General features: G+C 41.7%; 23 protein-coding genes, 1 long non-coding RNA gene and 1 pseudogene across 50 annotated transcripts; 12 read left to right on the top strand and 13 right to left on the bottom strand.

Annotated features, from left to right (window-relative positions):
- The first annotated feature begins 25,150 nt into the window (after positions 1-25,150).
- LOC124052802 (ankyrin repeat and fibronectin type-III domain-containing protein 1) lies at positions 25,151-71,673 on the top strand. Its single transcript, XM_046377477.1, has 20 exons — positions 25,151-25,188; positions 37,881-38,003; positions 50,662-50,881; positions 51,088-51,295; positions 54,386-54,583; positions 55,372-55,485; positions 56,362-56,459; positions 57,787-57,877; positions 60,588-60,695; positions 63,141-63,240; positions 63,446-63,578; positions 63,699-63,818; positions 63,948-64,163; positions 65,259-65,425; positions 65,549-65,699; positions 66,601-66,769; positions 66,909-67,075; positions 67,216-67,423; positions 67,595-68,328; positions 68,417-71,673. Exons 3-20 carry the CDS (start codon positions 50,678-50,680, stop codon positions 68,723-68,725), a joined length of 3,495 nt encoding a protein of 1,164 aa, XP_046233433.1. The 5' UTR covers positions 25,151-25,188; positions 37,881-38,003; positions 50,662-50,677; the 3' UTR covers positions 68,726-71,673.
- A 14,459-nt stretch (positions 71,674-86,132) lies between these two features.
- nog2 (noggin 2) lies at positions 86,133-89,761 on the top strand. The gene has a single exon (XM_046378174.1). The coding sequence runs from the start codon at positions 88,457-88,459 to the stop codon at positions 89,090-89,092; it is 636 nt and encodes a 211-aa protein (XP_046234130.1). The 5' UTR covers positions 86,133-88,456; the 3' UTR covers positions 89,093-89,761.
- Positions 89,762-101,862: 12,101 nt separating this feature from the next.
- ntn2 (netrin 2) lies at positions 101,863-145,088 on the top strand. 3 transcript variants are annotated; one of them, XM_046377326.1, is made up of 8 exons: positions 101,863-101,923; positions 102,022-102,177; positions 115,050-116,316; positions 128,213-128,401; positions 133,991-134,140; positions 136,788-136,841; positions 140,830-140,904; positions 141,000-145,088. In XM_046377326.1, exons 3-8 carry the CDS (start codon positions 115,266-115,268, stop codon positions 141,383-141,385), a joined length of 1,905 nt encoding a protein of 634 aa, XP_046233282.1. In that variant the 5' UTR covers positions 101,863-101,923; positions 102,022-102,177; positions 115,050-115,265; the 3' UTR covers positions 141,386-145,088. The 3 variants fall into 3 exon arrangements, with proteins under 3 accessions (XP_046233282.1, XP_046233281.1, XP_046233283.1); XM_046377325.1 differs by having other exon boundaries at positions 101,869-102,177; XM_046377327.1 differs by lacking the exons at positions 101,863-101,923; positions 102,022-102,177 and adding an exon at positions 104,655-104,921.
- Positions 145,089-178,539: 33,451 nt separating this feature from the next.
- LOC124052667 (alpha-1,6-mannosylglycoprotein 6-beta-N-acetylglucosaminyltransferase B-like) lies at positions 178,540-193,023 on the bottom strand. Its single transcript, XM_046377177.1, has 18 exons — positions 192,836-193,023; positions 192,305-192,360; positions 190,405-190,520; positions 187,310-187,439; positions 187,048-187,190; positions 185,314-185,378; positions 184,897-185,070; positions 184,622-184,789; positions 184,164-184,333; positions 183,780-183,911; positions 183,085-183,218; positions 181,188-181,318; positions 180,894-181,049; positions 180,603-180,749; positions 180,400-180,516; positions 180,186-180,260; positions 179,616-179,776; positions 178,540-179,474 (listed from the first exon to the last, which is right to left on the bottom strand). The coding sequence occupies exons 2-18, from the start codon at positions 192,328-192,330 to the stop codon at positions 179,276-179,278; spliced, it is 2,244 nt and encodes a 747-aa protein (XP_046233133.1). The 5' UTR covers positions 192,331-192,360; positions 192,836-193,023; the 3' UTR covers positions 178,540-179,275.
- A 3,553-nt stretch (positions 193,024-196,576) lies between these two features.
- On the top strand, positions 196,577-205,469 carry tbc1d24 (TBC1 domain family, member 24). Of its 4 annotated transcripts, none has more exons than XM_046377574.1 (8): positions 196,577-196,723; positions 199,417-200,530; positions 201,159-201,164; positions 201,356-201,514; positions 202,159-202,222; positions 202,836-202,931; positions 203,835-204,078; positions 204,235-205,469. In XM_046377574.1, exons 2-8 carry the CDS (start codon positions 199,542-199,544, stop codon positions 204,387-204,389), a joined length of 1,713 nt encoding a protein of 570 aa, XP_046233530.1. In that variant the 5' UTR covers positions 196,577-196,723; positions 199,417-199,541; the 3' UTR covers positions 204,390-205,469. The 4 variants fall into 4 exon arrangements, with proteins under 4 accessions (XP_046233530.1, XP_046233533.1, XP_046233531.1 ...); XM_046377575.1 differs by having other exon boundaries at positions 196,715-196,798; XM_046377576.1 differs by lacking the exon at positions 196,577-196,723 and adding an exon at positions 196,780-196,918.
- A 3,028-nt stretch (positions 205,470-208,497) lies between these two features.
- Positions 208,498-216,950, top strand: atp6v0cb (ATPase H+ transporting V0 subunit cb). The gene is made up of 3 exons (XM_046377003.1): positions 208,498-208,776; positions 214,375-214,558; positions 215,429-216,950. The coding sequence occupies exons 1-3, from the start codon at positions 208,704-208,706 to the stop codon at positions 215,631-215,633; spliced, it is 462 nt and encodes a 153-aa protein (XP_046232959.1). The 5' UTR covers positions 208,498-208,703; the 3' UTR covers positions 215,634-216,950.
- Positions 216,951-216,978: 28 nt separating this feature from the next.
- nubp2 (nucleotide binding protein 2 (MinD homolog, E. coli)) lies at positions 216,979-220,167 on the bottom strand. Its single transcript, XM_046377002.1, has 7 exons — positions 220,027-220,167; positions 219,384-219,499; positions 219,011-219,209; positions 218,765-218,922; positions 218,320-218,430; positions 218,039-218,108; positions 216,979-217,492 (listed from the first exon to the last, which is right to left on the bottom strand). The coding sequence occupies exons 1-7, from the start codon at positions 220,040-220,042 to the stop codon at positions 217,353-217,355; spliced, it is 810 nt and encodes a 269-aa protein (XP_046232958.1). The 5' UTR covers positions 220,043-220,167; the 3' UTR covers positions 216,979-217,352.
- A 716-nt stretch (positions 220,168-220,883) lies between these two features.
- LOC124052984 (SPRY domain-containing SOCS box protein 3-like) lies at positions 220,884-226,931 on the top strand. The gene is made up of 7 exons (XM_046377870.1): positions 220,884-221,035; positions 222,739-222,874; positions 223,933-224,113; positions 224,571-224,758; positions 224,848-224,950; positions 225,536-225,661; positions 225,785-226,931. Exons 1-7 carry the CDS (start codon positions 220,995-220,997, stop codon positions 226,327-226,329), a joined length of 1,320 nt encoding a protein of 439 aa, XP_046233826.1. The 5' UTR covers positions 220,884-220,994; the 3' UTR covers positions 226,330-226,931.
- Positions 226,932-226,969: 38 nt separating this feature from the next.
- On the bottom strand, positions 226,970-230,537 carry LOC124052983 (probable crossover junction endonuclease EME2). Of its 2 annotated transcripts, none has more exons than XM_046377868.1 (8): positions 229,958-230,537; positions 229,266-229,387; positions 228,839-228,946; positions 228,587-228,711; positions 228,376-228,451; positions 228,085-228,200; positions 227,681-227,870; positions 226,970-227,363 (listed from the first exon to the last, which is right to left on the bottom strand). In XM_046377868.1, the coding sequence occupies exons 1-8, from the start codon at positions 230,412-230,414 to the stop codon at positions 227,208-227,210; spliced, it is 1,350 nt and encodes a 449-aa protein (XP_046233824.1). In that variant the 5' UTR covers positions 230,415-230,537; the 3' UTR covers positions 226,970-227,207. The 2 variants fall into 2 exon arrangements, with proteins under 2 accessions (XP_046233824.1, XP_046233825.1); XM_046377869.1 differs by having other exon boundaries at positions 228,376-228,448.
- A 740-nt stretch (positions 230,538-231,277) lies between these two features.
- mfsd1l (major facilitator superfamily domain containing 1-like) lies at positions 231,278-236,649 on the top strand. Its single transcript, XM_046377299.1, has 13 exons — positions 231,278-231,448; positions 232,127-232,227; positions 232,363-232,472; positions 232,566-232,621; positions 232,714-232,857; positions 232,950-233,108; positions 233,228-233,343; positions 233,896-233,996; positions 234,091-234,202; positions 234,310-234,447; positions 234,825-234,964; positions 235,072-235,183; positions 235,269-236,649. Exons 1-13 carry the CDS (start codon positions 231,427-231,429, stop codon positions 235,410-235,412), a joined length of 1,455 nt encoding a protein of 484 aa, XP_046233255.1. The 5' UTR covers positions 231,278-231,426; the 3' UTR covers positions 235,413-236,649.
- Positions 236,650-236,789: 140 nt separating this feature from the next.
- On the top strand, positions 236,790-241,866 carry LOC124052720 (major facilitator superfamily domain-containing protein 1-like). The gene is made up of 13 exons (XM_046377298.1): positions 236,790-237,330; positions 238,456-238,556; positions 238,692-238,801; positions 238,895-238,950; positions 239,052-239,195; positions 239,281-239,439; positions 239,520-239,635; positions 239,861-239,961; positions 240,417-240,528; positions 240,636-240,773; positions 241,158-241,297; positions 241,394-241,505; positions 241,591-241,866. Exons 1-13 carry the CDS (start codon positions 237,165-237,167, stop codon positions 241,735-241,737), a joined length of 1,602 nt encoding a protein of 533 aa, XP_046233254.1. The 5' UTR covers positions 236,790-237,164; the 3' UTR covers positions 241,738-241,866.
- A 552-nt stretch (positions 241,867-242,418) lies between these two features.
- LOC124052718 (actin-binding LIM protein 1-like) lies at positions 242,419-261,654 on the top strand. Of its 10 annotated transcripts, none has more exons than XR_006842037.1 (21): positions 242,419-244,599; positions 248,341-248,484; positions 250,780-250,963; positions 251,046-251,155; positions 251,923-252,049; positions 252,161-252,254; positions 252,933-253,020; positions 253,183-253,241; positions 253,746-253,811; positions 254,734-254,811; positions 255,577-255,747; positions 256,405-256,434; positions 256,603-256,732; positions 256,942-256,985; positions 258,130-258,177; positions 258,748-258,806; positions 259,111-259,156; positions 259,272-259,279; positions 259,557-259,631; positions 260,058-260,138; positions 260,531-260,582. XR_006842037.1 is itself a non-coding variant. In XM_046377291.1 (21 exons), exons 1-21 carry the CDS (start codon positions 244,593-244,595, stop codon positions 260,642-260,644), a joined length of 1,800 nt encoding a protein of 599 aa, XP_046233247.1. In that variant the 5' UTR covers positions 242,419-244,592; the 3' UTR covers positions 260,645-261,654. The 10 variants fall into 10 exon arrangements, 8 of the variants coding, with proteins under 8 accessions (XP_046233247.1, XP_046233246.1, XP_046233249.1 ...); XM_046377291.1 differs by having other exon boundaries at positions 253,746-253,802; positions 256,896-256,985; positions 260,531-261,654; XM_046377290.1 differs by having other exon boundaries at positions 256,896-256,985; positions 260,531-261,654.
- Positions 247,109-249,472, bottom strand: LOC124052722. Its single transcript, XR_006842039.1, has 3 exons — positions 248,578-249,472; positions 248,351-248,476; positions 247,109-247,339 (listed from the first exon to the last, which is right to left on the bottom strand). It is a non-coding gene; the product is annotated as an uncharacterized LOC124052722 (long non-coding RNA).
- A 1,781-nt stretch (positions 261,655-263,435) lies between the features above and the next one.
- Positions 263,436-310,609, top strand: si:ch73-103b11.2 (myosin phosphatase Rho-interacting protein). 10 transcript variants are annotated; one of them, XM_046376284.1, is made up of 27 exons: positions 263,436-264,371; positions 266,799-266,876; positions 268,616-268,681; positions 285,679-285,830; positions 287,130-287,214; positions 289,908-289,961; positions 290,994-291,213; positions 291,493-292,042; positions 293,379-293,520; positions 293,689-293,805; positions 295,093-295,149; positions 295,271-295,339; positions 295,463-295,552; positions 297,491-297,600; positions 297,748-297,786; positions 298,862-299,636; positions 299,743-299,859; positions 300,786-304,526; positions 305,915-306,062; positions 306,152-306,257; positions 306,504-306,663; positions 306,749-306,856; positions 306,936-307,022; positions 307,119-307,281; positions 307,634-307,707; positions 307,929-308,009; positions 309,120-309,258. In XM_046376284.1, the coding sequence occupies exons 1-26, from the start codon at positions 264,252-264,254 to the stop codon at positions 307,959-307,961; spliced, it is 7,461 nt and encodes a 2,486-aa protein (XP_046232240.1). In that variant the 5' UTR covers positions 263,436-264,251; the 3' UTR covers positions 307,962-308,009; positions 309,120-309,258. The 10 variants fall into 10 exon arrangements, with proteins under 10 accessions (XP_046232240.1, XP_046232242.1, XP_046232238.1 ...); XM_046376286.1 differs by lacking the exon at positions 307,929-308,009 and having other exon boundaries at positions 291,493-291,664; positions 309,120-310,609; XM_046376282.1 differs by lacking the exon at positions 307,929-308,009 and having other exon boundaries at positions 309,120-310,609.
- A 392-nt stretch (positions 310,610-311,001) lies between these two features.
- Positions 311,002-314,899, bottom strand: LOC124052262 (annotated as a pseudogene).
- A 2,757-nt stretch (positions 314,900-317,656) lies between these two features.
- prr35 (proline rich 35) lies at positions 317,657-323,595 on the bottom strand. The gene is made up of 4 exons (XM_046378195.1): positions 323,378-323,595; positions 322,699-322,745; positions 319,223-320,785; positions 317,657-319,021 (listed from the first exon to the last, which is right to left on the bottom strand). The coding sequence occupies exons 3-4, from the start codon at positions 320,623-320,625 to the stop codon at positions 318,202-318,204; spliced, it is 2,223 nt and encodes a 740-aa protein (XP_046234151.1). The 5' UTR covers positions 320,626-320,785; positions 322,699-322,745; positions 323,378-323,595; the 3' UTR covers positions 317,657-318,201.
- Positions 323,596-341,183: 17,588 nt separating this feature from the next.
- Positions 341,184-343,284, bottom strand: crp1 (C-reactive protein 1). The gene is made up of 3 exons (XM_046378286.1): positions 343,131-343,284; positions 342,948-343,017; positions 341,184-342,827 (listed from the first exon to the last, which is right to left on the bottom strand). The coding sequence occupies exons 1-3, from the start codon at positions 343,131-343,133 to the stop codon at positions 342,217-342,219; spliced, it is 684 nt and encodes a 227-aa protein (XP_046234242.1). The 5' UTR covers positions 343,134-343,284; the 3' UTR covers positions 341,184-342,216.
- A 5,381-nt stretch (positions 343,285-348,665) lies between these two features.
- On the bottom strand, positions 348,666-354,205 carry LOC124052723 (E3 ubiquitin-protein ligase CHIP-like). Of its 2 annotated transcripts, none has more exons than XM_046377301.1 (8): positions 354,049-354,205; positions 352,980-353,200; positions 352,626-352,824; positions 352,089-352,254; positions 351,897-351,972; positions 351,740-351,796; positions 350,782-350,898; positions 348,666-350,532 (listed from the first exon to the last, which is right to left on the bottom strand). In XM_046377301.1, exons 2-8 carry the CDS (start codon positions 353,091-353,093, stop codon positions 350,407-350,409), a joined length of 855 nt encoding a protein of 284 aa, XP_046233257.1. In that variant the 5' UTR covers positions 353,094-353,200; positions 354,049-354,205; the 3' UTR covers positions 348,666-350,406. The 2 variants fall into 2 exon arrangements, with proteins under 2 accessions (XP_046233257.1, XP_046233258.1); XM_046377302.1 differs by having other exon boundaries at positions 352,980-353,195; positions 354,049-354,200.
- Positions 354,206-370,825: 16,620 nt separating this feature from the next.
- metrn (meteorin, glial cell differentiation regulator) lies at positions 370,826-375,444 on the top strand. Its single transcript, XM_046378021.1, has 4 exons — positions 370,826-371,147; positions 371,870-372,303; positions 373,836-373,895; positions 374,491-375,444. Exons 1-4 carry the CDS (start codon positions 371,041-371,043, stop codon positions 374,802-374,804), a joined length of 915 nt encoding a protein of 304 aa, XP_046233977.1. The 5' UTR covers positions 370,826-371,040; the 3' UTR covers positions 374,805-375,444.
- A 10,438-nt stretch (positions 375,445-385,882) lies between these two features.
- Positions 385,883-391,433, bottom strand: ccdc78 (coiled-coil domain containing 78). The gene is made up of 14 exons (XM_046378347.1): positions 391,239-391,433; positions 391,000-391,131; positions 390,808-390,894; positions 390,170-390,526; positions 389,708-389,758; positions 389,517-389,605; positions 389,156-389,234; positions 388,863-388,988; positions 388,569-388,765; positions 387,775-387,949; positions 387,312-387,355; positions 387,130-387,211; positions 386,873-386,973; positions 385,883-386,791 (listed from the first exon to the last, which is right to left on the bottom strand). Exons 1-14 carry the CDS (start codon positions 391,308-391,310, stop codon positions 386,704-386,706), a joined length of 1,680 nt encoding a protein of 559 aa, XP_046234303.1. The 5' UTR covers positions 391,311-391,433; the 3' UTR covers positions 385,883-386,703.
- Positions 391,434-391,882: 449 nt separating this feature from the next.
- Positions 391,883-415,347, bottom strand: ift140 (intraflagellar transport 140 homolog (Chlamydomonas)). Its single transcript, XM_046376612.1, has 30 exons — positions 415,190-415,347; positions 414,545-414,706; positions 414,181-414,402; positions 413,817-413,938; positions 413,567-413,697; positions 412,907-413,082; positions 412,720-412,811; positions 412,514-412,620; positions 412,157-412,299; positions 411,812-412,015; positions 411,653-411,725; positions 411,396-411,487; positions 411,085-411,212; positions 410,812-410,929; positions 410,529-410,650; positions 410,296-410,431; positions 410,078-410,209; positions 409,266-409,504; positions 397,252-397,429; positions 396,546-396,736; positions 396,348-396,443; positions 396,107-396,239; positions 395,691-395,834; positions 395,448-395,576; positions 395,076-395,258; positions 394,769-394,972; positions 394,367-394,579; positions 393,734-393,900; positions 393,444-393,585; positions 391,883-393,272 (listed from the first exon to the last, which is right to left on the bottom strand). Exons 2-30 carry the CDS (start codon positions 414,689-414,691, stop codon positions 393,093-393,095), a joined length of 4,344 nt encoding a protein of 1,447 aa, XP_046232568.1. The 5' UTR covers positions 414,692-414,706; positions 415,190-415,347; the 3' UTR covers positions 391,883-393,092.
- tmem204 (transmembrane protein 204) lies at positions 398,360-407,036 on the top strand. Its single transcript, XM_046376614.1, has 3 exons — positions 398,360-399,562; positions 400,390-400,545; positions 405,685-407,036. The coding sequence occupies exons 1-3, from the start codon at positions 399,283-399,285 to the stop codon at positions 405,927-405,929; spliced, it is 681 nt and encodes a 226-aa protein (XP_046232570.1). The 5' UTR covers positions 398,360-399,282; the 3' UTR covers positions 405,930-407,036.
- A 668-nt stretch (positions 415,348-416,015) lies between the features above and the next one.
- telo2 (TEL2, telomere maintenance 2, homolog (S. cerevisiae)) lies at positions 416,016-423,057 on the bottom strand. The gene is made up of 21 exons (XM_046376613.1): positions 422,860-423,057; positions 422,083-422,451; positions 421,726-422,003; positions 421,535-421,603; positions 421,099-421,246; positions 420,888-420,990; positions 420,741-420,809; positions 420,509-420,650; positions 420,219-420,355; positions 419,973-420,058; positions 419,465-419,563; positions 419,284-419,372; positions 419,096-419,187; positions 418,830-418,946; positions 418,651-418,722; positions 418,368-418,538; positions 418,188-418,279; positions 417,995-418,094; positions 417,669-417,733; positions 417,300-417,415; positions 416,016-416,677 (listed from the first exon to the last, which is right to left on the bottom strand). Exons 2-21 carry the CDS (start codon positions 422,421-422,423, stop codon positions 416,556-416,558), a joined length of 2,508 nt encoding a protein of 835 aa, XP_046232569.1. The 5' UTR covers positions 422,424-422,451; positions 422,860-423,057; the 3' UTR covers positions 416,016-416,555.
- Positions 423,058-424,314: 1,257 nt separating this feature from the next.
- Positions 424,315-453,269, bottom strand: rab11fip3 (RAB11 family interacting protein 3 (class II)). The gene is made up of 13 exons (XM_046376757.1): positions 450,347-453,269; positions 443,665-443,758; positions 440,659-440,735; positions 436,907-437,079; positions 433,575-433,781; positions 430,454-430,489; positions 430,215-430,308; positions 429,777-430,021; positions 429,221-429,302; positions 428,968-429,105; positions 428,608-428,763; positions 428,313-428,453; positions 424,315-428,224 (listed from the first exon to the last, which is right to left on the bottom strand). The coding sequence occupies exons 1-13, from the start codon at positions 451,979-451,981 to the stop codon at positions 428,111-428,113; spliced, it is 3,192 nt and encodes a 1,063-aa protein (XP_046232713.1). The 5' UTR covers positions 451,982-453,269; the 3' UTR covers positions 424,315-428,110.
- A 635-nt stretch (positions 453,270-453,904) lies between these two features.
- decr2 (2,4-dienoyl CoA reductase 2, peroxisomal) lies at positions 453,905-458,506 on the bottom strand. 2 transcript variants are annotated; one of them, XM_046378036.1, is made up of 10 exons: positions 458,346-458,506; positions 457,537-457,638; positions 457,286-457,354; positions 456,666-456,717; positions 456,425-456,560; positions 455,926-456,050; positions 455,508-455,601; positions 455,326-455,430; positions 454,605-454,793; positions 453,905-454,374 (listed from the first exon to the last, which is right to left on the bottom strand). In XM_046378036.1, the coding sequence occupies exons 2-10, from the start codon at positions 457,635-457,637 to the stop codon at positions 454,340-454,342; spliced, it is 906 nt and encodes a 301-aa protein (XP_046233992.1). In that variant the 5' UTR covers position 457,638; positions 458,346-458,506; the 3' UTR covers positions 453,905-454,339. The 2 variants fall into 2 exon arrangements, with proteins under 2 accessions (XP_046233992.1, XP_046233993.1); XM_046378037.1 differs by having other exon boundaries at positions 454,540-454,793; positions 458,346-458,505.
- Between the last annotated feature and the right edge of the window lie 274 nt (positions 458,507-458,780).

Raw genomic sequence — 458,780 nt, 5'->3', positions numbered from 1 at the left:
TAATAACTGTTCAGCTCGTTCCATCGCACAGCACACACGCACACACGCACACACACTCTACTCACTCAAATTCTCTGGTGTACAATGAATGCCCTTCCGTTTGCATACTCGTATCTCCTTTAATGCACACACACATGCAGACACACAGAAATCCAGAGCAAAAAGGCAGCCAACAAAACAAAACAATTTGAACTGGAACAATTTAAAGCAAAACAAGACAATTCAGAGCAATTCTTGACAGCTCACAAACTGGTACAAAGTAGAAGATTGCAATAAGCAATTTTCAAGTAAGGAAATGTTTTGTTTTGACTGCCAATAATATGTTTTATGGTGCATCATGTGAGGTTAGCTGCACCATAGATCAAATGATCAAATCCTGAACTTGTCTTACACCCCGTTATTGCTTTATCTATTTTTATTTGTGTGGGTTATGCAGCTTAGTAGCACTGTGAGGGTGGGTGGCCTTTTTAAACAGTGGTTGTAGGAAAAAAAGTACTATTCCTCTGCTTCCATTATAGCTTAGCGTTGTGGAATATGACCATTATTTTGTTCTTTTCTTCTATTTTGTATGTACTCAGTCATTTTCTCATTCCTGTTGTCTCCAAAGTGTTCCAGCTTTTCTGAGCCCCTACCTGCTACCCCCAACATATACTAGGAGCCAGTGGTTACATCCACTGAAAGAACTTGTAATCTTGTTTTTACTGACAAAAGGCCTTTCAGTTGGTAAATCCCTAACTGGAAATGACAGTGAGAATGCAGGCCTATGACTTTAGACCACCTTACTGCTGTTTTCTTTTTTGTTTTTTTTTTAAATTTACTTAAAATGTTAACTGATGTTCATTGTCATTATAGGTGACAATGACACTCACATGGATCACTGAGCCAGTGATGGTGTTCTCAGAAATATGCGTGCTGCAAAAAATGTGGGGAAGCGATTTGAATATTTAAAAAGTTAATAAACAAAATGTTATAAAAATGTTCAAATAAAAATGTTCGCTAACATGAGCGCCCATTCTCGCTTTGATCGCTGTTAGCTAGGTTGCTGGCTGAAGGCTACGTTAACAGAGGGTTGACAACATGTAGCATGATAAAAAACACAGTACTTCCCAGCGACAATTTACTCCTACAATTGGGCTTTTCTGTCTTTGGTTTCTGCGCTACCTCCGTGTGAAAATTAAATGCTTTTGTGACGTCTGTTGAACAATAAGGTTTTCTGAATCACAGTCTTGCATTTAATGTGCTGCCATTAACCTCTAATCTCAAATTACTAGAATGCGATACCTCCTCATTATGGGGCTAAGCAATGCCTAAACTTAGTTATTACTTTGCAAGAAAATTGTCACCTGTCGGACAGTCCCAGATGTGTAGTGATAATGTTTGAATGCCCTCTAGTGGACAGAGCAAATAACAACCACATGCTGGTTGTGGCATTGGCAGTAAGCTTGTGTATACATTTTATAGGTGCATAATAAATATGTATAATAAGTTAAATCTGAGCTTTAGAAAGTGGGATGCAATTTGAGCATGACAAATAATAAGGAACAACATTTGAATTGGATTGTAATGTAATTGACAGCACTAGTCAGGAACAATAACTAAACCAGAGTAAAATCTCACAAAGGCCAATATTACTCCATTTCTGACACTGAGTTCATTGGGATCAGGCCAGTTTGACCATAGTCCAAAACCAGCTAGAGGGACTCTATGTCAGCTCATGACAAGAACAGAAGCACAAAACAGAGCTTCGCGATTGATATTATTGAATTGACCAGCAGTTGGAAAAACAATGAAGAATGATAGATCCACTCAACTTGAGAAGCCAAACCCTTCCTCCAGTTAAGTATGGAATAGAGTATATTTAGCGATTTGAATGTTCACACAAAACCACTTACATACCGAACAGACCAATTTTTATTTGGTGCACTTTACATGGTATACTAAAATTGGAAGGAAATTGCTGAATTTTAAACAAAGCAATCATTGGATATCTCCTCACACAGACACAGCCCAGCTGTAGTGCCAAACCCACATCTAAGAAAAAAAATACATAATGCAAGAGAGACAGAGAAGGCCAGAGAGGAGATATTTTGAGGTGTATCCTGACTGTCTGGCTCTGGCTAATGCCCTCTTCAGTGAGGTGGAATGGCACATAAGCTCCCATTAATACAGGAATGAGTTGAATTTAGCTCCGTCTGCCTGCATGGCTAGCCTGGCCAGCCCCCCTGGCTTTCCATGAAGTGTGGGGCGCAACACTTACTGAAAAGCTCTGCGCTGCGCCCCGGCATGCCACACCCTCCTGACACCCCCAGCGCTCTCCTTTGTTCTCTAACTATAGCCGAAGCCGTGCCAAGGCCCCCCGACTTAAATATTCCACTATAAAACAAGTGATAATGAACATGAAAAGCACCCAGTGCTGGTAGTTGACTGAGCCGCTAAGCACATGCAGCCGTGTGCATACACGCATACACAGACATTGTTACATGTATGTGCACACAGTGATACATTAAAGGTATACACACTCATGCAACACAGGTGCACTCATACACACAGGCAACGTGAGCGCAATGCACACACATAACCCCGCTCCCCCTTCTGCATATACACTCACTCTGTAGAATCAAAAAGGAAAGTGTGGAGAGAGGGGATGAGAGGTGTAGAGACCTGGGAGTGGAAAATGATTGATCCGTTTTAAGGGTCCTATAAATCCACCAGCTGATGTGGGTATAAATGGGGGCACGCATGTCTTTCCTACCTGGCAACCCATCTCAGCATCACAACAGGGATATTTATACTGTCCATCCTGCCGTAAGACCTTGACAAACCCCTCACATGTCGGGAATGGACAGGGAAATTAGCTTGCATCACTTTTCCTGCTTTCGTAGCGTCTGTCATGTTCCAAGTTCTTTGTTCTTTGTTAGTTGATATGAAGCATATTGGTTTGAAAAAATAATGTGCTGATTCATGAATGTTACTATTATTGTCTATGTGTTTGAGTGTGAGTATGGCTATTGATGACTGGTGAGGGCTTTTACAGTAAACTGTATGTAACTGACTGTGGAGAGTCTGTACCGAGGATAGCTCCATGTAAGGGTTGCCTGTCTCTGGAGCTCCCTGGAGTGCCCAGGCAGCCAGGCACCTTTGACCAGGACTAGGCCCCCTCAGGCCTTCGCAGAAACACACACAAACACACACACACACACAGTGGTGTTTCCATCATTTTTGGGGACATTACATAGACTTACATTCATTTCCTGGAGGCTTAACCACCACCTAACCATAACAATAAACATTACTTGTCTAATCCTAACCCTTACTTTAACCTAACTTTAACCTCAGCCTAACTCTAAGTCTTCACCCTAATTTTTAATGATTTACGTTGTGGGCACTTGTATTTTGTCCCCATACGTAAGGCAGGTACTCACAATGTGACTGTGTAAACTGATTTTTGTCCACACACACTCACACACAAACACACACACACTCAAACATATAGACACACTTACCTCTCTGTGGGCCCCCCACTCTCCCTGGGGTGAGATGAGCCCACCAAGGCCCCTCCTGGAGCTGTTGCCCCAGCAGCCCTGGATCTCCACCTCTCTTACAAACCGCTCCACACAGCCGTGGCTAAAAGCCAGGGGACGCCACTGTAGGGATCAGGGTTGAGGGTGGTGGAAGATATTTGTGTGTGTGTGTGCAAATGTGCACGTGCCTATATACGTGCATGTGAATGCATTTTTGCATGTGTGTGTGTATATATACATATATATATATATATGTTCGTATATGTGTATATATATATATATATATATATATATATATATATATATATGTATACACATATACGCTCGGAAGGGGGGTCTCTCCCCAGACACAAGTTTCTCAGTTTTTTGGAAAGTCTCTGGCCCACCCAAGAGGAAAGACTAGGAGGAGGAGGCGGTGGGGGGGAGGGGACCGAGGCCTTGGGGGAACAAAGCCTTATTTCAAACTTGCCGAAAACAGGGGTCTTTATGCTGTGATGCTGGGGCCCCCTCCTATGTAGGGAGATGTTATCGCAAAGATGCAATATCCACCTCGGCATAGGACTGGGGGGTGGGGGGTGGGGGGGGCTGCATAGGCCTCCAGTGTTACACTAAGTACCCTGGGGCACTGACCTCACTAATGAAGTCTCCCTTGGCTGCTGCTACCCACTACTGTACCCTCCTTTGTCTTTCACACGGGGATCTCTCACTCTATTTGTCCGTCTGCCTTTCTGTCAGTCTGTCTGGCAGGCTGCTAACAACAGATGTGTGTATGTGTGTGACTGTGACTGGTCATATTTTGTCTGCTTTTATAGTTTGTTTATACTGCTTATTGTTAGTCTGTTTTGTCCTCACATGGTGTTATTTGTGTGTTTTGTGTGCTGTCTTGAATTGCTCCGTGATCCTTTTTCTTTGAGTTGAATGTCTGTCTTTCTCTGCCATTCATTTATCTGCTTGGCTTCCTCCATAGCTTGCTTTGAAGTGTCTTCCTGATATACTGTCTGACTGTCTCTTATAGTCTTTCTGACTTTGAAGCTTTCAGTTATCTAAGCATTGAAGCCTCCTCTTTTACTCACTGTGACTTTTATATGTGGCATTGAGTTGCATTTAAAGATGTTACTCCAAGCTCTTCAGGGAATCCACAAGTGGGAAAAGGGAAATTTGATTTTGTGAGATGGGGCTCGGGAGAAAAGCACAATTAAAGTGGACGCCCCACATTCCTGTGTGGAGCCAGTGGCCTGGGGATAGGATTTGCTCAGTTTTCCTGACAGCTTGGAAATCCCACCACTCCACGACTTGATCCTCGTCTCAGCTTGCATCTTCTGTCCCGACCCAAAATTTAAAAATCGAAAATGATATTAATTTATAGGCGAGACGGGAGAGGGTTATGAGGAATTTTTCTGAGCTGCAGAGACGTCAAGGACTTGGAGTCTGTGCGGCCAGCTGTCAACTTGACTTCACTGATAAAACACATTAATAAATGTGATTTTTTTTGTACATATTCTTTATTTAACACGCACCAGGGAATCATAAGAGGGACTAGTGGTTAGCAGTTCTTTGTCATAGCTATTTCTGAAGTGCAGTCATCTTTTCTTTAACTTGTCCATCAATCCAAACCCTCTCATAACACTGCTCTGCATTAGACTTGTCTTTTATCACTATCAGTTTTATACAGTCATCATATTGGATGGATCTTCTTGCCTCCTGTTGATGCTGCTAAGCTGTCACTGGTCTCTAATTCCACCAATCAGTCAAGGGGTGTGGCACTCCTTCTTTGAGGCACCAAGCAAAGGGAGCAGGTCTCACTGCAATTTCACAATGCCCAGCCCCTAGAGAGCCGAAGTGGAAAGTTTGCTTTAGCACCCGCTGGGTTAGAAGATGAAAGAGCTTTGGGATGACATGGGTCTATGGATGGGGGACGAGGGGGAGCACTGAGCTCTTTATCCCGTCTGGCGTGCTGTGGCTGGGCTCGAACCACATCAGCTGTCCACTTTTCTCCGGCTGCCAGTCGCCGTGCAGCCCAAAGCTGGCCTGTCTGCTGATGGATTACCTGGGCAAATGAGTGTACCCCTTCATCCCCTTTTGCCCTGAATATACAGCTCAGGCTGCCCCTCCTGAAAACCCTCACCTGAGCACCGCTGCATGGCCCTGGGGTGCAGTTATAAAAAGATGAAGGGTTCTGGTGCTTGGTTCGGGTGGGGTTGGGCTATGGCATTGGCAGGGTTTTGTGGGGGACTGCTGTAGCGGTGTTTATGGGGGCTATCCAGGATTAGTTGGCGGCTGGTGGTTATTGATTCAATTTGAGATGCTTTTTTATCTGCAAGCCGCCTAAGGCCAGCGCACATGCTAGCTTCCTCCAGTGGGCCCTAATCCCTGCTGGTTATAAAAGGAATATGCCTTTGGTGGTGGAGGAGATGCTCTGAATGCCTGCGCTGCAGCAGAGGAGGCATCTGTCATGTGTGTGCTTGGTTGAGCCGGCACTGGGATCAGGGGGGCTCGGCATGTTGGCTGCAGGTTTTAGCTGGTGCTGAGAGCTAGAGTAGAGAATGATTTGACATACTTTTAGTATGGACTCACAATTTGCATGCATGTTGTAGTTTAACTGGCAACTCATGAGGGTCTTGAGCCATATTTTACATTAGCCTCAAAAATGTGTGATCAAGCATTCAGCAGCTTTATTAATTTGTAGTTATGAAGACTTACGGGGAGATATAATAACATATATAATAGATGTTCTTATGCTTTTTGGTCTCATTGCAAAGAGACAAATTGCCTCGTATCTTCAGAAAAGTTGGAGAATGCGTGAAATGAACGAAAATGAGTGACAGGCAGTAGAAGATAGTGAGGGGCAGAGACCAGAGGTTAATGAGAAGACCAGCAGAGGCTGATGGATGATGAAAGAGTGATTCAGCTATTTTTCTCCTCCCCTCCCTCACTTGTGTGTTTATTCTGAGATTGTCATTTGTCATTGGTGGAGGGCCTTTCTTTCTCTCCTGCGACCGCCAGCTCCAAATCATGCGCAGACAGATGGAGGGGCCAGCAACTCAAATAGAGATGGGATGGGGGAGTACCAAGGCCAGCATCCCACGTTTGATGTCTCTCCCCTGGGCCTCATCCGCTCTGTCACCCCCCTGGATGGTGCTGACAGATGGAACTTCGAGACATGAACCCGCTGGGGACAGTGACACAGAAGTATGAAACAGAAGGAGGGATGAGTGTGAAAGATGAATGGCTTGATGAATGGAAGTTGATGTATGAAACAATATGAAATACATCAGCATCTCACCATTTCAGCCTTTCATCATGCGTGATGCATGAGTCCGATTTCATGTACCTCAGTGAGCATTGTGTTAATCAATAACACATTTTCACTTAGGCGTCAAGAAAGGATGTCACTGAACTGAAAGGTGGTGCTCCTCAGGCCATCAATTCAGAATGGCTTGAATGAGTTAAAAGTCTGTGTTAAATAACTAGAATAAAAGCAGGCCATGCAGGCTGCAGAGCTTCAGGTAAAGGACACAGAATCACTTGTCTGACTGTCTCTGCTTTGGCTTTGTCATCATTTCTGGTGCAGTTCTGTTCAGGTGAAATGTGATATAAGCCAGTTATGTTAGTAGTAATGTAGTAGCTCCACAAGTAGATTATGACAGTTAAATGCATGCTGCTATGGTTTTGTTGAGAATTGATAGTTCAACAGGTAACCACTAGAGGCTGACAAACTGCTGTGACCAGTCACAGCTGCAAACAACTGCATTGCAATGCCACACAAATTAAAAGCAAACAAATGAACACTGCATGCACATTAATATTCAGCATCCACTCTCATACAGGCAAACCAGTCACCAGTTTCGAGCAGGATGTAATAAGAAGAACTAGAATTTTTTATTTCTACTATTAAACAATTTCAGGTTTGGTTATAAGTGTTTAGTCTACTATATTCATAGCGTGTCTCGGATTCGTTGTAATTCACAAGGGCATGATACTTTGACATTCACATAAGTACATAGCTGTATACCTCTGTGAATACACGGTTAGATAATGGCCAGAAACTAGAGTTAATTTTACTGCCTTTTACTACTCTGCTCACTCTGATTAACAGGATTTCCTGGATACGTCAAAAGGGATGATGTAAGGTGATTGTATTCATCAAATCAACCTACTAATCCTTGATAGCTGCCAGAAGACGGAACTAAACTCTGCTCAGTTTTCTCTTTCCATTCATGTCTGTGCTGCCAAGGAAGTGCCAGCATTATGACATTATGAATGGATAATTGTTGTTGTGTCTACCTCTTTCCCTATATGGAATTTGAGAAGCTGGATGCAGTGAAGGGGACAGTGCCAATGCCAGCCATCTGCAGCTTTCACCTGCCATCCTGCCTATGAGCCAAGCAGGAGAAATCGACATTAGGGTCCTGAGGTACTAGAGCCAGCTGCATAAAACAATTCAACCATTCTCAGTTCCAGCTACCTAGGGGCAAGAAACCTGTTTTTGGTTTCCTCTGTGGTTTAGATGTCAATTAAACAGAGAATAATTTGCGATTTATTTACTGTGATGTGTGAAAATTCCGCTTTTTGGTAAATATGTGTGCACAGGATGCACTATTATAATAAGGATTTTCCATCTGTCTCAACATGGTTTTTTGCAGAGTATAGAAGAGGTGCAGTTCTTTGAAAATTATTTTCCAAACAGTACCCTGAGCTATCACCCCTATCAGTCTTCCTACTCGGGACCACTTTGCAACCCAACCTCCATGAACTTGAATAGTTTGCATTTAGAAAAGAACTACTAAAAAATCCAGCAAGCTGCTTAAGGGATTAGGAACTACCAGCTTTCTTTCAAATCATTCCTTAGCCTGCAGCCTTGCAGTGTCGCTATAAAGAGATAGCAGAGTCTTTGACCAAGTACATGTGACATCCTGCACAGTCAATTTTTATGAATTTCTAGTTGATGTATGTCATAGTAAGAGAAGATTTTGCCCCTGCTCATGTGGTGGGATGCCTGGCAGTTGTGCTCATGTTAGGGGCCAAGGGGCAGGTCAAGTTTAGCTTCTCTGGCCTTTGCAGCCCTGGAGCTCGTTTAGCCCCCCTGTATTATTCGCTGTATTTGTCTGGCTTTTCTGATTGCTGCTGCAAGTCCTGTGGAATGTGGAGCTCTAATGCACAGTTGTCATTGCAGTGTCATTCCAGAAGCTGCATTTGACGGGGGACGTGTGTGTGCGTGTGTGTCATATTCACTGTGCCCATTGCAGGATAAGAGCTTGAGTTACTGAGTTCAAGTGTGTACACTTGTAAATTGAAGTCTAAGAGCAGCAGTTTGTATATAGTATAGTATGTATCTCTCTCCCCCTCCCTCTCTCTTCTTCTTTCTTTCCATTGTGCTGGACCTGTTTTAAACAGGACGTTTCCATAGTCATAGTCAGCTAGACCCTTGTCTCGCCCATAAGCATTCCTTGTTTTGGAAGTCAAGGACCAGACATTAATAAATGAAAGCACTTGCCTCCCATGTAATGGGAAAAACTTGCTTCCCTGCTATTATAGTCAGTGACTTGTAGTCCTTTCATTTGTTCCAAACCTTAAATGAGAGAGAGAATCTGTAAGTGAAGTTATTTGCATTAAAACATGAATCATACTTGTGTCATACAAAATCAGAATCATGAATTTACGCTCATACACACACACACTTCCCCAACACAGGCAATGACAGACTCACCACACATTTATGTCAAGATCAAGACATTCAGGAAGTCTTTGGGATATGTATGGAAAGGGTATTTTGTAATTGATTCTGCTAGAGGTGATGGTTGTTGTGGTGGGTAAAGCAGGTGTGCAAGGCAAGGAATTGGGGGAAAAAAATGAAACAGAGTTTGTATTTAATGCCTGTTTATCTCAACCTTGACATATATACCCCTCTCGGGCAGTATGCAGTAATTAGTACTCAAGTGATGATGCAAGAGCAGGCTTGGATGCAATCTTACCTCCTCCCCTTTTCTCCCTTCCTTTTCCTCGCCTCACACTTTCCTCTCTCAACCCTTCTCCCCAAACTCCTCCTCCTGAACTGACATGGCACCCACCAGGTCGGGGACCAGGCTGGGGATTCTGAGGTGGCGCCCAGACTCGGATTATTTACAAGAGCTGTAGCTCTGCAGAGACTGTGGTATTTCTTCTTTCAAATGCCTGGGATGGAAAAGCATGTTATGGGGAACACAGATTCTCTGCTCTCCCTGACTTGTTCTTCTCTCTGTTGCTCCCTCTGTCTGTTTTTTTTTTTTTTGCAGAGTAGGAAGGCTTGTCACACTGACACAGCCTCAGTCACTCTGCAGTCCGAAATGCTTGTAATAATGAAAAACATGCATGCTTTGTATTTTAAAACATAACTGAACAATTTCTGTTTTGCAGTTAAAAGAAAGTATGCCCAAAAAGACACTGCACTTTCTGGACAATAATTTGGAAAAGATACATTCTTGTTTCTTTGGAACATATTAGCCCAGAGATGGATGGGGATCACTCCAGCTGACCACCAATACTCCTAAAGTTCCTGGTCCTGGCCATGTGACAAAGCAAAATGGTCTCCAGACTCTGTGACTGCCACTGGACAAGACACCTGAGCCAGCTTGAATAAATGTTCCTGCAGGGGATGGTTTGGTATGGTAGTGGGGTGCAGATAGGGGAAATTGCATGAATGCAGTACGGCATTGATGCCATGTTCCACATGCTCAGAATAGCCAGCCGTTCACGGATATCTCAGTACGTACAAACACTGTAAATTAGAGGCCTGCATGTGGCAAAGTGGTCTTGAAGGGAATGGGGTGTGTGTGTGTGTGTGTTGGGGGGGGGGTTGACAGGATTTAAGGCTAACTGTGGGGTGGGGGTTGTTTCTGGGGAGTGTGAGGCTGTGTGGAGTCAGCAAGGGTCAGGTTTGCTGTCTTGGGTATCAGCATCCGGACACAGACGCCAAAACAGCACAAACTGGAGAAGCGATTAGACGAAAGGGAGAGATGGAGAGATCTCCAGTGTGGGTCACACAGTTTCACGGCTACTGTAGCCCCCTGGAGAGATGAAGACATGGCAAAAAGAGCAAGGAAAGGGTGGGGGGGGGGCGAAGAATGAGACAGCAAAGAGGAGAAAGCCTTAGCGTGAGTCGGGGCTTGGGAGGGGTATGTTATGACATGGAAATCTCAGCCTGTTGGTCATGCTGGTCTGTGTGGGGCTTTGAGCGGCAGGAAGGCCTCAGAGTCCAGCCTGGCTGCCTCCTACCTGGCGCTGGTTGGAGCCAGGATACAAGGAATGAACCTGTCACTGACTCCACTGCTTGTAAACAAACCAAATACCGTGGGAAAGATGAGGTGTGAAGCAGAGGATGCTGCTGTCTCCATGCCCTGTCTCTCTCTCTCCCTCTTGCTCTCACTCATCTCACCCCCAACTTTTTCCTCTTGTGTCAGCGAGAAATCAAATACCACCCCCTTCCTTCACTGATGTCCTGAACTCGTGAACTTTCTGAAAACCATGTGCCGTTTTATTTGTTTGCCACGTGAACTACTGAAGTTAGCCAAAACCTGGAGCTTAGCTTTCAAAATGACTCTTTAAGTCAAGAGCTCATTAACCGCACAAAAAGATCCAATTCCTGTCTGTCATTCCCAATACACTATATATATGAATGTTGACAGGGAACATCCAAGTTTCTGTAGTGGCAATATTTCAGCATGTTCTCCATAGTTTTAAATTCTTTCTTGTTGGGGATAAATATAGATTTATGTCCTCAGTTCAGCATGTTTGAGTTTGAGAGTTCCAGTTAGTTTATTCTTTTAATAATGAACCAGTGTACCAGAATAGGCAATATTGAGGGTCTCTATGGCAACCACAGTCTTTGCACACGAGAGATAGAGAACATGGCCATCAGCAACCAGGGAGACAGGCAGACATTTTTAACCTTGACATTTTTGGAGTGATACCATTGCAAGTTAGTCCAAGACTTCCCATTGCCAACCCAGCCATGAAACCCACTCTCAGTGTTCTTTCCAGTTTTGGATACATGTCTTTTCCCCCCTCCTCTTCATCCTCCTCTCCCAGACAGGTCTCAAAAACACAGCCTGTCATTTTTAATAAATGCTTGAAACTAAGCACTGCTTTTTGTCCTGGAGGATCTAGAAATGACTAAGCAACGGCTGGTTGCACAGACGCTCTGGAGAGGCCCTAGGGTGAGGGAATGGAGCTGGAAGGAGGAGCTGGCCCCTGAGACGCCTGCAAGCCGTCGGGATACACACTGGCCTGGCCACAAAAATGAGCCTCTGGCCAGTGTTGGCTGCCCCTTTGGCTTTACACAAATACACTCTCACTGACATACGCACACACCAGTGGAAAAGTGTGACTGGAGGTGGCCCAGGAGCATGTAAAGAGGAAGAAAGATGAGGGGGGGAAGCGGAGAATTGGGGTGTTGCAAATTCATTCATATTTCTTCCCCTCCCTGTACGAGCAAGCCAAACCTCACTGGGTGAATCAGTGTTCCTCGTAAACAAGCCACAAGCACACAATGGCGCCTCCAACTCCAGAGAAAGAATGAAATTGGTGCAATGAGAAAATAAGGGAGCAAAAGAGGAAAAGAATGACAGAAAAAAAGCATGCCAACATCCCAAATGTCATGATGGTGAGGCCAACACACTCAGCAAAACATGCAGAAAAGCAAAAATAAATGAGATACAAAGTTGTATAGAGGCTTGCAGAAACATTATAAATGATCCTGTCTATTTATCAGTTGTGGCTGAGGATGTCGTGTCAGTGGCTCTGCTCTTAACCAACATGTTAAGGCTTCACAGTACAGCTACAGTTGTATTGGCTTGGCTGAGGTCAAAAACACATTGTCAAATGGGACAGGATCCCACCTGTGCTCATAAGAACCTAATTAAGCAACACAACCATACATTAAAATTGTATGTGCAGAGTGATTGTTTTGTGCATTACAACATATGTTGTATATGTAAATATGTATATAATTCACGAGCCAAGTCAAAATCAAACCCCTGGTGGCACACAGAGAGTCATACACCTTTCTCACCATCATATTTTAGTCCAGGAGCTCTACCATGATTGCACACAAAAGCAACAGGATCCTGTTAGGACTAATGTATTCAGATTACAGGCAATTATGGCTTATTACAATTTTGTGGGGGAAGCGGGGCTCATTTGCAGTATTTGTTCAGTGAATGTCTAATAGCGGGAAGGGGAGGGAGCGTTGTACTTCCTGCTGTGTGAGCTGTGATGCTGCAGGAGAACTGTAGCGTAGCACAAATATTAACGACTCATTTCCCCCTCACCTGGAAGACGAAAAGTGGAGCTAATCCAGATATATCAGTGCTAATAGCCCAAATAAATCTCTTGTGAGCTCACTTTGTGGCTTGTTGTCTTTTGGAGGAGCATATATGGAAAATCATGCTATGGTCTGGTACTCATGAAAGGGGCATAATTTTCTCATGTTTGAACTTCTTTTAAACTGTCTCTCTGTTGCTGCAAAGCATATAATCTGATTAGACGTCTCACTTTTTGTTCTGAGTGCTAATGGCTCACAGGAAGGTTCAGTTCTTGACATGTCAACAAATACCATGTCATCAACTTTTGTGTCACATTCCTTTGGCACAGCTTGTGTTTCATGTTCCCTTGATGCAATTAAACACACATGCTCAAATAGACCCTTAACCTTCTGTTTCTTTTTGTTTTAGTGCAGTGATTCTGTAAGTAATCATGGGGCTGGGTGTCTTTGTAGTGGTGAGTGGTGGAGCTAAATGAGGTCAATGTTTAGATTTTTTAGTTGATATGGCCGTGTGGTATTTACAAAAGAAATGCTGTCATCTTAGATATTAAAATTTGTGAAATCTTTACACCAATGAAACACCAGTGAATTGTCAAATGCTGAATACCTGCCTACAGGGGCTACCTGTACTGCTTATCCAGATTAACATAAGCAGGCCAAAACCAGTGTCACTCTGGTCCAGTTTACTGGAAAACAAAAACAGCCTAAGCGTAAGTGTTAAGTGGCTTTTGGAAAGTTGGTCACCAAGATTTTTCTTCCACTGACAAGAACTTAGCACTTTCCTTTAATATTAAAATGGTTTGTCAGGCTGCAAGAAGCCAGACTGCTTTTATGGAGCAGTTTTGGTGGAGATTCTAAATTGACATAATGAAATTCTGGCAGGTCAGGACAGCAAACTTCCGCTTTTACTTCTACGTCAGTGCTGCCAGTTTGCCTTACGGACTTACCAAAAAGCCTGCCAAATGACATTGTCACTTACTGGCTAATACACCAAGCTGTCAAACTCAGCATCCTTCCAGTGAAACTACACCAAATATGAAACGTGAAAAGGGTGCTGTGTAACGCTGATCCGTTCCTCCGGACTCTTCATTTTTGTTGCTGTGCGATCGAGTCTGTGGCTGTATATTTAGGTGTACGGTTTGGGACAGGAAGAGGGGAAGCGCTGAGGTTATTTGATTGCTTCATTATGGTCATATATATGGCCATATATTTATGTATACTTTGTTATGTATGTCATTACATGTACACCAGTGAGTGTTTGTTTGTTTGTGTGCATGTGCTTGTGTGTGTGTGTGTGTGTTTGTGTGTGTGTGTGTGTGTGTGTGTGTGTGTGTGTGTGTGTGTGACTGAGTAAAGAGGGCTCAGTGTTTGGACCACCCTGTGAGCTGGGCTGAGTGACAGCATGGGCCTCAAGACTCACTCGCAGAATACACACACATACGCGCACACTCAAACACATACAGTCCTCAAACACACGTCAGCGAGCTCATTTTTCAACATGTTTTCTGCTCTATTAATGTCTCATGACCAAATACATATCATGCTCCAAAATAAACATGCTGTATTAAAATGAAATAAATCACTTTGGGATCAGGAGAGAACGCACGCTCTCTGGTACAACACTGTGCCACCCAGTAGTATCAGGGCAACTGTACCTGCTGTTTTAACCCTACCCCTTGACTCTATATTTCACAGCACCTGATTTGAAAAGACAGGTCAAACATTACTCAGGTGCTTTAGAAATAATATTTTCTCTTTCTCCACGAACTTGAGCAATAAAGTAAATGTGGCGATGACATAAAGCTAAATTGAAATAAATTGTTCCTTATTTTCAGACCATTTTGACTGTAATTTGCCATTAGTCACCAGTTGTTTCTCTTTATTAGGACGTTTCACTTGTAATGAATAGAGGCACGAGTCCAGTTATCCACCACAATGAAGTGCAAGCCTTACTAATAGTGTATGTTCAGGCCTCCAGTCAGAAACTCAAAACAGGTCAGGCTGTGATGATGTCATTCTTATTAAAAGCTTGTTTTCCTTCTTGACATTTCTTATTAGTCGACCCCCTGCTATCAGGGAGAGCCTACAAACACTCACTTACGCTGGTGGTTTCGCTCTACTCCTGAAGACATTGTATACACTGTGGAAAAAAAATCATATTGTACAAACATTGTAATTATGTTGTTGTTGTGTGAGTGTGTTTGTTTCCTTCTTATCTAAACTTGATGCTTGCACCCAAGACAAGACTGTTTGTGAAAATTTTTGCAAACTTGCAACACATATCCAAAAGTAGCAGCACATTTTTGCATGCCATGGCTGCCACACCTGTCAGACAATCGTTGGATCCATCCAAATACAATCCTCAGACCCTGTTTTATTCCCTTAATTCATCCCGTGTACTGTAGCTTCACCATGCATACCTGCAGCAAAAGAAGCTCGTATCTGATACAGCCAGCTGAAATCATCTTACACATTTTATCTGTTCCCATAATTCCAATGCAGTATAATAGCTATGAATTACATGACTATGGCTCTGCTTATAGAGGAATGACTGAATAGATCCCTCTTCTGTGACATCTGAGTCTTAATGCTCATATTTTAATACTGTTATTGCCTAGTGGAAGTCCTAAAAATAGGACTGCTGAGGGACAAATAGTCTATCAACTTAACCAGTCATCAAATGAGAGACCGGTGTTGTTAAATGAGAAGCCGATGGCAGCATTCTCTTATTACTCGCTAACTTGTACAGTGTACACCTTTGCTGTCTGCGTGTCCCTCTGGAACATTAGACAAACATTTAAATAAAGCATCCCAGCCAGACTATCACTTTCATAATTCATTCTTTTGGCATCTTAAGCTGCATCTTAATAATTTTCTTTTCCACCTGCACATTAGTGAAGCATTTCCTCGAGTGTCGGCATTGTAGTCGCGCACGCTGGTGTTGCACACATGTTTATGCGAATGTTGCTGGCCTTTCCAACAGTGCACCAGTAATTAAACAGAGATCTGACCACATATTACAGTACTTTGATAGATGTATGACTCAATGTGAAAAGAGCTTTGCAAAGTGCAGCAGAATGGGCAGCTGCTTGCGGTAGCAGAAAGGGAAGGGAGGAGAGACACTGGCTTGCTGGTTGGCAGGCGGACTGGCTGGTGACATCAAAGAGGACGAAGCCGGCGTTGAGCTGAGCTCTCGCCGATGATTAAAAGCAGGGGCCACAGTAACGTCTGGATGGGCCATTTAAAACTAATGAGGGAAAATAAATAGAGCCGTGGCCACTGGCATGTGTAGGTGGCGTGAATATGTATGTGTGGTGTGTTTCCCTCCACGTCTCTGTGCATCTCAGTCTGGCTCTTTGCGGACAGCCTCCTCACTGATGTGTCATTGCCTGTGGATCTATTCTTAACTTCAGAATTGATCTGTGTATTCACACGCTGATAGTCATTGTCGTCATATTTTACATCAAAACTGACTCACACCACGTCGCCCTAAGTGACTGTTTATGGTGTTTGTGTGTGGTATGCTCCTGAAGGTTGTCGGCAGGATTTGATTTAATGAATGAGTCATGTTACTCTGGATCATTTGTCCGTTCCTCGTGCCACTGTGACATGCACAAGCAGGAACAGGCGAGTTGGGCGGGTGACAGTTAGTGAAACTGAAGTGCTGGCATATGCACGTACAGTTCAGCAGAGAACCTGAGGTCTGATTCATCGAAGGTGAAGGTTGTTGTCGCTGGTGTCTATAAGTGTAATGTGTACGTCACAAGTGACATCAGTACTCGATGAGTTGTAGGTGTTTATTAGTCATCACAATTGCCGATATTTACTTTACAAAATCTGGTGAAACAAAGTTAAGATTCCTTAACAGGGCTGCTGTTTTTTCAGCTTCTGTTTCTTTTACTACTATATTTTTCACATTCTTTGACAATAATTTATTCTTGCCTTTGGTCTTATTTTCTAATTTGCAGTTCTCTTTGTCTTTGTCTTCTTTTTCCCTTGTTGTCATCATCTTTTCCATGTTCAAAGCACAGCTTGGGCAAAGGCACAGACTCGCAGAGCTCCTACAACAAGCCATGGTTTTCTTTGTTGATAATCCAAGCGCTTGGCTGGATGATAGTACGAAAAGCCAACCCATCTTAACGGATTCCAGGCTCCTTTCACAATGTGACTTTTTTATTATTACAAGTTGCATTTAGTGTCAGAGTTGAGTTATTTCTCAATCCAGTGCTCTTCCAAGATCTAATGGGCAATTATCTGTGGAGGAGAAGTTAATGGGTGTCCCATTTCACAAAGTCCCCAGTTATTTATGTCAATGAGCGCCATTGTGTGGAAACGTGGCAGACCCGTGCTAACCGCTCGACTTGTTTAGATTTTCTCTATGGAATCCCACACCCATTGTAAGCCAGCACTAACCACAAGACCAATGTGTGTGTTTGTGTGTGTGCATGTGTGTTTTAAGTCCAGTCTAAGATGTCCCATGCCAGTGTGTGTGTGTGTGTGTTTATGCAAGTGTGTATATACCAATGTAACATGTACATAAATGCAAAGATGTGATGAAAGTATATACTGACAGACAAATACGCACACACGCATCGGCCACCCCAGCACACACAAACCCATATAAACAGACGTCCCGCCTCCCACATACACCACACACACACTCACCACAGACACTTACACAAGCAGAGCCGTAGACCTACAGTACCACCACATACCCAGACACACGGCTACGCACATGCACACACATAGCTAGAGAACCACAGCCACATATGCAGGCATCCCCCTATGCACACACACACACACACACAGACCCACCACCAACATCAACACCCACAGGCTCAGGCTTAGTGACATCATGGCTTGGATGACAGCACGTCTTCCAGCCCTATTAGTCTGATTGTAGGTGGCTCCGCCGCGGTGATTTATGGGTAAATATCCATAGTCTCTCTCTCTGCTGGGTTGATTTATGAGCCATGTTTTGGTCCCTTTGGTCCCCAGACCACAAGTCTTGGGAGGGGGAATCATGTACAAATAATGACATTGTAAAAGTGGAGACAGTGAGAGAGAGCGAAAGAAGACCCGCCCTGTCACTCTCTCATCACCCAGAGCTGTTGACATGTTTTGATTGGTCAGTGAAATCAGGAAGTACATACATGTGTGATGACTATTATGACTTTTATCTTTCAGTCATCTTGTAGTTTTCATTCTGTGCCTACACCTGCCAATCTGTGCACTTGTCCAGCTAGTCATCTCCCTTTGCATGTGGTTTCCTGTTGGCTGTCCAGTCTGTCCATTTGTCTTCCTGTTGATGCAAAGTGTCTGTCTTTCTGCTGTCCTCTGTCATCTGTTTTATTTCCCTCTTTTGTCTCAGAAGTGTCAGAGTTTTTAAGAGCCCTATTAATTCTGTCTAACGCACCAGTGGAAAATGGATTAGCACAAGAAAGAAAGAAGCAAAGGAAGGAAGAAAGACACACTGTTCCTCCACATCACCCTTGCTTTGGGTTTGTTCTATATTTATAAAAATTGCACAATAAATGATTTGACCTCTTTGTCTTTTGAAACCTTTGCATAAACCCAAAAACACCTTGTGGTAATTTTCAAGAATTTTTTGCCCCAAAGTGACCATTTTTTTTGTTTGTTTAATGTTTAACACTTTGGCGTGATTACACCAAGAACTAGTGTAAAAGCAGCTCTCTTTGCCTTGTCCCTTTCTGATCAAATTGTTTCCTTTACTTTTCATCTCCCTCATTTTTCAGGTTCTCACCCTTGTTTTTCTCTCAGTTGCTTGGGAAGCCCTATGAAGTGTTGCTTCTAGTTGGGTTGTGCTCCGTTACCATAGAATGCACAATGTTGCCCTCTGTCCAACAGTATCTGGCAATCAATCAACAAGTACAAATGCACTGACCCTGACGTAACAACTACCAAGATGTACTACAGATAGCTGTAAATGTCATAAAAGTCACAGTTTGGCTAATTTACTTGCAAATTGTTGGTAGTTGATCACAAGAGTTGAATCTCAAAGCTGTTCTGTTTTTTTGCATTGCTTTGCACCTCCAACAGCATGAAATATATTTGTCTAGCAAGCCAATGGAACATTCTATTATGGTAGCTTACCATATATTTCAGAACATTCACTCTGACCACTCAGGTTAGTTTACTATACTTTACTATATCTATATAAATATAGATAGATAGATAGATATAAGCCAGCTGTCACACTGTCTCTCCAGGAGCCTGTATAAGAAGGATACACTGAAAGGCCACCAGAAACCCATTGAGAGCCCTTAAAGGAAATTGCTAAATGAGTGTGTGTGTGTGTGTGTGTGTGTGTGTGTGTGTGTGCATTTGGATGTATTGAGATGTGCGTGTGATTGTGTGTGAGTTATAATTAGAAAATCTCCTCCTGACTGACAGGTGTTGGGGCAACATGCTGCGGCACCTCAGTGGTGCATGCTGAGTACTCGAATTGTCTCTAGCCTCAGCCCAGAAATTGACAGGTGTATTTTATTGTTGCAGAAAGCAAGGGTGGATGAAGGGTTGCATGGACACCAGTAGGAATGGGAGGATAAAACAAGAAAGTATGACAGTATGAAATACCAGCACATTTGATATTTCCACCACCAATGAGTAATGTTGCCCCATACCACTCTGTGTTCAGGCTGTACAGTACTCACTCAGTAGCAGATTTGTATGTGCCCACAGCCAGACACTGAAAACACACAGTGAGTCATAATACACCATGCCTACACCATACACGCACATACGGTCTGTCATGCACACATACACAGAGAGACTCGCCCACCCACAGTGGCACTAAAGGTCACCAGCCACTAAGCACAATGTAGATTTCTTGACTCAATTGATTTATATTGACACTGACCAGAGGTGAAAGTCTAAGCGGGCAGTTTTTTACTGTAAAAGGAAGTCTGATTTGCCTCCTGGTCACAACCAGTGCTCCTTGCAAGCTTTCTCTGTGCGTTGGTTTTCATGTGGCTCATGTTTCTATTAAAACAACACTCAATCTGAACCTAAAACAAGCTCACTGATACGTGCCCAGAAACCCGCGTAGACGCTGCCCCTCAAAGCCATTGATTGTTTTGACAGATATTTTGATTGTGAAATTGTAATTTTTGCATTTCATTTTGACTGAAATGTGATTTTTGCTGGGGTGTGTTTCAAACCAGCATATTCTCTTCCATCTGAAGAGAAATATATGAGAAATATATTTTATTTGTCAAAATAATATGATTTTAAACTTATGATGTCGGTATAAAAACAACAATACTCTATACCTCTTTTGCAAAATAAAGTCCTAGGCACTCAGGGCTGGTAAAGAAAAAGCCTATGAACACATACCAACACATTCAGAATAAGGTTGATGGTACAGCCTTGAGTGGAAAATCTGATTGGAGATCTGTTTATTTGTAGTTTCGGTGCTTTCAGTATTTTCAGTGTTGTTTAAACTTCCAGTACTGATATTTTGATATGCAGTTACTAATCATCACATGAACCAACAGTGTCAGATAAGTTTCCTCTGCACTGCTGCTGTAAGTGTAGAACAAATGTTGTGAAACTTGTCACATGACGTCCATGCAAGATGTGCGCTGTGATAGATTAGACCAACATTAAAAAAACATTTTATCACAGGCTGCCATCTAAGTTCCTTTATCAGTATAGATGATCTAGAATACATAATTTACAGCTTCTTTATATTAAAAGAAAAGTGACTGCAACTCAATTTCAATGAATAATGAAAATGTTACAGCATCTACACACATAGAGAGTCATGCCCATATCTTATGCAAAGGGATTGTCTCAAAGGTCAGTGAGCCCCATGTGAGTCAGCTTTATGAGGGAAACACCACTTCACAGAAATGTTTCAGTGCTTGAGTGGGGGGGAATCACTTTGATTATGGGAGAAGACAGTGTTTTTGTCCAGTTAGATAAATTTGTAGAGGTGACTGAACTCATCCAGTCTTTGGTGGTTATCATTACTACATCTTTTAGGTTTTGAGAGAAGCATCATTGTATATTTTGAGAGTGACATAATGGAAAAACAAATATACCTTTATAGGAACAACAACCATACACTGATGACTAGCTGGTATTCTTACCTAATCAAAAAACATTGTACCAAATTATTTTACTCACTTCATATAAAGCTGTGATCATTCTGACAACTGCAACTTTGGTGTTGGTTTCCATTAAAATATAAAAGGAGACATAAAAAATTCTTATTTGAGTTGTTTGTCAGCTTCAGACACCTGTGTACTCTAGAGACAATCATTAGCAACTAGGAGTTGTGGCAAAGTGCTCAAATAGATAATTAGTTAATTGTATGTTTACTGCTGATGCTAGATCTGACTTGTCCAATAGAATTGAAAAATGCTGTAGTCTCATTTTTTCCTGCCTTTAATGAGCCAAAGGCCAAAAGCCGAAACAAAAGAAGAAAAGGTATTTGATACACAAGCTGGAAAAATGACAGGGTTTAGACCCAAGTAATGAATGTATAGAAATTCTCCAAATGTTTGTCCTTTTAAAGTCTTATGGCAAATCCTGTGTTGTTGCTCCAGCTTATGAGCTCCGCATTGCACAAGTTGGTCCCAGAGTAAAAACAAGCAAGTGCATCTGCTCTTCTACATCCATCCATGTCTCTCATCTGCACTTCTTCTTCCCCTCCTGTAAACCTTTCGCCTCCACCCTGTCGATCATTCTCTTCAGGCTACTGTGTTTATAATGAGCATTTCCTCCACCCCTCCACCCCCCTTCCTGTCCTCCCTTTCTCACTGTGTGCAGAATCTGAGAAGCTTATCGCTTAGCAACCACAATTAAAGTACAACAAGTCAGTGGAGGTAGCAGCCACCATCGGAGCAAGCTTCACAAACCTTCGTGTGACCAGCGGTTTTAGACAGGAAGAGAGGGAAAACAGAGATGTAGACAGTGAGGGAGGGAGGGACATAGGGGTAAAGAGTAGAAGTTGGACAGGTGAACAGCCACCACTGGAACACCACAGCGAGGACTTTGGGTTTTCAAAACGAGAGAAAAAGAACGTTTTCCGTCTGGGTTTACTTGGCTGGACTCAACAGGTATGACTGTGTGTGTGCTGGAATCAGTGGATGATGTATTTTTCTTTGCTGCTATAGTGAGTCAGTGATTGAAGAAAACCATGTTAAGTGGATTATGCTTTTGAGGCATTTGGAAATAATACAGCCTGTATTGTCAGTGTAATTTCACAGCTGTAATGGAATGCCAAGTTTTTTTGATTTTTGTTTTTTGTTTTTTGTTTTTTTTTTGGTACCTGCTCTAAAGATATACGTAAAAGGCGCTTGCAAAGGTTCACACACCTGCTTCTACACGCACACACAAACACACAAACTCACAAACTTAAGAATCTGATGAATGATTCGAGGATTAAATGGCTCTTCTTTATTTTTAATTTTAGAGCCATATGAGCGCATATTGTCACTTTTTTCATGTTTTTTTACAAAAAAAATCATCTAATTGTCATCCATACATTTTCCAGTATAGATAATTGCCCAATGGAGTAAGAATGGCCCCATTAGTTGTCAGGTGTGATGTTTCCTGCTACAGATGTCTGTTGCAGGTGAACAAAGGTGAGAGGGTGCAGATGGCAAGCTGCACGAACACTGTGAACCAAGTTTGTGAGAGGCTGGTGTAAACACGGGCAAAATGGCGCTCAGTGCCATCAGTCTGACGAATGATCACGTCCTGCTAGACTGACTGATTGAAGACTAAATCCACATGGAAACACATTTTAATTGACACTTGCTAAACTTGCTACACATACTGTGTAATTGGCAGAGGATATTGTGTGTGACATGCTGTCACAGCCTCGAGGATTTCACTATTTGAGAGAGAATTTTTGTTATTCTAAAAATCTCAATAATTTTGAGAAATTCCCTGAACAATGCTGTTAATCATGTAATTCGTGAAGGTAGAGATGGACACAGACTGTAATTACTCAAAACTAAGTTGTAATAATATCAAATAATTCTTATGAGCTAGAAATATTACTTGGAAAACCTTTTCCTGAGGTAAAAAAAAAAATACTTAAGGACAAAGTTATCATGACTTGAGTCATTTTGATGGTGATCTGAAAATAATCCTGAATTCATATTTTTGTTGTTACTTTTGCTGTTTGTACATTTTTTTTCATTCAGTTAAAGATGCAGTAATCTAAATGATAATCACTTGTAAAGATTAGGAGAATTCTTCCCTGAATCTGCAGCTCCACTCTGCTTCATGCAGTGAGTTTCAGCACCATAACTGATCGATGTGTAACTAAGCAACTGTTTGCGAACAGCTTTGTCATATCTACTTAAAATATGGTAAAGTGTCAGTGTACGCAACTTCTTTTCACTGCTGTCAGGTGGCCCAAAAAAAAATGTGCAAAATCTTTTCTGAATTCTGAAACCAGGCTACATCACAGAAGATTCTTTGACTAATGCATACATTTATGGGGGAACTGCAAAAACACAATGAAGTACAGCACTGCAGTTGATTGTAATGGGGGGCACGGTGTATAACGGTCTGTGGTGATTTCCACATTATTCCCACCAAATAGACATTTTAGGCCTGTCTTTGAACAAATGAAATCTTAGCCTCCTTATTCATGCATGATCCAGTAATTAATTCAGGCTGAAGGGCGACTCTATAATAGTCCTCCTTCACCCTCAGCAGACCTGTCTTTCAAACAAAGGACACCCACCTGCCCTCATCCCCATGGCAGAGAGGCACTGAGGGGGAGCTCTGCGGTGAAAGGTCACTCACGCCGTATGGCCTATCCTGTCCTCAGGATAAAATTCATATGTGGACTTCTACGCGCAGAGAAGTCAAAATGTCACTGAACCACACACACGCACGCACACACACACTCAAACACCAGAGTAAACAAGTCACTTGCTGGTCAAAATGTCACTGCACTGCTCAGATGAATGTGCGCACACACCCACACCCACACACACACACACACACACACACACACACACACACTGAAAACAGCAGTTCCCTCTGATGTTAAGTTTGAGATTGAAAGGGAGGAAATGCCTTTTCCTTTTTCTTTTTTAAGCATACACTCGCAGCACTTTGCCGCTCAAGCATTCAGACACCCAGGAAGTGTCTACTAACGGCCACAGTGTTCTGATAAAATTGGAGACTCAAGACCTTATTTTCAAGGACAAGTGCAAGCAGTGCTCCGACTTTTTCAGTAGTGCCCTGACCTTGAAATTCCCTTTGACCTTTTACTTCAGCTGGAATTAGCTTCGTTGCCAAAGAAGAACATGCAAAACAGCTACAAAATTTCACTCCAAAACTGTCTCCAGCCTAAGGGCAATTATGTGTGCGTGCATGTGTTTGTGTCTGTGTGTCTTCTGTCTTTCTCAGCATGTGTCACCACCGAGAGCTATACACCAAGATGCAGACAGCAGGGGGATGCTCAATGTGTGTCCGCACCTTTGTGTATAGGTGTGTTTTCGTGTTATTGTGTGTGCTGCTGTCCATGTGTGTCTTGTAAGTTGGCTCTGCCAGAGGGATGTATTCAGACGTCCCCTGGTGAGTAGAGCTGGCAGGCAAGATTTTGCACTTGGTGTTGATGAACTCATATGGCTTCAAGATCAGTGGCTTTTCACATCTCTCTCACCCTCTTTCTCTCTCTCTCTCTCTCTCTCTCTCTCTCTCTCCTCTCTTGCCCATTTTTCCCCTCCTAAACGTATATGCACATGCACTTGACAACAGACACCACCTTTTGACTACTGCATGTGAATAAAGTGAAATAAAGTGTTTAATTGTAGCCAATGAGCTAATTATTTTACACTGGAGACAAGGTCATCACCCAGCGATTGACTTTTACAAAGTGGCATTGATCATTTGATTGGTGTTGCCTGGAAGATTAATGTCCAGGTTAGTGGAATGGTTGGGACATACATTAACTGTAGGTCACCACGACAGTAATACATAAACCTCAGTTAAAGGAAAAAGGACGATGGCTTCGTCTTTGTGTTTGTGTAATTAGATTGTTTTTTTAGGTTAATTAACTTGCTGATGCTTTGATTGAGGGCAGCACATTTTGTGCACAACATTTTTGCCACATGTCTTTGTGTCTGCAGTATACATACTACAAAGAGCTAGAACCATTTTGCAGTCGGAATCTGCAGGACAGCCAAGCCTACATGAACAAAGGGATGAATGAATACAAGGGGAATTTCTCTGTGTACATCTGTACTAAATATGTCTAGTGACCCACCCCATAGTTTCACAGCCTCACTTTGATGGTGATTATTAATATCTGTTTTTCTTCTCTTGTTACCAGAGCCTGGGCTCAGCTGACCGGAAGGAGAATCAGCAGAAGAAGTAAGTCCCAACCTTTTACCTCCCTGTATACCCTTCCTTCCTCTGTTTGGTCTCTATTTGATTGACCCCTCCTCATTTTACTTCATTGTAAAACAGCAAAAGACACTAAAGACATGTCTGCAAATCAATGGCTCCCAGAGACTTTATGTAATCCCACTAATAGTTTGTTCTCTTGCCATGGTAGCAAGAACAACTAAGCTCCTTATTGCTTGAAGTAACATGAACTAGTTCTGTCATTCTGTCTGATGGAAACACCATATTTTGTATTTCAGAGGTTTTAGATTGACTCCTGTCCATCTTGGGTTTTGCACTTACAGTAATTTAACGTGTTGTTGTCAAGTGTGAATAACGAGTGTCTCCAGAGCAGAGCAACTAGAGAAACTAGCGGGACCGTAAATGACAGCAAAAAGCAGCAAAGACTGCCACACTGAGCTGAAAAGAAATCAATGAACATTAGGAAAATAACTTGTTGGGGATTGGACTCCTGAAACTGGTTTGGTGGGAAATTGACCACCACGCTGCAGTCAGCCAGCATAAAGCCATCAGTTGGAACAAAGCAGGGAACATGGGACAATAGCACTCACAGTTTTTCTGCTTGGTGGGTTTGGTTGAACCAAAAACCAGTTCTATTGAAATGAAGGAGAGCTGTGTTGTATTTTTCAGTATCTCAAGGGACGTCCGCCACGTGACATCTTGACAGCAACATCTTCTGTAGGTTTCTCCGTGAACCATTTTGCTGTGAGACGACACTGTTACCCATTACTGCTATTTGTAGTTAATGCAGTCTCAGCACTGACTATATGAACAAACAAACCACTACTGTGGATGTATTCACTCAGTTGCTCAGTAACCTTTGGTTTTGCTAATTACACCTTTTCCTACCATACTGTGCAAGCATTTAATGGAAACGTCTTAGACCACTGTGTGAGAAATACAGACAATAACTGAGCATTTCAGGTGCACTGCAATTCACTGTCTATCTACAGTGAGCACATAGTGAAAGGCAAGCTAACCTAACCTAAATCAGATGAAATTAACTGTATGTTTTAGTTTCCCAGCAACCAAAGCCGTGGACATGCTTACCTTCACAACATATTCCTCTCCTGTCTGTTCTTCCCGATCAGCAGTGCAGCCAGGTCTATGCACCTAGAGTTTCTCTGGTGGCTTTGCAGTTTTTCTCCTTTCACAATTTCATGGTTCCGCACTTTAAACCAATGAGGCAATTAACTCAGTAGAAGATTTTCTGCTTGCTATTGTCCTTGAGTACATTAAAGTTGTCTCAGACAGCCTGGGACTCATTAAACTACTGATTGTTTCTCTTTGTTCTGGCAGGCTCAGGTGTGATCATGTGTTTTCTTGAGTAAAATACCATTTTCCGCTGCACATTTGAACTGTCTGTGCATGGTTTCATAGCAACTGGCCTCTGCCATCTAAACACTGAGGATTATATGAGTTTGTATACAACATGTGTCTGAAATCTGTGTGTGAGATGTCCCAAAGACAAGGACAAAAATGGAAAAACTTAATCTGACTGAATCAAAGAAAGGGAAACTGAGAATGTGAAAATCACAATGCTCGGCTGTTGTCTGTCTTCATGCAAGTGTATGCTGTGTGCTTGAGGCTGAACTCTTTTTGGTCCATAAGTTTGACATAGTTTGACACGTGCAACACATTATAGATGAACTGCATACTTGTTGTCTTATCTCATGTTCCTAACATGCCGCATGCACTGGCACAGTGGACGCTCAATGTGCCAGATTAGGAGACATCTTTTGACAGGAGAAAAGCAGCTGTAGTGGTGAACCAGCAGAATCATCACAGTGTGTCAAGTAACAGGAGTCTTACCCAGAGAAAAAGAACAGTTTTCCCCTCTGTTCTACCTCCTGCTCTGCCTCCTGCTCTGCTTTTGATTGGAAAGATGAACAGTAATTTTACGAGTATATCCTGTTATTAATATGTTAATAAGATTCAGCCTCAAACTGTCAAATATTTGCTTATTTCTCTCCTACTGGCCGTCATGAGAGAGAGAATGCACAGGTTGTCTTTCGTTCACTCTTCTTACTCTTGTTTCAAGGATTTGAGTTGTTCCTCTCACTGCTTTCAGATGAAATAATACTAAAATCTAACTTATAATTCTTGCAGATGGGGATGATCACCCGTCTTCATTTTGTCCCATCTTTTTTACGTGCCTTTGCAGGCAATCACTGGATCATTTTCAAGTGGTTCAGGTGGCGTCTGTAAGGCTTCTTTCTGAAAGGTCTCACATTACATCTATTTCTCTATCTTTATACCTGTTAAACCCAGAGGTACAGAAGATTTCTGTAAAAAACAGAGTGAGAGCTTTAACCAGTTTCCAACCAGGGTGAATGGAGGAACATAACTGTTTGCTGAACACATTTACTGTGCAATTAATTATTATATTGGCTTGGTTTTTTTTTTACTGTCCAAGTCACTATGTATCTAGATCACAACATTAGAGTTTTAGAGCTGTTTTTTTAAAATTGTCTTTATTTTTTGGTTTGTTTTGATGCATTTATTTAGTCTTGTCTTTTCAGTTTTCGATGCTTTTATGAAACAATTTATGCACATAAACACTTCTTACACTCTGTGTAAGAAAATGTTTGCTTCTGTAATTTGTCTTTCCTACTTTTGCTGGATGCACACAGTACAGGAAGGAAGGACTAATGGGAGGATGGCATGCTGGGGATGTCTTGTCTTGGAGGCTGGGGGATGCTCTGATGTTTTTTTTTTTTTTATGGAGCAAGGGATTTAGGTGCGGATGTCAGGAAAGAGAGAACTTGATTAGACTAATTTATTCATGGGAGCAGGTCATGTAATTGTTCTCATATGGTGGTGATGTAGGTGTGTGTGCGCGCGTGTGTGTGTGAGTAAGAATGAACATACCTGATTTTGTTTTGTTTAGACAGTAAGACCACATTTCTTATAATTTCTCAACTCCACCCTGAATAACTGTAAAGATCTTCTCATATGCAAATGGAAGTTGTTGTAGACACCTTGTTGTGTATCAGATTAGATATAAGGGGGTTTCCTTAACTGGACCTGCAAAGGTCTTTTGGAGTAGTTTATTACAGTATATTTACCTATAATTTTCAAAAATGTACATGAACAGCTTTCAAAATCAGGAGGTGGAGAAGGTGAAAGAGCGTTCTCTCTTAAAACCTGAGGTGATATTTCATGACCTCACTCTCGCTGAGATAACAGACAGTCTCAGTCTGTACACTCAAGGCACAACTCCTCAAAGCTGAGCTGAAGCCCTGCGGTGTTTAAATGTTGATGACGTCACAGCCTTTATTTGTTTAATTTAGCATACAATGCATATAGTCCTTAATGGGGCCAATCAAATGCATTTTATGTCTCAGACCAGAGAAGAGTATTAATGTCTTGAAATCATAGGCTAGTGAACTGCATTTTATCTACCAACAACAAGTAAATATGCACAAATCCCAACTCAGCATTAACATGGAAAAAATGTCCTTTGCAAACTAATGCAAAAGGAATAAGTCACAAATATATTTACTGAAGAAACTGGAGTTTAATTGCCTTTGTCTGTCTTTGAATTTAGTGAGTTGACTTGCGCTCATGTCTTTCCATCCCTGCTTTTTGCATTAGTTTAAAGTAAGCAGAGAGCAGAAAGAAGAGAGCAGAAAAGTGACATATAGAGACAAGACCCACCGCATTACTCCATCCCATCCCCCAGAGGGACAATCCAAAGCAAATTCTAGCAGAAAGATAATAAGGACTGAGGGCTCCCGCTGTCTAACCGACGTGAAACACATTCCTTCATTTTTCCAGCCTTTTTTTCTTTTCACCTCATTTTGTTTCCAGGGTTTTGAAATCCCAGTGTAAATACATATTGAGGAGTATTTACAATAGTGGTAACGGTGGTAGGAGAGGGAGCTAAGTCAGCGGGCCAAAGGAGCCTGCCGCTGGCTGACTATCTGAGTGTGGGACTATTTGTACAGTTGATCTAGTGTGTATGTGCGCACACATGTTCTCAACAAGTGTAATTGTACCCATACTGTTGATCCAGCGTGTGTATTACAAATATGAAGAGTGTATACTTGTGTGAATGTTAGCAGCATTTCTCCCTCTAACTGCGTGTGTGTAAGTTTGTGTGTGCATGCGTGTGTGTGCTTGTGCGCGGGTGCTTATTTGATGTGGCTTGGCTGCAGTGATGTTGGGTTGTTTGAGAACTTCCCAAGAGCAAGCTGCCAGGCCAAAGAACTGAGCGGGTAGATACACCCATTGTTTTGGTAAGGCATCCTGACCGTGTGTGTGTGTGTGTGTGTGTGTATGTGTGTGTGTGTGCCTGAGAGAGAAAGATGCAAAGAGTGAGCTTAAACCGGAGTACTTGAACAGCAGTAGTGCATAGCCTTTTCCATTCTGGCTTTAAATACGAAAAACATTCACAAGCGCACACACACACACACACACACACACACACACACACACAAATAACTTACAAACACTCGATCCTCCGACCACATTAGCTGAGGGAATTCTCAGGGAAAATGTCTTTCTTTTATGTTGCACAACAAGTTGAATCCTTTACCAAACCTCTCCCTCTAGCTTGAAACCACACATCAAAATGTGATCAGCTTTCCCAAAAACATCTCAACACTTTGGATGCTCACAGTTGGCTGGCATATAGTTGTACAAATATGATTTCAGGATTAAACTGCTTTTGGTACAAACAAGCCAACTCAGCATTTCAACCGCGATCACCCTTTTAAAGTCACTCAAAAATATTTTGAATTCAAGTTGGAGGTTTTCTCTCAGACGACTCCACTGTATTGTCCACCACTTAACCTTAAACAATTTTACTGGTATTGCTCATTCGGGACCATAATGGTGACCAGCTGAAGGTTCTGCATTTTGTGCATTTCTGAATTCCCATCAATGGAGTCTTCTCCATTGTAGGACAGTTGTAAGACTGGAGACAAGAGGGATAAACTTTGACCTCTCCGCTAAATGAGACAATCCAACAGAGGATTCACCCAAGCCATAAAGAATGAAATGTTCTTGCTTCCTCGTAACCCAATAGATCAGAAATATTTATCTTTAAGCACTTGTTAATGTTGTTCAAATTTCAGTAACATAAAACTGGATTCATTCACCAAGGCCAAGTAGTGTCAAACCTGCGTTCAACCCTAGTCTAGAGGACATTGTCGAAGCCAAGGTGGATGATGCACATTCACACAGCTCACTCAGAAGGACCACCAGTGCGGGTTTAATCCACATCCCATCATCAGATCTGAAAGAAGTATTTGTTTGAGTGTTTTCGGATATATACGTGTGTTTCCCTATTTTTATGCCCCACACAAACTTTCTCTGCTAAATGCTTAACCTTAACTCTTTCCCAACCCTGAACCTAATCCTAGTATCTTAAACCATTAAGATAAGATTTAACTATAAATTTTTTCTTTGTATTAGCCATAAGAATTTTAAGTGAGAATATGTTGGTCCTTGAAGCGTTTTGCTCAACTTTGTATCCTTAAGATAGACCTTTGGTTCTCACAAGTATGGAAATACAAGAAGCATGCGTTCGTCTGCCTCTCTCCTCGAGGTTCCTTTCTCCTTTCCAGCATAAATAATCCCTTCAGTCTGCTGGCTCAACCCTGATTGGAATCTCGACGCCGTACTCAATTGTGGGTTGATGGGGGAAAGTGGGGTGCCCTGTGCATGTGTGTGTCTATGTTTCAAACTATTTGAAGGCCATAAACATAATACCAGAGGGGTGTCCACCCCCTGCAGGCCAGCCCTCCTAAAAACTCAGTTTAGAACTAAAGGCTGGCACACAAGCCATGCAGACTCATTCACTTAAATGACACCATATTTACTGCAAATTGCAAAGAGATGTACTCAAACTGGAATACATACACACTGTCATATTCACTCTTTGTACACCATTTAGCAAGTCAGCCAGTGAGCCATGGACCGTTACAGGAAGGCAGCGGGGTTGCAAGACTGAGTTTAGCTATACATGTGGTTAAGATCCAGGTTTTGTCAGCTGTTCTTTGTCTTAGAGGAGACCATATGAAGTTTTATGAGGGGAATTATGGCATTTTGTGCAGAATCATCCATAGGTTACAGTGTCTTATCGTGTTATTGTACTGTTGTCAGGGTTGTCCAAATTTTCGACAGCAGTGATGAGTATCTAAGGTTCTAAGGTATGTTACAGTATTTCTCTCCTGGATTGTGCCCCACCTTGGATTCGGGAAGTGAGTGACATGCTGCGTGATACTCATACTGTAGGTGTGCAGTGTGGTCATGCAGGTCTGCTGCTGTATGTTCAGTTGGGTGTTACCACATGTCCTTAATGTGTTTGCTATTAAATTACCAAAGATCAGTTTCCTGAAAATTGCATTCACGTTATTATCCCACTTAACCTAAAGCGAGTGGAAAGAGAAAACTGTCTGTGGCATGGCTTGCTTTGCCCCTTCCCTCTTAGTGGTGTGGTACTCCAGCTACAGTCTCTAATAGTCTGCTGGCTTGTCAGCTCAATTCACGATTAATTTGACTGCAGATCCATCATTGGTATATCTGACTGTGTTGAGTCAGCCTTATGCCACACATCAAACGTAGAGGGGGACACAGAGGGAACGGTGTCAAACCCAACACCACAGGGAGCCAACCAAAGTGAAAAAAGGCACTTAATTCCTCCCTCATTTTTGTCTCCCTGACAAATTCTGTTCTTTATGTGCCCATGTGGAAAAACAGGAGCAAGAGAGAGAGAGAGAGCAAAGAAAGCAAAAAGAGACAAAAAAAGAAGATGAAAAGATGAGTGTGACTCAGAAACATACAAATCAAGGGACTGAAGGAATGGATGGAAATATCTCTGTTTACTGTGGTGGGTGGATGGGCAGCATATGAGACGATATGCTTAGGGTAATAACAGAGTTCCTTCCTTTGGCACATAGCATTCTGATTAGATCATTAGCACTTGAAAGTGAGGCAGTTATTGTTAGAATTTCTTTGAAGGCAGTGAGCTAGCTGTTAAATGCCTCCGCTCTCCTGTGGACCCATGTGTGTGCCAAAAGAATCATCCTTCTCATCAACAGATTTGCTCTGTGATGACTTGTTTCTAGTGGTCATAATTTTGCTGAATTATTTCAGACAACTACATAGCAATGAACACAAGCCAAATTCATCAGACTTAATCAGGTATTATGCAACAGGCCACTGTGATATAGCTGCTCATTTGACCCCCACTGCTACCAATGATTAAACATTACACTCTGTGCAATTCAGATAATGTAATGGTATCACAACTGAAGGAAAATCTTGTTAGCTTGAAGAAATATCAGTATGTTTTATTGGTGAGACTGCAGTCCAAGTGAAATAAAAGTGGGCTCCACCATGTAGAGAGACGTACACACAGACATGGGTTTGGATGGAGATGGTGAGTGGAAAACAAGGCTTTCTTTGAGCAGATTTTAATTAGCAATGTTCATAGCTTGGCTGCGTTCTTTTATGATTGGACCACTGAAAGCCTTTTTGTTTGCCTAATGAAACGCATTGAGGGGTATGTTCTTGAATTAAACAGGGTTTGTGTATGCATGCGTCCACACGCTAGCAAGCATGTGTGCTTGCATCCATTTCATTTGCATGTATCTGTTATATGGGTGGGTGCCCACATTCTTTTTGGCGTATTAGAGTTCCATTGGCAGGGGTAAAGAAGCCATTGCAGGAGACAGATGAAAGAAATCCTAGCGCTTTGTTTTCCTTCCTTTCCAAAATAGTTGTTTTAGGTAGGCAGCCATTGCCCATAATTGCTGAAACAGGGTCAGGTATTTGTCTGTCCTGCTTATGATTTACTATAGTGTCTGTGCCTTATTAATCTGAAATGAGATCTGTGGTTAAGGGCAGCCCAACCTCAGACGGACCACGTAGATTGTGTAATGCATAGCATTCTGCTGGTTTCAGTGAGATCCATTTATAAACACGTCTCACAGAAAACCCTCTGTGTGATCTGAGAGGCTTTGCAAAGCACGCTTGTTGTATTATTTGCCATTAATCAAATGTGTAAATATGATGTATGGTATTATCGTGGTGGGCAGGAACACAGAACAGTATTAAACCATAATTGCTGTTTATTCATCAGAAGAAAATTGATAGTCTTAAATTCAAATTATCGTATGACTGTTGTATAAACAAAAACTTGTAATATGACTAAAATAATATTTATGTCACTCATTTTACAAAGAAATTACTTAGAAATAACCAGTGAATCTAATAATTAACACCTTGGCGGATGGGACTAATAACACAAACAAAAATGATGAATATCGTCCGCAGTGTAAATAATCTTCCCCTTGAAGCTCACTGTTAAACATCTTTGAGCTGAGCTGGTTTTGCCAGAATTCCACACAGTCTTAACTCCGCTCTCAAATAGCAGTGGGTTAGTGAGGCCATGAGCGGGGTCAAAGTGCACAGTCGATAGCTTTGTGCACTGTGAGCAAGAACAATCGGTTCTTTAGCAGAATTTGTTCTGCACATGAATACCGCTGAACAGTTAATTGCTGCCATGGCAACAGAACAGAGAGGGAAAGTGAAATTAGGTGAGTTGTCTGCAAAAAAGCGGCTTGACGAATGTGGATGTGAGCGAAGGTCAACATTTTCTCCCTATCACCAAACAGTCAGTGCTGACAAAAACACTCCTGTGCTGCCGGATTGGGGAAAGTTGCTAATGCTGGCAAGATCATAATCTAAGTCACATTGCAGTGAGGCAGAAGTGACTTTCACATTGTATGGCTATATTAGGAACAGTTATCATGTCCTGTAGTCACTGGGACTATCGAAGCGGGGACAGGTGATTTTTATGATAGATTGAACAACATATAAATCACAAAAACGTGGAGATTGGATTTTATGTCTAATTAACCAACGTAAAAAATATACTATCCAGTTTTGTTAAATGAAAAATAGCCCTCTCTGTATTTTGCTATAACAGTGTCATGAGCTAAATGCTATTGTGTCATGCTAACATATTCACAATGTTAAATGTATCAGGTAATGTTTACAATCTTACATCTTGTGTCAGCATGCTACCATTTGCTAATGGCACTAAACTTAGAGAACAGCAGAGGCGGGAATGTTTTATGTTTTGTAAGTATTTGGTCATAAACAAATTTCACTTCACATCCTGAGGGGAACAAGAGTGTCTGTACCAAATTTTATGGCAATCCGCTCAATAGTCTTTGCAGCATTTCACTCAAAACCACAAATGTCAACCTCATGGTGGGGCTATACAGGAAAAGTCAACATCTGGGAACCATGAATGTCTGGACAAAACTTTAAGTCAATCCATCAGATGTTAAGTCGTTTCTCTGAATAAATATCGCCAAAATCATCAGGACTCATCCTCTGGGCATCGTGGGTATCTGTCTGGAATACCATGGCAGTCTATATAAAAAACCCAAAGCTTAAACCTCTTGGTGGGAATAGAGGAAAAGTCACCAGAGTTGGTAGGTTTCATAATCTCATAACCACTAAATTTCATGGCAATGCATGAAATGGTGACTTGGATGTCTCAGAGGCTGACATTGCCATCTCTAGAGCAATACCGTTAAGCACTTATAGGTCAATCAAGGACCCAAACTGAAAGAGTCCAGATGCAGATCTGTCAAGAGTCCAGATGTGATCTGCATCCCTTCTGCATGTGACCTAAAATGATTTCCTGACTTTTGTCTGTGTTCATTGAGAGCAGGACAAAGCAGCTGAGGTGTGACATGGGACCAAGGCACGCAAATGTGCTTACCTTTCCTCTGTGAGTCAGAGGATTTTTCTTCTGAGAGGACAGGAGAGTCTGGCAGGCGTCTAAGGACAGACTTATGTATGCACCTTCCTGGTGGTGATACAGGTTAGAAGCTTCATCGGCTGTCTGTCACATGGCTGTACGGATCAGGTTTTTTTATTGAGTTGACTTGGATGCATTCTCCGGTAGCCTCAGTCCCATAAAGAAAAACGATACGTAAAATGACAGAATTCTTAAACGGTAATCAACACCTGGGAAATGAAAGAGCAAATATAATTCTGATGAGAGGATAACCAACCAAGATGTCCTGAGTGGGCCTCCGAGGAGATTGCATCATCAGAGTGTGCCTGCTGTGGTGATGTTATCAGGGACAGCTGCATGGGGTGGAGCCAGGGTTGAGGCTTTCAGGGAGCCAAGAGGCAGCCAGTTGCCAGCAGATTCCCTCCACAGAGACCCACCTGCTTCGCATGTCCATTTTGCCTCTAAACCCCTCAAAGGGATTCCCTGAGTCCTCTTCTATGTCCACTGGCCCCCATGTCTTTGAAGTCATGATCCTGTGTGTTTTCATGGCATTGAAGTCATTATCCTATGGTCGTGTCGTGTCATGCGTTTGATCCAAAAGTTTGTTTGAAGTTTTATAGGGAATTCTTAATGTAACTATTTTTCAAAGACAAAACATATCTGTGTAAATCAAGGTCATTATTAACAGCTATTGTTGGTTCCAAGCAATTACTGCTGCTGTCTGTTTATGAATCAGAATTTCTCAGAGTAGTGAAATCTATGGTTTATGTAAATGGCCTTTAGCTTCAATGTGTGGTAGTAGCTGGCATGCACTGGACAGTGCTGCTAATTTAATTAAAAGCCCTTGAAGAAGTAGAACCCCAGCCTAACTTAATACCATCAATTAGGGGTTGCTTTGCCATCTGACTAAAATCCCACACCCCATTTGTGTGATTCATACAGGAAAATATGCCTCTTTGTCTTCGAGGTCAACCAACTCTTTGGAGAAGTTGGCTTAGGGTCAGGAAACAGTAGTTGAGGGTGTAGGAGTGGGAACGAAGGCAGTAGGGCTGGGGGTTGTTCTACTAGATAAGCCATAGCATGAGGTCATTTTGAATGAGGACTCGTGTATTTTCATCTCAGCTTATGGCAGCGTCTTTATAATGAAACAGCTGCTTTTAAGAGGGATCTGTTGTAGAGCGTGAGAGAGTACTTTCAACATTTTATTTTAATCAGAAGAAATTATTGTAAAGTATAAGTGTAGGCTTATTTGTAGTCTATGTTCTAGATGCTTCGATGTCATGCATTGTCATTCTGTGAAAGATTTATCTAATATTATAATTCACTCTTCATTTCTTGGAGCTCAGAAAATAGAAAATGTTGAGTTATGATGCCTGTCAAGAATGGTGAGTCTGCCTGTTTTGAGAGATAGATGAGATAAAACTTTGGCAGTGAAGGAATGTTGTTAATGTTTTATTCACACCTATGGGAACATTTACAAGTCCATGATGCGATCAATTTTTCTTATACTTGTACTTATTCCCTCCAATCTGATCGGGCTCTGGGAGGAGCATTAGACTTGACAGGGCACTTCCAGACCTTTTGTCTTCTCTCTGAAGTGAAACAGTTCTTGGACATGAACGTTTGAATTGCTCATTCGAGGCCCTGTTAGACCTGAATGAGCTTATGACATTATGCCAGTTTGGCAATCGAATTAGGTGTAACTGGACGCGTTACCACACTGTCATTCATCCATGTCACTGTTAAGTAAACAAAGTAATAGCATGACTTGTGTGCTATTTCATCATCCCTGTTTTATCAAAGCCTTATGTGAACTGTTACTTCTGCGGCATCTCACAGAAAGGGCAGTGACGGCAAATGTAAGCTTTGTTTTTTGAGTGGCAGGGTGCACCCCAGTAATGTGTGCTCCCCTCAATCCAAGCATCTCAGCAGTTTGTCTCTGACAGAGCTCACCATGGAGACTAAAACACTTTTTGGCTCAGGTTGAGAGGAGATCTATGCATGTATGTGTGTGAATATGTATGAGTCATTATTAGGGTGTTTTATCATTTTATAATGAAATGGAAACAACACGTGCAAGAGATTAGGTGAGTAAAGAGTGCCACACAATGCTTGGGCATCATAATCTTCTGTCATTTAAATAAAAGTGTTTATGGCAAGACCAGGAGGAAATTCCTTCAATTATGTATTTTATTTTTATTCCACAGATTTTTATTCACTGTGGCTACATTTATATAAACCTTTGCTTATTAAGTCTTGAGAATTTTTACATCACATCGTCTCCTGTGCTCCAGCAATGTTCCTCTGTGAGCCCGGCTCTTTGATAGAGAATATTATTGCATTTTGATTAGTCCCCACAGTCACCACAGCAATATTGCAATGCCGAGACTCATCAAGTGTGTCTCGGGCCGGAATGGAAGAAAGAAATATTACATTTCCTGTTTTTAATTTTGAGCAAAAAGTTGAACTGGGACGTTGGCAGTCAAGGAGAGGGGATTAAAATGTGTGTGACTTCACTTTTTTTTTCTTTCTTTTTTTTTTTCTGTGAAAAAGATTTGGGGAAAATTAGGCAGGAAGTATGCGGCTTTCCTGAAACCTAATGTTTCCTATGGGAACTGCAGCATTGTTACACTGTTTATCATCTTCATGGACTACATTTCCACTGAGCATTGTGATTTCTTCAAAACTGAGTTTAGTCACAGGAATAAGAGAAAAACATTTGCATTCTCCAGCAATATGTAACCTCAGCTGAACATGATAACTTTTTGGCTTAGAGAATTTCCATAGTGCTCTGAGTTTTTTTGAAGATTGCGCAAGCAATGGGCCAAGATCCACATGTATACCAGTAAACAGAGTCTTATTCTGATCAATTTATTCTTGTTCTTTCCCCAAGGTCAGATTCAGGAATCTCCAAATTTACCCATCGTCTGTCCCTCAAAGAGCGTGTGGCCAAAGCAGAGAAAACTTCCTCGGACAGACCTCCATCCTACAGGAGACGATCTCTTAGTGTGGACTGGTAAGAATAAAGACCATCTCTTAATCTGCTTCTTTCATGATCTGTAAAACATTGAACTTTGTGAGTTTACTTGGCCTTTACTACTTCTTCCCATAAAAGATGGAAATATTACAGGAAGCATTTGCCATACTCCTTCCTGAGACCCATCTGCCGTGCTTTTAGGGTCTTAGACTGTGAATATTATGAGATTAAATAAGACTTCATAAACTGTTATCAGAGGCAGGATTTTCAGTAGGAGCATCTTTAACTTCACATAGCTGAAATCCAAAAAGTAACATCTAACCAAACTGTGATGACTGCAACTGAGTCTCGCTATAATATGCATGTGTACAAAGTCAAAGCTGAGGTCGATGAGGATTGGGGGCTGGTGTTTGGGGCGGGGGCAGAGAGTGGGTGGAGTGATGATAGGGTCCTGCTCTGTCTCTGCGTCTGGGTTTCGTTGAAGAGCGCCAAGCAGCTCCAGTGGCGCCGGCTCATCTTGCTCTTGTAAAGCTCCAGTCCTCAGGCAGACGATGAAAGGAGTTTGAAAGCTTTCCATCACGAGGCTGCCTTCCCATCCCCACCCATGGGAATCATTCCCAGTCTCCCTTCTTGTTGCCTGGCCTCCACTCATTTATCTGCCCATCCATCCTGCCGTACGTCCATCTGGCATCCCCCTGAGCTTCCTGCTATGTATTCTTGGCTCTTCCTTTATACTTCTTTCACCATTGGGAAAATAGCCCCGGGTTAAAGCGGATCTTACACTTCCTTTGCACTTAATTTTGTCAAGTAAAAAATGTCCAAACGGTCACGGGTCTAAACTGTTTCCAGGTTTCTAATTGCTGTGCGGGGACTACAGTAGCTCTTCAGCAGAGTTACTTTGTGGTTTGTGGTATTACAGGTGTGGCATCCTCTGAGGTCTCATCGAATCGTGCTATGGCCCAGTGTGAGGTCTTACGAGGTCTTTTGTCGGCCTTACGAGACCCACTGTGTGGTCTCAGACTGACGTTGCGATGTGTGGTCCGCCGGCAGAAATGTGGTGTTAAGTGTATGAGCATTGGAGTGTATGTGCAGTGTGAGGTCCTTTACTTTAACAGCTCCGTGTTTTTCTCCCATGTTGCTCAGAGTGGGGACCTGGCCTTTAAAGTTCAGGTCCTGATTGATGTAGTCTGGTTGTAATGAAACACAGTGGGTAGATTGGACATGCTCATTTACGAGAGGGATGACGGGTGCTGGGCTACAGCTGGATTTTGACTTTCTCTGGGGCGGGCCACCGTTTCAGGAGTGTGACTCGCCTTTTGTGACATAATAAACAAGGGACCCCAGGAGGAGAGATTCAAGGTTGAAGGCTGAGTCATGCTGCTTGGAGGTAAAACAAGGTTGGTCCAGCTCCTGACAAGACCGGCACAGCTCCTTTGGAATGCACAGTCATCAAAGTGGCCAGAAGGAAAACACGTGTGCTAGTAGCATCTATTGCAAAGGTCCTATGAGTCAGTTGCATTTTTGGAATTGTTTGACATCTATAGCATTTCCTGTACTTTGTCTAAAAGATCTGACTTATTGTTTTATGAGACTTACTGAGAATCTTTCAGAATTAATTATCAGTGAGCTTTATTTTTCTAAGTAAATTCTGCCTTACTTGTATTGGCTTACTCATACACTGTAGGTAAAATCACAGCTCTGAATTGCAGTGAGACATAATAGTTCTGTATGTGTTTTTAAAAGGCCAAAGTGACAACTATTTCATTAAATGCAAACATGTTAGTCATTCCCAATTTTGTGACTTGTTGAAGGACCATGGTGCATTTTGTACACGTAACATGCAGAGAGATAAGATGTACAGATCAGGTAGATCTAAATAGGTACCTGCTGACTGAAAACTGTTGGAGAACACAACAAAAAGTGTCTTGATACAGAGGCTGCGAAACACTTAAAGAAAGCACCGGGTTATGTGCGCCTGCAGTGAAAGCGAAATGTGGAAATGTAGGTTTATCCACCAATTTTATATTAGGGTTTAATTATGTTCTGTGTATTGCCTCACTTCATTTCACTCTTTATATCAAAACTGTTAGAGTAAATTGTCAAGGATTATATTAAATACCAAGCTGGAAACGTACCAGCGGCACTCTGCAGTAAAGCCGTCTCAGGTGACTTAACACTTTACTATCTATTTAGTGGACCATTGCTGTTTATGTCGATTCAAGTCACATACCCAAACAAAGTGTGACTATTAGGGATATTCTGAGCCAAGGCAGCCCATAAACGAGCTTGAAACAAGAGCCGTTTTGTAGCTTTATCAAAGTCTGTAAGAGCTGGCAGGGCCTTGGGAAAATGCGATAATAAAAGATAATGGCAGTGTTATTGTTATTGGTAATCATGGTAAATGGGCTCTGGGGTTTGGGTGGAGAAAAGAGCACAAGGAGGGGGACACAGTTAGTGTTCAAGGGGAAATAAAAGGGTATACGGTGCCTGTTATGACTGATAAAAAAATATTGAAAAGTTTTTTTTTTTTTTCCAGGAAACCATTAGTATTAATAATAACAGTGTACATCTCTGATGTCACTGGATAAAAACAGTGGCCGTGTGAAATTTCTGTTGAGAGAATTTTGAATAAAAATCAATTTTGACTTCTGGCTCTCTAAAAGCCATTTGATTTTACCTTAGTCTGCTGCTGATACTGTGTGTCTCAAAGGGAATTCTTTGCATTATGAGAACATAACTTCAATATCTAAACTAATGCACTCAACATAACATTGGTCTGTTTCCCATTGGCGCATCTATTTGCTGCCGTTTTTCATGATGTAGACACAGGAGACATCCAGTAGAGTCTGAGAGTCAGTACTGGGGCTGTAAAGGGACACTGGTTCTGTTCCAGCGTAAGGCCAGAAAATAAGTCTTTATTTCCATATCCTCTTATGGTGACAGAGAGGCAGCGCTAGCCCTTCGCCAAAACCCCTGAGTACAATGGAGAGGCAGCCATGTGTGTCGGCCAAGCAGTTTTTATTTCCCATAACAGTTCCCCCACAGAACGCCTGGAGGCGAAACTCTATACATGAGTACTTAAACATCAACATGTAATGTATCATTCGCCACGCAAGCCATATTCACTTCAAAAATAAAAGCTGAAATTTGAAAGGGCACAGTTGGTACCACACCAGTAACTGTTTGACTGGTGATGCAGCACTCACTGAGGGGTTTAAACCCTCTCCATCTTCATCCCCAGAAGGCCCCTGTGCTCTGCCTGGTGCCACGCTGTCTTCAGGGATAACTTGGAGCGGACAGCACTCTTAGGATGACGTCTTAACTGTGGTGTCAGGAGAGAAACCAGCCTCCCCTCTCCGTAGTCGATATACTGACACACACCCAAACTCACACACAGAGTGATAAAAACTCATGTCACGATTTTCTCCTTGATATTCATACTCACACACATATATGAGCAAGCACACATTGTAACAGTTAGCATTGTGTTGACTTGGTTATGCAAGGTGGAGTGGGGGTTACCAAGTGCTAATCCTTATGAACTGTGCACAAAGGGAATTAAAAAAAAAAAAAAAAAAAAGAACATAGAGAAAATTACCAAAGTCTTAGTGGAAAAAGAAGGGCAATGCTCAAGGGGCCCGGGTGTAAAGTGGTTTTGGACAGTGTGCCACTCGCCTCATTTGGTTCTAATTTGTTTTAATATTCCCCCGCTCTTTCTTTTTCATCCTCTCTTTATACTTTTCTCCTTTCTTCTGTGTGCTGAGCGCTGTGAGTTCAAACGAAGCGGACAAATAAGGAGGTTATAGATCCTATAATTTTTCTCTTTTTGAAATTCTGATCAGAACATACTGTTAAAAATCACTACAGAATGGGACTGTTGCCCACTTGTGCTGGGATGTCTGACATTTTACTTCTGCTTTGTGGTTGCATTAAAATGATATTCTCAGAATGTATTAAACATTGAAAAGCTTTGACACCCATAGTGGTCAAGAACATGATTTGAGTTCAAGATAATATATAAATTACAAGTACTATTGGGTTAGAAAGTCAATTGTTGGAATTATTATTAAGTCAAATAACTATTCCCAAACACAAGGATAATGAAAATGAGAGTATCAATCTCACTAGCATCTAAACCTTGTTTACTAAAATGAATAGTACTGTTTGCAGTCAGTCTTATTTTCAGGGCAGAGGCGATTATTAAAGCTTTTGTTTTTTAATCACTTATATTTCTCTGCTCCTTTTGTGTGCTGTGCTCACAGAAACAAGCTCGGTTTTTATTCAAAAGCCCTTGAGGATATGAGAAACAATTTTGCCAAGACAAAACAGTTCAGTTCATTCACACTGTTTCAGGTGTCCTGCTAAGTTTGTACTTTACTCGCTTCTCTGCCTTTAGTATTAATTTGTTGAGACTGTGTTGTTGGCCAGATGCGAGACTGTAGATTCCAGTCCACATGAGGGAGCAGAATTTCTGCTTACCTCTCTGCTTTTGGACAGGCCCTGGACTATTCTCTCTCTCTCTCTCTCTGCCTCTCTCTCACACACACAGACACACACACACACGCACAGACAAACAGACACACTCACATGCATGTCCATTCACAACTACTCACACTCAAACACATTAAATAGGTAAGTAAGTTACGTGCACACATGCATGCAACGACATGCATAGCTTCAGACATGCGTGCACCCACACACAAGCACACGCACTCACATTTACACTCACTCAGACACTGTGTTCTTGACTCTGTGCTGATGCTGTGGGCTGCAGTAAGAGAGATTTATGAGGCTGGCTCCCTCTTGTCCTGTGTGTCTCCGACTTGATACTCTGGTTTCCACTCCAAACCTCAACTCAGCACACAGAGAGAGACAGGGAGGTGGGGATGGAGGGCGGTGAGAGGGAGGCAGAGAGATAGGCTGAAAGAAAGAAGTAAGGGGGTGTCAGAGAAGGCTGAAGTAGGTAAGGAGAGGACGATGGGGGGATGGAGGAGAGAGTGAGACTGATAGAGACTGAAGTAGATGAAAAAGCAGATTGAAAAGATGATAGAGACAGTGAGAGTGAGTGAAAACTGTACTGTAGAGTTGGAAAGAGAGTTAGGAGAAGGAGAACTTTTGAAATAAAATGGGATGGGAGAGAAAAAAGCCACTCAATGTGGTGTGTCTGTGTGTGCGTTTGTTCCTGTTTGTGTGTGCAGAGACAGCTAGTGGGGTCAGAGGTTTAGCGTGGCTCCATGTGTTGCTTATAAACTGATAAAAGACAAGCGAGGCTGGGGAAACTGCACCCCTGTGCCGACTTTCTGTGAGCGTGTGAGGGTTGTATTCAGGGTCAGAAGCAGAAAGAAAATCAGCTGGGGACCCAAGAGGCTTGTGGTTTGAAACTAGTCTTGGAAAATGGTTTACAGATTGAGATAGGAAGCTCAGGTAGCACAGACCTCCACACCCACGTCAGTGTACAATGGAACAGAAGTGCAGAGAGCCAGTAAAAAGGTTTATCAACACAGCTCCCTCTTACTTAGGATTTTTCCCAACTCAGTCTGCTGACAATGTTTCCCGCTTCTGCCTCACCCATTCTGACTAGGTCACAACCTTTTGTTAATCAATCACCTTGTTGTTATCAGGATTCAAAACAGCTTCAGGGCTGCTGTCAGCTTTTGATTCAGTGTCCAATCAACAGGACCCAGCTCATCAAGAACCTTAGATGAAGATCCATCTGGATCTTCATGTTCACGACCACATGCACGTATACTCCCTCAGAGAATGTTACCATGACTTCTTTCACAAGAAATAGGAGGATCTAATCAAAGTTGACGTGGACATTTGCAGTGGCTTTTTCTACATTGCCCAGCCTTTATCAAAAACATTTATTTCATTAAAAGCTATTTCTTCCGATTATGTTCCTGGAAATCACTGCCCAGTGACCGTAGATGAAATTCAGTTATGTGGGTGTGTGTGTACACATGTAAAGTTTGTCAGCATGCATGTGACACTCCACACACAGACATACACACACACACTGATGTCAGATGAGTTTACATTACCATGCTGTGACACCACCACCTTTTCCATTCTCCAAGCATTCATCTATGCATATATTTGTGTGTGTGTGTGTGTGTGTGTGTGTGTGTGTGAGCATGCCCGTGATCCTTTTTTACAAAGGATCTACCAGAGTCAGGAGAACACCCCTCCCAGCCACCCTATCCCAATCCCAGATAAACAGCCGTGGGACTTTAAACATGGCGCCCGACCGGCGTGTGACTGAGAGAATGGGCCAACTGGTGGCTTCAGTGGCCAGGGGTCGCCCCCGCCCCTTTCCTCTCCCTGGCTGGGTGGGTGGCATATGGCGGCCCAGGCAGGGATCCCTTTGGTGTGACACACACACACTGTCACACTGAGAGACACACAGAAGGCCTGGAGCCACCCGGGCTGGGCCCACGATCGCCATGGGAGACATGGTGTCACCAAGCCTCTGACAGAGGAGGGGTTGTGTGTATTTGTGTGTGTGTGATCCCACCTTGGAAGCACCCCCCACCGCCCCACCCCCTCCTGAGAACGTCGGCCGCTGCCCGCCACCACATCCCCATGATGACTCCACTGTTGTCTCTGCTCATCAAAATTAGAGAGATTTACCTCTGTGTGCACACACAACACATGCACACACACAGAGCCAACAGGTGGCAGGCCTTGCTCGGCACAGCAGGCCCACTTCAAAGGTTAAACATACAACGGACCGCCCACTCTTTCTCTGCAGTTCTCCCAAGGGAGAGAGAGCGAAAGTGAGAAGAAGCGGACAAGATAAAGGGAGAGACAAAAAAAGACTGTGTAAATAGGAAAGAGAGATAAAGGTCAGTGTGAGTGTGTTCATATGGGAGCATTCATTTCAGTATAGTATGTACCTGGTGTCTGCAGTTTGTTCCGACAGCCCAGTTCTGCATGTAGCTCACACTTCAAAGTGAGTCTCGTATGAGTAAAAAATATAAGTAAAACCAGAATACCTACAGGGTTTTCCACTTCGCTTATTTTAACTGTGACTTACAGCAGATGTGAGCCAAACAACCTGAGCGCCAGTGATCTCTTAGCACAAATCTTAGCATATCACAATCAACTGGTGTTCTGGGGTTTTCACAGACAGATGAAAGAGGTCTCAAGGGAGTAACCTGACTCACTCAAACAAATATCACCTCAGAACAGCCATGATATGTGGAGCACCATCTCAGTACACCCAGCGTATAAAAAATAGGAAGCTGAGGCTATGGTGGACAGTGGATTACCAGAACTGGATGACTTAACTCATGTCTTTGCCCTGCCTGGTGTCAGTCTCTGCTCTCTGCTACCTGTGGTGCAACTGGCTCAGAAATGTTTCCTTAGCACTTGAGAGGCTGCTTGTTATCAAAAGAACATCATGTGAGCACCGCAGTCTGTGTTAATAATCTTGTTAACAACCTGATCAGGTACATTGCTCCCAGGCCAGTACAACCAGTTTTCCAGTGCACATCTGGCATGGTAATGTATCTGCATCTGAGTGCAGACACCTCAGAGATGAAGTGAAAGAGGAAACATTATCACACACATGCACACACCTGAAACATCCCATAACAAAATCACATCCATGAAATATATCCCTAAAGAGCCTTAAGAGTCTGGCTTCATGTGAAATCCCTGCACATGGCTGCACATGCATGTGTTTAAATATTTGAGCATGACCGTGTATGTCTGGATTTGTTGTGCTGCCATGCTAACTTAGTGTGCATGGGTCACAGTGTTGCACATGGCCTCATGTTGCCTATAAGCTGATAAGAGCCAAACAGAGGGGTCTGATATATGAATTCTCACTCTCTCTCTCTCTCTCTCTGTGTGTGTGTGTGTGTGTGTGTGTGTGTGTGTGTGTGTGTGTGTCCAGCAGCCTGCCTGCTTCCAGCCTGTCTGGTGCCAAGACTCAGATTTCAGAATTTCCTTCTACAAGCCACATTTAGAGCAGTCAGCGTACTCATGTGTGAGTGTGTGTGTGTGTGAGTTTGTGCAACTTTCTCCTCTCACTGTCTGCCTCTCTGACCCCCACCACCGTGCTTTCAGTGAGCACTGTCCTTCTGGTACCACTCTTTGCCTTTTCTGCATGTCTCCTTCTCTCTCTATCAATCTACCTACCTCCAGTTCTTTGTTTGTTTTATGGGACTTGACCTACACAGACAAGCAATGCAACACATGTCAACTAATATGAATGGTCATTTGTGCCTGTGTGTAATAAACGCGATTAGACACACACTAATATGCAGCAGAGATTTATGTGTTCTCGTGGCAGTAAACTAGACCTGGTGAGGGGTTTCGAAAAAGGGGGGTCCTGTCAGCACACTGCTGACCTAAGAGACCTTGTGACACACTGTGATGGCAGTGGAAGGGGTTGGGGCATGAGGTGGAGCAGAAGGAGAAAGTTGGTGAGTAAGGGGATGAGAGGAAAAGATGGAATCAAAAAATAGAAACCAGAAAGCAGGAGGTGTTAAAGAAGAAAATAGAAAGAACGTAACTGACTTTGAAGCACCTTGCTATAACATGTTTACTTGCCTTTCACCTCCGTGGGTAAATATGGCTACACACACATATATATGTATATTTATATATATGTAGCCGCACTATGCAACAAAATATATAGCTTTACAGTCCTGCCTGTGTGTGTGTGATGAGGAAATTTTCTATTGGTTTAAAGTTTAAATTAACATTATCTACATTTATTGAAGCAGGAAGCCCAGAAATAGTTTTTTTTTTCCAATTCATATTCAAGATTTTTCCTAATTTTTCCCTGCGTTGCATCAGCAGATGTCAAGAATGCATAACACCTCATGAGAGGCAGAAGGGTTAGGAACAAAAACAAATTGTGTGTGGGAGACAGTGAGAGAGAGACAAGAGGACAAAAGAAACAAGGAAAAAAAATCATGGAAGGACAACAAAAAAAGGACGGGGGGGTCAGCCAGAGAAGAAAGTGTTTATCCAGTCCAGATTCTGACAAAACTGATCCACCGGCACAGGACAGGTGTTTATTATCTGTGAGTGATTTCACTGCTAGCTCACCAAGATGCTCACATTTGATTTTGGGAATCTAATCCTGTTGACCTGTTGTCAGATGTGTGGTTCCATGAGTGCGTCTGTGCGTGTGATTACTCCTGTACTGCTGACAACAAATCGGATGGATTCATTCTTTCTCAACTGTGTCATTTATATTTTGCAACAAAAACTGGGAGTCATCAGACTAAGCAACATTTTCCACTCTACTGTCAGCTTGTAGGTTTGCTTTGAAGTGTTGCGGAGAGTTTTCCCCCTGCTGATGTTACTTACTAATGTTATGAGTTGTTATATGGCTGCAGAAATCTCAGAAATTCTGCAAAGCTGGAACCAACCATCTTTTAGATTTTCTTAAATCTTGGGTCTTTGCCATTCCCATTCCCACAATGACTGTCTCGATTCTGTCTGAGTATTTTATATGTAGTCTTTGTTTACATGTGACTCATTGTCTGGAGAACTAAACTGTTTTTGTAAACAGGCTGATATAACTAATAGAGCAGACGCTCACTGTATATGTGTTTGCAGCTTGGGGGTGTTGATTGTTTGCTGGGCTGATGCAGTCTCAGTGTGGCAGGCCGGATGTATTTGATGTGGGATTGATCAGGGGCCAAACATGGAGTCTGGCTTTTGCTAGAGACTTTGGTTTCCCAGAAGAGATCCTTCCTGTTTCCCAAACCCGGTTAAAGTGTAGGAAATTTTGTGTGTGTGTGTGTGTGTATGTCTGTCTGATGTCTTTGTGCTTTGATCTTTAGTCATTTCCTCAGATTATCGTGGAATTGGTAGTTAAAAAGCAATGTCTTAAAGGTGATAGTGAAGGTGTTCATGTTATGTGAAATGTCTCCTATGACTTCTATAAACTAGTTTTCATTCGGCTTCAATATTTGACCCATTGCTATGGTGACATAAATCAATTTTGAAAAGTTAGAGTCATTTTGTAGAAAGTTGAAGCAGGTGCGTCTCCAGCACAGTCGGGGTACTGGAACAAGAGTGAGTTGTTAGATTATTGGATAAGGTGGTCTGATTGCATGTAATGGTCATCATCTTATAGTACTAATTAATTATTCTGAAAGGATATTTTGAAATCCTCTTGAACTCACGCGCCCTCTTTCTAGTAGAGACTGGTTGCCACTTTGTTAGTAGTATGATTTTGTATTTCTTTTTCTCAGTTTTTTTATGTTAGTATTGTCTTTCCTCTTGTCATTGCGGAATGACATCCCAATCTCACGTGTAGGATACAGCATCTCTTTGAAAGCAATGACCCACACACACACACGCACACACTCACACCACATCACGTTATACACTCCCTAATGTCGTCAGAGAGTGATGGGGCACCGTCCTGCCGACAGAAAAAAGTTGTCTGTTCCATCTCAGGCAAATAACAATAAGCCTGGGGCTGGATTCCAATGGGCTTTCTCTTTGAAATGGGATACCAGCTACACGCATTACAAATATATCTCTTGTTTTATCTTCCGGGCCAGGCCCATGGAAAAATTATTCCAAATACCTGCCGCGCTTTATCTGGAACCCTGGAATAGGTTAGGCCCAGCCGGGAACACGAGGATGTCTAAAATAAGGCCTCTATTACGGGATGGAGTGGAGATGGATGGGACAGAGCGGGAAGGGACGGGGATCGGGGGTATTTTAGGTGTATCTGCCCTGTGAAAAAGGGCTTGTTGCGGGGGCTTGGAGCTGCTTTAAAGTTTACTATGTGGGCCGCCGTCAGCTGTTGTACACGCTGCATGTGTTGAGGACGGGTTTGTGTGTATGTGTGTGTATGTATGCATGCTTGTGTGGGCTTACACGTCCATAGCAGAACAGGAGTATAAATAACATTTTTCCTACAGATGTTCTCACCTTGACAAATCTGTTATTGGCCTGTGTGATACTTCTTGGCACATGGCATGATGTCCCAAAGTAATTTAACCTTTATTTACTTCCCTCAACCTCTTTCTATGCCTGTACACTCCATTTTTAATAACAACATTTTCATTTGCTTTATGTAGCTGATGACGTTTGCCATAGTGACTGATAAGTGAGCATTTCTCAACACATAGCAAGAGAGAGATACTCACTATTTGCTGCAGAAATTCAAGTTATGTTCTTTTGGTTAAAACGAGTAGGTCAATTTAACTGCTCCCATTCAAACTCAAATTGATAATCATCTTTATCTCATTTCATTTTTTATCAACATAAAGTGAGTATGGCGGCTTCAAGTATGTTTTGACTAGAATAACTTTATCTAGTTCAGAATGAAAATTTGATTATACTCATACTGCAATACAAACGGGGATTCAGAGGTGAATCAAGGCACACAGAGAACACAGAAGATAATGGGAGAAGATGAAAAGAACAGGAACAAGTTAAGTTTTAAGATGTTGGGAGAAGAGGGAGGAACAGAGAGAAAGCTCTCAACAATGCATCCTTGAGGAATTCCTTTATCTCTGCGCCTGTTTGATTGGACCGTCACGGAGTCTGTCACCATCGCCTGTAAAGTCCTGCTGACATTTCCTTCAGCAGTTGAGTGTGTGTGAATAGCACGTACCAGACTCACCTTTGAAAACACAATGTCATTGACATAGTTCCCATGTCAGAAAGGAGAGTGGCAGCATAGCCGGAATACCAGTGATGCCAAGACACCAGTTGCAAGACATGCCGACCTTTTCAAGCTCATAAGTAAGAGATGGCATTACGGATCGGCACTGGCAAAGCAGCTACCAGGTAGCACTCTCAGCGCCGGATGGCACCCATGACTGAGAGCTGATAATGCCAACATGTTGACCATCTGGCAGATCAGTGTAATTTATCACCATGCCATAGGTCAGTCGCTCTCAGCCAGGTGTTTGGACCCCTTTCCCAGGGGGTTTGAAGGTAATTTGTTGGGGTTGTGGTATTAATGGAATTAAAAAATTAATTTGTGGACTATGTAAATGTATTATTCCTTTGATAACCTTGTTTTGTGTAATAAGTCGTGGATGAGCTGTTCACCTTTCTGCATATGGAGCCTGTGACCAGAGGTCTGAACATTGCTTTGCCTTGAGGGGTCACAATCCAAAAGTCTTGACAGGCACTGGCATACATACTGTTACATCAACACTAGGCATTTAAAAGGTGTTTCAACAGTTGATATGTTGAGCTGATATAGAGTCCAATGTGAGTTATAATACCTTGAAGCTTTGACTTGTATTGCCACATTCAGCTTGATGAATTTCTGCTGCTGTTTTCCAAAGCCAGAATCTAAACCTGTTTGCTGACATGTAAAGTCAAAATGAAACCAACATTGATTTTAACCTGAAGTTGAAGATTTTTGGGGGTTTTTTTACCTCTGGTAGCACATTTTAATTCAAATCAGCAGAATTTGGGAAGCCACCATTTGCTTTATGGAGATAAACTGACAAGCTGTAAACAAGAAGAGAGAAGAGAACTGGCTTTTATTAATGTTTTTTGAGTTTATACGTCCAGACCCTTTGGCCTTGCTGCACCTTAGCATTTGTCTGCAAGGCCAGTGATTATTTTTAGAAACTTAAACTCTTACAGTGAATTCAAGAACAAGCTTCCCAAGGTCCATGTGCTGAATCAAATGTCATATTCCCCTCTTTTCTTTCCCCCCTCCTGTCTCTTGCCCACCCATCTCTTCCTCCAGGGCTGACACTGCCAAGATGACGCAGCCCATGAGGGGGGATCAGGCCCACCAGCCAGCTCCGGCCCGCAAGTCAGCCAGCCTGTCCTCGCCAAGCGCGGCTCGCCGCTTATACCGCAACTTGTCTGGAAAGTTCCGTGCGGGCACCAATCCCCCTGGCCTGGAGGACAGTGTGGTGTCAGGACGGGGAGGAGACAAGGACAGGCTGCGCAAAACCACCATAGTAAGTCAGAGAGAGAAAGAGAAGGAAAAACTAATAAGCCCTGGAACATTGTATTCTAAAAATAGTCAGGAAAAGCATATAGGCTCGGATAGTAGGAGAACCTTAGGTGGTGACATCATACACCAGCCCATCTAATTACTGTAGAACAAGATATGTAATATATTGTGAAAAAAATTCCGCATATGTACACTTTCTTTTTATCACAGTTCCAGAGTAATGAAGCATTGTTTGAGGCAGTGGAGCACCAGGAGTTGGACTTGGTGCAGTTGCTTCTGTCCCAGTACAGTCTGGAGGAGCTGGACCTGAACACCCCTAACAGTGAGGGCCTCCTTCCCCTTGATATCGCTATCATGACCAACAACGTGCCAATGGCCAAGTTACTGCTGCGAGCTGGTGCCAAAGAGAGCCCCCACTGTGAGTAGAGGAACACAACATACCCATTGCAGGGGTATGGAGGACATTGCAGAAAACCTACTGTGGGTGCGGTGCAATGTGTGGTTGTGATGTAAAGCATATTCTTTATAGTTTAATTTCTTCATTTTACTGCAAAGTGCTAACACCCACAAATTGGCATGTGTTCATTTTCTTACTTTTTAGCACAATGCAGTCAGACTCAAAACATATTTTAGAGGGAAGTCACTCAAAAGTGTTAAAAACTACTGTTAAGCCTATTGTCCATACAATCACACAAAGATAATCATTACATAGAACTGAGTTTAGTAGAACATATCCAGAATCTCTTCTGGGGTCACCGCCATGGATGTTTACTATTAAGAATAAGGTTTCTCGCGTTTCTCCCATGTTTTCTGATCCTTTAGCCAATCAAATCTTGTGTGATATGTGGAATAACTCAAAGTTACTTCCATCAATCACAGCTTGTATCGTTTATAAATTATTTTGGGAGTCAGCCTAAAACCACATCTCTCACTTACTGACAGACCTGGAATGTCTTTTTTTTTCTTTCCTACGTAGAATCCAATACTGCCGCTCAGAGCTAATACCAGACAGGGTTTGTTTGGGTTTCAATAGTCACTCTGTGAGAATCAACGACTGTCGCTGTGAAAGCCACGACAACATCAGTTGCCGCCAAAGCAACCGCAGGTGTTGCCCAAAGCAACGACGCACACATAACTCAAAACACCGTCTCTTATCATGCATACCAGCAATGCGTTCATCCACATGCTGTTGTTAAACTCACACATCTTTCTGTTTTCTGCTGTCAGTGAAAACAAATTAAAGGCGATGAAGGGGTGGTAATAAAAATGCAATATTAGTCATCTTTGTAAGCACTTTTCACTGTCTGTGATCTGCTGAGCCTCTGCTCCCTTCCTCTGTTAATGATTAGAACTCGACAGTAAGGCTCCTAGGCTTGTTTGTGTTTGCACTTGCACACACACACACACTTCTCCAGAGCTGAGCCAGACATTTTATAAAGGTATCATTAAATTGAAAACACTTGAATGGAAAGTGATGTTTACTGAAGTTTGCTCTTTGATTGTGTTTTCTCTCTCTCTCTCTCTCTCCAGAACTCAAATAACTCATGATAGAGTGTGTAGGCGCGCATGTGTGTGTGTGTGTGTGTGTGTGTGTGTGTGTGTGTGTGTGTGCGTGTGTGCTCATGCACCAGAGAAAGAAAGGGAGAGAACAACAGCACATAAGGAGAGTAAAGGCTCTCTGTAAGCATGTACTAATCAAACTCCATCTGAGGAGGATTGACTTCAAAGACGCTGCAGAGTTTTCATTTAGCTTTGAAAGGAACTGATTTGATGTGTATTGATATTGCCACGCTTGACTTCATTTTGATTACCAGAGGGACAGACAAAGACAATCGCACAAATTCACAAAAGCAACTTCATATCCCCATTATAAATACCTCGGTGGCTGACAAATCCACATCAGTGTGCTGTGGAAGTTCACAGCCTTGATGTGAAATAAGGACAAATCAAGACACACATACACAATGGTGACAGCATCTGGACCAGTTTCTTGGCCTGGAAGGGACTTGAAATGTAAATCAAAATGGACCTTTAGCAGTTATTTCCATCTGTCCAGGAGTCCAAGTCCAAGGATCGTCAGTAAAAATCATAACCCCAACCTTAAAACCCAACCTAGACCCTTATATTGCTTCTTTTAAAAAGTGACAAATGCCTTTAAGTGTTCACACGAGTGGCTGAAAAGAACAACAAAAAAACTGACACCCAAAAGAGACACTCAGATTCAAAGAGAAGCTCACAGCCACTGTGGAGACACGGAGAGAGCCGCAGAATTAAACACCCAGATGGACATTTTGACACGGGGCTTTAAACTTACTGTCAACAGTGGAATCTAACGCTCAACAGTGGAATCTACAATGAACAAACACAGACCACACAGACTAAACACAGACACACACCAGTCCCAAACACTCCAAGAATGACCAGCCACCAAAGAAGAAGTACAGTACAGCTACTGTCCTTTGTGACCTCAACAGCTTTACATTAGCTCTTGTATACTTTTATTTACAGTGATCTGTACATGTGATCATGTTGGCTATTTTAGGTGAAATTGGTTCTGAGTATTTGATCTCTGCATCTGCCCACCACCAGCCGCTATCATGGCCAGAGTTTGAATATTTTCATTGGGTGTTACATCTCATCTACGATCGCGATGTGTTTTTGTTTAAGTAAACATCAATGTTCATTGTTTTAGTAACACCCAGAAAAACATTCCTCTGATGGCGGCTGTGTGAGGCTGCGGCATATGATAAAAATAGATCAGTGATATAAATTTTTCCACAGGTTTTGCAGAAAAATAGTTTTACAGTGGCAGTTTAAAATGATTCCTATGCATGTTCCCACCATTTTGTGTTCCCTTATAACCGCATATGAAGAATACTCCTCCCTCTCTTGCCCCTCTCGCTTTCATTGCCACATTTTCTGTGTCATTTTCGAGGTGATGTCATCCTTAAAGAGGGACTGCTTAGTTAAATGAAGTTTATTGAGGAATCTGCCACAGCATTTTGGCAAACAAAGACATTAAAAAGAGCAGCCTGCAAAAGCAATTTGCAGCATTGCAGGCAGAGGGTTTTCTCGCAGTATCTGTGCAGCCATGTGCATTGTTGAGGCACTCGAAAGCAAAACCATCGCTGTTTACCTCTAGTTGACCTTGTAAATAATTATTTGTAATGAACACATGTTTTGTTTCGGAAAATATATACGGTTATATAGTACTACTAGAAATAATACCCCTCATCATGTGAAAAAAAGTGCTTGTTCAGAAGAATTTTCTTTTACTGAAGAATTTTTGGGAACAAACCAAAGAATTACTGGTTCACAGTATCTTGCGTTTTCTCTTTGAATCTTCTCAATTTTATAGTTCAGCATTTCTCAACTTTGAGCTGCATTTACCAACTGACTTCTTTATGCATGAATATAGTGTACCTCGGTGTAAGAAAACTCTTATTTTAGTGTAGTATGCATTGACTTTTCTCTCTCTCTCTCCCTGTCTCTTCTATGCGTTTCTCAGTTGTGAGTCTGGAGGGCCGAGCGGTACACTTAGCCACTTTGGTGCAGGAGGCTGAGCAGCGGGTGTCGGAGCTTCAGGCCCAAGTTGGAAGCGAGGGTCCTGGGGAGCGAGAGGGATCTGACCGGGAGAGGCAGCTAAAGGCCTGGGAATGGAGGCTCCGGCTCTTCCGGCGAATGCAGACGGGCTTTGAGCATGCTAGTAAGGCGTCTGGATGACTTTGATGGTTGTTACTTATTTCCTTGCTGTTCATTTTTGCACCCTATTTCTCTACTGGCATTCTGTCTGGGCTGAGTTAATGGTTTCCACACTGGGAAGCCTCATACACCACTCTGTGTGTGTCTGAGTGTGTGCAAACATAACACGGCTGTATCCCTCCTTTAATTTTTTATAGGCATTTCATGATACGTTTAGTGGCAGAGTCGACAGCCGCCTCTCAAAAGCAGGCACACTCACACGCGCACGCCCCTCCCTTCCACCCAAACCAATCTGCACTTTGATGTAAAAAAAAGTTCCATCTTTGTTATTCCACCTACTCGTGTAGTTTTGCTGGGTAAGTTGTGTGAACATGGATGGAAATTATACTCCACATGTCAGAAAGATGTTCCTGTAATTACATCCGCAATCAATGACATCATCGCTTCTTCTCAGTGATGACTGACAGCAAATTGTGGAGACGGTTGATTACAAATGCAGCGTTGTTGTTTTTTCCATCCATTACTGACTGTGAATTGCTTTAATTTCACATTCATCCATTACTTGACACTTTTTAAGCATTTGCCACTTCTGCAGATGAGCGCTGCATTGTGCAACAGACCAGGAAGACTAAATGATGTCATTAGAGTAAGCTGCCAATTGCATGTGTTTGCTCCATTATAATGGTTACAATGTGCAGCGTCTCCTACACATTGTAATATGATAGTCTGGCTGTTACCTATTTGTCTCCCTAGTTATTTACTCTCAACCTTTCCATCTGTCTGCCTATCCAGAACCTCCAGATGCTCCCAGTGTAGTTCGCCTGTCTGTCAGCAGCAGCACCAGTCTGCGGGTGGACTTCCAGGAACCTCTCTGTGTCAACTCTGCTGTGGTTACCAAGTACAAAGGTCAGCCACCGTGCTCATCCCACTGCTCCATTTAGAACTATGCAATATCACAACATGTATAAAGCTCTGAGGCTAAATGAGAGACAAAACTTTTTAAACATTTTAAATTGGTAAATACCATTTCTTTTTCCTGGAATGTGCAGTTTGTAAGATATGGCTACTTATCTCACTGAACAGAAAAATACAGCCATACAACTTCTGAATTCAATTTTCCGTCTTTTCTTTAAACCAAGGGGAAGCTAAATAGTTAAATCACGGTAAGACTCACTTCATTTGAACGAGATATGCCTAAATAAAATTCAGCGAAACTGACTTGGTTTGACTTGGCTTTCCTCATCACTTCTGATTTGGTCAAAATAAATCCTCATTTAACTGACTAAGATGCTAAAATACAGCTCTCGGTGACTTCACCTCTCCACTGTCCCCCTGGTTGCCGTGTCTCCTCATCCCCAAAGTCATAGTCCTTGTCATTGCTGCTGTGTATCACCGCTGTACTTTATCCCCTGCTGTCAAACTGGACTCCACCGGTCTCCAAGGTTGTGTCCGGACCCGGTCTGGTGTCCCACCGTGTTCACAGTGAGGCTGTGTAACCTAGTTGAGCTGAGCCCTATTGCCTGCGGTTATCCCCCCCACACTTATGATCCGAGGCCACTTATTAGTCGCAAGCTAATTCAGCTATAAGGCCATCAGTACCACAATTAACTTAGCTAATGGCTACAGCTTAAGTTAACTACAGCGGCATAGCAAGCGGCAGCTGGTGCTTACTCTGGTCACATGCTTTGAATTTTACCCGTATTTTCACAGATTTTCTCTTCAAGCTATATATTCATGATACGTTTAAAAGGGTTTCTTTGTTTTTTCTGTGTCTGTCTGCAGTGAGCTGGAGCAGCGCTCCTTCCCTCAGTCCTTTGATGGGTGAGATGGTGGTAGAGGACACCACTTTGCTACAGTGTAACATCACTGGACTCTTTTGTGTAAGTTCTTCTGGGATCCCTGTCTCCACTGTACTGCTTTAGTATCATCATTCAGTCGGCAGGAATCAAGAAGAAATTTTTTCAGAGTCCAAAATAACAGAACTAAATCTCTTATATGGTATGCCATAAAAGGTAATACCTGGAGCAGCTCCACTGATAATAAATACTACACTTGTTTTGAGGGCTTCCTGGATCACATTTATATCCTCCCCTGCAGCACTGTAGCACTGCACATCACACAGTTTTTACATAGCTCCAGTGAAGCAGTCCTATTTCCTGTGTTCCCACCTTAGTCTCTAAGAAGTGCCACATAAAAAAAGATAAAGTCATGCATTATTTGGTCGTATATGGGTGACAGAGGATCACAAAGAATGGCTAAGCCCTAGCTTCTCCAGCTGTTGGCGCTGACCGATAAAAAATTTAGAAACTATTCTCCCACAAAGGCCCCCTATGTTATTTACATGCGAGTTTGCTGAGGCGACATTCAAAGGCATTTCCCGTGTGACTCTTCTTTATTACATATATCAAACACCACAAATTGTAGTCGCCGTCAGTCCCAAATGATGGGTGAGGGGGGGGTGGGGGTGGGGGTATTGGAATTGGAAAAGAGTTTATTTGTTATTTGTTGTAAGACTTGGCTCTTGACCATTCATAAGCAACAGTTGCAAAACAGCCTCTAGTATGATAAAAAGAGCAGCTTGGTAGCCTGCCACCTGATTTATGTTTGGCATTTTTAAGCGGGCATGTAGACAAATGGACGCTCCACTGGTTGTTTGTTATTGTGTTAGAGAACACCCCCCCCCCCCCCCCCCCCCCCCCGCCTTAAGACCCCTGCTGCCAGCCAAATCTCACCCCTGTCACATGACAGGGGTCAAGGCGAGGTCAGGAAGTGTCGGCGACTAGTTTGATTGATCTGGCTGAGAAAGGAGAGACAGAGGCCTGCTGTCTGCGCTCTGGGCACAGAGACAGACAGGGCTTCTAGATAGACCCTTCACCCTCGTCTCTTTCTCACACATGCACACACACACACACACCGTCTTCACCCTAATTTTTAATGATTTTTGTTGTGGGGACTTGCATTTTGTCCCCAAAAGTAAGGTGGGTCCTCGCAACGTGACTGTAAACAAATTTTTGTCCCCACAACTACAGGAATACATGTCTTAACACACTTAGACACATACTAAAATAGGGCAGAGTGGTACCTAGCAACAATTCTATATGGTAATAATATAAACTATATTAAGACGTTGAAAATATAAAGACGTTGTTTAGCTCTTTGTGTTTGGAGAACTTTTGCCTTAAATGTCATTATGTCCTGTCCTTGCAGGGGACCTACTACTATGTCCAGGTGTCAGCCTATAACATGAAGGGCTGGGGGCCTCCACAAGTCTCCACCCCTGCCTGTGCTGCACCTTCCAGTAAGTCTCCATTGTGCGTACGCATATGCGTTTGTTCGTGTGTGCGTGCGTGACATAAAGCAAAATACAATGCTTCCAAGTTAGCAACCATACCAGACCCCCTGAAGCATTTTGGCTGCATGGACGATACCACGTCTAAGAGCTTTCCCACATGTAAAAGCACTTGGACGTCGCATCATTTCACATCCGCACAATCTTAATTTGGTTATTCCAGCGTCATTCAGGCGTTGCTTTGACATCATTAGGGGGGTGACAGCTGGACCCTCCTTGGCCAGCAAGCTGGGTGGGTTTTGGGACCCCCTCCGCGGACGTCAGTGTGTGTGTAACCATAGCCTCAGGATGGTGTTTGAGGCTGGCTGGCAGAAGAAGCTGCCTGGGTTCAGCCAAGAAGTTAACCGTGAAGTCATGTGCAACAACAGCTGAGGTGTTGACTCACCGCAGCAGTTCTGACCCTCTTTCTTTCTTTCTTTCTTTCTATCTATCTATTTGTCTGTCTGTCTAACTATCTACCTAACTATATCTGTGTATGTCAGTTTATTTCCAAGGTTTTTCTAGTTGCATATTAAGCGGCACAAGATGACTTATTAAAGATTGCATGTTGTTTTATAAGCAAATGAATTCATTAATGTGAGTTAATTAATTCAGTGCATTGATTTATGAGATGGGCTTGCTGTTTGTGTGCAGCATATAAATTCTTCATAGTTGGTACCCCTTTACTGTAAGAGAGTGAACATAGGTACTGTGATTATGTGCGTGTTGGCACACTTAGGGCACATCTGGGGAACATATGAACATGTTTGTCTTCATCAGCACACCGTGTTTTTCACCAAGTGTATGTGTGTGTGCGTCTTCATTTTTGGAGACTGGGCTTTCCCTCTCTTTTTTTCTACTGTCCACCTCCCTCCCTCCCTCTCTCGGAGCTAATTTCGATGTTGCGTGTTTGTGTTTTCCATTTGGGCCTACCACTGGAAATATTTGCATGTCTGTGCTGTAGCACGCGGCGCGGCCCCAACAGTGGGGGCCTTATGCCGGGCCGTGGACGCCCATTAAAGGGCCCGCTTGTCCTGTCGGGACAGGCACCTTTCCGGGAATAGAGCTCACCGTGTTTCAGCCCCACGCACCCCCCGGGGGGCTCCAGGAGAGGGAGTTGGGGTGGTGGTTGATGGTGGTGGTGAGGGGGGTTATCGCTGACACATCCACCAGTGAGCAAGCAAAGATGCTGGCTGACTAACACAGTAGGCAGAAGGTGCTGAAGGATCATTTTCTGCAGAGATGGTCATCTATGAGAAGAAAAGGGAAAGTATGTGTTTGTGTGTGTGTGTGTGTTTGTAATAGAATGAACAGAAAGTATCAGTGATAAGGAGTGTGTGTTTATGATTGGGAAGGAAAGAAAACACAAAGATACAGATGCACAAGTCCCAGCAGAAACAGTCAGAGATAGGGGATGTTTTAGCTGTAGATTGAGTCTTTTGCTTTTGGTGGCATAGCAGGTTGTGTCATCGTTGTGCCAGCCCAAGAATTTTTGGGTTCCCAATCAGAACTTGACTAAACCCAGTCCCCAGACTAACCTTGCGTCCTTGAGTCCCACTGATTTATGTGCCAACATTGTGTGTTCATACAATACTCAAAGTGTCATCATCATTAGCCAAGTTTAATCTAGATGACTGCTATTTTAACTACATTAAAAGAAAGAAAACATTAACAACAGTATTAACCTGTATTTTGTGTATTAAATAACGCTGGGAGCCTGCTGCTGAGTAGTGCAATTCTGAGGCATGCTTCAAATGAAATGACGTTTTCCATAAACGTTTAAACATGAAGTCCAGTTTATTTTCATCTAACCAAAGTTACTTTTGCATAGTCCATAGATGCAGGTTCACCATTTTCAAATAAACATTGTTCTACCCCACTAGCAACCTGTCCATAATAGAAATCTTACAAAGCTTGCAAGCAAGGAAAATGACTGACCATAAACCAAAGAGTGTTGGTCTGAAAGCTTGGCTTAGAAGAAAATGGAGATTTTTTTGTAGAAGTGTCATTTGAAAATATTGGAAGTTGTGTGAATTGTCTGAAAAGACAATACCCAATATTTGACCATGGACAAAGATACAGCAGGTAGTCCCACATATCAGCAAACCCATGTTAAAATGCCAAAGAATGTATAGTTATATTGAATAAATCTTGGCTACAACTGGCAATGTCGCAGAAACCAAACTGTTCTAACAGGTCAGAGGCTTTACTAAGGCACAGCAGTGGTTTGAGCTAAATGTCAGCGTGGCCATAATGAAATTGTAAACAAACTGATGTTGATAATCTTATTTTTACATGTTAGCATAATACAACATCACAGCTCAGGCTGATGGCAGTGTTAATACTTTTCCAGGTGTGTAAGTACTGGAAAGATTTAAATTTTGACCTGCTAATGGCGATACATGAGAAGTTCAACCATCCAACTGTTTTTGAGACATTTAGCAAAACATTTTTTTTTTTATCACAATCCATTTGCTTTATTATTGAGGTACTTCTTTGTGATGTATTGACCAGCTGACACACCAACAATGTCATCCACAGAGCCACTAGCATGACTACAAAGTCGTCTTGCAGCTCGGGCATAACAGCAAAGTGTACAGTATAGCTTAAAAGATCTGTCTATGAATTTTGCTAACGCAGACGTCACATAGTCACATTTCTTTCTGACCTCTGTCCACAGGCTGGAGGGATATCGATGGTCGTGCTCCACGTCAGAGAGGCCAGAAGGAGGCACTAGACCAGCTACTTGGACAGATAAAAGAAGCTCACCGCCACTGTGTCTGCCATGGTATCAACAAGTTTTTGATCGATTTGCTGGCCGTGTTTACCTAAAGACTGAACAGTAATATGAGACCTTTAACGACTTGCATGGTTAACCCCTGGGGAAACACAAACCCCAAAATCTGGTGGTGATGGTGACTTGATGTACTCATTGAATTACTCATGAGTCCATGTTATATCACCCTAAATGTTTTAAACTGGCGTCAGGTTCAACTGTGGAAGTATATACAGCAAAGTCTTAGATAGAATAACAACCCTGAAACTCTGTGACCACAAATATGCTTGACCCTAACCATAGCGACAGTCTTTGCTACAGATATCAGTTGAAGCAAAGTGCAGAAGCTGACGTGAAATGCAGCCTGAGCTGTGGTATGAGCTTTTGACATTAACCCGAGCTTCTGTCGTTTTCACTACGCATGTCACATTTTAAACAAACACATCTGAATTTTTAGCCACCGTCTAGTTCATGTTTCAGAAATATTCTTGGCGTAAACAAACATGAGCAATGGACGTTCCAACTCGCAGGTGTAACACGTCTCACCAATTGCTGTGTTTCATCTCACCTTGACAGACACTTTACAATCTCAGGCTCGACAAGTACTTTGGGGGCCATACACCCTAAGACAGCGTGCCACCTCAAAAATAATACCCTCCCCTCTGTCTCAACAACCCCCTCCCCTGACTCCCTTATGCGTCTTTCCATGACTCAGCCTTTCCTCTGCTGAAAACCTCTCTCTTTGTGACAAAATGCAGATCAACTCCTCTCACACTCGGGCTGTTTATATCCCCAAACACTGCAGGCTGTAAGCTGGTCCCATAAGTGTCAAAACCTGTCCACACTGACTCTTTTACTTGACGGCAAACTGCATTTAGCATTGAGCGAGTTCTCCCTTTTTCTTCACACAGCCACGTGCCCAAACACACTCACCCAGTTACTATTGTCTACTGTGGCCAGACCATATTTGCAATAAGGCGAGACGCGGTATAATAGTCAGTATTGAGTGGCTCTGGGTTCTTCAGACGGCGACTGATTGAGCTTGAGAGTTCAGGCACGGTAGCTAAGGTGGAGTGTGCCAGGGTCATGTTTGTTATTCCTGTAAGAGACGAGTCCTGGGCTGGAGTCGGGAGAGGGCATAAATTAACACTGACTACTACTACTGCCTGACCCCCACCCCCTACCCCCTCATAGCCCGCCAGTCGTCCTGTCTACTGTCCATACATATACACACATAAAGACAGACAGGCGCACACATAGATACACATGTACATGAACACACACAAATATTCAAGTACATGCTCCCTCTTTCAACTCTGACTCTCTCCCACACGTCCATGTACGCACCCCCATCGCAGCCCAGCTTATAGCCCGCGCCACATTCTCCCTCTTGTCCAAACACTATTAATTAAACTGTGAAAGAGGCCTTGACTAACACAGGCACCCCAGCAGTCGGCCCTGCTTGTCTGTCTTACTCAGTGTCAAACAGGGACTGAGGCCAGGAGGACTGGAGCTGAACAGACTAGCGAGTAAAAGAGAAATTTGGTGAGGTGAGAGGGGTCGAGGGGCACTGTTTTTTCATGTTACTCCACCTCGACTCGTCCACCTGAAGAGAAAATTAGTTCTTTTCGAGTCCTGAATGGGGGGATTTATTGACTTTAAGTGGCCCGGGGCTGGAGTAAGATCACCTGGGAGGGGAGGAGAGGGAATCTGTGAAGGGTTTGGGACCCGGGGTTTCTAATGAGTTGGGAGGTACGTTATCTCACCAACGGGCGCCCACACAAACACACATACATACATATATACACACACACCTCCCTCTCTCACCTCCAACCCCCTTCAGGCCCACTAAAAATAAACATGTCCCCACAGACTTAACTGACCTCCCTGTCAGTGAGTGGCAAAGGGTTAAGACTTATACAGACACACACACACACACAAATTACTGCAGCTCCTTGGCTCCACTCGTATGGCTGTAGCTCAAGACATGCCATGCTTCAGCAGCTGTAGTATATGCAGGTAAACACACGCACACATACATATACACACAGTTAGTGTCCCCCTGGGATTTGAAAACTAGTGGTTCCCTCAAGGCCCATAGTCTGCTGTTGGCAGTCAGCATGACTGTCAAATGGTGCCACGCCACTGGAGCACATGAAATGTCGAAAAACATTCCACTCCGACCGTGTTGTTGGACATGTCAGGGTGGTTGTCAATTAGGTAACGGCCTGTCACTGGAAGAGAGGTTTCTAGAGTGTGTCAGGACAGAGGTGTTCATTGGTGCAATGAAGAAAATCAGACAGGCAGTCAGAGTCGAGCCACAACTTCTCACAAGTTCAATGACGTTACGCATCGAGAACCACAGAATATTCATTCTAAAGAGGTAATCTGGCTCATTTATTCTGTTGTCATGGAATTAAGAAAATCCTTTCTGTTTTCTGTGTCTTGTCCACACAGAACAGTGCAAAGCTCCACCACAAGGGAGGAAGCACTCAGTCTCGAAAAGCCTGCGCCACCTCTTCCAACCCACCAGCAAATTTGTTAAAAGCTTGAAAAGGTAGATGATGTTATTGTCCAGCCTTTCTATGTGAAAGATTGATGTAGTTGTGCACAAGTAGTAGACTTTTGATATGAAATGCATTGTAATTACTGTCTGTATGGCAAATTTAGTCATTTATATTTTCAGTGAGTATTTGTTTCACTTACCCGTCCAGTGCTGTCGTGTTTTTACTCTAATACCTGTACTTTGTGTCCCTCTCCAGAGGTCTCTATCTGACATCCATATTGTACAGAGATGATAACGTGTTGGTGACTTCAGAGGACCAGATTCCTATTGTGGAGGTTGAAGATTCCTACTCCAGCTCCCTCATGCAGGACTTTCTCTGGTTTACCAAGGTATCCACCAGCAACCTTTGATTTATTTCTTGGAAAATGCATACAGAATATAGTGATAACAAACCATAAACTGATGTTTGCTACCAAATACATTTGAAAAACCTTTTGTGTATGTTCCAGGTGTCGTATCTATGGGAGGAGATTCCCTGGCTGCAGCAGTGTCTCAGTCCTTCCCAGTCGTCCTGCTCTTGTACCCTGCAGACGCGTCTCAAGATGCTGCAGGCTGTCTCCCAGCTGCAGGTAGAACGGAGATCAGTAGATTTACCTTAACCATCACAAACTATTGCAACTGAGTCTTTTAAGTTGTGCATTAAACAGAGTGAAAACCACTGAACAGCATTACAGTCATTAACTCCTGTCTGTTCTCAGGGAATGCTGGGGACCCAGGACCTTGGTCAGGTGTATTTTGAGCCAATCAAAGACAAGCATGGTAATGCTCTGCTGGTGCTCCTGAAGGACATGAATGCCTGTCCCAACCTGGATGGGGTTCGCTGGACGCAGCTTTGCAAACTTCAACTCCAGCGCAAGTCCATCTCGTCACCTGAAGAGCCCACTGCCTTGGACATGCTACTCATCACACTCCATGTGAGTCCTGCGCGGGCAGTGATTGGAAGTTAGTTCAGTTTTGGAAAACTGGTTTTGTTTTGGAGACAGCCTGCTTCCACAGCAGTTAGGAATGGTAGTAGGGTTTGTCAGCAGTGGTTGTGGTTTTTATCAGGCTCAGTCTTTGCATTTTTTGTTACCCAGAGATTTAGCAAGATGAAAGAGTGTAGTTTAAGGCACTTTGTCAACAACAGAATGCCTCCAAAAGCACTGGAAAACATTTATTTATTGGTATCGCTCTAATGTTTTTAAACTTCCATTCACAGAAAACCAGTAAACACGAGGCTGAAACAATGGAACTGTAAATTGAAATGTGCTTCCAATTATGAGTACTGCTTAGACAGACGCTCATTATTTAGAGAAAAAATAATCATCATGACTCTCCTCTTCCATTTGTCACCTTCTTTGTACAGACTCATATTGAATCAACTTGCTGTAAAATTAATTAAAAGGGCAGATGTCAAGTCAAATCTTGGATAAATGCCAACTTTACATGAATGTTAATCAGCTGCTCATTCAGGAGGTGGAAATTGAAAAGTTACATTTGAATTTCAGCATTGTGGGCATGATGATGATAATCTTGCTAATTGTTGTTGTTTTATGTTTTGTAACTAATGCTGTGTGGCTGTTTTATTCAGAAGGACCACAATCTAGAACCAGACCACAAGTTGATTTTGTCTATATAGCCTGACAAACGTGATACCATTGTTGCAAAACTGTTTTGTCTCCAGTGTAAGTTGATTTGGCCTTGTGGTTCCAAAACAATGGTGGAGACTCCCTTTGGCAAAACCACGTTTCACTCAAATATTTGTTTTGCGGCCAGTTATGAACAAATTGTATGATGAAATATATAAAAATGTGCTGATGGGCCATTTTGCAGTGCTTACTTACACATTAAACATGTTGGAACAACTTTAGACTGAAGTCTATTAAGAGCTAACAACAGTAAAACATTGAAACAAATGGTTTAAGTTAAACTAAGGATAGAGATACAGTTAGAGTCAGTGTCACCTCCCAATCAACCCCAGTCAGCACTACCGTCCTTTTACCGAGTCTCCATCCTCCTGCTGTTCCCAGGAGAAGCTGGCGTATCACAGACGGAGCAGGAAGGTCTTGTCTCCGGGCTTATACCTTGGCTACCTGAAGCTGTGTACATCTGTGGAGCAGATCAGAGCGCTGGTGCCCCAGAAACTCCCCAACGTCCTCTGTCACGCCAAAATTCGGGACAACTGTAATGTGTCCAGGTGGGGACCAAGTGCCAAGTAGTGTGGGTCAAGCTTTTGGAAGGGGCAAAGTGTCAGGAGTTTTGACCAGACACCTGAATATACTGGCAACAGACTGACAAACGTACCTGTGTGTTGTGTTAGAGAGGAGTGGCAATGGCTGCAGGCTCTCAGCTCTCTGGAGGAGTCTCAGGAAATGGACCACGAAGAACAGAGTGCTCCACATCGCCTCCTACAGGACCTGCGCAGCGCCATCAAGGACCTGATGGCCCACATTAATGTTCCTGGCAATCAGGTCAGAGTTAGCCCAGAGTCAGCCTGAAACTGTATCCATCTTATACATAGCATATGGTTGTAATGCAACCATGGTGTGTGACTTGTTGTTGACTGATGTGGCTGAACCAGTAGAAACCCCTCAAAAGATACCCATCCAAGTCCAGAGGCAGACAGTAGCAAAAAAATGGTTCCAGTGAATGATCAGCCAGCTCTGGTCAGACCACTAATTCTGCATGATTTCTGTGAAAGTACATGCTTTGAATTCCAGCACAATGGCAATCATTGTCCCTTTGGCTTTCACCACCCACTCTTCCAGCTCGCACTATAAAAACTTTACAGACTGCTATGATACTACTATGAAAAGTTACATGAATCTGAACATGAGTATGTAAGTAATATACATATAGATAGATAGATAGATAGATAGAATAGAAGATAGAATAGACTATCAACAGAATGTAGAACTGAAAGTCTAAGAGTCTTAAAAGGTTTAAAAAGAACAAATATGATCTCAGCACCAAGATACTAAATGCTATACAGTAAGCCCTAATCACAGTAAACCATTTGTTGTCCCACTCTTTACTTGCTTCCACCAGAGTTAGAGCATCTGTTTCTGCTTTCAAAAGGGTGAAAACTGACTTTATGTTGCAGTCTACCCTGTAACCATGACCTTCTGTGGTTTGAGTGCAACCAGGGATTCACCCTCTACTCCTGTCTATCAAATAAAAGTTTAAATGGCCTTAAAAATAACTACCATTTTTAAAGATAAATAGGAGCCTAATGGTCTTGATGATGGTATCCTTGCGCAAAAAGAACCCTGCACACATATTAAACTGAAAGAATAAGATTTGAGTGAAAATGTTGCCTGCATTCTGTCACTGTTTTAAGGTTAGATTTATATCACGTGTCTCTGTGTCCAGGCACAGGACTTCCGTATCTACAGCCAGGAAGTGTTGGAGTTTGGTGAGAAAGTGTCCTTCCTGCTCCTCCTGCCACCTTCAGATGAGGTGTGCACCGCTCCTGGTCAGAATAACCCATACTCCCCCCGCTCTGGCTTCCTCACCCTGCCCCTGCAGATCTTTGAACTGGGTCAGTATATCAGATTTTAAGCAGAAACGAGTTCACGTTCTGCTTCATGTAAAACCGATATTTGACACCAACTGCTGTTTCCAAATCCATTTTTCCAAGTGTTTTCACATCCATGTTTTCTTGTTGGATTCTCCCACAGTACACTTTAATGCTTACTGCCCCAGTTTCATCGGCCAGTACTGCAGAGTATCAGCCTTGCTGGAGCTGGAGTCCCTCATGTCCCAGCAGGCTCTGAGAGAGGCCTTCTCTGAGGCTGAGCTCCTTGCTGCTAAGAAGAAACACCAGCAGGTCCAGGAACACATGCAGGTGAGACCATTCAGTCAGCCTGCAAAGGAAAATGGAATATATATATTTATATTTACACACGCTGCTGCAGCATCTGGACTAGTATTTTTGGGAGAGATGGATTTAGATGAATTGTTGTCATCTTGATGATTCTACAACAGCAAATGGAGGAGGTTTGGCGTGATGCGAGGTGGATCATGGACGCCTTGCAGTACGCCCGCTACAAGCAGCCAACGGGAGGCATATCCATCAGCTGGATCATTGACTTCTCCAAGGAAGTGATGCCCGAGAAGCCTCCATCCACCTCCTCTCAGCCAGACTTCATGCCCTCCCCTATGCCTTCACCCGAACCCTGCCGCAAGCATTCAGGTCAGAATCAGTGCTCCTAACAGAAAAATGTCCAAAAATAAACATAGGATTTCATGTACAACTCAGAAAAAATGACATTAACAGAAAAGCTTCTGATGTTATTTCGATCAGACTGTCATTATTTTATTTTCCAGTGTGCACCATCAAAGTACTTTTGTTTGCTTTGTGCAGATTTTGCTGGACTATCAGATGAGGAGGGTTCCTCTGAGGTCTTCCTCACCACAGACAGTGACTATGACTCCAGCCGTGCCCAGAGTCCTCGTGAGCTGGACCTGTTGCCCCCCTCACCCCTCTTGTCCTCTGCACCACTGGAGCCCCGCAGCTTCCTTCGCAGTGATGGCAGCAGCTCAGGAGGAGGAAAGTGTCTTGGAGTGGGTGGACGCGGAGGGGGAACGCTAAGGGATTCCACACCAGACGTCCTCCAGGCCTCTGAGCTGCAGCACAGCAGGGAAGGGGAGCGGTGTGGCGGAGGCGGAGGAGTTAGGTGTGGTGGGGAAAGGAGAAGGGGGGCTCCAGAACCGTTTGACAGTGACTTCATCCTGCCCAGCAGGCAGATTGAGCTGTTGCACATCACAGAAAAGAGACAGGCTTTCTGTGTGAGAACCAGCAGCCTGGAGTTTCCTTCCAGCACCTCAGGCCACCACCAGCCTTACTGCTACCACAGCTTCTGCCCCTCGCCCTCCTCCTCACCGCAGCGAAGATGGCACAGGCCCTCGTCCGTGGACCGCTGTTGCTCAGCTGAGCACTGCCAATCACAGCTTCCACCAGCTCGTACGTTATCACAGGACAGCGGCACACAGAGACTCTCCTCGCCATCACCTGCTGCTGTCAGAAAGGGCTGTCATGCCACGCTCAGAGTGTATCCACAGTACCACACAGGCCTGCCAAAGGAAACCAGTGTTAAGGTATCGAAATGGTCTGACGTGTTGAGATGGTTCACCTTCAAACTGTTGCTGTGTTTTTGACATGATGTCTTCTCCTCCTGCATTTCAGCTTTGCGTAACTCCGGGAACATCAGCGCAGGAGATGGTCCAGCTGGTTGTGCAGGAGATGAACAGCGTGTCTCGGCGCATGGTCGGTAGCGGCGGAGGCGGCAGTGAACAGGAACAGTGTGTGTACTACAGTACTGAACAGTTAAAGCACTTTGGCCTGGTGCTGGTTGTAGACAACAGAGAAAAGTGGCTTCAGGATGATTTCTGTCCCCTGGAGCTCCAAAACCCCTGGCTGAGGGGCAAACTGTGCGTTCGCATTAAGGAGTATTCACCGCTAGCACTCAAACACAGCCGGGCCACCACAGTGTGAACCTTCCAGGAGAGAGAATGAGATTATTTTCAGAGTTCTTGCCTTGAGCAGATTCTCTTTCAGTCCGTGTGTGTTGAAACTAGAGCTGTTACATTTGTACAAACAGGATCCTAACAGGCTCCTAAACTACACTCTGGTGTCTCACTGTGGTGTTACTGTCCACCACTGCAGCTATAACATGTCATATTTTCTGCTGTGTTCTTGTTATCAGAAAAGCTTCGGTTCTCATGAAATGTGTTCTCCCGCACAAAAGTCCTTTTTCTATGAACATCAGAGACCCTCGTATGGACACCAAATGAACAATAGCAAAATAGAACAAAGAGAAAGTTTTCTCGTGCTGTCAGAAATCATTGAGGAAAAGATCGTGATGCAGAACAAGATTAATGGAGCATCACTTTGACTTCTGGCATGATTGAAGTCGGCACATCGTGCTGTGCGTGTTGCCAAAACGACATGGGCAGCATCATCTCCTCCCAAGCCACACGCGGACATGGCTTTTCCTATGAACTCTCTCATTGTGTCATTCCCAAAGAGCTGTCGGCTGCAGCCGCCCGGCCCCATGTTCCCAGGATGTGGGCTCTGGACCCGGCCCAGAGGGCAGGAAGGAAGCGAAAGTACAGAGGGGGGCTGGCGTCTCCGCTTGGGGACGCAATCGGCCCGAAGATTTGGCCCATCAGACTGTCACTCAACTGCTCTTGGCCACTGTACTGTCTGGTGGCTAAGCCGCCAAGAAAGGAAGAGAGATTTTTATAGAGGACGAGGGAGAGAGAGAGAGAGAGGAGGAGGACGAAGGTGGAGGCTGCATCTCTCAGAACCTGGCACTGGCTCTCTGGTGCTCTTTTCCTCTCTTTCGCAGCAACAAATCCTCTGTGGACTCAGTCGCAGTGTAGCTAACAAATACGATCATCTCATTTTGTGAAGTAACACAAAATTAAAACCAGCCAATCTGGATTTCCACATCAGAGAAAAAAAAACAAGCAATATCTGACAGTTTTTCTAATAGATGGAAAAGAGCATGTAAACCCTAGTTAACCAGTTCAGTGTTTTGTTGTGTTTGGTTCAGTAGTATTCCCAGATCCATCAGAAATTGGTGCCCATCAGTCTAGAACAGGGTCTCCCAAAGGGGTTCTAGTGTGGAATGGATGACTCAAGTTATTAAGAGGCCCAGTGTTTGTTAGCAAAGAAGAGGACTCTGTAGACTGTCTCCTAAACTGCTTTAAAATGAGTTACATATGAAAGTTATAAATAAAAGATGGCTAGAAATATATTTTAGAGACTGAACGAACCATGATTGATGGAGGTCAGTGAAGGCATCAGTCATTCAGTCGCCTTCCTAACTTGAGGGAGGAGTTAAACAAGACATGGGTAACACAGGAAGTCTTGTTAACCAAACCCCAATTATTGATCTTCCTTATGATTTCCGCTTAGTTCTGACAAATTGCGATTTGAAAAATGAAAGCATTTGAAACAGCCAACCTCCCTCCAAAATGTGACACCCACCAGTGCAAGCTTCAGCGCAGTATTATCAAAAGTAAATCAAAAGCTAGCCGAAAACACTGGTGATTAAAGCATGCTGTCATGGACAAGAGTGATTGTGCATTTTTTTCTATATCTATTGTAAATGAATCAGAATTTAAAAACCACATCAATGGATCCCTTCAGTCAACAAAGTATCAGTGGAGTTGTCAAAAATGTTTTCTCCCTGAAATATGTCAATTGTAGCTTTTTAAAAATAAAATTTATCAGTAACAACAATAACAATAATAATCATGATAATAATGATCTTTATTTATAAGACACTTTTCAAAGCAAGTTAGAAAGTGCTTTACACAGTTTAACCAGGATTAAAACATTGCAAGACTGCAAACAAAATAACATGCCCAACAACAATAATAAACAAGATAAAACCAGTAACAATAATAATAAAACAGCTGAGTCATGTTTGCAATAATACAGTATGTTAGCATTAAGTTTTGCTTGGGCCTCTTAACAACTTAGAGCATCCTTTTTAACAAATGTTTGGAAACCTGCGCTGTGTTTTGGTCCCTCTGTTCCCACCAGACAGGGTGTGAAACCTCCCAACGTTACATCTGAAACAGAACAGTCTGCTCATTGTTTACAGCAAACTCCACATCGCACACTCTCACAAACTTCAGGCTGTTGTGTTTTATTTATTTATTTTATTTTATTTTATTTTTTACATTTACTGTTTATCAGTATATGATAAACACTTTTTCCTGCTCTAAAACATCATCTCCAAATGTAGCATGGGAAAGGTCCATAAGAGGAGCGTTTAATGGGTGAAGTCAGTGGACCTGGCCTCAATAACTGTAGCATTTCAGGTTCACAGGTTGCTGTGGAACTTGTCACAGGTGGAGTTAACAAGTGATGTCTCTCCAAGTGTTTACACCATATAGTTTCCTTCCAATGATGTGCTCACGTGTAACTACTGTATAAAGATGTCTTAAGACAAACTGATGTTGTAATTGGTTTTACTAATGGCTTGAACTCTTGTGTTAGCGCTTAGATGTCTTCTTTATTCACCTTGTTAAAAGCTTTTTTTTTTGTTGTTGTTTTTTTTTATGAGGACCAACTGCAAAAAGTAATCACACAACCAGAAACCGACCCATGTACATATACAAACAAGACCAGGGAATGAATGTACTGTATCTGCCCTAAATGTGAAAGAAAGTGAATGTGGGGATGTCATCATGTCAGAGGTCAAACGTGAGTGAAGTAATAGACAGGACTCCATCTTAACATTGCGCTGAAGGGGAGGAGGGGGAGGGGCGTTAAATTCCCTTTCCAGTCAAAAAAAAAATAAAGCAAAGCCCCATGTTTACAAGGAGCTGTTGGCAGATCCATCAGGCGAAGTCATGAAGGAGACATCACGTCACTTTTTTAAAATCTATTTTTATTGAACAATAAATGAATATTACAAAATAAAAGCCTCGGTTGTTTATGTGGGTTTCTTCTCTTTTAACGGATCTCCGCACACGAGTGTAGGAAGTTTCTAACCCTCGTGTGTCCCACTGAGCAATAATAGCACAGTTTTATGTGATACTGACCTTTTTACACCTCCTCTTTGAGAGATAGACCACTTAATAGGACTTTACGCGTTAACTCAACTACAGTGACTCAGTCCAAGAGCTTAAAATTCCCCTAGTATGCATGATATATATATTTTGGCACACCTTATCAGCCATAAGGAGTATAGCAGGATTGTGTTTCAACTGTGTGCAGATCAGATTTTCTTTGGGGCTTATATTTTATGGATTGCAGTTTCATCCACATGTATGATACACTCCCAAAAGCCGGTCATTCATTTGACATGAATGAGAGCAAAGGACAAATAGAGTGCACTTGTTCCTGCAGCTACATTGCAATGACCTCATCAGTGTTTGCCACCCAGTTGATGAAAACTGAATGGTGGGCAGCTGCAGACAGGATCTCACAGTGTAAGTGGTGGGCATGGCCACATAAAGCCTGCGGCGTGCACTCACCAGAGATGAACAACGATGTTACTATTGCTTATGTTGAGCTAGTGTTTTTACCATCAATTTTGTAACGGGTCTGAAGAGTGTTTAGGCTCAGCATTAGGAAAATACTCAACATAGTGAGTAGCAAGCACCAGAAATGATTCCCTCCACCATTTTCAGGGTGACGTGCAATACATCAGCTTTACGTTCTTAATGCAGTACTGTAAAGATGATATGTGCATGTTTGTAGAACTGAAATATAGTTTGCCAAATTCAGTGCGGTTATCCTCATTAGATACTAGCAGTCTGAGGATTCCACTGCTATTAAAAGGGATTGGATTAACAATACAGGTGAGAGGGAGACTATAGCTCATGAAGAGAGTGCAGCACCAGAAACAACACACTGAAAGGAAAAGAGGGTCCCACTCTTCAACATGACTGACACAAAATGTTTACTAGTTGCACATTTGCTCAGGTCCTTTATCAGTTCGACTGTGTGCTTCTCTGAGAACTAAACTTCTCTATGGTAAGCAACCTAAGGCCTCCATCCAGACTGAGAGAAAACCTGATTTAGAAAGTGTGTTTCAACCAGTGCGATTGTGTTTTGGTGTGCTCAGAAGTGTGCTTTGTTCCACTTGTAACTAAACCCAGCAGTTGTGCCACGGTGTTCTGGGGTACACCTGTGCATCGCTGTGGTAAGGTGAGGCATTGGGCTTTGATTTTCCCGTCAACACTGTTCAACTTTAAAACTGTCGGCATACATGTACTTGTAGTGAGTACTGGTACAAAGAACTATTTTTAATATATGTTAATCAAGCTTTATGTTGCACTGCTCTGTTTCTATACTGTGTGTTAAAATGTCCAGTTGAATCATGATCCCAGGGTTGAATCCTGGCTGGTCAGGTTGCTTTTAGCAAGCTCATATCGCGGCGCTCACTTGCTAGCACCATGTGTTTTTTCAGCCCTTGAGCAAATAAAATGCTGCGTGCTTCCCTGTCAACAGATCCTACAAACACTAATGTGCGCATGCACTCGCAAACACACGCAAAAACACACATTGGTGCACATAAGCGGCACATGCACTCTGGAATGTTGATATTTAGATGTGTAAATGCACATGTATACCATGTCGAGGATTTACACTTTTGTGCTATATGAAGACAAATTCACACACACTTTCCCGAGCAGCTTATCACACACAAATCATGCTGTAATGCATTCTTTACAAGCCACTATGCCTTTAAGAGCAGCCCTTTACCGTTTACTGACAGTAACTTAAGAATTGTACTGGAATTCTGACACCTCCTAATTTTAAACCTTCTGACTCCAGGAGGACCCGAGCTAAATATAACCTCTGGTATATATCTGAATACCTATAAAGAAAACATTCCCAAAAACACCCTGAATAGTGGCTATTCATCCTCATAAAAGAGATTCAAAGTGTAGTGTGCTTAGCTCGGGCACACCAGCTTGTGACTCATCAAAATATTTGCAGCGACAGAGTGAAGTCGTGTGTCTGAGAGAATCATTTGATAGGTGATTTTATCAGCACCTCCCCTGGCAGAGAAGGAGGATTCAGAGGATGTTAAGCATCCGTACTGGAAGTGGAAGAGGCCAAACTGAGCTCGTGTTCCAGTTTGTGTGCAGCTAAACCGATCTGCCTGCAAAACAGCAACCGATGCCTCTTGAAAGCGAGCAGGCTTCCGGCTGTAATCTCCTCCATCTCAGAGTACCCCACCCCCACACTCTTCAACTTGACCCTTCCTGAGGTCGTTCGAGATTATGGGCCAAAAGGTTGGTCTACACCTTGGTTAGATACAAACTGTCATGTCCAGAAAACATTGTTATCAGTTTTGTCTTGTGTCTATGTTGTCTTGTGATTTCCTGTTTTATTTTGTCACTACTTCCTGTCTGTGTCTATTGTTGTCAGCTTTGCTTTTTCCTTTTGTCTGTTTTCCCTCCTTTGGGATTACCTGTCTCCGCCCTGATTGTTTCCACCTGTGCCCTTACCTTGTTTGTGTATATATAGTCCTCGTCTCCCTTTGTCCTGCGCCAGTTTGTCTTGTCTCAGGCAATCAGTGTAATCTCCATGCTGTTGTCAGGTCTTGTTATTCTGTTACTTTGTTCTAGTGATTTTCTGTTCATTTTCTTAGCTGAGCTTCAGTCTAATGAGTTTTTGTTTCTTAGTTCAGTGTAGATATTTTCCTCTGTGACGAGTGATTTTCAGTTGGTACTTTTGTGAATAAAAACTTTATTTAGAAACTTTGAGAAACGTGCATTTGGGTTCTGGTCCATAGTTCAGTCGTGACACAAACACATACAAAACCTTTAACCTCATCTTACATGAATCAGAACCCCAACATGCACAACTTTCTTGTATAGACAGATGCTTAAACTTGTCACACAGGATGAAGACGTGTGCCTTTCAGTCAAACAGGTTAAATATAGATAAAACACCTCTCACATATGCTTCAGAACAAATAGATGTTCACACAGTGTAGCTGTTAGTTAAGCTGTGAAAGCCCTCTGCTGATGCCGCAGTGGCATCCCTCTTTCTTCGTCAGTTCCATTTCTGCACCCACTGATCACCTGTTTCCCTCGCTTCCCTCTCATATAAACCACCGCCTGCTGCCCCACCCTGCCTACCACCAGCCGATTTCAGCCTGGCACTTACTGGCAGATCAGCAGCTGCATATATGCATATGTACGCTGGCATGTGTGTGTTTCTGTGTGTGTGTCTGTGTACACTGGGTGGGAAAAGTGAAGCCTGCCACTACTGCATCACTCATTTCTCTCTCTCATTCTCTCTCCCTCCTTCCCCAGGGCCCATAAACCTTTAAAGCACCTATAAAACACTTGGCGAGGCCTTTTTGAAGTTTTTATGAAGATCTGGCTTTATTGTTCCCAAGAGATGAGCCCCGCTCCGCTGGCGCCTCGGAGCTTTCTAGAAGTGCCAGTGAATTCAGGAGGGGTGGGGGCCTGGGTGGTAGCAGCGGAGGGAGTCCCAGAGAAAGAAGGGCTGGGAATGGGGGTGGGCACTGTGGAGCCTGTGTTTTTATGCCCCCATGTGCATATGTGTGTACTGTGTGGTGCATATTTGTGTGTACACGCATGCAAGTGTGTGTCATACAACCTGGAGACACAGTGTGGACACCAACAGTGACAATTTTATCTTTGGGTGGTGAGATTATGTCCTTGAGGTAGATCTTTGACACATTAAATCAAACACAAGCTGTGAAAGTTCTAATAAAGGCACATGTGCGTTTGAACAGAAGCTTGCATGTGTTGTGGCATGTGTGTGTCTGCGTATGTCTGCGTACATGCTCGTAGATGATGGGGGCCAGCAGGTTGTGTCCTTGTTGTTTGAAGTTGGGCTCTGTTGTTCTCATAGAGCTAAATGAATGGAGCCGGACCCCCCTCCATCTGTCTGATCCAGCGGCACCGGCCCTCCCTCCCAAATCCCGGCTCCGACGCCCGATGCACCGGCCCCCTCAAAGGAACAGTTGGCAAACGGACGGCCCATTAACTAGGCAAGGGCGACGAGCCCTCACCTCTAGGCAACACTTGTAAGAGTGGGGGGGGCAGGCATTAGAGTAATCACGAAATGTGTGTGAGGAGTGCATGTATATCTTCTATGTATCTGTCTGCAAAATGCAAAACCTGAGCACATATTTCTGTTTGAGTTGTGTGTGTGTGAGTGTGTGTGTGTGTGTGCATGTTTTACTTACCTTGTGGGGACAAAATTATGTTTGCAGAGTTGCATGTGAGTACTTGTGGGTACAAAGTGCAAATCCCCATAATGTAAATGATTAGATTTTAGGGTGAAGACTTGATTAAAGGTTGAGGTTAAGGTTAGGGAAAATGTTAGGATTAGGCAAGTAATGGTTATGGTTATGGTTTGAGTAAGTCTCCAGGAAATGAATGTCCCCATAGGGCATGAAAACATAAACTGTGTGTGTGTGTGTGTTGCGAGCGGCAGTTACAACTCAGTGGCCATGACATTAGCCATGTTGGTGGCTTTGACTGTGTCTTTGCCCTCCACAACCCTCACTGCCACTAAGGTGTGTATTCTCAGCTTCTAATTAACACACCAACAGGAAAACGTCTTATTTTCAGACATTTTGCCTTCATTTGTCAATCCGTTTTGATTACTTGCTTAAGTAGAAGTTAGTAAATGAGATCTGATTAAATCATTTGTTGATATATTGATTCAAGCTGTTTTTTGTAATTAAATACGTTTTAACTGTCACTGACCAAAATAGCTCCTGAGCAGACAGTCGATCACAATTAAATGGAGTGCCAGTTGCTGAGGTATGTGCACATTTATACTCAGCAAAGGAACATTTGATCATTAACCAATCACATACATAGAACCTGGCTTTCTTGTTAATGCGCAGCTTCTAATGGGAACCTACATGAGTTTGGCTACATAAAATGGAAACATCTTGATGTAAAACTTCTCATGTTGGAGGTCAAAGAAAAAACAGTTCATCCTACATCCTTGTGGAGTCTAACTGCAGCCCCCGATGGTCAACCATTTGTCATCGTCTGCACAGTTATGTACCACACCGGCTTGTTTGAAAGTGCTCCAGACTTCCCTCAACCGCCCTGTGTTTGAATGCTGGGGAAAACAACAGCTTGAATCTGCAGTGAAAGTTGGGTGGCTCATGCAGAGCAGCCAGAGGGTTGATCCAACACTGATGACAAAAAAAACAACTAAGAATCAGACAAAGATGAGAGAAGGAAAGGGCAGTAAAGGTCCAGTCGAGGGTATTCTGTACTCAGTTTCGGTATCATGAGTCTGGCAAACAACCTGAAAGCAATTTATTTTCCTTCCATAGACATTTAGGATCAAATCCATGTTAGTCACTGACATAAAAGGGTCTTAAAAAGAAGGGAAAGAAAAAAGAGAAAAGCACCGGCTCAGTTTAATGTGTGTGTGCATGTGAGTTTGGACTTGGAGGATTCCAGTACCTCGGAATAAAAGGAGTGAGAATCCAGAAAACATGAGGAAATAAAAGAAAGGATAAATAGTGTTTCAGCCAAATGCTGTGTGACCAATGGCCTTGTACCCTGCACACACACACACACACACACACATTCACTCAAACATCCATATTAACCCCAGCTCCAGCCCCCTTTGTGCAAAGGATGATGTCATGCCTTCTGAAAACATGTGGGGGGGGCGGCGTCGGGGGGTTTAGGGGGGGATTCCTTCGGTCCTTTCAAGTTTGCAGGGGGAGCCTTGGGCCACTGCAGGGTAGACAGTACGAGGGCAGGAGGCTCAACACTGCCCCCCCCCACCACCACCACACCCCAGCAAGCAGTCACATTAGGCACGCTCCGGCCACACCATCAAAGGCCCGGCTCGCAGCACACACAGCCACACACTTGCATCTGCACACACAAAAGTATGCATGCACACACAGACCATGCATTTACACACCTACAGATACTTCAAGTCAAACGAGCATGTTCACACTCAGATGAAACAAATGCATGCCTAAAAATAACGTCACACATGCACACAAAGGACATAGACACACACACACACTCACATACCAACAGATCAAACACGCACACACTTCAATCATGCCCACCCCCCCGGCTGTGTTATTGTTTTGAAAATATGATTGCGGTGACGGATGGGGTGGGGAGAGGAGAGGGCTCTGGCAGGGGCGAGTGGCAGGGCCCCTCTATTGTCCCCGACCAGTGTGAGTCTGTGTCCATAGCTATAGAAACTGGGGCCACACTGGGAAGGCATGCTTTCATCTCCACCACAGGCTCACCGCTGGCAATAAGGGGTCAAATAAATCCCCCTGGATGCCGTGAGGAGGGGGGGTTTGCAGGCTTACATGTGGACACACACACACACACACACACACAGAATGTTTACCTGAGTTATCTGTGTTCACAGCTAGATAAATAAAGAGATCTATCTATCTAATCAGTATATTAAAGCTGCACTTTAGTATGTGTACTGGTAGACTCATGTTTGTCTGTGTGTCTGAGTCTGGTTATGAAAGCTACTCAGTTCCTTCCAAACTTCCTTAAGTGCTCATTTTTCTATTGCTTCATCAACTTTTTTCCTTCAACGTTGTTCAATATTTCAGCATAACTGACAACACTAATTCCCTTTCCGGTTTCTGCATTAAACGACCACGCGTTTGTTATAAGAAATCCAACGAAATTCAAACCGAGACAAATGCGCAGTTTTATTCAAGCATTTTATTTGGTCATCTGTATCTAGGACCTGCAGGAGAAAGTCAGAGCGTGAGGAAGGAAGACTTTAAAATATTACCTCATTCGTGAACATGTTTGTCTAAGTAACGTCAGATAAATTTTCATCTTACATCTCAAACATAAATATTTTAACGACATTTAAACTGTTTCAAATGTTTCTTCTGATGTCTCCCTGGTTAGTGCTGCCAAGAAACATTTGTGCTTTACAGATGTACTGCATACCTACTTTAATTTACTATTTTTATTTGGTCATTTGTTTATCAGGGACCACATCATACATTAATTAACATTAATATGGTATAAAGGCACATTTTTATCTGCTGTCACTACATACGTTGATAAGTTGAAAACAAAGATCAGACAGAACAACCTAAAGACTGAAAAATTCCATGCAAACAATGAATCTGGCGGTACTGAAAGGAAATTATTGAGATATAACACATTTTTTATTCCCCTTCCATAAAACTAAAATCACTGCCCATGAAACTACATCTCTATCTTCGTACTGAGTCTAATGCTGAACATCAAATATTTGATGACCTAAGAAACAGACTCAACCAGACATCAGCCATCTCTCTCCATCTAATTTTTGTACGATGACTGACAAGAATCACCCCAGAGGCTTTCAGGGTTTGGGTAAGCGTGCCTTGAGCATGCAGCACATGTAGCACGGGATCACAACGTTTATCATCAGGATTCACGATGTCTTGATACATTCCAGACTGGTTGATTGCACACACACTTAAACACTTACACCATATAAACAAACAAGCATGCAAAACTGTACCGACGCACTCTTTGACATATAAACTTTGAGGGCTGTTAGCAATAGACTCGCATATAGGAATAAATGAGCGCTCACTCAAACACATAGACAACAGTGCTGTGCAGAATTTGGATTTGACTGGACTTCCTCAGGGGATCTTCATGACTTACAATGAACCTGCCACCATCCTCCCCCGTTCTTCTTCTCTGGTCTTAGCTCATGCACGTCCATCTCGGCTTCATCTTCAAGGCCCTGAGCCCGTTCCTGCTGAGGACCAAACCCAGCCCAGCATGAAGATGTAAGAGGTGGACAGTTGGATCAACTGACCAAATATTAGACAATCAGACAAGTACATAGCGTCTGGAGCCCGTTTGATCCCTGGTTTGTCTGACACAAAATGCTCACATTGTGATATAATGGATCAGTCAAAGCTCATGCTGAGACAGGTTTACAAAACAATGACGGTAACAGATAATCTATATAGCCTGTTGCATCAGTATCTTTTAAACATAAAGAATCATCAGTACACACACACACTTCACTGTGATCAACATAATACCCACACAGTGAGCAGCCAGCTGTTCCTCTAGCACCTGTGTGTGAGCAGTGCTGTGGGGTGGGGTGCCTGGTGGAGCCAAGGCCAGTCAGAGTCTCCAGGTCTGAGGAGAGGAGAGGAGAGGAGAGGAGAGAAGGAAGGTCAGCACCACCGCATGCCACAGACAGACTGACGATACTTCTACTGGGCTCCACGCCGGGGACCTGGCTGTAATTACACCACACACACACACACACACACACACATTCATGTATACACACACACTGTTACCAGACAGACTAAGAAAGGTGCCCGGCTCCTGCATTCTGTCTCTCTCTCTCTCTTTCTGTCTGTCTGTCTGTCTCATTATAGTTTTATGTCCACCGTGGCATCCCCTATCACATACCTGAACAGCCTCACAAGTATAGAAGTACAATTACAAGCAATTAGAGAGAGCTAACCTAGAATAAAGACCTGTGATACATTAATGGCACCTTATGCAAATTGTAGTTTTGCCATTTGAAAATAAATCCCTGTGCTGCTGAACTGATTCAACCACTGATATTGAATGATAAGGCCCGACTTGTGGTTCCAGCTGATTGTGAAAGCATAAGCTGTGGTTGAGATCAGTGCTCCGTGCAGGACTGTCAAGGAGTCCTTTACCAAACTTCTTTGCCAGACTTATTGCATGAGAGCAATGTCATCTTGATGAAAGGGTTTTCTGCCACAAAATTGGATGCACCCAATTTTCTTTGACATCATAGAAACCTATAACTTTAAGATATTGCTTAATTGAAACAAAGAGGGCGTGTGTGGCCAAACCATGACCAACTGCCGTCCACATACTTTTGGCCATATAATGTATTTCAATAGTCAGATTCACAGTGCCCTCACACAAACATGGATTTCCCAATTTTCTTTGTGAAAGGACAACTTGTAGTCTGAGCTCTCAACTCGCCAAATCCAAGGTTAAATAAGGTCAACAAGGTTATTGGCACAAACCACAATTGTGATCTTGTTTGACTGTCAGACTAACACCAGCACAGATCTCTGGTATCAATAGCTCCTTGTTGATCTACTTGGCCATGTAGTTTGCTGTCGCTCTCTCTCTCTCTCTCTCTCTCTCTCCCTTCATGGGCCCTCTGACTTGTGAAAGTTATTGGTGTGTAAATGCATTTAACAGCCTCTGTCTGCTGCTCTGCGTATGGAGAGTGCTATCTGCTGTCTACTTCCTGCTTCATAGTTACCTGTGCCAGTAGCTCAAGGTTTTCCAGTTTAACTTTTGGCCAAACTGTTGCCGTAACCAACTAGTTGAATTATAATCAAGCTATTTGAATAAAAGGTTGACTTGTGAAAGAAGATGGGGATTCTTGAAGAATGTCTTGTTGGATATACTTCTGTAGAACCCTGTCAGTACCATTTTAATTGTGCTTCTATTACTGTTACTGCTCCTCTCTTATAAATTAAGAAGAGACTGTTATTCACAATGACAGGTGGGCGGGAAAGGGTGTTCCCAATTCCCACTGAGTTCCCAGTTAAAAAAACCACCTCAATCCTTGATTGAGACATAAGCAGTTTGAGGTTGAAGTCTAAGGGGGCTTTATGCTTTTATTTTTCTGCTGCTCTTCACCACAGCACCGCTTCAGTTTCTCATGACTTTGTCACTTCATTACTCTCCTTCAGTTTTCATTATGTATCCCACTCCCCCATTCAAGCCCAGTTCCATTTTCCTGTGGTGACAGAAAAAGGCAGACGCTCCTGTTTACTCATGGCTCCAGGGGCTTGTGGCTCCCGATTAGCAAACCAGCGTGAGTCAACATCTGGTACATCCCTTGGATAAACTATCTCTCTGAGCGTACACTCAACCTGTTGTCAAACCCCAATCCTTTTCCGTCCGGTTCCCAAGCAGGCAGGCACCCCCTGGGCGGCAGTGTGCGCTCACACATTGGCGAGACATTTCCCAAGGCCTTCCCAGTCCTCCTGGCATCTCAGCAGGCTGTCACCTTCTTACCCTCCTGCGTGTTCTGCAAACATACCAGAAGGCCAAAGGGCAGCAGGGGCCAGCGCTGCGCGTTTGTCGACATGCTTGATTGGGGTTAGGGGTGGCGGGACTCGTTCAGGTCGCAACATTGATGCGCTCCATCATGCCTGTGCAACCTGCAGTGATTATATGACTGCATTCCATCCAGGACACAGGAGCTTTTTAATGCGGTTTAACAGGCTGCCAGGTTTAAACAGGGCTACCTCAATCTGAATGCTGTAACAGACCAATGAACACGCCATCGTAGAATTTCCCTCCCTTTGTTTTTCTTACGCAGTGCCAGTCTATGAAAGTATCTTGGCTCTAGACTCAACAGAACACACATGCTGAGGAGAGTGTCAGGCAAGGGAACATCTGTTGTGGTCAGTGGCTGTGGGCAAACTGTTTCATTTCGACAAGATGGCCTGTGGCAACACAATGGCTTAGTGGTTGGGACAAAGGCTGAATTGCCAGCATTTGCGGTCAGGGTTTACCTAAGTTGGCCAGAGCTTCTGAAAGACATGTGGTCACATTTTACATCAAATCACTCCCAGTTAGCAATATAAAAAAGGATAATGACATTGTCTTGACACAACTATGCTTCAAAAGTTGATCTTTTAAAGTGGAACTGCGGATTCTGAAACAACGTGTTCATTCCAACTTAAGTTTTGTCTTAGTCTTTATTCCATTAAAGTTACTTTTCCATTTGTCATCTTGTGTAAACCAAGAGCCCAGGAAACTATTTAATAACAACAAGCATGCACAGCGTGATCAATACTGCATACCCACAATGATTTCACTGATGAGAAAGTAGATTAGAAAGACAGACGGAATCATGAGGAGCTATGAGTCGTGAAAACACATGAATTAAGTATCCAAATAAACTGCGATGTTCTATCACAACTCTCATATCTCTGTCATGGCATCCATTCAAACACAGCTTGATGTCTTCAGCATGCCAAGTCTGTCCAGAGGAATGCGGAGTGCTGGTCAGCATGGCTGTCTGAAGACGTTTGTGTGTTTGTGTTCCAGTGTGTAAAGCGCAGGCCTTTAGGTCTTAACACTGCTGGCATCCTTTTTCTGTTCCCCTTTCTTTCTCTATCCCTCACTCTCTCTGTCTTGCTTTCTCTGTCTCTCTTCCTCCCTTGGCTGTTGTGCCACCGTGGAGAAGGCAACAGTGACCCTATTGTGAACGGTGGGAATTGGGCAGCAGGCCAATGATGTCATCCTGCCATAGGGAAGACCAGGAGGAACGCCCTCCTGGCGTTCGGAATGCGCTATTTTTTCCTGTTGTTTTCCGGAAGGCGGTGATCAATTTAATTCCATCCTCATCACTCCCTGCTTTAGGGTGCAAGGCGAAGAGGGAGGGAGGGAGGGAGGGAGGAGGAGGAGGAGGAGATGCAGAGAAAAGAAAAAGGATGGGGTACTCTCTTACCCTTCCAAAATGGGATGCAACAAATAAAACAAAAGAAGAGGAGAAAAGATGAGGAACACAGAATGTTCCAAGCTTTTCTTTTATTTTAACTTTGACAGATCTGAATAAGAGTAATCACTCTGGAATGCCGTGAGGTCACACCAACCTTCCTAATTAAGAGCTGTTGGGCAGTATTACAGTAGAATAGTGATTCATGAAAAAAAGAGGGGGAATGGCTTACGGAAACTAACAATACCTAACTCCAAGTAACCCCATTGGCCCAAAATACTGACTCTAAGTAGATACACGTACATTTGTCAAATGTACCATTTCATTATAGCTGATAAACAGGCGATATTGTGCATCCGTACTTCTCCATCAGTAGAATATTTTAAGAATCTGTTGACTCATGGTCTTTGCATATACTCTACTATACAACGTCTTCAGTATGGACAAATTCCAGTCTTAACCGCCTGTAATGAGTGAATGAACGTGTACAAAATCTAAAGCAAAACATTTATATTCCAAGTGAGTGTGTGCGCCACAGCGATGTTTTTCTGGCTTCGCTTGAGTTCATCAGTCCCTGCGTTCAAAGTGGGCCCCGCCATCACATCACAAAGCCACTGAGCCGTCTACGATATGATCACCATTAATCACAGCCTGTGATCAAGGATCGAGCAGTATTTTCTCCATCACGACTGGAATGCTGTAGTAGAAACACAGGATGCAGGGCCGTGCCCAGATTGACTTCAGATTGCACATCAATGCAGTGTAGGATTCTTTTTTTTAGAGGGAAAAGCTATATGCTAAGTGCTGTATTCTTTTCTTCTCCTTGTCATCAGCTGAAAGGGGAAACATATCACTTTGATGCTGTTTACTGGGCATTTTGCAAAAATAACTTTATGATGAATTTTAAGGGAGAGAAAAAAAAATGTAGAGGGGGCTTCAAAAGTAGCGTTAACAGGAGACAGATTTTTGACATTCTTCCCAAGCCATCTGCTTTGGGTTAAAGCTCGGAGACAGAGTCAAATATGGAGGAGAGAGAAGAGGGGAGTAAGACTGGAGAAGATGGCGAGGGCAGCAGGGAATGCAATATTGACAGGCAATGGTTAAAAGCTATTTATTCGCACTGTGAGCCTCTCTGTTTTGAATTGTTCTGAGATGGACTGTATGCATATTCAAGACAAGAGATATGTATCCATCCAATCCAAAGATACAATAAGTTGATCATGTTTAATACAGCTATTACAAAAAATTAGATATCATACTGGATTTTACTGCCAAAATGAATGCGCTACAGTTCCATTGCCGGACGTGTGGTTCTTGGTAATGTTTAGTTAAAAATACCGTTTCTGCTGTTTTGACAAATTCAAAAAACTCACAAAGGCTCAGATTGGTTCTGAAATCTGTCAGCCTGCCAAAGATCCAACAGAGAGTGTTCTGCTGGAGACGTCACAACACAAAACTAATTAGGAGGCATGCTCCAGGCATATCTGTTGATTTGAAGGGAGGGGGGCTTGGGGATTTAAGAGCTGCACTATCTCTGGCACTCAAGACTATTTCCAAATGGCCAGAGCACCTTGCCAAATCCCCTGACTTTGCTTATCTTCTGGCATTACCTTATTTAATGCAGCAAGAAAGAGATATGTAATACAAAAACAATGTCGATTCTGTTGGTCCAGATCTGCTTGATGATGTTTTTCATGAGTCTCTCCTGTTTACTCCCCTCTATCCTCTCCAAGCTGTCCGTCTCCATCCACCCCCCTGTGCCATTCTACCAGTCCCCAGTGGGCACAGTCAGCCAGTCTGGCCAGGCCTGCCCCTTGCTGTGCCCCTGCACTGGATAAGCCCTTGCATGGACCTTGGGTAGAGGCCTTTGTCTAGAGCCATGGGGGTGTTAGTGTGTGTATGTGTTTGTGTATGTGTGTATAGCATTCACAGCTGAAGGGGAGAAGGGGGTCCTATCTGTGCCTAAGGGCTGCCCCCCAACGCACCCTCACCGTGCGCCCTATTGAGAACTAAGGGAGCGTGAACAATCACTGCAAAACCAAAGAGCTAAGTCCCCTTGTTATACAAGCCCAATTTTCAGCACCGGCCCCACCTCTCCCCTCCATGGTGTGTCCCACCCCCCATCCCAGCGTCCCAGCCCCACTCGTCAGAGGTTGACGGGCTTCGTTAAAGCGAGCCGGGGTCCTTTTATGGCATTATTTAATTAGTCTTTCCACAGCAAACTGCCATCCGGCACCACTGCTGCCGCTGCCCCGCCCCCCACCCTCTTCTTGCTGAAATCACCACCACCTTCATCATCACCACCTCCTCTGCCTTCACCCCCACTAACTCAACATCATCACCACCTCCACGCCTTCCCTCCGTGGTCAATGGTCCCCTCCTCTCTCCTCTCCTTGTCTTTTTCTCCAGTAATTAGCCAGGAGATGGGGGTGGACTCATTGCTAGGTTCCTCATCGGTGTTAGTCCTTGAGACAAGGAGGAAGGGAAGTGTCATTCCCTGCATGTGGTTTTTTCTCTCAGTCCACCATCCCAAGACCTGTGGAGGAGGACAATGGAAATGGCCAGTTCTACAGTAGCCAGCTTAGCCTTACTGTCCCCGCTGCCCACTGAGCTCTGTCTCCACTGGGACCCCAGTCATTAACCAGATTATGACTTTGTCTGTACACATGCTGGACAAGTCAGTGGGAATTTACTCATAGGATGCAAAAGGCTGCAACTCTTTCAGTGTGGTTGTTTGGTAATCATGCTAGACATTAAAATTAGAGCATTTCTTGAGGCAAAAACCCTCCAGCAGGACAGTTTTTATATCATACTCATAGTGGGGATGATTCAGGTTAATAACTTCAGTTGAGTGTAATAAATCCAGTGCTGGTGAGCAATATCACTTGAACTGAACTATGAGTGCACATTCCTTCCCGATGCATACAAATATAAGTAGTCAAACAGAGAGAGACTGGGAGTATCTGGGGAGCCCCTGGCTGCTGATCCACACCGTGCTGGATCGACGCCCTCTAGTGACCACTACAAAAGACAAGCACAATGACAAGTCGAACTATCCAATAATCCTTGCCAGCCGATCCAAAGATAGGCAGGATAAATACAACAACCAAAAGCCAGGAAAAAAATCAACTGGGTAAACGTATCTAAACTGAGTTTTAAAGCCCTTTATGTTTGTTTCTGATGAGTCATGATGAAAACGAGAATAAAACAATTTTGTTCTGTGTGATTTTAAAGTTAAAATTAAGTTTATTGCTGTGTGATCAGACTGGAGGTCAACTTCGTCACTGCTTCTCTTGCATTAAAAATGGACTTTATTTAGATACCGGCTCAGTATGGGTTAACTGTGGGATATTATGGCTAATGTTTAAATTAAGTTAATTAAAAATCGACATGATAGCCAATAAAACTTGCCTGAGCCGTTTTTAGGGGCTTATGGGAGAAACTAAAAGTCCAGCACGGCTCAATAACTGCTTAGCATGGGAAAGGTACCGCTTAGTTATCCATAGCCATTTATAGCCTTTAATTACGGGCCTATTTCGTGACCCCTGAGTTCAGCCGTCTAATTCCTGACCCAAATGCTGACGAACAAAGGTGGAATGTGATGCCCCTTTTCCGTAGACAAACTCCTAAACGTTTCCCATCAATTTCATGGGAAAGTTCAAGCACGAGGAAACTCTAAAACGCTTCAGCTGAGTCTTAATAGCGTATTGAACCTATTAGTGCATCAGGGACACTCTGCTGATGAAAAGCGCAAGAGAAAACCGTTGCAGAGATTTCAGAAATTCTGTGATATGCATAACACTGTTCACGTTGGGCAGTATTACATTATAAAGCTGGAGGTGGTACTTTAGGACCCAGCTGATCGTTGTAATTGTGGCTGATATTTTCCACGTTGTGAGGGGAGGGGGCGGCCCGGAGGGGGGCTGTCAATCACAGTGAAAGTGGCCGGGGTGGGCAGGCCCCTATGACACTTTGTACCGTCGGAGGGGGATATTTAACTTGGGACTGAGCACCACTCGCTACAGACACACTCACACACAGTGTGCCTAAGCAAAGAAACGCTCCAGCGCCAAGTGTCTCAGACTCCTGAAGTAGGAGCGGCTCAGTAGGAGCTTCTGTACCAGTTATCAAAGGAGCGGAGACGCTCCCTCGGGAATTGAATCGGCCGGGCAAAAAAGCTCCAGATTATGGACTTTCTCGTCATTCAGCAACAGTGGGACCTGGAGCTTTTCTGAAAGGATTCAGCAATGCCACAGTGAAAGGAACTCTGAACTAACAACGTTAACTGTCTCTCAGCAGTTTGCATTTGATATGCACTGACACTGCAATTTGTTATAACGCCGCTTTTCAGCGTTGCTTTTTGTTACATGCGCAACGAAGAGTTTTGCGGGAATGTTACAGCCTGAGACTTTTATGTAAAGAACTGCTGTGCGATTTGGAACATCCTCTGGAAAGATAAATGGCTGTTATTTCATAAATTGAGACTGCATCCTACTGTGGCTCATTTTCCTCTAAGTTTTTGGACATTTTCAGTGAGGTGCATATATCGACGGCTGGAATACCACAAAGGACTGACTGCACAGACCATTTCCTTAGTCCATGGATTGTGCGCCCTGGGACCTTGTCAAACCTGAGAGCGTCAAGCGACGTTAAGAGAAGCCACGTTTATAAAAGCCGTGCGTAAAAATAACATTGGCCAAGGCAGCCCTCATTGCCGGGCGCGTGACATTTAAAACTTGGTGAAGTACCCTTTTGTGCGCCCTTCTCTCTCGGGACGCTCCGGATCTATTCTGTCCCTTTAGAAAACACTTCATTCCATGCAGCTCTCGCCTCCGCCGCTGTCATCCAGTGTAGACAGTTCGTCGTGGCTTCGAGTCCCCGGGGTAACCATGACAACCGAAAGAAACCCAAAGTGAATCCAAGGGAGCGGGGTGAGGCCGGAGAGAGCGTGAATAGCGTTTTCCCCATTTTGTTTTGTGCTTTTTTTGTTTAGACTAAACACTTTTCTGCAAAGCAGGGGCACCGCTCCGCGCTGCAGGGTTGCATCAGCGGGCAAATTGCAAAGTTGAAGGAGCCCTAAAAAGCAAACACTGCGCTCCATGTCATTCAAACCCGACGTGGTCTATTAAAAGTATCGCCTTGCTGGTGACTGAACTTCTACTATTTATGAAGCCCCGGGCTAGTCTTTGCAGAGAATACAGTAACCGGGAACAGAATTGAATACTATTTACGCAAGAAGAGCCCGTGCGTAAAACAAGAGGAATTATGGGCCTCTCCCAAACGCTGCTGTTTTACGTGCTGGTGTGCGTTCACCTTGGAGTTTCCCAGCATTACCTTCGCCTCCGTCCATCGCCCAGTGACCACCTCCCCGTGCCCGACCTCAAAGAAGACCCCGACCCGGAGTACGACCCTCGGGAGCAGGACTTGGCCGAGAGGACTCTGAGGAAAAAGCTCGGCAGTAACTTTGACCCCAACTTCATGTCCATCAGCTCGCCCATGCTGGTGAACCTCTCCGCATCAGACAACCAGGTAAAGCTGCAGGGGCCCATGCCTAACGAGATTAAAAAGCTGGACCTCACAGAGACCCCCTATGGAAAGCGGGTAAAAGTGGGCAAGAAAGCCCGCAGGAAATTTCTGCAGTGGCTGTGGACCTATACGCACTGCCCAGTGGTGTACACCTGGAAGGATTTGGGCGTGAGGTTCTGGCCACGTTACATCAAGGAGGGAAACTGTTTCTCTGAGCGCTCTTGCTCCTTTCCTGAGGGGATGTCTTGCAAACCCGTCAAGTCAATCAACAAGATTTTCCTCCGGTGGTATTGTCAGGGGTTTCTAAGACAGAAATACTGTACGTGGATACAGGTGCAATACCCAATCATCTCAGAGTGCAAGTGTTCGTGCTGATTTTAAGGAAGTAGTGGCGGTCGAGGGGGGAGTGGACTGGAAATACGGTTTCTATTGCACTGTTAACTCTCTACAGAGGTGGGCACCATAGCAAATCTATTTTTTTATATAGCATTTTAAGTGAAATACCAACGTTGTACATATTTAAGAAAAATGCAGCTATTTTTTCTAATTGAACCAGGACCATATTTTATTCTCCACCCTGAAACGTGTTTTTGGGGGAACACGAGCACTTCACAAGGAAGAGCTTTTCTTTTTTTTTTCTTTTTTTTTTTTTTTGATATTTTTATGAGACATTGAAGATGGAATGCATATGCTACACTTCTCCAAGAGGTGAACTTTTTTTTCAACTGAACATTGATGCTGACTGTTATTTCACTGCAATGCTGCCTAGAGTTTTTGTATAATATTAATATCAATAATAATTAAATTGTTTAAAAAAAAAGTTGAGGTTAAAGATATATATAAAGGCGTGAACTCAGCTTTTTTGGAATACATAGTATTGTAGAAATAAACAAATCTGTACGTTTTATTTATTATTTTAACGATTGTGAGTATAGAGCATAAGGAAAGAGAATAGCAGAGTATACCAGAATAAATATGGGAGATGTCTACTTGAATATTTCTAAAAATTAAAAAAAAAAGAAATAAAATAAATAAAAAGTAAAACATATCAGTGTACATGTTATGTTTACACGTTTTAGCAATAAAGTCTATCTTTTCAACGTGTTTTAGTGTCAAGCCATGTTGCTTACAACGAGTGTCCATATCCAGGGGGGCGTGTACACTGTAAAAAATATCCTCTGAACATTGTGTCTCATTCAGTCTTGAATTATTTCCTTGCAAGAAAAGCCTGAGATTGTTTCCCTTCCACTTGAGTTTAATCTGAGGGTTTTCTGTAAACAATGCTGATTCGGAAAATAATCTTTGCATAAGTTTTCTTGAATTGGGAGCAAATGAAACGGGAGCCACGTTTTATGAAGATGTTGTTTGAAACTCTGCTAGACTGATCTTTTTTCTTTTTGCAGCGTAGACGCTCGGGCTCCGGAGTGGAGCGGAGTTATTAACTGCAAAGTAAGTCCAAGCCTCAGTGATTCTGTGTGGACTGCCTGACGCTCCACGCCGTCAGAGTGATTTTAGAAAGGGTTGATTTACTACGCTGTGTAATGCGCAACACATACCTCAAGCGCCTCCGCAGAACTGGCATTCATTTGTCTCAGCCAGAGAGAGAGAGAGAGGAGAGAGGAGAGGCCACGCACATTCATCTGCTCTGTCTACGTACGTGCTCGTTTCAGGACTGCGAGGTGTTAACATAATGGATAAAATATGATTCAGACATTTCAAACAGTGTCAGATGATGAAATGGCGAGCGTATACGCGCAAGCCAGGGGCGTCTGGGGTCTGTGCTTTTTACTCTGGAAGCTCCACACAAGTTCCACTGAGGTATTTGTATAGAGGTAGACTGAAGCAGACCGGCGCCTATTCAAGTCTGACCGCCCTGGAGGAAAAAAAAAAAAAAAGACAAGAAAAAAACAAAACAAAAAACACACACAAAAAAACACAAAGCCATAAAACAATGGTCAACTGTTTTTGACGTTAGCAGACTATTAATTGGAGAGCTGGGGTATGCTGTCCGCAAGTTAAAGAGATATGGCCAATTAAACGCGCTGCAGACGCGCAGGGAAATTAAGTCCTACGAAATCAAAGCGAGGAGTCATTTTCTTTAAAAGGGAGGCAGAGAGGGTGCATAGTGTTTATATTATTCTTTAAATACAATCAACGACTTAAACAGAGCCATGACTACATGTCTGAAAGCTAAAAACAGCTTGAGTAGTATTTCCACTGAGCGCATCTTGTGTGCGTTAAAGTGATTTGTGTTTTTGCGGGCAGAGTTGGATTTGACACTTGCCGCCCGGTTATTGTGACAGGACCACGGAGGGGATTTGGTAAGCAGAGGAGAATAGCGGCAGCGTGCCAGCGAGGAGGAGGAGGAGGAGGAGGAGGAGGAAGAGGAGAAGGAGCAGGAGGGGGGCTGCTTTCCTTACTGTCAGCTTCTTTCTTGATGATGTCTCGGGGTTTTTAGAAACTGTGTCTCTGACTCGACGGCGCCACTCAGCCGCCCCCTCTCGACTGAGCAGAATGAGGCACTTTGGGAAACAGTAACCCTTTCAGGCTCTGCCCGGAGAGTATTTTAGAAGCGTGTGAAAGGCAATACGCCGCCCTGGCTCCAGTCAGTTAGGTGCGCACCTTTTAGAAACAGATCCTGCCAGGCAGTCACATCAGCGGTTCTCAAAGTGGGGTCCCGGGACCTCTAGGTGGGCTTGAAAGGGATTCCAGGGGCAAAATGAGCAAAAATGATGAATAGTTAAATTTCAGCAAAGTGCTTAATTCGCTAGAATTTCCCCGCTGCCTTTTTGACTGTGTACACTCATAATTTTAACGCGTGTCACCCTCATCACTCTCATCTCCTGACTGTCAGTGCCAGATATTAAATAAACAACCAGAATCCTCTCTGTAGGCTGCTCTTTGGGGCTTAAAATAAATAAAAATGTTTGCTGAGTGTAGTCAGGACATATATGTTGAATGATATGTTCTGGAGATGCTATTTTAGAAGTCATCACTGTCCTGAAAGTGTTGTCTCATTAGATAAGCTCACATTTCTTCCAGCACTGGCAGTTTTGCTCCGGATCCAACCCCAGCTTCAAGTCCACTGTACATTCACTAAATTAATTCCATCCTAGAAATAGAAACCGTTTGAATACACAGTTAATATAGAAGCATCTAACACAGTTGTAGGTTAAATACGGACTGTGTGGTTTTTCTTTTTACACCCAGGGAAAAATGCCAGTCCTCAAATGAGTAACTGTCAGGGACTCCTGTCTTCACATTCATGTTGGCTCTATATCACAGCTTCACACCATTCATAAAATCTATACTTTCATTCATCAACAAATCCCAGAGTGCCATCATAAAATTCACTTGATGTAAATTTATGTATGGCTACAGACAGACCTTTGACAGACACGTTACTCAGAGAAACATTAGAAAATGTCTCCCCATCAACACCATCAGAGCACCACATGTGAAGCGTTGACACATCACAGCAGCCTGCATTCGCATACTCTTCATAAAAATGTCAAGACGGTGGTGGCCTTTAACCTGTCAGACGCTCCCTCGTCATTATAGTCTGACACAGTCTCCACATTCATCAGCATCAACTTCTGGGTTGCAATTAACCTGCAACAATAAACACTGTTTGCTATACCTGTAAGATTCATATACACCGAATGTGAAATAAAGCACATATTTGTTGCCTGTAAGAGGATTAAATAAAGGCCTGGAGACAATTAGGATAGGGATGAAGGAGGCAGGGGTTTTGTGGTGCAGATGATGAGGCTGTGTCTCCTGATGAGAGTGAATTATTATGATGGATTGTGGTCCGATTGGGAATGACTGGGGCGCATCAGTTGGGTGGGTGGTAGGGTCTGCGGTGACTTTCATTCAAACAAGTATGTGAAAGACGTATCAGTACCTGTGCGGACACGTCTACAGCGAAGAATAAGCATGCAAGTAAGCATGTAAACTGATTGCATGCATGCACACAATCAGCCACAGGCACACGCACACACACACATACACACACTCCAGCGTGTGTGCAGTAGGCTGACAGACAGACAGAGATGGAGACAAGGGTCTGTGGTTGTTAGTAAGGCCCAAACCCCACAGTTTTAAAAGCCGGTGAGTCAGCACTGCTGAGGTTATTGATGATGACAGGGTATTAGATGGAGCACTGAGGGGAGGGAGGGCGCGCAATCACACACACACACACACACACACACCACAGAGTTACTGCAGATGATACCCGACATTCAGTCAGACCACCAACTGTAGCTTGTGGTGTCTGGAGGTGTGTGTGTGTGAGTGTGTGTTGTTTGGTGTCAAGCATTTGTTCAAATATAAGAAGCAAGAGATAGTGTGTGTATGCAGTGATGGCATATGAGTGCACGAATGAACGTGTGTTTTCACAGATCTGTTACAGTCTTTCTGGTGGTCTTCAGCTGTTTGGTCACTCCAGGCCCTAATTGGTTAATTACAGTCTATGCCTGAAATGCATGTCTGTGTGTGCGAGCGTTTAAGTTGAGAAGTCGTCCTCAAGAAACTCACATATTCCTTTTGACGCAATTCCTGTGCTTCGAGACTGATCCAACATCGGCCGCCCATCCTCATGTCGACCATCCATCACTGCGAGAGCTCACAAACCTGACCTGGAGTCAGCAGCGACGGGCACAGAATTCACTGCATGCCATTACATCAACACAGTGGCCATCTTTGCCGGCAAACAACAGGTGACTGTAGTCAAATAACAGGTGATTGTAATCAAACTCCAGTCACCGCCAACAAGCTGCACTTGTGACAATTAAGCAGACTGGAAATGCATGCAATGCCGCAAAGAGTCATGAGTGCATTCATCACTCGCAGGACTGTATTACTTAAATGTGAGTTTCTCAACACTGGCTGGCAGTCAGCTTTTAGGGACTGTTTGTCTCGCTTGGAAAAGTCTGGCTGTTAACGTCAGTATGCTGCAAATTTGAAGAGTGTGAAGAGTGGTGAGTGATGCCAGGCAGGACTTTCCTTCTTAAAGTACAGACAAAATGGTCAAAGTTGACCAGGCCTTCAATATTGAGGCTCCTTTCTTCATGTCTGAAATCACCTCTTAAAACATTTATCTCTGGGCACAGTTGTTTGTTTGTATGTTTGTGCTGTAATTCTTTTGAGGCTCAATTATCTTGTTATCTCAATTTCTTTAAGTGGTTTGAAAACTAATAATCAGCTAAATCATGTCTTTATGCAATTTGTGTCCTTGGAGCTCCCATTAAACACACAGCAGTCAAAAGCCTGCAGCAAGAGCCCGGTTGCATTATATGCTCTTATGCTGCTACCCTTTTAATCAGACGCATAGTGTCAGAGTCACATTTCTGTAGTCATGCTTGCTGATTACTCAGTTTAACTCTTGTTAGATGTAACAGATATTGTAAGCCCAAAGTAAGGCCTAAAAATAGAGCTGTGGGTGGCAGCACTTGCAGGGCTGGGAATAGTGCATATTCTGAGCTCTGTTTCCATGGTTACTTGTGCTTTCTCCCATTGCCAGCATGGGTCTCGAATTCAGAAAATAGTCTCTTTGCATCAATGGCTGCTGCTTCTATCCCCTGTACTAACGGCCTAATTTTACTTGTCATCATGTTTTTTTCCTCACCAATCAGGAAATGTGCATTAAAGTTGGTGGAGCATGTTCAGTACATGCCAGTGTCACAGACTGTCAATTGTGAAGGTGTTCACACCCAAGGCTAAAAATGTATGGACACAAATATGCCATTAACCACTATGGACTTTACCATCTTTACCTCATCAAACTAAAATCAGAAAGCAGGCTTGTCTGTCAAAAGGGACACAAAATTGACACTGTTTAAAGCCCAGCAAACCCCCTTCCCCCCTGCAAGGTGAGCACAACAACTCAGCACAAACACACACACAACGCAAACTTTTCCCTCTCACTGTAACACACACACACACACAGAATCTCAGGATAGACGTTAGAGTTGGACAGCACACATCACCAGCCCACGCACACACTAGGTGTTCCCAGGCTGCTCCTGGTACATTATTGGTCCCTGGTCTTCATAACGCCACATGCGGGTAAAGTGTCTTTAAGTTGTTTACTTGACTACTCAACTTGATCATGATTGCTCAAGCTCATTTACAGACACACACTTGAGTTTTCTCCCAATTAAAATCTATATTTTCCATATCCATCTCCTCTCAGCTCGCTGATTGCTGCTGTACTCTCTCTACACACACATACACAGTCACACACACTCCCATACACACCTCCCCCTCACAGCCTGTCCGGCGGCTGTCTCCCAGTACCCCTCTGTGCGCCTAGATGGCATGCTGAGAATGTTTACTTTCGCCACAGTGTGTATTTACAGAGCCTAATAGTTTTTTAGGCCGCAATGGCGCCTCGCTTCGTAACATGTGTACAACCCACCTACTCCCTCACACACACACACACTCACACAGAAAACATACATCGCCCCCACCAAACAACAAATCAAACCTCTGGTATTTGGGGTTTGGCAGTAGCATGGGCTCTAGTGCAGCCAGGTGACACGAGGAAGCAGCAGCAGCAACAGAACGTGATGTTACCTCTCCTGTGATTGGAATGAATGCATCAGATGAAGCTAAAAATAAGGCCAGAGAGGAGAGCATGTGTGCTATTAGAGACTGAATGAATGCTTGAAATGAATGGACACATGATGTCTTGAATGGCTATGCATGACAAAAAGATTTGTGAATATGTGTGTGCGCTATGTCTGACCATGAGAGATTCGCAAAATAGTTGGGGAACCGAGAAACTGAGTGAACCCAGTGGATACTGAGTGCAAAACAAAAGAAATAATGACTGCCAAATGCAATGCTTTATATTTTGGCCCTTGCATCATGTACTATGCAAAAACATACAAAAACAATGTGCGCATGACAGTGCCAAAGAGACAGGTCATGTTTTCATACCCATACATATGACATTTAAGTTTGTCCAGTCTCTTCATAACATAACATGTCAGCAGTCAAAAAAGGTAAACCCTGCCGTTAAAAATATACGCAAATATTTGTCCACTGAGCAATAAGGTTACCTAATGAACAAGGTAGTGCTTTAAGAATCAGTGAAACAGCTTATTCTTATTATGCCTTTGTGTGTCTTATATCCTGTTTCTGTAGGCAATAAATGTTTAGCTTGAACTTGTTTACATGCATCTTGGTGAAATGAGGCACGAGAGAGAGAGAGAGAGAGAGAGAGAGAGAGAGAGAGAGAGAGAGAGAGAGAGAGAGAGAGAGAGAGGTACAGAACAGTTCTGTACTTTTCCATTTTGTTGTTCAGTTTTTTGGCCTGTCTGCGTGTTGTCCAGTTGACATGCAGTATTTCTGGTAAAGTTTCAGCTCTTTGGAGTCAGTTTAACCATTATACACTGTGAAGTCAGTTGTAGATGATCCAGATGGTCCAACAGTGAATCATTATTGATAAATTTTGTTGAGCAGAATCAGTAGCAGCCATTAAGACTATGTTTGGAACAGCTGGTGCCACTATGTGCAGACATGAGACATTTCTTGTAGAGATTGTAAACTCAGTTTATCTCTGTTGGATACATTGGGGAATTTTAAATATTGTACATATAATGGCTTTAATGTTTTGCTTTAAACTTGAGAAACTCAACTCTCTGCTATCTCTTAATCTTCACACGCAAAATTGATGCGTCCTTTAACTGTGATCACTATAGACTGGTGAAGAGGACAACGTACTCGATCCCACCGAAAGGACAGAATGGGCATTAAGAGCGGAGCCTGAAACACTCGGGCCATTGTTTTATTTTCTTTCTCCAGTAAGACAAAGAGCACGAGGGAACCAAACAGGTGAAAATAACTGGCTGTATTTTCCCCACGGGGCCGCCATGCACGACTTGGGCTGCTGGACCTGATGTCCTGACGCCTGCCTGTCTGTCGTATTCAGCCGAGGTGGTCTATTCAGAGTGAGGGACCAGGGGACACACAACCCAGGGGGTGTGGACGTGTGTGTGTGTGTGTGTGCTCATGTATGTGTGTTGGTGTGTAAGGGGGAGGGAGGAGGCACTGTGAGTGGCAGAGAATGCTTGGTGATGGGTTACCAAAAACAGAGCACCAGGGGACAATGGGACCCAGGACATTCCTGACATAACCCCAACACACCGGGGAGGAAGTGGAAGGGGGGATTTATTGGTGTCAACGGCCCCTCGCCCCAAGAGGAGGAACGGGTGCCTCTTTTGTCCCCTCTGGCGTTGGAGATGGACTGAATCGAGACGCCTTGCAAAGAGGACGCCTCTAAACACATACACACATAATCACTCCTTTGAAAGAAGAACCACCAATTAGGGAATGGACATATACAGCTATAGAGGTTTAGACTCAAAGGGGGCAGGTTTCTGTGAGTATGTGTGTGTGTGTGTGTGTTGTTGTATGCCTGTCTGCATGCACTTGTCAATAGGATCCGAATGTAAAGGGAGAGCCAAATGGGATGCTTTTCAGCTCAGATTGCACAAGGGTTGACCCCATGGGAACACTGCTATGAACTTGTTTGAATCAGAGGGCATTTAGTCTCATTTAGGAATGGTTCGTGTTACGCTGAAAGAGACCACAATGAACAAGACAATGTAATACTCCAGTAATTGGTTGGGCAATTGTCAAGTGAATTTCCCATAGTGTTACCCAAAACTTGATGTGCCACTTAAGACATGGGTCATACTCTATTGTCAAGCGAAACAGAATGATTTTAATTTGTAATATCGCTTTAATCCCTTCAAAACAACAGCACGAACATTGTCTAAAAATTAAAAGCCAGTTTGAGTTGTCTTACAAAAGACATTTCAACATATTCCCAGAAAAGGTGTGAGCCATAAAACCCATTATGCCCGTTTAATATTATTCATCTGGTGAGAGGAAACATCCTTCTAATGATGGAAGTGCTGGTTTTGAATTGCATTGTAATTACTGACCTGCCCAGAGCCTCCTTACAGCCCATACAAACCATATTGAAGGTAAATACCCCTTCAATACAGAAATGAGTGCAGAAAGCTGACCACCGGGTCTGACAAAGAAAACTTTCTCTTCATAGATACTTGAGACTTGAGACTGACTGGAGACAGATAGTTACGGTTATCGATTTAGAGAATATCAATCTACAGTGGTAATAATGATAGTTCTTACAGACCACCATCTTACGCTCAGCGTTAACAAAAATACAGTTTACACACACAAAGCAGAATTCTTCTTATTCAATCCAAAGAAACGCCTTTTCATCTTCCAGGATTTACACCTGCAGAGTGCGACAGTGAATAGACTCCCTAAATCACACCATAGAAACTTTTTATCTATCAGTCTGACAGTTTTTCTACTCTAGCCTGGTGTCAGTTTAAATCGTTTTTGACTGTCTTAATATTGCCTTAATCAATGGTCACCTCCTTTGACCTGCTTAGTAAACCCTGTAACAGGTGGAGGAGCGCATCAAACTAGAGCAACACTGCCATCTAGTGGTACAAACCTCTTACAGGAGGTGAGGCTACACTTGTAAAGCTGTCTGACTGCACCGTGGTCATCTGTGATCAAAGTAGAGGAACTACCAGAATGATTACAGTTCAGTCTGGGGGGTTGTGCCATTACTTGCTGAGATATTTCAAAACCACAAATGTCAACCTCATGGTGCCACAATAGGACAAGTCCCAGTTTCTTCAGTGTGTTCACTCTTTCCAGTTGCAATTCCATCAACTGAGCGATGACATAATAGCCATTTTTGAAGTTAATGGGCAAGAGGGGAATACCCAAATATTTAAAGTTTCTGTTGCTAATTGATTGCAGATTTATTTGGCAGTTATTTACTATCAGTGCGCTTGGATTGAACTTCCGTCATCCACTTCCAGCTCACTGGATTATAAGTAATTCACAGAGCGGCTCTGTAGCCTTGGGTGGCCATTGTTGTGGCAGTACAATTTATTAGCTAATCGACAAGACAGAGACAGAATCTGCCGCTCATGAATATCAAGGCTGAATGAAAACCAGAACGTGAGCTTTCATTAAAGTGTTTCGGCTCTCTTGCTCTTTCTGCGTCTTCAGAACACACATTGAGTTCAAATGGGAACTCCCAAGCGCTTCCAGCTGGCAACACTTTGGGATAATGATGCTGGATTCCACACAAATGAAGGGTCTAAATACCACCAGAGAGGTACCTGAACCCCCTCCTCAATACGCAGACATGCATACATATGTATAACAACAGACACACAGTTTCAAGCAAATTTTTTTTCTCTCTCTCACATGCAATACACACTGAGTGGGAAAGCCATTTTCCCACCATCACCCTGGACAGTGGCTGCTGTCAAATATAAGCAGCTAACCCGAAAATGATCCCACGGCAAGTCAACAGCATCCCCCACCCCACCCCTCAACACACACACACACACACTGAGGCCGACACACATCCTCCGAGTCTTCAAGAGTGCAGATTGGGTTACTGCAGATTCCTCCCTCGGCCCCAAGGTATCCTCATTTAAGAACTCTCTGCGGTTGAGTCATCAATGTGAGCTGCAAAGGGACCACCTTCAGTGGTGTGATGTCAAAATGATGGATGGGACAATAATACTGGCAGAAGAGCTATTGATAGCTCTCCTTCATTAATGTTGACATGTTACCGTGATCCTGCGCACCCCACGTAATGGAAGTGTGAGTGTGTGACACAGAGAGAGAGAGAGAGAGACAGAGAGACTGTAGTCCTGCACTCTCACACACACACACACACACACACACACACACACACTGCCCAAGGACATGTTGGTATATTACCCATTAATATCTCTTTCTTTCCCACTCAGGACCTGTGGGCTTTGAGGTGGAGTGGCAGCTGAGGCCTGAGCGAGTGATTGTGTGAGAAGATGTATACAATAACGCCAACACGCCATCCTGGCTTAAGATGAGTCAGCAGAGGGAAAGTAAACAGGCGGGGCTACCCAAGCGGCTGTCGTTTTTAGCTGGGGGTTAGCTGCCAGGGGCTCAAGATGTTTATTTTTACACTGGACCTCAATGTCGTTTGAAGTGCCCTCAGTGCTCTCTCTCTCTCTCTCTCTCTCTCTCTCTCTCTCTCTCTCTATCACTCTATTTCTTTTTTTAACTATCCTTTGTTCATATTCTACAAAACCCTACCATAACCTTGCCCCCTAACCCAGTCATCGCCCACCTATCATCTCTGGGGTTCTTGCCAGCAGCTAACTAATTATCAGTCGGTTGGGTTCCACCGTGCCACTGCGTTTGGCCCACTTCTCCACCGCTGACTGTAAGGGCATATGGATATGCAGTGTGCACGTTTCTGTGCAGTAATGCAGAGTTTCAGAACTGACCTGGAGGGAATCAGCAGGAGCCTGCAGTATAATGAAGGCACCTTTAAAGCAACAGTACCCACACAGTGGAAGTAATGTCAGGTGTATGAGAGAGGCGTGGAAATATATTATACTTTAAAGATATTCTATGTAATAGTTCCTCATTGAAATCTGAAAACCTGACTAAATGTAACATGAATAAAACTTTAAAAGACTTACTTGTATATGAACATTTCTGTCTGAGTCCCATCAGATTTTCATCAGTTGTGGCCCATGATTCCATGATATCCCACTACCTCATTGCAGTACATCTTTTGTTTTTATTTACTTTTTATTCATTTATTTACCCTAATGGTAGAAAACGCATACTGTGCTTTTATGTTTGACTTTTGTCAGACAGCACCACTTCTATAAGTGGTAACAAATGACACAAAATGTACAACAATGTAAGTTGTATTAACGCTTTGTATTGCTTCAGATGATTTACTTTTGCCAATGGCTTCTTATGATGCATAAGTGTTTATCTGTGCTTTAATCCACAACGTTCATAAACAGCCACGCCAAAGTTGTTCTCCTCAACGATGGATACCTTAGAGCATTATGTATCAACCTTTAACAAACCCATGAAAAACATACTTTTTGAAAGCATTTCCTTCAGCACGAAGATGACGGGCAGGAACTTTAATCATTGCTGTTAACTGAAAGCTTTAGTTCTCTAACAAAATTGTCCTCTGAGTGAGTCCACATGACGGCATGACACGTTTAAGGTCGATGATCATTTGTTTCCATATGGACAAGCTAATTGCTCACTAACACCATGACGTGTGCGTGGTTACAGGGCGGCTGAAGGGCCAAAGCTGCTGAGGCTTTGAAGACTGCTCACAGGTTGAAGAGGTCAGAGGTAACTGGAGTGTTTCTGAAAGAATTTGAAAAGTGTTAAGCAGTTGAACCATCAGTGGGTCCATCGTTACAAATGCATGGTGTTTGGACAAGCGTGTTAAAATGCCTGTATAACAACATGGTCTTAATATTCTGATGAGTTAAAGCCGATGGAAATGTTGTTTAAAAGGAGAAACATGATGGGGGTAAAATCTTATTTTAAGACTTTGAAAGAACTTTTGGATTCTAATCGATAATACAATCACTTTTATTAACATATCACACACAAATCCTGCTGTGCACCCACATTTCACCATAATCCATAGAACAACTCTGAGTGACACAAAGTTTTTGATTCGTGTAATCACTTTTACACTCAAATTATTCCCCGAATTTCATTTCATTTCATTTTATCACAGCGCTAAAGACAATTTTCAAAGCAAAGATTCTGACTTGTCAAACACAGATGGAACCAATAACATTAATGATGGCAGCTTTCCACAGAAGAGTTTTAGTGCCAGCACTCTGTTGCGTACGCTGGCTCACTTGCAGGGCTTGCATGGACAGCTACAGCATCGTTAGTGTTATTAGTTCCACCTGTGCTTTTCTTGCTTTGACAAGTCTCCACATTTGTATTAACAAATGCCATTATATTACGGAGGGGGGGGCTCCTAAGTAATGTTGCTTCATCTTTACTTATGGGGTGTCTCGTTACGCAAACTTCTAATATCATGAGGCCGAGAACCTCAATGAATTTGGACTGACAGAATGTAAAAATGAGTCTTTCAGCTAAACTGGGTGAGTGCACCTCTAGTTTCTCAGTCATCCACGTCACATCTTGCAGAGAAGAGTTCAAATTGAAGAGCTTAGAAGAGTTTAAATTGATGTCCATTTGCTCCAACTTAAGCTCTTCCACCTAACGGAGCTTTATCATTTTTCGGGCACAAGAGGGCGCCACCCCCCCACTGTAAAACAGGTGGAGGGGTTTCCCCTGGACAAGGTAAGCATCTCTCCTTGCGCTCAACAGCAGGGGCGCCCAACAACAGGGGTGCCAAAGAATGAAGCGAGAAAAAAGCCGGAGGCTGACATTTTCTCCAGGGTGTCCGCCGCAGGGAACCCAACGCTGAGAGTCCCGGGCTTTGGACAGACAGACCACTGAGGCTTGTTGTGCAGACAAAATCAGCAGCCTGATCCAAGTGCAACAACTCTAAAGGACCGAGGAGAGCTCCCCGCCTGAATCCCATCTGACAGCAAGTGAGTGTGTTGCCTGTTGTTGGTCTTGCTTTCTTTCATTCTGTCTTAAACGCAGTCCATTCTCTCCCAGTTGTAACTGAAGAGATAATCTACTAAGATTAGTGCCCGGCTGACGGGGCTGCATTATTTCACAGAAATGCTTCAAAATTGGCCTTTTATGGAAAAATGTGTACACATGGGCTGTCGGTGTGTAAAAGAACAGTTGTTAGAAACAGGGTTAATTGCTCAGTTTGTTGCCTTGCTGCGAAGACTTAGAGTTCAGTTCCAAGAAACTCTTTTGGACCAAATTATTGAAACCCTGTTATGACTGTCTCAGATGTCCCCGTTTAAACTAAACTGTTAAAACAAATGATTGAAAGCAAATTATAAAAAGTGCGTCTACAGCGTCAGCCCCACAATAAGAGAGAATTTCAGAGAGTTCGTGGTAAATTATAAAAATAAAGAACAGAGAACACTGGGGAAAAATATGAATAGAAGAGAATAATGAAGATTAATTATAAAACTATTTTAGACGCCGGTTGAGCGGATGAAAAAAACGTTCAAAGGTCTGATTTCACGTGAAAAAATCGTCAAGAAGGAGAGGAGCATTTCCAACGAGGAACTTGGCTTAGACAAATAAAAGAATATCGTAAGTGGACAGGAGGCCGGAGGAGCAAAGGGAGTAATAACGATAAATACAGGCTGCAAGTTTCTTGGGAGAAAACGTGTCAAAAAATTAACGAGCACAAAACTGCTGCAATTCTTTACACCATAACTCGTCATTTATCCTGGCTCGGGTTTGATTGAGTTTAATTGATTTTAGCCTATTTTATGATGAAGCTGGCACCAAGTTTTCCCTCTGGTCTTTAAACCCATTAATTTGCCTTGTCGTGTTCATTTTTTTTCTGCCTCGTCGCTGACATCGTTAATTAGTATTGGCTGCAGGTGTGTTCTGATGTCGGTGTCACGCACACGCGCGCACACACGAGAGGAGGGTTGGGGTTAATGCCCCTCATTTTTAATTCTCCGCGGGTTTTGATACGTTTTAAGCGGGCTTTGTTTGGCATGAATTACCGGAATAAATGTATAAAAGCAGAACTCTGTCCAGAGCCGAGCCTAGCCAGGCCGGACCGGGCCGTGCTGTGCTGTGCCGTGCCGTGCTGTGCTGTTCCTCCCAGAGGATGGTATAGCAAATACAAGAGGAATGTTGATCAGCTTATAGCGGAGCCGGGAACTGGATTTGATCGACCGCGATGCTCGAATAATAACCCGTCGGCTGGGAAGCTGCACCTGCAATAACACAGAGAGCAACACGCGGGCTGTCGCCTGTAAATTAAAGCGGATTGTGTCCGTCCTCGCGGTTCTGCTGAACTGGTTTTTACAAATGTGACATATGTTATTCTATTACAAAATGTTTCTGCTGCTCAGATGTGATTGGCTGAGAAAATCTAATAAAACTCATCACTTATTCCCTTTGGGTGCCAGATGTAACTAGATGTCAATATCAAAATAATTCATTCTCACTGACTGCATCTGAAATAGGCCTAGCTGCCACATTAAACTTAATGTAAAGCGGTGACCTCTGGTGCGCTTTTACGCACGCTCTCCCCTGACGGGCGATATAAAATTGCAAACACTAATCATGGCACACCACATTTAGCTGTTGCTCTTTAACCTGCACATTAAGATGGGAGTATAAAACCATATGAATACACTTAATGGGTTAATGTGCCGCTGTCACGGCCGAAGGCGCAGAGCCACATTTTCTGTGCCAAAACGAAATCTCTCTACCCGTACACACACACACACACACACACACACACACACCATTCATCCTCGTGATGCGACCACGAGCCAACACCATATTTAATCTGATGTTACTTTTATTACTACATATTTAATAAAACCATCCAAACATCGCTGCCTTGACGCACAGGCGTAGAAATCCAGTATGTGTTGGACTATTGTTAGGATTAACAAGTTCAAACATTCTGCATCTGCCTCTTGTTTCTGTGAACCCCGGAGCCACACTAGGCCTACTCTGTTTCAACAGGTTCAGCGCTGTGTTCTTATTACGACCTCCATATGGCTGCCTGTGAACACTGCGAGCCATGGGGCATTTAGAGCAGGCAACGCAGTAAGAATGAGTCCTTAAAGCGGCGGAGGTATTTGTTGTAAAAGTGAGACCAGTTGTGTTGCTCTTGAATCAAGTGGTAATTTGATCAATAGTTTATTTTCGCTTGGGCGTGATTCTGGCTCCACAACAAAATTATACGCATCACCAAATGACAAGTAAAATGAAACTTAGTTTAACAGAACACCGTGGGCTTTTGGAATATGTTAATATCTCTCTCTCTCTTCTCTCCCTCTCTCTCTCTCTCTCTCTGTCTCTCTCTCTCTCTGTGCGTGTGTGTAGAGCGCACACACGGTAAGGGAAATCTGGGTTTGATTTTAATGGGGAGTAGCCTACCCCAGGCTCGCTTTACAACCTATGGATGTACTGGACAGCTTTCAGTTGGTTTGAGCTTCGGGCGCGAATGGGTGCCGTAGTCCCTCTTTCTCTCTCTGTTCCCTCATTTTCGACTATGTTGTTTCTCTTGTCCTTCTAATATTTCAACGTGGAGAGAGTGAGAAACACGAAAGACTTAAGCGTCTGGAAAGGACAATTTCTGACAAGACAAGAGAACCTAAAGGGTAATTGGCGTGGATCTCAGGGGACGTCCTTTGAAATTCAAAGACAGCAACATCCACGGCTTGACACTTGGGTAAGTGTATAACTTGCGGGTTCCTGTGCTTTTGTATTTCACGTCCGCCGTGTTCGTGTTGTAGTGGAAAGCAGATTTCAATTTTACGCACCAGTTGTTCTGTTAGACTAGAAAAGAGTGACTCACTGCGCTTGCCGCGACGGACTGTCCATTACCTGACATTTGTTTTAAATGAACGCTATGACTGTCATTACTTTATTATAGGCTGAGGTCGTTTCACTGTAAGTAGGTGTTTGGGTCGCTGAATCAGCAGGGCGCGCTGGATCAGAGCGGCGGACACCGCAGACAGGTGTCAGCCTCCTCGGTTTTCAACTGGCCCGTGGGTCGCAGCAAAAAAGCGAGAAAAACAGCTCGCGCCGAGGATTTAATATGAGGTACAAGAGGTTGGCTGTGCGGAGCCAGCGAGCTTTAATAGCAACTTGGAATGAGAGCCAAGTGCGGATGCCAAAGCAAGCAGCGCGCTTCTCGGTTCCCGTCTTCCTCGGCACTGCCCTCACTAAGTCTCCCAACTCGTTTGTCACTTCTAATATTTTCCCTTCTCACTTTGACGCCACCACGTGCATACTGAAAAACATTTGTGTCAAAAAAAATCATCATTGAAAACTCCTCTTTCTGAATCCTGTAAAGCAGCTCAGGTTTAAAGAGAAAAGTACGAAGAACAGTGTCAGGTAGGTTGAAGTTGTGTCTTCTCTGTGGTTTGTTGAGGATTAAAGTGTTTCTAAGCTTCATTTGATACTGAAGTCCAGTTCGTGGTGTGACAGGAAAACATAGACTTGACAACACTGATGAGCTCCACCCGTTTTGAGTTCATCTGCTCTCCCTTCACAGGCAGCAACAAGCCTGTAAGTGAAAGCGAGAGTCCCATACAGATTGCTTATCTTAACTGCTTCAATAGACTTAAAGTATGCCCCTATTGCACACTGAAACAGTGTCAGCCACTTGACCTACTTCTCACTCTCATCGCAAATGACTGGAAAGGGTCCACGAAGAAGGCTCCTGAATGCTCACACTTCACTGGGGTCAGACAAAATGCACAAGTGTAAACCTGAGGAAACGTTTGAGTCGAACGTGTCTAAAGCGAAGTGCTGCTCATCTGAAGCGTGGCCATCACTCCCCTTGTTTTTGCAAATTAATCATCATTATTTAATCGCATCACTGCCTGCTTCCATCAATAACAGAGCGCAGGAGGTAGAGCCAGGAGCAGCTGAAGGCACATGATGTGGCAGCTAATCCAAAGCAACATAGTGCAGATTTTATTCACTCATGTGTGTATGTGTGTGTGTGTGTGTGTGCGCGTGCACGCACTTGTATGTGGTATTTATGAACCCCAGAGAAAAGCGGATGGATTGAGATGGATAAACTGCTGCAGTAACATAAGCAGATCGTTTTCTCCTCCTTCGAAAAGCAGGATCCCTCAGAACCCTTGGCGCCATCCACCTGAGCGAGTTAAGTCAACACATCCACTGTATTTTTCTTCTGTGGCTTCAACAGTTTGATGTGGCGAAGCTAGATGCTACATCTCTCTTTCTGTCGGTCCCTGTTTTTCGGTTTTAGCTGGGTTTAACCCCACATCAACTCCTTGAGTCAGTCTTTTGTCATATTGATCAAATATCCTCGAGGTAACTAAAAAATTTGCTTTGCTCAACTGTGATCCTGCCGCTGAAGCTTTGGGTGAACTCGGAGATCAGAATGATCAGTTTTCATATTGCAGCTGTACAGCAGAGGCTGCTACATCAGGCTCTGGCACCTGATTCAACAGTGAATATAACACTACCAGGTTTTCTGGAATGGCTGATTAATATTGTGATATGACTTTTAGAGATGGATGTGGTGTGATAAAGTACCCACATCACACAGTCACATGCGCAGACACCGTCTCCTCTTTATAGGTGAGAATGAAGTTGAAATGCTGTCTTACCGCTGACTTAAGTGGTTGTGTGTTTTTCCTTTTGAGTGAAATTGTGTGTGTGTGTGTGTGTGCTTACTTTTCTTGTTAAAATACCTGTCATTCGTCGGCGTGACACCCAAGTTGTCTCTCACTGTGGGAAGAGCATCCAGGGGCAAAGATTCACATGCTTCATCCTGCCACTCCCTGCACCCTGCTAGGCCTGCATGTGTCAGCCACACATTTTCTCCAGATGAAGAGGGATGTGTGTTTGTGTGTGTGTGCGCGCGCATATGTGTGAGGTCCGCGTGTGTGTCAGTCCCCACTTAGTGCCTATCAGTACCTGACCTGGATACACACAATAGATGTCTTCTGTATTGACGGCAAACAGGTTTTTCAGATGTGATGGGCTGATTTTTCTTCCAAAGGAACTACATCTGTTTACTTTCTTATCAGCAGTTGGATTGACAATGGACCGGGCGTACGGTAGTTGCTAGCTCAGCTCTGCTCATCTCGTTGACAGCTACACAGCATAAGAGCACAGAAGGCAAAGCGAGGCATTCACAGGCTGCTGCCATAAAATTAGCCGTCTTTGCAAGCGTGCTGACCTGTTTACAGACAGCGTCCTCCCAAGAAGGATGACAGCGTTCAGTTGACAAAGACCTTTAGAAGTAGTCATCAAGGGAACGAAGGAGGTACCGAGCTGACGTTGATATAAAACAGGGAGTGGGTAAGGGTTGATGGACGGGTCAACCAAACATTTGACTTTAACATGAGAGACTGCTGTGTGTTTCCTGTTTTTTCTTTTTTTTAAAGCATGACCACAGTCATTCGAGGACTCGAACCACAGTGTTTCCTTAACCTTAACCAATTACTTATTTTAATACAAGCCATGATTTTTCCCTAAACCTACAAGTTGTTTTTGCGCAGAGCCCCCGAAACGTTGTGCATCACCTTGCAATAAATTTTGTGTTACGCTGCAATACGTACACGTTCACACTAAGCGTTGTGTGCCTTCTGACCCGCAGAGACAGGCTGAGCTGTATTATGATTAACATGTTAGGCCTGTGTATTTTGTAGTATACAGCTTCAGCCAGGCAGAGCAGCTGCAGCTGTGGTTACAGTTGGTCACATCAAGAAATGCTTGTGTGTTGTTCTGGAGGGCATGGACAAATTACGTAGTTGTCATTTTAATTTGGGCAGTTTGGAAGCTGTGTTATTATAGGTCAACTGAAATATAGACAGTTTGGGTCTGTTCCCTTTTCAGTGGGAGACCGCTGAACTCTGACCGTTAGGCAGGTCACGTCAAGGTCACCCGGTGCATGCTAACGTTACCGTGAGAGAGAATAAGTGGAGGTGGAGATACAGAGGAGAGGAACAAGGGATGAGGGGAAAGGGAGTTGCCTGGTGAGTCACAAGCTTTGGCATCCTTCACAGTGTGTCTTCATGTGTGAGTGTGGGCACATGTTTGGAAAGGAAACTACTAGAGAGCATGTGTTTGTCCGTCAACAACGTGTGTGTTTAAGCGTAATGTACGCAACCGTGCGAGTATTCCAAGCACTTAATAAAATGATTTGTGGTTTTCTTCCCCCTGTGAGTTCAAAGCAGGTCCTTGCTTTCGGCTGTGGGGTAGAGGTTGCTCTTGTGCAATGGAAAAAAAGAGACTGTTTTCCTGTTAGGGGGGCTTTTTGGGAAAACCGCGGCTCTGCCTACCGCAGCCAGCCTTCAAAGGGCCTTGAAAGAGCGCTCACCTCTCCTTTCCTTAAACCCTTCCATTCCTCCAAACGAGCTACTTCCTCTCATATCCAGGAACGCCTCACCTGCCTCTCCCCGACGACCACTGTCCAACCACACTGCTGCAAAGCTGCGGTCACGGTTGTGCTCAGGTTCATGGGAAATGTTCAATCAGGGAGCCCTCAGTTCACCCACCCACCCACACACACACACTCAAAACAGAGCACATGGGAACTTTAACCTCGCAGCATTTTTTTGCATGTCTTCATCGTTTGTTTTACCGCGCTGCATGGCCTTCATCCAGTGACAAACTCTGAGAATGTGTGGCTCTGCCTGCCATCGCGGGGCTGTGGGTGTTATCCCTTTCTCAGGCGCATCTTGAAGGCACATGTACAGGAAATATTTCTTGTGTCTGAAAGCACTTTGACATGGGAGCGTATAAATTTTTTTCGAACTCTTGTGTCTTCGCTCCCAAGTCTCAAGCTCTGTCAGTGAAAAATCTAAGGAATCCAGCTTTTTCTTCCCTCACTCCCGAGTTAACAGTAATATTTTTAATTTTGGAAACAGTTAACTGGGGACATAAAACTTTTGGATGTTATTATCAGCGACACCTCAGTATGATTTATTAATCCTTAGATGTGGCTCAAATCAAAAGGATTCTTTGGTGTTTATTGTTCTCTGGCTTGTGTCTTAGAGAGACACCATTGTTGCAATCCTTCTACACTTTGCAGTGTTGTTCAGCTTTAAGAATTTCGAAAATTAATTTGTCATCAGAACTCGGTCGCATCATAGGCGAACTGTTTTGTAATTTGAATTTCCTTTAGAAGAAATTGGGCATCACATCCTATTACTGAAACAGGCAAGTCACTATAAGCTGCTGTTACCAGTTCCTTGTTGCAGCAGAAAACAGCAGAATGTTTGGATGTGAAAATGAAACAAAGAGCTTCCTTTATTCTAAATATCTGTGTTTTTCTTGTCCTCTTTCTCACAAATTAACCCTGTTTCACCCTGAGATTAATGAGTCACTGTTGCCCAGACCTTTCCGTCTGTCCATGTCCTTTTCTCCTCCCTGCACCTTCCTTTTCTCACCAAAAAACACTGATCTCACAAAACATCTCATTAACAGAAAAATACACAACTTGTCCTATCAGCATTTTTTGGTTTCCTGATTTTGTACTGAAACGTGTATGTGCACAGTCACAGAGAGCAGCAGCTGAGCACAACGTCCTGTCTGTGAAGTCTGTGAGAACTAGCCTGACCTCATATTCCACCTCGCGCTGTCCGCCTTTTCTCCTCCTGTTCGGTTCTGGATCAGGTTCTGTTGATTTAAAGAACCGCTGTTGGACTCGGGGCCAGCCGTGTGGGCTGGGCCACAGAAGCTGCTGCATTCCTCTGCTGGGCGTTCTGTCTTTCTCCCTGCAGTGTCTCATTCTGCCAGATGCAGGGATTATCTTACTGATGTTTTACGGTGCTTTTTCTTCTCCTGCTTTGTATTCAGCCTCACGAGCACTTGTTATCCCACTGACAGACAGCAAGTGGTTCAGCTGTGGCCCCTAATTCAGATGCTGTAGTTCTCTTGTGATATAATAGCAATAGGTGATAGTGAATAGTTTTGAAAGCTGGAGGTAAATGCAAAAAAAGAAAAAAATAAATAAAATCTTTAGAAAGTTTTCACATTTATCCTTCCAGACACACACACACACACACACACAGGCTCTGAGCAGACATAAGCGGGCTTTAAAAATTTGTCAGTGATCCCCCTGCTAATGACGCTCTCAGCTGTGAGAGTTGACCCCCTCCTGCCCTCAGCTCTCCATGCTCCTCCTCCCCTCCTCCTCAGTCCCTAATGAATGCCAGCTAGGAACTCTGAGTATCCTACACCCCCACACTTACCACACACACACACACACACACACACACACAAGCTTACACAAACAGCAGCATCGTCGTCACCACAGCGGAGTTGGCTATCATCAAGTGGAATTCAGGTTACTAATATCTGACCCCTGTTACCTGAGGCCTGTCAGTCATGTTGATTCATCTGGACAGGTTTATTTACCTACTGAATGAGTGTAAGTGTGTGTGTGTGTGTGTGTGTGTGTGTGTGTGTGTGTGTGTGTGTGTGTATAAAGTGCTGAATCAATTAGGCGAATAATTGATTAATTTACTGACAGAAAATTTATCTTTTTATCTTGAGCTCTGTGAAATTGTGGTGGGTTTTTCTCACCAGTTTGAGATATTGTTTAAAAAAACAGATTAGTAGTCAAAAGTAGTCGGTAATCAAAATAATCCTTGTTATTCCGATGCATGGTGTCTACCACAGCATAAAACCATGTGCAATCTGTGCAAAAGTAGATTTCTGACTTTGTCACTGCTCTCACTGTTCCTTTATATTCATACAATGCATCTCACCATAATGATAATGAGGATGGAGGTGGCCCTGTTGTTAGCCAATTAAAAAGTCCTCCATGGTTCTGGGCTGCCACTAATAACCCCACCAGGGATTACTGTACAGCAGGCTGGAGGGACAGCAGGGCACCAGTATGGGCCCCAGCTTGCTGTCATCTGAGAGAGGCGACCCTGTAGACCTCCATTCAAACCCGTATTCTTCGTGGGGCCACCACGCCAACTCTCTAGAGCAGTGTGAAAAGCTCCCACTTGGGGTACAAAGTGGCTCAGCTGTCTCTCTCCTGTCTTCACCTCCCATCGCGCCCTCCTCTACACCCAAGCCAAATAAAGCCTCTCAGCAACTTCTGTTTTCCTAATCTGTGAACTCTGACAGAGGCGCCCACGCTTGAAAGAGAGACAACTCAACATGGGATGATCTCCCGGTGACAGGGAGAAGCTGAAAAAACGTTGCTGAAACCACCAGACCACCCTGTCATCTTCCTGTTCTCTGTCTGTCTCCCTCTCTGCCTGTCTTTCTGCCTCTCTGTGTCGCTCCTTTAATTCCTCACGCACCTCTTTTCAATCTAACTTTCCCTGACTGTCCCTGTTTGATTAAAACCATTGAATCCGTTCTAGTAACCAAATGGCCTGAGTAGTCTTTGTGGTGATTCACAACTTTTTATCCACTCTTAAAGCTCCATATTTTTCACATACAGTGCCCATAATACAAATGGGCTTTTTCTTTTACACTGGAGTAGTTTAGCCACTGGGGATTACAGCACGTCGGTGCATTTTCCTTGCCATTAATCCACAGAGGAATGTTGCAGTGATGAATTAGGTATGCAGTTTGTATTTGCCCCTGCACTCCAAGCAGCCATTCACTTGGAAATCGCTTAACTGCCACATGAACATGTTTAAAATGTCTTTTAAACATACCAAATGGTGACAGGTTTGTGGGTCAGATCCATCTTTGAAGGCACAATCTGTGATCTAAAAGTAAACAAAATGGTAGCCAATACCAAAATCAAATCCCAGATGAGCAGCTTGAAGTTGGTGTCAATAGTGATATCGGTCTTAGACTGACAGACGCTTGTTTTAAAAACATGGAATAAATCTAAATTTGTTACAGGAGTAGCTCCACATTTGGAAAAGACACGTATTGGCTTTCGTGCAGAGAGTTACATGAGAAGATCAACACAACTTTCATGTTTGTAAGCTCAATATGAAGCTACAGCCAGCAGCATTTCTGTGTGGTATTCATTGTCTTCTTCAGACAGAGACATGGGCCTGCAGCTGTTGCTACTTCAACCACATTTAATGAAAGACAATGTGTGCCCCCACTGAGGGGAACTTGTGGCTTGTTAAACACACTGTCGATGCTGAAAGCAGAGAATTTTGCTGCTGAAACAGATTCTTAGTATTTCAAAGGTCAACCAGCTCCACCACTGTGCTGACATCCTGGCAAAGCGAATAGATCCAGAGACATTTTGTGGAACTGGCTCACATTTCGCAGTTTTTATAGTAATATAGAATTAGTTTTGCAGACTTATAAAGAATATGTTCTTAATAAAGGCCAGCTTTTTTGCTAAAGCATAGTGTTGTCGGACTGTCTCAGAGAACCATTAGCACTCCCTCCAAAGCTAGCATCTATTTCAGTGGGTGTACAGAGTGGAATTAAACAGCCTTGTCACTGTTCTCTCTCTGTTTAACCTACACGCTCATCTGCCAGGCGTGCCTGACAGCACCAGAGCCTGGAAGAATCTCCCAGAAGGCCCGGCGGCACACGGACCGTACCATATTTAGTCATCCAAAGTCCAGACACAGACCAATGCAGTCCTCCACCTTAATCTGTCTCCCCTCTGTTTCTCTCTCCATCGCTCCCTCTCTCATTTTTTATGTCCTTCCCCTAACTCCCCCCTCCATCTCTGTCACTTTCCCTCTCTCCGACTGCTTCCATTCATATCTGTCCTGGCTCACCCTCCCTCGAGTCATTTCTGCTTTATCACTGTCGTACCCCTCGCTGTTTCCCTCCCCCTTCTGTGTTCCTCTTTTCCTGCTTACCTACTGAAGCTCTTCTTCCCTTGTGCATGTTTGTCCCCTTTATAGTCTCTTTAGCCTGCGAAGTATTTTCCCGCCTGGTTTTCATTTTCTAACTTCCTCTCTCTCCCTCATCAACATCAGATTTTGAATCAGAATAATTGCCTCTCTCTCTCTTCTTTTATTCTTTTTCCTCACCTGTCATAATTTCTACATCCTCTTCCTGCTCCTTCCTGCCCTCCCTTCATCTCTCTCAGAGCCTCCCCACTGTCTCTTTTCTCGGATGAACATGCTGCTGATAGAAGCTGGGCCTGGATGCTAATGAGTTGCTAATTCTATCAGCCGTCTCTTCATGCCCTCCCCAGTGGGTGTTGGGCCCGCCAGCTTTACCACAGCCAGACTTTTGATGGAGTGCCTTGGCTGATGAACTCCCGCCTGCGTGCCCACTTTAACCTCCTTGTCCTCAGACACATGTCATTGATCAGTGTCCTTATCCGTCCTGGCAAGGCCCACTCTTACCCCAATCATTTATGAGCACGCCCTGCAATCCATTTTTCATATGTTTAATATTGGAATAGCAGGGGATTTTTTGTGTAATGTTTTCATGCTTAGGTCTTTAATTTTCTTGGAGTGGCTACATCAGAGCCTGGCATGCCGGGAAAATATCTCTTTATCTCAACTATAGTTCAAAATGACACAGAAAAGAACTCTGAAAAGACATTTAAAATTACATGCCCATTTCTCTACTTCCTCTTTGTGACATTTTCTTCCTCACGTTCTTTCTGCTCTGCAGAATTCCCTGACACTATTTTCCTTTAACACCAAATCTGCCCTTGAGAAGAAGCCAAATGGCAGGGTTTAAGCACTTGAGCACAGACGAGTGGTCCTATTTACCAGGCCACTGGGCTCTTTTTTTGAGGACTGCTAGCTTTGGACCCCTCACATAAGAAAAGAACGAAACTTTTGTTTTTCTGACTCTCTTAAATCCGTCTGTCTGCCTGCCCCGCATGACTGAAGTGGATACAGAGGTGGCCTTTTGTTCTACCAAGATGAAGAGGGATGCTGTAGTGTAAGAAGGAGAGTGAGGGTAAGAGGAGGTGGGTGTGAGTCATTGTAATTTAATAAATACCTTGCAAAGAGGGTTGGGGTGCCTTCTCAACCCCTCAGCCGTCTGTTTTGAAATGGGGCTCTTCTGGGTTTGACATCCAGGGAAGTAAAAAGGGGATTAGGGAAGGGAAAGCCTCAGGCCATATACATCTCTTTCTGTCTTTTTCTTTGCCCCAAAGCCTTCTGTCCCTGCACCCCTCAATCTTTCTCTCTTTGGGACTGAGAGGCCCCTCGCCAAGCTGTGAGCATATGAATGATGTCATCCAGGTACCTATCTTGACCCAGAGATTTAGAAAGGCAAATGCAGAGTATAATCTTCAAATAGCTATCACTTTTGGTGAATTTTCTGGTTCAGTGAATGAACATAATGTCACCTTCTCCTGGATCAGCACTGCGTAACAATAGTGGTGCAACGGTTGATTTCCTGTCCGATTCCCGCAAAAATTAGTAAGAGCTCAAAATGTCCTTGAGTAGATATGAAATGGTTTCCTTTTCTTAGGACACACTCTTAAAGCAGGTTTTGACCAGGGTCACACGCGGTCCACTGCTCTGCAGCATCACCAGGGATTATAGGGTAACTTCTGCCATGCTGCTCAAGCATGACCAGAAGGCTTGGCCAGTTTTGACTTGAATGGAATCACTGAATGAGAGGCCAGCATTGAAATTCAGCTTGCAGCCACTTGCAGTCACTAATGTCTCTCTTTAAATGGTCACATCCTCTCTCTTGCCCCCACCCCTGTCTAACTGTCTAATTCTTTGACAGGCTTTAGTCAGTGAAAACATTTACTTTTAATTGCACACTACAAAATATCCAATTTAGTTTCCTTTACAAGACCAAATATAATTTAGTTTTGAAGATGCACAAACTTGTTTTGTATACAGTAGAATTTGATCAGCATCTCTTTGTAGTTCATATCCTATTATGGTAAAAATATGTCTATGGCACTGACCTTTCTGTTTGTTTCTTTCTCTTACAGGAAGGGCTCTGGTCAGCCTGAAGTGACGGGTCATTGAGCTCAGACAATCTCCTTCCATCGACTCACAGTTATACACACATAGGGCAAAGTCACACGCACAGACACGTCCACACAGCCACACATATACATTCACATTTACATGCACAGACTGTAGTTTACACACACAAACACTCATCCAGCACAGACACGCATTCACACACAGGCCCTCTGAGCAGGATGAGGGAACCCTGGAGGTGCCTGCTGGGCCTGTGCCTCTTGGCATGCTCAGCCTCCACCCACAGTGCCACCAATCCCTTTGCGGGACAGCAGACCCCTCTGGACCCTTGCTATGACGACACAGGTGCAGCCCGCCGCTGTATCCCCGAGTTCATCAACGCTGCCTTTGGTAAGGAGGTGATGGTGTCCAGTGTCTGTGGCCGGCCTCCGTCCCGATCCTGTAGTGTGGTGGAGCGAGGTGACGATCGGCCTTCTGTGCGCACATGCCAAATCTGTGATGCAGCTGACCCTCGCCGTGCCCACCCTGCTTCCTACCTCACTGACCTCAACTCAGCCCACAACCTCACCTGCTGGCAGTCAGAGAATCTGAACACCTCACCACACAATGTAACTCTAACCCTTTCGCTAGGTAAAAAATTTGAGATCACCTATGTCAGCCTGCAGTTCTGTTCACCACGACCTGAGTCCCTGGCCATATACAAGAGCATGGACTATGGCAAGACCTGGATGCCCTACCAGTTCTACTCCTCACAGTGCCGCCGTATGTACAATCGGCCCAACAAAGCAACCATTACCAAGCAGAATGAACAGGAGGCTCTATGCACAGATGGCCACACTGACCTCTACCCGCTTTCTGGGGGGCTCATCGCATTCAGCACTCTGGATGGACGACCCTCTGCCAAAGACTTTGACAACAGTCCGGTCCTTCAGGACTGGGTGACTGTCACTGATATTCGTGTGGTCTTTAGCCGACCTCAGCTGCCCCGGGAGCTTGCAATGGGGGCTGGAGGCAACAGCGGCGGGAGAGACGATGACCCCACGGCAGTGACATCAACACTGCCAACTTATTTCTATGCAGTGGGAGACTTCCAGGTGGGCGGGAGGTGTAAATGCAACGGACACGGCTCACGCTGTCTGAAAGACAAGGAAGGCAAACTGGTCTGTGACTGCAAGCACAACACAGAGGGTCCTGAATGTGACCGCTGCAAGCCCTTTCACTATGACCGGCCATGGCAGAGGGCCAATGCCCGTGAGGCCAATGAGTGTCTGCGTAAGTCTTTCCCTCTAGCTGTCCCTCATTATGTGCTTTTATTATGTTTCAGTTTGTCTGCTGTGGAATAAACCGTCTATTTCTCTTTGCCTGGAAACAATACAGACCATTTCTGAGAGTTTAGCACAGCTGGCTTTCTGAAAGGAGATCTAACATAGTGGCTCTATAACTTTATGTGTTATGTTGGTTCTTCTTCAGCTCTTTTCATTGCTCTGTCCCTTTCCCTTTCCTGAATCAATAAGGCATCCCATATCCCATTCTTAGTTCAAGGATGTGTACACAACTTAGGAAATATTTGAAAATCCATCTCGTCAATTTTTTTGTTGGATGACCTTTTCACCACCCATTTTCAGGATATGAGGACAGCAATGAAAAATCAGGTCAACTAATTGAATTTCTACACATACACACAGGGAAAGAGAGTGAGGAGGGAAAAATGGAAAGATTTAACTATGATGACCTGTCTTTGACTGTCACAGGGGCAATTAAGAACGCTTTCCGAACGTAGCGGATGTATTTGTGTTTATACAGGTGAGGAGTTCTGGTAGCACATAGTGGTTGAGCTTGCAGCTTTGCCAACGTCTCTCAAAACACAAGCCCATCCTTTCCCCTTGCATTTCCCATCAGGCCCCCTCTATTTACCGTTTTTCTACACGGAAACAGGCCTAATTTCAACAAAGTCATGTTTTTTGGACTTGTCTGTGAAAATACTCTTTTTCACAAGCAAGTCTAAACAGTGGATGACAACAGCTCGAGTCACTGGCACACTGCTACAGCTAAGTCATCCAAGAATGTTCTTTGGCAGTGTTTGCTTTTACCTCAAGACATTCTCTGTAAAAGTCATCCAGAAAGCCTGAAATCTTGCCAAGTAAAATTATATCATTTTCTGTGGCAATTTTTGTTAACTTAAATGGATTATACTCATATTGGATTAGGCTTTTATACGATAACAGGTTTTTGATGTGATATAAAACGCATATATCAATTTGACGGCTGTACAAACGTTTTAGACACGTGGCCTGTTGGCTGTGTGTTTTTAGCAGGAATTTGCTCTCTTATATGTAGATGTTTCTTGTGGCAATTTTTGCAGCGTTTCTGCGTTAGTATAAATAGACATAGGTGGAACGTAATTCAGTTCAATTTTGCTTGTCACAAAAATTTGCGAGTGTAAGAAAATAAAGCCATATTAGAAACCACTGTCCCCATTTTAACCTTTCCCCATAATGAAATAAAATTACAGCCAGAGAAAGAGAGAGAGAGAAAATAACAGGAGCAGAACACTGAAAAACAGTGTATATTTTTCTAACATGTTTAAATGCCCAGTGAGCTGGCCTGAGAACATATTTAGCATTGAACAGCGCCAGCTCTCTTTAAAGGGGACAGAGAATGACAGAGCCAGAGGACCAAGGCCATTTTAGCGCTACACCAGCCAACAAATCCAGCCTACCGTCACTCTGTACTTTGAAACCTTCCATGCCAACACCACCTTACTTTGGCTTCTCATCTGTCCTTGACACTGTCACTTACTCATCTCACAGATACAGGCACACACTCTCATTCATATACACCTAGCCCCCTCTGCAACAATATCCTGTAAATCCCTCAGTGTGTTCTTGCTCACAGATTTGCACACTCCCTTTTTCCAATGTCCCGTTGCTGTTTCCGAAATGTTATGTCCACTTCCCACAGATCTCATCTCAGTGGAATTGATATGTCACTTCTATTCACAATTTTTGGACTAACCAGCCTGGCTTCAGTGGCCAACTCTGATGTCTTAATCCCAGTGCTGATACAGAATAGTTAGTGCCTATTTTAAGTTGCACGCTATACCTGATCAACACATATGGGCAAGCTAATATGTCAGTCCCAGATGTCCCCAATTTCATGTTCCAAAAGGCTCTTTAAAATGTATTCTGGTAGAAATGGGTCCAAAATATTCTCAGAGTAGCAAGAGAGCCCCTCCCAAGTATATTTAAGCCCATTCTTAGAATGCCCCTGCTCCTTGTTGATTTCTACTCCTTCTTTTCTTTCTGACACGGTGCTCAAATGGCAGCAGACTGCAGTGTGAGCCCTGAGGCACACCACTGTGGCAATAAGGTGTAAGTATTTAGACTGGGCAAATGCGTAAGAGTGGCAAGTTACAGAGCCAAGGAGTCCCTTAGGTGTCACCAGAGCCTTCATGAGGCCCTGTGGGTGTTTGTATTGGAGGTAGGGTCTGAGGGGGACGGGCTGAGGTCATGATCCTTTGTGAGGTGGTGACAAGGTTAAGTTGATGGGGAGATGGTTTGTGGGTAATGAGGAATTCAGTGTGGGCAGATGTAGAGCTGAATCAATAGCTGTTTCCCACCCCACCTCTGAGTCTGTCAGACTCTGAGAAATGATGTGCCTGAAAGCCGATTTCACTTCTTTAGTGTTAGGATGATTTGGAAAATTTTGCTCTCACTATCAACAGTCTTGACTCAAATCTTTACCCTACATAACAAGAACATTGTCTCCAACAGACTGGTTTGATTGTTCACTTGTCTTACTAAATGTCTGACACACACCGTAGTAAGATTTTCGTCTGAGGTCTTGGCAAGCTAACATACTGTCTCCAGACACAAGCCATGCACACACACACACACACCCATCTGCCGCCTTCCTCACTATGAATCCTGCCTCAAGACATTGGTTTACAAATCCCTGCTCTAGTAGTCAGAGAGGGCAGACTTGTAAAGGAGTGTGTCTGTTTGTATTGAGGGAGACATGATGGAAAAAGTTGTGATTTATCTGCCCTGGAGTTTGAGACAGAATGAGGAAACAGATGGATAAAAGCTATTTGGTTACTGGTTGTGATGGAGCACTCGCTTTTCTGCTGGCATGGTCGATGCTGTAATGTTAATACTTTATGTTGACTTAAAAATGTGAGATGGTGTATCATGCCATAATAGTCTGCCAAAGTCACTGTATAAGATGAAGAGGCCTCTTGTGGAGTCAACGACAGTGTGACATCCTGGGTAGATGATAATTTATAGTGGTGTAGGAACTTTGCGTTTGGCCCTGTATGCAGCCATCTTGGCCTGTTTGGCTACAGCACCAATCTGTTCTATTCTCCAGTCGTTGCTTTTCCTCATTTGGACTCAGCCCTGCAGGAAGTCCAGAGTACTGCTCTGGGACGCAACGAGCACAGAGCCAGACACCATCCATCCCTAATGGACCAGCCAAGCCAGGTCTGTTTCCCCGTATTGCACCAGGCACACTAGCATGCATTCATAGAATGAAATACTGAGGTCATGTGAAGGCTGTTGTAATTGCTATTTGGGCTGATTTGCCAGAAATGCAGGTGAGCTGTGGTCGGTAGCAGAGCTGGGTGTTCCTGCTCTGCTGCGGTGCTGCTGAGTTTTTGGGTGTGGTGTTGAATATTTTAATAGTAAATTTTGATGTATTGAGTCCAGTGACTGATATGGTATTCTGTTTTTTTGTTTTTTCTCAAAAAAAGGGATTTCATAGGAAATTAAACCAATCAACCAATTAAGTATTCATTGTAGACTCTCATTAAACATCAGTCCATGTCACCACCTTAAGGAAATTCCCGCAAATTAGTCCTTACCTCTAAAAAAGTTATTAGCTGTTACATAATAAATGTTATTAGATCATGTCTGCCACACTAATAAATGAGCGGTCGCTTTTAAATTCAAATCTTACAGCGGAAAAGGAGAAGCAGAACAGACAGATATTGAAGTTGCAAGCCTTGTCACAAGCCCACTCAAACTTTTTGTGAGGGTTTGTGGTTTTTGGTGGGCTCAGTCTCTGTTTTTTGGAAACTATTAGCTGGAATTAGAAGGAATTTGACAGATGGGTTTCTTAGGGAAAAGCACTGTGAGTAGAGGTGCGTGTGTGTGCGTGCGTGTGTGTGTGTGTGTGTGTGTGTGTGTAAGGAAGAGGCCAGCCAGGAACGGGGCTCAGAATAAGTCCTCAGATCTGTGCAGAGCTGTGGAAAGTCTGAAGACCACAGAAGCACAAATTTACTTCTCTCTTCGTTTCTCTTCCCGACAAAGGGCAGATGGTTATTTGATGCTGATTAGAATTTCAAAATAGGCCTCCATCCTTTCACACCATTTTCCCCCTCAACATCTTCTAGCAAGGGCAAGCAGAGGTCAGGCCCATGTTCCAGTCGTAGCACATATTTATCAAGACACTTTTTAGGCCTGGTGATTGAGAAATGACCTCATTCTCAAACACATGAAAGAAAGACATTCATGAAACCATGGCACGGTTTGAGAGTTTGCATGATTTGGATAACATGAACAATGCCACGTTTTATACTTTCTCAGTCTTAGCATGGAGAAGAGCAGGATTTGTGTGCTTTTTTGTTCTTGCAAAACAATGTTGTTTGGTCTTGGGCAGAACAAAGTTAACCTCACTAGATTGCTTTTAATTTGCACATTAAACCCTAAGAATCCAGTTTTGCAGCACACAGCAGCCTACAGCTGAAATTGAGGGCAACATGATATGAAGCTGAGTGAGGTGCCTAATATAGACGGGTATGGATGAAAAAGCCAGAGCTGCCACGATATTACTGCATGTATGTGCCATGTTCGTACTTTCGCTAAATGACTTAAAGAAACTCCCACCCCTCCCACCTCTGCCGCCTGTTGCTGGAGGCTAACAGGGAACCGACACTTCAATTACTTACAGCGCGACACACAAATGAGCAGGACATGTTTGTGTGTATATGTCTGTGTGTGTGTGTGTGTGTGTTGAGGGGGGCGGTTGCTGAAGAAAGTGATTTTGAAAAAGAAACCTCCTGTGCTTTCAAATAATTACACAGTCAAGGAATGTTGTTCTAAAATCAACAGCCCTATGAAATGATGCCTCTGGGGTGGTTAGCGTGAGACGCAGGGGCTACGGCACAGCGAGAAACATGCAGTGTGAGTTTTGTTTTCTGTGTGTGTGTGTGTATGTATGTGCGTTTTAAGGGCATGAACTTAGAGTAACTTCCTTAACCTGGCCAAAACAACCGAGTTTGGTCAGTTTGATTCGTTTGTACTGTAGCTTTGCTTTTATTCCCTCTGTCAGTATTGCAGTTTTGGTCCTCGGCCAACCCACAAAGGATTGATGCTTTTTCTCGTTGTATGAAGCCACCCATAAAGATTCTCTCTGGCAAGCAGGGGATGGTGAAACAAATATTAAGGACAGAAAAGTGTCCAATAACAGTGCTCATGTCAGCTGGGTTAAAACACTGGCTCCTTAGGAAATGCTCTGCGTCCGCCTGAGGCCAAGTGTGTGTTTGTGCATATGCATCTCCTTGCATTTGTGCATGTGTGAGAGCCACATGTAACCTAGTAGTGTGATGTTACGTTTCATCCCTGTGCCAAAGCAAACTGGTGGAGCTGCAGTGTGCCCACCCTGCTCTCCCAGGCCCCCATCAACTCTCCCCCACAGATGGTAGCAATCACCTCCTGAGGTGCCCGTCACCGCCGGCGCTCTCTTCCTCTCTATCCTCGTGTAACTGACTCTTGTCCAAGATTAGCTATGTTCCTGGCTGTTTTCCTGCCTGCTACTTTTTCTTTTATTATTTCATATATATTTATTATATTTTTTGCCGTCAGACATTTTTCCTCTCTCATTGAATTCTTTGTGTTTTGATAACAGTTTGCCTCTTTTAATGCTATTGCAGGCGTCTTTGCTCTATTGCCCGGGAAAATATGTGGTTTTTGGCTGCCAGCCGGTGTTGCTGGTGGAAGCGAGATTCAGAGGCTGTTAAGAGAAAATATGTCTGTTTGTTAACAAAGAGTGCACGACAATCTCTAGGCACCCATTATCTATGGTTTTGCCTGACTATGGCTGACGCAAGCTGTCCAAACTAATCAGGCTCTGCCACAGTGTATGAAATGACATTTATAATACAAAATGGATGCTGCCTGATACTCTATGTGAATAAACTGGTTTTGTGTGAGTCCTGTAAACAAGTTCTACACCCCTTTTGTTATATGTGGACCAGCTCTGTTGTGGTTCACCAACAAAGCTTTTCACTGCACAGGTTTAACATCACCCTTACAGCCTCAAATCAGTAAAAGGCTCAGCTATTAGTGAGATTAGAGATACAAAAATCATCTTACTTGCAGAGTATGCAAGATTTGTTCTGGTTAGCCTGTATATAAGTTTGTCTTTAACACATCTACAGATGTGTGACAAATTAAAAGGGAAGTCTACTAGTTTTCACAGATGAACAGCAGTTTAACTTGTCAAGAAAAGCACTGCACAGCCTGTGAAAACAGTTGTGTTGTATGTGTGTGGCTCAGAATAGCAAAAGAAAGACCTTGGTAATGTCGTCAGGATCATCTTGAATTAATCTCTGTGACTAAAATTGAGAGCTTGTCTTTCATTGCATCAGTTTTGACTTTTTTAAACTTTTTTAAAACATAAAGCCAGAACAGCATCCGGATTCTCCAAGTCTCTCCAAGTTTAACTCTATTAAAGGGATGAACAGTAATCTTTAAAGGATGTTCCCTCATCTGGTGTATTGATGACGGTGGTGATGGATCTGATAACTGTGAAGGCCAAAGCATATGAATCGAATTGACAGCATTTTCATACTCATTAAACCATTCAACTGGACAAATTCCCTTGAAAGTGAAAGTAAGGATTTAAATAAATCTAAGTGCAAACAGCAAAAAACGACTTTATGGAGGTGGAAGTGGATTTTAAAAGGTTGTTTGGACATCTCCATCTTAATATTCTCCTCCACAGTTTAGCGTTTGACCTCTGATTTTACTGCTCAATTCTGGGTCACCAATCGTCAAGGCAGGATTCTTTTGCTTTCTGTGTATTTGCATATAAACCTGCACTACAACCCGATCTCTCTACTGTCATGTCTGGTCACAGTGGTGAATTTACACAGTGGGTCCCATCTGTTCCTTCTATTTCTAAACCAGCCCAGGCATAACATGCATCCCCCAGAGTGGACCTCATGGTTGTGTGTGTCAAGAATCATGGCAAAATAAATCTAATTTTTGCTCTTTTGTTATTTTTTTTTTACTGATTCAGCATGATAATTTCATTGCACAACAGTCATCTGCTCCTGCCAGTGATCAGGATTGCAGGATATTGCCTGTGGAAAAGAATGACTGAGACAGACAAAATGAAGGCAAAGGCAGGACAGAGATAACAATGTTTAGATGTGGGGAGGTGAAGTGGACCAGAGAGAGGGAACAGAGCTAAGGACTCAACTCTCCACTGACACCAGCTCCCCCTCTCAACCTGGCAACCCTCCAGCCTAATCTCGTTAAAATCTTTCCCTGCCTGATGCCATCCAGAGAGAAAGAAGGGATGGAGGAAAGGATGGACAAGAGAAAGAGTTGAGAAAGGAGACAAGCGGCAAGAGGACGAAGAAAGCAGTGAGTGCATTTGAGATCTGATGAAAGTAAGAGGAGAGAGAGAGAGAGAGAAGGAGGCTTTGGGGAGGGGCGGGAGAAGAATTAAGGGGACTCTTAGTTCAAAAGGGCTCCCAAGAGCTGGCTCTTAAGTCCACGGCATGAGGCTAACCGCAGAAACTGGCGTAGGCAAAGTAGAGCTGAGACCTGGTGTCAAACCTGGAAGTGAAAGATATATCTGTGTGGAAGAGAGGGAAAGAGCACGTGGAGCTAAAGTGGCTTTGTTACAGAGAGCTAGAAGCTCCTTCATAACATGGCCCATTCAGTGCACACTGCGGGGCTGCAGGAGTTGTAGTTTCCTGTTAGTCCTCAGCTTGGAGTTCTTAAATCTTTGTCTCAGCTTGTTGTCCACAGTTCATTAGGGTCTAGAGACCCAGCAGTGTTTACATGTCTCACTTTTCTTGTATCTTTTGTTACCTGATCCTTGTCATTTTCGGTGTGGTAACTACTACTTGATGTGATATCTCTGGTGTGTGGGGGTGCATACGTGTGTGTTTGTGTGTGCGTGTGTGCACGTATGTGTGTGTTTGTCCATGCAGTACACTGCCTTGGCTCTAATGAGGAGCTAATTAACCGGGTGTTACCCCTGGTGCCCTGAGCAGGTGGCTGGAGCAGCCAGGCGGAACTCAGCCCAAACACACAGACACACTCCATACACACTGGTGCGCGCACACACATGATGGCAGGAGCCCATATAGCAGGGCCTGTTTGGCCAGGGGGGAGGGCACCCAAGGGGGGCTGCAGCAGGTCTGGATCGTGGCCTGGGCCGGGGGGAGGGGTGGGGGGTGGCGGCGGGTAGTGGTGGAAGAGCAGCCCTCCAATTTTCAAGGACCAATTTTAGCCATGGGATTTGGGTTTTGTACAGGCATCCAAAATCAATTGGCTGTGCTTACCGGTTTGGCTTTGGTGGAGCTGAAGGAAAAATGAGGGTGGATTTATCCCTGACATATGGAGGAGAACAGCGAAGTGGTGCACTCCACAAACACGCTTGCATTTTATTTGTTGAGCACAGTCTTTACGGGCCAATTTGTCATAGCACTCTTGACAGACCGGTCTGTGAGCTTGTTCAGAGCACATTTACTTGTTGAGGCACCTGCTTTGAAAGCTGGAATACAACAGCGAGGTGTTGTTCTGTTAATCGACCTTATTTGAAATATCCCCATTTTATCCCTGTACTTACATAAGTAAGCACCCCTGAGATCACAAAGTGAGATGTGTGCAAACTGAATGGAGGAAACACCAGATTAAAAAAAAAAAAAGACATTCACTCTACCCACCAAAATTTGCATTTGGCACTATTCATTAAGAATAGTGCAACTTTTCTCTATTTTCCTCGAGGTTTCTTGCTCCTCCTCCTCCATGCCCTCCTTTATTTTTGTCTCAGCATCCCTCTTTTTGCCAAGCCTGCAGCTTATGTTTGTTGTTCAATTTCCACGACAACATGAGGACCCAGATCTACACATCTTTGAATTGGGACACTGACCCATGAAGGAGATACATTGACTGGAGTATAGCCATGTCTTTGCCCACTTTCCACCACCCACAGAATTCCTCTCTGTGCCTAAATCTTTGTTTTTTTTTCCCCCCTCCAACAGATAAGAATTAGTGAATGTTTTTTGCAAGTTCACTAGTGAGCCTTTGATGTGTTAATGAATTGAAAAATGGCCTTCAACAGTGTTCAGTTATCCCCGCTGAGCCTAATTTGGGTGATGGGAGTGCTGTGGTTGTTGGGGGTGGCAGGTTTTGGTTGGAGGGTGTCAGCATGTATGTGTATGTGTGCACAAGCACTTCAAAACAAACTCATAAACATTCCACGATCTTTGGGCAGCTGCAGCTCTGTGCTGAACTTGCACACAGCATGTATATAGAAAACATACACACACACACATACAAACACTACTTCAGGCCATAAGTGTTTTTGGTTTACTTATTTTCTCACTAAGCTCAGATCATATTTACATTCACACTTTTCTTTTTTAGATACTAAACTCTTATTTCTGACAGGCACTAATCCTCTCACTGTCTGTCACAAAAAAAGCCACTCCCAGCTGTCACTGCTACACATGCAAAATCATTTAAAAGTTAAATTCTAGATCTTTCTCTACATTTTCCACACTTGAACATATCCTCTTTGATTTCGGACTTTGTTGGGCGATCTTGTTGCACAGCAGTAAATCGAGAAGACACCATACCTCGGTACCTCAGCTACGGAGAAAATGTGACCCATCGCTTTCATGTTCTGCTACAAGGTGTTAATGGACACAAGTGCTCACAGCTGTGTGTGTGTTTGAGACGCTTGATCATAATCATGGTTCCCCACCTCGCACGCCCCCACCCTCCCAGCAGCTCCAGCCGTTCACTGGAGTTACTGTATTTTTTGTCACATTCCCCTCAGAAGAAGGCTGTTTGCTGTGTACACACATTGGATACTGGGGCAGCAACACAAACACATGCACACAGTGACAGAACCAATCACAGCGTTGATAGGTCCCGGTTTGGTGCATTTTCCAGATCAAACTATGTCACTAAACATACTTTGATCTTGCTCAGTCCGACATTGTCATGCCATCTCAACTTTGCACAATACTCCTGTGGACAATCCTACAGGGTCAAAGGTCAGCCTTCATCTTGGGCTTACCGACTCATGAGAGCACAGCAAAAGACGCAGCAGTATCTCTATACAAACAGTACAGTGCTGCCTCAATATGAATCCATACATGAAACAGTATTTCATTAACTACAGAATTCCATACAAATTGGGCCACATAATAACCAGATGGAATTGGGAAACAGTCTGGGAATGTGCTCCCCCTGTTTTTTTCCAGGCTCTACAACTGGGCCTCTTTTCCAGCCTTGTGCCAGGCAACCCTCTCAGTGTGGATGGAGATTCATATTATTCACTGCTCACATATTGCTTCACTCGTGTATTCAAGTGATTATCCTCTCGTGAAAGAGCCATCAGTGTCATTAAGAGTCATTTTTCATCGACTTAAAGGAGCACATCCAACACTGCACAGATCATTGAGCTCAATGTAACTGCAGAACTGACCTTGGCTGCAGCTTTGTAATTAACACACTGGCATTAAAGGTATCAAACATCTAACTCTAGGCAAGAAAAAGCACATTTCCCCAAATTTTAAACTATTCTTTCAATAAAGGTGTGCAGCAAAATACAAAATAATGCCTTTAAGTTGTTTATCACCACCATAAATTTGAGCCCTGTATGGGCCATGGTGTTTAAGACTGGTTTCTTAGAACATGTCTTCCCAAAGAAACGCCAATGTCAAGAATGAGAAATGAGAACTAGAGAGGGAGAGAGAGAGAAGCTCGAATCCCATCTCCTTTCTCACCTCTGCCCAACTGGCCAATCACAGCATGAAGTGGGTGTGCATGTTGGACTATCCCTTTTGGAAAGTTCTGTAACTGCCTACTCAGGAGTCGCTCTATTGTACACAAAGCTACAGGCACAAACATAAAACCCTCCCCGTCCCTCAGCCAGTCTGTTTACTTATTCCTTATTGTTGTGTCTTATGCTATTCCAAACATCCATTGTTAGTGTATTTTTCTCAAACACCAGATTAAAGTTAATTAATATCACAGTCTGATGTGATCCCCTAATAATCCTGCTTTGCCATAACTGTTGATGTTTCTGGTCAAACAGCTCTGCCATTGTTTACCTCTTTCTAATTTATCTGTGGGTGACTTTGAACTGGAGTTGCGCTCTGCAGAAATGGTCTTTGAAGCCATGGCCAAGTCTTCAGGTCCCAGGTCTGACTCTGATTTAACCAGCAGAGGGTCTGAATCAAACTCTGTTAGACAAACAAGAAGGGCAGGTTTCTCATTAGGCTTCTCAAATGCAAACCCCACATGCAGAGAGTTAGAGTGCGTGAATAATGTCAGAGCTGCAGAGTGTGGTCTGATATAGAGGAATCAATGGAGAGAGACATGAAGGAATCAGCTGGATTTCAAGTGGAACTGGGAGAGTCTGTGAAGAGATATGTCCTCACTTCACATGTCCCATATATTGTGGCTCGCCTCATTTAGAAGACAGCGAGCTCGAGCCCATTCCTTTATCCGAATTGGTCTCCCTTTTAATAGATCTTAGGAGTCTTCACTCATCAGTGATTCATGAATTTAATGTCTCTCTTTCCAGTGATTAATAACTAATGGGCTGAGAAAAGCTGAATTCATTAATTATGAAATCGAGAAAATGAGCTCTGCAAATATCACTTTTGATTGATGAGCTCTGGAACAGCAGCCAAGCACACAGCCGCAGTGCAGATTATAAATTCATTACTGCCTTACTGGAAAATCTCCCCCAGTTCTCTTGTGATATGCACGATATATGCTTAACTGCAATGCACTCTCAATTCACGTTTAGACTCTGCAGGGTAAAATACCGTGAGGATGTTTATCCTACTCACGTTTTCCGTTGCAATCACAAAACTGGCAAAGTTAACATTCCCTCCTTCTGTCTGCAGCATGTAACTGCAACCTCCACGCCCGTCGCTGTCGCTTCAACATGGAGTTGTATAAGCTGTCTGGGAGGAAGAGCGGAGGCGTCTGCATGAACTGCCGCCACAACACTGCAGGCCGCCACTGCCATTACTGCAAGGAAGGCTTTTACAGAGACATGGCCAGGCCGATCACTCACAGACGAGCTTGCAAAGGTAAGATTCCCCTGCTGCGTGCGTGACTCGGTGTTGTGAGTTTGTTTGTTTGTAATAGTTGTTTGTCAAAGTGATATTTGATTCTAGACTGTAAGTGCTAGTTGCTGTGCTGTGTTCTCCACTGTACTTGGCAATCAAGCAGCAACTCTGTTCTCCAGGTGATTTGTCTTTGTCTTCATATACGATGGGTGATCACTCCTTGTACAGCACTGAAATCCCAGTTCTACTTCTGCTGTCAGAAACTTAAAACACAAGTTTTTTTTCTGGGAAAGAATTACTAACCGCACATGTTTACAACATGTAATGTGAAAACTTTCATGAAGGAGGATCAGTTTTGTGCCATATCAATCAGTAATAGAGTAGCAAAATGAATTTGTATTTATATAAAATGTTACTACTTAAAGCTCATTTGGCAATATGCTGTGGTAAATGTTTACAAAATGTTCAAACAAAAGCTGATTGAGATGTTCTAATCCTAATAATATTTGTGCAATCATGTCATTTCTGAAAAGTTTTAAAAGGAGTAACATGTTATGATTGGAAACATGCACGGTCGTGGCAACTATCACTAAAATATATCAGCACGTCTGACTTGCCATACCATACGAGAGAGAGAAACAAATTGAAACTATGCCCAAAGCTTTTCTGGCCGTCCCACCAAATTTTTCCCCAATACCACACACCACATAATATTATCACTTGACCAAGGCATTTCTCATGGAAACATGTATTTTACCCCTTTATTATTTCACATTTGCAGTGAATATTTTTCAGCCTGATATTATGCTGGACGCATTTCCCTCCTCTTGTTGGACTCAATGCAAAATCAACACCAGTTTTCTGTACTTGTTGCTCGGGAGAAAAAATATGCAAATCAGCAGTGGAGAGGGAGTGTTTTTGATTGTGTTGATCCTGATGAAGGTAAAGAATCACTTCCATAACAATTAAAAACAGCACTGATGGCAGCTGCCAGGGTTCATAGTCATGAAGATCCTTTGGTTGAAATTTCATGGCAAGAATCACCCACTGGCTTCCGCTCAGTTTTCCCTCTGCAGCCGACCCAAGCTGTAACTTAATGCCAGGAGGTTAGAAATGGCATGATATTAGTTGCGCTGAGATGTCGAGCCATTCATCATATAATGGCAAAAACTCCAGTGACATGATCGCATACCTTAAAACTTAAGTCATTTGACCTGCTACTGCACCAAAACATTGACAGAAAGAGATGTGTCTCGATCCTTACAGGAAATCAGCCCTGAGACGTGTGTTCCCTATGTGCAAATTGTTCCCTCATCCTCCATTTCCTGCAATACCTGGAAGTGTGATGCTCACATACACAGACACACACATACGCAAACACACACACTTCAGTGCCCTGACACTGCAATTTGTCCTTATCAAAGCCTTATGATCAGGTGGTAAACAGTTTGTATCCCTGCCTCACAAAGGCCCCAGACCTAACGGAAATGAAAGTTAACGTCTGAAAACGCCGCTGAGCACCTGGCTCCATGATTGATCAGAGCAATTCCACAGCTTTCAAGGAGCCGTCATTTTCCTTTGCCTCAGCCTTTTCTCACTTTTTTCGCCTCCATCTCCTCCATGATTATTTATAGCCACTATCTCTTCTTCTCCTCCCGCTTCTGATTTCTATCTCCCTGACTATCTAACCTTTTGTCTTTCTCTCTTCCTTTTACCATGACATCTATGATTGTATTTTTCAGTCTGGATTGTTACTCTCATGCATGTTTTATCTCCATATGCCGGGGTCGAGACAGAGGTCATGTGGTGTATGGCTGAACCGGGCGAGGGGGGTGAATGTCACGTCTGAAATGGAGTTACACCAATAAAATACAGGTGTTTTCTAAAGGCGAGACTGGAGTGGGGAGGGCTGGGGGCAGCACAGGCTCTCAGAGGACAAATAGGCCATGTCTGTTTCTAATAAGACCTACTCTGCAGATGGGTGCCTGTACACAATCTGAGTACAGGCACCCATCTCAGTATGCGAGGAGGAGTAACCACCTTTCTCCTGCCTCCAACACCACTTATCTCCCGTGTACAGATAACACACACTTTGTCTTCCCTGTTAAGTATGGGCCTCTAGCCTCCAGCAGCCCTTTATAATGTCACATGCATTAGAATAGTCAGCAAAATGAAAGAAATATGGCAATCACCACATGGCCTGCCTACAGTATGAGAGGTCTTCAGAATACAAGGTTTTTATGTGAATTCAAGGCGTACACCTGGTATCCGTTGACCACAAGGAACATTGATAAAAGGCATTTAAAATGAGGCTATGGTCCATACGAAGCAGAGCCAGCCAACATAAACCACATTGGTCATTTGTCTCAAATATCTGTCTGATGCGGGGCAGGAGGATATTTGCTGTCAGAAAACACTGTACAGTAAGTAATTTTAGAATAGTAATACAGCACCTGGCCTCTTATAGCAGCATGAAAATGTGATCCTTGAGGGCAAATAACACCATTTTCATGTAATTAGTATCAGGTTTAGCCAGACTTGTGAATGTGTACGTGACCAGAGTAAAGCCAGAGAATCAAGATCTTCATCTTGGATGTGAGAGTGGAGCTGTGCTATTGCTATTGACAGACTCAACTTAGCATTATTATCTCAAATGCTGAAATAATGCATCTCTTAATTTAATAATGCATACCAATGACTAATATGTGTTTTTAATTTAATATGATATATATTTTGCCCCCACCCCCTCCTTTTAGAGGTCAGCAAATGCCTTTGGGGCATTCAGTCAGTCAACAGTTTGAAGAAGACAGTGAAGAAGAAGAAAACTGTTAAATCCAAAGCAATAAATTATGCTCAATTTGAGTGCACAAATTACTAAAACATGCACATATATTAATCATACAAGGCTAGAAATGCATAATTTTTACACTTGTTTTGATGATTTATTTTTACAAGTAAATTGCCAACAGAACATAACTGACTTAGAAAACACATTCCCTACAAAGGGTACAAATAATACCACCCCCTCCAAATGTGACATCTGTTAATAACTGCTGACAAAGAGCAGTCCTGGCAAGGACTTTAACCCGGTATGCACACATGCACAAGGTAACACGAATGCCTGTCAAAGGACTACAAATCCCAGCAGAGTACCTGTCACGTCTGCAGGCACAAAAGGCTTGAAAAGTCATCAACCTCTGAGGACGTTTTTACTGCTTCTTAACCGGCCCGAGCCCCTGCACATAAAACTTCAGACAAACAGTTCAAGGAGGAGAGCTGGGGGTGGAGATTGACACCAACTACCCCCATCCTGGCTCTCGCAGCCCATTCAAATCTGGCAGTTGCTGGTTGTTTACTGAACAGTGTGGACATTGGCAGTAAACTCTGATGTCTTAACAGCCTGTGATTGTTTAGAAGGGAAGTGAGAACGTCTAACATTACTTGCGTATTGTTCATACTGAGCGGACTGAGTTGATAGCTTGTGCCTTGAAAACAATGGCCGCATGTCTCGGCAGGCATGACAGACCAACTCCAGACTTGTGTTAGACAGATCACATAGCCGGGGGTTGGGGGTATCTCAACATGTGGCTTGGATGCATCATTTTACAGGCAAGAATAAACCTCCCGGATATATTATTTTGATAGTGTTAGCTTATTTACTTTCCAGTTGAACAGCAAAACAATTTCTCAATCATCACCTTAGCTAATCTATGCAAAATATACACGATCAACGTCAGTGTGTTAGATCTCATTTGCATATCTAAGAGAGGTTTAGAGGTGAGTATACATGTTACATAGTTGGCACAGGACAATGAAAAAGTCCAGAGACCCTTGTTGACTCAGCCCTGCGTCTTACCCTGACATATGCAGATGTGTATCCCCTTTAGGTCAGTCAGTCAGGTTTCCTGGTTGGGCCTGCGTGACTCAAATGGTGGGGATTTTGCACGGACGCTGAAACAACAGATTTACGTCTCTATGCACAGCTTCAAACAGAGCGCAGCCACTTTGACACCTGTGGACTGGTTGGCCCTGCCGGAAAAGGCAAATGTGTTTCTGAAGATCTGAGCCGCAGCTAATCCCTCCCAACCCTGCTGCCAGACCCACACGATCACTCTTGGGTCAGTTTCAGCCATTTAAACCCTCCGTTTGCCCAGTCAACAGGTGGTAGGGTCCTCAGGCTCCCCTCTGTTGTAGCAGCGAAAAAATGTGCGGCACAAATAAACACATTCACAGTTCCGTCTAGTGCTGGGAAGAAGCCGTGGCATGTTAGCAGCTGCCTTTCTCTGGCATACCCTGTAACAAACTGTCGGGTTACAGGGTTTTTCCCCAAAGTGTAATTTTGGCCTTTCTTGTCTTTTCTTGATAAGCTCGGACAATTACAGCTATTGTGTTACAGTTGAGACACTCTTAAGTTTGACTCAGTAATTTTGCACTCACCTGTGCCTGTTTTCCAAAAAACTGTGCCGAAAATAAGAAAAAAAAAAAGCCAGAATGTTCACCTTGCATTTCATGTTTGTTATATTTTTGCCAGCATGTCAGATTTCTTAACTTTTCTGTCCGCTTGTTTTATTACAGACAAAGAATCTCAAATTTGAAACCTCTGGAGCCTGCTAAAGATTTTTAAAAAAATTCTTCCTTTTGTTTTGATATGTCAATGATGTGTTTGTCTGGTTGGATTGCTGTGAAATGTCAAGTATGCGTTTATTACTTAAAGAAGAAGAGTTGGAGTAGTCACAGTTTGGTTAGATACACTGTTGTTTATGCTGCTGAGCACACCAGAGGCTCTGTTTGAACTACACTGAAGGGCCGTGTCTCTCTCGCGCTCTCCACATTTCTCTTCAGTCCTCCCCTTCACTTCTCACTCTTTAATATTTTGCTTCTCCCTCTCTCTGTCATCCTCTCTAACATCTTGTAAAGCTCTCTCGGAAGGTTTCGGACAAGCAGGCCAGCACATGTATTTAACAGGTCTTTAAACCAAAAAAATAATTTGCTTAGAACCAGCAAAACTCATAAAAGCTTTGCCAAATCGAGGTGACCGGAGCATTGCTTGTTGCTGTTGGCATTTACTGGGCATCGACTGAACTTTCGGGAAGTGATGAAACAGCATGGCGTGTGTCACCAGGCAGGCACCAGGCTGCACACAGCATTTAGCAGAGCGGAAACGAGAGGAAGGCACAGTGTGCTTTTCTGGGTCTCCTGACAGTGATGCACCACCCCATCCTCCTCTTAGTCTTTCTTTTATTTTATTTGTTACATATTTTCTCACAGAAATTCTCCTCACTCGCTGAATTTTTCTTTCTCTCAGATGCACATATAGTGTTCAGTTCAATCCCAAGCACGTAAGACTCGAGCACCATGAAGTCCTAGTCAGACATTCAGCCCTAATGCATATCTGTCGTCTGTTGGCAAAAACAAAGAATGCCAGATTTAACCTGATACCCTGCAGAGACTCCCTCATATAATAAAGAATAAGCCACTGTGGTTTTTTTTTCAACAAGTTTAATGAATTAACAATATTAACAATATATCCAATATTCTCTCTCTCTCCCTCCCTCCCTCCCTTATTTCACAACCCTCCCCCTTCACACCTGTCCGTGACCCCCACCCCAGCTTGTGACTGCCACCCAGTGGGAGCAGCAGGCAAGACGTGCAACCAGACTACAGGCCAGTGCCCCTGCAAGGATGGTGTCACTGGCATCACCTGCAACCGCTGCGCCAAGGGCTACCAGCAGAGCCGCTCACCTGTGGCCCCCTGCATCAGTGAGTGCATACACAACAACCACGCAATGCACTGGCCACTGATGTCTTCAACTCGGCCAATTTATCAACCTGTCAGTGCGTCACCACATGAAACTGTAGAACACTGAGTAGCTCCATTGTGAAAAACATAACAAAAGGCATAATACATAGTTACAATCAAGTCACGATCTGCACTAAATGCAGAACATACTAAAACCATGGAGATTACAGAACATAATTGAAAGCACACTTCTCTGTAGCCTAAAGTCATTCTGGCCTTCTGACAAGCACACCCAACCCGATCACTGCACTGCATATACAGTACACAGTACATGTGTTGTGTGGGTTTGCATGGCCACTGAAAATGCAATGATAATTTCATAGAGAACAGCCCAAAACATGTGTGCAAACAAGGACCCAGCCGTCAGGCTAAACTGAAATGTGATATTTGTTTAAGTGCAAGTTAGTGTAAAGCTGGTAGTGTGACAACTCAAGACTTGATTATTATTGCTCCACTTGGTGTCAGCATACAGTATATGACATATAGTGTGTCTGTGTGTGGGCGTGTTATACGCACGTCGACTACACCAAGTTTTTAATTTCCTGTGACAAACGAGTATGTGTGCATATGGATTATGAAATTTGCCAGTGGCCCAGCACATGCAGAGGGTAAGAAGGCAACTTTCCACCACACTGTGAACCAGGCAGTAAGAGCACACACTGGGCACACTCACAAGACAGCCTCCACCAAATGAAACTGTGACACCCAGTGCTGTACCAGGCTGTGCCACATGCCGCCATGTTGTTCCTCTCACATGCAGCTTCAGAGCAGATGGCAGATTGGTGAGAAGGAGAAAACAACTGTGGTCATGGATGGCAGACCCCACTCATTTCAGTGCCACTGAACCAACCAGTGACATCAAGAAGGATTATGTATGTGCATTTGGGTTCAATTAATCAAAATGTTATTGAAATTGCAGTATCCAAATCACAGGGGCCTCATTTTTTCACAAAGGTGAAAAAAGGTCACAACATGCCACTGTAAATGAAGCACTGTGGTGCTACAGAGACGCTCAAATCACATTCTCCTTTGGTAAGGGTCCAAAGCTTACATCACCATCATTTTTGGATTTTTTTCCTGTAAAAAAATGATTGCAAAAAGGACCATCAGCACTAAAATAACTACTCATATTGCAATCACAAAATCTCTCAATTTTTTTTTCCTTATCGTTCAGCCCTAATGTGCATTTAAGTACATGCACACATTTGGCTCCATTACAGATAGTATTAATGACTACTGTGTGTGTCAATATGGCCTCATGGTGGGTATCTTACCTCCTATTCAGGCTCCCAGACTCCATGACAGAAGACAAGCCCATTAAGCAGCCAATTAGTATGATGGCAGCAGCCCTCATCTGAATGATCCTTTCATCAGCTGTCTGTCTTCACAAGATGTGGCAACAAGGGCACACGGACACAAAGTGTCTTCTAGCAGCTGCGCCTGCCTTCGCAAAGCTCCATGCCCTTGTTTGTTTTTGCTGGCGGGGTGTCCATAATTTCAGAGGGACAACTGCTGCGTTTGCCTCAAAACAGCTTTCCAACAACTCCCCCACCCACCTCCTGCCAACACACTCCCACTCGCTTGGTTCAAACCGTCAACCTCCAAATCCAATCAAAAGCAGATCCTCTGGGTGGATGCTAAGCAAGCGCTCCAGTAACTTTGTTTACAGTAGAAGCAGAGGGCCCGTTGTTAGCATTAGCATTTGTATTGGAAAATTGCATACAATTAGAAGTCCTGGAGGAATTCCACGAGGCACTTTTTAGAGTAGCCAGCGGGCACAGCCAGGGAGGGCTGCATCTGTCTCAAGACGGTCCAACCAAAATTGCTCCCTTGCCATCTGTCCATCTGCCTATACAAGCTTGCATGGAGATTACACAGCAGTGTCAACCCAGCATCTGTTAGGGGAAGACAAAACTAATCTGGTGCAGCTACCTTTCCATTTTAATCAGTGTGTCTCCAAGAATCAACTTCTGTCTCCTGTGTATCGTGTAGCGACTTTGAATGGACTGAGTTCTCCATATTGGATTGCTGAGTGAATTTTGTGTTGCATCTACTGGGTTAAAACTTGAATTTTGTCTTGTACCATCCATTCTTTCTTCCATGTATGCTGTCTTAGGATCTTTCATTGTATTCCTTCACAATGTCGGTACAACCACCACATTAGTCTGTGGAATGCATGGTTTATTTGAGCCTGTCTTCCCTCTCACCACCAATAAGTATCGCTGTCAGTCTGTCAGTGTGTACCTACCATGTCTGTCTGCAATTCCCCAAGTGTTTTCATGTGCATAGCTGACGATCTGAATCTGCTGCACGATAACCCGGGTATTTTTTCTTACTAGATTTGGAGAGCAAAGACACTTTCTAGGTCTCCTCAGTTCTAAGCTTATCCTGCATGGCCTTTTGTTGGTGTATTGATATATTCACTAAACCTTCCCATAGCCACACTTTGGAATTATTTTTAATGAATTCAGACATACAGTACTTAATTTCTTTGGCCACACGTGCAGTCTTAGCAGGATTACAGCCAAATCACTTAGACCATACTTGAAAGGTAGGGATTTACATTTGACCAGTGAAATAACTTTGCATTTTTTGTGTGCGTTTCAGAAATCCCAGTGGTCAACCCCACAGCTGTGGTGAGCAGCACAGAGGAACCAGCAGGTTAGTATACATTCTCTGCACCTCGCCCATAAGCACCACTGCTTTATGAGAGGAACAAAAACATATTTTTTAATATTTCTGGACTTGAGTTTTAAGGAGTGGAATAAATATTAATGAAGGGTGGGTCCCGTCTTTTGAAGTTCTGCAGAAAGAACGAGTGCACAGGGACCTGCAGAATTATTCCATTGTCTTAAAAACCTGTGTCCTTGGCCCGGTTTCTCCCACCGCTAACCTCAAGTTAGTGGAACCGTGCTGCGTTCAAAATATGGCTGCAGCTCAAAGCCAAGGACAGCAGATAGACAGGTGATTAGTTAAAGTTTAGCTGGGAGATACAGTAGAAGGGAGAGTTTTGAGGCGTGAAAGAAGTGTTGGCAAGTGACTGGGGGGAAATTTGTTCAGTCTCTCCCTCCAACTGTCCAATTTAGGCTCCGGTCAATTACCCTGCCCTTATTTTTCATTCTGTCTGCGGCTGTTTGATTTGAATGGTGGTGTTGATTTGGAAATGTTGATTCATTAGTGGGTTTACTACATATATCATCACTCGGGCTGTAGACTGTACCCCCCACATTGCCACTGATACTTTACTGCACTATTCAAAGCATATAATTTTATTATTTTTATGTCTTTTTCCTAGTACTAATAATATATATTGTCAGAAAGCTCACTGCAAATTACACTTTTGACTTTTAGAAGCCTCGCATTTCAAAGGTTAAATTCACAGTTTGAGGGTTTGAGTTATAGGGTTAACAATGTGGCTAATACTGACTTCACTTCCGTTCTAAATCCTATAGTACAGATTGAATAAATAGCTGTACATTAAAGAAATAATTCAGCATTTTGGTAATAAACTTATTTGCTTTCTTGCCAAGAGTTATATGAGAAGATTTATACCACTTATGCACATATCACTCATTTATGGCAAATATTGTACTGTAAAGACTGGAAAAAAAATAAGTTGAGAAATAGTGTGTCTCTCTCACACACTACACTTCAGATAAACAAGATATAAAGATTTTGTGACCTTTTTGTACAGAGCCAGACTACCTGTGGCTCCATATTTATTACACAGACATCAGTGGTATCTTCTCATCCAACTCTTGGCAAGACAACAAATAAACACGTTTCCCGAAATGTTTACATACTTCCTTTAGATCGATATTTACAAGAGTTTTTTTCACGTTTGCATTTTGTTTTTCTCATGTACAACTTCTCTCGTTCTGTTTCCTCTCATTACTTGGGCCTCTGAGCCTTTCTGAAAACAAAAAAATAAAAAGTCCAGTCCTTTCTTGTGTTTACTACTTCCCTGGGAAAAGGTTACAGGGTCTAAGAAAACAAGAGTTGTTGATCGCCAATTCACCTCAGGCTCTACCAAATGCACCAGAGCATTTCCCCATCTTTCTCCTTCCTAAATTACCATAGAACAAGCTTCGCCATCAGAAACCTAAAGCCCCAAAATGTTTTTGTGTAAGGGGCGGTGGATGCAATTTGTCCTTGTCATGGCACAGAGAGAGGGGCTCCAGAGAATGAGGGCATCAAGAACCCCGGAGCCAATTGTGAGTGTTTTCAGAGGGCCAGTCTTCTGGGTCAGTGGGCGATTCACCGAGAGCTTTGCCAGGTGAACAGCCAGCAGTTAGTGACTCTTCATGGGAAAGCACACGCAATCCTCTCAGCCAGCGTTTCATCTCTGATACCTTTAGGGTAACCACAGCGTATGCCTTACGCACTAGCACACCCACAATGGTGGTGATCTAATGAAATCCATTCACATCTCATACCAGTGCATGCCTGTCACAGTTGCATGTGCACTTAGCATGATAATGATCTGCACATGAAACCACACACTCACTTTTAATGAAAACGACTTTAAGCAAGCTATGATATCAAGTATCATTTATTCAAAGTCTGTGATTAATCCGTCCATCCACGCGTACACCTCTGCAGCCATTCACATCTACACCTCCACTCATCATTTTTTTTAAAGTCACCCTGTCTCGCAGTTATTGGAAGCTGCCATCTGCTCTCTCTTTCTCCATTTCTTCCCTTTTCTCTCCTCTCTCTGGCTAATAAAATCTCCAGCGCTGTGATATACAGCCAAGCCTCCTGGACATTTTTATGGGCTCTTTGGTCCCCTGTTTCTTCCCTCCTTCCATTGCTCTGTCCGTCCTTCCCCAAAAACTGAACAACGCAACACCCTACTCTCATGCAACCCAGAAAGCATAATTTCTCTCTCTCACGACCATATTTTTTTTCTAATTGGGGCATTTCATGTCCAGCAATTTTATTTGGTTTTCTTTGGGGAGCAACATGACTGAATGGTTTTCCTTTTGAAGGCAATGAGAGGCCTGACCGCAGATATCAGCACAGTTACCAGCATGTGGTTTTTCAGTTTCATGCCCCTGACATTCCAGGCGAGCAGCATGGTCAGCTTCTCATGCCCATTCACTCAAACTTACTAGAGCCATGTTGGAAAATGAGTTTCTTGGCATTCTCTGCATTTAAAGTCCATCATCTTCATAATTTTTCCTTGTCCTTCTCATAGTTTTGTAATTGAAATAAGTGGATCCAAAATTCTACGGTTCATAAAATCCAGTGGCATCAAGTCAAGTACGGTAGAGCCTTGCTAATGATCAACAGTGTCTCTTTCTTTCTTGTCACGGCTCCAGTAGCAGTATAGTTACCATGAGCACAACTTAAAAACAGTGTAGTACTAAAGTTGTAACGCTTTCATCTGTTTTTGAAAGGTGAAATTAAGTTTGTTTTCTTTGCTCCCAATTTCCTCTGCTCTCAGCTCATGGAAAACATATTTTCCAAAAACAAGAAGGTTTTTTCATTGAGATAACCAAGTAAATATTTCAGGTTCACAAGAAACAAACCATGGTAAATTATTAGTTACATGTAATTACGTTACGTAATTATCAATATTCCTTTACACTGAAGGTAAACTTTGAGACAGAGTGAAAAAACATGAGGCTACAGACAAGACAGGCAGTTGCTTTGAAAGTTAGATTGATAAGTTAGGGCAGAATTATTTCCACTGTAGTTTCCATGTTTGTGTAACTGTGTGATGAAGGGTTGGCCTAAAAAAGACATTCATTGACACACGACAGCTCAACCAAACCAAGGTTGGTTTTAGAGTCAGTCAAGAAAAGAACTGAGATAGGTCACTCAGCCAAGAGGTCCATTTTAACTGTCACAACCGTAATTATAACACCTCATCACTGACGGCTCCACCTATGAGTGGTCAGTAGAGGTCATCTGTCCAATGTGTGGTCTCAGTCGTCACGCTGGCAGCCAAGGTCTATTCACATACATCCAACCATGACCTGCTTCCACTATGCTCTGTCTTTTCTCAAGATCCCAGAAAACATGTCAAACTGAACACTTTTACTACTCTGGTATGTTTCACTTGCCTCCCAGCACTGGCTGTTGCTGGGGTTTGATGTGTGATTTGTCTAAGTTGTATTTTAGCACACTAAAACCAAACTAGGCTCAACATTATTCAACCTGCTCCAGTTTCCCTTGCAGCTTTTGGCCCTGCCAGTGACTATATATTTCAGTGAGGCCAAATGTGAATATGAGCATACTCGCCACAGACTTCTAAAGCTTTACAAGTACAACAAACTTGGCCTGTGTGCATGTGCAGAAATAGACTCATAGTAGAAACAGGCGCATATAGATTTATTTTGATGCTGCGGAGTGCTTTTATTGGTGGTTTCACAGTACTTAACAGCTCACAGTGTTCAGTTGCACATACTTTGCATCACAGATGTGCAGGTGGCTATTTTTGTGGTACTAGAGCACCACATAATGCACTATGAAATGGTGTGATATAATCCTAAAATGTAACCTTTTGGCAACGATTCAAATTTCAAGTGTGTAAGTGTCCCATTATGTGTGTAATTTGAGTGTCAGTAAGTGTTGTTAAGAAGATCCTTGGAGTTACAGCCTGCACTACAGGAGTGAACGGAGGTTGTTTTTGTGTTCACAGATTGTGAGTCATATTGCAAACCAGTTAAGGGCAACCTGAAGATCAACATGAAGAAATATTGCAAGAAGGATTATGGTAAGAGAGGAGAATTAATTATTTACCATAATTAATAAATTCACTGTGCTGAGAGTATTGACCTCAGTGTATTTTTTTCATTAATATGTCCTCAGCGGTCCAAGTGAACGTGCTGGACATGGAGACAGTGGGGGACTGGGCTAAGTTTTCGGTTAATGTGGTGTCTGTGTACAAGAGCCGCGGCGAGCCTTTGAAGAGAGGCGACAACATCCTGTGGGTGCACATGAAGGATCTAGCCTGCAAATGTCCCAAGATCCAGATGAGCAAACGATTCTTGGTAATGGGCGGCAGCGACGGTGGGACGGGCACAGGGGCGGGGCCGGGGGTTGGGCCTGGAGCGGGAACCACCGGTCCAGGGGCAGAGCGCGTGGGCCTAGTGGCTGATAAGAACAGCTTGGTGATCCAGTGGAGGGACGTTTGGACGAGACGCCTGAGGAAGTTCCAGCGCAAAGAGAAGAAGGGGAAGTGCAGCAAAGCGTGATGGGAAAGCAGCCCTACCTCTCCCTCCATCACCCACCTTCGCTGACTCTTACCCAGTCATCTCCTTCTCCTTCCCCCTGCATCCTTTGTCTTCCCCCATCATGGGAACACTGCACATTAGAAAGACTGCATGTACCCTACCTGTTTTAAGGACCACATTTTGTGTATATTGTATAATTATTTTCCTTTTTATTTTTCAAATTTGTCTTTATGTCAGTTGTCTTTTTTGTCCAATTGGTTTGCCTTAAAAAGGGACCATTAAAAAGGGTATAAATTGTAGACAAAAACAGACACCATTCCCTCCCTTCAACGACGACAGCAGAAATGTCCACTCATCCTCGAACTGCGACCCCCCCCCCCCCATCATCAAGACTGACCATTTCCTGCCACTTTGTTTGACATATAAGAACACCAGTGCTCACACTTCACATACGTATATGAGGATTTTATTCAGTGTTTGTCACTCCGGAGAGACTGACTGATTTCAGCAACAAGACAAGCTGCTTATCCTCAGCTTGGCCTCTTCCTCACATTTCATTTTTGAAACAAACTCAACATTGATCAGCATGAGCTGTACCATCTGACAACCTTTCAACATTTGCTGATAAAATGTTCATAAATAAATGGGCCTACTTGCTTCAGGTCTCTGCAGTAACTTCTACAGACAGTAATTAAAAACTCTTGTCCTGTGAGGAACCAAGGGCTCCCTTTGCAGGGACATTTTCCACAGCAAACCTCAGTCTCACCACCACTGCTGCTGCCACCAGACAGCCCTCACAGAATGAACTGCTCATGTAGGCTGTTATATCTGCAAGTATTTGATGCCACTGCTCATAGTAGGGTTTATATGCTTTGTGTGGCTACGTTTTATCTCATTCATCCATATCCCACCCATATCCTTATTTGAGATGGATCTTGTTGTTTCATTTTAGGCAAAAGAAACCCTTTTAGCATGTGTGAGTCACATTCCAGGCCTCCGGGGCTGTGCCTCTTCACCACTATTCCCTCTCATGAGTGGTTTATAAAGTCATGTATCACCATCATGACTCATTGCTTGTCACTTTTTCTGGAAGAAAGATTAAGCGGTGTGGACAAATGGCTGGAATTTCAGAACAATACCAATATTTCCAAGGAGACTTCATGGATAATGTCTTCCGCTTGGTAGTGGCCTTCCAGATGTTGCTGTGTGGCCAATGTCGTTTTTTTTGTATTTAAATGTCTGAACCTTTTCCTGATGTGTCTGGTGACTGGCAGGCTTTTGTTTGCCAAAATAAGAGATTGAAACTAGAGTTCCTTTTCATGCAGTAAAAAAGAAAACAAAGTCGGATAAACAACATAGTCATGTTTTTCTCTTGCATATTTTGACAAAATGAATGAGGCTGGAAAGTTTTTAGCGCTCACTGATTGTATTATGACATGAGACGATCATATTTCATTCCTCATGTGCTTTGTTATGTTTGCATGTTTGTGGTTTTTGCTGGTCCATCAAAATCTTACAGTGAGCAGAGCAAGAACTAAACCATCATGAGCACCGAGATCCAAAGCAAAACTTCCCAAGTCATCTTATCCCACTTGCGCACCCTAGCACAGTCCCTGTCATCCTTTGCCAAATAAGCATAGTCAGTTTTTAAATTCGATTAAAAGACTATGGAAGACAGGACCGACAAAAACCACAGAGAGACCTGACTGGTGGCTCTCTAGCTTTTTATCTGCCTTTTGCTGTTATTACATTTTGTAAAGCACATTACGATTTATTTAAATAGAATACAAGATAAACACACAGTTTCGAGGGGCACATCAAACTAGCATAGCAGTGAGTGTGCTGACAGGCATGTCATGCTAGCTAGTGGTTACGCTCCTCTGGCTGCGGTGGTATGTTTGGTTTGTCATTCTTCCAAAAGTGTCTCTCCTCCGCTCTTTTCTATGTGTCAGCCACCATCCTCCCCAAACTCTTTTTAACCCATTTTGCATGTTGAGTATTCAGTGTTTTAGATCAGTGACAGCACAGAATGAGGATGCCAAAAACTGCTCAGTGGCGTTACTGTACTGCACTGTAGTTCTTGTTTTCACGTCTCCTGAGAATGTATGTCAAACTGTGAAGAACACACTCACACCAGTGTATGGGGTGATTGTAAGTGTTTTTATGAAATAATGTCACCAAGCCTGAGAATGTGGACACCATGACAGTTATTATAAACTATGAAGAGGCCTAGTTCTCGTTCAAATGATGGTGAATCTTCATGCCATGCATCTGTCTATCTCATTATGACATTTTCATTTTCTAATCCAAAAAACAACTCATAACCAAAATAAAGTTATCGCCCACCATGATTTCTGGTGTGTTAAAGAAGAAGGACAAGAAAAAAGTTTTGATAGCGCTATGCCCAAGGGCACAATTCCCACTGTTGGAATTTCAAAATTTACAAAAATGCAGAACCAAACAGTTAATTATTTGCATGTTGGCCTGTGTGACAGGTGGTGTTAAAACCACACCAGTCTCCTCACCATGGCATGTGAGTGTGGTATGACACGTTATGATGGATGGTCAAAATACGTGCCCGTGAGGCCTCTATGGCACTCCACTCCTTAACTTCCAAGCACACTCATGGAGGCACTGCAGCGTCCATGAATATCTTTTAGATTTGTCAACGTAGAGTTGATCCTTCTTTTCTGCCCATTGGCTCTCTGTTTTCCTCGTCTTAAGTGCCCACCCTGAAGGTTGGAATAAGAAGTAAGAGTGAGCCAGCTGTTGTTTGGAAATGGAAGCTTAATCTTATGAAAGGTATTTAGTGAGCTTCATACGGAGAGCCTTCCTGTTGTTTTATGTTAACAAGCCCAGCAGCCCCCCCCCCCCCTCGCAGCCTTTATGGCATTCACAGGTGTGTGTGTGTGAGTGTGTGTGTGTGTGTGTGTGTGTGATTAACCCTACCTAAATAAACAAGTGATATGCACATGAACTGAACGTACAGAGAGATGAGACGGCTCTCATGTGAAGGCAGACTTTTTGGGGGTGACAAAGTTTCTCAGTTCTGCCACTGTTTAAGGTTTGTCTGAACAGCCTATGATGAAGAATTATCACTTACATTTTTTAGTCTGATTCCCACTTTTTTCCTGTTTCACTTCCATCTTGCCTTGTTTAATAAGTTTTGACACATTTTTATAATGTTGTAAATATGTACTGAACTGCCTCTGCCATTTATGTTGTCTTTTGTAAAGCGTCACTTGGCCTGGGATGACTCACGTGTATGGATGTACAAACCAGATGATGTTATATGGATGTAGAAACCAGAAACATATGCTTTTGTGATCACAACCAGAAGATGTGGTTCAGATGTTACACAGAATGTATTCCTTTTGGTTTTATGTTGTTTCCACACAACAACCGCCCAATTGTAAATGACTTTGAGGAAAATTGAGTAAAAATGTGACACGGGCTGATTGGACCCTCTGCTTTTCCCACTGAGGTACAGACAGAAACTGACACAACAACTCAATGCTTTCTGTTACATTACTGTCCTGGGAATAATGCTGCACTCATGCAAAAATTGCCCACCTACCTTTCTTGGGGAACCAAGGGAATCTTCCCTCATTTCAGTCCTGCTCTTTACTTCTGTTATATTAAAGTCCTTGTACATTTTCCTCTGAGGCAATGAACCACTGACTTTTTAATCTAAATGATAAAAAAATAAATTATTAGTTAATGAGCTGTGTGGTGTGTTGCTCATCTGTCTCTATAATCGTAGTCATTAGCCTGAGCTGTGGAAATAATATCAAACTGATATGTGTGTGCGTTTCCCATTGGAAAGTATGCTCACGCACAGTGGGTGTTGCTCCGGTGTGTTTCCACTCACAGGGGCTAGACTGGGGGAGAATATTGGGTAGAGCAGTTCCCCTCCTCTATGAACAAACCAAGAGCTAAAGCTCTGTAAATAAACAGTGAGGCACACACACTCAAATGTGTACCTCACCTCTGAGGAAACCCAACTCCTAAGTCAGGTCCAAAGCAGGAAACTCCTTACTCTCTTTCTCCCTCTGTCTCTCTCACCTACAGTCTCCGCTCTCCTCGTCTCCCCACCCTCTAACCAAACAGGCCAGCTCCATCCATCCTCCTGAAGGTAAATTACAGGAAGGTGACCATTTATCATCACTCTCCCCAGGCATGGCCATCAAGACTCTGTGAATAGAGGTTGCTGAGATTGTCTGGGCATACACACAGACATATAAGATAAGATAGGCCTTTATTAGTCTAGCACTGGGGAAATTCACATTGTCGCAGCAGCACAAGGATAGCAAAATAAGGGTGCAGGAGGCAGGTTGAGAGAGCTCCCTAGCTGGCTTTCCTGATGATTTTGTTATGATGATTATGTCTCTGCCTATCTCTGTCCATCCATTCATTGCACCAAAATGGTTTAAATGCAACCCAATGGACACAGAGGTTCCAAATGTATAATCATATGAGGGATTCAACTAGAGGATCAGAGCCAGACATGTGACAGGACTGTGATACTGGATGAAGTCAAGCACTTCGTGCATATTGCACTTCAGGATAATATCAGGCTTGTGAAGTCTTCATCACATGCTCACAGTTTCTGTTTCTTTCTTTTTCTCTGTGAAAACCAGTGGATCAACCTACTAAAGCCAAAAAAACAAAACAAACAAACAAACAGAAAACCCTAAACCATAAAAATGCATACAGTGTAACCACACCATCTCTCAAAAATCACCACTCTCAGTGTGTCACATCACCTGGACTATTTTGGCATACATTCATATGTAACAATAAAAATGTATGCTTTTAAGCGGAATGGAGAAGCGAGGTGTCCATTAGGATGTGGACACTATTAGGACCATGAAGATTCTCTGTTAGGAAGGTGTAATGAATCATAATGATAGAGTAAATCTCCTCTCTTTGATATCGCCATGTAACCATTTGTTAACTAACAATTTTTAAGCACATAGTTTGGTGAAATTTTGAACCTGGACTGGTCTTTCCATCTCGAAAGCCTCTCAAACCAGATAGGTCACCCGTCCATCCTTTAAAAGGCATCTTCTATCTTAAAGCCTCTGTAGGAGTTTATTGAATTCAATTCTTGGGGAGTGTTTGGGAACCGTCGTCAGTGTTTGCAGAGAAAACGGAGCTCTGGAGAGTGACTGGTGTGGGACGAGAGCTGCTGCTAAGAGCGCTGGAAAAGAGCAAAGCAGATCTGGCCAAATACTGTCCACCCCCCCTCCCCATATCCTACTGACACTCACACACACACACACACACACACAAACGCACACCACCCAGCGGCAGACGAGGGGGGCGCTTACCAATCGTGCTTTCATAAGCTGCCAAAGCGGCTTCATTGGCTTTAAATGGAGCCTCATTACCACTGTGCTTCAAAGCTCAACAACGGTATTTTCCAGCATGGGGTCTCTCTCTCTCTCTGTGTGTAGGTCTGTTTCCTAAATCTTCTCAATTCCCTGATGTACTTCTTTTGCTTTTCGCCACAATCGCGACTTTCCATTCTAATGACAACTTATTTCCCTTTTTTTATTTCTCTTCCCCCTCCATCTCGTTCCCCTCGGAGAGAGTGAATGCATGAGCAAATATTTGAGTGTATCTGTGAACACTCGTTTACCATTGTCTCCGAGTGTGTGTGGGTCACCAAGTACTACCCCCCCACCACAACCCCCACCCCCCCTGAAAACTGCAAAAAATGTGGCGAGAAATCTGTGTGGACCAAGATCATAAATATTCAGAGGTGAAGGTCTGATCTCTTTCTCTCTCTCTCACTCTCACTCTGCTACATGTCTTTTCTCTGAGTGAAACCAGCTGTCGTCTGAAGAGACACCACTCCCTCTGGAACTGACAACATGCGTGAAAATGACCACACCTCCACTCGCACATCTGTCATCCTTCAATCTCTTCAATTTTTCCATTGAACTATAACAGGACATTTCATTCAAAGGGAAATGTATTCTTCTCACTTCCTGAAGGAAATGTCTTCTTTTCACTTACAACCCATCTAGATTTTAAGTGCACAAATGGGCCAATAGCATCACTGACACTCGTGGACAAATTTTCCAGACACAAACGTACAGTGTCAGTGATTGTAAAGGACTGTTGTTGCACAAAACTGGGATTCAGTGTTCCTTTGTTGCTCTTCTTTTATTGGAGAAACAAACTTTATTGGGCCAATGAGTGATTGAAAATGAACAAGGAATAGGGGGTAATTTAAAACCAGTGTGGTCCCTGATAGGAGCATTGTGCAGCACAAGCCTGCTCCTAATCCGCCCCTCAGTTTTATGTTTGATTGGGTACTGTTGAAAATGGGGATGAGTCTGCCTCTTCAAAGCCTGTAACATAAGAGGAATGTGTGTGTGTGTGTGTGTGTGTGTGTGTGTGTGTGTTTGCTGCCCATGTATTGTGGTGATCACAAAAAGCGGATTGTGTGCAGATGGACAAATATAAATTACGCTGATAAATTTTGCATAAGCTCTAAGTGAGTTGTCTCACTTACTGCCGCACATTTTAATAGCTTTTCTTCGAGAATTACAAGCCTGGCTTTAGGGCTGAGTAGAACTTTTTACCTCAGTGTTTGCACGAACACTTTTATTGATGTATGAAAAACACTTGCATGTTGTTGCAGTGTTGTCTTTGGCTGAGAGTGCTCCATCTGATCATGGTGGGCTACTTCAGGATCAAGTCTAGAGTAGGCTTTTGGTTTGGGATAAAAGTTGGATACAGAAATCAGAGAGTCTTGGCTATGATTTTGCCGAGGTCCAAGGGGAGAGAATCAAAAAGATCATTTTCCCTCCACTCTTTAAAAGAAAGTTAAGTTTCTGGTTTAAAGGATCAATAAATCATACAGAATATACACGTCATCAAACCAGATTAACTGGAATATTATCATAAGAAAACACACAGAGCAGCCTATGATGAGTCCCACATTTTATAGAAGAAATGTATTCTGGATTATTAGATTTCAGAGAGCATTTATTCACCCATTTTTTTTTCCAAGTGATGACAAACTGATTGGTGAAAATGTGCCATGTGAAGAGTATCCATGCTGAATTGGCTACCAGTTGCATTGGTCGACTCAGCCAAACATTTGATTAAATATGCATAATTCAGTGGTGAACTGGGCGGGCAAAAAATCTGACTCATTTACTGGAATGCATATACGGTTTCTTCATAAATGGATAGAGTGAAACATGCTCAGTCCAGAGAGGAATGGTGATGACAACATGTCTTTAAGTGTTTTCCAAAAAGGTCAGAATTTAATTTAAGATAAGATCCAGGTTTAATATTTTGTCCAGTATTTTGCTGCTTTATTTACTTAAGTGAAATTAGCTGTCATCTTTTTTCCATGCTCTCAAATCTTCTGTCATGCCTGGTTTTTGGTTATGCTTTGTCTTTTGTTTTCAGTCCATGTGCCATGTTTCATGTTTGTCTTGTCATGTGTTTCCATGTATTGTGTTCAAGGTTTTTGTCATGTCCACTTTTATTTTGAAAAGTGTCTCTTCTCCTGTGTGTCCTGTTTTCATGTAGCTTTGTTTTTGGTTTTCCTGATTGCTTTCTCCCTCCTGATGTGTGTCACCTGCGTCTCGTTATCATGTCTATTTAGTCCTTGTCTTCCCAGTCACCTTTGTCAGTGCGTCTGTGTTTTTCCACCCATGTCAAGCCAGGATCTTTTGTTAGTTTTGCATTGCCTTGCCTTGCCATGCCATGCCTTGTTTTTGTCAGGAGTTTAGCCACAGATATTCACAGATCCTAGGATACACTAAGTGTGTGTTTTTTTTAAGTTGGGTTTTGTTATCTAAAAATAAAGACTTTTTGCTCGGACCTCTGCCTGCCTGCCTGCTCCTTTGACTCTGCATCGGGGTTCAGTATATTTCTGCGTCAGTGACGCCGACCCATCCTGACATCTTCCAATTCTCACTGATAAAAAAAAATAGATCCTCTCAGCTCAGGCCTTCTTTCAGCTCCACACCACAGGCTATACTGTACCATACTGCATTAGGCTGAGCCGATCCACTTCAGGCCCCATCTGTTGGCATTTAGCACCAGCTTCCCCGCCTCTGCACTGATCTCCGGTCTACATTAACTGCCCTAATTTGTCTGCCAAAGCCCACTCTGATTGTTACCATGTGATGCTATGTGAAAGGTGAGGGATGCCTACTTATCTGTGAGAATGGACGAGGAAGAGGTTCAAAATGAGAGAGGGCAACAAGGGTTAGAGAAAAAAAAGGTTGAGGGAGGAAAGGAAAGTGATTAGAAAATGACATGAGGAACAGAGACCACATGACAAGGCGGCTACGAAATGGGAAGAGCGGGCTGCGGTTAAGACAGCTTATGAAATGTGTAAAAAGTGGCCCATGTGGTTTTGATGGTTTTGTGAAAACAGGGGCCTTTCCCCCAAGAGATAACTAAGACAGTGGAGTCCAGACTGAGATGTCATCAAGCTCCACTGTCCACCAGGACCTTTCCAGTCATGCTTCAAAGACTGCACGCTAACCCAACCGCCCAGTGCAATCGAAGAGCCCATTTTCTGGTCTCACACTTTTTCTCTGTGTCCATGTCTCAAAAAGGGACCTGGATGCTTTTCCGTGGCACTGGGAATTGTGGTCTTTATGTTTGTGACAGCTGGTGAAGCGAACTGCTGGGAAGAGGCTCAGGTTTGATTTTACATAGCATCAGTTCCATAATGCCAAGTATGCTTGAAGCAAACTAATAGCAGGAGGTCTTTGTTCATGTTTTGAATAACCATTCTTCAAGGCAGGGTGGAAGCCTGCTGTCATAAAAACTGAGGTAATGACACCCGTTTGTCTTTCATCATAGTCATTAATTCTGTTGCACTTGGTTGTACACAAACATGTGCATAGTCTGCAGCTCTGTTAGGCTGAATTTAAAGGTATTGTGTGCAAAGTTTTCTGTTACTGTGAGTAAACGTACGATTCAAAGGTACAGTAAGTAATATTGTTGAATGTTGAGTCTTGTGATGCTCAGAAACACACACAGTAAAATACTATTAAAGAAATATGGGCGGACGGCAGGGTCTCTGCAGATACAGACAACACCCCACTTCTAGTGTGTCATAAATGATCATTTAGGGGGATTATATTTGTGTGAGCTTATACATAGTTTCTTTTTTAGGGAAATCGTGAGCATAATGCTAACTTCATGCTTCTAACATGCTAACAATGATATGTTTATGCTTTGTATATTTACTAGGCATAATGTTTATCTTGTTCATAACTTTGTCATTTGTTTTACTCATAAATAAAGTGAAATTTTGACATGATGATGGATGATGACGATTACAATTCATCTCAAGGGGGACATCTCTGTACTAAATTTTACGGCCATCGGTTGAATAGTTGTCTAGCCATTACACTCAAAACCACGAAATGAGAAATTTATGGGACCCCACAAGAAAAGCCATTAAGAAACCATGAAAGTCTGCACAAAAATTTTTAGCATTTGAGTATGTGTTCAGATTTTTCCCTGGATAAGTGAAAACTTTGACCTTCTAGATACACTATATGAAAAGTGGAGGAATAACTAAAGTCATTAGCATTGATGCATGAGGCACTATTTGTATATGCACCAAATATGGGTATATGCACCAAATTTCATGCCGATCTATTCAATAGTTGTTGGATATTTCAGTCTGCACCCAAGTGGTGGACTGACTGGCAATGTCATAGAACCATGTTGCTAAGAAAGAAGTTTAAACCCAGCATGCTGTCTCTCACATTTGGCAACTTTTGTCACCAAGAAAGTTGCAAATCTTGTTAGATACTTTCCTCCACCAAAAAGCCCCTGGAGGTTTGCTGGGGGGGCACTGGGGGTTTGCAGTTTAAGGACCCAACAAGTAATTAATGACTCACTTTTTATAACCCAGTGTCACAGGGTTATAAAAAAAAAAAGCCCAGCAAATCTCCCCACAGGCAGCAACCTGCTTCAAGCTCCTCAGCCCAGCTGTGGTAGGTGCCTGGTGGTATGACTTGACTCCAGCTGCTCACCAGGATGTTGTTCTGCCAGGTGAACTCTCTACCCAGAGACCAATCACAGTTAATGACGGCTCCTGGACCGTTATTTCTGTTCCATGTCGAAATCAGCCATGGATATTTTCACTTGAATATTTTGTGGTAATTCGAAAAATAGTGGGGGAGCAAAGGACTTGATCCATGATGCTTTTTCTATTGCTTTTTGACAGCCTTGACACTCAATCACTCACTGGCCCAATAAAATCTTGTCATTTACAGACCGAGTAACTATTAAAAACCAATGTTAAACTGCTCAGCTGTAACTGATGAAATTAGTACATTGTGGTTTCAGGGAGGCATCACAGAAGTGGTATCAATCCATCCCAAATAATCCTTCTCTTTATCACAAATCATGTTCATTTACAGATAAACAAAATCAATGCTAAATAATCCATTAAGGGTGATATGGTGTGGAGATTTTGAGAGAGGGCATTTTGAATGAGAATGTTTCCTAAGAGAGCAGAGGGGCACCCTTCTTTCCTACATCCACTAGAGGAAGTTCTGGACAACCAGGGCCTTGTGTCTGCCAGGGAAAGCAGGAATCAAGCTCTTGGTTCAACAACACAGGCACCTGTGAAAATATGGGCAGCACACCACATATCAAACCAAATAAACTCACCTTGGCGCAGAGCGAGGGCACGCTCTGATGACAGATGCCACTCGGCAGCCTCGTCTATAGGCCAATAAAACACCTCGCTCATTTGGTGGTAGATCTAAGTACTATATTTGGTTTTTGCAGCATATAGAAGCTTCATTTGTGTAATAGTGTCTGTATTTAGATTCTGGTCGAAGCACAAAAATAGTTGACTCTTGAACTGTATGAAGAGGTCAGGACTGCAATAAATGATAAAAGACTGTCTCTTACACAGAAATAACAACCTCAGCAGATGCAAAACACCAAAATACACACACAATGAGTGATTGAGGCCGCAATCAGTCATTTTTAATAAAAGCAAATTCCTGAGTGTATGTCACAGTTCAGCGGCTCGCAGGACCCAAGGCCTGACATGGTGCTGTAAAACCAGAGGAAACCACACTTCCTGTCCTCTACTCCTGTTTCTTGGGCAGTAACTGAAGCCAAGCTACAGCCAGGGCAACACAAGCAGGGGCTGCATGCAGGAGAAGCAGGCCACAAAAGAAGCAAGCTGTCACAATTTACTTTGGCACCCTGACCTCAGGCCAGCATTACCACCACTGACTAAGACCGCCAGTTGCTCAAAAACACACACACAACATGCTATACGGGCATCCAGACCCCGAATCATCCTGGCATGATCTGTTCCTGTTTCCTTTTCCTCCTGACGGACATAATGAAAGACTCATGCTTGGCAAAATGTTGACAAGCTTTGGAGTGGTAAGGCATGTTGGTAAATCGTTTTGAAAACTCATTGCAGGGGAAGAAAAGGTACCTCATTGTGGAAACATGAGTATGGAAAAAATCCATACCAGCCCCATAGACCAAAAACTCGTAACCACTGGCTACATAACAAGACCTAAAACCTTTCCTCTTTTAAATACAGGAGACTTGCATCCAGGAAGCTTGACTGCTAGGCATGAAATAAATTATTTCCATCATAATATTCAGTGAACCTGTTTCAATGACTTTTTACACAGACTTTGGTACTTAGTATGTTTAATTATTATGTTTACCTCACGGTTTCCACTGTGTAAAGATTTGAATCATTTCACTGTGGTGGGGAAGTTTAGCTTGAAATGTGAAACCTTCAGTACTTGGTCTAACTAGAGCAATTTGTAAGTGACATTAAGATGAGATGAAAATGCTTGCTTTCACACTATTGGCCAAAGAACCAGCAGGACCTACAGTGCAGGTGTACAAGCCTTTCCACACAATACAAGGGTACAAGGGCAATGATATTTTGAGATATTGGACAGTCAGTAAGGAGCAACAAATGGGATCTTTGAGTCAAGCTTCACCTGAATGTGCACCTGTCCCAGCCATCCCAGAAACCTGAGATAGGTTTGGGGGCAGGGAAAACCCGATCGAAGTGATTGTGACAGAGCCAGATGTGTTACTTGGTGGTTTGTTTGATTTTTTTTTTAAACTCAAGAATTTCAACAGACTTTAATGTGATTTTTGTCTGTGAAAAGAGAATATGTTAACAGTCTATAGGACATATTATACATCTTTTACAAGATTCTTCTTTAATGCTTGATAACCCTCCTGTCATCTTGAACCAGCATGCACTCTCCTGTGACCTTTAGGTTTTATATATTTTCTCTCATGCCTGTGCTTTAAAAAGTCAACACTGATGTTCATATACAGAGGCTCAGGTGTTTACATAGCCCACCGACACAATCAGGCCATTTCACAGGGAGATGAAGCAGCTTTACGCATAATCAAAAACACAGCAGACCTGAACATAGACATGAAGAAGCACTTAACTCCTGAATCCAACTATATCCCCTCTGCTGCAGTGCAAGAAACCTACAAATGACAGTTATCCACTGACCAGGACAAAGCAAGGGGCCATATGTGCCAGGTGCCATGACAAAGTTATGATTATTATTTCAAGGCTGAGGTGAGGAGTGGGTTATTGGGGAAAAGGGAGAGGGGCAGTTTTACCACGCAAAAAAACATGTATAATAACAACCAGGTGAGACAGCTTCGTAAGCTTGCTGGAATGCGACAGACTCCGGAAGTGCAGTCTGATTACAAAAATAAAAACTGGGATTTAAAATGAGTCTGAATTAAAATGAAGACACAGAAGAGCAAAAAAGGGACTCTGTTTTTACATTCTCCTTGTCTAAAACCCCATACTTGACCTTCACAAATTGCCAAGATTGTAATCATAATAGACCTAAGTGCGGACAGCACAAGCCAAACTCGCCTTCGTAATAAAAAACTGTTTGTTTTATGCCAATAGCACTATAAGACTCTGATAGCTCTTGCCTGTTTTACTCTCCAACCAGAACTCCTCTTCCTTCTTTATATATCTTTCAACAAATCTAACTACTCAGCTAAGGCTGACATTCGGTGGGAGTCAATTACAAGACACCTTTTGAAAAGTCCCCGAAGACCTGTAGGTTTGTGGTGTGAACAGCGGTGTCGCATTACACATCTTAAGTGAGCTGCAATAGGCTGACGGTCATTAGAAGGTGTTGAGCTACAATATGGCTAACACCAAGCCTACAATAACCTCTGTGGTTATGACTTTTCAGCGGTGGTTAGCGTGGCCTACTGTGGAGTTTGATCGACTCAAGTGCTTTGGAGTGAATTAATGCTGACTTGTAGCCATTAGCGTTTTACCTCAGAAATATATGGACCTGAATATTTTTTATTTATTTGTGGTTAAGTAATTTGTAACAGATTTGTGACATATGTCATCTGAAAACTTCTCTCATGGCATGTTTGTTTTGCTGTGAATTTAGTAAGAAGGCAAATAAAAAAGATTAGGTTTGACTGACTTTCATCGCTATTTTGATGCAAAATACATTCTATGAACACTTATCATAAAATATTGATAATTCATTCTGTTTAAATTCTCTTTTATCAGCATTTAATTCTTTTCTGATGACTTAATTCTGCTTGCAAAATTAATGAGTGCTCTAGAAGAATGGACCACTCAAGCACTCAGTGTTTTAACATGTTGAACTTTGTTATAACTTCTTCCTGTATTTTACTGGTGCACACTTGTGATCCCCCCCAGAAACAAAAGATTAGGTCCATAATCACATGCCATTATCCAGGTGACTGTCTTTATACTTCTCAGTGTAATACATGCATCCTTTCATTTTTCTCATTTTTTTTTTTAACTGCCACCATCTGGTTTTAATTAAGGGGCCATCTGGATACCCTGCCGCATACCCATCCCCCCACCCCCCAAAAAGATGGAAAGTTACACGTGTGCAGCACTCAGTTTTATACCTGAGAGGTGAACTCTTTCCAGAAAGGACGGTGGCTAGACAGTTAAGAGGAAAGTTATTTCATCTCTTTGGACAGCAAGACAAGAGGTGGTAATGCTGAGTTGAAATTCTAAATGATACAAATTAGGAATTTGAATCAAAATGAATAAGACTAATGAAATGTAAGATAGTGATACTCAGGCTACTGTTGCTGAAGTCCTTCATGGTCAAGCTCTTATCCTTCACAGAAGCATTTGACCTTGGTAAACCAGCAATACTAAGGCATACAGTCATTTTAATCATTGGCGTCATTAATGCCAGTAAATTTGTTTTTCTGAGTGTAAAGTACATCATAGCCTTGGACCCAGGGGTCCTTTTTCTGCCATTTAGTCTCAGTCAAAACATAGTTCTTAGTGTAGATTAAGGACATCAAGTGGCTTTGTGGCTATAATCAATATTTTTGCAATATTAGTGTATCAAATGACAATGTGGAATGTGCAATGGGATGCTAGTGAACCTACAAAAAATGTTCAAATGAATCTGCAGTTCCCATTGACTTTAAAGAGCTCTATTTAGGACATTTTTCTCAGGGGTTGGTAGAGACCAAAAACAGAGCTAAAAAGAGAGTGAACTTAGATTGACTAGGTGGCCAGAAACATAACTACAAATGAATGATGATGTTGCATAAGTAAGCACATGTATGGGTTGACAGTTGATTTTTTTGTGACCAAGTGCAACTTAACGCAACTTAACCCTCTAACTTTACAGAAGAGCGTACCTGACTAACTTGCAGTTCAGAAACGTTCATGCATATAGAAACAACTAGAGGACTGTCCTACTCCTCACTCCTGTGCTTCTCTATACATACTTGGGGTGAGCATGTTGCTTTATTATCTAATGTTTATGGAATTAACCAGCATTCCCATTGCACTATTATATTATACATTTGAAAATTTGCCTCAGGAGTCACTGTCAACACCAAAAGTCTGTCATTAATGCTTAAAATTCTTTGGCGTGTAAAGACAGCCTACATCCCCAACAGCTGCATTCCCCACCTCCATCCTTTCAGCTCTGGTCCAGCACAAGGATTCCCCTCACACTCTCTCTCTCTGTCTATTTGCCTTGACATCTTTTACCACCATGCAAGCTGCTCTGTGTCCATCCGTCAGCTTTTCTCCCACAGTAGAGTGCACATTCAGGCTGCAGATGGCATGGACCTCCACCCATTCTGAGTATTCAACCTCACAGCCTCGTACATACCTGCGGCCAAGTCCAGCTGCAGCAGTACAAACACACAGAAAGCCTGCATTCCTGTCCACCCTGTACCTGCTGCTGCTTCGTCTGTTTAGCATCAACCACCGTCGAATCGCTAAAACAGTCTTGTAGCAATAATGTTAGCATTAAGTCAGATGATGTTGAAGGTGAAGAGAGGACAGTTGGTGCAGCCCAGTCAGCAGCCACTGTCATGCAGCACGCAGAGTTCATTTCTTCCTCATACAAAAATGCTATAATATATCTGAAGGCACAGAAGTCCTTAAAATTCTGTCTAATCTACAACTCCATGAGACTGTTTTGTCAGCTGCTTTTGGTGATTTTGGTCATCTTGATTAACGCTTTGGGGTGGTTTTGCTTTCTGTGATGAAAAAAACTGTCACGATTGAGGTAGCGGTTGTCAACTCCTTCACGTACAAGTACACAGCAGCATCAGCGTTGTGATTTTGAATAAGAATTATTAGCCTCCATCCCACTACACGTCATACAGGTTTTCAATTTACATACTGTAACAGAATCTCTCTCTCTCTAACCTCTAACACTTTCCACTACTTCTTCGTCACACACAAATACTCCTCTCACTCCAAAAGACTCAAACCAACAAAGGCCTTCGCTGCCTTGCAACTATGTTCCAAAGCTAAAAACAGTTCGTGGAGCTTTTCTCCATCAGATCATATTCTGACTCCACCTGTAAACTAAAGTTAATTTAATTAAGCGATGAGTGAATGTTGGATCCATTTAACAAACAAAGCTCTACATGTCATTTATAATTGGCTTAAACTGAAAGCATCATTGATGGATTTCATCCAGGTAAAATAAAACAAACTTGTTGTGGAAACACTGCTCATGTTGAACAGCTAACTCTTTAACTGGATTTTGTTATTATAGGGATTTGAAACTTTCTTAACATTTTTAATGTTGTCATAATGTTGGTGAATTTGTCTTAATCAAAACTCTACACCTTTGTCTTTTATACCAACATGAAAGTGCTCTCTCAACAAGATTTAGATCCAAACAGGGCGTTGACAGTTACAGTGCATTAAGTGCCATATTTTTCTTTCAGTTAATATAGTTTGTAATTTCGTGGATATGAAAATAAACAGCATAAGCCGAGTTGCAGAGTTATCTCGCATAGTTTCCATGTTTTGCAATGGCTGAATCATTAGCAGCAGACTTTCACACAAGTAAGGACTACAGTGTGCTAAAGTTAATAGTTTCAGCTTTAACTGGTTAATGCAAAAAACCCTCTCAGTTACCAGGTTTGTGGCTTTATAGACTATACAGGTAATTTAAAAAAATGGAATAGTTCAGGGTGTCAGGAATTACACTTGCCTTCTATTACAAGAGTGCAATGACTAATACAAGGCTACAAGCTGGTTGGCGTAGCACAAAGACAGGAAACAAGGGATTTAAATTCATCTCTTGAGTTCACTTGGGTTCACATTATTATTATTACTATTATTATTATTATTATTATATGTTGGTAAGACTGATTAATCATCAGATCATAAGATTAATCATTGAATTTTATGATTAGCTGTCACAACGTCATTTGACTGCTCAAACAAAAAGTGCTATTGTTGTGTATTTCTGTGTGCATATGAGCAATTGCACATGTGCATATGTCAGACTCAGCCAGTCTCATTAAATGCATCCTCAGGCTTGTAAAAGCCCTTCAGAGAGGCACACCTGAGCCAACTCGTAAAGCTTCCAGGCAGAGCGACCTGTCCAGCTGTCTGCCTGTCTCACTTGCCGGCTTTCTCACTGCCTCTTATACGCAGGGATGAACTTACACCTGGTCATGTACACTCTACTTCTTGACCACTGTTATTTTTTCAATTTATTTATTTACTTTAATGTGTGCTATGGCATGATCGGCCAGTTTCCAGTGTATATTTATTTCAGAGCGTCTAATTGGTGATTCAGCCCCTGTCACCTTTCACCACCACACACACACATCTGCACAGTCACTTAAATACCTGTTGTTGTTCCAAACCCCTCATTCACTTTCCTCCAAAAGCTTTTCCTTCCACTGACATTGGATAAGTGCATGTTTGTGTACAGCTTAACATTCTGAACAACCTGTGCTCACATAAACGTGCATACAAACACACACTTTATGCACACAGAAACGCACGCTCACTTCCCTCCAGAAGGTATACATCCAAATGAATATCTAGCTTATGGCCAGCAGGGTGGAAGGTGAGCCTTTCCCATTGGGAGCTCTGCCAGTTTTCTTTTCATTACTCTACCGTGGGCTGAACCCCCACTATCACAATAAGCTTTATTTTTATCGACATGTCCAGACGGAAGTGGCATTCCAGGGAATTAGGCTCAATTTCACTTGGCCTCCAGTGTTTTTAGGGAATACCATGCTCCCACAGTTGCCCCCTCCATCCTCCTTTTTTTTTTTTTTTTTTTGCATGTGAAACACGCCGCTCACTGAATATCATATCTCCGCTGATACTGTATATTGTTTTTACAAAACTGTTTGGTTTAATACCATTTGTTTGCCTTTCTGAAAGGTTTCATTGCAGCTGTTATTGTGTGGTCAATTGAACAGCCACTCTGGTTACACTCATCATACTGGTTTCCATCTGAATTTGCCAAAAGGTACATGTCAAAGACTTCTTTATCAGATTATAAGCAAAACCTGCTTGGAAATATGTATCAAGTGTTGTCTGATATCACAGTCAGACATCCCACATGGCAGCAAGTACAGCAACTGCGCTATGTGTCTAGGTGTATCTAGCATAGTTTGCATAATGAAGCAGTAAAGACAGAAAAACATATTTGCCTAGTTTTCAGTGTAAGTGTACACCAGAGCAGAGGTATTTTGAGGAATGGTTGCAGTGATTGTTGCAGACTTACACCTATGTTGTCTGTAAATCAGCTTGCAGAGACAAGAGAGAAACATGTTTGTGCCATCTAAATATATCATATACCCACATTCAAGCACTGGAGCAACACTGTAACATCCACACTTGGACACGTGTGTCATATTACAAAGATAGTACGAGAAAAAATGCTAACACAGAGAATTGCTTCTGCCACACATCTTTTCCCAAGAAATCATTCTTGCATTTGCACTAGTTTCAAATTAAGGGAACGAAAACTTCTAAAACAACCCATGCGAATTAGGGCTTTCCTAGGAAAACTCCTCTTCCTTGCATTTGGCAGCAGGAACAGGGCTTTCTGTGGAATAAACACATGTAGAATTCAGTAACTTGCTTGGGCACAATTTAATCTACTTAACAAAATCAAAACTGCGTAAAAGCACAGGGTCTGTTCATCCTGTTGAGTTAACAAAAGTCAATTCTGCAATCCTGATAATAAAGTGTGGATGTTGAAGCTTAAACGTATATACCACCTAATTTAAGATGCCATTTAGAATGTGAAATCATTGATCAATATTGAGTACCAGTAGGATCCATATGCATGGGCAATGAACTATCACATGGGTATTCATGAACTCAGAACACCTAGTTAGTCTACTTGTACTGTGAATCAACAAGTATAGTAAAGTCTAATCCAAGTAAAAGTCCAATAAACTGACAGTCGATGAACTATGGAAAACACATCCATATATCCACTGCCAGTCCAGTTAATGTTGCTGTGCGTGATTTCTTTTCATTATTTAACAAGAAAGGGCATTTTCAAAGACGTTTGAGGTTTGTCATCAGCATGTGATCCAGCTAACCAAAAATCAACCACTTCTCACTTAAATGTAAATGTAGAAACAGTGACACTGAAATGGCTAAGCAGAGCAGGCAGTGCAATAATTGGTAGAGAGCATTTACTTGTTGTTTTTTTACTTTTACTACTATTTTTAAAAACAAATCTTTAATGCAGCTACTGCTGGAGACACACACAACGCTTGGACCCTCCAGACACACACCCACACACCCCTCCCCACACACACACACACACACGCACACACACTGTCTGTTTCATCTTCCTCTCTCACTCTGTTATTTATTCTTGGCTTTCTTGATCTGCTCAAAAAACTTAAGTCACTAATTAAACAGGCCTTCTTCCTCATTTTGATCAGTTTGGCAAAATAAACCAAACTCTGTATTAATTTATCAAGAAATATTTTTTCCTTTAATTATGAGGCGACTGTGTTGTTTTATGCTGGATGGTTTGTAATTCTAGCCGTGACCATGTCAGCATGTCTGGTATGAGAGAATGTAGGAGAAACACTACCATTAGTGGAAGAGGTTAAACCACTGGCTGTGGAAACTGTATCTACAGCCTGTGGGTCAAACCAGAGGCATCAAGTCATCAGGTCCAATACACAGCCTTTTCATAACCCCAAATCCTGCAAAATAAATCACAAACTTGAGTTTTATACTATCTATATCATCTGTAATGATGCTAGGACTTAATCTGAACTTTGTTAAGGTGATGTTTAATCAGAAGCAGTCAGTGAAAACATTTTAAATCCACCTGCTCAGGCTTAGTTCCTGCCACCATAGTAAGGAAATAAACTGCCCGCAATAGCATGTGTTAGCCTCAGCCTGTTAGTGTTTTATCATCCATGCTTTGGGGTAGGAGAATGGGGGGGTTGACCTTTGGTAGTGGTGCCTCCCCCTCAGTCTGAGTTTGTATATAGAGCACCCCACCTGTAATTATCTGGGGATTACCCCTTTATATGAGCAAGCTTTATAGCATCCGAAGGAACTTCCTGCTTCCCCCCCAAAAGAACCTCCAATAAAAAGCCACCTCTCTAGCATAACAGCAGGGCACCAACCAATCAATGTCCTTCCTCAGAATTCAACATTCACCAAATGGATTTTCAAGGGCTAATTTATTTCATGTGGACTCATTTACATGATAGAAAATATAAGAGAGTCATACACCTGTAGCACCTGTCAGATCAGTCAGTGTAAGCCGAGTAACTGGCATATTTCAACCACCTGCTCTCACGATATGAATGTTTTCACGAGCAGAGTGCCCACAGCTGGAATACATCTTCTCTTTTTTGGATAGTGGAGCTCACTTGCCACCTGGATTGAACAGGTTACTGGAACCCTTTTGCTATTGGTCAATCTCTTGAACTGTTGACGCTTTCCAGTCGGGATGCTTTCCAGCTCACATCCCATAGGCTGAGGCACCCCTCCTAATCCACATTTTGTTGAAGGAAACAAGGAAAAGGAAAGAACTGTAAAATCAGGCAGGAATTCTGTTTATGGGGCGCCAGAACACAGCTGCTTGTTGGAGCTGGCGATGGAAGTCCATGTCACAGGCAAAGCTGTGATCTGCTGGACTTAAAGTGGCATTTGCCAGATGGTTAAGTCTTTTGCATACTCACATGTATATAGACTGACAGATTTAAAAACACTTTAACTTAATACAGGTGCATCGACCGTCTCAGTAATGCAGTAAAAGACACACAGATACACACCTCTACATCGCACCGACTATGTTATTGCTTCTGGACTGTGCCTTTACAGTTTGTTGCACCACTGTCACACGCAATGTGCCGACTGAAAGCTCCCCAAGTCACACAGAGAGAGGGGAAGCCAAAGTGGGAGGGGGCGACAAAGGGAGCATGCAAAGGATTTTAGACATAGGGTATGAGAGTATGAAAAAAAGCCCATTAAGTGACTCTTCTGACTTTGCCAAACGCAGTCACACCCATCTCAAAGGATCAACTAAGTTCAGCCACTTGTTCACTGCCAACTGTGAAAAATTAATTTCATGGATCAAAACTGAAATCTCCATTTAAGTGACTGATTGGGGGAAATCCAAAAGCAAATCCAAGTTTTAACATTTTGTTAAAACCTTTTTCTGTTTTGGTCAAATATCACAGCTTAGATTTCACAGACCGAAAGATTAAAACAAAGCCAGCGTGCACAGGTGGCTTAGAGGGAGAAAATGCAATGAACACCCATTTTTACAAGCCTCAAAAACCCTAAGGTGTGTGTGTTGCGTGCCTCATTCTGGGTTGTGTTTGGACTGTTTTCTAAGCCTATAAAAACAGGCACATTTCAAGAAAAATATGTGAAGCACTAAATTTAAAGCACTGCAGTACTTCTATAAAACTCTATTAAACTCAGTTTTGATGATTTCCTCAACTTGAGTACAACTCGGGTCATCTTCCATACGGTGATAAGTTCTGACCTTCGGAACAATGAACAGTAAGAACTGTAAGCACATTAAGGTGTGAGTTGGTTTTCTCTCCTCTCTTAAGAAAAGGATAAAGCTTAAACCTGCAGTTACTGATATTTCTGCCTCAAGGGGGAGCAGGAACAAGTTGTGAACACAACACTGACACCTCATCATCATTAAAGATACAAACAGAACTAGATTGTATAATGCGTTGTCAAACTGTGTTTGCAGTTGATCTGAACAGCCGCACTGGAAGGTGAAAAGCCAGCGTCACATTGATAATACATTTCCAGACAGTCTCTCCTGGACATTCACAGTGTTGCACTCAGTGTTTTCACGTGACAGAAATAGCTGTGTAAAGAATAAAATCAGAGAGCTTGAGAAAGAAGTTCATAGCTTCACTACTTTCTCACTTCTGTACATCTGGCCAATCGCTGCACAAAGTGGGTGTGAAAGTCAGATTGTTGGTTTCGGAAAGTTACAGAAACGCTGGAACACGGCTATCCCTAATCCGACACTGGAAAGGTGTGGATGTAGGTGCTTTCCAAAGTTATATGGGCTAGTCAGGTTGTGAATTTCTTTAGTTAAGCAACAAAGTAGCTGATGTGCAGTTTTGCTTTCTTGTTTATGATATCCCTGTGCCTTTAAATGCTCTATTTGACTCCAAATCAAACAAAGTGAATTTTTGTAGCATAGAGGCTCTTTCAAGCTACAGCAGACACGTTAACCTTCACAGATCCCTGGTCCTTGTTCTGTCTCTGAACTTGGCAAAGAGCTTCCCCCAACAATTACAACCAGATGCAAAGTGGGGGTTAAGAGGGGTCATTCCCTTTTATGAAAGGGTTTATTAAAAATAATACAAGGGAGGAGCAGAATCATACTTCATCATTTTCTGTGCTGCTATTTTTTTCTTTGGCAGCACATGTAGCCATAGCAGGTGTTGACAAGCTCCACTTCTTCCATCTATTCCAGCTCTCCTTCACTCCCTCGTCAGTCTATCCTCGCACTCACTCTCTCTCTTCCCTCTTATTGTTCCCTTTTTAATTGCAGATATAAAAATGGCCAAACGCTGCCCTTTGATGGAGAGGGACATTCCTGGCATCTCTCAGATGTCTGTGCTGCTTTGCGGTAACCCAACTCTGGTTGAAAGCATTTTCCTGGGAAAAAAAGGCGGCTCGCAGTCGATGGGGCACAGGGACACCTGCAGCTCTGGCGCAGCGGTGACTACAGATCAGCCCTGGACGTGACTCAACACCGGCCTGAGCACACAAATGCACACACACACCCTAACACTTGCATTCGCACACAAAGAGCTTCCACACACGTACGATACATTTCACTCTGCAGCTTTCCCCCACCTTTCCAACTGCCTCACCAGTTCGCTCAGTGATGTCCAGACTGATGAGAGTTATACGGTAAAAATGAGGACAGCTGCTTCCATAAACCCTGTCATCAATTTGTCCCAGTCATTAAAATTGGCTGTAATTGGCCTAATTGTGGTCAATCATGTTTGCCAATGGTGCAGAAAAGTGTAGGGTATCTTTTTACTAGAAGAGTACACAATGAAGCTGGAGTGGGCCGCACTGTTTTGGAATAATGATTGTTAAGTATAATCTTTGTCCCCTCCTCACCGCAAATTACCTATTTGATCAAAAGAGGGAGAAATGATGCACTAATGGCAGACAGGTTGAAACAGCATGAGGCAGTCTCTCTGAATGTCAGCTACAACTTACGTAATTCCCTCTGAACAAAGTCTTATTTTTACTCTATGAGCCAACTCCATACTGCTGAGCTCTGTTTAAAGTCAATATATCATGTGATCAGTCACAGCACCTCATGACAGCAGCTGAGCCACCACAGGATTACATTCTTAGACCTGCATGGTGAGGTCCACTGAGACAAAACAGTTTCAGGTACTGTGAAACTCGATTCCTCCAGCGGGGCCATCCACTGTCACTCTCGGCCCTGAGATGATTGACTCCCAGAATACTTCTCTCTTCAAACATCACATTTCTTATGCACACAAACACGGACACATCAAGCGTGAGGAGAATGTGACAGGGGGCTGTGAGTGACAGCTAAAGATGCTGAAAAGCTTGGCGGTGGGTGAGGAGGGAGGCGGACAGAGGGTGTTAGTTTCTGGAGCTGGGGCGGCTCGGGTCGACCGGGACACATGGCTGCGCTGGGAGGAATTTGTATTAAATTCATCTCCCCTCAAAATTGTTTCCAGCCTGCCGCCATCAAAACGCTGTCAGATCACCAACGCTCTTGGTGTCTTCCCTCCCTGTTGTGCTCCCACCCCACCTCCAAATCACACACACACACACACACACACATACACAAAACCTTTGCTCTGTCTCCACTTTGAGTCTACTTACACAAACAGAGGGAGAAAATGGGGGTGTATGGGCAGTCTAGCTGTCTGAGCTGTGGTGTGTGTGTGTGTGTCAAGCATGTGTGTTGTTGCCTGCATTGTTGTGCTTGTGTATGCATGTGTGTGTGTGCAGTCTTGTTCTCGAACTTCTAAAATGCAGTGCTTGGAGTAATTTAGGCGTTGAAACTGAAAATATGTCTTATGATTTCATGCATGCTTGCCAGCGGTAATAAGTCTCTTTGAAGTGGTGGCCTGTCTCATTTGGAAACCAATTTTACTGAGTTGTTTGACATCAGGTTAACTGATTGTGGAAAACAGAACCATGATTTGAAGTTTTTATGTTGTATCATATCCAGTGGCTCCTTTTTTGTTTTCTGCTGATTTACCTGAACTGCCTTTATCGGCAAGCCTGCACCCAAAAAAGTATAAATTATTATGGAAAAGGAAGCCTTTCAGCACATTTTTAGTAACCTCTGTTGAAGCTCTACGTCACATTTATCGCCACCACCACTGACACACGTGACGCTGGTCTGGAACAGGCAAATCAGAGGAGGTTTCTGATCCCAGGTCATGGTTCTGGGTCCCAGCTGTGAGCGGTTTGATGGTTGGTTGATTTCAGACAGCAAAAACAACCTCTCCCCTCCTTCTCAGGCCAAAGGTACAAGGCTATGTGTGTCAATGGAAGGAGGGAGAGTGAGCTCCTATTCACCACTCTGGGATGTGGAGATGCTGCTTGGGGTTACTCTGGGCGACGGACCACGCCTGACTGGGGGGCCCCAGTTGAGAGGGTGGAGGTCAATAAGAAGCAAATGTCCTCCATCATGATCGTTCTATTGTAGTATGCCTCTCTCATGTTTTGTTGAGCACAGGAGGACTTGATCTGACCTTGCCCGTATCACTCTTACTTCACATCATTCACAATAACCATCATCCATCTGAAAAAGGCCATAAATTGGTTAAGCCTATTTTTTCTGTCTCAGAGAGTTACTATAGTCTCAGTAATGCAATCCCATTGTTGATTCTGCAATACAGAGAGTCAAACTCAAGAAGAAGGTTTAAAAAAGGTTTACGTTGGCCCTCATCTGGCTGTCAAAATTGAAACCACTTTCAAAAATGGACAAACTTTTTCATTGTTTTCCTTCAGAGCTGTGGAAACATCCAGCATTACTATAAACAGCAGTTCAAGACTCCAGTGGGGATGAAATAAGTTCCGTGATGTGGACATGTCAATAAAGATATTTCCCTTTCGGCCATCCCCTTTTATCATGCTAAAGCTCTCAGCACCAAGAAACCATGTCTCCTTCACACTTGGACACAATTATGCTTATAAAATTGTCTTTTGGGAAGGCAGTTAGTTATTGCCCACACACACACACGCACACACACACACACACACACACACACGCACACACACACACACATCTTCAAAGCAAAGATGTATGCCAGATTTGGACTTTTGATGCCCCTGAAAAGTTGTAAAAACATAAAGTATGTTTCTCTGACCCCTCGTGGTTTAGGATACAACTCTAACCATTGAAACACACACACACATGCACAATAACACATCTCTGGAGAAGAAAGATGTTTTTGGCATGACTCTCTCAAAGCAGTGTGATGTGAGAGGTAAGTAACACATCCTGTAGTGACACACTTGTGATGCTCCTGTAGGAAAATATTTCAAAGGTTTCAGAGTTGAGTGGATGACAAGTACAGCAATAGCTGATGTGTTCAGCAGGGACGAAGAGGGGAAAAAAAAGAAAGAAAAAACTTCATCAAAAAGGTGAAACCATATCGAAAATATGTTGGCAAGGGATATGAAAAGGAAATATGATTTGTGAAAGAAAGGAAGACTGCTGTCAAAGAAGCAGGAATGGGAGCAAAGGCAAAGCTGATGGGATAGATGAAGCGACATGAGAGAAGTTTTTGGGGGTAGAAAGAGATGCAGATATAGTGAAGGAGTCTGTCCACATACGGTGGATTAAAACCACATGTGTGTGCCTGAGGTGAGGACACCACAACGCTGTGCGCACATGCGAGGAACAATGCCGTCACTTGCACCCACCAGGGGCACCACACACTTGTTTCCACAATTTATTTTCCCTGCCAACTTTCTGCTGCTAGCAAAAACCTTTAACGTGTCTTCTCCACACAAAATAAATAAATAAATACACTCTTTTATTTCAAGGTCACCTTCCCTCTTAGTCGGCCTGTTAACGGCACAATACTTTGGAAATCGTTGCCATGACAAGAAGCTCCCTGAAGAAACCTATGTGGTCGGAGAAGTCATGGGAGGAAGGCAGCGAGGAAACTGGATACCTAGGATGCACTGGAGGGCCTGGTACTATGAAATATCGTATGTCTACCGTGCTGTGGAAGCTTCTTGTTTCTTTTATGAATACAATCATATGTTCTTCATTTCCTTATTTCCTCCTGAAAGTACATATGTCGAAATTGATCTTTCAAAAAACAGACTGATTTCTGGATTGATGTGGTTCAGATTTTGCATCTTTTATCTCTTTCATCTTAATCAACATATATTAACATGCATGTTCATCAATTATATCAGGTGACAGAAAATTCTGAGATACCCCAACATCATACATATCATCTTCAGTAAAATCGTATTTAGGACAGTTGGAAGAGTGAGAAGAAGGGAGGGATGAAAGAAGAGGGGTAGCTGGGAGAAAGGGGGGTGGGGGGGGCGAGACGGCATTGCTATGGGAAAGTGTTTTGGGGAAACCAAATTAAGGGGAAGAAAGGCTTGACACAAAGGCCTTTGAAAGTGGCAGACAGTTCCCTTGACATGTGCCTTAAAAGAGATGCTGCCGCCGATGCCAAGAAGGGGGGAAAGGACAGAGAAGAGAGAGAGAGAATGGAGAGCAACTGAAGGAGAGAAAGAACGAGAGATCAAGGGAAACATGGCCTAAAAGTAAGAGGGTAACGGAAAGCGAGGGCGAGCAACACAGACGAGGAGCGGAAAAAAGAGGTCGAGTTCAAGACAGTTGCAATGCGTATAAATAAAGGCATCAGTGCAGGTCTGTGGAGCGGGCCAATTTAAACCGCTCCTCAAAGGTGAGTGTGTCTGCGTACGTGCATGTACACGTATGCGTGCGTGTAATCGTGCTCATGAACATGTGTGTGAGAGAGACATTAGAAGGAGGAAACAGTCTGAATTTAAAATGACTGTTAAATAGTACTGATCCCAGATGTTTGGATCTTTTCCTCAAGGTCTCACTATTTTGCAGTGTGTGGAGATCACTTTTTGTCTGTTGCGTATTTTTTTAACAAAAACTCACTATGCACTGATGGGACTTTCCTTGTGTAATATTATAGCTGGTTTTGCAGTTCCTGTGTAGTTTTATCAGCTGGTGTTGTTGGATGTGACAGCATATGTTAATTTGATGATCCTCAACAAGTGACATTAAATGTTAAGGGTTAATAAAGATTTACTTTATTTATTTACTTTAGTTCAACTTTGCTTCAGTTCAGTTTTATCATTGTTCGTTAAAATACATCATATCATATCATATCATTTCTGGCTCAACGTTTTCCAAATCCCACCTCACATCTGTTTAAATGTGAGATCAATGGCTGTAATCTCTTTGAAAATATAGGTCAGTGGACATGTACTTTGGGAATGCGTGGAACAGAAATGATCAGTGAACAACAAACACCCACATTTTGTGGCACTGGCTGCTGCCGATGTCAACAGCAAAACAGCCTCATGTTTTTTCACATGCAGATCCAGTCTCTTTGATGCAGGTCGGCCCCTCTTTTTTTCCGTCTCTCCCTCTCTCTCCTTCTGCCATTGTGCGTCCCACAGAATTCACACTGGACTCTCTCACTCACTCTCTCTTCCCCTCAAACACACACACACACACGAACACACACATTATCCCTTCCTTAGGCTGTGTCTGACTCCGGCATGAAATCAATTTCAGAGCCTGCACCCTCCCACCACCCTTCTTCAGCGCCCATTTTCTCTCACCGTGAAGCGAGACCGTTGCTGTGCCAGCCGAGAATAAGTACACCCCCACCCCCCAACTTAATGTCCTCCGTCCCAGAATCCTCCAGTGCTCTGCCCTCGTAGTGCCCGTCCTCGTCATCCAGGCTCCCCTCCTTCCTTACGATCACCCGCTGTTCAAAGTGGCTTTCGAGCCCCCATCTGTCTGCCACACACCTCAAATTTTGGTGTCTACATGTAATATGACTGCATATTTTAAATGTGCAAATGTAACTCACAGAGAGTTGAGCCCACACACTGTGAACCAGTAAAACAATTTCATTTCAGCCTGCTGTTTTACCACCAAATGTATATGTGTAGTACCTGTATAAATTCAAAGACTTACTTAGGTATATAATAAAAAGCTTGCCTTTGATCATCAAAATTCACCAGCAAGGTTTAATAGGAACCCATTAAACTAACTCCGCATAAAAAAATTGAAGTTTAACAACAGCTTGGCAATGTGAATGCAGCATGAAAAGGTTTGAAATCCCAAAATTGGTATAAAGTGAAAAAGTGTGCGTAAGCTGAAAGAGGAATGGACATACAGAGGTGCAGCGGCATGGCTTTTATCACTGCTATTCCCTTCGCCGAAGCACACCACTCCTTCCTAATCCGCACTGACAGACTTTTCATCATGTGAGGAGGTGGGGACGATGGAGGACTGGAGGGAATTGGGAGAGGTGGGGGACTTTCATCCACTCTCTCCCCAGTGGCGGTGCACCTCGATCGGCTGCAGCAGGGGCCACCAAGGCCCCCTTTGTACCAGTTATCACCAAGTGGTGAGTGATGGCACGGCGGCCTCCCGCTCTCAGGATAGGGAATGGGAGGAGGGTAGGGGGAGGAGGTGAGGAGGAGAGGGTGCACAAGAGGAGCAGATTGGAATGTTCCCAGAAGAGACAGAGAGTGCAAAAGAGAGGAAAAGAAAGGAAAGAAAAAAGAAAGAGGCTGTTTGAAGGGATGGCAGTTGTATCATCTGTGCTTGTCTCACAGGTGCACCACAGGAGGAATGTGCTTTGCTGTGATGACTCAATAGTACTCAAACCATCAATGAAGTAGCAAAAAATTGTTCCAACAGTGTGAGAATGGTCAGGATTTCACTCATTATCTCTCTAGTCCATCTCATAACCTCGTTTTATTTGACAGGCTCCAATTTAACAAGCTGATGTCATCCGAGCACTAACTAGGCCCGCTGCGTGTTTCCTGCTATGATTTCATGTCTTGACTCAATTATGCTCGCCGAGACATGATCGCGAGCATTGAGTGACGGACAAACGTCTAGACAATGAGCAGACGCTGAGACACATCTGAGTCCCTGTAGATGGATCTTGGGAACTGCCCAGTCGATGAAAAGGGTCAAAGGCCAGTTTACCCCCCCACCACTACTCTTCTCTCTCCTCTTGTTTCCTGGCCTGCTCCCACGCTCCCACCATCACTAACACACCTGTGTCCTCACTAGCACCCAGGTTCCTTTTCCCCCTATCTCTGTCACACACACACATACAGAAACATGCATACACACAGATACCAGTGTTACAAACATCTCTCTCTCTCTCTCACACACACACACACACACACACACACACACACATTCCTGGCCTTCCCAGCTGCCTGTGCACCTGGGCTGGCAACTGTCATCGCAGTGGTAACTGGCATACAGCTGGCTGTGTCACAATCACCTGGCTCATCTGCCTCTGAAAAGGAGAGAAAAGTGAGCAAAAAAAGGGAAAGAAGATTGAACAGGCAGAGTGAAAAGGGAGGAAAGGTGTGTGTGAGTTCGAGACAGGAGGGTAGAAGAGCAGAGAGAGAGGGAATGTATTCTTACACTGGAAAGAAAGAGAAAGAACAAGGACAGCTGAGATACACAAATATTAACAAAAGGTAAGAACTGTCTTAAAAGCAAAATTGACCTAACCAGGGTAAATAGTTGCCAACATTTTGTCACTCAACAGATGCACTGACAATAACTTTTATCCTTCTTGCTTCTGCCATTCTCCATTTGCCCACTAGTGGTCACTATTGAGTTCCCCAGCTCAACTCATCACTCGACCCGACTCATTTCACATACAGACATGATAATTAATGGACGGAACTTTAGGGTCTGAAAAGTGAAGCCAAAGCAGAAGTCCCTTAAACGCGTATTCTATCTGATGACCAAAAGGGGGCGACTCCACTGGTTTTACAGTTTTTTACAGTTGTTTACACACCACACCTATGACCACACCTATCAACAAATTGGATAAAGCAATCCACCAGGTTTGCAAACACATATGTGCTTAATTGAAAACACCCCATTCAGGTGGGTATAAGCACTATAAAAAGGCAGCAGGTGAGTTGACCTGTCTTTACTGTAACAAAAATGGAAGGAGCTAGAAGAAGAAGAGGGAGAAATGTAATTGGGCACAGGGCTATTTGGCTATACCAATGTGCCAGAGCAGCGTGGGGGTAGCATCTTTGCGCTGCCATTACCCAGAATGGGGTCCTCCACCGTCATGCCAATCTGGGTCCCTATACAGTTTTTTCCAATTGCTAACACACTAAAATGACAAGCATAGCAAAATTATTTAAACTTTTTGACACACAGAGAGCAAAACCTCTTCTCACATCTCCAAAACTGTAAACACATTTTCTGCTTTACACACATTTTGCAATTCAAAATGGCACTTGTAAAGTGCACTGAACGCGCTTCTCTGCATAAGACACCTCAATCTGACATAAAGTCACATGTTTGCCATATCAAAACACTGCCATTCAGAATGACACTACATGAGCTAATTGGCCAATATATGTTGCACCTGGCCAAACACCTCAATGGTTAATTGTTACCACTTGAATCAGGAAGTAAGCACTATAAAAAGACCACAGGTGAGCACTGTTTTTTGTTTTTTTTTTACAACAACAATGGAAGATGTTGCAGAGAGACAAAGAGGAAGAGGGAGAGTGAGAATGAGAGGGGGAGGAAGAGTGAGAGGCATGGGTATAACTGGTAGAGGAGTTCATGGCAGACAAAGAAAACAACAACTTTCTAATGAAATCAAAGCAACCTTAGCTGATCATGTCATCAACCATGAGCTGACAATGCGAGAGGCTGGACAGAGAGTCGTTTTACCGTCGCCCCTGTCATCCGGACATTTAGACTGGAGTTCAGATATGTAACCAACACTTCTTTCACACTATGTAGCACACTCCATGTCATAGTGTATCAGTTGGGTGACACCTGTTTACTTCATGAATGGCTGATGTCACACACTAACTGTACAGGTTTCCTGTATAATTTACTGTGGTGGAAATATCTTTAGGTTGCATTGTTCAAACCCTATATTTTTGTTTTTTGTTTGTTTGTTTGTTAGTTTTTCTAAATGACTGAGAGATGAAACCATGGTGGAGGAAGGACACTATAATTTTGTTCTGATTTTCCATGTTGACCAGCATGTTGATTAAACATATGGTAAATAAATATTTTCATCAGTCAGCAGCATTGGTCTTGTGCAGTTCTTGGTGAGTTTTTACAAATTGTGTTTTGAATTAATTACAGTAGTGTGTAACTGATGGAAACCGTCCGATTATTTTAAAGAGTGTGTTGGTGACATGAAAACGAAATAGAATTTTTATAAATATGTGTATACTAAAGCGCTTCATTTTGCAAACAAGCTGGGGTGTTCTGCAAATTGGGTGTGGTGTTTGGTTAATTGTGTGATATGTTTTGAAAAAAACATCGTGTGTGTTTCAAAATCGTGTGTAAACAATCGTAACAAAAACGATAAAAAGAAGCCTGATTGTATGTAAGCTTGTGATAAAATGACCTTACGTATCACTTGATTTCTTACCTCAGTAAGCAATATTTTAATGAGTTCATGGTCTCATTTGGTCATGACTTCACCAACCTAGAAAAAAAAATGCAGACCTGTGCATATCAGCTATCAATCATTCCCTGTCACGTTGTCAGTTCCATCTCTTACACTGTCTTAGACTGGCTACCCTCTCACTCTTGATTCAAAGCAAAATCTACAGTGCGAAAAGATAACAATTGCAGATAATGCAATTGTTTTCATTCAGGGCCAAGGCACTTAATGGTTTATAATGAAAATAATTGGAAACATATGCCATGGCCTTCGCATTTACCATATCTCAACGCAGTTGAACACCTACATTGGTCCAGTGTGATAAATTTCTTTTTCAGAACTGAAACATCCTCCAGATGTTGTCTGAAATGACTCTGATGCTTTTTTGACACGATTTTTAAACAGTTCTATAGTACCGATGAACATAAAATTGGTGAATTTGTTCACCATCTGTCAAATGCATGGTGGATATTTATTTAATTTATTTTATTATTATATTTTATTTATTTAACTACAGTAAAACAACATCACCACCCAGAAATAAACTCCGATCTATATTATTTAAACCTCTTCCACAGAACAGCGTCAGGAAAAAAAAGCCTCGCCTTCTCCTTTTAAAAGGTCAGAATTGGGGGTGCAGCAAAACAAGACATTTAGAGACCCCCTGCATGGGCAGCTTTAATTAGAGCTGAGGAAGTGGCACAGCTTAACGTGAACCACCCTGCTCGAACCGTTACATCCCATGACTCTGAATGAAAGCAGAAAAGCAGTTTAATATCGTTTAATGTGTCTGCGTGTCGCACGCTAGCAGTGTGTGGCGGAGGCACTGTGCAGCATATGGGCAGGCACGTCTGCACTGCCCGTTAAGCAGAGGGGACATCAAAAGGTGGGTTTTTACACACCAATACTCACACACACCCCATTGCCACCCCTCACTATAAATCCAATACCAAAAGGAGCCATTTATGGGACAATAAGAGCCAATTATGGGCTCCAGAAAATGAAAGCAATTCAGAGGTGTAGGATGAAAGATGACAAGGGCTGGCTCTGTGTTTCTTCACAACTTTCTCTTGTTCAGTTTATCTGTTAAGAAGGACCATTTCAGCATAAAATAAAAACAGAGACGATGCTTTAATTCTTAAGCTTTTCCCTGGTCAGCTGCATAGGCACAAATAGAACATGCAAAAAAATTACACATTTTCTCTTGTAGCTTTTGCAGCATGTTTTTTTTTTCAGATTTTTTGTTATTCAAGTATCAATTTTCTTATTTATTTGTGTTTGGGGTTTCTTTGTTGTTGTTGTTGTTTTAAAATCTTGTGGCTGCTGTTGCTAAAATCTCAGTCCGGTTGAATGACCTTTCCCATCCCCTAGAGGTCACAAAATGCTGAATACATACATAAAGACAATGGAATTAGCAGCTTTCTGGACACAGACACACACACTCGCAGACACACACAGAGGCACGCTGAAGACATAAACTGGATCGAGTCTTCCTCAGAGTTACTCAGGTGTGGTGAGATTGCTGCAATACTGACACGAGACGTTTGGGGAAAATCAAGGAAAGGCCTGTGCCCTGCTTCAACCACTCAAGCATATACAACAGCTCTCTGGCCTGCAGTGTGTGTTGCTGATGGGTGTAACAACACATCAGGCAGAGCACTTTTGCTGTTTTGTCTTTCTCCACCCAAACACACACAAAAAAAGACACTTTTTTTGCTCAGTGCTTAAGTGCATCTCTTTGAGGTAACTCACAATGAGTCAGCTACCTACATTATGTCTGGAAGCAACTTGTTAAGGAATCACTGTTTGCTCCTCTCCCCCTTCTCTTTCTCTTGTTCTTTGCCTCTTTTATTCATTTAGTTTAATAGTCTGTAATAGTTACCAAGTATCATTAAGGCCAACCTCTGTGGCTTCTAAGAGCGCTGAAGGCAAGCCAAGTGTTTGTTGTCAGCATTTTATTGGCTTCCAGGGAGGAGGGTTGTTGTTCAGTGTAATCTTGGCACGCCAATAACGGGTTTCAATAAAAGCAGCTGCTTTCTTATGGTAGTTAAGCCACTCTTCTCCCTCCCCACTTGTGCAAGTGTGTTAGAATAACTAAGAGCTACCTGTAGAGAAGACTGGAAGTGTCTCCATTTGTCCTAACACATCTGTCTTGCTTTTCCCTTTCGCTCTCTCATTCTTTCTCTCATTAAACATCCAAAAATCCCTTTCTCTCTTGGGTAGATTTTTATTAAGTCTTTCTCGGTTTCATCTTTGTCACTAGTTTCCTAAGCAGGTTGCTGAGGTTTTAAGTGCTGTGACTTAGTATGAGGTTAGCTGTTTTAGCTTGACCACACTGCCCCCTTTAGGGAACTACCTGCTGTTGCATAATCAACAAAACTGGAGAGGCCAAGAGGCAGAGGTTCTTAAGGACTGAGTCATATATGGGGTAAACCGGAGGTAATCCAACGATGTGCAGTGAACTAAATTTATATGTATGTCACATTCATAGCCTTTTGGTCACTGTTCCCGTCCTTCACCATTTTTAGGTCATCACAAACATTTTAGTAATAAAAAATGAAGATCAAAAGTGTTACGCTTTTTCCAGATTGTGTTGTTGCTATTAAAACGCTGTTTTAAGCTCAAAACCATCTGGATCAGTCACAGATTGCGTCAGCATTGATTATCACATGAGAATAAAGCAGGGATAAAGACTAGGGAGACAAGAGTGAGAGCAAAAAGGGAGAGATGTGAAGAAAAGTGTTAGAGAACGAAAAAAGTGGACAGAAAACCAAATAAATTGAGGAAAAAGAGGGGGGATTTGTTCAGTCTGAAGTGGTGTTTGACAGGACACAGCAAGTACATTGTGAAGATCCAGTGTAAACAGCGTGATTGATGGTAAACAGCCGTGCAAATATAATATAGTAACGACCACAAATTTTGGAGATTGCAACATTTTCCAGTAACCCTCAGGAAGGAAAAGACACAGATGAGTTATGTCTATAATATATCTCGGATTATGTAACTTGAAGTTGATCCTAAGCTCTGGTACACGGCAATCAACAGGAATAAATTTAAACTTTGTTCTATTTTTGTGCTATGTCATCCATAACATAGAAGTGAATTAGTACTTTATTTGAAATAACAATTGAGTCTGAAAAATGTGAGTTGTTATCTCACTCCTCTAAAGCATGAGGTTTGGCAGAATATATTTTATCTGTCATATAAAATGACAGAAGTGGTTGAAAAGTTTGAATTCAAGTGAAACTCTCCTTGTATTGCTTTCTTTTATAAGATCTCTCATTTTTGTTGGCAGTAAAGTGTATTTTTTTTTTTTTTTTACCACATTCCACAGTTAAAAGGTAAAGGAGAAAGAGTCCCTATGTGGCTAAAAGAGCTCCTGTCTCTCATGTAAAATTAAAAAGCACTCAGACAAACATTTTTGAACCTCTGCTAGAGCATGAACATTCCATGATGTCTGGCTGACCCCAACACAGGTTCGTGTTTCCTCTCTTGGTTTCTCAAGGGTTTTCATTTTTTCACCTCCATCAATCATCCCTTATTTTCTAACCGTCTAATCGTTATTTCAGTGTGCAGAGGTGGCATGCAGCAGGCACATGCAAGTACAGAATCTAGTGTTTTTAGTCATGCCCTCAGCATGACTCTGTGGAAGGCAATGTCAGTCTGCCGGTCGGTAGATACAGACTGACATTACAAATGTCCATGTCCCCCGTAGAATAATTTGTGAACATTATGATGATCCCTCACTTTTCCTCTACAGACTAAACATCACCAGCAGATCAACATACTGTATACTATGGTTTATGCCTTAATTCCTGTAAGACTAATGATAAATGTTACCATGTTACATGCTAAATTAAGATGATAAATATACCTGCTATATGTACTCTATTTACATTATAACTGCTGAATGTCAGCATCTATCGATCTATGATATTAAACACTGTCAGTCACTCATATAACGTACAATCCATTCATTATGAAGTCAGCAGGCAGTCGGGTGGAACACTAAAATCTTTGTCTGCCCACATTTCCACATTTCCATATCTCCTCATCACTGTTTTTGAACCCTTAATGTGAACCCTTTGCTATCAGCCCCCTGGGAATGACAGCTTTTATATGCAACAACACATGTAATTGATATAAATTAACATGACTCATCCAGAAATGACACATCACTTTCCAAAAAGTGTTTCACAGACTCCCCTCTGTGTCAAAAGCAACTTTTATTTTCCTTTCATCCAAATAGCCTTTTTGACTTAAACGCGAGTTAATTTCCATCATCTTTGGACCATTCAGCTAATTAAGAAAAAGTCACATTTGACAGGGCCAAGCAAATTCACCAGAATCCACCAAAGTCATCACAAACGTTGTTTTCATGGACCGTCTCACAGGCATTTACTAGTCAATCACACTGACAATCAGCCCCGTCGTTGCAGCCCTGAGCGGCCTGATCCCTGAGTGACAACATGTTCTGGGTCACATGGAGTGCATTGGGGTGGAAAAGGTCTCTAGTTATGCCAGTTAACATTTATGAATGCGTCATTTCCAAGAAAAACCTCACATCAGTCCAGTTTAAACCAGCAGCTAGCTGCCATTGTTGGAGCCATCTTTGCTAACAGCTGTGCCATGTAAGTCCAGCACCCCATCACTTACAACACTGATCGCAGGCTGTAGTTTGGTCTTCAGTTGTTATCATTTGTTTCTTTCACAAGCTGTTTTGCAGGAAGGGATGATGGGATAAGTCTGTGTGACCATTTTAGGCATTTGAAACGGAAATGTTAAAGTTTGTGTGTGTGTGTCATGTAGCTAAATCACTATATACTATGTAGTTTCCATAATTGCTCATATCAAGCCGGGTACAAAATAAGGCAGACAAGGAATAATATTGGACTGTGGGCAAAATGAGTCATCTGTTATGATCAAAATCATTTAAGATGTAATTTCTAGTAAAACAACTCAAGAAAACATAATTAATTCTGCCTTCAGTGACTTTTCCCAGTCTAAATGATGCAAAATATGCATTAGAAAGACAAACAATGAGGTTCTGCCTATACTGGCGGGGGGCATGAATTTAACCAGAGCTGAGGGGGTTTCCTACATCAATGACGCTTGGGAACCAACAGTTTATATGACAGTATAATAATGGTTATATGGCTGTGACCTCCCAAAGGCATCCAGAGGTTATTCATGATTCACTCAGATAATGAGCCTCATCACTTAGGTTGTCACCCACTCTCCTCTGAGGCCTGGGCTAATATTTGCAGCCAGCAATGCATTGAGGGGTTACACGAGCTGAAAGACCATGAACGCTGACCAGTGATACATTGCTGTAAGAAAATGAGTGATTAGATACTGATTTAGCTTCATATTAAAAGGAAATATACTGTGATCTGGAGCAGGAGAAGAGAAATTAAGCAATAAGAATTCTAAGTGATAAGTGATATTCAGTGAAATGCACCTTTTCCTTGAAGAGAATCTTGCCTTCATTTGCTTAAGAGATCAAAGAAAAGTCACAAAACAAGAGGGATTTCAGTCTGTTGCATGAGACACCAGGCCTTGAATCCATCATCCTTCAACAGTTTATGTACTTATGTAGTAAGTGTCATAAAGTTTTGGTTCCTGAGTAATGAGTGCCATTAAAAAAAAACAAAGTCTTAATCTATAACAACTGTATTCGACAAACCGAACAAGTGGATGCACACTGCTATATTTCATACAAGTAAACTGTGCGTACTTGGCACAGCTTCATCCATACTGATTGATATGTGAAAAGTTAAATTGCCACTAATGTCCACTCCTATATGAACAAATCTGTGTTTACTATTATGAACAATCATAAGAAACTCATAAGGCCTTATTAACATTGCTTTGCAGCCTATGAACTGTTTCTTACAAGGGCTTATAAATGTCTTAGATTCTAACAATAAATGTATTTATAGTGTTTATAATGCTATTATGAACACTTGTGTAGTATTATAGACACATAATAATATCAGTAAGCATCTTATAAGTACCTTTTAACTAACACTTGTGACAATGACCCTGATATAAACCTTTACCTTGTTGGGTAAACCTAAATGTCAAGGATGCTGACTGAGATGATTCCTTCAGATTACTGGGACACTAGAAATGATAGAGTCAGTGTGCATGTCAGTGTGCATATGAAATACAGTGCACATACTCTATCTTCTTAAGAGGTGTGAGCTCCACAAACAAGAGCGCAAAGCTTTCAGTAGCTTTGGCAGAACAGCTGATCTTTGGTTGAGATCTTTTCTTTACCTATACAGTATGCATTGCAGATTGGCTCTTTGGTGCTGCCTTCATCTTACTACCTTTTTTCCTCTTCTCTTTCCGAGATTTCCTGAGTTTTTTTCACAATGTTTAGAGGCAGTCAGGGCACAGTGCCACCTGTTCGGGCAGGTGAGCTCTGCAGGGGCACAGTCTGCGATGAGAAGGGTCAGAGCCAGCACAACTGAAGAGTAGAGGTTCCTGCTGAAGGCCACAGTGTCGACCCCAGGGGATGTAGGAAGGAAACAGGTGGTTCACTTCCTGCCCCATGCTGGAGCAGCCTATCCCAAGTCTACAAAATGAGAAATCAAAGTTTATTTATTTGCATATACTGGTGGTCAATCAGCAAAAATGAGTCAACTTTCAGTTGCATACAGCAAAATGGCAGCCTAAAGCACATGCATTCATCTCATAGTGCATGTTGATTTCTCACCTGGTGAATGCAGCGGGACTGTTCAGGTGGTGAAACAGAGCCGGCTCACATATGTGGGAAGAACTTTGGCACACATTTACACATGACTGTCCAAGGGGGCCCAAGTGTATCCTTAGGGCACTTTCTGGTGGCCACGTAGGGACAGATTTACTGCAAAAATTCTGGAAGGATTTAAGAGAAAGAAAGTAGACAATGTGAAGCCTAAGAAACCATCTTTAAACCATTATATGTCAAAAAAACTTGGTCAGACTATTACAATCATTTTATTATGCTTTTAAATGAAGAATTATGTGACTTGAGGTCATGATTGTGAAGTTAATATAGAAAGAGCTGAAGTGCGAGAGGAACATCCATCATAACAGAGGTGGATAATTTCATAAGAGAACAGCATTAGTCTTATGTACTGGTAAAGTTATATATCAGTGACAGAATTTTAAGAGTTTCCACTCTGTCTTTTTTCATACACTTCATAATTCAATGCATATATCAGGCCATGTCAGGAGTCTCCTTAATTAAGGGAGGACCAAAAAAAGTGCAACAGGTCGATCCTGTGTGGCTACAGTTCTGTACCTGGTGAGTGATATAACTGTGAACCCTCTCCAGCATTCCCTCGCACGTAAACTCTCGAGGAGTGAAAGGCTTCACCTGCAAAAAACACACACATACGCTGTTATTCATTCATTTCAGTGCAAATGTTACTGAAACGTATGGAACTGCAGGGTTTGTATTTATACGGATGTATGTCAGTTATAGGTGAAATTCCTGCTCGTTCTCTGGTCACCACCTGCGTGTGAAGAATAGCTCTGATTGCCTCACGAACGTCAGTCTTGTTGGCCGCATCTACAGTCCACACATGGGGTTTGCCAATGAACGTTTCAGCATACGGGTGCTGGGAAGAGATCTGTGGACAAAAGTTATATAAAAAAAAAACATACATTATTTAAACTCCAAACTCTTGTTCTTGTTTCAGTTTTAGGAGTTTCCTACCTTTCTTGTGGTAGGCTTTCCTCTGTAGAAAGCATTGTTGTCTGATGAGTGCGGTGGGTCAAATCTCGGCTGAAGAAACACACAGCCTAGAGCTACTGCCTCAATGGGAGCCGGACCCTCATAGGGGAACCCAAGGCCCACGAACACCTGAGAGGAGAGCAGCAGGGGGAAGTCATATTTTTTTTCTTAAACTATAAACAAGTTAGGACAGGCATAAGGCATAAGCATATACACTACATGCAATACAGTTCCATTAGCTTTGCTTTATTATAAGATGAGTTCTTGTCTGACCTTGGCTTTACGGAGAAGGCGTAGAAAACGTTCCTGAGTCAGCAGGCCGTGGTTTCTGATGAAGCTGGGCAGATTAGAAGCGGATCCTGGAAGCTGGTATACTGTAGCATGGGTCTCCAGCTCTTCACTGATCAGCCCCACAAATTCAGATTTACCCTAAGATATACACATACAAAGGAACACAGGAGCCAGAGCATGTAGGTTTAAGACCAGCATGCACAGAAACACTAATCCATCTCTCTGAAATCTTCACTCTCATGTAAAATGGAGCAATATCTGGCTTTGTCATTATACCTGCCACATGTAGTCCTGTTTGCCGTAGACAACAGCTATCCCGTCTTTCCTGTAGGTGTCTGCCTCTGGCTCTTCCTCCCTTACTGCCTCCTCACTCACAAAGCCCAGGAAAGAGTTATCTGGAGTATGAGCTACAGATAACAGAACACAAAGCAGTGAGATAATATATAAAACGATAAATAAACTACACCACCGATATTATTGTACTTAATTTTTATTAAAGATTCCACAAGAAAAATCTGGCAAGGATTTGAGTGGTATTAATCTACTTTATTTGTGAACAATGAAACTCATCTTAAAATGTCTTCTAATCAAGACTTATTTTACCAAAACACAAAGATGATGGACATGTGTGTGCACATTTTCCTTAAACTGAAAAGAAACACAGTGTGGAAAATGTGATTGAAGGATCAATATAATTACTTTCAGACGGGCATCGCTGACAACACATACCCAATACATTACAGGTGAATAACAGCTACGGTTTAAATTTTGTGAGAGAGGAAAAACATGGTATATGCATGGTATAAATGAGAAGCTGAAGGAAAAGAGAACTCCACAAGTATGAGAGGTTAACGTCTGATTGTTTGGATAGGCAGCTGTCACCCTGCTGCCCTCCGACATTCAAAGGAAGGTGTGAAAGATGTGTATTTACTTTAGCAGGAATGTGCCAGCAAAAGTGTGTGTGTGTGTGTGTGTGTGTGTGTGTGTGTCGGTGTGTGCAAGCATCTTCAGAGTTTGTATGTGTGTGTGTGTGTGTGTTATTCTCTCCTGCTTAAAAGACTTTGTTTAAAAGAATTTTGCCAGATCTTCCTTCACAGCCTTCACATCAGCACATAATTTCCTCCTGGCTCCTTTTCAGCTCCATTTGTCCTCACTTGTCTCTTACACCTGACTTGGTTCAATGCTTAACACACTCATATATCAGATAAGCAAGATAAGCAGAGATATGGAACAGCTCACTGATATTATCAAAGCTCATGCAACATGTGGGTGTATAAAGCTAAAGCTGTGAATGAATAAAGTTTCTTTTGTTGGTTGGTTTCAACAACCAACCAACAGTCCTTCAGTCGATTATCTTCTCCCTCGTTTCAAAACAGAAGCTTAGACACCCACTTGGTCTTTCCTTCTCTTTCCTGTGTCTTTGTTACTGTTTCGCTGTCTCTCTATTTTTCTGGCCTTTCCCCACCATCAGCTAGCAGTTATTCCCCTCCCACCCCGCAGGACAAATAAACAGCGTTCAAGACTGAGGCACGAAGGGTGGCTCTCGGCCCAGAGTGTCCAGCTTGTCTCCATCTCCCGGCAAGGTGGGAAAGATGACAGGGAGAGGTGTTGGAATGAAAGCTCTGTCTGGGCATTAAGTTTATTTAACCTCAGCTATTAATCCTCTCGCTGTGAAGACACTTTGAGGAGTGTATGTGAAGGATCAGTGCTGCAGCAGCAAGATATAAATGAATGTAAATGTGTGTGTGTATAAATACATATAGGGTGAAAGCAATATACTAGTTTCACCACTGTATGAAAACTGACAGTTATCATACCATGTACAGTGGCTTGTCTGTGGTATTGTATACAACTATTTTAACGTTGTTGTTTATTTAAACAGGACTCTGTCAGGATATAGTATTTTGGGAAATTATAAAAAAGTGTTTGCTCAACCGAAAAAAACACTTCTGTTTTCATTCACTTAAAAGTCATTGTGATCAATAATAATACCAAGTTTGTAAAATAGTGTACTGCAAATCTGATATTTTCTGGGACTGTTATTGTATTGTGAAAATGATCACACAGTCACTATCACACAGCTGTGGTCTCACAACACACACTGACTCACATGTTTGCATGATTACAGACATTAATAAGAAAAACAAACACATACACATACACAGAGACTTACGGAACATGGTCATGTACTGCAGAGGCTGCAGACCCCAGCTGCCCCACAGTGTTTTATACCCATGGCTACGAGCATAACTCCCCAAATTAAAGACTGGTTCAGTGCCAAAAGAATCCAGGATTCTGAAGTGACACCTAGAACGATTAAATAACATAACACAGTTTACATTAGATTAATATACTCTGATTCTCTACGAATGTATCAATTCAACAGTGACTACATGGACATATGTAGCCTATGGTGTCTAATGTGCCTTCATCATGTGACTTTACTTTTCATATTTATCAGGTCTTTAATCTTTAAAGGCTTACTAAACATTAAGCGCCTTGAGTAAATATCATAGCCTACTTTGTCTTATAGTCTTATAGCAAGCCTTTTAAAGTTCACATTGTACCTTGGTACTCTATGTGTGTGTGAAATATGCAGTAAAGCCCACACAATGTCACACTATAATGCAAGCTATATTAAAGGATCATAGTAGAGAAAAAAAAAGGGTCAGGGTTGATACTGTAAATCTTTTCATTTACTGATACATTAAAGGTTTTTAACTCAAAGACCTTGAAATACACTTGCAATTCATTTCAGAATTACTAAAACTATGTAAGTGTAAAATACTGGTGTAATATCATTCAGAGAACAGATAAGCACTGAAATACAAGAGGCATCATTACGTATTTAGAAAATTGCGGTCATACTGGTAATGCAGGAAAGCCAGTCCCATGGCACCTTGAAGGTGAGCAAGGCCGTGGTAGTCAGTGTAGATGAGGTCAAAGGTCAATGGCCTCTGGATTGGACAACTGCCTCGGCCTGGAGCAGCACCAATCAGGCTGGACCAATCACAATAAACGCACATCATACCATTAATTGCTCAGCATCATTCGACACTGATCTTTTACCTCTCTCCTCACTTGAGTATAAAGTGATCATATTCCACACAGCTATGAATACAAGATAAGTCAGTGATGCCAGATGTTTAGTCCAATTAGTTGCTAAAAAACTTTGATTTTATGTGTAATCAATACAAAAATAACAAATAAACACAAGTTTTCTATCAGATAGAAGTAATTAGTGGTGCCAACCTGTGGAGTTGGTGCTGTGAGTAGCTGAATGTTAAGTTGTGGCCCAGGATTGTTAGACAGGCACTGAGGTCAGCCCACTGGACCAGCTCCCCTAGAGGACCGCCTCTCTTCACCATGGCTTCAAACCGCTGGCCAACACTCCCAGCCAGGGTGCCAGGATAAAGAAGCACCTAAAGGATGGCAGATGGTGATGTTATAAAGTCCAAAATCCATCTTTAATGGATGCCAACATGGCAGTTAAGTGGAGGAAGCGGGAGACAGCGATGTGAGTTTAAAATGGGGTGTGTAAAAACATCAGTATTTACACACAAAAACTCTTATTAATAACATTTATTATCACACAGGCATGTTTTTGAAAACCTCTAAGCATATGTTGGGGGAATTTCTGAAATCACAGAAACTAAATTCTTGAAAATACTTTGAATAATTCTTGGCAGAGATGACATGCTAGTTTATACCCTCATCTGGGCCGAGACAGTCTTGTTGCTGCTCTGCCTCAGCCTCTGACCAGCTTGTATCCACCGTTCGGACATCCTTTCCAGTCTGGACTGGATGAAGTTTGCGGCAGGACCACTGTTTTTGCTGATGACCTCATACAGTGGGCTCAAAGTTGTACGTATCTCAGCCTGTGTACAATCAAAGTGTGAAACGGTCAGGGGGTGCAAATTATGAAGTGCTTTAATATGAACTTAATCATTCTTTCAAATACAGCATAAGGTCGATGTGGTCGTACCTTCTCTGTGAAAGAGTGAGGTTTCTGGTGCCACGGCAGGGCAGAGTGGTTTCTTCCAAGACGAGGGGGACAAAAGTCCTCTATTTGGCTAAGGTAAGTAAGTATGGAGCAGGTGGTACCTTCCACCCCATAAAAAGCATAACAGGGGTCTGACTGCCAACGGGCCCGCAGAAACTGCCAGAGAGACAGATTTTAAATCAAAATAACGACAAATAAAAATAACGGTGCTCATTTTTGGTTACGTACAACAATTCATCATGCAGACTAACTTGGATAGTCCACAATGGTATTTCCATATCCAAACCATTATTTGGAACTAAATATTAAATATAAAACTTTAAGAGAAGGTGAGCACTTCACTAGTGCAAATACAGAGCCGTACAGTTCATGCCACCATATATCTTTCCACCTTCTCACCTCCACTTTCTCTGCACACACCGGATATGCAGGATCCACTGGCACCTCACACTTCTCATTGGTCCCTAGGGGTAAGATATTAGCCATCATACAGTTTTAAACTTTATGTGGCTACTTTGAATGCATCATTATTCCACCAGCTTGGCTTTAGTAACAAAAAGTGCACTGTAGGTTTAACTCACTGTGGGTAATGAAGAACAGAGGATAATAACTTTGATATACAACCTCTTGACTCGAAATGTTCACAATGAGCAGCAGCCATCAGCACGATGTATAGGGTTGTCGTGCCTGCAAGAGGCACTAGAGTGGAGGCAGTGTGTTCTCAGAGGCCCTTTCCCGTAAGCCCCCCCACCATCTCTAGCCAATGTCAATCAACTGGAATGAACACACACACCTGACACACCTGCCTCCTACCAAACATACCCTTTTACAATGCCAGCCCTTGCCAAAATACACAGTGTTTAACTATGTAAAACAACCTAGTAAAAAGGAAAAGCAAGGAGGGGAAAAAAAAAGATAAGAAAAGCCGTAGACATAGCTGAGGTGTGAAATCCTAAAAACAGTGATTTGCTGCTGCAAAAAGTGCTCTTTCTGCAAAAACAAGAGTATGAGTAGACAGGTCGGTGAAAGGACTCGTGGGTAATTCAGTCGTATTTTATGGGTGTGAGGTAATGTGAGAGGAAGAGGGTAGGGGGCGAACAGGCTGGTGACGGGGAAGTGCATGCGGGTGGCATGTGTGTACATGTCGACAAGTGTGTACCTTCACATATGCACGTTATGGTGTCTGTGTGGCCCAAGCTTCATAAATTTCCTTTTCAGGAAGGGAGGTAAACATTTACCCACTCATCCCCACTGAACACACACACACACAAAATGCACACTCACCCAACCCCTCGCGTGCCAACAAGGGCACGTAACCTGACTCTCACCTGACACCTCTCGGGAGGGTCGTAATGTAGACGTAAACTTTTTTCCTCCCCACGGCCAGTTGATCGGCACTGGCTCTGTGGGACTTGTTAAACTTCTATTCAAGGACTTCATTCCCCATAACCACCTGCACCCAGTGCCCTTTAACCCCCCCATTCACACCCTCCATTATCACAGCTTGTTAATTTCACTGTGTGGTTAACCTCTATTGAGGCTATGAACCGTGCATTTGGCTCCGAGTGTCGCACTACCACAGCAGTAAACCACAGAAAAGCTTGCAGTTGGCCAATTATTGAAGCTGGCAACATGCAGGGAGGGGGCAGTGTGTTTATTTGGTGTAGCTAGATTGTTAAATCATATTGTAACTGGAACAAATCCTAAAATCTCTGTTTTAGCTGGAACAATGAGCTGCTTTTAGCAAAGTACAAAGTCAAATTAAGATTTAAATTTGAACACAGCAGATTCTCCCTATTTGCGGCAATGAAATTGTGTTTTTGGCAATCCAGTATGGCATGACAATCCAAACTAAAGGAAAATACAAAACAAGTGGGTGCACAGATCTTTTGTCTGTCTCATCTCTTTAGTCTCTTTCATATCAAAGAATTATCAGCATTAATAATCTTGAACATGCTGTGTGTAGTTAACTGAAATCATGCACTAAGAAATAAAAACAGTTGTAAAGCAAGCCAAAAATCTTTTATAATACATGTTATGTTAAGGAGGTAAAATAGATCGAAATCCCCAAAAAGTAATAAGATAACACAGTCAGTCAAAACAAATTACATGTGATAAAAGTCTGGGTTTTACCTGTGTGTAATCTGAGGTCATCAAGAGGTGATGGTGTGTGAGACTGATGGTGATGATGACTGCTGAGCTGGTCAAGCCTCTGAGACACTCTCTTCAGTTCTCTCTCTACTAAGTGGGCTAAGCCTTGCTGGTCCTGTCTAAAGCTAGATCAGAAACCGGCATGTAATCACACTGGATGAACAAATGTAATAAGCTACATCATTATACTGAAATGTGCCATGCATTCTGATTGTATGTTAAGACTGTAGATGTTGTTGAATACCTCTGCAGTAACAGGCTGAGATCAGTTCTTGTCAGCTGGGTGTTGTCTCTCTCTCTGGTCAGCCTCTGCACCTGAGTACTCAACGCCTCCAAGCGAAGAGCCAGCTTACGAAAGCCGAGACCATGCTGACCTATGACATCAAGCGTATACAACATGGTATGTCATTCATGTACAGTATCATATGCTCCCTCTCTCATAATGTTTAAGTAGTAGCATTCTGTATGATGTCACAGAAAATCCAGAAGCAAGAAATGTGGCTGTGTTTGTCAGGAAACAGCATGGTTATGTAATACTATTTATTATGGCTTATTGTGGCTATATGTATTTTCCATATTCCATGGCATCTAATTATTTTTACAGTGGTGATTTCCTCTGAATGAAAATTCAGTGACAGATAAAGATGGTACTGGTTCAGAATTTCTGAGAACAACATATTTGTTTTTTGAGTGTAACTGTACAGAGTTGGCCCTCTCTCTCACACACACACACACCCGCAGGCACATGCACCCATGTAGACATAATATATTCATATGTTTTTGTGAGTGTTTCCACGAATACCTTACTAATAAGACGTTAAGGTGAGGTCACCCAGTTTAAAGTGTCTGACCTGAAGTACTGGTGTTCACAGTAAAGCACTCTGTTAGCCACCTAGCTTGTTGGCAGACATTCTACTGTTTACCAGACATACCTTAACTGTAAAAACAGTGAATGTGTGTTTTTAAAGCCTGCTGGTGAGGCTTATATGAGCTATTTGAGATGGCAGATCAAGGGTGTCTTGAGTGAAACATTTGATTGAAGTAAGGAGGACTGTTAAAAGAGTTGCATTGGCAGTGGATAAGGAATATTGAATGTTATACTAGGGACCTCTGGGACAGTTGGAAACAGTTGTTGCAAAAGGTACTTCAGCCTGGTGGGGGGTGGGGGGGTCTGGCAGAGTTAGGGTTGATTTGAGGTCATAAGGATCTCCTTGGGGATAAGGCTTTAACCTGTGGCACACAGTAAAATGCCTCAGACTGGTGATGTCACCTCATCTCTGTTTGCTCAGCTGTTATCGTTATCATTATTTACATGTCCGGGGTCTTCTGGGCACAGGTGCAATGAAAGACAAATGGGAGAAGAGGTGGGACTATGTAACATCTTCATGTAAGTTGTGTGAGATAACTAAATGACCAAACAACTTCAAAACTGTGTGTGGAGCTCATTAAATGATGTGTGTGGGGGGTGTGCAACCCTCACAAGTGATGACTGTATATAAAGATGAAAAACATGAGAGCTCCCGTTAAGTGAAGCCCAAGTATCTTGATTGCCCCCTGCTGGATGACTGCAGTATAGTTCATAATACTGACATGTCAATGTCAGAGCCAACATATTAATTTATTATAGAAAAGATCCACCAGTGGAATGAGACAATTCAGTTTTGTGCTGTTTTATGTTGTATGTTGTTTTCTTAAGTATACTTAAAGTTACAATGATGTGGGTGAAACTTAATTTTTGCATATCATTTGTTTTTTTCCAAAGCAAGCAAACCTCCATAAGGCAAAGCCTAAACTAAATGATCTCAAGTCACTGCCAGCATAAAATCAAAAAGTTCACTTTAAAATTGAATCTGACATAAACTGGCTTGGGTCAAGCACATGATTCTTCACAGAGACTGAAAACTGAACATTTGGTGATGTGTTTGAGCTGTTTGTGCTGACCAACAGCTTCCTCGGTGTGGTATTTCCATCACAACCATCGCTGGGTGGCTCTTTGTACACAACTTGTGGTGGGTCCCTCAAAGCACAGAGCAATTGTGGGTCTGTGGCCATGATCCACCAGTGGGTTACATTGTCAGCAAAAAACTGTTTTCCTACAGTCTGAGAAGCAGTGGAATGCAATGTTTAGATAAAAAAGTAATCTTCTGGGATTTGTTTTGAAACAGATATCAGTAGCCACATTGTTGCAGTTGTGAATTTGTTCTGTCGTAAATTAAACCTGTGTATCTCAATATTATCCTTCAAAGATGGCTACTTTTATTCACAGGATCAAGTTTCTTTGAGTTAAAAAAAACAATAAAAAAAAAAACCCTAAACATTATCAACAATGATCCAAATGGTGCAAACAATGTTAAATTATTAAATTATGATTCGCAACAAAAGCAACAAACAGAGACCTCCTGAAATGCTTATGCCGTGAAACTTGTTGAGTTTTCCAAAATGCTCGTGTTGATTTTTAAAAGTGACTCATAGAAGTTTGAGGGAAGCACAGTGCCTGAATATGATAATTTATTCATCAGATGCATAAGAGAGAAAGCTGTTTTTTACAGAAAATCTGACTCTGCAGGAGATTGTTGACAACATTTGTCTCTTTGTTGTAAACTATGAAGAAAGACTTTGTTGCACAAACAACCTTGTCTGCTGCCTCCCTAAAATACCCTCCTTTAGGGAAACTTTTTGAAGACTACTGAATTGCACAGGGGTAGCCCTTGGCTGCAAACCCACAACTACAGACACATGAGGGGACCCACAGCGAATTGTGTACAAAGCTTTGTCCAAAACCGGGAAGACAGAAAATCTCTGCAAAAATATTCACTGTTTGCTTTATTCATAATTAGAATTGCTCCATGGTTGCGTGGGTTTTTACTTTTTTTTTTTTTTTTTTTTTTTGAAGAATTCTGCTTGTGGGCGGCACGGTGGTGCAGTGGTTAGCGCTGTCACCTCATAGCAAGAGGGTTCCAGGTTCGAATCCCGGTCTGGGCCCTTCTATGTGGAGTTTGCATGTTCTCCCTGTGCCTGCGTGGGTTTTCTCCGGGTACTCCGGCTTCCTCCCACAATACCAAAAACATGCACATTAGGTTAATTGGCTACTCTACATTGCCCCTAGGTGTGAGTGTGAGAGTGTGTGGTTGTCTGTCTTTGTGTGTTGGCCCTGCGATTGACTGGCGACCAGTCCAGGGTGTACCCCGCCTCTCGCCTGTAGTCAGCTGGGATAGGCTCCAGCTCCCCCGCGACCCTGACGGATAAGCGGTATAGAAAATGGATGGATGGATGGATGAATTCTGCTTGTTTATTCAAGGTCCACTCCCAAGCTAAACCGTGTGTGTCCATGTAAGTTACCTTGTTCCTCAGGTGACCTCCCGGCAGGTTCATCTCTGGTCATCTCAAGTGGCACCCAGAGACTCTGCAGCAGCAGGGTGAACACAGACAGGCACAGGCAGAGCACTAGGCAACCACTAGAGAGCATAACACAGAGAGCAACTCCTCACTACAAATGGCGGAGCCAGCAGAAGACAGTAATCCTCCATCAGCAGCTCACAGCCCAATGGCATCTGCCAAATGTGCTTATTTGAAGTGATTTGAACTGGATGAGGAATTTATAACAAAATTCGAGTGTCAGTGGTTAGATCATTTTGGTCAAGTTTGCAGCCATACTTCTACCTTGGAGTGATGGACGTTTGAGCTGTTTTTATTTAAGCATTTAAGCTTTAAGCATCTATTTTAACCATTTATCCAATTTTTACTTTTAGTCATCTGTTTTAAATGTTTATCCATTACTTTTAGCAACATTTTGGACCTTTTATTCATTATGTTATATTTATCTGACTATTTGAATTGTTCATTCATTGCCTATAGTTATAAAATTTGACCACTTTCACTAATGGCAACTTTTTCTGACATTTATCAATTTCTTTTATCCAATTATCCATATGATTAGCTGCCTATTTCAGTTCTTTGTCCAATAACCAGCTAATGCCACCTCTTTCAACTGTTTACCTGTTACTTTTAGAAACTATCTCAAATGTTTATTAGTTATTATCAATGTAGTGTACCATTTACTAGCTATTGCTTTTACCTTATTTCATCTTTAGGCTAAATTTACTATTTATTATTATTGATTTTACTATTTTAGCTGTTTTTTTTAATACTTTTGGCAATTAACTTTAATTGTTTAGGTTGGTAGGTTAGGTTAGACTTTCCTGCTCATTAGCTTATCTTTCCATGGACCCCGCAGTCACTGCCCAAGTTTCTGTATATGGAACTTCTCTAGCAAGGCTGGAAACAGAAAATGAAAAATCATTCCCACTGCATCAATGTTTTCAGTGAGCACACACCCAGCAGTCTGTGCAATAGAGGGAATTGGTCACATATTGGACATAAAATAAAGGGTCACTTTTTAATCATGTGTGTCAAAAAGAACCAATTAAATTTTAATCTTTATAGATTTCATCTAAATTTGATAGAATAAAAAGACGGGCTGACTCAGCCTGTTATCAAATGCTGAAAATGTGAAAAACTAGATTGTTCCACGACTTCCATTGAGGACCGTGGTGAGTCAGAGCGAATATCTGAGGTGTGATGTTCCATGTCTGCTCACCACTCACGTGGGCTCCCAGCTTCACTTTAACTGGGGCAGAGAGAGCAGTCACTTCACTCTCACTTTCATCAGGCCAGTAAACTCACTAACCCTTACCTAAGGAAACACACTATAGGCAAGTGCAAGTACATGCACAAACAGCTTCAGGAATCCCCTAATGCCTGTAAAGCTCCAGATTCAGATCTAGACAAACTATTTCCATTTTACTCTTTCTATCTGCATTTCATCAAAACACATCACACATCTCTGCAGGGCATACGCTATACATTATGGAAAAGGTGTAAAGTTGTAAGGCCAAGAAAGAAAGAAAAATCATGCTAAAACAGATCAGCTCTGTGATAGTTGGCCTGACATCTACTGTAAGTGATGTCATGTGCTGGGGAGATGCAGCTACACATTAGAGAAAATAATCAATTACGTATTGTGCTTTGTAAACAAGCCTAAGAGCCACCGTAATGTGTCAAAGACCTTCCAGCTGTCAAAATGAGACTGACAATTTGCCTTTTTATGGCTTTCAACCACGCAAAATAAGTAAAGCAAAATGTTGGTGTACGCTGCATGTGCAGGTATGATGGAGGTTAGGTGCATCAGTTACTTGCTACTGCACTATTTTACTACTGATTTGTCTCAAATAAGCCTTACCTGCGTGGCCGCAGTGCGACATGCATGGCCTTCTGTTTAAAGGATGTTGGATCTCACTGTCAAAATAAGGATTGCAAGTAGCAGTGAGCATAACACACTCAATAACAGATGTATAGTTACATCTTGGGCAGAGAATAACAGAATTGCACTACATTTTTCAGCCCTATGATGAATTTAAGCACTAAAGATCCAGTGTAGATTCTTTAAGTTGCATATGAATGGTCACACTTCCAAAACGGTATAGAAAATGAATGGATAGATGGTCACACTTTCTACATGAATTACATCAACAAAGTCTACAAACCTAAATAAATTTCACTGTAGGCCTAATACTACTGCCAGCATGACTGGCCATGGAAGCCTTTAGTCTGTGGTCTTTCTGCAGGTGTGTTGAATGTGTTCACTAAACTGGCAGAAATGCTGAACCTAAATGAAATAAAACTGCTGTGAACAAGATGTTATGTGTCAATGTGAGAGATACAGTGATGTCAGCAGTTGAGCGAACAAGACAAACCACACACACATCCTCACCTCCTTTGGTCTCCGTCCCAACCCACCAGCAGCCATCAGGTCTGTTTTCAGAACACAAACTAATAAAAGGAAATAAAGTTGGAGCTGGGAAGTATCTTGCCTACTTTTTGTCTCTTTTCGCTTTCTTTCCCTCCTTCTCTGGCCGTGCCTTTTCTTGTCTCAGAGCCTATGGGTAGCCATCTTTTGGTTGTCAGGGTAACCTGACTCCCCTTTAAAGAAAACAATACCCAGAGTGCTACTTAAGCCTTTCACAGATACAATGGAGCCCACGCTATTGGGCGACACAGTTTCTTTCAGTCTCGCTGGCTAGACTTAAGCCTTAACTGTGAAGTGATACTCAAGCAGGGAGCTCATCTCAATAGCTCAAATGGTGCAAACATCTGGCAATGGATGACACAATACAGACAAAAGACAGTACAAATAGTAAGCATAATAATGGACACAAGAAAATAATCAGTGGAAACTTTAGAGGTAACAATTAAAAGTTGCAGTTCTTCTTTACTGTGTTGTAGCACAATTGCAGTTGTCAAATAACTCAGTCAGACAGGAGTTAGTGCATTCATTTATTTTGCAGTTTTACTTTGGTTGCAAATGCTAGAACGTAAGTGCTAGTGAGAAACCATTCCTAGTTATCAGAGGGTCTTTTGAAAGACAAGTATGTTTCAATGAGCCGCAATAGTATTTGTCACTTTCTTAGTTGATTAAATTATGCACGACTAGGTAAACTTACGTTATCTTGCACAAGGCACTACAATAACCATTTGTCAATAAGTGGAAAAGCCACACAGACTGATTTGAGAGGTACCTGAGGAGGGCGCCACCGTGCCAAGGTGCACTTACACACCAGAGTCTGCTCTGGAACACGAATAAGAAAAGGAATTATAGCTGAAACAGCAATATTTTCTCAAAGCACTGAAATACATTCAACTCTTTGATGTGGGTTTGAAAATTAAAAGACTTTAAAGCATTTTTAAAGAAATGCTTCATTCGTTCAAAATGTTCTACTGTTTGTCAGAGCTGCACACATTCCAGCCAAGACTGCCTTTAAGAGACACAGATTATTTTATAATTCAGGGATGATTCAATGCAAATAAGTTCTACAAAAACTGAAAGATGTTTGTAAGAATAAAGAGGAAAATGATATTCTGATTTATTGGGATTTGATCTGATCATGAGAACAAGCATGCAACAGTAATTAGGAAGACTATGGGTCACAGAACCATACAGCATGCCAAAAGTTTCCACCCCACTTAACTAATTAACAACATCCCATTTGGACAGAGATAGACAGGACACACATGTCTCTCCGTAAAGGATTTTCTTGATCAATCAGCTGACAAACTGTAACTAATGTGGCCTGATGCCATACCCTCCTTCCCTCAACAAGTAAGCAGTTACAACACTAAACCTTGATTGGCTGGCCACTTGTCCATGTTCCTCCATGTCAGCTGAGGTAAACTTCCTGAGTGAAGATTTACTGATGAAGATGTCTTAAAATTAAACTCACATACAGTAGATGTCCAACTAAAGATTCTTTTAATTATTATGTCTCAGTATTGGAGGGGAGGCAGTGGAGGTAGTCCAGAGATTCAGATTCCTGGGAGTGCACATCAGCAAGGACCTGTCATGGGCCACCAACACATCAGCAGTGGCCTAAAAGGGTGCCCAGAGGCTCCACCTCCTGAGGACCCTGAAGAGGGCTCAGCTACCGCAAAAACTGCTGATCAACTTCTACAGGTGCACCATCACATCCGTCATCACGTACTGCATCACAGCTTGGTACTAAAGTTACTCCTCCCTCCAACAAATTATCAAAACTGCCCAGCGGGTCATTGGCACACAGCTCCCTACACTAGAGGAGATACACCACACACGGTGTGCAGGCAGAGCAAAGAACACACTGGAGGACCATACCTACCCAGGTCACAGGCTCTTACTGTGCTGCCATCCAGGAGGCGCTATAGCACTATGCACACCCACACTGTACTTGTATAGTGACAATAGTAACAATTTATTGATTAGCAAATAAATGAATGTGTTATCACATTTTTTCTTATTTTTCTCTTCATTTATGTTAATATTTGATCATTTTTTTTGACCATCAGTAAAAAACAAACAATCAAACCAAACACAGAAGTATTCAGTTCATAATTATAAGTGCAAAGAAAAGCAAACAAGTCCTCATGTTTGAAAAGTTGTCACTGACAAATCATTTAATTTTTCACTGATTTAAAGTGCTAATGGGTAGCATAATTAGCATTCATTCAGTTTTTGTGGATAAACCTTTATGCTTTCTTTAGGTTGGCAGCTGCACTGTACCATTGGAACAAGGCAGATTTAGTGCCTTGCTCAAGGACAGCTGCTTTACAAATGCAAATCCACTTGCTCACATTTCGGCCAGTCAGAGTGATTAACTCTAGGTCTTTAATGTCTCTGGGCTACAGAGGTTTATTTAATTGTTTAACATGCATGTCTTATACCCTAATTAATTTGTGTGTTTACAAGTGTGCAAGTCCTCTTCTTAATGGTGCATGTTTAGAGGAGACCACTGGACTAGTTACTGGGACTAGTTACTGTAGTGATGTTACACAGTGTGTGGGAATGAAAGGATTTGATGAGCATAAACCGCCATAAGCTAAGACCTAAAAGCTTACTGGCTTTACACCCATCTGTCTCTCTGTCTCTCTCTCACACACACACATGCATGCACTCGTTCACATGCACACATACACACACACGTGCTAGCAATCCTTCATATTCACTTATGTTTTTTTCATTTTGCCTTAACTTCCTTCATAATCACTCCACACTCACAATTATAGCACACACACACACACACACAAATGCATGCACAAAAACATTTCACATAATCAACACATGCATGCATGTACACACGCTGTCTAGGGAGTAATATATAAGCATGTCTCCGTTTGATTGATCCAAATGTCACAGATGGAAGAGAGAAGTGAATAATCATCATGACATGAGTTTCTGCACATTCAGGTGCTCGAGCTACCTCATGTGACATGGCTGCAGTCTCCTTTCCAACACACATTAGGGCCAAATAGATTGATGCAAGACAAAGGTGGTGCAAATTGAGATTTACAACACAAGAAAATGATAAATAAAAGTATAGACAAAGTGTTATACACAATGAAATATTGCTATTACTTCTCCATTGCAGCACTAAGATGCTCACACATGAAAAACTCTGGCTGAAGAAAAAGAGGAACAAGACAGGGCTGACATTTCCTCCTGAGTTGTTGTGCAAGGCAATGATAGTTCCACAATTTAATTATCAGTAATAACTGTCATGTGTTGGGCAGTTGCTTTGAGTACAGGACAAAGACAGGGTTTGTTGTCCTTGCTAGGGTACTTCCTGTCCTTTCCCAGTGCCATGACTTATTTGGCAGAGCATGTCTTCACGTAAACAAGACAGATACTGAGATCTGACACGCAACCTCCACATGGTCACAGCAGTGGAAGCTGGTTTCCATAAGATATAAGCATTGAAAGAATATGTCAGTATTTAGCTTGGGTTGCTCTTTGGTTCACAAAGTACATTATTATACTTTTAACAACCTTAATATCATCTGCCATTCAGTATATTTATAGAAGTATATGGACATGTGTAGTCTAGTTTTCTTCGTTCACAAACTTTGAATGGTGACACTTCTTTATAACATAAATAGTTCCACTCATGGGAATTAATCACAGTACACACGAAAGAGGCTATAAACATATACACATGTTTATTTTAATCAACCCACCTGAGCCCCTCTCAGCAGCTTCAGCTGCAACACGCGCCATAAGCACTGGATGCACTGCGCATGCTCGAGACAACTTAATATGAATGCTGCTTCACGTCTCAAGACATCTCACATCCAGGTAAGGATAACGACAGTTTACTTGCTGTCAGTCATCCAGCATTTACTTACCACTCTTCGGACTTGTGCGGTAGAGGTAATTCTTATTCCTGTCACCGTGTCTGTCTTTCAAATGCACCGTTTTCCCACAAATTTTAGCTTAAATCTCTCCACGTTCACAAAGTCCAAGACGGACCGCGGACCAAATTAATTTATGGTTGGTAACATTTATGCTAGCTGGTGCTGCGCCGTTAAACAGCACATTTTACTAACTAGGTTGTTTTGAGTTCGGTCAGTATTTGTATGGCTTCATGTCTGTCTTGTATGTTATGTTGTCAGGCAGTCTGTTTTGTGTGTCTGGTGAATGTCTCGTTAGCTGTTGACATGCACTGACAGGAGCAGCTTGCAGCTAGCTAACGTTAGCAATGCTAACTTGGCCACTGTGAATGGAAACGGGTGTATCAGATTTAATCGGGCGGTAATGTTAAATACTCAGTGACCTGTGTGAATCGTCTAACGTATTAGCTACCTCAGCTGGCTAGCTAATGTTAGTGCGTTATTTGCTGCTGTCAGTCCAGTGTATGCTGACACAACTGTCGCAGCAGATACTGTACAGCCCAGCGAGAAGGTGGCAGTCACGTTAGCCATTTGAGTACTCGCGTTTTTGTATTTTCTGAGCCGCTTAGGTAAAAATGTAAATATTTGATTCGTTTACAGTAACGTTTCCTAACCCTGTCTACCCACTTTTGCAAAGGTACAGTGTAATGTGCGTGTTCCTGTAAGTTTTCAGGGATAATTACCAGCTTCTTTTTCCATTCAGTGTAATTTAAAATCGAATCTGTAATAATTAATTACTGTTTGGATAAGTAACTTATACAAGCATGACAATAATAACGTAAATAACTTACTCAGAGATGGCAGAAGTATGAAAACGCTTTTGGTATTTTTTTAACAATTTGCAAATAAAAATACACTAACATGTATGGATTGTGGCATCTCAATTTCATTTTTCATTTATGTCTATTGTTGAATTTTATTGAGCTTATAGTAATATGGCCGAAGTGGCAATCAATCAGTCATTTCATGATAATGTCTGTAACTGTTGAAAAGCATGCAAGCCTTAAGGTCAAGACAAAATTCAGTGAAACCAACTCTGGCAGTATAGTCAATCAGTGAATGAGGATGTGATGTATAATCATTCAGTATGTTTACACACCCGCTGGGGTTTATGAACTATACATGTCATGTCTGATTCTGAACAGAAATGGTGGGAATTTTAGCTTTTAGTTCTCATCCAAAAAAACGGCCTCCTGGTTCCATCGTGGATCATGATACAGACAGTAAGCCGGAAGTGTAGACTCTATAAGGAGGATCATGTTGGCGGGATACTACTCAACTCTCCAGGACCAGAGCCAACACCCTTTGGACTCTTGTTATTTGTGCCAGGTTTCTCATGCTGTATGCAAAATCAGTTTGTCCAGTTTGTTGTCCTGGGAGAAGTAGCCCCAGTTTATCAGCTTTAAGGTTTAAGGGCAGGCTGGTTGACCCTAATGGTGGTTTGGCTTGTTGGATTTGGCATTTTACTAAATATCATTTTAAGTGACTGTAAGTAACTTAGTAGTTACTCTTGTAGTAAGAGAGAGAGCCCGTATTTCCAGCTTTTAAGACTTATTGAATGATGAAAATGTCAAAGAGACCTTTGGTCAGTTTCTTTTGATGGGTCTGGACTCCGGTGCTTCTTTAAGTAAGACTGTTAAGCTCTGTACAGATTTACATGCTGTAATGCATTGGCATGTATTTCCATGTGACTTGTTGACGATTTGATGATTTTATGACTGTCTTTTTCAATATATTGCTAGTGATCTTTGGACATGCATCTCCATGTGACTTGCTGAAAAAAAAAAAGCGTAAAATGATTTGATGATTGAACAACAACCATTCCCAGTATGCTGTACATTGCTAATCATGTTTGGACATTCATCTCCCTGTATCTTGTGTTTTTTGCATTGGTGGGAAATTTTTTGAATGACAGTTTTAAAATATAATGCTATTCAACATTTACAGTATAAAAAACAAAACATATTTCTCTCACCACCAGAAATCCCAGTTAAATTCCTTTAGTGTCAAACTTGATCTGGCCAATTAAATCTAAGTTAATATATGACAGTCACAAGGTGGTTGTGGCTGTCATATAAAATAGCCATACGCATAATTTTCCTCAAGCTATGGGTTTACTTGATTCGTTTTTGCTTCAAGGTATGAAATGCATGTACAGGCTTTTTTTTCACATCTGCAGATCTTTACCATCACATAAATCAGATCAATGAAAGTGGCTAATGTTGTTTTTACAGTACAGATTTACTGCTGCCATGTTGTAATACGTTCCTTCTAATCTGTTGCAAATCACCTCCTATGGAAACAGATATGCATAATCATGTCTGTCTCAAGTCTATAGATTATCCTCTACTAATTGATATCATAGTCTGAGAGTTAGACAAATATAGAAACAGTTAGGCTTGTAGGAATTCATCAAGCAGTACTTGTTGTAATTGGAAGAGATTTTGGTGTTTGTTTTTCATAATTTTGTACTGCTTAGTATCAAACATTTAGAAATGAAAGTTTAATTATGCTCCAGTGCTACGACAGTTAATTATTGATTTGTTTTTTATGATTATGCTCATTAATCTCTCCTTTTCTTCCTTTTGTTTCTTTCAGTAACCACCATGGGCAGTTAAGAAAAATAGGCTAGTTGTCTGGTGTGTGGAGGGCAGAAGGTTAGTAATACCCCCGAGCATCTCTCATCTCTTCCCACTCAGGCAGTCCAGCAAGTTTTCAGCACCATGGCTGAAGAAGAATATGGCAGCTTTGTGGACTGGAACCAGATGGGGGATCTGGCCAAGAGCAGCGGGCCCACCAAGGTAGACTGCAAAGACCTAAAAGAGTTCAAGCAGATGGCTCGGCAGGGTTACTGGGCCAAAAACCACAAACTGCGGTCACAAGTGTACCAGCAGCTCATCAAAGCCATTCCATGTCGTACAGTTACCCCAGATGCAGAAGTATATCGTGATATTATGGGAAATGCAGCCACTAAGAAGCCATCCTCCAACATCCCACTTCCAGATTTTGTGGATGGAAATCCTGTGCCACGGTACTGCCTGAAGGCAGAGGCAGTAGCTTCAGTCCATCAGATTATCAACTGCTTGGCTGGACAGTTTCCAGATATCTCCCACTGTCCATCCCTACCAGCTATTACTGCATTGCTCCTGCACTTCAGCAAGGATGAAGCTCAGTGTTTTGAGCATGTCAGCCGCATACTGGCCTGCAACGAACCAGGCAAACGACTGCTGGACCAGACTTTCCTGGCCTATGAGTCTAGCTGCATGACTTTTGGTGACCTTGCCAACAAGTACTGCGCAGCCGCCCACAAACTGATTGTGGCCACAGCCCAGGATGTGCTTGAAGTATACTCAGATTGGCAGCGCTGGATTTTGGGTGACCTGCCTTTTAGCCACGTGGTCAGGATCCTGGATGTCTACCTAGTGGAGGGCTACAAGATTCTCTACCGTGTAGCTATAGCCCTGCTCAAGTTTTACCGCAAGCATAAAGCAGGGACCCAGGGAGGCCAGGGCAACCAGCAGCAGCAGGATTCAGACAAAGTTAGGGCGGACATTCAAGCTTTCATCAGGGGGATTGGCTCCACTGTTTCACCTGACAAGCTGCTAGAGAAGGCCTTCTCCCTTCGTCTGTTTAGCCGCAAGGAGATCACCCTGCTGCAGCTCACAAATGAAAAGTCCCTGCAGCAGAAAGGAATCACTGTCAAACAGAAACGGTATAACCAGTTACATGATTTTTATGTGGTCAATTGTGGGCATCTTTGTTGCCTTTTATCTAGAAACTAGGTCAATGCTTCTAGTGGCCTGGCTTAGCAAACCCATTAAATGTCTAGGATTCCACAGTGTTCTTCACATGTTTATGTTGCTGGTATACACATCTAGAATATTTTTGTCATCAAGCATTGCAGCAAGCAGATTTTTTATGATGTGAGTCTGAAAGATTTTGGGATTTGACTGACTGACCTTTTTTTATGCATTTCGCAAATCTTATAATAAGGTCAGGTAAGATTCTGGAGTGTAAATCAAATGACAGTGGTATGCATATAATGAGAGGGATTTAGACTTTTTTTATATATAATTTATCTCAAGTGTAAACACACACACATATTACAATAGATGAATTATCAAAGCAGAGTAACTTGCTTCGCTGGCTAGAATATTCTCTTCTTTTCGAGCTTTATACTCTGTCTTGCTCTGAGGACATGGTTTAAGTTGCTCTTGCATCCTCGTCTCACATTATGATGTTGTGTCCTTTTTGTTTGGTTTGTTCCACGTTTTTCCATCCACCATCTTCTGTCTCAACTTCACTCCACTCCTGTGTTTACTACACTGGTTATTTCACAGCACTAGGTGGGTTTTCTATGTCGCTCTCCAGATCTATTCCTGTGTTTTTCAGATAATGCTCATTTACTCTCAGACTGTGTAACCTTCAATACGTTGTCACCTTCATCTGTTATAAATTACTTTAAAAGTGTGATCTGCCTTACATTCTGTCTTCTCTACCATTTCTCCCTGTGTCCTTACATCTGGTTGGTCTCCAGGCGAAATGTGCAGCTGGCTCTTAACCCTGACACCTTCTCCTCAGAGATTGTTAGTATCAAGGAGATGCGGGACATCTGGTCGTGGATCCCTGAGCGCTTTGCCCTGTGCCAACCACAACTCCTCTTCACCACCTCTACCCATGGTTGCAGCCTGAACAGGTACACTGTCCAGTATTCACCTCAGTACATTGATCCAGCTTTTGGCCGCTGCTCACAATCTACATTTCAGACCCTGTGTAGTATGAAGTCATTTGATTTAAGACATAAAGGCTGAAAGGAAATTCCAGAAGCAAAAGGGCAAGAAAAAGTCATATGTGGAACAAAAGCTTCAAATAAGAAAAAAGGTGCCTAGACTGCTGTCATAAAGTTAGTTCTTCTTTTTTATTGTCTATTTATATTAGGTGGAACTCAGTCTACACAAGACATTAATTTCTTTCATTATGCATAAAGGATTTTTTTTTACAACTTTTATGCTTGTAGTAGAAAAAGAAATAAAGAAAATAAAGTCTATTGCTTTTTTCTGGCCTTTATTATCACTCAGTCTTTATATCATACATTTCTTTCACCCTCTTTATAGTTGGCTCTATTTCTACATGAAACAGATGTAATTAGTCTCCAGTAAATTAATTAAGAAGCCATTCACTATATTTAACCAGTGCCCTAACTGTGCACGCATGCATGTGTGCTTTAGTAAATCTAGCAACCCAAAGTGCTTGACTGCTGCGATTGCATGATCTATGTATTCCTTAGATTCACTATTGGGTGTTTGCTGAAATTAATTAAACATTCACATATTCCTCCAGATTCTACTCGCATTGTGAAGGCTACGAACCCACGCTGCTCCTCATTCGGACAACAGATGGCGATGTAAGCAATACGCACAAAAGCACAAATCTTTTTCACGATTCCCCCCATGTAGAAGGGAATCGAGAACCACGTTAACATGATTAAAAACTCTTACATAGACTATGTCGGCATCAGGATGCCATCATATGCTATGTCAGTATTTTGAGTTATTTATGAAATATTTTGATGATTGTTGCAGCCCTGATTGTTAAGCAGTCTTAATAGTTAGGATTCTCCTGATTGTTATAGATAGTTAATATTATGTAAATGTTATGTCCTCGACCTTAGTCAAACCTTGGCCAGAATAATTCACCCCAGCAAAATTTGCTTTTATTATACAATGTGTGTTATAGGCACTTCTCTGCTGACGTACACCTTTGAAATCAGTGTTTTTTTTCTTTCAGTAACTAGAAAGGTCTACAGTAGCTTTGTTCAGTTGGCCTCAGGTTTTATTCTTATCCCAAGCACTGTGTCAGAGGTCATGATTACACGGGTGTTGTATGATTGGATTATGATGCTACAAAGGGATCCCAGTGCAAACATTGGCAGCTTACAAACAGCAATCTTCCCCTAGATTGCTAGGAACTAGGAACTAGGAACTGAAACCTGCTGATGCCAACTTTTTCTGCCTCAGGTATGTGGAGCTTTCCTGTCCACAGATTGGGAGGAACGGAAGAGAGGAGGCAACAAGTTGAGCTTCTTTGGCACAGGGGAGTGTTTTGTCTTCAGGGTGAGTTTAATTGTAGTATCTTGCATGACAGGCTTCCTTTCAGTCAAAAAATCTGTTCTATTTTTATGTTCATTTGGTGGATTTTAAGAAGGTTTAAGAATGAACTGAAGGGATATCATTCTTTTTGAGTAGTTCCTCATGATGGCCACCAGAGGGCACCATCCACACTGGTTTTGCACGTTCCTGATCATCCAAGATGCATGTCAAGCTCCCATTTGGAAATGCCTGCCTCACAGGCCACAATTCACCATACTGATACTACCATGTCTTCATCTGTAAAAACAGCAAGACGTCATGCTTCAGTTTGTCATTGTACAGCGCTGCATTATGATAACACTTGGGCTACAAATGGCAAGCAGCCTGGATCTCTTTTGCCTTCTGTATGAATTATTTACTTGGCTTTCTGTGTTTATACATAGCCGAGGGCTGTCTCACACACTAATGTGTAAGCACACATGGATAGGAAACTCCTGTAACCTGATCCTGGTCCTCACCTGACACCAGAATGAAATGGAGACAGGCTGCAAGGACTGATGTCTGTCAGACATTTTTAATTTATTTTATTTAATCCTTTATTTAAGCGGCTAGTCTCATTGGGATTGTGAACTCTTTTACAAGAGAGACTAGGTATAAACAGTAAGGACAGACACACAAGTTGCACTTGAGTGTCACATTAACAATAAATTATTAAAGGTGGAACTGCAAATATATGAGTATGGGTCAAAATTCTGGCTTTTTATATGTGAAAAAGGAATTGTTTTGTATGTAAGGTCACAGCCACTGTTACAGTATAGGTAATAAATATTTTTTATGTAAAAACAAAACAAAATGTGCAGCACTGCTCCATTTAATGTGTGCTTTTCAGATGTGTATGTGATGCTAAATGCCTGTGTTTCTTGTTAGCTGAAGCCAGAGATGGAGCGCTATGAGTGGGTGGTGATCCGCCACCCTGAGTTAGCTTCTTCCATCAAGACTCAGGATCAGGAAGACACATCCTCCTCTCAGGGCCAAAACTCAGACAACAGCTTACAGAAGCCAGAGAAACCTCCAGGAGACTTGTCGCCCTTCCTCTCCGCTCGCCACTTCAACCTCAATTCTAAGAATACTTCCATGTTCATGGCTGGCAACTTTGACTCTATCATAGTGGGTGAGTGCAGTATGCTATTGTTGGTTGTGTGGCCTCTCTAGTCCTATTTATTCCTCCACGCCGGTGATAGCAAAGTGAAAACCATTAGTAAAAAAGCAGTGTTTGTACTTTGTGGCCAGTAACTCATACAAACTGCATGGTCTTTTGTCTCATCAGGGGGAGGTGAAGGCAATGCCCTCTACATTGACTCTGAGCTCAACCATGGGCGCACTGGCAGGTGTGCCACCTTTGACAACCCGCCCCTGTGTGCCGAGAGCTTCCAGGTTTCACTACTGGAAGTATGGGGCTTCCAGGACGCCATGTCCTCATAATGCTGTACACATACATGTATGTAGATCCATACAAACATGGACTCTTAAGTGCGTATTCATGCATACACATTTTAACACCTAAACATATTAAAGCAGAAAGTCTTATTAAATGTCAAATGTGCAGTGAAGTGTTTAAAGTGGAAAATATGCAAACAGAAATTCATCCGTCCTACAAATTCATATATGATTTAACTTTTTTATTTATTAATGCATTTAATCCAAATTTCAACATGTGAACAAATATGTGATATTTTTGGTTTGTTTATTTTTGTATTTACAGATTTGTATTATGGTGTACTAACTCTGTTTAACTGTGGTGAAATAAAGAAAGTGTTCAGGATCAACTCTAGAGAAAACCGATTTCAGGTTCATTGAGGGGAGTTTTATGTTGGCTGCGATGTTTGAATTTTTGAATGTAAATTCAGTCTTTAATGTTCAGTGGTTTAGCTTCATCTGCCAAATTTATTATATAGGTAGCTCTGTAACCCATGGAAGTGTTCAGCAGGCCGTGTCAATAAACAGAGGTTTATGATGTGTTCAGCCCAGAGCTGGTTTGTTAAGATGTGTTTTTAAATGTTGGAATACAAAAGTTAATACGTAGTTTAGCTGTACCAGATCCGCTATGTTTTGGGTCAAGTCCTGACACTTTTCCCCACACTTTTTGATTTGTTGCACATATGTGGGATATCTGCTAAGTGAATTAATGTGGTAGTGTTTGTGAACGTTTGAGTTTTAATTTGAGTGTTGCCATTTTGCACCATATGTCAAAGCTTTCTTTTCAGTGAGTGGCAGTTTCTCCTTTGTACAGGATATGAATATTGTGAATAACTGTACAAAAGACGTGGTTTACAAGTAATGCTTAAAAATGCAGTTTATTCATCTTTCTCTTCTTACATTTTTTCTGTTATTTCCGTCCTTTCCAGTGTAAAGATAGGAACAAAAAGGTCCTAAATTGCAGTGTCTTGGCAAAGTGTTGTTGGGATCATAAACCCGGTTTGTATCTGTATCATCAAACATGTGCTCCATATGAGTAACTACAAATGTATTCTATATGTGAAAATACAACAATATGGTTTCAGATTTGCTGTCTTTGCTTTCTTCCAAATTTATCACACCTGTGTCCCTGCAAAGAGAGAGTTATGTTTCTTCAGACCGTCACAGAAGTGTGTCAGATGCCTTTTTAAAGTCAGCTGACCATCCATATAACTCCCCAATCCCCATCTTCTTGTGTTTACTCCACTCCAAGAACTTTGAGCTAGTATTCTTGTTCCCACACTTCTATGAAACCCATCATTAGTTTGAGCGATATGAAATGACAATATTGTAAATTCCATGTATATAAAGGGTAGATTTGGGTCTAAAACACTAAGTGTGACTACCATATTACTCATACACACTTCTTGATGCATGCCATCTATTTTTTGTGTGGATGTCTCTGTTTTATGGCAGATGACAATGAACTGCATGACTGGAAAATATTTAGCAGAAATGAGTCAGATATACTCAAAGAGTTAAAGCAAGGTGTCTGGACTTGTGAAGATTTTGACTTGAAGATGTTTCACTGTTCATCCAGTTTCATCAGAACTGATGAAGCTGCTTTCACAAGTCCAGGAGCCTTGCTTTAACTCTTAATGTGACCTGGATGACTGAGAATCTCCACAGAGTCAGATATACTTACAAGTACATCTGCTAACGCCTTCTCCTTCCAAACTGTATTATGAAAATCAGTTTACTGAAGCCATTGATTCTGGTCAAATCTAATAGAGAAATAAGACCTGTGTCACAGCCTCTGTATTGGCCATACACAGAAAAAATTCAGCAGCCAATATCCTCTGATTTATATCTCGGACATTTTATTAAACATTAAAGTATGAAAGCTTTCCATGCCAGGTCATTTCAAATTTATGGTCAATTCATTTTCACTGGGTGTGGCGCATGTGGAGCGTCTTAGACGGCGAAGTGGGGAGTAAGTCTCTCTTTACACTAAGTGGCATTGACTCCATCTTGCCAAAGCTGTGCTGTTCATTCAGGATTCGCACTCTGCTAATCACACATGCGCTTCTATATTTAGCTGCTCCTTTGGGTGTTGGTCTGGCGCATCTCCTGAAAACCATGCTTTCTGGCCTCTAGAAGTAAGATGCTTAAGTGTTTAACCCAGCACTGAGATGGGTTTCTCCTTCACCAGCCCCCACCCCTCAGATAACAAGTGACTGTAGACAGAGGATTACGAGACAGACTAAGGAGGTCCCGACAATTATTGTTTTGATTCACAGACAGAATATTGCAATGTGGATATTGGGAGGGAGAGAGGTTTCTGTTTCCAGTACTGTAACTACCAATGATTACATGTCACAAGTCTGACTTATGGATGAAATATATGTACTTCAATATGAATAGTAATATCTTTCAAATTTCTAAAATGAAATTACTGAGTTCTTTATCCCATTAAGAATGAAAGAGTTATGTTTTTGGTTATAGACTGAAACCAGCCCATATGGGGAAAAATGTCAAACATGAGAGTAGCTTAGCTCAGTGACTTCCTTTATTTGTTGAGCAAATCTTATACATAGTAGGACCATCTGTCTAGCTGTATCTTGGTCTGATCATCAAAGTACCAGAACTGCCTAAAGCTGAAGGATTTTAATGTAGAATCACATCAACATTGTTGCCTGTATATCTAGAATCACATTTGTCATATATATATACACGCACACAAACATATGTGTAAATCTAGTGCCACTCAAGGACAAGACTGTTCACCCAGTCCTTGTATCCATCCACCCAAAACAAACAGGGAACAACATGATCTATCATATTGCTGCGTGTTGTCACATGAGCTGGTTGTAAATGTCTGCTGAGTACATATGTTAGACAGGAACATCATAACTCAACCTCATCAGAAAGGCCATAGCCCTGTTCACCCGAAAGAGTCAATCCTGGGTCGATAAAAGCTGAATAAAAGTGCTCAGTCAGTCAGCAGAGACAGAGACAACGAAGTGAAAATCATTTCTCATTGTGACCTTTTTCTTATCAGTGCATCACTGCACACAGGCACCACCCCTGCCTCAAAATAATCTCTCTTTTTCTTAATCTCTCTTATCTTTTTTTTTTTTTTTTTTGCATAATCCAACCTTGCACATGGCAGTTGGAGTAAGATGATGTGCCTAATAAAGTATTCAGAAGGATGGAGACCTGTGATGCTGTTGTAGAAATTGCATCATGGGCGATAGGCCTCATAATGATGTGGGGGGAGGGGTCCTTCTCTGGTGCTGACTAGACTAGGCAATGCAGAGGGAGCAGGATGGAGGGATGGATAGAGGAAGAGGTGGAGGGAGAGAAGGGATGGGGACTGCACAAGCTCTCTGTGACTCACACACACTCTCTGTGACTCACCCCCTCCCGATCTTTGAGACTGTGCTTGCTGGGAGCTATACAGTGGAACGGGGATTCTCGATTCCCTCCCCCCACCGCATATACACTCAAATATACACACTCAGCCTCAAATTCTCTCACTCTCACGCTCCACGTTGCTGCATATCACAGCCGACTGTAAAGCACCCTCTTCCACATGGTAGGGTCCTGGTGCAAAATACAGAAACGTGCTCGAACATATGCAACATCAGAAATTTCAGTTTCTGCAGAGGTCACTTCAATCAATTCAGGGCTTCTCTTAGGGAATAACTATTTAGAAATTTAAAAGAAACTGTGCATCTTTTGGTTCTCTTTTTTCTTGATAGCTAGAATAATAATTTTTTCTTAAAATTGACAGCTTGTCTCCACACCCTTTTTCTCATTGCCGTCATTTCCTCCTCTTGCATTTGAAGGGTGAACGCGTAGATATCAAGGAAGAAGCCTGCAGCGGAACACACCAAAATGATGCCTGATAGGGGTGACCTTCAAAAAAGTGAAAAAAATAAATAAATAAACAAACACAAATATTTTTGCATAGAAAATGTTATCAATCATTTTAAACCTACACTTCTTGTTTCATAAGTGCATTATCTGGTACAGCATATCATTAACGAATTTCGTTTTAGTGCACCCCCCACACCCAGTCAATGATAGGTTTCATCCATACGACCAGTCAGGTGATATTTTCCGCTTCGCCATTTTGTACTGCTACGCCGGGTATTTATCAGAAGAGTCGTGACTGCCCCGTTTACACTGCTAGTTGGTGGTCTGACGGTTCCTGGTTTATTCTGTTTTACTTCTCTAGCCTGTGGCCTTCGATAGGTTTCGCGAAGTGCAATTTTGGAGTTGACATTTGTAATTAACTTTGTATATTTAGTTTATTTTTATATTGCGTGAGAAAGAATGTCGTCCGAAAGCCCCGAATACTCTCCTTTTTTCGCAGTGATGGGTGCCTCTGCAGCGATGGTGTTCAGCGGTAATTATCACACAGTTTTCAGCTTTCATATTTTAGCTATTTGTCAGTTTCAGATTATAGCTGTGTGGATTTTTTGCTAACCCACTTTGCATTTGTATCGTCCCCAACAGAGTGCTTTGAATTGTCAACCATGGTGCGTCTCTTGAAGCTCACTTGTAAACGCCATCTGCTTGCGTTGCTAACGTTAACGTCGCAGTGCTAATCTTGAGCTGTCATTTCTTTAGATTTAAAATCTAGTTTGGGCAACCAGTGTTTCGGGTTTATTATTAACATGACAGTGTTTAGTTATTAGTATTAATCTAGTTCACTGTTAGTAGTTATCGCTGCTGGCCTCTGCTCTCAGCAAAAGACTAGTCAGAACTAGTTGGCTAGCTAATGATGACTGGCTCTACAAACGCTAGCTTTGACGTTAGCCTAGTTCGTTTATGTATGTGTATGCTTTATCTGAATAGAAAGGACATAACTGGGAATTATGACTGTCTTATTGAAGCAGCACTCATTATGAAAGTGACAAAAATATATTCCATTTAATCCTCGTAACACTGCTGCTCGTTAGCTTACTGCACTTGGCAGGATGTTTTATAGGATAAATTGATCCCCAGTTTTACTGAAAGATGCCGCACTACATGCGACGTTGACGATGTTAAAAGAAATGCGTTTTAAGCGTTGTATGAAATTATTTGTTAAAGCTTGAAAATAGGGATCAGTTATCACTGACACAAAATAATCCAATTGACGACGTTCTGCTTAAACTGTTGAAACTGCTAATTTGCAACAATGTGCCAACTGTCAAACCGCTGATGCCACATTTAATTAAGTGCAAATTATTTTGAACTGAAAAACGCTCTTTTCTTACCACTTAAATGACTATTATAAACTGAGATAAGCTGTTTTACTTCCTTATTGCTCAAAAGAATGACACAAGGTCACATGATTATCACATGTTCAGACTTCTGACTTGGAATTGTATCTGGTCATACTGATCTTATGAAATGTTTATATGAATGCCACAGCTAACAAGTTAGCAGTGAACCTGTTCAAAGAAAACCACACTAATTTTGACAAAATGAAGGGTATGATACTGATATTTTTATTAGTGCTTTTGGATAGAGGGTGTAAGGTGCCATAGAAAGTGAACTTTGAGACTGGCTTGTTTTATAACTGGTCATACATGTTTGTATGGATCCTTCTTGTTTTGTTATTTTTCTTTCCTTCATCAAAGACAATCGCTAAATCATATACCCGTGGTATTCTGTATTACAGCAAAGGCCTACGTATGACAAGGGTGACTGGTCGGATGGGTGCAGAATAGGAAATCAGAAACCTACTAATTGACCATATTAGAGAGTGCTTTGGCCCACTGTAGCTCAAGGCACTTTGGTAAAACTGGTTCATTTATGCTGGTGAATGGTATAGGATTTCATTGAGGGACATCACCAATGGATGCCTATAGTGTATCACATTTGGCTGTATGGTAATAAGAAATATCAGAAATCATGCCAACCAACCCTGGTCTTGCCATAGCTTGGGCTTAATACGTAGAACATGGTGGATATAGCCCTTGACACTAGCAATAGTACTAGTATGTGGTGGTGAAGGAGTGACAGCTGGGGAATTAGCTAGCAGGAAGGGGATCATGCTGATACAACAAAGGGAAATGGTTGTGGTACAACGGACATTGGTTGAGTCATTGACAGGACATTTTAGCTCATAATCCTGTGATGTTTGTCACTTAAGTGTACACAAGCTGAAGGATTCTAATGATGAAATTAAATTCTGATCGCAGCCACTTAGTCCATTTGGGAGATGATAGAGCATTCTGTAAAACATCGCAAATAACTTCAGATTCGCAAGCCAAATGTTTGGCTAAAAATGTCGATTAACAAGCAGAAACCTTGAAACACCCTCCATTTACAGTAAATGGCCTTTTTTGGAACAGTCTGTAAGTTGCTTTGATCTTCTGGGGTCAGGTGATGCTGCATTGTTTTAGCGGCCTGGTGATGGTGTCCTTTTGTGAGGACTTCCCTTGCTGATGCCTGGCTCAGAACAGGTGACACTCACAAGATGCTGTTATCCATGTGACCAGAACCACCACTCCCATGATAGCTGTGCTGCCATTGTTTGATTTTCCTCCACCCCTTACATTACAGCTCAACTAATACTCCGTATTTTTATTGCAAAGTTAAAGAATAACAATAATGACAATAATATCACAGTCCCAATTCAACCAAGTTGGGAAGCTATGTAAAATGTAAATAAAATAGAATGCAGTAAATTTTTAAAATCCATTTAACCTATATTCATTTGAATACAGCTCAAAGTCTAGATATTTAATATTTAAACTGAAAAACATTATTTTTTGTAAATACATCCTGTGAAGAGTTAGGGCAAGATTATTTTTACCACGCTTGTCTTTCACCTTTTCTTTCACATTCAGAATTGAAGACACAAATTATTGAAGTTTGGAAGAGGAAATTCTTTCCCATTCTTGCTTGATATATGTTGATAATATATTTCATCTCAGATGAGGGCAGGCACAGAGAAGTCAGCAGTGTTTCTGCATGTTGTTAATATATGGCTTTCATTTTGCATTGTCCGGTCTTAAGTTGTATTTGTTGTTTCAGCTACAAACTGCGTTTACCAGCAGGGGTTTTCAAGTGTTCCCAAGCCCAGTAATATCCTTTATGCAGTCATTTTTATTTTAATGCAGTGCTGCCTGAGGAATTGAACATCATGGTTATTTAATGGCCTTACCCCTTTCATGCAGAGATTTCTCTGGATTCTCTGACTTAGTTTTAATGATATTGATTTTAGATGTGCATATCCTTCCTTGCAGTTGTGTGTTGAGAAATGTTGTTGTTAAACTGTCAGGCAGGAGTTTATATTTTCCAGAAACAATATTTTATCAGTCTGAACATTTAATATTTTTTTGTACCATATTTAATTTTGGAATATAAAAAAGAATAATGAGGCTGAATTTCATCTTGGATCATTGACATGACTAACCAGTATTCTCATAGTGATGCTGTCAACAATTAAATATAATCTTACAGCTTTAATTTAGATATCTTGCAAGCCTGCATCATCTACCTTTTCTAATTTCTTGAACGATAGTTCAAATGTGTGTTTTGAGTAGAACAGCCCAGTAACTAATTATTTTTGTCACTAATCAATAGTGCTTTCAGTTGCTTGACCTTTAGTTTAAGTTCATTATCTTTCTCTCTCCTGAAAACACTCTTCAATAAGAAGTGTAATCAATGATGTTAGAATATAGTCAGCCAATCTCAAAATGTATATTTATTTATATATATATATTTTATATATATATATTTTTTTTTTTTACACATTCTAGGCTACACACAGCACGCAGTGGTGTAAAATCGGCTGTAAGATATTGCATGCAAGATCATCCTAGCTGGAGGCACCTCCTGCTCTGACATCACAAGACGTCATATGGGCATCCCATACATCAAATATTCTGCAGAGAGGAAAAAAGAAAAAGTGTGAAAGCTCTTTACCTGAGATGAGGGGATTAGGATTAAAACCCAGAGGTTGTGCCTCCACACTGCTGCAGAAGCCACCTTGCCACATATCAAACCTTTAACTGTCGGGAAAGAATGACAATGTTTGAGGACTGCAGTGTTTCTGTGTCTACCCTCACCTATCACACTTCAGTGAGACCTGTTTTACTATGTTAGAATGGAGACGGAGGATAATGTTACTAATGGTAAGACATTACCCTGGTTGTTTATAGATGGCTGAAAGCAACAGCTGTTCAGAAGAAGGCTTACGCATTTCCAGAATATTCTCCTAAAGGTGTTTTGTACAGCTAAATTACAAGGTTTGTTTTGGAAAAAACATCTTCACTCACTGGATTTGCCTTATTGGTCTCTTGGTCAGTTTTTATATTAGACTGTGGAGGCAGGTTATGTGTTGTATTGATGGCATCAGTCTGGTTATAAATTGGTATAAACAGTTGTGGCATGTGGCTGGCTGCCATGAACACATTTGAAGATTGGCCCGCATCTTTTGTCTGCCTTATCGAGACATTTGCCCGAATACCTTGCAGCTAGTCTTTGAGGTAACCAGAACTAGCTCGAACACAGGATTGGGCACTTTGAACTGTCTGCATTAGGGCTGTCACCCAAGATGATATCTCTCAAGACATGTCAGATTTAATCTGCATCAGCTTTTTCACTTTGGAAAAAAAGCTTGTATGCCACATCTTTGTTTTCATGATATTGCTTTGCAAGTTAGTTGATGTTTCACCCAGTTACATAATTCTTACTTACTGTTATCTGGCCACTTTGACATCTTTTCAAAAACTGCATACAAGTAATATATTGCTGTGACCTGCTTTGTCAGTGCAGTAGAGAAAGCACAGAAAGCGTAAGACTTATATTTAGCATCAAAACAGCGTTTATGAATTTGTGAAAATGACAGATGTTTTTAACTGTTGTCGTATAAAACGCAAGCAGATCTGTGTCTTTTAACACAGCAGGATATGGATAGAGGAAGAATTATCAGTGTATGATACTGCGGCCAGTGCTGTCTGAGCTTTCACTTTGCTTTGCACACACCCATGCGCACTCGCATCTCTTTGAGGACAATGTTGTCAAATCCTCCTATCTGATTCATGACCAGTTGTCCTGCTCTGACAGGCTTCGTTGGATATTGCAGAAGACTCTTGTCAGTCGGATCTATACGCCTAACTTCTATCACTAGTCTATCTCTCTCCTCTGCTGCTCTTTCTGAGGTTTCTAAGGATACAGGATGTTTTATGCGGGTACATATGGTAAATCCCCTTCAGACAGAGATGTGAGGCTGTATGATTATAATTAACTGCCACCATCTCACCTGGACGCTATTCAGTTTTTTTGCTTGTTGTGTGGAATTATACTTACTTCGTCATGAATGATTTCTAATTCAAGAGTAGGATTTTTTTTTTCATCGATTTTCTTTCACTCCTGCAGTCAGACTTGATAAGTGTGTGACGTTAGTATCACCATGCTTACTCCTTAGGGCCGCAAATGTAATATGCTGATAAACATCTTGCTCTTCTGCTTCCCTGTCCCTGTGAGGTTAGCCAGGGACTAATATGAACTGGAGATGGCACACAGCAGTTGTTGCATGTGCCTGTCCTGTACTGATGGTGTTCTTGGAGATTTGGTATGCTGCTGCTGCTGCTTCTTCTTCAGCAGTTCCCTATGTGATTAAGCAGAATGAGGATTTTTCATTTAGACAGTGATTTACAATTCCGCAGCTGTCTGGCAGAGTCATTTCTGAAATGACAGGGGCAGAAGTGGTTTGGAAAGATGAGACACAAACACACACCAAACAGATTTCTGTTCACATTGTATATGCATCTGCTACAGGATTTCCAATATGACAACTGCAAAATTCCCCAGGTGAAGCCATGTTAGATTTTCAAAAGGAACAGAAACTCAGCTGTTTTGTTGCCCCATCTCTTATTTCACTTCTGCTTCATTATCCAGTTGTGTCCTCGGCTGTCTGTCGTCAGTCTATTGTAACTTGAATTGTAGTGTGTCTGCTGTAGTTTGCCATCTTGTTTATTTAACTCTCTCTCTTCCCTATTAGCCTTGGGAGCTGCCTATGGCACAGCGAAGAGCGGTACAGGGATCGCCGCCATGTCTGTGATGAGGCCAGAGCTCATCATGAAGTCAATCATCCCTGTGGTCATGGCGGGTATTATAGCCATCTATGGCCTGGTAGTAGCAGTGCTGATCGCCAACAACATTTCAGAGAGAGTCACCCTCTACAAGTGAGTTCAGTTGACTGCAGTTGTATTTTCAGACATTAATATTGTTTATGTTGCTATTTAACAGAGCTCACACATGTTTTCATGCTGTGACCAAACTGAGTAGAAAATACTCATTTAATTGGTTCCCAAGCAGTAGTGATTTGGTCCTGTCAAGTCAGGCTTGGCATAATCCTAAAGTTAAACAGCAAAACCACTGCACAGATGCTTGTGTTAATTTATCATCAGAACACCAGACCCTAACTAAAACCAAAAATGAATCGTCCCTACTAAGCCATCACTCATAATCATAATCTGTTGAACACATACACAACACTGAATGATATATTCCTTCATTACAGTGAACACAAAACTTGCAGTTGAACAGCTCTGACTGCAGTTTCACTCATGCTCAGGACATGGTTCCTGTGTCTTAACTGGTCTGCACTTTAGTTGATGTGATGGAAGTAAACTTGCCATCTCTTTCTAGTGATGAAATTTGTCACACAGTCACATGACATGCAGTAACAATGCATTAACCCAGATACGGTAAAGATAAGGAAGGTACAGTAACACCAGCCTAAAGTCCTTAAAATCATACTGGTGTGTAATTTAAGAGTATCTGTGATCAGTTCATTTCATTAAAAAAAAGTGCATACGTAGACATTTTCTCAGAGGTTTGCTCCTGGCTCAATTTAAAATCATGCAAGGTAGGAACAGTAAAACAAGTAAAAAAACCAGGATCGTAAGCTTCTGATCAGCAGCACAAATGTTGAAGATGCTCTCACTTTCTGATGTTAAATGAAACGTTCTCTCTTGAATTAGGACACATTAGTCCAATCTCAATTATCCATCATCTCTTGTGGAGACTAATTCTTGTCTCTCTGTGTTTAGGAGTTTCCTGCATTTGGGAGCTGGGCTGAGCGTGGGCCTCAGTGGGCTGGCAGCAGGCTTTGCAATTGGCATCGTGGGTGACGCAGGCGTGAGGGGAACAGCTCAACAGCCAAGGCTTTTTGTGGGCATGATCCTCATTTTGATTTTCGCTGAGGTCTTAGGTCTCTATGGGCTCATCGTCGCCCTCATTCTCTCCACGAAATAAACATCCAAACATCCACTACAAGATCTGTCCTTTATGTTGCTGTTGGAGAAAAAGTGTAAAACGGGAAAAAATTGAAAAATTTCTGCCACACAAGATGAAAGAAGTGAAGGCGGGAAAAAATGAATTAAGATGGAACCATAAATATGGTCTTATCTCAACAATGTGTACAGTCGTTCCAATTTGATAGTCAACTTGTAAATGCGCATTGTAGTGATTTATCTGTCTTATGTGTGTATGAGTGTGTGTGTGGGTGTGTGTGTGTGTGTGTGTGTGTTTCGAAACAGCTGTATGATGAAGATTCCTTTTTTTCCCTCCACTTATTTCAGGCCTTGAGGCCAGCTGAGGCACCCTGGCCTCTGGTCCTAGAGAGCTGACCAAAAGGCCACACAGCTTTTTCTCCTCTCATATCAGCCTGGGAGTTGACACAATTTCTGCATTAATCTTGAGGATCTATTTGTAAAGAGAAATGTATATGGACTTAACAATTTTTTTTCCACTGATTTTATTTATAAGAAATTGTTCATTGAACTGTACAATGCAGCAGAAGTCTTTAATTCCCCAGGATATATTATACATATATATACAGACATATAAATATCTATATAGATTTAATGCACTGTGGGGTAGTTGTGATAAGTGGTTGGAATTCCTCTGGATGTAATTCTTGGTTTAAATATTAAGATTGCCATTAGTATGTTGCTGGTGAAGTGGGATTTTTGTGTGTAGCTGTATTCTAATCATTATGCAAACATTCTCAAACTTCAGTGTTTTTTCCTGTAGTACTGCTGTTTGCATTAAAGGTGTGTGTGCGCCCCGTCATGGGTCTCACAAGTGTAATTTCCAAATCTCACCTTATCTCCAAACCCCCACCCCCTCCTCCAAATCATCTGTGGCTGTATTTCATCTCTTCCACATTCCAGCCATTAAAATCCTGCATGGGTTTCAGTGTCCTGTAGCTGTTGGATATGAAGCTGAAGAGCAGGCTAGTTTCAGAAGATGTAATCCAGATCAAAAAAGTAGTTAAATATCACGTATATGGAAAAAAATGAAGTTGATGACCCAAGAAGACTTGATGTAATAATTTGTAGCATGCAGCAGGAATCCAGTGAGATTAGTGTTCAGGTTTGGCCTAGTTTCATGATAGGACTGGTCTGATTTGATCTGGAGTTTGTTTTCTGAAAACTGAACTGCTGCTGATGCATTTACCGAAGCGCCAATCTACAACCATGTATTACCGCTGGTATTGAAGTTATCCTGATGTGCCGACGTGTGTGTGTGTGTGTGTGTCACAATCGAATTAAAGAAGATCCCAACTGAGATTTGACCTGCTTCCAAACGCAAAATGTAATGTTTTCAGTACTGTTTATTCTACTGTGACACAATCCAAATCTTTACAGGCAGCATGCTATGGCATTTCTGATTTTAAAAAATGTCTTAAATTTGCTGAGTTGCTTAACAGTATTTAACTCTTCCTGTTTCACTCTGGAATGAGCTCTGGTAATCTTCATGCTGTGGTTAACGCCCTAAAGACTTCAAACTCTAGTACAGAAAGATAACTCTAAACAAAGCCTGCACTGTACTGTTGGCATATATTAATTACGGTATAAAATAAGACAGTCAGAAATTAGTTTTATGTGATGTTTAACTGTAAAGGAAAACAGAAATGCAACTGTACTAAACTGAACACTGTCCAGCATTTGGAGTTGTTAAATTCAGGACTCAAGTAGTTTGAAGGCTGTTGAGCAGAGTCTGAGAAATACTGCTGATGGCACTGTAGGTGGCGCTGTCAGAAAATGACTGTATGAAGTCTTTTCCCTCCTCTATACTTGTGCTGAGCAGAGGATCCAAAGGCACAGAGCCTGAAACGGAGAAGACAAGATGTTGATTACTGATCTTAAACTAAACCGGTGACTAGCACCAGTGTATATCACTGAAAAATGACAGATCCCAGAATCAACTGCTTTATCCCACAAAGTAATGTAGTGATTAATGATAATAGTGAGAATCAGGTGGATGTTGGGTAGCACTGACTGATTAACTACTTGGATGCTAAAGCCATTCAGCACAGTCAGAAACAGCTGGTGTCTCAGTGCCCCAGCATAAGCTGAATTACTCAAGATACTGATCTATATGCAAAGTATATAAACCACTGAGGGAAAATGTTAAATGATAGAATCATCTGATCAAGAGTTGCTGATGATGCTGAAGCATGTCTTCACGCTGTCACTGCGGTATTTTAAACCTGCAGCTGCACTGAAATCTGGTGCAACCATTTTATAAGCACTGACGTAAAATGCCTCCTGAATCGTGAATGTTGGGTGAGGAGTGATGTGCAGTCACAGTGTGTTGTGACACCTTGTGGCTGCAAGCTAACATAACATGTAATTCAGTCCCACTGATCTCACCCAGGAAAACTGATCCAGTCAGCTTGGCTAACTCCTCTCCACCACCTTTTGAGAATATATTGCTGCACTCCTGGAGAGAGAATATTTTTAAAAATGCATTAGGTCTGACAATACTGAACTTTAACAAAGAAAATAATTACATTGTATTTTGGTGAACAACACTACAGCAACTGTTATGTAGATGACCTTAATATCCTTAGGTACACATTACTGTAATTTCATTAAGTTATTGGTATTTCACATCCGAATTCTCCAAATTATTGTATTAAGAGTTAACACACCGAACAATGTGGACAAACAAAACCACTCATGTTCTCTATGACGCCCAGGATCCGAACTCCTGTCTTCTTACAGAAGGTGATCTCCCTCCTCACATCCCCTGTGGATACAGCCTGTGGCCAGCACAAGACCAGACAACACACATTGTTGAAGGAATTCATTATTTTGGTAGCTTTCCGGGTGCAAAGATGGGGGAAATGAGCATTTATACACTACATAATGTTAGTGGACTGTCTGTGTTTTGATTTTGCTTTAAAACACAAGACAACTGAGCCAGAACACTGGTCAGATTGCTTTAAAATACACACAGAATACTATATATATTTATGGCTAAATCAATGAGCCTATTTGTTAACATAAATGTTCCCTTACTACATTGGCCATAAGTTCAATTCATTCTGCTTGTTCCTGCCATGGACAGTAGGGTCTCTCCAGACTAGTGCATACCTGAGGTGTGGTGACCAAAATGGCACCATCCAATCTACTGTGTTTTTTAAAGTTCTCCAGTACTGCCAAATGCTCGTCAGACGTCCCTGGGGGGGTGTCCACTAGCAGCACATCCAGCTCCCCCCATGCGACGTCTGACACAAACTGGCCAATCAAAGCTGTTGGACAAGACAACCAGAGATGTAAAGTATGATGGGCAGGAAAAGAACATGCAGCATCACTGATCAGTGATGGTCCAGTACCTACCGGTTTTCTTGGGCCCCCTCCACACCACTGCTTCATCTGGGTCCTCCAGCAGGAAGCCAATAGACATGAGGGCGAGGCTCTTCTGGGCATCGGTGTAGACAGGCACCCATCCTGAGTCACACTGGTGCACATCAGGCCTGCCAATGCTCAGCATGCGGGGGATACTGGGCCCACACAGGTCAACATCCAGGATGCCAACCTGATGAACACATTGATAACAGATGGAGTATTTATTACACAGTATTAAAAGTGCTGTATTTGTACATGCATCATTAACAAACTCTAGTCTCTTTAACAGCTTCTGTGCAGTTTAACGAGGGTAACAACCTGCCAGCATATGTTGCACATGCACATGGCTGGTCTTTGAGCTCACCTTCTTGCCAGCATGCCTGAGAGACAGCGCTAACTCTGTGGTAATGGTGCTCTTGCCCACACCTCCTTTCCCCGACAGGACCAACACAACATGCCGGACCTGGGCCAAGTTCCCGTCTCATATGAAAAGAAAACATGGGTAAGTTAAGCATGACAGCGGCAGACATATCAAAGGTTATTTCAAACGTTTAGTTGTCAGTAAATTCCGAAACAACAGGCAAAGGAGTTATGCATTTTAACTGTCATAATAATAATCCAAAACAAGGGGTCAGAGAGAGAGAGAGGCATGTCGAGGAAATGTTTCATCGCCCAAGTTCACAAGTTCAACATAAATAGGTTCCTTTGGAATATTAAAGTTAACATTATTAACGATGTAATAATCAGTTACACGGGCGACATGAAAACATTTCGGTCAGCTTCTGTTTTAGGAGCTGATACAGCCGAATCTTTAAAATTTAAGCTCATTTCCATATAGGATCAGTTAGCCAGTTAGCTAAGATACAAATTGATAACTTTTATGAAACACGCATCAGTTTGTGGCGGCTGTCAACTCTAATGAACAAGCATACAGTCCGTGTAAAGCTGTACGAGCTACAAACAGCGACGTAACGTCCTAATAAACTTGACCGGTAACATGTTCCTACCATTATTTTGTTCCATACTTCAATCACGCACACGGGACAGAGCTCAACTACTTCCGCTAACCGTCACGCGCCACCTAGCCAATCACACAGTTTCTCTTAAGTCCCGCCTCTCATTCATTGCCACCAATAGTACACCATGACACATCCGATCGCATTACAAACCTTATGATTAATAGCAGAACGGCTTTATTGTGAGATTGTTCGTGAAATGTTTCAGATGTCTTTGAGCCTTAAGTAAGTCGACAGTGACCCATGGTAGAGGCGATCACAACTGGCGCCACACATATTTCTTTATCTGTAGACAAATATAACTTTTTAACATATCTTATTTATCTAATTGTCCCAAAACTTCGATACCTTACGTTACGTTAATTCGCTGTTTTTAGAGTTGTAAACAATTACCAGCAGTATACACTATTTTAGGAAATGGTAAATCACAGTCTGTCTTTTTCGTATTTTATTTTTTCCTATTATTATTTCTTTTTTTTTTTTCTTTTTTTCTTTTTTGAACCTATGGAGATTCTCAGCCATCCAGGTCATGGTCAAGGTAGAAGAGTTTCGTTAAGCAATTGGACGTAAAGTTTTCTAGAAGAAGACGTTTCGCCTCTCATCCTAGAAGCTTCTTCAGTTCTAACTGATGGTGGGGAGTACTGGAATATATATGGATTATATATACTGTGGGTGTGGCAAATGCAATTGGGAAACATATTTATTTTACATATTATTTTGCTTTACTCTTTAGGTACATGAATGCATGCATGCATCATTCGCACCATAGATAGTTAGCCCACTACGGTTCAAGGTAACTAAATATCTTAACATAAACCCCTCCCCCACATAGGTTTTATCCAATAAGAACACGACAAGGGCGTGGAGAAGCAATGTTTACGTCCAGCTTGCTCAGAAGTGGGACATAGTGCAAACTGCACCTGTTACACGGTCCGATATAGAGGCACACTGGCATTCAAATGAGCCACTGCAAGACAGCATATAGGAAGACCACTGTAAGGTAAGAGCATAGCTGTCGCTAAAACCGAGCTTTTCATGCTGTACTGTGGCTGATTGAGTTTTAAGTTAAAGTTCCAACAAAACATAGGCTGTAGTATTACATTTACTGAATACACATACAGTACCTGCTGAGATTTAAACATCCAGTGCTACTACCAAGCTTTCTAAAGAGGACCACTTATGGACAGCATGAGATTCTGGTGCATTTGAACAGATAGTGTGGACAGGACATGGACAGAGCATTCATCTGAAACATAAAAGTCTTTCAGACCACTGTCACAGTCCTGCTGCAGATGAATTCTCATAAATCAGAACATAGGTGCTGTACTTTGTACTGACTGGGTCATCCAGATAATGCATTTACAGTATGTAGGGTAAGGCCAAATTAAAGTGAGACTATAGCTCCAGACTAAACTAATCTAAACTAATGGCAGTTATCTCCTGCACCTGCTTGGAAAGCAGTCACCAGCTGCTCTGCTGAGCGCTGGCATTAGCCGAGACATGCTATCAGGTTGTTGAGGCAACTGATTGAAATGATTTCTGACTGTGAAAGCGGAAAACAGTTCAATGCAGACAAGAAGAAAGTATCAGACTGCTCCGTTTTTGGTCAATAGATATGGAGCTACCTGCTCTCCTAACAGTGCAGTTTTTAAGTGATCAGTCTGTTATGTTATAATATTATTGTTCCCCATGTCACAATGAAGTAAACTTTGACTTCAATTCCTTCTAAATTTTCTTTAAAAGTGGCAGCTAAGTCATAAGTGGTGAAAGGTTGATTTTTTATAACAGATTAATCTACTTCCATTCCACCAGAATTAGATCCAGATTTATCTCAGAGATAATTATGTAGGACAGTGTCAATACTGGCAGGAGTGTAAACGCAAAGATATTAGAATCTGTGTCTTATGGTGGGTATACATTGTAGAAGCCAGGTCAGGTGACCTGTCTGTGTCTAGTGGCAAAGTAGACAGTTGAGTTTAAAGGTTAAACAAGTGCATGGAAACACGTCATGCTCCTGTATATGGGGCAGATTGAAATGGGAAAGCTCCCATACAGAAATCAGTCTAGAGGTGACTAGATATGTTTCCTCACAAGGATATTTCGCAGCTTCACCGTGTCTGTAAGAGTTACCAACAATTTTAGAAAGAAAAAGAGAAAAAGGTTGGGAATCAGAAGTGACTCACACTTCTCATACAGCCTCACTGTAGGTTTGAAATACAATAAATTAAACTGTGTGTCGGTTTGTACGGAAAAATATGTTACCCTCTAAAAGTCATCAGTTGAACCATAGAAGACACACTATCATCTTCATCATCTGAAATAACATCTACAGTATCTGTAGGCTATATTATCCTTGTTGCTTTAAGATTTTTTTAAAAATTTGTTTAAGATCTCATTCTGCAATTAAACTCGCCTCAGTCCCTGTGCTGCTGATTCATAGGAAGCCTCCGTCAACCTGAAATAGGCTCAGCAGGAGAAGTTATTTCTGTCTCTCTTCCTTGAATATGGCCTGCTGGGTTTAAAAAACATGTAATGAGATATATATAGGTCAAAAAATAATCTGACCTCGACGAACAAAACAAATAGTAAATAAGCTGTGAACCATGAGTTCAATAGTGACTTTATACTTGACATAAATACACAGTACATGGCCTGCTGTACATATGCCAGCTGGTCATAAGGTGTTGGCTCTGCTGTCCACAGAGCTGCCATGCTGAGAAGAGGCAGGAACGGCCGGGCTCGGCATTTGGCTTGGAGTGAAACACGGCAGGAGACAGATGCCATGGCAGTGATCCAGACATCGGATGGGGAGGAATGGGAAGGCCAGACAATGACACAGGTGACGCGCTGGGGTTTGTGGGGCACAGCGAAAGAAACTAGCTATAGAAGGAGAAACTTTAAGAAAACAGAGGGAGATTCAGATGGAATGTATATGTGGTAAGACTGCAGAAAGAGGATCACGGTAGGGAATAAGAAATACAACCTAGATGTTGAAAAAGGCAGGTCTTAGGTAAGGCGAGTGTTTTTGTTGTGGCATTATTTGATAGTTGAGTGTGAGGCACACACCTCTCTGGCATTATATGAATGTCTTCTTGAATGTTCCATTTGTTGTAAAGTTATGTGTGTGACTGATCCCCTTTTTTTTTGCTTGAGCTCCAGCCCCTCAAAACATCTCTGCACGTCACCCCATCCTTTCTTGTGAATGACTGAGCCTTTCCACGCTGCTCAGTCATGATACTATAGGACATGTTACATTTACCCCGTTTACCTTTATAAGTTTTTAAAGCTTTCCTGGTCTTTTGTTGCCTCTGTCTCAACTTGTTTGTAACATGTTGATTGCATCAAATTCGGAATAAGCACATATTTACAAAAATCAATGAAGTTGATGAAGCAAAACATTAAATATATTGTCTTTATACTGTTTTAAATTGACTATATGTCAAAAAGGATTAGTTAAATTCAAAGAGAAGGTATGGCCACATGTGAAAGATGATATTTCTACCTGAGTACCAGTAGTTTTCCACTGGGACTGTCCCCTGTCTGAAATGGTTGCGTGTAAGACATGGTCAGGTGTCAGTAGTAGGCTCAGTATTTTTGGAAGGGGCCTTTTAGGGAAAAGGCTGTCTTGTCTCTAAAACATAACGGGTGATGTGATTCTCATTTGACTCTCTGGATTGTTCAGTGTCAGATAGCATGATTGTGGTTGCCAATACCACAAGTTGATTCTTTACAAAAAGGCACAGCTGTCAGTAGAATTGAGAAAACGGTGAATGCAAACCTCAATGCGACTCTCTCCGCTGGAGCTAATTCATTCTCCTGCTACCAAGCCAACATCCCTGGACCATGGCCACCTTTAGGGACTTACAAGATACTGTTTGTGCTGTTTGTGTCAACCAGATGAGCGACCTGGAGTCTGAGGTGGATTACCTGCAGAGTTCACAGACGGTATCTGAGGTGGTGGCCTTGCCCAGCACGGTGCCAGTGATAGGGGAGTCTTTCTGCATGTGCGACCAACAGGAGGAGCTCAGCCCAGGCCTTGGTGTCTCTAGTGACTGCCTCTGTGGGGAGGAGGATCAGGGTGAGCTGTCACAGTCATACATCATATGAACACAGCAGGGTACACTGTGCAGTGGCGCAGGTGTACTGCTGAAGCCAGGCAGGCTAATGGGCAGTCTAAGGCTTTGGCAGGATTGTGAAAGTATAATACACGTATTATAATGGGCTTTTGTGAGCATATAACTACATATTGAGCAATGTTCCACTCAAATTCAGTGAAACAGATCACAGACAACAGAAAGACAAAGCTCCCCCACACACAGATTTTATAATTTGCTGTTACACAGTAAGTTATTGTGATGAATCCTCTGGGACTTCAAGCCAACTTAGCCAGAAGTTGTTCAGATATTTTAATTAATACCACAGCACTGGATTACCTGCTTGAGTAAACAAATTAAAAAAAAAAGAGGTTGTTACAAATAACAAAATGTGAAATAACTATCCAGCTAATATGGCTGTTTGCATGCTCCTGTTGTCAGGCTTTGACTGGGAGTGGGACAAACACTTTAAATCTTCCGGCGCCTTCCTCAGCTGTGACAACAGGAAGGTGAGCTTTCACTCCGACTACAGCTGTGGCACAGCCGCCATCCGCGGCACAAAGGAGCTCACAGATGGCCAACACTTCTGGGAAGTGAAGATGACCTCTCCTGTCTATGGAACTGATATGGTGGGTATTATGTTATCTGTGGCCGAAAACACGCTTGAAAAGGTTCCTGTGGTCGGTCAGTTGGTTTACCTGTTGCGATCCTGCTGTAGATGGTGGGAATTGGAACTTCAGAGGTGAACCTGGAGAAGTTCAAATACAGCTTTGGCAGCCTGCTGGGTCACGATGAGGACAGCTGGGGGCTCTCCTACACAGGTTAGGATTCAGACAAACCATTACTTATTGGAGGAATCTGTGAAGCTAGACAGAGGCTTTCTGCCAGTGGTGAAAAGTACTTTTCACCACTCAGACTGAAATTTTACATAAACCATTTAGTGAGCTCTTAAAGAGACATTTCCTCTCTTAACCCCTTCAAAGGGTTGGGTTTAAATAACATTTGCTTGTTGCCTAAGAGGCAAAAATGAGTTTCTGAAATATATATATATAAAAAAAAAATAATTTGTAAATTTTATTTAATTCAACTGCTATATATATAAATTAGCTATAACTAGCTCCACTTTAACCAGTTACAACTGTAAAGTACTGGTTATGCATGATGGATCCATTTTAACAATCTGCTAAAAATATATGGGATTAATTGTCAGTGATGAATACTTTTAATTTTGATGCTTTACATGCATTTTGCTGATCATCCTAATGTACCTTTAAATAAGCAGGTTTTGAAATGCACGGGGGTTTGGGGTATTTTTACATTCTGCAGGGATACTTCTTCCTTCGTAATAGTCACCAATTCAAGAAAAGAGAAAATCCTATTAATTATCCACTGGTTTATGTATTTAGGTCACCTCCAGCACAAAGGGGACAAAGTGAAGTTCTCCTCTCGGTTTGGCCAGGGCTCCATCATAGGAGTGCACCTGGACACCTGGCACGGCACCCTGACTTTCTACAAGAATCGGCACTGCATAGGTACGTGTTTCTCTGTAATTCAAGCAGGCTTTGTTGGATACATAAAACACAAAAAAAACAGCGTTTAGTCATGACTGCCTGGTGACTTTTAATTTTGAAATGTTGCTTGCTCTGCTACAACAGGCGTTGCTGCCACTAGGCTGCAGAACAAGAAGTTGTACCCCATGGTATGCTCCACAGCAGCCAAAAGCAGTATGAAGGTGATCCGTGCCTGCTATACACCCACTTCCCTGCAGTACCTTTGCTGTGCCCGGCTCCGCCAAATGTTGCCCTGCTGCCCTGATGTGCTTAACACTGTGGACCTGCCCCCAGGCCTGCGCACCGTCCTTCACAATCAGCTGGGCTGGGTGTTCACCCTCACCAGCAGCCCTGAAGTCTCAGAGCAGCAAAGGGACTCCCCTGAGGATTTTCACGAGGAGATGAGCCTGCCTGCGAGTCGTAGCCCCAGCCCCATCCCGAGCCCAGTATCCACCCTGAGTGCCTGCGCCTCCCCAAGCCCCTGCACCAGTCCACTTCCTGACACAATCCCACACCAGTGCTCCTGTCAAATGTCACCTCAAACTCAAGCCTACACTTGCCAATGCCCTCCAACCCCTCCCAGCAGCGACTATGACAGCTGCTGCTCCGAGCCAGAGGATTATCAGTGCAAAAGATGCCGCTGGACATGACTCAGCAGTCATAGCGTATTTGTAAGTGTTTGGCACACAGCTATATCATTCTACCATTGCCATCAGCATCTCCTGTTGTGAATCAGACATTGGATTAATCTCACTTTTCAGCTAGTATTTGTTCATCAGTCAACATTTGGGGTGGATTGTTGCTTCACTTTATTTAGCAAGTTTTTGACCTTCAAACGACTTTGTCAATAAACTGGGAGAAAGGAGTGACTATGTAGTGAGTGAGACTAAGTAACTGAGATGTTTGAGTGACATTTGGGTCATTTATTGGCATTTTAACCAGTTTCGATCATGGGGCTAACGAGATTTTCATTTTTGTGTTTCATTTTTTAAAATATGCCAGTCATCATCTTTGGAGGGCCTCATGTTTGCCACATTAGACTTTGACAAAAACTTATGCACGCTATTATTCTCAGGGACAGACTCTGGGCCAAGGGGGTTGCTTTTTCAAACTGTGGAAATGAATTTTTGTATGCTGAAATGTGTGTTTTGTAATAAGCGTATTGGCTTGAATATCACCGGTGGTTGTATTCTTGCTTACAAAATGATTTGTTTTTCTATTTACAGTCATGCGTTGTTTTTGAACTTTCTTACTCAGGAAATTCTCTAAAATAAAACAAAAACGAGAAAGTCCTCTTGCAACATCTTTACAGGCTTAATTCATATACAGACAAAATCACATAGTCCACACAAAAATACATCAGTCATAGAATTCCTTATTTTACTAATTAACATATTCTATTCCTTTAAGTTCAGAGGAGTATAAATAGTGCTTAGCTGGAAGATGAACATGATATTTAATGCATAGTTTTAGCTTGTAAACATTAGCATAGTAGTAGCCAAGTCCATCTCATTCTCAAGTGGACAAATCAGTCCAGGACGAGCTGGGGGTTCTGGGCTGTGAAGCAGCGGTAAACTCTGGCTGATATCTCCGGTCCTATTCGCCGCTCTTTACCTCCACCCTTCACTAAGAGACCAGCCAGCAGCCCCTTTCTGTCCCCCTCTGACTCCAAGCTCTGGTATGCCTAGTAAACACAGGAAATTCCAGTGAAATGATCTCCTTATACATTGTTTGTGACTATATGAATCACATCTATGATTTTTTTTTTTTTTTTTAAATCTTTAACTTTTAAGGCTTAAATCCTTTCAAAATCAGCTAGTCAATGTGAAAAATATGGCACCAAGTGTTTTAATACCTTCCTGAAAAATTTACAGCAAGTAACAAACTATTGAAAATGCCTCAGCTGCACACAGTAGGTGGTCACAGTGGAAATCCAGGTGAGTCCCTCGCTCATGTTGGCACTGCCCTCCGTGCTCCAAACTGAAGAGCACTCAGGTGTACCTGCAGCAGCAGCTGAGGAGACGGGTAGGCCGCGGTCACAGCAGAGGCTACCGCGGGGCTGACTCTGTTCAGCTGTTGGATCTGCCTGTTCCAGACCTGAATCAGCCCTGAACCGTCCCTCTCCACCCGAACCCCACTGGCCCACGAACCATCCACACAGAAGGGCAGCTCCGCTCGCTCGGTAAGCAGTCTGGAAACACATGGAAGGCCTTCTGATAAGTGAAGGAAGATTAGCTGGGTATTAACTAGAAGATATCTACAATCTCTATATTTCTCTGACTGCTCTATGACAGTTTGTTTGGTTAATAACCTTTTTTAACTTAAAAATGGATGGTTAATGAGTGATGGAAAATTGTATTATCGCTTGTGTTATCTCTTCACAATCACTTCAGTGGGCTGCGTACTTGAAAGGCCGCTTTGATAAGGCCTTAGTGACAGCACACACATGGTTAGTGACCTCCTGCCAGCCCTCCAGGAAGACCAGTGAGATCTTCTTACAGAGCTGTAAGTACACAAGAACCTGCAGAGAAAATGAGACAAAGAAACCCTTTGTTTTCTGTGCTTGAACCTGAAAAACTATCTACTTTTTGAAACATACCTGGTAAAACATCTACAGGAAGAGCACATAAGATCAACAAATCCTCATCGTACAACTACGGTAGTCTCACGAGGAAAGAGTTTCAAAGTAAACTGACCTCCTCCAAGTCCAAATCCTCCATCCCCAATTTGGAGTGTAGTGTCTCATCCAGTAAATGTTCACCACAAGTGCTGCTGGTAAGAAAACCAGTAAGTCAGGTCAGCCAGCACAGAATGAGAAAAAGTGTTTTATTTTTTTATAAGTAAACGAGAAAGTAACTGGGCTGAACGTCTACCCATCAGAGTCCACAATCATGGACACACACGAACCTGTAATCTGGCTGAGAGTCTGTCACTAAGAGTGTGACCACCTTCTTGGCGTCCCTGTTGAGACACTCCAAAAGAGAGCTGAGGAAGGACCCCACCTCTGTTTCCTCCCCTTCACTGTCGAGCATCTGCAGCGAAAATAACAAAAAGTATAAATAACAATAAATAACAAAAAAGTGACATTAAAGTCTCCAAAGAGTCTGTCTTCTAGGCTGCCCTCAAAGCCAATTTATTTTGACTTAAAAGTTTGCTTACTTTCTTCACAGAGGCCACTATGTCCATAAAGTCAGGCAGATCCAGCACCAGAACAGCTTGCTCCTCCTCCACAGAGCCCCTTCCATCATCTCCTCGACCATGATCCAACTGGTCAAGTTAAAAAAAGTAAGAATATATCATTAGAAATAGAGCAAATTCATAAAGGTACCGCAAACATTTTTCACAATTAATGCAAATGAACAAATTGCACATCACAGGGTCCTGCAGAAGGAAATATGACCTACACGTGTAAAGAAAGAGTTCAAACATGCATATTAACTATATTTACTTTACAGATGTAGATAACATACAGTATGATGAAAACATGCACATGTGGTTTATTACAGAAGCTGTGCACCCACCACAGACTGCACACGTAGGAGTGATATGCACAGAAATTATGCTGCAAGAAGCACAAGGTGCCCACCTGAGGTAAGTCTCTGGTCCAGGTGATGCTGTGTGGGAGCTGCTGGCTCTCAATGCTGAACCTCCACTCAAAGGTAGCCAAGGTGTCAAGCAGGATGTCTGAGCCATCCTGTTGCAGAAGAGCTGAAGAAAAACACACACGAGTTCATAGATGCACAAACTTTCGCTTCACTTTAGCCTATTGTACTTTGTAAATGGAGGTCAGAAGCTTGTCAGATGTCATCTTTCAGCGGTCCATGTTGGTTTAGACATTGGCTCTTGTAAATACTAACTGTCATGTAGGCAGACTTTTGGTTAGAGGAACAAACCTAAGCCAATAAGAAGTTGCTTAACGAGTTCTGTTGGCTGAGTTTCTGATGCACATATATTACAGCGATGCAAATAAAGCTCATTTGAAAATTAATTTGAATTTGAACTGAATATAAATAACTGAATATAAAAACTGACTCAACTTTTTTGTCAACAACTTCTATGGAATCAACACTGATAAGAGAAAAATAAATCAATGAGTCATACACTAGTTGAGTTAATATTTCTTAATTTTAATATTTCTCAAACGTAAAATATATGATTAGAAATATACATATATGATATACTTGAGTATAAATCTGCTTGTTGTGTATCATGCAGCTCTTTCCTTACGGATAGAAAATTTCCGACTGCACATCAATGCAGCACGGTGAGCCTGTGTACCTGGATCTATGCAGACAGTAAGACACTTGAGGCAGTTCTCCGGCCTGAGACTCTTCAGGTTGTCAGCAGCCTCTCTCCTCCTCTGCTGCTCCTGTCTCATCTCCTCCTTCTCCCGGGCCCTGGCAGCTCTCTGTCTCTCTCTCGCCTCCTTCCTCTCCTTGGCTGCCTGTCTGTCCGCTTCTATCTCCTCCTTGGTGCGACGTTTTCTTGCAGGACTTGGTGTGTCACGTCCGTCTTGCCGCGGAGGACACAAAGCAGAAGCATGACCGGATTCACTCTTTGTTTCTGACGATGGGGAGGGTTTGCTCCTGTGATCTGAGCTCTGATCCTCTATGAATTCTGTGCCTATTGTTATTATTTGACTGCCCTCACCACGGTTTATATTCGGGTTTTTCTCAGTGTCACTTTCCTCGGATTCAGATATTTCCCATGTTTTAGCCCTGCGCAGCACAGACATTTTATATGTTTAAGATGGGCCTAAACAAAACCCTCCGAGGCTTCATGAGCATATTATATACCCAACACATGCCACTCTCAAAATTTCTGAGTGGAAAAGCAATGTTTGGACAACAGCGACGGTGTCCGGCGAGGGACATGAGATCAAAAACGCGAGGAGGAAACAGATTTTTTTTTAATACAACCAGAGTAGATTAAATGCCTTTAATTAGTGTTGTTAGAATGTAACTGAGTACATTTACTCTAGTACTATACTTAAATACAATTTTGAGGTCTTATGGTACTTCATACTTCTACCAATGTTCAGAATTCCTTTATTTATTATTATTTATTATTTATAGGGAAATTCTTTACTGTTACTGTAGATATTTATTATGCCACTACTTTTACTTGGCATCAGTTATGTTGCAGATTAGGATAATTAATGAAAAATCGCATTTTTAGTCTTAGCTTATTGAAAAATGATTACATAATGATTAGAAACATAACACGATCACTTAATTTACAATTTCGTATTATGTCATTTGGATGTTAAAGTTATGATATAATACAATATATAAAAAAGTACAAATATGTTTATGTATTGAAAAAAAATATTTTCTTTATATTTTCAGTCCAGGCTTTATCCTCTCTCTCTCACTCTCCCTCTCTCTCTTTAAAATTACATAAATACATCGAAGAAAATACTACTTTTTCTGTAATGTTAAAAATAAAAAAGGTTATATGCAGATCGCCATATGCTCTTCAATAAAGTTTTCTTTTTTAAAAAAAAAAAAAAACGGTAGTCCGGGCGGTTGCAGTCTCGCTGCGTACGCAGACTTCCAAATGACTCGCTACGTCATAACGCCACGAAAGATCGATCCATGTAGTTTAAAGATCTGCGGTCTGCGGCAGAGTTATAGCAAACCTCAACGCCGCCTGTTAGCTGTGCTACAATAGTATGTTCACGTAAACAACACCGAAGGATGTGAATTTGAAGGTTTTCTTTTCAGATACTGTCCTTTTTGTTTACAATGGCGCAACCGGCAGAGAAAGGTATGTGAAAGTTATAGTTTTAATCGTCTAATATGACTACAAATTTAACGCCAGGTGACCAGACCTCTGTGTAGTAACTCTCTGCATACTTCCCTGAAAAAACATGGGCCACTAATTGACCAGCTCAGCACTTTCTGCTTTGAGTGTCGTTTGAAGAACTCATGTGACTTTGGGAAGTTGTCAAAATCCTGAGGTTGGCAGTAATTTTTTGCTACTTCATGAATGGATTATGAGAAAATACCCCGTTTCTTTTTCAATCAGTGTTCAGTTACTACAACTAAACAAAGTCTTTCAAACAACAGTTTGTTTGTTTTTCCCCAACGAGGTTAAATACACATTAAGTTTCCCATTTGCAGAGAGATAATATAGACAATATGGAGGTGTACACAAGCCCCACCACCACCGTTTACTTGACAACAGTAGTTACTAGTTGTTGTTTTTTGGACTCAGATTTTTAAAACCGATAATTAATATGGGACATGTGAATATATGGTTACAACATATTCTGTAGATTCAGTTTAGGTTTCAGTAAAACCAAAGAGCTACTGTTGCTGTATGTGAAACGCTGAAGTGTTCACTGGTGTTGTATCACTTCCTGTCTATGATTTAGTCTGCCAGAATACAGAATTTAAAGAGCCTGAACAAATCCATGATGCAGTCTTCATGTTATTTTCACAGCGCATTATCGCTTTGTGGTGCTGTTCTTCAACTGTCTGCTGACATTCGGCTCCTACTTCTGCTTTGACATCCCCAGTGTTTTGCAGGATCAGTTCCAAGGGGTAAGTAAGAGGTAGCAGGATCTTTAAAGATACTATCAGCTTCCAAAATGACCACTGTTGTTGGTGTCAGAACTCCAAAGTCTGTTCTCAGTTTGTTGCTGGTCAATTAATCACTTGCTTTAACTTTTCTGGTAGAACCTGACATGTCCCAATGCAACAGTGATCAATGGGACAGTGGACTGTGTGTTGGGACTGGGGATGAGCCCCCAGCAGTACAATCTTCTTTATGCTATCTACGCTTGGACGTAAGTACATACCCGAACTGACTGCACCGACAGTTACTGATAAATGGTGGCTTTATGAGAAAACGGCTACAATTGGTGTTGTTCTACAAACAGGAATGCAGTTGTGGTGATCATGGCTGGGTTCCTGATTGACAAATTAGGAAACCGATGTAAGTCTATGAACATCTTAACAGCAAACCACTATAAAAAACTGATTAATGGTAGCTCATGGTAAAGTGAATCCTCTTTCCTTTTTCTGCAGTTGGAGTGTTTCTATTCTCTTCTCTGTGTGTTTTGGGCTCGTCACTGTTTGCACTGGGCTCCCACTTTAAAGGAACTCCCTATCTGCTGCCACTTATGCTCACAGGCCGACTGCTGTTTGGGTCAGGCAATGGATCTCTGACCAGTAAGGTCACCACTCAGAAATCATACACATAATGTTGGGAACTTGTCTTTTCAGCTGTTCCTAAGTCATTCTCTTGGTTGTGTCCTTGTTAGTTGTTCAGAACCGCATCACGGCCTTCTGGTTTAAAGGGAAAGAGCTGGCCTTGGCTTTTGGACTGACCCTGGCTTTTTCTCGCCTGGGCTCAGTCCTGAACTTCTTCCTCACACAGAAGTTTGAAGAAAAATATGGCATGCAATGGACACTCTGGGGCGGTAGGTTTATGGCATGACTGATTAATGACAAAAGAAGAGGAAAGCTTAAGTTCTAAAAAAAGAGCTTAAGTTAGAGTATTTTCTTCATGTTACATTTCACATCATGGCTTGTTTTCTAGGTACCCTACTGTGTGTGCTGGGCTTTATGTCTGCCATTATAGTCAGTACCCTGGACAAAATCGGGATGAGGCAGCTGGGTCTTGATGGCACCATCCAAGAGGAGTCCCGCAAAGTGGTATGAATGGTGTCTGATCCAGAGTTTCTCTGCTGGTCCACATATCTTGAAAGATTTCAATGTAACAGACAAATAGGAGATTCTGTGTTTCTGTTTGTCTTTGTTTAACAATTCACATAGACTGCTTATGCCAAGTTATGCTTGAGTTCACAGAAAACACACACAACCACACCCAACGGACCCAGGACTCGCTAATGGAAGGCGTAGTGTACACACTGCAAAAAATGTATAAGCTGTGACACAAAAGTGAATGCTGTTTTACTACTCAAATGCCTCAGTAGGATTTTGATGGAGTTAAAAGGAGCCAAGTTATATATTTGAACCACAACCTGCTCTGCCAGCAGCTCCCCTCCAGGGCTTCCTGGGTCTCAGCAGCTGAACAGCAGCTCTGTCCCTTAAATCTGCTTGGTCCTAGTGGATGAGGGAAACTGATCTGACCTCATTTTTAGATGTTTTGTTCCTGTGTTCATTAATTTCTTTGTGTGTGCCCTGAAGTGATTGTGTGGGCTAAATCTTCTGTGCGTGCGTGTGTGTCTGTGTGTGTGTGTGTAGAGGATTCAGGATGTGAAGCTCCTGTCGGTGAGATACTGGCTGCTTGTTCTGACCATTATGTTCTTCTACAATGGCATCTTCCCATTTATCGCGGATGCCAGGTAGAGCTGTCAACACACAACGCATGCATATATACAGTATAACATTTGACAGAATCATTTCATTTTGGCATATTCCTGTATTTTTCCTGTGCAGTAAGTTCATTCAGGACAAGTACAGCGGTTACAGTCAGAAGGAGTCTGCCTACATTGCTGGGGCGGTTTATGACTGCTCGCTGGTCCTCTCAGCCATCGTGGGCATTCTTATAGTAAGTAACTTAAACCCATTTCTAAACTGTTGAAATGTCTTGGATATGAAACTGTGTGAAGTAGGTAGGATAGCACAGCGAGTAAAGTTTTCTTGTGTTCATTTCAGGATCATGTGGGTCTGCGGGGCATTTTCGCAGTGGCCTGTGCTGTCCTCACACTGCCTGTGTTTGGACTCCTGGCCTTCACGTTTGTCCCTCCTCTCGTCTCCACCATATGGCTGGGAGTGACCTACTCCTTCGCTGCTGTGAGTTCAGATCCACTTTTATTTCTAACACCTGCTGTCTCTCTCAGGCACATCATTTTTGAAAGCTTTATTAGAGGTTGTATATTGTGTTTTTCATCCAGACTGTAAAAGAAAACTAGAGAGTGCAGACAAACAGAGTAAAAGTAGACTGTAATTCAGTCTGTGTTGGGTCCACTGCTTAAATGAATGTCTGGTAAAAATGTTAGCCTGGCAGATGAAGAATATCTGGAAAGGACAAAGCCTAAGATTAAAGGAGAAAATTAACAAGATTATGGACTCCCTTCAGAGTAATAATATATTCAGAGCCTATTACCGACGTGAACAGATCAGTTTTACGAGCAAACGAGTTAATTTAAACTGTCTGTGCTGTATTTCAGTCGAGTATGTGGCCGTCTATTCCCCTCGTGGTGCCTCAGGCGACTCTGGGAACAGCCATGGGTCTGGCCACGTCTATACAGATGGTTGGCATTGGGGTGTCCAATCTGGTTGTTGGACAGATTTTGGGCACCAAATCTAGGTAGGAAATATTTAGATCAAGGACTCATTGCAGTACACCACAAGATGGTTCGTGAATGTATGTTGGACTTCTACTTACCTTCACTGTATTCTTTATTTTCTGACCAGTGAAACTAAAATTCCGTTGTGGCGTTGGCAGAGGATGATGATCTTCATGTTGGCCAACACCATCGGCTGCATCATCACCTCGGTGCTGCTCAACATAGTTGACCACAGACAGGTCAGTCATCCCTCAGACTGCTTGGATACAGTTTTATGAATGTGCTGCATATGTAGAGAGTTCAGTTAATATTTGCTTTCTGCAGGGCGGGACCCTGAACAAGACCACCAAGAGGTCGGAGCAGGTGGAGAGAGACTCGGACAGAGAGCCACTCAACCAGGGAGAGGAAGAGCAGAATGAGGATGATGAAGATGACAGGGCAGTCACATCTCATTCGATCAACTCTTAAGTTTTGTTTCCTTCTGTGTGAACATTTCTCTCTGTGTTTGTCTTTTTTTGATAGATTTTTTTTACATATACAATTTTTCAAATGTTCTAAACTTAGTTTATTGCATGACTCAATGAAGGCGCATTTGCAGTTTCTAGAGGCTCTGCATAGAGACCTCTGTTTATCAGTTTTAAACCAAATGGTATCAAAACATTGTATGAAATGTCAACCGGGTATTTCAGATTTTTTAGGGATATGTATAAGTAAATAGAAGAATATGTAATTCCACAGAAAAAATCAAACTTTGTCCAGCTTTTTTGAATACTGACTGTAGTTTATTTGATTGAAAACACATTTTATCAACCATATCAACTGCACTGCCATAACCGACTGTGTGAAGCTTATTAAGGTCAGTAAATAATATTAATATCATATTGAAATACGTGCTACCAGAATGTCATGTCTGTTTTTTGAACGATTTTGTATGTTTAGTGTCTCCATGGCCGCTCACATGTTTTCGGATGGCCTGTGCAGCCATCGCATTCTGCTGAACACGATTTGTCAGGAAAGTCTTCAGGGGATTTCTTCAAATTGGGCACAGACATCCACTCAGCCACACGGTTGAACTCCAAAGCTCACTGTGACCTCGCAAAACAGTTTTTGGCTATAACTCAAAAATCATAGGATAATTCTGAAACTTTTTTACACAGTAGTCTAATAGGATGAAAGGATGAGATGATGACATTTTGTCTCCAAAAGGACAAAGGTCAGCTTCACTGTGGTGATTGTATACTGCTGGGTTGAAGATGTGTTTGATGCATCCATGTTTCAGAAACCGTGTCTTCTTTGCTGAAACATTCATATTTTAAACATCCACCACAGCCTCACTGGTTTTGCTGTTGAGCTTCAGGTGACTGTTGTTTCAGCATGTGATGCAGCTCTCGATCAGTCCTGTGTATTCAAAATATTCTCTAAGTGAAGACAGCGTGTTTCTCACTGGAATCATACATGTCAACGTAGTGATAAAAAATACACCAAATATCTTTTTATTGAATTCCTACAAAGTCTTCATTATATGTATTACATGAGTTGGTAGAGGCATCAATCGAAACTGCAAGGTGGATTTCCAGTCTTTCTAATGAAATGACGCCATATTTATACCTCTGATTTTTGTGTTTGCAGTTATATTTCACTCTGTAAGTTAAGAAGGGAATATTTAACATTGCCAAAACGGTAAAATAAAATATTGCTCACCTTTTGATGGTGCAATCATTGCTACACGACTTAGAAAATAAATAAATAAATAATATATCAATAACTTTGATACCCACAAGTTTGCTTGGTACCATCCAGCTGGTAGCTAGAAACCGAAACAAACAGTAAAATCAATTATTGCAGGTTTAATGTCAGCGTATAATAAGCAAACAAACAATTTTAACATATGTCAAGTCAATACTTGTACTCTAAATGTAGAGTATCATTTGCAATATAACAATGAGCAGCATAACCAATGCAATTTCCTTATAAATACTCAACAAGGGCTTTTATTTCAGCTCTTCAGTTTTTCTCCCATATTCAGCCTAATATTTGCCTTAATACTTGCTAACTTGATTCTTATTTATCAAAAAGCTTTTAGTAAGTCGGGTGTGTATTTTGGGGAAGGTGATAACAGTACTTCATATCACATCCATCACACTGTCAACAACTGTAATGTCATCTACATTTAAATGGCTACAGACAACTTAAGTTTGTTGGAATTATAACAGATTATAAATGTTTGTTATGAAGTTGGTTATAAAATTAAGTCAAATGAGAAGCTGCCTAACTAGTTCTGTTGGTTGTTGTTTGATTTTTAGAGGCAAGCACCGGAAAACTAAATGTGTGTCTATAATCCTTTTAGTCCTTTGTTTGCTCACGATGATGCAGCTGGCAGAGAAAGGTACGTCTGACTATACAGTTTTATTCTCCAAAAAATAATGTTACTTCAAACTGACCTCTGTGTCGTAACTCTGCATATAAAAGTGTTGTGAAAGTGTTGCTTCTCAAAAGGTTTCACAACAGTTTTGTAGTGGGGCTTATAGGAATATGCCAAGTCTGGACATTTGCCTTTGCAGGAACACATATGGAATGATGCGTCTCTTTATTTTATAATTTAGAAGAGAAGAGTAGTCAAATGGCTACAATTATATTTTCTCCCTTTTACGGCACTTGCAGAGAGAAAACGCAGGGATACTCAGATATTTTAGCACTGTGTGAATTTACTTCTAATGTTAACATGATCCGTGTCAGATCCACCCACTGATGAATTGGTAGGATGCTGTTATTGTGGAAACCTCGTCGTTGTAGGTCTTGGAGTTTGCAAGTACGCGTAGCAGGCAACCACTTCGTATTTTAGCTCAATCATAAAACAACAGTATCGGATATAATTAGCGTATTAATGACGTTTCCTGTCGATTCTCATATTCCTTCATATTCTCACCAGCACTGTCTAACACAAGTAATCAATAGCTGCATCAACACGACGGAATACGACGTCAAAAATGATACGGTGGACAAACGCTGACAGTTTTTCCAGTTACGTACATTGCGCTGCACAGCCGCAGTCCATCACTTGACCAACTGCGTGACGTCTATCACGACGTGTCACCGGCGCGCGGGGTGGTTCCTCCAATAGATTTACCAGTACTGAATAAACTGATACCGAACACTAGACATATAAGCACTAGATGGGCAACAGTAATTAATAATACTAACATGTAACTCTGAGGCCTTTTTTGTTTCTTTTCCAGTAAGGTACTATGTATGATATGGTGAAATATAAATATTCACACATTGTCAACATATTTTATGGTTAGAACAAATTCTGTAGACATTAAATTCAATTTAAGCTTCAATAAAAATACAAACCATACCAACAACACCATACTTCTACTGTTGCTGTATGTGAAACACTGAAGTGTTCACTGGTGTTATATCACTTCCTGTCTATGATTTAGTCTGACAGAATCCAGAATTTAAAGAGCCTGGACAAATCCATGATGCAGTCTTCATGTTATTTTCACAGCGCATTATCGCTTTGTGGTGCTGTTCTTCAACTGTCTGCTGACATTTGGCTCCTTCTTCTGCTTTGACATCCCCAGTGTTTTGCAGGATCAGTTCCAAGGGGTAAGTAAGAGGTAGCAGGATCTTTAAAGATACCATCAGCTTCCAAAATGACCACTGTTGTTGGTGTCAGAACTCCAAAGTCTGTTCTCAGTTTGTTGCTGGTCAATTAATCACTTGCTTTACCTTTTCTGGTAGAACCTGACATGTCCCAATGCAACAGTGATCAATGGGACAGTGGACTGTGTGTTGGGACTGGGGATGAGCCCCCAGCAGTACAATCTTCTTTATGCTATCTACGCTTGGACGTAAGTACATACCCGAACTGACTGCACCGACAGTTACTGATAAATGGTGGCTTTATGAGAAAATGGCTACAGTTGGTGTTGTTCTCCTAACAGGGATGCAGTTGTGGTGTTCATGGCTGGGTTCCTGATTGACAAATTAGGAATACGATGTAAGTCTATGAACATCTTAACAGCAAATTTGTTTAACCACTATAAAAAACTGATTAATGGTAGCTCATGGTAAAGTGAATCCTCTTTCCTTTTTCTGCAGTCGGAGTGTTTCTATTCTCTTCTCTGTGTGTTTTGGGCTCGTCACTGTTTGCACTGGGCTCCCACTTTAAAGGAACTCCCTATCTGCTGCCACTTATGCTCACAGGCCGACTGCTGTATGGGTCAGGCAATGGATCTCTGACCAGTAAGGTCACCACTCAGAAATCATACACATAATCTTTGTCTTTTCAGCTGTTCCTAAGTCATTCTCTTGGTTGTGTCCTTGTTAGTTGTTCAGGACTGCATCACGGCCTTCTGGTTCGAAAGGAAGGAGCTGGCTATGGCTTTTGGACTGACCCTGTCTTTTTCTCGCCTGGGCTCAGTCCTAAACTTCATTTTCACCAAGAAGTTTGAAGAAAAATATGGCATGCAATGGACACTCTGGGGCGGTAGGTTTATGACTGAATAATGACAAAATGTTATAAAAGTAAATTTTTCTTCATGCAACATGGCACACGATGCTTTGCAGGTGCCCTATTGTGTGTGCTGGGCTTTTTAATCGCCATTATAGTCAGTACCCTGGACAAAATCAGGATGAGGCAGCTGGGCCTTCATGACACCATCCAAGAGGAGTCCCGCAAAGTGGTATGTTTTTGGATTGTTGTTAGCCTAAGAAGCAATATTGATCTGCTGGCAACATGTTTTGACGGCTCGGGAAAATGTGTAGTGTTTTTGAATGTTCTGTGCATCAAGTTTGCCTTGGTCCACTCTGGTTGATTAACATTAGTGGTCTTCTTGCCTACTGGATCTTCTCCATTTTCACTCAGAGCCACCTGTTGTGCTCTGTTAACTATCTTTGTGTGTGTGCAGATGATTCAGGATGTGAAGTTCCTGTCACGAAGATACTGGCTGCTGGTTCTCACCATTATGTTCTTTTACAACAACATCTTCCCTTTTATAGCAGACGCCAGGTAGAGCTCTCAACACACAACACATGCATTTTTTGTGGGGTCAAAAAATTGGTTTTTGAAAGCCAGTTTAGTTTTAGTTTCATCTTTAGGATATAAATGATGGTAGCTGAAACAGCATTTAAGACCTTTAGTGACAGACCTTTTGAAAATAGGGGATGACCTCCCCCTCTTTCCATCCTCCAGTAGCAGAGAAAGCACAGTTGATTAGTCTGGTCTGCTCTGCCAGACTCCTCATTCATTCATTTATCTGACTGAGGTTTGTGCAAGAATCTGGATCTGTAATATTGGTAGCCTAAGGCTTCAGTTAGACCAAATAAAGTGTTGTCAGTCTTCCCATTCATTGTGAGTGTGGGTATTGCTGTGTGGACTACAGGAGTTGCTAAAAAGAGAAACTCTGCATACACACTGAAATGAACCATTTAATTTTGGCATATTCCTGTATTTTTCCTGTGCAGTAAGTTCATTCAGGACAAGTACAGCGGTTACAGTCAGAAGGAGTCTGCCTACATTGCTGGGGCGGTTTATGACTGCTCGCTGGTCCTCTCAGCCATCGTGGGCATTCTTATAGTAAGTAACTTAAACCCATTTCTAAACTGTTGAAATGTCTTGGATATGAAGCTGTGTGAAGTAGGTAGGATAGCACAGAGAGTAAAGTTTTCTTGTGTTCATTTCAGGATTATGTGGGTCTGCGGGGCATTTTCGCAGTGGCCTGTGCTGTCCTCACACTGCCTGTGTTTGGACTCCTGGCCTTCACGTTTGTCCCTCCTCTCGTCTCCACCATATGGCTGGGAGTGACCTACTCCTTCGCTGCTGTGAGTTCAGATCCATCTTGATCTTTAAGACCTGTTTTGGCTGAAAGATACTTTTGCTAATTGTTACTGTCCTTATTATGGTGATCCCTGGTTCATGGCATGTTATTCAACTTAATATTCCAGTATTTTGAAGTCAAGATTTTAATTGTGTTCTGAATTCAAAATTAGACTGCTCATCTATGAAAAACTACTCAATACTCATGAAAGAATTGACAAGATTACGGACTCTCTAAGAATAATAATATCTTCAAGGCATATTACTGATTTGTACAGATCATTTTTACAAGCAAAAGACTCTTTGTGTCTCATATTTAGGACAAGAATGTGTGTTAATTTACATTAACACATTTAAAAGACATTTAAACTGTCTGTGCTGTATTTCAGTCAAGTATATGGCCGTCTATTCCCCTCGTGGTGCCTCAGGCGACTCTGGGAACAGCCATGGGTCTGGCCACGTCTATACATATGGTTGGGATTGGGGTGTCCAATCTGGTTGTTGGACAGATTTTGGGCACCAAATCTGGGTAGGAAATACCTTTAGATGAGGCAGTCAATACATTGTACCATGGGATGGTCCATGCTGTTTTAAATCTTTACCATTTTCTTCATTCTCTGACCAGTGAAACTAAAATTCCGTTGTGGCGTTGGCAGAGGATGATGATCTTCATGTTGGCCAACACCATCGGCTGCATCATCACCTCAGTGCTGCTCAACATAGTTGACCACAGACAGGTCAGTCATCCCACAGACTGCTTGGATACAGTTTTATGAATGTGCCGCATATGTAGAGAGTTCAGTTAATATTTGCTTTCGACAGGGTGGGACCCTGAACAAGACTGCCATGAGGTTAACGCAGCACAACGCAAAGAAAGACTCCGACAGAGAGTCGCTGAACATGGAAGAGGAAGAGCAGAATGAGGATGTGGAGAACAAGACGGTCAGATCTCGTTCTCTCAATTCCTAAGTTTTCGGTTTCCGGATTCTTCAGCAGTTAACAGAGCAGTTTAATGAGCCACAATAAATCTCCGTTCAACAGTATTTACAGTAGTACAGTGTATTAAATGTATTATCAGAGATTCACACAGATGTCAGATATCACAGACATTCTTGAAAGGTTCAGTCGTTCACAAGCAAAGATGGGGCGAGGTTTGACACTTTGTGAGGCACATGACACATGACTGTATAAACGCTCTAACTACACAGGCTCTTGGTAAATCATGTGAAACACTTTGTAAGTCCATTGTTGGTTAACACATTTCTTTGGTAGATGACTGCATTCTGATTTTACTCATGTTTTGCACAACATCCTAACTTTTATGGAGTTTAAGTTGTACAATGTCAACAACTTACGGCATTCTTCTTAGAATATGATTGCCTCAAAAAAGAAAAAGGCACAATTTATTCATATGTCAAGTCAATAATTGAACTCTAGCTTCATTTGCAACATAACAATGAGCAGCATAACCAATGCAATTTCTCTATAAATACACCGCATTTTTAGCACGGAACAGCCAGCAGGTGGAGCTCTTTACACATTACTTTGAAATGAATAAACTGAAGTTTTAGCAGTAAGGATGGCTAAGGGTCTGTTTGTAAGTCTAGCGGGTATTTTGGGGAAGGTGATAACAGTACTTCATATCGCATCCATCATACTGTCAACAACTGCAAGAATGTTGTCTACATTTAAATGGCTACAGACAAATATGGCAACACCACATGTATTCTCTAATTTACTTTAAGTAATGAAGTGTAATCTGCAGTGAGTTATGGAGTCTGATTCCAAGTTTGTCTGCATTTGACAACCTTGGTTTGAGACTGAACAATTAACTTATTTTAAATTAAATTATTTCTCCAGAGTCACTGACACCCACAAATGTCCCCAAAACAGCCAAATACTAATAAAAAAAAATGGAAATACAGGCAAGGGCTGTGCAGACACTGATATTGTGACACATTTCCAGTTGGTCTTGAGTGATAATTGAGAAGGATTATTGTTGTATGAGTCTATACATTTTTAGTAAAATCCTACATAGTTTAACTTTAAAGCTCAAATAAAATACACAAGCTGCTAAGTGCAGGAGCACGGACACACCCTCTAAAAACATACTATTTGAAATATTTCAGGTGCACCATTTAATGCTGTTTAATCTACCTTAAGTGTTATTTGTCACATAAAAAAACATTTTATATTTCATAATTTGATTGGGAAAAAAATGGTGAATGGATGGGGTTTCTGCTTCTGATCTACATTGATGAAATAGATATATTTTTACAGAAAGATGTTAACTGGTAAATATGATTGTCCTTTCAATCAGCTTCTGCCCCTTTTCCCATATAATCAACACACTATGAAGGTCATAATAGTTTGAAATTCAACAAAATGCCAGTAAGAGATTGTCAAAACAGATGTAGACTGACTGACAAGTCCTCAAATACTTTAGAACAGTGATTGCTCTAAAGAACCAGACTCAGGGTGCCAGCCTCTTGTCCCTGACTCAATGCCAAGTTAAATGTGGAGAGTTCCCAGTTTTAACGCTAAGCGCCTAACAGACTGCAGTCAATGGTGATTAACACACTGGATGAAAGGTTCCCAAAAAATAATTTTTCTTTTATTCAGCTTGTCCATACAATCATAATTCATTGAAGATTTAAATAATATAATAGCTATATACACAACTGGATGATACAGTAGCACATAATCAATGAAAGAGTGCCCCAGTTACTAGTTTACTAAAAGGATGAATCTCATGTGAATGTCACTGGAATGGAGGGGAGAAGGTTACCTGATAGAGACTTGTCTGTTTACCGTGAAGATAAAGCCTAAAAATATACCTTACTTAATCTTCTTAAGGGGCGTTTGGTAGGAGTTAGTCTTTAACCGCCTGATTGACAACACACACACACTCTGAGTCAGTCACATAGTCTTAGAGAGCAACTTAATACCTGACATTCAACAGAAGGCTTTAACATCTTGAGGTTTGCTTTATGGTTTCTCACTTGGAGTCAGTCTGCAGCCTTAACTGTTTGGCTGAAAGCCTCGACAGCATGAGCATGTCGGGCTTCCTCAAACTCAACAGCCTGGGCAGGATCTGCGGCTCCAGTCACAGCAATGAAATGGTCGTTTTGGACCGGGTCAAGAGGAAGAACTCTGTCAGGCGCATGTCAATTATTGAAGATGGTGAAATTGCGGAGGTTCTCTACCTTATTCCGAAACAGTCCATGATGGAGCAGCTGCCATTCATCAACCCAAATGACTACATCCTGTGTGAAAAGTTGGCCAGCATCCCTGCAGAGATGTCGGGTAATGAATAGTTGTTTTTCTTGGTTTACATCTTTTGGGTGATGAGTTGTTATGATTTGTCATTATTATCTCTAAGTTGACCCTGAATGTTCTGCTTCATGTTTTCAAAGTTTTCCATCATTATTAGCGAATGTCATCACCTTACGAGAAGGAATTTAGAACTGATGAAACGTGGCAAGCTGGTGTGATTTCAAAATAAGGCGTGAGCGCTCTGTCAGCATTACACTTCTGGGAAAGAAACACAACACACCAATGCATGTCCACATTGCAGCTAGATTCAAATATTCTCTTGCTCAGCATGGTTTAGGTCATGGTTCAGAAGCACATGAGCACTCGGTGGCTCTCCTTTTGTCCTCACGTGCGCACACACACACACACACACACACACACACACACTCCTGCCCTCTGTGGTTTGGACCACCCTCTTTTCCCTGGGACCAACAGTCCAGTTAGTTCCTCTCTTCACTCTGATCCACTGCAGTGAGCGGTGACCAACAGACCCGTAGAAACCAACTGTCATGAAAGGTAGACATTTGTAAGACTGCGAGTGCGTGTGTGTGTGTGTGTGCGCATTTAAGTTTGAAGTGTATCTGGCTGTTTATATTGTTTTAGGTTAATTTGAACATACTTATGATTTGGCAGTAACCTGTTATTAACAACATGTTTTTTTGTTTACATTTTTGTCCTAGAAATCCATTTGAGTGTGATTCACGCTAACTTTATCTTTGTATATTTCAGATTGTATTTTGTGTTTGGGGATGGAATCTTTTTGGCTTTCTATGTGAGGTGGCATGTGGTTGTTTTAAATGTCACAACAGATATTGCTTACGACTTTGTCTTAACTTCTCCTGAAAATAGTGTCATAATATTACAGTGCTATACATTGGATTAATGTTGTTTAAATTGCACGTTTTTGGTAATTTGCTATACTTCGGTTGGTAGTTGGTTGTGTGAAATCTTTCGTGTGTGAATTTTGAAGAAAAAAAAATCCATTAATTTATTGTTTACTTGTTAAGATTCTTTTGCCCCGTTAAGATTCTCAAACCGCACCCAAATTTAGAAAGTGAATCTGTAGATAAAAACTGTGGCGGCCAACTGGGTAAAAGTGCAAGCACAGCTGTTACACCTAATCGTAGAGCATCATAGTTAGGTAAGACCAGCATGTGATTTCAGCAATTTCTTTGAATTAAGCAGTGGTTCACCCTGATTATTTTATTGTGCAGCCACAGGGAACGGATTTAGTCTGCGATGAGTGAAAAAAGCTGTCGGGCCTCTTTATTCAATCAGAGTACAGTTGTCTAAAAATACAAATTGAACTAAACTAGTGGAAAGTAAAAGTTAAAGTTAAAGTTAAAGTGACATATTTTGTCATTGGAGGGAACTCACTCCAACGAAATTTGTTCTCTGCATTTAACCCACCCAAGTGACGTGCACACACACACAGCAAACCCGGGGCAGTGGGCGACCGCGTGCAGCGCCCGGGGAGCAGTGGGGGTTAGGTACCTTGCTCAAGGGTACCTCAGCCATGGACACCGGGACGGGGAATCGAACCAGCGATCCACCGGTTACGGGTCCGACACCCTAACCGCTGATCCACGACTGCCCCTAAGTGAAGGGAGATAAAAGCCTCCTGGCATTCCACTTGTGTCTGTAAGCGTTTACACTCATTTTGCCTCTCAGTTATTAAGCAGCATTGGTGTGAAGTGAGAATTAAAGCATGTACACATGCTGTGGCCGCTCTGCATGCAATTTTAAAAACATCTACAATGAAATGAAATTGGACAGCAGCATACATTAAGGTGCAAACATTAAGCATATCTTGCTTTTCATTTCTTTGTACTTACATAGAAATAAAATCAGTTGTGCTTCCACAACAAAAATTCTGGATTCTGAATACAAATACTCGTTCACTCCTTACACACGGACAGATGCAGATTGTCATAAGCGGAGATAGTGGGTTGTGTGGTTAGCCATCTGTCTCAGGTTTCTCTCCATTTGTCGTCTTTCTAAATCTATCATTCGCTAATACTTGACACCATATCAGCTTCGCATTCTGAAGGAGATCAAGAAAGAGTGGACGACATTTTCTCTTCAAATACTTCCATCGCAGGACTAAACACATCGCTTTTGCCATTTTCAGCAGAGTAAAAACTGACAAAAGGGAATTAAATACAGGATGATACCACAGACACAGTGTACTGCCTGTTTGGCAGTAACAATAAAATAAAACACAATAAAACAGCACTTTCAAACAGTTCTAAGTTGTAGCAGTAATCCTATGCGTGGCCTGTAGTAAAACTGGCTTGCATGTGTTTGTGTTGGCATCACAGCTCTGTCATTAAGAAGCAACTGAGGCATTCTTGGACAAAGACTGGCTTCATTGTTGTCATCATTGTTGGAGCGCCACGGCTACAAGCACGACGTGCATTCCCGCTAGGATTTTGTTAAGTTTGGCAGAAAAGACACCTATTTTCAAAAGATATTTTCTAGATCTGATTTTAAGCGATTTCAAACACACCCTGTCCCTCTGCTGCTCTTGTACTGGCCGACATAATACAAACAATCAAAACCTCTCTCTGAGTACGACCAAAACTTTTTTTTCTTTCTTAAATGAAAAGTTCCAGTGAAATGTGGATCGTTTGTTGGATTCAAAAATCACAAGCCTGTTGACGAGCTATAGTTGTTTGCTTGTTTCTCACAGTGGATTATGACTCTTTGTCACGTACAAGATGAACATCTCATCACTAATAGGGTGTGTAGTTTATACCACAGCACTGCATAATGTGCACACTGGTTTGAGTGGTGTCCTCAAAAGCAGTCACGGTGAACTTTATATTCACCTTTAATCTAGTTTGTTACTACATGCTTGTTGCCATGGTGACAAATCTCTCCTGTTGTGGGGCAGATTTGGGACCACATACCAATGGTGCTTGACTTAATTTTCTCAGTATTCACAAGGCCTGGTTGGACAGTTAAGAAAACATTTCCCCTTTCTGTTCTGGACAAATAAGTTTAAGCATCCATATTAGTGTATTTCCTGTATTTTGTATACATTTGTATAAACTGCATTAAATAATAAGGCAAAGATGAAGCTTATGTCTGTTTATCTGTTTGTATGCCATGTGTCCACACACTGGGAGTCAGAGGCCTCTCAATGTGCCACATTCTTTCCCTTCTTCTCTCCTCTACTAACCACATTCAGGACCTTTCAAGTGGGCTGTGATTAGATTGTACAGGCATCCGTCTGCTGCTTCTGCTGCTTCTGCTGCCATATAAACATGAAAGAGACAGAGGGAGAAGGAATGAAACTTCTTGCTACAATATGAGACAGGGTTTGGCAATCGAGTGTCAACACCCGTGTAAAATATTTACCAAAAAACCTTCTTTGTGAGCTCTTGTCTGTCTTTGTGAGGTACCCTATAGATTACTAAGACTGTGTGTCTGTCTGTTTCTGTGTCAAAGCTAAGCATGCGTGTGCATTACATCCAGTTATGTAAGCATACTGACAGTTCTGAGGGTCTATTGTTTTGTAATGACCTGCTGAGGCAGAAAAAGACAAACCCGTTACTGGACGAGAAAGCTCTTTTGTGCTACTGATTTGTGTTTTTCATTTAAAAGGATTGGAAAATAATGTAGCTCAAAAAAGTAGCACATCTTGGATTTACACTCTGTTTGTACCAGCTGACCATGTCATGCTGTCTTAGCCATGCTAGCACCATGTCAGGTGGTCAGTCAGTCCACCTCTCGCTCCAGAGTGAATGACTTTGGTGATCCACTGACTTTTCCTGTAGCACAACTAGGAGGTTAAATTATCTGCAGGGATATCTTGAAACATGAGAGTGTGTATCACCTGCAAGCATGCAGTTATATATGACAATAAAAGGAACAGTTCACCCAGATATGCGGGAGCAGAATGTGCTCACTGCCATGTTGATGGAAAGTTGTGTGAAGTTTCTTGTTTGGGATGATTGCAACATTGTATGGTTGTAAAGCTCTAGATTTGTTTTTATGGAAACTGCAAGCAACTTTTCATCGGCATGGGGATGAACAGATAATGACTGAGTTTTCACTTTTGCGAGAACCATTCCTTTAAAGTTAAACTGAGAGAAGGGAACTCTACGAGAGATAGCAGTTTAATGACCAAGCTGGTTAATTTGGCTTTTTCAGGTGCTGTAACATGACATTTTGTATCACATGCTGATAGCAATCAATGACAGTGTATTTGTCAAGACTGAAATGATTCGTTCATTCCTCCCTCTGGTGCAGTGCTACATACTCAGGATGGCTGCCACCCGAGTTCTCCAGCGGGGAAGCGGATCATCCAGTGCTTCAGATGTGGGGAGCGTTGCAAGGGAGAGGTGCTGCGAGTCCAGGCCAACCACTTCCATATAAAGTGCTTTACCTGCAAGGGTCAGTGCCATCAATTTGTCAGTGTGAGCAGATGTGTTTGTGGAGCATTTGGCAAATACACCTCAATGAAAATACAATAGCTTCACATGTTACCCGGTAGGCTCAGTGGTGGAATCCCTGCAGGTGTTTCTGTGTGCAAATGAGGACATTTGGGAAACTTGAGAGAAATATAATGAAGACAATCCTTCATATGCATTGAAGTTGAATGCTGTCTTGAACATGTTATGATCAGAGGCCTAATAATGCATTCATCTATAGGCACTGTGGTGAGTTTTAATAAGAATGTAAACTCTGAAATTTCCACAATATTCGTTTTCAATTAAATCAAAATGTGTTACTTCAATTTTTACACACAAGAAGTAATGCAAGTGAGATTGCAACCCTTTAGGTTGCATTTAAAAACCTTAGGTTAGTTTTAAATTAATTGAGGAGAATGTGCTGCTCATGCATTAGCCATTTAGTCCTACTTATTACAAAATATGTTCCATCCACAATGGGCTGCTGTGAGAAGCTCATTCACCAGAGTTACTCTATTACGTGGAAAACATTTTTCTCAGCAGACTATTGTCTCCACTAATTGAAACTGACAAGCTCCTCGTGTTTTTGCCCTTTCATCACATTGTGATGGTGTTTACAGCACAGAGGCAAAACAAAGAGACTTTCAGGGCAGAGAAGCCTGCAGGAGGAGGACAGTGGGAAGACCTGGGGATTGAAGGGGACTGTGGACTCCTGCTAAGTTCCCAAAAACACAATTATAATTAATTTACAATAATGATTAATTATTTTATGGTGATTGTAAATTATATTTAGATGATTAAAAAGTCATTCAGTAATTACAAATCTTACTTTTGACTTCTCCCAATCGATTCCCTAAATCCTACACACTGGACCTTTAAATAAGTCATAAGAAACACTAGCAAAGGTTTGCTGACTACTTCTTTATGTTTCAATGATGCATAAACACTTAATTGAGATAAATGTAACTTAATTGTACAGAAAAAGCGAAATAACAATTGTAAAAGAGCTAAGAATCTAAGGCACTCATGTGTTTAATGTCAATTAACTAAAGATTAATCTTGAAGTTATAGCATATTATAGTTTTTATATATATATGAAACTACCTCTGGGATCAAAGGAATGAGGACACTGTTTTATTCACATGTAAAAAAATAACGATAATAATAATTTTTAAAGTAAAGCCCTCATATTTTGTGAGTGAGTTGCAGCAGGACAGGAATAGAGCAGCATAGCTCTGTCCTTGGCTTCTGCACTGTGTTTTGGCAGGACTGTGGCAGGTTCAGACTGACAGAGGAAATGGGTTAGTTGGTATCATATGACTCCAAACAAGCTGAGAAAAAACATTGCCTCGCTGTCAGTAACTTGTCACTGTGCTGATCAGGACACACACACACACATACACACAAGGTCAGACATTCCAAATAGCATTTATTCCGTTGATGGATAACGCTGTTGCTGCTAACTTTCCGCTGTGACAACAGCCTAAAAAAAGGTGAAACTTCAAACTGTAAATTCATTCAAAGAAATAAAAATTCATTTCATACATACAGTAAAAATGTGTTATCTCAAAACTCAAAGAATTAAAAAGCGCACAAAAGTAAATTATATGTCAGACCAAAAGCAATTTATGCACATCAATAGTCATAAAGAAAAAACTGAAGAAAATCTACTGTGACTTTTGGTTATTGTAGTATCAAAAAAGATTTGCAAGTACAATTATAACTAAGATGATGCTACTTCAATTGTTGCATTTTGTGTAAAATAGGGATGAGAGCAGAGCTATTGAACGAGGCAGGAAAACAGCAGCATGATACGTTTTTTTTATTTATTTATTTATTTTGCATAAAGAACAGAGTTCAGAATAGAAGTGAAGCAGCTGTAAGTGAACAGGGTTTAGTCAGGTGTCGTGTTTGTGTTTTTAAAGCTGAATTAATAAAGCTCTCTGGTAACTTGACCAGGAACAAACACACAAACACAAACATCTTATAATATTACAACAAAGTTTACCCAAACATGGTCTAAAAACAAGATGAAAGTGCCATGTATGGACATTTTGCCAGGAAGTCCAAATGGGAAAAGTTCAGCTGTAGACTGAGCAGAATAACTGAGAAATGTTCTGATGAACAACAACCTGCTGTGACTGAAAACTAGACTGACGAGAGGAGTCAATTACTGTTTCCCAATGATAAAATATTGATTATGGCAGCTTTAATGTTTTCAAACCCTGTCATCTCTTTCTCCCTATGTGTGTGTGTGTGTGTGTGTGTGCGTGTGCAGTGTGTGGCTGTGACTTAGCTCAGAGTGGCTTCTTCGTGAAGAACGGTGACTTTCTCTGCCCGCTCGACTTCCAGAGGCTTCACGGCACGCTCTGCAACAACTGCAGGGAATTTGTGGAGGGAGAGGTGGTGACAGTGCTGGGCAAGACTTACCACCCAGCATGCTTTGCGTGCACCATTTGCAAGTAAGTTCTACTTGAACAGGATAACTTTTCTTTTTTCAAAGCAGCGTGTGCCCTACTTTCTGTGCCTCTTTCTGTTTCTCAGACAGGCCTTTCCTGCTGGGGAATGTGTCACCTTCAGTGGAAAAGACTGCCTGTGTCAGCGCTGTATTCAACCCGTGTCTCCCACTCCTAACGGCTGCCGTTACCCCAGTAGTAAGTCCAGAATCTAATCTCTGACGGAGGACATTTGATCCAGGGGTCAAATCAAAAAAATATTTCTTAATGAAGCTTCAAAATAGATGAAAGATTTTGATCCATGCAGACATAATCAGTCAGTGGATTATGCACTGGACACTGGTCAGCTGTGGCTCCTATGCCAGCCTTTATATTTAGTTTATCCTGTGATTAAGAGTCGTTCAAGGTCAGGGTCACATCTGTCAGCCTTCTTCATCATAGGTAAATAAAATCTTTACACGTTTCTGCAGGTGACACATCTGATTATGCGTGTACACGAGGATGTAAGGGTGCTAAAAGACAGCGTCCTTAATTCCAATCTAACCTCTCGGTGCACTGGATGTTTTGGGTTTTTTTTCCACAACACCGGGCTGACATTACCTCACCAATTCAGTCATGTTGGGATCCTGCCAGGTGAATGACTCAGTACAAACTAGGAGAGGCAGTAGACCTCACCTCAATGTGACCTCATCCGCCTAACAACTATAGATAGAAGAAGGCTGAATAGAGGATCCAGGCTCACAAAGCCTCTGGATTAAGAGGATCTCTCTGTAGGACTGCACACAAGATCTGCAGGAAACAGCACTGCAAGTCTAACAGCTCTGTAGTATTAGGTACATTTTCACTTTTTAGTGCTCAGTTTTTATGTGTAGGAGCAGAAACTATCAAGAAGAACAAACAGAATTCTGGGTGTTTGGATGTCCAGTGTTTACTCTTAATGAGAATACATGTTTGTATGTTTTCAGACTGCTCTGGCTGTGGCAGAGAGATCAAAAATGGCCAGGCTCTGTTAGCCCTGGATGGCCAGTGGCATCTCGGCTGCTTCAAGTGTAAAGCCTGCAGGAAAGTGCTGAGCGGAGAATATATCAGCAAGTAAATGCAAATCACTCATTCACACATTCTCCTAATCATAATGAGAAAAATAATGAGAAGATTTAGAAATGATGTCAGCATCCATCATTTGATGTTGTAAATGTCTTTCAGGGATGGAGTTCCCTATTGTGAGAGAGACTACCAGATTCAGTTTGGGGTACAATGCGAAGCATGTCAGAAGTATATAACTGGAAAAGTCTTAGAGGTGAAGAGAGAAAATCCTGTTTTTATCTAGATTTGCATCACTTGTTATTTAAAAACATATTTTGGACATTCCTTTTTGCGAAAGTATTTTTTTTTCTGTTAAAAGCACTAATAATATGAAGAAAATACTCGTATCTCATTTTCTTCCTGCTTTCTTACTTCATTACTTCTTACTCCATTTATGACACATTCACTGTGAAAGGTGTCACATTGCAAAGCATGCTGAGCTAACAAAGGAATCATCTTACGGTTGAAAATTGAATTAATTAGCCCTTTTTTAACTTGAATGAACGTATTAAAGCTCCTTTCCAGTCCAAAATGTCAGTTGGATGAGCCTCTCTGTGCAGAATAAAGTGTGCACGTGATTCACATCCATCTGCTCAAAAGGCAAAGTTTCTCTATGCTCACTTTGAATTTCTGCAGTTTAGACAAGTGTGATGTGAAACATGAAGAATCCAGTGTGCATACACAGAATGGACCCAGTGGAACAGGAGAAATCTTATGTGAAAAGCATTTGCATGTTCACAGACTCTGGATTTTTCAGTGATTATTATTAAACTCATTAGCAGATTGTTTTTAGTCACTTGGACTTAAAACGTGTCTTGACAGGATCTTCTGCAGTCGTCCGTTCCTTGAGAAAAGAGCCTTACTCTTTTGTCTTTGTCATTACCTGCTGCAGGCAGGAGACAAACATTATCACCCCACCTGTGCAAGATGCTGCCGATGTGACAAAACGTTCACAGAAGGTGACGAAATGTATCTGCAAGGTCAGTTTGACAAACTGTACATGCACTTGTGAGGATATGGATTTGTGCTTGCATAAATACGTACATTCAGAGTGTTTGTTGAAGGCAATTTCAATAAAACTAACATGCTGTAATTCTTTTCACCATAATGCCTGCAGTAGGTAATTGTCCCTGCCTTCACAGGATCAACAATTTGGCACCCGCAGTGCAGAGACGGCAGCAGAACTGAGGACAGTTACAGGGTAGGATCCCTGCAGTGTGTCATCTGATAGCGGCAGCATTCTGCCACATGCAAACATAGATTTGTATCAATGCGTGACATGACACAAGTCAGCAGCGATGGAACAAGTATTCTGTACTTAAGCAAAAGTACCACATTGTAAAAATACTCCATTACATGTCAAAGTTCTGCATTGTAAACCATACATGAGTAAGTGGGAGTTTGTAGGTATTATCAGTAAAATTTTGCTTAAAGTAGCCATACAGTAGGTAGTCATGCTGCAGTAAAATGTTCCCTGTAACTAGTAGACATTACCTTTTTTTTTTTGTTAAGATGAAGTGTAGAACTTCTAAAGTTGCATCAAATGGAAATACTCAAGTTAAGCACCTCAAAATTTTCAACCACTCAATATCAAAAGTAAAAGTATCATCCAGCTGGTGCAAATTGTGTGTGTGTGTGTAAATTGTTGTCCTACATGTGATTATCTGAACACCATCATTTCATGACCCATTCTCTTCCTTCCCAGGTCAGCAGACCAAAAACACCTTGTCTTGATTTCTTTTACCCCCCACATGAACTCAAGGTTAAAACTGTGAGCAGGTCACCTGTTTGCACTGGTGGTTTCCTCTTGAGTGAGCAGGCTGTAATCTCACGTCTTGAGATTAACTGCACTGGCTTGTTTTCACATGCAACATGAACACTTTGCTCTCTGGGCGGTTAGACTCAGTTAGATCTTGTGTGCTAATTCAAGGAAGCACAAATAAGACACACAGAATAAGATCCCTTTAAATAATTGTTAATGGTTAAAAATCAGTTAGTTGTACCAGCATATCACGTTTCAGTGTTGACCATGCTGCATGCTTGGCTGTGTTATTTCCTGTCATCTGCTAGTAGCTGCACAACTGAATTTGTTCTTTCAATGTTAAAAGTATGCTATGCAGGATTTGTTGGCCGTTGTTTGTAAACACACACAGATGTGGTGAACGATTCTGCCACTAACCCAAAGCATCTAAACAATTTATCAATAATCTGTCTCCAGAGTTGGTGACGTCCAGAAATGTCCCAAACACAGCTTGGCAGATGCAAACACTACCACACACCTCTAATGGCTGACAGGGATTGTTTTTGTATGAGTCCATGCATTGTTTTCTCAGATAAATCCTGCATAGTTGACCTTTACGTATTGATACGGCTTGATGTAAGTACAATGCAAAATGAGTCTGGCTGATATCATTGTTAGATACAAATAAAGGCAGAGATCTTGAGCCAACTACAGTACAGAACAATGCACTTAAATTGCATGACGCCAGGTTGTGCTCTGCTGCTTTTACCCACATGGGAGGAACTAGACCAGGTGTGATGATCCGGCTGTGTGTATGAGAGACACTTAAGAGCAAACATTGAGGCTGTCCACCAACACCTGAGCTGAAGAGCTGAAGCACAAAGTGATGTTTCCTATCATCCTATGAGTCAAACTAACAGCGTTTTTTGTTTTTTCTTTTCTTCCTCCTCAGCCCACTCGATCCTCATCTGAAAGCTCCAGTTCCAGGCCAGGCTCATGCACTCCAGGGAGTCCTGGTCGAACTATCTGTGTGAGTTGTGGTGACAACACCTGCTTAACATCTTCCATGGTGCACAATTCGCCGTGGATTGATTTCTGTTTATTTTATCCTTTATTTATGCAGGGGAGTCGCACCGACAAAGTGTCTCTCATGCAAGATGTTTCATTTTGACAGTAAATACAGACAAACATTTATGAAAATAGACGATGCAAAAAAATGAAAAAGTTAAAATCAGTTACATCTTTCTGTAAATGTATTGTTTCCTACTTTACCTTGACTGATCGGAACTAGTCTCATCTTGTTTGTGACAGAAAAATGGGATTTCAATTGTGGTTGAATCACAATTTTTCTCAGTTCAATCATTATTATGCTACTTAAATCAACCACATATTGAACAGGAATTTAGATTTATTTGGTTGATCAATTTGAATGCGCTGGCAATTCAGATTGCATTTGATTAAAACAACCTGGTGCTTTCAGTGTCCCTGCTGGTTTATTGGGTAGACTGAACTTTACCCCCATCCAAACACCTCAAAATGTGAGCCAGATGAATTTTTTTATACTTGAAAGCCTGAGAAATAATGTAACGAGGCTACATGTTAATCTGTTCACTTTATGTGCCAAAGGCAGGCCACTGTGGTGTTGTGGGATTAAAGTTTCATTCGTCCATGAAGTGATGTAATAGCAACCTTTAACCTTTGACCTGACCTCAGTCATACTGTCTGCTCCTTCACCCTCTGTATCCTCCTCCTCCTCACCCACATCCTGTCTCTCTCCTCCCTGTCCTGGTCCCAGGCAAAAGTAGATAATGAGATCATTGACTACCGAGACTTAGCAGCAATTCCCAGAGTCAAGGCTATATATGATATAGAGCATCCTGATATGATATCTTATAAGTCTGTGAACGACAACTCCTCTACTTTGGACAACCAAGGCAACAGACAGGACAGGCAAAGCACTGCAGAGGTAACTTCATTCAATGCTCCTGTGACATGTTTGTGTGTCATGGTTATGGTGTTTGGTCTTGGTTTGATTTCGAATTCAAACCAAGTGCTGTTTGACTGTGTTTGGTCCAAAATGCAAAGAAACGAAATAGACTTATTGGTCTTTAATTGTGTTTTGGACACTACATAAATGAAACACAAAGTATAAAAGATCTGTGCAGGTGTAGAGGATACTTATGCTCTCTATACATTTTGCATTTTGAAGAGGCTGACTGCTGCTCACATTCAAAGAAAGTTACAGTACAATCAGAGCATGTTTGCTTACTTAAAACAAAGTCAACTGAAAAAAAAACAGAGTTGGTTTTTTTGCTCGTTACTGTCTCATTGAGCATTCGTTACTAATCTGTGCCAGGGTACCTAAAACTAACTTAGAGTGATTAGCTTTAGAGTCATAACCTTTTGTTACCTACCTGTCATCACACTGTGTCTCTGTCTTCATGTGAAAACCCCATAACCCCAACTTTTTTAACATATTATCTTCCTCTTATAACATATAACATGTTTAGACATGCATAGTCAGTAGCAAGGTTGTTTTTCCTCACATCAGAGAGTTTGGAGATACAAAGTTTCTGTTTGTTTCTGTCTGGCTAATTTTACATCTTCTGTCTTTCCAATTTAGTCACTGGGAAATGTATCTGAAACCACAGAGGTAAATATTTACCTTGTTATGGTACTTAAAAACCTTATAGACATACTGTGACATCCGATCATATAAAGTATGTACCAGAACCCCACTGAAATCTTAAGCATTTAAATTCACTGACACAAATTACTTTTGACTTGTTTTACACTCGTTTTGTTTCTTTCTTCTTTCAAGGAGAGTTTAGAAAGTAGAAAGTGCATACCAAAATCTTCAAGCCACGGTTCTTTTGGAGTCCATGCGATGTACAATCGTCATAGCTACACCCCATCAGTGTCCAGATCACCACAACACTTCCACCGTCCAGGTGAGAGGAGCACACAAAAGCAAAATGATCCAAATCTTCTTATTATGTCTGCAAAGATTTCATTCCCCCACCGCTCACTTCTTCCCTGTTTTGCAACCTCATCTTATTTCCTCTGCTTCCACAACTCCCCCTCTTTCCACTTCTTTGATGGAATAACAAGCAGGGTTGATGCTTTCTCCCTCTTTATTCTCTGGCAACTCTGACACCAGCCCCACTTCCCCTTTATGTCATCACTTTCTCCCTCACACCAAAGGTAAGAAGCCCTGCTCCTCTGCCTCCGCTTTGCTCATCCCTTCTCCACTCCTGGTTCTGCCTTACCTTCTGTTACCTGTTATGTTTTCCTATCAAACACTTGCGCAATGATAGAGTAAGAACTGAGGCTAAAACAAACTGCTGCGAGGTTTAAGGGTCAGTGTTGGAATCTAAAAGAAGGATGGCACAGAGATGCATTGAGCCATCTAGTGGTTGAAGTTCACACAGCCTGTCAGTCGCCCACACGGACTCTTTTTCATATCCTGTAAAGACAGAAAAAAAAAAAACACCCGATGTGTCAGCTAGCCGCTTCCTTCAGATTTCACTATTCTCCTTTTCCCATTTTGCATATCTCACTTGTACTTTGTTCTGCCACTTCACACACAGCTCAAAATAAAATCTTTTTAATATCAAAGTAGTTATTTATAAAACTGGTTCAGTTGATGAAATAAGAAGGTACATTCCTTTGCTCTTTCCAAACTTCACTAACACATTGCTCTGTTTATAGCAGCACAGTCTTTTAATAGAGCCTGTGACAAGCTTTGACCAGTAACTGCTGGCATGTGTTTGTGGAAACTAAAAATCACTCACATGATTGATTTATGTGTGCAGAAATGAGTGTTACTCTTACTTAAAGTCTGTAAGTCTTTGTGATTGATCAGTCTGAAGTAGTAGAATCTTAAAATGTCCTTAATGAATGTTTATGAAATGTCACAATCACGTGAAATCAAACTGCATTGAAGAAAACACACACCAGACTTGCTTTTTTTTAAAAAAAAAATAAATAAATAAAAGTAAATGTGCTGTGAGCTCATTATGGAATCACTATTTTATCGCCTGCTACAGTACAATTTGAAATAAATGTTACCATAATTATTATACACGTGTTGACGTGTTACTGCATTTTCTACTTAAGGTAATACTTAACACTAAGTCCACATCTTAGTCTTGTTTGTCATGAGGAAAAAAAAAACAAATAAAAATGTTGCTTTGTACTCCATGCCACGTTGTTTTCATCCTTTTGATATGAAGCGTGACAATTAATGCTTTGTTAAGTCGGTTATTACTAATAAAACATTACTTTGGTTCTGCTGTGTGTATCAGAATGAATTATCTGCTGATGCTGCTTGCTTTTCTGTCTGCAGAGGAAGGATTCAACATGTACAGGAAGCCTCCGATTTATAAACAACAAGGTAAAAAATATGACCTTTTCATCTTTCAGGTCACCTTTTCAAAAGTTCACATTAATGCTAATAGCAAGCTGTTAAATAGGACTTTTAAGCCTGTGGTTGTTATCACAGTTGTGTTGTTTGATTAAAAAATACATTCACATATTGAGTCAACAATTAACGCAGGTGTTATTGCAATTAAGAGTGTGTGAAAACATGCAATGACATTGGAGTGTCAACTCCAATGGATTAATGAAAATATTGTGATGTCCACATTAGATCCAATTTCATATGATTAATAGTTCAATAAAACTGAAATCAAATGAGCACATCTGAACACTTAATAATCATTTATGTTATATACTATGAAATCCCCAACAGTCAGTTTAGATTAAAGGAAAAAATAAAATGTAAATATAAGAATAGAGCAATACTGAGAAGCCCGTTTTACAGAACAATTAGCAGAAGGCTGATTCAGGAGCTTGGCATGTTATATTTTGCTCAGTAAGTCTGATCTAATTTGGGCAGAGAGCTGAGTCTGACTGTAAGTCGTCTCACCATCAGCTAATCTGCTGCTGTTTCGCTTTCACACAGATCCAAATTCCTCCCAAACATCCTCTTTGCCTGGATACGGTCGTAATGGCCTCAATCCGGTAAGAGCAGCATGATTGATGCCTACCAGAATTATTGTCTAGTGCTGTTACTGTGAGCGATTTGATTAAGTAGGCTGAATCCACAGTATGTCATTTTGAAGTAAATCAAAAACGCAGACTCCAGCCAGCTTCACGGACTGTTTATGTTTCTCTTCTGTTTTAGATTATGACACAACTCCAAACTGCATAGTGACATTAGAGTTTTTTGGTTTTTATTTAGAAGCACACTTATGAAACTACATGGGGCTTGTCCAACTAACAGGAAAACTGAAAATCAATGTTTTAATGTTTTCTTGTCATTAAGCCACGGTCAGCTGATTTCTCCCGTTACAGCGGTGAAAGGTTCAGAGGTAACTGTGCAGACATCTTTATTATCTATCATGGCAATCATGACATGATTCACTCAGTGGATGATTCTTTAGAGATTAATTTACGTTACTTGTTCTCTACCCCCCCACCTTTCAGACTTTAAGGTATGTGAGAAGAACTGAATGGAGCTTTATGTGATCGTCGTGCTTCCTTTTCCTGTTTGGTTTACCACAAAGGACTGAGCTCACCTGACTGTCTGCATGTTTCATGAAGCATACATTCAGCTCAGTTTCAATTCAAAGCAGGACTTGCAGATCCCTTCATCAAAAATATATCTTCATTCCATAAATATACTTTTCTTGCAGTCATTTGGCTTTTGGTTTCGAAGTCACTAACCCTACCATGACATTGTCCCATTGCATGGATTTGTTTGCTCTGTAGCTCATCCATGATGGCCAACATCCATTAACAGGAATGGAGAGAGGAGTGTCTATGCCTAATCTGTTGGAACCAAAAGCAAGTATAATTCATATATTCATGTTTTTGGCACTATTTAATTGTCTGCCAAAGTATGTTTACAAGACGAGAGTTGTCAAATAGCAGTACTGATGCATAGAAATAATAGCTCAGTACAATCCCGTTGAATTTAGGACAGACTTGCTAGAGCAGTTTAATAGCTTTAGCATAGTACTGAGGTGTCAATAAAAACATCATTATCATGAGTACATATAAAAACTGACAGAAGCTAATAGCAGCAGAATCTTTTTGTCTGAGGGCTGAAGCACTACAAATATGATAACTGTGCAGTGGTTATACAAGATGCATGGCACGTGATGTTCTAACTCCATTTCATATCTATGAGCATTCAAAAGACCTTGTTCAGTGTAGCATGTGTGATAATCACTGTACAAAGTATTCTCATCAAGTCTTTGTCATGTCAAGGTCTACCCATATGAAATGCTCACAGTGGCTAATAGAGGACGAATGAAGCTTCCCAAGGATGTCGACAGAACGAGACTTGAGGTACGTAAGAGAAAAGCTTTACTACAATATGACACTTCTGTTTTAAATGACTGACAGACTGACTGCATTGTTTTTGTCCGTTTTTGTATATGTAAGAATAAAGGGCAAACATGCACAAATTCAAGGGCAAAATGTGTTATAATATTTTTCATTTTATTTTTCAAATGCAAGAGTTTTTTTGTTTTTTTTTTAAGCTAAACAACACAAACCTTAACTAAAACTGACTTGGAGCAGGAAAAATCCCAAGACAGTGGCATTGACTGTTATTTCTGAAGGTTTTTCCTCAAGAACAAGATGAAGTCAAATCTACAGTATGAGTTTTATATTAGAATAAGAAATGCACCGACATGAACTGTGACTTTGAAAGTATTCTTTCCTGTTTTTCTCTGCAGCGTCACTTATCCCCGGATTCCTTCTTTGAGATCTTTGGCATGGAGATTCACGAATTTGACAAACTTCCACTGTGGAAGCGTAATGACATGAAGAAGAAGGCAAATCTCTTCTAAATGCTGCCTGATGCATATTTTCTGCATTTTTACTATGCAGCGCTTGTAAAGTTCTGATGACCCCATATGTTTATTTCTTTGCTTTTGACATAAAGCACAAGTCTTTGTGTTATTGTAATGAATGATGTTTAAATGTGTCTGTCTTTGTGTGTTGGCCCTGCGATTGACTGCCGACCAGTCCAGGGTGTACCCCGCCTTTCGCCCGTAGTCAGCTGGGATAGGCTCCAGCTCCCCCGCGACCCTGACGGATAAGCGGTATAGAAAATGGATGGATGAATGTTTAAATGTATAATACATTAAATCAGATATGAACATGAGAACTCACCTTATTTAACAATAGATAGCTGTTATTATTTTGTCTTTCCTAATTGGACAACTCAGCTGAACATTACTTTATGTCCATTCGTCATAAATGATGAAAAAATAATGAAAACATGACATGTTCATCTTTGATGCCAGAGAGAAGGGTTTGCATGCTGTTTCAAACCACACAGTTTCATTTAGGAACAATTGTGCACAATCTTGGATTACAATCAGTGAAAAGCATTCAGCAGAAATAATTCTGTTTTCAATTATTTATTCCTAAAATATCTGCATGATGGCAACTACAAGGTGGGTGAGGTTAGGCACCCAAAACACATCAAGGTTACAGCTTAAAGTTTAGTTACAAGTGTGTATCAATGTAGTTTAACACATACAAAAATATCAAACAGACTGGAGGATACAGGTACATGAAATGGACACAAACTGCAACCAACATGTCATTCTGGTACAAGATATTTAGTGATGCCCTTAAGAACTGGATTCATTTCACCCATGTTATCATTGTTGCTACTTTATTTTTGTTACTCTGTTGAAACTCATTATGTTTGAGCACAAAACTGAAGAGAGAAGATTTTGAGATTTGTGATGATTTTACATATAATTTGGTTTATTTTTTGTTTTGTCCTGACAGTGACTCTGCTTGCACATACCCTCAAGCACCCTAAATAAAAATCTTGCACTTCTTACAAGTTGAGTAAATGAATGTCTTTTTATTGACTGTATTTGATTTGTGTTCATGATGAGTTTTGGGGCCATATTTTTCTTCATAAGAATTTTACAGTTTGGATAATCAAACTGGAAAATTAAAAACTGAGACTTCATCCAACTCGCCCATAAAAACAAATATTCTTGATCTGTTTTTCTACACTGTGTTTCTTTCTATATCTTCATAATTACTACTCTCTGTAAAATGTAAATTACTTAAGTCAGAATCAGTACACTGACAAAGTAGATGAAATCCTAATTACTATCCAACTTCCCTGTCACGGAGCAAATCTCCCCTAAATTCAGCTGCTATCCATAACTCATACATTCTCCTTTGACTTGGCTCTGACATTTTTTACGATGTGTTTTTGTTTTCCTTTTCCATTTCTAAACTTGACCCAGCCACAAACTGAGCCACTGGGAAATTGAAAACCAACAGATGGTGCTCTGGAGCCTGGAATCAAAACATCACTTCAGGACTACTGTCCGATTGTTTAAAATTAATATTTGCCAGATTTTGTTTCATTTCGTTTTTGATGCTAGTAAGGAAAAATATTCTTTACTTGCATCTAGCAAAATGTCATGCGGTAACAGCAGCTGCAGCAGCAGCAACAGTAGCATTGCAAGTAATAGTAGCAGTAGTAGTAATAGCAGTAGTAGTAGTGATAGTTATAGTACTAGTAGTGGAGGGCATCATGTAAAAATAGCCTGCAGCTTCCTTTTCAACCTGCTAGTTCCAGTCAAGACTATTTTTCTAATTCCCTTTTTTTCATCCGTGAAAACAGGTGGAAGGTGAAGAAATGTTTGTGTTTGTTGTTGTAATTCTCATTTTGGCCAAAAGAGGCTGAAGTGCACCACGTGTGCTAAATAGGACTAAAAGCATTTTAGTTTCCTTCCAGCATCCAGCTGATTAAAAAACATTTTAAGCTAAAGACATGAAAGTAATGTTACATAAAACTTTCTCAAACACAATATGTGCAACCTGTGTTTGGTGTACATGGAGAAATTTAAATCATCCTGACAGAAAAAAACAATCACCCGCCAATATGAGTTTTCAACATGTTTTCATGGATGAAAAAGCAACAGATTTTCCTGTCATAAACACAGAAGAGAAAACAGTTTAGATCAGTTTAATTCCTAGACTTTCGTAGCTGTTGGATTAGTCTACTCTCATTTGTCATGAAGGAATCTGTGTAATACTCAGTGCATTTCATGACTTTAAACTTTTGAATGCACACACTCCATGAAAGGTCACCAAGGTGTTACCTTCAAGTTATCTTTGCATAAGAAAATCTTTGTAAGATAAGATAACAAAGTTATCTTGTATCATTTTCATCTCAGGTAACACTTCAAAATAGTGTTGACTTTTTAGCAAAACATTTTTTCAGTGGGGTACTGAAAAAAGGGAAGGGAGTAGAAATGTTTTCACAAATAGTAACCATACTTTTCTTCTTTGCTTCCTTTTCCTGTTGTTGTGTATTTTGAAGATTAGCACACCACATAAGAAAAACAAAAAATATTAGCTAAAGAAATAACCTCTATTAATAGCGAGGGTAACGGTTTGTCTTTTTAGGCTGAAATGAAAAATATTAGCTCAGACTTGTATTGACAACAGTTTCTCATAAAGTTAGTTTTTGTTGTCACGGGTTCTTTAAAGCCCACCTAGCATGAGGGAAAGTGTTGGAGATTTTTGAGGCTTTCTATTGGACATTTAAAGCCACGGACTCTGTTGTAAATGCTATTGGTCGAGCCTGCTGTCACTCATCGTTCCACTCTCTCCTAAGCACCTCCCCATCTCCCCACAGACTGGATGTGCGGCTCAAGCGAGGATTTTCACGAAAACATCCACCGCAGACTGCGTACTACAGACGGGTGCTACGACGAACGGGACTCAGCGCTATGGCTCCAACGGCGTGACAGCCGAGTCGATGGCGTTTTTAAAGTTGCATAGCGATGTGTGGCCTTGAACGGAGACGTTAGAAGCGACGGACACGTTAAACGGCGATGAGTGCCGTATCACTTGTTAGATAGAAAAGACAGAGCGAGAGGGGCCAAAGTGGACTCCCTCCCTCGGTAGAAAACGTTCCGCCCGATGGAGGCTGACGGGACCTTTGCACTGAGCTCCAGGCCCGGAATGTCACCTGTGAAACGTCGACACCTCGTTGGAGGACGTAATTGAGGAAAAGACCGCGCACACCTGACTGTGCTTTTGACGATATTTTTTGACAACTTCTTATCAAGCTTGTGTACAAAATCAAAAGTTAGCAGGTCAACGTTAGCTGCGGGAGGCGACCCCTCTCGCAAAATGACTATGATAGATATCACTTAACGAGAGGTTATTCGCCGCCTCAGGTAGCCTACTAGGACAGGTGAAGAACTCACTGTTACCCTTTCAAAGAGCTTCACTCTTATTTCTACTGACGGGTGTTTTCTAGAAAGTTGTCCTATTGTATTTCGCCATCAGCAGTTTGACTTTAACCCATTTGTGGGCGAGAATTTAGCCTTTTTTTGCTTTACAAACAAGGACTTAGTGGACGTTTTTTTTTTCTCATCAAGTGTCGCTTTTTTTCAACCAACCATGTCACTCAAAGACAATCCTTGTCGGAAATTTCAAGCCAACATTTTCAACAAAAGTAAATGCCAGAACTGCTTTAAGCCCAGAGAATCACATTTGCTGAATGACGAAGACTTAAATCAGGTGAACATTTATTTTTAACTTTGGTTATATCATGCCTTTTCTGACGTGGTCTATGTAACCTGTATCAATGTAAACGTTTAAGTCTGGTTTTATATTTCCGTTTGTGCACACATCAGACAGGTTGCAGTGTGTCAATAGACCATGAAGTGCAAAAGTAATACTAATTGGACGCAATTATTTTCTAGCCTGAGGGCGCATATTGACCTTAATTCATGCAGATATAGGCCTCCACCCAGCTCCATGCCTTCCAGCACAGTGGCCTCCTATCATCTGTTTAGTTGAAACAGTTTGGTTACACTAACCCTTTTTGTGAAATCTTGTTTTGAAACTTGCTGCAATGTCCTGTCCTTTTGGCGTTTTTCCCTGTTCTTAAGGTAATGTTGGTATTGTTAATCTTATCCCATTAGACACTAATCATGGGGAATTGTGAGGCTTTTAAAATCACGATTTTATTTTCCAGTAATACATAAGACACAAATGAAGATATTCCACTGAAAATCCCTGCTGGACGGTATTGTTGACTTTGGCTTGGGTTGTGACTGCTGGCATCAGGTCACACTGAACTCTGTTGGCCTGTATCGTGATCATTCCTTTTGGTAAGCTGTTTAACGGGATAGGTTAATATTCACTCGTATCTAAGCCGACACTTTCTATGAATGACGCTTCTGTGATTTACAGTGATGCTTCTTAAATTGATAACGTCTTCAACATGGCAGAGGGCTCTAACATCGAACTAAAATTTTCCGCCATCATGACCACTTGGAATGGAAATAGTCTTGAGGTTATTTCTTAGTGGAATTTCTCACCCACTGGCTGTCAAGCTTATCCTTTGATGACTGGATCCAGTGAAAGGTTATCATCTGTTGCCAGAGAATAAGAACCAGGACGGGCCAGGCTGTGTTGTTCATTGTTTCCTAAAGTCCTACTAGAAGATGTTACTGAAGGCCTGTGAATCTCATTCTGTGCACATTTTCATCCAGAACGTTTGTCATTCTGTTTGCCTTGGTGGGTACCAACTCTCCATTCAAAGGCCCACACAGTCTCTGCAGCATCACATAGTCATTTATGAGGGTGGGGAATAAAGCAGTTGGGGGGCTGTTGTGAAATGAACACACGTGAATACACTCAGATGACTGTTTAACCACTGAAGGGTAAAAGATGACCTAGATTCATTTCTTCTATTTTTCTCTCTAAGGATCACTTGCCATTCGGGTTGCTGGCAGTTCATGTGAGGAAAGATGGGACATTTTTCTAAACTATGCTCAGTCTCAGAGTTCCTCCTTGGGCTTTTAGACTGATTTTTCACATTCAGCGCTGTACAACACTTGCTGTACTGCGCTCCCTGGCAGTGCCATTATCAAATAACTTAGTCTTATCTCCAAAGGGCTATTCTTGTGCACTGTCACCTCTCAGGTTGTCTTCCAGGAGGTGGATTTTATTTCTCTTGCAAGTCTGCACAAACTCTTGACTGTCCAAGGTTATCGTTACTGGCTTATGATCGAAAATTCCTGTGATGTCATTTTGTTTACAGTCGCTCAGCCGAGAAATCCACTGCACCTCCTGTAATCAAAGTGAAAGAGGATTTTATGCTGGATTATACCTGGCTTTTCATGGGATGAAGTTATGACTGTAATCAAAACCACTGCTAGAGGGACAGAGAGGTGCCAGGCGGCTGTAAATGTCAGTGCTTTTCTCACTGGATTTGTATACTGCTGTTCCATAGACTTGCGAGTGCAGTTGAATTACGCAATGTACTTAATTTGTTAAGCTCTTTAGGTGTAGGTAAGATTTAAGTGTGAATATATTTAGTAAAATTAGTTTCCCTTTGCACACAACCCTCTGGTGGATATGCAAGACTTCTTTGGGTCAGCAAATAAATGCTGACTGCTTGTATGGTTGAAGTTCAAATTTGCACCAGAACTATTTAAGAAATGATGCCGCCCACCTTGCATTTCTCAGGTTTGAATTGCAAATCTGTAGCCACAAAAGATCTTAGGCTCTGCTCTTTCTCCTGTTTCTCATCCTGTTTTTTCTTGTTAACTTCTGCCTCTTGCTGCCCCCCTCCACCCACCAGTCCACCCACTTAGAGGATCAGAGAGAAAATCATGTGTGTTAGCCTTTCTTTTTTTTTTTTTCCAGGACAGCGTGGTGTTCTGGGATACAGCCAGCTGGAGAATGTAGCCTGCAGCCAAGTCAAGGCAGCTAGTGACTAATACACACTTTCCTGGAGTCTAACGAAATGTGTGTGTGTGTCAGTGTCGCACACTATCTGATATTTGGTCACCATCTGTAGCTTAAACACAGCACTAGCCTCCAGCCATAGCTGCGGTGAATTAAAATATACGTAATTTGACTGCTGATCGACACGTTGATCCGCCTGTTTTAGTGTTTGCTTGCAACATTATAACTGTGTGTTCTCCTCATCAGGCAAAACCTGTATATGGAGGATGGTTGCTGCTGGCACCAGAGGGAACAAATTTTGACAATCCCTTACACAGATCCCGGGTAAGTGGTTCCTATTCTCAAAATGCTCTTTTCACTTAAAAGAAGGGACCTCTGGAGCTTGATGAAAACAAAATGGTTATTTTAAAAGGAAACCTTTTTCTTTTTTCTGACCTATTGTCCGTCGCATAGAGTTTTGTGTTAAGAAGCTTTTAGTATGAGATGGGTAAATTTTAGTGCTAAGGGTGCCAGTAACTTTAAAAAAAAGGCAATTAGCTGGCATAGTCCTTCCTGTAATTTTTTCTCATTCATTCTTGCACTCATTTGACATCTGACAAACAGGAGGTCTGGTTGTTGTGGCTCCTGTCGCTGTTTCATGGAATCAACAGCTTCCCGTGGAGGGCTTGGACCTCTATCAGAGGACGATTTTTTCTCGTGCAATAATGAGGCTAAGATTCACTTGTATTTCATGAATCCTGCTCCCCTAGAATCGTGTAATGGGAGCCTTGCTCTGTTGCACCGCTTCCTTTATCAGCTACCAGATTATGCTGTGGTGGTGCATCCCAAAGAAGGAGTTGAGAGAGTGTGGGGGAGGAGAAGGAAAAGTCCCAGTTCTCACAGCCACACTGATGGCTTCCATATGGGTTTTTGGGGAAAAGCACCTCTGGATCTTTCAACTCAAACTACTGTCAACAGTCTGCTGCAGCTTTGACATAATCACTGATGTGTTTTGCCTATTCTTACAATTGGCTTTTCACTGTGGGGGTATAATTGGTGGCCTGTAGGTAGTGCTGAGGTGAGCAGGTTGGTCAGGTTTTAACTGACCAACAAGCAAATAACAGAGAAAAAGAGCTGACATGTTGGATGAGTCATGTTTTAGGACCACTTTAGTCTGACAGGTTGTGGCTCTGTGGCCCCACTTCGTTCGTCAACAATATAGCAGAATTGATCTTCAGAAGCCCCGTCTAAGCCGCCCTTCTATCACCTTTTTAATGGCCTATTTTAATGGATATGACTGCAATTTTCCTTTTAACATCACCCACGAAGCCTGTCGGCACCCCCACAGAGACCTTCCAATGGCTTACAAAGCAAGCAAGGTTACAAAGCACTTCTCAATATTTCATGAATTGGGCTCAGTTAGAATAGGAGCCCTGGATATTTAACACTAAGACAAAACGGTGCATTAAGGTAAGAGTGGGCCAGTGAAGAGCTCGTCAAGCCAGTGAGGAGGGAGACCAGTTGAAACTGTCAACATATTGTTTGCAAAAATATTGACTGAAATTCCATCCCAGCAAGCAGATAAAATGACTCTGTTGTGTGTTAAGTTTGACCTTGCAGTTTCAGAAATGTATTCAGCTTTCTCAGCATGCTGGGGTTCATTAACGTAATGTATTTAATATGTTTTGGCAAACACTGATGTGATGCTATCAACATATCAGTTCAAGGTTGTGTGAATTTATATGTACAGTATATACATGTCCTTTAATCCAATCCTTTAAGACATGTTTGTGTGTGTTTGCACCAGTGCTGTGGCCAAGTCCTACACTACAGCCTAATGTGTGTAGATTTAAGATTTTAATTGGAACATTTACAGTGCCAATAAAGTACCTCCGGCCTTATAAACTCTGTCCATATGTTTGTCTGTATTTGTTATACTGAATGGCTGAAACTGACTAATGAATAGTAACAACTTTCAAACCCTGTGCTAAATATTTCCAGGTTCTCTGATGTTTCTTGATCCTTTACGAAATGATTATGTGGTTTACTGATATATACTGTAATTTTTTTTTCTCTATTTGCAGAAATGGCAAAGGAGGTTCTTCATCCTGTATGAGCATGGCCTACTTCGCTATGCCTTGGATGAAATGGTGAGTGAAAAGTTTCCTTCTGTCCGCTACTTATTTTTGTTTGTTTCTACTAAAAATTCTAAATATAACAAAGCCTAAAATAAAGGCTGATATTTGAACTATAGCCTGGTTTCAGATGCTGGTTGGTTGTGTGGTGTTGCAATGGCTCACATGGTAAATTCACGGCACAGTTGGCACATACTTCTCATTTACCCATCAGTTTCTTTACAGTTTTTGTCCACCAAATGCCAAATACTTGTACTTTTCCTTGTTTGTGTTAACTCGCTGTGCATGAAACTCAGCACAGTATCAGTCAAAGAAAGGCAAACGATAATAACCCTTAAAGTCCGGAAGTGTTTTATTGTTAGAAAGTGATGAGTTCGCATTACCAGCAACCAAAGGTTAACACACAAACACCAGTTCTCTCTGTCATATAACAGAGTATTTTGTGAATGTGTTAAACACGAAACTAGCTAAGCACAGTGGTGTCAGAAGTGATGAAGTGATACCACAACGTGTTGATACTAAAAGTCATGTGTCAAGCTGTGTGTTGTTTGTTTTAGTGGCTAACACACTTATTATGCAAGAGCCCCAAGATAACTTCCTGTTCTGAAAGATAAACTGGAAAAACCACTCAACACCAAGATGACTCGTGCCTCTAGGATTTTTATTGGTGCCGGTAGTCGAACGCTTATAAAATAATGTGTAGACCGGCTCTCCTTCTGAGTTCACGTTTTTGTAGGTCACTTGTTTGAATTCTATTTAGCTTGTGGGTTCTGTTGCGACTGCATTATGCTGCAGCATGCAGCCATGCCTAATATTGATTGACCCAAAGCAGTGCTCAACAGTTTTGTTCTAGATGTGGGATGTGCTTTAAAATGAGGTGAAAGCAAAAAGAGTTGAAACAGCACTTGCTTTGTTTCCTTTGACCCTTTCATACAGTATGGTACATTCTCTGGCAGAGGAGTGAGATGCTCGGAGGTTTTATGTAATAGAAGCAGCAGGGGCTAAGATACTGTGGAGATTATTTTCTTTTCTGTGCCATTCACGGTCATTTCATTACCCCTATAGAAATCTACCAAATGATGAATGGCATGGCAGAGAGTTCTTTCTTTCTTTTTCATTAAAGAGAATTTTATTGTACTAAACATGGCAGAAAATACTGTACTATAGCCAGTAAATTATATTTGTGAGGCACTGGCGGTGAATGATGACACAAGAAGGACAGATGATGTGTTTAGTGAAAGAGACAATTGAAGCGGATGTCCTCCTTTCATTCATCTGTTTCCCTGGATGTCACTCTTCATCTTTTCATCTCCTCTCTGAATGCAGGATCAAAAGAGGGTGGGGAGTGTGAGGGTAGTAAGGGTCTATAGCTGGAAATATCAAGTGACACTAAATATAGAACCTACTTGTCACACCGAATAGATGCGAATAATTGTTTTGTGTTGCATGAACAACAGTGCAAACCTGTCTAATTGGTGTACGCATCTGGCACTTGTTCTTAGCCGTCAGAGAGATAAAATTAATGTCTGGAGAGTTGATGTTGAACATTGGGTAGGGTTAATATCTGAGAGTGACACTATAGGATTTCAGAAATTACAGTTTTTTTTTCACCTCTTATAGACAGTATAGGTATGGATATATAATATGTGTAATTCAGAAACATTATGTGAAGCTACAATAAAAATAACACCAAAGGAATTTGAGTGTGCTACTGATATATTTTATAGCCAAGCCAAGTAGTTGGTTTATTAGGTTTTATTGTTTTGCCTTTTTTGATCTCAGCTCTCTCTAAGCCATTAATTAAACATTTTTGGGTCGTGAGGCCAAAATTCTAATCTATAACATTATAGCATCTGATACATACTGGTTGATATGGTTTTGAATGTAGAACTGTATTATTTGCAGTATTGTGCGTATTACATACACTTAAAATATTCAGTGTAAAATGCTTCAGATAGCTACATTCAACATTAAATACGAGAAAGAGGCTGACATTAAGAAACATTTAAACGCCGTCTTGTGAATGACATCAGGTCAAACCTAAAGACTGTCAGCGTTTGCCTGTATAACGTTGCTCCAGACCACATCAGAGACCCCATCTGAGAACACTGGTTGGGGTTGCAGATGAGGAGGTGCCCCTCTGTTTTCCTCTCGGCCTACTTTTATGGCGCTTGTGTCTTGGGCTCTAACCAAACCCAGATGGGCTGTGGTCCCAACCTTCAGGATGTGGCACAGATTTGGAGGAAAGGAATGGGTTAGCAAAGGCTTGGGAGAGCCATTGACTTGGGGTTGCCCACCTATGGTGAACACCCAACACTCCTGCCACCATTTTATGCAAAGGGCCGTAGTGCCTTTGAACAGCCAATATAGTAAAGAGCCAAGTGGTAATAAGAAGAAAATGTAGCAGCAGCAAGAACAAAATAAGAAGAAAATATGTTCTGACTGGGTGAAAGGAGAAGGTAAATAGCTGAAAATGTTGGCCTGCATAGAACGTGTGCTGCCATGCAAGGCTAATGTGTTAGTACAGCTTTGGTGGATTGTTCTTGGCATAGGCCTCCCAAGAAGAGACTTGAAATGTGTTGTATCGAAGCTAGTTTACAGCAATTTAGAACTAAAATTTTATTGGTTTTAAATATGGAAATAAGCTGCGTTTAGTCACAAACTCCACACAATTCAGTCTCCAGTATTTTGCTGAATGCACAAGCTCAATTTTCCCAGAGCAACCTAATGCAGTTATTTCAGTGCAGTGTTGCCAAGGCAACATGTTTTGTCTCTTTGTCCAGCAAGTTGACCATGGCATGTGTGACACAGGACAGTTATTCCCTGTTTGTGGAGAGCTGTTGCTGTCTTTGCCTCGACTGTGTGGACACTGGACAGAACGCTCTGGAAGCAAAGCATGAGTGTGTGTGGGCTGACGCTGTCTCTAGGCTCAGTCATATGGTGAGCAAGTCTTTCTACAGTAGCTGTGGAAAAAAAAAAGCCCATCAGACACAGCATCGAAACAAATGTGCAAGGCTGGATCGGATGGAGTTGTAGTTTGTGCTGAGCTGCAAGTGTTTTGCGCGTCTGTGCGCGAGTGTGTGAATGCACCTGGGACTGAGGGTGCTTGACTGCAGAGGCCATGTCAGGAACAGGTGTTATGAGGTTAAAAAAAAAACAACAACTCAGTTTTAAACCGACTTCAGCTTTAGCGGCGTTGGGTTCACACTGTTGAAAGTGGTATCATAATCAAATGGAGGTGAAGAAAAGCAACATGAACAGCGTCCACTCATATACAACTGTGTGATGTTTAAGTGATGTGAGAAAACACACATACACACAAAAAAATCCATTATCACCTTATGGTTAGGACAGGTATGTGGGTGTAAAGAACTCTCCAGCTTCACAAAGCCACTTTTATGACATCAGTGCGTGTTAAAATGATCAACGCCCACACTATAATAACTGCTTCGCTATGTTATGCTAAATACCCCACACACCGAGCTCCCCCTGACCCTGTGTTGACCTAATTGTCATCTATTCTTGCACACACTCACACACTCCTCATCATATGACCTCAGCTGAATTTTCTTTGTAATGTCTGTATTGTGGTCTCTTAGCTCACACTGAATCACAGCCTCAGCTTTTTTACATCCTTAGATTAGGCAGGCTTGTGCATTGAAACTCTTGATTTCTAATGACCACAGATTGCATCCAGTCAGTGATACAGTTGCATACAGTTTCAGCTATTGGAGTCATTCTCATTCCATTGTAGCTCAATTAATTTCCTGTGTTTACTGGAATGCAAATAGTGGACCTCTGCCCCTTGGCAGTGTCCAAGAACTGAGAGTTTTGACAAACTTTCCTCCATTTCTCACACATTTGTGCATTCTTGTAACTTGAGGTACACCATTCTGCTGCCTCTCTCCTGAATCTTCCAGACAGGAATATATACAACCTCTAAAGTGTTTGCTCAAACTTATAAGACCTTTGGACATGCTGAAACATGCAGAAAACCTCTCTCTTTTCCAACCCCATGAAACATGAAATGGAAGGCTATTTTTAACCAATTTTGAGGAGCCTTTGTCCTCTGTTGGTTTTGGAGGGAGGAGAGCTTTCTAGGGAATGGATGAGTGGGCAGGGCCTCTGAGCTGTGTTGTTGCCTCTAGGCACTCTATGCAGGGAATAAGTGGAGGCTGACCACCCCACCCCAACAAATTAGGGATACTTATAGGGGAAGCTCCAGTCCTCCACTCAAAGCAATCCATGGGAAAATTAAGTGGAGAGGGAAGTAAAGACTGCCTGGAATACATGGTTTGTGTTACAGTACAAAGTGGAGATATAGGAAGATGAATGATTCAGGAATGAAAGGCAGATCAGATTTTGGAGAGAAGCAGATGATTCAAGGAAAAAGTGTAAAGAATAAATGAGAGGTTGGTCATAGCTTCTGTTGATAAGACAGTGTAAGCCTTCCATATTGGATCATTGTGGCTTGTTTACTAAGTGCGGGTCCTGGGTGAGACGTGTGTTGGTTTTGTAGAGATACGGTGCGTGAGAGTCTTCTTTAACCCTTGCCCTTCCTTCCCCATGGTTCCAGTAGGAACTGATCTGCTGGAATGTAAACAGCCATGGATTACAGTGGGATCACTGTTCCAATTGCACAAGGCCACAAACCATGGGAACTGCCATTCATGCAGCTTGTAATCATCAAGGGTCTACAACACTCTAACTGCCACTCAACCCAATGGCAACCCCATGTCCCAAAGCCGACGCCCAGTATCATATGTGTAAAGAACCTTCCCTTGTTTTAGTTTCCGTTTACAGAAATGGGGGATTTTTGTGGATTTTTGGGACTGTTTTATCCCAGTTTGGAATTCTCAGTTCCCCAGGCTCTGCTGACCTTGTCACTGCCATGTCTTCTGTTGGTCGGGTGAGGCTTACCACTTACCACAACAAACTTCAGTGCAAGGGTGCAATGTGCAGGGTATTACCATTTTAGCAACCATTGTGCAAGTTTGACAACCAGTCCGTAGGAATCAAAAGTGCAGCAACAAATACAAGACACCCCAGATTTCCTACCCACAAACTGTTGTAACTGACAATGTAATTCCATAACTTTATTATTTGCAGAATTTTGCCAGCATGCATTGAAACTATATTAGAACACCAAAGGTAAAAAGTTACTATGGAAGATACTGGGGGCAGCCGTGGCCTAGAGGTGATCGGAGGGTCACCGGTTCGATTCCCCCACCGGACGGGCAGGAAAAATTTGGGTGTGGTGGAGTGATTAATGCGAAAAAATGCCCCCCCCCCCCTTTATTAGTCGGCTGATGTGCCCTTGAGCAAGGCACTTGACCCCCCAATATGCTCCCCGGGCGCTTGATGCTGCCCACTGCTCCTGTGTGTGTTTCACTGCATGTAATTTGCCGGGTGTTGCATGTGTGTGTTCAACTAAGGGTGGGATAAATGCAGTAGTCAAATTCAGTATGTGTATGTAAAAATATATATACTGCCAATAAAGTTGATTCTTCTTCTTCTGCATGTGGCGCCTTACTGCTGTTTACAAGGGACTGTCGGCAAAGTTTGGCGATCTGATGATGTTTTGCTCTTGGTTGATCTGCTGTACAATGACACATTCGGCCATCTCATGAGCACAGGATCCAGTGTGAACCAGTCATTTTGTGGGAGCATAGCTTATGAAAACACTATACCACACCCACTGCCTTCCTGTAAAGTTTTATCAGGAAAAAAGCCACTGTAAAGTGTAAAATATCATCATGAGTGTCATCAGAAAACATTGTGGCTTATTTGTAGCCTTGCAACTTAAGAAAAGAATGTATTTAATTTTTCCTTCTATATGTCAGAACAATTTGTCTACCTAACTAAGCAACGTTCCTCAGTCTCCCTGTCAGATCCAAGCCAATGAGTCTGCCTGTTTTGAGAGATGATTGACCTGACACACCACACAACAAACATCTAGAAAAAAATCAGAGCGGAAGCAATTTGGTAGTTTATGAAGTGATTGTACATTGCTGCTTAAACAGAGGTTTTCATCCGCCGCTAGTCAAGGGCCTTGCTGTCCTCCAAGTGACCCAGTAAGCATGTTCACTTTCCAACTTATTCTCTGAGGAGACTTGAGTTTACTGTTACTGGGGCAGTATGATTAAGCTGAAAACACTGAAAGGTCTCGTGGAAGATGGGCCAGGTTGTGTTTTCACTCTGCTGCTCTTATGGCCTGACTTTCCATTGTTTTTTTTATCTGTGGTCTCACCATCTTGCATGTGGCGGAGATAAAAATCTTATCTCCTCCACTTGCTCACTGTTTGAATTCTTTCATTTCTTCAGTCAGAAGTGCAGTAACTGAGTCTGGCTCAGGACCAAGTCCTTTAAACCTAAAACTCCTGAGCTTGGCTGGAGTGTGAGCCACTATTCTGCATGGCACCGCTTTGGTCACTTTTTATTGTCTTTAAAAGTGTAATTTCAAGCTCTTGCTTTCATTAGTGTGCAGACTCACACGGAAACATGATTCCAGCTGATTTGAAACTAAACTTAATTGTGGTTTTGTGCTTGTTCTAAATTCTCAAGGAACAAATCTGAAGGACAGCGAGATATTTTCATGCTTTCTCACTGACCCCACCACCACACGCACACCATTTATTGTTTGTGTTCCATAGCGAACAGGCTTAATGAGTCTGAAAATAATGAGTGTCAAATTACACTTATTAAATTCAAATTACAGTCAATAAAACAGCATTGTTCTCCAGTGTGCACACTCAGAACACACAGAAAAGGGGACTAAGCTGTCCCTCTTTGATTGGATGAGCAGAAAGTGCACATTGACATGACATGGAAATGGGGAAAAAAAAAACTGGTACAAGTCAGACCACAGTCCAAGACATTTTGAAAAACATCTCATCTCAAAAAGTTGTATAAATGTATCAAAAAATGAAAGCTTTGGCACCTTTAACAACATTACCTCTGGATATAAGGCTCTACTTACACTTCAACTAGTGCAGGCTAGAAACAAGTGGAAGACTTTCTGTTCAACCCTCTGGTCTATTATTATATTAGTGTTCACTGTTGCATGAGCCTGTGGACAGGACCATTTAACACAGGGCAGTAGGTCTATCAGCACCTTCAGTAAAATAGTACTATATTACTCATTGCAAATGGTTTCTCATAAGGTATCATTTTTCTGTTGATGTGGGAGTGCAGTTGATGTTGAACTTGGATTCTTTTTTTTTTTGTTTCTTTTCTTGGTGAATATGATTGCCATGTTGTGTTGAACCTTGCTTGCAAATGCTTGATGGCACTCCGCTGTTGTGCCGTGGTGAGGAGTCCTTTAAAAGACTGTTTTGTCAGAATGTCTAGTTACCAGCCTTCCCTTTCTCTTTCCTTCATTTTCTTGTTCTTTTTAATTATTTCCAGCTATTCATCATCCAAAGAAAGGCCGGCTCCAGGAGGCTTTGGCTAAACCTCTGTCCACTCTCACTTGCATGGTCCTCACTTTTACTTTCCCATTACTCAGTCTGATTCACTTTGCCTTCCTTTTACCTCCTCACTTTCTCTTATTCTGCCACTCTCTTGTATCTCTGTCTTTCATTCCAGTCCTCACTGGCCAATAAATCATTTGTGTTAGAGAGAGCAGCCAGCAGTATTGTGTAACTTCTCTCCCCCAAACCCTCCTTTGACTATAAAGCCAAACATGGCCTAAACACTAGACCAGGACACTGACAAAAGGTTTCATTTAAAGCATCAGGGTGAGGGGTTAGCCAGCTCTGAGACAAGCACTAATAAAACAGTGGGGTAGGTGGGTAGGTATCTGCCTGTGCAGTGGTGGGGGTGTAGGGACACTGAGAAAATACTGCTATTATGAATTACCCACCAGTATATTGAGGTACGATTTGTCATTTAAATTAAGCAGATTCCTGCTCTTAAGCTATTTTTCTGCGCGGGTTCTAGTTTGTTGGGATGGATGGCAGAGTTGATTGGTTACGTCACTGAAGTAAGACTTCCCAGTATTATGCAGTCCAGTTGTAAACTGGCTTCAGACTGGGTGTCTGAAAGACTGCTGCTTTGTGAAGGCCTGCAGTAGTCACAGCTGCAGTTGAATGTCTTTCAGCGTTGCAACAGGTGCAGGTGTATTAGATGACCTTTAACCTTTCACCTCAGCTTGGTGACCCGCCAATCTAACCACCTGTTAAGGTCAAAACTCTGCAGTCAAGATATTTATAGAAAGAAAGAAAGAAAGAAAGTGCACCCTGGTGGAATATGGTCATGTGTGATGTCAGTACAATAGCAAGGGTAAAACATAAATGTCATGATGGACGCATTTAGGTACAAAATATCTCCCAGTAGAACCCCTTACTATCATTTCTGGGACTTATTCCATCTGTAGGTCTTACTTGTAAAATCCACAAAACCTGCAATTTAACTATGTTGGCTTGTTGCTGATTGTTGCTGGGCGAGCCACTTGCTCTTTAATAACCCACTCCAGCTTTGTCAGGATCTGGCTCAGAATTCTCATTTTAAGCAGCCACGGACTGGCCTACCACCAGCCTCAGCACCTAATCAGCTTAGTGCTCTCCCCTCTGTGCTTTTTCTCAGCTTTGTAAAAAAAATGCCCCTCTACTCAAATAAACTGCAGTCCTTTTGAAATATTAGCTACTGCATGAAAAATGAAAAGAAATTGATTGATTATTATGACTGTACAAACTGTAAATTTTCTCAGTTGTTCTGTGACTTCTATTCTTTTTTAACTGATATGACTGAACTTAACATTGCACCTCAACACTTATTATTAGACTCTCATGTGCCAATTCTTTCATGTTCGTAGTCTTTTTTTAATTATTGTTTTCTAAGAGTGTCTGGTTTAACCATAAATGTGTTGATTACATGGTGCACTGATGTTTTGTGTTGAGAAAACATCTGATGTTTTTGTGAAATTATTCATTACTTTTGTCTATAGACATTATTCTCAGCAAAGTAAGGAATCTGGAAAAACAAAACAAAACATTTTTTCAGTATTTGTGCAGAAACTTTGGAGTTGCATTTGTACTGCCAGTCTTAGGACATGCAAAGAAATGTGAAAATACCAGATGAAAAGTCTCTAAAGATATCTGCTGTCAGCACTGTGTTTGGCGGGTTAATTGCTAACCAGTAGGAAGTTGTTCTTCAGCTGTGTGGAAAAACAGCTAGATCCAAAACCGAGGTATGAGCTGAATTCCCAAAGGAAAGCTTGCCAATCCCTTCCCCATTTTCCCTTGCATTCTGCCTGATGGGCTGATTTTGCGTTGACTTAGCAAAGCTTTGGCAGGTTTGCAGACGCTATCGAAGAGTCAGTTGAAGCCTGACTCTATGTCTTACGTAATTTCTACAGATCTAATGTAGACTGAAAGGGGGAGACTAGCTTCTTGTCAGTGGTGTTAGAGGAGAGGGTGGTATCAATGCATACCTGCGACTTTACAATAACCACAGCATATAATAAGTGCCTATTCACCTTGGCCTACTTTTGAAACTGCTGTGTCAGATCTCTGTATGGGACACTGCAGCAATCCAGACACTGCTATTTTGGGGCACACTGTGATCTTGGAGAAGCTTTTTTTTGCAGCTTATCCAAGAGCTCATATACTGCTCTAGAAGTCAGTGAGTCCAGTCTGCAGGGCATCTATTTTGTATATTGAGTATTTTATATTATTGCCATAAGGTTATGTTTGTTTAGTTACTACCTAAAGCTGCAATTTCACCCATTCAGTTTGATACAGACTACTTCAGATTTTCTTTGGGCAAAAGTTTTGGACCGTACCAAAAGAACTGCTCCATTGTGTTTTTTGTTGCCCCTCTGTTAATATATCATCATCTTTTTAGATAGAAATTTAGATAGAAACTACAATTCAGCCTGTTTTCCTTATGTTTTTTTTTCTTGTCCTAAAAATATCTGAGCGCAGTTCCATGTGTTAGGGTGAGTGATCTTGTTGTGTCAATGTGATAAGTATTCACTACCAAACCACCTCAGCAGTTGTATAAGCCAAACTCTCATGTCTCCATGTTCCACTACCCTGTGACACATCTAAAATGTTTTACAACACGTAATTTTAAAATAGCAAATGTCAGCAAACTTTTTGCAAGCTTGGTGACTCTTCATGTTTAGGGCTAAAACATGAATTAAACACCATTTCTAGAGCTTAATTTGCAAGAAAGTCCTCTAACACCACTGACAAGAATAATAAATGGACTGCACAATCTAGAAGACTGTCATTGATATGTCTATTTGAAAAATACGCTATCGCTATACACCTGTGGACTGTCAGTACTAAACAGTGGAGCACCGACATCCACCTCCAAAATCGTTTTCTGCACTGATAAGAGCAGAGAAGTCCGCAAACTAATTATCTGTTCCTGCTGTTTGTGTTTCAACAAGACATTAGTCTGATATCTGGAGCCGGCTGGCTGGATGTTATCTACTCGGTTACAGGAACAGACTAAACATAAAATCAAATCTCATCAGACTTCAAATCTCGTAATCAGAGATGATGCCTTTTCGAAGAACACAAATACCATGTAGACTCGGGACACACCTGGAGTCACACCAGCCCACTAAACTGCAGCAGGTATCGAGATGCAAAGTGGGATGAGCTACTATGAGCACCTCTGGTTCCAAAAGTGAAACTCCATGGTGTTTAAATAGCCTCTAAACCTGCACACATAAAAACCAGGAGCATGCATGTAATCCAAATGGACAGGGGTGGGAAATGGAGCCAAAAAACTAACATCACAAGCAATGTACTTGCAATCACAATCAACAGTCTAAATTGTGATCTTAGTTGTCTATTGAAAACAGTACTGGCACTAATGTAGCTATCTATCTATCTATCTAAGTTTCGACTAGAATAATTTTTGTGTGCACATTGAAATCAGATTGAACTGATAGTATAAGGTAGATTGCTGGTGTAAAAACTGAAATGATAGGCAAAGCAAGCAGACATGGCAGAGGCAGTGTAGAGAAAATGACAAGGAAAGAAGCAGCTTTGATGAGTAATATTGGATTTTGGATAGCAAAGAAAGGAAAAAGTTACAAGCCTGGGAATCATACACGCTCACAATAACTCTCCGTAGACAGTCTGAGTCTGAACAGCCAGCACAACATGACACGACTCGATCGCAGCACCTGTTTCTCCAGCCGGCCCATATACTCTGTCACCACCCAGACGTAGACTGACTGATTTCTCACACTCTGTCTGTCTGTTGCAGTTGTTTCATTGTTGTTGTTATAGACATTTCATGAGACTACGACTACAAACTGCTATGAAGTTTCAGTTATAGTATTAAGTTTCAGTTATAGTACTGCTTATAGTAGAATAAGAAAATGATGTACATAGATCAATGATTTAATTTGTGCTGATTTATTCTGTCCTTGAGTGAGAAAGATCTGGTTCATGTAGCTCCAATACAGTGGCATCTGATTGACAGCTTGCACAATCCAAGCCTCCATTTGAAAAGAATCATGCTGTACTGGCAAAGAGAACGGTCTTCATCCTCCAACTCTCCCTCGTCTTCCTCCTCCTCCTCTGCATTTGTCAACTGCTGGCCTGCTAACACCACATCCAACCACCCACATCCTCTCACTATTCTCCATAAGAAGAGCAGTACTGCTACCACCCACAGTCTCCTCTGAAGTACCTGGTACAAATGTGTGAAATGTGTGGTGATTTAATGTTTATACTGTTCGTTCTTCTCTGAATATTGTGTTGAGGCAGTGTTCTTGTAGTTAGCCTTCACTGCAGTGCTGTTGCTGTGTAACCAGACTTAGAGCTGATGACTATACTGTAGCACTCATCTGAATGTCTTGAATGCATACCAGTGGAGTGAGGTGTATCTGAGAATGCCTGGAGGACTGTACTTTGGCCTGCAAGAGAGATGTCATATATCCACCATATGGCTTTTTATAGAGCTATATGTTTGTCTAAAGTACAGGCAGGAGTTAGAGTTGGTATTATAGTCAAGGCAAAGGTAAATATCATGTGCGATTGCACTGGGTTAGCATTGTCTCAATACTGTGATAAAATTATAGGACCGTGAATCCTCTGGACCAGTGATGATTGTAATCTTGTCCATGACCAATCTGTCAGCCCTGCTTCCTGGCTTGATTGCTACGTATATCTTTGTTTGTATGATTATTGTGGATTAAGTAAGAACAGAGAGAGAGAGAGAGAGACAGTTTGATATTACTCTGTAGCAAGACTAGAGTTGACTCCATCCGTCTGGCACCTGAGGACATTTCCCCGTCGTAGGTTATTGGTATGCTCTCCGGTATCAAAAATGTGTGTTTACCTCTGTTGTCCTAAGTTGCTAAGCAAAGATTTATTGCATTATTATTGTTATGGTAATGGGCAGAGGATGTTGGACCCTGGAAAGACCTGATTGTAGGCCATGCTCGTGAGTCAGGGTGAAGCGGTGCCAGTTCATCCGCTTTCCTTTTGGCTTCATTGTCTCAAATGATCAAAGTCAAATGACTTTAGGTGCAGGGTGAATAACTTGGAAACAGTGCTGCAGGATCCTGCTGTTACATGTCTAAAAGAGCGTAATGTAACTTAACGCATGAAGCTCTGGCTTTTTAATTTGTCACCACCAAAGTTGGCAGACAAACTGGCACCTGATACCAAATAACAGATGTTACTAATCAGCGAACAGGTGTTCATAACTAACTTGATGATTGTGCAATGTTTTGGATGTATTCATACTGTTAGAAAATGCATGAGAAGTTTAAGTGAATGTAATAAAAAGATGTTGCAATATGTGACTCAGTCACGTAGTTAAATGCCAGTTCGTTCCCTCATGCCTCTCTTGTCTGAGTCAGTTTAACTGCACTCTTGCTTTCCATGACCAGAAATGAGTCTGTCAAACCCAAAAATGTTGATGGCAGAGGAAGAGAATTTGCTTCACAACCAAAAATGAAAGTTAGACCGTCAACCAGCTGCCAAAAGAAGCAAATATTTTTCTTGCTGTGTCATGAGGGAGAATGGGATGTTTTGCTAAGCTGCGGAATGGCCAAGAGTGAAGGAAGCCAAGGGTGCAAAGGCATGCATGCATGCATGGAGCTTACTAATTACCATTTACTAAACAGAGAGTGGGTTCCTAACGATCACTGTTGTAATGCTACTGAACATCTGGACAGAGATCACAAGACATATGAATATTGTATGGTAAAAAGAGGAGATGGACCTAAACCTTGCAGTGGACATTTTTTGTGCAATGCTGAACTTTTGAATTTTTGATTAGAAAGCATTCTGTCTGTCATGTTATAGTTTTTAATTTCAGTTGCAGTTCCTGTCTTTGCTGAGTGGGTGAACTGGGAGTAGTCTCTCCATTCACTCCCCCTGCGTGACAAAAGATTTTAAAATACGTACATTCAACGTGACAGACCTCATGGAGCCTCCTTGTATTCTGTATTATTAAAGCTGCTGTTTTGTTTTTTTTTTCCTGTTTTTTTTCTGGCATTTGTTGACTAAAGTCAAGTATTGAAAATGATTTTGTTTTAAAAATGTTTGTAAGTTTTAGAATTAGTTGAATAAGTACTTAATGCCAGATTTCAGCAGAATGTCAGAATTTCAGCTTGATGTAAAATTCATTTCATTGTTTCACAGATATATTCCAACAAATACTGTTGCTGGTACAAAATGCCCTCTAGTCATCACAGACTGGCGTAAAGAAACCAAATCTTTATCTGATTTGTCCCCGTCTCCCCTTGATACTCCACTCAATGACTTCCATCGAGACAGTATTCATATTATTGTCTGAACAACTTCAGAGGCTAGAATAAGTTTATGCTGGCTTCATAATTTCCATGCTCTGTTCACAAAAGGACACTTGTTTGGGCCTCTTGTCTCTCAGTCATTTCCTTGTTGAGGGTTAAGGGGAGGAGTGGCTCTGTGGACTGTGGCGGCTGACAATCCCACATTGTGTGAACTAGTGCTGCTTCACAAAGGACCCATTGTGGAGAGCGGTGGCCAAGGGAGAGGGGACTGGGTCTAGGCTAGGTGACAGAGAGGTGTGGGTTCGGGGGGCCTGGGTCTGGGGGCTAGAGCTGTGATGGCTGGCCCATAGCAGGGGCAGGTATTGGTGCTCAGCTGACACAGTACTGGGGCAGGGTGGGCGCACATGTGTGAGAGGATGGAAGGGAACACTGCTTTCCACGCAGTTCAAGTGCAAAACGTATATAATGTCACCTACTTCATATAAGTATTCAAATCTCTCTCAGAGGTGAGCAGCTTTTTGAAAATAGATTTGTAATCAAAGCCGTTGTCAGCCTGATTTATTTTCCATGTCCAAGAGAATCCGATGCTGTGATTATGAAACTGGGGACTTAAGCTGCTTGTACAACTGTTCCCAGAATTTGAAATATTTTGCTGTTTATCCTCCTCTGACTCCAGCTCAAGGACAAGCCCACATGTGTGGTGTACTCTAGATGTGTTTACTCAAACAGATGGCCTAGCAGTCCAAAGCCATAGTCCACAAAACCCCTTTTTTCCCCCTTCCTGGTCTGCTGTTTTCCTTGACCACCAGCTTGAGACTTAATCTCCCTTTTCTCACCCCATACTGTTCCCACTCGCCGTCCCTAAACCTCCTTCCTCTTACCATGTCTGAGACTGACAGGGCTCTCAGGTCAAGCTGACGCCAGTCTCTCTGTCCAGTCTGAAGCAGGCCGCGGCCCTCGCCCAGCTGTCCCAAGGTCTATTTGTCCGTCTATCTGTCAAGCCCGGCTGTTGCCCCGGCCTCTCACCTTAGTGTCAAGAGCCCTTCAGTGATGGAACATTGAAGCTGAACCATAACATAATCCCCATCTGAGTTGACCAACCTACTATCTTCCTTGTTCCAATTTGCTGTGCTAGATTTTGACTCTGATATCTGTTCCTGTAGAGACAGCGGTAAAAGACTTGTGAATGAAAGTGACATTTAACAGAGGCGAAGTAAACAGGGCTTCTCATCTGCCCTCAGGGTGGGATTACCACAAACTGTTAACTATTGACTTCTCTGTCCACATTAGAGCCATGCATAGCCTTCAATTGCTCTGCTGCTGGCAGGCTATGGTTATGCTGCAAAAATTGGGTCCTTTAGTTAGATTTATTTGGTCATCAGCTAACTTGAACGTGATACCTTTTAATTTGGTTTCCAGCTCTATCTCCTAATATATTCCGCATTGCTGAGGGCTGTAATTTATCATCTGTGGCAACCTGGTACTTATAGCTTGGAACTGCTGTGGTATTTTGGTGTCTATAATTCTGCCTGTGTATTTAGTGAAGTGAAAGTAGGGCCCAAAAGCTACCCCTGCCCAGTATGCTTAGTTATACAGTACTAATTTAGTCAATTGAACAAATATAAACCCTTCAGGCAACGTAAGATTATCAAAGCCTCTCCAATTACTTCCTGAAGTCATCTGGAGGTCAGACTAAGCAAAAGTCAGTTTTCTTACCTCGTCATATTTGTGGTAATGTGTGTACAAATGTTTGCCTTCTTAGAGTATGTCCTCTCCAAGAATGCATCTGCACAAGTATTTTATTGACTCGTGCATTTAGAAAAGCATAATTAAAAAAAAAAAAAAAACACACACAACTGTATTTCACACGTCTTCTTTGAGCAATGCAGGGCAATGGACTATAAAGAGATTATCTTATCTTATCTGTTCCAAGCTGAGCCTGCGTGTCTCCATTCATGCTAAATGAGCCGTGCTTACATACAAAGCCACTGCATGCTTACATAAACCTGCATGTGAAACCTTAAGTCACTGCACACAAAGTGGCATAATTTTGGTCTTGTGGCCACATTATTTATGGCTGTCAGCCTGCATAGTTGGGTTTACACCTCGGCTCAGCTCGGCATCAGACAGATTAAACTAAAAACCACTCAGTGAACCCGTGAACTTGTTGTATTTATAAATAGAACAGACCGTCCATTTCACAGGTGAGCCATCCTGGATTTTTAGAGGTACAAAATTGAACATGACTCCGTAGATTGAGGCTGAACAACCAATATTGTCGTGCACACAGACTATATTTGAATTGATGCAAATTTATTGTGAATTATCTTGATGCAAAACAGTCTGGATCATCCATCCATTTTCTATACTGCTTATCATTTTCTATACTGGGTCATGGGGGTCATGACAGATCTGACTACAGGTGAGAGATGGACTGGTCAACAATCAATTTGCAGGGCTGACACACTCACACATAGGGGCAATGTAGAGTAGCACATTAACCTAATGTGCATGTGGGAGGAAGCCAGAGTACCCGGCACAGGGAGAACATGCAAACTCCAGACCGGGATTCGAACCTGGAACCCTCTTGCTGTGAGGCGACGATACTAACCACTGCACCACCACGCTGCCTGGATCTGGATCATTTCATATTAGTTCTCTTAGATACAGTTAACTGTGCTCATTCTGGACTTTAGCAGGAATTAATAGTGAATATTAATTAAAACCAAATACAATCTTGCCATGCTGAGTCCATCAGAGTTGTGAACAACTGCCTAATTTTCCTGTCTAAAAGCACCCTAATTATTGCCAGAGTGTTACAGACTTATACAAATGGAGCTAGTGAAGTAAAAGGCTCCATATACGATGCAAGTATGCAATTGCTCTCCTTAAAATGGTGCGATACATATCACAAGGAAGCAAAATATCTCAGTGAGACCTAACAAGAACATTTGCCTGTGCACAGACTGTTATATCAGTGTGTCGCATGCCAAGCTTGGCATGAAAATTCGTGCTGGGGTGGGTTGTGTGAGAAGATGGTCCATGTGTAGGGATATGTAGGCTGTTCACACATTTAGCACCTTATATACGCTCATCAGCCACAATTTTCAGACCACCTGGCGTGCAGCAGCGTTTTGATGGGTGCTTTGAGTCAAAGAGCATTGACAGGACCTGAGGTCTCTAATGTCATTGTAACAAAATTATCAATATTATTCACTCCACTTCACCTGTGAATGGTTTTAATGTTTTGACTTATCTTTGTTACTCTTGTGTCCTTCAGCCCAGCACTCTACCCCAGGGTACAATCAATATGAACCAGTGCTCTGATGTCATCGATGGAGAGTCCAGGACAGGTCAGAAGAACTCGCTGTGCATCCTGACTCCTGAGAAAGAGTTCTTCATACGGGCTGAGTGTAAAGAAATTATCAATGGGTAAGAAACAATGAAAGGAATGTAATCTGTTAATGTAGACAGTCTTCCATTCTGTCTGTATACCTGTGATGTAAAGTAACTGTGGCCTCAGGTGGGTCACTGTATGGCTTGTGCTGCTCTCTCCTTTGGTTTGAATGGACAGAGATGACAGAGACTTGGACAAGAGAGAATGGTTATGAGCAACTGCCTCTGCTGCCAAAACTGCTCTGCCCCCTGCTGTCTCCTTTGGGCGTTGCCTTTAAGGGACTTGTCATCCACACTGCAGTGACAGTGCACATTCTTGAACCGTTACCTCTCCCTGCCTGTCTAACCCATCTCCCAGTGTTCACAAACCCCCATATGCCTCTCTTCAAATCACAATGTACAAGCTGTAAGCCTTCTACTGCTGCATATTCAAAATTGTCTCACTGCACAGCACTCTTCTTCCCTGGCTGCAGCACACATATTGTGGCTATTCTTAGGGAAGTGTGACTCACAACACCCACTCTCCATTATGCTACCTGCTCTGTCACTGTACTCCTCCCACTCTCCTATCATCTGGCTCCCATGTGTTGGTTCTGGGGCATCATATTAGCTCTTGCATAGTTTCCATTAATTGACAACCTTTTTTTTTTTGAGTTTATGTCTTGAGCACCTCACAAAGTCTTTTGACTCGTTATGTTACAGTATGAGAACAGTGCTGTGCAGGATCTCCATTTGACTTGTGTTTGTATCTACAGTATGATAGTTAATAGTGTGACTCTGCACACCAAAGGCTTTCAGTCTTTACAAAGTGGGTGGAGTGGAAAAATATTTGATAATGCAAGAGTGTCCATAGTCACTGACTTGGTTATTCTGATCACAAAAGAGCTTTGTGTGTTGTCATTTTAAAATGACGGGAAGATTAGTATTAATCTTTGAACTATTTTTTAGGTTGTGTCGGTTAGGCTTTTGATCAGAAGTCCATCTGACTTTTAGTTATGTTTGTCCACTTCATCATATTTTTTTAGTACATTTTCAGTTGACTAAAACTCACAGTTTGATATTTTAGTGACTAAAACCTTGGGAACATTTAATGGCACAGTTGTTTTTTTTTGTTGTTGTTGTTTTTTTTTCTAAGAAACACCGTGGGTGTGGGAGTGTTATTTGCACTGTTGAGTAAATAGTGTATTTTTGCTTGACTAAATTCCCTGAGCTAATTAGATGATATTGTCCCTATTGAGTAAATCTAATATTATTAATCCTCACAAAGAGCAGGAAAGGAAAACATGAATTATTAGTGTTCCAGTAATAACACTTTGACTTTTTAACGACCTGTAGGTGGCAGGAGGCTCTGACTGTGTATCCCAGGACCAACAAGCAAAACCAGAAGAAAAAACGCAAGGTTGATCCACCCACTCACCAGGTGATGCCCACATTCACACACTGCATAGTCAAGTGTTTTTACCTTACTTGCACGACTAAGGTGAAAGTAGTAATATAAAATACATGTGTAATATATATAAATATATGAAAAATAAAAATCTTGCTTCGTATGTTTGCTAGTCTGACATCATCTGCATTATAACTGAAGTCATTTTTGACTCCTGGTCAACTTTTATGCTCGCACTTGACGGTCCATGTGGATTCATATCGGCACTGTTGGAGATAATGATCTGCGTGCGACAATTGTGCCATTGTAACAACAAAGAGAAACAAAAACAGCATAACGTGCTGTGGAAGTATGCAGTATGGAGACTTTTCATTCCTCTTAAACTACACCAGCTGCTTTCCCCTCAGAGAGAGAGATGTGTTATTTTTCTGCCAGCAACATGATGAAGAGTTTATGCTATCCATATTTGCATTCTTGAGTCACATGATTTCATCTCAGTTGACAAATAGACTTCATGCCACATCTAAATGAATTCCAGTGGTGATCGGAAATGCTAGCCTATGTAATTACATTGTTAATTACTTTTAATTGTGTGACTGACATGTTTGTATGTTGTTAGCTATTTTTCTACTTGCCTATGTTTCCAGAAATATAGTTATGGTTTTATAGGTTCGGAACCAACTGGCTATTTTCAAAATATTCCTGCACAAACAATCAAAGGTAATGATGACAGCTGCCTGCTAAAAAAAATTTCAGCAGTAACTTCCAACAATGATGCCATGATCCTCTGGCTTATGAATTTACTGGTTCACTCTGTTTTATTGTGAGTTTCAGCAGCTGCTGTCCCACCTGCCAGTCCCTCAGTCCTGTCTGCTTATTTATTAACCTTTTGTCCCCTGGTCAAAAAAATTGTTTTTCTCACAAATTAACACCAGTGTGTCTTTTAAAATTGTCTGAAATGAAACCAAATTGAAAATTACTGTACCTTTGTGGAAGATATTTTTCCCTAATTTGTTAATTTGTAATCTGTTTTTAAAATTACAGTGCTGTGAATTGTGAATCCTCAAAAGGATCAAGTCCATGATGGATCTTGCATTTTTGTATTTCACCCCATGTCAGTCCTGAGAAGCCTTGCAGACTTATTGAGAAAGCATGTCAAGAGTGCGTGTCTGTAAAGGCGGACTTTGGGCCTTGGCCACTGAATCCGCTCTGGTGCTGTTTGTTAGCTGATTTTCCACAGTGATCACCCTGTAGAGACAGCCATAAAGAGAATTTATTTTTGGAGAGCAATGTACCTCAGAGAACTCTGGAAATAAATAAAATTATATTAGGTATAGCTACACAAAACGTAGCCACTAGAAACCAAAACACATCATTGTGTTCAACAGTCACATAAACAGTAAAAAGGCTCTTTTCATGTTAGCACAGTCAGATTTCCCCTTATAGGTAGAAATAAGATAACAGGACTAGGTAAAGTTTTATCACCATAATAATGGTTTTAATGACTAGAAGAAATACTGGCATATCATATAATGTTGTACAGACCACCCACCATGGGATGCAGTTCCTCCCCCCATTCCCTACCTCCTTTTTGATGTGAGGCCAAATTTGTGGTGGGTGCACACAAAACTCTCTCTGAGGTTCATTGTCTGGTTCGTCTAATGATGGTGCCCTGAATCAGATGGTGACCTTTCTGGAATTACACTAACAGGCTCATTTGTAGAGAAACAGTGGTGACACAGTGATGACCTTGACCGTGTCCCACGTGACCTCCGTCATTTATGTCTGGTTACTTTGCTGCTTCGTTCGCCGACAATACTTTTCTGTCTAGACGAGTGTTTCACTCTGTTATTAACGCTGTTTCTATGTCCATTTTCATCTTTTTTTACATCTCAATGTGAACGTGCTTCCATAGACTTAAGACAGTGTAGTGATGCATAGAAGGCAAGGTCAGCTGCTGCTCCGTAAACGGTCAGATCTTAATGCCTATATCTCCAGATTGAATAAAGTGATGTTGTTTTTTATCTCAATAAGATGTTGCCTTAAACAAAAACACTAGTACATAAATTTGGTTTATGTGACAGGAACTTATTTTTTTGTGTTGCTTGTGTGTGAAATAAGTATCATTTGAAATGACAGCGAAGTGGTTAAGGCTGAGTTTTATAATTAGGACTGATAACACATGAGGGTGACTCTGCTTTCATTGTTTCTAATGGGCTGTTCAGTTGTTCTCCCTGGAAATGTGACCCATTTTCTACACCTGACATTTCGAAATGTGTCAGCTCTCCATCCACTTTTAATGGAAGAAGAGCAGAAGTTACTGAAGTCAATGAACTTACTGGAGACTCAGATGCTCAGAACTGATTGTATATACTTGTGCACAGTGACATGTTTGTCTTCTGGGTAGTGCCCCTACATTGAAGGCACCTGGCCTTGTGCACAATAAAAGGTTATACGACAGGAAACTTATCGGTGTCTCATAATGTAACTGAAAGGTGTTTTCACTTTCAGATCCCAGAGTTGATTCTCATAAATAGCAAAATGTTTCACATCAGATGCTTTATTTTTTAAATTTCTGTGAATTTGGCCTAAATGAGAATGAAAGACCATAGTTCTTGGAAGTCAGAAACTGTGAAATCTTTGACAGATTTTTGGGTCTACCTGTATTGATTTTAATCAGCACCACATAGCAAGTATTAACATCAAAGGCTTTTTGTGATTGGCAGGGTGGAGTAACTCCAAGCCAGTGTTTTTCCACTGAAGACATGAATGGACACCCAGTGAGTTCAGCTTGGCCAAACTTTTCATCCTGCTTCACCCTCTGGCTTTGAAATCAGTCCTAATAGATAATATTTATTATAATCCCAATCAATCCAGGTGAAGGGTGAACAAAAAGATTTTTAACTTCTCTCTCTCTCTGATGCTGAAAGAGTGATTCTAAACACAGCAGCATGCTTGTGGTAGGCCGGCTGTGTAAGGGACATTTTTTTTGCTTTGGAAAACTTCCTTTTTCTTCTTATTTTCCCAAATGATGATTCAAATCTGTACTGGTGACATCACACTTTGAACAGCAGTGAGTGTTTAATTTTGTTTCCTCTTTGTATTCTTCAATCAGATGAAGATTATCTATGTGATTTTTATCCTAAAAGTTCTATGTCAATATTTTCCACCTCTGCAGAATTCGTTTTGTTCTCTGTATCCATCAGTAATACAGGTGTGTTTGCCATGAATGAACTCTTTGTTCTTTTTCAAACTTTCAGTCCCTTTCACCCATCCTCCTCTTCTCTTCCCAGAATGAGATGTTTACCAATGATTAAAGAAGTTGTCTTTTGCTTTGTCACTTTCATTTCCCTGACACACACATCTATATAAAGACAAAAAGGCAATTTACTGACCAATGACATGAAATCTCGTGCCACTGAACACCAAGATTCTGAATATTACCTCTACAAACTGAAGCCATAGGAGTTTACTGTCCTGTGCAGAAAATTAATTTTCATTTGAAACACCAAACAGATGGGAAGCAACAAAAAAAGAGATAATCTGGTGTCCCGATAAAGTGGCATTGTGATTGGATTGTCATGTGATTGGACCACTGGGGTTGAGAGTGGGCAATAAAATGAAGCACATAAGCATAAAATCAGGATTTAAAAATTATTTCCTCTGTTTCCACATTTACTTTAAAATATTTAATTGTTCTTTGATCTTCTTCCTTCTCGTGCTCCTTGTTTTTGTAGTCTCTCTGTGACCTTACCTCGCATTATGTCCTTTCCTCTTCCCATCCACTACTCCCAACCCAAACCCCCACCCAGGAGCCTGGCCCTGCCAAGGTGACGGTGACCAGCAGTGGAGGCAGCATCCCTTGCCTGCCCAGCAGTATTGCCAGTGCTGAGCGTGTCCCGATGAGCCGCGCCTCTCTGTGGCAGGAGGAGAGCCGCTGGAGCAGGGCCACCATCCCCTGCAGCCGCAGTGCCTCCTGTATCAGCCAGCTGAGCCAGAGCCAAACAGACTCCAGTAACACTACTCAAGACGGTGAGGACTAAGATGACGCCATGCAATTTCCTCAACATTGTGTATATATACTTCAGCTGTGTATTCACTCTTAGATGAGGGAAATCTAGGTTACCTCTGGAAGTGGTTTACTAGTCAAAGCTAACCTAAAGACACTCATATTGCACGATCAACGCTCCCACCCTGGCGTAAAATCATAAGCTTTTTCAGGCACTGAAACAGACATGTAATATGTGTTGACATATTTAGTACAGACCGTTTGGGATGTTTGATATCAGTGGCACTGTGTCTTTGATTCAGATGGGTGCACCGTGAACACTGGACGCAAGGTACGAGTGGAGAGTGGTTACTTTTCCCTGGAGAAGACAAAGTCCGAGCCCTCTCCACAGTCTGTACAGCATTCTCAGCCACCCCAGCATCTTCCCCTGTCTTCTTCAGCATCCTCCTCCTCTTTAGGAGCACTCAGTCCCAGGTACAGCTCTGAGTCAGAGCCCCAAGTTTCCCCTTATCAACCCTCCCAAGATCTTCTCCCTTCTCCAGGTGCACTTGTTTCCCCCAGCTACTCCACCATCAGCTCCTCCCAGAGCTCATTGGATTCTGAGCCCAGTGGCACTACACCCACTTGGGAGGGACACAGTGGTGGTGGAGGAAGCGCTGGTAGTGTCAGTGGTGGAGGAGGCAGGGTGGGCCGGTCTGGCAGGGAGTACGCAGCACTGTCTGATGTACCACGAGCCCGCAGACTGAGCTACCGTGAAGCCTTCCGTTCAGAGAAAAAGCGCCAAGAGATGAGGGCACGGACACGAAGTCCTGGCCGGGAGGAGGTGGCTCGGTTGTTTGGGCAGGAGCGAAGGTAAGAGGTCATGGCTAAGCGTCAGGCTCAGCACACTGCAACAAATGATTCTACAGAGACGTCTTAAGTTTTTTGCATCTGCTTTCTGATAGATCAACTAAATACATATTGCACAGCAGAAGCATATGAGCAGATTAACTGATAGTAAATTATGGCAGCCCAACATGATTACAATCATTAATGAGCCACTGTTGTTGGCTATTGGTTTAGCCCTGAAACCTATAGATAGCATGCCAAGTAATAAATTATGTGAAGCTCATGCATTGCTTAAAACATTCAATATTTTAGTTTTTTAGCACCACCCTGTGGCTGCTGTCTCTGAGGCCCTCCTACCAAACCCTAGCTCAACAGCAGTTTGCCATTAATGATTATGGGGATTTAAGTGCATGTGTAACTTTCTCTTCTGTGGATCTCTGCCTTTTTGCTCTTGCTACTTTGCTAGTTTGTTTTGTTGTTTCGATCTTTTCCAGGGGCTTCTGAACAGAGCTTCTCAGATCTAACGCTCAACCAACCCTTCCACCCCTGTCCCAATGCTGTTCCCTGCTGGTCACCGCTGATTCCCGCTTTCTATCATTTCATCTCTGCACTGCCTGGGAGCACACACATACACTGTTTCATAAATGCTTGATTCACTGTGTATACGGTGTATAGTCAAACATGCTGATGGGTGGTAATGATGGTGGGATTGCATACAGTTTGAGCTCCTTTCTCATGCAGGCACACTCACACACTATACACACATATTAACAAGCAGAGTACCTTAAGGTAACGCCGAGTGAGTTGCCATTGCTGCTACTTCTGCACTTTGTTTAATCCACCATTTGAGTAATTTCCTGTTCTTCTACAGTTTAATCTCTCATCATATAACACAACTCCATATTCTTTGATGTATCTCTGGATTGCTCTCTCTTTAGGGTATTATTTCTACCTTATTTTTTTGTCTATGAAACAATCTAGAACAGTGTCCAAAATCAGACTTCCTACATTTTGTTTGAAAGTGCTGTGCAGTAATGGCAGCATAGCATTCTGCACGCAGTAAACTGAAACTACTTGTGTCCATTTAAGGAAATTGATTTTGGCTCAAATTTGCTTCCATATCATGCTTTGGTCTTGTTTTTATGCTGATTCTGCAAACATTTGACAATGATGTGCTACATCCTTATGTTTTTTAATAACAATTGATTTATTTTGTCATTATGTTTTTACTATGCTGCAGAATGTAATTTTTAAGAATGACTGAGATATTTAATTCATTGTCAGATCAGACTTTTATGTGGAATTTAATACTGTTTGCACTGTGTGTTGAGTGTGACACATACTTTTTGTTGTCTCTTAGGCGCTCTCAGATCATTGGCCGATTCGAGGAGGCTCAACATGTGGAGCACATGGAGACAAGCAGCTCCAATGAGCCCTCAGCTAACACCACACTAATCCAGAGACAAGGCCGCAGCGAGAGACGGCCTCTGGCTAACAAACATGTATGCTATTTTCTTTGTTAATCCTGAACAACAAAATCTAAATAAAGTAAAATATTTAAATAATTCGCTGAATGGTATATGTAATGTGTAGTTATATATAATGCCCCTGTTTAGAAGTAAGTAGTAAGGAATTACTTCTAATTTTTAATACTAATTTTATATTTACAGGAGATGTCACTGGATGCAGGAAAGGACCGTGCAGTCCCTGATGTGTCCTGTTCCACTTTTGCTAATTTAAGAAGAGCCAAGTCATTGGACCGCAGAGTCACTGAGTCGTCAATGACTGTGAGTACCAACAGTTCTTAATGTTCAGAGTCTATAAACAATGGACAGAATTAGTTCAAGGTGCCATAAAATAGCTTTGTGATTTAAAAATTGAGATTAAGTGCATTGAAAGTGAAGCAAACATTTTCTTACCTGCTATACATGTAAAAATAAAAGAAAAGGTATGTTTACTCAAGCAAATAACCAATAGACTAGTTAACAACTATAACCATGTCTGTAGTTATTAAATTACTTTGATTATATAAGCATAGTTTGAGATACTTATGTTCTCTAAGCCTATATACATAACCAGCTGGAATTTTCTTCAGGCATCCATGTGTAACATTTTTGCAATGTGTACTACTCATAAAATCATATCAATCAATATATCACATCGGTAATTTATTTCAGTTGCTTATGCGCCCAAACACCAATCCAACTCCACATGATAGTAGTAGCCCTCAGGTTGCTTACGGTTGCACTGGTCTCTTTCTGAAGTCTGACTCCTACCAGTCTGACAAACTGATCTGAGGTCTGTTCAGACCTGCGGGGGTGATCCCGTCAGTGTGTGTGGTTGGTCTCTCTGGTCAAGCTGCAGCTGCCAGCACCCCCACCCACTCAAGCGCACGCGCGCACACACACACACACACATTCATGTACACACCACTGCCGTCAACGCTACTGATGATTATAAATAGCTGGCACAGAAGCAGCCGCAGTCGTGTGCATGTCTCTGCGATAGACAGAAAGAAACAGATTGTCAACATACGAAGTGAAGGCAGTTAGCCATCAGAATGACTCTCTGCCAGACCGTGACACCACACCTGATGAAGCTCAACAAAAGCAAGGTATTGTTGAGTTAGCAGACGGCAGGTTTTGAATGAAAGATTTACTTCAGAGTCTATAAACAGACTTGAGCTTGGTTTCAATGTGCAGCAGTTTGTGTTTCACAGGGAAAGTCCAGCTCCCGCCAGTCGGTCTCTTTAGCTTCAGTCACATCTTGGCACTTATACTTCTGCAGCTGAGGTAGTTACCTTGATGTAAACAGATGCACATAAATGCAGTAGTGTTTGGGAAGATATTCTGATTACAGCAGTGATGAATGCTCACTTATTAACAACTTGTAAGATAGTTACAAATTAGTGCGAAATGTCTCAGCAAAATATTTTTTGTTCTTTTTTTTCCTATAAATGTGCTTAATATTTAAATGAAAGTTGCTTCTAAACTGTTGATTTATTTTCTGTTGCTTATTTAGTTATTCTAGTTGCATCACATCATATGACGTTAGTCTGATCCCTTTAATTGCAGCCAGACCTGCTGAACTTCAAAAAAGGATGGATGACAAAGCTGTATGAAGATGGAATGGTAAATTGTTTTCATTAGTGGGATTAAATGACCATCTGCTTCTCTCCCAATCTGAATAACATCATATTAGACTCTTCAAGGACTTTTGATATCCACTCAATTGTGTCTTTTTTCCCCTTAGTGGAAGAAACACTGGTTTGTCCTGACAGATCAGAGTTTGAGGTACTACAAGGATTCAATAGCTGAGGAGGTAAAAATTGGCTTCTGGAGACTGTACAGTTTCTGACCATTCATTTGACTGAAAAGATAACTAACAGGCTTTTTGTTGTTGTTGTTTTTGCTCTATTTTGTATATTTACTTGTTTCCCCTCAGGCTTCAGAAATGGATGGTGAAATTGACCTTTCCACATGTTATGATGTCAAAGAGTTCCCCGTCCAGAGGAATTACGGTTTCCAAATCCTGGTGAGTGTTGAGTCTTCATGTCATCGATTGTCCTGCATCATTAATCAGCGGTGAAGATGAGTCTCATTGTCTGCACTTGAGTGCTGCTGCCTGTTGCCAGTCTATAAACAGCCCCAGACACCAAGTGGTGCAACTTTAGGTATCAGGTTTTGCCATTTCTCTCTCTGAAATGATTCTTTGTCTGTCATGACACATGTCACTTGACTTGTCATCTCTCTGTGAGAGGCTGACATCATAGTGGTCTAAATCTGCTGTGGCCGTTGCCAGCCATTCTCGTTTCTCTGAACCCTCTTGCATTCAAAAACCCCATCCTTCTCCGTGTCAGTAACATTCACATCTTCATTACATGCATTTACATTGACATACATTTTGTGTTTATAGTAGTATTGCTCTGAACCTTAACTGCATAACAGTTGTGCAGTTCTATGGATCCTGCTGTGAACCATCTGACAAAATACTTCTGTCATATAATCCTTTGACCATTAAACATTTTTAGCACTTGTTGCTGGCAAAATACTTGCTGGACACATATAGTTATGATGCAGTGTTTTCATTATCCATATAATGTCACTGGGTGTTTATGTTCTATCCACACATAGGCTTAAATTTGCCATACTACAAGGTCATTAATATTGTTTACATTTGCTTGATGTGACTCTGCCCCCCCATGCTATTTTCTGCAAGAAGTCAGAAATAGAGAATTGAGGGGATTGTTGTCTCTCTTGCAGAGCATGGGTTTGGTGTTGAGTAATTAATAACTCCAGTATTTATGTCCACCCTCTCGGCTCTACAGTCAGACTGGAAGGGGCCGTTGTAGAGCTAAAGCTGTGTAGAGCTGAGCACAAGACGCACAAGATTCTGATGTGCGGAAGTGTTCATGAAAAGCTGTGGTCTTGAAGTCCTTTAAAGTCCACTAGAGGTCACTGTGTATCTTTAATTTATTTCACACACACGGTAAAGCTGATTTACAAGGCCATTGGGTGAGGGATACCTCTGTTTAAAGGGAGATTTCTTCTGCGTAACAGTTTTGTAAATACTGTTCCCGTTGACAATCTAAGAAGACAGGATTCAGCCAAATGTAGTCTTGTGCAATTATATATTTAAAAGTGTTGCATAGTCCTCAAATAATTCTTAAAGCAAGAGGCTATTTGCATGGTATTTGAACAGTAGCTACTCATAATAAAAAAAAGATTGTTTAATGTAACAGATTGGTGAAAGACTCAGTAGTCATTTTAAAGCAGTCCATTCAAAACACCCATGTTAGGCATTCTGTAGGGTAAATCCTCAGGATATTCATTTTAGCTGCACTTCAGCTAAACAGGGACTTTTAAAACAGGAACACACACTGAACTTAGACTAGCAATTGTGTGTAGGCTCCTGTAAACTGCCAGTTTCACATTCTAAATTGCTAGATACCTACTTTTGTGAAAAAGCAACAGCCCTGAAGGATTTAGTGCTTTGGGTCTTAAAAGCAAGAACAAAAGTAACACATTTTTGTCCACATGAAATAAACTGTTTGACATCATATTTTTCCAAATGTTTGCCTCTGTTGAATTGTCAAACCTAGAAAATTTAACACATCACAGCTGGCAGAGTAGTATTTAAATTTGATTAGACAGTGAAGTTTGATGTATTGCACATTAAACAGAAGAATCTTCTGTTATTTGTTTTGCTACTCTAGAATGTAGGTGGCGTTAAACTTGTGGTTGTAGTGACAGCCTAAAAATATATATACTGTACCCCTCTCCTCAGCCCCATGTCAATGTGTTGCTTTTGGTGTTAAAGCAAACTTTCCTGAGCTGAGCTGCCTGTCTTAATTTTATCTGAGGCTTGTACTAAAAACACGTGCTTAGTTGTTTGTGTCAAAAATGTATTTTTATCAACATGCTGCCTGACAGCCCTGACATTTATTTAAACAAGATGCCTGTCTGCTTTCAGTGTAAAGAGGGAGCTTGCACCCTGTCAGCCATGACCTCTGGAATCCGTCGCAACTGGATTCAGGCCATTATGAAGAATGTGCGACCCACAATCGCCCCCGATGTCACCCGGTAATACCCAGAGAGGATTAACACTTCAACCACTGTCAGATATTTTTTTTTCTCCTCACTTATTTTATCTTAATCCCTCTCTCCTCCTCGTCCTCTCTTTCCTTCCTTCTTTTTCTCCCTCAACCGGTATTTTCAACCTGCTTCCAGGAAAAACATCTCTCTGAAACTATCCGTTCTGAAGCCCAGGTTGGAGTGCTTGTGTGTTGAATACCTCGAATATCCTCGAACAGTGATGTTATTGCTCAGCAATGTCAGCCCCGGCGTGTTTGTCGTCCCACCCTATGTCATGTGATTGTTGAGTAATGTCTCCCTGTCAGTTGTGCCACTGTAGAGACACACACTGCAATCACATCAACATACGAGAATAATCTACCCAACCTGCTGTTGATCAACAACAAAGACTTTTTCTAATGATCATAATAATGTCATGGTTTAGTCAGGAGTGGTCACAGAACAACAAGAAAATTTCAACACAGCAAGAAGACTGAGTGAATAGAAAGACAAGAGCCTGCATATGAAGTTTTTTTGGCTCAAATCACTGAGAGATTTTTTAACCACTTAAACATTTATTCTTGTGTTTTTAAAAGCTGGGTGTAACTTTTCAGATGGCTCATCAAATGTCACACTGATTACATGCTCTGACCTGCATTCACTGAGTCACACTCTGTACTCGTCCAGTGTGTCTCTTGGGCAGCTCTCTCCAAGGGGAGAATGTGTGATATTTTTGGTATTTCTGCATAGACGCCTCGCAGACACCTTTCTCGTTCTTGAGGTCTGTCCCTTCTCATTTTCCCCTTACTGACCCCTCCTGACACCTCCACACAACGCAGTGAAAATAGATTATTCTGTCAGGTCACTTTTTAAGAGGTGATCTGCCCCTTAACACTACAGGAGCCAATCACTATACAGTTAACTGTAAACACATTCTTCACACTAGGATACTATACAAACTTAGAGGCTAAATACAGACATCTGGCTTACTCAGATCAAGAGTGTTGTGAACACTAAAGCTGCTTTCAGCCTAATTCAGTTTGTCATATAAGCATTTTGATGTTGATGCTTTTTCACTGGTTTTTATCATGCACTTGTGCAGTTAGATAATGCTACTCTGTCCGAAATGTACGCATTGTTGTTTGTCTAGCAGAGCTTTATGTCATTGTATTGTAGCTTGAGCTGATGTAAATGTGAAAATAATATATCAATGTGTTCAGTCAAAGTCATCTTGTATATGTTTTTTACTTTTGTGTTTTTGTTCATTCAGATCCCTCCCTGATGAGAAGATAAAAGCCCACGTGATGTTGGAGCCTTGTCCACAGACCACCCCGGAGACCAATCCTGAGGCGCCCAAGTCTGATGTCAATAAACAGCTAGCTGGCAATGGTGCCTCTCCTCCTGCCTCTGAGCCCCGTAAAAGCCGCGTTCGTGAGCGCAGACGAGAGGGTCGCTCCAAGACTTTTGACTGGTCCGAGTTCAAAATGGAACAGAAAGAAAAGCCTGCAAAGGAACGAGCAGACACCGTCGACCTCAGCTCATCGTTCTCAACAACTTCTTCATATTGCTCTCCCTCCTCTTCCCCTTCCTCATTAGCATCCTCTCCTGTCTCTACCTCCTCCCTACAAACCTCTTCTGTGTCAGGTGCTCACCCCCCTTCTATGACAGAAGAAGCAGAGAAGCAGAATGTTAAGAGGGATATCCCTTCACATAGCACAACCAGTGCAACCCAAATGCCAAATACTGTTACAGTCAGCATGATTTCCACACTAAACACCACATCACCGGGTCAACCACCGATACCTGAATGCCAAGACCAAGGAAAGATGGAAGTAGACCACCCTACAGCCATGCAGCCCGGTAGTGGAGATAGGAATGACAACAGAACCTCAGACGTCCAAGAAGAGATTGAGCATCGATGGCATCAGGTGGAGACGACGCCGTTGAGAGAAGAGAAGCAAGTTCCCATCAACTCAGCTTTAGGAATCTCTGGAAACTCTGACAGACTGCCTGCACATGAGCTTGCAGCGCTGCTTGACAAAGAGGTGTGTGTCAACATGGTCGTATATGTTTTAATGGTATCAAAGCATCTTGTGCCATCCGTTAAAGGAATTCTGATTCATTTTTTCTTCTCTTTCTTTCTTTGTTCAGTTGGGACAGAAGCAGAAGGAGCTGGACCAACTACAAAAGCAAAACAACATTTTAAAAGAGCAGTTGGAAAATGCACTAGGGAGAGAACAAAGTGCCAGAGAAGGCTATGTACTACAGGTACTACACTCACCACTCACACATTAGTATGTGTTTTAAAATGGACACCATGTACAAATAGCATTGCTACATGAATTTTCACAAAGAAATCTTGAGCAGTAAAATGTTTAGAATGGTATTAAGGTTTGCAGGCTGGTATACTGGTACTGGCCAAACCTGTGGTGCAGCAAATGTTATTAACTGTACCATAGTACTGTGTAGAATGTATTTTTGATATAAAACCTAATGGTTTATGATAGATCAGATTTATGTGTGGCTTGTGTAACTTGTGTAAAACTCTACTAACAGGTGTGGGTGCTTATTCTCTGAAACTGATATGCATGGTTGTGGTGTTCTTAGCATGAGTTCTCTCTAACGGTTTTTACGGAGTTTCACATCTCCCGGGAAAATAGTTGATTTGATCTTATATTCTTAAGGTAAGAAACATGATCAAGAGGCTTTGCGCTGTGCTTTTTCTCTCTGTTCATTTGTGCTTTGTCTGTGTGTCCTTCCCAAGCTTGATTTCTGCATGCTTTTTGGTGTTTCAGAATTGCTTACTTAAACTAATTGCTTGTTTACATTGAGCAGTTACAAATTATACAGTGAAATCATCACAGAGTCAGAATGTCATTTTGTTGTATCACATCACATTTCCTTTGTCAAAGTTAATTAGTTGGGCCTGTTTTTTACTTGTTGGTTTGTTTGTTTTTTGTTTATTTGTTTGTTGGAGGGTGAGAGTTGATATTCATTTGAATCTTTTCATTTCCAAGTCACCTCTGAAAAAGCACAGTGGAAGCTTGGGGAAAAAAAACAATGAATCAAAAGCAAGATTGACATCAAGAAAAGAGAAAACTTTTCCTGGTAACTCTTGAGATGTGGTTCTCCGTACTTGATAGGGGAAGTGAGGTGATGTCATTAATGAAACTGTCTCATCAATCTTTTTCAAGAGTGCAACACCCCCTTCCTCTTCACCGCACAGACTGCCATGGCAACGCTTGCATGTGCTTAATCAAGATTTACAAAGTGAGTTGGAGACCCAGAAGCGCAAGCAAGACCTTGCTCAGCAGCAAATTCGAACTCTTAAAAGAAGCTACACAGAAGCCCAGGATGCTGTAGATCGCCATGAGACTGATATTCAGGCTCTGCAAGCCAAGCTGGCATCTGCAATGGCTGAAATCCTGGCTAGTGAAGAGGCTGTGGCCAGAATGCGCAATGAGCTCAAGTTAGAGCAGGAACGTTCAAAGGAACAAGAAGAGGAACATGGCCGTAGTGAGTCCACACTACGAGCTCAGCTAAAAGACAGTGAAGATAGACTCCGTGAAGTGGAGGCTAGTCTCTTGGAGAGAAACCAGGCTCTCAGGCACCTGGAACGCCAGCAGGCCCTGCAACGAGACCACATGAGAGAGATACAGAGGCTGCAGGAGAGACTACAAGAGGTGACCGCTCGGCTAAGGGCTACCGAGGAGGGTCAGGCACTGAAAGAGGAGCGTATGAGGAAGGAGCAGCATAGCATGCAAGAGAGTCATGAGAGGGAAAGACAGACTCTGTGCAGAAGATTAGCTGAGGCAGAAACTGCGGGGAAAGACATGGAGAACAGAGTACTGGAGGCTGAGCAGCAGGTGGAGGCCCTGTTAAGAGGGAGGCTGTCTTCAGGTGGGAAGGAATGCAGGGAGGAAATACTCAGGTTGCAAGAGGAGTTGGTCCAAAAGACTGACATGGTTGAGTCACTGAGGGAGAGTGTGCGTAGGCTAGAAGAAGAGAAGAGCCATCTTACTTGTCGCTGTCAGGAGCTTCTGAACCAGATTGCAGAAGCAGACCGTGAGGTGAATAAGCTCCGCAATCGTCTGGAAACGGAAGAGGCTGATTACAACACCCTGGAGCACTCATATGAGAGGGCTACCCAAGAATTTCAGAAAATGAGCCAGTTCCTTAGAGAAAAAGAGGAAGAGATTCGGCAAACAAAGGAGATGTACGAGAGGCTGGTGGAACGCAAGGAGGAGGATTTGAAAGAAGCCCTTGTCAAAATGACTGCACTTGGAAACAGCTTGGAGGAAACTGAACAGAAGTTGCAAGCTAAGGAGGAACTTCTTTGTCAAATGAGTCAAAGCCTCTTAGATAAGGTTGAGCCCTGTAGTGCTGAAAAGGATCTGCAAGCCAAGCTTGTGGTTGCAGAGGACCGTATAGCTGAGCTAGAGCAGCATCTCAATGCCCTGCAGCTGGGCTATGCTGACCTACGCATGGAAAGGCAGCAAATCCCAGAGCAGAGCAAGAAAGGAAGGCTTAAAACATCTGTGTCCTTATCACCAAACACAGAGCCCTGTCTTTCCTTTGACAAGACACAGAATTCGCCAGTTGATAAGGAATGTCAAGCTAAGAGACCCAGGATACGTTTTTCCAGTATTCAGTGCCAAAAATACATAAATTTAGAAGGCATGGACTCTAGCCATTTGAGTAGTACCTTGGCAGAGATGAGACAAAAAGGTAATCAGGATGTAAATGAAGACATCCATCTGACTGAAGGAAACATCTCTGATACCACATTCCCTCACAGTAGTGACCCTGAGAAGTTTATCTCTGTTATACATGCTCTAGAGACTAAACTGCTGGCAACTGAGGATAAACTAAGAAACCTCACTCAAAATCTAGAGGAGCAACGATCCATCCAAGCAGAACACATGTGCAAGATTAATCTAAAGATGACAGAAACAAAGCCTATCCCCGATAAAGAGTCAGTTTGTGGAAGTGAGATACAGGGCAGTGCTGCCAATAAGCATTATGTCAAGGCCCTGCTGTGTGTGGAAAATAGTCGAGAGAAAGTCAGGACTATTCTCAATGGCTCTCATGATACCACAGATTCACAGCTGCACTCACTGTCAGAGATTGAGAATGATTTGTTCAACGCATCATTATACATCAAACAGGGACAGAAGATGTTGGAAGAGCAGTTGCCACCTGTCCATCCAAATCAAAGCCCAGAGACTCTAGATAAAGAAGCATTGCACCTCTTTGCCAAAACTTTGTCTTTTGAGGCGGTAGTGTTGAACAAGATGGCTTTGTTATTACAGACTTCAAAGTCTGACCTCCTGCAAGCACTTGAAGAGATATGGGAGGACATAGAGAATATTAAAAGGAGTGACAAAGATTGCTTGGCTATAGTTTATGCTGATGTTTTAACCAGGAAGTTGATGTTAGAGAGTGCATTTTGGAAAGAGCTGGAGAAAGCTGAGACAAATGTTGCTAAATCCAAAGAGGGCAATGTTTCAGCTGATGTAGATGTCGATGCCACAATTGTCTTTAACACTTTCATTAAAGCAGAACTAGCCTACTCTGTTCAAAACCTTAAACATTGCTATGAAGAGCAATTCAAAATACTGAAAAGGGAGTTGACTGAAGCTCGAAAAAACCTTTATCAAAGGGAAATGGCTCTGAAAGCAATTATTGAAGCTTCCAAAAGGCCTGATTTGAAAAATGTAATAAAAGAAGTCAAACATAACTTTGGGTTTAGTAAACAAAAGTTAGCTGATATTCACCCCCCTGAACTTGCTCCTTACATGGAGCAGATTGAAATGGAAGAAGCTAGAGACTTGGCTGAAGAAATCATCGACAGACAGTTGGCTGGAGAAATGCCCTATTGTGGTGCTGACTCTATTGAATCACTGCAAAATGCGCATGACAACCTGGCTAATGAGCTCCAACGACAAGCAGTAATCCTCCATAAGTATGCTGAAGAGATTGAAAGTGGTGGGAACCACCCTGGACTGGCTAAAATGATCCATGCTCTTCTAGGGCACCAAACTTCGCATAATTTCACAAGTACCTCTCTTTGTATGCGCGAAGCCCTAATCCAGGCTCAAGTGGCTTACGTGGCATGCAGGCTACGGGCCATGCATGAACAAGAATTGAGCTGGTGTGAACAGACAGGTCAGAACATGGATGCTCTTGTACAGCAGCATGCCCATAATGTCACTGCCATCCAAGAGAAATATGAAACATCTTTGCAGGAGGAGCGCGTGAACTTCACACAAACCGTGGGCACTCTCCAGATTGAGAACGAAACACTAAAGAGTGAGATCAGCAAACGTGTGAACCAGCTTTCCCAGCAGCAGGAGCAACTGGCTGTGCTGAAAGAGCATTTCCAGAAGCAGACTGAAGAGCTGAAGCAGAAGCATAAAGAGGAGCTAAGCCAAATAGAGAAAGGCCGCACTTCAACGGAGCTGGCCCTCATGGAGACCACAGCTGACAGTCAGCGAAAGCTAGAGGTTCTTTTGGTGGACATGGACACCATGGAGGAGCGGCATGAGAGTCACGTGAGGAAACTGGAGGAGCAGTTTGAACAAAGGATCTGTGAACTCCAGCATATTCACAAAGAGGAGATCGAAAAGTTACATTCACGGTATATGGAAAACATTCAGCGTGCCCAAGAGTACCAACAGGACAAAAAAAGTCCCAGTATTACCCGTTCAGCTCCTTGTGAAGAGGCCACTACACCAATGGAAGAGGAAGAACAGGGGAAGGGGGAAAATGCACATGACATGTCAGACGTGGACTCCATGGTGGTTCTGAAGGATCGGATCCAGGAGCTGGAGACTCAGATGAACACCATGAGGGACGAACTGGAGAACAAGCACCTAGGAGGAGATGTTGCCAGCCTGAGAGAGAAATACCAGAGAGACTTTGAAAGTCTTAAGGTTTTTGCTCATTCATTTTACCTTAGTGGATTCTTTTTAATAAATGAGAGAATAGTGGATAAATAGTAAAATAGTTTATCAGTCTACTAAAATGTACAGAGGCTTTGGAGTTGGGAAATGGTGTGATTTCTGATTTGTAGATTATAACCTGCAGCCTGCATTTCATCAGATTGCAAATTGTAATAGCCTTGTAATCATAGCTTTGTGGGATGTCCTGATCTTTGTAGTAATACCTACTCATACAAACTTTATTTTTAGCCACACTACTGTTTTGATTCTAGAGAGGGGAACAGCAGTCCTCTATGTGTTTCCCTCAGTGATCCTGACTTTCCATCTCAAGTAAATAACGGGTCAGTTTTATCATCATTATCTTGTTAAAAATATCCACAACTAATAGGTAGATTGGCCCAAAATATGGTGCGGACATTCATGGTTCCCAAGCAATGAATCCTAATGACTGTGATCCCTTGACTTTTTCCCCGGTGGACCCATTAGGTACACATTTGGGGTTTTTAGTGAAATGTCTTACCAATAATTGGTTGGGTTTCTGTGAAATGTGGTTTATTCACGTTTCCCATAAGGTGAATTTTAATCCTTTTTGTGATCTTTCATCTAGTGCTGTTCATATGAAATTGTACATTTGTCCAAAATTTTATTTTATGACCAAATGCCTGCAGAACTAATGAATTAGTGAATAACAAATGTGCACATCAATTGTAACAACTAAACATCAACATGTTGGAAAAGTCATTGTGAACATGTTAGCATGTTCACAATGGCATTGTGCTCAAAAACTGGCTGTTGAATCTTAGCCCTTATATTCTGTATTTATTTATTCATTACTACATAAGTTATTGTGACTGCACAGGGCACCTATACTCCACATATTGCTGACATACAGGTAAATCAGTGTATCCATTTGTAATATATCTCCTTTGGCATCTCTTGATGAATGTAATGAATCAGAAATTAATATCAGGTTGGGACATCCCTAGTTGTTTTACACAGTTAAGCAAAGCATTCTGTTACCGGTTGACGCCTTAAGTACACCTTGGCAATTAAAGGTGTAAAATGTCTTCCAACGTTGCCTCTTCATTTTGGCAATAATAGACATACCATTTCCCATTTAATAATATAAGAATTACATAGGAGTGCTGCGCTGGATTAGAATTACACTGATCTAACTTGTTCTCTTACTAACACCAACAACTGGGCTTTAGATCAGCTGTATGAAAAGCTTGCATGCCTTCTGTCACTGGTTTTGCATGTCACACCATGTAGCCTAGTCAGCTACTAATAGATATTGCACAGAATCTGTAGTCACAAATGAAAATGTAAGCGGTAATTGTAAAATGAATTTTGTGATAACAGATCGTTTCTTCCCACAGGCCACATGTGAGCGTGGATTTGCAGCAATGGAAGAGACACACCAGAAGGTAATACAAGACCTCCAAAGGCAGCATCAGAGGGAGATTTCCAAGCTTATGGAAGAGCGAGAGAGACTATTGGCTGAGGAGACTGCTGCCACAATTGCTGGTAAAGAAATGAACTGCATTAACACCCAAAATGTCTTATTGTGTATTTTACACAAGAGCGGCGTTAAATGTGATCTGTCTTAAATGCAGCTATTGAAGCTATGAAGAATGCACACAAGGAGGAAATGGAGAAGACCCATCGCTCCCAACTGAGTGGGCTCAACTCTGATATTGATGAGCTTCGCTTACAATATGAGTATGCGTGATATTTTCTGGAAAAAACTTACGTGTTTAAGCCTCCTTTGATTCAGAGAAATTGTATGCTGCTCAGTATCATCAGTAGATGGACAAAGAATCCATATAGTCTGTTGACTCTGTGCTGCAGTCAGGGCAGCTGTAAATATTTAGTCTTGAGTTTCTCCTGCCAAAAAACTAAACTGTTTGCATTTGGTAAACGTTAGGTGAGAATTCCAGTTAATATTGTGATAATCTTACTGGCTAGGGAGGAGCTGCAGTCCATCCAGAGAGAACTGGAGGTGTTGTCAGAGCAGTACTCTCAGAAATGTCTGGAGAACGCTCACCTGGCCCAGGCACTGGAGGCTGAAAGGCAGGCCCTCAGGCAGTGTCAGAGAGAGAACCAGGAGCTCAATGCTCACAACCAGGTCTGAATGCACACACACATGCGCACGTGCATGCCAAAACGTTTCCATCCACGTGTTTAAAGTACGACTTCATTCTGTTCGCCAGGAATTAAACAACCGACTGACTGCAGAGATCACTCGGATGCGCTCCTGTTTCAGTGGTGAAACAGCACAGTCTCCACTTACCCAGGGCAAAGATGTGTATGAACTGGAGGTATGTGTAAGCATACACACACACACATACACAAAGTATTTGCTCCTTAATCTCATGAGTATTTCTCTTTAACTTGTAGGTGTTGCTGCGAATTAAGGAGTCAGAGATCCAGTATCTTAAACAGGAAATTCACTCTTTGAAAGATGAACTACAGTCTGCTCTAAGGGTAAGCAGAAACAATCTTTATGTTTTGCGAATAATTTATTGAAGGTATGTGTCTGTATTTCTTCTGTATTCACGTTGTCGATTTGAATTTCAACAGGACAAGAAATATGCCACAGACAAATATAAGGACATCTATACAGAACTCAGCATTGTGAAAGCAAAGGCTGACTGCGACATCAGCAAACTGAAGGAGAAACTGCTCATTGCCACGGAAGCTTTAGGCGAGAGGACTGTCGATGGAACGGTCACGACTGGATACGGTAAATGTTGCTTTCATCGTAATTTGCCCCTCATTGAATTAACACAAAAAACAGAATCTCTATTGAAGTCAGTTGGGAGACATAAACTGTAATGACAACAGTTTATAGAAACTTATAGAACTTTATAGAACACATTTTTGCGATTTTTGGATTTGGTTGCACATTTTTAACCCTAAAATGCATACCGTAGGTGTTTTTTCAAATATTCTTTCATACCTTGGGTCTTGGCAGAATAAGCCATATAATAAAATCATATTGCATGTAGAGTTTTTGGAAGTTAATATAAACAAACTTGTTTGTCACAATGTCCATATTTACTCTCAGTAATGACATACTTTCATTGTGTTTTTAGACATCATGAAATCAAAAAGTAATCCAGATTTCATGAAGAAGCAATCCAAGCAATCGAGAGGCATAAGGTCAAAGGTGAGTGTCAGATTTAATTAAATGTTTTTTTTCCTTCTCCAAATTTAGGCGTTTTGGCTCAGAATGAACCATACAGATGGAGTAAAATATTTGTGATGTGATTTATCACTGTTAATCATTCAGCCAACACATACTGTAGAAATGTGCTCCACACTTGGTCGGATGGGACATTTTTTTACGCTTATTCTGTAAGTTTGTCATCTGTCTGTTTTGTCCATCAGTCTGTCACTGAACAGGTCTCATGGGATAGCTGACACTCCCATTGTGGGATGATTCCCCCAACCCCTGCCCCAAGATCTGCTGTAGGTATAGCATGATGTAGAGCAAAGCATGCCCTTACCTCACTCGCATGATCTCCACCAAACCCTTCCTTTTTGCCCAAAACTGCACCACCAAAGCTGATTGCAGTGTTTACCTTTCAGTTGAATGTCACAGGTGTGAGCATTAGCGATTTAAAAACAGTGTCATGCAAAATCCTCTCTAGTCACAGTCCTGTCCCGTACTGTGTTCTTAAAAGAGTAGTTTGACATTTTGGGAAACACATTTTTTTTGCAAAAGTGCTGTGAGAAAATAGATACTTACTTTCATGTCTGTATGGTTAATATGAAGCTACAGCCTGGAGCTTAGCTTAGCATTAACACTGGAAAACAAGGCTGTAGCCCAAATAGGTAAAATAAGTCTGCCTACCAGCCCATCTAAAGCTCCCTAACTAACAAATTACATCTAATTATTGTGGTTTTACACAGACACAACCTGTTATTTAGGATGGTTTAGAGGTGCAAGTAGGCAGATTTTGTTTTCATTGTACAGAGCCAGAAACCCACCACTTAATGATGTGGTGTTTCAGCACAGTGTCATTTCATATCACCTGTGCGTGTTGTCCCTATTATTTACAGTAAGCTGACAGGGAGAAATGTAAGTTGTTTGGGTCTGCAGAAGTATTTTGGGAATATCAGAGCACTAATAATCATCTCATTATCATTACATAGAGAATGGGAGTGCTCTGTTTTTGAGAATGAGAATGATGAATTTCTCATATTCCAAAATTGTTTTGCTCTGTTAACACAAAAACACTCTAATTTCCGTCTTTTGTCTCTTTGTGAGTTATTGAACCCTCTGTGTTTTATTTGAATTTTTTTATTGTGTGTGCGTCAGTAATTGCTCTTGTGTGGCATGACTGTATTCCATCATAACCACGTTTTCCTGTACAGATTGTATTTCAGTTGCAGTATGTCATTCAAAGCAGAAACATGCCTGGTACTGATAGCTGGCTAGCATAAAACATAACCATTTTTTTGTCTCATCTGTGCCCACGTACCTTATCTGACCTTATCAGCTATTAATAACAAAACAATAAACAAAAATAAAACACACACACACACAAAACACTTTCTTTTTCTTATCTTTAACAGAGCCTGAAAGAGGGACTAACTGTGCAGGAGCGTATGAAGCTTTTTGAAGCAAAAGATTCCAAAAAGATTTGAATATCTGAGAATCGAGAATCTGAAGTTTCTTTTCTCTTCATTGACCTTGGTTTGTGGCCAGCATCAGCTGAAGACTCAAAGAGGAATTTTAAAAAATCTATCAAGGTCAATTTTCACCCTGGACCTGCTGCTTCCATGCTTCTGATAAGTTGTCTAATATTTTGTTTGTTTTTTTTTATCATTATAATTAATGGAAAAAGTTTTATTGACTCAACCCTGTGTAAGGTTTCTTTAAAAAAAATAATAATACATTGATGTATAATCTGTCCATATTGGAGATGTGTCAAATAAGCTGTGAGAGGGATACATGACAGCATTTTTATTGATCCTCCAGAAAGCCAAAACAGACAGCAATACACAATATGAATAATATATATTTCGCAGTATGAATTCAGTATCTGCTGTATTTTATTATTGTTACAGTTTCTATATCTAATAATTTTAATGTGTTCAATGTTGCACCAGTTCTGTACATAACTACTGGATATATGTAAGAGTATGGTTTGCTATTGATTGTTTGGGCATCTGCTGTACTATAACTATGGTTTGATTGATAGTGGAAATCAATGTGATGCTTAACTTGCTTGTGTATGAGAGTTTTATAAAATGGAGTGTCTGTGTGCGAAGGGGGAAAAGAAGGGTGGGATTGCACTTATCACTTGACTACTTGAGGATTTTCTTTTTATTATTTGTCTCAAATAGGTGTAGTGACTTCAGTTCAATTTCTGCAGTGCAACCAAACATCCTGACTTTTGTCAAATTTAGTGAACGACCATGACTTGTTAGTGATACTGCAGTTTGTTTTCTTTTCTAAGTTTCTTAAAACCTGAATTTGTGTTTGCTCAGTTGTGACTTGCTGTGAGAAAATCATCTCAGAAGAACTTAAACTATTTAGGACTTTGCATGACTGTACAGTCTCATTTGAATTGACAGAATGATCATGTTGCCTCATTTTCCTACTTTATGCTTTAGTGTGGAACTCTTAACACTAATAAGCTTTGCTTTGCAAGTCCTACTGTTTAGTGTTGAGATTGAAACGTTTTACTGTAAGCGGCAGTCTTGAAGCACTTGGCCCAATCCCTGACCTCTCACCGACATCTAGTTGTGCCTCAACTGAGTGAAGAATATTAAACATCCATGAAACCTGTGCAGCTATGGATACACACTGTATAGTATTCAAACCACGCCTTGTGTGTGTGTGTATGTATGTATGTATGTGTATATATATGTGTGTGTATATATACATATATATATACATATATATATACACATACATACATACATGCGCCACATGGAAGACTTCTTTGTTCTGTTTTAAACTTGTACTTTGCTCACTAGCTCTATATGAAATATATATAAATATTTTTTATTTTCATTTGAATGTATAAGTCAAATAAATGAAGTCTTTGGAAAGCTTGGAGAAATAGTTATTATCTGACTAATTAAACATTAATGAATATAAATATGCGTTAATATTTATAATTGCTTTTATAATCATGATGAAACAGTATAGCTTTGGTGAATTGTGGTTAAGTTTTTCCGCCTACTGGAGTCTCCTTAATCTCAAAAAGTCACTTGAGCCAAGATAACTGTCAGATGAGCTTTATTATACAGTAATTCATCTCATCAGCCAGGTGGTATGAATAAACGAAGCCTAACAGAACACAATAAGATCTTCACTTGTTACCAGGAGAGTAATTACAAAGTCTTTTAAGGCACATCGTCCTCAATGTTCATATAGGCTGAAAATGTCTTTCCCAGTGTAATGATAAAAGATATTTAAAAAATTAAAATAAATGCCCAACACACAACAAAACAGTTAACAAATGTAATCATAATCATAACATCATAACATAACATTTGAAAGTGAAAAACTAGAACGCCATATGACTATTATGTAGGTTGTATCGCTATGGATTGTGACGGTGTCTTGTCAAGTGTTATAATAACATTATGAATGGTTATCCTCAAGCTGAAGTCCTGTCTGAATCTTAACTAGCTTGCATATGTTCTGCGCATTAACTCGCCATTGAATACATAAGAATGCGTTTGTGAATCTGTACATATTTTGGAACGGCAGTAAGGGATGTCTCCTTATACATATGACTATAGTACACATACTTTACATATTGTTTGATTTCAATTGCTTATTACTTAGGATTTTATTTTCATTAACAAGTTACAACCTCTCAATTAAAAAGTTTCTAAAGTTCTCAATGCAGTTGTGGAAAGATGGTATGGATGATGTTAGAATCTGGTTTAGCCAATTAGCCGTGCCAATTCATCTTCTCCTCCTCTCCCTCCTTCCCTCTCCCCCTCCTCATTGTCTTTTACAGCATCTATCAGTCTGATCCAGAAAGCGTCCTGCTCTCGTGGTTCCCCAGGCCACAGCAGGTACGTTTTCTTACGTACAATCTTTCTTAAGCGTGTGTAGGGAGACAGACAGTGTTCAGGTAGCTCTTCCAGGAACACCAGCAGCAGGACGTCACTGCCATCACATAAAAGCCTCAGACTGGCCAGCTGAAACTCCACAGTGCACCAGTCACTTCGCAGGAAGTGACGAGTCACCACACAGATGGTGTGGCGGGAGTTGTAAATGGCTGCCTCAATGTTCTCCAGAACAGCAGCGCCAGGGCGGAAGTCCCTGTGATGGAGGCACAGTCTGAGCCTCGGTGCACCAGCTGCTGGCCTCTCGAGATTAGGCACCAGCTGTTCCATCACCCAGGCCTCATCCTTGGAGCTGTAGGAGACGAAAGCATCATACTGGAATTTGTCCCCTGCTGCCCTCCTACGTCCACGTAATTTCGCCCTGAGGATGAGCAGCAGGTAGCGCAGAGCGGGACCTTGTGTGTGCCAGGCCAGGCAAACACAAACAAACAACATATCCAGCACCGAGCAGACGGTGAAGAGAGTGAAGGAAACCTGTTCGTAGGAGCAGGTGTTATCGTCAAACTGCCACAGGTAGGGAGCTCTCCTGTCATTGTCACATTGCAGGTTGTACAGGTAGGACACCTGGGTAAAACAGGGAAAATAACAGTTTTTTGACCTGCCAAAGAAAGCCATAGTGATGTACATTTAGTTGTAAATACCCACATTAACACCGTTTGCAGCTTCTTACCTGCGTATGAGTGTTGTGGATGGCCCAGGTCTTAAACCAGGCGTTATCACAGGTACAGGTAAGTGGGTTCTCTGTGATGTCTAAAATACGCAATCTGGAATTATACAATACAAGCACACACCAAGATTGAAGGTTTAGTTAAATTTAATTTTACATCAAATGTCTAGATGCCAGGACACATGAACCATACCTAAACTCCATATGCCAGTTAAAACCCCTTACTGTGTGTCTGTTTCTGACTGACTGTTGTTCTGCTTTCATCTACTTAAAACTGACTGTTCCCTCTGTCTGAAGGTGCATGTTCAGAATAACTCAGATGAAAGTTTTTCAAAATGTTTCTGTCAAAGTTGTTAGATGCTAAAGTAATTCCTCTACCTCGGCAGAGCATCCAGCATTGTTTTGTCCACAGTATGGATGTGGTTTGACTGGACGTAGAGATATTTCAGTGTATTATCTGGAGGCAGCAGGTTAGCAGGCAGAACATCGAGGTCTGTCCTGTAAAAAGTCAGCTTCTCCAACCTTTTCAGCGGGGACAACACTTGACTCAGGTTGGTCATTTTCATAACAACTCCAGCTATGTACAGTCGTGTCAGATTGACCAGAGGAACGAAGGCTTCAGGATCGAACTTAATCTTGATGCTGTGCCCAATGCCAAGTGAGTTAAGTCGATATGGACCTTTGAAGAAGTGTGGTCCAATGTTACCAATGCCTCGACCTCCAGGCCCCTGGTAGTTCATATCCAAATACTCCAGGTTTGACATGGAAGATAGACAGATTAAATTAATTAGAAAGATGTTTAGGTTAACAAATTAATCCAGACAGTGCATCCCTCTTCTCAATAACTGACTAAAAATGTTATACCTCCAGGGAAGTAAGGTTGATAAAAGGAGTTTCATAGGCTCTAAAATGAAGCCGGTTGTTGTACATAACCAATGTTCTTAAATTTATCAGACCAGACAGAATAGCTGGTGTTAGCCTCTTGATGCGGTTCCCACTTAAGTCCAGGTAACTAACAGACAGAGAGATGTGTTAGACAAATGGACAGTGAACAAAGTTCATTAAAGATGAATGTGCAAACTGAGAATAATCAATACTTGAGCCTTGCCAGGTCTTCAAAGGAGCCTTCTTCGATGAAATCAATGATGTTTAAACTCAGGTTGAGCTTTGTAAGCCTCCGCAGCTTACTGAAGGGCTTCTTAGTGATGTATTTTAGCAGGTTGAACTGCAGATAGAGCTGCTCAAGTCGTGTAAGGGAACTGAATACCCTTTGTCCCAGCTCAGTGATTTCATTTTTCGTGAGAGACAGACGTGTCAGATTCTTCAGAGGGATGAACCACATGGGGTCAATGTCCCGAACTTTGCTACTGTCGATGCTTAAAAAGGTGAGGTGGGTCAGGCCTTTGAATGTGTCCCGCTCAATGATGACCTTATTTTTATTCAGCTGCAGTGTTTCCAGTTTTTGATAACCTTGAAATGTAGTACGAGATATCTGCTTCACACCACAGTTGATAAGATAAAGTCTTCTCGTAGTCCCACTCCCCAGCGAAAACTGGTCAATGTTCCCCAGGTTTGCATCCTCAATGCTGACCACCCGTGGGGTGGCACAGTCCAGCAGGCTGGTGTTACTCTGAGGTAACCTGGAATTTTTCAAGTCGACCTGTATCAAATTAAATGCATATGCATATATTTTTTAAAATTGCATAAAAAAGAAAAGATTTTGCATAAATGAGGAGATCCTGCATCTCAACAGGTACACATACCTCTACTCTTTCAAGTTGATCCATTCCTTTCAGGAGTTCACAGATAGACAGTGGAGATTTCTCCACAAACAGGGAAAATGCCACCACGGAGAGATTCCTCTTTGTCTCTGCAGAGAGTCCCACCACCATTTCTGCTTTAACTCCCTGACAAAGCAGAGTCTTCAGCTTGGGGTTGGAGGCAAAAGCACTTGCCTGTAGCTCCAACTTGGAGTTGTTGGAGAGTCTGATGTACTCAAGGGCAGGAAAACAGCTCACATTAAGCTTCTGTATGTTGTTTGCAAAAAGACTGAGCTGCTGAAGTGTGGAGGATGCACCAGACTCTCCACAGGTGAAAGCCTTTAGTTTGTTCAGAGACAGATCCACTTCTTGAATCTCTGGGAGGAAATTGAAGATCTCTGGAGAGAGTGTTACAAGTATATTCTGGGCCAGAAGCAGGGTTTGCAGGCTGTTGAGCCCATCAAAGGCTTTGGAGTGGATGTGTGAGATGTTGTTGCAGGTGAGGTTGAGAAAATACAGAACATTCAAGCCTCTGAATTCTCCCCCTTTTAGAGAGACCAACTGGTTCTGACTCAGGTCCAGGTATTTGAGATGAAACACCTGACTAAATGACCCAGGTGGGATGACATTGATCTTGTTCTTAGATAGACTGATTTTTGTTGTGTTATCTGGGATCATTCGAATGACATCAGAGAGTTTAGCGATGTTCCGATTGAAGCACCACATGATATTTGTCGCAGGGAAATTCTGAGCGCAGCCATTAAAGCCGAAACCACAGCAGGCCGAGGCATTGAACAGAAGCAGAAAAAGGACAGTAGGCACCATCTTTACTTCTCTACTCCTTTTCCACAAACTGCACAGAAGTCAGAGAAAAATGAAAAATATGTGAAGATAAAACAGCCAGTGCATCATGAAAAGCTAAAAAACAAATCACACAAGTAGTCTGCACCAACATTTTCTTTAACTGTTAACTGACATACCATCACCTTTTAAGCTGATATGACAAAGTGGAGAGCAAACAGTTTCTCATAACCAGTAGCTCTGTTTTTGGATTCTCCCAACTCTTGGTGGGAATGTTTGGATCTTTAACTGTTGCACTAAAAAAGAGCAAAAGAGCTTTTTTTGTTGTTTGTTTTTTTGCTGAAAACAACTCCCCACAGCCTAAAATGATGCTGCGCGAGTGGTGAGAGTGAATGAGAACAGTAAATAAGATGAGAAAACTGATGATGGAGGTCTGTACAGTGGGCAGGAGCTGCAGATTCAGAAAGATAATTCTTTGTAGGTCCATCACTACTAGCGGAACCTTCCACTTTGTCACAGGGTTTTAACATTGTCAGCTGATGCAGTGGTATTATATTAAAATGTGTGATTAAAGCCACTTTAATGGTTTGATTAAAATGCATGACTAAGTTTGAAATGACATTCATTCTACATAAATACACCAAGATGGCCATAAGGAGCCATACTTGTCAGACAGTAGAGAAAATCTGAGCTTGTTCTGCATCCATCATTTTTGTCTACAAAGAAAACAAAGAAAAAAAAAATCTCTTACCTCTCTGACCTTCATAACCGTATTGAAATAATCACTTTTGATAGTACTGAATTAAGTAACTGAATTAACTTTAACAGAGCAAATTTTCTTCTTCTTTTTCTACTTTTTACATCATGTTCTTCTTTCTTACTTATAATACTGTCTTACCTCCTCTAACCTATCTCTGTAACATTAAATATTTAATCAGAATATGTAAATTAACTCTGTTCATAGGATCACTGAGAATGTTCCAACCCAAACAAAAGAAAAACATAGAAAATATATATAAAGCATTAGAACGTACCCTTATGCTTCTCTTGTGCTGCACTTCCCACTCTCACTGTCATCGGGTCTCTAAATGAGCATGTTTTTATAAATACGTCATAGCCTCACTGTGAGGAAGGAAGTCTGTAAGCTCAGTGTATTCAGACTGCAGATGAAATTCTGCAAAATGCAGCAACATTTCAGAAAACACAAAGGCAGGTTACGGAAGGTCGGCCAGCATCATCACGTCTATGTGGAATCTTGTCACGGACAAATCTTAGGCTTTATTAGATGAATGCACTGCCCTATGGGTGCCCTAATTTGAACCGGCTTCCTTCACAGTTTTTTGTGATTGCTTCAGCACAAAATTTCAATGCACACACACACAATCCACACAATGTACGCATTCTAAATAGAATATAGTACATAAACACAGCATCGTCTCTTAGTCTGGCTGGATCTGGCCATAGCACTTGCAATGACCTCAATTTTTGTTGAGGACGGGTACACTCGCCTGTTGCCTTGTTATAGATCTTACGCCTGATCGGTGAGCGTGTAGTGTTTTGCAGAAAGTGTGAGACAGAGGATGTGTTTATAGTTGCACAGATCTGGGCTGCTTTTTTTCTTCTGGAGTGTTAGTTTTCACTGGGTGATGTTGATGATCACAGTCTGCAAGACTCTGCTTTACAGTAAGTGAATGTTCTTACTGTGTTTTGTGAAATGCTGTGTTTGCAACCACGAGGCCAACATAGTTATTGTGATAATGATTTAAAGACATACTGATTGTGATGCGTTCTGTTAGTGCCACGTGATGAAGAAAATGTCATCACTCAATCATCATCTCAAAGTTTCTTTTCCTGTTTTTCTTTTCTTTATTTCTTTTCTTTATTTTTTAGCTTTGTGTATATATTGAATAAACCATGCTTTCCCCTCTGGCTCTAAATCATTTGTCCACATGAGGGAGCTATCTACTTGGATTTCAGTGATGCCATTAAAGAGACTCTCATGTCTAAAACCTCCATACTGGCATTTTGCAGAAATCCTTAAACCAGTCATACATTGTGCTGGCATTGGGTCTTTTTCCCCAGGTTATACTAAACTTTTTTCTTTCTGCACTCATTTTAAACATATTTTTGCATCTTTCTAAAGTTTTTTTTTTAAGTCAAAGCTCAGTTTTTCAAAGCTCTGTAATTAAAATTACAAAAGTGATTTTTGTGATAGCTCAGTATATAAGAAATAATTCAAAACCATTTAGCCCATATCAAATCTAAAGTGAAAATAAGTTGAAGATCAGACAGGCATTTTGACCTCTTCAAGCTGAACATTCACTGAGGCCTCTTCTGGTTATGGCAGCTGACCTTTGCTATTGTGTTTTGAGTGTGAGGGTGGTGAAGGGGCCAGAAGACACGGGGAGGCCCAGCGCTAGGAGCGCATCCTGGGGGTGACAGGTAGTCCTCCGTTTAGTCTATAAGGAGCTTGGCCCTGACCTTTGTAGGGGGGCTCCTGGATCCACGAGCAGGGGCACAGGTGACCCTGCTGATGGCAGTTTAGCTTAAGGAGCTACTTCACCTTTAGCACAGCCACCCAACTATGTCAGGGCAGATAGGAGAGAGGCAGGTGGTGCTGCCGCTATGAATATGTTTGTATCTTATTTAGACATTGAATGATAGTGATGATGGCATTTAGCCTCATGGTCTTTCCACCCGGACTCAAAAGCAAACTGATAAATTAAGTGAATTTTCATAATTTGATCCAAATCTGTTATTATTTTATGCTTTTTTTTCATTTTTGTTCCCATTATCCCTTTTATTACTTTACTTAAGAAGAATGAGCCTCTTTGTTTTTTACTTAGTTTATTCAAAGAAATACAGTGTCTATAATACAGTTTATCGACAACAAGTGAAATGATGCAGTCCAACATGACATCATCCATATAAAACCATTTACCCTTTAAAACATTTTACTTACATTTATTGTTATTACAGTATTCACAAATCCATTCAAAGGATTGTCTCACAACATGATTTTAATGGAATTAAATGTTCAAATTATCACAATTAAGTGCTGATGTTACATTTGAAAATTGTATCTCACAGAATCTTATTGTAACAATCAATGTCCGTAGTGCATTTGTAAACTTTCCTTTCAAATATTTTCATTCATTCTCTGAATGTCTCATAAGGTGCAAAATATTTGAGGTTTTTGTGAAGTTAAACTGAGAGTAAGACTAACAGTCCTCCTCCAGCCAGTGAAAATCAAAGACATGCCAGTAATAATGAAGACAACTGCGTTTGAACAACTGTCTGGAATCAGAAATGTTGCAGTCAGAAGAACACAAGTTTAATTATCAGTAGCTGTCAAAGGGCTCAGAGGGCATTGGGCTTCTAGTCGCTGTATGGATGGGGGCCTCTTTTGGGTTTTGGCAGACGAGGGGATCTCGGTGAACACCACTGATCGGCCGTCGGGGCACAGCAGCACGCTGGAGTCTGCCTCACACTTGGTGGTTCTGCTTGGCCATAAGGCCTCAGCAGAACTGGGCCTCATGCCAAGACCACCGGGAGAGAGAACCTCTGTGTTTAAAACCGCCGCCTGACTCATCTTGATCAGCATGTCCAATGATTGCTTACGACTCTCCAATGAAGCCTTCATCGCTGTCCTCTCACTGTCATTCTCTTCCTCCTCCTTTTTATCCTCCAGCTCGTCGTCCTCGTCCTCTGTCTCCGTCGTGTTGCCCTTAAGGCTGCCATCATCTGTCATGACGTGGTCACCAACTGAATCTGACGTGCCTCTCTTGACTGACAGGTCGAGAGGCCCGTCACTCTGGCGAGCAGTCCGCTCCAGCGCCTGGTGGATGTGGGAGAGCTCGCTGCGGATTTTGCTCAGGTGTTCCCAGAGGTGGTGCTGGGCGGGAAGGTCCTCCTTCTCCAGGTGGGAGATTTTGCGCTCAGCCTCCTGGTACTCCTGCAAGGCTTTGGACAGGTCAGTGAGGAGAGCAGCCACTGACTCTGAAGCTCCCTCCCCTGTTGTCTTGGTTGCAGTTGATTCCTGGTTAGTGGATCTCCCACAGGTAGAAAGAGAAGATGTTTCACTGTTTGGACTGGTGAGAGGATCGTTGTACCACAGTTCACTGGGCTGGGTCTGAAGCTGAGCATCCTGTAAACTGAGGATGGGAGAAGTTTAGGGCTTTTCAGTTTGTAGATATATGACATTTGAGGCTATAGTATAACAAAATGTATATTGTAATATTCCCTGTACATAATTACATGATGGAAAAAGTGGTAATTGTACTGCTACAGCTACCTTTTTTACTAGTCGCATAATAAGTCTTACAAAATAAGGACATTTTTATGTAAATCTTTACCTGCCATGGAAGAGAAGTTTGTCTGCTGTCATATTAAGAGTTGATGCATTCTGAATATTCTTCAGAAGATCCAAAGTGAAACCCATGGCTGACTTCTTCTCCATAGGTGCCTCATGGTTCCCCAGTGGGGCAGCTGTTCTCTTGAGACCCCATGTTGCTTTACTTTCCTTGGCTGCAATGTGAAGTTTATCCCCCAGCCTATAGCCCTGGTCAGGAGAGTCTTTCTGAGGTGACACCCAGCCAGCAGGGGAGACTGCAGCTGCCCCTGGCCGCAAAGCAGGCACTTTCCATAGATTAACTTTTGGCTGGAAACCAGACAGGGGATTTGCTTCTAGACTGTTTGGAGATGTCTTGAGCACTTTGCTGGCATCACTCTGACTGGAGGCTGGTCCGAATGTGTGTTCACATAGGAAGGGGTAGTAGAGGCGAGGGGGAATAAGAGCTCTGTCTGTGTGGGTGCTGGAGGCTGGGTGCATTAGCTGAGCAGCTGATGCCAGGAAGGGAAGCTGTGCGAGCTGCGCATGGGTCTGTGCGGTGACGCCTGTGGTGGCAGTGGGAATGGCTGAGTTCATATAAGAGAAGAGGCTGGGGCTGATAGGGTAGCCTACCCCAAGCATTGACAGGTTGAGTCCAGTGGGATCCTGGTAATCCACCAGGTTTGGTGGAGGAGGGTAACAGGGGATTGAACTACTCACTCTGGGCTGCGCACCTTCAGCTTTGGCCTTAGTGTGGCTGGACGCGAAGAGCCGCCACTGCTCCGACAGCAGGCCAGGAGCTGTTAGACATGTCTTGGATAGCTTATAATGTTTTAGTTGAGCCTCTACCTCTACTGAGCGTGCTCGTAAAAGCTGATCTTCCAGGGAGAGCACATCAGCCATCAGAAGATCTGACTCTGGCTGTTTGGTTTTCTTGGTAGCGCACTCTGCAGAGTCTCCGCTGCTGTTACTGGAGCTCTCCTTCGTCAGCCCAGAGACTTCTACTTCCTCTCCTCGTCCTGCCTCCTCTTCATCTTCTGGCCCCTGGATTTCCCTGTCTTCACCTTCCTCCTCAATGGTCCTCCGTTGCCTTTGCCTCTCCTCAGTCCCTGTTACTTGGTCTCGCCCATCTTTCCCAGTAGCTTGAAGACCGTGTGCCTGCTGAAATGGTCGTAGCTGCTCTGGGTGCAGGATGTTGCCCTTTTTATATGGCCAGTCTGACTCAATGAGGAGAGAAAGGGAGTTCTTGCACAGGCTGTACTTCATATGGTTGTACAGGTGGGACTTCTCCATGCAGGTGAAGGGGCACTGAAAACATTTGTAGTTGTACGGTTTGCCCCATGGCCGGGGAATATAGTGAGGCTTCTTCGGTTTGCGCTCCTTGTGTTTGCTGGCAGATGTCACTTTACAAGCATCGTCCTTGGACATGATTGAGTCTTGATATTTATAAAGTTTATGCGATCGTATCAAATGGATGTTAATTCAAGATAGATTTTTAGATTTTCTGTCTTTTGTGCCAGGGTACATTTCACTGGGTGTGAGATTTTCCTCAGTTTGGAAGATAGATGAAAAAGAGCATTTCTTGAGCCTGTGAACACACAAGACATTTTTCTATGACTGAAGGTGATATTTTTGAAAACGGCAACACAACAGATTAGGTATTTTTATAATGTGTCTATATTATCTAATTTGATTTCTTTATTTGTTCTGAAAAAAGGAAACAGCTTGCTGAACTGCAGCTCTGTAAGAAATGTAAATATCTGGGAAAAGTTATATGTGCACTGAAGGGTGGTATATATCATTATGCACATGTGTGTATTACGAGAGCACATTTGTTGTCTGCTTAAACTGAGGGTTGCCACTAACCTAACTGCAGGGAGGCCCACACTGCTCTGTTCTCACTGTACCTGCCACTACTCATTAGTTCCACTGCAGTACCAGGCGTTAACAGGGTCCATGCTGGGGGGCAAACAGCGCCGTCATAGGGGACTCTGCACCTGTGCAGGGGGCCCTCACAACATTCACAGGACTAGTTTAGGGCTGGAACCTCGGAGGCCGGCTATGGGCACAACGCGGTCAGGCTGCAGAGGGGTTGCAGAGAGGAGTTGGGGGTTTGAGGCCTGGTTCCTAATGAGAGCTTGGCGTCATGCCTATAGGGCGTCATTAGTGCCAGGTCTGGGATCTGGGTCAGGACATGGTGCATAAGTTCAACTGCTCTCCTGTACTCTGTCTCGCCTTACTACTTTTGCATTTCGATACTTCATTACTTGATTAAAGTAACAATAGCATGGATCATGGGGTGTTATCATTGTTGTAAGGCATTAAGGCGGAAGACGTATTGTACACAAAAGCCATTTAAACAAACCTTTAATTATTGTGATGAATGATAAATTATTGTGTATCTGGAGAAAAGATTAAAAAAAAAAAATCTTATTTTTATGAAATGTATTGAAAACAGCTTGTGCACCAACAGTTCAGAGTTTAAAAGTGATCTACTTACTCAAGTAAACTGTTCACTGTTTCTCTTTTTATCTTTTTTTATCTCTCTTCATCATACCATGGCATCAGTTTAATTAATTTCCCTCTCTTCTCTAATCTCCTGAAATGAATTTAAATTCCAAAATAAATCCTTTTTTCATCTGTTAAATTGCAGAAACTTTGTGATCTTTTTATTCTTTAAGCCAGGCCGTCGGGTGAAGCCTGCGGTGGAAGACGATGTGAGGAGGAATCATTTAAAACACTCTGCTTTGAGGCTTTTATTTTGTCTTTTTCCCCAGGTCATTCAAAGATGAAAGTCTGTGAGATGTTCAGGGTCCAAGCTGAAGTAACAATAAACTTCATCAACCAATCTTTTTTTCTGCCTTACACAGACTACTCATGGCAAAGTTTTGAGATAAAGGCCAGTGAAGCAAACACAGGTGATGGATGGCCCTTTATATTGAGAGACAGCAGACAACCTCATCTATAAGACCCACAGCGCAATGATGGGCGATGATGAAAGACACAGTGAGTCTAACACAGGATGGCAGGCTGTTCTCTCAATTGGATCCCCAGAATTGGCTCGTTTAGTGGCTGACCATTTGATTGGCCCACTTGTCTGCCCTGAGGCTCTGACCTGAGCTTTGAGCTCATAATGGAGCCTAACAGCTGCTGCTACAATCCAATCAATAAAAATCATTTTTACAGTAGATTCTTTTTTTCCCTCTTCTGGCCACCGCTATCCACTCGGCTCTCCACTGACTGTGCACTTTGGCCCCCCCGCTGCCCTATATCCAAACCCTGCGGTCTTGTTTTAAGCTTTTAGGGCTGCAAACAAGCCTAACCGCTTGAACATCTATTGTTGCAATTCAAGAGGCTCACCACACTAAAAGCTTTGACAAGCTACATGCAACTGCAACCAGACCACTGACAGCCAACGGGACGAGCTGTTTGTACAGTAAGCAAATGCACACAAGCACTGTAACTGTTTTTTAAATTCATACTTTAAGGTAAACATTTTACCTTAGGTGGTTGTCAGGATGATGAGCTGGTTGCCTGGAATAAAAATCCTGGAAAAAAAGAGATCACAAATGTTTTGTCCTTAGTCATCTTAATTTCTCTTTCATGTTTCATTTTTAAATAGAACATGTCAGAAACAAAAATCCTTCTATAGCTCAATTTAATACCGCAACCAAACATCTTTAAAACAAAGCACATTTTCTACAAAAAAAAAAATAACAAATTTATTGTACGTGTGAATAGAAAAATTAACCACTGACATTTAAATTTGGGAGCCAAACACTAGACTATACTGCAGCTGATAAAGCGTTGCTCATATGTGCATAATGATATATATTAGATTCATATATCCTTAGTTTCAGGAAATATATCAAAATCACCTTTTAAATTAAATTGCTTGTGTAAAATTTCCAGCAATGTGGTGCATTCATTTTAACTTCAAAACTGTAAGCATCTAAATAAAGAAAACAATATTGTATAACATTTTAGGACGACATTGTGTCTAAGAAATTGTCAACCCTTCAACAGCATCAAAACTACATTTTCAAAAGACGTGCAGTTTAAAAATGAGACAAAACAAGAAAAGCTTTTTCCTCAAAGCATTGCAAAAGCACCGTGTAGCTACCACAGGCCTTTATTTTGACTTTCGTTCTCAGACATCACTTCATCCTGATTAACTAACCTGCTTGCATGCCACGAGGTGCTTGAAAGAAGAGAAGAAACGTATTCATCCGCACCTGGAGAGCGTCCCGGTGAGGCTGGCTGTCACTCCTCCGCAGCGGCACTGAGAGGGCAGCGCGTCCCGCTCAAACAGGAGCGCAGGAGCGGGAGTGCACATATATATTGACTGGGAGCGTTGCCCGCAGGCGCTACAATACAGCAGCTCCCTCCTCCCCTCCGTCCCCCCTCCCTCCCCCCTCTGGATTGTCAAACGTGGTCTCTACCTTGCAGCCAGGATGCAATATAACAACTTACACAATGCTGGCAAAGGTTTACGACGGTGATGGCTTCTCCTCACAAGGGAAGGCAGGGATGACATTTGTCTGTTCGTTTCCATGTTTTGGGGTGATTTCCAAGGTTGGCTGTGTGTTTATTGTTTTTAAGTAAAAAGTTTTCCCCTTTAGAGTGTGTGTTTAATTAGCTACGCTGTTTGTCTGATTGTTATCAACATCCAGGTGAGGAATAGAAGTAAATTACTGGTGTTCAGCCCCTTTTATTCGGCTACACGAACACAGTGTTGTATTTATTTTTTTATTTTTATTGCGAAGTCTAGTATTCGTTTTTAATAAAAAACAAAAAACAAAAAAACCCTCAAAAACTCATACAGGAAACATCAGAGACAAAAAAGAGCCTCCAAAAATCACTTCATGTACCTACAGCTGACCAATCAAAATTAAAAAACAAAGCAAAACGGTTTGTCAATAATAATTTCTTGTTATCGATCAACTTTCATTAAAAGAAAATACATCATAAAGAGAAACATAATAATACGAGAGAATGATTAAGTTTGCCTTGAATGTACATATAATTTACATTTGCAGCATTTTTGTTTTATTTTATCTATCTATCTGTCTATCTATAGGGAAATCAAAAGCTCAGGTAAAGACTGAACTATTGGAACTAATACAGCGTTAACCACCTGAATACAGACTTCTATATTCTCTCACTCTATCCATCTTTGTAATCTGCATCGCATGTGTGTGTTTGAAAGATGAAAGTGCGGGCGTGTGTGTCTGCATGCCTCTAATGCAGGAGGTGTTTGAAGTGTGTTTTGGTTGTAGCATCACCAGCAACATGCAGGTTTCCTGGTGCTGACGAGTGTGAGCGGACTGGCATTCAGAGCAGGATCCATGCAAGGCACTGGATGGGTTACTGACATGAGCTGAGAGATCACATCCACACGCAGGGACTGACGTGTGTGTTCTGACTGTGCAGACGTGCTCGTCCTCCCCCACTTTTACCTGCCCTTCTTATTCATCCCTTTGTCTCTCACTCCTTTTTCTTTTCTCTTACGCTTCTTCTGAATCTAACCCCCAACTTTCTCTATCTCCAATTTCTCCTTCTCCCTCCTCCCGCTATCCCTGGCCCTCTTCGCCCGTGGCGAGCTTTGGGTCAACTCCAGGTTCTTCATTTCCCTCTTCTGGTTGGGTGGGAAGCGCACATGCGAGCCCCTTTGAGAAATGTCAGTGTCCGTGTGCTGGGAAAGTCGGGGGCCCTTCACGAGCCATCAGAGCCGCTGTCACATGGAGGCGGCCAAATGGAGACTGACAGGCCACTCCATAGAGCCTAACCATCTGTACCAAATGTGACAGCAGGGGAAAGAGGATGTCTGGTAAATCAGGAGGAACGACAGGAGCGCACTGTGACATGGAGGAAGCAGAGTAGGAAGAGAAGCAAGAGAAAGATCCTCTGCTTCTTAAAGCACAGGCACATGGGAGATGATGTCACTTATTTTTCCAAGAGAGTGAAAGAGTGCTTCTGTCCAACTACAGAGACACTTGGGAGACAGTGTCAGTTTCTCCCGCTCAGTGTTAGTGTCCTAAGTGAGGACCGACTCCTTCAGTGCCTCCACTTCCATCAGCTTCTTTGTTGTCAGTTTGGGGAGTGGTTGTTCAGGTTCAAGATGCCAAATGTTACAGCCAGTCTAACATGCTTTACTGGACACTGACACCACATTTCTTGCAATGATTCCTTCAAACTCTTAAGAATTAATTTTAAATTCTGATAAAGATCTCGTAGTTTTTGTAGGTAATAAATATTTCATGTGGATTTAATGGGAAATTAATGAGATAAAATGTTTATGTAAAAAAGAACCTCAAGAACTGATTTTCTGATTGTGTTTTGGTTTTAAACATTTCAGAGATTGATAAACTGTGCATGACATGCTTAAGTTTTTTGTTTTATAATATATGCAACATAGCTATGCATATTAGAATTAACAGTTAAATGAGAACAAATCAGTAAGTCATACTAGTGGTTACAGATTGAACTGTAATCTTTTTGATTAGTTATTTATAAAGTTTTTTTTCTAATTTTGTTTTAGCCTGTGTTTAGCCTATATATATATATATATATATTATGTGATGTGTGATTAATGTTGTCAGTGAGTAGATGTGATTTGGCCTGTTCCCTTGATTTTTCCTATTTATTTGGACATCATTCCTCACTAAACAGATAGTAAGCACACTCTATCCCAAAATGTAAAAGTATAAAAGTATACTCCAAGTCCAATGCAAACCGCAGTGATTACCCTCAGCGGAGGCAGCAGGCGTATGAGGAAGCTGAGACTTGCAGCATGAGCACAGAACTCTCCTGGCGAGTTAAGAGAGTTGAGGGTCCTTATGGAGCGGCATCTGGGGAGGCTGACAGGAGCACTCTATTACCACTCAGAGAAAGGAACCTGAGGGCTGCAACAACACCGCTACCAGGGAGATCCAGCTGTGCAGATGCCTCCAAACACACACACACACGCATCCAAACCCATGCAAATTAAGAAAAAAACTGCGCACGCACACATACACCCACCAATGAGAACCAAATGAGAACATAGAATATATGGACTAATATAAAGATATACACATACGAGGAGCGGTGACCTCTAATCCAGGCTGAATCTCCAGCTCTTTCCACTGCTTGAGTTTTAGGCCTGAGGTGGAATAGCTAACAGCTCCTCTCTTAGCCTGCGCTGCTGGGCACATTAACTAAACTCATATCGCTCTCAGCCACTATCAATTATTCAGCACCACCTTCCCCTCTTCCCCTTCGTTTTCGTTAACTCTAACAGCCATTCCCAGCTTTACTAACAAACGGTGACGAAACAACGTTGAACCCATGGTGACTTCCTTTGGTCTTCTTCAGCACTTATATGTTTAATGACCTTAAATTATCATTATAATTTTGATAATATTCTTTAACATGCTAATAGCTGTCTTACATCATTGTTGCAATAATGCAGCTGCTCCATGTATAATTGAGCTAATTTTTCACACTGTTGGAGCATAAATTTGTGGGGTTTTTTTGCTTTTCCTTTGAGGCTCTTCGGCAGTCCTACAACACGTGGAGCTCAAGGACACTTCAGCACAGGGTTCCTATGCATTTTCTATTTCAAAATTCCATAGTTTCTCAGACTCAGATTTCCTTTTCTGAAAAATTTGCAAGCCATACTTGACAACTAAGCACAATAGTTGGATGCTTATTCTGTTATAAATGGTTTTAAAATTTTGCTTTGTTGCCTTTGCTTGTGGCCTACAATTGCTACATTCCCTTGAGATCTTCAGTTTGTCAAACTGCTTAGCCTCTCTGCAACATGGTCTTGATTATTGTTCAAGTCCTGCTTGTCTGTGGTATGGAAAATATCTGCAGTATGTGAACCAGTGTTTTAATATGATTGGACTGATGTTTCAGTTTTCTCCTCCTTGGTTTGTCAAATCTGCAGACAAAATTATTTAGAGGAATAACTTTGGGTGAGGAGTTTATTTGGTTTCTTGCTGAATTGAATGAGAGGACTGATGCCACTTTCATATTTCTCTATTAAACATAAAAGTGATCTGTAAATTGACAAAACCAGAAGTGTAAGAATGACAAATTGTGGCTTTACCAGGGGTTAGCTTCAGGCCAAGAACTCATGTGATACTTGCTGATACTTTTGAGGTGCTGATAGGCAGATTATGTTACCCCTGGAAAGAGTCAAGCTAGCTGTTTCCCCCTGATTCCAGTCATTGTGCTAAGCTATGCTAACAGGCTGCTGATTGTGCCTTCTTACTTAATGGACAGACATAAAAATTGTATTGATCTTAAACTTGGAAGCAAATATGCACCTGTCCCAAAACTGTTACTTTCAAAGGTCATTGATCTCTTTTAGGCCATCAGATCCACTTCGCACATCCAAAAGTCCCGGCAAAATAGACAAGTGTCCTTTTCGGAGGTGAACTGCCCCCACTTTACATCAGGGAACAGTGCTGGAAGCAAAAAATGAGACATTTTCAGCTTCACACTTAAATGAACACACACAATTATACAGACGAGGGCTAGACGAACACTGGCTATTTTCCAAGGTGAAAACACAGCCTTCAGTGTGAGCTGGTCTGATATCTGAAAAGGGCAGATGTGAAAGTTCAGCCATGACTGGACATATGACTCGGTGGATTTTTCTCTGCAGAGGTCCGTGCCCTTCTCTGAGTCTCAACATCAGATAAGGATGCAACTTTGTGGCAGAATCATTAGGTGAGAGGGGCTTGTTACTATCAGTCTGTCAGAGGCATTCATCTGGAATGAGATGCAGCTGCAGTCCACTGACTGTTTATCATTCATATATGTGTGAGTGTGAGGAGAGGTGGAGTTCACACTGACGCTTGTGCTGTGGGTCACTGACAGGAAGCAGCTGGTGCCTCGGTCACCCGCTTCTATACTCATCGTCTCAGTCTCCGCCCTCCTTTTTCCACCAGCTGCCCTCAAACGCACCCGCAGGAGGCGGGGTCTCTCTCGCTAAGGCACCTGTGGGTGTCACCTGATGGGGGAAAAGCAAGTGGAAATGAAAGGAAGCAGCCGAGTCTGTCAGAGCGCATCAGGACTGCTGTCCATCATGACGCTGACCTTCAGGGTGTGTGCAGGGGTGTGCATGTGTAAGTCTATCAACAACTGACCCAGTGTGTGTGTGTGTGTATGTGTGTGTGTTTGTAAGTATGTGTATATTGGGCCACTGACCCACAGGGAGCGTATGTGAGTGTGTGCATATGTTTGTTCATCAATGCAGGGTGTGTGAGATCATGTGTGTACATTAGTGCCTTGATCCCAGTGAGCGAGTGTGTCCGTAAACACATAGACCTTGAGGGTGTGTGTGTAACTGTCTATCTCAGTGCAGTGATCTGTATAAGATAGCTGCAGTAGCTGGTAGGTCATTGACAAGTCTCCCTCTGCTCCCAAAACTACAGCTCCTGACCTCGCTTTGAGTTCGGAATTCCCAGCGAGGAGAGTATCTGTTACCCGACAAACATGTCTAAAGTCACTAACGCACAGCAAATGTCCATCTGTGTTGGGACCACAGCACCAGCATTTCTTCTTGTGGGGACCGGCATTTTTATTCCCTCAGCAACAGGGCTCAGTGCAGCTCCTCACTCTGGGGACCAGGGACAAGAGGATGGTGTCAGCCAGTTTCCCAGCTGCAGCCAGGGCCCCCCCCCCCCCCCCCCCACATACGCCCCAAAGCCAGTGCCCCCCCCCCCCCCCCCTTTTTTTTTTTTTACCATCACTGGGTTGGAGTGAGAAAGCATGTGGGGGTGCGGGCAGCAGCAGGGAGAGAGAGAGAGAGAGACGGAGAGAGAGGCTGCACTAGGCTGCTAACTCCTCGAGGACGGCTGTTTGGCTCTGGCTGTCCAAGCGGGAGGAATTGAGGGAGACAGGGACCAAAGCCCGTCAGCTCCATCCCTTAGGGTGCCTCGGCCTCCCCACTACAAGTCCATGTTTTAGCAAACCATATGTTCACCCCCTCCACCGCACCCCCACCCCCCACCCCACCCACCCAGTTAGCAAATAAACAAGTCAGGAAGCCATAGCTGGAGGGAAGTCTTGTTTCCCTCTCACTGGCTGTCGTTCTTGCGTATTCTCTCTGCTGCTGCAGAATCTCTCCTCTCACATCCAACACTTTGACACTGTGATACACAGCATACGGGTGATGGAGAATGTGTGATATCTTGTTGTATCTTTTTAAAGTGCCTTACATTTTGAGTCCTTCCTTTTCTTTGAATTTTTACGTTTTTGACTAAGAATGAAAGACCTTTATTAGGCTTGATTTCTGGAAAATAATTCCAATGACAATCTTAAGTCCAGACAGCCTAGGTGTTGTGTCCAGTTCTGAACCACATGATGTATATCAAATGTCAAATGGCTAGCAAGGCGAAAAGTTGCAGTGAGGAGGTCAGCGAAATGGACTGCAGTGTAGCGACTCTGTCATTCATTCATGAGCCCAGAGTTTATGTCCCATCACACACCTGCATTTAAAAATCGCCTTTGTGTTAATGGCAACCCTGAACTTCCCCTAACCATAAGCAAGTGTTTCAGTTGCTTATCTTTAACAATACCACAATTGTAATTTATTTGCCATAACTATGATCTTTTCCTAATCTTAATCATGGCATAGTAGCATGCAATGTGAAAAAACATTGTCATGAATGTAATCTGGGAGTTTTGCCAAATTGTCCAAATCTGAGGTGCTTTTCTGACAAGACAGTTACTTTTTAGTCACCATTCAAAGGACTCTCTTAGCCAAGTATTGATTCATTATATATGTTATGTGAACGATCTAAATATCAGTACAGAAACCCAAGTGTCAGGTATGTGGTATCAGCACTAGTACGTACACTAAACAAGAAAAGAGTCTACAGCCACGCTAGCTGCTATGTACTTGAGCATGCTGATATTCTTACAGTGACATATTAAAATTTAGCAGGAAGTTTACAATTATCAACATCATAGTTTAGTATGTTAGCATGCTAACATTTGCTATTTAGCACTAACCACCAAATACAGCCCATGTAAAACCAAAGTACTACACGAGCATGGCCTGGTGACGGCGCTAGAGGAGAATTAGGACAGATCATCTGGACATCATGAATATACCAAATTTCATAGCACTCCATCCAGTGCTATCCAGATGCCCCATGTTCTTGATGATCTGATGTTTTGGAGGATAAATTGTGCTGATTAAATAAAGGAACTGTTATCCAGTTACATTAAACTCCAGTGACTCAATCTGTATTTATAATTTAATATAATTTTAAATCAAACCGACCAAGTTCTCTGCTTCTGTTTTCCAGGGGGTGAATGAGAGACAGTCCCAAACAGATGGGCAGCTTGTGTACAAGGTCCGTGAAGCTGGGCAGTCCTCCCTTTGGGCAGCGAAATTGTCCAGAGATGGACAGCTGTGCCCTGGGCAGGGCATACAGGAAGTGAAATCGCGCACAGTATTTATGGCTCCCTCAGGGTCTAGCGACTCACTGACCTGGCCATCCAGCAGCAGACAGGCAGACAGTTGGCTGTCCAAAGTTTTTTACAAGGTCAGCCACCATCCGTCACACTTTTAGGTTACAGGATGAGATAGGACTACAAGCACTGTGTTGTTTAACAAAACTGCACTTCTTATATCTCATTTCCTGTGCTGAAGATACAGCAGTGGAACTCGAGTTTTCTGTGACGTGTTTTTCAGTTTATTTCACTATATATGTCACATCTATGACTGTGAATAGTTTGAGTTAACATTTATGTGTGTGAACATCATTTCACTGGAGATTTTGCAGCTGAGTTAAAGGAAGGAAACTAAGAGAAAGCAAGACGGTGCAGGACATGCAGCAAATGTCAGCAGCAAAGGGATACTGTTGCATGTGTTTAACCACGACGCATGTACAGCACCATTTCAGTCAAATGTGGTGCTTTACAGGGAAATAAAACATTGAAACAGAAGAAGTGTAAAGCAATAGAAAAGAAGGAAAAGAAAGAACAGCACAAGCACTTAAAATCAGCAGAACGTTAGGAAGTCTATGGAATGTACTGTCATATTGGTTGCAATTATCTATGCGTTGCTTTGTTCTGTGCACTACAATGGCTCACCTCTGTGTAAAGCTGCACACAATCCGTGAGATGCACCTGTACAATAGAGTACAATAATTCGAGAGTGATTTTGAATTAGAACAAGCCTGAACGAGCTTGTGGAATTTCTGATATCCTGATCACATCTTAATAGATTTTGTTATCATTGATCTTGCTAGTGGCTTGGTAACTCGCATACGCATAGACATATACACTTAGATGCAAACATGGACACATACACACACACATAAAGTGACATGACAGCCTGCCTCAGTGACTGGTCCATTGAGTCATCAGTGACCTTCCATGGGATTGGAGTTGCCAGGCCAATTGACCAAATCACTGATCTTTAAAAGCAGCTCTGCGGGCTGGAGGGGAGTTGAGTAGCACCCCCGTCCCCTCTCTTTGCTAAACACAAACACACATACACACACACACACACTCCATCCACCTCACTCTCTAATCAAGGAGCAGGCAGGCAGGACTCCGGGTCACCACAGCGACACTAACGAAAGGCGACAGCTCCTCAGTGCTTGGGGCAACGACCAGCTCGGCTGTCGAGACCGCGGAGAGAGTCCGCCAGGCACGCACTGAGGCAAGGTTTGCTGTTTTGGGAGGAGGAGGGATGAAGGAGGGCAGGAGGAAGAGTGAAGGAGGGAGCGAGCTGGTGGTGTAGATGTGTGCGGAGTTAATGAGGAAGCATGAATCTAAGAAATGATACACACTGACTTCTTCTTTTGATACACTCACTCATTCACTGTCTTCAAGCACACATTTATGCTTACATTTTGAAGACAAGCAGGAGCAGCAGCACACACACAAGCAAACAATCTGAACTGACACACACCCTCACAAGCCATCCAGCCCTGGGGCCTACTTGCAGAGTGCTGTTCCCCCCCTTCCCCACTTCCCCAAGTCCGTCCCCCACCCCCACCTCCACCCTCCTCCATCTCCTCTGGAACACAGTTTAACTTCTGTCATTAAGATGAAGCAAGTGAGTCAGTCTAGGAGCAGCAAGAGGATGTGACAGGCTGGTAATGGACAGGACAAAGAGGAGATTTATGAAGTATTAGTAAACCTTAATAATTCACTAAGCGAAAGACCCCGGGAGTCCCCCCCACACACATGGATCCCCCTGTCTCTGGCTCTCATCCCAGTACTGACATCCTCTGGGTTTTTCTCTCTGTCACAGAAAACAGTCAAAACCAAAGGCAAGTAGAATCCAGGATGATCTTAACTGACTGATAACATCTTCTGGGACATTTTTTCTTTAATCTCTTGACCCTGCAATTGATAGCAACCCCTCAAGAATCATATCTTTCGGATATATATTGAATTATCCCTCTCAGTGAGAGCTCAGATTGAATGAATTCTGTGAGAAAACAAAGTAAGTAAGTGAGAAAACAAAGTGCATAAAGTCACTGTGCAGAGTTTTCAATGATATCATGTTTATGAGCAGGTGTGTCAATGTTCAGTTTATTTTTAAACTAATGACAGCACAATAATAATTAAAAGTCTAAACATTTTTGAAAAATTTCTTAGTATGTGTCCCAAAAAGGGTGGAAAACAGGTGATTTATACCTGTAGATTAAATGTGACTAGAACACAGTCATACCAGCAAATCATTAGGGTTCCATGAATTTCAAATTTCATGTAAATCCATCCAACAGTTTTTGGGATATTTCACTAAAGCCTAAAAATGTCAACATCATGGTGGAAGTAGAGGAAAAGTCAGCAGGTCACCATCAGTAGGATTCATCCTATGGACACCATGAATGTCTGTACAAATGTTGAGATATTTCGGTCTGGTGGATTGAGGAACCACTGGTGCCTTACACACCACAAGCGTCAGTCTCATACTTTTGACCCTCCAGCCAGTCTCTCAAATTTAGGGTATTAGGGTACCCCCTTCCACCACCAATTAACTATGATCAGACATTAGCAGGTCAGAGTCACTCAGCCAGACGGCCTAAAAAGAAAGACACGAGCAGATATGCTCCCTCTGTCCCAGCTGCTCCACCACGGGTCCATCATCAAACAAGCAGGAAGGAGTTAATGCCCTTTTTCAGGAACCATCTCTGTGATGACTGCAGTCATGGCTGTGAGTGGCAGGTGCAGTCATTAGATCCTCAGATACCCCCACTGGCTGCTCTTTTTACCCTCTTTGTGTGTGTGTGTTGAGTGCTGGTGGTGGTGAAGGGGTTTGCAGAGGAGCAGTGACGGGTGTCACTACTGAGGCCTGGTCCAGTCCGCTGTGGCCTGGTGTGACAGCACCTCTGCCTGACCACCCCACCCCTGACATCCTCTCTCCTGCCTGCATCGCCCCGAGAGACGTGGAGGGTGATGGGGACTGGCACCGCGGGGCCCTTCCTGACTGGTGCCTTTGCTGGTGGTCTCTGTGGCCTATTAGTGTCTTGCTATGGGCCTGTCAGACTGACAAAACAGGGGCCCGTCAAATTAAGTAGGGGCTGAATATCGGAGATATGTATTCAAACGCACCAAGGGGAGATGGTGGTGGGGAGGGGTGAAGAGAACCAGGATGAGGAAACCACCGGTGCTAATGTCGACGCTAAGTGAGAGTGACAGGTTGAGAGCTGATCGGAGGGAGAGGATGGAGAGAGAAAGAGAGAGAGAGACAGAGAAATAGTAACAGTAGTTGATAATGGTAGCGTGGTTGTCCTGAGGAGACTTGTTAAGAGCCAGTCCAGACAGAGCCAGACAGCCACCATTCCCTAGGATCTGAACACAGGTAAACTGCTCCAAGTTTGGCCCAAACAGCTTGCAGTTACAGCACTTCCACTTAATGAGATCAGACTGATGAGTCCTGTGTGCAGGTGTATGTGTGTGTCTATACTCCAATGAAGCATCCCAAAACACTGAAGTATTTACTTGAACAATAACTATTTCCTCTGTTGGCCGGCACAGGTACCCAAGGCTCTGCAGACTTTTCTTTGTTTGTGTAAGACCTGCGCATGAAAAAAACAAGCACTTCTTCAAGCACCAAAGGCATCTTGCACAATCTTTTCTTGTCTTTGCATCGTAACTTAAACTTTTTCTGTTTGTGTCATTTCACCTCTGGAGACACGCTGGTTACTTGTGCTTCAGGCCAGGCCATTATGAAACCATGCACGGTGCACCTGTGCTAAATCTCAGCAATATTGTGCAATATTGTAACAGTTCAGCCCAGGAGTCACTGCACATGGAGTTATCGAAAAACTTCACAGAGACTCACTGTGTTGGGATACTTGAGCTCTGAGTCTCGTCATGCAGTTCTCAGAAGCAGACACTGAAACACAGGAGCAGGTGAAAGATCGGCGGCTGGATTAAGTGTTAGGGTATTCGTCCGACAAAGTCTTGTGTGTGCGTACATGTGTGTACGTTACAAGGGGAGCCGTGGCAGTGCCTGTGTGTTTCGGAGAGGGCTGCGACTCTCCCTCTCATGTCACTGTGCGTTGCTGAGGCTGAGAGGATGATGCACAGTGGCAGCTCCCCCCTCGCAGCCACAGGCCTGCCCAGAGCCACTGCAGATGATAGTTTTAATTGCTTTCAATCTTTCAGGCTAGTCCCTGCCCAGTGGCGCAGAGTGCTTGTGTGTGTGTGTGTGTGTGTGTGTGTGTGTGTGTGTGATGGCGTTTTGCCGTGCCTCTGTGTGTGCAGATGCGGTGTGTTTCTGTTGAACAGTCATTGTCTGCGGATGCATATGTGGTGTGTGTTTGATGGATGTGTTTGTCCATTATGAGAGGAAAATGTACAGAGAAGTGAAGCCTCACAGTGATGCAGAAGACGACAGGGAAAAACATATGTTCATCAGACCGCCAAAGCCCTCGCATCCACATTCTCAATACAGGTGAGGGAACAGAGTGGATGATTAAATAAATCCCTCTTTTCCATAAAGGTTACATGTGCTTATAAATAATAAAGTTAAGGGTTTTCATGCAAAGACCTCAAAACACGCACTCAAATCCTTAAAAGCATTTTAAACGCGCTGAACTACAAAACCAAATGATCAATAATTCAGAGCAAATGTCGAGATGGCATAACAGAACACAGAAAACATCCTGCAATTAAAATGACAGTCGTTTATTCCATATGTGTGAATTCAGTCATTTGCCTACTAGGATAACACCTGCAGAACGCATGTGAAGCAACCCAGTGTTCCCAGTGAAGGAGGGAGACTGCAATGAGGCAGCTGGAACAACTCTGAACTGCAAAAGAAAACCCTTTTCTCTGACTGTAACTGTGAAAAAATTTGTGATTATTAATATATGACACACAGTATGTACTGTGTGCTGATGGAGCTGAACAGAAAACATGTTTTCTATGGGGCTCCTCAGTATGAGGACGTTGTGGTTTTTACACTGAACATCTTATCATCAAGCCAGAGACCAAAATAAGTACAGAACACAGAACAAAGAGACAACTCAGCTCAGCTTTTGACATCTTTTTAGTTCACACTGTGATCGTAGTTTTACAAGCTGTATCTTGGGTACACTAAATATGTTGCAGAGCTTGAATTAACCTTCGTTTTTACTTTATATCTTATAGCATCATAATGAGCTATAGATCAAGATCTGATCTTTCTGTTTCCTGTTTGTGTTTTTTTAATATTATTTTTAACTGTATTTTTTTAATTTGTTTGCTGATATTTTATTCCATAAGTAGCTTTATCTGTGCAAATATTTCACAATCAATTCGTCAGATATTAGTGTTATACATATTAATAAATTCAAATTATCTCAATGACATAAATGAATAGTAACAGCCTTGCTTGTTACATGGGAGATTATGTAGATAATATCATTAAAAAGATAATATGTTTCATTATCACATGTCCATCTGTTTAAATAAATGTTCAGTAAATTATGTGAGGAAACAAAAACCAAAAAAGATTTGATTAAAAAATCTTAATCCAACCATTTGGACTGATGTTTTGAAGAGATGAGGCCCAGCACGCACAAATAAATACACAGAAATGTTGTGTGAAGCTTTCTGGCAGGGGTGGAAAATCACTACCTTGTAACCTTGTACTCAACTACTGAAGTACAAGGTTAAGGTACTTGTATTTACTCCACTACATTTATTTTAATGTGTACTTGGCAGATGCAATTTACTAAATTATAAACAAAATAAATATTTGATATAGTATTATAGATTATAGAAATTATCCCTACTTCTGGCTGCAACGTTCAGGTGATGCTAACATGAATGCATTAATATTTGTAATGCAGTCACATAATTAATATTACTCTAAAATAGCCATTCTGCATAACACTTTTACTTTTGGCACTTTAAGTACTGTATATCTTGATGGTAATACTTTAAGTAAATTTTTGAATGCAGGAATTTTAATTGTAACACAGTATCTTTACACTGTGGTATTACTGTTCTTATTTACTCATTTTTTTAACTGTAGACCTCAAAATAAAAGATTATTTTTTATGAAAAAGAGTAACTGATTTTAAAATTCAATAAATATGAAGACTCCAAGTGCAGCATCACCCCAAACATTTCAGAATTCCTCAGCAGCTGTTTGAATTTAAAGCACAACAAAGGAAGCCCTCACAGCTGACATGTGATAAACATGTCAGTTTTCATAAGGATCATAACGTTTCCATAATGATCCTGTTAACCTGCTGACACCTCTGAACCGCCGCATTCATTCAGCCCGTAAAACCGCAGTACATCCTCCACCGACCTACTCCTGAAACATGCAGTCCATTTACAGAGGGGCACGTGTACAACAACCCCTTCCTCTCTGCTTTTTCTTTCATACGCACACACACACACACACATCTGGCCGGAGGGTAAATTAAGCCCTAACATTCCCACAGAGGCTAATCTCCATCCATTTAGAGAGCTGTAATATTTAATCAGGAGGCCCTGGACCGTCTCCCAGCACCACACGCTGTGGCACAGTTCATATGTTCACAGGAGAAGCCAGCCCAGAGGCGACGGAGGAGAACTCACTGCTAAAAGCCACAAAGCATTCAGCCACAGAGTCTCTCGCCACTCTCTTCTGCTCTCTGTTTGTCATTTGGCATTTGTTTTGTGGTGTTTGTATTATGTGTACTTGCCGGACTGCTAGTTGTTCATTTTAGATAAATCAAATCTCAAATCTCAAATCACATCCGTACTAAGAGGTTACAGCAGGGGATGTACAAAATAGCATGAATAATTTCCATTGTATACCAGTTAATATTTAACATGTGATTACAAGGTTTTAAAAAAGTGACAAATGCCCAGAAGTGACACCTTTAAACTCCTTTTGTCCTACAAACTGTCAGGAATTTTAAATAATTTAATTTATAGTGATATAGAGAGGAAGAGGAAGAAGAAGAAGCAGAAGAAGAAGATTGAGTGTCTGTTTTAGCCTCTGCTTTGTAAACACATATTTCCAAACAAATCCTTTAAACAGAAGCTTTCTGATTAAAAAAACAAACAAACAAACAAAACAATAAAAATAAATAAAAGTCAGGAATCCATGAATGATGTTTTTTTTATTATTATCATAATTATCATTATTATTGCCATGGCTCAGAACCACAGAAAACTTTGCAAAACTGTTTCCACAGGCTATTCAGTACTGCCTGTCAGTAGATTGACTTAACATGTAAAACCTGTGTAATGTCCCTTTCATTTTCCAGTCAGTGGGTAACAAGCACTAAAGTGAGTTGAATGAGCAGCTCTCGGATCAGGTCTCAATGAAACCCAAACATTTCATCTTGCAGTTATTGCAGGGTTATTGTCTCATCAGGTGTTTCTTTTATTCTGACCAATCCCTGTACACCCTCAGTGTTTCTGTTCTCCTGACAGCAGGAAGTGCAGGATGCTCGGAGGCGGACAGCACCGTGTTTGCCGTCCTGCCCGGAGGTATCGCACCGGAAAGAGCCAACTGCTCTCACACTTGCACGCAGTAAAGGTCAGGTGTCACACCATCAGTGTGAAAAGTCTGCACTGAAAAGGGTATGGTCCATCTGTGTTTAACAATTCAGGACTGCTGATGGGTGTGCGTGTGTGTGTATGTGTCTGTGTGTGTGTGCACTTGTATATATAGTGCATACAGCTGATGCTTCACCTGATCTGCAGCAAAAAAAAAAAAAAAAAAAAAGCCAACTGCTGTAATTTTGTGTTTTCCTAAACGTAACTTTTGCTTTGCTAAGTGTTGATTGATAAAAATGTGTGGCCATTGCAACGCCTGCTCCCTGATTCAGACTGACTCTAATGGGAAGGCCTGGTGAATTTTTCATACAGCCCAGAGGGGGAGGACGAACGACCATACTGACTGATTACAGCCTCCAAGAGCGAGAGTGGGAACGGTGTGACATTCAGCTCATCGGTGAACATTTGGTAAGAAAAGATAAAGTGACTCAAACTCGAACAGAAGTCACAAGACTTTTGAGTTATCAATTTACAGCAAAACAATAAGACCAATGTTTGAATCTTAAATAATATTGTTTTTGACCTCTGGTGTGGCTTTTAGCAGACTAAGGATGATTGTGAACAAGCACACTGCAGAGAGCAAACTGTAATCCTTTTGACACGTAGAATTTCTGTTATTTTTGTTTGTTTGTTTGTTTGGTTTTGTTTTTTTTCCAGCTCAATTGAGTTTCAGTTTTCATAGACGTATTTGCAGAAATTATTTTGGTCTCTATTTGAAGATTTCACCTTCTTCTGCTTTGATTCATCTATGATCTATCACATACTAAATCTGATCAAAAAAACAGGAGCTTCATCCCAATGATTCTTTGTGAGTTTCACGAACAGAAACCCGGCTGAATAATGCTCAAGATCTCAATTTAATGGCCTGAAATTTCTGCAAGAAAGCTCTAAAAAAATTATCCATCTGTTCAATGAACACATGCCACAGCTCACTCAGATAGCTCGTAGCACTGTCTTGCGTATGCAAATATGTTTTGCCTGGAAATCTATTTGGAGTTGCTCGAAGGAATCCAGAACGGCCCTCCTTCTGTCTCCCCTCGCCGCCTCACGCGGGGCTCCCTCTTGCCGTCTATCTCCTCTCGCGTGGAAAACATTTTCACCAGCTCCACACGCATGGACATACAGTCAGCGGCACCGCCTTGCCTCAGAAAGCTTAAACCACCATGGGCCAATATGCAGATCTCACAGGCCTACACTGGCGGCCCTGTCTGCAAGCAGGACAAGCAGCCCTGCAACTGTTTGCTCAGTTGGATAATACATGCAATGCAGGGACACAGAAGGAATAATTATCCACTCTGTGAAGAGCCCCGGCCACTGATTCTGTCCTTCTGTTACATGCGTCAGACAGCCCCTCTGTGGTGTAGAAACACTTGAGTGCATGAGGCACCAGATTATTAACCTGTCTAAAAATAAAAAGAAAGAAAGAAAACGAAAAGGCTGTGTTTATCAAAGAAACATATAATTTTATCTACATTGTTTTGCAAAAGAATGTTTAAATGATCTGCGTAATTGAAATTTTGAAACGAATTTTGAGATATTTTTAAATAAGAAAAGCAGTCAAGTTTGACCTTTTTAAGTGCGAATTTCTGCATGTGTATGAAGAATTACTAATCTTCTTGGGCAGAGATGCAAAAAGAAGGAAATAACAGACTATGTGTATGTGTGTGTGTGTGTGTGTGTGTGTGTGTGTGTGTATACCAGAGGGCCGAGAAGCCAAGCTTGGGCAGATGGTCTACAAAGGTGTTACCGCACAGTGAGTGGGCACTGGGATTGATGCATTGCAACATTCAAGAAGGTGGAACATTTGGCTGCTGACCCGCAGTCAGAACTCATTGGCCCTGCCTTCTCCTTATTTAGCTGCTGTGAGAGAGCCGACGGCTGATTTGGTCGGAATAAACACACACTCGGAACACAGCACTTTCCCACCCTCAAGGGAGCCTGCATCGGCTGCACGCTGGAAACTTCTCCCTTGTCTCTGCAAGGAGGTCAGTGTGGTGGTGCAGGCAGGGAGGATGAGTGCACAGAGCCATGGAGACGAACAGAAACGGCGCTCTGGAACCAGGGTTACTGTGTTACACTTGGATGGAGAAGATCTGACCTTGAGCTTATTCTGAGGGGGCTTGTTAGTGAAGCAACTCCATATGACTCGATTTCTACAAGAACCACATAACAATTTATCCCATTCAAGTCAAGTCAATTCTATTTATATAGCCCAATATCACACATTTGCCCAAGGGGCTTCACAGTCTGTACAGCATACAACTTCCTCTATCCTTACACCCTTGATTTGGAGAGCAACGGAGTATGAATCACTAAAAAATATTAACATTACAATACGGACAAAATGATGAATCCAGGAGGACGTCGTGCAGTTTCCAGGTGCCACCATATGAGACCTGAGTAGCATGACGACAGGCTACACAAACACACAAGATGCAAAGCTCAAGCACACCACTGTCACAGACAAGGGAAAGGAAACTAAACACTCATTACGTCTCATTACTCATAACGTCTGTTTTGCCGTCGAACACTGGAGAAAGGAGAGGAAAATACAGAGACAAAGACCCCTGAATATGCTTCATCCCAGGGCTCAAAACTGGTCATGAGAAAAATAATTTTATCAACACTGCACAAGCCTCATAAAATCAATGAGTGGCAGCGTGTCATCAGTTGGATAAGTCAAACCTCATTAGTGCTTTCTCAGTAAGAAGATAAACAGAATGATAAGAAAGTGGCTGCTTGGATTTTTCTCTTGGTGGGAGCTTGGTGTCCCCTTCCTCCTGCAGCAAAATGAGTTTAACTCTTTTAAAAGATACTTCTATGAATTCCTAAATAAATAATAAACATAAAAGACTTTTAATTACCCCCCCTGTTGGAATTAAGTACTTAAGTTCTATTCCTTTAAAATGTGTCAAAAAAAGATGATTAAGAAAAGGAAGCTGCAAGAGTTCAAAGATGAAATATTCTCTTTAATTACAAACATTATTAGTTATGCACATGCCAAGATTTTTATTTCAGACCCAAAAGCGTTCTTGCATCAGTTGGAACATGGAAAATTCATGAGTAGCCGACTAACCGAAGGCAACATTATGGCAATGGATTTTAAACACGATAATTGCTGTTTGTCTCTGAGTGCAGTTAAATCATTAAAGTAGAAATAATGCATCTCACAGTTTGCTGTGCTAACATCTTTTTTTCTTTTTTCTTTTTTAACCATCAGAATCACTGGACACACAAATGTATACTAAATGCACGCATGACAGTTGGTTACAAAAACTTAAATCCTGGCAAAAAGAGAGGAGATATCTGAGAATCAGTTTATGCCTGTAAATTTCTTATTTAGTTGCACTGCAGTGGTCAATTTGAATAATATTAAATCATTTTAACATTATGCACATTAAACACATTGTAGCATCATCACAGTGTAAACTGACATTATTTGACAATTTTATTTGCTAAAATGCCTGTAAATGTATTTGAACTGGATTGTTGTAACTATTTTCTTCTTAACTTTTTTCATCAGTTATTGGTGGTCTCATCAGTAGCATCAGTTCATAAACATAACGGCTCAACATTAGCGATGTCTGATGTGAACTAGTAGATGGTGCCACCCTATGGATACATGTGGCACACCAACATTTGGTGCATGATACTAACTGGTTTGTTCTCACAGCAATCAAAGAATGAAGCTTTAACACACAAAGGAGTGACTGACTACCACAAGTATTTGCCTTTTGTTGCAAATACATTTTGCTAGTTCCAAGTTACATAAGGGAGGATGTTCAACTAACCCCCATCCCAAAAACACCTCTCCTTTCTATTCCCTTTCTCAACAAAAGGTTCTTTGTGCAACATCAAAACAGACTCGTGGACCTTGTGAACGTTTGAGGGACCCTAACACAATGCAACACCGAATCTAAGGAAAACAGTCATGCATATCAGTATCAGTCCAACACAGATCTTTAAAGCCTCATCTCTCTCTGCATTAGACTCCACACTAAGTCAGTCATCATCCACCACCATCACATTCCCGTTCAGCTCAAACTCGATAGTGGCCCAGTCAAAGATGTTGCCCTTAGGGACCTTGTGTCCGTAGTGCCAGGCCTGGATCATGCTCCTGGACAGGACAAAGTCCCACATATTTAAATCGGCCACCTCCCCTACAAAGCTCTGCACGGCCTCTAAACCCCCAAGGTGTTTGTCTGGGTCCTGCCCCAGGATGACGGTTCCTTTTGGACGGATGGTGTGTCCGGGTTTGTAGACCTGGTAGGTGCTGCGTTTCCCCTCCACCCAAAAGGCAGTGAGGCCAGTGCGAGACTCCCACGTCAAGCAGAGGCTGGTGCGGAAGGTTGTGAGGGCCGGCAGGTGAAAGAAGGCGCCGTCCCCACTCATGTAGAAGGAGATGCGTCCATCCTTCTCACGCCACACGTTGAGCTCGTCATAGTCGGCGGTGCGGTAGGCAAACAGGATGATCTGCCTCTCTTCCGGCAGCTCGGTGGCCACACGCATACAGAGAGTGAAGGCCTTAAGCCCCATCTCCTTCTGCGGGATCAGGGCCACGAAGCTGAAGTCCGTCTCATAAGGAAAGACCAGGGCTTTGTCAGTCAGGCCCACTGGAGCAACACAAACAGGAAAGACAGAGTTAATAATAAGTCCTTAAAGGTAGAAAAAAAAGAGTTAAAATGTTACAAAAAAAGTTGAAATGTAGTGAAATTCTATTCTTAAATTCATACATTGGGTGGCCGAGGAGAAGGTCAGAGACAATCCAAAGACAACCACAGCAAACTTCACAGTGTTGACACTCTGCAAACACACACAGCACATCCATTATCATCTGAGAATATCCCCAAAGTGAAGTCCTATCTGTCTCTGAACATACAACATGACAAGTGACAAGAGGAAACAGCTTTTCTTACCATTTTGACGTTGTTTTGTTGCTGCTCGATGTTGCTAACTCACTCACACTCGCTGATGCTTCGTGCCCAGTCCTCTTCCCTCCTAGCACAGGCCATGATGTCAGCTCTTCAATCAGTGCTCTGACAAAAGGCTCAGTGTGTGAGGGCTGAGTGACACCATGCCTTCCGGGCGTGACTGATGTGAACACACACATTTTCACACGTGTGTGGCTCTATACAACATAGACAACAGACCTACAGGGATGAAGTCTTTTGTAAGCAGATTTGTACATTTTGTACATTTACTATGTCCAGTCAATGAAAATTCAGAGTTGAAATGTGACGTTTACCTGTTCACATCAATACAGTAAATGTGGGAGTTTATACAGTCAAAAAATGAACAACGGGGCTTGTGTACTTTATATATTTTTATTTTCAGTTGACTTAAAATACATGTATTTGTTAAGTTAAAATGTTTTTTCTAATAAATTCCATGTGATTTTTTTCTATTGTTATCTTTAAAAAATATTAATGTGTCATTTCGACGTGAAATATTTACGTCAAGTGAATTAGGACTGAAATACTTCTTCCATCCAGAAGGTGGCGGTAATAACATTTTTTCATGTTAAGCATGATTGTATTGTGAAACAAGACGTGTTCTTTAGTTTTTGGCGTGCTTATGAGAAAGCAGCTAGCTGCATAGCCAAGTCGGTCTGTTTTTATCCCGCCTAGCCCCACCAATCCTCAAGCGCATTTCATATTATCTAGGTGAGTGAATATCAAACAACGGCAGGAAATGGCAGGTAGAACGTGTTAATATTGTAGCGTGTGTGTTTTCGACTTGTTTACACCGCTCAAACAGTTTATTTCCTAGGTTAGCTAAATTGCTAAAGCTAGCTTACGATTTAGCGACGTAGCCCTTTTAGCGTAAGAACAGACTTGCGCGCCGCACGGCACTATACGGGCAAACGACGCGGGCCCGCCGCCTTCGTTCGCCCGTACGTGCTCAGGCACACGCACGCCCCATTGTTTTCATCCTTGCTATGCTGTGACTTTGCTGTCCTATTCATACTTATTAGTATATTTTGAGGAACTTCGTGTTTGCAGTGGAATTACTGTGTACCATAAGATAATAAGAGTTGTCTTTTATTCGGCCAATGCATTGTTTTTAGTGTTTATGAACTTTAAATAACCGCTGTTAGCCTGAAGTTGTGTAAGCTAGACGCTAACAACAAAAAGGCAGCACGCCTCATACTTCAATTAAATGCTGCAAATTTTGAAAGCTGAGCCTGTCTCATCCCCTGTTTCAAAGCAGTAGGGCAGGACCCATTCCCTTATTTGTAATGAATGTGAAAGTCAATACCTTTATTCAGACAAATTTATGTAATGTCCCTAGCGCATTCACTTTTTTTTTTTTAATGAAATATTATTTTAATTGAGGTAAATTTGTGAAGGGCATGGCAAAGAATGATATAAAACCAGGAATTAAATCATTGCTCTGTTAACATCTTTATAAATGTCATCATGTTGCAAGGATTGCTCTGTGATTTGTGCTCCCTCCTCGGTTAGGGCACTGTACTCATAGAAGGTATGATCACAGCTCACCACTTAATTACTGTGAATTGAGTTGTCAGCCTTTTTGTTTTAGAATCATTTATTAATTGACAGCTTATTTTTAAATCTATAATTCTCCTAAGACCATGCAATAAACCTCATTATTTGATTTCATTTTCTCATTTCAATTTCTAATTTTATCAGCTGTTAACAAGGAAAGGAAACTGTTTCACGAGTTAAATTCCTTTACTGATATCATATGTGTATAATAATATAATATGTTGTGTTTGTGGATATTGTTTTCAGTTGCAGGCAGAATTTGTGAGGATCACCACTTCTCCCCTTGTCTCAAAGTTCTTTGAACAACTTGACCAACACACTGCCCAGCTCATCAAAGTGCTGAAGAAGAAAGGAGGCTCTGCAGGGAGGAAGATTAGCCTAATTTTGGCCCCTATTGCACAGGTATGTATTGCTGTTGGTAAAAAGATAGAATTATATGTTGATGTTGTCTAGTCTGTTTTGACGGTATAGGGACTGATGAACAGTCAGAAACCAACATAACCTGTGAATGTCCATTAATGAGTAAAAAATTGTGATTTGATTGTTGTTTACAAAACCTGAGCAGCAACTCATGTGCTTCTGTCATACAAATTGCTGTTTTTTTTTCTTTTTATCTTTTCTTTTTATTTGCAGTCACCTCCCATAGATATAACACAGATAGTGATCATAATTGTGTTTAGGCATCAGATGTGTTGACATTTGGAATGAGTAACTGAAAGTTTGTGACCATTTCCTGATTCACACCAAATCAATTCCTCTTTTGTCAGGTTTATCTATAAGTGAACTTTGTTCAGTTTTTGATTTGAAAAATATTTCAAAACAAAGGCAGACGGTGTGTGAATGTAAGGTTTTTTTTCTTTTTTTTTTCTTCAGTGTGAAACAGTTGAAAAGAGGAGGGAGTGCATCCTCAAGGCACTTTGGGTCTACCTCAATGAAGACCCCAGCATCCTCTTCAAAGAATATCCGGTTTGTAATTTTAGTGTCTACCTTTTATTCAATCAAATCCTGAATAACTAAACTTGTTACTTTGTTATAATTTGCATGGAATCAGTTTGTATATACACTCACCACGCATGTTATTGGGTACACCTGTGCAACCTATTAGATTACTATTCAACTAAAACTTTCAGAAGTCCGGTGAGAGAAAATTTCATCAAGCGTTGTGTTTTGTCCCATAGTGGCATTTCACATTGGCATTTTTAATGAGTGCCATGACCTCTAAACATATGAGACACACTGGTTTTGTGCTCCCAGTGGGAGGAATGAACATAAATGAATCTGTCTATTCTGAGTTGAAAGCTCTATTTTCGCTCTATAATTTCTATTTCGCCATTATTTTTCTCTCGTCGTCTCCCGCTCACTCGTCTGTCTTCTCTTCCTGTCTTCTTGTCTATCCATGTCATCTCCCTGTATCGCTTACTTCCCTTTCCACCTGTCACTCACCTCTCATCTCTCTCATCTCTGTATTCAGAGTTGTGCTTTTTTTACACAAATTTGATTGGCTGAGCGGCGTCACGTGGGACTCACATGTAATTGGTCTGCAAGGTCCGCTAAACAGATACCGACTGGAAAAGCTAGCGTCCCGTCATAATGTAGAATCCCTCAGTAATTTATTGATTATTGGTCTGCTCATGCATTGGATTGCATTAGGTTAAACATGTTCCTAATAAAGGTCTTGGTGAGTGTATGTAAAATTAAAGTTTATTTAAAGTGTATTTAAAGGTTCATAGAATCATCCAGCACTACTTCATCTTTTTGTTTATAGAACTTTTTGAAGTCTTGTGCTATTTTAATTAAATTGTTATGTAAAAGTAATCTGAATAGCAAAAGTTTATTCTTTGGAATTCAGAAAAACCTTTGATTTCATAGTTTGTTTTTGTCTTTTCTGACTCTCCTATGTAAAGGACTCTGGTGCAGCTGTTCAAAGGAAACTGGAGCAACTTACCTTTGGCATCTACAGCATCAGTGTTGAGGGAGGTGATGCCACTACTCCTCCAGCTGATGTTGGCATAGTGATCGAGGGTGTTGAAGTTCTGCATGACTTGGGAGACATAGCCTCTGCATGTGCACTCTTTATGAGTGTAACATATGCACTGAACCTCAGTTATCCCAAGGAACCGAAAGCCTTCTTTGAAGTACTTCAGAAGCTCTTCCTCCAACTTGATGCATGCAGACTCCCATCCAAGGTACAGATGCTCAAGAACAAACTGAATGATCCAACTGTTGTTTGGATGCTGAAAATTGTTCGGGCTTTGGTGAGTGAACTGACATGTATGTTTAAAATTTGAATCTGCAAAAAACTGCCATACATATTTTTTAAATTCAGTTAAATTTTTTTTAACATGTGGTTCAGATATATTTTATTATATTAATTCATTTACATGTTGAAATATTATTTTCTGGCAGATAAACATAGAGGAGTATATTTTGCAGTATGAGGAGTATACTTGGCATAATTCACACAAAAAAGTAAGGAAATTCGACCATTTGTAACAACTTCAGGTAAAAACTATGCCCGCTTTCAAGTTTAGTTCAACTAGTTCTGGGTTGTTCACGCCCACCTACAAATATGTCGCCTGTACACAATCTTTAAGTCCATACAACATAAATTTATCTTGTTGATTAGAAGTTAGTTTTTTTAAGTTTGCTCAATTCACAATCATTGTGTTAATCTAAAACAAGTTTATTATGTTAGATGGCCTTAACATTTTTCCTTTTAACTAACCTAATTTCGTGGAACCTGTTGACAAAATAAATTTAATTAAAGTCAGTGTTTCAGGTTTTTGAGTGTATGGGACTATTAAAGCATCAGTTCAGAGAACAGTTTTTCACTTGCTCTGCAGATACTTTTATGCCAGTCTTTAGAGATCCGTCCCTGAAGTGATCACCACCACCCTGAAAGACATTTTGTTCATGCTGCTAAAAGCTCAGAGAAATAACACTGGAAAACTCAACATGTCTTACAGACAGTTCCTGATTACTCTGGATAATCCTCTGACACAGCTGAGAATAGTTTTCACTGGATACTTGCTGTTCCTACATAGGCTCTTAAAAATAGGATCAAAACTTAACCCAACTGTATATCTCAGGGCAATAATTTGTAACAGCAACACTTCATCATGACAGTGGCTAAAAATAACAGCTGAATTAACATGTTTTGTGTTTGAATTTCAAGGATTATGGCAGAACCAGAATTGGATTTTTGAGGCCAATAATAATAACTAGTTTTTAACATAAATCCATATTTTAAATATACATTCCGATGTTTTCTACAAAACTGAGTCTTCGATACAAAGAGATCAGAGGAGTTAACAGTAATCTACTTTCTGGTGGAGAACCCAGTGTATGTAATGGTGACACTTTATTTGTTACTTATTAACTGGCATATGCAACAACATAATATCTGCAACGAGAAAATATCAGCCAATACATCAGTCTAGCTGAGTTATCAATCAGGCCCTGATACAGATGACAAGTCTGCCTTAATGAAGATGTGACAATCAGAGTTTGTTATATTCAAAAAATCTGGCAATTTAAAAACGTATTAAGAAGACTGGCTGACAGAATTACAAATACTGAGGAGGAAAATGGCAGGAAGAAAAGTGAAAAAAAAAATAAGTCATTTAGCAACAAGGAACAGTGAATACAAGACACACACCACCAGTGACTCAAAAACAGTTAATGTGACAGACTCACATCAAGTCAGATGCCTCACACTGGGAAGAAAAAAAAACAAAAGCTTCAACAAATCAGCATTTATTGTAGGGCTGATGTCATGGATTGTACTGCAAAGCTGTTAATTTGCTTTGTAGCACAGCTGCAACATCATGTCGGACACCATTTGATTCCTGTTAACGGATTTCTAATGAGCAGCAGTACATTTGTCATCATACTTGGTATCTCTTTAATGACAATTTGTGTCAAAAACACAACAAACAAACACAAAGTTCATGGTTTAATGGGACAAATGAAAACTGAACGAAGCATTTATGTTATCAACATATCTACATTTAATACAGTTTCTCAAGCTCTAGGACTTCTCAAGAAAAAAAAAGAACCCTAATTTTGTCAAGAAATAAAATCTGAGATACACAAGCAAGTTATTTACACTGCCTGCACCCTGACACAAACCACCAACAGGCCTAATTCATCACAGACACACATTCAGCTGGAAAAAAACCTCTAAGGGCGCTTAACTGAAAATGTGTTTTACAGAGAATGCCAGTGAACCAGCACACAAGAATGTGGAGGTAAGGATGAGATAAGATGGTCATAACTCTTCCAGCATTTCTGACACAGAGGAGGTCGGTGTAGTGATGCCGGCGCCCTTCAAAAGTCCCTCACAAGACAAAACTCACTGATCACTGTTTTATCTGTTGCAGCCGTTCTCTTCAAAATGTGACACTGCGTTGGATGAAATTAACACAACAAAGGTGAGGAAAAATGACAGCTACCTTCCTGCCTCTGCGAAGGAAAAGAAAGTTCACTTCAAGCTTGATGTGGGCGTCCACGGTCATTCCAGGCAAACAGCACGAGCCAAACACAACGTCCAAGCACATTTTTGTTTCTATAATCAACACAGACAGCACAGATCATTCTTCAAAGCAGGTTTTTAGCATCAACCTACACAGCTGATTTATCAAAATTCAAAACATTTCAACATTTTCGACTACTACCCAGCAATGTGTAAACTTTTTTTTTTTTTTTAAACGCAGCGGCTGTTTCTATTCATTTTCTGCGTCCTGTTCAAGGCTGCTTTTTTGTGAAATTCTTGTACTGTCCTGATAAAAAAACATTTTGAATTACTGTAGGTCAGGCCTAAACCTAAAAAGTACATTATACATACATTCAACTTATATGAATTGTCTGTTATGGGGTGTGATTGATTTGTAAAGAAAAAAAACAACAACTAATAATCCACTCAAAATCTTACAGCCTGTTGACATGGGTGGGCATGATTAGAGCGCCTCCTGGAGGTGCAACCCCTGCTGCTATTTTTCACTTATGTGAAACTTTGCATACAAATTGGTCACCCTCATTGAGAACCGGGTTTTGGCATTTTAGGTACCGCTTCAGAAATGGGGAAATTTTCCAATGCTTACTCAAAAAATGACTAAGAAATACTAGAGGAAACGCCTAATAAAAGGCAAATAACTTAATAAATTCAAAGACTGTGTGTGACTTTTCTTTCTTTTGTTCAGATTGGTGACATCTGTGAAACACCGGAGTGCAACGCTGACGCTTTCCAAAGATTGTGGCACTCAAGAGAAGAAGAAAGAGAGAGGGAATAAGAGAGACCTGAGAATGTGGCCCCTTATTTTGGATAAAGAAAGGAGTCAGGCTTGAAAAAGTAGAAACAGAACTGACAGAAAGGAAGAGAATGTGTGTGAGAGAGAGAAAGCATAGAAAAAGAAGGAAGCAGGTTTTTAAAGGGACCAGCAGGCCTTGAGTGCTGAGCTTCAGGGAGTTCGTAGCGGGGCGTTTTACAGCAAAGATTTAATGTGTGGAGGAAGAGGCAGACCAAGATACATGGCTCCCTTTTGGTAGTCCATAGTGTGGCTTTTCCTGCTTGTTTAAAGTACATATCCAGGCAAGGGGTGATCTGTTCTCTATAGTCTTGTGTTGTCCAGGCTTTATGTTGAGTATTGGGGTATGATGGGGAGATGTAAGGTGCAGGGTCCCTTCAGTAGTCCTCCACCCAGCCGTTCTCCTGGATAAAGGCATCGATCACTTCTTTCATGGCCAGGTTCGGGATCAGCTGGTCCTGGGTCAGGGGACTCCTGGTGACTGGGTCAAAATGGCCCACTCGCTGCACAGGGAGCAGGTTAAATGTTTGTGTTAGCATCTGTGGTTGAGTTTCACACAGCCTGTCACTAACTACTGAAAAGTTCAAAGAGGGGAATTCATTTAAGGAGCAATCTGAGATGGTTTCAGGTGGATTTCAAAATAAATTGTTTCAGTTCTATAAATTTAGAGACATTCAAATTTGAACAATATGTATTCAGCAGTAATAAAATGTCAAAATGAATTAATACTAAGGCAGTCTGTATGATCTTACCTGTAGATGCTCTTCGATGTCTTTGCGATCATATGTGATTCCACTGGGTGTGATGCAGGGTTCCCTCATCAGCTCAAAACTGATTTTCCCACACAGATAATCTGGGATCTCCCGCTTCTGAATGGCCAATAAAACACAGCAAGAGTCACACTGATGTAATGCCAAGAGATCCACGGCTTCACAACTGCTGCAGGACAATCCTGTTCACATTCATGTTTTTTCCCCTCTATAACCACATCATCAAATCCAAGTTTATATTCAACAAATTCTCATTCTTGAACATTATCAAATTGTTGAAATCAAGGTGATGCATAAAAAATGTATCTTTCATCAGTATTTCCCAGTTCTTCTCACCTTCTAACATGAAAGAAAACAAACACCTTGCTGTCAACCAGTGAGGTGTCATTTCAGCTGATAAATACATGATGACTACCTCTGTTCAGTCAGCGACTACCTTTAACAAGCCACAAGCCTCGGCAAACAAATACTGACAGTTGCCATGGAAACAGCTTAAGTTGACTATAGCACATAACTGTCTGTCCATAAAACAGGTGCATTTTTTTTTACATACAGAGGAGGTAGACTGAGCATGTGATACAACACTGACAGAACGTCCACCAGCTAAAAAAAAACAAAGCTTGTCTGAAATGAGCCTGCACAAAATCTGAAAGCGTGCTCGACTATTTCTCTTGTTGCTATGTCAACGATCAAAAGAAGATGGTGTGAAGTAGGTGTGGACTGTTAACAAAGACATATCTGAGTGGGTGAATGGCATCAGTGTGTGTGTTTGTTAGCCCCGTGATGGATGCTGACAACTGATAAAGGATGTTTCCCCTGCTTTTTTTCGCCCAATGCATGCTAGGATAACCTCCAATCCTCCTAAGTGAATGGAAAATGATTGTATGAATGATTACAATTATACATTAGAGTGTAACAAGGAGCTGATTTTCATACTCACTTTTCTTTTCTCATCCACTTGAGAGAAGAGCTCATCCATGTCCATTAGATACTTGTCCTAAGTATATTTATGAACATTAAATTAGAATACATCATTTTTCTATTTGTTCATTAAAAGCATGACAACCAAATAAGTCCAAGACATATGTAAAACATACATGTTTGGATGAAATCTTGGCAGCATCACCTCCATTCTGATTGTCGTCCTGTTTCTCTTTGTATTCTTCTAGTTCTCTGCGTAAGTACAAAATTAACCGAGAACAAAATAATAATGATTCCCACTTGACACACTGATTTATTAATAGATTGTGTCCAAACAAAGTACACAGGATATACAACTGCTACCTCACCTTTCCTTCTCAGCTAGTATTAGTTTGGTCAGATAGGCATGTAACTCGTTCTCCTGGTTGATGCGCTTTTCCTCGATGCTGTTCCAACGCTTTTTCTTGGCAATGCGCAAGGCGCTGGGGATGTCATCTCCAAAGTTCAGCCTCTGTTCTTTCGCCAGATTATAAGCTGCAGAAAAAAACATTATGACAACACAAGTTTGCCAACATCAAGTGTTTCCAACATTTTTTTCCTTCTTACATCTTTGTTTCATAAACAACAAGTTTCCATGTCTTCCATTGAATAGAAACCTGGACAAAGCATACTTTAACACAACCCAGCAAATATATGCCACATCTCAGAGTAAAGGTACTGACATAAGATCAAGAGTATCATGTTCAGTATCAGTTCAACTCTAAGACCACTGACAGCAGGAATGGAAGAAGGCCAGATTATAGAAAGAAAGAAACATGGGCTGAAAACATAAACGAATAAATACATGAGCAACACTCTCCAACATCTAGCTGCTTCTAGACAGTGAAATGTTGCAAAAGATTCACCTTTCTGCAGGTTTCCAATGGCCTCATCGTAGTTCTCCAGCTCCAGGTGACACTGGCCCAAGAAGAAGTGGGCTTTGACCGACTGGCTGTCCAGCTCCAGCGCGTGCTTACAGTCTGCCAGGGCCTTGTCATGCTGCTGCAGCTTCACATGGCACAGAGCCCTGTTGGTGTAGTACACTGCCACCGATGGATTACGGTTCTGGGAGACAGGACATACCAGACAATCCACATGCACAAAAACATTATAGCACTGTGGACTCTCTCATTTTTCTAACGAGCGAAACAATGTTTTAAATGTGTTTTAGTTAAGAACATGCTATTGCTATTATTTGTTTTACAATGTGGGTTACTCACAATAGCTTTACTGTAGCATGTAGCAGCCTCCTGGTACTTGCGGCAGAGGAACAGTCGGTTCCCCTGTTCCTTTAGCTCCTGTGCGGTGGAACTCTTCTCCGGGCTGCCGGCCATCTTCTCCACCGGCTCCGCGGGGCCCGCCTCGCCCTGCTTCCCTATCCTGTTCCCCGTCTCTTCGGCTGGCTAACTGACAGGCTGAAGAATGCCCTGTCCCTCCTGGTCTGGACAAACCAAAATTAGAGTCACAGTGCATGTAAAGTTCAATGCGTGCATTCACTGCAATGCACCAGCAACGCGCGCCTTGGACCAGTTAGGTGCAGTCCTTGATGCCACCCAAAAGGCATTCGTTTAATTTGCTGGGTGTGGACACAGCTCTGAAATACAGCGAGGTGGCGAGGCTGTCCGTGAATTAACTATTCATGTGACGGACATCCCTGATGAATAAATGAGCGGCACAGCGAGGTGGTCAACCGTCAGAAAACATTATCCACTCCCGGTCCCAAACGATAGTGCAAGGCTTTTAAACTGAAACGTTACACCACTGATATACAGAGCCAGTTGGTTGCAAACAAGTAGCGTTGTGGTTATTAGTTTCACTGGCCAACAACTGAGATACTGTTGTTGCAGCAGCAAGCACAGAAATGAAGTGACGATGTTACTTTTAACTTATGTTACAAAGGAAACAAGAGATCGGTGCTTAGATGTAAGCTAGTTAGCTGCACTAGCATAGTATGCTACAGCGGTATGCTGTCGATCTACGACCGGCGGATGGCTAGAAAGAATGCAATTTCGTTCACTCAGCTTTTTTATCTGTATTCCCAAATTCACCAATTTATCAAGCAACTGTTTGGGAGGTTGAGAGTTTTACTCTTACGGGCCTGAAAAAAAGTCGTCTTGGCTGTTTTCTTAAAATTTACCTCAACACCACTCGGCAACCTCAGAAAACAAAAATTGGCTAATGCTAGGTTAGCTTGTTTGCTAACGATACACAGCCCATTACCTTCCTTTTTAACTATTTCCATTTTCAAGTTAGGGTTTCTTTCTGAGATCAGTGGTTTCCATTTCTTACCTTATGTAAAGAATCTTACATCCAGGTGAAACCGATTTTATATGATTTGATAGCAAATCTTCACCGATATTTTTCCCCCATACGAGCTGTCATGACGGGTTGTTGTTATGCTGACGTCAAGTGCTTACGCGACGACGACGGAAGCCGAAATGACGTTTTTCTCCTTCGTCTCAATCAAATAGAGATAAATCGCCGCACATCACATAGAATTGTCTTTATAGTCGAGGAAAAGTACATGAAGTGAAAATGAAAGTGACCTTGACTGAGCATAAAAAAATCAGTCATTTGCTTAAACAAATTTTGTTTCAATGATTATTCTACAAGTTTGTAAAGTAAAAAAATCCTGCCTTACCTGATCTTTATGTTACATCTTTACAGTTTAAGGTCCATACTGCCTTCAGTTTACAGCATCTACTGCGCCACAAACAGAAATGAGTCGCCAGCAGATGGCACTCTATACTCAAAGATGTATGCAACCCCCAAATCTGACAAATGCATCAGAGAGACAGAGCAAATATTTGCAAAAAAAAAACCGAATAACTTCTTTTGCTAAATATGATGCATATTGTGGTGGTCATACAGATTTTTGTTTAAAGAAACGCAGAAACCTTCAAGCACTAGGGGTAATAAACATCTGACAAATCAATCAAAACCTTGAAAATGGGAGATTATTTTAATGTCACCCACTTTCAGATTATCTGTGACTGGCTGAAATTGTGACTCCTGAAAAGTAAGGATAATGAAAGCATCATGTGTCAAAATATTGCAAATACTTCACATCTCACATTTGTTTTTTGCCTGCAAACTCTGACACTTCATGACAATGATCTGACTATTTGAAGGGTATCCTCAGACAATGGTTAGATTTTGATCAAGAATTTAGTATATATTATCATTTCTATCCCACCCACAGAGAGACTCAGCCTCACACAGACAGAGCCACAGATGACCTTTATAGGCCTTTTATGAAGAGAATAACATTCAAGTTTAGCTGTGGAGGAATTAGCAAGGCTGTGTCTTTGGACAGGGTCACTTTCATTTCACTTTCATCCCAGCCTGTTGGTCCTGTGTGAAGACCTTGCATAGAGATCAGTGTGTGAAGATTAGGGCACATCCCCTGAGCAAACACACTGATAAATGTGTGAAGGGGGCCGTTGAGCTGCAGACCCACCAGCGCAGTGTGTCTCCAGCTGTGTTTACCCATCTCCACCAGTCTGGTCCTCTCTGATCCCCCCAGAACACCCACCTACCCAACTACCCTTCAATCCCATCTCTGTAAGCATTTTTTCACAATAGACACAGACTGATTAGGACAAACACATTAATCCTGCAGGTTTAGCTTCAGAGATGTGAAACTGTAATCAGTGACACAAGCTTAAGGAATACAATCTGTTGCCCCTTTTCTTTTACTTGACATTATGGCCGTCATCAAATTAAAGAGGACAGAGCAACATTTAGAAACAGTTCTCGTTCACATAAATGAGACACAATATAAAAACAACAAAAGCTGAGTAATCTCTCTAAGAAAATTCAACAAAAACTGACATTAATGGTTTATTGTTGGTCTGTTATATCAGACTGCATTGGTTTTATTTGTATCTTGCAATGGGACATTTTTAGCACATATATTTTTTCATATTTGTTTTAAAATTATCTCACAAAACTAATCTGAGCATTAAAATATTTGGATGTTTCCTATCAACCACATAAAGGCACAACAATAACCTCTGTCACTCAGTTTCACTCAAATTCCTGGTCTGTGTCTTCCCAGACCTATAGACACCAGTTTACAGAGTATATGCTCACAATTGTTTTAATTGTTTTGTGCACAAAATTCCCCATCATTCAATCAGAAGTGAAACACAATCATATTTCCATTGTACTTTGTTTTAGTACAGGAAATTTACTCATTTCTTAAGATTATCTTCTACTACATCAGAAACTAGAAGAACTAACTGGAGGAATTGGGTGGTTGTTTGTAAAGGATTATAAACAGAATAGAAACTCCATCATGTAATGGTTCATATGAGTGCTGTTTGAAGTCCTCAGTGCTTACATTTAAGCTCCTTCTGTTCAATATCCCAACCGTCTTCCTCCGCCAGCCCCCCTACATCCCACACCCGCTTCAAACCCAACTGCTGCCCGCTGCACCAGTTGGCTGAGCTTCCAGTCACCTTGGCAACAAGACCAGGAAGTTGCCCGGCTCCTCTGGCACAGCTGAAAAGCTGCCACTTCCTGATTGATTCTGGTCTTTCTTTCTGCCTGTGTAGTCGTTTTCCCATTTGGCAGTGGTCGCAGTTATTCAGCGCCAAAATGTCTGAAAGGAGAAAAAGGGTGAACACACTCTCCTTGGCGTTAAGGGAAGCCTCAGGTTCAAACGGGTAAAACAAAGGCAGTATTTATCCACAATGGTGGCCCTTTGTTTGGTAGGTTTGCTCATTTTGAGAAGGGGAAAGGCTCATAGACTTATTGTAGTTTGTTCAAGTGGGTCTGAATTCAGCATGTGTGCAAAAGTAAAAGAATAGTTCCTATGTCTTAACAGAACAATGAAAAGCAGAAAATCATTGACTGAATTTACATCTCAACTGATTGAACCGCTTTTTATGTCATGAAAGGAAGGTTGCCAGTGCATTTTGATTTGTCATGCACTGATTTGATTGAAATCAGACATGCGCTTATAATGCCATATTTACAGAATAAATATTATGTCACAGTTTATTGTTTGAAAAAAATACATATAAGTCTGTCTACACAAGCTGTAATTAACCATCACATTTTTTTGACATAAAAGAAAAGTGATTACTCCGACACACAAATGCACACACATGCCCAGCTGCCACTGTTTCGACTCTTTACACTCACATGCTCACACCTGTAATTCTATGCTGTGCCAGGACACAGACACCAACTAAAACTTTGTCCATCAAGTAATTAAAGTTGCTCTCTGTACTCGTATGGGGTTGTTCAGCACACACACATCAACCTTAAACAGTTAATGTGTGACCTGCCTCCACTTTCACTGTGGTCGAATGCTGCTATAAAGAGAACTCTGTGTGTCTGTATGATTTGTGTTTCAAAGCATAATTTACTAAAATAGGACTAAAGAGTCACATAGCCACATAAGAAACTTTTTTGACACATTCCGCATTTTCTCCTCTCTGTCCTGTAGGCGACACTTGTCTGGACTGAACAAGCCACTCTGTCCTGAAAAGTGGTGGAAAAAGTTCAACAATGCACACTTCAAATAAAAGTAGATTCCTCTCATTTTATTTACCATGTTTTGCACATGAGAATATACAAACTAAGCAAGGAACATCCCATTTTACATGTACCCAAAGTTATGCTGTTAAATTCTGAAGTAACATTGTTGAATGTGATATTATGATATTCATGATGTTTATAGAACTTCATCCACCATCCCCCTAAACCTCGATAGTATATATGTATGTATATGTACATATTCTACAAGATCATATTTTTTATACTTTTAATATCACCCTGTATTTATTATAATTTTTCATATCTTTTAGATTTTTTTATTCTTTTGCACTGTCTTGTCCTGCCAAACGTTGACTACTGCAACAACTGAAGTTCTCTTGTGGTATCAACAAAGTCTCATCTTAACTTATCTTTTTAATAACTTCAGAATGATTGTAAAAAGAGTTGTTTGTTTTTCAGTGGAGTGGAAAATGGAAAGAACACGATAAAGTGCATTCCTTGTGCAATTCATCGTGATATACAGATATCTGTTTTGGAATGCTCACCTACAACAATGAAACTTGCACTTGGACTTCAGTGAAGTACTTGTCAAAGCTTTAAAACTACATTCAGTTTGAACTAATAGTGGTAAATGTTATGAGTATATCAGTTTTGAATGAAAGCTGCAGCTGCTACACACTTTAACACAGCTTATTCAGTTTTTTTCTGGGTATTTCCCCTTCAGTTTGTTAGTAGTAAGAAGTGTTTGGTAATCATTTATTGTGAACAACCAACTGTGTAAATGGGCATTTATGTCTGCATGCCTTAACTCTGAACCACTGGTTGCTAAAGTTGACTCTTTAGGTTAAGAGTTAAATGGGGGATGTCCCGATGCTAACCTAAAGGCAAGTAAGAGAAAGGCCAGAGATACCCAAGGGTCATAGTTCATCCACACACCTCTGCAGCCCTGATTAAGCTTCCTGACAGAGGGAGGGGGTGGAATAACTTAACTCTAAAAAAGACAGATCCATCTCCTTCATTCAGACCTTGCACGTACATACACAGAAAGCCAACAAAATGTGGATCACTAAAGAAAGTCGAAGCTCTGATATTCAGATTTTGAACTGCAAGGTAAAAGTCTTTAAAAATCTAAAATCCAAATAATACAAAACCCAGTGCAAAAGGATCACAGAAGGAATAGGAATAATGGGGGGAAAGTTGTACTTAGCTTAAATTGCATCAAACAACTTTATACAGAAGATAGATTTTTCTTTTTATCAGGCTGTATGCAAATAACAATAGTTTATCTTCCTGTTAGTTTGATGCCTGAAAAACACTTAAATAAACCAAAATCAAAGGGTTTGCTTTTATAACTTGCAGTGTTAGTCCAAAAATCCTTTACACCCTGGGGGGTTAACAGCACACTGGCTGAGACACCCCACTTCCCCAAAACACACACACCCACCATGGATTGATGTGTGACGGCTGGGGGTGGAGACGGCTGCTGTGTAGCTTGTGTAAGTGGCAGGGGAGAAGTTTTACAATAGAGTTTTTGGAGGGAAATCAAAACTCTTGTGTCTGAGCAGTTCAGGGATGTGGAGGGAAATTCATCTTTCCCTCATCACCTCTGCATTTAAATAAAACAATAAAGTTAACCATTAATATGACTGACAAGTACCTCCAGATGGAAACAATATCTATTTACTGATTGTTATTAATTGCGAAGATTTAGTTTTTTTTATTATAATGACCTTTGTTTTGTTGTATCTCATCACATTATCAATTCAAAAGCAATTGTTCTGGTAAAGCTCAGGTTATTTAGTGGTGATGACTAATCAGTGTGTTTTGCTCTAAGAAAATCAATGGGGATCTTCACAGCAGTGAACACAACCAGCAGGGGCACCAAGAACTTTCTTTCCCTCCATGCAGCTTGATGTCCCATCCCCCTGTCCTCCAGAATGTCTCCTAAGGTCATACTCTCCAGGGTCACCCAGCTCCACCCTGCACCAACCCCCACCCCCACAGCACAATCCAAAAGAGCTAAAGCAGACATAATGAGCTGTGAGCTAATTGTGTGTGTATTGGCCAGACAGAGGTTTGTTTTGGGGGTGGTGTGTCTATCTATCTATCTATCTATCTATCTATCTATCTATCTATCTATCTATCTATCCGTCTATCAAGTTCAACACTGAGGTAGCAGATCAACAGTGAATCAATGCTGAATCATTAATTCAATCCATTGACCAATAGCAAACCACCTTTGATGGTGCCAAGTTTACTGACCATTGAGGAAAATGAGCAAACTGACAGTTAGCTTTTTCTCAGTTTTTGTCAAATTCAAGCACACTTCCTTAGTGCATCTTCTATAAAACTTTTTATTGAGACAAATTACTCTATGCACAATTGCAGGAAAAAAAGTACTCATAGGAGTAAACTGCAAGGCACCAAGGAAAAATAAGACACACACACATGAAGAGTGACGGTCCAGAACTGTAATAAAACTTGTAAGAGCAAAATTACTTATCAGTTATCAGGACCTGGGATGACATTTTTTTCAAATGGAGGTCCATGATCCAATTTGTGTCAGTTTAGGGATCCTTGACATGAAAAAGTTTGGGAACCACCAATCTTGAACTTCCATGTTCCCGGTTAGCGTGCTAGCCATTAGCTATCTAGCTGCAGGAGTTTTAGCCCTGCCAGGGATGTACTGTGGAGAATTTAATAATGTGTTTGAAGATGGCTCCCCAGTCACTCTTATAAAGTTTTTTTTTTTTTTAATTTAAATCACCAAACCATCTCTAGTATTCTATATTGTACTGTGGGTTTTAATCAAAACTACATGATGTGGACACTTCATTTTTTGTTCTACTGTGGAAACGTTCGAGGACACTAATTACAGAAGACATTTTACACTCGAAGGATCAGCACAGACAATTTTCCTGTGTCTGGGTGCTATTAATCATTACATTTGCATCTCATCTGCTTTGTTTTGATGAAATATGACATATTTGAAATATATGAAATGTGACTGTAGTACATTGTCTTACCATTACCATTTTCTTATTAAATGAAGACTGTATAACCATTTGTATATAGCAATGTTGGCATCTATCTAGGTTTTGCTCATCTCTCTTGCTTGAATACAATAAATAGTCCTCCTTTTACTCTTCCTTCAACAATCCAGCTATTTGTTGTCATCTAAAGTTGCTGAAAAGAGCTTTTCTTGATCCTAGAAGTGTGTAGTCGGCAGATCCCAAATTGGACGGTAATCAGATCAGGGCGAGAAGTCTGACAAATGACCAATGACAAGCAATGGACCCTGGAGGATGGGAGGGGTTACCAGGGGTCAAGGCTGGGGGTCAGAGGTTGCCTTTTCAGAACCGCTCAATCGAAGGGCCATTAAATCCCATCTTTGTGTGATTTCTCAGTGAGGTGCGGCAGTTCCACTGGGATGCCCCGATCTATGCACTACATCCCCAGTAATAGCTATAGGTCCTGGGCTTCAGTGGTGAAGGTGTAGCGTTGGCCCGGTCGTTCCTTCACTTCACCCAGGACATATAGCCAATCACATGCAGTCAGTGGTATAGTTTGCTTGTCCTTAGTTAATGCAGAGCAGAGCAGAAAAACAGCAGAAAATTCATTGTTTGCAACTTGGAGAGAAAGAAACATCCTGTTCAAAAGAAAAAGTCAAAAGAGAAAGTGATGCATATTGCAACCTATCTCAGAATGAAGACAAGTTTAGCCCCAAACCTTGTGTATTTGAGCTGTATGGATCCCCTTTAAAGCCATCTCTAAATATGATAAAAAGCTTATCGCTCCCAGCTCTCAGAATTAAATCTACAGACAAAATCCTTCCTCAGTCCAACTATTCTCTTGTAATTTCGTGAAAGTGTCTGCAATGAAGCTCTTTATCAGTAATATGAATGAGAAACGCTTTGTGATCCTATTTTAAGGGTTTTTTTTTTGTAACTCTTACAACTCAATATGTGTTATCTCATGTGTAAAGTATGTCGTCTCAGGGGCGTCCTGTCCCTAGTTTTGTTTTCCTACGCCTGCCGTCCAAATTTCCATCACAAACATCTCACCCTGAGTGACCCCTTGCTTTCTGTCTGTGAAGAGGCCCTGATTAGCCTGCATACATGTGCAGATAGGCCAAAATCCTTCAGTTGAGACTATGTATGAATGTGTGTTTTCATGTGTGTGTCTATACACACGTAGAAGTATGTGAGTGAGTGCATGCGTTCATGCATACGTGTGCATGCATGAATGTGTCAAACAATTCAGGACTATCCTCCATGCTCTGATTATTCTGTTGTTATTCTGAAGTTTCCCTTCTCTTCTTTTTCGATCACTGCTTTCTCCCTCATCTGCAGAACGATTCAGTTCACTGCAGACAGAAACCACCTCTCTGAAGAGTCGCTCGCTCGGAGGACAGACTCCATGTTGTCTCATCTTTTTTTTCTCCTCTATCAGCTCCAAGCTGATAGAGGAGAACAGGGAGCTGTGAGATAAATATTTATTGCCTCTGGTATGCTTCACAGAATTCCTGATATTCTCAAAAGAGATAAAAGAAAACAGGAGCTAATCGACACTTCAACACCACCAAAAGTCTAGATTAAAATATAAATGATTAAACTATACCTTTAAGAGTTCATTATTTACAGCGTGTGAGATAAAAACACACTCTAGCAGTTTTTCATTCAAATAAACCAAATAGAACATGAGGGAAAAGCCAACAAAACTGTCACAGATTCATCACACCTGTTGTATACATTCAAATACACCTGTTATCATGAGAACATCCAGGCGTGCACACCAGTATACCCCAAGGGATAGGTGATATGATACTTTTGAAGTAAGGCGCGCGCGTGTGTATGGGGGTTGGGTTTTACTCAATGATAGAGCAGGGGAGACTCCAAATTTTGGCGGTCCCCTCAAGGTTTTCTTCACTGCCTCCCCTCCCAACAATGGCCACCTCATTTGCAACAGATGTATACGTTTTTGAAAGCACAGTTCTACTGATGAGCGGGAGCACACTGAAGTGCAGGTGCTGAGAGAGCAAAGAGGAAGGCAGCTCGTGTGTGATGGCATTTAAAACAAATGAGATCAAAAGGGGCTCAGGGACGAGGCTGCAGGTCACCAAGGAGGCTGAATGGCACTGCTGAAAGATGGTGGGAGATAAAAGACGCTGTGGATTCAGATTTTGTGTGCAATTATGGTCCCTATTCAGAGATTCTAATTGTCATCCTAATGCTGAAATGTGTAGGATTACTGCTAAGGCTAAAAGAGTGATTCAGTCACTTCTTCATCTTGTGCATTTAAGCTCATTTAAAGCCTTAATCCTGTTATTTTTACTATCACATTGTGACGCTCTTATATTTTATCCTTTGGTGTCCAAGTTTATGATTATGCTGTATCACTGTGTTGCTGCTAAGCACTTACATGGCACTTGGAAAAGTAAAAATCATTTGGTCTTAGATCATTATTTTCAAAGAGTTATGAAGGTAGAGCTCCGTTTCATCTCTGGTTACAAACTTCACAACATCCGGCTTTGAAACTGTAGCACATAATTTACTTTACCATTTGAAATTTAATACACCAAGGCAATGTTGAGAGTAATTCAGATCAGCAGCCAGATTTAAACAGCTGAGATTCGACAGCAGTTAAGCTCATTCTTATTTCTACGATATGATGTGAAATGTGATATGTAAAAATGTAATCTTATCAATCTCATTATTCTGCTGAGTGAGCAGGAGGGTGGAGGGTTTGAGGATGAACAAGGAGTTTTCTGTGCATGGGGAGATAGCCAAGGGGGTCATAGTGTTGGCATGTGTCTATTGTCTGAGCAGGTCATTGTATAGGGGGGGTTTAAAGTTTAAAGTCTGTATGTGTGGCTTTGTATGTGTGCGCATGTGTATATGTGTGTGTAGGCAGGCTAATTATATTCTGCACAGCCAAGGATGACCTAGCCTGGCCAAACTCAATTCACAGGATGCAATGCAGAGGAGTAGGAGGAGGAGAAAGAGGAGGAGGAGGGAGGAGAAAGAGTTCAGTCAGGCAGCAAAAGAAAAAAACTGACCATCCATTCTTTTTGTTTTTTAGTTTGTAGCATTTTACGGCTCAGCCTGTCATGTGTATCTCTTAAAAATTATATTATTGATAAGTTCTCTTTTTTTGTCTACTGGGTGTTGGTAAATACACTTATCTTTTGTCCAGAGAGTTAAATGAGGTGTTTTATAATAGTATGATCTGAGTTGATATGTTTCATTTGAAGTTGGAGCCAGCGGGTGGTTGGTTAGCTTAGCATAGCATGATGAGTGAAACCAGCTAACTGGTTGATGAGAGTGACACTGATCTTCTCATAACGCTGCACAAAAAGGCAAATCATATAACTCAAAAGTGAAACAATTCCTTAAATGTCTTTTTAATTTTTTTTTTTTAACAAAAGCTCCATTCCAATTTAACTTAATGGATGTTGACATTTTCCCCAAAAAAGCTCAATATCTCAGGAAAAAAAAACCCTTATATTGAGTGACTACATTTAGTAATTTCTCAACTATAAAACAAAACAAAAAAATAAATAAATTATTTATTATTTTAATTAAAGGCCTACCCACCCCATGGCATCAAAAGTCTTAAAAGTCTTTCGCAATCCGTCTTGGCTGCCAAAATTATGCATCTGCCCTGACCGCCAAAATATACTCCCTTTGTATTCTCTCTCATTGTATCCAGATAAGGGTATTCAAATGTGGATGTGGTCGAGAGCGACAACATCTGTCTTTCCTGTGGACATATGTAAAACACTACACCTATTGTCAATTTTGGAGGGATCCTGCTTCTTGTTAAGTTTCCCTCCAAATTGATTCAGCCAATTAGAAGTAGTGAGGGGGATGGGAGAGCCTCAAACAAGACAGACAGCTGAGAACCTCTGTCTGACCCCCAGCTGGGCTCCAACAACACAGTCTATCAAACCAGCCAGGCCTAAGGCATTATCATAGCACCGCTGGGCTGCTGATAACAATACTCTAATCTGGATTTCAAATAGTGGCATTGGGCAATGCTCTGTTAATTGCAGCTAATGAGAGTCATAAATATGAGGTGAAAGGAGCTGGAGATGACATCTTCTAAAGGCCAACGACTGAAGTGGGTTTCCCTCCAAAAACAAGACAGGCCAAACCACTGACAGACCTGGTTTTGCAAATAAATGTGAGGCAAATCATGACAAGCTCACCCACACACCACCATGCACTTATGAGGGAACGCAGCATCCATAAAGGAGCACGAGACATGCTCGTTTCAGTGTGGCTGGAATCAAAAGCTGCGGTGTTGACTGTAAATGCTTTGTTGTCTAAATTTACCCTCAAACCTCGCGTACCGCAGGAAACTTCCTGTGCATTCTGCGGTGGCTGCAATGTGTTTCCATTTTCCTTTATTCATCCCTGCCCACTGCTCATTATGAACCGCTGACTGTCAAAAGTAGAATCCTGTGAGTTAGCACTAGAAAGACTGCAGGAAGAACCACTTAAAAAGAGAGTGGCCTGTTTACCCTCCAGCTAAACTATTCCCTTGTGTGCTCATGAACACTGAGGAATGTGAGAATCAAGGACATCAAGGTTTTTCCGCAGTATTGACACTGTCCCTGTTTAAAGTCACTATCACTATCTGCTTACACTGGGATAAGGGACTGGATCCAACCTCTTTGTCAAGATAGGAATATCACAATTATTAGGCTTTAAGGATGATCAGTTTTCACCGCTACAGCACTTTCCTACCACTAGAATTAAATCACTTTAATTTAAATGTTGTAAGAAAAACATAATACTCTGGGCATTTGATACAATCTAAACGAACAAAGGAGAGTGACAAAAGCTCAAAGAGAAACTGAATGTGTGAAGATGCATCTGGAGAAGTTAGCTGGCAGAGATACTGCTCAGGCTGCATTACTCAGCAATTTCAGGGCAGAATCAGACCAGTGTTTTAGGAACACAACAGTGGTTAATCAGTTAAAAATCAATACTGCAATAAAGCACTGTGCATGTGAAAGTTCTTCATTCAAAATCTCATTTAAATAGAAGTACAGAAACAGATAAATGTACTGTAAAAGTAGTCAGTATGAGAAAACTGCCACCTGTGAGAGTTTTATTAATATTATATGTTTGGACCATTAATACTGGTGCATTGCTGTGGAACTGTAATTGTTGAAGTGAGTTAAGGTGGAGATCATTCTGATTCCTTTATGCTTGTAGACTTTAATCTATTACAATAAGATGCATTGTATTAGCTGTTTTGTACATTTTTAAACTGCAAAAATAACTTATAACTTATACGTCAAACGAAGTGAAAAATATTCCCTTTGAAAATTAGAGGTGAGAAGGTAATAAGTAGCAGAGAATGGCACTAGTAATGCAGGTATCTCAAAGGTGTAACTAAGTGCAGTACTTGAGTAAATATACCTCTGCAAACAAAAAGTTGTAATATTCTTTTGCCAGTATTGATAATTCTGTTTTGTTAAATGCCAAAATGTTAATTTGTTATGCACAATGCATAACACAAATAAATTTGGAGTCATGTATATCAAGTTTAGGTAAAAAGCAGACAGCCCCAAAACCTAAAATGCAGGAGTGATAGAGAACTTTGTGGATTTAGGTACAACAGATAGAGAGCTCTGTTTTCAACACCTGCAGTCTCTTCCCTCCATTTTGCTAATAAAAAGTCCCCAGGGCACCCAGCTGTGACCTCTGACCCCAGTCACTATAATTAGGTTATATTTGGAGCTGCTGAATGCAAAAAGTGGATGGCCAGTGTTTAGAACTATAATAAAGATCTAAACAAACCTCTTCAAAGCACTTATAAAAATGAATTTTTCACAAAGACACACAAACACAGATGACAGTGATGAATGACATTACACAAGCACAATAAACTAAAATAAGACCATGCTTGTAAAAGAGAGAGACAGAAAGAGGCGAGCGTTGGTGCAAATGTGTGAGAGATTACTGCACAAAACGCATAATCTGAGACCTGATCCCTGCTGCCACAAACAAATCTCCTGTGATTTGTGTCACTCTGAATGAATCATGAGACAACTCATCCGAATATAGCAACACATGCCTCAAGTTATGTGAGATCCAGATAGAGAAAATAAAAGCACACATGAGAGTAGTGTGAAAGTGGATCTAAGTGATCTATTACATGTTTAGGAAAGCATTAGAGAGCATTCTCAGGGTGTCTCTGCGCGTTTCCAGCTGTGTTTGCTATCAACCCTCTCTGACACTGTTTATCTGGTGTAGGGCCCTCTTGTATTCAGTTTCCCACTGGGCTTTACACTAACAGAGTCACACCAACCGAGATGAGAGGCACAAAGAGAAATTTACTGTCATACAAACAAACACATACACAATCGGGATCCTGAGAAAGTGCAATGAGAGAGCAGGTGTCAGTTTTCACATGGGGGCTCGGAGGATAAATATCAGCACGAGTTTTTCCGACCTCCTCGTGCTGGTTCTCCTCAGAGCCGCAGACCTTCACCTGCATGGAGAGGTGGGAAAACACCAACTTTACTGCTCTCACTGACTCATCACAATGCAAAACCCCAGTGCAGTATGAGAGTTGTTCAAAAAGTCAGCTATATACACAATAAGTCACCATTTAAGCTCGCTGCCAACTGATCTAAAACTTTGACTCGTACAACATATGCACCATTGCATTTATTACAACTTCTAATACTTTTGTGAACAAGCAACCGTGTTATTGTACTGCAATTGTATCAACTCAAACTCAAGTTTTCAGATAGAAATAATCCAAGTATGTGCTTTTTCACATTTTGAGGCACTTAACTGGCAAGAGTATGTTTAAGTGTGTGACTCTCTTTTTATTATGGATTTTCTCATTTAGCCCTGAAATAACTGCATATGTGACCCTGATTCCTCAGCCATTTAAAGCTTTATTTCCCATGACTAACCTCAAACTATCCGGCAAAAGACAAGACACAGCACAATACTGTGGTGGGAAGGGCACATTTTCTGCCACCCTGAACGTAGGCAGATTACCAGAGGATTCGGACAAGGTCTTAGATCTCATTACCAGCAGATAGATGACTCTGCGCAGGAAAACAAACAGCGGCAATGTCAGATCAGCCGGATTAGCACTGAGGTGCCATGGGAAGCTGCTGAAAAGTCTGGGAACGGGAACATCTCAACTTCTCAACACAGATCAGATCATCCTCTGGTGTTTCACCTGGGACACCCAACTTTCTTGAAAAATATGCAACCTGTAGAGCCCACCAGCCTTCTCTCTGGTACAGCACATGTCATGCAAAGGTTGTGATAACTCCCGTTAATAACCAAAGACCAATGCTCAGTGAGGATTTCTAGATGTCAGCCATGTTGGACTGTTTGTTACAGAGACAAAAGGGTGTAATAATTTACAAGCTGAAATCCAAAGGAGGACATTATCGTTATCCTCATTACAGAAATTATTGATGTATGTATAATAATGAAGTATTTGCATGTTTCTCAGACAGCGAGAAAAGACAGCCAGAGAACAGTAACACAATGTCAAGGTCCCATAAATGCCAGTAACACCACACTGTCACTACATCTTCACTATGTTTGAACACACACACAGAGGAACACAGTACACCAAGTAAATAGACACAGCACTAACACATGAATGCAAACTCTTGTATGCGTACAGCAGCACTGTTTGAAGACGCTCTCATTGGCAGTCCTGTGAGGATACAGCGGACACGGACGGACAAGACTCTGCGGGAATCTGGTTGAGTGGTTCAAGCATGAGGACAACCAGAGAGTGTTTCATTACAGTCAACGATTGCTTTGTTCTGGGTACAGAGTGGACACAGCCAGGTCTGATGGGTCACACACTCAGACTGACCCTTAACAATAACTTACGACCTGTTTGATTGTGGCTCCGCACGCGCATGTATAATTTGTTATTCGGTCCAGGACGACACAAAGATCCTGTGACAGCCATACAGAGTGGATGAAGGATTCTGATTTACTGGTTGACTCAAAGTTAGATAAATATAGATGACTAGACTAAGATAAAGTTATTACTGGGAATATATCTTCCTAGATGACAGCTCAGCTAATAGGTCCAAACATAGGCTGCAATGGAGAGCCAACATTGAAAGTGGATGCACAGGTCTGTGTTTTTTAAATATGTCTTGTTTGTTTCTTTGGGCTCTTTAAATTTAAAATTGATTCCTACACCTCTGCTCAAACAGCCCGGTGCAGAACAAGGTACAGAAGCCTCACGCATCTCTACATGTGAGAGCAATTTTTATCAATAGATATGTTACATGCAATGGGATTTCCATAAGACTCAGATTTATGAAAATCATGTTTAAAAAACAATGATAAATAATAAAAATGTGTGCTTCAGTTTTGTGAACTGTATATATTAAGGAGTGAGCTTTAGAGATGATGGCAGTTGTACATTGTCACTTCCAAACAGAACCAGTCTAGCTGTTTCCCCATTTCCTAAAGCTGCAGCTTTAGATTTACAGAAACATGCACAAGCTTCTCACGTAACTTCTCAGTAAGAAAGTGAATAAGTGTATTTCCCAAAATGTCAAATTAAGCTTTTAAATAGACATCAAGGAGGCAATTAGCTTAGCTCAATACAGAGACTGGAACACATAAGAGAGGTATCAATATTCTCATTTCACTCTTGGCAAGAAAATAAACTTTGCGTATTTCTCTGAAAGTCAAACTGTCTCTTCATTTAGTGGTTCCAAAACCTTTTCACGAGAACTCGTGAAAAAGTGATAAACTGATAAAAGTTTGTCTCAGGGTCCCACATCTGAAAAGAATCTTGCTTTTAGATGTTTTATTACAGAAAGTGTATGAAACCCATGACCAGAATAGTCATACATACAGTCGCTGTGTTACTTATGGATGGAATTATTACACAGAAAGTAAACCTGAAAGGAATAATAAACTGGATTAAATTTTCAATCATGTCTTTGTTGGTGATGAAAACACTCAGGAAGGGAGAGTGAGAATTTTCATGCTGTCTTAAAGTGGCTGATAACCACATCAAAGGAGTTTAATCTTTGAACTGTAAGATTCGTATGTGTATACCAGCGTATTATAATGCCACATGAAAGCACTGAATATGATCCTGTCTGGATAAGACTGTAGTTAGGGTCATAAAAGAGTCACAAAGTGTGTGCTTGCTGTTGTTTGAAAGGATGTGTGTAAGAATACGTCCATTCTGATGTATCTTACAACGCGTGTAAATCTGACTGGCCAGGTCTGAATGTGCAGTGCACACGTGGATGCCATGACACATTTGTGAAGGCCATAACTAAGTTAAAGCACGTAGAAGTATATTCATTTTTCTATGACTGAGTCACCCCCCGTGTCGCTAGCCACTTTAAACTGTGCTGCTTTGAACTGCCCTGCGGAAAACAAAGCGCCGTCTTGCCTCAGACAATAAAGCAGCTGGATTTCTGCACATGTGCCTTTGTGTCGGTCTGAGGCCTTGTCATAACTCCACTGGAGGGGCTGAGACTTTCATTATGCATAGACACACACACGCAAAAACACACACCCTTACACCTAAAGTCACTGGCTCGGAGAGATGGATGGTAGTGTTAGCACAAAAGAATATTTGATTTGGTTATAAATACCACAACATGAAAGAGAAGCCCAGCAGGGTAAAGGGCAGAGGGCGTGACAACCAGAGGAGGCAAAATCTTCATCATCATCACCATCATATATGGTGTGTCTGAAAATCAGGTTAGCATAATTGAACTATGGCTCTTATGTCTCCTCTTTTGCCTGTTTCATATGATTTAATCTCATGAAGACAATATGTTTGCTAACATTTCAGAAGATATCGAAAGAGCCATTGTTATTAAAAAGAAAACGTTTCTGAATAAATCATGCAAAGTATATCAAATCAACAACAAGCTACATTATGAGCAAGTTCAGTGGCTTTGAGATGTTAAGCCTCACTGAGAGGGAGCTTGTGTCCAGGAGTGAAACTTTTGAAATAAAATCATATTTGTATATTCACAGTGTATGAGTTGTTTTTGGGGACAGATAAGGAGAAGATTTTTTTAAATTTTTTGGTAGAAAACAAATTATCATTTGGTGCAAAGTATTTTTATATGCCTTAAAACATATTTAGAGAGATAGATAGATAGATAGATACTTTATTGATCCCGAGGGAAGTTGAAGATGGGATATTTAAATAATAATAATCATTATCCTTAGAACACTTATCACATTACAAAGTATTTCACAGAAGGCAGCAAATTAATTAGAAAAGAATAAAAAGATTTTTTTTTTAAGTAATTAAATAAAATGGACGTTTCTGTAAACTCCCTCCCAGCTGAGTTAATTAATATTTTCTACGCCGGCGCGTCAAACACAACAGCAAATTGAAACTTGGTTTCAAGCGATACTGTTACTCTTTCTGCGCGTCAGGCGCCAGGCGTCCCTCCCCCTCCGCTGCGTGAGTGGTTTAAAGTTTCACTTCTCGGTCTGTGATTGGTCGGTGAAGTTTTTCCGAGGGGGAATAAGTTCAGAGCTGTGTTCCCCTGGCGCACAGCAGCCCGGAGCAGTGAGAGTAGAGCCGCTGTCGGTATTCTCTTATCTTACGCATCAGGGTAAGAGGATACAAAACTATGGAGTTTAGAACAGGCAGAATCAGATTTGTTTTATAGAGGAATTTTACTCACAGAGGTTTAGGACATCGCAGATCTGGAATAATATTTTTCCAACGTGTTTTTTTTGTTTTACTTCGCATCATTTACTATTGAAAATGTCTGGTTCTGGGGTTTGGATTAACGCCATATGGATTTTACTTTTTTCCATTATTGACGTGGCTGTTTCAAACTATTCTGAAGACCAGTGCAGCTGGAGAGGCAGGCAAGTATTTCAGATCACCGTAGGCTGTATCATCTGTGTTGTTTGTGCATGTGGCTGAATGAGAAGGTGATTCAAACGCTCCGCTCAGCGATGCTACCGGTGGTTGGGGTTGTTTTGTTTTGTTTTTTTGTTTTCTTCGGACAGTGTTTGTGTGAATGCAGCATGTTGAGACTTGTCATTACGGCGCAATTAAAATGTTTCTAGTGCTCCGCTGCGATTGCGCCTGCGGGCTGTCTGCAGGAGACATGGGGGGTCCAGACAGGCAGGAGACTGAAGGATTAACTGTGAAACTTTAAGGAAAAGCGTGCAGTGCATGCAGTTATTCAGGGGTAGTTTCACTAAAGATGAAGTATATTGTTTAAACACCTGCGGACAGGTTTCAGCACATGTATATATGTTAGCTAATAGAGATGGAATGAGTGGCCCCTGCTTCCACAGAGCTGTCAGTAGGCGGCGCCATCTTTGAGTATGTCAGTTCTACTAAAGCTAGGTTTTTTATTCTTTTTATGTCATCTTGGGTCTATACTCATTTATTTATTTCAAGTGTGGTTTAATTCGTCAGTTAAGAGGAGTCACATTTAACATATCAATCCTGCAGCGAATAATTGCCGTCCTTTGGGGCAAGTATCTGCTGATGATGTTGAGCCTGAAACTCTTGCCTGGAGTAATGTTAAGGGAACGTTTGAATAACCTGGTCTTTCTGTCTTATTTCTGGCTCGCAGTGGTTTGTCTCAGCTGCAGGGCAGTGTGGAGCAGATCTCCCTCCACTGCTCTGAGGGCACACTGGACTGGCTGTATCCCAAAGGGGCCCTGCGCCTCAGCCTCTCACCTCGCCTGCCCTCTGTGGCAGTGGGGCCCGGTGGCAGCAGCTCAGGCCTCATCACGGCCTGCGTCAAGCCGTCGGAGCAGTTCCATGGAGCCCAGCTGTACCTGGAGAGAGATGGGGTGCTGGAGCTGCTGGTGGGTGACCGCCTGGAGTCTTCTCCCCCACCGAGGGTTCGCTGCTTCAGCCGTCTACCTGGGGAGAGAGTGGCTCTGTTCCTGCAAGCCACACCTCATCAGGACATCAGCAGGAGGATCGCCTCATTCCGCTATGAGCTGAGAGGGGACTGGACCGCTCGCCTGTCGCTGGACTCCAGCCCCATCAGTAATGAAGGTGAGTCAGGAGGCAGCCATGTTGGTTTGAGTGTGGCTATCTGAGGTCAATCATGAGAAGACAAGGTTTTTTAACTTGAATTTGTAATTTCTTTTTAAAAATTGTTGAACACAGGGAATACAGAAGAACTTTTACAAGTTTTGTCTCCTTTCAACAGAAACATAATTCTCAGCTCACTCTACTGCTCTATAATAGACGAATAACAACAACACTGGTGAACACCAGAAAGTTCACAATGTTCATTTCTTTCCTTATTGTGTCTTTTGTCTGACTTTGTGGTCAGAGTATTTTCTTCCTTCCTGAAAAGTTTGGGAAATGCTAGGTTTTAACCCTCCACTGATATAACACACCATAAAACCCTCCCTGTAGATGATTCATAATTCATAACAGGCCACTGTGGGCTGGTTGGACTTTCCACAGCCCATGCAGAGTGCAAAGAGGAGGAAGTGGCCAAACTTTCCCCAGAGGCGTGCTGGTTTAGAGCAGGAGAAGGGGAGCTGTGGAGCGGGTAGGAGAGGGGGGAGGGACAAAAGCACAGTATGGGGGGCTTTCTCCAGAGTCCACAGCTCTTTGAATGGGTGCCGCATGAGTATTCTGGGATTACTGCTGTCGCCTAGGCGACAGGGAGGCCTCTGCCCAGCTGAGATGCTCTACTCTTTTGTTGAGCTGCTTCTCTATGGGGAGACGTGTCTGTAGGAGTGCCCCCCGCCCGACACCACCACATCTCTCTGCGGCACACACACACTGATTAGGTTTGGAAGGGGGTTTGCTGTGGACTAGAGAGGAAGGAATCTCATTTATCAAGAGGTTTTCACTAAGGAGGAGAATGTGCGGGGTGGGCAGGGGGCCTCCAAAGCACCACAAGGAGAACTTTAAAAAATGCCAGTACTTTTTTTTTGTTTTTGACCCACAGTTCAGTCAATGCAGACAGACAGCTTTGCTGGTTTGGTTTAATTTTTTTATGCCCACCTGCAAGTCCTGTTACGCTTTTTACTGAGGTGAACTGTATTTCTTTCAGCCTTAAAGAAAAGTTTTGAAGCCCTAGCAGGCAGAAAGGGGAGTATTTTCTTGGAAGTGGGATTATGCTCCTTTAAGAAAAAAAAAAAATCTTTGAAGTACTCCCCCACTCCCTGTCCTTGCCCCCCTGTCTAGTAGGCTTTGATGAGGTGTGACTGTAGACACCCTGAAAGGCTTTAAGGGGGGAAGTTTCATTTGGCCTTAAAATCGTCTGGAGTGGAAGAGCCTCACACCTTAAAACTCCAGCGCTCCGCCCTCCTCTGTAAAAGCCAACTGTAAAAGTAGACGCCGTCTGTTAGAACGCAGTGGTTGGTCTCTAGCTTTGTTGCTTGTCTTTGGAGAGTTTTAAGTCCGGATTCACATCTCACATTCCTGTACATGTGATCTGGAAATGTGGTCTTTGATTTCCAGAGACTCAGTGTTAGTATATAGATGTTTAGCACAGTGTTACGCGAGGTCCCAAACTGACTGTCCCTGTCTTTACTCTTTTTTTCCTCCCCTTGTTGTCTCTCCAGATGCCTGCAGACCCTGCAACAACACTGAGATTTTAATGGCTGTTTGCACCAGTGACTTTGGTAAGTTACCTGATACCACTGCCAATATAACATGTAAACACCCCCCCCACCCACCCAATTCAGCCAATATTAACAAATTAAACTAGACTGCTAAGTGGTAAGAAATCGTGGCAGCAAAGCAGAACGTAATGATGCCTTGTACAAATTGTTAGTGTCAAATCGGTTTAAAGTCAGAGCACCCCAATGCCTCCAAATCCTCTCCTCAGAAGTGCAAAGGTTAAAGGTGAAACAGCAAATCTCTGCACCCCCAACTCGCACACACACAGGAACCCCTAATAGAGGCACTGTAGTGGACTAATCCTGACATCACCCCCCTCGAGAAGGAGCAGTGGACTAATCTGCAGGCCTCTGATTGAGCTGTAATGGCACTGAGGAGAAATCCAGCTGGCAACAAAAGTTAGGGGGATTAGTGAGCAGACTTGGGCCTTCGTATTTGTGTTTTACCATCACTTTGTAGTCCTACAAAGAATCTCACCTCTAGCTAAACTAGGACAACATTCAGTAAAACATTTTAAGCTAACAAAAAGCCATAGCGTTAAGTTATGCATTGTACAATAACCATAGAAATTAACCTGAATTTCACGTTCATCCACAGTCATACGAGGCAACATCCGATCAGTGGTGGAGGACGAGAACCTGCGGGCAGCGGTGATCAAGGTGAGCGCCACTCGGGTGTTTCGTCAGAAGTACGCCCTGTTCACCGGCAACAGTCGCCTGGCCAGTCGGGGTGAGATCAGGACTCTGCTGCAGTGTGGTGTCAAACCGGGTCCCGGCAGCTTTCTTTTCACCGGCCGGATCCACTTTGGTGAGGCCTGGTTGGGTTGTGCTCCCCGGTACAAGGACTTCCAACAGGCTTACATGATAGCCAAAGCAGCCCAACAGATACCATGTGAGCTGCCTGTAGACTGAACTAAACACTCTGCAGCAGCTTGTTTACCACTCAGATTGGAGGCCATACTGAAAAGCCAGGCCAGACTCAGCCCTGTTCCGTGTTACGGAAGAAGCAGTGTACAACTTCTGGCCAACGTGGCCAAGGTGTCTCCGATGGATATTGTCTTCCCAAAGGACTGAGGAGTGAAATGGACTTTTCACAACTCCATTTCAGTGCAATATGCGGTCACCAGGGCGGAAAGAACCAGGAGGAGTTGTGGCATGAGGGACGTTGTTGAAAGTCGATGATTATAAGCATTTGGCAGTGACAGTTTTTATACATAGTGATGCCATTATGCAGGTTCAGAGAAAATCTATTGAAAAGCTTTCCATTCGGGATTAAGATAAGCTATTAATTCAGGCTTATTGAGAGTATAGAAACTCAGGAACATTTCTTAGAAGTTCTATAGAAAGCTTAACGCCTATTAGTTGCTATCCCAGTGAGGATACACTTTGGGTATCTTTTGTTCAGAAACTATCTGGCCATGGGAAAGTGATGTTTTACTGGCTACCCCTGTACTGGGGTCATCCTCAGTGTTACTATTATTAAGGAGATTATTTAAAAAAAAAAAGTCCTTAGAAAATGAAATGTTAAAAATATATCTTTGCACTGATAAAGGAAAGGGAACGATCTGGAAAGTGTGATGCTGCAAGCACTGAAAACCAAATAAAAAGCAACTATATGTAGCATAGTGGAGCAGCTGAGAATTTAATATATGTACAGATAAAGTGAGCACGACAATAGTAACACAAAGCTAAGGCTACCTGAGCAGGTTTCACAGCTCAAACTGGTGCTGAAAGCACTTTCACGTTCTAGCCAACTCTGAGATTTTGCCTCTGTTAGGAGAAACAGACTTTTATTTTGGAAGACATCATATGTTCAATTTCAGTAGCCATGCAATATTTCTGCAAAATGTAACCAATCGGGGTGTATTTGACTTTAAAGAGGACTATTCAGAAAATATGTTGGGATGGAATTGCTCCGATGTTGCCAAAGCAGTTCTTAGTGTTGTGGTCATCACTCTCTGCTGATGTTGTCATATATTATCAGACATTAGAATGAACTAAAACAAAGAAGCTATTTTATGATGTAAAGCAAAACAAGATCTTCACCTGTATATACTCGGCAAGGTTCATAGAACATATGACAACAGCCATTGAGAACTGAAGTCCAGTGTTATTATATATAAAATCCTCTAACCAGCTTTTTGGTGGAAAAACAAGCTATCACACTGGATTAGGCTTGCTCAAGAGAAACACAAAATATGCATTTAATGTATACAGTTCTGTTGTATGAAATGATTTATCTGATGTGCACTATGTCAACTAGGGGAGGGGTCATACCAAATTACAGTGCTGAAGTGGTATGCCTGAAATGCGTACACTGCCATTTTGCTTTTTTATTTTTTTATGTGAATTTATGTCAATATCTTTGTGAATGTAAATATGTTAATAAGAAATTCTAGGAACAACAGCAAATGAGAAAAGTCGGGGGAAAACAACATTGTGTCAGTATTGTGGATTATTTTTATGTTTGTCTGTGTTATTAAAATATATTGGAAGAAAACTTTGCGATGTATTTCTTTTATTTGCTCATGTATTCACTTTAAACTCTCTCTCATGCTCCACGAAACATAACGCAGTTGATTATTAATTTATCAGCACTAGTATCGGTACAGTTTAATTCAGTATTTGTGTCCAGAGGTTTCTAACATGGTAAACTTTTCTCAGACATAAGTCACTTCAAGTGCCCATGTACTTCGAGCGCCCTTTGAGATGGCTGAAAGCTCTGTTCAAATGGCATGCCTGAGAGCGAGAGGCCTACGAGGTGGAGAGATTTAGGTAGTGCTTAGGACCCTGAGGGTGTTTAGACAGACAAGGAGGTAGAAAACAGTGGTTGGAATTCTGTTGTCCTCAGCCTCCCATTTTCAGGATTCAGGAAGCAATAAATTGTCATTAAGGGAGCGGCGTGGCAGACTCGGCTGAGCTGAGGTGCCACACAGTCGCTCACTTCATCCTGACCACGTGCACACAAGGACACAATCAAACTACATCTTTTTTCCACTAAGACATATGCCTTCAGGCTGGGGCCAAAGTTTGTTTACTACCTCAACTTGGATTTTACAGCACCATGTAGTGCACTGTTACCTCTTTGTGGCTGACCACGGTGCATTTTCCTTTGAGCTGCATGGTAGATGATGCAGAAACACCCACATTACTGAACCTCTGTGATAAATTCACCACCTGTTTCTCCTCTTGGCAAAATTCTGCAGAAACATGTACTCCACACACACCTCAGTAAAACCTCAGATTTACTGCACACAGTAAATCCCTTTGAAAGCAGAGAACAGCTGGGGAAATTAACATGGAGTTTAGGTTAAATGGAGAAAAAAAAAAATCACAAAAGCCAAACATGCCTTCCATGTCTAGCAAGAGTAGCTCCCATAGAAACCCTGACACTGGTTTTCCACTGCATCCGTGGTTCATGTGCGTGAACCTCCAGCCTCCCCAGCTATTTACTGCCTCAGTGCCCCTTTAAAACATCCCATAGCTGGGGGCCCCTAGCTGCTTGGCTTTGCACACACACACACACACTCCTCTGCCCCCTCCACTCTAGTCCATCTGAGGTTACTGCTGCAGGGCTGATAAGCCAAAACAAAGAGCACTCAAATTATACTCCCTTAACTAATACATCATGTGACATTTTGACAAAGCTCAACTTCCTGCTTTGTTGTCACTTCTATGTGACCCCTGCATGAACCCCCCGAAATTGCAGCCAGTTTTTAATGTCGGTGTCGCCACGGTGACACAGTGACACAGTTTAGTTTTGCACTTGCTAAACAAAATATGCTCAGAGCGGTCTAGGAAATATTGAGATCCTTAACTCAAATATCTGCACCACAGTGTGAGTATACTCCATTACAAGTTCAGCATTCAAACATTTTCTTGAGTAAAAATATCATAATAAGTATTACTGCATCTTGTACTGAAGTATCAAAATCGAAAGTACTCCTGCAGGATAATGTTCCCTTAGTGTTTTACTGTGTTTTCAGATTAATATTACTGATGCACTCATGTGTCTGTTTACTGTTGAAGATGTTCAAAGTTGAGCTCATTGTAACTACTTTAGATACTGTTGGGCATTTCTATTATCAACAATGCATCATATTATTATAAATCACCAAATCTGAAGATAAAAGGTTTTCACTGTAGAGAAATAATAACTGTTGTATGAAATAATCTGAAAAATAACTTGATAGCAAATCTGTCAGACAAATAGTAAAAAATACAACATCCTCTGGGATGTAGTGAAGTAGCAGTTGTACAAGTTGTACAAAAATGGAAACAGTAATATAAAGGTAGTTAGTTATTACTATTACTATTACTGTTTAAATGTACACACAGCTTACAAAGAAAATAAAATTCAGACACAGAAAAATGGAACTTAAAAAAACCGTCTGTGGAATTTTGGTTAGAAATGTTTATGTTTTTTTGGTTTTTTTGCAATAGCAAGTCCTTGTGTTTATGTCCAGCTTATTTATGATTCTATTGCACACCACTGACAATTGCCCTCCTTCAACGCTGAGTGATTTCCATTTGTTTTGCAGAGTACTGCAGACACACAATAAACCTTCCTCCCCCATCCTCCCCCTCCTCTCTTTATTCTGTCCTGTTGTGTGACTGAGGTGAGGTATGGACACGCCAAAGCGGGAAGCACTCAGGAAAGGGGAATCCAAAGCAATGAGAAAGAGTCACCGGGTGTGGACTTCCGTCAGCCCCTGGGGAAGTTTGAGGAAAGTGGCTGAGGACAAAGCTCCAGAGATGAGAGCACAGACAGGGGCAAAGTGCTCCTGGACACACCCTGTAGAGCAGCACAACACCACCCCACCCAGCGCACAGGCCTTGTGTTTGCAAAGAAACTCTTCCTGTTATCCATCTATGTAATTGCCTGCTACTGGACTTAATTAAACAGGTATTGATCCAGTTTGATATAAAATCTATCTACCATCTGTCTATCCTTTGCAAAATTCCTGATGCGTCAGGATTTTGACAAGTTTTTCCTCCGAATTGGAAGTACATTTTTTGTTCTTGGAAACAACCTTCAGTTGACAAAATCTCACCACAAGATCTGTGGCTCTTCTGGAGCTTTTGATCATATCCAAGATAGTCAGTGGACTAAGTTATAAGATTTGAAGATGTTCATATTTTTCAAGGTCAAGAATCTTCAACAGAAGAAACATGTAGTAAGACTACTGTGGGAGAATTTTTCCATTGCCTCCATTATTTTGGTTGTACAAATAAATTTGGCTTTGTTTGAAAAAGTAGTTTACCGTCTCATACATTTTCACTTTATGCATGACTTTATAGAATCAGGGCTTATAGTCTATCAGCTGATCAATGTTTTCCTCAAATTTCATTGTTGGCTGTTTGTCCTCAGATAGACAAATCTGAAACTACCTTCTGTTATTGTCTAACTGCAAGAAGGTCTGCTAATTTGCATCACCTTCCTAAAAAACAGAACATTACTATCCTCTGACAGCTTTAAAGTAATCCACCGAGACATTTTCGTGTCTGTTGTACAGCCTGACCTTTCTCTGTACAGAATTAAGCTTCTCATGTATATCACTCATCTCTCTCTTTCGCTCTACTTTTTCATGGGTTCATTGCCTAATCTTTCTCACAGTTTGATGCACAGCTGTTGAGTGTTGCTGTAGATCCAAAACAGTGGTTGCGATGCTCTGATTTAAAGTGATTCACTCCCTTGGTAGCAGGTGAGAAAGTGACGGTCCCTCAGATACCTCCAGGACTTTGCATTTACACTAATAAACCTAACCTCACAAGATTTTGAGTACATGGTTTTGGGCTATACTGTGTGATTACATGTAAGGCCAGAGATGGAAAACTTGAGGGAGTTTCTGTAGAAGCACTGCATAACAAGATTAGTATGAAGTGATGAACAAACAGCTGTGGATTTCATCAGACTTTGTTTTCCACATAAAATAATTACGTTGCCATGCTGGTAATCCAACCAAGCAGTCTGTCCATGTCTTCCCGTGACTCATTAGCTGTGCATCCTGCTGCCTCTCCATCAGCTCACCACCAGCTGACTGTGAGCCTGAAGTCCTTGACCACACTTTGGCATCCCAGATTCCCAGCTGACAAATTCTGGTTCCCATAACACCCTCACACAGCTGGGAGTGATGATTCCCAAATGGAAACTGTGAACGCTCATGTCTGAGAACATTCTAACTTTCTAAGCCTCATTATCAGGCCAGGGAAATGCAAACAGCGACTTAGCAATAGGCACCAGGTCCAGAATTTACTCTGATGGCTTTCAGTGCAACAGTGTTTATAAGGCACTGACTCTTATTGGTCTTTCTGTTGTGGGCATTTTGCAAAAACTGACGAGTAGCCTCTATTCACAGAGCATACATAAGATAGAAGAGGATAATGTGGTCAGCCTTAAAGAAGAGTGGGCAGTTTGGGTGGGTTGAGAGGTCAAAGCAGAATGGAAAACAAGTGTAGACCGTGTTTATCTGGCCATGTTATCCCTCTGAAGTACTGAAGGGAGGAGAGCGAGGAGCTCCCTTTGTTCCTCAAGAGCCTGCAGATGGCTGTAATCCCTTCCAAAATGCGCACTGAAAATCAATCAAGACAGGGTGGACATGGTGTAGAGTGTGGAGGCGGGCGACACTTTTTTCACGGAGGGGGTCCTGCAAAGAAACACAAGTTGGGTCAAACAAGCGTCTTTGGTGCTTTCCCGCCAAAAAAAAAAGTATTGTAAGGAGGCACAGAGGGAATGAATTGCAACCGCCTCCTGCTCGCTACCCCTCCGTTTGAGATTAACACAGCTGCCATCTCCTCACCGTATCCTGGGGCTGACATCGCCTGCAGGGGGGACGGCCACAAAAACTCCAAACACTGACATCCTACTCTAATAGGGCTACTTAGAGACATACACTGTGGCAGGGTGAGGGGAAACAGAAAGGAAGGAAGCAAGGAAGGATAGATAGATAGATAAATTTGAGCCAATCCATCATGTAGATGTTGAGGTATTTCACTGGATAACTGAACATTTAGGGCTGTGTGTTGTGCTACATGAAAAATCAAAGGGTCAGTACAAATTCCATTCTAATACTATAAATTCCAATTATCCTTGTCAAAGTACTTCATTAAACACCAAAAATATCAACCTCATTGTGGTGCTGGAGGAAAAGTCAGGAGATTACCAAATTCAGCTGGGTTCATCCTATATGGATACAACAAATGTCTGTTCAAACTTTCATCTTATTTTAAAACAAAATTAATCAGCATCATGTGATAACTTGCATTCTCCTACATTCCCTACCGTGCTATAATCTTCATCTCTAAACAGAACTCTTTGTATTACAATGACACTTGATTCTGTATCACATTCTGTGTCTTGCTTCATCATGTGGTTTCCCTAAGCCTTTTGGATACTAAAACCCCGATCTCGAGAGTCTACTCCGCTACAAGTAAACACACCTGTCTTTGGGAGGGCTCTCCAACCCAGCCAATTAACCAGCAGGATTACTATTCCCTAACTAAACCTGTATGACTGTCCACACAAAGCGACGAAACCTTCAAGGCAGATCAGGTCAGTTGTTCTCTCGCTACCTACCACCCACCTCTGTTTGTCCCATCTAATCCTGCAACACTGCAGCACTGTCCAGCCTCCCTTTTGACGTGATTTTTTTTTCTTTTTTTTGACTGTTGTCCTGTCCTCAAAGTAGTGATCTTGGGTTACCTCCTCTGAGACATACTATACTGTGCCTATTGTTCAAACTGTTTATCAAGGAAAGAAGTAGGCAGGAACGAAACTGCCACTCACAGTGGTTTTGTTATGTTACTAGTATCTCCTTGCATTTTCCCCTTGCAAAACATACCATCAGGTCAAGACCTGTCAACAGATACGCCTGATGCACGGTTGTGTAAAATATGTGAAAACATATTGATATTTAATAGCTTATCAGTATTTATCAGTATTAAAGACAGTTTGTAATACTATTAATCTGTAACATGTTAATATTTGTTTCTCTCAAGCCTCTCTAACTCTAATCTTCTGCATTTCCAAGAATAAACCTGAACAATGTCCTTAAAAAAATGCTATGTTCACCAGCTAGTTACTGCAAACATGGTCTTTGCAGAAGTCCCATTTATAATAATAATAATAATAATCAACAAACTTCATTCACTCCATAGACAAAACTCCAGATATAATAACTTAAAATCTTGGCACAACACTGAAAATGTTCATGGCTATACAGAACTCAGCTTTTAACAGCTTGACAGTACCAGTGACAGGTGTTTTCCTTTTAACATTCACAAAATGAAACTTTAAGGTTACATACTTCTTGCATGCTGCAATGTGACTAAGCGATGCTAAGTGCCTGCTGAGAGCACTTTGCATTTTGGATCGAGTGTATGGAAAAAGAGACAGAGAAACTTGTGAAGCCATTTATGCATCAGATGTGCTGACAGTTGGGCGGCATGTTTATATTCCAACAAAGTGCACTCGCACATTGTGCATCAGCCCAGCCGCCGTGGCCTGTCTGATGTGTCAGAAGCACCCGAGCCTTCCACTCCCTTCGCTCTACGCTCATTCCAGGGGAACATGTGCGCTGGAATTCTCCCCCAATTAAGACAGGGATTAGCCAGGTCCGCTGTGGGAACCAACCGAGTGTGGGAAAACAGAGGGTTTGTCCCTCTCTCCTTCCCTAAACCGACACTCAGCCTCATTCTCACTCGCTCTGGCTCATGGAGCTGCCTCCCTCCCCTGTCTCTCTCACCCTTACTGTAACTCTTCCTCCTCCCATTTCTCACCCTATATTCTGTCTTTCCTTAACATTGTCATTTTAGACCTTTCATTTTGTCTCTTTCAGCTCACTCTGCTAAGCCTCACTTCCAAAAATCTATTTTATCATTGTTTGGGTTCTCATCTTTTTAATTATGCACACTGACCCCCTTTATTTTTGCTTCTTTTCATTCTTTTTTTTCCCCATCTTTCTTAGCCACCCAGAATCTCCATAGCTTTCAGTCCTAATTCTTCAAGGTTTTCTGAAGAGCACGGTTCTTCTGTGCTCCGCTCTCCTGCCCCTTCCCTCCTCCCTCTTAATGCCTCTCCAGCTTTGCTACTGAAAGCTTGTCTGGAGGGGAGCTGGGGACTCTGGCATGAATAGTCTGAGACTGTCAGACAGAAAGAGGGGGTCGAAAAGACAGTTCATCAGAAAAGAAAAGACAGGTGTCTCAGAAAACAGATACAGACAGTTGCATGGTTTACGTTGGCATTTTTGCATTAATTAATTCAAATCCTACATAAAAATTGTATTCAGTTAATCCTATCATTAGTACTTTGCACATGCAATGCATTGCAAAGCAATCTAAAAATGAACCATAATTCATGACAGTAGCATGGGAGAATTCAAGAAACAATCCGTAAAACCTGAATGAGCATTAATTAATCATCCATGGGAACATCCTGGTTGAGCATCATGCTCACTTTTCTATTGTCACTACATCTCTTTCTCATGATCTTTCAATACTCCATCACACTGGATTCCTCTCCCCGCTGCCTCCACATTCCTCGTACTCATTGTCACCTTTTCTTCCGTGTTCCCACTTTCTCACTCTCTCTCCTTTCCTTGCGTTCCCATAAATCCCTTCTCTGTGCACTCCTCCACACAAGGCTTGTCCGTTCCAATTATGGCAGGACCGTCCAGCCCCCAGCTCACACACACTCTGCACACACAGCCCGCTCTCATTAAGCCTGTATCAATTAGGCATTAACCTCCTAAAACAAAGGGCCTCTTGATGAGCGGCCCATCGCAGGCCATGTGAGGTACTTCCTCTGCATCGCTCCACCCTGCTTCCCATCCTCAGAACGACACATTCATCAAACCTCTTTCCCACTGTGCTGGCCACAAAACAAATGTGGGCCCAAAGCATCGTCACCAAAACAGTAAAGAGTAGAGAAAGTGAATACGCATCCAATAGTTAACTTGAAGTTACAACACTGGTTAGGTTGTGGTTTCGCAGCAAAATGATTCAACACAATACACAATGTTAATACTCTGTAAATTCTTGGTAAATCTATTTGTAACAGGTCTGCAACATGATTGATAGTTTTGTATTTTTTTTTATCGTGTAATTAGATAAAAACACTGAAAATGCTGAACTGCGTGGGTCACAGTTTCTCAAAGTGCGACGCCGGACTGGTGATGGCCTACAGAAACTATTTTTGCAGCCCCCAGATTGTGACATTGTATTTTATTCATTCCATTTCGGTACTTTCACTTCGATTAGCCCTCACTGAATACACTTCTCGACTACTGAGACCCATGACTGAAACTCATCAAGAGTCTGTCAGGTTAGGAATGACAGCTTATAGTGAGCTACTGGTTGCATGGTAACCCTGCTAAAGTTTAAATTGTATGGAAGTGAGATGCAAAAGCCACCAAGGAAGGAATGGATCAACTTATCTTATGACCTCAGGGGACAGATAAAATGACCTGCCTTATCTGCATACAGGTGAATTCAATGCTCATGGACTTTAATGTTAAATGCCATTACAAGACCAACCACAAAACTATGACAAAGTGTAGGTAATAGTTTTCAGTTTCCGAATGAAAAACATAAAACATTAGTTTGAATATAAAAACTCGTCAGCAGTCATTTTATTTCAGATGACAAAAGAGGATCATACATTTTTGCAACAGACCAGAATGATGGAAAAAAAAAAGAAAGAAAAGAAGCTATTTTTGTTGAGATGAGCCTGACACGAGGGCATGGATGTAAACTCATTACACACTTTGGGTTTTAGTCAGTATAACACGACATGAAAGTGTTAAGAAACATTTCAGTGGATGGGGTGGAAACTGCTCTTTCACAAGCTCTTTGCTACAGAAGCAACACATGTACAATATTTGCAATAGAAAAGGAAAGGATGCTATCTTTGTGAAGCTTAAAATGTTGGGTTTGATGAGACAGAAAGGAGTCAGTTTAACTAAATGGTCGCTATGCTTTGGTCACCTACAGACAAGACATAAGACATTAAAATCATAAAGCAATCAGTGAATGACAACTTTACAGTCGCATTTTTCAATAATTTGATTCACTTCGGATAGCCATCAAGTAAGATGATATAAAATATTCTGACTGACTGTTCAGGGTCATTGGTCTGAGAGTCTGACAGCACAGACTGTGCCGTGTAAAAGTATATGTATATGTTTTACTGGTTTGTGTTGCTTGGAAGTGGGATTTGAGGCATAAATGCGACTAAAAGTGGGGACATTATCTACATTTTGATTGGAACAGATCAATGGAGAACTCGCTATCACTTCTACAATTTTTTCAAATTAATTATTCTTTTTAAATTAGGTTTAAAAGCAAATTTTTTGAATGCGGCAACAGTTTGGTTATTCCACTAACCCAGGTGATGTCACCAACTACTTGATTTTATGGGACTTTTTTTTTAAAACAATATCTGCCCTGTTTTTTAGACTAGTTGAATTTTATATCTATGTACTGTTAAGTATCTGGATCAGAATTTTGACCTATACAGTGATTAACAAAAAAGTTGTTCAAAGTCCAAAAAGTGATCTTCTCCAAAACGTTGTGGGGAAAAACTTGGCTCTTGGTCTTGGGGACTTGCTGCAGTACACCAGACATATTTGATGTATTTGTATTGTATTTTGTTTTTCTTTACTCACAGTACACTTCATTTGTGCAAGTTTGGAGATGCCTCTGCAGGCATATCATCTCTCTGTCTTTGTTGGCGGAGCAGCAAAGAACAACCTGGTTTTGATTTTCCCACAGATCTGCCGGTGAGAGGAGTGGTCCCCAGCACCCAGCGCTTTGGCACAGTGACTATGTTGGCACAGACCCAAGTTGAACACCCCCCACCCCTTTTCCCAGGGCCCTGGGAGTGTAATACATTACTAACAAAATCCCACTTCCCATTCCTCTCAAACTTTCACACCCCGACTCCCCTCCTCCCACGGCTGGCACCCCCCACCCCCCAAAAAGAGGACTGGGGTGACATGCATATGACTCTTTCCATCTCCACCACTTTTCCCATCATTCCCCAGTGATTTCTAACTTCAACTCTTTCTCGACATAAAACTTACTGACATTTGTTAACCAAACACTTCAACTTCTGACGTGCTTTTAAAGGAAATTTTTAATTTTAAAATTATACCAGCCATGGCATTAATGAAAACTGTGAATCCCAGCTACCAAAAACACACTAGAAAAAAATGCAGACCCTTTCTCTGTTAAAGGGACTTAAAGGGAATGGATGCCTATTCACACAACACAGAGGTTATAAATATGAACCCTCATCCTGGAAAAAAGCCTGGCTTGTTTGCGCCGCAGTTCTCAGCACGGCACTGAGGGAAAGTATTCACGGGCGTGTATGTGTCTGGGTAACATGTAATGACATTATTCTCACCAGGGTGACCCCGCATTGTCACCACGCTTTCTTCTCCTGAGCTCGTGAAATTGACATAAGCTTTACAAACATTCCAGGCATTTTTTTCTCAAGGCCAGATTTTCTTTGGGGGCCTTTCATAGAGAAAATCTCCAATAGGGGCAGCACCACCTAGTGATGGTGTAAATGCACACACATGTTCTCTAGTCAAAACAAGGTATTAGACTTATAGTTAGTTTACTCCTCAAAAGGAATCAAATATTTCAGTTTGAATTAAACCAGCTTACAAGCAGTACTTTATGAGTGCATATGTTTTCATTTTCAGATTTAATATATGTGAGGTTCAGAACTTAAATATTAATATATAATAATATATTTTGAAATTACATTGGAATATATGACTGGGGTTCAGATTTCTGGTCAGTTTTCTTAACGGAGTGATGAGTTTGCACTTTTGCAACGCCCCGCCTCCTGTATCCCATACAGTCTGCACAGATGTGAGATCTCCTCTTTATACCTGCAGGCAGTGGTAAAGCTCAATATAACACTCTACTGAAAGTGAACGTCATACCACTTAAACATTAAGCGACTTCCTGACCTGCCCAGGTGGTTGTCAATGTAGTCCTGCAACTCCGACACCTGCGCCTCTGCAACTGTTGCTCTGGTGAGGAGGAGGGCTCGCTGCTTCTCAAAGCCCACCTGTGTGAAGGAAGGAAGGAAGGAAGGAAGGAAATGTTCACATCACCTTCATTGCAAAAAACTGGTTATTACTTCAAACATAATCTTTAAAGTGAGGTTCTAAAAAAAGTATAATTTCACAATCCAAATGTTAAGGAGTGAGAGTTTTGTGTTTACCAGGGCAGAGTCTGTGATTTCCCTCAGCTGTTTCCTTATGTCCGAACAGGATTCCTCACATATCTGCTTCGGTTTTGCTGGCCTGATAAAGTTACATATTTAATATTTTTTTTTCTTTTTTAATAACACAACACACAGCTGACCACATTTGTCAAATGGTAAAATAAAAAAATGACACTCACTCCTCACAGCCTAAATTGTGAACAGGCATTTTGATGGCGGCCACCTGGAACAGCAAAGTCATGGTCTTAAAGGATCTTCAACACATAAATGTATGTGAAACAATCAGACAATGCAAAAGTCAAAAGTCAAAAAGTCAGTCTTTAAAAACATCTAAACCAAACTGCTAACGTTGCTCCACCGGCCACAGTGACAGCCATTTAACGTTTCATAACAGCAAATCCATCACTGTTGCTGCACGATCAGCAATCCACATCTGCACCAGTGAAGTTTTTTGCTGCCGTAGGACACAAACTTTGAAGTCATTATTCCAGTTTACCACTCACAAAGCAAACACTGTTCAGCTTTAGAGGGGAAGTATGGACACAAGGAAGAAGAACCCCCACAGAACAAATACAAACATTCACCAGACAAAACAAAAGCAGATTAATCCACTTCAAAGCAGCAAACCCCCTTTGGCGCTACCTGCTCACGGACTGCCTGCAACTGACCCTCCAGTCTTGCCTTGTCCTGGCGAAGGTTATGGAGCTCCTTTTCAGTTTCTTCTCTGAGCTCAGTGAGTTCCAGGCTGAAGTGGGCTTCTGGGGGTCCAGGGTCAAGATCACTCTCTCGGTAGGCCAAGATCTGCTCCCTCTGGACCCTGAACATTACAATGTATCTGTGTGGCCAGTTACTCGTTACGAATTAACAGGGAATTTGTTTTTTTAATGGCAGTGTTGGTACATTACCCCTTCAAGTTCCATCAAACACGACCAGTGGAGACACAATTTTTGTTTTTTTTACCTTCAAACCGCCAAGCCCTATTCTGTTAAATTAGTGTATTTTTTTTCCCCAATGCAACCACACTGCTGTTGATTAAAACTGTCACAATTATACTTGCAAAGTCTAATATTAAATTTGAATCATTCCAATATATACTGACAGATAATTTAATTTGTAAGTATTGCAAAATATGTGGCACTTTGGACTGCCAGATGTCTTCAGATGAGTAAATAATAATAAAAAATAAAAACTATTTGAATCTCTAAATGTTTATTTTTTTCTTTAAAAAAAACAGTGAAATTTACCTCTTCAAACATTTTATTTTTCAAATTACATCATCTGAGAAAGTAAAATCACTCTTCAGTTTAGCTACATAAGTAAATTTTTTGGGAACCACTGGTGTAGCAAGTTTCAGAATGATGTTTACGGAGTAAGTGGCGTTATATACATCGAAACTTAAGACCTAAAAAGACACTAAAGCACTCAGGAAGTCTCACCTGTACGCTATGAGGAGAGCATGATGGGTCTTGGTCATCCTCTGAAGTCTCTTCTTATAGGAACGAGCAGCAGAGGCAAGCTGTTCCTCCCTGACCCTGTAGGTTGAGCGAACATCCTGGAGCATGCTGTCCACAAATGGCCTCAACTTTGAAGCCTCTGAAGGGCTTTTACCTTCTCCAAGTCCATCGGTGAATTCCTATATGAAAAACATGCAGATGGATGGTTATAGCACTGGTGGATGTTAGGTTTACTTTTTAACTTATGTTTATGTCTGTGTGAGTACTGAAACTCACAGCTAAGTCCTGTAAATAGCACACAAGCCTTGCACGGTACTCTTCATTAAGCTCTTTGAGTTGAAGCTGCAGCTTTGAATTCTCTTCTTCTACTTCTTTCAATTGGCTTCGAGAGCACATCAGGGTCTTAGATAGAAAGGACACAAACACAATTTGAATTTGCACACATTCCAAACAAGAAATCTCTGTAACCTGCTACTAGAAACATGAATTCAAAGGCAGCAAAATAGTGATAGTGTCTGCAATCATTTGAAAAATGTTCCATAAAGCAGTATGGGACTCTTCATGCTCACCGCACTCAGTTCAGATAGTTCCTGCTGCCTATTACGGATCACTTTCTTGTTCTGCTGGTGCTCTTTACCCATCGCCACCCTGATGACCAAACACAGGCCCAACCACAACAGAGTAATGACCAAAATCCACAGACAGCCACATCACAGAGGCAAGCAGAGAGACCACATCTGACAGAGCAGAGCAATAAAGCCACAGCTTCGAAGCAAAAAATCAGAGGGGACCACAGTGCAGATGCAAGCGGTATGAACATGCATTCTGAGATGGCTTTGGCTGTTTGATGGCTGGAAATAGAAAGATAATCATGTTTCATCTTAATTTAACTTGTGCACAAGTAAATGACAAACATTCACCAGGCCTCACACTTTCTCTTCCAGTTTCTTCTGCTGCTCCTCGTAGCTGCTCTTCATTTTCTCCAGCATGTCTTTGATCTCATCTTGGTTTCCAAGTAGCTATGTGAAAGCATATGAATGAACGAATAGCAAAAGGAGGTGTCAAAACTTAGTCAGGTCACCAATGCCCCTAAGACATATGTTTTGTACAAAAATACGTACAGTTTTCTCCATATTTTTTTGCTCCTTGTCCAAGGCTGCCAGATCCTCAAACTGTTAACACAGCGATGTTATAAATAAATAAACAAATGGCAAAGGCAAGTATGATATTTCAAATTGAATATTCAGTTTAGCCCACAATGAAAATGTCCTCACAAGACACATTTTGTTTTATCATTTTATATACGGACAAAAACACGTTCTGCTTATATTGGAGCGGCAAAAACATTTTACTTTTGGAAAACTTCGATCAGACTAATATGATGTGGTTTCAATCATGCAAAATGTTTAATCTTTGTGTGGACAACTCTTTTAAAGCACTAATATTACTACAAACACAGCAAAATCCCCAGAAGTTCCAGGAACTATAGAACGACAGGAACTAAACTCAGCCTCTTATGTCCATTCCTGTGCATTTCCTCTGCATCAGAACAGCGCTGAAGATCAATGAAGACGCTGTCTCACCTTGACTCTGTTGTGTGACATGCGGCTGATCAAGGCCCGCACCCTGTTCAGTTCACCATGCAGGCCCTGGGTGGTTGTCCTCACACTCTGCTGCTGCTCCTCCAGCTGCCTACGGAGGGCATCCTGAGCCTGGGCCAGGGCCAGAAGCTCAGTGCTCAGCTCTTCACTCTGGGCTAGCTCCTTATGATGGGCCTCAGCCAGAGCCTGGTAGTTTGTCTTCAGTGTGGCATACTCCTCTGTCAGGCCTTGGCCGCTCGTTTCTCCCACTTTTAAACGAGCCTCAGCTGACTGGAGTTCCCTGAGCAGCTTGTCTCGGCCCATCTCCAGCTCTGTTATTACACCGTCTTGGGTCAATATCTAATAAAAGCAAATGAAGTGCAGCACATACATCCTCAGTGACTCAAATCACACTGTATGTGCAGGGATATAGAAGAGGGTTAACTTTAAAAGAGGCATTAAATCTCATCCTAAAAGCTTACTGTGTTTGTGAAGATATAACAAATGTTGTATTGCCAGTGGTTTTTATTTCAGTGGAAAAATTACACTCACTTGAATTTCTGTAGCTTTGTTCTCATCAAGAGCATTTCCATTGTATGTTCTCACCTGGGCGTGTGTTGTATTGTGATGCAAATCCTCACCTTGTTTTTCAGCTCGAATGTCTCTTCTTCATACTTTTCTCTCATCTTATTTGTCTGAATTTTCTCTTCCACAAGCTCCTTAGATATCTGAGAGATGACACAGGGGAGATAAATTCTTCTGGTTCTATACTGGACAGTAAGACAAAATAAAGGTGTAGCTCATATACTGCATGCTTGGCTCATGAGCGCTACCTTCAGTTTTTCCTCTTCACTCTGGACCAACCTGCAGGACAGATCTGCATTGGAACTGGCCACATGGCCCAGTCTGCTCTCCAGGTAGCCCACTTTGGTGAAAAGACGTTCAGTTTTGTCACGCAGCTGCAGCTAAAGTGAGGGGAGCAGAAACAACTTTTTATAAGTAAGTGACAAAGTTTTCAGGCGTGAGATGTGTAACTACTGCATATGAAGACCGACTAGTTTACTTTACTCACATTTTCCTCTGTCAGAGCTCGAAGTTGCTCCAGAAGTTCATTTGAAGCTGTCTGGTGATTTTGTGCGTCCATCTTTATTCTCTGTCAAACACACAGCTGCTCAAACTGCACTCAGTGTATCCATCAACACTGTGTTGCCATGGCTTGACACACACACACACACTGGTGTGGACACACTTTTTTTAAATGCTTTATTTTGTATCAAACTACTGTTAATTTGTTTTTTTTTAAAAATAGCACCATTAATGTAATTGCCTCCAACTGTAAACTGGTGTTTTTCACTTTCCTAACTAAATTCAAGTTAGCGATATTAATTTACAGTGGTTTCCATGCTTTTTCACAAAAACTAGACTGTATGGGAACCCTCTTACATAACTGTTCAACTATATCTGACTGAGTTTAATATTTCAGACTGAAAGACGCCTCATTGTGGCATCTCTCCTTAATGTCTTCATCTTTCTAATACACCTTATTGACAGGCAGCTGGACTCATAAAATATCATTGACAACAGCGCCATCTTGTGACACGGGTCGGACAAGCAGTTGTCAATGTATGTCAAAGCTTCACCGGCTGTTTGGTCTATAACTGTATATTACAGCTCTATGAATACCCTTACTACTATAAAACCTTTAAGTCTATACAATTTAATTTTCTAATATTTTATTAAATGAACTTAATGTATTGGAACAATTCACTGAAATGTAAAACATATTAATTCACAATATCATGTGCTGAGTAGAAATTGACTCATAAGTTATGAAAAAAAGCTGCAAAATGTTTTACACACTTTTGACACTGTGAGGACACTTACAATTAATATATCAACTGAATTAAAAAAAATGAATAACTGAAAAACAAACAGAGAGGCTCAAAGGCAATAATCTGAAACCATCAGTCTGTACCCATTCTGCACAAAGAAAACAGCTTTAAAAACTGACAGTAATAGTAAAGCCGCATTAAATAACTGAAATTTCTTAACCTCTTTGCAGATCATACAGGTTAAGGAATAATTGTGTTCAACATAGCAAAAAAACAGGGTGAAGATTCAATAGAAACAAGTACCCCTAGTGCATGTGCAACTTGGCCACCCTGATGTTTCTGGCAAAACAAAAAGTTATGAGGTAAAAATGCTTTTTTTAATATGTAGAATCCCTAATTACTCATCTTTTTTTTCATAATCTGAGCACAGTGGGCAGAGGACACTTTGCACAGAAAGTCAACTGAGGAAAGAGTTTGTATCTCAACAATACAATACAAAAACATACTTGTTTCTGACCCATGGTCCACCATTAAGTTTCAGTTTTGGCCCTCCAAGGCAAAAGGTCTGGCCACCTTGTACATATCTGGACACACTACCTCCACAATGGATTGAAAGACAGTTTAAATCCATTTGAAAATGACCATTATTAAATTACAGCTCTGCAGTTAGAGCTATTAGTGTCGATTGCCACAGGTCAAATATATTTGAGGTAGAAGACATCCTCTCAGGTCAGCTGTCTTAATAAGAAATATTTTAAATAACCACATGTGGTCTTAGTATCACTTTCTGTCCTTCCATCAAATCTGACTTTGTTCCACAGTGCTCATCATTTGTGTGATAATCAAGTGCCTTCTATTACAACCAGTTACTGTGATCATTTTGACAGTCTGACTTCTGTTGGTAACTTGAACCAACACATTTCATGTTTTGCAGGGAACAAACTGCACAGTCATTCCCGGTCTAAGAAAGTGCAGCCTCTTTGCATATTCATGCGCTTGAAAATGCATTTTCTTCATACACATGAATGAAGAATCCAAATGTATAAAAATATATTATACTGCCAAACAAAATAAAAATCATCAGTGAGATTTATTTAAGATATATTTAAGTCTTCCTCTACTTCATCCTCCTCTTTCACACTGTGCCTGCGGTCACCACGATCCATTGGTATACCCATCTCTTTTTTCAGGGCCTCTAGGCTGGTTTGGCTAACATAGTACCGAATGTTCTGCGATGGTAAAAGCTTCTGAAGCTCCTCCAGCTTACGGTAGGCCTGCAGATGACAGATGAAAATAAGTTAACAAACTGTAGTGTTCTTTCTTGAGACAGTGACTTACAATACAATATCTGACACTTTCTTTGACAGGATGCAGAGGTTTTCTTTTTACCCAAGTGCCATTTCACCTAATAAAAAAACTGAAGGGAAAAAAAAAAAAAAAATCACCGCTTGGAAGTTGCCTTGCTGACAGTGGTGCTCCACCAAAAAGCCAAATGCATCTCCAATCCTGACAGCTGGGTCCAGCTCAGGCTCCTCCAGCAAGGCTTCACATAACCTCACCGCCTCACCAGCATCCTCTGCATACAACCTGCAGATAAAGGACAAAACCTAAGATGAAGAAAGCACCCCCGCCCAAAAAAATGTTTCACGCTTCAGAAAGAAAAAAAAGGACATGTTAAGATACAAGAACAAATATGAGTTCAAACTGTGAAGTAAAACGTGAATTAAATTCTTACTTGCGTGCGTGGACAAACTTCTTGATCAGAGTGATTTTGTGCTGTAGGTCAGCCAGTCTTACTTCCTGTTGTCCTGGTGAGGAGTCCTTTGCTTTTGAGACACACTTGAAAGCCTCAGTCAAAGCGTCTAAAGCCTTTTCATAGTTCTGATAGTCATCAATCTCCACCTGAAAAGCACGAAACAAGGAGAAACTGTGCATTTACTGTGCATTTCAACTTGATATCTCTTCTTTGTATACTTAAATCTCTACAAATTAGCTGTTGTGTAGAGCCCCGATGCTGTGAGCCTTAACAAACATTTTTTCTCAGATCTTTCACCTCATATCTCTGTATCAAAAATATATTTTGTCCAGATTATCCTCTATTTAAGTTGCAATAGTTACAAATTCCTGGTGACCCAGCACAGACAAAGCGGTCCCTACAAAATGGAGGGATGAATAGAAATTACAAATCACCAGTAGTAGGATTTCTGGTTTAAAACCCACATGACTTACCAATTAGATTTTTAAGGATGCTTGTTGTTATTTAAGACCACTGTCATAAATTAAACAGACATCTTCTAAATGCTTATCGTTTACACATAATCAGAAAAGCACTAAACAAACTGATATTTTGTATGGCGTATTGCTCTACCTGAGCACAGGCTTCATAGAAGCCAGCAAGCAGGTCCGGCGCCCTGCCTTTAGTGTAGAAACCAATGATTGTCTTCAAGATCTCTGGATTTTGCCGCCAGTCCAGAGACTGGAGGTAGTTGGCAGCCATGATGAAAAGCTCCTTCTGACGAGAAACGTTGGCAAAGAAAACTATTTTCTCTGTGTCACCCGACTTGAGGAGTGCCCTCATGGCCTGTTAGAAAAAAATTGATTAAGACATGGTGAAGGTTTAACACTGTCATATTTTAACTTGCACATGTACTTGTATGTGAATGTATTGCATGACATCAGGTTGACAGACCACATGGAGTAATTCACCTGCAGGACATAACAAGCTTGCAGAGAATGCATGCAGCATTTAGTGCACACACTGCAGTGTTACCTTGAGTTTGTTGCCCGCCTGTGTGTATTTTTTGGTGGCCAGGTGGTAGTTGCCCTGACGCATGCAGCAGTCAGCAATCCTTTCCAGCAGCTCCTTTCGGACCTCTTCAGACAAGTCTTTTGAATCAGTTACAGTCATTCTATCTGCCAGCTCCTCTGTTATTGTCAAGTTCTGGGTTACACACAACTCCAGAGCTTGATGGTACTTGTGTTCATGAACACACGTATATGGAAAAGACAAACACATTAGTATGCGCATATGAACCGACATTTACATATACTGATGAGGATATGTAATGAACAGGTACCTTTTTCGCTGCTACCAGTAACTCCACAGCCTTATCATACTCAGAATGCGTGATGAAGAAGTCAGAGCAGCGTGCCAGGAGGGCTGGGTCGGAGTTCTCATTCAGATCCTCGGCGATTAACTGAAGCGCAGAGATCTGTTGAGTGGCAAAAGCCAACTCCAGAGCTTTGGAAACGTAACCAGCCTACAGGGGAGAAATCAGAAAAAAGAAAATATGCCGCAGTTACAAAACATTTCCTCTAGTCTTTTTCACCCATTACCTTTGTTCAGTTTGAATGAACGGCGCGATACTACCCCCTTGTGGAATGGTTTAGAATGCATCAATCTGCACATGACCTCAGTCACTCAGAAAAAGCCAACATTTGCGAGGCACCTTGTGGTAGAGTGCGACAGCTCGATCCATGTGGGTGCCTTTCTCCTCATAGTAACAGGCAGCCTCCATCATGTCCTCTGGGTTACTGAGCAGAGCCAGGTTCATCAGCTGGTCATCCAGACCATTCTCCTGTTTAGACACAATACACAAATGTCAACAAATCAACAAGTACAAATATAATGTTGGGTATTCACAGATATTTTCCTAAGAATGGGCAGAAAAGCACACTGTGCAGTACTTCACCTTACAAAGCCGTATAGCATTGTTGTAGGCCTGAGCTCGTGTGTAAAAGTGGACGGCCTGTTTGATATCATCATGGCCCTCGTAGTGTCTGGCCAGGTGGTATGATGCTGCCCTGTCACCCGTGTCATTGGCTATCTCAGACGCCTGGTATAACAAAGCAATATATTATCACATTTATGGACAGCTCCCTATAGCATTATATGGACTGTATGTTTAACTGTGCACAGCTACAAGTCAAGTGTAAACAACAGGAGTTAAATCACTGTTAAAGGTTGTCATTTCAAAACATTTTATGTTGATATTTCATGAAGAAATTTCGCATGAGCAATACCAACAATAAGAGTGAGTAAAATGGTGTATTAAGTAATTTATGTACATATCATAAATGTTATGCGACGCCCATAATACTCCATCACCTTCTGAATGTTCCCCATGTAGCAGTGGACTCGGACCAGGGAGAGGTAATCCTGAGCACATTCATAGAAACGCAGCGCTGAATCCATGTCTGACTGGCTCTCCAGGTACTGGGCCCACCACTTATAGATGTTTCTGGATGGAGAAGATGTTAGGACCAATGCTTAAATGGAATGGAGAATATGAATGCATATGCGCTTTTCTCTTCAGATGACAGGAGGTTTACCATCAATAAAAACTTACTTGTCCTTCATTTTGTTAACGTAGATCTCTAGAGATGGTGTGTCATCCTGCAGCATTCTGGGCACTTCAACTCTGTGTGTTTCTGAATTCTCATAACTGGAACAAAAAGGCTGACAATCACACTTTGTTTCCATACTGATTTTGCCCACTCACATTTTGACATACACCACCAACCTAAAACCAGAGATTCTGACTTACTATGCGAGGGCACGTGTCCTGTCGCCCATGGACTCCAAGTATTTGGCATAACTGTAGTAGGTGGTGCGCAGATGGATGCGATCGCGGTTCTCTGCTGTCTCCAAAGCTTGCTGCCACCGGCCAGAAGCCTGGTAGAAATTGTTCAGCAGGTCATAGCGTTGACAGCACTTGTACAGTTTTTCTGCATCTTCCTGTTGGAAGACAGGAAAATATGATGGAGAGGTAAATACTTTTGGTCCGGAAAGTCCCCTGCTCGTTCTGTGGTACAATGTTATGCAGATAAAGGGGATGTGGCATTATATTTGACTACAGTTCAAGGGTTATTTATGAAGAAGTGAAAACAACATATTCTTGATGGATTTTATGTAGTAGTTTATGATCTTTTGTTTTATTTTCTCTTTCACAATGTCTATCTTGTCTGGGGTTATGTGTTTGTGGCTTTCTTTTGTTTTTCTTTTGAATAAAAATGATGACAGAAATCATGGCTGAATAAAAGAAAGAACAGTAGCACATCACTAAATTAACATGTCATATTTTCAATTTCAAAACCTGGAATGCAAAATTGAAGGTTACCTTATGACACAAATCTTTAGAATAAACTTTTCTACACTGCCTGTAAGGTGCTGCTTAAATACAGCAGACAAAGAAGAGAATGAGCGAGGCACGTCTCATTGGTCATTAACACTCTGATACTTAAATATCTTACCAGCATGCCAAGCTGAATGGCCAACATGGCCACTTGGGCTTCTGGCTCAGGCTCAGCCTCCGCCTCCTTCAGTGCTTTTGCTGCCCTGGCACTTCCCATATTCCCAAGGCACACACGTGCCACATCCAGGCGGCGGGTTTTCACACACATCCGTGCCATGTTTTCCCATACCGCTTTACTACAGAGAAAAGAGAAATCGCTTGTTTGTAATTGGGTAATGCGTAGCTCCCTTGGAATGTTATTATTCAACAGTGAAAACAGTTGTACATGAGTATGTACACTTATTTACAGTTCAGTTTAGGTTTATATTTTAAACAGAAAACCCTTCGTATGCATGTGAATAAAGTGACAAACCTGACCCAAATATTTAAATACCTCCATGTCTCAATGACTAGACCTCTACTACTGTGGCATTTTTTCAACATTTATCTCAGTAACAACAAATATGCAGCAAAAAGGGCTCCTGCAATACAAACACTGATATCAGTGCTGCCATACAAGAATATGTACAGGGCTAACCGAAAACGAGAAATGTGCTTCTCTATGACTGTCTTTCTTTTTGTCTTGCTGACGTAAATCAGTCCCTCTATCCCATTTTCTTTTGCTTCAGTTCCAAATTTAAGATTCCACAGCCATCTGGTCTCTATTTGCGTACCCACCCTCCTCCTTGCTTTAGCTGATACAGATGTGGGCTGTTTATTAAAGTTAGGCAACAGGAAATACCCCAAATCTTTAGGGGCCCTGCTATAAGAGGGGGAATGGAGGCCAAATGAAGAAAAAGAAGGAACAATATCCAAAACCTTACTCTATATGGTTACAAAAAAACCCTGGAAACAAAAAATGAGATACTTTTAATCCTGTGAAAAACATAGCTTTCTGCACACGGAGCGGCAAGATCTAGAGAGCCAGAAAAGGAAAGACAAGAGAAGGAACAGGTCTACATTTGGCCTCTCTTCCCATCCTCTTTTCCTCTCAGGAAACACATCCTGTTGCTGGCTGAGTATGGCAGCCAATATGTTTGTTGTACACGAGAGAGAGGACTTTAGCGAACGCCCCCTGGGCTCCAGACAAAAGAATACACAACAGTGACGTCTAAGAGGGGGGTCTTTTGGACATTCTCTCACACAAACACACTGATTCACACACACATTTAAAGTGTTCATGAAGGAGGGAACTGTGCGTTTATAGCCTGCTACAGTTGCGTACCGATGTCTCAGACTATGACGAACAGCACCACCCCCACATTTCAACTCTGACCTCAAGGATTTGGATAGAAACAGAGTGAGGGAGAGAGGGATAGACACAGACAAGAAACAGGAGGTGGGTTCCGGGACTTCTTGTTGCAGTCAGACAGAGGTGGCTGATCTACGGCTGTTGAGAGACAGTCTTGGTAAGTCTGCATAAAGCCACTGGCAAGTCAGCTCAGAGCAACACTGCCCTGAGAATCTGGGGTTATTTGCATCTGTACTCATCTCGAGGAAATGTGAAGTGGCTGAAGAGAAAAGACAAGAAAAAAGGAAAGCAAGAACACAATCTACTGCCTTCGCGGAGAAGCCAAAGGCACACACAGAAACCGGAGCAAAGCAAAAAGGAAAGCACTGAAGAAGATAAAGTCAAAAACAGGGAGAAAATCAAGAACGGCGCAAGATCCAAGACTCAAGCTGCAGCCAGTCGAAACCAGTGGAATGGACCTAGGTGCCAGCTGGATTAATCCCTGCGTACCCACAGTGCTGTCTGAGGAGGAGGGCTGAGGATCTGCTGCAACGACAGCCAACTCCTGAATGAGGATGAATGGAGATGTTCTTTAGCTAAGCCTCAAGACAACTCGCTTGCAAAGTCCACCTCTGTGTGAGCTGGGACAACACTTGCTAACAGCTGGAGGAGGAGGAGGAGAGGAGCCAGGGGGACCAGAGCACTGCTGGTGCTGCTGCCCCGGAGGAGACGCAAGGGAGTGGGCAGGACACTGAGGAGGAACAGGGCTCTGAAGAAGGGCACGAGGGAGGAGGAGAGGTGGCGGGGGTCAGGCGTCGCATGGCCGTGCAGAGGATAGTGGCGGCAGCGGTGGTAGTAGCCCTGCTGTCCCTAGTCCTAAACAATGTTGCAGCCTTCACGCCCAGCTGGGTCCTGCAGGCCCTGGAGGACGGACGCAAGCGGAGTGTGGGACTATGGAGGATGTGCCCCACTGGTGGAGAAAGGGGCCGCGATGATATCCAGGCTGTTAGAAGGGGGCAGGGGACACAGAGGCAGTGCGAAGGCCTGGGATGGGGCTCTGAGTATGCAGGCTACCAAGAGTCCCGCAGCACTGTTAAATGTAAGTTTTTATGCTCTTTTTGATTTTTAGTGCAACATAAAATATTTTTATATCTGCTTCATAAAAAACACTTCAAAGAGCCTAATCTGTTTCTAATGAGACTGGTTGATGACTTATTGGTATGTCCAAGATGCAATAGTTCTAAAAGTCAACAAACACTACTATGGGTGCTTCTGTAACCGGTGTCAGGTTGTAGTCAATTTATTTTGCTGCTTTTCGACAGTAAGGAAATAAATTGTATTTTCAGGATCCCCTGACTGGGACTCAGGGATGATTAACTAACAAAACACACAAGTCAATGGATTAACAGCAAAAAAATGATCAACTTGATTTGTACAACACCAATGCAATAGATCTAAGTGTCTGATGAATTGTAGTCTGATGAAGTGTAAACAGTAGCTCACAGCAACCAGCCTATGATTTGTTTAATGTAATTCCTTTAAAAGCCAAATTCATCTTTTTGTTGGACAATCATGTTGTTTGAGTATAAATTTTATCTGAGTGAGTTTGCAGGCAGCGTCAGTGTTGTGGTGGATTTATGTGCTCTACTAGATTGAGCTCCATTGAGAAATCGTGATTCCAAAACAAGTGTAGGAAACGCTGATATTCTATTGGCCAACCTTACTGAGCACAAAGGGCAGCACTGCCTACTAGACAAAGACGTGCCTCTAAGTTTCGTGCTGCACTGCAACATTCAGAGGTACTATCAGATTATAAAGACCCTGATTTTGAGTCTCTTTTGACTCTAACCTGTTCCGCTTATCCAATTAATGTATTTAAGATTACAGTGCAGGAAAATCACACAGCTCTTCTTCTGGTCCCTCAAGTGCAGTTTGACATGATGCGGGCGTGTAACCTGATGGCGACGGTGGCCCTGACAGCTGGTCAGCTGATCTTCCTCCTAGGCCTGATGGAGCTGCCCTTCATCACACAGGAATCACAGTGGTGGGAGGAGGCCATTGCTGCACTCTTCCAGCTAGCCAGTGAGTAGAAGCACTTCTACAACTTGTTTGCAGGAGCAGAGAGACAAATCTCAGAGGGCACCTTTCTGATAAAAAGATAAAAATCCCTCTATCCAACAAACTGTGCACATGACATGGAAAGAAAGAAATCCAGATGATTCAGAGCAAAGTTCACATACTCTTTGGTACAATGCCAAAGAGAGCAGGTAAAATCAGAGGGGGCGGTAGACTGGCTGACTCTAGCACCAAAGATCAGTTTATGAGGACAGGAAGATGCTGTGAAAACCTTCAACCACACACAAAATGGAGTACACCTCTTGCTTCAAGTTTGCCTTGTGAAAATGAAACTTTTTAACAGCAGTATTTTTTAAATAAATGTAAATCTAAATCCATGGTAAATGCCGATTATGTAGGAGAAACTTGTCAGCAGTAGAAAGAATAACTAACTTAACTATTACGAAACACAACTTTATTTCAACTTGTCCTCGTTTAAACATGGTTTGCTGAGACCATAGCGTTTCTGATTAAGAAGAAATAAAAAATAGAATAAACAAATAAATCAAACAGACTAGCCAAACTAAAAGAGAAGAAGATAGGGAAAAATAGAAAAGTAGGAAAAAGAAAGAGGGCCATCACCAGGATGAATTAGCACAGGACATAATTAAGTGCAGTCATGGTACCAAACCACCTCCTCTAAAACCACCACCCATCAATCCATCGCATTGTGTCACACTAAGAGTTGGCTGGTATTTCTTGTCCCAATGCCCCTGCTGAGGAAGTGTGCAGTGGTCACTTAGCGGGTTGGTATCTTTGTAGCAGAGCAACATGAAGGGGGTCTGCTCTGGGTCTAAATTTAGTCCTAGTCCAGAAACCATGGACGAGAGCTGCAGTGAGCCAGGGAGCGACTGTCGGGCGCCAGGATATCCCTGCTCAGGACGAGGAAATGTCTGTGACTACCTGTTATGCAAACCCCAGAGCTGGAGAAGGAAAAAGAGGGGAGGGGGAATGGACGGGAAAGACAGCTTCGACAGGGACTGTGTGTTTGTGTGTGCACTGGCAGGAGGGATTATATGCATGCAGGTTTGTGTATGTCAGTGTGTGTGTTGTAGTTGTGTGTTTTGGTAGAGAAATGTCCTGTGGTACATAGGACAACAGGGTGGGAATTGTCTCTGTCTAGATAAGCTGGCCTAGCTTTTATGTCTGTGTTTACAAAACGTCCAAGAACAGCAGCAAATAAAGAATCGCCTCTTTATCACTGGCGTCTTTGGCTCGCATTGCAGAAAGGTTGAGGGCTTTTATCTGACACCTTATTGAGAGGAACCACCCAGCATCATAGTGTTTTTTCAATATTATACAGCAAAAGCCAAATTATAAATTAAGACAACACTGAAATAAACAGATCGCCCATAAATCATCATCACCGACAAAGGCGGTGGACATTCACATTTATAATGATGATGATTCACAGATGTTGACTTTAGTTACATCAGACAAAGCCTAAAAAGTAACACACCTATTTCCCTGACATCTATAAATAGTAACGTAGTCTCACCATATATGGTCAACTAAGCTGGTGAGTAACAAGTGACACGATGAAATATATCTCACTAAATGGGATGTTCCCAACCTAAAAAACGATACTCAAACATCAAAAATATAATATCATAAAAAAATATAAATATTCATCAAAACAATTTACGTTATCCAATATGTGGACAATCTGAGATGAATGAGGTCTTCATGCTGCTATGTTTGTCAGTGTGGTTTCTATATCTATTTAACTTTCCTATCATTTGGGATTACAACATAATAAACATATTAAATTAAATACAAACCTAAGAATTGTTAGACAAATATTTTTTCTAGGGTCACTAATGACTCTCTAAGGTGAAGAATTGACAGTTGAAACAACTATGAATTGTTCAGGTAACTCAATGAACCAAAATAATATTAGGAAAGTATTTTCATAACTAATTAACTACCGTAATACTAATTTTCATGTTACCAGGACAGTCTGCAGTCACACGACCGGCTTTGATAGCAAACTAAAACACTGGATGAATAAAAAATTTGCCCTGTGCTGAAGAAAACCTATTAGGCCTCCTGAGGGAAACATGAATGTGTAATGTCAAATTTCACAGCAATTAATCCAATAGATGTCAAGACATTTCACTCAGAAAGGCCAATGTTTTGTTAGTGCTAGAAGAAAATTAAAGGGAGTGCCGTAGGTATTAGGATACACTGTGTGGAAACCATGAATGTTACTACCAAATTTAGTACTAATCCCTCAAGCAAATGCTGAGATATCTCATTTTATAAGCAAGACTTGGACATACTGGTGACGCAAGACAAAATGTAAGAGGGCCACTAAAGACTTTAGGAGTCATCCTTTAAGGCACCAAGGTTATCTGGATCAAATTTCATGGCAATCTGTCCAATAGTTGTTGGACCAACCAGAAGACCGACATCGCCATCCCTTGAGGAACAATGCTAGCATGACTAGTAACAATATCAACTTCTCCAGTTTGAGATTTCCCTTTCTTCACCTCCCTAAACCCATATTTGAGAGTAATACATTTACCAAAATAAATAAACAAAACAAGTTAAAAATCCTTTTCTTTCAAAATTTCTATAGATATTGTGATAAGATTTTTATCGCAGGCAGCATGGTAGTGCAGTGGTAAGCTCTGTCGGCTCACAGGAAGAGGGTTCTGGGTTCGAATCCTGTTCTGGGCCCTTCTGTGCGGAGTTTACATGTTCTCCCTGTGCCTGTGTGCACATTGGGTTAACTGGCTACTCTATATTGCCCCTAGGTGTGAGTGTGTGCGTGTGTGGTTGTCTGTCTTTGTGTGTCAGCCCTGCAACTGACTGGCGACCAGTCCAGGGAAGGATTTTTATTGTGAATTCGTTTAGCGACAATAATTGTGTATTGCTAATCTGATAATGACAACAGTGAATGTTGGTTAGTTGTCTGCAAAAAATATAATAAAATGAAAACATCCAAAAATAAAGGCAGTAACAGCTTCCTTTACCAAATTAATATTACAAGTACAAGGGCCTCAGTATGTGAAGTTGTACAGGCTTTTACCATTCAGCAATTCATTCCGCATTCCTACTTTAGACCTCTCCCACTGAGTCAATGAATGAGCTTCAGCTCTGAATGAATGGAGATATTTTTACCCATCAACCTCTTTCTCGGGAATGTTTTCATTTTCAGACGTGCCAAAATGCTCAGTTATTGCAAGCAGAGTGTGGAATAACAATATCCAGTTCCATTCATTGATATCTCAGCAGCGTTGGCAGGTCCATGTTGAAAGCACAATATTGGTCATTTCACCCATGGATTCAACTCTGTCAAACCTGTCAAAAGTCATGACTGAAGCTCATTTCCCTCTGAGATGCACTTCATCATTTCTTCTGATTTCAAGAAATTGTATCTGTGGGGTTTTTCCCAGAAGTATGTGGCTCAAGGCTTTCCTTGTAATAAGGCAGTTATAAAGGTTTGAGAAAGGACTTGTGTTCCCTTTAAGAATAAACCAAAACATTCCTTACTGGAAGGAAAACAAACCAGCTAAATGAATTTCCAAGACCTGGGCTTAGGTTAAAACCTGTTTTGAATTTCTCTGTGACAGATCATGTCAAATGTCTAGCAAATATATTAACCTTAAAGCTTAGGGTGTGGAGGGGAGGGAAGGAAGGAAGGATGGAAAGAGGAAGAAGGGGAAGGAAGTTTGATTGATAAGTCTGTGCCAAAAAAGAGGTTCACACAGCCCACCCTGCCTGGAACCAAGACAGGAGATTATTCATTTGCTTGGATAAGGAGCCAGACAGGTTAAACATGAACAGACTGAGCAAACAGTTGCATTCTTAAGCGTACACACGATAGCTGACACGCAATGATACACAGACACAATTATCCACATCCTCACTTAAAACAATGACAGCCATATTACTGTAAAGTTAGGGAAAGAAATATAAATGAACTTGCTGACTGCTTCAGGAAACTGATTCATATCCTAAACCACCAACATCCATATTTCCAGTGATTATTTTTGGTCCCTGTATTTTTACCAATGTGGATGGGACAAGTTTTTAGACTACTTTATTGTTGGATCCAGACAGCACTTGAATGCAGTACATGACAGATGGAATGGGGATACTTGAATAGCATTGATTGATGTGGGCCTTCATACACACCTCTAATAGTAAAGAATGAGGAAGGTTGGGGCTACGGAGACAATGAAAATCTTTCAACTGAAGATAATGTCGATAAAACAAAGTAAAGATCAAAGAAACAGCATGGAATTGAAGGCTGTGGCTTTCTACCTTTGCATGCAAACAGGAGTTCCTCATTGCGTGAGTTAAACTGTGAATCAAAGAAATCAGGAGATAAAATATCTCAAAGGCTTTTCCAAGCATATATTCATGCTCTGATATTTTTACACTATTCAGAACTTTGATGTTGAAATCTTAGAAGCTCTTCCTAGGAGGAAACAGATTTCCAAATTCAAAGGCCACATACAGAGCTCCCGCTGTACTGTTAAATACAAGGCTACAGAAATGTTTAAATGTGAGCATGTGGGATTTCACACACTGTAAATTAGGGTACCTTTTAACTGTGGCCAAGAAATATCCAACTACAAATAGTAAAATACATAAATATATAGTCACAGTATCTTTGCTCGGCCAAAGAGCACCTGATTAATTATTTTCTTCTCTGTGTTCTTAGCCACATTGGCAAGTGTGGCTCTATGAAAGGCAATGAATCCTACTGAGTTCAGTCATTTTATTTAGTGAAATTACTAAACAACTACTCTATGGATTGTCAGCAAATATGGCACAAACAATCTCATATTCTCACATATTCTCACACATCATAGTGTGATGATATGAGACCTATGTATTATGTTCGTATAGATACATCTTGGTTTCACTGCAGCAGAATCATTCCTCATGAATATAGCCAGCAACAGCACATTCTATTCTTACTGGCAGTGTATTAATATTAAGCATGACACTGCCCTTTTGTCTAAATGCAAAACATAACACCTTGATAAATGTATTGGACTGGAACCTCACTTTACAATAAGATGTTGATGTTGATGGATGGCAGTGCATGTTCACTGACTGATACCTTCTTCTCTCTGTGTTCCTGTACAGGTTTTGTGCTGGTGATTGGACTTGTGACCTTCTACAGAATTGGGCCCTACACACACCTGTCCTACTCCTGCTACTTGGAAATAGCAGCTTGTCTGCTGACCACACTGGCTGCAGCCATGCTTATCTGGAACATTTTACATCGTCGGGATGACTGCCTCGCACCTCGAGTTATTATCATCAGTCAGTCACTGGCATCACCTTTCCACCCACGTCTAGACAATGACTATGTGGAGTCACCTTGCTGAGCCGCCTGACTTCACAAGCACAGGCAAACGGGAGTAAAAGATTACAGGACTGTCAACTATACGTTTTATTTCACTCATTTGCTTCTAGTGTGACTCTCAAGAGAAGAGGACATTCCTGTGGCTCAACAACAGCTGGACTAACATGTACCTGCAATTGTAAAACTCTATATTTCTATTTCCAGTATAAGATAATTATTTTGCTGCTTAGTGCACACAGATTTAACTAAATTGTCTGTATAAAGCAGCCCTAAACTTAAAAACAGACTCAATACTGTATGATGTTCATTTATTCATGCTTGGACAAATTAATTAGTTGCTAAGGATGTCATTTGGATCAGGACTGTCTGATATGAAACATCCTGCCTATGAAAAGATCAAGCTGGAACTTGACCTATTTTGTTATATGTGCACTTATTAAATGGTCTCCTGCATAATTATAAATTGGAAATTTTGAAAGATGTTGGAAATGTAATACCAGAATACCTCATATTTCTTTTCATCCATTTAAAGCTTATTACAGTTCTAATACATATTATTATTAATGATATATGCTGCAAGTAGGTAGGTAAACTAACAAGGTAAAAGTGGAGTAGTCTATCAAACTATTTGATTGGGTTTACCCAAATCAGTGACAATATTTAACTGTAAAACAGCCAATGAGAAGTGGTATTTTGATCAAATAAACAAGTACCTTTAGAAAGACAGGAGGGAATATTCTTGCAGCCACATGACTTTTATTTTTACTCTTGAAAAAGGGAAAATAAATAGACAACCTGCCAATTAATGCATTGTTATGTGAACCGATTGCAACAAATGTTTGTACTGCAATTTGATATGACATACATATTTCAAGAAGTTCATTTTCATGATGCTTTCCATATGAAACTCTGCTCGCTTGTGGTACATAACATATACTTAAATTAATATAATATAGTTGTACAAAGAATAGTGCCATCATTAGTAGTAGTAGTAGTATTATTGTGAGCATATCATACTTCTCCAAGGAACTTCAGGTTACTGAGGGTCATCCACATTGTCAAATATAAGGCCACATTAAAATAATAATATATCATATAAATTCAATAAATTTATTGGTAAATATTCAAACAGAGTGGTTGTTGTTGTTGTTGCTATTTTGGTGTCCAACACCACACCAGACAAATGGACAACACAGAAATTTTGAAAAGGTCACAGAGAACATGTATTTTCTGAACAAGAACCTACTGGAAGCATTGGGGTGAAGTTCAGCCATAAGCAACAGATTTTAAATACTGTATCTGTGATATCCAAGGTTCAAGGTCCATTTGATAACTCTTTCTGGGGCTTTCCATCATTTGCTTAGGAAATTGTTCTATTTGTTTCTTCAAAGAATGACTTATTTAAAGAAATGTAATGGCTTCATGCAGTGAAATACATATTTTCCTATGACAAATAGCATGCACTGTGGGCATGTACCACAGTCAATTATGATGACTAGAACATCATCTATCAGTCATTGTTTCACCCTTGAACACTTCCGCGGGTGTCTTTGTTCTTGATGGAAACGGGAAATTTTGCTTTTAAATAGTGAATGCAGAGGCAAAAAGACAGTAAGACATTGCACTTGCATTCATATAAGCTGATAACCCTGCAGCATGTCACCTAAAGCCAAGGACAACATGAATGAGAGGAAGTGGCACAGTCTGGACTGAATAAAGACATTCCAACCTGTATATGACAGGCCGCTTCGGGAGGCATTCATCCTGAGAAAATCTGTTGGACAAAAAATGTATGACTTTCCGAACTTTCTCTACTTGATTCAGAACACCCAGAGACATGGTTGGGTAGTAAAGCTCCACTGATGCACAGAGATTAGACTGTAAAGCCTCTTCAGACTTAGAACTCCCAATATTGCCAAGTTGTATTATCAGGGTTCAGCAGTGGATTAACTGTTCACACATACATATCTGTGACTAGGGTGAACTGACCCTTTAATGCAAGTGTCTCTAACAGATATTTTATTATATGACCTCTGATATATGACTTATATATATACATAAGTATATGACCTCTGGTTTGCCAGTCAGTCTCTTATGAGTGACTTATGATAACCTTTGTCAGTTCAAAGATCTGCACCATAGAGAGAAGTCCCTGTAGATACAGGTTACTGCGTCAGGAAACTTATATTCCTGTGGGTAGAAATATGCGGGAATCGAACACAATACCAATCTTTAAAAAAAAAAAGAAGCTGTAATAAAAATAGCCATCAGTGAGGGACTCGGTAAAGCTGTCATCACGCCTATTAAATTCTTTGGAATATCCGGGCCAGTGGGATATGCTCTTTTCCCATTTGTGTAATGTTTGTACATGCAAAAACAACACCACAGAAGAATTCAGACCAAGTGCCTGGAATCACGTATTCTGTTCAAGATAATATCAGATCTGTGATGAAATCACATATACGTTTCCCGAATGCGCGCACGCACACAGAAATGCTTTTAGTGACCCAATTCAATGTTTGCAAGACCAGCAAGACCAGTACTCCTTTTTGACCAAACTGGCAGGAGGACCTAATATGTGTGTGTGTGTGTGAGAGTCACAGTGTGTTTAGAAAAGTACATCCCTTCAGAACACACCCGCACACTAACAGAAACAGTCACATATATACACACTGGAAAGTAACTTCCCTAAGCACAGCCACAGAAAAAGTCCCTAATCATGTCCTGTGTTTATATTCTATTTCATCTACAAATATAAACAAATAAAACGTATGCTCTGGTGGATCTGATTTGATTATAGAGCTACTGCACAATACACAAACTTATATTTCAAACTTTACTAACCTTTACAAAGACAAATACAGAAAGGTTTCTTTTCATTGGCCATTCAAGTGCCTGCCTTGCCCTTATTAATTAGATATAAAATAAATAATAAAATGTGCTGAGTTTAGCCTGTCAGACTTAAAGAGCGCAAATCAAAGTCAAGGTTGGAAAGCTATTTTGGCAGTTTCCCTCCATGCTGACCTCAACAGTCAAAGGTGTTGAGGTGTTGAAAGCTGAAAGGAGAAGTGAAGAGTGGCAACAATGCCCCATTCTCAGTGTGAGTCAAAAGCACTTACTTACAGGTCTCCACCTGAAAACCATTGGAGAGCATTCTAAGAAGTGTCAAGGCTGTTGCAACAATGCTATTCTTGTGGCCTTTGATCAGCCTTTGAACTAAGGCCCCGGGGGAAAGAACTGCTGGGAGAAGTGATGACAGCAGTCAAACAGAGGGATATACCCACAGCGGGTGTGCCATCCTGCACGTCTCCACTGAGCTGTCACATGTGATGATGGTATGGACACTGAGATGCTTTACCTCTTGATGAGCTTGATAGACTTGAAGGCTTCATCCATATCGCCGATGGTCAGGTAGAAGCTGAAGTTGAGCATGGCGTCACGGGTGTCCTTCTCGCAGTTCTCCAGGCCCACAAAGTCTCTGAGAGCTCGCCGGGACACCATATGGGGGAACTGGGCTACTGACCCCTTTGGCGGCTCAGTCTGGTGTGGAGGTGCTGTGGCTGAAGTCACTGGTAACTCAGGGTCTCTCTCACCGGGCTGAGGAGTGAAAGACCAGTTAGGAGAACACGTGATTTGCAGGAATTAATGCAGCATGTTGTGAGATATTATCATTATTAGGAAAGGAAAGGCTTTGGGGAACGAATAGAGTAAACCAAACAACAACGAAGCAGCACAGAACACATCTATTCATAAAGCGGATGGGAACTGAACACAGCATAGTGAGATCTAGATCTTTCAGGGATGCACTTGTGCTGCTGATATTTAAGTTTTTGTTTAAAAGCAGCACAAGGCATACACAATCACAGCTGTTGAAAACTGGGAATCAAATATACTGATGTTTTCTGAACAGACTGTAGGGTACAGACACTTACTTCTGGTCGAAAGACACCCCCCCTTCGAAATAATAGCTGGGGTATGTAAGACCAAACACAGAGTTTCACATAAGAATATTGATGGGTGTGAACAAAAACACAAGGATTATGCTTAAGAAAACTCAAGATTTGAAACAGCTTGCCCTCAGCTTTCCAGGGAGAAACCCCATGTGTGGTATGAAAAACCCCCAACTGCAAAGACAGAAAACAAGAAGAACAAAGTGTTCCCTGTCCTCACCTTGCAGCTGAAACAATAGTAGGGCACGTCCAGAGCGAGGAGCGCCTGCAGGCCTGTAGGCTTAGTGTAGCAGTCCTGTAGGAGGAGCCCATGCTCCTGCGTACAGAACAGCGTCACCACAGACACGTCCGTCTGAGTAGAGGAAAGGAAAGACAATGTCAAATATTTTCACACACACCTGCACAGGACAATGTCTACATCAAGGAGCAGCCCTTTACCGTGTCAAAGAAGCTAGCTGATGAGGATTCAGAACTGATCGGCACTGTCTCGCAAACAAAAAGACGAGGTTCACTCTCATCCCAGAAATGAGATACCGGGCAGCGACCACTTAGTTCTGTCCCCTGAAACTGCTGCCTGAAACACAGAGCAGATATGTGCAGTATAAAACAACCAGAAGAGAAATTTCTACATAGGAAGAATGTAAAATACAGTCAAAAGCTACATCAGTTACCTTTCACTTTCTTCTGGCTGTGAAATACCACTGGACGGTCTGCCAATGAAGAAGTCAAAGTGTGTCACGGTGTCCATCTCAACGTCATAAAAGTACACTTTGTGATCAGGTCGTCCATTAACCTGAGAGGAAGAGTTACATACAGCTCCATTAAGAGAAACATTCACACTAAATGGTTACGCTTCAAAATATTGAAAATAAGTATAAAATAAAAAAAACATCAGTATCAGCTCTCAAAAACACATACTAAACTGCTTTCAGAGCAGAGAGGGTGACCATTCACCTGAGATATTAGGATGCTGACTTGGCTGCCATTGGCGTTACACTTAACTGACCTCAGGGCTCCAAGATTGGCAATCTGGTCAGCCAAGTTCTTAGCACTGCAGTGAGCTTTGGCATCTCTATAAAGACATACAGTAAGACTGCTATTGTTGGACATAACAGTACTTTGAAGATAGAAATTTTCTATTAACATAAATTTACAACACATGGAAGTCTTTTTTATTAATTTTTTAAACTAAATAAAGTGATACTATCATCCATATTAACGTTATACCTTCGGGAGAGGTCAAAGACTCTAATGTGTGCTGTGTCTGTGCCTACCACCAGGTAGGACTGACACACACTGAGTAGTACAGGGTTGCCCTCTGCCTTGGAAAAGGTAAGCAGTTGCTTCACAGTGCCCTATAGAAAAAAGAAAAATCATAGTTCAACAATGAATTTATGGTGACAAATATCACTTCCCCATGTGTTTAAAATAAATTCCAATTCATAAAGCGCTATTGAGAAAATACATGCCCAAACATTTGTCACATCACTGTATTTAAGTGAATGCTGGACAGCAGATTGCAGGATGTGACAACAGACCTGTGGCGTGCGAATCTGGACCCTGTTAGGTTCCACAGTGTAGAGGTTCTCCCCATGGACAGCTACTATGTGTGAGTCACAAGGAAATGATCCTGAGATATCAGCAAGAGGGGAGATGGAGAAATAAAAGTTTACAGAAATGGAGGAGAAAAGCATATGTTTACCTGTGAAGGACAGGTAAAGACAGTCGAAAGAGTTCAAAGAATGTAACATCTATAAAATGCTGTTTGGTCTGTTTAGTGGGCCTCAGTGTGTACCTGTATTGTGAAGAGCTGTGCCTGACAGCTCATACACTGTGACATGCTTGCCACTCCACACTGTCACTGAATCCTGCAGATTGACAACATATCCAGTTACCGTGACATCAGTTTCAACATCATTCATATGTCTCATTATGTCTTAACTCCACTTCTTACCTTCGTAACACACACTCCCTTAACGTGTATGTCAGGTTGCAGTGCAAGATGCACTCCTGTGGTGAACTGAGTGATGCTGAGCTGTGTTGGTGTGAGCTGCACTGCTGCCACCTGCTGGCCGTAGTGGGCTGACATTATATGCTCACACAGGATCAGCACTGTGTTCGAATTATTGGCTGCCAGAAGATTCAGACTAGAGCCCCACTGAAATAGAAAGTCTAAGTGAACATTCCCAGAAGAATACTAAACATATAACTGGTGTTGTTGTTTATAGTACATGATTTTACAGAACTAACATTTATGAGCTAATACTGTATTTCTTACAAATGTTGGTCTACACCGTACCTGCAGCTGAGTGATATTTCCCTCTATTTCTGTAGGTGTCTGTAGCTTCCACTGAGCCTTGGTGTCACCTCTGTTGCCACCTGGCCGCACCACCATCCTCCATATTGCTATGCGCCCATGATTAGTACCAGCTGCCAAGATTTCTGCAGAGGCCACAACATCATACAAAAGCATTGAGGCTTTATGAGGTTTGAAACAAGTCTGCACACCAATGGTACCACAGTTGTAGTCAAGGAGTATGCTCAAGGTTTGAAAAAATGATGAAATAAAACATCTGGAAACCACCTCATCCACAGAAATGTAAGAAAAGCAGTACTTTATACTGCTCACACCGTGGGACAAATGTTTTTAAGTTACCTTTTGCTGAACAATACGAAACACAGTTGATCATCTCTCCTCTCTCAAACCCCAGGGTCTCATCAAGAGACAAAACATAATTGTCATCTCGCTCCAGGTCCCACAGCCTACAAAATGAAAGGGACAGATATTCATAGACACAGATAGAAATAAGTTTTAAAAGAGGCTGTACAGTATGTGTGTGCAAACAGTTTGTGTACACTGACCTGATAATTTGCTCCCCAGTGGCTGTGATGAGGAGGCTATTCTCTGTCCACACTATGTCTACATTCTGCCCAGTCTTGCTGCTCAATTTAACCTAAAAAAACCCAAAACATATTCACAAACCAAACTGTATATTACCTTAAATCCATCAGTCTTAAGCACATTGTATCTTTGATGATTTTAGTCTACCTTCATAAATTCCTGGGCTCCTCCCTCAGGTCCAAGAGTGTACTGTGATAACATCAGGGTCTCTGTAATCACAGCAAGTGCCCCTCTTTTCTCAAGGTAGAACAGTTTCTTGATTGGGCCTTCAACACTGAGAAGTGTGCTTGTCTTGCAACGCTCATCCACACTGTGGACCTTACCTGTAAACATGGAGCATAAAGTTAAAAGATGAAAATTAACACATCTATACCCTCATAACCCAACAAATTCATATATGTTGTGATTTTTTTTTTTAAACAATTTGAATTAATGATTTTCTTTTTAACTAAAAATGATCTGCATATACCTTACAAATTATTCATGAAATTTTTCATCTGGATTAATAATATTCAACAAGCCAGTTAGATTCTCTTTAAACTCTCTTGAGATTTTCTTTGGTCGTTGTGTCATGGAAGAACCACGCACTCTCTTTTTTAAACTGCTCAGCAATGGAACACAGTATTACAGTCATGCAACCAGCATGGTGAGACATACTCTCAAGTCATAAAACTGTTTGTATGATATGTATGTGCTGGTCATGGGTGAAAGTCAGTGGTCAAAATTGTTAAAATCATTGGAAAAAGTAGAAAATAGCTTTGGTGATACAAAAACTCTTCCAAACAAAAATACTCTTAAAACTCTTACCATCTGCAGTGCTGACGTAGAATGCGAGTCCTTCCTGTGGGCCCATCTTGAGAGGTGCTCCCTTCCAGCTGAACATGTCCAGAGCACTTTCATCTCCACTCACAGATGCCCGGGCTAGCATTGCCACATCACTATAAAATAAGTTATGTACTAATATCAGCAACATTCAGATCATAATGTAATTTAACTTACTGCCAGTGATGTAAAAAGAAGAATAACTAACTTGATACACTGGATCTTGTTTACTTACTCCCCAGGTGAGGCCGGTCTGAAGATGCAGCAAGTAAGCGGTTTGTTGTATTCATGCTTCACAAGATGGTTTCCTTGAAGCCTCCCTCTGGCATCTACCTTCCATACTGTTAACGCTCCGGTCTGTGATTAAATAATTAGACTGCATTTATGTGGTTCATTAAGAGGGAATGGGAAGTTTAAATGATTTCAGATTGCATCTGCACATGCAATTCATCTAGCTTGTGCCTTGAAAACCCTGCTGGGGCTTGTGTTAACTATGCAAGTATTCCCCTGAAAAACACACTATGAATGCATCAGATATTGATATTACACATACTTATGTGCATGACTGTTTTTATAAATAGTTACTACAATATACTCACCTGATCACCAGTCACCAAGCGGCTGCCAGAGCTACTCCACTCCAGTAGTGTGATGCAGGCTGCATGTGTGCTGGGAAGGACTGTTTGATCTCCAGAAGGGTGTGTCAGCAGCACCACCTCTCCGTTCTCCCAGCCGACTGCCAACACTGGTTTTGTTGGATGCCAGCGCAGCACTTTGGGTTGGTGAGGACGTTCTAAATGGCAGTTCTCCACATGCTCTCCCTGCATATGGACAGGGGTAAAATACGCACACTTTGTTCAGTAAGCTGCAATTGATATTATTCACACACAGTGAATATTAGTGGGTATAATTAAATGGAATTACTTTCTGCGTGAGTGTTCATCTGTAAAGCCCAGCTTTTACCTGCTGCAGGTAGAGGTCCACATTTCCCCCAGTGGTGGAGCTGCTTGAGGACACAGCCAGTACAGGAAGTGCCGGGTGCCAGGTCAACTGAGAGGGCACATCACTGCTTTCAGGGGCCTCAATGCGGTGATCAAAATACACCGCCATATCCCCCGTGCACCTCTATGGATTGGAAAGAAGAAACAGAGTATGGCAACAGGGTGAAACATCCAGTGTATGATGCATTCTTTGATTTCAAGTTTTTGTTTTTGTTTTGTTGTTTTTGGGTTATTTTGTGTAGTTTACTGCCCCTTTCCTAGCTACTTAGCTGCCTGGCTAATTCGTAAACGCTCGATAATCAGTAGGTAACTCTAAAACGTAAGTTATCCCCGAGTAACATTCACTGATTCATAATGTACAATTTCATTTTATATTTAACGCTGACTGATTTAGCTAAGATAGATCAGTACTGGGTACGGACATGAAATGTAAACTTTAACTGAGCTAGTCATTTTACCATGACGTTAGTAGTGACAGACGGTTAAATTAGCTTTAGCTGCTGACATTAGCTAAGCTAGATAAGCTAGTCAAAGTTAGCATTCACTGTTAGCCTTTGCTTATGTAGGATGAAGTTAACCGTTCTGTTAAGTTATCGAAAGGTCAAACCTCACTGCCGTTTCCTTCGGATTAATGCCGACGTAGTTGCTAATTTTCGAAACGACTAATAACATCGAGCGTAACTTCCAGTGTTGTTATGCAGCCTCTCGTGTGAGAAAAAGCGTCTGTCCCAGTTGCCAATGACAACCTCGCAGGCTGGGCAGGAGGAGGAGTTACGGAAAACAACGACATAACCCGAGTTTTCATCGAAGGCAAGTTGAGGATAGTTTCATTGACTAACACTGTTAAATTTTAATTTTATTCAGCTGGTTTTGCACGTTATCCCAAGACTACCTTTTGTATTATCCATATTCCCACATTTCTACCTTTAGAGTTACCTTGACATAATTATTTATCTCAGTTTTTTTTTCTTCTTGTAAATACTTTATTCTTCATTTTTTATTAGTATTATTTGTTATTTTGTATTCTGTATGGTGCACAGGAGAGAGAAAAATCCGGAGTCAAATTCCTTGTATGGTCACACGTACTTGGCAAATAAAGCTGATTCTGATTTGTTCTCTTGAGATTTCATGGACTCATATATACTGTTTGTATTCTATCAGAAATTTACATTAATCTTGTATTCAGCCTTAGCAAACTTACAATCTCATTTTTATTGTGCTTTATATATTAATGTTTCTGTTCATTTCTGCTAAGTGAAAATTAACTTGTTATATCCTTACCTGCTCTGGGCCTTATTCACTTGAATACAAGTCATACAAAAATCACTGTTAACCACAAAAACAGTTATCTAGTTAATGTAGATCTTCCTAATAAATATGTCTAGGTAATCAAGTCAAGGCCATCACAAACGGAAATGATAAACAACTCTATGTTTAAAAATGTTTCATTGTTTGGGAACATACAGATGAACATTTGTGTCACAAGAGGAAGCAGTAGTAGTATTTCTATTATTTGTGGATGTGTGCATGCAGGTGAATATTCACAGGATGTCCTCTGCAAACAAACAACCACAGTACAGAGAGATGTGCCAGTACAGGAAAGAGGTTGAAAAGGATATCCTCATAACATGCATTTTATCGGCGGACAAAAATGGCATCCCATTCTCCGTTCAATCAATATTTTATCGGGTTTAGAAATTCTACACAATATGTTCATCTAAGGTATATTGAAATGTGTATAATTTAGGTGTGCAGAAACATATTAGCAACTTGTGAGAAGACGTGTCATCCTTTTCCGCTGGTTGGCTGTGTGTTCCAAGATATAAGAAGAAACTGGACAGGCCAGCGTCTCTGCCAGCAAATATCCAGAACATCATCTCCATCAACCTTATGTGTCGTCTGCCTGTCCTCCACCTGTGAGGACCAGCCGGACTACACATTCAGTGTTTCATTGTTTATTGTTGATGCTGTGATCACGACTCCAGGCCCAGTGCTTGTTGATCCTGTAGCTGTTTCTTCAGGCTCTTGTCCAGCAGTACCAGACTCTGTACAGCCAGACTTCGGCAATCTGCATCAGGGTCTCCTTCAGCCACATCTGTGAATATTAAAAAATTATTTGTGGCAGATTTAGCTGTGGTGACAACAGGTAACAAGAAAGGCAAATCTCTCAGTATAACAACAAAAGCAAAATTAATTTTCTTTAATGTCTCTGCTTGCTCATAATTATGGCATTTTCTCATTTTCTTTGCACAAGTAGCAATCCTGCGTGGGAGGAAAGTGTGTCCTTTGCACGATGTCATTCAACTCCATGTTGCTCAATAAAATGTGAAACTACTTTTATCCTCAGAGGGAAAGAAACATCCAACTGTTGATGAGTCCATCACGTCATTGACGGTCCGTGTGGTACAGGACATCCTGGTTCCTCATCTGCTTCCCAGAAACGCTCAGTCCAGCTGTGCATGTGTGTTGTAAATGTTTGTGTGTCATTGAGGGAACATCCTTGACAGAATTACATTATGCAGGTGCAGCCTCAGACCTTTGCGCACTGACAAAAATCACGTGTTTTAGGGTTAATTTATTATTAGCAACATATAAGTAATTTATTGAAAATGTGGCCTGACTTTCACCTCATAAGGAGGATTTCAATGAGATTTAGAGTATCTGAAAAGTTCTTTTCTTTGTCACCAGAAATGCCTTTTTTTCTTTTTTTTTGTTACCTGCCAGCCAACTTCTGGTCTCAAACAGCTGATCACTAAGGTCCACCAGCAAGTTTTGACTGTTCACACTCAGAAGCACAGAGCAAACAGCGAAGAGGACACCTCGTCTCACCATCCTTTAACAGACAGATATCAGGTTTCAGCTCAGACTATAATGAGAACAAAACATCCTGTCCAGACCTTATAGTCTGTTCAGGGGTATTGTTATGAATTAACCATGTGACAAAAACGTGTTGCTAAGAAGAGGAGAAAGAGTTAACAAATTAAAGCTTTTGATTAAATGCCTACATCGCAACCATAGCTTCTTCAGACCTTCCACAAGGGTTTCATCAATTTACTGTCTAAAATGCTGATATGTGTTATACTTACTGGTCAACATGGTAGCGCACCGCCCACACAAAGTCGAGTAAAGCACGAGCCATCTGTGCAGCAATCTGTGAAACAAACTTAGTGTTTGGGACAATCCTACATCGTGACATTGTGTCAGTGTCTATTCTAAGGCTACAGTATCTGTACTGAAACTGTTCTAACTCCCCTGCTACTAACCACCCAGCCATAAATCCCTTTACTGATGTTACCTCTAATAAATATATAAATATTTATTATGTGACAGTCTCAAGAGTCACACCTGATACTGACATAAAGGTCTGAACTGAGATCATTTCACACTAGTATGGACAGAAGGAAAAGACTACCGGTGCATTGACTGCCAGATGCATGAAGAGGCCCAAGGTGTGAATCAACCTGCCCAGTACCAGATGGTCACTGCCCAACAGGTCAAAGGTCACCTGAGGCCTAGCAGAAAAGTTATGACATTCCAGTTTTACACTTTAGAATAAAAAAAATTGTTGTGTTGAGCTTTAAATTTGCATAGAAGAACAAGCTTACTGGTCATAATTCCTGAGTAGAGGAAAAAAGAAGTGGCCAGCAACAGGGGCATAACGATTAGGGGTTGCCTTAGGTGGAGGATGGGCTGCACCCTGAAGCACAAGAGAAATTACTGAAGAGATTCAGCCAAATACTAAAATGCAGATTAAAAACACAACAACAGTTGTCTTCTGTAACTACCTTCCTGAGACGTTTTGTCTTGCTTTGAATCCGCTTCTGTACTTCTTGCTGCCAGTGAACAGGCTTGTCACCGGGATATGGAGTCAAATCAGTGCTGGCAGCAACATCCACAGGTGGATCTCTCTTTTCAGTGATGGGCTTAGAGAGCTCCTGCGCTGCCAGAGCAAGGACCTGATACACCAAAACATGAACAGCCTCATGCTTTAACTAATCAATAATCAAAACACATCAAATAAATCACTAAATGTATTTGATAAAGGTACACAGCCACTGCTGTTTTCACCTCCAAGATATCGAGCCGCTGCCGAAGACTGTAGTTCAAGGAGTAAAACTCTGTTGTCAAATACTGAGTCACCTAAGAAGAAAAGTAAAGAGATAAGGTAAATCACAGAAGCAGAAAATAGTGATAAAGCTGTGTGGTAATGGACATAAATTTTCATGTGAAAAGATAAAGGATCATACAGGGATACAGTCAGTGACAATGAGTGCAACCAAGATCGCTTGTCTGAGACTCATGAAGCTGCTTATTCTGTATTTATCCTCCATGTGAAGAAGCACTTTGGTCATCTGGACACTGATCTGAAAAAGGCATACAAACAAACGTGAACCATAGTGCGAAAAGTGATCTGTAAGTAGCAAAGCAGGAAATATTCAAATCCCTGTGCTACAGTCAGTGATAACAAGGTAAGGAAAAATCAGCTCAAAAAGAATTTCTGTCACTGTCATACCTCTCTGGTTGCAAAAACGTTCTTCCTCACCAAATCCTCAGCGGCTCGCAAACCGAGCTCCACGCGCCCCACATCCTCAGAGGAAATTAAAGCTGGGTGGGTCGACAGATAAGAAAATGTTAGAGCTGGAGGTAGCAACACCGCATTTGGAGGTGAGGTTTAATGAAATGGAATCTGTGGAGCCATACTTTCCAGACAGTCTCGTAGGTAGCGGGGTGGGGAGGCTTTACTTATTTCCTGATCGCCAGACATATCGTAAGGAGTGAGCTCATCATCGCTGCCATGGTCAAAGACAACAAAACATGTCAGGACTCACAAAGGCACTTAATATATCAGCATCACTGACTAAACTGAAGAGCTAATACTTACCTGTCCAGGTCGGAGTCTGGCTGAGGTCCTGACTCATGCTGAGATGATTCAGTCGGATTAGATGGAGTTGTGTCATCGATCTCTTGCGGAGAATCAACTCTGCAGATGACAGAACTTTTCTTCAATAAAATCAGTGCTTACAAATATGTAGTGACAAACAACCAGTCATTTAGGTAATCAGATATAAGTTTATTTTTAGATATTTGATCATTAGTTGCTGAGATTACATGAAGTATGTGTCCTTAGAAGTTAATTAACATCTAGAAATAGGGACAGTAATGCTTCATAATGGTAACTTATTTTGTGTAAAGTCTACACAAAACTACTAGACTTTGTTTTTTATCAGCTGGGTTGTTTTGTTACATTTCTGAAATGCAAACGCAGAGCATTACACTATCACGTGCTGGGAACCACAAATGAGAGCGGACCTTATTCTTTCACCACCTCACAGGAATGCTGACAAATAGGCCAACGTCCTAAAACAGTTACAAAGCATTAAAACACATACCTGCTTACAGGCTCAGCCTCTGATTCATCGCCAGCACAGGGAGTCATCAGAGAGAGGAGCTCTCGAGTTTCCTCATCCTGATCATACTACAACACAGCAAAATAAAAGACACGGGTCTCATAATAACATCTCAATCATGTCATGAAAACATGATTTCTACAGTATTGCATAAAGTATTTTGAAACCACGTAGGCTGAACAGGCAGTTGTCATATGACAACAGTGTATCTTGCCACATTGACTGTACCTCAAATTTAAGCTTGCTGCCATTGATATCCATCCGAGCACTCAGACATTCTCCCACCACCATGCCCATACGCCTGATGCGAACCACACTGCTGTCCAGGTGGCTCTGCATGCCGCCCAGCATACACTGAAGTAAGTCTGAGAAAGGAGGCACACAACAGAGAGAAGAGAGCTGAAAGCAACAATCTTTATTATCCTTTATACTGTCTTACTCCTGCTGTCAAAATGCCCTATTTTTATGTTGATTTACTGAATGATCTGAGACATTGAACATCATCATGTTTCTCGTACCTGAACGTAGCTCCTGAAGCTCACTGTCTTTCAGCAGACTCACACTCAGCAGTAAGGCCTTGCTGACATACAGCTGCTGCTCTAGTGGTGTGTGCTTCACTGCACTGGGGTTAGCCCAGGCCTGGGATACAGAACGTAACACCTGGCAACACATACGCACAAAACACACATCAAAATCATTATAATATATAACATGATATTATTTGGCTGCTAAACATCTTAATCCACTCACCTGAATGAGCAGGGGCCTTCGCTCTCTGTCTGCTGCGAGGTAACCCAGAACAGTTCTCAAGACTTGAGTCTGGAAAAACATATGCTTCGTATGACTTTTACAACATACACATATGGTTTACTGCCGGGCTGCAAGTTATCTGATTACCTCATACTGGTACTGTAGTAAGAGCAGTTTGTGGGTGATGACAAATCGGGCCTTTTTATTCGTTAAGACTAGATTCCCAATGATCCTGCCCAGAACACCTGGCCTGAAAACAGAGTCAAGAGTCTGGTGTCATTGTAGGCAGATAGAAAACTGTTAGCTACTTGTTAGATAAACTGCTAGCTGTTTAAATGCGTATGACTGAAGCTCTAACCCAGTGACAGCCTGCACCAGACCAGTGAGCACGCTCTCCAGCCAGCGCTGTGGAACGTCCTCCAGCAGCTTCCAGCAAACCCTCTGCCACACCATGTCTGAGAGTGTGCAGACAGACAGCCGAGGAGCCATCACCGCCAGCACCACGCCTGTAGATTGAAACAAGGGACCAATTAATAGTTTGGTCTTAAAAATGTCAGCAAATGAATTCATGGCGCTCAAAGTAACATTTACCCCAAGAAGAGATTAAATATAATAAATAACAGACAAAAAAAAAAAATATAATAAACTGACTAAAAATGAAACATGTCAAATTTATGCTTGTTGTTGCATTTATAATTCTGTTTGTTGGTAATTTGTGTGTAAATTATAATTTTGTAATTTCCAAATGCAGAAGTTATAGAGCTACTTTGTCCAAAGAATGTTACTAAACTCACCACTGTGGCCCTGGATACACACTTTTCCAAGTGTCTGAGCCACAAAAGCCAAGGAGCAGTTTGTGCCATCTGTTGAACATACAAGACAAACAAACAGACGGAGTAAGAAAAGCTCATTTTGACATCACGATAATGAAATTTTCACAAAAGCTGTGTACTGTCATTATTGCAATGAGTTTATGTTTCCTCACCTTTGAGAGCTTGGCAGGTCCGCTCCAGTGCAGCGAGTATCTCTGTTGCCAGCAGTGGGTAGTACTGCTGAGGAAAAAAAAGGGTCTTGTTGTTTAGATGTAGCCTGTTGGCAATGAGGTCCGGCAGCGCCACAATACGTCCCAGAAGTGTCTCTCGGAGCTGAGGGGAGTCAGAGGGCCCTGCCTCCAAACAGTACGACCACAGCAGGTCAGCGAGTCGACCACTCTGAAGGAACTTTTCAGTGATACTGACCAAGTGGTCTAGATTCATGCTGGGTCTGTGGTGGAGAGACAGAGTAATTAGTGAATAGACAAAATAACAAACATGTCTCTCATTCCCTAGCCCAAAACACCTACCTGAGCTCTCCTATTCCCTCTATCAGCACCAGCAGCGCCTGCTCTGGAGGCCCTTTGAGGAACAAGACGTCCCACAGCTCTGCGCGCTGGGCTGCTGTGAGCCCGTGCATCCAGTCCGCCTGGATGTTGCTGACGAGGAACTGAAGGGTGCGAGTGAAGTGAGCTCTCCTGAACTCTGCCCGCTGAACTGAAGTGGTTCTACTCTCTGGTCCATCATCCAAATAAGAGCGGAGTGTTTGAAGAGCGGTGATAATGTCTTTATTATCTGTGGATGTAGTGAGGGTCCGGAAACACTGGGCCACTGCTAGACGAACCTCAGCATTTGGGGCAAGGGATTCCATCTTTTAAATGGTAACTAGCTTGATTTACCTCATAACCAAAAACATATAAGGATCATTTCACCCTGAAACAACACTGAACAGTTTCTACCAAGGCATAAGTGCCAGCTATTTATCGGTGCACAAAAATGAACAACAACAGTTCTCTTTTTATAACAAAGTGAGTAGCTTTATAAGCAGCTGAGTGTATTTTACAATGTAAAAATGTAGAGCTTTATGAATTAAGCTAACAGTTATAACAGCATATAACACCAAACCTTTCTGGGTGTACAGATGATAAGAAGTTCAATGTGTTTTAGGTGAACTCTCCCTTTACCACTGTTAGGCAACGTCGTGCTAGAGGTTCATTTTCATTCACGTTAGCTTAACGATAAGTTTTCAGTTAATGAGTTACAAATGAACTAGCTTAAACTGTTAGCATGTTAAAATTAATACGCACCTCGGCATCTTTATTAAAAAAAAATAACATTAACTTAAACGGCGACTGCAGACTACTTCGCTGTGACTTTCAAATATCACTTTTATAGGTGAAATTTGCTGTTCATATTATTAGTTTGCGTTTTGATCAGCATGATGCTTCGCACTCTGTGCTGTGCTCCATCAAAATACGCCCGTGCTGAACAAGAGCGAGAGCTAAGATTCCGGGCGGGGATCTGACCAGTGCGGCATTCAAGAAACCAACGGTTTTTTGTAACACTTTTGGGCGCTTGTTATGTCACAATCAGTTTATCATTTGTTTATATCTAACTGAATCTGTGAACTATTCAGTTTAGAAATGTGTCTTACATATAACAGCTATGGCAAACAAAAAATGACAACCGGTATATAAACGAACATGATCGGGAACAAATAAAAATACAAGTGTAGATTTGAGAGTTAGCCTACAATACACCCCAAATTTACCTTAGCAACTAAAACTAAGAATTCAACAGTCATATGAGTCCAATAAACATCTCATCATGACTCGATGAGTGAACATGGTAAACTTAGTAACAGTCTGTGTAGGTGATGAGAAACAGTAAGGGCAGCAAGCTTTTTATAGCTTCTGTAACATCTGAAAAATTGTGAACAGCAATCCCACACAGAATTAAAATGATCAGTTCCTTCATCATGACTTTTTGCTTTAATTATTTCATTTTTGTTAAACCACCAATTCATCTATTTAGAATTTACTAAGTCAATCAAATTCTTTCTTTTTGTTCATCTTGATTGTCACACATTGTATCACTAATGTGCCTCGTAAAGTTTCATGACAAACCTTATTACTGCACTCTCATACTCACCAGCAGCTGACTTGGTTACTGCTAGGGGACAGATGGGTTTCATATTTTCTTTATGGCAGTTGTTGAAGTAAATATAGTATCGATAAGTAAAGCTGGTGAAAATATAAACAAGATTATGACACCGTAGAGTAAAAAGCGCAAGTGTCCATGCAGTACATATCCACAACCTGCAGGTGGGGCTGATAGGTTGGAGGCAGAGTGACCCAGCATGAGGTATACTGCATAGACAAAAGTAACCAGACACACTTCTTTAACGGGCTGTTTTCCAGTGAAGGGAAATCTTAATGCTTCAGCATACCAAGACATTTTGGACAATGCTATGCTTCCAACTTTGTGGCAACAGTTTGAAGGTGCTTTTCGATTCCAGCATGACTGTGTCCCAGTGCACAAAGCAAAGTCCATAAAGACATGGTTGGATGAGTTTGGTGTGGAAGAACTTGACTGGCCCACACAGAGTCCTGACCTCAACCCCACCCAACACCTTTGGGATGAACTGGAACGGAGATTGTGAGCCAGGCCTTTTGGTCCAACATCAGTGCCTGACCTCACAAATGCTCTACTGCATGAATGGGCAAGAATTCCCACAGAAACACTCCACTGACAGCCAGACACAGGGTTATTTTATTCCATTTATTTTTCTAATCTTATTTTCACTGTTTACCTTTAAATTTTTCTCTTTTTACAATGACTGAAATTACATATCCCCACTAACAGGATTAGATCATTTGGGGAACTTCAAAAATAATATACAGCTGTAACCAATACTGTTATAATTTATACATTTATCTTTGAAAATAGGAATAAATTTAAACTTTCTCTTTTCTACAATATTCTCTTTTTATCTTCCCATGTCACACAATGGCAAGCCATGCACTACTACAGTAGTGATGTTTGTGCCTTCAGCAAACGTTCTTTGGACAAAGGAAGTGAGCGTGAGTGAGAGAGAGAGAAAGAAAAAAGTAGTTCACAAAAATGACAATTCATATCTACAAGATTAGGTTTCATCATTTATAATTTAACAAACTGACAGTCATGTGGTCAGTGCTTTCCCCAGGGCTCATCATCAGGTTAGTTCAGAAGCAAAGTCTGAGACACAGAGGCACAGTGTTTAAACTAGCAGGCCAGTTTTTATTCTTTTAAGGGTAAGCTCAGAGTCTGTTGATTTATGTTTGTAAAGTATAGTGGCTGACCCTGATAGATTAAAAGATCAGTTTAAGTTGAAACATCTGTCTTTGGTCATTTTTAGAGCAGAAATTTGGATGTTGTTAAAGTGCAATCACCTTCAGCTCTGCTAAAAGGGAATGTTTTATCAGCTCTGTGATCTCACTGCTAGTTATTCTGTTGCCAGTCATTTTAGTCTCCAATCTCTGTAACTGTCAAATCCAGACGTGAAGATATGAAGCAGGGAGAGAATAAAGTCTGTTATAGCCTGCTGTGTTCGAGTGTCATCCCATTTCCTCTTTGTAAAGGAAAAAAAAAGGGCTCAATACCATAAACAATGAAATTTTAAATCTGTTGGACCAAACCTCCAGACACAATAAAAGGCTAGAAGCTGAACTCAGCAAGCCTGGGTATGAGGTTTTAAGTGTTGTTGACATTATGAGGTCTCACAACCTACAGCTCCACTGATACAAATTATAGCATATGATTTATCAGTCAAAACACAGGTGTGAATCAGAGATATAAATACAAAATAGGTGTTTCCATGCAGGACCCGACTCCATCTGGGAAGACAACAGTAGAAACTGCAGACTCTGCCATATATCGGAAGCCTGAAGAGGTCACAGCAACATCAACGTTACGGGAGAGTGCAATGACCTCAACAAACGACCATTCTGAGCAGGTTGCATTCAAGCTTTTGCACGCGGTGGCGAGTCACCCAAAGACAACCCAACTTTGCTTTGAACATTTCCCTTGATTTGATAAATTCTCCCACAAATTCATTCGCCGCAAATCAATCTCTCCCTCACGAATTCAAAAATGTACAAACATATGTTCAGCAGAACACATCACAGACTGTGCGTTGTCATTTGTGTCAAATGATGAATAAATATCTGTATGTTGATATAAACAAACCAAAAAAAAACCAACAACTGATACTGTACACGCTACATGCTAGAGAAGAATACAGGCAGCTGTCTCTCAGCATAAGACGAGAAGAAGAAATGTTCTTTTCTTCTGACTATAAAAATACCTAGAATCTAGAATGAGTGTAGAAAAAACTATACATGTACAAGTCATTTACATCCAAGGCCATTTTTTTCCATGGAGTGGCAGGTGAAGCAGAGCAGTGAGACGGAGGTGAACAGGGTGAGAAATAGGAATTCTTCTGGTGCAGAATGTCATGCTGTTTGGATAAAAACAACCGCCGCCGACTACCCTCTCAACTTTCAATCCATCAAGATGTCTGGCTGGTGAACCCGACGCTTGCGTCCAGCTACTGAGTCAGAAAGCGCTGCGAGACGGCTGCTCAGCACCAGTGAGGACTGCGTCGGTCCATTCGTCTTCGAAAAAGCAGATGCTGCTCCAGCAGGGGAAATAAAGAGCAGGTTTGTTTCATCTGCCCTCCACCACTGTCCAATTTCTTGCCAAGCATTATTGCTACCAAAGTCCGCCACGTCTCCTCAGTGTTATATCTGTTGATCAGGTCTGGAAAAAAGATAAAACTTGCCAATAACCAGCAAAAAGGCTCCCAGGAACCACTGATGGCTGAAAAAACACAGTATGAATATGAGAATTAAACTTTTCTTAAGACATGGCTGCTTTTTTTCAGCATTATTGAATATTTCCAATCAATATGGCATAAACATTAGTGTTTTGTGTTTTTCATTAATAACATGCGTGGGATACAACTCAAACCAGCCCTCAACTTCGCCTGAATGTCAGAATCAACAAATCCCCCACACTATCATCTTCATATGGGCTTCAACAAATATTTTCATTTATCATTTGATCCCTTCAAAATAAACATTTTTTTTCTATTAACAAAACAATAATGAAATCAAAACAAAACTTAGTGCAAAGTACAACCATTCAATTATTCACAAGGTCAGAATTTTTTCCAACAATCAGTCACATGTGCGGAAAAACAGAGGTTTGTTACCTGGATAAACTTGCTCCCCATTACTTTCACTCAGCAAGAGAACACTGGAGTCAGGTGGGCTGTACTGTACAAAACAACAACAATAAAATATACTACAATTTCCATAATCACTCATCAGTTTCCCTTCATGCTTAGTTCAAGTGTTTAGAACGCTTACAAAGTGAACTTGTGAGTATGAGCAGGTTAGATTTTGTCAGTTACAGTACTTGGTCTACACTACAAATGACATACTGTGCATTGGAGTTATCCACAATTTGAGTCAGTGAGTGATGGGAAATGTAGTAGCTTTTTTTTTCCAGCTTTCCAGCACACCTGAACTCCAGGACCCTGTTTCATTGTTTAAAAATAAAACAAAACAAACAGAAAAAAAGAAATGAGGCAAATCATACTACTACCCAGTTCCTTCATTTGGGACATCGAACTTGGGACATTAGTCCTCCTGACCTTGTCTCAGTGGAATTATCACACACACACACACAAAAAAAAAAAACCCTCCGGGCATTTCACCTCCTCCGCACCTGGAAATGTCCCTCACTTGGGTTCACTGAAAAGACAGCTGAACTTGCTTAAAGAACAGGACACACCCTTATATTAACTGGTAGGCAGCACAGCAAGCTCTGAACAAACCACAAGACAAATTCGAAAGAGAAATCGCCGCTCCGATCTCCTGGCCCATGCTTCATATGACTTTTTCTCATTTGTGATTCAAGCACGATTCAGCCTGGTTCAGGAGCTCACAGCCTCCCCACATGCCGCCACCACCACCACTATCCCCATAACAGTAACTGACTGAAATGAGGCATGTGTGGTACGCAGAATTAATGAATACTTTTGATCACCTTTCATTTAAGGCCTTTCGGTACTGTATAATTATCTGATTTGTTATAGCTCAATCAAACACTGACGTGTTGATTCTGGAAAGGGAAGGAGGGATTTTTCTAATCTATATGATACAAGTATTCATTCGTTCAATGGGGGAGACTCGGGTCCCTCTGGCCAAATAACATGGATGTCACCAGAACCCAAGTGTACTCAGGAGGGTTAACACATACACTCACAGATAAAGCACAGACTCAAGGGATATATAACTGAAAACCGCTTTGCCACGGACTTCTTAGAAAGCTTAAATTTTTCTTTTTTGAGGTGTGTGGATGAGTTGAGTGCGTTGTTTTTGTTTTCCCACCAAACAGATGTTAGATTTTTTTTTACATTTTGTTTTTTAACATCCTGTCTTGGTACTTTTCTTTATGCCAAGTCTGCAGTATTTTAACAGCCTGAGGAGTCACTGTGTGCCTGCATGGTGTCTATTTGACTTCCAGGATGGAGGGGTTGGACTCCATGATGGCCACAATGATTTTGTCAATGTAATCCTGGAGTCTGTAGTTGATCTCCTCCTGTTTGTGGATAGCCTCCATCAACTGGAAACACAGAAGAGCAAGTCAGTGGAGCTGAAATAATTGTCAGGTGATCTGTCATTATCTTTGATGACATATTTTCTAAACCTACCTCTGCACGAGACACGGAGTTGATCTCAGCTGCCAGGGAGTCGGAGAAGGAGGCCGACATCAAGTTCTTTGCTCCCTGGATGCTCAGGTTGATAATCTGCCCGTTTAACTCGTCGTTCTGCTCCTTCAGGCTGCGGTTGTCCTGGAGAGGTTAAGTCAAATACAACGCATTATAGAAAATTACAGGCCTGATCCAAAATAATTCTTCTGCTTCAAACCAGTCTGTTTAAAGCAGTAAATGAGAAAACGCTGCATAAAATGAAGAGGCAGAAAATGTCTGAGAGCATGTGCGCAACCTGTTTGAGTCGTTTGATCTCCTGCTCCAGCTCAGCTTCGCGGGTGCGGGTCTGATATTCCTGCAGCCCTGCGCCAGGTGTGCGTCCTCTCTTCGCTTCGGCCTCCAGCTTGTACAGCTGTAGGTGCTCGAGTTGTTTACGCAAGTCTTCAATGAGCTGAGGCACATACAAATCAAAAAACATCAGTTAGTAAAAGTCTTTAGGAGTCTTTTAAAGTAACGTTTTAACGCAAAAATATGTGATTAGACCTAATTTAGTCGGGATCATGTGACACATGATAATGATATTGTCAACTCAGTGCTATCATATATTTTGGACACAGATGCCCGTTTATTTTGTACATAGAAAAACCAGTCCCACCTCCTGAGTGGACTCCTTCTCCTTCTGGCTCAGATGGCGCTCATGGCTCAGTTTGTCAGCCATCTTCCTGCGGGACTCCATCTCCTCCTGCAGCCTGTCGGACATAGCTTCTGTCTCATCCTGCAGCTTCATCTTTTCCTGGAAAATTTAGAAAAAGTGAGCATGAAGAGGAGTGTTAAGACTTATGATTAAGATTGTAGTAAGAGCATGAGGAAACAAGACAAACCAGGAGCTGCGCTACCATTGCACTCACCTCCTCTAGTCTCTCGATGTTTGCTCGAAGACAAGGGACACATGACCTCAGCTCACTGTTCTCCTCATCCAGCTGCTGCAGCCTGAGAAACAAAGACAAATCCTTTAGTCAGACAGTACAGCCATATTGCAACAACATCTCCACTGTTTGTTGACAGTAAACAGTGCCTTATCACAGAAAAACAGCTCACATTCAGTGGCAGCTTAGTGCCTGAGGGTGGCAGTATTGAGCCGTGAGTCCTCAAACAAACAACATGGTATCACAATGAAGATCTGTGTTTGTAATATAACATTAAATCCAATACAGCAACGAGACCAAAAACAACAACCCATCACGTCACCAAACAATATCACGAAACAATGTCAACATCCAGTTGAAATTATCATACAGTAAGTGAACTACAACATCCAATCATTTTTTTTTTAGCTCATCCAAATAATAAACACTGGGATCAAACTACAACATGTGCAAATCTTACACCAAATATAAATGAATATGTTGTACAGTTAATAAATATTTTTAAGATTTTTCCAGCTGTCTGCTGTAATCTGCTCACCTGGCCTGCAGGTTTTCCAGCTCCAGCCCCCTCTCCCTCTCCAGCTTGATCAGGGCCTCCTTTTGACGACGGCTCTCTTGTTGTAGTTGCTCGTCAGCGTGGAGCTCCTGCTCCTTCAGTTGCTCCTCCAAGGCGTTGGCCCGGTGCACCAGGTGAAGGTTGTCCTGTCGAAGTCGAGCGTGCTGCTCCCCTGATGCCTCTGACTCCTTTTCCAGCTCTGCTACTCGACGCTCGAGCAGGAGAACCTGGGAAAGTTAAATGGTTGTGGTTAGCGTCAGAGTGATCAGCTGAGATGCATCTGTCTTACTGCTGTACCTCCTTCTTTTAAAAACACCTTCTACAGGTGAAAACTGTGGCAGCTCACATAAGTATGAGTGTGTGTAACCAGAGGGATGTGAAAGATCATCAGTTCACTTCCTTGACACATCTCTCTCTCACCTTGTCTGTGATGTCGTTGTCGGCGAGTTCCAGGATGTCCCGTGTTAAGTCGCTCATGGTGTCCAGTGTCATGGAGCTGTTCTGGAGGAGATGCCTGCACGTGGAGAGACAAAACTGAACATGACTGTCCTTGGAGCCAGTTTACATTTGATAAACTGCTATTTCCTTATGTCAAACACAGAATATCAGTTACTGTCATACTAGAAATTAGAACCCTTCAGAGCAACTATTCAGCTTACCTTGCTACTTTCTTGCTGGACAGCCTCTTTCCAGCGCTGGATGGGGAGACAAAACAACAGGAAAAATGGTCAGGAAGAGAAAAGGATAGAGGAAAGAGACGCTATCTCTTGCTATTTGTCCGATCCACCCCCATCCCTCTCTCTGCTAGCACAGGAGCCCCAAAGATGAAAGGTCAAGCTGAGGTGCTTCCTTACAAATAAATCAGTGGGTATTTGTTCAAATCAAAACTACAAGATGTTCACACATCACAGCAGTCTAGCACAAACACAGCAGCATATACTAATAGTGTCCAACAAGTGCTGATCCAGACTAACACAAAGCATTATAGAAACACCAAATAAAATCTAAAACAGGAGTTGTATTGATTTCAAAATCATGAATTGGAAAGTTCAACTTATTGTTGAACAAATCAAACAGGATTTCAGTATTAGCAAGTTTCTGTACTACAGCTACTGGTCAGTAATCCTGGATCAGCACGTCTGTTCCAATAAAAGCAGGTTCTTTGAAAAGCTTCACTCCACTACCAGCAGTTGTTGAATGAAGCACGAAGACAATGGCATGAAGAATCAAAAATACTCACCTGCGATACTCAGGGGTTATTGATTCATGTACAATCAATGTATTAAGTTTATTTTCAGATGAGCAAAATGTTTTTCATGTATGAGTGACAAATCATAATTTGCACAGATGGTACCAATGGGAAAGAGTCAGCTACCGTCATTTAGCCAGTGAAATGCCTTAAATGAGTTTTTCTGTTAATAAATGCTAAATATTAACACACTGCAATTCAAGAAAAGAGGGTGTAGATGAAAAAAGATAGGAGACGGCGTGAGGTAAGGATGGGCTTTAAACAGATCCACAAAATGTACCCTTGTGTGTAAGAGTACAATCTGTGACATAAGACACACCATGTTGTTGCTAGTCCAACACAGCATGCATATATTATGACAACATGCACTATACTGTATCTAATCAGCACTGCAAACACATTCACACGTAATCGTGGGTTGTGAATGACGTGTTACCTAGTCATCTCTAGGAAATTGAGGCGAGTGGAGAGGTCCTCGAGACGACTTATTTGTTTGTGACACTGGCTACAGAAAAAGTCCAGCGCCTCCTCCCTGAGGAAGCTTTGAAAGCAGTCAGGGAGAGGAGCAGGTGCACTGGAAAGAGGAAACAGGGGGGAAAGAGTATGAGGAAGTGGTGAGTGATGGACAAAAAGGGGTGCACTGAGGTGGGACAGGAGGACACCTCTGAGGGGGCAGGGGGGAGTATTAGTGAAAACCACGACAGTGACTGACAGAGTAAAGTGTAAGGGCTACGGTGGGAGGGAGAGGTGAGACAGACTGCAGTGTGGATAGTGTAAGGAAACATTCAAGGAGGACAAACATGTCGATGTCTGTGCATTTTTGCCTGTTTAACCTCAGCAACTTTGCCACGAGTTCAGAACACCTACAGAATGGTTAAATAAGTTAAATAAAGCAATATAACAACAATATAACTCTCAGGCAAATAAATGAAGCACAACGTTGATCATTTCATAGTTTGAAGTCCATACCCTCGTCCTCACATCACCTCTACCAGCTGATTGTTCATTCAGGAAGCGGGTCTGAATTATGCAACACACTGGCACAGGTTCCTGTTTATGTGGGCAGAAACGAGGCACGGCAGACTTTGAGTGAGAGTCACTTGATGGTCATATGTACTGCTGTACCAAGCCGTTTTCTCCTAACGGCGTGAAGGATGACTTTGTTAAACAATACATACAGTGACGTGAGCTTTTGCAGAACACAGGCAAAACCCAACAGTGTGCGCGTGTTGTCAGTGTGCTGTACTATGCAGATGGATAAGATGTGGGGGTGTGCGGAGGAGGCACTGCTACATGTGCCAACAATGACCCTGATTGGCTCAAAACACGGTGACGCATTCACACTGAGTGGGAGAAGTTTGTGGGATGCTGTTATTTTTTTTGTGTATGAATTTTTTTTTTTTAGCCTAACCACCATGTAGATTTCTATACAGCTTGTAAGCCATGTAATTTTTCAGTACAATCTACTGATTGAATTTAATTAATTTATCATTTATGGTCCTGAGTCATCATTTTAAGAGGCATAATTAACTTGTCTGGTTTATCCCTTTGTGTGTACTTTTCCACTTTGATTTATCCTTTCACCATTTTCTGTTACAATGACAATGCCTCAGATTATCATCAAGTCGCTTTAGCAAATTTAAATTCCTAAAAGTCACTTTCGTTATTCATACTAATCCAGTTAGACCAGCTTATTTCCATGTTGTCAATGGGCTAGAAAAACTGGGCATTTAGTTGTCAACAGCTTCCTGTTGAAATTACACATTACCCAGCTCTGGGTCCCTGATGGAAACAGAACAGGAAGGAAGAAAAATATAAAAAGCTACAACACAAATAAAGAGTATCAAAGAGGTAGGGGTGTGTGCATAAACCTAGTTATATTTTTGCTTTATGTCAGACACCATACACTGCTAAAGTCAACCTGTATGTGTTCTACTTCAGTACAGAGGCAAAGCTTGTTAGATACTCCTTAAGGTGTCTGAACTGAGTGCAACAAAACATCCACCTTCTGTCCGTACCAGAAGGATTGGCAACAGGCGTCACCCTTAAGACGTGAGACAGTGTACAAAACCTTTGCTCAGACCACTTGGGAAAGGAAGTACAGTTTTACAACAACCTAATATCAACATTTTAATGACTTTAATGAGCAGTCAGAGTCAGACTAATGGAATGAACTTTGTATACACTTCGTTTATCTTGCCCTTCAGCAGAAAAGGAGGCAGATAAGGGTGAGAAGGACATCTCCAGAAAGCTCTTATCAAAGTTCGACCTCAGTGTCTTTGTTGAAAGAGAAACATTTTCTCTGAAGAGTGCAAATAGAGGCATTAAAAACTGAGACTGCAACAACGTCACACGTGTTATCAGGAAGGGCTGATAAAAACAAAGGTGACAGTGTAGTCAAAATGATATTAATATTCACGTCACTTAAATAATCTTCAGGTTATCTACACGTCCAAATAACTCTGTCCTCATTCAAGATTAAAAATTTTAAGCGAGTCTTTGTTGGTTGTGTAGGGAAGACAAGCTCATACCTGGGAGAAAGCAGTGAGGAGCCATTGATCTGCTCAGGGGGCTGCAGGAGAGGGGAGTTGCCCTGCCCCTCGGTCTCCTCCACGCTGCTCTCCAGTAGCAACTCTGAGGTATTACTTTCTCCAAAGTCCTCAAAGTGCTCCTCCTCTCCACCGATGACCGTCACCAAGGTTGGTTGGTGGTTGTGGAGCTCAGAGTTTAGGGAAAACCTGAGAGACACGTGAGAATGAATGTTAGGTCCTAGCCAGAAAAGAAACAAAATGTGCCAGGTTTAGGGAGAATAAAAATGAAGGTCCAACTGGGTATGAAAAGCCACATAATCATCTGTTTCAGAAACCACAATCTCAACCAAACTAAACAAGGCCCATCTTTTGACTCAATTCAAAGAAAATAGCCATGGTTGAGCAATAGTATCTGAGTATCAAGTTCTAAAAAGGCTGGCTATTGTTTGTTGTGTTGGATCGAGAAGTCTGGAAATAACTAGAGTTTTCAGTAAATCCAAAAACAAGTATAATTAATCTTCCCCCAGCAAGTGCAGCAATCTGGACAAGTTCGACCATCACTTCAACGTCTTCAAAGGTAATCTGTTAATTCACATTAATCCCAAAGGCTGCTTTGGCTGAAACAGTATGGCTTGTGCCTTGCTGGTGATACAAAAAAAAAAAAAAAAACAACACTTCAGACATGTGAGGGGAACCTTCATGGAGGGTGAAGTTTAAGAGTCCTTAAGTGCACTGACAAAGGTGTGGTGTTGTGACTTTTGCTTTTTAAGAACTGTCTGCTAACCTTCCACAAAAGCCTACAGAGTTTTTCTGGACCTGTTTTCTGTGAATGTGACAGAGTTACGAGATTTTCAGTAAATAATCTATCTGATCTTCACTTAACAGGAAAACTGGCCTTTCCTGTTGTCCAACAGGATACCGGTATGTTAGATGTCTTAAGCACACACAGGACAAGGATGTCCAAATCAGCAGAAAAGCTTGCTTTCTCAGCACACAGTGACAAAGCCATTTTGCTTGTCTGCAACAAAAATGAATATTGTCCCGTTGAAAGCTAAAACAACACCTTAATTCACAGTCTGAAAAGATACTACACCATTGCACAAAAAAAGTAGTCAGACTTTGCAACTGACTCTCTGAACACTCTTCATTTTCACGAGACGACAATGCAGTTTTCACTGCAGCAATGCAAATATCAAGTTCAACTGGTTAAATAGTAACACAGCCAACTTTGAAGTCACTTACCCTTTACTCAGGTTCTTACTACTTAGCCCCATACTGAGGTCCCTCACACAGAGGGACGGCGAGGAGAGAGAACGCATCTTTAAAGGACCTCCACTGCCCTGGCGTGAAAGCCGTGGAGCAACTGGAGTTAAAACCCCGGACAACCAGAGTGGAATCCTGAAGTTTCACAGGTTACACTGCTTTAAAATAAAAATTCACGACTCTCCTGTTTGGAGAAAACGAGATTGTTTGCCTTTGTAAACAACCAAGTCTGTGGTCCTACTGAGCTGCAAATCTACAGGACCACATGACTGACGATGCATCGTCTGTGCCACCCAAGACTTGAGGCTGTACCAGAACGGGTTGACTGTGAGCGGGTTAAGCAGATTTGAGGCTAAGCAACGGCCAACAGACAGTCTTGTTGACTGTCCAAGGGCCAAATGTGTGGGGACATGGGTAGGACAGAGGGGGTGGGGGGAGGCTAATCCTGTTAAATTCTTAATCCCCAATCCAGTGCATATACTCCTAACCTGAATATGGCTGGAGGAAGCTGGGCTAACCAGGCCACATGGCAAAATCTCATCTTAGTCACTGATCTTTTTTGTTGCATTTACACACAGTCAGTGCTGTATCAGTGTAAGTAGCTAATTGTTTCTGACTTGAAAAATCCCTTGAAGGTTTGTTCATATTTTTCACATAAGCCTTTCTCCATCAAGATATACACTTGCATGTTTATGTCACTGATGAATTAAGAGTGCTTCTTCATTCTGGTAGGCGAGTAAGCAATGGGTTTACAAAGTTTTGGTAAAAAGACTGTTGAAATGAGAGTATATAAAGGTCACAGAGTCGTACAGTATGAGTGTAAGCTTCCCGTCAGCAGTGGACTTAACAGGACGATGGTATGAATAAGTGGAGGGTATTTAGATTAGCCTGCACCAAAGAAAGAAAAAAAGGGGAAAAACGCTAACTCAACACTTCCTGGAATTCAAGGCTCAGTCATGGAATGGGAAGTCCAAACACATCCACGTCAGGCAGACCACTCCAAACTGTCATCAAGCCGCACAGACAGGTCACAGAGTCAACAGAAGAGGCCTCGGTTCTCTGTATTTCCTCCCTTGTGTTTGCCCTGAATTCTATATCAACAAGAACATTCATGTACAGACATACAGACCTCATCTGCTGCAACTACCCGTCTTTAAAAAAAGAGAGATATTCAAATTCAAATGAGGATTCCCAATCAAATGAGAGAAATTGGGTTCACAATCACAGGTTTGTCTGCACCTTAAAAATATATAAAATCTCAGGTTTCTCCTACTGGTCCTGTGATTAGCACAGAAACAATTATTACCATATTAATAAATCGGATATAATAAATAAAGTATAAAAGAATAAAACAACCCAACCGTGAGAAAAGGGACAGACAACAAATGAAAACCCTTGTAAGAAAACTATGAACAGAATTCGAGCGGTTCCTGAAAAATCAAGCTGCAGGAGGGATAATATTCAGAATATGTAACGTACTGTGATCATTAACAGTAAAGGCTATAAACTGAATGTTCAGAGATGAACAGATCTCAGCCAGTTTTTAGCTGATACAAAGCATGATCCACTCAGACACACTGACTTGCATAAAGAACTGCAGAAGTGTTTTCTGTGTTCAAGGTCTCTGTAGCTCACACTGTGCATATTTCAAGCTGCCTCTGAATGAGCTTTCCTGTTGACCAAGTAAAGTGTTGCCTCAAGATGCTTGTGACAATATCTGGTGTACAAGTACATGAGGAGCCATTTAACCAACAATTAAGGACAATATTTCACAATGCTGAAATATTGTTGTTTGTTTGACTGACTTTCTTCCCACTAGCATTTCAGACATCAGTCAAATGGTGACTGTCTACTGCTACTACTGTCAACTGTCTGGTGACCCAAATAGAGCCCAAGTGATCCAGTGTTAGGCACGTATGACTCGCAAACCAAGTCACATGCATGAAAGACCAGTGCAGGACAACTCTAAGGCCAACCCTTAGCTGGACATCAGAGATAAACATAGGGCAAATTCTGTAGTCAGCAACAATTCCGAATATTATGTGGATGAGAGTAAAATTGATATGAACCTATTTCCACCATCTTCAGGGTCGTGTAGCGTGGCCTCGATGCCGCTGTCCGTCTCCACATCCTCATGCATTTCGGGCGGTACAAGGGCACCGGTGTCCTCATCGGTGAAGGTCTCACACTCACTGTACGTGCTCTCAGAACCTAAGTATGCACTGTCTGTCACCTCATTTTGCTGCAGTAACAGAAACACAGGGAGAATAAACACATTACATGCAACACATCACAAACTGTAACTGAACAATAAGCTTTACTGGCCAAGTATGTACACACATACAAGGAATAGGACTTTTGTCACAGCTCTCAAATTACTTTGGCAGAAATTAACATAATAGCTATAACAAGGACAACAAAGGTGAAAAATTAAAAGGTGTACACAAAGTATGTGAACACAAGTATGTGAAATAACAGGTTTATATATAAATATATATAATGTATAGTTGTTAATGTATAGTTGTAATGCTGCATATACTGTATTTTTTGCATGATTAAAATAATAACATGGCTCTCTTTGTTCCACTGCAGCAACAGAACATAGACAAAAAAGCAGCACTCAAAAAACAGTTTCCATTGTTATAACGATAAAGAGATGTATGTTTTGAGATTACAATGTTTACACAATTATTTTAAAGGTCGTCAGTTGTATTTCAAGTAAAGATTATTTGTAATTCTTTGAAGCAAAATGCAAATAACACACTTAGATTGATCAAAAAGTGTGAAAAAAAAAACAGTCATTTCAAAGATAGTCCATTTCGAATCTTCAAGTCTAGCCAGCAGGTATCGCCCAAACAAGCCACAGAGCATAAACAGACTCAAGAGACAGTCTGTTGTGATTCAGATGGCTGTTCCAAGCAAAACCTGCCGCACCAAAACCTCTAAACAACACATTCACACAAAATGAACAAGCTTTAAGCTTTCAAAGCAACAAACACCAAATGCTCAGTACAAAACCCACCGACTGATACATGCCAAAAAAAAAACATCTGAAGCTATTAGCAACTAGAGACACATTATCAGGTATCAGAGCTGGGGAGCAATAATGAAGACAGCACAGGTGAGTCATGCTGGAAAGTATAAACGTACCATTATAAATGAAGCGTCAGGAGCAGCAGGGCCCAGAGGGCTATCCACCATGCCCAGAAACATTCTCTCTGCCTTGTTTCATTGACAGAAAAGCTGGCCGGCCATGAAAGCCTCCCAACAACTCCTACTAAAGCTCCCTCACCTTCACTCTCAGAGAACGAGAGAAAAAATGAAAAATACTGTAACACCTCATTCAGCTCCACTGGGTGGTCAGAGGGGAGGAGACAGAGACAAAGTCCAAAGAGAAACAGGAGCATAGCAACAGTAATGCTCAATCGACCAGCGTTCTCCCGAGTGAAAACACCACAATATCAGCTGATAACTATTTAGTCTCTCCTAGCCAAGATTGACACTATAAATCATTAAGTTGTGTTCTACATGTTATATACTTTCATAGACGAAAGTGAATGAGGGCTATACATCACAACAACCTAGTAGAAAAGTCAGACCGTGTGCCAGAAAAGTACCGTGCTGTTAAGCTGTAACACAGTCAAAGGGGTGGGTGCTTAATCTGTAAAGTTTTGGCAGAACAGTAACAAACACCAGCTATGACAAGTGGGAAGGCCACTGCTGCTGCTGTTATGTGGTTCTCTTAAAGGATTCAAACACGAGATGGAAGTGTGAAACTTAGCAATGGCAGAAAATATTTATTAAGGGGAAAAATGAGGAGGATGGGGAGTTGATTTCCTCTTATGCCAAGCTTTAGCTGAGCAGCCTCACCTCGCCTGTTTTGAAAGCAAACATGGCTAGAACAGCACAGCCATTGAGAGACAGGAACTCTTTTCTGCCAGAAACCTGAGGGAAAAACAAGGCCACGGACACAGGTGTGGAGTCTACCTCAAACACAAACACAAACTTCTCCAAAACTCTGCTTACAGGTTCCAGTAAACAAGAAAGACAGTTTATAAATTACTGGACCTTGAAGGCCGTAAGTTCAGATTTTCACTTTTTCCATTTGTAATATATATTTGAATAAAAGATCTCAGAACTTTAAAGGCATAAACTGAATTAAAATCTGAGGTTAGTTAAATCAGTTCCTGATCATATGCAACTACACATAATATAAATAATAAGACCTCAAGTGAAAAAACAAACCTTGACAGATACAGATTTATATTTCAACACTCACATTAGCCTCACATCTAAGGCAACACGAGTGGGTCCACCAAGCCTTTAAGCTGTATCACACACCATTCAGGAATTGCTCATGCTCATATGGGTACATGTAATGTAATATATGTATCATTTAATATCAAGTGTAACTCCAAACACACTATATAAACAAAGGTATTGGGATGGGGCTGTTTTCCAGTGTGTGGGCTCGGTTCCTTACTTCCAGTGAAGGGAAATCTGAATGCTTCAGCATACTGCTATGCTATGTTTCCAACTTTGTGGCAACAGTTTGGGGGAAGCCCTTTCAGTTCAAATATGACTGTGCCCCAAAAGCAAAAAGCAAAGCAAAGCCCATAAAGACATGGTTGAATGAACCTGACTGGCCCACACAGAACCCTGACCTCAACCCCATCCAACACCTTTGAGATGAACTAGAACGGAGATTGTGAGCAATACGAGTGCTCGACCTCACAAATGCTCTACTGCATGAATGAACGGCCACAGAAACACTCCTAAATCTTATAGAAAGCCTTCCCAGTAGAGTGGAAGTTGTTATAGCTGCAAAGCTGTCTATGTATTTAGAATGCATGTCATTAAAGTCCCTGTTGGTGTCATGGTCAGGTGCCCCAATACTTTTGTCTATATAGTGTATCTTAATTTCACCACAATTTGGTGGTCCTCTATCAGCTATAATATATTAAAGGTCCATATTTTCAAACAATTTTTAACACGGCTTTCACTGGAGCCTTGGAGCAGTTCATAGCTTTCAAGAATTTCCCTCCAGGGATTAATAAAGGAATTCTGATTCTGATTCTGATTCTGATAAATCAAATGAGACTATGCAATACATCAGGCATTGGGCTCTTGTATTAGATTTACTCCACAGGGATGTAATGTATTACGTTTTTAACCAAAGTATTTCAGGTGAACATCTCATTTTATCACACAATTACCAATTCATGAAGCCCATAAAATGGATTTAAGGGGAGGGAATCCATTTGCACACATATCTGTTGTACATGGACCTGCACTTCAAAACCATATCAACAGAGGGCGCTGATAGTGCGCAATCCACAGCCGCTAAAACAACAGTCATATTACTGCAATGCTCCAGTTGCACACAAAAGCAGAAACATTGAAATTTTGCGGAGGCCAGCAACAATGATGGTTAAATATACAAGCTCTGTGTGCAAGAGGAGACGGGAATTCCAGATATGCTGACCACAACTGTAAAAACACACATCCACACAGATGTAAAAACTCAACACACATTCCAGCTAATTCAACATTTGTCAAAGAATACTCAAAAGCCTAGCCTGCCAGATGCTATTTAGCAACAGCCAAACCAGGGTGTTCAGTCTGTGGAACATTCACACAGTGGTAATGATAACTCTGCAAAGCACTCTGAATTACAGTACGAAGAGAGTGAGTGCACAGGGAGGTCAGCCCGTGACCTCCACACACTGTGCTGCTGTGCGCACCAATGGGAACTGAAGGCTAAACAACCGGACCACATACACAACTAGACAGAGATTAAGCCTCTTGTGTGGTGCCTCACCTCATCATACTCCTCTGGGCAGCCCACAGCTCCATCCCCTGGACTGTAGTTTACACTATAGAGCTGAGGCTCTGGACCTGCAGATATGAGAGGAAGAAGACAGGTTTAATGTGTGCAGAATAAACACATCATGTCAAACAACCATGGGAGGCTAAAAAAATACAAGACAGGTTTATATTACCAATGTCCATGTGCAAACAAAGAACAATTAACAAGAAAGAATATGTCACAGCAGGTTATGTAGCAAATATTTTACAAATTGTTTAATGATAGTACTATTAGACTTTCTTTTCAGATTTTTATAAAACAAATCAAAACCCAATAACCAGCATGTTCATACTTGACAATTCAGATGCGTTGTCATCATTAAATATGCATTGGCACTGTGAACAAGTACATGATATGCAATAAAAGCAGTGAGCACTTTCTCAGAGAATGATAACAAGAGAGCAAGCTTGGATATGACTTTATTCATGTCTCACTTTCTGCTTAACACTATAGTTATGACCATTTAAATGTCTGCCAAACTCATTAAGAAAATCTATTATGTGATGACTTGATAAAGTTTTATCTTTATTTTGCAGCAGAATAAAGGTGACTCAACTCACTCAACTCAACAGACTAATGGCAAATATCTGTGTTTGACAAACTGATATTTCTGCCTATAATGCATTTGTTCAACCATGCAATCAACGCATTTAAAATCCCGTTCCAGCTGCCCTACTTTGGCATATTTACAGTCAGCAATCTCAGTGTAAGGTGACAGCTAACATTATGTAACTTTTACACTCACATTGCAAGGGCTATAGAATATCAAGTAATAAAGGTATGGGCAAAATAAAACAATAAAAAGGACAAAAAGCAACCCATATCCAGTTGAAATTTGTCAATACAGGCCTCTGCTGAAATCACCTGCGGATGTAACCTGAGACGGACCACCAAGATGAAGCCCCATCCACCACTAAGGCTCCTGTATCTAGTAAACAGAGCTGTGAATAGCATCCTACTGAGAGAACACAACACAAACAGTATTCTCTAAAGGTGCCACTAGACCCAAGGGGGTTTTGTACACCCTGGTCTTATGTAAGCATTGCTCTTCATCCCTCATACACATGGCAGGGCATTTCAGTCACGTGAGTCTTCATGGGGCTGTGCAGGTGAAGCTTGTTTAGGTTGGAGCACCACATCTGCAGTCTCTAGGTGTAATATCACAACACAAGAGGACGCAAATATTTTCTAGGCCCACTTTTTTTGTTCTAGACATGCCATAGCCACTACAGGAGACAAGGTATTTCCATCGCTTACAGGCCTGTCTTTATTAAAAAGTACCCCTGCCAGTAACAGGTGGAAGGAAATTTAAATTAAAAAAAACAATGTGGCGTCAGTAAGGTTTATACTGAAACTGGAAAAATGGAAAAGCAGGTTTTGCCCTTTGACTACAGCGCAGGTGTTAAAAACTGTGATAGAAAACAAGACATGTATCCAATGCATATAAAAATGTATACTTTAGCTGCAACGTGTCAAAAACATTGGACTCCCCCTTCGCAAACACAGTGGAATTCTGTCAGGAGCGTGTGAGTGACTTTGGAGGTTATGGTAGAGGTCTAATCTACACACACTTATGAGAAACTGTCTTCCAGTAGGAAATAGTATGATTAATTCTTCACATTGTTCACACAGAAAATACTGAAGAAGACAGGACAGTGAGGAACAGGAAAATGGGTAAGGATCCCTGGCTGGGTTCTGACCCATCATGGTTACATGATCTATGCATTAGGCAAACAAGCCAACAAAACAAAGTATAAAAGCTTTGCTCAAATGACACGTGATGGCTACAATTAATAGATGACAAATTTGTTCATCTAATTGATTTTTGGCAATATATGTGTAAATATAAAAGCCATTCGTTTAACAAATGTATCAATGTAGATCATTAAAGACAGGTTTGACAACACAGCGTCACAACTAGTGGCAAGGAGAGAAACAGGGAGAAAAAGGGAGACATTGAGAGGACAGGGCCAAGAGGACAGTAAATAATTTAGGTGAATAGGACTCTCTGCCACTCCCAATCTGAAGCCTTGCCAGTAAGCCCATGTGTCTGTGTGTCTCATGCTTTCCAGTCCCTGACTTATTAATGGCCTGAGTAACCAGAGCTGTGCAACCCAGAAAGCCCTGGGAAAGAGTACTACCAATCAATAGGCTGTGATGATATCATCACCACAACTCTATTGTACATCAACACAGCCAGTGTATGCTGTAAACTGCAGCAGAGCAGATACTATCTCTAGTGGTGTCACTTTGGGGTGACTAAATCCATCTCACTGACATCACTAACTGTTTTAACTACTGAAAACAGTTGAAATTTAAATCAAAATCAGGATTTAAATTAGATTTGATTTACTGCTAAGCCGATGTATGAGAAACCCAGTGATTTGTTCCCATTTTGGGAGAGAAATACTCTGTATGTGTACTTAGACATGTTTTGAGAAGCATATATAATGGAAGGGGGGCAGCAAAACAGTTAAATTAAGGATAACAGCAATTCAAGCCCAGGTACCAAGGATTTGGGTCAGTCTTGAGCCTTTCCTTTCAAAATCCCTCACCTCAGCTGAGAGATGGATGTGAACATACTGCGCTGACAACAATATCTGGTGTTGTGGAGAATGTAGAGATATGGAGACAAATGCAGGTGCAAGAATTTGCTGCTGAGGGTTTGTTTTTTTGTTGTTTAAATAGCAGAACTTAGGGTGTTCATCAAAATAAAATAGATGTGAAAGAGAAAATAAGTTCTCACTCATGGAATACTACAAGTACATAAACACCACGTTTTGTGTTTTAAAAATGTTGCCAAGTCAAGTACACAAGATCAAAGCAAGACATTTTTATGTCAAAATATTTTCAGCTGGTAGGTTCACAAATCATTAGCTGCAGAACCCCAAGAGTCATACACAAAAGCAGTCTCACACATGAGGCACATGTTATAAAGTGCAACTGATGATGACTCACCTCCACTGCTAATTGCAGAGATTCCACGGTGGAAGTCTTCAAAGCTGATCACTCCCAGGCCACTGGGATCCAAAAATTTGGTCAAATCCTTCACCTTAAAGACAAAAGTAACACAACATTCAAAACTCATTTCATCATGGCAACAGAGGAAAATCACACTCCCAAAAACCCTATCATTTGTGCTGCCTAGATGCTTCAAGATGACGTCATAAATGATGTAAGGGCAAGTTTTCCGCACAAAGGGGGGCAAATGACTTGACTGCAATGTTAGCATAACGACTTCAATGAAAAGCACACGCAGTCGGTACTTGATATGAACATAAGCTACATTTAACTATGAAGAACCCATTGTTAAGGTAATTTCACTAATGTGATAGTTTTACTGCAGAACTGATTGAACTCTACTCCTGACCTACACAAGAAAATCAGTTTTTGCAGACAGGGCAATAGCGAGTTTACAAGGATTTTAATGTGTGCAAAGGGTAGTTTTTATTCTCATTGCATATGACAAGCAAAACAAGAAATGGTTTAAGAAAAATGTTACTGAAAGCTGAACAGCTGCAGAAAGTGTTTTCACCACAGACACATTTTTAAGTTATAAGTCAAAGACAAGTCTTTCTTACATCAGATGTTAACATTAATCTCACATTATATGTATACTGAAGATATGCAGACAGTTTACAAGGGAACAGAAAAATGCTTATTCCAAATGCATGCATGTGAAGCAATACAGCCTTTTGAGCGCTGGAACATTGCTGCACTCAGCTGTTAAATCGGTTATGTAAGTGCACCTACATACTGTATATGCCTACAGTCAGTAACCTGGCAACAGGAGTGCTTCAGTAACTAAAGGACCTTACAAACAAAAAAATAAAATAACAGCACATCTTCGATCGACAACTCTTTTAGACTTAAAATCGACTCCTAGTGCATGTGAAATTAAATCTAATATGATCTGTACAGAGAAAGCCTTCACCTGTACAAATTCCTTGGCACATTGCCCCACTTTGTGTTTACTATGTGGTTAGCTAGATCCTGGGAACTTGATATATGCCTCTATCTGCAGAATTTTAGGTGGCGCCTAGCAATCAAAATCTATTCACATAAATAATAGACCAAGTCAAATGTCGTCCATCACAAAATTGCGCTAACCCATTATTACAGTATAATTTGAGGCGTGTATCACTGACAAAATTAGCTGGGAGGCAGCCTGAGAGTATGTCGGATGAGGTTCCTGTGGTTTCGGCTCGATTATTCCTTGAGAAAGTGAGCGCATGATGTGAACATGGTCATTTTACTAAGACTTTCCTTCTGGGTGTGTGGCTTTTCTCTTCAGCACTTTTTATATCAGTTACACATAAAACAAGCTGATCTGCTTAGCGACGCTGAGCTCCGACTCAGGAGGCTGAGAAGGCTGAAACTCCTAATAAACAGACTCCAACAACCCTCATGGCTTATGATCTGGGTTTGGTGAATTAAACCCAGCTGAACCTAGTGAGCGGAGGGGAGTGGCTCATCTCTCTGAATGGTGGTCAACGTTGCGATGTTAAGTTTAGCATGCGGAATAAAGGCCCATCAAACTTCCATCTCTGTCATGCTAAACCTTTCCATACAGCAGATTTGCTATATACCGTGGGCAATTGGTGGTTCGTGAAGAAACAGGGTCTTTCAGGGATTGAACGTGTGAGAATAAATGGCTGAGGTCAGTGGTAGGCGTCTGAATACAGCTTTCAGTTTTCCATTTCACAATGGTGCATCACAGTTCACATGTTGCTATTCTGAAACGCTTCTGCTGGGTGAGGTGAGAAAACTGAGGCGTGATGAGGGATTTAACTGAGTGTCTGTGGTCCTGATGACATTTTTACATGGCTGTTATAATAAGCAGTGAAATGCTGTTAGTTACTGTGTCTGCACTAAGAGACAGGAGCGATAATAACCCATGACTGAATAGACTGGCTTAACTGCTGTGGTGCTATTCAAAGCAACCAGAGCAATATAAATCTACTATATGGTAGAAAATATCCATGGCCTACATCAGAGCTGTTATCCCTGTACAGCACAGCAAGGCCCCTCAGGTCTTGTGAGCAGAGCTTGTTGGCTATTCCTAGGTCTAACCTAAAAACTACAAGGTGAATGTGATTTCAGTTCAGTTGTAATTTCTGCAAGTTCTGTCGTCGATTTTTCTATTTATGTAGTCGTTCTTGTTTTCTTCTGTTTTGATTGGTACACTCTGCATTTGACCTCATGGCTGCCTCTATTGTTTTCTTGCATGGCACTTCAGAAAAGCTATACAATTACAGTTTACTGGCATACAGTTTATGCAAGCTAAGACATTCTTTTAAATTACTTCTTAAAACAATTTTAGAATGGTACTTTTTCTGGATAAGTATTGATTTAAATACTTGCTGTATTTAAATGCTTTTACTTGTCGCTTGTCTATTTTTTTAACTACAAATTTTCTTCCTCAATAAAATGCCTGAAAACGACTAGACCTTTGTTTTATGTTTTGCTGAGTTTTGTACTTGCACTATGCCAAAAGTTTGCAACAATGTTCAGACCGAGAGAAATCCATAATTTCATTCAAAGTAACAGTTTGTTTCCTCTTGTCGCTATAACTTCCAGGAGAGAGTCAGAAAGTGAGGTAGGTAGTCAGAGAAACTCTAAAACATGACCTCACCTGTGAACATTTCTGCTCGAGTCACGTCGGATAGATTTTCAAAAGCAACGGTTGTTAAAAAACAACAGCTCCAATGATCCCATTCTACCCTCTGTTTTTATTAAGAGAGCCCTAGTGGCAGACACTGCATGCCAGTTAGCCTTTGTTTTTAAAATATAATTCATGGTATTATCCTTAAAACTGTATTATCTACTGTATCATATAATAATTTGCATTGTAACATAAGTCAAGCACTCACCTAAGAGACAGTGGTAAACTCAAACTCAAAGTCAACTCTTTCATTTCCACTGCTTAGGGGAGCAGCAAAGGCAATGTGGTTTTTCAGTTTCCTCTATTTGTGTCTAATCAGTGCCGGGACACGCCTGACCGCCTCCACACAGACCACTGTCGTGCATAACCCCATGGAGAAGAATACCCATTGGTGAGTGTCTTTCCTAGAGGGGATTTTTACAATAGTTCCTGCATAAAACTGATGATCATGATCATAGTGACCTGGTGGTTTGGCAAAAGATAACAAAACAAGGCAGAATGATCACTGGATACAAAACACTAACATGCACACAAAAGTGAACTCAAGAGAGGGGACGTTTCAGGCCATGGGACATTCCATTGTGGATTAGAGGGGCAACACATAAAAGCAGCGGGTGAGGGGAGGGAGGCTGGCTAAAGTAGGTTTGGGAGTGTCGACTGACAAGAGAGATGACCACAATGCAGTTCAGTGTGGCTTTTGTGCAGAATCAGGATTGAAACCAGTGAGTGAAACCAGTGAGTGGTGGTTAGAAAGATCTTTTCAACCGAATTCCCAGATTTGGCACATGCCTACAGGACTGCAGTAATAGCACTTGCACGCATAACAGAAGGTCAGCATGAACTGATCATAGTATTCCTAACACAGCCAAGAGACTAAACTCGAAACAGTTTGGAGTGGTAGAGGAAGTGCTTGTTAATTAAAACAAAGAAGAAGCAAATGGTGAGTCTTCACAGGGGAACATCTATGATTTAACTCGAATGGTTCAGCATATGTTGGAAAGTTGACAAACAACAGACTGTATATTTTGTCTTCTGCTTTCAGATTCTGCATTATGATGCTTGTATTCAAAATGCACACAATGTGTGTGTGTGTGTGAGTTCATGGTCACTATCGCATCCTGGAATAATTCTGGAGAAAACATTTGCATGCAAGCACTAGCTGAACATGCAGTCAAATACCTCATGAATAACTTCCTGCAGTCTCTTGACAGGTTGTTGGGATATTTGCAAAGAGGTACAGACTTCTACACATGCAAGGCCTGCTGCAAGCCCTCAACTTAACTGTAATAACATGAAAACAAGCACAAAGGCTAAATGAAGAATGTCTGCAGAAGTTTGCAGACATAAAAAAAAAAATCACAACCAAACGACACACTCTGAAATAATTCCTGCTAGAAAACCTCACTACAACATCCTGAGTACAGCTCTTAACCCCACTTAACCATTCCACTTTTAAGTATTATTTATGGATATCCTTAATAATTGCATGACCTATGCCCCTGCGGTTTTCTCAATCACACTGCTAAAATATTTGTGTTACCAGCATAGTCCACAGGTATATTTCACTAATCTGAACCGCTCAGGCGTAGAGGCTATTCAAACCAGTTCTATCTCCAAATGGCTGAAATACAAGGACATATCAGGGCAAATATGAAAAGCACACATGTATTCCAAACTGATATGAGAAGAGTGAACCATTCACTACTTCAGCAAAGAAACCATGAGTACCCTGACCTCAAACAGTTAGCAAATAGGTCGTGTAAGATCAGATCCAACTTTCCCACTGATCTTTCCGTTCAGCTAATGAAAGCCAAATCCATGAAAAACATTACACGCATTACATAACATTCCACAAATTCTGAAGATAAGTCTGTCTGCTGCCTGCTTAGTTATTGTGAATGTGAAAGGCAAACATGCCAAAGCCTGTGGCTCTTGGAAACCAGACAGCTGACACAAAGAAAGATGCAGAAGTTATCAATCTGCATAATCTGGTTAGTAGTCCAAGGAACATCCAAAGACAACTGCTGGACTCTACATACTCAGGAGGTGCAGCAGGAGAACTCCACCAGAAACCAAACAGTAAGGAATAACAGTGAAGCGGACCACACCTATAAAGCAATATCAACTCCCAGTGTCATGTAAATTTATCAGCTTCAGCACTGCCTAGCAAAACAGCAGGTGGAATTGTTTTACATGAGGGTAACAAAAGCTCTGCTTCCCTGTACCAAAAAACATGATCGTGGACAGTTGGTAGATGACATCCAAACCATGGAGTTCCTCTGACTCAGGAAAATACATTTTACTCTTAATCCTTCCCAATTCCCTGCCTGGTGAGCCACAGATACCTAGGGCCAGACACGGGACAGATCGGGGGCAACAGAGGCACTTTGAACTGGGAGAGAAGGGATTAAAAAGCATTAGTGAGTCAAGCATCACACTCTGTGTGTGGAGTAACAGCAACTACCCACTGTCACCCAAAGGCCTTGCTTAAACTTCATCAAAATGAGTTTAAATTAAGATGGTTAATACATTTTAAATGTTCGTCAACCTCATATACAGAAGGCACATATTTTAAAATGCATAATAAACATTGTAAATGACAGAAGATTATTTTCATCGCTAGAGACAAGAAAAGGTGTTCAAAAAGAGAGATAACATGACATGACACCTGACAACTATCTTTATGTCTCTGTTACCTGTTGGGTTACATCATTGTTTGCATGGCTACAGAGTTATTTGCAAATGGTGTGATCACTTCTTGTAAACATTTAGACAGGCATACAGACATGCACATCTGACAGGAAAAGAAACTGACGTCATTTTCACTCTGGAGCACATGACACCCGTGTCAAACTCTCAATCTGACTTTCGGTTGAAGGTGAAACCAACTCCTGAACCGACAAAGGATCTATGTAACAGAGTTTAGTCTGCACATAGGGAAAAAGCAATGACAAATCAAACAGACTTCAGACGAGCAAACAGACTCTCTTCTCTTTCACAGCTCATATAGAAAAATGCTGATTCACTAAGCAAGACTATCACTGAGAACAGAATCAACTTAAGTCTTTCCACTTTGTTTTTAAGAACTGTTCCTTGTCTCCTGACTTGCAAGCAACATTGAAAATTATTTCACAAAATATGGACAGGGCTGATGCAAAGGGCCGTATGCAACAAATGGATGAGGGTCATGGGTGGAGGGAGACGCATCAGCCATTTCAGGGGAGATTATCCCCAAACCACAGGATATGCAAATGGTAAGATGGGTGTTTGACATCTGACATATGGGGGAGTGCCAGGTCTGGCACAATTCATTACAGCCAATATGGTTGACAGAATTATCTGGATGAGAACCCAAATCCTGGCTCTTGAACACCCACCAAATATAGATGACAAACTAATCCAGACATGGTTTTAATAATATGCAATGGTATTACTCAATATATTTCACTGAATGTTGAGAGTTGCTTTGTAGGAAACACAACAGCACCCAAGTTAGGGTCATTTTACCTCTGCTTAATCATATGTCAGGGCAACATAAACCTGTTGCAATTGCTTAAAACATTTAAACTCAAGATTGTTGCCTGGTTTTAAAAACATGATGTAAATAAATCTTACCAGCAGGCCAAAGCTAATCTTGAAATGTAAATTTCCCCAAAGAGACTTATAAACAAAAATTACTAACATGGTTTATTTACACACTTGACTTCTAACAACACTGAGTGTGAAACAGATTTAGATCCTGAACAACTTGAAATATTAATAGCAAAGTGACATGAGCCAGATGGATTTTAGTTCATTGAATTAAGTATGCTTTTTACAGAAAGAGCTCAGAGGTCTGGCAGAAAATCAATAATAAATCATTTACATATATGGAGCTTTTATATTGTTTTACACAGAACTTCACTCAGCACATATTTCCCAGCAGCTGCAAGCTCAAAATAAGGAAGTCAACAAAAAAAATATATGGCATCTCACCTGATCAGCCCCGTAGGCAGCAGCAAACTCCATAAACTCCTCAACACGAACAAAGCCATCTCCATCTTGGTCTAAAGCGTCGAACACAGCTTTTAGCGAGGAGACATCTTCCTCCCTAGTATTCACAGCTGAGACCATTGGCAATGAGTCATCTACCACCATCTTAGAGAGGGAAATTGTCTCCACAGTTTGCTCACTAGTCCACTCAGCCTCGGGGGCAGAAGTGTGTAGGTCCTGAACTGAAAAATCAAAAGAAGCCACCTCATGACAATCTGATCCTTCAAGCTGGTCAGTATCTGTCGACCTTTCCTCTCTCTCGGCTGGCAGATTGGGAACGCTTCCATTCTGTACCCCCTGCTTTGGTGTCAAGTCCAAAGTTTCTTCGTCGTGGACCTCATCAGCAGTCAAACGCAGGTCCAAAGCCATTGCCTCACTCGCCTGAGGTTTGGCTTCAGAACAAATCTTGTCTTCCATCACATCCTTAGACTCATTTTCCACAGAGCATCTCTCACTGGTGAAATCACCCTGGGTGAAAACATCTTCAGTCAAAGGTACCGTCAGTGAGGAAGGTTCCACTGACAAACCCACAGGAAATGAGTCATTTTCACTTTGTTGCTCTGGAGTCAGATTTGTAATTATAGTACCTCCTGCGTGTTCCACTTCCAACTCCTCTGTTGATAAATCTAATGGCACACCTGTGCAGATAACAGAAGGGGGACTGGTAGGACACAGGCTCAGACTGCTGTCACAATCTGGGACATCTAAATCCAACAAAGGCACAGATCCTTCGAAACACTCCAGTGGCAGGCTGACGTGGTTATGAGGGAGGCTGCTCTCTGATACACCTTCCAGGGTAGTGCTACAGGTTACAGCCAGATCAGTCACTTGATCGGGGAATAAACCTTTGTCTCCAGTTTCAGGTGACAAAGTCTCCCTGTTCAGCGAGGGAGGGAGGCCTGCCTGCCCCTCTTGTGATAGGTCTATCAGCTCCTCACTGACACCCTGTGGGTTCAACTCACCTGCAGACTTTGTGGGGAGACAAGAGTTTTCATTTGAGAGGTCTACCAACAAAAATGGATCCTCCGTGTTGGTCTCAGAAGTCTTTGAAGGAGAAACGGGTACACTGATGCTTATGAGCTCACCCCGACAACTGACGGCATCCGAGCTCTCAAGAGGGTCCTCCTGTGTCAAACTCAGTTCGTCAGAGGCAGAGTTTTTCCCAACCACATCTATGAGTTTGGGAGTAAATAACCATGACAATGTGCAGTCACTTATTTCATCAGGTCTTTCAGTTGTTTCAGTGAGGGACGATTCCTCTATATGAGTACCACGTAGAGAAGCTTGAGAAATAGTGGACTGATCTGCCTCAAACTGCAAATCTCCACAAGAAAAATCAGAGATATTAATGAGGTCGCCCAGCTCTATTGGCTTGTCCTGGAAAATATTTTCTTCTTCATTTTGTTGGGATGTTTGATCCCGGTCACTGTTTCTGAAATCCAAACCTGTCTGGCCACTTTCATTTGGAGAGAGCACACCTCCATTGTCTGAACCCAGTGTGTGAAATCCCAGAGGAAATGGCTGCTCTGACTCCCACTGTGTGTGCCCCAGAGGGCCAGACAGGACTGTCGGTTCCATTTACACCGGTTGTTCCACTCTGCAAACTTGAGAAAGCTGGTGATAACGTCTTATCTCACTGCTGTCGTAAAGATCCAGTTCTTCAGTTTTAATGCCATGTTTTAAACGGCACTAAACATCTTCAATGAAGTCTTGATATGTATGTGTGAAATTCCTGCAAGCATTGTCTGCTAGTCGGGTAGTTTTAAGTAGACAGGTCAGTTTAGAAACAACGTCAGTCAGGCACTGGATTAACAAACTGTATTTGCTGTTTTAACTTCAGTGGTTTCCATCTCGATGACGATATTACCTTAAACCAAAATTCATATTAATTTCTTTGCCTTGCTAAATATCGTAGTGCTGTGTTTTGACTCACTATGTCCCTCCGTCCTGGCAGGTCCACTCCAGGTTGTTGCCGAATGTTTCAGCTTCAGTAAATCCAACGTCAACATGCTTCGCTTCGGTTTGAAAGCTGGCAAATCACCGACACAAAGCCTCTGAACTGAACTGACAACAACATCCCACAGCCAATTTGAAACAACTGAAACGAGCGCGTTAAGTCCCCGGTATTTGTCAACATTGGCTTTCTTAGCCGATTATCTCACCTTATCCATGGCAAGCTAATTTGCTTGGGAAGCCGACAATGCCGCAAAAAAAACGATATTACCAGCGTTAGTCAAACCTAAATTAACACAGAGCTATAATGTTAAATCTCTCATTACAATGCGGTTCGCTAAATATAACACGGTTATTCAAAGCCCCCAATGTATGCTAGCAACTAACCTAAACTCCTCCTTCGAGCATCCCACTTCTTTCGTGCCATTGGCCAAGGAAAGCTGCTAACTGACGAGCTAGCGAAATTAGCCTATTAGCTAGCTGACACGCCAAACACCCTAACTTCTACTTCTCTCAAATAAATGTAATCAAATCGTAGTTTCAGTATTCCACGACTAAAGAGGTAACTACAGTAATCTTCGCGTCTGTGATAGTCCAAGCTTATATATTCATTTCGATGTCGTTTTCCAGCGGCAATCCACCTGTGTCAGTGTCAGTAACAAGACAGGCCAGACGAGTGACGAGACGAAACCGTTCCTTCCTCTTCAAACTCCTCTGTTATTCTCCTCTCAAAACACACATCTGTGACAGCGTCCCTCGTCGGCACCCATAAAGAAACGAAAAGGGGCAAAAAATGAGGCCGAAAAGCTTCATCAATTGACATTCAGTCCACCGATGTTGATCACAGACACCGAAAGCTCTCGCATCAGCATCAGCAGTGTCCCATCCTCCGCCTCCTCCTCCTCCTCCTCCTCCAGCCGCATACACACCACTGACGTTTCACGCAAGCGTACAAAACACCCCGCAGTATTTCTGGCTTCATAGCAACTGTCATTTGGGACCCTATGATTTGTGTTAGTGTAAAAAAATTCCTGTCTTTTATTCCAAACATTGTCCGCTCACTCATATGTCGGAAAAGGACAGTATTCAGACAGAGGGCAAAGTTCAGGGTGAGCCGGAAACCGCTGGTGAAATCACTGGGTTCACCAACGTTGATATGAAATAACATATAAACCAATATGAAATGGACGGAGAACTCAATCAGACTGTTGAAATTTGTTAGTGATCGAAAAATCGTTGAAATTGTGATGTTTGGGCGCCCCCATCTGACTGACAGTGGTATTGACTTTCTTCAGGTTTTTAATTGCTCGATTTTTTTTCCGTCCAATCCAGTGGACCACAACCTTCGTGCCTTATGATCCTTTATCACAAATGAAAATCGATCCATGACTCCCCTGACCTTAGTGTGTACGAGCTGTAAGCAGTTTTACTACCAAAACAGATTCATTTATTAGATTATTATTAGATTATTAGATTTAGAGATGATGAATTCAAAGTATCCAACATTTCAGAAGAGAAATGTTGAAGAAACTGATCAATAAAGAGAGAGACGTTTGTGTACACGTAATGTGTTTTATTTTATTTTAATTTTTTTTTTTTTCAGTCAACCTGTGAACCCTCAGAGATGGCATCCTGACCTCTCGGGCAAGGAGTTGTTGTTTGGACAAAAAAACAAATGACTTGGAAAAGCAAACAGTAGTTACTGTTAGCTGTAATTATAAAGTTTTAACAATAAATGAGTTGAAAATCTCATTAAAGGTCACACATCACGGTATGTATGTTAACAACACACAGCAAGTGTAGTAAAGTGTAAAAAAATCCCTGAATTGTTACATCATTTGAATTATTACAAAGATTCAGTAAGCATTAGTGTTCAATGTGCACTAAGAAATATATTCTTTAGGCAACAGCAGATGAGGTGCCACTGTATATGTAGCACATCGGTACTGCAGGCGGTCTCGAGATTAGGCTTTTTTTCAGCTTTTACTTGTCTCTTTTCTTTTCAGATGACCAATAACCTGAAAGAAAACATGAGAAGTAAGTGGATTAATATGGGCTGTACTGTGCTCCCATCATCTGAACAATCTAAACACTCCAGATCAAAGATAATTCAGTGCACAACACACAATTTCAGTCATAATGTCTCTCCACATGGACCTTAAGCTGCACCTCCTCCTACACACCTGGGTCAGGAGGAGAGACAGGAGAGCCCCTGATCAGAGTTTAGCAGATTTAGAGGAGGCTATACCCAACAGCATGGAGACATCATTGGCGGAGGTCAGCCACGCGCCGCCGTCCGCCACCAGGATGGCTCCAGTCACATAGGAGGAGGCCCTGCTGGCCAAGAAAAGAGCACAGTGGGCCATCTCAGTTTTGTTGCCTGCCCGCTGCAAAGGAATGGACTGGAAGGCACCAGCAGCCTCCCCTCTGGGACCACCTGAGAGATTGAAAGACAAAAAAAAAACATGTTCAGATGGTTTTACCTACACTGCCATAATGTACACCTGTAGCTCCACATGTTGTTTTTGTTTCAGCTCATTCACTGACACCATTAGTCAAGTTCCTACGTCCTTAGGAACAGATAACTGTATGCTGTTTAGATAAAGGTGGTTATTGTTACAATTATAGTGCACATCTGAATTATCAATGTTTGTCTGCTTTGGTCTGAATTTTGCATTTGTACATTTAAACCATTCATCCATTACATTTACACTATACTTTTATTATTATTGTTATTGTCACTATTATTATTGCACTTTTAGCTATATATCTCAACTGTTTATTAACTACTTTAACAACCAATTAACAACTAATTTACAAGAACTTGCATCATTCCATTTTTCATTCCTAAGACAAACGTGTGCATATAAATTTAGCTGAGGGGTAAAAAAAAAAAAAAAAGGACTTCTGACAAAAAAAATTCACTGACCATAAAGTTTAATAAATAAGTAACTTTGTTAAATCTTTACCCAGTCTACGGAAGCCCTCAGTGCCAGAGACAGGACCTGGAGCCACAGTATTGACTCTCACCCCACTGGGCCCCCACTCCACAGCCAGGTGCTTAGTCATAGCATCTGGGGAAAGGACAGCCCACACTCAGTCATCAATATGTCATTTGATATTATTGCAAAACAGTAAAACAAGCTCTCACCATTTGCAGCTTTAGCAGAGCCAGCATGCACCTGGAGGGCCTGTCCTCTGTATCCAAGTGTTGCAGATATATTGACTATGTTGCCACCATGATTCTGCCCATAAAACATATAGATAAGAGACTTAAAGTCAATGCAATGAGTAAATGAGTAAATAATCAAATCAGCAGAGACAGCAGTTAAATTCCCATTTAGAGATGAGAAGTCAATTTTTGATCTCTACTGTCCTCTTTTGGTGGCCAGAATTAATTGCAAAGAGTGAATCTTACTGAAAGCTCTTTATTAATAAACACTTTCTTTTTTCCTGTAGATACATTATTATTATCGTTTATGTCTTATGAGGTAATAAACAACTTGCTTACAGATACTTAACTTGTAAGTGAGAAACACTGTCCAAAAGAAACAGAAAGAGTGCTGTACCTGGAACCACTTCTCATAAACCACTTTGCTGGTGTTGAATGTACCCATAGTGTCAATCTCCATTACTGTCTTGAAGGCATTGAAAGAGAGTGAGGCAGCTGGGCAAAGGAAGTTTCCAGCAGCATCTGTCAAAAACAACACTATGATGTTAGCTAAAGCCAAACTTGTGTGGTAGATCATAGAGATCATCTTGAATAAATGGCCTGCATTTAATCTAATAACCACAGTAATAATCTTGCCATGATGTAAGAGTTTCAAGAAGGGAACAGGGTGCAAAGACAGAAGATAAAAATAAATGCAGCACGACAAAAGTTGATGATTAAACCAAAGCCTTTCACACTTTTGAAATTTTGAAGTCCATTTGTGCTTATTCACCTTACAGACACCTTGAACTGTATTTGCACCTATGCTAGCAGGATGCACTGTGTACGTGGCACAGCCCCCACCACAAACTCTGCAGTCACCAGCTCAAAACACATTTTTGGGTGAGGTCACGTACTGTTAATGAGGATGTCTATGCGGCCCAACTCTTTCAGTGCCTCATCCACAGCAGCTACGATGCTTTCAGGCTGCCTCACATCTATACGCAAAGGAAGACAACGGCGTCCTGACACAGCAGACAGCTTTATAGCTGCCTAAAGAGACACGCAATCATATTAGATGAGGCCAGGACAATAACATTTAGCTGTGGTGTAAGATATATAATTTGGAAATGTGAAAAATAATGTAAGAGGAATAACTTCTTTGAGCTTCTCCAAGTTCCTGCTTGCAATCACTGTGTCACAGCCATGCCTGAAAGGAATATGACAATGAGGAGAAATCACTACAGACCACATGCTGCACTGCGTTGATTAAAATATGAATATCTAATGTTTGCATAACTAAGGTGGATAGGAGACAGAGGGAGTAAGTTATGATGAAACAGGTAGGAAAAAGGACGAGGGACAGGAGACAGTGAATAGATATGGTAAAAGGTCACAAGCCTTGAAGACAAAATGAGAGGCAGACAGCCAGGGACTCCCACATATGCAGTTAGAAGTTGAGGATAAGAGATATGTGTGCCACGTGAATAAATTAACGAAATACTTCAACTTTGTCACACAAGCAAAATGATAAAAGTCTGACCATCAGATAACACAGCCAGAAGGTTCAAAGGTTCAGCTACATATTGTCTCATATGCATATTTTACTGGTTTGGAGTAAAAGTAATGGCATAATACTGACAGAGCATTGATTCTCCAGATTACACATGCACCATTAACATCTGTGAATGCAAGAGGAGCGAAATTTGACTGAATATTGACATGATTTCTGCAAGACCTGGGCATGTTATGGAGAAACAAACAAGCAATCCTCTCACCTCATGAAGATTTCTGCTATCCTGAGTCCGATTCCAGATCCACCGCCTGTGATAAAAGCAACCTGATCTCTGAAAATTAATTGCAAAACCTCAAAGGTCACATAACATAGATAGGACAATCATGTCAGGGGGCATTCGTGGATCAGATGGACACCGGTAAGGGGAATCGAACCAGCGATCCACCGGTTACGGGTCCGACACCCTAACCGCTGATCCACGAGTGGATCATAGACACATGTTTGCATGCTTACTTTAGTAAATCCGGACTGTAGATGTGCGTGTATGAAGACAAGCAGTCATCTGTTCCAACATCTTCAGGGAGCAGCTCTTCATTTCTCTGTGACTCTGCCATGCTGATAAATAATACATGTCACAGAGATGCAACCACACTCATGCATTACCACAATCACAGAGCAATAAATGACTGGTATGGAAATCGGGGAGTTACACAAAATAAAATAAACTCTGCAGTTAAATACGCCATAGTAGTAATATGGTGAAGTTAATAATCTTCATTTTTATTAGGAGATATTGTCAGATATCTAAATTTATCTAAAATGTAGTTTTTACAGCCATAACTGGTAAGAATCTACTTATTTAAATTCTTACTCTTTTCACATGATTTCAAGATTTTTGTGACTTGACAAAATGCAAATTGCAGCACTTAAAGCAAATCACAGTGGCAGCAGCTGCCCAGAATTCATGGAAAACTCAGCTCAAACATCTTTAGATTTGAGTCAAATATTATTCAGACAGATACCAAACTGAAAACTGAATTACCAACAGTGAAGTGGACTCGTACTCAAACTTACTAACAATTAATTCATAAATGTTTCCGCACGGCGTAGCATCTTAACGTCTTAATAGCTATGCTGAATCAACTTAGTTTAGACCTCAACGCAGAGGTCTGCCATACTCTGCCATAGGTTACTGTTACTTTGTCTGCCTCTGTGTACATTATATATGTTGGTCTACTGTTTTCCACAACACGCAATGCACCAGTAGCATTTAACAGCAGCGACTGTGTGCAGTGAAGTCCAATTAGCTGCTGTCGTATTACCTGCTGGATAAAAAACAAGCTAGTTTTGTGGGGTTGAAAGACGAACCGTCCAATTCCTCTGAGGTGAAATACGAAGCACTTAACTCAGGTTGGTCACTCTCACCTACGTTTATTCCTCAGCCATTATGTTTCATAACTACTGTGTACTTTGGACGCATACTTTTCCTCCGTCCGTTACTGATGCACTATGGGCAATGAAGTCCGTTCAGGGTGCGTTCAAGAGCACAAATACTACACTGTTCTAAGACAGAATACGTAATAACACGGAAAATGTACACATAAAGCAGGTTTAAATTTTAGAAAATATCTTGAACACTGGACTTTGGAGATCAGGACTGATCTGAGTCATGCCAGAAAGAGAGTTAGACAGCATCAAGCTCTAGGGACTGTGAGGTCTGTACAGCAAAAGAAAATTTAACGATCCTGTTGCTCATC

The sequence above is a fragment of the Scatophagus argus genome, chromosome 21, assembly GCF_020382885.2.
Source record: "Scatophagus argus isolate fScaArg1 chromosome 21, fScaArg1.pri, whole genome shotgun sequence".
Lineage (NCBI taxonomy): Eukaryota > Metazoa > Chordata > Actinopteri > Scatophagidae > Scatophagus > Scatophagus argus.
This window is presented reverse-complemented; position numbering and strand designations above follow the sequence as displayed.

Bases quoted from the DNA above. Each gene is read 5' to 3' on its own strand.
- LOC124052802 (XM_046377477.1), top strand. From the start codon at position 50,678: ATGACGCAGCCCATGAGGGGGGATCAGGCCCACCAGCCAGCTCCGGCC. The intron at 56,460-57,786 runs GTAAGTTCTTCT...CTGTCCTTGCAG, and splicing joins ACATCACTGGACTCTTTTGT to GGGACCTACTACTATGTCCA. The intron at 68,329-68,416 runs GTATCGAAATGG...CCTGCATTTCAG, and splicing joins CAAAGGAAACCAGTGTTAAG to CTTTGCGTAACTCCGGGAAC.
- nog2 (XM_046378174.1), top strand. From the start codon at position 88,457: ATGGGCCTCTCCCAAACGCTGCTGTTTTACGTGCTGGTGTGCGTTCAC.
- ntn2 (XM_046377326.1), top strand. From the start codon at position 115,266: ATGAGGGAACCCTGGAGGTGCCTGCTGGGCCTGTGCCTCTTGGCATGC. The intron at 128,402-133,990 runs GTAAGATTCCCC...CCCCCACCCCAG, and splicing joins TCACAGACGAGCTTGCAAAG to CTTGTGACTGCCACCCAGTG. The intron at 136,842-140,829 runs GTTAGTATACAT...TTGTGTTCACAG, and splicing joins CAGCACAGAGGAACCAGCAG to ATTGTGAGTCATATTGCAAA.
- LOC124052667 (XM_046377177.1), bottom strand. From the start codon at position 192,330: ATGCATGTCGCACTGCGGCCACGCAG. The intron at 183,219-183,779 runs GTATGACCGCAA...TAATCGTTCTAG, and splicing joins CTGGCTTTCCTGCATTACCA to GTGTCACTTCAGAATCCTGG. The intron at 180,750-180,893 runs GTCAGACAAGAA...CTCTCCTCTCAG, and splicing joins GCCTTCTCCGTAAAGCCAAG to GTGTTCGTGGGCCTTGGGTT.
- tbc1d24 (XM_046377574.1), top strand. From the start codon at position 199,542: ATGGCTGAAGAAGAATATGGCAGCTTTGTGGACTGGAACCAGATGGGG. The intron at 201,515-202,158 runs GTACACTGTCCA...ATATTCCTCCAG, and splicing joins CATGGTTGCAGCCTGAACAG to ATTCTACTCGCATTGTGAAG. The intron at 204,079-204,234 runs GTGAGTGCAGTA...TTGTCTCATCAG, and splicing joins CTTTGACTCTATCATAGTGG to GGGGAGGTGAAGGCAATGCC.
- atp6v0cb (XM_046377003.1), top strand. From the start codon at position 208,704: ATGTCGTCCGAAAGCCCCGAATACTCTCCTTTTTTCGCAGTGATGGGT. The intron at 208,777-214,374 runs GTAATTATCACA...CTTCCCTATTAG, and splicing joins TGCAGCGATGGTGTTCAGCG to CCTTGGGAGCTGCCTATGGC. The intron at 214,559-215,428 runs GTGAGTTCAGTT...CTCTGTGTTTAG, and splicing joins GAGAGAGTCACCCTCTACAA to GAGTTTCCTGCATTTGGGAG.
- nubp2 (XM_046377002.1), bottom strand. The intron at 218,923-219,010 runs GTAGGTACTGGA...CTTGTCCAACAG, and splicing joins GAGGGGGCCCAAGAAAACCG to CTTTGATTGGCCAGTTTGTG. The intron at 217,493-218,038 runs GTGAGATCAGTG...TCTCCGTTTCAG, and splicing joins GACTGGATCAGTTTTCCTGG to GCTCTGTGCCTTTGGATCCT.
- LOC124052984 (XM_046377870.1), top strand. From the start codon at position 220,995: ATGAGCCACTGCAAGACAGCATATAGGAAGACCACTGTAAG. The intron at 224,759-224,847 runs GTGGGTATTATG...ATCCTGCTGTAG, and splicing joins CTGTCTATGGAACTGATATG to ATGGTGGGAATTGGAACTTC. The intron at 224,951-225,535 runs GTTAGGATTCAG...TTATGTATTTAG, and splicing joins CTGGGGGCTCTCCTACACAG to GTCACCTCCAGCACAAAGGG.
- LOC124052983 (XM_046377868.1), bottom strand. From the start codon at position 230,414: ATGTCTGTGCTGCGCAGGGCTAAAACATGGGAAATATCTGAATCCGAG. The intron at 229,388-229,957 runs GTACACAGGCTC...GTTTTTCTTCAG, and splicing joins TACTGTCTGCATAGATCCAG to CTCTTCTGCAACAGGATGGC. The intron at 228,452-228,586 runs GTTCGTGTGTGT...TTTTCTTACCAG, and splicing joins GACTCTCAGCCAGATTACAG to CAGCACTTGTGGTGAACATT.
- mfsd1l (XM_046377299.1), top strand. From the start codon at position 231,427: ATGGCGCAACCGGCAGAGAAAG. The intron at 231,449-232,126 runs GTATGTGAAAGT...TTATTTTCACAG, and splicing joins GGCGCAACCGGCAGAGAAAG to CGCATTATCGCTTTGTGGTG. The intron at 233,997-234,090 runs GTAGAGCTGTCA...TTTCCTGTGCAG, and splicing joins CCATTTATCGCGGATGCCAG to TAAGTTCATTCAGGACAAGT.
- LOC124052720 (XM_046377298.1), top strand. From the start codon at position 237,165: ATGTTTGTTATGAAGTTGGTTATAAAATTAAGTCAAATGAGAAGCTGC. The intron at 238,951-239,051 runs GTAAGTCTATGA...CTTTTTCTGCAG, and splicing joins TGACAAATTAGGAATACGAT to TCGGAGTGTTTCTATTCTCT. The intron at 239,196-239,280 runs GTAAGGTCACCA...TGTCCTTGTTAG, and splicing joins AGGCAATGGATCTCTGACCA to TTGTTCAGGACTGCATCACG.
- LOC124052718 (XM_046377290.1), top strand. The intron at 251,156-251,922 runs GTAAGTCCAGAA...GTATGTTTTCAG, and splicing joins CGGCTGCCGTTACCCCAGTA to ACTGCTCTGGCTGTGGCAGA. The intron at 259,632-260,057 runs GCAAGTATAATT...TGTCATGTCAAG, and splicing joins CTAATCTGTTGGAACCAAAA to GTCTACCCATATGAAATGCT.
- si:ch73-103b11.2 (XM_046376282.1), top strand. From the start codon at position 264,252: ATGTCACTCAAAGACAATCCTTGTCGGAAATTTCAAGCCAACATTTTC. The intron at 285,831-287,129 runs GTAAGAAACAAT...AACGACCTGTAG, and splicing joins TGTAAAGAAATTATCAATGG to GTGGCAGGAGGCTCTGACTG. The intron at 306,664-306,748 runs GTCTGAATGCAC...TCTGTTCGCCAG, and splicing joins AGCTCAATGCTCACAACCAG to GAATTAAACAACCGACTGAC.
- prr35 (XM_046378195.1), bottom strand. From the start codon at position 320,625: ATGTCCAAGGACGATGCTTGTAAAGTGACATCTGCCAGCAAACACAAG. The intron at 319,022-319,222 runs GTAAAGATTTAC...TCCCATCCTCAG, and splicing joins AAACTTCTCTTCCATGGCAG to TTTACAGGATGCTCAGCTTC.
- crp1 (XM_046378286.1), bottom strand. The intron at 342,828-342,947 runs GTATGAATTTAA...GTGTTGCTCCAG, and splicing joins CTTCTCCTCGGCCACCCAAT to TGGGCCTGACTGACAAAGCC.
- LOC124052723 (XM_046377301.1), bottom strand. From the start codon at position 353,093: ATGGCCGGCAGCCCGGAGAAGAGTTCCACCGCACAGGAGCTAAAGGAA. The intron at 351,973-352,088 runs GTGAGGTAGCAG...GTACTTACGCAG, and splicing joins ATACTAGCTGAGAAGGAAAG to AGAACTAGAAGAATACAAAG. The intron at 350,533-350,781 runs GTAAGATCATAC...CTCCCTGTGCAG, and splicing joins ACATCGAAGAGCATCTACAG to CGAGTGGGCCATTTTGACCC.
- metrn (XM_046378021.1), top strand. From the start codon at position 371,041: ATGTCTGGTTCTGGGGTTTGGATTAACGCCATATGGATTTTACTTTTT. The intron at 371,148-371,869 runs GCAAGTATTTCA...TCTGGCTCGCAG, and splicing joins CAGTGCAGCTGGAGAGGCAG to TGGTTTGTCTCAGCTGCAGG. The intron at 373,896-374,490 runs GTAAGTTACCTG...GTTCATCCACAG, and splicing joins TGTTTGCACCAGTGACTTTG to TCATACGAGGCAACATCCGA.
- ccdc78 (XM_046378347.1), bottom strand. From the start codon at position 391,310: ATGGACGCACAAAATCACCAGACAGCTTCAAATGAACTTCTGGAGCAA. The intron at 387,950-388,568 runs GTGAGACTTCCT...TGTAATGTTCAG, and splicing joins GCTCTCCTCATAGCGTACAG to GGTCCAGAGGGAGCAGATCT. The intron at 387,212-387,311 runs GTGAGTGTCATT...TAACTTTATCAG, and splicing joins CACAATTTAGGCTGTGAGGA to GCCAGCAAAACCGAAGCAGA.
- tmem204 (XM_046376614.1), top strand. From the start codon at position 399,283: ATGGCCGTGCAGAGGATAGTGGCGGCAGCGGTGGTAGTAGCCCTGCTG. The intron at 399,563-400,389 runs GTAAGTTTTTAT...TGGTCCCTCAAG, and splicing joins GTCCCGCAGCACTGTTAAAT to TGCAGTTTGACATGATGCGG. The intron at 400,546-405,684 runs GTGAGTAGAAGC...GTTCCTGTACAG, and splicing joins TGCACTCTTCCAGCTAGCCA to GTTTTGTGCTGGTGATTGGA.
- ift140 (XM_046376612.1), bottom strand. From the start codon at position 414,691: ATGGCGGTGTATTTTGATCACCGCATTGAGGCCCCTGAAAGCAGTGAT. The intron at 412,621-412,719 runs GTCAGTGTACAC...TTCATTTTGTAG, and splicing joins ACTGGGGAGCAAATTATCAG to GCTGTGGGACCTGGAGCGAG. The intron at 395,577-395,690 runs GTGAAGTACTGC...GTGTCTAAACAG, and splicing joins ATGCTATACGGCTTTGTAAG to GAGAATGGTCTGGATGACCA.
- telo2 (XM_046376613.1), bottom strand. From the start codon at position 422,423: ATGGAATCCCTTGCCCCAAATGCTGAGGTTCGTCTAGCAGTGGCCCAG. The intron at 420,059-420,218 runs GTACAGTCAATG...GCTGTGTTGTAG, and splicing joins GCAGCAAGCTTAAATTTGAG to TATGATCAGGATGAGGAAAC. The intron at 417,734-417,994 runs GTAGTCTTTTCC...TTTGTTTCACAG, and splicing joins ATCTGGCAGTCAATGCACCG to ATTGCTGCACAGATGGCTCG.
- rab11fip3 (XM_046376757.1), bottom strand. From the start codon at position 451,981: ATGGAACCGACAGTCCTGTCTGGCCCTCTGGGGCACACACAGTGGGAG. The intron at 430,309-430,453 runs GTAAGCTGAATA...CTCCACGTGCAG, and splicing joins TCCAGCAAGAAAGTAGCAAG to GCATCTCCTCCAGAACAGCT. The intron at 428,764-428,967 runs GTGGGACTGGTT...TATGTGCCTCAG, and splicing joins AGAAGGAGTCCACTCAGGAG to CTCATTGAAGACTTGCGTAA.
- decr2 (XM_046378036.1), bottom strand. From the start codon at position 457,637: ATGGCAGAGTCACAGAGAAATGAAGAGCTGCTCCCTGAAGATGTTGGA. The intron at 456,561-456,665 runs GTTATTCCTCTT...GTGTCTCTTTAG, and splicing joins ACTTGGAGAAGCTCAAAGAA to GCAGCTATAAAGCTGTCTGC. The intron at 454,794-455,325 runs GTAAAGATTTAA...TCAATCTCTCAG, and splicing joins TGAGGGCTTCCGTAGACTGG to GTGGTCCCAGAGGGGAGGCT.